The sequence below is a fragment of the Bubalus kerabau genome, chromosome 1, assembly GCF_029407905.1.
Source record: "Bubalus kerabau isolate K-KA32 ecotype Philippines breed swamp buffalo chromosome 1, PCC_UOA_SB_1v2, whole genome shotgun sequence".
Lineage (NCBI taxonomy): Eukaryota > Metazoa > Chordata > Mammalia > Artiodactyla > Bovidae > Bubalus > Bubalus kerabau.
This window is the reverse complement of record NC_073624.1, coordinates 26,150,481-26,659,105: the sequence shown is the minus strand read 5'-3', so window position 1 is coordinate 26,659,105 and position 508,625 is coordinate 26,150,481. Positions and strand designations below refer to the sequence as shown.

Sequence of the window (508,625 nt, the reverse complement as noted above, 5' to 3'; positions counted from 1 at the left end):
CTGGGCGCTGCAGACTGCTCAGGATGCTTTACAAAAAGACTGGCCTTCAAGACCAGGTAACTGTTTCACCTAATTGCATGGGGCAGAGGAAGTTAAATTGAGAAGACAGAGGAATTTGTTTAAAATGAAAGAACAAGAAAAAAAAAAAAAAAAAAGAAACCCAAATGAAGCAGAGATAAATAAGTACCAGATAAAGAGTTCAAAGCATCAGTAATAAGAATGCTAACTGAATCCTGGGGAAAGAATAGACGAATAGAGTGAAATTTTTGACAAGGAACTGGAAAATATAAAAAGGGACCAGTCATTGCTGAAGAATACAATAGCTAAAATGAAAAATACATGGGAAGGAATTAACAGCAGATTAGTTGATACAGAAGAACACATAAGTGACCTAGAAGATTGAATAATGGAAATCATCCACTCAGAATACAAAAAGAAAAACAAATTTAAAAAGAGGATAGATAAGAACAGCCTCAGTACTTCTAGGACAACATCAATCTTACCAACATTAGCAATATAGGGGCCCCAGAAGGAGAGACGAGTGAGCAAGAGATAGAAAGTGTACTTAATAAAATTGTGGCTGAAAACTCTCTCTCAACCTGAGGAAGGACATAGATTTCAGGTACTGGAAACACAGAGTCATCAAGCAAAATGAGCCCAAAGAGACCCATACATAGACATCTCTTAATTAAAATGACAAAGTTAAAGAGAACTTTAAAGGCAGCGAGAGAAAAACCAAGAGTCACGTGTAAGGTAGCCCATAAGGCTAACAACTGATTTTTCTGCAGAGACTTTGCAGGCCAGAAGGGAGTGGCATGACATATTTAAAGTTTTAAAAGAGAAAATGTACAACTTGAGGTTGTCATTCAGAATTGAAGGAGAGATAAGGAATTTCTCTGAAAAGCAAAAACTGAAAGAGTTCATTAGTACTAAATCAACCTGACAAGAAGCATTAAAGGGTCCTCTTTAAGTGAAAAAGGAAAAGGCTACAATAAGAAATAAGAAATTATGGGAAAGGAAAAATCCACTGGTAAAGGCAAGTATATAATAGAGTCTGTGGATCAACCACTTAAATAAGCAAGTATGAAGGTTAAAAATTTTTTTAATCAACTCTAACTACAAGAAATAAGGGATAAACATGAAAATGTAAAATCCTAGAGGAGGAAACGGCAACACACTCCAGTATTCTTGCCAGGAAAATCCCATGGACAGGGAAGCCTTGGAGCACTGCAGTCCATGGGGTCACGGAGTGGGACATGACTTAGCGACCAAGCACACAAGCATGAAAATGTGAAATATGATACCAAAAACACATAACATGGGGAGAGGGAGTTAAAAATGTATCTCTATTAAAATGTGTTTGAACTTAAATGCCTACCATTTTACAACTAGTAGATATAGTTCAATGTATATGAACACCGCAGGAACCACAAATTAAAAACCTGTCATAGACACATGAACACAAGCATAACACTGAAGAGAATCAACAAACCACAAAGGAAGAAACTAAAAGAAGAGGAAAACACAAAAGAACTACAAAAACAATGAGAAAACAAGTAGCAAAATGGCTATAAGTGCATTCCTATCAAAAATTATTTTAAATGTTAACAGAATATATGCTCTAATCAAAAGACATAAGGTGGTTAATTGGATTTTAAAAAATGGACCCATCTATATGCTGCCTACAAGAGACTAATTTCAGAGCTAAAGATACATACAGACTGAAATTGAAAGGATTAAAAAAATATATTCCATACAAATGGAAATTAAAAGAAAGTTGGGGACAGATACTCATATCAAAGTGGACTTTGAAACAGGATAGATAGAAAGACATAAATGTACATGTGTCTATATACTAACCCACTAGTAGTAATTAGAAGTCATGACAGCCAAATAGCTATGAACAGAACTAGTGTCCAGATCATGGCTTCTAAATACCATTGTCAAAAGGACTGAGGACTCTGCAGAAGTGATTGACTTTAAGACTAGGGAAGGGAAAATACAAAAGAAACCTGGAGCATCTTGTGTTCACAGAAAGTAATGAAGTAAGTACTCAAAACAAGCAAAAAAAAAAAAAATATGGGAACATATCAAAATGACACAGAAGCCAACTTGAAAGAACTCCCAATGGTTTCAGCTGGAAGGTAATTACCGATAAATAATAAAATTATCCATGATTCCATAAAAAGGAGGTGTAATTAAATATATGAATAAATATTGGAGGTGAGACAACACTTCCTTATAGAATAATCAGAGAAATATAGAAAAATGAAGGAAAAAGAAAATGGCTATGGGAACACCAGACTAATAATTTTTCAGGCAAGATCCATTCAGTTGAGTTCAGTTGCTCAGTCGTGTCCAGCTCTTTGCAACCCCAGCATGCCAGTCCTCCCTGTCCATCACCAACTCCTGGAGTTTAACCAAACTCGTGTCCATTGAGTTGGTGATGCCATCTAACAATCTCATCCTCTGTCGTCCCCTTTTCCTCCTGCCATCAATCTTTTCTAACATCAAGGTCTTTTCAAATGAGCAGCTCTTCGCATCAGGTGGCCAAAATATTGGAGCCTCAGCTTCAACATCAGTCCTTCCAATGAATACCCAGGACTGATCTCCTTTAGGATGGATTGATTCCATCTCCTTGCAGTCCAAGGGACTCTCAAGAGTCTTCTCCAATACCACAGTTCAAAAGCATCAGTTCTTCAGTGCTCAGCTTTCTTTATAGTCCAACTCTCACATCCATACATGACTACTGGAAAAACCATAGCCTTGACTAGGCAGAACTTTGTTGGCAAAGTAATGTCTCTGCTTTTTAATATGCTGTCTAGGTTGGTCATAACTTTTCTTCCAAGGAGTAAGCGTCTTTTAATTTCATGGCTGCCATCACCATCTGCAGTGATTTTGGAGCCCCCCAAAATAAAGTCAGCCACTGTTTCCACTGTTTCCCCATCTATTTCCCATGAAGTGATGGGACCGGATGCTATGATCTTTGTTTCCTGAATGTTGAGCTAAGCCAACATTTTTACTCTCCTCTTTGACTTTCATCAAGAGGCTCTTTAGTTCTTCTTCACTTTCTGCCATAAGGGTGGTGTCATCTGCATATCTGAGGTTATTGATATTTCTCCTGGAAATCTTGATTCCAGCTTGTGCTTCATTTCTCATGATGTACTCTGCATATAAATTAGATAAGCAGAGTGACAATATACAGCCTTGACGTACTCCTTTTCCTATTTGGAACCAGTCTGTTGTTTCATGTCCAGTTCTAACTGTTGCTTCCTGACCTTCATACAGGTTTCTCAAGAGGCAGGTCAGGTGGTCTGGTATTCCCATCTTTTGAAGAATTATCCACAGTTTATTGTGATCCACACAGTCAAAGGCTTTGGCATAGTCAATAGAGCAGAAATAGATGTTTTTTTCTGGAACTCTCTTGCTTTCCCGATGATCCAGAGGCTGTTGGCAATTTGATCTATGGTTCCTCTGCCTTTTCTAAAACCAGCTTAAATATCTGGAAGTTCATGATTCACGTATTGGTGAAGCCTGGCTTGGAGAATTTTGAGCATTACTTTTCTAGCGTGTGAGATGAGTGCAGTTGTGCTGTAGTTTGAGCATTCTTTAGCATTGGAATTGGAATGGAAACTGACCTTTTCCAGTCCTGTGGCCACTGCTGAGTTTTCCAAATTTGCTGACATATTAAGTGCAGCACTTTCACAGCATCTTCTTCCAGGATTTGAAATAGCTCAACTGGAATTCCATCACCTACACTAGGCTTTGTTCATAGTGATGGTTCCTAAGGCCTACTTGACTTCACATTCCAGGATGTCTGGCTCTAGGTGAATGATCACGCTGTCGTGATTTTCCGGGTCATGAAGATCTTTTTGTACAGTTCTTCTGTGTATTCTTGTCACCTCTTGTTAATCTCTTCTGCTTCTGTTAGGTCCATACCATTCTGTCCTTTATTGTGCCCATCTTTGCATGACATGTTCCCTTGGTATCTCTAATTTTCTTGAAGAGATCTCTAGTCTTTCCCATTCTACTGTTTTCCTGTATTTCTTTACATTGATCACTGAGGAAGGCTTTCTTATCTCTTCTTGCTATTCTTTGGAACTCTGCATTCAAATGGGTATATGTTTCCTTTTCTCCTTTGCTTTTCACTTCTCTTCTTTTCTTAGCTATTTGTAAGGCCTCCTCAGGCAGCCATTTTGCTTTTTGCATTTCTTTTTCTTGGGGATGGTCCTGCTCCCTGTCTCCTGTTCAGTGTCACAAACCTCTGTCCATATTTCATCAGGCACTTGTATATCAGATCTAGTCCCTTAAGTGTATTTCTCACTTCCACTGTGTAATCATAAGGGATTTGATTTAGGTCATACCTGAATGGTCTAGTGGTTTCTCCCACTTTCTTCAATTAGATTATTTAAAAAAATAAATAACAGTGTGGGGCAACATAGGGGCAAAGGATTGAGATGTGAACTATTAGGTATATATTTTGGGAATATAACTAATATTTTATAATAACTATAATTGGAGTATAACCTTTAAAAATGATAAATCCCTATATTATACACCTGTGACATATAATGTTATATACCAACTATTTCAACAAAGAATAAATTTAAAATAATGCAAAAATAACAGTACTCCATAAAAATTTGAACTCCTATGTTTTTAAAAGATTCAGAATAAAATTTATTTAAAATTTGGACATTTCCCATGCAAAGGAAATGAGGTTCAATAAAACAGGGAAAAAATAATTCATGCAATTCTTTTCAGGAACCTACCTTTTTCACAAAATGAAGTTCAAGTGTCTTTCCGAGAGCATCTTTTGAATGATCATATAGCCTTTGTTTTTGTAACTGAGAGAAGAATTAAAACTGAAATGATGTAGGAATTTGCTCCTTGTGTGCCTGAGTCGTGTGAATTTTTATTCAGCCAGCAGATGGTAGACCAGATGTTGGATGATATATTCTGAAAATGACCTTGTTCTATTAAGTGGTTATAAGTTAACCATTAGAGAAATAGAAGACTTTCCAGCCTAGAATTCTCATGGACACTCTGTATTTGCAGCAACAGCACACTGTTTTCATGTTTGCTAAAAATGCCATTATCTTTTTTCTGTATTTTTATAGAATGTAAAACTTTGTGCATATGTTTACACATATATTGCACAAGGCAACCCCAGTTCAAACACATCTTATCTAGCACCTTTAATTGCAATTTAACATCGTGTAGGTTATTCCACCAAATTGTTTAATCTGACCGCCAGGAAATAGAGCTCCCAGCAGAGAAACCAGTGCCACACTCTTGGTTTGTGTCCTAATATTTGGACAGATCATGACTCAGAGTTCACATTTGTTAGAAAAAACATGAGTTATCACTTTCAGTTCTGTATTTCTTTTGAAATAAATAATCAGATTTTGTGGTTTGTGATAAGATAGATGTTTTGTAAGAGTGGGAATTGCACCAGAACCTTCTGCAACTTCTAAGGAGATCCTAGATTACTTAGTCATCCTTTCTGCGGAGAAACAAAAATTACATAAAGCAGTATTTTTCACTCTGCGATTGAAGATTTTTTTCTTTCATTTTAATGTGATCTCAGAATGATACTTTTATAAAACACAGAAGCCTATGTTTAGATGTGGCAACAGTTCAGCTGCCATTGCAAGCCAGGACTGGCCTGCAGAGCCCCTGAAGTGCAGATTTCAGTCTCAGCTTTGCTACAGGCTAATCCAAGAGCCTCTGGACCAGTCACTTAACCTCACAGGGCTGCTGCAAGAACCAAAGTTTTTATAGACACAAAGCTTTGTAAAGAGCAGAGAACCATAATCATATTGAAGTGAAGTGAAGTGAATTCGCTCAGTCATGTTCGACTCCTTGCGACCCCGTGGACTGTAGCCTACCAGGTTCTTCTGTCCTCCTCTATCCATTTTCCAGGCAAGAGTACTGGAGTGGGTTGCCATTTCCTTCTCCAGGGGATCTTCCCAACCCAGGGATTGAACCCGGGCCTCCCATATTGCAGGCAGACTCTCTACCATCTGAACCACCAGGGAAGCCCCATAATCATATTAGTTATCTTCTTAACCTCACTCCAGTACTCTTGCCTGGAAAATTCCGTAGAGTCGGAGCCTGATAGGCTGCAGTCCATGGGGTCGCGAAGAGTCGGACACGACTAAGCGACTTCCCTTTCACTTTTCACTTTCACGCATTGGAGAAGGAAATGGCAACCCACTCCAGTACTCTTGCCTGGAGAATCCCAGGGACGGGGGAGCCTGGTGGGCTGCCGTCTATGGGTTCGCACAGAGTCAGACACGACTGAAGTGACTTAGCAGCAGCAGCAGCTAACCTCTTTGGACCTCAGTTTTAATGTGACTCAAAGAGAGTTGGAGATGATCTTTATAGTACTTTAAACTTTAACCATTCTGTGTACTGATGCATTTGTTTAAATAAAGCAAGAGGTGTGGACAGTCTGTTGATACAGTGTAGTATCTCACTGGGTAAAGAATCTGCTTGACAATGCAGGAGATGCAGGTTCATTCCCTGGGTCAAGAAGATCCCATGGAGAAGGGCATGGCAACCCACTTCAGTATTCTTGCCTGGAGAATCCCATGAATACAGTGGACTCACAAGCTACAGTCCATAGGTTTGCAAAGAGTTGGACACAACTGAAGCAACTGAGCACACACATAGAATAGATTGTACAGGACCAATCTTTTATCCTGACTCTTGGCTCCGCTCCCTGAGGTCTATGGTGACTGATAAAAACAAAGGCTGCTCTTGGAAACTTATAAGTTCCACTTGGAAGAGAACATGTATCCTGAGCAGCAAGTTGGGGACAGGACTCAGTGTTACCATGGGAACAAGAAGTCCCACATTCCACCACCTAGTCCTCTCTGTGAGGTCCTCCGTCTCCTCCAAAAGCACGATTTCCTGTCTTGATTCTGCCTTGTTGCTTGTACACTTCTTCCCCAGTTCAGTTCAGTTGCTCAGTCGTGTCTGACTCTTTGCAACCCCATGGACTGCAGTATGCCAGGCTTCCCTGTCCATCACCAACTCCCGGAGCTTGCTCAAATTCATGTCCATTGAATCAGTGATGCCATCCAACCATCTCATCTTCTGCTGTCCCCTTCTCCTCCTGCCTTCAATCTTTCCCAGCATCAGGGTCTTTTCCACTGAGTCAGTTCTTTGCATCAGGTGGCCAAAGTATTGGAGCTTCAACTTCAGCATCAGTCCTTCCAACGAATATTCAGAACTGATTTCCTTTACGATTGACTGGTTTGATCTCCTGGCAGTTCAAGGGACTCTCAAGAGTCTTCTCCACACCACAGTTCAAAAGCTCAGTTCTTCGGCGCTCAGCTTTCTTTATAGTCCAACTCTTACATCCATACATGACTACTGGAAACACCATAACTTTGACTAGATAGACCTTTGTCTTCCCCAGTAAGAAGGCCCTTTCCCAGCTACAGACAAGAAAGTTGGCTCCAGCTAGTTTAAAAGTAAGGAGTTTATCAGGAAATGGCAACCCACTCCAGTACTCTTGCCGGGAAAATTCCATGGATGGAGGAGCCTGATAGGGGTTGAAATGGGTTGAACATGACCGAGCAACTTCACTTTCACTTTCCACAGGTTAAGGGTTCACTCTCACAAGACTGCCTTCTCTACAGATGGAGTCTCAAGTCCCAGAGGGCCACCAGTACATCTGACCGAATGGCTACAATCCAGAGGTTCCCATGGCCCTCTCCTCAGGATCAATAATTTGCTAGGACAATTCACAGAACTTGAGAAAACACTTATGTTTTGTTCTTATTGTTGTGGTTCAGTCATGTCTGACTCTTTGTGACACCATTGACTGTAGCATGCCAGGCTTCCCTGTCCCTCACCAACTCCCGGAGTTTACCCAAACTCATGTCCATTGAGTCAGTGATGCCATCCAACCATCTCATCCTCTGTTGTCCCCTTCTCCTCCTGCCCTCAATCTTTCCCAGCATCAGGGTCTTTTCAAATGAGTCATATCTTTGCATCAGGTGGCCAAAGTATTGGAGCCTCAGCTTCAACATCAGTCCTTCCAATGAACACCCAGGACTGATCTCCTTTAGAATGGATTGATTCCATCTCCTTGCAGTCCAAGGGACTCTCAAGAGTCTTCTCCAACACCACAGTTCAAAAGCTCAATTCTTCAGTGCTCAGCTTTCTTTATAGTCCAACTCTCACATCCATACATGACCACTGGAAAAACCATAGCCTTGACTAGACAGACCTTTGTTGGCAAAGTAATGTCTCTGCTTTTAAATATGCTGTCTAGGTTGGTCATAACTTTCCTTCCAAGGAGTAAGCGTCTTTTAATTTCATGGCTTTAATCACCATCTGCAGTGGCTTTGGAGCCCAAAATAATAAAGTCAGCCACTGTTTCCACTGTTTCCCCATCTATTTCCCATGAAGTTATGGGACCAGATGCCATGATCTTACTTTTCTGAATGTTGAGCTTTAAGCCAACTTTCTCACTCTCCTCTTTGACTTTCATCAAGAGGCTCTTTAGTTCTTCTTCACTTTCTGCCATAAGGGTGGTGTCATCGGCATAACTGAGGTTATTGATATTTCTCCCGGCAATCTTGATTCCAGCTTGTGCTTCTTCCAGCCCAGTGTTTCTCATGATGTACTCTGCATATAAGTTAAATAAGCAGGGTGACAATATACAGGCTTGACATGCTCCTTTTCCTATTTGGAACCAGTCTGTTGTTCCATGTCCAGTTCTAACTATTGCTTCCTGACCTGCATACAGGTTTCTCAAAAGGTAGGTCAGGTGGTCTGGTATTCCATCTCTTTCAGAATTTTCCACAGTTTGTTGTGATCCACACAGTCAAAGGCTTTGGCATAGTCAATAAAGCAGAAATAGATGTTTTGTCTGGAACTCTCTTGCTTTCCTGATGATCCAGAGGCTGTTGGCAATTTGATCTCTGGTTCCTCTGCCTTCCCTAAAACCAGATTGAATATCTGGAAGTTCATGGTTCACGTATTGGTGAAGACTGGCTTGGAGAATTTTGAGCATTACTTTACTAGTGTGCGAGATTCGTGCAATTGTGTGGTAGTTTGAGCATTCTTTCTCATTGCCTTTCTTTGGGATTGGAATGACAAGTGACTTTTTCCAGTCCTGTGGCCACTGCTGGGTTTTCCAAATTTGCTGGCATATTGAGTGCAGCACTTTCACAGCATCATCTTTCAGGATTTGAAATAGCTCAACTGGAATTTCATCACCTCCACTAGCTTTGTTCGTAGTGATGCTTTCTAAGGCCCACTTGACTTCACATTCCAGGGTGTCTGGCCCTAGGTAAGTGATCACACCATTGTGATTATCTGGGTCTTTAAGATCTCTTTTGTACAGTTCTTCTGTGTATTCTTGCCACTTCTTCTTAATGTATTCTGCTTCTGTTAGGTTCATACAACTTCTGTCCTTTATTAAGCCCATCTTTGCATCAAATGTTCCCTTGGTATCTCTAAATTTCTTGAGGAGATCTCTAATCTTTCCCATTGTACTGCTTTCCTCTATTTCTTTGCGTTGATCACTGAGAAAGGCTTTCTTATCTCTCCTTCCTATTCAAAAATGACAAAATGATCTCTGTTCATTTCCAAGGCAAATCATTCAATATCACAGTAATCCAAGTCTATGCCCCAACCAGTAATGCTGAATAAGCTGAAGTTGAATGGTTCTATGAAGACTTACAAGACCTTCTAGAACTAACACCCAGAAAGGATGTCCTTTTCATTATAAGGGACTGGAATGCAAAAGTAGGAAGTCAAGAGATACCTGGATCAACAGGTAAATTTGGCCTTGGAGTACAGAATGAAGCAGGGCAAAGGCTAATAGAGTTTTGCCAAGAGAACACACTGGTCTTCTTAGCCAACACCCTCTTCCAACAACACAAGAGAAGACTCTACACATGGACATCACCAGATTGCTAACAGCGAAATCAGATTGATTATATTCTTTGCAGCCAAAGATGGAGAAACCGTATACAGTCAGCAAAAACAAGACCAGGAGCTGACTGTGGCTCAGATCATGAACTCCTTATTGCCAAATTCAGACTTAAATTGAAGAAAGTGGGGAAAACCACTAGACCATTCAGGTATGACCTAAGTCAAATCCCTTATGATTATACAGTGGAAGTGAGAAATAGATTTAAGGGATAGATCTGATAGACACAGTGCCTGATGAACTATGGATGGAGGTTCATGACATTGTACGGCAGACAGGGATCAATACCATCCCCAAGAAAAAGAAATGCAAAAAAGCAAATGGCTATCTGAGGAAGCCTTACAAATAGCTGTGAAAAAAAGAAATATGAAAAGCAGAGGAGAAAAGGAAAGATATACCCATTTGAATAAAATGGGAAAGACTAGAGATCTTTCCCAGTATCAAGGCCTTTTCCTATGAGTCAGCTCTTTGCATCAGGGGCCAAAGTGTTGGAGCTTCAGCATCAGTCCTTCCAATGAACACTCAGGGTTGATTTCCTTTAGGATTGACTGGTTTGCTCTCCTTGCTGTTCAAAGGGACTCTCAAGAGTCTTCTCCAGCACCACAATTCAAACGCATTAATTCTTCGGCTCTCAGCCTTCTTCATGATCCAGCTCTCACATCTGTACATGACTACTGGAAAAACCATAGTTTTGACTAAACTGACCTTTGTCATCATAGTGATGTCTCTGCTTTTTTAAAAGAAACAACAGACCCAAAGTGGAGTCACTTGTTCTAAGCCCATGTACACCAAAGTGAAACTAAATATATATCCTAATTATAGCCCCAACCCCTGAGGAATCTTCAAGCTGTCAACCCGGAATTACCTGGTCAGCACTGAGATAATCTGCCCTGTAGGCGCTTTCACTCCCTTTCGGAGGATAATCTTGCCTGAAATAATGCATTATTTGCTAATAATTTCCCTTTCCTGCCTTCTTTCTGCCTTTAATGGTCTTTTCTTTTTTATGCCTTAGAAGAGGTCCCTTCTATTTTCAAGGATGGATACTGTTCAATTCATTACTTGTTGAAGAAAGCCGATTTGATCCTTAAATTCACTCAGTTGAATTTTTGTTGTTTAACAGTGTGATGGCAGCATCAGGACTGAAGACTCTCGACAGCTCGGAAGACAGTCAGAGACACAGGTGGCGCCCTGTGAGCTGCCTCAGTTCAGTCTTTCTCACTATTTCGGAGGCCCATGGGTAAGTCCCTTCTTGGTTCTCAGCTCTGCCCTCTTTGCACTGAGCTGCTGATCTATTTAGATTTCCATAGTTACTTATTTGATTGGAAACCCCAGCCCTTGGTTTTGTCCCCAGATCCCCAGATTCCACATCAAACTATGGGTGGTTATTGACCAGAGTCGGACTGGGTCAGACTTTTAAAAACCAGACTTGGTCTGGATTCAGACTAGGTCTGATTTAAACTGGACTAGGTTCAAGTGTGAGGCCTTGAGTGGATAGATTTTATGTTAAGGCTATTGGTATTAGGAATCTCAGAAGAGAAAAGTCACAAAATTGGTGGGTGTGGGAAGCACATTTAAAAGCTGTTAAAATATTCACCACGTAACCCAAGAGTCTGGTGTTAGGACAGTTTGGTCATGAAAGGGGATAGATCAGCACTCGGTTACCTAACAACCTCAAGAAGACTTCTGTGCAGTGAAAGTCAAAGTTGCTCAGTCATGTACCCATGGACTATACAATCCATGGAATTCTCCAGGCCAGAATACTAGACTGTAGGCCTTTCCCTTTTCCAGGGCATCTTCCCAACCCAGGGATCGAACCTAGGTCTTCCACATTGCAGGCATATTCTTTACCAGCTGAGCCACAAGGGAAGCCCAAGAATACTGGAGACAGTAGCCTATCCCTTCTGCAGTGGATCTTCCCAACCCAGGAATTGAACCAGGGTTTCCTGCATTGCAGGCGGATTCTTTGCCAACTGAGCTATCAGTGCAGTGAGGTACCCTGCAAAACACCACACAGTTCCCAATCTAACAGTACATTCCTTTTAGGAATTATTTTGGCCCTGAGAAACCCAAAACCTTCTCTAAAATAATAACAACAACGGAATCCTTAAAAATTCAAAGAGTTAAGCATGCCACCTTCCAGCACACCTGCTTAAAAGCTATGGTCCTAGAAGCTGTAATTATCTACCAAATGTGGTCAAAATCTTACTAAAGGCAATCTAAATTTTGTGTCTTGAGAACTTGCCTTGGTAACCATCAGGTTCATTGTTATTCAGTCGCTCAGTTCAGTTCAGTCAGTTCGGTCGCTCAGTCATGTCCAACTCTTTGCGACCCCATGAATCGCAGCACGCCAGGCCTCCCTGTCCATCATCAACTCCCGGAGTTCACTCAGACTCACGTCCATCGAGTCAGTGATGTCATCCAGCCATCTCATCCTCTGTCGTCCCCTTCTCCTCCTCCCCCCAATCCCTCCCAGCATTAGAGTCTTTTCCAATGAGTCAACTCTTTGCATGAGGTGGCCAAAGTAGTGGAGTTTCAGCTTCAGCATTATTCCCTCCAAAGAAATCCCAGGGCTGATCTCCTTCAGAATGGACTGGTTGGATCTCCTTGCAGTCCAAGGGACTCTCAAGAGTCTTCTCCAACACACAGTTCAAAAGCATCAATTGTTTGGCGCTCAGCCTTCTTCACAGTCCAACTCTCACATCCATACATGACCACAGGAAAAACCATAGCCTGGACTAGACAGACCTTTGTTGGCAAAGTAATGTCTCTGCTTTTTAATATGCTATCTAGGTTGGTCATAATATTCCTTCCAAGGAGTAAGCCTCTTTTAATTTCATGGCTGCAGTCACCAACTGCAGTGATTTTGGAACCCCAAAAAATAAACTCTGACACTGTTTCCACTGATTCCCCATCTATTTCCCGTGAAGTGATGGGACTGGATGCCATGATCTTCGTTTTCTGAATATTGAGCTTTAAGGCAACTTTTTCACTCTCCACTTTCACTTTCATCAAGAGGCTTTTGAGTTCCTCTGCACTTTCTGCCATAAGAGTGGTGTCATCTGCATATCTGAGGTTATTGATATTTCTCCCGGCAATCTTGATTCCAGCTTGTGTTTCTTCCAGTCCAGCATTTCTCATGATGTAGTCTGCATATAAGTTAAATAAGCAGGGTGACAGTATACAGCCTTGATGTATTCCTTTTCCTATTTGGAACCAGTCTGTTGTTCCATGTCCAGTTCTAACTGTTGCTTCCTGACCTGCATACAGATTTCTCAAGAGGCAGGTCAGGTGGTCTGGTATTCCCATCTCTTTCAGAATTTCCCACAGTTTACTGTGATCCACACAGTCAAAGGCTTTGGCATAGTCAATAAAGCAGAAATAGATGTTTTTTTGGAACTCTCTTGCTTTTTCCATTATCCAGCGGATGTTGGCAATTTGATCTCTGGTTCCTCTGCCTTTTCTAAAACCAGCTTGAACATCTGGAAGTTCACGGTTCACGTATTGGTGAAGACTGGCTTGGAGATTTTTGAGCATTACTTTACTAGCGTGTGAGATGAGTGCAATTGTGCGATAGTTTGAGCATTCTTTGGCATTGCTTTCTTCGGGATTGGAATGAAAACTGACCTTTTCCAGTCCTGTAGCCACTGCTGGGTTTTCCAAATTTGCTGGCATATTGAGTGCAGCACTTTCACAGCATTATCTTTCAGGATTTGAAATAGCTCAACTGGAATTCCATCACCTCCACTAGCTTTGTTCATAGTGATGCTTTTTAAGGCCCATTTGACTTCACATTCCAGGATGTCTGGCTCTAGGTCAGTGATCACACCATCGTGATTATCTGGGTCATGAAGATCTCTTTTGTACAGTTCTTCTGTGTATTCTTGCCACCTCTTCTTGGTATCTTTTGCTTCTGTTAGGTCCGTACCATTTCTGTCCTTTATCGAGCCCATGTTTGCATGAAATGTTCCCTTGGTATCTCTAATTTTCTTGAAGAGATCTCCAGTCTTTCCCATTCTGTTGTTTTCCTCTATTTCTTTGCATTGATTGTTGAGGAAGGCTTTCTTATCTCTTCTTGCTATTCTTTGGAACTCTGCATTCAGATGCTTATATCTTTCCTTTTCTCCTTTGCTTTTTGCTTCTCTTCTTTTCGCAGCTATTTGTAAGGCCTTCCCCAACAGCCATTTTGCTTTTTTGCATTTCTTTTCCATGGGGATGGTCTTGATCCCTGTCTCCTGTACAATGTCACGAACCTCATTCCATAGTTCATCAGGCACTCTATCTATCAGATCTAGGCCCTTAAATATATTTCTCACTTCCACTGTATAATCATAGGGGATTTGATTTAGGTCATACCTGAATGGTCTAGTGGTTTTCCCTACTTTCTTCAATTTAAGTCTGAATTTGGTAATCAGGAGTTCATGATCTGAGCTACAGTCAGCTCCTGGTCTTGTTTTTGTTGACTGTATAGAGCTTCTCCATCTTTGGGTGCAAAGAATATAATCAATCTGATTTTGGTGTTGACCATCTGGTGATGTCCATGTGTAGAGTCTTCTCTTGTGTTGTTGGAAGAGGGTGTTTGCTATGACCAGTGCATTTTCTTGGCAAAACTCTATTAGTCTTTGCCCTGCTTCACTCTGTATTCCAAGGTCAAATTTGCCTGTTACTCCAGGTGTTTCTTGACTTCCTACTTTTGCATTCCAGTCCCCTATAATGAAAAGGACATCTTTTTTGGGTGTTAGTTCTAAAAGGTCTTGTAGGTCTTCATAGAACCATTCAACTTCAGCTTCTTCAGCGTTACTGGTTGGGGCATAGACTTGGATTACTGTGATACTGAATGGCTTGCCTTGGAAACGAACAGAGATCATTCTGTCATTTTTGAGACTGCGTCCAAGTACTGCATTTCTGACTCTTTTGTTGACCATGATGGCTACTCCATTTCTTCTGAGGAATTCCTGCCTGCACTAGTAGATTCAGTCACTAAGTGTGTCCAACTCTTTGGGACCCTGTGGGCTGCAGCACTCCAGGCTTCCCTGTCCTTCACTATCTCCTGGAGTTTGTTCAAACACATCTCCATTGAGTTGGTGATGCCATCCAACCATCTCATCGTCTGTCGCCCCCTTTTTGTCCTGTATTCAATCTTCCCCAGCATCAGGGTCTTTTCTAATGAGTCATCTCTACACATCAAGTGGCCAAAGTATTGGAGCTTCAGCATCAGTCCTTCCAATGAATATTCGGGGTTGATTTCCTTTAGGACTGATCAGGTTAGAGGGCCTCAAAATATTTCCAGAAAGAAGTCTGGGTTGCATGAATCTGTGGCCAGCTGTGGCTGGACAGAAATGTGGGTTGAACTTATTTGGTAAGTGTCCTGCCAAACTGCTACCAACAGTCAAGGAACTTAGTAGTGACCATTATGAGGAATGTTCCAGTTGGATAATATTATTTAAGAAGTGTATTAAAACACAAGGGGTACATATTTTAATTGGTAGGAAGAAGCCTCCAAAATGTTTCAAAATTCCAAAAAAGCTCATTAGAAGATTCATTGTAAAAGGCCAGAATGAAAACACTAAGGACATAAAAGGTACCTAAAACAAAAGATCTTAGGACTGATATAATTCCTGCTGCTCCCCTCTATGCTCCTTTGAGTACTTATTCTAACAATCCTCTGTCTGAATTGCCTTTCTACACTGAAAAGACTATTAAACAGTTACCTTTAAAGTAATAGCTTGGCTTGACTTTCTGCCTCCCTGGGACAGGCAGGCTATTGGTTCCTTCTTTTGGCTATCTTTGGGAATGACTCTGATCTTGAGAAGGTAGTAACTTTTTCACTCTCTTTGAAAATACCTCTAGGTCCATGAAGTTGTTTAATTCTGCTAGAAATATGTACTGTTTGTCCTGGCTGCAAACATAGAAAGACCCAAGTGAGAACATTTCAAAAGGTTAATTCTTTCTCTTTATAAAATGAGAGATGTTACACTAATTAGGCTTATTTGGCATATTAAATTATATGAGAGACATTGTTAAATAAGTGATGATCAACCTTAGGTTATATTATATATTATATATATAATATTATTATATGTTATTAATATAATTTCAATTTTATTGAATGTTATTAATATAATTTCAATTTTAGCAAATAATTTCTCCTGCAGAATTCAGGCTGGCGAAGAGAATCACAAATTCATGCTATGAGGTTGTGTCTTTGGGGTCATCTGCTGACCTCATTCCATTTGATCTAGGCTTTGTGCCTCATGGAAACTTCTAACGGCTACATGTGATGCATACTTAGGACCTCTCTTTGATCATTTAAACTGTGACTACAAAATCCACAAACAACAGAGGTCTTCTGTATATTAAAGGAAACCATTTTGGATCTTCCTAATTAAGATCTTACATGGAGTAAAAGTGAAAGTGTTAGTTGGTCAGTCGTGTCCCACTCTTTGCGACCCCATGGACTGTAGCCCGCCAGGCTCCTCTGTCCATGGAATTCTCCAGGTAAGAGTACTAGAGTGGGTAACCATTCCCTTCTCCAGGGGATCTTCCCAACCCAAAGGTCAAACCCTGGTCTCCCACATTGCGGGTAGATTCTTTGCCGTCTGAGCCACATTGAGTAAAGGCTATGTGCCCAACAAATCTTCTTAAGTTAGTGAGTCTTCATATTTAATCAGATTCCCAAGCCCTGCTGTAGAAATTCTGATGTCATAGAGACCAAGACTCTGTATTTTATAAAGTTTTTGAAATATATATATGTATTTTTAAACTTTTTATTTTGTACTGGGGTATAGACAATAAACAGTGCTGTGATAGTTTCCTGTGAACAGTGAAGGGATTCGTCATACATACACATGTATCCATTCTCCCTCAAACTCCCCTTCCATCCAGGCTGCCACATAACACTGAGCAGAGTTTCCTGTGCTATATATTAGGTCGTTCTTGATTATCCATTTTAAATATAGCAGTGTGTACACAGGACTCTGCGTTTTTTATAAGGATCTCAGGTGATAGTGATGCTGGTGGTTGTTAGAACTGATATTTTTTGACACAATCAGAAATTTCCTAATGATGCTTACTTTTAAAATGACACATACCCTGAGAGTTGTGTCTAATCTTCTATTTTCTTGCTACAGTTTCATCTTAGTTCAGTGATCATTCTTTCCTATGTCCTGTAGAGTCCTCTTTTTTTATCCAAGGCAACTGGATTATTTTCACTTGGCTCCAAAGCCAAGGAGAGGATTTTAAAGGAGAACACAGGATGGCTTTAAGGACAAGGGAAATATCTCAAGCATGAGCTCAAAGATACATCTGTCCAGCATGAGTTCCATCAGCCCAGGGTGTAGACGTTCCACCTAACTCCCCTTGACTACCTGGTCGCCTGCCTTTTCACCAGGATGAGGATCCCCTGGGCTCACCCCAGGTATGAGGGCCCAGAAGGTCCAGTGCAGGATGTATTCCACTGCCACACTGTCAGGGGACGTTCAACTTTAAGGGATCCAATACGTTCTTCTTTTGTGTGCTGTTTCTCAAGGACTCTCTATTCCTTATCAGTTCCTGGCAAACAGGAACGAGCAGAGCTGCACACAGCTGTCAGGACTGAGATCATGAGATCTCACCTGTTTGGATTCCTTTCAGTGACCCCCTTCAGTGACCTTTTCAGTTATGCCCTTCTTATGCAGGATATTGAATGCTTTCTGGCCCTTTGAAGATTGTTATTTGCTTGGCTTTGTTTTTGTTCAATTTTTTTACTGCCTAAAGCTGCCTTGTATGAAGATATATAAACATGTGTTTCTGCAAATAAAGTACCCTTGTTTCACTCGAGACTTGGGTCCCCTGCATCCCTCTTCTCTTCGACTCCAATCCCCAGGTCCCAATCTACAAAGACCGTGACACTGCACAGCCTTTTACAGCCTGGGTTCCTCATCCAAATCACAAGATGCAGAAAATTATTTGACTATTTTCTTAATTCCCCCAAAGATGTACATAACTAACTCTAGTCTACATGCATAAAAGAGATTAACTTGTTACATATAAAGGATGTCTTTGGCCATTTAGGGCTAGATTTTCTCAAGGAATCCTGTTGAAAAATTCTGAAAGATGTCTGAGATACAGTCATGCTCACTCACTCCAGCTAGGCTTCTATACTCCTTTAGAAATGAGTCCTAAGAGAATACTCACCCCCATCCTGACTCCTCATGAAAAACTTCAACAGTTAGCTAATTGTCATACAACTTCTAACTGAAATCAAACTAACATCTGTAAATTGGCCCTTAAATTAAAATTATTTTTGTTTTATGGCCATGTCACACAGCTTGTGGGATCTGAGTTTCCCCACCAGCAATGAAACCCATGCCCCTGCAGTGGAAGACAGGAATCTTAACCACTGGACCAGGGAAGTCTCTAAAATTCATTTTTTAACTTGGCAAAGCAGTAGATACTAGGTTCCACTTCATACTAAATGTAAATACTGTAGAAAATGAAATTGATGTGCCCTAATTTGAATGCTTGCCGAATTCAGACTTAAATTGAAGAAAGTAGGGAAAACCACCAGACCATTCAGGTATGACCTAAATCAAATACCTTACTATTATACAGTGAAAATGGCAAATAGATTCAAGGGATTAGATCTGATAGACAGAGTGCCTGAGGAACTATGGACAGAGGTTTGTGACTTGTACAGGAAACAGTGATCAAGACCATTCCCAAGAAAAAGAAAGGGAAAAAGGCAAAATGGTTGTCTGAGGAGGCCTTACAAATAGCTAAGAAAAGAAGAGACGCTAAAGGCAAAGGAGAAAAGGAAAGATATACCCATTTGAATGCAGAGTTCCAAAGAATAGCAAGAAGAAATAAGAAAGCCTTCCTCAGTGATCAGTGCAAAGAAATAGAGGAAAACAATAGAATGGGAAAGACTAGAGATCTCTTCAAGGAAATTAGAGATATGAAGGGAACATTTCATACAAAGATGGGCAAGCAGAAGATATTAAGAAGAGGTGGCAAGAATACACCGAAGAACTGTACAAAAAAGATCTTCATGATCCAGATAACCACAATGGTATGATCACTGACCTAGAGCCAGACATTCTGGAATGTGAAGTCAAGTGGGCCTTAGGAAGCATCACTATGAACAAAGCTAGTGGAGGTGATGGAATTCCAGTTGAGCTATTTCAAATCCTGAAAGATGATGCTGTGAAAGTGCTGCACTCAATATGCCAGCAAATTTGGAAAACCCAGCAGTGGCCACAGGACTGGAAAAGGTCAGTTTTCATTCCAATCCCAAAGAAAGTCAATGCCAAAGAATGTTCAAACTACCGCACAATTGCACTCATCTCACACGCTAGTAAAGTAATGCTCAAAATTCTCCAAGCCAGGTTTCAACAGTACATGAACCGTGAACTTCCAGATGTTCAAGCTGGTTTTAAAAAAGTCAGAGGAACCAGAGATCAAATTGCCAACATCCTCTGGATCATTGGGAAAGCAAGAGAATTCCAGAAAAAAACATCTATTTCTGCTTTATTGACTATGCCAAAGCCTTTGACTATGTGGATCACAACAAACTGTTGAAAATTCTTCAAGAGATGGGAATACCAGACCACCTGACCTACCTTTTGAGAAACCTGTATGCAGGTCAGGAAGCAACAGTTAGAACTGGACATGGAACAACAGACTGGTTCCAAATAGGAAAAGGAGTGCGTCAAGGCTGTATATTTTCACCCTGCTTATTTAACTTATATGCAGAGTACATCATGCAAAATGCTGGACTAGGTGAAGCACAAGCTGGAATCAAGATTGCTGGGAAAACATCAGTAACCTCAGATATGCAGATGACACCACCCTAATGGCAGAAAGTGAAGAAGAACTAAAGAGCCTCTTGATGAAAGTGAAAGTGGAGAGTGAAAAAGTTGGCTTAAAACTCAACATTCAGACAACTAAGATCATGGCATCTGGTCCCATCACTTCATGGCAAATAGATGGGTAAACAATAATAACAGTGACAGATTTTATTTTTCTGGGCTCCAAAATCACTGCAGATGGTGATTGCAGCCATGAAATTAAGACACTTGTTCCTTGGAAGAAAAGCTACGACCAACACAGACAGCATATTAAAAAGCAGAGACATTACTTTGCCCACAAAGGTCTGTCTAGTCAAAGCTATAATTTTCCCAGTAGTCATGTATGGATGTGAGAGTTGGACTATAAAGAAAGTGAAAGTGAAAGTCACTCAGTCGTGTCCGACCCTTTGTGACCCTATAGACTATACAGTCCATGGAATTCTCCAGGTCAGAATACTGGAGTGGGTAGCCTTTCCCTTCTCCAGGGGATCATCCTAACCCAGGGATCGAACCCAGGTCTCCTGCATTGCAGGCAGATTCTTTACCAGCTGTGTGACAAGAGAAGCCCAAGAATATTGGAGTGGGTAGCCTATCTCTTCTCCAGAGGGTCTTCCTGACCCAGGAATCGAACTGGGGTCTCCTGCATTGCAGGCGGATTCTTTACCAACTGAGCTGTTAGGGAAGCCCCATGAAGAAAGCTGGGTGCCAAAGAATTGATACTTTTGAACTGTGGTGTTGGAGAAGACTCTTGAGAGTCCCTTGGACTGCACGGAGATCCAACCAGTCAATGCTAAAGGACATCAGGCCTGGATATTCATTGGAAGGATTGATGCTGAAGCCCCAATACTTTGGCTATCTGATGCAAAGAACTGACTCATTAGAAAAGACCCTGATGCTGGGAAAGATTGAAGGCAGGAAGAGACAGGGATGACAGAGGATGAGATGGTTGGATGGCATCAGTGACTCGATGGACATGAGTTTGAGTAAACACCGGGAGTTGGTGATGGACAGGGAAGCCTGGAGTGCTGCAGTCCATGGAGTCACAAAAATAGGACATGACTGAGTGACTGAACTGAACTGGACTGAAAGGCACACTGGAAGCACCACCCCACAGCTTCCCTAAGGGAAGCACACATAATAAAAGGTCGTATCCCACAGGTGGTGAGAAGCAGCATTTTCAGTATTATGAGTTCTAAGTGTTGTCCGAGTTCCCTCACGATTTATTCTGTCATCCCTGAATTACTTAAATGTGTATTTTTAAAATTTTTAAATGTTTGGGGGAGTATTTCGTTACCTTTATCTAATTGATTCTGTTTTCATTTTATTGTGATGTATACACCGTTAACTTTTTTTAAGTTGTGGATACTTGCTTTATAGCCTAGAACATAAATGACATGAGTGTGCTCGAAAAATAATGTGTGCATTCTTTATGCAAGACAAATATTTTTGTGCCAGTTGTGCCAGTGGGAGGGGCATTAAAAACACTCCTACCAAAAATAGTCCTTCCCCGTTTTTTAGTCCAAACCAAAAAGAAATTCCTTTTTGTGCAGCACCACGGCCCTCGCTATGTGCCACTCTCCTCAGTGTTCCCTACGATCTTAACCTGTTCACATCTAACACCATCCCGGCTGCACCACTCTTAGTCGTTCCAGTGAGTGTAGAAGACGGTCTTTTTTTTCTGATGCTAATTTTTCAAGCTTTCTTATACAATATACTTATTGTATAAGTAGTGCATTTTTATTCTAAAAAAAATAGAAATCACAGATAAAGTGAAAAGAAAATAAAGAATACCCCATGCTTCCACCTAAGTTTCTTTATGTAGGAAAACCACTCATAATATTTTATATACACATCCATACTTATGCATCTATGCATGTATACACAATTATTTTATTTAAGTGGATGATATGCCTAATACATGCATGCATTAGTGCTCAGTTGTATCCAACTCTTTTTTATTCCATGGACTGTAGCCTGCCAGTCTCCTCTGTCCATGGAATTTTCCAGGCAAGAATAATGCAGAGGGTTGCCATTTCTTCCTCTAGGGGATCTTCTCAACCCAGCGATGGAACCCATGTCTCTTGTGTCTCCTGCATTGACAGGTGGATTCTTTACCAATGCGCCACCTGGGAAGCCCAATTTGCATAATACTCTGAGTTTATGTTAATATGGTTTATCTAACTCTCAAAGGTTCAGAGACACCCCAATTTCACAGCCAGTGCTGCACTAATAATTTGGCAGGTGTATGTTCCCATGATAATTTTTTTCCCCTGATGTCTTAACATGACCTCAGCTCATGATGCTTGCTCAGCAGGTACTGTTTGTACCAGTTCCAAAAGGCATTCTCATTTGATGCTTATCAGTCTGAGACCTGGCCCTGTTTCCCAAGCTCATCTTTCACATAACCATAGTCCTGAGGACTTTTAAATCCAGGGAATCATATAGATTAAGAACAGGAAATCAGGCCCACGTTCTCAACCAGGCAGCTGCCTGTTCTAGCTAATTCCTTTTGCTCTGACTTCAGGCTCTCAAGACAACTGTTCAGCCTGCCTATATGGAGCACATGTACCAGTCATGACAACACGAGTGTTTCAGTTTGCATGACTTTCCTATTTTTATTCTACATGAATGCATTGTCACTTTTATTGTCATCTCCTGTTTTTAAATTGAACCAGTCCATAAGAGATTGTTAGTCACTCAGTCATGTCCTACTCTTTGAGACCCCATGGGCTGTAGCTGACAGTCCATTTTAAATTAAAAAAAATTTTTAATTATTTCTTTATTTTTGGCTGCACTGGATATCGCTGCTGCTCAGGCTTTTCTCTAGTTGCAGAGAGTGGGGGCTACTCTAGTTGCCACGCAAGGGCTTCTCTTGTTGCAGAGCACAGGCTCTCAGGCACACAGGCTCAATAGTTGTGGTGCATAGACTTCATTCCTCCATGGCATGTGAGGTCTTCCCAAGCCAGGAATTGAACTTGTGTCTCCTGCATTGGCAGGTGCATTCTTTACCACTGAGCCACCAGGGAAGCCCTACATTTTTCTTTAAATTAATTAAAGCATGTAATTCTCTTGCTTTTGAGTTGAATTGTGTAGACAGAGGAGCTTCAAAACCTTTCCCCTGTCTGCCTCCTCTCTTTCTTCTGCTCCCAGCTATTCATTTTAAGAATTAGCTCAAGTTCACCTCAACTAGGAAGATTTCTTTGACTCACTTCATCCCAAGCTACATACTTCCTTCTTGGAACTTCCCAAAGTACCCTGTGTTTATCAGTCACTACACTTACCACAGTGTATTATAGTTACGTGGTTATCCCTTAACTTCCCTAAGACTGTGAGACCATTGAAAACAGAGATTTTGCCTTATTCTTCTTTGTAATCCCTAAGGTCGGAGAAGGCAATGGCACCCTACTCCAGTACTCTTGCCTGGAAAATCCCATGGATGGAGGAGCCTGGTAGGCTCCAGTCCATGGGGTCGCTAAGAGTCGGGCACGACTTAGGGACTTCACTTTCACTTTTCACTTTCATGCATTGGAGAAGGAAATGGCAACCCACTCCAGTGTTCTTGCCTGGAGAATCCCAGGGACAGAGGACCCTGGTGGGCTGCTGTCTATGGGGTTGCACAGAGTCAGACATGGCTGAAGCAACTTAGCAGCAGCAGCAGCAGCAAGGTCTAACAAAGTTCCTGATACATATGCTTCTTTATGAATGAGTAAGTGAATAACTGAAGCACTAGTCAAACTTGAAGGTCAAAGACAGCTGTATTACTTTATACTTATTTCCATATTGAATATATATACTTTGATATTTAGTTGTAAAACCTAGCCTTCTGACAACATAATTACAATAACAAAAATAATAATAGGTAACATTTACTGGGCAGGCAGCATGGTAAATAGCTTTATATGCATTTTGTTGTTACTGTTGTTGTTCATTTGCTCAGTGATATTCAGCTGTTTTTGACTCCACGGACAGCAGCATGCCAGGCTTCCCTGTCCTTCTCTACCTCCTGAAGTTTGCTCAAACTCATGTCTTTGAATCAATGAACCCATTAGCTCATTTAATTCTCAAGACAGTGCTTCAAGGAAACTGTTATTATTTTAAATTTTCAAATAAAGAAACTGATTCCAAATCCACATGTAGGTTGTACTGCTTATATTGCTAGTTGTTATTCCGGTTTTAGTCTGTCCTGCATCCCTAATCCTGGTTTGTAAATTATATATATTTTCTGAGTAGATGAAACCTTAATATGGTTCTAAAGTTCAGGGCTAGAATGTTATACCCAGAGAAATGTCACACCTAGCCTCCCTTCCCTTCTGGTGTGTGGGTTAGTCGCTCAGTCGTGTCCAACTCTTTGTGACCCCATGAACTGTAACCCACCAGCCTCTCTGTCCATGGGATTTTCCAGGCAAGAATCCTGGAGTGGGTTGCCGTTTCCTTTCCAGGGGATATTCCCTACCCAGGAATCAAACCCGGGTCTCCTGCATTGCAGGCAGATCCTTTACCTGTTGAACCACCAGGAAAGCCCTCCCTTCCCTTCTGCTGCTGCTGCTGCTAAGTCGCTTCAGTCGTGTCCGACTCTATGCGACCCCATAGACGGCAGCCCACCAGGCTCCTCCGTCCCTGGGATTCTCCAGGCAAGAACACTGGAGTGGGTTGCCATTTCCTTCTCCAATGCATGAAAGTGAAAGTGAAGTCGTTCAGTTGTGCCCGACTCTTAGCGACCCCATGGACTGCAGCCCTCCAGGCTCCTCCATCCATGGGATTTTCCAGGCAAGAGTACTGGAGTGGGGTGCCATCGCCTTCTCCACCCTTCCCTTCTACCTTGCTCCAATTCCCACATTTTTTACACTCCATCCCAGTCTATCCCCTGGGATAGACTATTACTAGGTTTTGGTTTATCCCTCCTATTTCTTTTTTATGAATTGGGAGGACACTCTCAGCTCCCAGCTTCTCCCTGGGGAGGGAAGGAAAGGAATGGATGTTACAGCCAACATGTTGGTTGTTCTGGAGACTGCCCAAGGCACTTTTTTTTTGGTCTTATCTGAATCTGAGCCTGGATAGCAGGGGATGCCAGATCTAGAGACACAGAGAACAAAGACAACAGCTTGTACAAGCTGGCAGGCATTTGGCATCAATCATCCTCCTGGCTTTGTGTAGGGTGAGCAAATGGAAATCCTCCTATCCTAGCTTCTCCCTGGGGAGGGGGAGAGAGAGAGAGAGAGAGAGAGAGAGAGAGAGAGATGGGGGCTTCCCAAGGGACAGCCTTCTATCTTGCTTGTCTCGGAGAGCTGATGAGAGCCAGTGTACTCTCAAAGCCTAGAGGCTGCTGAGAATAAGTCAGAAGTCTGAATCAGCATGTCCTCTGCCAACAGAGTCCCTAACCCTGACTCAGCCCAGCCCAGTCAGGAAGACTCAGCACCTGGCTTATCCCTGAGGAGAGAAAGAGAAGACCTAAACACACAGATGACACTCATACTTTTCAGGAGACTGCCTGAGGGCTGATTTCAGTCTCACCTGTCTCAGAGTGTGAGTGGAACTGACATAGGTCAAAACATGTTTACACTTTAAATTGTACGCTTTCGGTCTGTGCCGTTTATAGTGTATCAGTGATACCTCAGCAATGCCGTGTCTGTCTCTTATTACAGTCTTTGTTTAAGTTGTTTTTTGTTTGTTTGTTTGTTTTGGCTTCTCTGCATCTTCATTGCCGCACAGGTTTTTCTCTAGTTGTGGCTAGCAGGGCTACTCTCTAGTTGCAATGGATGGGCTTCTCGTTCCAGTGGCTTCTCTTGCTGCAGAGCACAAGCTCTAGGCACGTGACTCAGTAGTTGTGGGTCCTGGGATCTGAGCACAGGTTCAAGGGTTGTGGTGCACAGGCTTAGTTGTCCTGCATCCAAGGAGGGTCTTCTCAAACCACAGATTGAACCTGTGTCCCCTGCATTGGTTCAGTTCAGTTCAGTTCAGTCGCTCAGTCATGTCAGACTCTTTGCGACCCCATGAATCACAGCACGCCAGGCCTCCCTGTCCATCACCAACTCCCGGAGTTCACTCAAACATGTCCATCAAGTTGGTGATGCCATCCAGCCATCTCATCCTCTGTCATCCCCTTCTCCTCCTGCCCCCAGTCCCTCCCAGCATCAGGATCTTTTCCAATGAGTCAACTCTTCGCATGAGGTGGCCAAAGTATTGGAGTTTCAGCTTCAGCATCAGTCCTTCCAATGAACACCCAGGACTGATCTCCTTTAGGATGGACTGGTTGGATCTCCTTGCAGTCCAAGGGACTCTCAAGAGTCTTCTCCACCACCACAGTTCAAAAGCATCAATTTTCAGCGCTCAGCTTTCTTCACAGTTCAACTCTCACATCCAGACATGACCACTGGAAAAACCATAGCCTTGACTAGATGGACCTTTGTTGACAAAGTAATATCTCTGCTTTTTAATATGCTATCTAGGTTGGTCATAACTTTCCTTACAAGGAGTAAGTGTCTTTTAATTTCATGGCTGCAGTCACCATCTGCAGTGATTTTGGAGCCCAAAAAAATAAAGTCAGCCACTGTTTCCCCATCTATTTCCCATGAAGTGATGGGACCGGATGCCATGATCTTCGTTTTCTGAATGTTGAGCTTTAAGCCAACTTTTTCACTCTCCTCTTTGACTTTCATCAAGAGGCTCTTTAGTTCCTCTTCACTTCTGCCATAAGGGTGGTGTCATCTGCATATCTAAGGCTGTTGATATTTCTCCTGGTAATCTTGATTCCAGCTTGTGCTTCTTCCAAGCCCAGAGTTTCTCACGATGTACTTTGCATATAAGTTAAATAAGCAGGGTGACAATATACAGCCTTGATGTACTCCTTTTCCTATTTGGAACCAGTCTGTTGTTCCATGTCCAGTTCTAACTGTTGCTTCCTGACCTGCATACCAGTTTCTCAAGAGGCAGGTCAGGTGGTCTAGTATTCCCATCTCTTTCAGAATTTTCCAGTTTATTGTGATCCACACAGTCAAAGGCTTTGGCATAGTCAATAAAGCAGAAATAGATGTTTTTTTGGAACTCTCTTGCTTTTTCAATGATCCAGCGGATGTTGGCAATTTGATCTCTGGTTCCTCTGCCTTTTCTAAAACCAGCTTGAACATCTGAAAGTTCACGGTTCACGTATTGCTGAAGCCTGGCTTGGAGAAATTTGAGCATTACTTTACTAGCATGTGAGATGAGTGCAATTGTGTGGTAGCTTGAGCATTCTTTGTCATTGACTTTCTTTGGGATTGGAATGAAAACTAACCTTTTCCAGTCCTGTGGCCACTGCTGAGTTTTCCAAATTTGCTGGCATATTGAGTGCAGCACTTTCACAGCATTATCTTTCAGGATTTGAAATAGCTCCACTGGAATTCCATCACCTCCACTAGCTTTGTTTGTAGTGATGCTTCCTAAGGTCCACTTGGCTTCACATTTCAGGATGTCTGGCTCTGGGTGAGTGATCACACCATTGTGATTATCTGGGTCGTCAAGATCTTTTTTGTACAGTTCTTCTGTGTATTCTTGCCACCTCTTCTTAATATCTTCTGCTTCTGTTAGGTCCATACCATTTCTGTCCTTTACTGAGCCCATCTTTGCATGAATGTTCCCTTGGTATCTCTAATTTTCTTGAAGAGAAAAACCTTTCCCATTCTATTGTTTTCCTCTATTTCTTTGCATTGATCACTGAGGAAGGCTTTCTTATCTCTTCTTGCTATTCTTTGGAACTCTGCATTCAAATGGGTATATCTTTCCTTTTCTCCTTTGCTTTTCACTTCTCTTCTTTTCACAGCTATTTGTAAGACCTCCTCAGACAGCCATTTTGCTCTTTGGCATTTCTTTTTCTTGAGGATGGTCTTGATCCGTGTCTCCTGTACAATGTCATGAACCTCCATCCATAGTTCATCAGGCACTCTGTCTATCAGATCTAGTCCCTTAAATCTCTTTCTCACTTCCACCGTATAATCATAAGGGATTTGATTTAGGTCATACCTGAATGGTCTAGTGGTTTTCCCCACTTTCTTCAAATGTACTCATAATTTTGATGTGGGACAAGGTGAACCTAGCATCTCTCTACTCTGCTGTCTGTCTTCTATTGAGAAAGACTATCCCTAGTCTCTCAATACATCCATTTACTGCTTATTCTTTTTTTACCCTGGCCGTGCTGGGTCTTTGTCGCTGTGCATGGACTTTCTCTAGTTGTGGTGAGTGGGGGCTACTCTCTGGTTGTAGTGCATTAGCTTCTCATTGCAGTGGCTTCTCTTGTTGTGGATCCCAGGTTCTAGAGAGAAGGCTTCAGTCATTGTAGTGCATGGGCTCAGTAGTTGTGGTTGTGGTCTGCAGAACATGGGCTCGTTAGTTGTGGCCTACGGGCTCAGTGCCCCCACAGCATTTGGCCTCTTTCCAGGCTGGAGATTGAACCAGTGTCCCTTGCCTTCAGCTCAAAATAATTTTTATGTCAAAAAAAGGCATATTTTAGGGTGACATTTTGGTTTCTTCAGTATATTTTGGAATATAATATTAGAATACAATTAAGTCAAACTAAAACTGTAAAGATTTTTCTATCGAGATTAGCTCCAATCTAAAGGTTAAATAATTTTAACTCTTTTTTTTCTTTTCTTTTATAATTGTGCGTACTGTCCTAGTTGCAGCATTCGGAATCTTTAGCTGTGACATGGAAACTCTTATTTGGGGCATGTGGAATCTAGCTCCCCAACCAGGGACTGAACCCCAGCCCGTGTATTGTGAGCAGAGAGTCTTAGCCTCTGGACCACCACGGAAGCCCCCATGAATTCTCAAAAGGAATAGTCTTGCGATATTTTCATGCATAAAACTTTACATAAATTGGGAATAGAAAGCCCTTTTTTTTAAAGGTAAAAGTTACAGAGCTCTTAACATGAACCAGGTTATTTCATAATTACATGATATTAGACATGATTATAGGTTCTTTGGATAGCTGGACATAGCCAGTGACACTTGGATGAAAGGCTGATTTTTTTTTACAGCTCCAAACTAGGGAAGGATACCATGCAGGGCCACATAGTAGTTTTTGCCTGGAGGCATGGTCAGCAAGCTGGAGCTGTAATGGTAGTTTCATAGCAAACGGGGTGAGGTTAGCTAGGTTTTGTGGCTTCCCAGAGATTGGAAATTTGAATACTTCTGAGGGCTGAAAGAAGAAGAGGCCATTCCTGGGTGTTAAATATCTGAGGTTTCTGGCAGTTGGGTACTGAATACTGTAACCCAGAGGTGTCAGAACCTGATAAAGAAAGAAGTTGAAGTGTGGGTTTAGAAAACTGCCTCTAAAAGGTGTGAATGGGTTTTGTTTGTTTGTTTGTTTTTAATTTTAGAGACAGTTTTACTTTACTGAACATTAGGAGCATAAACAGAATCAAGCCTTAAGGATTTATCACTCAAATAATGTGCAGAATGATATAGTATCCGTTAGAAGGTTTCCAAACCTATGCTAATTGTGAACTTTTTTTTACCAGTGTGGACTTCAAGGAGATCCAGCCAGTCTATCCTAAAGGAGATCAGTCCTGGGTGTCCATTGGAAGGACTGATGTTGAAGCTGAAACTCTAGTACTTTGGCCACCTGATGTGAAGAGCTGACTCATTTGAAAAAACCCTGATGCTGGAAAAGATTGAGGGCAGGAGGAGAAGGGGATGACAGAGGATGAAATGATTGGATGGCATCACTGACTCAATGGACATGAGTTTGGGTAAAGTCTGGGAGCTGGTGATGGACAGGGAGGCCTGGCGTGCTGCAGTCCATGGGGTCGCAAAGAGTTGGACATGACTAAGCGACTGAACTGAACTGATAATAGTACAAGTCATGTTATAGTTTATAATAAAATACAGAAATGTTTCTTACGAATAAGTCAAAATTTTCATTAATTCAACTGAGTAGACTTCCAGTAAGTGCAAACTGATAGATATAATAAAGTTTTTAAAAATAAAATTATATTAGATATAATGAAAGAAAGTGAAGTCACTCAGTCGTGTCCAACTCTTTGTGACCCCGTGGACTGTAGCCTATAATGAAGACTGTTATATATAGAATCAGGTTGGTTTATTCAGGTAGACTAGAAACTTAACTCTGAAGACTTCTAATTCTTTCACACGAATGGAGAGTTTTTAGCCCTGACTTAGAAACTGGATCAAGAGAGCACTTGTGAAATCTTCTATCACCTGACCCAGGGATCGAACCTGAGTCTCCTGCATTGCAGGCAGATTCTTTACCATCTGAGACACCAGGGAAGCCCCTTCTATCACACGGGTATTGTTAAATCACCTTAAGTCTATTCACTCTGATACTTACGATACACATGTGAGGCAGGTACTAGCATTATTATTCCCACTATAAAGGTGAGAAAATAAAGATATGGAGCTATGAAGTTACTTGCCTAGTTAGTGGCAAAGTGAAGATTTAAAACCATCTGATTTGGTTCTAGAAACAACATACCCATATGGGTTACATTATGTGTCACTGACCAGAATAAGAGAGGTAAGAAGGAAAGTAAAAATAAGTCATTCCCTAGGCCTTCAGACCCTAGTGTCAACAAGAGTTGTTTGATAGAAAATATAATGTCTTTAAAAAAATAAGAAGAAAATATAATGTCTTAAAAGGGAGAGAATCATGCTCTTAAGAGCATCAGAATATATACATACGGAGCTAGTGCAGCAATGTGTCTGAGAGGAAGAGCCAGGGATCAGTCTTGGAGATCAAAAAGCAAGCTCATTGCTTTTACCAAGCTGATTGTTTATTTGGAGAGGCTTAGTAGAGTCTCTTCTTCAGAGCTTGGGGCATTTCAGTTCAGTTCAGTTCAGCTCAGTTGTGTCTGACTCTTTGTGACCCCATGGACTGCAGCACGCCAGGCCTCCCTGTGCATCAACTCCCAGAGTTCACCCAAATTCAGGTCCATTGACTCAGTGATGCCATCCAACCATCTCATCCTCTGTCATCCCCTTCTTCTCCTGCCTTCAATCTTTCCCAGCATCAGGGTCTTTTCAGATGAGTCAGTTTTTTGCATCAGGTGGCCAAAATATTGGAGTTTCAGCTTAAACATCAGTCCTTCCAATGAACACTCAGGACTGATCTCCTTTAGGATGAACTGGTTGGATCTCCTTGCAGTCCAAGGGACTCTCAAGAGTCTTCTCCAACACCACAGTTCAAAAGCATCAATTCTTCAGTGCTCAGCTTCCTTTATACTCCAACTCTCACATCCATACATGACTACTGGAAAAACCATAGCCTTGACCAGACAGGCCATTTAACCAGTTCTTAACCAGAACAGTAGGTACAAACTTTCTAATTGGAGCTCTTATAGCATCTAGCATAAACCTATTTTTTTACCAGGTGTTCCAAAATGCTTATTGAAAATATCTGATTTGGACCTAGAGTTGAACCTTACATGATAGATTGTTTTTGTTTTATTTATTTTGGGGGCTGCACTGAGTTCTCTAGTTGTGGCACATGGATTTAGTTGCCCCACTGCATATGGGATCTTAGTTCCCTGACCAGGGATTGAATCCATGACCCTTGAATTGGAAGGAGGATTCGTAACCACTGGACCAGCAGGGAAGTCCCAATAGATTGTTTTTTAAAGAAAGAGAGAACAAGAATAAGCCAGGAGAGCAATCACATCAAAAAGGGAAAGGAGAAGATATTTCAGACAAACAGGAGGGGATTCACCCAGGAGAGAGATAATGAGGTAGAAAGGCATACTGAGTCATATTTGTGAAGGCTAAGTTATGAAATTCCAACTTTCTCATGTCAGCTGGTGACTTTTAATAGTGCAGGCTAGGGGAAGTTCAAATCTTCTGAGGTGGTTTTTGAAATCCCAGCCCAGAGAAGATCAGGCTGATAGGGTAATAAGCAACCATGATGATTCTGAAAATGCTTCCTAGATGGTTCATACACACAACTATTGCTTCTGATAATGGAAAGGCTTTGGTGGAAAAAAAAAAAAAAAGAAAAACTATGGAAATGATATGAACAGAACTGTTAATTAAAGTGTTTGTTCAAAGTGAAAAGACTTGATGTGAAATATATGTTTCAAAGTGTATAATAGCCAATTTAAAACTTCTGATTCGATTTAGACGCAAGTAAGAGGATTTGTTGTCAAGACACCTTCAAATATTTTTTAAAATAAAATGATATTTCCTATGGATATTTCAAAATAAAAATTTTAGATGAGAAAACTACCATATTCTTGTCATTAAATTTTGGGAAAATACTGACAGGTGAGGGAAAAAAATCAACCCCAAGCCCACAACACAGAGACATTCACTATACTATGCTCATGTAATTCTTTCCTTTGCTTAGCCAGCTTTGTTTTCCCAACCCCACTTAAAAGTAATACCCATTTGAGTATAACATTACTTTGCCAACAAAGGTCCATCTAGTCAAGGCTATGGTTTTTACAGTGGTCATGTATGGATGTGAGAGTTGGACTGTGAAGAAAGCTGAGTGCCAGAGAATTGATGCTTTTGAACTGTGGTGTTGAAGAAGACTCTTGAGAGTCCCTTGGACTGCAAGGAGATCCAACCAGTCCATTCTAAAGGAGATCAGTCCTGGGTGTTCTTTGGAAGGACTGATGCTGAAGCTGAAACTCCAATACTTTGGCCACCTGATGCGAAGAGTTGACTCATTGGAAAAGACCCTGATGCTGGAAGGGATTGGGGACAGGAAGAGAAGGGGACAGCAGAGGATGAGATGGCTGGATGGCATCACTGACTCGATGGACATGAGTTTGAGTGAATTCCGGGAGTTGGTGATGGACAAGGAGGCCTGGCGCACTCCAGTTCATGGGGTCGCAAGGAGTAGGACACGACTGAGCGACTAAACTGAACTGAACTGAACTTCCATTACCTTCACTATAGTTTGGCCTCAGGTCAAACAACAGGGAGGGCACACAGCCCTGCATATCAACAGAAAATTGGATTAAAGATTTACTGAGCATGGCCCCACCCATCAGAATAAGACACAGTTTCCCCCTCATCAGTATCTCCCATCAGGAAGCTTCCATAAGCTTCTCATCCTTATGCATCAGAGGGCCAACAGAATGAAAACCACAGTCACAGAAAACTAATCAAACTAATCACATGGACCACAGCCTTGTCTAACTCAATGAAACTATGTGCCCTGTAGGGCCACCCAAGATAGACAGATCATGCTGGAGAGTTCTGACAGAATGTGGTCCACTGGAGAAGGGAATGGCAAACCACTTCAGTATTCTTGCCTTCAGAACCCCATGAACAGTATGAAAAGGCAAACAGATAGGGCACTGACAGATGAACTCCCCAGGTCAGTAGGTGCCCAATATACTACTGGAGATCAGTGGAGAAATAGCTCCAGAAAGAATGAAGAGACAGAGCCAAAGCAAAAACAACACCCAGTTGTGGATGTGATTGGTGGTGGAAGTAAAGTCTGATGCTGTAAAGAACAATATTGCATAGGAACCTGGAATGTTAGGTCCATGAATCAAGGCAAATTGGAAGTAGTCAGACAGGAGATGGCAAGAGTGAACATCAACATTTTAGGAATCAGTGAACTAAAATGGACTGGAATGGGTGCATTTAACCCATTATATCTGCTAGTGTGGATATGAAGAAGAATGGAAGAAATGGAAGTAACCTTAGAAGAAATGGAGTAACCATCATAGTCAACAAAAAATCTGAAATGCAGTACTTGGATACAATCTCAGAAACAACAGAATGATCTCTGTTCATTTCCAAGGCAAACCATTGAATATCATGGTAATCCAAGTCTATGTCCCAACCAGTAATGCTGAAGAAGCTGAAGTTGAACAGTTCTATGAGGACCTACAAGACCTTCTAGAACTAACACCCAAAAAAGATATATTTTTCATTATAGGGGACTGGAATGCAAAAGTAGGAAGTCAAGAGATACCTGGAGCAACAGGCAAATTTGGCCTTGGAGTACAAAACAAAGCAGGCTAATAGAGTTTTGCTAAGAGAACACACTGGTCATAGCAAACACCCTGTTTCAACAACACAAGAGAAGGCTCTACACATGGACATCACCAGATGGTCAATTCTGAAATCAGATTGATTATCCTCTTTGCAGCCAAAGATGGAGAAGCTCTATACAGTCAGGGAAAACAAGACCGGGAGCTGACTGTGGCTCAGATCATGAACTCCTTATTGCCAAATGCAGACTTAAATTGAAGAAAGTAGGGAAAACCACTAGACCATTCAGGTATGACCTAAATCAAATCCCTTATGATTATACAGTGGAAGTGACAAATAGATTCAAGGGATTAGATCTGACAGAGTGCCTGAAGAACTACGGATGGAGGTTTGTAACATTGTACAGGAGGCAGGGATCAAGACCATCCCCAAGAAAAAGAAATTCAAAAAGGCAAAATGGTTGTCTGAGGAAGCCTTACAAAACGCTGAGAAAAGATGAGAAGCTAAAGGCAAAAGAAAAAAGGAAAGATACACCCATTTGAATGCAAAGTTCCAAAGAAGAGCAAGGAGAGATAAGAAAGCCTTTCTCAGTGATCAATGCAAAGAAATACAGGAAAACAATAGAATGGGAAAGACTAGAGATCTCTTAAAAAAAAATTAGAGATACCAAAGGAACATTTCATGCAAAGATGGGCTTGATAAAGGACAGAAATGGTATGGACCTAACAGAAGCAGAAGATATTAAGAAGAGGTGGCAAGAATACACAGAAGAACTATACAAAAAAGATCTTCATGACCCAGATAACCACAATGGTGTGATCACTGACCTAGAGCCAGACATCCTGGAATGTGAAGTCAAGTGGGCCTTAGGAAGCATCACTACAAGCAAAGCTAGTGGAGGTGATGAAATTCCCGTTGAGCTATTTCAAATCCTAAAAGATGATGCTGTTAAAGTGCTGCACTCAATATGTCAGCAAATTTGGAAAACTCAGCAGTGGAAAACTCCAGCCACAGGACTGGAAAAGGTCAGTTTTCATTCCAATCCCAAAAAAAGCCAATGCCAAATAATGCTCAAACTACTGCAAAATTGCACTCATCTTACATGCTAGTAAAGTAATGCTCAAAATTCTCCAAGCCAGACTTCAACAGTATGTGAGTGGTGAACTTCCAGGTGTTCAAGCTGGATTTAGAAAAGGCAGAGGAATCAGCAATCAAATTGCCAACATCCACTGGATCTTCGAAAAAGCACAAGAGTTCCAGAAAAACTTCGGCTTTATTGACTACTCCAAAGCCTTTGACTGTGTGGATCGTAACAAACCATGGAAAATTCTTCAAGAGATGGGAATACAAGACCACCTGACCTGCCTCCTGAGAAATCTGTATGCAAGTCAAAAAGTAACAGTTAGAAGGGGACCTGGAAAAACAGACTGGCTCCTGATAGGAAAAGGAGTATGTCAAGACTGTATATTGTCACCCTGTTTGTTTAATTTATATGCAGAGTATATCATGCAAAATGCCAGGCTGGATGAAGCACAAGCTGGAATCAAGGTTGTGGGGAGAAATATCAATAATCTCAGATATGCAGATGACACAACCCTTATGGCAGAAAGCGAAGAAGAACTAAAGAAACTCGTGATGAAAGTGAAAGAGGAGAGTGAAAAATTTGGCTAAAACTCAACATTCAGAAAACTAAGATCATGGCATCTGGTCCCATCACTTCGTGGCAAATAGATGGGGAAATAATGGAAACAGTGAGAGACTTTATTTTGGGGGGCTCCAAAATCACTGGAGATGGTGAGTGCAGCCATGAAATTAAAAGACGCTTGCTCTTTCCAAGAAAAGCTATGACCAACCTAGATAGCATATTAAAAAGCAGAGACATTACTTTGCCAACAAAAGTCTGTCTAGTCAAACCTGTGTATTTTCCAGTAGTCATGTATGGGTGTGAGTTGGACTATAAAGAAAACTGAGCACCAAAGAATTGATGCTTTTGAACTGTGTGTTGGAGAAGACTCTTGAGAGTCCCTTGAACTGCAAGGAGATCAAACCAGTCAATCCTAAAGGAAATCAGTCCTAAATATTCATTGGAAGGACTGATGCTGCAGCTGAAACTCCAATACTTTGGCCACCTGATGTGAAGAACCGACTCATTGGAAAAGACCCTGGGATGATGCTGGGATACATTGAAGGCGGGAGAAGGGGATGACAGAGGATGAGATGGTTGGATGGCATCACATCACTGACTAATGGACATGAGTTTGAGTAAGCTCTGGGAGCTGGTGATGGACAGGGAAGCCTGGCATGCTGCAGTCCATGGGGTCAAGACAAGAACCGACAAGAGTCAGACAGAACCGATGATTGAACTGAATATAAGAATATGCATGCAGCAAAACAAATTTGGCTATAATACAATTGGTGATTGATTCCCTTCCTCCTCCCAGTCACCATTTTCATTTCAGTGGCTCAGACAGTAAAGAACTGGCCTGCCAATTCAGGAGACACGGGTTTGATCCCTGCATCGGGAAGATGCCCTGGAGCTGGGCATGGCAACCCACTCCAATATTCTTGCCTAGAGAATCCCCATGGGCAGAGGAACTTGGCAGGCTTTGGTCTGTAGGGTCACAAAAGAATTGGACATGACTTAGAGGCCAAACAATAGCAACAACCTTGCAAAAGGGTGTCCGTGATGTTAAACTAATTTGGGAGGGCTTCCCTGGTGGCTCAGATAGTAAAACATCTGCCTGCAATTCGGGAGATCCAGGTTTGATCCTTGGGTCAGGAAGACACCCCTCCTCCTCCCCTGGAGAAGGGAATGGCAACCCACTCCAGTATTCTTGCCTGGAGAATCCCATGGACAGAGGAGCCTGGCGGACTACAGTCCATAGGGTTACAAAGATCAGATGCGACTGAGTGACTAACACTTTCACTTTCACTCATAGCATTATCATAGGGTTTTTCCATATATATGCACTTTATCTTTACCAGTGTCAGTGCAGTTTGGCCCCCTTGCAGTTTTTACTTGTGGAAGCCATGTTTCTTCTCTCTACTCCATGGCCCATGTGTCACCTGGCATCAGAACAACGCTCTAATGGCTCCAAGTCTCACAAACGCCCTGAAATCTGTTCCTTCTGCATGAAGCCCCTTTCTCTTCAAGCTTGGAAACCAAGTTAACAAGGCAGGCAAATTATGAAAGAGGCACCATGCTTTTCTCTCCACCCACTCATCTTTCTCCCCACTTATTCTGCTTTCCCCCAGGTACTCAACACAAACCTACTTCTCCAGTTTCCTTCCTCAGTACAACTCAATTCAGGGAGATGGATACATGTGGACACATGCATTCATCAGACATGTTCAAACATGAATCCTAGTTTTGCTTAGCTAAGACCCCACACCACTAAGTGTAATGAATAAGATTGATCATTCCCTAGAAGAACAATAAGAGATTGGACTTCACAACTGCTAACCGATTGCCCCTGACTAATCCGTTTTTCATAGCCAGTTTAAAAAGAAAAAATAATAACACATTTTTGAAGAGGAGTTGCCAGGATGTAGAAAAATCATTGCTCAATTTATTTGGCAATGAAAAGAGCCATTATGGGTTTGTTTTTTTTTAAATGCAACTTGACTTCTGTTAGGTAATTCTTGTTGACACAGCGTTTCAATCAAATTGCATGGTAGGGAGAGATGAGCAGAAAAGCACTTACAAGCTATCAACCACAGCAGGGACTCAATCCACATTGCACTGTATAAAATGCAACCTGAGAAATCCACCTTGTGTCAGTGGGCAAGAAAGGGAAGAGGAAAAAAACACAGTCTTGCTAATGGAAGCACAGAAGGGCAAGCTGCCACCTTCCTAGCAGAATTCACTGGAGAATACAGAACCCCTTTGATTCCTGAATGTGGGGTCCTGAAGTTACTAAACCACGTAAAAGCTTCTCTAAATTTTTACATTATAACTTCCCTATTTTTCTTAATTTTGACTTGTCATCCAGTCTGTTGAACTGTATCAAAGTAATTCTTTCAAAAATGATTCATGCAAGTTCTATTTTCTGAGTCCTTGAACACTGGTTACCTTAACACATGAACTAAAATTAACTCAATATAAAATTTCATGGCCACAACCTTTTCTCTCAACAAAGGCTGTAGAAAATTCTTGAACGGCGAAGTTGATCTGCTTTTTTTTTTCTTTTCAGCTACATTGTAGGTAACAGTTTCCATTTTCCCTTCATTGGAACAATCACAGTTCTTGATTTTTTTTTTTTTTCCCCTCTTCTTATATACCATTCAGAACCTGTTTTCTTAATAGTTGATAGGCAGTTACCCCTAGGGAGAGACTTACCTTTTTTGAGTGAAGACTTTGATAAGTTTAAAAGGTAAAGTTTTAACCTCCAGGACCAGGGCCCGTAGGTTGATGAATTCAGGCTTGAGAGCATCTGTGTTTAAAAGAAGTCCTCTGCTGGTTGCTGAAAGGGCACAGGGAGGAGATGCCCGGACTTAGGTATTAGTGGCACCATGGAAAGGGAGACTCTGGAGATGTAAACCAATTAGAAAGTCAATGGACAAATACTCTTTAAAAACTCCCCCTTAGAAAAGAAGTTTGCTGAGAGGATTATTGTGGGAGTTCTTTGGTCATATTTATTTTATTGTGTCCATATATGCATTTGGGCTTCCCTGGTGCCTCAAAGAACCTCCTGCCAATGCAAGAGACGTGGGTTCGATCTCTGGGCTGGGAGGATCCCCTGGAGATGGAAATGGCAACCCACTCCAGTATTCTTGCCTGGAGAATCCCATTGACAGAGGAGCCTGGAGGGCTACAGTCCATTGGGTTCCAAAAAGAGTCAGACAAGACTTAGCGACCAAACTACATGCATTTATTTTTGCCAAACCATTTGAAAGTAAGTTGCAAACATCATGACACTTGACCATAACCTGTATTGGCTAAAAACTAGGACCTCCTTTTGCATACACAGAATGCACTTTTCATGCCCAATAAATGTTTAAATGTACAATGTCATTTAATATATAGTCCTTATTTATTTAAATTTTTCCAAATATTCTCCCCTAAAATGTCTTTTGTAGATATCCCCCCATCATACACATATACCCACTCAAGATCCAATTAAAGCTTACACATTATTAATATTAATATTTTGGGTCATCACATCGCCTTAACTGCCTTTAACCTGAAAGAGTACTTCTTCATGCTTTTTCTAGGGCAATGGGTTTTTGAGGGGTGGGGAAAGGGATATCTATTAAGTAACTGACATTTTAAAAAATAATATAGGCCAGTTGTCTTGCAGAATGTCCCACAATGTGGATTTGGCAGATTCAGGAATGGCTGTATGATTTGTGATGCCCCACATGATGAAAATGCAAGACTGTCTGTTCAGAAATTAGTAAGAATTTCAGGATAAGTGACAGCAGGGTGTTAAACCAAATGTGGGTCCCTTCTAAGGATGATGATGATGATGATGTGTGTGTATATATATTTTTTTTTGCGGGAAAATTGCTGAAACTTTTATTTTTTATTTTGCTTAGAACAAGTTAGAGATTGTAAGATTATAAACTGGTAACTTACTATAGTGTTCATTTATAATTTATATTTAGAACACATCTTGCTATTTTTAACAAAAAAATTTTTTTTACTGTTATAAACTGGTTAGATTTAAATTATTTTTCTATAACCTGAAAGAAGATCTGGGACATTTAATACAGAAATGTTTTGCATCTGTAGTCCAGATGCAATAAAAGTCACAAAATATAAAACCTACTATTGTAACCCTATTTAACTGTCCGGTTCAGTGGCACTAAGTACATCCACATTGCTGTGCATCTCTCACCATCGAGGATGGGGGATATTTCACCACACAGGTCATGTGCCCATGGAGCTGGCCCCAGCCAGATATGATCCCCATGATTTGATTTAGGCAAAAATGTAAGTGATGTTGTGCACCTCCCATCACATCATATCAGGAAAAGCACTCAGCTCAGGAAAGTTTTCCTGATAGTGTTTTGATCATTGCTTCTGTTTGATTTTATTTGATCTTAATTTTCAGTAAGAATATCATTCTTAGGTTGGACTGTAGACTCTTTTGTGTCTCTCACCTTTACCTTCCTATTCATTTCTATCTTTCCCCTGTATTTTTTGGAGGGCCTCATCAATTTTTCCATCAAATTCCTGACTCCATTTTCAATGGTGTCAGTTTCTGCTCTTCATTCATAGCTTCCGATGGAAAGTCAATCATACAATGAAATTTTTTGTTTTCTATCAACCCTCTCCTATTCTATCCATCTCCCATTTCACCTCATGCCTTTTCTTCTCAACCTGTTTTTCTTTATAAATTTTCTTCTCTTGATAGAGACAGCCTATCTTCTCATATCCTATAGAAGATGCTAATATTATTTTCCTAAAATTTCTTTGGGTTCCTAAAATTGATAGTTTTTAGAAATTTGAGCTTCCTGGATGATGTTCCTTTTCCCTCATATGGCAATATTTCTAAAAGACTCCATGTTGTACTGGTTCTTTTTTCTGATTACTCATCTTTACATTGAAAGTGCTAGCAGACAATGTGTTTCTCAACAGAGAGAGTATTCAAATTTCTCTTGGCAATGCTCCCTAGTATTCCTTTTTCAGACTGCAGTTTTCTGGAAGATTGATATGCACAGTTGAGAACACAGTTCTCTGTATCCAGGGGATGTTCATCTAGTTTACTCAGCTAGACTGAAATAGGATCTTTTCCTAGTAACATTTTCTTGGGTTTTGACCCTGGGTTTCATTTACATGTTAATTTCTATCCACTTTCCAAAAGTTCATTGCCTAAGACTTGTATTCTTGTTGTCTTCATTTAAAAATATCAATGGCAACTAGACCAACCAAATCTTGATCAAATACTTTTCATTTATTCACTGTTACACGTGGTTTAGGCTTAAATTCTTTTTTATAATCTGAAAGAAGATCTGGGACATTTAATACAGAAATATTTTGCATCTGTAGTCAAGATTAAACAGAACTAAAAAAGGGTTGCATTTTGTTAACTGTTTTTACTTGGCATTGGTATTTCTGTCTGTAGAAAGAAGAGAAAATACTAAGATAATTAAGAATGGGGGAAGGAAAGTAAATAGAGAAATTGGTGGCATCTACTCCAGTACGTCGGACACTTGATGTGAAGAACTGACTCACTAGAAAAGACCGTGATGCTGGGAAAGATTGCGGGCTGGAGGAGGGGGAGACAACAGAGGTGAGATGGTTGGATGGCATCACCAACTTGATGAAGATGAGTTTGAGCAAGCTTTGGGAGTTGGTGATGGACAGGGAAGCCTGGCATGCTGCAGTCCATGGGGTCGCAAAGAGTCAGACACGACTATGCGACTGAACTGAATCAAGGAGATAGCCACTGAATTTAGAAAAGAAATGGAAAAAGAAAAATTATGAAAAAAGAACCCCAGGCAAAAAAATTGCATCTCTTAAACAATGAAGAAAATGTGCTTGGCCTCAAGGGTGTTCAGCCTTTTTTTCAGCCTCTTTGGAATGTAAAGATGGGGACCAAGATGTCTATCAGCTGGCTAAAAAGTTTATAGTTATCTGTAGAGAAAGATAATGATACTAAATCATCTACTCTATCCCATCTACTCGACTCTACTAAGCATCTACTCTAATCAGTATTCAACTTGTATAGCAACTTCTCTTTTAAACTCTGCTTCATCTACTTCAGTCAACCCATGCCTGATTCACGTCTCATCATTATACTGTGGTCCCAAAGCTAAGATGTGCTAGTGGCCTTATAATCTCTGACCAATGGCAGCTTCTCTTTTATGTAACCAATTTACAAAACACCTGCAGTCTGGAAATTACAATGGATGGTAGCTTATATAAAGTCCGAGCAAGTGAGTAGAAGAGAGGATAGGGATATAGTACAGTTGTTCAGTTGCTATGTCATGGCTGACTGTTTGCAACCCCCATGGACTGCAGCACACTAGACTCCCCTGTCCTTAAGTATCTCCCAGAGTTTTCTCAAATTCATGTCCATTGAGTCGGTGATGCTCAGTACAGAACTGTGTTATAAGTGAGCAAAACAAGCTCCGCGGGCATCAAGCTTGAGCCCAGGAATGTCCATCTTTTCTTTGGTTCTGTAGCAGTCTGAACTCAATAATCTGATCTCAAAGTACCAAGTGGTAAGTTCAACTACCAAAACAATCTGCACAAAAATGAATGTAGGAAAATAATAAATAAATACAAGAAAAATTAACTACAGAAGTAAATATACAGAAGGAAGTTGAATATTACCCTACACATTTAGTAAAACTTAGTAAATTTTCCAGTAGTAGATTAAATCCAAAAAGCTAAGACTTGTTTCTCAAGGAAGGAGGAGACAAAAGTAATGAAAAAACCAAAGAGTAAAGCTTGTGACTTTTTGAGGTCTTGTGTAGACACAAACCATAATATTCAAAGTCATTCCAGTGTCAGATGTGTGCATTTGGGAGAGAAAAATATTTTGAAATATTCAACAGTTGATTAAAAGGCACAGATTGAAATAAAGTGGTGTGAAAAATATTCAAGAACAATAAATTGGAATAAGAAGAATACACAATAAGGTATATAGTAGATAATAAATGTTTAAAAGATAATAATGTATAAGAATGTATAATAACTCTTATACAAACATCTAAAAACTTTGAAGAGCTGATAAGAGAAAGACTCAGTGGGTTGATGCAAGGGCCAGCACCACCCTTCCTCTAGGAGATGAGTCGCCTATTTGATGGGTGGGGCGGGATGTGGGAGCTTGGTAATAGAAACTCCAAATAGGTCTAGAGTTACCAGAGCAGAGGAGGCTGTGTTTAAACTTCTCAGAATGTAGCTCATGAATTTGCAAGGAGTTATGTGCCCTACAATGACATGTGAATTGCAGATAAGCAGTGATAGAAGGCACTGTTTGGGGAGGCTGACTAACACACCCCAAGTCAGAGGATCTTTGTGTCCCTACTGCACACGCCCACCCCACCTTCCCACCCTCCACCCTGCCACATCCCCCACCCCCACCCCACCCCACACACATAGAGGTATCGGAGGGGTCTGAGAATGAGCCAGAGGATCCAGTAGAATCCAAGTCTGGATGGAGAGGTTGACGAGAGTGCCAGAGACAGCCAGCTTCCTTCCCCAAAAATGTATGTTTTCTTTCCATGCTGAGAGGTGACATCTGAGCCAGAGGCTGCATTTCCCAGTCTCCTTAGCATCCAGGTATGGCAATATGTCTAGTTACTGTTAATGGAATGTGAGTGGAAGTGAATAAGAAGTAAGAGAGCTGTCCCATATTCTTTCCTCTTCTTCTGGTTAGAAGAAAACATTCCAAGTCCCTTGGGTGATGGTTCCTGTATCCAGTTTGACAACCACAGTGAATTCACAAAGGCTACCTAGAATGTGGGCTTCCCTGGTGGCTCAGACAGTAAAGAACCCACCTGCAATATAGGAGACCTAGGATATGCTAAATATTCACAGTAAATAATAGTATCAGTGGAAGATACCACAATGAACTAAAGGGAACATTTGAGATATTATAAATCTTTGAGGAAAACATAGTACCATCTAGGACACTGAGGAAATTACTACTTATAAATTGTTTGATCCTAACTAATTAATAAAAGAAACTGTTAGATATTTCTTTTGCCCTGCAGTCCCAAGATTCTCAGGGCACTATGAACCAAGAAAGATGGGGACATCTGCCTTAGGGAATGGTGGAACCACAAAAGAAAGGATACCGGATTCTTAATTCCCACATGAAAGAAAGCCACCAACCAATAAAGAACTCCCACATTAGACTGGTATATGAGTCAGGAATACATTTCAGTTGCATTAACCATCGAACTTTGGGAGTTTGTCATTACCTAACTAATATGCAGAGCATGTAGGAATCCAGGTGTGAGGCCAAGAGCCTCAGATGTCAACATTGGATTCCTGCCACTGCTGTACCACAAGGAGGACCAGAAGAGATGAACTACATCTCACTGGAAGCCACCAAGCCCAAAAGATGACTCACAGAGTAGATGCCCTCTACCCAGTCAATGCATAAGCTCCCTGAAACAAAAATGAACCTTAAGTAAAGGGGCAAACAATATGGAGGAGGTGAAGAATGCTTAAAATTTAGCCCAAATGAGATTGAGTAACAAATTTGTCATGCTAAAATTTTTGCCATCGGTGCATAAGTGTTTAAATGCTGTTAATTACACCTTTTGGAAAGAAATAGGCTTACTTGATGTGTTTAACAATTTGCATAGAGATCTGATGTAATTGTTTTATATCTTTCCTAGCAAGACAATCGAGGGAAGGTGTCTCTTTCCCTACCTTCCCATCTCCCCTCAACAACTAGGGTAAGCTCAGAAGAAAGATGGAGAAGGCGGTGCCTTGGTCCCCAGGTGGATGCAATCATAGGTAATCAGGGCTCTGTTACACACTGATGGCAACTTCCGGTACCTGTTTATTTATAGGGCTTTGTCGCTCCTGGCCTGCTGTAGACCGTGGTCTTAATGGTCTTTATAACACCTGTACCGGACACACAAGGTGGGCTTAACAGAGGTCTTATTGGATGAATAAAATGCCTTTTGCCTACTTCACAATGTCACCTAGGGCACCTTCTGCCACCTTCACAATGTCCCCCAAGGCACGGTGTTGCCTACTTCACAATGTCACTTTCAACTGACCCCGCACAGAAATGGGGACTTCACAGGAGTTTTCTGGGATATTACTGGTTTCAGCCCCATCTAATCTGAATCACTCGCCAGTGGTGGTTCCAGCCAATGAAGTTTTGAAAAACAAACGATCCGAAGTCCTGAGCGGCAGCAAATGGATTTAGGTTCAACAGCGGGGATGGAGAGGGGCACTAAACCCTGAGTTGTAAGCACTTGGGAAGCCCTCTCCGAAAGGGCGAGGAATCGGAGCTGCGTGTAGGCAGGGGTATGCATTTCTACACCGCCCAGGACGCCCCCTCTCCGCTGCTGCAGACCAGTGGCCGGCCCTGGAGGCCAGCGGTATGGACATGAACTGATCTGTCCCAGCCCTGGGTCGCCAAACCGCTCGACGGAGTGCGGAGAAAGCAGCAAGTAGGTCCCAGGAGTGTAGGAAGGGAACCGGCCCGGCCCGGCTCACGGGGCGCTAGAGGGTCAGAAAGGACCCGCCCTTCCCAGACGGGCCCAGCAGGGAGAAGGTTGTCCTCAAGACCACGTGAGGTTTCCTCGCCCCTAAAAAGCCCGAAACACGCCGGGCTTATGAGAGAGGAAAGTTAAGAAGGACGCCCGAACCTCCGCGTCCGGGCGCCCCACTGCCGGCCCCAGAGCCTCTCTGCCAGCAGCTGCCTGGTCCTGCCGAGCGGAGCGGAGATCCCGGCCGCCGAGCAATGTCCCGCCACAGCCAGGATGAGCTCCTCGGGCTGCCCCAGCCACCGGCCCGGCTACCGCTGCTCCTGCTGCTTCTGGCCGCCGCGGTGCCTCTGAGCCAGGCAGGTGAGCCGCGCGCCCAGTGTGCCGTCCCGGCTGGGCGCGCAGGGAGGGACCCTTGGAAGCCTGCGCTCTACCCTCTGCGCGCGTGCCGCCCTGTGCGCTCGAGTCCACTCAAGTTGACTTCCCGCGGGTGTCCGTCTGTTTTCTGGGTGGAAGCCAGCTTCTGCCGGGGGGGACGGCCCGGGTTGTTCCAGCCCTGCTGGCGCTCGGGGATGGCCCCTGACGAGGACTTGGGGGTGTGTTTCTCCGAACTTAGAAAGTGCTGGCCGGAATTCTTGGCAGACAAACAGGTTCTCTCCGGCACGGCTCTTGGCTTTGCTGATTCTTGGCTGATCCTAAAAGCGTCAGCCAAAGGACATCTAAATATATTTATTCTCATCATAGAGTGTGATCCAGGTTGCCACTTTTTTTTTTTTTTTTTTCAAATTGACAATGGCTTTGGTTTAAAGTGTTGAGAAGAGCAACCTGGTATTGTTAGCTTGAAATGTGCTGGCAGTGTACCCAAGGATTTATGTTCTTTCATATACTGCTCACTGCAGTCCTAAATGGGCTTCCCAGGTGGCATAGTGGTAAAACAGAATCCGCCTGCCAATGCAGAAAACGCAGGAGGCCTGGATTTGATCCTTGGGTGAGGAAGATCCCCTGGAGAAAGAAACCCACTCCAGTTTTCTTGCCTGGGAAATCCCATGGAAAGAGGAGCCTGGCAGGCTACAGTCCATGGGGTGGCAAAGAGTTTGACACGACTTAGCCACTAAACAACAACAATAACACGATCCTAAATAGGTTTATTATCCCTATTCTACAGATGAGAAAGTTTGAGACTGAGCAAGTTCAATGATTTGCATAACGATACACAGCAAATGGAGGCAGAGCTGAAATGCAAAACGGCATGTACTTGGCTACTCCCCTCTTAATAAAACAGGTTTTAAACAAGGTTTTATCCCTACAGGTATTGACACTGAACAGTACCCTTTGCTTCAAAAGTAAAAGGAGTGGGTGTGTTTGTGTGTGTGTGTTGGGGTGGGGGTGGGGGGAGGTCTGGGTTTTGTCTGTTTCACTCCCAATGAGTAAAACTAAGATTAATTAAAAAAAAAACAAAACCTGAAAAACTTCAAAAGTAACGCGTAAGAAACAATTTATTTAAAACGAGAGAGGATTCATTTTATTTCCTAATCCCCTTTCTGTGCTGACCTTGCTCGAGACTAGGGTGGGGTTCAGCAGGGCTATCCCTTCCTAAAAGCGCCTTATGGGTTCTTGTTCTACTGTCTTCCATCAACCAGTATGTGCAGTTACCAGATTTCAAAGCCTTCGCTTTCGCAATGTGCCCACTTATCACTCTTAAATTTTTCCAGTCTCTGAAGCTGCCTCAGCTTCTGAGCTCAGAAGTGATCACTCCCCGGCTCCTGATCCGTGATTTGTTTGCACATTCTGGAGGCGGTGGTGTCGATGCCGCCTTGTGGTGGCGCGCTGAAACCGCTCATTTTTGAACACACCTGGGACAGGCTGGGGAGTGCCCCGGAAACGGAAATGGTGGTAGTGTCTGGAAGGATGGCAGAAACTTTTCTCCCTTTCCTGGTCTCCTTTTAGATTCTTGGGATTGTTTTAAATGTTCCGGTGGATGGAGTGGGCAGCCTAAAGAATGAGATGGAGACATTGTTTTTCTGAAGATGGGGCACTGTTTATTTAGGAAAATATCACCCTGCAAGAAATAGCTTCTTAAACTGAGTCCCCGATTCTGGCTCGGTCTATTATAGACTTCAAACATAATCACATTGCATTTATCTTTCCAGACCAAAACTCCCACGTGTGTTTTAGGATGCCTTGTAAATTTTTCTTTTCTTTTTTTTTTTTTTGCCCAGCAGCTTGTGGCCACAACCAGAGATTGAACCCAAGCCATAGACAATAAAAGCATGGAGTTCTAACCACTGGAAAACCAGGGAATTACCAGTTTTTCTAGTCATATGTATAGGGAAGTCAGGTTGTCACTAGGGAAAGAGATGGGTTGGTTGCCAAGACACTCATAAAGTGGCACGTGCCTTGGTAAAGTGAGTTTCAGATCTGGCCCTGGGTTTCTCAGGGATAGACTCTAGAAATTCATTCTTTGCAATTCTCCAGAGCTGATCAGATACAAGGAAACTGATTTTTAACAATCTGGTTATTTGTGTAGCCTGCTCTGGGAACATTCTCACTGTAATCAAACTACCTGGGATAAAAAATATACCAGAGATTCTCAGGCTGAGGACCTGATTCATCTACCTCTCACTAGGACTGGGCATTTCAGGCAGTACATAACTGCTCCTTACCGGTCACTGCTTGCTCAAAACAGCTGGTCACAGACTCCTTTTCCACTCTCCCATGGCTTACCAGTACCACTTGAGACTAACTGACTGCCTGTCTAGATTAGCTAATCCCTTTAAGTGGCTGTCAAGGAGTCTACAGTCCTGGGAGTTGTTCAGGCTCCTTAATTGACAGCAGACTTGTGGTTGAGGCCAATCTCAATTGATCCTTTATCTCTGAGGGCTTCCTTATTTCCAGATTCCCTGTGGAAGTTGCACCATATGTTCACTCTTTCCATGGCAGGTCTTCATTCTTGGAAGTCAAATATTAGAGAGATGGGTTGGAATTCCAAGCAGAAGCCATGGGGCCAGACTGCCTATGTTTGAAGCCTGGCTCCAATACTGACAAACTGCATGACTTTTAGCCAATTATCTAATCTCTCCATGCCTCAATTTCCTCATCTGTAAAATGGGTATTATAATAATACCTATATCGTAAGTTTGTTATGAGGAACAGTGCCTGGCACATAGTGTGAAAGTCCATCAGTCATTTCCGACTCTTTGAGACCTCATGGACTATACAGTCCATGGAATTCTCCAGGCCAGAATACTGGAATGGATAACCTTTCCCTTTTCCAGGAGATCTTCCCAACCCAGGGCTCAAACCCAGGTCTCCCACATTGCAGGCAGATTCTTTACCAACTGAGCTATCAGGAAAGCTTAACTAACTAGGGCACATAGTAGGGGCTATATAATTGAGTGTCTATTATGACCAGCCATGGGAGTTGCTTTTCTCTGAAAAGGCATCGTGGATCTCTTGATAAGAAAGTGAAAGTGAAGTCACTCAGTTGTGTCCGACTCTTTGCGATCCCATGGACTGTAGTCTACCAGGCTTCTCTGTCCATGGGATTTTCCAGGCAGGAGTACTGGAGTGGGTTGCCATTTCCTTCTCCAGGGGATCTTCCTAACCCAGGGATCGAACCCAGGTCTCCTGCATTGCAGGCAGACGCTTTATCCTCTGAGCCACTTGATAAGGCAACAGAACTGCTGATGATAATTCCTGTTCAGTGAAGTAATAACTTGTTATAAAGACAGATTTTCTTAATCATGGCCTAACATTTTAGGGAGTTGGGGTGCCTACCAGTACATTAAGCAGCTCTTTCAGAAAGCACTTTCCTGGGTTATAAGTGTCTGAAGTCATCATGATTATTTTTGCCAAAGTGCAATTTTATTATCCAAGGCTGCTTTAGAATTTCCCAATACTTTCCTGTTTTTCGGGGTTCCCTGGCGACTCAGCTAGTAAAGAATCCACCTGCAATGTGGGAGACCTGAATTTGATCCCTGAGTTGGGAAGACCCCCCTGGAGAAGGGAACAGCTACAGTATTCTGGCCTGGAGAATGCCATGGATTGTACAGTCCCTGGGATCACAAAGAGTCAGACAGGACTGAGTGACTTTAACTTCACTTCACCTCACTTCCTGTTTTTCTGTACCAGTTTTTTTTGGTTTTTTTTTAATGTGGTAATGTATTGTCTTTTTTAAAAACACACACACACTTTTTATTTTACATTGGAATATAGCCCATTAACAATGTAATAGTTTCAGGTGCACAGCAGAGCAACTCGGCCATACATACACATGTATCCATTCTCCCCCAAACTCCCTTCCCATTCAGGCTGCTACATAATATTGAACAGAGTTCCCTGTGTTATACAATAGATCCTTGTTAGTTATAAGCTTTAAATACAGCTGTGTATACATGTCAATCCCCAAACTCCCTCATTATCCCTTCCCTTCACTCTTTGCCCTGGTAACCATAAGTTTGTTCTCTAAGTCTGTGACTTTGTTTCTATTTTGTAAATAAGTTCATTTATATCATTTCCTTTTAGACTTCCCATATAAGCTATATTGTATGATATTTCTCTTTCTCCCTGTCTGACTTACTTCACTCAGTATGATAATCTCTAGATCCATCCATGTTGCTGCACGTGACATTACTTCATTCTTTTCAATGGCTGAGTAATATTACATTGTATATATGTACCACAATTTGTTTATCTGTTCCTCTGTCAATGAACATTTAGGTTGCTTCCATGTCTTGACTATTGTAAGCAGTGCTGTAATGAACATTGGGGTACATATATCCTTTCCGATCATGTTTTCCTCCAGATATATGCCCAGGAGTGGGATTGCAGGGTCATAGAGTAGCCCTACTTTTAGTTTTTAAAGAAACCTCCATACTGTTCTCCATAGTGGTTGTATGAATTTGCATTCCCACCAACAGTGCAGGAGGCTTCCCTTCTCTCCACACCTTCCCTAGCATTTATTGTTTGTGGATTTTTTGATGATAGCTATTTTGACTTGTGTGAGGTGATATCTCATTGTAGTTTTGATTTGCGTTCCTCTTATATGGCTGGATGGCATCACCGACTCGATGGACATGAGTTTGGGTGAACTCCGGGAGTTGGTGATGGACAGGGAGGCCTGGTGTGCTGCAATTCATGGGGTCACAAAGAGTCAGACACGACTGAGTGACTGAACTGAACTGAACTCTCTTAGTCCTATATTAATTCAATCACATCCCAGTTTTTGAACTGGATCAGGCAAAGGCTGAGAAGTCAGTCCTGTGCTAATTAGACCATCATGAGTGACAGCTGTGTGACCACAGAGGCCTCCACATCTGCCACGTTGACGAGGAAGGATGCAGGGTGCAAGCATAAAAGCATCTCATTTTTATCTCCCCCAGTCCCATCAAGCTTCTTCAGTGGAGCCAGAAACTTTCTTGTCTCTTGGAAGAAATCTAGATCAAGTTTTGACTTTTCTTGTCACTCTGTTCATAATAGCAATGCCCTACTCCCTGTAATGGTGAAAATCTCCAAACTCATGAAGAAAAAATCTCTTTCCTTAACTGCTCATTTTTGACTTAGCTGTTGGCATGGACAAGTGACACTGCCACCTACCTCTTAGTCTTCCTAATGCAGCTTCTCCTTCTCACTGGGCTGCACTGGCCCCTCCAAGCTGCAGGAGCTGAGGGGAGCACTGGAGGTGAGAGCAGCTGGCCCCACCCAGGCGGTCTGGATGCTCTCTGGGACTAAGAGCATCAGAAGGACTTTGCTGGCCCACAGTCACTGATTTTTAACTTCCACATGCTACCCCCATCATCACATGGGTAAGTGCAAGTCCTGGGATGTCATGTCGGACTCCTTTCACCCCTGGAATTTCAGGAGCCCACCTGCAATTCCTTTTGTCCATCTAAGCAGAAGTCAGGGAGAAGGATATGAAGCAATATTCTCTGATTTGTTTTTCTTTTTTAGAAATGACTGAAACTTTGTCCTAGTAGTTTGGTTACACTTGCTGACTCTTTTGGGGTGTAAAAACAGCAAGGTATCATTGCAAATACAGTAAGAAAGCAGTAATAAATTTGTGGGCATCTGAATATACCAGCTCCCCATCTAGTCAAGGCTATTTTTCCAGTGGTCATGTATGGATGTGAGAGTTGGACTGTGAAGAAAGCTGAGCGCCAAAGAATTGATGCTTTTGAACTGTGGTGTTGGGGAAGACTCTTGAGAGTCCCTTGGACTGCAAGGAGATCCAACCAGTCCATTCTAAAGATCAGTCCTGGGTGTTCTTTGGAAGGACTGATGCTAAAGCTGAAACTCCAATACTTTGGCCACCTCATGCAAAGAGTTGACTCATTGGAAAAGACTGATGCTGGGAGGGATTGGGGACAGGAGGAGAAGGGGACAGCAGAGGATGAGATGGCTGGATGGCATCACTGACTCGATGGACGTGAGTTTGAGTGAACTCCGGGAGTTGGTGATGCTCAGGGAGGCCTGGTGTGCAATTCATGGGGTCACAAAGAGTCGGACATGACTGAGCGACTGAACTGAACTGAATTCTTAGCAATGTTGAATGTCTTTTCATGTGCCTCTTGGCTATCTGTATGGACTGGAGAAATGTTTATTTAGGTCCTCTGCCCATTTTTTGATTGGATTGTTTGTTTTTGATGGTCAGATCAGATCAGATCAGATCAGTCGCTCAGTCGCGTCCGACTCTTTGCAACTCCATGAATCGCAGCACGCCAGGCCTCCCTGTCCCTCACCAACTCCCGGAGTTCACTGAGACTCACATCCATCGAGTCAGTGATGCCATCCAGCCATCTCATCCTCTGTCGTCCCCTTCTCCTCTTGCCCCCAATCCCTCCCAGCCTCAGAGTCTTTTCCAATGTGTCAACTCTTCGCATGAGGTGGCTTCGCATCATTCCTTCCAAAGAAATCCCAGGGCTGATCTCCTTCAGAATGGACTGGTTGGATCTCCTTGCAGTCCAAGGGACTCTCAAGAGTCTTCTCCAACACCACAGTTCAAAAGCATCAGTTCTTCAGTGCTCAGCCTTCTTCACAGTCCAACTCTCACATCCATACATGACCACAGGAAAAACCATAGCCTTGACTAGACGAACCTTTGTTGGCAAAGTATTAAGTCACATTAGCTGTTTATAACTTTGGAGACTAATCCCTTGTTGGTCACATAATTTGCAAATATTTTCCCCAATCTTTGGGCTGTTTTTGGTTTTGTTTATGGTTTCTTTTGCTATGCATAAGCTTCTGAGTTTAATTAGTTCCATTTGTTTTTGTTTTTATTTCCACTACTCTGGGAGGTGAATCAAAAAAGATATTGCTGCCATTTATGTCAGAGAGTGTTCTGCCTATGTTTTCTTCTAGGAGCTGTGTAGTGTCTTTAATCCATTTTGAGTTTATTTTTGTGTATGGTATTAAAGAATGATCTAATTTCTTTTTTTTTTTTTTTTTAACATGTAGCTCTCCAGTTTTCCCAGCATCATTTATTGAAGAGACTATCTTTTCACCATTGTATAGTCTGGCCTCCTTCGTCATAGATTAATTGAGCACAGGTGCATGGGTTTACTTCTGGGTGCTCTATCCTGTTCCATTGATCTATATATCTGTTTTTCTGCCAGTACCGTACTGTTTTGATGACTATAGTTTTCCAGTGTAATCTGGAGTCAGAGAGCCTGGTCCCTCCAGCTCTGTTTTTCTTTCTCAAGATTGTTTTGATGATTTGGGATCTTTTGTGTCTCCATACAAATTTTAAGATTTTTTGTTCTAGTTTTGTGGGAAATGTCATTAGTAGTTTGATAAGGATTGCATTTGATCTATAGATTGCCTTGGGTAATATAATTATTTGGACAATAGTTATTCTTCAATCCAAGAACATAATATATTTTTTCATCTGTGTCATCTTTGATTTCTTTCATCAGTGTCTTATAGTATTCCATGTGTAGGTCTTTTGAACCCTGGGTAGATTTATTCCTAGGTGTTTTATTTTGCTTTATTTTTTTAAAGTAATGATAATGGGATTATTTCCTTAATTTCTCTTTCTGATGTTTCACTTTTAGTGCAGAGAAATGCAAGAGATTTCTCTGTATTAATTTTGTATCCTGCAACTTTACTGAATTCATTGATGAGCTCTAGTAGTTTTCTGGTAGTATCTTTAGGGTTTATTTTTTTGTATAGTATCATGGCAGTTTCACTCCCCCCCCCCCCCAATTTGGATTCCTTTTATTTTCTTCTCTGATTGCTGTAGCTAGGACTTCCAAAGCTATGTTGAATGTAAGTGGCAAAAGTGGACATCCTTGCCTTGTTCCTGATCTTAGAGGAAATGCTTTTAGCTTTTCACCATTGACTATGATGTTATCTGTAGGGCTGTCCTCAGTTCAGTTCAGTTGCTCAGTCATGTCTGACTCTTTGTGACCCCATGAATTGCAGCACGCCAGGCCTCCCTGTCCATCACCAACTCCCGGAGTTCATTCAGACTCACGTCCATCGAGTCGGTGATGCCATCCAGCCATCTCATCTTCTGTCATCCCCTTCTCCTCCTGCCCCCAATCCCTCCCAGAATCAGAGTCTTTTCCAATGAGTTAACCCTTCATATGAGGTGGCCAAAGTACTGGAATTTCAGCTTTAGCATCATTCCTTCCAAAGAAATCCCAGGGCTGATCTCCTTCAGAATGGACTGGTTGGATCTCCTTGCAGTCCAAGGGACTCTCAAGAGTCTTCTCCAACACCACAGTTCAAAAGCATCAAATCTTCGGCGCTCAGCTTTCTTCACAGTCCAACTCTCACATCCATACATGACCACTGGAAAAACCATAGCCTTGACTAGACGGACCTTTGTTGGCAAAGTAATGTCTCTGCTTTTCAATATGCTATCTAGGTTGGTCATAACTTTTCTTCCAAGGAATAAGTATCTTTTAATTTCATGGCTGCACTCACCATCTGCAGTGATTTTGGAGCCAAAAAAAATAAAGTCTGACACTGTTTCCACCATTTCCCCAACTATTTGCCGTGAAGTGATGGGACCAGATGCCATGATCTTCGTTTTCTGAATGTTGAGCTTTAAGCCAACTTTTTCACTCTCCTCTTTCACTTTCATCAAGAGGCTTTTTAGTTCCTCTTCACTTTCTGCCATAAGGGTGGTGTCATCTGCATATCTGAGGTTATTGATATTTCTCCCGGCAATCTTGATTCCAGCTTGTGCTTCTTCCAGCCCAGTGTTTCTCATGATGTACTCTGCATATAGGTTAAATAAGCAGGGTGGCAATATACAGCCTTGTACTCCTTTTCCTATTTGGAACCAGTCTGTTGTTCCATGTCCAGTTCTAACTGTTGCTTCCTGACCTGCATACAAATTTCTCAAGAGGCAAGTCAGGTGGTCTAGTATTCCCATCTCTTTCAGAATTTTCCACAGTTTATTGTGATCCACACAGTCAAAGGCTTTGGCATAGTCAATAAAGCAGAAATAGATGTTTTTCTGGAACTCTCTCAATTTTTTGATGATCCAGCAGATGTTGGCAATTTGATCTCTGCCTTTTCTAAATCCAGCTTGAACATCTGGAAGTTCACGGTTCATGTATTGCTGAAGCCTGGCTTGGAGAATTTTGAGCATTAGTTTACTAGCATGTGAGATGAGTGCAATTGTGCGGTAGTTTGATCATTCTTTAGCATTGCTTTTCTTTGGGATTGGAATGAAAACTGATGTTTTCCAGTCCTGTGGCCACTGCTGAGTTTTCCAAATTTGCTGGCATATTGAATGCAGCACTTTCACAGCATCATCTTTCAGGATTTGAAATAGCTCAACTGGAATTTCATCACCTCCACTAGCTTTGTTCGTAGTGATGCGACTTTACATTCCAGGATGTCTGGCTCTAGGTGAGTGATCACACCATCGTGATTATCTGGGTCATGAAGATCTTTTTTGTACAGTTCTTCTGTGTATTCTTGCCACCTCTTCTTAATATCTTCTGCCTCTCTTAGGTCCATACCATTTCTGTCCTTTAACGAGCCCATCTTTGCATGTAATGTTCCCTTGGTATCTCTAATTTCCTTGAAGTGATCTCTTTTCTTGAAGAGCCCGTTCTGTTAGGGCTGTCTTATACAGCCTTTATTCTGTTGAGGTATGTTTTCTTTATGGAGAAGGAAATGGCAACCCACTCCAATATTCTTGCCCAGAAAATTCCATGAACAGAGGAGCCTGGAGGGCTACAGTCCATGGAGTTGCAAAGAGTCAGCCTTGACTGAGTGACTGAGCATGTGTTTCCTTTATGCTCACTTTCTGGAGAGGTTTTTTTCTTTTTTTTTTTAATAAACCGGTGCTGAATTTTATCAGGAGCTTTTTCTGCTTTTATTGAGATGATCATATGGTTTTTATTCTTTAGTTTGTTGATGTGGTTTATCACACTGCTTGATTTGTGAATATTGAAAAATCCTTGCATTCCTGGGATAAATCCCAGTTAATCATGGCATTTGAGCCATTTAATGTATTGTTGGATTAGAATTGATAGTATTTTGTTGAGGATTTCTGAGTCTGTGTTCATCAGTGGTATTGGCCTGTAATTTTCTTATCTGTGTGGTATCTTTGTCTGATTTTGGTATCAGAGTGATGGTGGCCTCATAGAATGATTTTGAGAGTTTTCCTTCCTCTGCCATTTTTTCAGAACAGTTTCAGAAGAATAGGTGTTAGCTTTTCTCTAAATGTTTGATAGAAGTCACCTGTGTCCCGGGCTTTTGTTTGTTGGGAGTTTTAAAATCACAGTTTCAGTTTCAGTGCTGTGATTGGGCTATTCATATCTTTTATTTCTTCCTGGTTCAGTCTGTGTCTTTTTAAGAATCTGTCCATTTCTTCCAGGTTGTCCATTTTATTGTCATACAGTTGCTTGTAGTAGTCTCTTATGATATTTTGTATTTCTGTGGTGTCAGTTGTAACATTTTTTGCATTTCTGATTTTACTGATTCGAGTCCTCTCTCAATCTGGCTAAGACTTTATCAGTTTTATCTTTTCAAAGAACCGGCTTTTAGTTTTGTTGATCTTTGCTATTGTCTTCTTTGTCTCTATTTCACTGATTTCTGCTCTGATCTTGTTTTCTTTTCTTCTACTAACTTTAGGTTTTGTTTGTTCTACTTTCTCTCATTGCTTTAAGTGTGAGGTTAGGTTGTTTATTTGAGATTATTCTTGTTTCCTGAGGTAAGACTGTATTGCTATAAATTTTCCTCTTAGAACTACTTTTGCTACATCCTATAGGTTTTGGATCATTGTGCTTCCATTTTCATTTGTCTCTAGGTATTTTTTGATTTCCCCTTTGATTTCTTCAGTGATCCATTGTTTGTTGAGTAACATATTGTTTAACTTCTATGTGTTTGTGTTTTATTGTTTTTTTTCTTGTACTTTATTTCTAATCTCAAAGTGTTGTAGTTGGAAAACATGCTTGATATGATTTCAGTTTTCTTAAATTTACACTCACTTTGTGGCCAGGCATGTGGTCAGTCCTGGAGAATATTGCATGTGTACTTGAGAAACATGTATTCATCTGCTTTTGGATGGAACGCTCTATAAATATAAATGAAGTCCATCTAGTCTAATGTGTTATTTAAGGCCTGTGTTTCCTTATTGATTTTCTGACTGGATGATTGATGAAAGTGGGATGTTATAGTCCCCCACTATTATCGTGTTACTGTCAGTTTTTCACTGTATGGCTGTTATGATTTGTCTTATGAATTGAGGTGCTTCTTTGTTGGGTACATATATATTTGCAATTGTTATATCTTCTTCTTGGATTGATCCCTTGATCATTATGTAGTGTCCTTCTTTGTCTCTTATAAGTCTTTAAAGTCTATTTTGTCTGATAGGAGTATGACTACTCCAACTTTCTTTTGATTTCCATTTGCATGGAATACCTTCTTCCATCCCCTCATTTTCAGTCTGTATGTGTCCCTAGGTCTGAGGTGGGTCTCTTATAGACAGCATATGTACAGGTCTTGTTTTTGAAGCCATTCAAACAGTCTCTGCCTTTCGGTTGGCACGTTTCATCCATTTGCATTTAAGGTAATTATCAGTATGTGTGTTCCTATTGCCATTTTCTTAATTATTTGGGGTTTGTTTTTGCAGGTATTTTTTCTTCCTTTCCTCTTTTATTTTCTTCTCTTGTGGTTTGATGGTCATCTTTAGTGTTATGTTGGGTTGCTTTTTCTTTTTTGTGTGTATATCTATTGTAGTTTTTAGGTTTGCTGCTTCTATGAGGTTTTGATATAGCAGTCTATAGTTGTACAGGTTGTTCTAAGTTGCTAGTCTCTTTCCTACCTAGAGGAGTTCCTGTTGTATTTGTTGTAAAGCGTTTCTGATGATGTTGAATTCTTGACTCTTGCTTGTTTGAAAAGCTTTTGGCTTCTCCCTCAAATCTGAATGATATACTTGCAGGGTAGAGTATTCTTGGTTGTAGGTTCTTCCCTTTCATCACTTTAAATACGCTGTGCCACTCCCTTCTGGCTTGCGGAGTTTCTGCCTGGAAGTCAGCTCATAACCTTATGGAAGTACCCATGTATTTTTTTTGTCATTTTCCCCTTGTTGATTTTCATATTTTTTCATTGTCTTTAATTTTTGTCAATTTGATTACCATGTGTCTTGCTGTGCTCTTCTTTGGGTTTATCCTGCCTGGGACACTCTGCACTTCCCAAACTTGGTTGAGGGGGTTTCCTTTCCCATGTTCGAGAAGTTTTCAGCTATCGTCTCCTCAAATATTTTATTAGATCCTTTCTCTATTTCTTATAATTTTTGAACCCTTATAATGCAAATGTTGGTGTGTTTAATATGTCCCAGAGGTCTCTTAGGTTGTCTTTATTTCATTCTTTATTTTGTTCAGTGGCAGTGATTCCCACCATTCTGCCTTTTAGGTCACTATTCCTTCTTCTGCCTCATTTATTCTGCTTGATTCCCTCTAGTATCTATTTAATTTCAGTTAGTGTACTTTTTGTCTCTGTTTGTTGTTCTTTAGTTCTTCCAGGTCTATATTAAACATTTCTTGCATCTTCTCAATCCTTGCCTAAATCATTTATCCAAGATCCTGGATCATCTTCACTATCATTATTCTAAATTCTTTTTCTGGAAGGTTGCCTATCTCTACTTCATTTAGTTGCTTTTCTGGGGTTTTATTTTGTTCCTTCATCTGAGACATAATCCTCCACATTTTCATTTTCTCTAACTTTCTGTGATAGTGGTTTTTATTCAACAGGTTGCAGGGTTGCAGTTCTTGCTTCTGCTGTCTACCTTCTAGTAGATGGAGTATCTAAGAGTTTTGTGCAAGTTTCCTGATGGGAGGGACTGGTGGTAAGTAGAGCTGGTTCTTGCTCTTGTGGACAAGTCTGTGCTCAGTTAAACTTTACCCCACTTGTCTGCTGATGGGTATGGCTGTGTTCCTTCCCTCTTGGTTGTTTGGTCTGAATCAGCCCAACACTGGAGCCTACAGGCTGGTGTGGATAATGGTGACCTCATGGAGGCCTCATGCCAATGAGTACTTCTGAGAACTGCTGCTACCAGTGTCCTTGTCTCCATGGTGAACCATAGCTGCCCCCCCATTCTGCAAAGACCCTCCAGCTCTAGCAGGTAAGGTCCAGTTCAGTGTCCTATGGGGTCACTGCTCCCTTCCCCTGGGTTCTAATGTGCACCAGATTTTGTGTGTGCCCTCCAAGAGTGGACTCTGTTTTCCCCAATCCTGTGGAAGTCCTGCAATCAAATCCCACTGGCCTTCAAAGTCAGGTTCTCTGGGGATTCCTTCTCCTGTTGCCAGACCCCCACATTGGGAAGCCTGACATGGGGCTCAGAACCTTCACTCCAGTGGGAGAAGTTCTGTGTTATAATTTATCTCCAGTTTATGAGTAGCCCACCTGGTGATTATGTGATTTTATTTTATCATGATTGCACCCCTCCTGCTATCTCATTGCAGCTTCTCCTTTGTCTCTGGATATGTGGGACAGCTTTTTTGGTTGGTTCTAGCATCTTCCTGTCAATGATGGTTCAGCAGTTTGTTGTGATTCCAGTGCTCTCTCAAGGAGTGAGTGCACATCCTTCTACTCTGCCATCTTGAAGCAATTCAAGGGCTATACCAGTTTATCAGAATATATACAAGATAATTCCCAGAAATGGGAAAAGCCTCAACTAAAGTGATACATAGGAAAGGAAAGGAAGTAGATAAAAGCGTGAGGACTTGGTAAATGGCCAGAAGGAACAACATCAATTTCCTTTTTAGGGTAAGAGCATTGGGGTGCATGTATCATTTCCAAGCATGTTTTCCTCCAGATATATGCCCACAAGTGGGATTGCAGGGTAGTATGGTAGACCTATTTTTAGTTTTTAAGAAACCTCCATACTGGTCTCCATAGTGGCTATATCAATTTACATTCCCACCAACAATGCAGGAGAGTTCCCTTCTCTCCACACCTTCCCTAGCATTTATTGTTTGTGGATTTTTTTTTGATGATAACCATTTTGACTGGTGTGAGGTGTTATCTCATTGTAGTTTTGATTTGCATTTCTCTAATACTTAGCAATGTTGAGTTGAGAATACCCAGATCAAAGCGGGTAGATGTTTCTTGCCTTCATCACGGTAAGAACTAAAGGAAAAGGTGTTTATTTGAGGGTTGGGAATAGGGTGACTTTAGTTTGGGATGTGTGGAGTTTGGGATATTTTGAGAAAATTTAGGGAGGTTCTCTCATAAAGACTAACATACAAATATTTTGACTGAACATTTATTATAGCCTCTGACAGGGCAAATACAAGCATGGCATCACATTTATTGATTAGACCTTAGCTAAAAACATTTTTTTAATAGATAAGTTCAGAAGAATTTCTGGGAGAAGTATTAATACTTATTAATCTTTATCATTAAATTTTGTTTCCTGGTCCTGAAACTTATAGAAAAGATCAAAACCTTTCTCCAGAAGAAAATTGAAAAGACCCTCCTCCTTCAGTCCTGAAATTGGGGTATGTGTGTGTTAGTTGCTCAGCTCTGTCTGATTCTTTGTGATCCCATAGACTAGCCTACCATGCTCCTCAGTCCATGAGATTCTCCAGGAAGAACACTGGAGTGGGTTACCAGTCCCTTATCCAGGGGATCTTCCCAACCCATGGATCAAACCCAAGTCTCCTGCATTTAGGCAGATTCTTTACCATCTGAGCCACCAAGGGAAGCCTCAAAATTGGGGTAGAAAATTTTAAATAACTATTTCTTGGTGATTTACTTTCCATAATATTTGAAGTTTTTATCCATGAACTTCATCTTGGGTCTTGGTTCTGACACACAAAATAGAAACTTTAGTTTTCACACTTATTTAGACATTATTTTCACTTGTGTCACCTGTTATGTTTTGTTGGATTCCAAATTACAATGCATTAACTATTGAAATAGCAGAAAAGGTAGTAGCAGCAATAATGTAGTGAATCTCAAGAAATTAATTTTGTTTAACATTTTAAGAATTGTTTAAGAATACATTTGTTTTACCTTTTTTAAAAAAAAAAACAAAAAACAGAGAAGGTTCCAGTTGCTTCTACAACTTAGGTCTCACAATTTTTTGATAACTTAGCTTTAAGATGTGACTAGAAAATGTATTAATAATGTTATTATGTAGGTTTCTTATACTACAATGAAACAGGAATTTACTTAATGTGGTTAAAAAAATGAAACTAAGAGGTAGTGAAATTATGAGGAAACTTGAGTCTAACACTTGCAACTCCATGTCTGTATAGACAGCAGATATGTTATAATCTTCTTGGGAAAAATTGTGAAAGTCTCTTGATTGAGAGAGACAGGCTTGCTCTGAAGTTTGTCCTGCAGCCTTGCAAACACAGCTACAGTTCTAATATAAAGTAGTGTCAAGTTACTCAAACCAGACCTAAGATATCAAAATTCTAATTTACAGTGAGAAATCAAGAATTAATATACTGCAGATGTGATGTGAATCTGTCTCCAATGGTAACCTTCCAGCCAGTGTAAAAGCTGAGGATTTGAGTGGCCATAGGATAAAACATTATATTAAGCCCAAGGGAGTCAATACAATGAGATACATGATGCCACCCCTCATTCTTAAGAAATTTATAGTCAAATTTACTGCAACAAATACACACAAATTCATATAACTAAAGAGAGATCTAGATGAGCAGTGAGCTTAGTGCTGAATCAGAATGGGGCAAAGTTGACTTTCTGTTGATAAGACTTTTGACAAGAACTCTGAGTTAAGCCAGCAGTGAAGAACCAGGTACACTTCTAGGAGGTGAAGGAAAGAGATCATTCCAGAGCCAAGCAAACCTGCAGCATTTTTATGTACTAGTATTTTGTTTCCTTGAAGCTATTTTTTTTTTAAGCTAATCCGTTTCAACCTGCTTTGTGTATTAGACACATTATTCAACGCACCTTTTATTCTAGCTTCACTCAGGTAAGCTGAGGCACCTCACCTCAGCCAAACTGCAAGAGCCCCCACTTTCTACCTCAGAGCTCCTCTGAAATCATAGCTGTTTAGCACTGGAGCATGTGCATAACTGGGAATGGTCAAAGGCCACCTTTGACCTATGCAGGATGTGAGTAAGTGGATAAATGCTTCCTCTTTCCATCCCTGGGGTGTGGTCTTCAGAGGCTTATTTTGCATACCTCTTTGGACCATCTTAAATGCACCCTGCTGCTTTCCCTCCCTCTGTGTTTCACTCTCCTAGCCCCCTACTCCTGTTCTCCGGAGCACTTTGCCAAATGATTCTCTTTTCATCCAGAATCCCAGGCTCTGATTTCTGGAGAGAGTGAGAGCTAAAATACCAACTTATGATTTTGTTGCCTGGAGATTGATTATTCATTAGTTAGTTATTTTCTTAGTGACTCTGATGAAGAGATAAAGCAAATCTAAAAACCAGGTATCCATTTATTTTAAGTTCTTTCAGAGAAGGAAAGGTGCAAAGCCAGGGTACAGAGAAGGAAGTTGAATGATTGTGCTCATTGAACATGAAAGAGAAAAGTAATTTGAGGATCATAGTAAACTATTAGCTAAAACTAATCTGAATAGATTAAGTTGAAATTTTGCTTTTATATTTTCTCTGACATATGCTCTGCTTTCTCATGTATCTTTTTTCCCTCTATCTGACTGACTATATAGGGGGAAATTGTATTGCTCAGGGTTGAAAACCACTTCCTCTTTCATAAATGAAGTGCTAGCAAACTTAGGTTCCAACTATGGGAAAAAGTGATTTCGGCCATGTATTACCGTTTTACGGATTCTAAGACAGTGTGACGAATTTTTTTTTTAACTGAAAACAATTAACTTATAGAAAATATTAGAATACATAAAGAAAAGAAATTCAATTTGGGTGTTTGGGTTTTTACTTAGAAATCAAAAATTGATGGGGCTCCTTTTCATCTTTATTTGTGGAAGAAAAAACTTTTTTAGAAAGTAATATTCTCAATCATTCAATAAATATTTATCAAGTGCATTGATTCTAAGGATGTTACTGTTATAAATGTTTAAATCTCATTTTCACGAAGATGGCATTTGCCCCTTGGACATCTGAATGTCCTCTAGGCTTCTTACCCGAGCTTGAGGACATAACGACTTGAGTTATTTTAGACTAACTTCTGTGAATGTTCAGATAAATTTCACTTTGGGGTCAGGAACACACACATGTAATCTAGATCCATCACAGAAACATTATTGTGCCAGCTCTAGCATTCCCAGGATATGGGGTCATAAGCAAAAGTGGCCCCTGCCTTCACAGAGCCTGCATAAAGCAAGGTTGAGATTAGAATTATGTGATATTTTTCTACCTTTTTGCTATTACAGTTTCCACACAAGTCACTTCACAACATGGGGATTTTTTTTTTTAATAGAAAAGCATAAGGCTTAAACTAATCAAGTATTTAACAAAAAAAAATTTTTTTTAAAGGCATGAGACTGGACAACCAGGAAGAGTTGATATATGGAGAAAACATTGAGGAACGGAGGACATCAATTAGGGGTAGCACAAGAAACTCAGATTTTGGCTTAATTCTCAAAGCACTTGCTAAATTGGTCAGTGTGTTAGCAGTAAATTTTTCTCACTGAATTCTCTTGAGGACTGGGTAAAAAAAAAAAAAATATCCCATATATGGGGGCACATGAATGTCAAAAAAGCACAGATTTGCAGAAGTTTATTATTTGTGGTAAGAAAAGGGGGTAGTACCAGTAACAGTGAAACAGCCATCCTTTCTCATTTCCCTCCAAGTTCACTGGTGGTAAGGGTGGATGAGAATGCAGGAGAAAAGCTGGGAAGGGGCTGAGGCTGTAGCATTCATGGTCCAAGATCACTTTGGAAAGCATATTTATTATATTTGGGAGGAGCAGAAAGGACGTTTCTGTAGATGTTGCCCACAATTATCCAACTGTGGTCAATTGACTCAGTAACAATTGGACTCTCTTTCATGACCAGAGCTTCCCTGGTGGCTCAGATGGTAAAGCGTCTGCCTGCAATGTGGGAGACCCGGGTTCAATCCCTGGGTTGGGAAGATCTCCTGGAGAAGGAAATGGCAACCCACTCCAGTATTCTTGCCTGGAGAATCCCAGGGACAGAGGAGCCTGGTGGGCTGCAGTCTATGGGGTCGCAAAGAGTCGGACACGACTGAGTGACTTCACTTCACTTCACTTCACTTCATGACCAGAAACCTGGTGAATAGGTATTCTGCACCTGCCTATGTTTATCACTGCCATTACTTCCACTTTACCATTTTCAAAGAAAGTCCACAATTATGGTCATGACTTGACTGAGAATAATTGACTTTCCTGCTCAAGATCTTTCTTTAACAGTTATAACACTGGCTGATTAGTGCAGCTTGACCAAGTCCCAGTCTATCACCTTGTTGGGCCAAGGTGCCATGATGCTCTAACATTAAGATTCTAATTTTAGTGCTTATTTCATAGACAGTTTTCCCTGGTGGTCCAGTGGTTAAAACACTGCACTCCCAATGCAGGGAGCCCGGGATTTGATCCCTGGTCAGGGAACTAAATCTTATGTGCTGCAACTAGGAGTTCAAATTCTGCAACCAAAGATTCCACATGCCTCAGCCAAATAAATAAAATACTGAGTCAGTTTTGAATGTTGAAAGCAGATAACTGTATTTAAATATTGTATCTGAGCTTTCTAGTATCTTAACCACTAAAAACTTAGTATGTCCAAAACTAAACATATGCTCCCTCCCAGACATGTTTCCCTTCTGCTCCCTCTCTCAAGTGATGATACAATACCCATCTGCTGAGTCCCAGCCCAGAATCTGAGTCATTCTGGCCTCCTCCCACCTCCCTGATGACCTGAATATAAAGTTTCTCTTTAACCTGAGCAGCTGTGCAATGGTTTCTTAGGCAGAGAAATGAATGCTGTGTATACCATTTCTTTTCTTCATTTTGCTCTCTTCCTATGTCCTCCTCCCTTTTATAGATATTTATTGAATACCTATGGCTTCCCAGGTGGCTCAGTGGTAAAGAATCCACTTACCAATACAAGAGACATGGGTTCATTCCCTGGATTGGAAGATCCCCTGGAGAAGGAAATGGCAACCCACTCCAGTATTCTTGCCTGGAAAATCCCATGGACAGAGAAGCCTGGCAGGCTACAATCCATAGGGTCGCAGAAGAGTCGGACATGACTTAGCGGCTAAACAGCAACAAAAATTGAGTACTTGTTGTGGGCCAGACACTGTATTAGGTACTGAGGAAACAAGTTCACAGACTGGGAGCAGGAGCAGATGTGTAAGTTACATTAGACCAGCAGACCTACATACAGACCAGCAGACCTACATACAAGGTACATAGAGCTTGTAGAGCGAGTCAGTCCCTATAAAGGGGGTGCTGCTTCCTGAGTCTTAAATAACAGTTTTGAGATTACTCGGTAGTCAACAAGGGGGCAAATCTCAGGCAGAGGAAACAGCATATGCAAAGTCAGAGGTGTTGTTGGACCAGCTCATGGTAGGCCGGAGAACTGTGTGTAATCGTTTCGAGATCACATGGAGTGCAAGAGGTGGTGGATGAAACTAGATAGGTAGGCAGAAACCAGGTCATGAAGGACCAAGAGGATAAGTCAAAGAATTTTAATTCTAGGAAGTAGAAGCTGTTGACAATTGAGGGTAATCAAGTAAACAAATTAGTTTTGCATTTTGGAAAGGTCACTCTGGCAAAGTATGAAAAATGGATTAAAGTCAGAGAGACCTGAGGGAAAAAAGCCTCTTCAAAGTTTAGGCTAGTTGTGATATCGAAACTAGCATAGAAATGGTCTTCCCTGTGTCTCAATAGTAGAGAATCTACCTGCCAATGCAGGAGACACAGGTTCGATCCCTGGTTCTGGAAGATCCTACGTGCTGTGGAACAACGAACCCTGTGCACTGCAACAATCGAGCCTGTGCTCTAGAACCCAGAAGCTACAACTACTGAACCTGTGTGTGGCAATTACTGAAACCCAAGCATCCTACATGCTGTTCTCTGCAAGAAGAGAAGCCACAATGAGAAACACACGCACCGCAACTAGAGAGTAGCCCCTGCCTGCCACAACTAGAGAAAAGCCAGTGTGCATCAACAAAGACGCAGCACAGCCAAAAACAAATAAATTTATTTTTTAGAAACTAGCATAGAAAGGTAGAGCTAAGGAGGCACTTACTAATGGGAGCACTATTCAGGAGGTTTTGATTAAATATAAGTTGTGGAGGAGAGAGGAGACCTGGATGGACTTGGGTTTTAGGCTGAAAGACACAGAGCTAGAAAGCAGATTGGAAGAGAATATGAGTTTTGCTTTGGATATTTTTAATTTCTAGTGCTAAAGGAATCATCCAGAAGGTATTAACCATTGTGCTGTTGGGGATAAAGTGGAACTCCTGGGAAAAGTAAGGAAAAGGCAAGTGGAGGAGGTGGTGATTCAGGAGTGATTGTTATTCCAGAGGCCATGGGAGGAAAGAGCTTTAAGAATAAGTAGTCACCAGGGACATGTGCTTTTGGAAGTTCATGTGACATTAGGATTCAAGAATTTCATTTGTGATCCAGAGAGGGCTGCTGTGGTTGGTTAGCTTTGAGCTGCAAGACAGTGGAGCACGTTAATATCCTGAATAGGGATGAACCACTGCAGAGAGGGAGCTTTAGGGTACATGAGCAAGAAGATATAGGGTGCAGTGAAGTTCCTAATGAAAGTGACAGATCCACTTAAGGAAAGTGGTGGGACTCAGAGCATGGGTGGAGGGATGGAGGAGACCAAGATTGGACACAGGAGCTGTGAGGATCAATTCACAAAATTATCAAGAACTTGAGGAATCCACAGGTGATAGCTTCTATCATTTCTACAAAGTCAGAATCTAATGTCATTTGTGAAGAATTAAGCAGGAGACCCCCTTCCATTGAAGGAGGCAGAAAGGCCACAGCCAGAAGGAAGAAATCAAGGCATCTGAAAAGAGTTAACCAGACCTGGCTTCCAGCAACCCACTGACTCAGGACTTGAACCAGGCCCTGTCAAAGACTTTCTCCCAATTCTACACTTCCTGGGTTCTGTTGAGTTTTCACCAGGCCTCTTTTTTTTTTTTTTTAATACAAAAGAGAGAAGAGACTTTCCAGTATTAAGGGAGGGGAACTAGAGAATAAAATAAAAAAACTCCTCAATCTTTTTTAAATGTTGTGTTTAAAAAAATTTTTTTTGGTCCATTGTCTCAAATTTATCTGATCTCCTATTAGCTCAGTTTTGGATACTGACTGCCGCCGACCCTCCAGGACAGACAGGCTGAGGACAACTTTATGACCCAGAGCCGAACAAGATGCACTGTGGGAGATTACTATGTATCCTGAGAATAATTGGAACCACACTTTTTGGAGTTTCTCTCCTCTTTGGAATCACAGCTGCTTATATTGTTGGCTACCAATTTTTCCAAACGGATAATTACTATTTCTCTTTTGGGCTATACGGTGCAGTTTTAGTATCACACCTCATCATCCAAAGCCTGTTTGCCTTTTTGGAGCACCAGAAAATGAAAAAATCTCTAGAAACCCCTGTTAAGTTGAACAAAACTGTTGCTCTTTGCATTGCCGCGTATCAAGAAGATCCAGGCTACTTACGGAAATGTTTGCAATCTGTGAAAAGGCTAACCTACCCCAGAATTAAAGTTGTCATGGTCATAGATGGAAACTCAGAAGATGACCTTTACATGATGGACATCTTCAGTGAAGTCATGGGCAGGGACATGTCAGCCACATATATCTGGAAGAACAACTTCCACATGAAGGGTCCTGGTGAGAGAAATGAGTCACATAAAGAGAGCTCACAACATGTCACCCAGTTGGTCTTGTCCAGCAAGAATATCTGCATCATGCAAAAATGGGGTGGTAAAAGAGAAGTCATGTACACGGCTTTCAGAGCACTGGGACGGAGTGTGGATTATGTACAGGTCTGTGATTCAGACACCATACTTGACCCTGCCTCATCGGTGGAGATGGTAAAGGTTTTAGAAGAAGATCCCATGGTTGGAGGTGTTGGAGGAGATGTCCAGATTTTAAACAAGTATGATTCCTGGATCTCTTTCCTCAGCAGTGTGAGATACTGGATGGCTTTTAACATAGAAAGAGCCTGTCAGTCTTATTTTGGGTGTGTCCAGTGCATTAGCGGACCCCTAGGAATGTACCGAAACTCCTTACTGCAGGAATTTGTGGAAGACTGGTACAATCAAGAATTTATGGGCAGTCATTGTAGTTTCGGAGATGACAGGCACCTAACAAACCGAGTGCTGAGTCTGGGCTATGCAACGAAATACACAGCTCGATCCAAGTGCCTTACTGAAACACCTAAGGAATATCTCAGATGGTTAAACCAGCAGACCCGTTGGAGCAAGTCCTACTTCCGAGAGTGGCTGTACAATGCGATGTGGTTCCACAAACATCACCTGTGGATGACCTATGAAGCCGTCATCACTGGGTTCTTCCCTTTCTTTCTCATTGCCACAGTAATCCAGCTCTTCTACAGGGGTAAAACTTGGAACATACTCCTCTTCTTGTTAACTGTCCAGTTAGTGGGTCTCATAAAATCATCTTTTGCCAGCTGCCTTAGAGGAAACACCATCATGGTCTTCATGTCCCTCTACTCCGTGTTATACATGTCAAGTTTACTTCCCGCCAAGATGTTTGCAATTGCAACGATTAACAAAGCTGGGTGGGGTACTTCTGGAAGGAAGACCATTGTTGTTAATTTCATAGGACTCATCCCTGTAACAGTTTGGTTCACAATCCTCCTGGGTGGTGTGGTTTTCACCATTTATATGGACTCTAAAAAGCCATTCTCAGAATCGAAACAGACAGTTGTAATTGTAGGAACATTGCTGTATGTATGCTATTGGGTCCTGTTTTTGACACTGTATGTGGTTGTCATCAAGAAGTGTGGCAGGTGGAGGAAGGGACCACAGTACAGCGTGGCGCTTGATGTATGATCTTACATTTGGTGTTTGCAGTTATAGATGCAGACACATGCACACAATCTTCATCCCTCCAGGGGACTGCACGGTATCTTGGCATCAAATATTGCCACCAAAGGAGACATATTGCTGCTGCTAGGACTTAAACAAAGACATTTGTATGGGTTTATTTTAATTCTGCCAAAGTAAAGTGACACGTCAAGAAGGATGAGTCAGATTTAACCTGATATTTCTATGAAAATGGGAAGAATTCTTTGTTCATGCACTCTTTCTTTACTTTACATTTGCCTAACAGTGTTCTGCCCTATAAGAGAAGGCAATGGCACCCGACTCCAGTTCTCTTGCCTGGAAAATTCCTTGGGCAGAGGAGCCTGGTGGGCTGCAGTCCATTGGGTCGCTAAGAGTCAGACACGACTGAGTGACTTCACTTTCACTTTTCACTTTCATGCACTGGAGAAGGAAATGGCAACCCACTCCAGGGTTCCTGCCTGGAGAATCCCAGGGACCGGGGAGCCTGGTGGGCTGCCGTCTATGGGGTCGCACAGAGTTGGACATGACTGAAGTGACTTAGCAGCAGCAGTAGCAGTTCTGCCCTATATACCTCACTAGTGATGACTTACTTGGGTTGTTGTTGTTCAGTAGCTAAGTTGTGCCCAACTCTTAGCGACCCCATTAATGGCAGCACACCAGGCTTTCCAGTCCTTCACTATCTCCTTGGATTTGCTCAAACTCATGTCCACTGAGTTATTATGGAAGAAAAGGATTTTGAAACTCAAGGGAAATTTCTTTCAGCATATACAACCCTAACTTATGGACTGTGTTGGTAGCTATTTTTTTTTTTTAGAAAAGTTTTCTGTTTAACTACCAAGTGAAATGCCAAAGGATATTTTACAGACTGTACTTTTATATAATTGTACTGTTTTAGAAGTTTGTATGCCAATCTTAAAACAAATTGTGCATATTTTTATATTTTACTCCTCTGCCAAAATTCACCTATTCTTCCTTTTTTAAAAATAAATAGATTCTGAAAAAATTCATACTTGAAAAATGTCTACCCAAAATGTGAAGCTTGGTTGACTGATATTATTCATGATAGAAAGAATAAAGTGTTTCTTTCTCTCTACTTTTAAAATTGAATAGTTAATTTCTGTGAAAAGGTGTTTAAATTTTCAATATTTTAATTTTTTTCATTTATTTTTAAATATTTATTTATTTGGGAGCTCTTGTAACTGTTTATTTAGTTGCAGCACATGGGATCTTCCAACTTCATTGCAGCACGTGTGATCTTTAGTTGAGGCATGTGGGATCTAGTTCCCTGAGCAAGGCCCCCTACATTGGGAACAAGGAGTCTTAACCACTCCCACTGAACCACCAGGAAAGTCCCTTTCTTCATTTGTCTTCAGTCAGTTCAGTTCAGTTCAGTCGCTCAGTCGTGTCCAACTCTTTGCAATCCCATGAATTGCAGCACACCAGGCCTCCCTGTCCATCACCAGCTCCAGGAGTTCACTCAGACTAATGTCCATCGAGTCAGTGATGCCATCCAGCCATCTCATCCTCTGTCATCCCCTTCTCCTCCTGCCTCCAATCCCTCCCAGCATCAGAGTCTTTTCCAATGAGTCAACTCTTCGCATGAGGTGGCCAAAGTATTGGAGTTTCAGCTTTAGCATCAGTCCTTCCAATGAACACCCAGGACTAATCTCCTTTAGAATGGACTGTTTGGATCTCCTTGCAGTCCAAGGGACTCTCAAGAGTCTTCTCCAACACCACAGTTCAAAAGCATCAATTCTTCGGTGCTCAGCCTTCTTCACAGTCCAACTCTCACATCCATACATGACCACTGGAAAAACCATAGCTTTGACTAGACGGACCTTTGTTGGCAAAGTAATGTCTCTGCTTTTGAATATGCTATCAAGGTTGGTCATAACTTTCCTTCCAAGGAGTAAGCGTCTCTTAATTCCATGGCTGCAATCACCATTTGCAGTAATTTTGGAGCCCCCCAAAATAAAGTCTGACACTGTTTCCACTGTTTCCCCATCTATTTGCCATGAAGTGATGGGACCAGATGCCATGATCTTAGTTTTCTGAATGTTGAACTTTAAGCCAACTTTTTCACTCTCATCTTTCACTTTCATCAAGAGGCTTTTTAGTTCCTCTTCACTTTCTGCCACAAGGGTGGTGTAATCTGCATATCTGAGGTTATTGATATTTCTCCCAGCAATCCTGATTCCAGTTTGTGCTTCTTCCAGCCCACCATTCTCATTTATCTTAGAAAAGGCCAATATATCTGTCACACTTTGGAAGTAGAAATTCATACTTACATGTACCAAAAAGAAGTCCTTGAAAAGCAAAGCCAAGTGGGTAGAAAAACACAATTTTTTCATAAGATTGAAAAAAAAAAAAGCGAGTGCTTGATCTCAAAAGAAAGCACTAGGTATCCAGCAATAGATGAAATTTATGTATCAAAGATAGTCTTTGGGGATTCTCATAGTGTTTTTCCAGGCCAAGAAGAAGGAAAGTGGGAAAAATTATCTGTGTAATTTGGACAAATACAGTACAGTTCATCATTTTGTTCTGTGACCTATATTCACTGGATCCTGTCCATATGTTGAACATACTTCACCTACCTTTTTTTTTCCCCAAAGTTTTTTTTTTCCCAAAGTTCACTTTGTTGTTGTTTAGTCACTAAGTTGTGTCCGACTCTTTGCGACCTCCTGGACTGCAGCATGCCAGGCTTCCCTGTCCCTCAACGTCTCCCGGAGTTTGCTCAAATTCATGTCCATGAGGTTTATATGGGTGAGTGGGATAAATTATAACCAGGATAAAGCATATAGTATGCATAAAGCACACTAGTAAAGTAATGCTCAAAATTCTCCAAGCCAGGCTTCAGCAATACGTGAACTGTGAACTTCCAGATGTTCAAGTTGGTTTTAGAAAAGGCAGGGGAACCAGATATCAAATTGCCAACATCTGCTGGATCATCAAAAAAGCAAGAGTTCCAGAAAAACATCTATTTCTGCTTTATTGACTATGCCAAAGCCTTTGACTGTGTGGATCACAGTAAACTGTGGAAAATTCTGAAAGAGATGGGAATACCAGACCACCTGACCTGCCTCTTGAGACACCTATATGCACGTCAGGAAGCAACAGTTAGAACTGGACATGGAACAACAGACTGGTTCCAAATAGGAAAAAGAGTATGTCAAGGCTGTATATTGTCACCCTGCTTATTTAACTTATATGCACAGTACACATCATGAGAAACACTGGGCTGGAAGAAGCACAAACTGGAATCAAGATTGCTGGGAGAAATCTCAATAACCTCAGATATGCAGATGATACCATCCATGGCAGAAAGTGAAGAGGAACTAAAAAGCCTCTTGATGAAAGTGAAAGAAGAGAATGAGAAAGTTGGCTTAAAGCTCAACATTCAGAAAATGAATATCATGGCATCTGGTCCCATCACTTCATGGCAAATAGATGGGGAAACAGTGGAAACAGTGTCAGATTTTATTTTTGGGGGCTCCAAAATTACTGCAAATGGTGATTGCAGCCATGGAATTAAAAGACGCTTACTCCTTGGAAGGAAAGTTATGACCAACCTTGATAGCATATTCAAAAGCAGAGACATTACTTTGCCAACAAAGGTCCGTCTAGTCAAGGCTATGGTTTTTCCAGTGGTCATGTATGGATGTGAGAGTTGGACTGTGAAGAAAGCTGAGCACCGAAGAATTGATGCTTTTGAACTGTGGTGTTGGAGAAGACTCTTGAGAGTCCCTTGGACTGCAAGGAGATCCAAACAGTCCATTCTAAAGGAGATCAGTCCTGGGTGTTCATTGGAAGGACTGATGCTAAAGCTGAAACTCCAATACTTTGGCCACCTCATGCGAAGAGTTGACTCATTGGAAAAGACTCTGATGCTGGGAGAGATTGAGGGCAGGAGGAGAAGGGGACGACAGAGGATGAGATGGCTGGATGGCATCACCAACTTGATGGACATGAGTTTCAGTGAACTCCTGGAGTTGGTGATGGACAGGGAGGCCTGGTGTGCTGCAATTCATGGGGTTGCAAAGAGTCGGACACAACTGAGCAACTGAACTGAACTGACAGCATATAAAGTCAAAACTGGCAGAATCAAGCTCCACCTATTGTTATTTAACTTTCTAGGAAAGATTTTTTTCTGAATTATACAGATAATTGCTTCATCTCTTCTGTTTGGCCTACATAAATATGTTCACATAGTAGACGTGGTATCAAGGTTTAATATTAATAGCTGTATCAAGAATTGGCACATAAAAAATTGATGGACCAGGTACCCCCAGCCCGGTTCATTTAGCTACTCTGGGATCTTATTTATCCATTTTGATTTTTGAGATGACCCATCTTGCCTTGTAGCTCTGTAGACCTGTGTTAAAAACACAACTGAACACATGAAGAGCTGAATAAAAAGTATTGTAATGAAGCAGAAATGTGGAGAAGTGTTCAACCATGAAGTTCCTGCCTTTCTACTTCCTTTTTATGCAGACACCTATATTCACCCATCTTGCCTAAGAATAAAACTGCACGGGCTACCTTCAGAGTACAAAAAGGATAAGGTTCTACAATGTATACTTGCACTGATTGGAGAGCTTGTGGGAAGCAAACAGACCATACCATTAAGTGAGACAAAACCTTGAGTTTGCCTTTCTATTTATGTTCCAAGTTAAACTTTCAGTTCAGTTTAGTTCAGTTCAGTCCCTCAGTCATGTCCGACTCTTTGCAACCTCATGAATTGCAGCACACCAGGCCTCCCTGTCCATCACCAACTCCCGGAGTTCACTCAAACACATGTCCATTGAGTCGGTGATGCCATCCAGCCATCTCATCCTCTGTCGTCCCCTTCTCCTCCTGCCCCCAATCCCTCCCAGCATCATAGTCTTTTCCAGTGAGTCAACTCTTTGCATGAGGTGGCCAAAGTACTGAACTCCTTATTGCCAAATTCAGACTTAAATTGAAAAAAGTAGAGAAAACCACTAGACCATTCAGGTATGATCTAAATCAAATCCCTTATGATTATACAGTGGAAGTGAGAAATAGATTTAAGGGACTAGATCTGATAGACAGAGTGCCTAATGAACTATGGACGGAGGTTCATGACATTGTACAGGAGACAGGGATCAAGACCATCCCCATGGAAAAGAAATGCAAAAAAGCAAAATGGCTGTCTGAGGAGGCCTTACAAATAGCTGTGAAAAGAAGAGAAGCAAAAAGCAAAGGAGAAAAGGAAAGATATAAGCATCTGAATGCAGAGTTCCAAAGAATAGCAAGGAGAGATAAGAAAGCCTTCCTCAATGATCAATGCAAAGAAATAGAGGAAAACAACAGAGTGGGAAAGTCTAGAGATCTCTTCAAGAAAATTCGAGATACCAAGGGAACATTTCATGCAAAGATGGACTCAGTAAAGGACAGAAATGCTATGGACCTAACAGAAGCAGAAGATATTAAGAAGGGGTGGCAAGAATACACAGAAAAAACTGTACAAAAAAGAGCTTCACAACCCAGATAATCACGATAGGGTGATCACTCACATAGAGCCAGACATCCTGGAATGTGAAATCAAGTGGGCCTTAGAAAGCATCACTGTGAACAAAGCTAGTGGAGGTGATGGAATTCCAGTTGAGCTATTTCAAATCCTGAAAGATGATGCTGTGAAAGTTAAGCTTAGTAACATTCAAATGTCAAATTCTCTGCTTCTTATAAAAGATGAATGAATTGCCTGAATTTATTTTAGCAATTATTCAGTGTATTTACATTGAATTTTTTGTAATATTTTTGATAAGAAAAAAAAAAAAGAATTAAGAAGGAGAGATAGGGTAGAAAGTGAGAGAATGTGGATGCTTTGGCCCAACTATTGAGGGGGATGAAAAGGGCTGCAGACCAGGGTTGAACCCTATTCTGTTTTGAAAAACTATTTATTTTATTATTTATTTGGCTGCATTGGGTCTTAGTTGTGGCATGCACGATTTTCAGTGTGTAATGTGGGATTTTTTTGTTGCAGCACTTGGGCTCAGTAGTTGCAAAGCACAGGCTTACCCGCTCCAAGGCCTGTGGGATCCTAGTTCCCTGACCAGGGATTGAATCCAAGTCCCGGGCATTGCAAGGCAGACTTTCAACCAGGGAAATCCCAGATCTTATTCTTGGTTGAATGGCAAGGAGGGTGAGAGGTCCAGCTCCTGCCTTGCCCAGAATTCCATCCCTAAGGTTGAAGCACTTAGACCTCCTTTCTGATGCTCCAACTACACCCCTTCCTTTGACCTAGTTCTTTGTGCTCTAGGCTAATTGCCTTTGATCAAGGCTCTAGTTTTCCCCCATTTGTAACAAGGACAAGGGCTTGCCAGGTGGCTCACTGGTAAAGAATCCACCTGCCAATGCAGGGTACATGGGTTTGATCACTGGGTCAGGAAGATCCAGTGAAGAAGATGACAACACACTCCACTGTTCTTGCCTGGGAAATCCCATGGACAGAGGAGCCTGGAGGGCTATAGTCCATGAGGTTGCAAAGAGTCATACACGACTTAAGAGATTAAACAACAACAATAACAAGGATAAACTACGGTGTGACAGATTTCCCAACTCTAATAGAATGAAACTCTTTAAAAGCAGATGTACTAGAATTGTTGGTTACACAGAAAAAGAAAGCCATCGGCCACTCAGTTCAATCGCATCCTAGCATTATTCCTTTTTCTTTTTTTCCAGGGGTCTACTATGCAACTGTGTACTGGATGCCTACCGAGAAGACAATACAAGTCAAAAATGTCCTAGACAGGAATGGGGATGCCTATGGCTTTTACAATAACTCTGTGAAAACCACAGGCTGGGGTATCCTGGAGATCAAAGCAGGGTACGGTTCTCAATCCCTGAGCAACGAGATCATCATGTTTGCCGCCGGCTTTTTGGAGGGCTACCTCACTGCTCCGTAAGTACCCCAGTCATGGTAGAGAACTGCAAGGCAACCTCTGTCCCTTTCTTTTTTCAGCAGTATCATTTTTCTTCCTAGCATTGTACACTAGAATTGAAAAGTCACCGTGGTCCTTCTCATATGATAGAAACATCAGAATTACATTTACAGGGACTTCCTTGGCAGTCCAGTTGTTAAGACTCCGAGCAGGGGGCCTGGGTTCAATCCCTGCTTGGGGATCTAAGATCCTAAGTTCTGTGCAGTATGGCCAAAAGTTAAAAAAAAAAAAAATCACAATTACATTTGTATCTATAATCATGCAGCCTAGAAGGAGCAAAGCCCCCAGTTGTGACATTTAAAACATTTCCCTCTCATGAAACTGTTGTAAAGACAGCTAAGTCATTTCATCTCACTAGTCATTTATTGTCAGGGAGAAAGCAAAAGGGAAGTGGAGTGGCTCTTTGAGAAGCACAAAACAGAGAGGATTAACTAAAATTTAATTAAAAATAAAATGTAAGAGCATTTATTTTTAACTGTTTCTTAGAATGATACTTTCAAGTGGGCAAATATTTTAAATTGAAATTTTGATGTCTTATCATGAATGTTCTATTGTTGTTTGATTCTTGAGTTCTTCCTTTGTCTAATGAAAATAACAAAAATGTAGTTATAATAATGCAATCATGATGCATCCTTTTTGGAGAATGCTTCCTTGAGGAAAGGAAAGTTGCAAATTATCAAACAAGCCTCATTCTTCCTTTGATATAAAATATCTTGAGGACTTGGCTTTCTTCTTTTTATGCTCTGTGACCTAGATCGCTGAGTGCAAGTTTAACCAAACCTCATTTTCCCCTGTTACAGCCTTAGCCATAGTAAACACAGTGCTGGTCTTAATCTGTTTCTAAGTGCTGGCAATTATATCAAATGTTGAATGGTTAATTACTGGGCTCTGGCTGCTGTGTGTTTTTTTTTTAATCTTAAACTAAAAATTCCTGTTTTTATCTTTCTACCAAATTTTTATTACCTTGCCATACAAATCCCCGTAGTAGGGAACTCTCTATTTGGAGATGTAGAAAACTATAAAGTGAATACGATGTTTAAAAACATGTTTAAAACTGTTATTCTGCATATAACAATCCAGACTTTTTTCTTTTTCCCTCCAAATCCTTATCTGTTTCTGGATCCACTGAATTCTCATTGCATTCTCTTTTTAAAAGTTTTTATCTATTTATTTATTTTTGGCTGTGCTGGGTCTCATTGCTGTGCAGGGTTTTCTCTAGTTGCGGAGAGCAGGGTCTCCTCTCTAGTTGTGGTGGGCAGGCTTCTCATTGTGGTGGCTTCTCTTGTTATAGAGCACAGGCTCTAGGGCCCTCAGGCTTCAGTAGTTGGGGCTCCCAGGCTTGAGAGCACAGGCTTAGTAGTTGAGGCACATGGGCTTAGTTGTCCCTCGGCTTGCGGAATCTTCCTGGATCAGGGATGGAGTACAGGTGGAATCTGTCTGCATTGGCAGATGGACTCTTTACCACTGAGCCACCAGAGAAGCTCCTGATTTCAGACTCTGAATCCGCCTTCCCTAGGATCCTGTAGCAGCAGCCTGGGGACCGGGGATCAGGAGTGAGGGAGGGGCCAGCCTAGGAAGCTCACTTATTACAGGATCCTTGAGGAAACGTTGGGAAATATTCTTGGCAGCATCTCTGCTGCAGAGAACACAGAAAAAGTGATTCAATCATTAATCCTATGGGAGTCTGAGAGGAAGGCACCCCTGTAGACCAGAGCAGCCAAGGGAGGCTTTGTGGAAGCAGTGAGTGATGAGAACCCTTAGGCTTTAGCCAAAATCATTCAAGGTGGAAGGTAACAGAAGGGAGCACTGAAGAAAGGCACTCAGTCTGAAGAAGTTGCATTTACAGTGACCAGGAGTGGAGGCTCCAAGTGAGGAAGCAGGGACATCTGGTTTGAAAAGGCAGATGGCAGCCATGTCATGGAAGCTCTGGGTAGAGGCCCATGTGACAGTGGTCATTCTCTACTTCAAGCAGAGTTTTCTTGAATTGGAAAGACAGCCTCTCTGTTCATCTCCATCTAGGATTTGTGAGTGTGGAAACTCTCCCCAGCTGCTCATGATGGGCTTCCCCTGTAGGTGGTACTAGGAGTCTGAGAGGAGCTCTGCTCTTCGCAGGACTTTGTTGTATCTCACGGAGCCCGAGAAGATGCTGGTGAGCAGGAAGTTGCCTGATAAAGGATAGAAGAGGGTGGAAGGAAGAGTGAGATTAATATTTGTACGTTTGAAGGAGAAGAAAAAGAAAGAGAGGAGGAGAGGACAAAAAGAAAAGAGGAAAGGAAGAAAGGAAGGATGGAACAGAACAGGAAAGAGGAGAAGGAGGAGGAGGAAGAATTACAACCAAGGGATATCCCTGGCTGTTCAGCGGTTAGGACTCTGTGCTCTCACTGCCGAGGGCCCAGGTTCAGTTGCTGGTTAGGGAACGAATTGCCCATGAGCTGCACAACCAAATAAATAAATATATGCTACTATTTTTTTTTTTTTATTATAACCAAAACCCTCTTTTTATTTATTTTTTTTCAATGTATGTTTTGGCTATGCTGGGTCTTCACTGTGGCACACCGGCTTAGTTCCCCAACCAAGGATCAAACACAGGTTCCCTTCATTGGAAGGCAGATTCTTAACCACTGGACCACCAGGGAAGTCCCCCAAACCTATCTTTAGAAGGGCATTTCCCATAAGCTCCTTTCAGAGGCTGTCATTCTGACTGCATTACTGAGAAGTTCAGTAAGTAAGGGAATTTCTGAATCAGCACACATTCCAAGGCTCTGCTCTGTTCCTTGCTCAAAGCTCGGAGCCACGGGATACGATGCAGCAAGTGTCAAACAGACCCCTGGCAATGGGTTGGGGAAGAGGGAGGAGAGGGAAGAGGTTACCAGTTTCCTGCTTCCTCTCTGATATGGTCTATGGGGTGAAGGCTTAGTACACATTCTGTGGTGCAAGAGTTTAATTTGAAGAAGTGCCAAATGGAGTAGAGAGCTGGGGCTCACAGAGACAAGAGCTTTTGCAGGGAGATAGGGTGGGAGAGGCGGGGCGGAGGGTGGTGGTGGTATGGTTGGTGAGTGGCAACTGGAAGGATTCCTGGAATCGAGACTCTTAGACTGAAGGCCCCATCAAAGAAGGACTGCAGCAATAAGAGCTCCATGCACTGTCTCAGCTGAGCAGGAAGGCAGTGGGGCTCCCTCTGGGCAAAAGTATCCAGCATTCTCTGAAGCAAAGCAGAAGTAGCTTAAAATATCAACCCTCTGGAAGGACTGTAGCCACAAACCAATGGTGGAGAAACAAGTCACAGGCTAGAGTCTTTTGTTTTCAGCTACACTGCTGCTAAGTCACTTCAGTCGTGTCCGACTCTGTGCGACCCCATAGGTGGCAGCCCACCAGGCTCCGCCATCCCTGGGATTCTCCAGGCAAGAACACTGGAGTGGGTTGCCATTTCCTTCTCCAATGCATGAAAGTGAAAAGTGAAAGTGAAGTCGCTCAGTCGTGTCTGACTCTTAGTGACCCCATGGACTGCAGCCTACCAGGCTCCTCCGCCCATGGGATTTTCCAGGCAAGAGTACTGGAGTGGAGTGCCATTGCCTTCTCTGTTCAGCTACACAAGGGAAGTTATATGAGAAGCAATAGCATCTTCATACCCAGGCATCATTTCATCCACTTAAAACATATACTGCTGGAGACTGTTTTGCAAAGTACAGTCCCACGTACCCAGACACAGCCTTGGTGCTAGGGCAGAGAAGGTGAGTTTGTGCCAGAGGCCAGAAGAAAGAGCTGCCTTGTTTCCCTCTCATTTTACAGAGTTTCTCAGGCAGCTACCAAGAGCAGTGGAAGGTATAGGCCTACCACTTTCTTCCACGTTTAAAATGGAGTGTTCCTTATAGTCTCCTGAACCTCCTAAGGGCAGAGGTGTGTGGAAGGTTGGAGATCGTGGAATGAATGACTTGAGATAGACAAGGATGTTGGTTTGACGACCTCGGAAAATATCATTTGAAATATGAAATATGCAAGAAACCAAATCAAAATGCAAAGACATATCCTCATATGCTCCATCATCGCCTTTGAAGCATTCTGCAATTTGCTGCTTCTCTGAACTTTTACAACATTCTCCTGGGTCCAGCCCTTTGTATCAATACTTTATCCTGAAGCTCACGGCCATCTACCTGCGCTGCTTCTGCAGGGTGATCTTGTGTGGAGCAGCGGCACATCAGCTTAGAGCAGGCACTCACTGTTTTCAGGGGTTTCTCTCACTGGTTTGCTCTTCTTCATGCTATACTCTTCCTCTTCTTTCCCTGCCCCACTCCCATCCCCCGAGGAACCCCCTCCCTGTGTGGTGCACCACGCATTTCACATGTGCCCATGAGCCGTGCCGTGATGCTCCTTCTGCCTCTTGCTCATCCCCTTCCTAGCAACTCTTCGAACTATGATTCCTAAGAGCCAGATGCTACTCTTCACATCTCTACCGATCAAAATACTGCTCAACCTCCAAGACCCATCTCAGATGCTGTCTCCTTGACGAAGCTCTTTCTGACTCCATTTCTACTGGGTCAAAGCCCCATCTTTCTCCTCCACCATCTGTTAGTGCTTTGAGGACAGGGTCCCCATCTTTCATCTGTGCATACCCAAGAAGCCCAGCACAGCACTTCTGCCACCAGCACTTACTTAACAGGCTTGTTAAGTTGAACTGAATCCTGTTGTTGTCCCAGTTTTATTAGAGATGAATCAGAAGTGTGAGCTACCTATTTCCATGTAATGCCCTGTCTAGCAGCCTTGGCCAGATGGAATTTTTTCCTCCTTTTTTCTTTTTTTTTAAACTCTACTGGGGTGGCTCCCTAAGAGTTGCAAATTAAGAGTCTCTGATGGCTCACTAATGAGGTAAAAGCTGATAAACAACCATAGATTGGTTTTTAATAAAATGAGTCATGAGATCTTTGTGGAAAGAATGGTGATGAGGGTGTGGGGACCTGGTCTGCTCTAGTTTTTAGCAAAGCAGCTGATCTCGTGCATTGCTGGAGCAGCTGCAGAAATGACTTCTTCAGGGTTTACGCAGCTTGGGTGCGTGAATTCCATGCAGCCAACAGTTGTGAATACTACCTTGTGCTGGGCTCTGGGAACAGAGAGACAGTGGGGAGTGAGTTCCTCAGTACTTTGCTCACTCTTTTTAAGTTAATGTGTTGACACAAGAGTTGCTGAAACTATGATGAAAAGATACTCTAGAAAGATTTTGACACAAGGAGAGAAAGTAGGGAAAGCAGTCAAAAGGTGGAACCTTTTCAATGTTTGTCTTACCATCAAGAGATACTTCAAGAATCTCCTCCATATCCCTAAACTTGCTCCTTCTGATATTAGAAACTGACTATGGCTTCTGGTCAAGGCTGTAGACACAGCAAAGATAAGTAAGACACAGTTCCACCCTCAAAATTATCAAATGACACATCAACCAGTAATTATTTGGAACTTAACATGAACCACAAAATGGTGATGATGATGATAACGACTGGCATATATATATAATTTAAAATATGTCAAGCATTGTTCAAAACATTTTATATATATTACTTGTATGAGGTGTGTGTATGCTCAGTTGTGTCCGACTCTTTGTGACCCCGTGGGCCGTAGCCCACCAGGCTCCTCTGTCCATGGGCTTCTCTAGGCAAGAATACTGGAAAGTGAACATGAAAGTGAAATCACTCAGTCGTGTCCGACTCTTAGCGACCCCATGGACTACAGCCCACCAGGCCCTCCGTCCATGGGATTTTCCAGGCAAGAGTACTGGAGTGGGGTGCCATTGCCTTCTCCGTTAACAGTGGCTAGGCATATTATATTTACTTGGAGCTGGTATACTTGGTGACAGCCTTAGTGCCCTCAGACACGGCGTGCTCGGCCAGCTTCCCAGGTAGCAGCAAGCTCACGGCGGTCTGGATCTCCCTGGAGTGGGTTGCTATTTCCTCCTCTAGGCGATCTTCCTGACCCAGGAATTGAACACACGACTCTTGTGTCTCCTGCATTGGCAAGTGGATTCTTTACCACTGAGCCATCTGGGAAGCCCATTAAATTATTTCATCCATAACAGTGCTATAAGATATATATTATTATTATCTCCCTGTCATTGATGAGAAAACTAGGGCACAGAGAAGTTCAGTCACAAAGCTAGTAAGCAGAAGCCAGGTTTGGAAACAAGCTATCTGGCTATGGAGTCCACGCACATGCACACAACACGTACAAACACAAATAGATTAATCACAATGGGAAATACTAAAGGAGCCCATTCCTGCTAAAGGAAGTAGGAAATCAAAACAGCTAGGAAAGAGTAGGAGAGAGCTCCTGACAAGCACTAAGTGAAACTCACTCAGTAGTGTCCAACTCTTTGCGACCCCATGGACTGTAGCCCACCAGGCTTTTCTGTCCATGGCATTTTCCAGGCAAGAATGCTGGAGTGGGCTATACCATATCAAGTGATATGGTATTAACATAATGCAGATAGATTCAAGGAAAAGTGGGCATACGAGTGTGTGAGAGATGGAAAGGTGGGTGAAGTCTCCGCCAGCTTAGGGGGAAACTTACTGACTTTACACACCATAGGAGCTGGAGCTAAATCTAACACATCCTTGACCTGGAGACTGGTGTGGGTTCTGTTTGATGAGAATTCAGAGACATGGAGAAGCTGGGAGTCTTTCATATGGCCGAAGAGCCCAGAAGGAGTGGGTCGAGCTTTGAGCTCAGAATTCAAAGCCTCTGCTCTTATCTGCTGTCCTGTGTTGCTATAACACACATGAAATATAGAGTCCTGGGGCCAAGGGTCAGAGAAGGGCCTCAGCCTTCTGAGGGGGCTGTGAGTGGACTATGTTCCTCAGGGCCCCTAGATGGGGCAGAATCAGGCGAAGCCTCCATTTCTGATCTCAAGGTACAGGTTTCTCTTCACCTGCTCTGAATGTCAGAATCAAAAAATTTAGCCCTCACCCAAAAAAGAAAGAAGCAATTTTAATAATTCTAGCCTAATTACCCTCCTCTATCTCCATCTGTCCTGTCTACTGTGATGTGGACCTCCTCAGCTCCACCCCCAAGTCAGGATGAATGTTCCTCTGTTTCAGGGTTTCTCAGCCTCAGCACTCTGACATCAGGGATTGAATTATCCTTTGTTGTGCATTGTAGGATGTTTAGCAACGTCCTTGCTATTTACCCACTAGATGCCAATTGCACCTTCCCTCCCCCTATTGTGACAATGAAATATGTCTCCAGACATTGCCAAATGGATGGAAAAATCACCCCAGTTGAGAAACATGGCCTGTATTGAAATAGACTGAAAAGTAGAGAGGATCTGGAACTCTGAATGGAACTGGGCAAGATGCAGTGGTGGAGACCTCAGCTAAAATGTATGACTTTTGTTTCTTTACCTGAGTGACCACTGTGGGTCAATAGCCCACAAATTATTTTTTTCCAAAAAAATAGAACTTCATTTTCACTTAAATCATTTTAATGTTAAGAGCCCATTCCTCCTCGTGGCAAGAAATGTGACCATAGTTATTTCAATAAGAACAAAATAATTTATCATTGAGACTAAGTCAGTTCAAAATAGGCTTCCCAGGTGGCCCTAGGGGAACGAACCTGCCTGCCAATACAGGAGACATAAGAGACATGAGTTTAATCCCTGGGTTGGAAAGATCCCCTAGAGGAGGGCATGGCCACACACTCCAGTATTCTTGCCTGGAGATTCCCATGGACAGAGGGTCACAAAGAATCAGACTTGACTGAGCACGCACCCACAAGCAGTTCAGAATATTACACTCCTGTCCCAAACACTTGTCTCCAGAATGGACTGGTTTTACTGAGGCATCATGGAGGGAGGGGAGATGTTTAAGTAGTGATTGTCTGTCTTGTGTCCTTCTCTGGAGCATCTACTGAAGTGGAAGGATCTCACTGAGTCTTTAGCTTTGGTGTTTCCCCACCTGACATCAGATGAGGCTTCCATGGTCTCCCTGGTCTCCAGTTGCACAATCAATGCCATTGACGCTGCGATAGTCACCCCAAGTGTTAGTCCTCTGCCCTGAGAAGGTTCATCAGCTCCCAATGTCCTCTCATTCCACCCTAGATCTGACAAGAGCAACTTTGGCTGCCCGCTAAAACTCAAGGTGGGTGCAGGGTTTGCTGCATTTAACTCATGAGCCCAGACAGTCCAGGAAGCCATCTCTGCTTCCCCAGGCAACCTTGGAGGGGAAACTTCAGGGCTCTTGCTTCTAAGCAACTAAATCAAGTCACCCAGCATACCTGTAGTTTCTGCATTCCATTCCCCTGAACTATGAGGCCAGGGCAGATGATCTCTTACCTGTCACCCACATACCTGTCTAGCTTTATTGCTGTTCTCTCCCTCCATTTTAGAGGTGATAGAAAAGGCATCAACTTGATAGAGGAATATGGCAGCATAAGAGATATATAAATAAAAGTTAAATGCAATTCCTCAATTAAAAACAAAATATTTACAAATAATTTGAAGGAAATGGCCTCATGAAGTTTGTTGAAGTCAAGGACCATAAGAGATTTCAAAGGATTTTAATGTTTATTGCCTGGATCTGCTGGGCCCTTGTCCTTGAAACAAACACTTTAAATATGCTTAAGGAAAACTTGAAGAATTGTTTTCTTTTGCTTTGTAATCAGTATATTAAAGAGACATTCATACATTTCAAGAATTGCTTAAATCCTGATACCCAGTTGCAGTGCTGGAAACTCTTAGATAAAGGATATCTAGATTTCCACTGTGCCGAGGGCCAAATTCCCATTTTTGAAAGCTGAGTCATGGCCTGCTTACAGTGCTGAACTCTAGGTCAACAAAAGCCTCAGGCTTCCCATGTGGCGCAAGTGGTAAAGAACCCACCAGATAATGCAGGAGACTCAAGAGATTTAGGTTCAATTCTTGGGTCAGGAAAATTACCTGGAGTAGGAAATGGCAACCCATTACAATATTCTTGCCTGGAAAATTCCATAGACAGAGAGGCCTGGTAGGCTACAGTCCATGGGGTCACAAAGAGTTGAACAAGACTGAGCACAGGACAGCACAGTAAAAAAGTATCAAATGAAAACCAGAACTCAGACTTTAGGTAAACTTCCAGTCCAGAGAGTGCAAGGGGCTCACAATTCGACCTACTCTGCTATAAATTTAGAGCAAATGGTAGACAAAATGTGCCACAAGAGAGCTTCGTGGTAATATAGCTGGTCCCCCAAACAGGGTTGAACAACTCTTGAACCAGAAATGGGGCAGAAAACAAAGAGAGGGAGTATGGATCTGCTGGGCCCTTGTCCTTGGAACAAACACTTTAAATATGCTTAAGGAAAACTTGAAGAATTGTTTTCTTTTGCTTTGTAATCAGTATATTAAAGAGACATTCATACATTTCAAGAATTGCTTAAATTCTGATACCCAGATTTAAGCTTGTGAACATATGATTTTAAAGATACAATTAAAGCTATTCATCATAATTTGCTATACTACCAACATTAAATTACAGTTACTCTGGAGCATAAGTTCAATGGTTTAAAGTAAGCCTATAACATACCTACAAAAACACCTTCCTATCTCATACATGCAAATTACTTCTCCATGTAAAGGTCTCATCACTCTAAGTTTCCCTGCTCCAGAAGTCACTACTCTAAGGCTTACTGTGGTCTGAAGAGAAGGGGGAGGAAAAAAAAGTAACAAGGACCAATAGCTATATATATTAATAAAAGACGACACAGCAGAAGAGAATGCAATTCTGCAAATGCAAGCCCTCAAGAAGCAGCATGTTATGATAAACCCCTTCTTTAGAAAGGTATCATTTCTATCACTGATAGCACAGGCTAAATTAAATTGTACAGCATGCCATTTTCAAATAACAGTTGAGGCAATAGAATAAATATAGAAGCATCACAATGAATCCCCCTTAATACAACTATACAGACCAACACTTCTCTACAAATTAAGTTCTTTGTCTGACTGCCAGTTAAATACAATTTTAATTTCATAGCTTAACAATTAAGGGTCATACCCTGAAGTCAATACATATACCTGGCATTTCAGTCTAAGCTGTTCCATGTACATAGCTGAAATCAATTACAAAGTATGGCCTAACAAATGCTATGCTAAGTCACTTCAGTCGTGTCCGACTCTGTGCGACCCCATAGACAGCAGCCCACCAGGCTCCTCTGTCCCTGGGATTCTCCAGGCAAGAACACTGGAGTGGGCTGCCATTTCCTTCTCCAATGCATGAAAGTGAAAAGTGAAAGTGAAGTCGCTCAGTCGTGTCCGACTCTTAGCGACCCCATGGATTGCAGCCTAACAGGCTCCTCCGTCCATGGGATTTTCCAAGCAAGAGTACTGGAGTGGGGTGCCATTGCCTTCTCCGAACAAATGCTAGGGGAAATTTTTAAAAGTAGTTTTTACAAGTATTAAACTTATCTTGCACACTGAAGTCATCATACATACAGGGCAAAGTCAGAGCTTTTATATTCAAGTTTATTCTTCATTTAACTTTTAAAACACTATTATAGTTGAATATTAAAACAAAGCAAGTAGTGAGCATATTATGATTATAGTCCTTCACTCAATCACTACTGCAAATAAAACACCCACAGTGAGTGTTATTCACGGGCCCTACTAAGAGGTCTGACACTGAACACCACCCCTAGGATGATGTTCATCATCCACATATGCTTCTCTGTTGTAATGGTGCCATTGTTCCTGATTTGGATCAAAGTCCACTAATTCTACCTGGTCCATTTCATCAGTCTCTTCTACCTCCTTCCTCTCAGGCAGAAATTTTTCCAGCAAAGAGAGTTTATCAGGAGAGAGAAAGCCATTCTCAGGAAAGTTTACCTTAAATTCAATGATTAGGCGACCCTTTTCATATGGCCTATGATAAATTGGCATGCCTTCATTTAGCACACACTTGAGATCTCCATGGGTAACAATCTGACCTGGATGAGAAGTGATGACTATGATTCGGTTGTCAAGAGTAGATATTGGCTTCTGGAAGCCACACAATGCCTCAGTCAACTGTATATCCATACACATGAAAAGGTCTTCTCCTCGTTGAGTAAAAACAGCATTGTCCTTCTGATCTAAAGCAAGGATAATATCTCCTGGCTCCAGTCCTGGTTCTTGGTCTCCTTCACCATGGAATGTTATCTTCTGGCCATCTTTCACGCCTTTGTCAATATGAACTTCTAGAATTTTCTTTTCTTAAACTATCTTCCTTCTGTTGCAGCTTTTACATCTATCTTTAGGACTGATCCACTCCCCATGGCCCTGGCACTCCATGCAGACAGACTGAATTTGCTGAACCATTCTAGGTCTTATTTGATGAATTCTTATTTGTATTCCAGTACTTTGGCAACTGGGACAGCATTCTGACACTCCTTTCTTGCCACTTCAGCCTTCACATTTGTCACAAATCACATTCTTTTGCAGAGCCACTTTCTTGTTGCACCATTATATAAATTCTCCTAAGGTTACTGTAAGTTGACGCACAACGTTTTTACCTCCCTCTCTCTCTCTGCATCCTGTCTCCTCCTCTGAAAAACATATCAAAGATGTCCGTGGGGGAGCCCAAACCACCACCTGCTCCACCTTCTTTAATTGCCTGTTCTCCTCCTTTGTCATATGATTCCCTTTTCTTTGCATCAGAGAGCACTTCATAAGCTTGAGAAATCCATTTAAACGTCTCACCTTCATTTGGATTCTTATCAGGGTGGTACTTCAAGGCCAGTTTCCTGTAAGCCTTTTTCAATTCTTCTTGGGTGGCATTGGGTTTGACCCCCAAGACATCATAGGAAGTGGGTTTTTTTCACCATTTTCACCTGCCAGTTGGCAGGCTGATGCCAGTGTCAGGGAGTGGGGAGGAGCGAGTCGCTGTGCACAGCTCAGGCAGCCACAGCTCCTCCGCCTCTCACTGGGCCCTTGTCTTTGGAATAAACACTTTAAATATGCTTAAGGTACTCTAAGTTATAAATGAAGGAAAACTTGAAGAATTAGTGGAACAAGAAGGAAGATAAGAAGACAGGTAGACATTTAATAAGAACTTGTTTGAAATATCATAAATGAAAATTAGGGAAATTAATTTTTTAAATATCAATAAGTGGGTAAACCTTGGCCAAGACAAAGTCAGAGAAATAATTTCTGAATCAAACACTGGTATTGAGGGATTTACATAGTACACTGCCCAGAGAGAGAAAGGGGTAAAAATAACGAGAGAGCTGTTGTTAAATACAGAGTTTTGATTAGGAAACTCCAACATATGTCTATCAGAAGCCCCAGGGGAAAAAAAAACAAAACTGGAGGGAATTTCAGATAAGGAGGAGTTAACAGGGTAGTAGTTGAGAATTGATCAAAATTGAAAAAGACGTGAAGGGAATTCCCTATGGCCTACTGGTTAGGATTCCAGGCTTTCACTGCCATGGCCCAAGTTCAGTTCCTGCTTGGTGAACTGAGAGCCTGCAAATCACCCAGTACAGCCAAAGCAAAGAAAGGAAAAAAAAAAAAAAAACAAAAAAACACTTTCAGTGTTCCCCAGCAATCCAGTGATTAGGATTGAACACTTTCACTGCCATGGGCCCAGGTTTGGTTCCCTGGTCAGGGACCTAAGATCCCACAAGGTACGTAGTGCAGCAAAAACACAACAAATAAACGAAAGAGTCCTTGGTTAGAAGACACAGCCTATTAAATTGCTACAGCCCAGAGGGTGAAACTACAGAGAACTGAGGATAAAGGGAATAATTTTATCTTTATCAGCTGAGGTATCAGGGAAGCCCAATATTTTAAAAGTACTAAGGAAAAATAACTAGAGTTTTAAAACCATTTAAATTATCCAAGACCAAAGGCAAAATAAGGATATTTTTAGATAAATAAAATATTTCACCATGCTCAGACTTCTATTAACCTATTGATATTATAGGACACACACTGACAAGAATAGCAGGAGGGAATATTTGGGATATAAGGAACAATCATTAACACAAGAAAGAAAGAAAATAAGATTTAATTGTAAAACTTTGAAAAATTTTAATTTTTTTAATTGAAAAGGTAAAACTAAATCTTCGAACAATAACATGATGGATGATGTCAATGGGTAGGTAAAGCTTGCTAAGATGTGTATGTTTGGAGGAGAGAAATATAAAATTCATTTAGATTTTATATGGGAATTCCCTGGTAGTCCAGTGGTTGACTCTGTGCTTCCACTGCAGGGGGCACCGGTTGCCCCCTGGTCAGGGAACTAAGATCTCATCTGCCACTTTGTGCAGCCAAAAACAAACAAAAATTCACTTAAATTTTATAATAAAATGCATAGTTATGAATGTTTTTGAAATTTTTAATGATGGTTGCCCTCAGGATTGGAGAAGGCAATGGCACCCCACTCCAGTACTCTTGCCTGGAAAATCCCATGGATGGAGGAGCCTGGTAGGCTGCAGTTCTTGGGGTCACGAAGAGTCAGATACTACTGAGCGACTTCACTTTCACTTTTCACTTTCCTGCATTGGAGAAGGAAATGGCAACCCACTCCAGTGTTCTTGCCTGGAGAATCCCAGGGACAGGGGAGCCTGGTGGGCTGCCGTCTATGGCGTCGCACAGAGTTGGACATGACTGAAGCGACTTAGCAGCAGCAGCAGCAGCCCTCAGGGTGGACATACAGCTGACCCTTGAACAATGCTGGGGTTAGAGGCATTGGTACACCCATCCCCAGCCCTACGCAATCAAAAACCCTCATGTAGACTTATAATTGGCCCTCCATATTTAAAGAGTATGTATTTTTTTTTAATCCACAGGTAAATGGACCCTTGTAATACAAACACATGTTGTTCAAAAGTCAATTGTACATTTTATGGCTTCTAAATTAGCAGAAACTAAAAGAAGGATAATAAAATGTTATCTAATAGGGAAAATATAAAAGAATGATGAAGAAAGGGATGGTAATTGGAAAACAGGACAGATTATAAAATGAATATTATAAAAATGAATCCAAGTATATTAAAATCACAATAGATGTAAAAGGATTATTTTCATTAATTAAAAATGTTCAATTGAGGAGATGTTGGTCAAGGACACTAACATGCCATCAGTAGGTAAATAAGTCCTAGAGATCCTGATTATAAACTTCAGAGCTGCTAAGAGATTAGATCTTAATTGTTCTCATCACAAAAAATGAAATTATAATTATATACCATGATAGACGGAGAAGGCAATGGCAACCCACTCCAGTACTCTTGCCTGGAAACTCCCATGGATGGAGGAGCCTGGTAGGCTGCAGTCCATGGGGTCGTGAAGAGTCAGACATGACTGAGCGACTTCACTTTCACTTTTCACTTCCATGCATTGGAGAAGGAAATGGCAACCCACTCCAGCGTTCTTGCCTGGAGAATCCCAGGGACGGAGGAGCCTGGTAGGCTGCCGTCTGTGGGGTCACACAGAGTCGGACACGACTGAAGTGACTTAGCAGTAGCAGCAGCAGCAACCATGATAGAGGTGTTAACTAATACTATGGTGGCAATCATATTGAAACAGATAAATGTATCAAATCATACACAATGTTATATGTCAAGTATGGCTCACCAAAAATGCTTACTGTGTATCATATGAGGGACATTTAATTTTTTAAATACGTTTTAAAGAAGCTCAAATAGCCAATAATCCTGAGGGGAATGGAAATTAAAACAACATATCATTTCAAATACATCAAATTGTTGAAAATTTGAAAGTCTGACTAGGCCAAGTGTTGGTGAGGCTATGGAGCAAAGAGAAATCTAACATGTAGTTCAGAAGAATGTAATTTGGTACAATCGCTATGGAGAACAATTTGGCAATATCTATAACTCTAGGTATATAGAATATTCACCCCAGCATTTTTATATGTGTGTGTGTGTATATATATATATCCATATATGTGTATATATATATATCCTAGAAAAACAAATGTATAAAAAAAGATATTTACAAGAATGTTTGAAGTTGTATTATAATAGTGAAAAATTAAAAACCAGTTAAATGTTTATCATAGGACTGCATAAATGAATTTTTACATAGTCATAGTATGGAATACCATCAGCACATGAAAATAATAAATTTAAGCTGATAATAACATAGATAATTCTTTTAAAATGTCATATGGAGGTGTGGGAGGTGTGAAGGAGGTTCAAGAGGGAGGGGATGTATGTATACCTATCACTGATTCATGCTGATATATGGCAGAAACAAACACAATATTGTAAACCAATTATCCTCCAACTAAAGCATTTAAAAAGAGAGTTGACCATGTCATTTGGACCACTTCCAGAATAAATTATATTAATGTAATTTAATACTATCAGATCAGATCAGATCAGTCACTCAGTCGTGTCCGACTCTTTGCGACCCCATGAATCGCAGCACGCCAGGCCTCCCTGTCCCTCACCAACTCCCGGAGTTCACTGAGACTCACGTCCATCGAGTCAGTGATGCCATCCAGCCATCTCATCCTCTGTCGTCCCCTTCTCCTTCTGCCCCCAATCCCTCCCAGCATCAGAGTCTTTTCAAATGAGTCAACTCTTCGCATGAGGTGGCCAAAGTACTGGAGTTTCAGCTTTAGTATCATTCCTTCCAAAGAAATCCCAGGGCTGATCTCCTTCAGAATGGACTGGTTGGATCTCCTTGCAGTCCAAGGGACTCTCAAGAGTCTTCTCCAACACCCTAGTTCAAAAGCATCAATTCTTCAGCACTCAGCCTTCTTCACAGTCCAACTCTCACATCCATACATGACCACAGGAAAAACCATAGCCTTGACTAGACGAAACTTTGTTGGCAAAGTAATGTCTCTGCTTTTGAATATGCTATCTAGGTTGGTCATAACTTTCCTTCCAAGGAGTAAGCCTCTTTTAATTTCATGGCTGCAGTCACCATCTGCAGTGATTTTGGAGCCCAGAAAAATAAAGTCTGACACTGTTTCCGCTGTTTCCCCATCTATTTGCCATGAAGTGATGGGTCCAGACGCCATGATCTTCGTTTTCTGAATGTTGAGCTTTAAGCCCACTTTTTCACTCTCCACTTTCACTTTCATCAAGAGGCTTTTGAGTTCCTCTTCACTTTCTGCCATAAGGGTGGTATCATCTGCATATCTGAGGTTATTGATATTTCTCCCAGCAATCTTGATTCCAGCTTGTGTTTCTTCCAGTCCAGCGTTTCTCATGATGTACTCTGCATATAAGTTAAATAAACAGGGTGACAATATACTATAGATTTGTATTAAATAAATATTATGACACTAAATGCAAAAAAATTTAAAAATGTCATGTGGAAACAAACAAGTTAGAGTGGTAAATAGTATGATATTATTTACTTGTTTATATATGTTCTGAAACATGATAAATAATGCTATACATTCAGTTTAATTCAACCCCTCAGTCATGTCCAACTCTTTGCAACCCCATGAATTGCAGCATACCAGGCTTCCCTGTCCATCACCAACTCCCAGAGTTGCTCAAACTCATATCCAGTAAGTTGGGGTGCCATCCAGCCATCTCATCCTCTGTTGTCCCCTTCTCCTCCTGCCTTCAATCTTTCCCAGCATCAGGGTCTTTTCCAGTGAGTCAGTTCTTCACATCAGGTGGCCAAAGTATTGGAGCTTCAGCTTCAGTATCAGTCCTTCCAATTCAGGACTGATTTCCATTACAATTGACTGGTTTGATCTTGCAGTGCAAGGGACTCTCAAGAGTCTTCTCCAACAACACAGTTCAAAAGCATCAATTCTTCAGCGCTCAGCTTTCTTTATGGTCCAACTCTCACATCCATACATGACTACTGGAAAAACCATAGCTTTGACTAGATGGACCTTTGTCGGCAAAGTAATCTCTCTGCTTTTTAATATAATGTCTAGGTTTGTCATAGCATTTCTTCCAAGGAGCAAGCATCTTTTAATTTCATGGCTGCAATCACCATCTGCAGTGATTTTGGAGCCCCAAAAAATAAAGTCCCTCACTGTTTCCATTGTTTCCCCATCTATTTGCCATGAAGTAATGGGACTGGATGCCATGATCTTAGTTTTCTGAATGTTGAGTTCTAAACCAGCTTTTTCACTCTCCTCTTTCACTTTCACCAAGAGGCTCTTTAGTTCCTCTTTGCTTTCTGCCATAAGGGTGGTGTCATCTGCATATCTGAGGTTATTGATATTTCTCCCTGAAATCTTGATTCCAGCTTGTGCTTCATGCAGCCCAGCATTTCACATGATGTACTCTGCATATAAGTTAAATAAGCAGGGTGACAATATACAGCCTTAATGTACTCCTTTCCCAATTTGGAACCAGACCATTGTTCCATGTCCAGTTCTAACTGTTTCTTCTTGACCTGCATACAGATTTCTCATGAGGAAGGTAAGGTGGTCTGGTATTCCCATCTCTAAGAATTTTCCAGTTTGTTGTGATCCACACAGTCAAAGGCTCTCATGTAGTCAATAAAGTAGAAGTAGATGTTTTTCTGGAACTCTCTTGCTTTTTCGATGATCCAACAGATCTTGTCAATTTGATCACTGGTTCCTCTGCCTTTTCTAAATCCAGCTTGAACATCTGGAAGTTCACGGTTCAGGTACTGTTGAAGTCTAGCTTGGAGAATTTTGAGCATGTGAGATGAGTGCAATTGTGCGGTAGTTTGAACATTCTTTGGCATTGCCTTTCTTTGGGTTTGGAATGAAAACTGACCTTTTTCAGTCCTGTGGCCACTGCTGAGTTTTCCAAATTTGCTGGCATATTGAATGAAGAACTTTCACAGCATCATCTTTTAGGATTTGAAATAGCTCAACTGGAATTCAATCACCTCCACTAACTTTGTTCATAATAATGCTTCCTAAGGCCTACTTGATTCGCATTCCAGGATGTATGGCTCTAGGTGAGTGATCACACCATTGTGGTTATCTGGGTCATGCAGATCTTTTTTGTATAGTTCTTCTGTGTATTCTTGCCACCTCTTCTTAATATCTTCTGCTTCTGTTAGGTCCATACCATTTCTGTCCTTTATTGAGCTCATCTTTGCATGAAATGTTCCCTTGGTATCTCTAATTTTCTTGAAGAGATCTCTAGTCTTTCCCATTCTATTGTTTTTCCTCTGTTTCTTTGCATTGATCAGTTAGGAAGGCTTTTTTATCTCCTTGCTATTCTTTGGAACCCCACAGTCAGTCTCTCCCATCAGGAAGCTTCCATAAGCCTCTTAACCTTATCTATCAGAGGCAGATAGAATGCAAACCACAGTCATAGAAAACTAACCAAACTGATCACATGGATCACCGCCTTGTCTAACTCAATGAAACTATGAGTCATGCCATTTAGGGCCACCCAAGATGGATGGGTCATGCTGGACAGTTCTGACAAAATGTGGTTCACTGGAGAAGGGAGAAGTGAATGGCAAACCACTCCAGTAGTCTTGCCTTGAGAACAAAAATATATGACACTGAAAGATGAACTCCCCAGGTTGGTAGGTGCCCAGTATGCTACTGGAGATAAGTGGACAAATAACTCCAGAAAGAATGAAAAGATGGAGCCAAGCAAAAACAACGCCCAGTTGTGGATGTGACTGGTGATGGAAGTAAAGTCCAATGCTGTAAAAAACAATATTGCATAGGAACCTGGAATGTTAGGTCCATGAATCAAGGCAAATTAGAAGTGGTCAAACAGGAGATGGCAAGAGTGAACATTGACATTTTAGGAATCAGTGAACTAAAATGGACTAGAATGGGTGAATTTAATTCAGGTGACCATTATATCTACTACTATGGGCAAGAATCCCTTAGAAGAAATGGAGTAGCCCTCATTGTCAACTAAAGACTCTGAAATGCAGTACTTGGGTGCATACATTATTTATGATTAAATATTTAAATACATATATGTATTAAAATGTGTATGAGAATAATAAATACTGATTCAAGATTGCAGTTGCCTCTATGGAGAGTGAGTGAGTGAAGTCGCTCAGTCGTGTCTGACCCTGTGCGACCCCATAGACAGCAGCCCACCAGGCTCCCCTGTCCCTGGGATTCTCCAGGCAAGAACACTGGAGTGGGTTGCCATTTCCTTCTCCAATGCATAAGAGTGAAAAATGAAAGTGAAGTCGCTCAGTCGTGTCCGACTCCTAGCGACCCCATGGACTGTAGCCCACCAGGCTCCTCCATCCATGGGAGTTTCCAGGCAAGAGTACTGGAGTGGGTTGCCATTTCCTTCTCCAGGGGATCTTTCTGACCCAGGGATAGAATCCAGGTCTCCTGCATTGCAGGCAGACGCTTTACCCTCTGAGCAACCAGGGAAAGGCCAGGAAGAAGGGAGAAGGGAGGACAATTAATGTCAGCACTTCAACTGTAGCTTATGTTTTATATCTTTTTTAAAAATATGAAACAAATATAGTAAAATATAATGAATGATTTAATATAGTTGACTAGTGGATCCTTGGGTGTTTGTTATAGTCTATGCTTTTCTATACATTGAAAATATTTCCAATTTTAAATTGTATGTTTGATTTATTAAAAAAGGTAGGGAAGGTTTGCAATAGGAAACTTCCCACTTAGCCAAAATATCAAGTAATTTACTGTGATGGGAAAATCCCAGAAGAAAAATGGAAATGTAACAATTTTCATCTGTCCTTTCAGACACATGGATGACCACTTCACAAACCTCTACCCACAGCTGATTAAGAAACGTTCCATGTTGACTAAAGTGCAGGACTTTTTAACGTACGTATGATTAGCATCCTCTTTTCATTGCTGCTGAGGCTTCAGGGATTGAGTCTGTCATTTCATACAGCCGTTTTCCCTTAACCAATTTCTTTTCCATTTCTAAGGCAGGACTCCGGAGTGGTTCTTATAGCTAAGTGTAGCACCTCTTGGTGATAGCGTAAAAACTGGTTGCAGACAAATGCCTTCTAATTTATGCCCTTTCAGAGGTCAGGTTAATATATCACATTGTCAGCTGTGACACAGCTAGAGGAAACCTCACAGTACAAGACAGGCAAAACCAAACCCCTGGATCCCTTCCACTTGGAGGCTCCTCTCCTTTATAAATCCCCCTCCTCCCTCTCTAAGGTGCTTCCTTTTTATGGACCTAGTGACTCATGCTAGCTGGGGAGTTAGTGCACATCTTAAGTTATAATTCCTCACATCCTTCGAGAATATTTTTATTTTAGTAAAGCTTTCTGGAGACTAATAATTCTCAATATTCAGAATTTGTTTTACATTTGTGGGAAGGACAGACTGAGACTAATTTGGGGATAGAAGAACTCTTGCTTTGGCCCTCTAAAATATATACCTAGCAACCTGTTTGCCAGATGTGAAGGTCCTTCAGGGCACCTAGGCTAGATCTCATGAAGCAGTGATACTGTGTTTTTAAATTGATCTGGAGATAGCCTGAACAAATCAGAAACTGCTTTTAGTATACAAAGTTATGTCAACTCATCTTGCATAAAGTGCAGACAACTAAAACATGAGATAATGAAAGGAGTATAAAACAACAACAAAAAGACTTTTTTGTAGGACAGTCACTGAGGCAGTTATTGGCAAAAACTGGAATACAACAAATCATAAACTATGAAAATGATCTGAGAGAAATATAAGCAAATACAAACAACTATGTCCTTATGGATTTAGTGAAAACATTATAATGTTATATGAGATGCATTTGAATAGTCTGTCCTCAGCTTTCTTAGGTCTCAATATCACAGATAAATAAATAAATAAATATCACATCTGTGTTTCTAGATAGTTCTAGGTAAAGCATGCGGAGTTATAAAGAAAGAGTCATAGTCCTTGGGGCTTCCCTGGTGGTTCAGATGGGAAAGAATCTGTCTTCAGTGCAGGAGACTTGGGTTCAATCCCTGGGTCAAGAAGATCCCCTGGAAAAGGGAATGGCTATCTACTTTAGTATTCTTGCCTGGAGAATTCCGTGGACAGAAAAGCCTGGCAGACTGCAGTCCACGGGGTCATAGAGACTTGGACATGACTGACTAACATGTTCACTTTCATAGTCCTTGGGAGAAGTCAAAAATCATTTAGAATTTGCTCTGATATCTTTTCAAAATGACTGGAATGTTACAAGAGCCAGAATTTAAATTATACTAGCCTTTGTGTGGGCTTAGTTGCTCAGTCATATCTGATTCTTTGGGACCGCATGGACTGTAGCCCACCAGCTCCTCCGTTCATGGGGATTCTCCAGGCAAGAATACTGGAGTGGGTTGCCATGCCCTCCTCCAGGGGATCTTCCCAACCCAGGCATCAAACCCAGGTCTCCCACATTGCAGGCAGATTCTTTATCATCTGAGACACCAGGGAAGCCCTATACTAGCATAGGAATCTGAATATATAATCTTTAAGTACTTGGTTTTAATTTGGCTTTGGATGAACAATCGTAGAGACCACTAGTACAAATCTAATTTGTCTTCCAGGAAGCAAGATCAGTGGACCCGGGAGAACATCAAATATTACAAGAATGACCCATTTTGGAGACACGCAGACTATGTTATGGCACAGATGGATGGGCTGTTTGCAGGGGCAACAAAGAGAGCTGTATTAGAAGGAAAAAAGGTAAGATTTCTAGAAAGCTACTCAGGATTTATATGGTATGGCAAGAATACTGAAAACGGTCTTTAAAATTACATTCCAGTTAAGGAGAAGATCAAATTAGGACTAAAGAATAAATTTCTTGCATAGAAGTACTGTCTTATCTATCTCATTACTAGAACCTGACTCAATGTCTTAACACAAAATCCAAGCCTAACACATAAATAAACCAGCTTGTTTCTGTATCCTCTCCGTCTCGTTCATGTGCCCTGGGTCAGGTTAAAGTCCGATATGAATGTACTGGCTATTTGATTAACCTACTAAAGCTAGAGTTTTAGACAATATGATAAAGAAAAATGTATAAGTTTTTAAAAGTGTACAAGTACTATGATTTCCATCCTCCACAGCACTTGGACACACATACACACACATAAACACACACACGTCATAATTTTTTCTGAAAAGTTTACTGAATCATTGAGGATAGAAAAGTACTGTTTAATATACTTCCAAAAATTAGGAGGATTTTATTTCATGGGGGTAATATATATACCACACACACACACACGCACGCACGCGCGCACGCACACTGGACAAAATATACAAAATGACAGTTTATAGAAAATAGGTGCAAAAAGTATTCTTTTTTTTTTTTTTGCAAAACAGATTTTATTTTATTTTATTTTTTTAAACTTTACATAACTGTATTAGTTTTGCCAAATATCAAAATGAATCCGCCACAGGTATACATGTGTTAAGTATTCTTAATCACATGAGCTCGGCCTTGGTAATAAAACTAGAAATACAAATTAAAACCATACTGAGAAATGCTTGTTGTTTAGTCACTAAGTTGTGTCCACTCCCTTTGTGAGCCCATGGACTGTAGTCTGCCAGACTCCTTTGTCCATGGGACTTCCCAGGCAAGAATATTGGAGTGCATTGCCATTTCCTTCTCCAGGGGATCTTCCCGACCCAGAGTTCAAACCCATGTCTCCTGCATTGGCAGGTGGATTCTTTACCACCAAGCCACCTGGAAAGCCATACTGAGAAATCTTTTTTTACTTATCAGTTCGGCAAACATTCCAAAGTGTGAGAGCATACTGTGTTAACAGGTAATGGCGGGGAAAAGACATTTTCCTAAAAGACTGGTGGGAATACAAAATGGCATATCTGCTATGGACAGTTTGGCACCCAGCACCAAAAACACATACTCATTTATCCTCTGACGCAAGATTTCCAGGATTATCGCAAAGGTTCACTGGCAGCAATATAAGCCTATTCATTGCAGATAATTTACAGTAGTGAAGAGACTGAAAACAGCCAAAGACATGAAGATTGGCTGTACGAATGATGTGGCTGAAAACAGGAATGAGGTGAATCTCCATATACTGCTATGGACTGACCTTCAGCATCTGTTATTAAGTGTAAAAAGTAAAGACCAGTGTATATCATGTGCTGCCTTCTGCATAAGAAATTGAGATAGATAGATAATAGATGATAGATAGATAGATGATAGATTTACTCATATTTTCAAGGAGAAACAGCAATGAAAGTGTAAACCAATAACTAAAAGATAAATGAAAGGAGAATGGAGGGAGCAGAAATGAAAGCTACATTCCTCTGGATGTAACTTGTTTTCTTACATTTGACTTGAAACCATGTAAATGCTATTCATACTTACACAAAATTTTTGAAAGCAAAGTGATTCCTAAGACCTGAAAATGAATGCACACAAATATACTTAATGGTACATCAAGTTCATGGTATAACCATATGAGCAACAGTCAGATGACGTCAAAACAGAGTTATTGAACTTCCCTGGTGGTCCAGTGGTTGGGACTCCACACTTTCAGTGCAGGGGGCATGAGTTCGATCCTCGGTCAGGAAACTAGGATCCCACATGCCACACAGCATGGCCAAAACAAACGAGCAAAAAACAATTATCCTCACAAAACAGTGCATCCTCAGTGGAACAGATGCTAAGGATAAGAAAATCACCAAAACAAAAATAGACAGCCTTGACTTGTAATCTTACTTTAGTAAAAATATTATATTGCTATTTTGAAGTCTGATAGATTTTGATAGATAAAGATAAAGCAAAGAAGTATATTAGATAACAAGATTTTCAGCACAAGAAAAGTTAATGAAGTAAACATACTGTGTATTTTTTAATTAACATATAGGTAGGAAATCATTACTTTTGGCTTCCTTAATTAAAAAAAAAAAAGTACATTTCCTTTCTTTGTCCCTTGAAAAAGCCTAGAAGTAATGACAATAGCCTTGACCCAGCAGCATTTAGTCTTCCCCAGGAGAATATGGTCTATCTTAAACAAGACATAGAAGCACTAGCCATGGAGAAAAAGATTGGGAAATTTAACTAATTAAAATAAGAATTTCTTTTTATCAAAAAACAATATAGAGAATGAAAAGATAAGCTGCAAACCAGGGGAAGATATTTGCAATGCATTTAACTAACAAAGGATTTGTATCTAAAATACATAAAGAATGTCAACAAATTTTTAAAAAGAACATACCCAGTAGAAAAATGGGAAAGGGGCACAAAACATCAACAGGAATTTCACAGCAGAGGAAGCACAAATGACCAATAAACGTGAAGAAATGCACGATTTCAAGGTAATGCATCATAAAGCCACAGTGAAATCCTATTACACACCAGAATTGGGAAATCCCAACCACTATTGGTGTAAGTAAACTCTTACAACCACTTTGGAAAAGGATGGGACATTACTTGAAACATTTGAGGTTAATACATATTCTACAACCTGGCAGATCCACTCAGAGATTAGATACAGTCTTGAACATGGGGTCCACATATGTAAAAGTTCACAGCATCATTGTTTACTGTGAACTGTAAACGTCTCAAATGTTTATCCTAAGCATATTGTGATACCATATGTTCATGTAATGTGATACCATATGGGAATGAACATGAATGAACCATTTCCACACTGTTGACATTGATCCATGTCAAAAAATAATTTTGAGCAAGGGAATGCACATGATATGATTCTATTTATCCATATTCTAAACCAGGCAAAGTTTTAAAAATATATTGCCTAGGGATTTATACATAGATGATAAAATGATAGGAAAGCAAGTAATGAACAACATGAAATTTAGCAGAGTGGTTACTGCTGGTGGGGAACAGAAATGAGATTGGTGACTTTCTAAGGCACAGCTGATAGTCTATTTAAAACAGTCTATTTTTTAACTGGGATGCAGGTACAGAGGAGTTTATTTTTATTATTTTTTCTTAAAATGTGCATTTACGTCTTCATTCTTTCATATGTATGATATCATTCTTGATTTTTAAAATAAATGCAAAAAATTTAAAGGCAAATTACAAACTGAAAAAATCTTGCAATTCATATCGACTTAAAGAGCTCTTAAAAGTAGATAAAAAAGAATAACCTAGTAGAAAAATAAAGCATGTTAACAGTTCACAAAAAGTAAATCCAAAGATTCTTAAATATATACTCAGCTGTATTCATAAATGCCAAGATAAACTACAGTGAGGGGACTTCCCTGGCAGTCTAGTGGCTAAGACTTCATCTTCCAGTGCAGGGGGTTCGATTCCTGGTTGGGGAACTAAGATCCTACATGCCTCATGGCCAAAAAAAACCCAACACATAAAACAGAAGCAATATTGTAACAAATTCAATAAAGACTTTAAAAATGGTCTACATTAAATGTAGCTACCAGATACTGTTTTTTCCTTATCAAATTGGAAATAAATGAATTGTTTAATTCATTGTTGAGGCTGTAATAGTATAATTGAAATAAGCCCTGTGAAGATAATATGAAAATATCTATTAAAATCAAAATCATCTCTAGAAATCTGTTCTACACAAAGTCACACACATAGGAAATAATGTGTCCAAGGCTGATTATTGGAAGATTGTCTTTAATAGTAAAAGACTAGAAACCACCTGACAGTCCATCAATAAAATACTGATTAAAAACATTACAATGCATCCATTCATTGACATACTGTTTAAAACAATGAGGAAGATTTTTACATCCAATATGGAATGGTCCCCAAGATACCAAAAGATACGAAGAGGAAAAAAAAAATCAAGGTGAAAAGAAACACATAAAATATATTATCATTTATGTTTTAAAAAATGTATTTGTAAGACATTTTAAAAAGCTCCCTTGGAGAGGGCATGGCAACCCATTCCAGTATTCTTGCCTGGAGAATCCCCATGAACAGAGGAGCCTGGTAGGCTACAGTCCATAGGGTTGCAGAGTTGTACACGACTGAAGCAACTTAGCACAGCACAAGGCATTTTTAAAAGTCTAGAGAGATACAGTAGAAACCAAGTGGTAAGCTGGAGATAGGATTGAGGTTTGAGCAAACAGAGAAGAGGAGTGAAAAGAATTTCCACTATAAATCTTATGGCAACCCATTCCAGTGTTCTTTCCCAGGAAGTCCTATGGACAGGGAAGCCTGGTAGGCTACAGTCCATGGGGTCACAGAGTCAGACATGACTGGCCATGCACACATGTACATATGTATCACTTGTGCCAAGACTGAAAAAATTTGCAGTAGAGAAATGCAAGCAGAGTGCTCTGTTTTCCTTTCCTAGGACCCACTCTTCGAATCTGTGGATAAAAGGCTAACACGTCTCGTAAACTATAAAGTAATAAAAATTATTTTATAAAGTATAAAAAAATCTTGGTATCTGTTACATGAGGGACTCTTCACAAAGAAATACCTAACAAGGGGAACCCTCCCAATAGAAAATGACATGTGATAGTAACAAATCAATGTTAAGTGCAGGCTTTGTCTTTTCCCAGCCCATAACCCGGTTCCAGATTCAGTTCCTGAATGCTATTGGAGACCTGCTGGATCTGATTCCTTCACTTTCTCCCACAAAAAACTCCAGCCTGAAGTTTTTTAAGAGATGGGACATGGGACATTGCTCTGCCCTTATTAAGGTGAGTCACTTGGTAGCCTTTCTCTTTGTCCTTCTTCTGGTCCGTGGAGATTCTTTCTATATGTCACCCAAACATGGCATCTCATCACCCCTGCTGTAGTTACCTATCACCTCATGGGTTCCTCTGTCATGGAAGTTAAGAACTGGAAGGAACTGATAGAGGGAATTGGATGTACATGATGTTACCTCTGTTTGGATGCTAGTGGTAAAGAACCCACCTGCCATTGCAGGTTCAATCCCTGAGTCAGCAAGATCCCCTGGAGGAGAGCATGGCAACCCACTTCAGCATTCTTGCCTGGAGAATCCCATGGACTGAGGACCCTGGCAGGCTACAGTCCATGAGGTCGCAAAAAGTCAGACACGACTGAAGCAACTTAGCATGCACACAGCACTTCTGTTTCTTCCATCATTTTTCTCATGCTGTATGTACCTGCCACTCCTACCTTCCAGAATTTTCCATTTTGGAAGCTAGGACATAATCTGTCTTGTGTACATTAAAGGTTAATTTTCCACTACCAAATATAGCAATAAACACCTCAGTAGATGTACATTTCCCACATTTGCAGTCAGCTATCTGTTTACTTCACTGTGATTCTGGCTACAGGTTCTCCCTGGATTTGAGAACATCTTTTTTGCTCACTCAAGCTGGTACACATATGCAGCCATGCTCAGGATATATAAACACTGGGACTTCAACATCGTTGATAAAGACACCAGCAGCAGTCGCCTTTCTTTCAGCAGTTACCCAGGTAACTAAATTTAGAGAGACATCTCAGTACTTTGAGTCCTATTTCCAGATGAAACCTTGGTGATTCAGAGTAACTGGAATGGATGAATAAATGTTTAGTGATTAGCATATATTAATGAAAATTGGTTTTTAGAGTGCTGTTTGAAGATATATAACTCTATTACTTTTACTTAAAGTACTATGTCATAAACTATGTTAAGAGGATTGCCAGAAATTCACTTCTACAAATGCCAACTGAGTATTAAGTACAAGTCACTTTCTGAGGCTCTGCAGTGGAAGCAAAGATGAGCAAGAAAGATCCTGATTGCAGTTTCTCCTTGAGAGCCTGTCTCCAGTTCTCTTTTTTATGATTTTTTTAGTCAAAGTATGGTTGATTTACCCATTTCTCTTATTCTTTGCAATATCCACAGGACTTTACCTAGCGTGTGGCAACATGTACTTAAATAAATTTTTGCTGAATGAATGAGTGAATGAATATACAAGCTTATAGGTATTATACTAACAAGATAAATAAAATACAGATAAGAATAATATTACTGCTGAATACTGTATAGGCTACAAAAGCAGTGTTAGAAATGTTGTGAGTATTCAAAATAGGGATAACTCACATCTGATTGTTGGGAAAAGGAAAAAAGTTGAGATTTGAGATGAACCATGAATGATGACTAGAATTTGAGCAAGTAGAGATGGATGAGAAGGGACAATCTTTGTAGAATAGGAGTTGCAAACTCCTGTGCCTAAAGCAGGGGGCTTCCCAGGGGGCTCATGCCTGCAATGGGCTTCCTAGGTGGTGCTAATGGTAAAGAACCACTTGCCAATGCAGGAGACATTAGAGGTGTGGGTTTGATCCCTGGGTTAAGAAGATCTCCTAAAGGAGGGCATGGCAACCCACTCCAGTATTCCTGCCTGGAGAATCCCATGGACAGAGGAGCCTGGTCGGCTACAGTCCATGGAGTCACAGAGTTGGACACAACTGAAGAGACTGAGCATGCACATATGCATGCCTAAGGGAGACAAGAAGATGATATAAGTGAATAAAAGGGATCAGTAAAAGTAAATAGAAGTGGAAACAATTGTAGCAAAGACAGGGTCCATTGAAAGGGAGTCAGCTGTTCAGCACCTACTAACCGTTGTCACCCGGACATGTCCTGGAGATCAGTATTTCCATATCCTCTAGCTTCTCAAGAGAGAAATATGGATTTAAAAAACAAAACCCACTGTGTAAACCCCTAAAATTGTATCTGATAGCTGGAATTGCCCCCAACAGCTGGTTTGCAACCTCTTCAGGAAACATCACCAGCAAAAAGACAAGGGGGAAGTTCTTACCAAACATCCAAGTGTCCTATAGGGATATGATGTGGATACTAACCTCTAATTACAAATATGCAACTTATAGGGTGGTTATACCAACCACCTGTCATATCTACCTTTGAAAGAGTATTTTTGTCTGAGTATTATTGCCTCTTCTGGTTTTGTTGTTCTTGATAATACTAGCTTTACCCTATCAGGAATTCTGACCAGGGGAATAGTGGTCTGTTTTACTGTCCTTGTGATCTGATCCTTCCTTTGAGATCACTTGGATTTCATCTTTGTTGTTGTTTGCTGAATTGTTTTAGTATTGAGGGGGACTGAGGACTCCTTTCTGCAAGTTAGACCATGATTTGATTCTTTGTTCCAAAATTTAAGGACAGCAAGATACTGAGACAATGAACCATTCCTACTCTTCCTCCTATTTTTGATAAAATGCAAAATTCAACAGCTACCTGAAATCTTTGCTTTCAAAACTCTCCAATCTTAACAGTCCTGGATCCCAAAAGTAGTGAGGGAGAAGGACATGGAGGAATTTCGTATGAAAATGTTTGGCTTGCTAATATTTGCATATATTATTGTTGTTTGATCGCTTACTTGTGTCTGACTCTTTGCGACCCATGGACTGCAGCACACCAGGCTTCCCTGTCCTTCCATCTCCTGGAGGTTGTTCAAACTCATGTCCATTGAATCGGTGATGCCATTCAACCATCTCATCCTCTGTTGTCCCCATTCTCCTCCTGCCTTCAGTCTTCCCCAGTATCAGGGTCTTTTCCAGTGAGTTGGCTCTTCGAGTCAGCCAAAGTATTGGAACTTCAGCTTCAGCATCAGTCCTTCCAATGAATATTCAGGGTTGATTTCCTTCCAGAATAGACAGATACAGAAGTATACATATAACTGAGAGAAAACAAAAGACATCTTTCTTACTCCAAGATGTTTTTATAGGAGCCAGTGGAGCAGTGTAATTCATAATTTCTCTAACTAAACTGCTTTGTTCTCAACAGCAAACATGAAAACCATGTAGAATTTTATTTATATTACAAAGAATTGTTTAATTAAGGGATCAGTCACATCGGATTCATTCAATAGGTGTGGAACTAAGCTTTGCCGTGAACTCTATGCTATGTGAAGGTGCTGTTGATCCCAGAAAAGAAGCTGGGTGACTAGTATATTTTTGGTGGAGGAATGCCATGGTAGATTGAGTGAATTAGGATCATGATGTTGGTTTTGTATTCAGAGTAGCAGGACCTGGAAGTTCTTCCTAATATGGATAAATATACTAAGAATTGTTGAGTCAGAACTGATAGATCAAGTCATGATATAATTTATTCATCTACAATTTTCCATTAAAATGTGCTAGACAGAGTGTTTGTGATGAAAAACAGGACAAATGGTCTCTATTCTAACAAAATTTTACCTTCTTGTAAAAAATAGAGACAAATAAAAGAAAGCAATGCTTAAAGTGTGATTTGTGTAATAATAGGGAAGAGTAGTTTGGGGATGATGAGAAAACTTTTAAGAGAAAGTAAAGTTTATGTTAAGACACAAAAGCAAGTATAAATTAGGCAGACCAATCGGGATATGTGATGGAATGTGATGGAATGTTCCACATGGAACATAGCACATGTAAAAGCCTGTAGGCAAGAAAAAGTTCAGAGAAGCCCAGAGGGAGGGAATGAAGGGCAATGCAAGACCATTAAAGTGACATTAATAGATTTGCATTTTAAAATTACAAAATGCCAAGCTCCTGAGCGCTGGACAAGAGAGGCTTCCAACAGAACGTGTAGAAGGGTGAGGCAATAATCCAGGCAACTCAAACCATGTAACGTGTTATAGCTCAATATATGGAGAGAAGATTGATATTCATCTTCAAGAAGAAAAAAAATATGACTGCTGAATTACTAGAGCAGATCTTGGCTTTCTGTATATTCCTGTTGTTCCTGCCAAAATCCTTGAGGGATAATTGCCTAGTAAGAATTATTACAAGGGCACTCTCAAAACTGTCCTCCAGCATAGGGGGATAGGAGGAGCATTAGTAATCCTTCACAGTGCCTTGGTCAATATTGCAAAAGGATTTGCTTACCCAAGCACACCCAGACTTATTCAAGCCAATCTCATGCTCTGGGTTCACCAAGAGTCCCAGCTGACTTCATAAAAATAGAGGAGGTTATTCAAGGAAACAAATTAATATAATATCCCCTATTTTAATCTAGAAAGGTTTTAAGGCAGTGTCCAGGGTGACAGAGTAGAAAAATCTGAACTCATGAGCTCTCATGGACACACTAAATCTATAGCTAAGTATGGAACATTTCCCTCTGAAAAAGATCAGAAAACTAGACAAAATGCTCCCCACAACACAAAATAAAAGAAACACACTGAGGCAGGTAGGAGAGGCAGAGACATGGTCTTGCAAAAGACCTCCCCTTATTGTATGCAGCAACACTGGACAAGGAGGACTCTCATGAACCTACCGCTTCTCCAGGAGGAGTAAGGGATTGGAGCTCCACCCCAGGCACCCCAACCCTTGGGGTCTGCCCCTGAAAGATGAGCCCCCAAAACTCCTGGCTTAGAGACCCAACAGGGCTGAGCTCCAAGGGTTCCAAAGTGCTATAGGAATGTGAAATTCTCCTATTAAAGGATTTTGCATGTGGTCTTACCCCCAGAGCGAGCAGAATAACAGTAGCTTGGAAAGGGCCATACGTGAAGGAGATTCATTGTCAATCTAAAGGCATCGGCTGGAGAGGCAGGGGACAATTGAAAAGCTCCTGGGCTCCCCTGGTAGCTCAGTGGTAAAGAATCTGCTTGCCAGTGCAGGGGATGCAGTTTCGATCCCTGGTCTGGGAAGATCCCACATGCCGCAGAGCAACTAAACCTGTATGCCAGAGCTACTGAGCCTGTGCTCTAGAGCCAGGGAGTCACAACTACCAAGCCTGTGTGCCCTAGAGCCCGTGCTCCACCAAGAGAGAAGCCACAGCAATGAGAAGCCTATGCACTGCAATTAGAGAGTAGCCCCCACTCGCCTCAATTAGAGAAAAGCTTGCACAGCAACCAAAATCCAGCACAGCCAAAAATAAATAAACAAGAGCAAAAAAAAACCCTCCCGAAGGCAGAGGCACTGATGGACCTGGTTGTTGCACTCTCCACCTAGCATGCTAGAACAGGTTGGTGAGCTTGGATACAACACCCTCCCAACTGCCTAACTAAGCAGGCAGGGCTGGATGGTGGTGACAGCGTCCCAGGTCCTTGCTGAAGTCTGCAGGTACAGTGGTTGCACCACTCCCCCACCTCCTGGCTGGGGCTGGAGAGCTGTCTTTCTGAAGCCAGTGAGAGTGCTCCAGCCACTACACTCCTCATCAGTCTTGCTAAAGCCGCTGAGCACGTGCAATCCACACAGGAGACACCCTTTGATCCCTCGGCCTTGCTGGCCAAGGACACTGGCATTCCTGAGCTCCACAGGGCTGTAACCATCAGAAAGATAATTCTCAGCAGGCAAACACCCCCAGGGCACTGCACAGACAGCAAGTGGAAATAAAACCCAAGTATTCCTGTGAAAAAGACCTATTTACTTAGCCTGGAGCTTCAGCTTCAGACAGGCTTCAGGTTTTCCACCCCTCTAGAGGCTCAGGAGACATAGCCAGGGAACATAAGCTGGGAGACATCATGCTGGCACACCCCCTTGGCCTCACTATAGCTCGGGAACACTTCCCAGATAAAAGGTTATACACTGGGACTTCCCGGGTGGTCCAGTGGATAAGAATCTGCTGTCCATGCAGGGGCAACAGGTTTGAGCCCTTGTCCAGGAAGATTCCACATGCCACAGGGCAGCTAAGCCTGTGTGCCACAACTGCTGAAGCCCATGTGCCTAGAGCCCATGCTTTGCAACAAGAGAAGCCACCATAATGAGAAGCCCAAGTACTGCAAATAGAGAAAGCCTGCTTGCAGCAACACAGACCCGGCACAGCCAAAAAATTAATTAATTAATTTGAAAAACAGTTAAAAAAAAAAGCTTATATACTTGTCTGGATCCTTAGTTTCTGCTACCATCACTAGGCACTCCTGGAGGAGGAAATGGCAACCCACTCCAGTATTCTTGCCTGGAAAATTCCATGGACAGAGGAGCCTGGCAGGCTACAGTCCATGGGGTCGCAAAAGAGTCAGACACGACTTAAACAGACAACACATATGTAAAATAGATGACTAATAAGGACCTTCCTGTATGACACAGGGAACTCTACTCAATATCTCTAATGAATGTGGGGAAAAGCGAACCCTTATACACTGGTTGGTGGAAATCTGTACTGGTGCAGCCACCATGGAAAACAGTATGGAAGTTCCTCTAAAACTACAGCTATCGTATGACCCAGCAATTCCACTCCTGGATACATATCCAAAAAAAAAAAAAGAAAGCCAGAAACACTACCTTGAAAAGATGTGTGCCCTCCAGTGCGCATAGCAGCATTATTTACAATTTCTAAGACATGGAAGCAACCTAAGTGTTCATCAACAGATGACTGATAGAGAAGATGTGGTATATATATTATACACACACACACACACACACACACACAATGGAATACCACTCAGCCGTAAAAAGAATGAAATTTTGCCATTTGGAACAACATGGATGGACTTGAAAGGCATTATGCTAAGTGAATTATTTCACTTATGTCAGACACAGAAAGACAAATACTATATGAAATCACTTATATGTGGAATCTAAAACAATATAAATTAGTGAATATAACAAGAAAAGAAGACTCATAGATGTAGAGAACAAACTAGTTGTTACTAGTGGGGAGGAGAGAGGGTTTACAGAGGGTAGGGGGACTGGGAGGTACAAGCTATAGGGTGTAAGATAGGTTACATTTTACAACTCAGGGAATACAGCAAAGTGTAACCTTTAGAAATTATATTAAAAATAAAATTTGTTCATGTCAAAAAAAAGATCTATTGATTTCTATTGCATTGAAGCTTTAAATCAATCAGAGAATCAACATGTCAGTAAACCTGAGTCTTCCCATCCACAAACATTGTTTCTCTATTTATTTAGGTCTTCTTCTTTAATTTGAGCAATTTTTTGTAGTTTTTAGTATATCGGTCTTACATACCTTAAACTAATTTGAATCCTAAGTGAATTTTGATGCTACTGTCATCAGAATCAGTTTTTTATTCCCTTTTCCAATTGTTCATTGCTTGTATGTATGCATTAGTTATCTATCACCATGTAACAAGTCAGCCCCAAACTTGTGACTTGAAGGCATGACAGTAATTGTTTAGCATTACATAGTCTCTATGGATAAGGAATTTAGATAGGGCCCAGTTAGGATGGCTTGTGTCTACGAAGACTCGGAGACTGAGGGGCTGAAATCTCTGATAACCTAACTGAAGCGAAAGGATGTACTTCCAAGGTGACTCAGCTCCATGGTCAACAAGATGCTGCTGACAAATCGATTCCCTTCCACGCGCGTCTCTGTAGAACGGCTCAAGTACTCCGGAAACAGGCTCCTGGTTCCCCCAAGCCAGTGATCCATAAGAAAAGGCAGAAACAGCAGTGACTATTACGACCTAGTCTCAGAAGTCACATGCTGTCACTTCCATCACATTCTATTTATTAGAAAGAGGTTGTTAATGATTAGTCCACACTCAAGATGAGGACGTTAGAATCTATCTGTTTAAGGGAAACTTGCCAAGGAATTGTGGAAATTTAAAAACCATCACAATATTGAAATACTATTTTTTGTATATTTACTTTTTATCTTGAGAACTTTCTAAGTTCATTTATCATTCTAATAGCTTTTTTTTTTTTTTTTTTTTTTTGGTAGATTTCTTGGGATTTTTCTAGATGCATCATCAGCCCATCTCTGCAGGAAGACACTTTTACTTCCCCCTTACCTTGTCTGTCTTTGTTTTCTTCCATGAGTGCACTGGATAAGACCTCCAGGACTGTAGACTATAGACTAGAAGTGGCATGGAAATCCTTGCCTAGTTCCTGATCTTAAGTGAAAAAGTATGCAGTCATTCACCATTAAGTATGATGTTAATTGTAGGCTTTTTGTAGATACCCTCTATAAGGTTAAAGAGGATTCTGTCTCTTACTACTTTTCTTTATGTTTCTATCAATGAATAAGTGCTGCACTTCATGCAATTCTTGTTTTCTATTAAAATGATCACCTGATTTTCATCTTGTATTCATATAGTGAGTTCCATTGATTAATTTTCAGATGTTAAATCAACTTGGCATTCTTTGGGTAAGCCCCAATTAATCATACTGTACCCTGGAGAAGGAAATGGCAGCCCACTGCAATATTCTTGCCTGAGAAATCCCATGGAGAGAGGAGCCTGGCGGGCTACAGTCCATGGGGTGACAAGAGTCAGATGTGACTGACTAAGCCACCACCACCATACAGTTTACCATTTTTACTTGTGGGAAGAATCATCCAATTTCTTTGTGTTACTATTGGAATGTTCACCCTATGAGCATTTTTATTGCCTTTTAATGCATCTTACCTAAATGTTTTCCATATTAACAAAAGTCTCACAAGCGCTCCTCTTCGAAGCCTTCCCTAACTTTCAGGCAGAGCCAGCTACCCCTCCTTTCAGTTTCCCTGGTGCCTGTGGGTAACTTCTTCAAGGCCCATGTTCCGTATTCATGTCTGCATCCCCAGGGCCAGTACAGAGGCTTGCATATGGTAATCATGGAATAAATATTTATGGAGGCAAGGAAGGAGGAAAAAGATAATGGAAAGAAAAAGGAAAGGAGACAGCAGACAGATTACAGGCAACCCATCCTGATGTGGACATGTGGAAACTGGAGAGAGAAAGATGGGAAATTCAGTGAGAGGTGGAGAAGGGCCTGCTGAAGTGAGCATCATCTCTATCACAATCTCATTGACTTCTCTTCATCCTACCCTCCCTTTTTTTTTTTAATAAACTGCATGTTTTAAAAACTAATTTATTTAGCACCCTCCCTTTATACTGTTGATTTGAAAACAAGAGTCTAAGATGTTCAGGAATTGTTATCAAGGCATCTCAGATGCACACCTGGACAGTGTAGGGATTGGACCTGTAAGTTGATCCTTTGTAGCCACCCAGGTGGCACTAGTAAAGAACCCGCCTACCAGTGCAGGAGACAGAGGAGATGTGGGTTCCATCCCTGGGTTGGGAAGAAATGGCAACCCACTCCAGTATTCTTGCATGGAAAATCCCGTGGACAGAGGTGCCTGGTGGGCTACAGTCCATGGAGTCTCAAAGAGTCAGACACGACTGAAGCAAGTTAGGACCTTAATAGGAATGACATGAATAGGACCCAACTAGTTGTATGGGAATTAGGCAGCACCCAAGTTTTAAGTAAGTTACTTTAAACTCATTTGTGCTTAACCTGTCTTTGAAATAAAAAGAAAAACAAAAAGCCCGCAAAACTAATGTTTGTTTAGTTCCTACTTATGTGTCCGGCATTATAACTGACACTCAGTGTATGCATAATTCACATTTGGTGTGTTTTATGTCACTTAATTTTCATAAAGACCTAACAAGGAGGGTATTGTATCAGTATTTTTCAAATAAACAGGTTCAGAGAAGTTAAATAGCCTTTTCAGAACCATACTGCTCAGAGGTTGGGAAGTGCGGTTCAAGCAAAACATATCTGACTACAAAATACCCATTTTTTGGTTTGTTTGTTTGTTTTCAGAAATGGTTCCATTTGTATCTAAGTTAAATGGTTAAAACTAAAAGAGACCGTGGACTCAAAGGGCCTCCTGGGATGCGGGTGGGTGGAACTTTTGCGTGGGAACCAAAGCTGGAACCTATTCAAAGTGTTCTAATTGAGGAGTACAGTAAATAATGATGATGCCTATGAGGCTGAGGCTTCCCGCTTAATTATCTGTAGGTGGAGCTCTCCAGAGCGCACTCAGTATGTTTCACCAAGCATGCATGTGTTCCTACTTTGCATTACATCTGGGCGTTCCATTACCTCCCACACACATGTTACATACCCCTTACAGTTTCCTCTGGAGCTTGTTAAAAATGCAGATTCTAAAGTGCCATCCATAGGAATTCTTAACCAGTTGATCTGGGTTGGTACATTTGAACAAGCACCCTAGGCGTTTCTAACTTACTGGGTTTCCACGTCTATCCTTTTAGACTCTGGCAGCCCTTCGGGTTTGGGTAGACATGATTTTGCTCAGCCTTCTTGTTTGAAGTTCCAATACTTGAAAGTAGGAAGATAAAAGAATACCCTCAATGCCTGGGGAAAATGTAGCCAAGTCTCCTTCATAATCCATAATATTACTACTTTCATTCATTATTAAATTGCCTTTATAGTTGTAAACATTTTTAATGAAGTACAATCACTTTTATTAATTTCATTTTACCTCTTTTATCTTAGATACTTTGATCATAAGGCTGAAACATATACAAACTATGATTTAACACATGCCAAGATCTATATCTTCTGCCTTTAAAAAGCAGAAGAACCAAAGGAGGAGAAGAAATAAAAGTAGAATTAAATAAAAGTAGAACTCGGTCACTTATTCCAAAGAGTGTAGGTAGATTTTGTAGCACTTCATTCCTGCTTTCCTATGTGCCTTTCTTTTGTTTTATGTTCCTCTTTGATACCATCCCAGGATACTGAGTGGCCACCCAGGTGGCGCTAGTGGTAAAGAACCTGCCTGCCAATGCAGGAGATGTAAGAGATGTGGGTTCAATCCCTGGGTTGGGAAGATCCCCTGGAGGAGGAAATGGCAACCCACTCCTGTATTCTTGCCTGGGAAATCCCATAGACAGAGGAGCCTGGAGGGCTACAGTCCAAAGAGTCGCAAAGAATCAGACAAGCTGAAACAACTTAGCACTGGGATGCTGATAACTTCTGCCAGGCCACCCCTGCCTTGAATCTTGCCCCACCTAGCCAAAGAAAGCTTCTTCCCTTCTATCTTTACAGAAATTCCACCTTATTCTCCACATTTTGCTTGATTGACTGGTCATAAGGTGATTTTCCCCACCTCCACCCTGTTTAAACATGCAGCTCCCCATGATTCACCCTCTCCTTAATTGCTTCTAATGTATTTGCTCCATTGTGCATATGTGTCGTTGCCCTTTGCATGACTATTCCCCTCAATTTTGTCAGATGTATGTTAGGGTGGAAAAGGCATGTGTTGAGATTCAGTTCTAGATTTATCCCTGACAATGCTGTTTATAAGCTTTAAAAAGCGAAATACTTAAAAAAAAAAAACAAAAAAAACAAACCTCATCTAAGTGCTCTTTTTGTGAAGATCAAATGAAAGTATCCATCCTTCTAAAGCAAAGTTTCTGATGTGTAGTAGGTACTCTATAAATGTTAGTCACCACCATCTTCTCCTTCTCTCTTGTACGTAACAGTTATTTACTGAGTACCTACTATGTGTCAAGGGGCTTCCCAAGTGGCACAGTGGTAAAGAATCAGCTTGCCAATGTGGGAGATGCAAGAAACACAGGTTCGATCCCTGGGTCTAGAAGATCCTTTAGAGAAGGAAATAGGCAACCCACTCCAGTGTTCTTGCCTGGAGAATTCCATTGACAATCCGTGGGGTCACAAAGAACTGGACACAACTGAGTGACTGAGCACAAAGATACTACATGTCAAATCCTTTTCTTGCCACTGGAGTGAATAAGACAGAACAAGTTCCTTACATGCTATGGGATAGATGGAAAAGGAAACAGTAAACAAGTAATATAACCTAAAGGAAATAACTTCTTATTGAAGAAAAGCAAACAATTTTGATTGTTTGAACACTGATTAAATGTACACCCACCTCTTCATATTTACTCTGTATAATCTTTGCTGTTGTTCAGTCACTAAGTCATGTCCAACTCTGCGATACCATGGACTGAAGCACGCCAGGCTTCCCTGTTGTTCACTATCTCCCCAAGTTTGCTCAAATTCATGTCCCTGAGTCAGCAACATGCTATCTAACCATCTCATCCTCTGTCATCCCCTTCACCTCCTGCCTTCAGTCTTTCCCAGCATCAGGGTCTTTTACAGTGAGGTGGCTCTTCACATCAGGTGGCCAAAGTTTTGGAGCTTCAGCTTCAGCATCATCCTTTCAATGAATATTCAGGGTTGGTTTCCTTTAAGATTGACTGGTTGGATCTCCTTGCAGTCCAAGGGACTCTCAAGAGTCTTCTCCAACACCACAGTTCAAAAGCATCAATTCTTCAGTGCTCAGCCATCTTTATGGCCCAAGAGATTATTATTATCTTAGAATAAGAATTATACTTATTGTTTTATTTGAGCTACTTCAGGATATTCAGACTCCAGAGTATGGTCTTCATGTGCCTGAATATCTAATAGTATGAATCTTTCATTGATCACATTCCTATTGCAGGATAAAGCAGAAATGTGCTGAAAAACAAAAACAAAAACCCAGCCATACTTGATTGAAGAATAATTACTGGAAAGTGAAGGGGGAAATTGGTTGGTACCAGTTAGGTTCTTAGCAGAAAGAGAAGTAAATGAATGCCATTCTGTAAGGAAGGAAGACTGAGTCCATTGTAGAGTAGACAGAACAAGTGACTGGAAGATTTCACGTTGTGGGATGACATGAGAGCATATTTTCTTAGGGAGGAAGCAGAGGTTTTTCCCGCTGCAGTCACCTTAGTGCAGGGCTCCTGGTGGAGACTCAGAGTGGAGCAGAGGTGGGCAGGGAGAGCAGTCTGGGCATGTGACTTTTGGAGAAGCTGAAGGAATTCTACTACAGGGGTAGTAGGCTGGGGTCATTGCACAGCTTGGAATCTGCTGCTGCTGCTAGGTCGCATCAGTTGTGTCCGACTCTGTGCGACCCCATAGATGGCAGCCCACCAGGCTCCCCCATCCCTGGGATTCTCCAGGCAAGAACACTGGAGTGGGTTTTCATTTCCTTCTCCAATGCATGAAAGTGAAAAGTGAAAGTGAATTTGCTCAGTTGTGTCTGACTCTTCACGACCCCATGCACTGCAGCTCACCAGGCTCCTCCATCCATGGGATTTTCCAGGCAAGAGTACTGGAGTGGGGTGCCATTGCCTTCTCCCACTTGGAATCTAGTAGGTGTTAAATAAAGTTTTAATGAGTATCAGATAGGCTTTGAGACATCAGACAGCCCAGCATAGGTGATTGCCTTCCCCAAGGTCTGAGAAGTGATATTGCTCCTCTTTAGCTGTGGGGAAAACCTGAGCAGAAAGGTGAGTATGGTGCTAAGATATTACTTTGTTTTTTTCCTTTTAAAAAAGGAAACTATTCCAGAAGTGTCACATCCATCTATGTTAAAATCAAATGGCAGTAAGACATTTGAAAACAAAATACGTTGTGTAACTGGGTTACTATTATTATACTAGCTACTGCTGAACCTCCAAAAGTTTGTGCTGTAAACACATATGTGATTAGTATTGCTTTTGAGTGTACAGGACAGTGTCTCAGCTGGGCACATCCATGCATCCATGGTTGGCTGGGGTTGGGTGGGCAGCTCTGTTGATCTTGGATGAACTCTGTCGCACTTTGGGGGCTGCCCAGCTAGAGGCTGGGCCTCCTGCACTTTGCTTCCCATCCCAGAGACTAGGCTAGGCTGCACTAATTTTCTCAGCTGTAACAGGGTTATAAGAGAGTGAGAAGAAGTGTGCAAGGTCTCTTGAGGCCTAGGCTAGAACTGGCACCTTTTGTTAAGCTAAAACAGTTCAGATTTAAGAGGTGGGGAAGCAGACAATGCCTCTTGCTGGGAGATGCTGCAATGTCCCATTGCTAAGTATGGATAAAGCAAGGGGTGAAGACATGCAGCACAGATATTTTTACAATCATGATCCTCATGCCTGACCCTGAGTTGTATGTCATTCATGTCCTTGGCCAACAATGAGTCTACTCTTTTGGAAGGAAGGAAGGTTTTTGGTCTTCAGAGTGTTGCTGAAATTCAGCCTCTGTTCACTGGTGCTGAATAGAAATGCAGAGACCGAGTTTGGGGTGAAGTAGAAAAGAGTAGCTTTTATTGCTTTGCCAGGAAAAGAGGGCCATAAAGGGCTAATGCCCTCAAAACTATATGACCCACCCTGAAGAGGGTAATGAGGAGTTTCAAAATGTGAGGAGCAGGGCATGATCAGCTAATCGACAGTTCTTGGATTGTGTGGCATCAAGGTGAAGCTTCAAGCGCCATCAGTCTTCTGATTTCAACCAGTCTAGGGTCTTTGTCCTTGTGGTCAGGAGTTTTCATCTCTCCAGATGAAAGGGGGAGGGGGTCTGCTTCTTGTAAAAACAACTTAGGAATGTGTGTCAGGCCTTTATCTGTGTCTTTCAGGGAACTGAGAGTTCAGTGATTCTTCTGTGTGGCAGAATTATAGCCTAAATTGTTACCAGTTCCCCAGCCCAACAGCTATTCTTTCTTCTACATCTTCACATTTTCCAGTGGTTAACTCTTGAGTCAATATTTTGCTTCAGAAGACAAGGACACAGGGGCTTATGGTTTCAAAAGCTTTGGAGCAGTTAATGCATGTGATGTGCAAATGAACGCATTTTAAATTTTTAATGGTTTATAACATTATCTAAGTGATAGAGAATTTGGATACCTGTGAAGATACCCAATGAGCTACAAGAAAACTTTGAAAGGCAATTCAGTGAGCTCAGAAATAAAATTAATGAACAGAAAGAATACTAAAGAGAAACTGGTATTTTCTGAATACCAACTGAAATTAAAAAATAGAACCAAATAAGAACTTAATAAATGAAGACTGAATTAGAAAGCACTGGAAATACTGGAGACCACATGGAAGAGAGAATTAGTGAGCTCAAAGACAAATCTAGAAATGATATAGATAGAAGAGAGGAAATTAAGGTCTACAAAGAATAAAATCCTATAGAACTATCTGACTCCATTAGGAAATGTATCATTAGGGTAATGGGTATCCCAGAAAGGATAAGGGAGAGTGTATTGAAAGAAATAACAGTTGTGGACTACCCAAACCTGGGGAAAAAAACTGGACATACAAGTCTATGAAGTTAAGCAACTGATGTGTCTTTTTTGTGCCAGTTCCATACTGTTTTATGACCGTAGCTTTGAAGTATAGTCTGAAGCCAGGGAGCATGATTCTTCTAGCTCTGTTCCTCTTTCTCAAGATTGTTTTGGCTATTTGGGAACCTTGCAAGTATTATGCTAAATGAAGTAAGTCAGATGGAAAAAGACCCATATCATATGATTTCATTCATATGTGGAATACAAAAATAAATTAAAAATAAATGAACAAACCAAACCAAACAAACACAGAGATACAGTGAACAGATTAGTGGTTACCAGAGAGGAAGGGTGGTAGGGGGAGGGCATTTTGGGAATGAGCACACTGGAGTGTATACAGGAGGAGAAATATAATATTTATATATACAAAAATTTATATAATGTTCAGTTCAGCTGCTCAGTCATGTCCAACTCTTTGAGACCCCATGGACTGTAGCACACCAGGCCTCCCTGTCCATCACCAACTCCCAGAGTCCACCCAAAACCATGTCCATCGAGTCGGTGATGCCATCCAATCATCTCATCCTCTGTTGTCCCCCTGTCCTCCCACCTTCAATCTTTCCCAGCATCAGGGTGTTTTCCAGTGAGTCAGTTCTTCACATCAGGTGGCCTAAGTATTGGAGTTTCAGCTTCAGCAGCATCATCCAATGAATATTCAGGAGTGATTTCCTTTAGGATTGACTGGTTGGATTTCATTGCAGTCCAGGGGACTCTCAAGAGTCTTCTCCAACACCACAGTTCAAAAGCATCAATTCTTCAGCACTCAGCTTTCTTTATAGTCCAACTCTCACATCCATACATGACTACTGGAAAAACCATAGCTCTGACTAGACAGACCTTTGCTGGCAAAGTAATGTCTCTGCTTTTGAATATGCTGTCTAGGTTGGTCATAGCATTTCTTCCAAAGAGCAAGTGTCTTTTAATTTCAAAGCTGCAGTCACCATCTGCAGTGATTTTGGAGGCCAAGAAAATAAAATCTCGCACTATTTCCATCGTTTCCCCATCTATTTGCCATGAAGTGATGGGACCGGATGCCATGATCTTAATTTTCTGAATGTTGAGCTTTAAGCCAACTTTTTCACTCTCCTCTTTCACTTTCATCAAGAGGCTCTTTAGTTCCTCTTCGCTTTTGGCCTTAAGGGTGTGTCATCTGCATATCTGAGGTTGTTGATAGTTCTCCCAGCAATCTTGATTCCAGCTTGTGCTTCATCCAGTGAATTTGAAGTGTCAAATATTTCTTCTTTAGGTAAAACTTTTTTTCCCCACCTCTTGAGTAACTCTGTTCAGTAGTTTAGTAATTGGGCCTTCCCTCATAGCTCAGTTGGTAAAGAATCCGCCTGCAATGTTTAGTAATTAGATGCCTTTCTTTTGCTTTCCAGTAGGTGGCGATATAGCGCAAGTTGGTTTTGTTTTGGTTTTTTTCCTTTTCTTTTTTATTTTTTGCGACGGGGAGCGGTCGGGGTTCTTTTCCCAGAGCTGCCTCTGGTTATTTTTGAGAGCTGTCACTTCCCACCCTCTACTGTCTCTGTCAGGGATGTTGCCCTGGACCCTTATTGTCACCGGTGCTGTTGGTGGGGCACCTCTGAGATAGCAGGTTCCTCGGCTGTGTGCAGTTCCCTGGGTATGGGAGGGAGAGAGTGAAACGGAACCGGGGTCGCAGGCGTCTCTGCCTTGACTGGGGTTGTAGGTGCTGCTGCTGGAGGCAGTGGGGGAGGGGAGGCTGAGTCGTGGTGCCCTGTAGCTTGAGGAACAGACTTGCAGGGCTTGCTGCCGCTGCCTTCCAGCTCCCTGTTGGCTGGGGGTGCTGTGACCAGGCCACCAGACTCGTGTGTGCCACCTACCCAGCTATTAAGGCTTCTCCGGGGCTCTGGGCCCAGCTATTGTGGCCAGGGATTCAGGACTACAGGTACTGCCTTCATTGTTCCTCTGGTTCTTCCTCCTCCATGTGGTCCAGTCCACCCACCTTTAGATAACAGATGTGTGGAATTCTCCAGCATCCTGCTGTGTGGGGCAGAGTCACCTTTGTTGAGTTACGGATGCTTTACTGGTTTTACTGGTTGTAGATTGAGGGGGAGAGATAAAGGGAGTGTCTCACACCCCTGTGATGTTGATGTCACTCTTCCAAACGGGGCACATTTTAAATACACTTGGTAGGATAATAAGGATAAACTCTTCTGGGTTGTACTAAGCAAGAGATCTAAATAGAATTAGAGGAGAGTGGTCATTGTTTATAATTCAAGTGGCTATTTTAAAAAAACCTTCTGAAAGTCCATTTTTAAAAAGATTTTATTTTTGTCTGCACTGGATCTTCGTTGCTTTGTGCAGGCTTTCTCTAGTTGCAGCAAGCTGGGACTACTTACTCTTTGTTGTGGTGTGAGGGCTTCTCATTGCAATAGCTTCTCTTGTTGCGGAGTATGGGCTTTAGGGTGCACAGGCTTAGTTGCTCCACGACATGTGGAATCTTGCTGGACCTGATCTGTGTTCCCTGCATTGGCAGGCGGATTCTTATCCACTCTGCCACCAGGGAAGACCTCAGGTGGTTATTTTCTAAGTCCTGGAAGTAACTGTAAGGGTTCTCTTTTGTCTCTTAATTAAATTTAGTAAGAAGCTTACTATGAAATGTAATTTGCCAGCTGGCTTTCATCCCAGATGTTTCACTCTATCCTTATCTAACACAGAGTGCCTTCTGAAGTTGCTAGTGAAAGATTAGAGCAAGAATATAATTTTACATATTCAAAGAACACTTGTTGCTCTTATAATGCTATATTTCAGGACTTTGTCCCTTCCCTGGGCCTTTTCTTTAACTTTAAACTCAAAATTATAAAATTAGACTCCTTGACTAAAGTTTTTTGTAAGACAGTTTATCTTCTTTGTTCTACAACTCTAGATGGCCTACTTTTTTTTTTTTTGGTCTTCTATAAACAGTCTTGCTCTTGAATGAAATACTGTTCCTTTCATGTTAGTATTAGTCACTTACCTATACATATTAAAGAACGCCTGCCCTCTTGTGTCCATCGAGGCTGCTACAATAAGGAGTGAATTAGCAAGAGTATCAGGCCAGAAATACAGCTTTCCATCCTGTGGAGATTTTCTATCAGAGAGCTTGCTCAAGGCTGCCAGTATGGTTGTTCAGATGAAATATTGCAAAATAACTCCAGCCCAAGTGGTGAATGAATAGTCATTAAAATTTGCTTGTATAGTGCTCGCTTCGGCAGCACATATACTAAAATTGGAACGATACAGAGAAGATTAGCATGGCCCCTGCGCAAGGATGACACGCAAATTCGTGAAGCGTTCCATATTAAAAAAAAAAAAAAATTTTGCTTGTATATAGTCATTAATATGACTATATAATCATATTATGACTATATAGTCATTAATACTTTGCTTGTCAATCATGCATCCTTAGGTCTGGTTCCTGATTTAATGTATTTTCATCAAATCATAAAATCAAAATTTTTCAATGGAGAGCCCAGGGATGGAGGTTCACCAGCATCTGCTGCCGAGGTGAACCAAAGCTGGAGGAGGGCAATGACAACTGACACCCTAGAGCTCGTTATAAACAGTGAAGCAAGCCAGAGAAACACAATTATTGCATATTAACACACACATATGGAATCAAGAAAAATGGTACTGATGAGCCTATTTGCAGGGCAGGAATAGAGTCGCAGACAGAGAACAGACTTGTGGACCCAGCGGGGGAAGGAGACAGTGGGATGAACTGAGAGAGTAGCTCTGAAATATATACGTATTATATGTAAAATAGATAGCCGGTGGGAATTTGCAGTGTGATGCAGGGAGCTCAGCCTGGTGCTTTGTAACAACCTAGAGGGGTGGGATGAGGTGGAAGGTAGGAGGGAAGTTCAATAAGGAGGGGATGTGTGTATACAGATGGCTTATTCATGCTGATGTATGGCAGAAACCAACAACACTGTAAAGCAATTATCCTCCACTTATAAATTTTTAAAAACCCCCCAAAGAAATAATAACTAATACTCTGCAAAATGCATTGTATATGTGAAGCTCTACATTAACAATGATGGTTTGATATTTTGCATATATGTATGCTGATTCATATATGCATGTTTCCTGTAGGGTTTTTGGAGTCTCTGGACGACTTTTACCTTCTTAGCAGTGGTTTGGTATTGCTGCAGACCACAAACAGCGTATATAATAAAACCCTACTGCAGCACGTGGTACCCCAGTCTCTCCTGGCCTGGCAAAGAGTCCGGGTGGCCAACATGATGGCTAATAATGGCAAGCAGTGGGCAGAGGTCTTTTCAAAATACAACTCTGGTAAGTGGCCCTGCAGAATAACGTTTACGCATGTATGATTTTTTTAGATTTTGAGTTAACCAGCCAAGCAATACCCATGCCCTGTCTTCATGTCTTCTCTGCTTCAGGCACATATAACAATCAGTACATGGTCCTAGACCTGAAGAAGGTAAATCTGAACCACAGCCTTGACGAAGGCACTCTGTACATTGTGGAGCAAATTCCTACATACGTAGAATATTCTGAACAAACTGCTGTTCTGCGGAGAGGTACTTTCTTCATGCTAGAAGTCTGATGAGCGTGTGTGTGTCTGTATATGATGGATAATGTGTGGTGTGTGAATGTACTATGGGGGGTGTGTATGATGGGGATGCAGGGGTGGGAATGCTGTTGCTTGTCACGCAGGGAAAGAATGACAAGGTTCAGCACATGTAAAACCTACACCTCAAACTCTTACATGACAATGTACTCTTTTTTGTACTATTTATTTAAAAAAAAAGTGTTTTGTACTCTTGATTTATGACCTGTGTTGCATGCACTGGTTAAGTCACAGTGATGATTTTTACTAGTACAGAGTAGCAGCTCAATTAATACTTATTTTGGCCGCACCATGCGGCATAAGTGATCTCAGTTCCCCGACCAGGGATGAATTGAACCTGCACCCCTCGGTGCGTGGAGTCTTAACCACTGAACCACCAGGAAAGTCCCATGACAGTGTACTCTTACATGTGTGTGCATGTGTGCAAAGCCACTTCACTTTAGTCATGTCCGGTTCTGTGTGACCCTAGGGGCTATAGCCTGCCAGGCTCCTCTGGCCATAGGATTCTCCAACTAAGTATACTGGAGTGTGTTGTCATGCCCTCTTCCAGGGGATCTTCCTGACCCAGGGGTTGAACCAGAGACTCTTAAGTCTCCTGCATTGGCAGGTGGGTGGGTTCTTTACCACTAGCGCCACCTGGGAAGCCCATCTTTGCAATTTCACCGGGTTTTATGAAAATGAATTGAGATAATTTCTATCGATTCTTAAGCATATTACCGGTCCATAGCAAGTCCTAGCATCTTGCATTGAACATACTGCTCAGCACACACAGGAAGTCCTCACTGGATATTTGTTGAATAAATGAAAGAGAAGATGATGTCTGGGTGGAAGTTTACAGGCTAGAAAGTTCAGTTCAGTCGCTCAGTCGTGTCCAACTTTTTGCAACCCAACTTTTTGGACTGCAGCACGCCAGGCTTCTCTGTCCATCATCAACTCTTGGAGCTTACCCAAACTCATGTCCATCGAGTTGGTGATGCCATCCAACCATCTCATCTCTGTCATCCCCTTCTCCTCCGGCCTTCAATCTTTCCCAGCATCAGGGTGTTTTCCAGTGAGTTATTTCTTCGCATCAGGTGACCAAAGTATTGGAGCTTCAGCATCAGTCCTTCCAATGAATATTTAGGACTGATTTCCTTTAGGATTGACTGATTTGATTTCCTTGCAGTCCAAAGGACTCTCAAGAGTCTTCTCCAACATCACGGTTCAAAAGCATTACTTCTTCAGTGCTCAGCTTTCTTATGGTCCAACTCTCACATCCATACATGACTACTGGAAAAACAATAGCTTTGACTAGATGGACCTTTGCTGCAAAGTAATGTCTCTGCTTTTTAATATGCTGTCTAGGTTGGTCATAGCATTTCTTCCAAGGAGCAAGCATCTTTTAATTTCAAAGCTGCAGTCACCATCTGCAGTGATTTTGGAGCCCCAAAATAAAGTCTCTCACTGTTTCCATTGTTTCCCCATCTATTTGCCATTGAAGTGATGGGACCAGATGCCATGATGTTAGTTTTCCGAATGTTGAGTTCTAAGCCAACTTTTTCACTCTCCTCTTACTTGCATCAAGAGGCTCTTTAGTTCTTCACTTTCTGCAATAAGGGTGGTATCATCTGCATATCTGAGGTCACTGATATTTCTCTCTGAAATCTTGATTCCAGTTTGTGCTTCATCCAGCCTGACATTTCACATGATGTACTCTGCACATAATTTAAATAAGCAGGGTGACATATACAGCCTTGACGTACTCCTTTCCTGATTTGGAACCAGTCTGTTGTTCCATGTCCAGTTCTAACTGTTGCTTCTTGACCTGCATACAGATTTCTCAGGAGGCAGGTAAGGAAGTCTGGTATTCCCATCTCTTCAAGAATTTTCCACAGTTTGTTGTGATCCACATAGTCAAAGGCTTTGTAGTAAATAAAGCTGAAGTAGATGTTTTTCTGGAATTCTCTTGCTTTTTTGATGATCCAACAAATGTTGGCAATTTGATCTCTGGTTCCTCTGCCTTTTCTAAAACCACCTTGAACATCTGGAAGTTCTGAGTTCACGTACTGTTGAAGCCTGGTTGGAGAATTTTGAGTATTACTTTTTAGTGTGTGAGATGAGTGCAATTATGCGTTAGTTTGAACATTCTTTGGCATTGCCCTTCTTTGGGACTGGAATGAAAACTGACCTTTTTCAGTCCTGTGGCCACTGCTGAGTTTTCCAAATTTGCTGACATATTGAGTGCAGCACTTTCACAGCATCATCTTTCAGGATTTGAAATAGCTCAACTGAAATTCCATCACCACCACTAGCTTTGTTCGTAGTGATGCTTCCTAAAGCCTACTTGACTTCGCATTCCAGGATGTCTGGCTCTAGGTAAGTGTGATCTGGGTCATGAAGATCTTTTTTGTATAGTTCTTCTGTGTATTCTTGCCACTTCTTCTTAATATCTTCTGCTTCTGGTAGGTCCATACCATTTTTGTCCTTTATTGAGCCCATCTTTGCATGAAATGTTCCCTTGATGTCTCTAATTTTCTTGAAGAGATCTCTAGTCTTTCCCATTCTATTGTTTTCCTCTATTTCTTTGCATTGATCGCTGAGGAAGGCTTTCTTATCTCTCCTTGCTATTCTTTGGAACTCTACATTCAAGTGGGTATATTTTTCTTTTCTCCTTTGTCTTTGGCTTCTCTTTTCACAGGTATTTGTAAGGCCTCCTCAGAGAACTATTTTGCCTTTTTCCATTTCTTTTTCTTGGGGATGGTCTTGATCACTGCCTCCTCTACAATGTCACAAACCTCTGACCATAGTTCTTCAGGCACTCTATTTATCAGATTTAATCCCCTGAATCTGTTTGTCACTTCCACTGTATAATCATAAGGGATTTGATTTAGGTCATACCCGAATGGTCTAGTGGTATTCCCTACTTTCTTCAATTTCAGTCTGAATTTGCAATAAGGAGTTCATGATCTGAGCCACACTCAGCTCCCAGTTTTGTTTTTGTTGACTGTATAGAGCTTTTCCATCTTTGGCTGCAAAGAAGATAATCAATCTGATTTCGGTATTGACCATCTCGTGATGTCCATGTGTAGAGTCTTCTCTTGTGTTGTTGGAAGAGGGTGTTTGCTATTAACAGTGCATTCTCTTGGCAAAACTCAGATAGCCTTTGTGCTGCTTCATTTTTACTCCAAGGCCAAATTTGCCTGTTACTCCAGGTATCTCTTGACTTCCTACTTTTGCATTCCAGTCCCCTATGATGAAAAGGACATCTTTTTTGTGTGTTAGTTCTAGAAGGTCTTGTAGGTCTTTGTAGAACCATTCAGCTTCAGCTTCTTCAGCATTACTGGTTGGGGCATAGACTTGGATTACTGTGATTTTGAATGGTTTGCCTTGGAAACGAAGAGAGACCATTCTGTCATTTTTGAGACTGCATTCAAGTACTGCATTTTGGACTTTTTTGTTGACTATGAGGGTCACTCCATTTCTTCTAAGGGATTCCTGCCCACAGTAGTAGATATAATGGTCATCTGATTAAATTCACCCATTCCAGTCCATTTTAGTTCACTGATTCCTAAGATGTCAGTGTTCACTCTTGCCATCTCCTGTTTGACCACTTCCAATTTACTTTGATTCATGGACCTAACATTCCAGGTTCCTATGCAATTTTGTTCTTTACAGCATCGGACTTTACTACCATCACCAGCCAGACCCACAACTGGGCGTTGCTTTTGCTTTGGCTCTGTCTCTTCATTCTTTCTGGAGTTACTTCTCCACTGATTGGAGGGTTTAAACAAAACATTGTGCACACCAGAGAACCCACAGAGACTGAGCTAGACCTGCCTTTGAGTGTTTTGTCTCCTGAGGAGGTATGGGTCAGCAGTGGCCTGCTGACCAGGGGCAGCAGGGGCTCTGGGTACAGCAGACCTGGGTATGGCATAAGCCCTCTTGGAGGAGGTCACCATTATCCTCACCACAGAGCCACCAGAACTTACACAGGACTGGGGAAACAGACTCTTGGAGGGCACAAACAAAACCTTGTGCACACCAGGACCTAGGAAAAAGAAGCAGGGACCCCACAGGAGACTGACCCAGACTTGCCCGTAGTGTCCAGGAGTCTCCAGCAGAGGCGTAGGTTGGTGGTAGCCTGCTGCAGGGTGGGGGGCACTGAGTGCAGCAGTGCATGCATGGGACCTTTTTAAGGAGGTCGCCATTATCTTCATTAACTCCACTATAGTTTGGCCTCAGGTCAAACAACAGGGAGGGAACACAGCCCTGCCCATCAACAGAAAATTGGATTAAAGATTTACTAAGCATGGCCCCACTTATCAGAAGAAGACCCAGTTTCCCCCTCAATCAGTCTCTCCCATCAGGAAGCTTCCATAAGCCTCTTATCCTTATCCATCAGAGGGCAGAGAGAATGAAAACCACAATCACAGAAAACTAATCAAAGTGATCACATGGACCACAGCCTTATCTAACTCAGTGAAACTATAAGCACGGGTCATGGTGGAGAGTTCTGACAAAATGTGGTCCACTGGAGAAGGGAAAGGGAATGGCAAAGCACTTCAGCATTCTTGCCTTGAGAACCCCATGAACAGTATGAAAAGGCAAAATGATAGGACACTGAAAGTTGAACTTCCCAGGTCAGTAGGTGCCCAATATGCTACTGGAGATCAGTGGACAAACAACTCCGGAAACAATGAAGAGACATGTGAGAAAGGAGCTCAGCAGTTTGACAAGGGGACAAATCAAACAGAGAGAGACACGAGACCATGGCATGAAGGAGAATGTATTGGCCCAGGATGGCTGGAGAGGAGGCTGTGATGTGGAAGATAAGGTAGTGATGGGAAAACTACAGCCCTTGGATCCTGCTGAGCAGTTTAGCCTTTATCCTTTAGATTATCAGTCCCCAGCCTTTTTGGCACCAGGGGCTGGTTTCGTGGAAGACAATTCTTCTACAGCCTGGGGTGGGGGTTGGGGATGATTTGGGTTTGGGGATGATTCAAATGCATTATATTCATTGTGCACTTTATTTCCGTTATTATTACATCAGCTGCACCTCAGATCATCAGGCATTAGATTCCGGAGGTTGGGGACCTTGCTTTAGAAAACCAGAGTCTTTGTAAAGGGAGAACACACTGAAGGACAGAGAGAAGACAGGAGGTGAATTAGGAAACTGTTGAAACAGGTCCACTGAGAGATGAGTAGGTACAGAACCAAGATAATGTGTGGATCCTGGGGATCAGGGCTGGTCCTTCATTTCCCAGGTCCTCACATTCATCTTGTAATGACACCCAGGGGGAGATGCCTCACTCCACGGTGGCTCCCGCCAGTGAAATGCACACCACGTGCGTAAAACAGAATTGACTAAGGTAGAAACTTCAGTTGCCAAGAAGATCAGGTGCTACCAAGCAGTGGAACTACCTCCACTTCTTCTTGGGAAATCTACCTGAGAAGTCAGATCACTAGGTGGTTACTTGGTTAGCACGACAGTTCAAAACTGAGGACCCAGCTATCTGACTCTGAAGACTGGTCCATCCAGCTCCTAAGAGCCTGATAGTAATAGCCAGCCTCAAGAGGGAGATGCTTGTTAAAGTGGACTAGTTACCCCAGGCCTTTTCTTCTTGGGACTGCTGCTGATATGATGGGATTTGGGCTCTTTGCAATCCCATTTTTAGATCCCATGAAGAAATCTACCCTGGTATTAAATAAATTGATGATGATGTCTGTAGTTTGGGGGGTTTTATGTTTTATTTTTCCCCCAGAGGCAGAAAATACAGAGTTAAATTCAGAGTGTCTACTGTATACTTGATGTATCTTTTATTTTCTTTTGTTTGACCTTCATAACGTGTTTCCAAGGGCTTCCCAGGTGGCACAGTGGTACAGGATCTGCCTGCCAATGCTGGAGCACAGGAGAGTTGGGTTCGATCCCTGGGTTGGGAAGATCCCCTGGAGAAGGGAATGGCAACCCACTCAGTATCCTTGCCTGGAGATCCCATGGAGAGAGGATCCTGGCAGGCTACAGCCCATGAGGTCACAAAGAGTTGGACATGACTGTGCAACTGAGCACACACACACAACATATTTCCAGATAAGTAGTATTGTTACTGGAGAAGGCAATAGCACCCCACTCCAGTACTCTTGCCTGGAAAATCCCATGGACCAAGGAGCCTGGTAGGCTGCAGTCCATGGGGTCGCTAAGAGTCAGACACGACTGAGCGACTTCACTTTCACTTTTCACTTTCATGCATTGGAGAAGGAAATGGCAACCCACTCCAGTGTTCTTGCCTGGAGAATCCCAGGGACGGGGGAGCCTGGTGGGCTGCCGTCTATGGGGTCGCACAGAGTCGGACACGACTGAAGCGACTTAGCAGCCCCAGCAGCAGTATTGTTACCATCTTACTGAAAGGGAAGAAAAGCTGAGGAAGAAACATATGATTTTCCCAAATAAGTGATATCATACAGCCATTTTTTTAAAAGCACCACAAACCTAGTATTTAGAAGCCACAGTGATGTATCGATAGAAGTCCTGGGTGCTTTTAGTCAGAAGGAAGGCATTCAACCTCTCTGAACCTCTGTTTCTTCCTTTAGAAGGAAGAATGGTAATATTTATACATCAGCAGGTGATTTTGATACTATATTGGGTTGGCCAAAAAGTTCGTTCAGGTTTTTCTATACATTGTGATGGGAAAACCTGAAGAAACTTTTTGGCCAACCCAATACAAGATACTTTTAAATGCTTTTTTAATCATAAAGCTTTATGAAAATGTAAACAGCAACCATTTTTATTATTCATTTGAGCTATTCACATAGAGAACTGTAATAGTTAATGTTCATCTAGTGCTTACAAAGTACCAGACCCTGTTGTAAGCTCTGCCATCCATTTGAACTCACTCAATGCTCACAGCCGTGATCCTTGTGAGGTAAGACATCATTGTTCACATTTTACAGATGAAGACGTGAGCCACAGAGAGGTTAAGTAACTTCTGTAAGGTCACATACCAGGCAGTCTAACTCCCCAGTCTCAATTACCTAGATATACTGCAATAGTAAATGTGATTTTTAGCCTGTACTTTCAATGTTCTTTGTCTGCCTTCACCCTGATGCTGGCTCCATGCCCCAGAATCAGTGAGGTTGAACGTTTTGTCATTTGTTTTGTCCTAATAACTTCACCCCGAGCAGCGGATCCTATAAAATAGTAAGGAGAAAGGAAGTAGACAAGGGCCAAGAGAAGATGCGAGTGGATTTTAAACCCTGAATGGTGAAGGTGGTCCTACATTGGCTGACAGTCCTGCAGCAATACCCGAGGCTACTGTAATCTGAGATGTTCCTGAAATGGTGATTTTATTAAAGTTGTGTCACGTTTGATGCCTAGTGATGAAGGGCTGGCACTGTGAAGCTTCGAATGAAGCTGAGCCTTATGAATGTTTAGGGTCAGAGAAGTTACAAGTCTACTGGAATCTAAAGATCATCTCCAATCCCTTCACAATATAACTTTTCTTTTCCCTCTTCCTACTAAAAAAAGAAAAAAGAGGGGGCAGAAATGAGGTTAACTGACAAAGGCCTAATTATTCAACTCTGAGCCTAGAAGTCAGGTTTTCTTCTGCTTAATAGATTGCCTTAAGACTCTGGGGTGAAAAACCAAAGAATTCTGATGCTCTTCTCCCCCTAATGGAATAATCTAGACTATACTGGTTCTGTAAATTTCTGAGGATCTGTGTGATTACCAGGGTTCACAGGCATTATTTTCTGTGTAATATTACTTTGTAATTACACAGGTGTGCTGATGTTCAAAAGAAAGTACCATTCATGACACTTCGTTTCCTCTCTCTTCTGTCTTCCTCTCAATCCCACCCTTCTCTCTCTTCGATTCCAAATCAGGATATTGGCCCTCCTACAACATTCCTTTCCATGAAAAAGTTTACAACTGGAGTGGCTATCCAATACTGGTCAAGAAGCTGGGTTTGGACTACTCTTATGATCTGGCTTCCCGAGCTAAAATCTTCCGGCGTGACCAAGGAAAAGTGACTGATATGGAATCCATGAAATATATCATGCGATACAACAGTACGTAGCACATTTCTCAGGAATCATTCTTCAAAACTCCTTTTCTTCCCCATGGATAAAGAATCCATGTAAGTTTATCACCTCTGTATAAGAAGGCAGTCTAAGAAGTTATTGAATTATTTAGTATTCAGTTGATACTATGCATATTATATGTTCAACAAACAGCATCTTGTCCTTCTTTATAAAAATGATATGGCAGAAGATTCTATGGATTTAATTGAAAAAAGTCTTATGTAAAACACAAAAGAAATAACCCATACTGGGTACCTTTTTTTTTTCTTTTCTTTTTTACCCTACCATCCCAAACACAGATTTCCTTCCAAGGACAAAAGCAGCTACTAAAACAAAAATTACCCATAAACACTTTGTTTTTGATGAACAATATCAAAGTCAGATTCATATTTGGTTAAAAAAACTGGACACACACTTGTGCTCTGTTATTTCTCTTCTGTCCAGTCATCACTGTGAAGGTTTGTGAGTGCAGGTTGAGCCTGGAGTGGGGGCTCGAGGTTGCCTCCCCCCTGTACAAGCCACAGGGGCCTTCCGTATGTGGGAGCAGGCTGAGCAGAGGAGGCCTCTGGGGTGTATGCTCTGGACACCTAGGCTTGAATAGGGCCACACGGCTTACTGTGAAAAAATGCATCTCAGAATGGCCAGCACTCACTCTGTCCCATCACTGTTCCCTAGATTACAAGCAGGACCCTTATAGCAAGGGTGATCCCTGTAATACCATCTGTTGCCGTGAGGACCTAAACTCACACAGTCCGAGTCCTGGAGGTTGCTATGACACCAAGGTAATGTGCTGTTGGGTTCTGTCTGCTTTATTTTGGCTGTGCTGGGTCTTTGCTATTTGGGGTTTTTTCTACTTATGGTGAGCAGAGGCTACTCTCCAGTTGCAGTGCCTGGGCTTCGCACTGCAGTGGCTTCACGGGCTTCAATAGTTGCAGTTCCCGGGCTCTAGAGCACAGGCTCTGTTGTGGCCCATGGGCTTAGGTGCTTGACAGCACGTGGGATCTTCCTGAACCAGGGATCGAACCTGTTCTCCCACATTGGCAGGCGGACTCCTTCCCACTGAGCCACCAGGGAAGCCCCACCCTATTGGTTTTCCAGTGCCTAGGCCTATTCGAAGGCAGAGCTGCAGAGATTTTTGTGGCATAAATCACAATAACGTCTCTTAACTTACTGTGCCTGTGCTCTGTTGCTAAGTTGTGTCTGACTCTGCAACCCCATGGACTGTAGCCTGCCAGGGTCCTCTGTCCATGGAATTTTCCAGACAATACCCGAATGGGTTGACATTTCCTTCTCAAGGGGATCTTCCTGACTCCGGGACTGACCAGTGTCTCCGGCATGGGCAGGAGGATTCTTTACTGCTGAGCCACGTGGGAAGCCCAATGTCTCTTAAACATGAACTCAATTACAGAATCAGCTTTTTCAGGTTATAGTGGTAGGTCCCTTGGACTAACTTCCAGTCCCTGCTCTGTCACTTCATCACATCATCTCACAGTGCTTCTGTTTCCTTATCTGAAAAATGGAAAGAAGAGTACTTGCTTCCTAGGGTTGTTGTGAAGAATGAACAATTTAATATCTATAAAATGTTTACAACAGTACTTAGCATGTTATTTGTAAATGTGCATAACCATGATGATGATGGTGATGATGGTGATAGTGTTGCTGTCTTAAGTTTTCCCAGACTGGCCCAAAGTCCAAAGAACATATTGAGAGCACAGTGATATCACTTTAAACAGAAATTGAACTGAGCTGAAGGAATAAGTATTGGGCCAGATGCTCAAGCACTAAAGGGTTTTCACTACACTACAATTGTTAAGCGCTGTAATGTGTCTCACAATATAGGTAATAAGAAAGTTTATAGTGGGGTTGAAGCCCACTCATATAGGCTTGTGAGAACCAGTTGTTTAAAATGTCAACACCAGTTTGATAGCCTGAAATGGTGGAATATTTACATCATGGAAATCAGCAAACACTACAAATTGGGGTCTTTTTTCCTGAGAGAGCTAATTGTTAACAACTTATTGGCACAGGACTGCATCTGGACTGTCCAAGATTATGTGTTAACTATCTAGTGGGTGGAAAAGAATCATTCTACCACATCTTTTTGTACTTTTGGGCTTGGGCATGTGTCTTTTCATTTGCATCTACGGTCCTAAATTCTGAAGAAATCTATTAGATTTAAGAGCTAACTGTTCTATCTGATGCTCTGAAAACTATTAAAAATGCCAACCCCCTGACACATTATTTTTTCTATCAGCCTAACAGCTAAACAGAAGATGGTTTAGAATGGTTTGAGCCAAGCTTTAGTCTTTAATGACCAAGGTTTTGTGTAATGTACAAAAAATTTAGTGGATGTAGTGAGCCTGGCACACATGAAGCCCCAGTGAATGCTTTTGTATTTATTTCTTTTTAATGGTATTTGCAAACATTCAGTAAAGTGTGTAAAAAGTGTTATATCCATTCCAGAGTACACAAAGAGAATTACTTGAACTGGGGAGAAACCAAGCCAAGCTTTCATCTGCCAAATTTTACCTTTTTCAGGAGACAAGAGCCTGCCAATTTTTCATCAAAAAAGGTTCTGTTGAAGCACATATTTTAAAAATATCACTTCTCTTGAGCCATTTTGAATGAGGAAAATCTGAAGTTATGAGACATTTTCTGCTTTCCTCTCTAAGCTTAAGTTCTGCTGCGATCCAATGTTCAAGTGTTTTTAAGAACCATGGACCTTATTTTTTGATATCAAGTTCCATCTACTTTAATACTCTTGTTACTGCCCTGATTAATAACAACTTTTACTGAGGAATTAATATATTCTAGGCACTGCTTCAAGTATTTGCTCTCATTAATCCTCATGACAACTCTTCTATGAAGTAGGGTTATTAGTCTAATTTTACAAATAAGAAAACTTGAGTCAAAATAAATTTTGGAGGTTGAATTTTAAATATGAGTAACCTGACTCCAGATCTCACACTTTGGGCTGTTAGTTTAATACTCTTCTACGAGTCAATGCAGGGCTTCCCAGGTGGCACAGTGGTAAAGAATCCACCTGCCAAGCAGGAGACATGGGTTCAATCCTTGGGTTGGGAAGACCCCCCCCCCCCCCCGAACAAGGAAATGGCAACTCACTCCAGTATTCTTGCCTGGGAAATGCTATGGACAGAGGAGCCTGGCAGGTCATGACTTAGTGACTGAACAACTAGTCAATTCACATTTGGATGCCAAATGGACACAGAAGAGCATATTGTGGAAGCTGCAGGATTTTAAGGGGAGCTAATATTGTGACTTTGGACAAAGAGCAGGGACCACATCCAAAGGGGCTTAGTCGTGTTTTTTTCCCCATGGTTTTCTAAAACATCCCCCTCCTCTCTCTCTGCAGGTGGCAGACATCTACCTGGCATCCAAGTACAAAGCCTATGCCATCAGTGGGCCCACTGTACAAGGTGGCCTCCCTGTTTTTCACTGGAGCCGTTTTAACAAAACTCTCCACGAGGGCATGCCAGAGGCCTACAACTTTGATTTTATTACCATGAAACCTGTTTTGTAACTTGACATAAAATGGAGGGAGATAAGGGAATAGAAGGCTGCAAGTAAGATACCAAAGGCACTATTTTAGCTGTTTTTCCATTCAGAATTAGTTTTAATGAAATATATTCAATTCAGTCTATCACTTTCATTTTCTGCTGCTGATTTTGTCATTTTTAAAACAAGCGCCTACAACTGGGTGGGGCACCATACAAGAAACATATGATAAATAAACAATACCATTTCAGCACACAAGCTTATACACTAGAAAGTATGTAGAAACTGCTCCCTCGCCCCGAGATCCACTGTCTCCATGTATGCCTGGCTGCACAGGCCGCACCTCCCAGCTTCCCTTGGGCAGCTATGCCATGTGACAGAGTCCTTGGGGGGGACACCGAGTTGAGTGCTGCTCCCAGGCCCCGCTCCTCAGACCCTGACTCCCTCATGCTCTTTCCCTTTCTCCTCACTGGATGGTTTTCATGACAAAGCCCTAGGGGATGGTGGAACCTCCAAGAGAAATGCAGTTAGTATGTTTTTGTTTTTTTCTGGTCATTAACAAGCAACAGTCAAAGTCCTTCTCTGGTGCACATACATAATACAGCAGACTTTAATGTTGTCACCTATTAGTTAAAAACAGCTTGTCTAACCTAGCAGCAGCTCTGCCTAACGACGTTTCTTTCAAAGCTGGAGGATTATATGTTGTTTGAGTGCCACGGTGTTGTCAAATTAAGTAAACCATACTGAACAGTCTAACAGTGACTCTTAACAAGGTGAGAGACTCACAAAAGAAAACAATACTCATAAGGTCTGAGGATAACAGAATGAATCAGAGTACTCAGAATGTTAAAAACCCAGTAGTTTATTTCAAAGTATAAATTTCAGGCTTGCTGGACAAAATCCCACTACAGTTAACACTTATACAGACACCACTCTACTGTACATTTAAAAAAGAAAAGAAAAAAAAAACCCACAAAAACCTTCAAAACCTAATAAAAATAGGGCAACTCGCTACAGCCCAGTTTCTATTAGACATCAGAAGGTCTTACATTGTCATTATTTACACTTTCAACTGTAATAAAGAAATATTAGGATGCAAGTTTCCTACAAAGGAATTATTTTTATACTTAATTTTGAAATGGCTGATAAAATTCTAAAGCCAGGATTCCCCAAATGATGTTTGATTGCCCAGTTACCTTATTTACAAAAAAAGAAAATTTTAAGGTAGCAATTAAATATAAAGGGTGGGTATTTGACTCTACAAGTAAAAAAAAAAAAGAATGACAAACTTAGCATGATGAAACTGAAGATGTGTTTGTATCGTTCTATTCCTCCCCACTTGGCTGGCTCAAGGGAAGTAAGTTTTTGGAATTGGATAAACCTGCCACACTAATGAAACACTTTACAGGAATTGTTCTAACCTTTTTTGTTTGTCCCAAAATTTTCAGAAAGGGGAGGGGCCATCATTTACCCAGTAGAGAATAAGGCAGGCACAATTATACATTGGTTTTAAATAGAGTTATTTGCAATAATCTAATACTGGGACATGGTCTTTCTGGAAATCAGAATAAAACAGGTCAATGACTGGTCAATGATTAAGTTAAAATAATGAATAAATCACAGGATATTGAAATAGCCCAACAAAGAAAGTCTAGGAGAACACTTGGAAGTCTTTGCGGTAATGTGCTGTGCCAACATTACAGTGTATATAAGTGAGAGAGGAGGATAACGCAGGTATTATTCTGTTAATCTAGTACAGTACTGGAAAATTTGTGGAACAAGATAAATGCATATCATGCAATATTAACACCTTGCTGCATGAACAATAATTTGGAAAATACAAGCAAAAGAGCAAACAAACAAAAAAACCACGTAAACACTTATTGGCTACAGGAAGAGAACTGTATGGTGCAGCCTGCCTAGGGAGTTCTGCTGACAGGTGGTCCTAAGCTCCTTGTTTGAGGTCATTTTATTCAATCAAACTTTTCATTTCTTATCTGGCAATGGGGGTTGGGACAGTGGGGAACACATGTCTGTGAGGCAAATGGCATCCCAACAAACATTCACTTTTCAAGGAAGCAAGCTCTGCTCTTCACTTCTCTCATCAACTTCCACTTTGTTAAATAGCACACAGTATTCTGCATGTTTTAAAAAGTGAGTCCAGAGAAATAGAGGGATATAGTTACCTCATAAAGTTACCTGTTACCAACAGATGTCTTTGTATGTACTTTATAAATGTACTGGCAAGAATATAATTTTAAAATGTGAGGCTTGCTCACACTTAAAATTGGGTGAAAATTACTCTGACAAAGTACAAAGTAGACAGTAACAAACATCACCATTACCTTTAAACGTCGTATAAACATCCTCTATTTCAGGTTGAAGTATCAGAAGTTTCCAGGATTTCCAATAAGGCAATACTTACACAAGTATTGTCAGACTAAAAAGGTAGCAAACTTGCATTCCCAAAATGGGATTATTAAGCTTATTTGTAATACTCTGTGAAAAGATACTGTGAAATTAAAAAAGGTACCATGAAGTGTGATTGCTATTAAAAAATATGTGACCAGTAGCTATTTCTAGTTGAGTCCTCCATTTTCTGTCTCTAAAGAAACAAACCAAACAGAAAGCTCTCTTCAACATTAAAAAACCTGCCTGAAATAAAAACCTAGAGTTCAAGTCTAGCACCCATTGGTAACTCCAATATAACTGTTGCCTATAAATTCTGTGGCAGGCTAATGGAAAGAAACCATCTTATAATATCTTTTCCCTCAAATAATTACAATCTCTCTTTGTACCTTCCCTCCACCACGTGGAATAAAAAGTTTTATTTTACTGTAGTAAATCTATTTTTTAGGGTTACTATTTATTTCTTTTTTCTCTGACAGAAATCACACAGTATAGGTCAAAATAATATTTTCATTCTACTGGGCTTTCTTCACCTGATTATATAATGCTATGAAAGCTTTTTCTTTAAAAAAAAAAAAAAAGGATTAGTAAACATAAAGTACTCACCAAGGGAAGCTTTCTAGGCTAGGTAAGCAAATTATCACATGACCATAAAACCGGTCAATAAAGAACAATTTTGAACATGGGCTTTCTATTCTGTCAACTGAAATGCTCTTCAACACATAATCGATACTGCAACCATTGCAGGTAAAAACATATGTACATGCAGATATAAGACAGGTGCTCACATACATCTAGAAGATCATCAATTTCTCCCTTTAAAATTTTTCATTGGCATGACATTGGCAATTTCTTTACCATCATCATTAGACCCACAATGAATAACGCCTACATAGTTGGTTGGCAAATATGACTCATGGAAATTTTAATTCTCATTGTGGCCTATTTTCTGAAAGCAAAAGGAAGATTTTGGAGCATTTACTTTTGGCAATCTGTAGGCTTTCTTCCACATCAATCAAACTTCACATCCAACCTGACAGTACAGTGACCAGTAAAAGTCTCTAAAGAGAGTTTCTTTACAAGTAGAGTGTTTCCTATTATAAGCCATTGAAGTTGCAAACAAAGCATTAATATGGAAATGACAGTTCCCTCTTATAAGTCCAGAATACATTAATGACTTAACTCATTTAAGAAGGCAGGACTATGATTTCAAATATGATATGGAAGATGGCTTGAAAATGTATTCCACAAACTCCACAAATTCCTTTCCAAGTATCGCCAACCCCACTCTCATCCCCCAAATTATGCCATCTCTCCTGTCTTGAGCTACCTACACTCCAACACATACCTGATACCAGTATAACTGGCACTCAAATAGAAAATCCATGATCAAAGTTTGATTAAAACTTTGAAGAGGAACAGAGATGCACAGAAGTTGTAAAGTCATTCTTACATAAATGACCCCAAAGGATATACTTTAAACCTTATCCAAAGCTGACATGTGGTGAATCAGATAAAATTTAGCACCATCAAAAGAAAGATTAATAATACAGGAAGAATGATATGAGGATAAAGAAGAAATGGAGCTTTCCCTTTGATAGTTTAGCTTACTGTATTTTGTGAATTTTACTATTTACTTTCTTTGAAAGAATACTATGGGTGATAAGGTATGCTTTGGGTGATAAGGTAAACCAGAATTGCTTTCATAATCTCTAAGACAGTGTGCAACATAGATATAAAATATATTTGAAGGGAAATTGGCTTATATAAATGTGGTCTTCTTTTGGTTCATTTTACAGAGTTAAATAGTGACCAGAAATAAAGAGCATTAATTTTCTTGGAAGAAAAGAGAAAGTTAAATGTAATGATGTCACTGATCAGACTACATATAAAAGCCTTGGTCTATAATTTACTTGAGGGAAATGTGCTACATTTGGTGGAGAAAAAGGAGAAATGAGGATGAAAGGTTGACAGAGAAGAGTAAACCACAATGGAAAAATGGCCCTGTTTACTTTTGCAGTTAATCTTTAAGGCACAAAAATAAATGGAAAAAATCTCAGATTAGAAAAGGGAGGGCCCACTGCAATTCTTTTTCATTGAATTTACAACCCAGAAAAGACAAAAGAAAACATGAAAAGATCTTTTCCTGTGTTCAAATTAACCTTTTTAAACTATTTGACCATTTTGCTTTTTATTTTTTCTTTGGGTTCCATTTAGAGTCAGTTTAAATCATCTATCTATAAACCTACAAATCACATAGAAGCAGAATCATGCCAGATACATACCTCAAATCCTTTGATCTACTTGCTTCACATTGGAAGAGAGGTAAATTTGAGAATGAAAATGGGAGATTCCACTGTAATAAACATATAAATACAGAAAAGCACACACCACACATATACTCCAGCCTCAAAACTAAAGCAAGGTGCACATTTACATTTCAAAACCTTGAAGCCTGAATTGTTCAGGAAAAGATTCTGCTTTATGGGCTGACTTTATTCTGATTATAAACAAATGTAGTGTATATACACATCGGTCCAAGAAATCTTGCACAATGTGCATTTTACAATGGGTATCATGCACAAGATTAAAACAAGACCAAAAAGTAGAACTTCTGAAAGAGGAAGAGGGAAAGGCTCCAAGGTTTAACTGCTCTGCGAAGAAGAGATCACATCTGTTGACTGAGGATCACAGAAAGGTCCAAAACGCCCATAAATATCCTTGGCTCGTACTGCAAAGTAGTATTTGCTGCCAGACACGAACTGGGTGAGAGTGCATGCCATGGGCAAGGGAAGTGCCTTGACTTCGCCAATCTTCTTCCACTGTGAGGGTACAGTGGCACTGGGTTCCTCGTGGTAAGCGTACAGGTGGTAGCTGTCAACGGTGGCGCAGCTTCTGTCCACCTCCAGAACACTCCAGGACAGTACAATGCCATTTTGACTCTGAACTCGTGCTAACTTCAAGTGAGGCTTCTGAGGCAGAGATGTGCTGGCAGCTTCAGGGGGCAGACGCTGTGGTTGTGGGGCTTCTGGTAAGGGTGCCGGGTGCACAGGGCGTGGGGGCTCCTAACAAAAAAAGAGTCATGTTGATGGATAATGATTGGAGAAAGGACTGTTTGTTAATGCGAGAACTGTAACATCCTAGAAATCACTTACTTTTAGAGAGTCTTCATTTTACATCAAGAATACTGGGAAATAGCAAATATCACACATCTGGCAAGTTCTCCCTGATGATTTGAAATCAGTTCATGACCCAGAAGATGAGTGTTGAGATTATTCCCTCTGTGCTTTTTGGGTCTGAGATACTGAGTTTCCCTTAGGAGACAAAAGCCCTGGCTGATGGAACATCATCTTGACAGACACTGAAATAATCGTCTACTTCTGATAAAATAATTAATGATTTAATGATCTATACCACAGACTCTTGTTTTAATATAACATTTTTTAATAACATATGTTGGCAGTCTATCAATCATCTAAAATTTGAGTATCAACTCTACTTTCATTTTCAGACTGTTTCTCCATAAAAAGACTAGCATATTCTTGTAAGTTAAGTACGTATAACACTGACTGTATATTATGTTCTTGGTCAGTCTGCATGAAAAAGGTGACATTTATACCAGACTGTGAGAGAGAGAATTTAGAAATGTAGAAATAGTTGTGAATCTTTCTGCTAATAGGTAAAAGCATGAACAAGAGCATGGGGATAGGCAAGTGAGGGGATTTATGGGCAAAAACACGGAGAACATGAAGAAGAACATGGAAGAAGAAATTTGGAAAGGTAAGTTAAGGCCAGATAATGAAAAAGCATGAATACTAAGCTTACAAACTGACTTAATGCTGGACATTATTATCATCTGGTTTTAAGATTACAATGATAACAGGTTTTTCAAAAAGATTTAAGTAAGAGCCAGGAAACAGAGATATAAGTGGTCTTTTTTTCCCCCCAAGTCAAACATTATTGCTCACTGACCTTAGTTTGGAAGTCATGAAAAAAATAAGATTTCCTTAACTGAAATTCATTTAACAAAATTATGTTTTAATATGTATTTCATTAAATGGATTATTTGCATATACTAAATAGTGAATTCTGTGAAGATCTGATATCTTCTAAATCTCCATGCCTTTTCAAAGTTCAGTGCTAGTAATGTGCACGTAGTAACAACTCAAAAAAGGATCTGCCAAATAATCTCAAGGAATGAAAATATGCTGAAATTCATGTGTGAAGTGGAAAAAAATTCATATACACATCTAGAGAAAAGCATAATCCACAGTTTAAAAGCTAAAATAGATACAAAGTTAGAGGGGGAAAAAAGGCAAATGCAAATACATGAAACATGGAAAGCTGAAGAAAAACAGATTTGAATACTGGCCATCTTACTGTATTACTTCTCTCAAATTAAGTAAATAACATTAAATAAACATACAACTAGTAAGATCTATGAGAAGGCTGAAGTCATGAACTTGACTGGAGAGAGTAGGAATTTAAGGAGTGTGATAACAGCTTACAGCCTATAACAGCCCTTTCTAATTCTTAAAATTCGAGGCTACCAAATCCTCTCATATCTTAAAACAGTTAAGTCAACTGAGTTACTGTTTTGTTTCTGCCACTGCAATGGAGGTTTCTATTGAAGTTTTAGAGATAATATATCAGGGATTTGCTTCAAAATATTCCAGTGCATACACAGGTTTTAGGAGTTTGTGGGTGGCAATACAGAAGAAAGAAGACTGGCTATGACTGCTGAAGACTGATGACTACTGAAGACAGGTGATGGGTATGTAGGGATTGCTACACTAGTCTTTCTACTTTTATATATATTTTTGAAAATTCCCAGTTAAAAATATTATTAAAATTAAATTAAAAGGATGTTTCTTCTATGAGATACTGCTGCTGCTGCTGCTAAGTCACTTCAGTTGTGTCCGGCAGCCCACCAGGCTCCACCATCCCTGGGATTCTCCAGGCAAGAACACTGGAGTGGGTAACCATTTCCTTCTCCAATGCATGAAAGTGAAAAGTGAAAGTGAAGTCGCTCAGTCGTGTCCGACTCTTTGCGACCGCATGGACTGCAGCCTACCAGGCTCCTCCGTCCATGGGATTTTCTAGGCAAGAGTACTGGAGTGGGTTGCCATTGCCTTCTCCGATGAGATAAGTGTATTTATTGTAAGACAATTCATATGGAATCATGTGTTAAAAAAAGCTCTGATGGATCATCACATTTGCAAAACTGTGGCATAAATAAGAGATTTTTACTATATATTTCTCAAAGGAATATGGGATGAAGTAAGTTATTTGTAGTTGCAAACAACAGTAATGAGATATTTGCCACAGATCCTATAAAGCTAGATCTGAAGCACTGTGACAACATGCTGGAGGTGGTGGGACCAGAAAAATTTGAGTTTTAAAATGGCTCTGCCTCTGACACTAGTTTGGTAATGACACTGAGTAATCACTTAATGATCTCTAAGACACAGTAGCCTCTTCTATCAAATGGACAATATTGATTCTCAAGGGCTTCCCTGGTGGCTCAGACGGGAAAGACTCCGCCTGCAATGCAGGAGACCTGGGTTTGATCCCTGGGTTGGGAAGATCCCCTGGAGGAGGACGTGGCAACCCACTCCAGTATTCTTGCCTGGAGAACCCCATGGATAGAGGAACCTGGTGGGCTACAGTTCCACTGTATGGGGTCACAAAGAGTTAGTCACAACTGAGCGACTAAGCACACAGCAGGGTTGGGAGGAGTAAATAAAATAATGCAAGTAAAATAGTAGACTGCCTGGTGTATGTGAAGTGCTCCATTAACGTGACTTTTTTTCACTGCAGTGGGACAGTAAAATAACAGCTGCTAAGAGCACAGGCTCTGGAACTGGAATGTAATGGGTTTTATGAGGTATGACCTGGGGCTGGTTATTCAACCACTCTGTACATTAGCTGCCATACCAATAATAAAGGATAAAAAAAGAAAGCTAGAGTTCTAAAGAATTTCTGTGTAAGGACCACATAAATTTACAGTGCCTTGTGCATAGAAAGCACTTCACAAACTTAGCCATTATGATGTATATTTTAAAAAGGATGCATTGCTTGGTAAAAAGTGGTATCAGCCTCAATCTCCTACCACCATTAGAGCCAGCATTTCCATTCACACACTCTATCATACCAAATACTATTACAGTCAGGTCACAGGATAATGTGACATTGATTTGGAGACTAAAACTAAGGAGAAATCTTTGGTTTTCTCTATTATTTCTTAACCAATGAGTTCCCAATACCACTGGATGATTAAAAGTAGTAACTGATAAGTCAGAAAAAGACAAATATTATATGATATCACTTATATGTGGAATCCAAAAAACACAAATGGACTTCTTTACAGAACAGAAACAGGCTCACAGACACAGAAAATAGTTATGGTTACCAAAGGAGAGGGGAAGGGATAAATTAGGAGTATGGGAGCACCAGATACACATCACTATGTATAAAATAGATAAACAACAAGGATTTACTCTATAGCACAGGCAACTCCATTCAGTATCTTATAATAAACTATAATGGAAAAGAATCTGAAGCTGTACACCTGAAACTACCACAATACTGTAAATCAACTACAGTTAAATTAAAAAAAATCTTTTAATTAAAAGTTTAAAATAAAACCAATAAAATGATAGCAATGTAACAGAACTAGTATAAAATTCTGAGGAAAAAAATAAAATTAAACATGCAATAATATTTCTTAAAATATTCAATACTTTAAAAAAATATTCACTACTCAAGAATGCTCTCTTTAACCTAACCATAAGTTTAACATGGTCTATTTCACTTCTCATGCCCCAGACGTGGACTCTTTTATATGCTGCACACCACCACAAGCAAACTCTATACTCCCCAACCATCATTACCCAGAAGTGGTTCTGGGTAATGGTGACAGTACCAACCGCAGTGGTATCTGACAGCATTATAGGTGAGAATTTTGTGAAGCCAAGGGTCCTCACTTACAGTATGCACTTGCGGTGGTCGGTGATGCACTGTGAGCTGAGGTCCCGTTGATCCCAGGGTTAATCCATTGTTTACAACATATGTAGTTGCTTGAGGCACTCGGACTGTAACACCTATAAAAGAAAATGAAGTGATAGAATTAGAGTTCTATTCTCAATTTGGTAGAACACTGAATTAAACATTTAAAAATCAGTAAAGTGATGTTTTTAAAATTCAAAAGAAAAAATATATCTAACCTAGAAGTCTATACTCAGCTAAAGTATCATTTGAGCATGAGGATAAAGAAATTCTCACATATGCAAGCTACCAAAATAAATAGTCTACCTCCATGAACTTTTCTTCAAGTAGCCACAGAGAGACAAGATCAATAAAGGACAACAGGAGACACAGTGAACAGGAGATCCAGCATAGGAAAGAAATCAATGCAATCCATACCCAAAATCCTAGCACACTGAAACATTGGAGGTATGCAGAACATAGAAGGCAGACAGGCCAGAACGGAGCACTGGGACTCTAAAGATAGAAAACATGAAGCTCTCTTCACAAAGATCTCTGCTGCCTCCAGAACAGGCAAGTTAATCTTGCCTCATTTTAACAATGTTCCTCTCTTCCTTTCCATGCTCTGCTGATCATCTGAGGATACTCATTTCATCCAACAGAAAACTTTATACAGACATTAGGGCAACAAATGCAGAAAATTTAGAAGCAGACTTCCTCAGTGGTACAGTACATAAGAATTCGCCTGACAATGCAGAGGACACAGCTTTGACCCCTGGTCTGGGAAGATCCCACATGCCACGGGGCAACTACTGAGACTGCTCTAGAGTCCAGTCTACTCTACAGCTGCAACTACTGAAGCCCGAGCCCCTAGAGCCTGCACTGCACAAGTCACCGCGATGCGAAAGCTGAACACCACAACTAGAGAGTAGCCCCTGTTCCCTGCAACTACAGAAAGCTCATGTGCAGCAATGAAGACCCAGTGTGACCAAAAATAAAATAATTTTTTAAATTAAAAAATGGAGAAAATTTAGAAGCCTCTCATCGCTCAACCATATTTCTGCAATATATCCAGTACTGTGGGTACCTTGCCTGGGGTGAGCCCTGTTTCCCAGAATTCATTTAAGACACTGCTGACGGATTTCCCCAGAGAAAGCTCTTGTAAACTTGAGAAAGCTAAAGCCAGAATGTGAACTAGAGACTCTGTTTAGTTTATTTTCTCCTATAGCCATCACCTAATAATGGCATGACTGAAGTTTCAGTAAACAGCTGGATTTGTCCCTGCTTGTTAAGTTTTGCAAAACTAAATATTTTTAGTGATACCTATAGAGATTGCAAAACCATATAGAAAAACAGAAAGTAAGGGTGATGGTTACCTCTGATGGAAAGGGAGAAGGATGCAATTAAGAGCAGGCATACACAGACTTATGGATTCTGATAAAGTTCTATTTCTTAGCCTAGTGGAGAGTTCATATGTGGTTCATTTTGCTATTTTTCTTTAAGCTTTAAATATATTCTTTATAGAAACTTGTTTGTATATTTTGCAACTGAAAACATATATATTTCATATATATATGTGTGTGTGTACACACACACACACACACACACACACACACACACAGAAATTACAAGTTACCTTAAACATTTTCCCATCTTTTATTTCTCAGCCACTTTCCATACCTTTAAGACTCTCATTGGAGGCTATCCTTTACCATTATCTCCATCTGGGCTAAGTCACAATTGATCATTCCCATTTTAATTAGGCAAGTTGTCTCTAAAGTATGGTACAGACCAACATCAAATCAAGTAGGCCATAAATAATTAAACTGAAGACAACACACAGAACACAAATTAGATACCAGTCCATTTTTTTCTGGTTAACTCTCCTAAGAAAAGAAAATGAATGAATAATAGTTTTAGTATGATATTGAACACTTTTTGTTGCATCTAACATCAATATAAGCCACTCCAACTACATGCAAAAGAACAACATAAACAGGAAAAAGGTCTCTTACTGTTTTGGGGATTGACCTGCCGAACAGCAGGAGCCTGCATAACAGTCCCTCGCAGGGGAGCCTGAGCTGGTGGTGCGGGCAGGGTTGTATAAACGACCTGGTGGTTTGCAGGAGCTCTCGGTACAGGGAGTCTTGTGGTCACCTGAGTCACTGGACGATGTGTTACATTCACGGTGGTTGGAGCTAATGAAAAGCAGAGAAATAGATTTAAGATGCAGTAAATTCTATGTTAAGTAAGCAATATTAAATAACAATTCACTTTATACAAAATCTAATTTACTATAATAGACAAGAGTCTCCTTTTGTAATCATGAAAAAGTTAAGAATGACAGGCTCAACCAAGGTTAATATTAGTACAATCCAAGTTTGAGAAGAAAAGAACACCTCAACCATGTCCAAGGCCCTTCCCACTCTAGTCTGTCTAGATAAATAAACATGTGAAGATGAAGAAAGGGTTTAGACTTTGGGGAGTATGATCCTATAGGAGTGACTTGGAAGGGTGAATTTTCCCTTCCTCAATGTTAAATTATTCTTAGCAGAGTGGAATTTTAGGCCCTCCAGGCTTTCTACTAATGGGTATAAATCCAAAAGAATAACTTGTGGTCCCATAGCTCAAAAAACTGACTGGCTATTATAACTGACAGGTTCTTCAGATAAGTCAAATCACCTCCTATTCCAAACAATAAAATACCTATTAAAATATAGGCTTCTTCGTTCTCTATCATGGCCTTGAGTGATATTAACATATATTTATCAATAATAAGTTTTAAAATGCTCACCGACAGCATGGAGTACAAATAGTGATTTTAAGGAGTTAACAATTTTTTGTTAAAACTTTCTGAATTAGAACTACATTTTACAAATGATGTGTTAGCTATATAATACAAATCAATAATCAATATACTTTCCTATGGAAAAATATGTTCTACAATAAAACAAATTTGGAGGTAAAAACTGTATACAATAAAGAGACTCCTTAGCCTTTATATATCCTAACTTTCAATGTGAGTCTTTACAAAGAAGAAGAAAGTATATAAGGAGAAATACTTAGCTCTTCATCTTTTTATTCCCCATTTTATTATCTATACTATTAACACTTCTTTCTAAATCATCTAAATTGACTGTCATTTTATTTCACTGGATAAAATTTGATGTAAGCTCAATGCTTTCCTTAATGAGAAAAGTGTTTATGTAAGCATTTCACAGATAAATTTCTTAAGCAATGGGCTATTTTGTGAAGAAGACGACCTGTCTTAATTGGCTTCCAAACAGATTAGGGGAGAAGGCAATGGCACCCCACTCCAGTACTCTTGCCTGGAAAATCCCATGGATGGAGGAGCCTGGTAGGCTGCAGTCCATGGGGTCTCTACGAGTCGGACACGACTGAGCGACTTCACTTTCACTTTTCACTTTCATGCATTGGAGAAGGAAATGGCAACCCACTTCAGTGTCCTTGCCTGGAGAATCCCAGGGACAGGGGAGCCTGGTGGGCTGCCGTCTATGGGGTCACACAGAGTCGGACACGACTGAAGTGACTTAGCAGCAAACAGATTAGGAGATACAAACTACATCTTGAAAATGTCTAATTAATAGCTTCTTGAGAGGTAGCAGGGAAAATATTAATGGTTATCTTCTGACAGTAGTGTTAGGCCAGTTAAAACAATTTCTAGTTAAGAATCACTGAAAAACTCTTATTTGATCAATTATAACATCTTGGTTATAATTAGAATGAATCATTATATTCATCCCTTCCAGAGAAACTGTATTCATTTCTGCTGTTTACACTGTCAGATGACAAAGACATATATAGTTTAACTCTTCTTTATAACCATTCTGTATCAGTGCTGCTAGTTAAAAGACTGTCTGCAAAATTAAGTTACACTGCATTCAAAAACACACTTTGTCTTCAAAATGACAATGAGGAATATGCCAATACAATTTTTTAAAAAATAAAAAATAACAATGATTATTCTTAATCTTCTAATCTTTTAAAAAAATAATTATAGCTTTTATAACTTATTACTAACATAATTAGGGTTAAAACAAGTTCATCTCAAGGGAATGTGAAGAAAAGGACAAAATATCTGCAAAAGACATTATTTGGTAAAGGACTCATCCAAAACATACAAAGAACTAGAACTCAACAGTAAGAAAATGTACAACCCAGTTAAAAAGTGGACAAAGGATCTGAACAGACACCTCACCAAAGAAGACGAACAGATGGCAAACAAGCACAGGAAAAGCTGCTCAACATAATATATCATCAGGGAGATGCAAATCAAATAACAGTGAAATTCTACTATCCCTATTAGAACGGTGAAAATCTAAAACACTAGCAATACCAAATGCTGGTGAGGATGTGGAGCAACAGTTCCTTCCTCACACTCACTGCTGGTAAAAATGCAAACTGGTACAGCCACTCTACTCTGGCAGTTTCTGCAAAACCATACTCTTCCTGTATGATCCAGTAATCATGTCCATTGGTACTTACCTAAATGACCTAATTTTCTGTCTAACCTTTCCACTCAGTTTCACAGTCATATTTCACAACAGGCAAAACTAAAGTTTTAGCTCAGTGATTCAGCAAGTTTACCTGTAGGTAGCAAGTGTATGGTTGTCTGAGATGGTCCACTTGTTGGCACTCCAGATGGTTGAAGAGGTGGTGCTGGCTGGATGGGTTGCAACGGTCGAGATAAAGCCTGAGAAGAACTCATGGTTGACACAGGGGTATGATTTACCTTTTTAGGGTCTGTTAATTAAAAGTGAAGCAATATGATTACTGATAGAAAAATATTAGATATACAAGTTTATCTTTGCCATTCAGTCACATTTTACCACTAAGAGAACAATTTCATTGTATTTTAATTAAGTGTACTTCTGCCAATGTGAAAACCAAGTCAGAACCTTAAATAATTCACTGTTGGTTCTACCATAGATTTTAAATCACGTTTAAAGAAAATATAGTTGTAATTTTTTTAAAAAAGTGAAAAGAATCCTACTTTTAACTTAATACAACAAGCTTACGGCTTTAGCAGCAGCTACTTTAATATTTGAGTGTTAATGAAGAAAATGCACATTAGATGGCAGAATTTAAGTAACACTCAATGGTGGGGCAATGGAGAGAGATTCTAAGAGGCAGGGATGCTACATAGGGAAAAGGCAAGAGTACAGATGACAAACTTTTATTTTACTTTTTAATCCAAAACCAGCCCTATCTGTGTCCTCTTACAAATAACCAGTATTTACTTTTGTGCTCTAGGAAATTTCTTTAGGATTTGTGTATTAAAAAAATAGTAAAAGCAATACAGAAAATTTGAAATGTTTAAACAGTAATCAGACAGGCATAAATTCAACCCTAACAAATGATGACATAAATCTTCCAATTTTATATCGGTTTTATACAAAAAACCTGACCTTACTGTCACATAATGAATTGTATAGCTACTTAATTTTGGTTTTCTTAAAACCAACTGAACTATCTTATTCCCTAAAACATAATTTCTTAAAATCTCTAGTATTTTTTTTAAAAATTAATGTCTTAAAGGTATAATAACATCTGATTCTACTAGATTTTTCACATGCATTATATAATTACCACCACAAAGTTTTACAGATATGTCTATGAATAAAGTCATTTTGTACAGTCAAATAAATTTGAGAAATACTCTATGAATCATTCTTGGAGATTTACATTGTAAATCAGCACAGTAAAGGTTCAGAGATATCTGTATTAAGGAAAAAAACCCATATAATTTTAACTCAGCATTTCCCAAGCATATTTAACCATGAAAGTTTTTATTTATAGAACACCTATTAACACTGTGGAAGAATAACTTGGAATATTGTTCAATGGCTAACCAATATAATTTCTAAATATTATAACTCAGAATAATACTGAGAATTCTGGGTATACATGCTTTTTAACAATATCTTGATTTAACACCTACATTAAAATATACATATACACATATGGAAAAAACGTTTAAAGTCTAAAGACCTAGATTTAATTCATACTCTAAATCTATCCTCAATTCTAAAATGGGCATTACAGGGTTATTGTAAGGATCAAGTGAAATAACAGATATAAAAAGAGAAGTATTCCATAAGTTAAATATTCTCCTAGTTGCTCTGTTTTCCTTTATGCTTTGTTAATATTCTCCCAAGATTTGATTTCTATTTTTTACTTCTAATCTTAAAAACTCTTTCTAAAAAGGACACAAACAATGCTGTCAAGATTTGTACTAAGTATAATGAGTTAAGAGAGAAAAATGGTACCAAAGCATTCCTTAATATGATTACTTATATTTAAGTACCTTGTAAAGCTCCACTCTCTTCATCATCCATTGTGAGATCAATGACACCACCTGAATCGTTGCTTGTGGCTTTTCCACTCTAAAAAACAAAATATTTGCATTTTGCTATGGGAACTCTGGTAGGCATAAGGAAAATAAAATTATACTGAGGGGAAGCAATGATAATGCACAGCCTGGTTCAATCCGGACCCCTAAATGACTTTACCTAAAGAGCATTTGTCAGATGAATGACCCAAGGATACTCAAGAGTCAAATATCTGCCACACACACACAAAAAATCTTCCACAATAAATTATTTTTTAAATTATATTGTCAATCGCATAGAGCTATGCTCTAAGTACTTTAAGTGATTAAATGTAAACATAATTCATTTCTAATATTTAAATGTTGACCAAACCTACACTAAATTATCAACATTAATTCACAAAAAGACCAAAGGCAACTTTAAAGTCAGAATTAGGTTACATAAAACAATCTATTTTTCTCCCTAAAGAATGGTATGGTATCATAGGATGTAATGTGCTATAATCAGATGACATCCAATTTGACCAAAGTCAACTCATTGTCCAAAATTATTAGAAATGTAGTTAAAAATTTTTTTAAAACTATATAATGGCAACAAAAAAAGGAAAGCAGTACAACATAGACCTAAAGAGCCAAGATCTTCAAGTCAAAAAGAATAACTGAATCTTTTAGTTCCAACACTTACGAGTTATATGAACTTATGTTAAAATGTCATTTTTTAAATTTCAAAAAATTGGATATGAAGTCTATTATAAGGATTAATACAAATATGCATTCATAAAGCTTAACACCAGGCATGACACACAGTAACCACTCAATAAATGCTAATCATAATTACTTTACGGTATATTTACAGTCATGTCAACTCCAAATGATTACGGTTTTCATCTATAATACTAAAGTTTTACAAAATTAAAGAAAAGGATATCTTGATGTTAGATATACAGGCCAAATTCAAAGACCATGATGTAACTCTAAATCTTACAATTATAAACCTTTTCTATGATAATGACTTCACAGAAAATGACTTGTTAATAAACATCACAAACCTGTAAATCCGAAACTGAAAAGTTCTTAACAAACCCTTGAAGAAAATAACAGAATCCACTTGCTACAACAGATCTATAAGATCTACTTGTCCAACTAAAGTCCACTTTTAGAATTAAATTTTAAATTCATCAAAAATTACTAGAACAACAGGCAAAGACTAGTAAAGTAGAACCCAACTAGAAATAAAAGATAGTCAATAAAAATAACTCCAAGTGGAGCCAGATGTTGAATTTAGCAGACTTCAAAGCAGCTGTTAAAAATATATTCCAAGAATTACTAGAACAAATAATCCCAAAACTTACGTAGGATCATAAAAGACCCAGAATTGCCAAAGCAATCCTGGGAGAATAGAACAAAACTGGAGGCCTAACACTCCCAACATGAACAATACAACAAAGCTATTGCAATCAAAACAACATGTGGTGTTGGCATAAAAACAGACATGGATCAGAACAGAGCACCCAGAAATAAACCCACACACCTATGGTCAACTAATCTTTGACAAAGGAGACAAGAATGATAACAATGGACAAAAGACAGTTTCTTCAGCAAGTGGTGCTGGGAAAGCTGGACAGCCACATGTCTATCAATGATGCTGAACATTCCCTCACACTATACACAAAAGTAAACTGAAAAATGGCTAAAGACTTAAATATGTAAGACATGACACCATAAAGCTCCCAGATGAGAATGTGGGCAAAACTTTCTCTGCCATAAATCACAGCAATGTTGTCTTAGGTCAGTCTTCTGAGGCAATAGAAATAAAAGCAAAAATAAACAAATGAGACCTAAAAAAACTCATAAGCTTTTGCACAGCAAAGGAAACCATAAACAAAAAGACAACCTACAGACTGGGAGGAAATACTTGCAAACAAAACAACTGACAAGGGCTTAATTTCCAAAATATATAAACAGGGTATACAAATCAATAACTAAAAAACAAATAGACCAATCAAAAAAATGGGCAGAAGGCTTAAATAGACATTTCTCCAAAGAAGATGGGCAACAGGCACATGAAATGATGCTAATACAGCTAATTACCAGAGAAATGCAAATCAAAACTACAAGGAAGTATCATCTCAAACTGGTCAGAAGGATCATCATTGAAAAGTCTACAAACAATAAGTGCTTGAGAGTATGTGGAGAAAAGGGTACCCTCCTACACTATGCAACCACTATGGAGGAAAATAAAGAGGTTCCTTAAAAAACTTAAACTAGAGTTACCACTTGATCCAAACATCTCATTGCTGGGCACAGATCCAGAGAAAACTCTTAATTCAAAAAGATACATGAACCTCAATGTTCACAGCAGCACTATTTACAATAGCCAAGACTCTTGAGAGTCCCTTGGACTGCAAGGAGATCCAATCAGTCCATTCTGAAGGAGATCAGCCCTGGGATTTCTTTGGAAGGAATGATGCTAAAGCTCAAACTCCAGTACTTTGGCCACCTCATGCGAAGAGTTGACTCACTGGAAAAGACCCTGATGCTGGGAGGGATTGGGGGCAGGAGGAGAAGGGGACGACAGAGGATGAGATGGCTGGATGGCATCACTGACTCGATGGATGTGAGTCTGAGTGAACTCTGGGAGTTGGTGATGGACAGGGAGGCCTGGCGTGCTGCGATTCATGGGGTCGCAACAAGTCGGACACGACTGAGCGACTGAACTGAACTGAAGATACGAAAGCAACCTAAATGTCTACTGACAGATAAATAGATAAAGATATCTCTCTTACACACACGGAATATTAATCAGCCATAAAAAAGAATGGACCTAAGGATTATCATGGAGAAGGCAATGGCACCCCACTCCAGTACTCTTGCCTGGAAAATCCCATGGACAGAGGAGCCTGGTGGGCTGCAGTCCATGGGGTCGCTAAGAGTCGGACAGGACTGAGCGACTTCACTTTCATGCATTGGAGAAGGAAATGGCAACCCACTCCAGTATTCTTGCCTGGAGAATCCCAGGGACAGGGAGCCTGGTGGGCTGCTGTCTATGGGGTCGCACAGTGTCGGACACGACTGAAGCGACTTAGCAGCAGCAGCAGCAAGGATTATCATACCAAGTGAAGTAAGTCAGAAAGATATATGATATCACTTATACATGGAATCTAAAATATACAAATGGATTCACTTATAAAACAGAAACAGACTCACAGACATAGAAAACAAACTAATGGTTACCAAAGGCCAAAGGCAGGGAGGGATAAATTAAGAGTCTGGGATTAGCAGATACAAACTACTATATATAAAATAGACAACAGTAAGATTCTACTATATATCTAAGGGAACTATATTCATTATCTTCTAATAACCTGTAATGAAAAAGAATATATACATATGTATAACTGAATCATTTTGCTGTACACCACAAATCTAACACAACATTGTAAATCAATTATACTTCAATTTTTTAAGAACAGACAACAGAAAAATTAAGAGCATTAAAAATCAACACAAAATTAAAGTAGGGGGAAAAGTACCCCAAAACAAAAAACAGATGATATATTTTTTAAATTATAAAACAGACCTAAATTCAACCATATCAATGACTAAACCAACTGAATGGAATGAAATTTCCTATCAATATTAGGGATTGTCAGATAAAATAAAACATCAAAAAATCAATAAATAAGTAGTTTTTTCCTCCTAGATACTCACTTTAAATACAAATACACAAACACACTGAAAAAAACTGCTGTAATTACATTAATGTTAGAGAAGATACAAAGAGTAAGTCTTATAAAGATAAAAGGGTCAATTTGTCTATTTCTTTTTATTGTTTTAATGCTCTATTATAAGGTGCCTATTTTTCAATAGTGTATAATCTATAATAGGAAGAGAAGGTCTATAATCAATGAGCTAATCTACTGAATTATGTTTTTATTTATCCTAACTTGACTGATAAAATTCATCTATTATCACATACTACAGTAGTCTCCTGTTTCTATTTTCTTAAGAAATAAAATCTGATTATTTCAATAATTATTAACAGCAAATAAAAGATAGTCATGATAGCTGGAACTATTTCTATCAGGCTCTTCAGTGTTCTACATTCATTAACAAATTTCATCTACAATAATCTGTGGCTGAGATCAGCATTAACCATATTTTATACGTAAGAAATCAAATCCAAGGTTTAGATAACTTACTCAAGCCTTACATATTAGGTAAGTTACAGCTGCCAGAGTGTCTGACTCAGCTGTTGCTGCTGCTGCTAAGTCACTTCAGTCGTGTCCAACTCTGTGTGACCCCTGAGATGGCAGCCCACCAGGCTCCCCCACCCCTGGGATTCTCCAAGAACACTGGAGTGGGTTGCCATTTCCTTCTCCAATGCATGAAAGTGAAAAGTGAAAGTGAAGTTGCTCAGTCGTGTCCGACTCTGAGCGACCCATGGACTGCAGCCTACCAGGCTCCTCTGTCCATGGGATTTTCCAGGCAAGAGTACTGGAGTGGGGTGCCACTGCCTTCTCCATGTCTGACTCTAGATCTAATTTCTATGTCACTAGGTTCATGTTTTTCTGCCATCAATTCTGAGAAAACTTATGTAATCAAGAAATATTACATGCATATATCTGCATTTATAATATTACCAAAGTTCTGAAACTGCTAAAAAACATCTTGTGTCAAATAGGTTTTAATACTAAGAATCTATTTTATTAAAAAGTTATTTAATCATGTGCCCTTCCCCCAAATGACCACTCTCATCACATGAACACTAAGAAAATTTCAAGAAAGCAAAGATATTGGCTTTGTAGGGTATTTTTTTTTTGTACTAAAACAAATAATAAGATCATATTTAAAAGGCAATAACAAAGAATATATTTGAAAAGCTAGAATAGGGTACTTCGACAACTGCAGAGAATGCCAGTACAGAAGACCTGGCTGTTCCCTCCACACACATCTCTCCAAAGGAACTTGGGAACTACCTTAAGGTTTGGTTGGCTACCAAAAATGTGGCCCTTAGAAAGCTTACATAAATTATTGATAATTTTCTTATGTCCCTTAAACATCTTAAACAATGAATTGTGTCATACTGGCTTATCAAGGTTGATCTGCACAAACACCAAGACTGATGATGCACATCTGGTTTCACTGTTAGGAGTCCTGCATTTTGACTGCCATAGCTGGTTACACAGAAAGAAGCAGCTGTCCAATCAGCTCAGGCCGTGATACTCAGTCAGGCTTACCTGGGCAGAGACTTTTGTCACTTGTTACTTAAGGTAGTAACCAGAGAGAAAGCCCCTCCTGTGCAGTGCTGGTTAGGGAAGAACATGGAAGCCTCAGCCTGACCGCACTTGATCCCACTTGATGCTTATTTTTTTTCCCTGCTGGTTTGGTTCTCTGTTTTTTGCTGTGATAAACCATAACCATGAGTATAACCAACCTATCACAGGTTTTATGAGTCCTTCTAGCAAATCAGCAAAATTGAGGTGGATCTCAAGTCCCTCCAAACAGTAATATAAAACTACAGATGCAGCACAAAATGATTTCTACACTGTCTTACAACATATGAAGGTAGTTTCAATAAATAATGTTTTACCACATAAAATATATTAGTAATGTACTACATGAAATGAGATCTATGAATAAAATATGTCATAACAATTATATGGAATATGCTAATAAATACTTATTTGGAAGACATTAGAGAAATCTTCATTCAAGGACTACAAAAAGAGAACATTTTATATCTTTAATTATTTTCTCATTAGGTATGAACAACAATCATTTCCATACATGCCATCTAGATTCCTTCTAAATTATGATAGTCTTAGAAGTGTTCAGAAGTACAACTAAGACAGACTTGGCATAGGAAAAAGAAGTTATCTGAGTGGTTAGAAAGCTAAGAGTGTAAAGAATCATAGGCTACCTATTTCACACCAGATTCTATTTGCTACCAAGTAACATACAGGGTCGGAGAAGGCAATGGCACCCCACTCCAGTACTCTTGCTTGGAAAATCCCATGGCCGGAGGAGCCTGGTGGGCTGCAGTCCATGGGGTCGCTAAGAGTCAGACACGACTGAGCGACTTCACTTTCACTTTTCACTTTCATGCATTGGAGAAGGAAATGGCAACCCACTCCAGTGTTCTTGCCTGGAGAATCCCAGGGACGGGGGAGCCTGGTGAGCTGCCGTCTATGGGGTCGCACAGAGTCGGACACGACTGAAGTGACTTAGCAGCAGCAGCAGCAGCAGCAACATACAGGGTAAAAAGCTAACAGCAATTTCTTAACATATGTTTTAAAACAACTGTAGTGTTACATTATCAAAGTATTTTTGCACAACAAAACTTTTATCTATAACCCAAAAAGCCAATAAAGCATCAATTTATAACTAGCAGCCCATATATATTTCCATAATAATTTCTTATTATATAATAAAACTTGCATATTACATTTACTATTTAAATCCATAACTGGAACTCATTCAAACCTTTGATCAGGTGTGACTTTAACAGATTAGCTGCCTAGTCATGCTTCTTGTGTTTTTTATACAACGGTAGTGAATTACTGTTCCTGTAAGCCAAATAAAATATTCATTGAGAGACTTTCCTGGTGGTCCAGTGGCTAAGACTCCACGCTCCTAGGCACCCAGGGGGCCTAGGTTTAATCCCTGGTTAGGGAAGTTAAAATCCCACATGCCACAACTAAGACCTGGTACAGCCAAATAAATTCATTAAATAAATAAGAAGAATTTTTTAAAAAATATTTTTTGAGAACTTAGAATTTGGTTGTATAGTCTCTTTGCTAATCTGATGCAGACACTTCAGGTGTCTTTTGGATCTACTAGAACAAGTTGCTTCATCAAAATAAAAGTTATAGAATACAATGTAAACTAAAATAGTTAGGATTCTAAAACTTGTGAAGTGGTAATACATGTCTTAGAATTTCTAGAACATAATAAGTAGCTGAGTGTGACTAAATTTTATATTATTTTGTTTTTTTTTTAATTTAAAAAGAATATTTTTAAGTAAAGAATTTTAAAAGTATGGGCAAACTTTTATATCAATTTTAATTTCACTGAAATGTTTACAATATTACATATACTTTATTTCAGCAATCTAATATAACTTTAAAAATTTTTTTATTTTATACTGGAGTATAGCCAATTAACAATGTGATGCCAGTTTCAGGTGGACAGCAAAGGGATTTAGCCATACATATACATGTACCATTCTCCCCCAATTCCTCTCCCATCCAGGCTGTCATATAACATTGGAGTATAACTTTTTGCAATGATGAAAATGTTCCATATCCTTGTTTTCCAATATGGTAGTTACTATCTATGTGTGGCTTTTGAGCCTTGAAATGGGCCTACTGTGATAGAGGAAGTAAATTTTTTATTTAAGGCTAAATTAAATCCATTTTCATTTAAATAGCCTACATGCGATTAGTGGCTACCACATTAGACAGCACAACTCTAGAAGAATCACCATTTATAACAAGATGAAAACACAGCCATTACAGTGTACATCTTCCTCTCCTAAAACATTACCTAGTATGTCCAAACAAACAAGAAAAAAATTACTGAGAGAAATGAGGATGTTTGTAATTTCTTTCTTTAGCTTTGGTTTTACTTTATAAAGTAAAGCTAGACTTCCTATGTTACATAAAAGTCACTGAATATATCGATGTTTCCTATACTACAATGCCTCCCAAAAAAGTACTCCATATACTTTTAATTAAAAACACAGCTACAAGACATCCTTAGAAACAATCAAAACTTTGACCTTTAATATCATATAAAAAGCCTGCTAAAATTTGTAAGAAATAAAATATTTCTAATAGCTTTAGTTTGAGCTATACAGCATGGGGCGTGCTGCGATTCATGGGGTCGCAAAGAGTGGGACACGACTGAGCGACTGATCTGATCTGATCTGATCTGATCTATCTATCTTTAGTCAAAAATCCATCATTTTAATAAAGATGAATAGTCAAAATTAAAGATCACTATGTTCTTGTTTTAAAATTCACATCATTTATTCATGCCTGACTTATTCAAGATTTTTTCTCTCACTAGGAAAATATATGAGTTTCCAGGTATGACTAAGAGGAAGGGAAGAAATTAGACCATCAAACATGCAATGACTTCCCTATGAATCTATTATACCTAAAGCAATGTAGAAGAAGAATCGTGATGAACTTTATTAATACAGGAAAAATGGAGTTACTCCACTCCTGGGTGACTTAAATTTAACATGAAAAAGTACCAAGACTGGCAAAATGCTAATAAGCCAGAAAAACCAAAATTTTCTTTCCATAAAACTATTTCTGATCAGCTCAGAACAACCTAAAATGGTGTCTCTGTGTGTGCTGGCTATGGCAGGACAGAGGATGGGGAGGCGTGGGGAGAGATAAACCAGGGAGACCTTCTTAAACAGATGGGCCAGGAAGCAATTACATGTGGAGACTAAAACTTCACACTGTATGAAAGAAAATAACCAGACTGTCCGTTATATACAATCCAATATCACTAAGAGAATTACTAATCAAAAAAATTCAATTCTTGTCAAACAACACAGAGAAGCTGTTTGAAAAATTTTGGACAGTTGTAAAAAACAAACTTGGAATAATTTTCATTTTATCAATGAATATCAACAGAAATCCATCTTTTCGTTTTCAAACAGTAGGAAACATCTTACCTGTGATGTGCTATCGGCTGCTTTCTTATTAACAGAAGCATCTACTGTTTTGTTTGTCTGGTTTTCTAAGGAGTCAAAAAACAAAACAAAACTCAGAGCTATTTTTAAAGGAACCTACAAAATGTGAAAGGATAGGCTTCTTTATGTACAACAATTCACGTTAATTTTCTCCAATAGTTTTTTGTCTGTCAACATGTTACATATGTAAATTACTCTCTCAGAGACCACTGCCACAAATCTTTCAGAAGGACAAATTGATACTAGAAATCCAAACATTTCATATACCCATTAAACAGAAATTTTAACTCTAACCAAAGGAATATTGCAGGGAAGCAATTTAAGATGTGTATAACCTAAATGCTATAACACAAAAAGTTAAATAAAATATAATCCTTCCCTACTACATACCTCTGGAGATAAAAACTTAGTAACATGCCAAAAATGTAATAAATTCACTAGAAAAATAAAGTGATCCTGATGAAACATACATGCATAATCTCAATAGCTCAATCACAGATGATTTTCCTTTATTCATTTTTCAATACACTTGTATTGAGTATGTACACACACACAAACATACATATGAATTTTGCATGTATAGAACTACAACTATATAGTTGTATAAAAGATAGCTGAATGAAAAAACAGCACAGAAAATAAAGTATGTTTTTCTGCCTCAATTTCTAAAAGGTATTAAGTTTTGTCAAATGTCTTGAGCATCTACTGAGGTGATTAATCAGTTTTTTCTCTTTGGTAATGTGGTCAATTACATTAATAGGAGTTTTCTAATGCTGAAACATCCTTATCCACACTTTCTGTCAAAAAGACTTTAGTCAAAATATGGCACTCCTTTCATTTGTAAATCTTCATAACATACATACAAAGTAAATCATTTATCAATACATTTAAAAAGAAAAAACCAGATATGATAGATACAATTATTTCTACCTATACATTAAAAAAAATGAGGATAAATATCTACCTGTTAAAAAGAGGGTTTTACAGGCTAGGTTAAGTAAAAGGGGCCCTTCCAATTTCTGCCTACCCTATCTGAATTATCTTAGTTCTTTGCATAGCAAGAAAATATACATATATACACATACATATATGTACATATTCCTGTGTGTGTATATATAACCTAAGGAATCTCCCAGGTATATTTAAGATGTATGTAACTTTAAAAAGACATATACATATCTTTAATATCTTAAAATTACTTCATTTATAATGAATCAGCTTCATTTCTGGACTGCAAAGTTCTTGAAATACTACTTAATAAAAAAATTTTTTTTAATTAGTACTTCTTAAAAATACTACTTAATAAAAAAAAAAATTAATTCCAGGTTACTGACATGCAGAGTATTAACACACACTCAAGACATTGCCAAAACATAAGTAATTTACTACCAGTTTTAAAAAATATATATACAGCGTTAGAATACATTCATTTTGATTTAAAACACATTTTTCAAGTGAAAATAAAAGGTACATCAAGAAGCAAAGCAGGTGAGGGAGTTTCACTTTTATTTTCTGTTGATTGGTTGGTTGGCTGGTTTAGTTCTAAGTCATGTCGGACTCTTGCAACCCAAGGGCTGTAGCCCGCCAGACTCCTCTGTACATGGAATTTTCTGTGGAATTATCCTCATACAATTATTCTCAAGATTCAGGAAAAATTTAAACTGATTAATGAAATGTTTTATTTCTACACACACACACAAATACTAATAAATATGAGAGTTTTCTTATCCAGCATGATTCTCTCTTTGACTTAATTGTCTCGGGACACAAAGGTAATTATTCATAAAGCTGTAATAATACTCTTTATCCTAGATTTTCCATTAACTTCTCCTACCCTTTTATTAGATTGTTGTCTTGATTCTCAATGTAACATTTTATAGTTTCAATGTATCTTTTGTTTTCTTTTACTACTTCAGATGAATTTTGAAAGTTAAAAGTTACGAATCAATCTATCAAGCAATAAAATTGGCAGGATATAAAGTCAAAAATTGTACAACAAACTCTTTCTATCATATAAGAAACATCTCTGTCTCTTTATTCTTAAAAGACACTGTCACTTTTAACCAACACTGAATTTTTACCAGCATCAAAAAACGGATGCACATATGTGCACAGGACATCATGAGCATCACAGAGCGGATGTGCATTACATGCATGTGATTTTTACAGGCGTGCGTTAGTGGTGTACCTTGGTAGGTGCTGGATAACTGAATGAAAATAAACGGAGTGCAAAAACTTTTAAGTCATTTTTACAACTCTCTCTCTCATCTAGAGCATTCCCAAGTGCCTGTAACTCCATTTTCGCCCCTCCTGTAGTCAGTGTTTGTGGATGTCACACTCCTTCCTCTCTGTAAAAATCCTTTAAAACTCTACTTCCCACCATCTTGCCATTCACTCCATTCTCGTACCTTCCCAGAGCTCCCATATTCTCTCACAGAAACCTGAATATATTTACACTCATCACATTTATAATTATTTAACATTAAGTTCCCTATTTGACTATGAGCTTAGTTAGAATAGGGACTATTTTGTACATTTCTGTGTGTCTGCATGATTTTAGAACAAAACAGGCATTCAATGTTTTATGAATGAATGCATGCATGCTAAGTCACTTCAGTCGTGTCTGACTCTGTGCGACTCTATGGACAGCAGCCCACCAGGCTCCACAGGACTCTCCAGGCAAGAATACTAGAGTGGGTAGCCATTTCCTTCTCCTATGAATGAATGAGATAAACTATAATTTGGTCTCTAAATTTCCAAGTAATCCTTAGGACAACTTTTATTTTACACTTTATAAAAAATATTGACTTACTCTATGAAGATATATGTATATAAATATATACAAATGCATGCTGTCTAGTTATACATTATGTAGACAACATATTAAAAAGCAGAGACATTACTCTGCCAACAAAGGTCCATCTAGTAAAGGCTATGGTTTTTCCAGTGGTCATGTATGGATGTAAGAGCTGGACTATAAAGAAAGCTGAGCACTGAAGAATTGATGCTTTTGAACTGTGGTGTTGGAGAAGACTCTGGAGAGTCCCTTGGACTGCAAGGAGATCCAACCAGTCCATCCTAAAGGAGATCAGTCCTGGGTGTTTGTTGGAAGGATTGATGTTGAAGCTGAAACTCCAATACTTTGGCCACCTGATGTGAAGAGCTCACTCACTGGAAAAGACCCTGATGCTGGGAAAGATTGAGAGCAGGAGGAGAAGGGGATGACAGAGGATAAGATGGTTGGATCGCATCATCGACTCGATGGACATGGGTTTGGGTGGACTCTGGGAGTTGGTGATGAACAGGGAGGCCTGGCATGCTGCAGTTCATGGGGTCGCAAAGAGTCGGACACAACTGAGTGACTGAACTGAACTGAACTGAAATAAAACTTACATAAGCATAGTTTCCAAAAAGTTTTAATTAAATAACTAATTAATTCATCACTTTATGGATGTATTAAAGTTTGGCTTCAACCTTCATATTCAGCCAAATTTTGCTATTTGACCTCAGCTTAGGTTTTTGCAAGCCTCAATAGCTAAATGCTTACTTTCATGCCACTTATGGCATCCTTAAAATTATGCATAATCAGAGAATATATCATCTCATAGGACCTCCTTCTAATTAACATGGTAAACAAAGCCAAGCTTATCATTAATATTTTTGGTTAATATCTAATAATTTATTTCAAATATATGTAAGCATTCCAAATAGAACTCAAAATGAAGATCTCCATAATATAATTTTTATATTAAAGTATATATGTTAAATATATATATGTTAAAATATAGTTTTAAGTATAAATATAAATGTATTATCACAAAAATAATAATTACTAAAATTATTAATTTTATATAAAAAAATTAAAGACAGTCAAGAAATTAAACAAAACAGACTGACATTACAACTAATAAAGTGTATTAAGCTAGATAATTTTGGGAAAAACACACCTTTTGGGTCAACAAATGTTCATACAATGTTAACAGGATAATGAAATTAAATTATAATTCTGATGTGTGTGTGTATGCTCAGTCAGGTCCAGTTGTTTGCAACCCTATGGACTGCAGCCCACCAGGCCTCTCTGTCCATGTGATTCTCCTAGCAAGAATACTGGAGTGGGTTGCCATTTCCTCCTCTAGGGGATTTTTCTGACCCTGGGATCAAACCTCCGTTTCCTGCGTTGCCTGCACTGACAGGTGGATACTTTACCAATGAGCCACCTGGGAAACTCATAATTCTGCTACTGTATAAGTATTTAGGGAACTTGCAATCATAACATTAGACAGAGTAATCTCTCAAGTTATTTACTTCTTTTCAGGCTATGGTCTTTCAGGGAAAGTTCTATATTTAAGAATTTACCTTATCTTGTAACCATGATTTAAAAACAATGTCAACTAAGCTCAAAATTTCAAAAGAAAAACTCCAAAATCACAGAAAAGAAGGTCCATGATAATCATCTTCCACCCAACATGGTAAAAAACAGTAATGACTGGAAGAAATGTAACCCACCCCCTCAAAAATCTTGCTCATTCACTGAACTCAATTAAAAAAAGGCATCTAAGGAATGTTGTGACAGCAGATACTGCTAATAAATATCATTACTGTACCATGCAAATATTTAATTTTAAATACTAATAATAACTGTATTTTAAATTTCAGATCCCAGATGTTAATTGTATGAGGGTGATATTCAACTTCATTCCAGTATGAATTTTTATCTACCATTCATTTACTCTTAGTAACTCTATGAAACTCTATTTTATGAGAATATATACTCAGAAGACAAGTACTCTACTGAAGATCACATAAGAAATTAGAAAAACAAGCCCTGTATATCTCACCTGTAAAAAGTAATTTTGTACTTTATAATTTTTTCTTATATTTCAAGTTCAACTATATCAAAAGGACAGCTACTACAACAATTTCACTATATACATGATGCCCAGGTACTCTTTCCTGTCTTTCCAAAAGTAGTGGGGATAAATATAAAATCAGAAATGAAGAATAAGCAAGTTCAAGAATGTATATATAATCTATGCTTTCTAAGAACAAGGAAGACAGAGTTCTACAGATTTTAAATTAGGAACAATCAAGTTCTCCTTCTTGTAATACTACAAAGTATATATAAATATATAAACATAATCATGTAAAATATGCCATATGGGAAAATATATAAGAGAAAACAAGAAGCAAGGAAACGTTCTGCAGTAAATTAAAGAGGGAAGACCTAGTATAAAACCATTCAAATTTGGAAGATAGGAGTGAAGAATGCACAAAGGATTTTCCCAAATGGGATAATGGGCAGGGGCTTCCCTAGTGTCTCAGATGGTAAAGAATCTGCCTTCAATGCAGGAGACTGAAGTTTAATCCCTGGGTTGGGAAGATCCCCTGGAGAAAGGAATGGCAACCCACTCCACTATTTTTTTTTAAATTCATTTATTTTTTAATTGAAGGATAATTGCTTTACAGAATTTTGTTGGTTTCTGCCAAACATGAACAAAAAATACGGAACACTTCACAAATTTGCGTGTCATCCTTGTGCAGGGTCATACTAATCTTCTCTGTATCATTCTAATTTTAGTATATGTGCTGCCCAAGTGAGTACCACTCCAGTATTCTTACCTGGAGAAGTCCATGGACAGAAGAACCTGGCAGGCTACAGTCCATGGGGTCACAAAGAGTTGGACATGACTGAGCGACTAACCCTTTCACTAGAGAAGATGTGTGGTTGTTATTTTCCTCTTATTAGCATATATTATGTCACTTAGATACTTTAAAACATACTGTTTTCTGTATATTCAGATATATCTGCAAAATGTATTATGAAAGTAATTCACAATGCTTGCTACAAAGCCAAAATTAAAAATTTGCCCAGGTTAGGAAAACTAGTAAAAGATGAATTACAAATGGTAACTTCTGTCAAAATAAACTCTCAGATCTCACTTTAACATCATTCCTCTTGGGTAACTAAAATAGACTCGGTGAAATTCTATTCACTCTGTCTTCTAATAATGTTTGTCAACTACATACACACACAAATTCAATTATCTACAGACTATTAACAAGCTTGCATTTCTATTATTAAATCTACTTGTTGACTTACCAATTCTTGTGGTGGTAGTGCTGCTCTGTTCTGCAGGAGATGAAGTACTAAAAGCAGAAATTGGAATTTTCATCTGTATAGGACCTCGATTATTTGACGGACTATAGAGTCCTGATGGGCCTACTGTAGGTAAAGAAGTCCTGGTGGCTTGTACAATAGAGTGTGCTGTTGGAACAGCCTGTACAGCAAGTGTTGTTCCTAACGGTGCAGCACTGGCAGGAGAATTCCTTTGAATACTAGGACTGGGCACAGAAGGAACATTGTTTGGTTTCGTGGGGTTTGGCAAAGATGGCAAAGACACTGGATTTTTGGTAAGACCACTCACTGTAGGTGGGCTTTGTACAGAAATGAATTCAACGTTGCCTGATGGTTGATTGGTCACTAAAGTCCCTGGATGGCTCTGGAGGAGCTGAGGCTGGGAGGATACAGCAACAGGTACATGTAAAATCACTGGTAAAGACTGTAAAGAGATTGTAGGTTGGGGATTTCCACTAGGCACCTGAGTAGAAGCAACTACTGTAGCTGTGTTAGGTGCAGGAAGAACTGACGTGGCTGTCAGAGAACCTGAAGTCACTGGAGGCTGCAATTTAGGTTGACTACTGACAACCGTTGGAGGAGTGACAAGATTGGTTGAAGATACTATAAAAAAAAAGAGAGAAGTTTCAGTTTAAATAGCTATCTTTATCAGCTAAAATAATATAATACAAAGTTGATGTACTGCAATATATAGTCTCTGATATCTTTTAATCTGATTTAAATTCTTGAATTCTTAGATTATTTGCAGAATCATTTCTGCATCTACATTTGGTACATGATGAAAATAGCACGTTTTATCATTAAGATGGAGGACTGCTATTTCTGTATCAAGAGTCTCTGAAAATTAGCATACTTACTTCAGAGTAACTAGCGGGAAATACAACTATAAAACAGTTGAAAACTAGGCAAAATTGTAAAGACAATTTTGAAAGTACATTAAGAATGCCTTAGAACACTGGCAATATATAAACTCAAACAGAATATCTAGAAAGAGTATCATAAATTCATAATAGGTGAACTTAGTGATGGTATTTTATGATATGGATAAAGTGAAACCTGTACCTGTGGATCCAATTTTACTGAACTCCCTGGGAGAAGAACTAGTGAGGAGAGGCTACTACCTCTATTAACATTCTACTAACATTATGTGATATGGAAAATAACATAGGGAAGATGGGAGAAGAATTAAGGAGCTGACAACAAAGAGCAGAGTAAATCAAAATGTTGGTTGCTGGAGTTTTATAGTCTTTTTAGTTCAGCCATTTGTGTATCTTCTCATTTGAGCAGGTTTAATAAAAATCAATGACTAAGTCTCCTTCTTACTGATTTGTAAAGTCTTTCCAAAATCACAGGCACACATAAAGCATTACTGCTGCATACCAAATAAGGCTGGCTGGCTCAAGGATGAGTGCTCGGACGACTGGCTGAGCTGTAAGCTGAGCTCACAGCCCATTTGATGGAATACCACTTTTACTTGAAAGACTGACTTATAAACATACTATGGTTATTCACACTTGGGTATCTGGCAAATTTTTTCTTGAAAATAAACCAAATAAGGTAGAGACTTCAAAGAAAACAACCAACAGTATCGACTGGCAATAGTAAAATCTGAGTTTTAAAAAAAAACTTAGAACTCGGGAAAATACATCTACCTGCCACCCTGAGAGCATGGTTAGCTTCCCAAATCTTTAAAGGCTCTTCTGAGAATAACGATAACAAAGTAAATAAATACAATTAAAAAAATTATTAATGAAATGTACCCGTGTTTGGAAGACTTAGAAAACTTGGCGAATATTTTCCAAGTGATCAATGAATGATATTAGTAAAAGACCCATCCAAGTACGAGAGAGAGAAACGAATTTAGTGAAAAATTTACAAACGTTTATTGGTGTGATTTCTGATTTCACTTTGCAACTAACCTTTAAGAAACCATTACTTGCTGTGTCAAAGAATAATACCCACATTCTCTCTAGGCCTTTTCCAACTACATATTTGTATGAGGCTGAATTTTCTTCACATAATTCAACTAAAACAACAAACTGCAACAGATTGAATACAGACACAGATATAAGAATCCAGGTGTGTTTGGCCATTTTAATGTTTTAAGTGAAGTATAAAAGAGACATAAAAATTTAATATAATAATACTCTTTTTGCTAATTTTTTAAATTTTGGTTAAGAGCTACTTTTCACTAAAACTTGCGACTTATGGTATGTAATTCTGTTGTTTAATTGCTAAATCATGCCCAACTCTTCTGTGACCAAATGGGCTGTAGCCCACCAGGCTCCTCTGTCCATGGGATTTCCCAGGCAAGAATACTGGACTGTATACTGATACAAAATATAGGTTTGCAATTATTTTTAAGTGAATTAATAAACATTAAAAGATTATATGTTTTAATTTCTACCATAGTAAATATCAATTATATACTCACATAAACAAAACTCTGTAGATTCTTAATAATTTTTAAGATTATACAGGGATGTCAACACCCAAAAATTTGAGAATCACTACAGCAGAAATCTGAATTTCTGTATTTTTATGCACATCCGTGATCCTACTTTTTAAACAAAATTTTGCTCTTAGCACTCAATTTTACATAACTGTGTTCAGTTTCTTAGTCCATTTCAAGCTCAAAAGTGTGTAAGAAAAGAGAAAAAAAGCCTTCAATTCCTAACAAAATGTATTTCAGTGTTAAGAATATTACCTGTATTCACAGGGGTTTGAAAAGATGGCGGTGCACTCTCACTTATATTTCTTTTGGACTCCAACATCTGTCTCACCGTGTTTGTATTTCTATGAAATAGATACACACACAATGGTCACTGGCCATGCCGTTCTAGGGGATATCTACTTATGCATACAGAAAGCAGTGGCTCATAGGAAGAAAGGGTAGCTAGACTTGGATATTAATTTAAAGCACTAAACTGGGAGTGAATGCAGTGAAGCAAAGCTGGTACGAAAACACTGGAATGTTGGGGTATAGGGCGTCAGGGGAAGAGTCTTCCTTTTATATTCTATGTTCTTAATACTTTAACCTGAAAACCAAATATGGGTCCGAATATCTGCAACACATTAGTTTTTATCAACTCTGACCAAAGAATTTCTCAAATACTTAAGGTAATACTATTTAGCACAAGTGGTTAAAGAAATCTGCAATGACAAAAGAAAGCCTTATAAAAAAACTAGCAAAATCAATATCCATAGGAGAACAATTAACAGCAAAGCAAAAAGAAGCAAATATACTTAATTCAGTATACCAAACACTTATCTCTACAAAAATATATAGCATCACATTCTAAGATCTTTCTGCACAATAAGGAAAATCAGAACCTTGTTCTCTTAATGAAAAACTCGATAAACAGCCTGTTTACAATTCTCACCTGTAGGGCACACTGTTATTGCTGATGACATCAACTACAGACTTTCCTGGTGATACAGGTGGGTTTGGTGGGTTCTGGGGAGAAAAATACCAAGGTAAAATAAAGCCCAATTCACAAGGAATCTTTCAGTCCTCTAAGTGCTTTGTTAATATGTTATCTGTTATTTCTATGCTGCTGCTAAGTCGCTTCAGTCGTGTCCGACTCTGTGCAACCCCAGAGATGGCAGCCCACCAGGCTCTCCCATCCCTGGGATTCTCCAGGCAAGAACACTGGAGTGGGTTGCCATTTCCTTCTCCAATGCATGAAAGTGGAAAGTGAAAGTGAAGTTGCTCAGTGGTGTCCGACTCTTAGCAACCCCATGGACTGCAGTCTACCAGGCCCCTCCATCCATGGGATTTTCCAGGTAAGAGTACTGGAGTTGGTTGCCAGTGCCTTCTCCCAGCTTATTATCTAAGAATGGTTATAAATACTGTTACCTCATAAGACCCCTTTAGAAATGGCAGAATTGACTGCTTTACTGTGGAAATAGGGCATTTGATGACCAAAACGTGTAAATTAATCATCACTATCCTACGAAACAAGACTTAGAAACTTATGTTTCTTGCCACTTACTTACAAATCTGTTGCAAATTTTAAGTCTTTTTGTAGGTGTAAAATAAAAGGATTAGGGAATTAATGGTATTAGATCGGGAGTCTGTGAACTTTATGAAGGGCCAGATTGTAAATATTTTAGGCTTTGCAGCTACTCAGCTCTGCCACTGTAGCACAGAAATTAGCCATAGATGATATGTAAGTGAATAATCATGGTTGTGTTTGAATAAAATTTTATGTATGGACACTGAAATATGAATTTCAAGTTATTTTTATAGTACAGGAGAAAATCTTTCTAAGAAAAAAAAAAACCTTGGCATTGGCACATATTAAAGTGCTGACACAAATTAGTCTATTGTCACAACTACTTATTGTATGAAAAGTGAATAATTCCTAGACCTCAGTTTTTTATGAGTAAATAAATAATGTAAAAATAGTTTATATGCTAAAAGTGTTCAGTAAGCATTAACAATATGAATCTAAAGAATAACTAGATACTCATTTAATAAACATCTAGTAAATGCCTACTAAATACCTAGCAGAGGAAGCACCAGATTACAAGCAGAAACTCAAGAAACAAGGAAAATATTTGTTTATCCTCAGAAGTAACTGATTACCAATTAAGTGGTATCCTAGGTCACAAAATTATTTTTATAATTTTTGTTTAAAAAAAACTACTTGTCACTATGTGACATAATTTCATAAAAAGATGCCCCAATTATAACTTCAGTACAAACTAAGCCTTTTTCCATCCTCCAAAACAGGGACTATAGAAATACAGTTGTAACATTTATATGCTAATTATCATTATTTGGGCCTCCATTATAATTCTTTCATCTATTTCTTAAACTGAGAAAAATAAGTCCACTCAAGTCTTAATTAAATATAATACATATTAAACAAAAGGTGATAAACAGAATTATATCAAGCAGATGCCACTAATCACTCTTCTCAACAACAAATATATTTTGCTACTTTTTATAGGATAAAAGAATGATTTTATCTGTGTAGAGGAGGAAAAAAAAATAAAGAATTAAGATAAACTGCTCTGACAGAAACATTTGAAATATCTAGAAAAGAAAATGAAAGTAACATTGTAGCCTCATTGGGAAAAGTTTTAAAAAATTTTTAGGGGAAAGAAGTGCATCTTCTAATAAGTCTTTGAGTAATCAATACACTCAAAACACTTAAAATGAAGGTAAACATTTCAGAGGGAAAAAATATAAAAGGAGGAGTATAAGCATAATAAATAGGTATAAATAAGTAAAGTATGGCTTAGTGTCACTGGATGGAGGACCTTAAACACTACAGTGTGGTGACATCAGCAAGATGGCAGAACTGAAAATCCTATAGAATCCTTCCCTTATGAAAACAATGACTTAACAACTTAAGGATCAAATTTCACTTGTAAGAAGTCAAGAAACCTGTTGAGAGATTAGAGCACCCTAAATGAGAGTAAGCCCCAAAGAGATAAATAGTACAAAGTCTGTTGCACTTAACCATCATATCCCACCTCCTTCCTTACACAGTGTGGTAAAATAGAAAAGAAAAAGGAAAAAAAAAAAATCCCCCAAAGTGTCCTCTTTTTCAGGAAAGAAACACTGGAATTTGCATGCAACACTGACTTTCGGGGGACACTGATCAAGGTACTGGCTTCAGTCTCACCCAACTTGGAAGCAGCAGCACACATTGGGTGTCTTGGGGGGTAGATGAGAAGAAAGGCAAACCCCTTGGCTTGGTACTAAACCAGAAAACTGGCAGTAATACAGAGAGACAGCAGGGGTAACTCCAGTATAACGGTTTGCTAAAGCAGCAGCAATTTGAAAGACAGATACCAGGTCGGGGATGGGACGTTCCCAAATAGAACCAGACAAAACTCTGCAGATTGGAGATACATGCACATACGCCAAGAAAATGCCATCTCTGAAAAAAGGTTTGAAAGGAGATCAGAGTTATCTAACTTGACCAACTAGTAAAGGTCTTCATCTGTACAAAGATATTCCAAAAAGATGGGAAGTGTACTTTTTCAAATGCCTAATTTCAGCAAAAGAGAAACATACCAAAAAAAAAAAAAAAAAAAAAACAGAGAAATATGGATCAATCTATGAAATTAATCTCTAGAAACTAACCTTAAAGAAACAGATCTAGGAACTACCCAACAAAGAATTCAAAATGACTATCATTAAGATGCTCAATGAGACAGAAAGAACACAGAAAGAAAACTAAATGAAATTAGGAAAACAAAGCAAGAAGAAAATGAAACTTCAGAATAGAACCAACAGAAATTCTGGAGCTGAAGCCTACAACAACTGAATTTAAACATTTACTAGAAGGGATAAAAACCAGACTGTATCAAGCAGAAGAAAGAATCAGCAAACCTGAAGATAAATCATTTGAAATTATTGAGTTAAGAGAATCAAACAGAAAAAGTGAATAAAAAAAGTAAAGACAGACTAAGAGATTTATTAGACACCATCAAGTGGGCCAATATACAAATATGGGAAAACAAGAATGGAAAGAAAGAAAGTAGGCAGAAAGCCTACTTAAGTAAAGGCCAAAATCTTCCCAAACTTAAGAAAGAAAACTGACAAATTCAAGAAGGTGAAAGACTTCCAACTCAAAGAGACCTACACTAAGAAACATTATAGTCAAGTTGTGAAAAGTCACAAAGAATGTAAAAGTGGCAAGAGAAAAGGGACCCATCACATGTAAGGCTGCTCCCTTAAGATTATCAGTGCTTTTATCTCAGAAGAAACCTAGCAGGCCACAAGGGAGTGGAATGATATATTCAAGTGCTAAAAGAAAAATACTGCCAAGCAAGAATATCATAACCAGCAACACTATCATTGCAAAAATGAAGGCAAAATTAAGATTTTCATAGTAAATACAAAGCTGAGTGCATTTCTCACCACTAAATCCACCATACAAATGTTAACCAGAGTCCTTCAAGTAGAAATGAAAGGACACTAGAGAGCAACCTGAAAGCAAAGAAAAATATAAAACTCTCTGGTAAAAGTAAATACAAAAATAAATACAGAATACTGCATTACTAGAAAGTGGAAACAGAAATCCCACCTAATTCTAGTACAGAATTTAAGTATAAAATATAATTGTAAATCTATGTTAACGTACACACAATACAAAAAGATATAATGTATGATATCAATGAAGTGGTGGGAGGGAAAAAGTGACCTGAATTTATTTCCAGTTTAAAACAGTTGTAAACTTAGAGACGTGCAAATCAAAACTACAATGAGGTATCATCTCACACCAGTTAGAATGGCCATCATGAAAACATGTATAGTATTATTAAAATGTCCATCCTACCCAAAGTGGTCAAAAGTTTCAATGCAATCTCAATCAAAATTCCTGTCATTTTTTGCAGAAATAGCAAAAGGCATCCTAAAATTCAAACAAAATCTCAAGAAATTCTGAATTACCAAAACAATCTTAGAAAAGAACAAAGTTGAAAGCTTATACTTCTAATTTTAAAACATGTTACAAAGCTACAGTAATCCAAACAGTATGGTGCTGGAATGCAGACAGACACATAGAAATGTCAAACAGAATACTGACCCCAGAAATAAACTCTTAATGTATACACTCAAATGATGTTCTACAAGGGTGTAAAGGCTACACAATGGGTAAAGAACACTCTTTTGACAAACTGTGTGAAACTGGATACACAAATGCAAAAGAATGAAGTCAGACCATTAAATCATATATAAGATTTAATCCAAATGGATTAAAGACAAAACCTAAAACTATGAAATTCTTAAGAGAAAACACAGAGGATTTGGCAATGATTTCTTGGATCAAAGCAAAGGTAACAAAAGCATTAACAAGACAAAGAAGATTACATCAAACTTAAAATCTTCTGCACATGAAAGGAAACAATCAACAGAGTGAAAAGGACACCTACATGATGGCAGAGAATAACTACAAATCATGTAACTGGTAAGGTGTTAATATCCAGAACATAAAAAGAACTCCTACATCTTAACAATTAAAAGATAAGTAACCAGATTTATGGATGGCCAAAGGACCTGAATAAACATTTCTCCAAATAAAATATGCAAAATGATCAATAAGCATGTGAAAAGATGCTCAACATCACTAAGCAGAGAAATGCAAATCAAAACCACAATGAGATAAGGCCTCACTTCCATTAGGGTGGACACTATCACAAAAGAGGAAAAAAAAAAATTGTTGCCAAAAATATACAGAAATTGGAACCCTTGTGCCATGCTGATGGGAATGTAAATGATGTGACTGTTCAGTTCCTCAGTGTTACTTGTTCAGTCGTGCCCAACTCTGCAAGCCATGGACTGCAGTCCACCAGGCTCCTCTGTCCATGGGATTTTCTGGCAAGAATACTGGAGTGGTTTGCTATTTCCTTCTCCAGGGGATCTTCCAGACCCAGGGATGGAAGTGGGGTTTCCAGCACTGAGGCAGATTCTTTACCGACTGAGCTACCTGGGAAGCCCTAAATGTGACTTTAGCAGTGATGTGACTGCAAAAGAAAACTATATGGAGGTTCCTCAAAAAATAACAGAATTACCAAATAACCCAGCAATTTCACTTCTGGGTAGAAATATCCAAAACTTTGACCTCAAAGAGGTATCTGCACACCAATGTCATTGCAGCATTATTCATAAGAGCCAGAAGTTGAAACCAGCCCAAATATCCATCAATAAATAAATGGATAAAGAAAATGTGGTATATACATACAATGCAGTATTAGCCTTAAAAAAGGAAATCCTGTCATATGCAACAACCCAGATGAACCTTGAGAACACAATGCTTTGTGAAATAAGATAAACAAAACAAATACTGTATGACTGCACTTATGAGATATCTAGAGAAGTCAAAACCATGGAAACAAAGTAGAATGATCATTTCCAGGGGCTAAAGGGGAGAGGAAATGGTAGTTGTTCTATGGAGGTCTTAGTTTTGCAAGATGAAAAATTCCTAGAGATATGTTACACAATAATGTGAATATAGTTAACACTACTGAATTGTAGAATTTAAAATGGTAAATTTTATGTTAAGTTTTTATCACAATTAAAATAAAAAGAATTATTTTTAATAAAAAATTGAAATGCAGGATTTAGATTAAATCTAAAATTTGAGAATCAACTATAAGTCACTGATTTCCATAAAGGAGAGAAATATCTTGATATTTCTTTTATAGTAAAAAAAAGATAGAAAGGATGAAAGTTAAAGATATCAGTCATAAAGCCCTAAAATAGATTAAACATGAATATGGTCTTAATAGCAAACTGCTTATGAGGATTTTCTTTTCTTTCAGAAATTAATAGAAAATGTTTTAAGCCAAATCTGAATAATGGGGTTTGTTATTAATTATGTTATTTGTTATTAATTATGTTATTAATATCAGAGGACCAAGGAGCAAATCTAAACAGAAGAAAAGAATCTGAAGTGGTATTGCTTGTTTAGTTATTTTGGTAAGGGGGATAATTCTCAATATTATTTTATGTGTCTTGTTTTTAAAGCCTAGAAAGACATATGTAAAATTATAGTGGAAATTAAAACATGGAAGAACAAAATCTTTTGACATTTCTCTAGAAATTTCTCTCATAAGAAGAAAACAATAACAAGAATGAGTTAGAAAGATGTCTAAGTTTTGAAATTTAAAACTGGCCTTACAAACTAAAAGAAGTAACACAATTTGAAAGACTGAACACTACCTTAACATTTTCTTCAAGTGCCACACACACTAATTGTTCAAATTAATCTTTTCTGATTTTTAGGAATTACACAGTATTTGTCCTTCTTTCCATACTTATTGTAGCTCTTCAAGACAAACTTTTCAGGGATCGTAATATTTTCATCTGTATATCTTAAGGTCTCTGCCTATCTCCTTTAACTAAACAAGTAAGACCTGGAAAACAGTTCTGATAACAAATGAGATATGCACAAACACTGGAAAAGTACAAGGTGGGCAGCACTACTTAGTTCAGACACAGGATGAAAAGAAAAAAATGGAAAATCATATTGTAAAAAACAATGGAAAAATTTCAAACCCCTATGTTTGGTTCAGGCATAGCAAATAAAGGTTTATACCAATTTTCTAATAGAAGAAATAGTTTTTATAGTGTGACCAAAAAAAAAGAAAAACTTTTTTTAAAAGCTGAGAAACTAGAATTTAAAATCAGAAATGTAATTACATCAGTGAAGAAGACCATAATAAAAAAATCTCTGGGTGTGGCCAAATGAGGATTTGATGATTAGCCTGTGTAAACAAACTGTCAGTTGCTCAAGAAAAGATAAATCAGAGCTTAAAAATTTAAGTTCAAAGAATATAAAGATGCAGAACAGATTTGTAGCTGCCAGAAAACAGGAGGTAAGGGTAGAGTAAAGGCAAGGTTGAAATTGTAAAAGAGAAGCAGGAGGGTATCCCTGTGTGGTGTGTATCTTGAACTGTGGTGGCAGGTTACATAAATCTATACATGAGATCAAATTGCAGACAAACACACAGATAAACATAATTAATTTATGTAAAACCTGAAGGAAACTGATAAAGTCTACAAAACTATCTGATAGAACTGTACTAATCTCTTGGTTTTGACAATGTACTACGGGTATAGGTTTCACCAATGAGCGAGGCTGAGTGAAGGGTTCATAGGAGCCTGTGTGTTATTGTTTCAATTTCTTGTGTATCTATCATTTCAAAATGAGTTGCTTTAAAAAGTCAAGTAAACAAGATATGAAAATGATTCAAGACAGAAATATCTATAGGAATAATGACTACTACTGAAAAAAACTACTATTGGAAATTACTATGTACTAGGCAATAAAGTACGATTCATGGGGTCTCAAAGAGTCGGACATGACTGAGCGACTGACTGAACTTAACTGAGGCAATAAAGTTATCAAGACTCAAAGAAATGTAACTTGCTCAAATGAAAAAAAGAGGAAAAGAAATTCAACTAAAAACAATACTGCAATGTACAATGCTATACTAAAAATCCGTATTACAGAATAACTAAGGAAACAACAGAAAGCAAAGCCTAACTGCAGACCACAGTTTGTGCTATGCTATGACACCTGTACTAAACTACATGGTTAGGAAGAGGAGAACTGGGCTACTTGAGGCCATGTAATACTGAACTGTTTTGCAGGACATAATAGACTAAACCACTACACTGGCAAATACAGGCATACCTTGCTTTAGGGCACCTCACAGACACTGCATTTTTAAAAAACTGAAGGTTTGTAGCAACATGCGTCAAGCTTGGTACAATTTTTCCAATAGCATTTCCTCACTTCTTGTCTCTGTGTTACATTTTGGTAATTCTTGTAATATTTCAAACTTCTTCATTATTATTATACTGCTATTTGTTGTTGTTTTAGTCACTAAGTTGTGTCTGACTATCTGTGATCCCATGGTCTGTAGCTTACCAGGCTCCTCTGTCTATGTGGTATCCCAGGCAAGAATACTGCAGTGGATTGCCATTTTCTTCTTGACCCAGGGCTCAAACCTGTTATCTTCTGCATTGGCAGGTAGATTCTTTACCATGTAGCCACTAGGGAGACCCTATTATAGTCTACAGTGATCTGTGACCAATGATCTCTGATGTTATTGCGATTATTTTATATTTTGCATTTTTTAATTAAGGTATGTACATTAAAACGTATCTAAACGATTTTTCAGACCACTGCTCACTTAATAAGACTACAGAATTAACGTAACATTTATGTATTTTTTTCTTTAATGAAAAAAACTTTTTTTTTTTTTTTTTACAAATTTGTGGCTTGCTTTATCACAATAATTGCTTTACTACAGTGGTCTGGAACTGAACCCACAGTATCTCCAAGGTATGCCTGAGAGAAACATGGTAAGGCAAATCTCCAAAGCTTAATTTTAAAGATGGATAGAAAATACAATTTCAAGAATGCCTTACATATACATATTACATGTACTGATGTTCATATGAAAACAATGAGGATTAGAAAGGGTTAATGACTAGTTCTAGAGCAGAAGTTCCAGAAACAACATGCAGGAAGTACATAGTATAAAAAAAAATTTCAGACTTCTTTCCTCCTAGGTCAGCACCTCCTAAGATTACCACTTAAAGCTAAATATCAACTATCCAAGAATAGAAATTCTTACTTCTTGTCTTTTCTTAAGATCTTCTTTGGCTGCTCCAAAGCGTTTGGTTAACCTGGCTATCTTGGCCTAAAAAAAGCAAAAATGAGACAGAAATCAAATGGCATTATAATATTAAAAAGGAACCTGTGCATACATAACAAGAAATCTATGGGTAATAGGATCCTCAGAAGACAGTCAACAGCTAAGGAAATAAGACAAGTTGTTATATAATTCTTGACTTCAAAACCCAAAGTAAACACTCTTAAGTTTTAGAAGACTGGCTTTTTTCCTCCTTGCTCACAAACCAGCGTATTTCTGAATATATGTGCTTGCATTTCTTATTATTTAACATAGTTGGAACCACACTTAATTTTCTCACTGAGAATTCTATATTAATAGTAAACATATCTATAAGTCACAGAAGATCCCTAACCAATAGTACATATGAGTCTGGAATTCTCTAGGCCAGAACACTGGAGTGGGTAGACTTTCCCTTCTCTAGGGGATCTTCCCAACCCAGAAATCAAACCCAGATCTCCTGCATTGCAGGTGGATTCTTGACCAGCTGAGCCACAAGGGAAGCTACATCTACAGTAATCAAATACTTCTTTTCAACAATTAACCTACTGGCAGATAAATAGCAGCAAGATCTTTTTTGACCCATCTCCTAGAGTAATGAAAAATAAGTAAATAAACAAATGGGACTAATTAAAAGATTTTGCACAGCAAAGGAAACCATAAATAAGATGAAAAGACAACCCTCAGAATGGGAAAAAATATTTGCAAACGAAGCAACTGACAAAGGATTAATCTCCAAAATATAAAAACAGCTTATCCAGCTCAATATCAAAACAAAAAAAAATACCAATCAAAAAATGGGTAGAAGACCTAAATAGACATTTCTCAAAAACGACATACAGATGGACAAAATACACATGAAAAGATGTTCAACATCACCAATTATTAGAGAAATACAAATCAAAACTACAATGAGATATCACCTCACATTGCTCAGAATGGTCATCAAAAAAAATCTACAGATAACAAATGCTGGAGAAGGTGTGGAGAAAAGGAAATCCCTTACACTCTTTGTGTGAATGTAAATTGATACAGCCACTGTGGAGAATGGTATGTATGTGTGTGTAAGTCGCTCAGTCGTGTCCAACTCTTTGTGACCACATGGACTGTATACAGTCCATGGAATTCTCCAGGCCAGAATACTGGAGTGTGTAGCTTTTCCCTCCTCCAGGGGATCTTCCTAAACTAACCCAGGGATGGAACCCAGGTCTCCCTCATTGCAGGCAGATTTCTTTACCACCAGAGCCCCAAGGGAAGCCTGGAGAACAGTATGGAAGCTCCTTAAAAATAAACTACCATATGACCCAGCAATCCCACTACTGGGCATATACTCAGAGAAAGCCATAATTCAAAAAGACACATTCACCCCAATGTTCAATGCAGCACTATTTACAATAGTCAGGACTTGGAAGCAACCTAAATGTCCATTGAGAGAGAAATGGATAAAGAAGATCTGGTACATATATACAACAGAGTATTACTCAGCCATAAAAATGAATGATATAATGCCATTTGAAGCAACATGGATGGACCTAGAGATTTTCATACTGAGTAAAGTCAGACGGAGGAGGAGAAATATTGTATGACATCTCTTACAAGCAGAGTCCAAAAAGAAATAATACAAATCAACATTTACAAAACAGAAACTGACTTACAGACTTAGAGAAAGAACTTATGATTGTCAGAGGGAAGGGATACAGGAAAGGCTTAGTCAGGGAGTTTGGGACAGACATGTACATACTGCTATTATTTAAAATGGATAACCAACAAGGTTCTACTGTATAGCACAAGGAACTCTGCTCAATGTTATGTGACATCCTGGATGCGAGAAGTGTTTGGGACAGAATGACAGATGTATATGTATACCTGAGTCCCTCAGCTGTCCATCTGAAACTATCACAACACTATTAATCAGTTATACTCTAACATAAATAAAAAGTATTAAAAAAAGAAAAGAAATGCCTGAGATGGAAAAGGTTGGGAAAAAAGACACATGGCAGAAGGGGGCTTTAAGAGCTCTCACCCATCTCAGGAAATTGAGAAGACTATCTGAATGTTTAGGACAGAATGCAAGCTCACAAGTGGCCTGAAAAGGCCCTAAGCTGCCACCTCAGACTAGCTTTCAGAATTTATGCAAGCAGGAAGAGAAGAATAAGGCAAGTGTGATAAAACAGGTTGTAAATGGTCTAGCCTAAGTGTTGAAAGAGTACCCCAATGCAGTTAATCTGCAAAGATTTGGGAGAGTAATCATTTTACTTTTTTAGGCTCCAGGCATTTAAATGAAAGTTGCTCAGTTATGTTTGACTCTGCTACCCCATGGACTGTAGCCTGCCAGGCTCCTCTGTCCATGGAATTCTCCAGGCCAGAATACTGGAGTGAGCTGTTCCCTTCTTCAGGGGATCTTCCCAATCCAGGGATTGAACCCAGGTCTCCTGCATTGCAAGTGGATTCCTTATTGTCTGAGCATTTACGTTAACTGTCAAAATATCAGCTGACCACTAAGCTAATAAAACATAGACTTCAGTGACCATACACAATAACGAATATATCACTTTCCAAAAATTGTTTAGAAAACCCACTAATCAAGCAAACAACAACAAGCAGCAATAGCAAATCCTGGATAGAAGGGGAAAATCTGATTTTCTGAATTGTCACATTGCAATATTCAAAATATCCATTTAAACAGTAACAATGAACAAATTAGGGCATATACAAAAAAGTAAGAAAGTATGGTTTATTCACAGAAAGAAAAAAAATTAACAGAAATATAGCTCAGGCATAAGACTTACTAGACAAAGACTTTAAATAAATGGTTTTAAATCTATTCAAAGAGCTAAAGGATACCATTGAGAAAAAACTTGAAAAAAAAAAAAGGAAAAAAATGTCTCACCAATAGAGAGAATATGAGTAAAGAGAGAGATATTATATATTTTTAAAAAAGTATAAATTCTGTAGCTAAAAGTACGATAACTGAAATTAAGAAATTCACCAGAGAGATGGGAAGACAAGACTGTGAAAGAAAAGTTCTGTATACTTTTTTGCACAATAGGTATTAATTCAAGAGGTTAAGTTTAATCCCCAGAGTGATCACTAAGGAAAAAGTAAAAACTTTATAGAAAGAGAAAAATAAAGAGAGTTTAAATGGTTCACTAGAAAAAAATCACAAAAGGCAATAATGTAGGAATTAAGCAACAAAAAAGGTGAAAGACAAGTAAAATGGTAGGACTAAGTCTTTCTTTATCAATAATTTAAATGTAAAGAGATGAAAAACTCTTCAGTTAAAAGGCAGAGACTGGCAAAGTGGATAATAAATCATGACCCAACTCTATGTTGCCTACAAGACTTCATCAAAATGTAAAATTTCTGTGCATTAAAAGACATTATCAAGAGAGGAAAGTGAAAAGAAAACTTACAGAGTGGGTGAAATAGTCATAAATCATGTATTTTAAAGTGTTCAATATCCAAAATATGTAAAGAACTCTTACAGCTCAACAATAAAAAGGCAAAAACAAAAAATCCAGGAATAAAAATAACTTAAATTTTCTCTAAAGTAGATACACAAATGTTTAAACAACACATGAAAAGATGCTGAACATAAGTAGCCACTAGGAAAACAAACCAAAATCACAATAAAATACCACTTCATATCCATTAGGATGTCATAATTATTTTTAAAAAACACAGACAGTAACAAGTGTTAACAAGGAAATGGGAGAAATGGAACCCTCAACATTGCTGGTGGGAATATAAAACAGGAAACAACTGACTGTTCTACAATCAATTAAAAGAATTACCATATGACCCACAATTCCATGCCCAAAAGATTTGAAAACAAGTATTCAAACAAATACTTGTATACAAATGTTCACAGCAGCATTATTTTCGATATTCAAAAGGTAGAAAAAACTCAAATGCTCATCAAATGTTCATCAACTGAAGAATACATAAATAAAATATGTATATGTGTGTGTATGTATACACAAGTTAACATCTTGAATTAATTCCTATTTATTTTCAACAGTATAGAAAGATAAATATTACTTAGCAATAAAAAGGAATATAGTAGTGATACATGCTACAACATGTATGAATCTTAAAAACATTATGCTGTGAAAAAACAGGCCAGACACAAAAAGTCACATATTGTATAACTCTGTTCATATGAAATATGCAGTATAGGTAACTCAGTAGAGACAGAGAGCAAATTAGTGGTTCCCAAGAGCTAGAGGGAGAAGGAAATGAGAAGGGACTATTTAATGGATACAAGGTTTTCTTCTGGATTGATAAAAATGTTCTGGAACTAGATAAAGATGATGATCATACAACAGTGTGAAGGTACCAAATGACACTGAACTGTAAACTTTGAAAGTAATTGCTATCCAAATTTTACTTCCATAAATATCTAAATATCAGAACAACAAAGAAAGAGATGGGAACTAAATTGGGCTGAGTAAAATGTAAATAAATGGCATGGTAAGGACAGATCATAAATGAATGGAAGCTACAATATGAAATCAAATGGCTGAAATAAAAATACTGTGAGCATTAACACTCTGCAGTGGGCTTTCCTGGTGGCTCAGTGGTAAAGAATCTGCCTGACAATACAAGAGGTACAGGTTTGATCCCTGGTCTGGAAAGATACCACATATCGTGGAACAGCTAAGCCCGTTCACAACAACTACTGAGCCTGTGCTTGAGAGCCTGGGAACCACAACTACTTAGTCCATGTGCTGAAATTACTAAAGCCCGCACACCCTGGAGTCCATGTGCAGTAACAAGAGAAGCCACCACAACTAGAGAGTAGCCTCCACTCGCCTCAACTAAAGAAAACTCCACACAGCAATGAAGACCCAACACAGCCAACAAATAAATAAAATTATTATTTTTTTAAATCTTAAAAAAAAAAGTACTCTGTAGGACAGTGAAGCAACTGGTGGGATTAGGAAAAGTGGATCAAAAACTAGGAGATCTAAATTACAAATCAGAAAATGAACACAGGTTTAAACTGGTACACAACTGAGGAAACTGAACTACATAGAAGAGAATTAACATGCAGCATTTTAGAAAGATGAATACAATGCTTGAGAAGGACCAGTAAAGATGTAAAAAGCAGTACCAAAGTGGTCGTGTAAAAGGCTGCTATTATAATCAAGGAACTGGGTAATGATGGCCTTGTAGAAAGTTAAAAGATGTAAAAGACAGACTTTTATATAAGAAATTTAAAAGTTTTAATCTGGCAACTCTCTGTGTATATGTGAAGTGATACAGAGGAATTAGTTTATAAGAACTAAAAAATTGTGAATAAAAGGAACAATGGGAAGACATTTCTTGCAGATTTTTCTGAGAATTTAAGAATTTTGAGTAAGGGGAACAATGTGCAACTCCGCAACATGACTTATTTGTGGAGAAGATGATTGATTTGATGTTGGAAAGATTAAGATTCTAAGGCTACAAAGAAATATCCAAGTGCAAAGGTTTATTAGAAGTTAGAGACAGACTTGTATCTTAAAAATATGAGTTAAAATCTCAGGTTCTAAAAGCACAAAATCATAGATGCAGCCATGGGACTGATAACAAACCATGAATGAAATTATTCTCTTAAATCTTCCAACCTTTTCAGTTCTAATTCAACATTCTAAATAGTACTAGTAAAATAAAATGTAATAATTAGACAACACTATCACTAACTATATAAGGACCCACTAAAGGTAAGAAACAGGAATACTGTTGTCCTAAATGATGCATTATAAAATAACTACAATGACCTTATTATTAATAAAGTCTCACTTTAAATAAAATTTTCAATATGAAATTAAAAAACTAAACTTGTTGGCTGAGATATATAATTCCTAAAATCTAGTCACAGTTGCTTGCAATTTGCTTTCAACTGCGCAACTTTATTTTCATGAACCACTTCTCCCTTATTTGTAAGTAAGGCTCTATAAGTGGTTTTCAAGTCAGCATCTGAGACAATGCTCATTTTTCAGACAACCTACCAAATAGAAACCACACATTCCCTTCTGACAGAAAGAATGCATTGATGAAATTCCCCAGTTTCTTAATCTCGGAATGAAATTATTTACTAACACATGCTACCATGTGCCCATTTCAACTAATCAGAAGCTCAAGTACTATGTGTTAATATACAGATATATTCAATAAAAAATTAAAAGTAGCAATTATTCATAAACACAGATCAACAAACTAATGTCTTTAAAAATACAATTCATTGGAGGAAATAGATTAATATAAAAAGAATCACAGCAAACATTATTTAGTACTTAACAGCATTTTAGATGATGCCAGCCTTTCTTCACTGACTGAAGAAATACTGAAGATGCACCACTAAGATTATTTCTGAGGCTTGGCATGGGTTGATACATATCTCAAAAGTATGTTGAAGTCTGAACCCCAAGTATTAGAACACAAACTTATCTGGAAATAGGTAATTGTAGAGGTAATTACAGTTGACCCTTGAACAACATGGAGTTGAACCGCATGGGTCCAATTATACATGGAAATTTTTTTTCAATAAATATACTATTCATATTTTCATTTTACAGATCTTTAAATTGAGTGAGAGTCTGTGTTCAATTAGAGATCACCATAACTGAAATCAAAGGAACTAGGGTTTGAGTTCTGATTCTATCCGAACTGTTCACTGCTGTGGGTGAGTCATTTATGAATTTCTTCTTTTTCTGAGGCAGGTACCAGTACACAGATTTTCAACTGCAGGCAGTGGGGACAGCACCTCTAACCCTTATACTGTCCAAAAGTCAACTATAGTTAAGATGAGGTCCTACTAGAATAGTGTGGGTCCTAATCCAGAGTGACTGTTATCCCTAGAAAAGGGGGGAATTTGGAAGCAGACACACATACAGACACAGCACTATGTGAAGATGGAGCCAGAAATCACAATGATACTTCCACAAGACAAGAAATGCCCAAGACTGTCAGTAAACCGTAGGAAGCTAGAGGAGACAAACGGAACAATTCTTTCTTACAGCCTGATGGCAGCTTGACCTTGGGCTTTTAGCCTCCAAAACTATGAGACACTACATTTCTGTTTTGGAAGTCACCCAGTTGATGGTATTTTTTTTAATGGCAGCCTGAGCAAACTAATAGCAATTCCTTTTATTCCTAATACTTAGAAGTTAAATATACTTTATTGTCAACTTGGAAAACATATACTAGAAAGTAAGTTATGAGAATGATGACACATGGGTATGCAATTTACTGTACAAACCTGTAGTTCAGCAAGAACTGTTTTATGTCTCTTGTTACACTCAATCTTTTCCACTCGTGTTTTCAATTCTGCCAATGTCTTATCAAATACAGCACACTGCAGTGCACACAATTTTTCTTCCAGTAACCACTGTACAACCTAAAAATATATATTTCTTTGTTACAAAAATGGAATTTCAAGCAAGCAGCAAACAGTAAATATTCTGAAGTACTCAGAAGACAGTACTAATACATTAGCTAGTTTGTTTAAAAAATACTGGCATCCATAACACAATGATATCTGTCGAAATCCTCTACTTCTGCCTACATATAATATCTACTGTAACAGAATAAAATGTACTAAAAATAGAAAATTTCAAGAGGGTGAAATTTTTAAAACATTTTGAAATTGAAGTTTTAATATTTTCCTCCCATACCCTCTATTGTGATTTGAGGAAACAAGGTGAAGGACCAGATTTTAATATTTTCTAATCTGTTACAGATGATATTTTTAGCAGACACTAAGAATCTCACTGCTCTATGAAATTTACTCAGTTTTTATATTTATCTCATTATGGACCCATAAAGAGGACACATGGTGCGTATCCATGGACCACACTTGAATAACACTTTCCTAGAGGAGTAAACCCTCAGTATACACAGATGTTTTCAAAATCCTTTCACATAGCTATCTTCATATTTCTAATAGCTCTAAAAGAAAGACTAAACTGGCATTATTATCACCATATGATAAAAAGATCCAAGAGAAAAAAAGCTACTTTTTTACTGTCTCTGTTCCTTTCTCTAATGGGGATATTTACACTTTGAGGCCTAGGTTATTTATAATTTCACCATTAAATCTGTAAGGCTTTGAAAAATTAATTTCACCCAAGTCTCCTATTCTTCTCTTAAAAAAAGATTTGTCGACATTTATGAACACATTTTGAAAACTATATTAAATACTTCATATTTTCATTATTTTTATCTCTAGTCTAATACATATAGTGAGAAGTTTCCAACGCCTGTACTTTAAATATTCCTTTTCCCTAGTCCTTCCAGAGCCTTGTTCATACCATTTTTAATACTAACCCTAAAACACATAACAAAGAGCTTAGAATGCAGGGACTTAGAGTCATGAAATCAGCTTATGAAAAAAATTATAAAAGCTAAAATGTTAACGTATGAGACTCTAATGTTCCTACTAGAATGAAGTTGAGTGTAGAAGGGAAAAAAAGCTGAAAACTGATACTCAGTTTTGTATAAAGCAAATAAGAAGTCATAATTTCTCTCCCATTTTGATGATTATTATCGTATCTTTAGAAAAACAAAAACAATTTAGCTTCAAAAGAGTCACAAGGAATTTTAGAATTAAATTAAGGGTAATAAGCCCAATCACTTTCTTCAAGTTCTTTGTTTCTAAGAGAAATCTGAATATGTCAATAAAATACAGAGTAAAGTCAAAAACCTAGAAGAATAAAGATGGTGGTGCCTTTTATTTAATATGGTTTTAACTTATAATCTCTAACACCTTTTGTAGCTTCTGGTTTATATCTCCTTTGGCTGTAATCTTTACTTGAAATTCTGCCTCATATTCCTCTTCCAAATATCGACGGCGTTTGGACTGTATATTGTCCATGTCCTCTGACTTAGAACGTTTTCTTCTAAAGAATTCACCTGAAAAGAAAAAGTAGGTGTTTTTATTAAACACCAATTAGATGCTTTTATTATAGACTTTAATGCTTATTTTCCATCCTCAGGAAAATATTATTTCTATCTACAAAACAGCATTCTCAATCATTTGCTTTTGTGATCAGAAAAGTTAGTAGATAGCTTTTAGCTTTAAACCTGAAATGATTTTCAATATGCTAAATAAGAACTTCCTAATGGCTAAATAAGCAAATGGACGAACAACATGAACAAAGAACATTCTTTCCTCAAAATCTTCCTATTAAGATGGAAGATGAACTAACAATATGAGATCATCTCAAACTCATTCCTTTTAATAAATTCTATATACAACATGAATTCTGACAAAATACAGCATTCATTCACAAGTCACAGATTTCTCAGCATGCATTCTCATATCACATACTTCTACAACTGTGCATAGCTTTAATTATTTAATTCTTTCCCCTCAGTAATATTTTTTCCTCACTAAATTTAGGAAAAATTCTTCCTTAATCATTAGCCTTAGGAAAATAACATATCAACAGTTACTCTTAACATATCTTAAGAAATTGCAAATACATATTGATAAAAATAATAAAATTAATGTTATTAGGAAAGCAATTTGGTAAATAATAAATATTCAAAGACCTTCACTTAGAAATTTGTTTTAAATACTGACAACACTCATGAGATCATAAGCAAGTTTTATCTGGTTTCTTTTTGAAAGAAAAAAAATATAAGAAAGAAAATATTAAAATCTCCACACTTATTAAAGAAAAATGGCTATATGTGACCATAAATTTTCCTCTCTACCTCACCCTATATCCATATCTATGTGCCTGATTTAAAATCCAATTCTATTCCACAACTTTTCTTGTATTATAACTTACACATGTACAGATGGAGAGCAGTAAGACAGAGAGTTACAGAATACCAATTTCTTGACTTCTGGTTCAGTGATCTTTCCGTAAACCTAATGACATTCAGTTACATTGTTTTCCCCTTCCCATAAAGCTTAAGAACTTTAAATAAACTGACATACATACTTTCATTAGCCATATAGGAATTGATCTAAAAGAAAATCTAAAACAACTTCTCTCAAGATATTCAGATAGTATCTTACTAAATAGTAAGCTTAAATCTTTCTTATGGAACAATGGAAAGAATAAACAAAACAATAAAGCACATGAAATAATTAACATTGAGTTAACCATCAACAAAATGATTTTACTGTGGCTTACTTAAACTGAAAAATTTTACAATCATTTCATGGACAGAAGAGTCTTTTCTACAGCCTTAAAAGCAGAAACAATTTTTAAAACAATTTCAGGTTTGCTTGTACATGCTTACTTTTCTCAGAAGGTCTTTCATCTTCACGTATTACTTGTTCTTCCTCCTCAGGTTTGCTGTCCTTTTCATTGCTTTCTACTTGTTCTGTAACAAAAATAGAAAAGGAAAATTTCTTCCAATATAATTTGTCAACAGTTCATAATAATTTATATTTTTGGTGTAATTATCCAGCTAATGATATTTTATGAAATCAGTCTCAAAATGTAAAATATTGGGAATTAAAAAAGGAGCATGAACTGGTGGAAATCAATGACCAAGTCTAGCTTTAAATGTTCTTGCAAGTACATAATAAACACTTAACATGGAAAAAAAATAATTTTGATTTTAAAACAAAATATCTTAATAATTTACTGTCATCAATAGATGTGAAAACAACTACTATAGTGCATTTAGACTCCTTTATATTCAGCTATTAAAACTAAAACATTAGTTGTGACTAATTACAAAAAAATACACAAAAAATTACAAATTACTGACAAACTCAAAACACCTAATATTTTTGACCACATAGGCTGAATCACTATTTTAATGGTTATGGATAGGTAAAGTCTATCCTAAAGATATCTTTTATCCTAAAGATAAAAAAAATGTTTTACTAAAAAGTATTAGCTACTTCAATACCAGTGCCAACAACTAAATTAGCTAGGTGCTTGACATACATTACTTCTTATCCTCCAAATAATCCTACATGATAAACAGTATTTTTGCCATCATGTAGATAAGGAAAGTAACATTCAGAAAGGTTAAGTAATTTTTGGGCTTCCCAGGTGGCACCAGTGGTAAAGAACTCGCTTGCCAATGCAGGACAGTAAGAGATGCAGGTTCAATCCCTGGGTCAGGAAGACCCCCTGGAGGAGAGCATGGCAGCCCACTCCAGTATTCTTGCCTGGAGAATCCCATGGACAGAAGAGCCTGGCTGGCTTCACAAAGAATAGAACATGACTGAAGCAATGTAGCACAGGTAATTTTCACAAGAGGCATATAAAAGCTAACAATTAAAGAACGCGACCAAAAAATATTTATAAAGATATCTATACAACTGCAATGTTATAACAAAGAAAATTCCACAGGCACCAGAAATGGCCTTTGGTCAACCAATTTATAGCTCCTCAACTAACTCAATCATTTAGGGGAGAAGAACGAATCACTAATATACTTGGGTTCTATTTTTCTCCCTTATATCCTTTAGCTTCAATAAAACATGCCATATTTCATCATATACTGCAACCAAAATTAAATAAGCAATGATGTGCATATAGCACTATATAAAGATTCCGATAAGGCATTTCTGCTTCAAACACCAGGATTTTAGTTTCAACAGCCCTGAGTAGTGTGTGTGTGTGTTAGTTGCTCAGTTGTGCCCAACTTGTGATCCCATGGACTGACTATAGCCCTCCAGGCTCCTTTGTCCATGGAATTCTCCAGGGAGTAGAAGCTGAGGTTAAAAAAAAAAAAAAAAGGAATTTTTAGGTGAAATTCAACAGGCAAACACGAGGATCACTGATGAACCTATTACAATATTTTTCACACTAAGATATTAAAACAATAAATCTGTAAAACATGACAGTAGTAAAAATAAGAATGTTAACACAGTACATATAAAGATTATTGAGACTATTTTTAAGCTTTAAAGTTTAAAGTATTAGAAAATTAACTTCCTATTTACCACCCTATGCTCATGAGAAATGTTTTTCAGATTTCATCCTTCAACCTCAGTTCCATGAAATCAAAGTTTGTTTTGCTCCCTTGTAGACTACACACTCATTACCAAGCATTTACTGTATTTACTTTTCCAAGTTTTCTTGTCTTTAATACTAAGGGTGGTGACTCCCATAGTTTCCTAGTTTCCAGAGTAACTGGGTTGCTTAAGATTAAGATTTACAGTCTTAATTCAGCAAACCATCATACCACCAAAGGACAAAATTAGCCTTGTAACTTCAATCGATCAGAAAACAGCAGAGCAAACTGGCCTGGTTTGGTCTGCCTGTCTTATGTGTATGTTACTCTCCCTCTTCTCCAAGAGAGATGTCAAGCTAAGCTTGCGGTTCCTTCATTTTATTCAAAAAACTCCTCTTATCATCCAATTCCCTTTTTCCAAATTTGTTTAGAAGATGAGACTATATTCTCAATACTTAAAACACTTATTAGGACTTAAAAATAGACAAAGAGAATTAAACTTTAGGCTCGAGTTTGACTTTATTAATAAAGAATCTGGGATTAAAAAAATGGTATTAACAGAATCTACAGAAAGGAATAAGGCCCTATCTTTCTTTAATTTTTGTTGTTGTTGTTGTTTACAACGCCTATACAGAATCTAAGTGAACTTGCATCAACTCAGAATAATAATCAAAAGCCTATGTACACAGGTTTATATATAACTTAGAGTAGTTTCTGGGATTCCTAAAACTTCTCCAAATACTTAGGTTAAGACTGTTTTTGTTTTTTAGAAGCTGTCCTCATCCACAATTTCTGCTGTAATCCCTCCCATCTTGAGTACAGCCTCATATATTGGCATGCTTTCATATGCATTTCTATCTGTGCTATTCTTTCCTTTCAACCAGATGAGACAGTAAATTCCCTAAGAGCAGGTACCAAACCTTGTAATTTTGGTAATCCTAAAAACCTTGGGAGAGAGCTGAGACAAATCTTTCTGATGACAGTTACCTTTAATATAATTCCATTAAATTACAGTAGAAAAACTGTGTTGTAGAGGATAAGAAGACAGAATTTATATCAGGGGTTACTTCCCCATTTTCAGAATTACATGGAATAGAACTCTATTCCAAAAAATATGGACAAAACCATTGCCCTGGGTCACAGTTGACAAACATTTTCTGTAAATGGTCAAAACATAAGTATTTTCAATCTTGTGGGCTCTATGGTCTCTGACACAACTGCTTGATTCTGTGCTTACGATGGGAACTACTGATAAAAAAAATATGTAGTACCTAAACAAATAGATGTGGCTATGTTCCAACAGAACTTTATTGGCCAAAACAGTTAGGGCTTATAAATCATAGTCTGCAATTCCCCGCCTTAGATTAATGTCTATGAGAAACACTTAAAACAAAAAGTTCCTACAGACTAACTAAAGACAATATAATCCACACACACACACACAAAATGGGCAAAGAAGATAAAACAAGCAATTTATAGATACTAGGAACATAAATTGGAGAAGGCAATGGCACCCCACTCCAGTACTCTTGCCTGGAAAATCCCATGGATGGAGGAGCCTGCATGGATGGAGGAGCATGGCTGCAGTCCATGGAGTCGCAGAGTGGGACATGACTGAGCGACTTCACTTTCACTTTTCACTTTCATGCATTGGAGAAGGAAATGGCAACCCACTCCAGTGTTCTTGCCTGGAGAATCCTAGGGACGGGGGAGCCTGGTGGACTGCCGTCTATGGGGTCGCACAGAGTCGGACACAACTGAAGAGACTTAGCAGCAGCAGCAGCAGCAGCAGCAGCAGGAACATAAATAGCCAATGTAAATGTCAACCTCACAAGACATATTAAATGTCAGAAAAATGTGGCATTACTGGTAAAATGTCTTTTTCAGAACATTTTTAAAGGCTTTGTTTAACTAATACAAATTTCCAAATAATGTATCTTCCACAGTAAGTTTTTCTGCTCCCTTTTAAAGCAAAATTGGGGGGCAAACTTACATTTTATTATCTTCAATTCTCCCATTCTCTCTGAAATTCAACTTCAAATAGGCTTTCAACTCCACTGCCCCTTGTCAAGGTGACAAATGACCTCCAGGTCATTAAATATTTCTCTTCCACCTTAACTGAACAGTTTGTTTGTTTGTTTATGTATCTATTTGATACATAAATAGAGCTAGTTCTTCCTTCCTTCTCAGAACATTCTTTACTTGACTTTCTAAGACAACAAAATCTCCTAATTTTCTTTCTAGCGGAAGCTCTTTCTTGGTACTCTTTGCTGGTTCTTCCTCATCTCCTCAATCTCTAATCACTTGGACCTCCTCTCACTCACTTATGTCTATATGGTCATATAGACATTATCTATGTGTGCATGCTTGGTCATGTCCAAATCTCTGAGAACTCAAGAAGTGTAATCTGCCATGCTCCTCTGTCCATGGAATTTTCCAATCAAGAATACTGGAGTGGGTTGCCATTTCCTACTCCAGGCATATAGTAATGTATCTACTCCTAAGTATTCCTAGACAGTCCAAGCTTCTGCCCTAAAATCCAGATATATATCTAACATGGGCAACAACAGCCATCTGAATCTGATCTTCCTCTCACATTTCCCTTTCCAAAACTGGTTTTATCTTTGATCTTCCTCAATGTCTTGATAAAAAAATCTGCAACTTCCACACCAATGTATAGGAATATGAGGTTCCATAAAGAAAATCCAAATAGGTTAAGACAGTTGAATATTAATGGGCTGAGATAATAAAGAATTTTAGCTGAACACAGTAAACAGTGAAAACAAATTATCAATAATTTTAATTGTCTAAACCATGGCAATTCTTTTACCTTCCCTAAAGCAAAATTAGACAGAAATCTTAAATTCTATTCCCATGCAATTATCCTGATTAGCATTTATGATCACTTAATTTATCTTATAAATAAATTAACTGAAGATGAGATGGTGGATGGCATCATTGACTCAATGGACATGAGTTTGAGTAAGCTCTGGGAGTTGGTGATGGACAGGGAAGCCTGGCGTGCTGCAGTCCATGGGGTTACAAAGAGTTGGACATGACTGAGTGACTGAACCAAACTGAATTTATCTTAAGGATTCAGTAAAAAGGGAAAAACAAATCAATCAGATATTTTTAAAATCTGAAATAATATCTGGAACGAAATTATGTCAGAACTTAGTATAAAATCTTATTTACTCTCAGATTATTCTCCTCAAAAATATTAAGAAATAACAATGTTTAAAGAATTTTAAAAAGCCAAGTAGTCAGAAGAGCTCTCCCTTTCATTTCTCCATAAGAAACAGAATGACAAAGGCAAAAATGGAGGGAAAATTTGAGAATACAGTAGCTTGAAAGCTAAGGAGAATTTCAAGAGAGAGGGACTGTTATTAAGAGATCATTTAAGTATGAGAATAAAATTAAAAAAAGGATGCCCCTGGATTTAACAACAGGACCATCAACATCAATCCTCTGAGAACAATTAAGTAGGAGGCTGCTGCTGCTAAGTCACTTCAGTCGTGTCCAACTCTGCAACGTGGAAATCACAATTCAACTAAGTTAGAGAGTAATAGGAAGAGATGAAACTGCTAGCTTTGTTAATGTAACTTGAAGAGTGCCAGTGAAGGACAGGAAAGATAGAACAGTAGCTAGAGGAGAGTATAGGAGGAAAATACATGAAAGGCGTAACTAATGTGTACACCTCCTCTAGTGTTGCTGCAATGTTCCCACAAAGAAACCTTTCTTTTCCTAGCCTTTTTACACAGACTATGATTTTAAACATTTAGTGAGTATCAGTTATTATACAGTAGGAATAGCTGCAATCGTTTTAGGTTTTTCTATCTTTGTAAATCTGAAATAGCTTTTCTATTTGCTTTCTGATATCATTCATTATTTTTTATTGATGCTAATATACATCATAACTGCTACATTTAAAACAAATTTGCTAAAGAAGTGTCTGAAATAATAAGAGTTTTATGTTTTCCTACTAGTACAGCCATAAGCATTAGTACTTAGAGGGAAAAGCCAGATTTACAATTCTGTGTTCTGAAAATACTAAAAATTAGTCAAGAATAAAGAACCTGAAGAAAGCAATACCTCGACAGATGAACAGCAACAAATATGACATGAAACAGATTCTACCACCACATAAAAAGAACAAAGAACAGATAAGAAACTATACTTTAATCTACAATAACAAAATTTCCTTTGGATTCGGGGACAGAAAATAAAAGTTCAGTTACCAGCTAAGAAATTAAATCTATTACTAAACTTACTCTGTTAACAGCATACAACCAAATAAAAGTCTAAAAGTAAGTAACCAAAAATAAACCCAACTCTGAATTTTCAAAGTATGCAATAGGGATAGCTGAATATTCATCTTGCTGCATTTAACAGCACTGTGTGGGAGGGATAGTCTCCAATAGCCTAGATTCTGGAATAAAGGTAAAACATATAAAACCATTAAAGCTTCAATTTGCTCTAACTTTCTTATATTCACTACCAAAAGATATTTTTAATACTACTCTCTCTATACTTACTGAGAAATGAGTGAAGTTCACCCTAAACACTGTTACTTATTATCTTTCCAAAACGTAAATTTGATCATGTTATTCTCCTCTCCTTGAACTCATTCAATGGTTCTCCAGTGCTAGTATGTTTTGGCATTATATGCAAGGTCCTCCATGATACACTTTTCTTTATATTATTTAAAATATTCTTATATTTCTTATATTACAAATTACTTACTTAATTCCACAAACATTTACTGAGCACTAACTGTGACCCAAGTATTATTTTGACCTGATTATGATGGCTCAGAGCAGAAGTGATAGCAGTGAAGATGACGAGAAGACACTCCATTCTAGATCTACTGTGCAGGCAGCAACAACAGGATTTCCTGACAGACTGGATATAGAACATGAGCCAAACAAAAAAAGAATCGTTCCAAGATCTTTGACCTGAGCAAGTAGGATGCAGTTGCCATTAAGAGGGATTATCTTCATTAAAACTCTACGATACACAGATAGTGAAAGGAAAGTGCTTCCCTGAATACATCTGTATCTCATAAAGTTACTCTCCTCTAAACTCCCAGCCTACCAATTTAACATTATTACTGTATTCACAACCTTGTATTTAATGGCCTGTGGTTTAATTCTTGTCAGAATCCTCAGGGCAAGTAATAAATTTTACCTTTAAATCCCCAAGCCAAGAAGAACCTGGCCTTTCTATATATACAGGTTTAATAAATGAATGAATGCTCTTTGGAAATGAAGTCATCTTTAATAAGGGGAAAGTTTCTACCTCCAAAAGAAATGTAGGTATGATATATTGGAGTGGGGTGGGGGAATCCTGTGTCTTGTCTTTTTTTTTTTTCTTCAAACAAACTAAAACCAAATGCTATGTTTCTTGTTACAAGGTCACTCCACTCACAGGGCTCTAAGGCTAAGAGAATGTGACACAATGGAAACATAGAAGTACTCATGCCAGTGTGAAAGTAACTGAGAAAGTTTCACATGGGAATGACGCTTGAGTTTGACCATGAAACCAAAGTAGGATTTTCTCATTCTCCCTTTTTCTCTAGCAATAACAAAAGAGATGGGAAAGACAAGCACTGACCAAATCATGAAGTTTATACAGTTTTTATATAAGGAGTCTGAAATAATCCTAAATGTAATAGGGATCTAACCAAAGAGAGGAACATAATCAAATAATAGAGATCTAAGTTATTAAGAGATCATTTAGAAAATGAATCAAACATTAGGTAGAATCTAGAATGCTTAGGAAGCAAATGGATAGTCTTTATCAAACATATAATTAGGCCTCCAGGTTTCTGAATTCCAGCAGTGATGGTATCATTCCCTGGACAAAGAATATTAAAAAAATCAGATTTCAATTGGAAAATTGTAAAATGGAATTTGTCACACTTGAAGAAAATAAATTAAATAGTAGGCCTTTATAATAGATTCAAAGTTATTCAGTTGGTAAATGATAGCAAGAACAACTTTTAGAATTTTGATTAATTATGTACTGGAAATTGTTATATTACAGTGTTATATTGGTCCATCTTATCTCTATTTCCAGTCTACAAGCTTCTTACGGGCAAGTGTAATATTTTCTACATTTTTTATCTCCCTTCTCAGCACTTTACATAATGCTGCTCTCAGAGTGCATCTTTGTTAATTCTGAATTCTGTGAAGTTAAGAACCTGTCAAGTTAGAGTATTCTGCTGCTGCTGCTGCTAAGTCGCTTCAGTCGTGTCCGACTCTGTGCGACCCCATAAACGACAGCAGCCCACCAGGCTCCCCCGTCCCTAGGATTCTCCAGGCAAGAACACTGGAGTGGGTTGCCATTTCCTTCTCCAATGCATGAAAGTGAAAAGTGAAAGTGAAGTCGCTCAGTGGTGTCTGACTCTTAGCGACCCCATGGACTGCAGCCTACCAGGCTCCTCTGTCCATGGGATTTTCCAGGCAAGAGTACTGGAGTGGGGTGCCATTGCCTTCTGCAAAGAGAGTATTCCAGTCACCATCATTCTCAACTTCCTCTGTAACTAAAAGAAACTTAAAACTTTATGAGAATGTTTAACTAAGCAGTTTATTAAAGCTAATCAAAATCTTTAAAATTTAAATAATATGCTAACCTGGAGAGCATGTCTCATTTTGTGATATAACTTCAGACTCATCCTTTTCACCCGAGATATCCTCTTCATCAGAGAGGACCAAGAAGGCTTCTTTTGGCAAGCTCTCACTACTTTCTTGTTTAGATGGTGAACCAAAAGAACCTTCCATCTTTTCTTCCAAATCTGGATTTGACTCATCAATTGGAAGGAGAGAAGCTTTAGAAAAGCAAGTGAGTTCATCTTCAGCAGGTGCAAGCTTTTCCAAAATAGGAATGATTTCATCTGTCTCCATAGAATCTGTATTTTCTAGGATATTCTCATTTTTGTCATCTTTTATAACATCTTCACTAATGGTTTCTATAAGGTCTGCAGAATTTTCTTCTTCATTCTTTTCACTGTGGTCAATCTCCACACTGCTAGATATAGCCTCCTCTCCAAGAGCAGATTCTGTGATTGCATCTTCTTCTAACTTCTTTTCAGGAGACAGATCTGAACAAATAATTGTATCATCTGTTTCGAGAGCTTCTGCATCAGCATCACTATTACTATCAGCTTTATTTTTCTCATCAAATGAGAAAATTTGATCTAACTTTTCATCGTCTCTATTTTGTTGAAGAAAATCATCACCTTTATTGCTACTGGGCTCTGTACTATCAGTTTCAGGAACTGCTTCACAGGCTGGTACCGAACTTGGGTCAAAGGTCGGGTCAAAGGCTGTCTCAGAAGTTGGTTCATCAGAGGCTGGATTACCAGAGGCTGAATCACCAAAAGCTGGATCACTAGAAGGCAGATCACCAGAGCCTGGATCATTAGAGGCCAGTGATTCAGAGGCAAGATCACCAGAGGCCGGATCATCACACGCTGAATCACTGGAGACTGGTTCAGTGGAGACTGACTCACCAGGGACTGGTTCACTGGTGACCTCTTTAGAAACTGGCTCACTGGAGACCAGTTCACTGGAGACTGTTTCACCAGAGGCAAGATCACCAGAGACAGGGTTATCAGAAGCAGGATCACCAGAGGTTAATGTTTCAGAGGCCAGGTCTCCAGAGACAGGATCTCCAGACCCCAGACCTCCAGTAGCCAGATCAGAAGCTGGATCACCAGAAGATGGTTCAGCAGTCAGTTTAGAGGCTAGATCTGGACTTATATTATTTGCAGACAAAGGTTCACATTTTAAGTCATCATCCTGCTTGCTTTTTACATGAACATTTAAGGTACAGGGTGTTTCTTTCCATTCTGCTTTACTTTTTTCAGGGTCAAAACAAAGATTCTCAATGCCATTCACCTCTTCCTTGTCATTAAGATAGTCCATATTTTCCAAAGGTGAGGTTGGGTCCAAATCTCCATTTTCATGGTTGCCATTTAACAGCTTGACATCAGTTTTCAATAGTTCTTCCTTGACCTTGTACACTGCTTCAAGTTGCTGACGATCACTCACTCTCATTGTTTTTCGAGCCTTAAAGACTTTTTTTTGAGGTTCTTCTATACTATCCATTTTGAATCTTTAAAAAAAGAAAGAAAAAGAAAGAGTTCAACAATTGAAACCAAAGCCACCTAATTATAGACTTATTGCAAATTGATCTTAGAAGCAAGCACCACTTTATGTAATTTTAAAGTAATTATAGAAAGCATAATTATTTATGCTAATTTATTTAAAGCATAACACATATAATGCTGTGTATTAATTTTTATATTTATTGAATTTATATAACATAAAATTGATAATAGGTACAGTTCATAAGAAATTAATTACTAGGCAATGTTAGGGGGAAAGTAGTTTTCATTCTCAGTAAGCTAATGGATTCAGAGTATGGAGGAGAGAGCGTTAAAAAAGTACATGAAGTAAAAAAGAAGTTGTCATAGGAATAATAAGAGAATGAAAGCAATAGAGGAATGGGGGAGAGGTATAGAGGTAGGGGAAAAAAGAAAGGAGAATTAAGGAACATAAAGAAATATTACATTTGCAACCAGAAATATCTAAATAACTGTTAACATAATGTAACAGATTATTACATAGAAAGTGAAAAGACAACTTACAATAGAAGAAAATACAGTTGACCCTTGAATAAATGTGGTTTGAACTTTAGGGGTCCTCTTAAAACTTGGAATTTTTTTTGATAAATACATACTATACGACTACCTGACCCACTGTTGGTTGAATCTGCAGGTACAAAGGGCTAACTATTAAGTTACATGAGGATCTTCAACTGTGCAGGGGTTCAGCACCCCAGTCCCTACATTTTTCAAGGGTCAACTGTATTTGCAAATCATATATTTGCAAATAATATATCTGATAAGAGATTTACATCTGGAAAATGTAAAATACTATTGCAATTGAAAAATAACAACAACAAAAAAAACAACTTAAAAATGGGCAACAAACTTGAACAGACATTTCTCTGAAAGATACAAAAAAAGACAATAAGCAATGAACATAAACAGATGCCTCACATCATTTAGTCATCAGAGAAATGCAAATCAAAACCAAAATGAGGTAACATCTCACACACACCAGGATGGCTATTATCAAAAGAAATAATGAGTGTTGGTAAGAATGTGAGCAAATTGAAACTCTCATACAATGGCAATGGGATTGTAAAATGGTACAGCTGCTTTGGAAAATAGTCTGGCAGTTCCACAACATGCTAAATATTACGCATTAAATTTAATCTTTCTTTTTTGTAATGTATTCATGTAAAGCTATAAATTTCCCTCTAAGCGCTGCTTTAGCTGCATCTCACATTTTAATGTGTCATATTTTTCACTGTTCTATTAAAATATTTTCTAATTTCCATTGTGATTTCTTCTTTCATTTGTGAGTTATTTAAAAGTATATTTCTTTAAAAGGTAGTAACACACAACTATGTGAGTAGGCTCTTTAAAATATATATACATAAAGTCAATTTCATTAATAAAAAAATGAGGCAGTGTAGATTTATAAGTCACTAAGCATTGCAGATTTTAGGCCTAATGAAGATGTCCACTTGAAAAAATAAATTAGCACCCTAAGACATAATTTCTCAAATTGTAACCTTATTTGAATAGGGGTCTTTGCAGAGATAATAAAGTTAAAATAAGGTCATTAGGGTGGGTCCTAATTCCATATGATGAGTGCACTTTTTAAAAGAGAAAAATCTGGACACAGACACATACATGTGAGAACACTGTGTGGTAACTGGAGTCAGTCACAAGCCATAGCTAGGAGAGAAATACGGAACAGATCCTTCCTTGGCGTCATCAGTGAGGGCATGGCCCCCTCAGCACCTTAATTTCAGACTTCTAACTGCCAGAAATGTAAGACAATACATTTCTGTTATTTAAGAAAAAAAATTTTTCTTTTTCAAGCAATGTGATTTATCATATAAACAGAAGGTAAAAATAAACAACAGATTATCTCAACACAGAATATTCATTCTACAAAATTCAAAACTGAGTCATAATTAAGCTCTCAGAAATCTAATAGAAGTAAACAACTAAAATCCAATACAGGTTATCTACAAAAGAAAATTGCAAATATCATACTAAATGGTAAAATAGATCAGAACTAAGATAAGGATGCTCTCTATCAATGTTTCTGTGTGTGTTAACATCTGGCCAGTTCACATTTGGTCCTAGAAAAAGACAATGTTGCCACTCTACAGTGGAATAAAACAAACATCCTTTTAAGGACTAAGATATACAGGAATCATGAATATTGCTTTTAAATGGATATTCACTTAATATCACCATTACCAGTATGAATGATGCTAGGATATACTTGCTTGGAGAAGGGAAAAAAGCAGCTCTGAAATCTAGGAATTTAAGGTTCAAAGCTCAGTGTTATTATAAATTGATCTGATGCTTATAGCTAAGCCATGTTGGACTTAACAACCTCAGCATTTAAATTAGACAAGGTCACTGTGCAACCCAGCAACACATAAATTACTAAATATCTTCCCCTTTGACTAAACAAGTGATGGTTACACTTTTTTTTTAATCACTTGTGGTTTTACCCTCACTGTAGTTTGTCTTCCTTATAGATAACAGTTACTGAGATAGTTACTGAGCACAGAATTGCTCCTCCCCTCCATCACTTTCTGACAGTACCTAATCCAGAGTAAGGCTCTCCTGCCTCAAACCCTTCCAGCAAAACCCAACCTATACTATAAATAAACCCTTTACCAGGTTTTTTTCTAATATCCTCCTACTGATACGCCTCAGTTTCCCCCGATGTGAGCATTCTCTCTCACTGCAACAAATAATAAACCCAACTTTTCAATTACAGGTATGTTCCTGATATTCCATCGTTCCTCTAGCTGAAAGGCACAAAACTATGGCCCAGCCTATTTGCTGGAGGCCCGTAAAGCTTGAGAATCAACCATTTTATCACAGCACTTCTAGACTGCAGTATAAAATCTGCATTCATACTATTACCGTAGGCCAACTACTTATATTTCTTAGTCTTCCTAGGTTTTTAAGTTATACAGCTGAGTAAAACTATTTATAAAAACTACCTTAAAATGAGAAGAAACATCAAAGCAAAATTATCATAGCACTATTTTTAAGGATTATTAAATGCAGCTACAATTTAAACTTCAAAATTTTCCCCACCTACAATCCATTTTAAACTCACTTACTGAAAAATGTTCTGCAAAGAAGATACAATGCAAGTTTTGTAGACATTTTCCTTGCTGACTCCAAACATAAAAATGATTAAATTTATAGTACTAGGAGTGTGGTTACCCTTTAAATATTTTCAAATACTGAACTGCAGTTCTTCTGGATTTTGACATTGTAACAGCCACATTTCTCAGCCGTTATATACATAACTGGTTGCTGTTGCCAGATGCATTAAAAACAAACATTCCTCTTTTTTAAAAAGCATATTTTCATAATTTTTAGTAATTCCAGTAAGAACATGAATTCTGCCAACAGAAACATGTGCTTTAGTTCTAACTCTATGTACTTACTGTGTGACACAGGGCAAGTTACCTAGCATTTCAATGTTTAATATCAGCCACCTTAAAAAGGGAATATCAGTACCTGACACAGAGGTTGCACTAATGATTATGAGATTCTACACATTAAGTGTTTGGAAGGCAGTTAGCACTCAACAAATGTTATTGTAATTGTCTATGTACATTCAGGATGTTTTTAGGCATACAGAATCTGAAACAAGTTTCTCTTAAATATTTTTGGTAGTTTGTATATGAATTAGAAAGTCTACCATGTACACATCATGTTCAATGTTAATTGCCACCAAGTAACATTTAATAAAAATAAATGTTATCAAAGCAAGCTGGTTTTATCAACAAAATTGCCATCAATACAGTAAAATAAAAGACTATACAAAGAATTACAGAATAACTACCATGTATACCCACAAGGGCGCACACTATAGCCATTTACAGGATCTTTTAAGGGTTCTAAGTAAATATAATAAATAACAAAGCAAGAAGGAAGTAGCATGAACAACCAGCTCAAACTAGTTCAGCCATATCTATCCAAACCAATCAGCAGTAAGTTTTTTTAAATCTATTTTGCATAAATAATGTATATTTAAGAAAGACACAGCAGAGAAGGGTGTGTTACCTGCAAACAAGTCTCCATTACTATATGACTGGAACAAAACATTTCTAAAGATCATTTTAAATATCGTCATCTGGAACTGACATATCATTCACAAAACTATACTACAAAAGAAATACTACTTTTTTAGGCGGCAACACTACAGTCATGAAACTCTCACAGGACTGCAATTTATTTTCATAGGAAAAGCACTTATATTTTACAGCAGAAAGTGTCTGCCATATCTAGAAGCAAATGTGTAAAATGTAATGAACTACTTCTCCTGAAAACATTTTTCATAAGGAATATAGTAAGAAAAAAATGTTTTAAGTCCTTACTTTAATGTTTAGATTCAAGAATTGTGGGGAAATATCACCACTTTAAAAAAAAAATCTTTTTCTACAGCATTAACAAGAATTTCACCTTTACTAAAGGAATTTATATTTAAATAACCAAGAAGGGTATGTTACCTGCGAATAAGTCTCTATGGCTTGGGATTTTTTTTTTTTTTTTTTTTCAAATTTTGGGTAAATTATTTTTAAGGAAAGCCCAATAAGCCTCTTCTTTAAGTGAAACCATTATTTTCTTCTCTGCTTCATCCCCCTCCACCCATTCCTTTCACACTCTTCTTTCTAGCAGAGATTATAGCTATGAAACAACAAAGAGAAGTATTACCAAAAGCTGTAATGTCTTAGCCTACAATCTGCCTGCTCAAAAAGCTCAAGAATTTAAGTGGCTGTTCAAGAGCTGCTCACAAACTCAGCCAATCAGCAGCCAGCATTCTGATTCCTGCCCAGCAACAGGAGTCAGACAATAAGGTCAGAAAAACATAGTTAAAACCTGGATTCACAACACTTCAGTGAGGTTCTTTGTCTGATAAAAGTAATCTAGAACATAATTGCATAAAATTCTAAACCTATAATGTGCACAAAATATACCACATAAATAAAACAGAATAAAAGGTGTAAATCTTATTTATCTTCATTTAAAGAATGTTTCCAGAAATATAAATCCATGCCCTACCTGGGGAATGAGTCAAATATGGACAATACATAACAAGAACATACATCTCTACACAATGGGTTAGAATCTGCAAGATTCAACTGTAAATTTCTTTTTAAAATTCCATAGTCTTTAACGTATATAAAACATTTATACTAAAAATCCAGCAAAATCTTAAATCCAAATAACTAACAAGATTATTTTCATATCCATCTATCCTTATCGTTATAGATTTCCAATTCCAAAAGTTAATTGTATTCTGGACCCAAAGGTTAACTATGGATAGCATTATAAAGTGTTTTGCTGTCTACTGCACTGAACTGACTTAGTTTGATTCATTTAATGAAATTAAAATGTGATTCTTAATAACCTGTATTAAGTGTTTTAAGTACAATTACTATATTCTTTTCACCTTAACTGCCTTTGGCAGCAGGTTACAAAAAGGTTATGAGCTCTCCCCTTTTAAAGAAATAAAGCAAATATATATACTACATAATAAATATTCATGTAAATTGAAGGGAAATTTTTTCTACATGGTATCATTCTAGTCCTTTAAATATAAAATTATAAAATAAAAATAGGAAATCTGTTATCAGAATATTTTTTCTCAAATTCACTACCTATGAGATTTTTAGTAGTAAATTTTTTAAATAAACTTCATTTTTTTCTCTTTCAATTACAGAGGAACCTTGTAATTTTTCAAACATACCCAAGAGGGAGCTTGCTGCAGCCATACTCTTAGTTTATATAATCTCACCATAGGAAAAATAAATCAGCAGCTGCTTGAATGCTTCAGTCTTGTGAGAGAACTGAAATTCACTGTTTGATTGGCTTAAAGCCATAGCTGCCTACACCAATCAGACATCAGCATCACAAACCTTGCCCGGCAACAAGGGAAGCAGATGAGGGCAAGTGCTCTACCAAGAATCCAAACGGGGTAAAATTAAAGGTGAACTATGAAATTGACACATATTTGTAACATACCCCCAGATTCTTATTTCAATAACAGGTCCATAGCAGGGTGTTCCTGATTAAATAAACAAGGATCTATACTACTGCTTTCCAAGAACTGCTTTAACTAACAAGACAACAGGAAGTACCAAAACTGTTGGGTCAAAGCGCACAGACACATACACAAACACTATATTAATTCAAAGTATGGATATGTGATGAAATATATTTAAAAATAAAATTTTAGCAAAAACTTGCAAAATGCTAAGCAAAGCCATTTAAGTGGACTTGACATTTCTATGACACAGGTACTCCAATTAAATTCATGCTTTTAACTGATAGTACTATAACATTATTCTGAATAATGGGATGCTGAAAATAATTTTTCAGATTTGAGTTTATGTTAAATGGATTAAACAAACATTAGTCAGTAGGCTTGACTAATGATGGCTTACTCTTAAATAATCACTTTATGCTGAGGATTCCTAGCCTCTGTAGAAATGCAACTCAGTTACTGTGCTAAGAATTCCATTGTCAATTGAGAACTGTGTGATTTTATTCTGCACTTCTAAATTTTACTTGAGAATTCTGCAATAGTCCTGGAAATAAAATCATAAAGAATAATCACTCTGCTAATCTGCATACTGTTTACTGTTCATTAGTGAAGACTGGTGAAACTGCGAGTGAAATGATTCATCCTCTTGATATTTATCTGCGCAGATTTAATATAGTTTCTAAATTTTTATCTTAAATACTAGATATCTTGTCAACTTTGTCAATAGCTATTTTTCTAAAACTGTAGTAAAACATAATCACTACTCCTATTAAAACTTACACAAGGATTTTCATCTTGTTTCCAAACTTCTCTTGAAGTCACTCACAAAGCATTGGCAATATTTACTTGAGAATCCAGAATCCCTTACAGTTCACAATTCTTCAATTCTACTATGCTATGGTTCTTCCCTCAATTGCAAAAAAACACTACTGCATTAAAAAAAAAAAAAAAAAAAAAGGAAACATTAACTGGTGGAAATCCATTCCTTATCTAATAATACTCATGAGTTTGGTATGGTTTCATGTGCTCATAATATTTGATGCAACAAATAACCCCTTCTGCCTCTCAGCAACCTCATGATATCAGCTGAGATATCAAAACATATAATAGGATATCCCTTAACTAAATGTTTAAAACTAATCAGCAACAAAGGAAACAGAAGTTTGCTTTACCAACAATCCCTTGGACAAAACAAGAGCAAGTCAATATTGATTAATAAGCACAGCAAACCAGAACAATCACTACAGTCTAATTTGTTGCATTCACTGATATATTTTGAAGAATACTAGAATATTCTACATGAAAAAATGCAAATGCAAGATACCTTAAAATAACTTCTTCCAGTGTATTTTGGCGATCATTCTGTTACATATGCAAAGTCAAATGAATTGACCTGATCCAACAAACTCAATTATAGAACACATTTATTAAATTACATCCCCTCAGAAAATTAGCCAGTTATCCATCAGGGCCCACTAGCTTATCCAACTCATCAAACTCCACCAGCACCTGGGCAGCAATGAGTAAAGTTACAGACGGCTATGTATTTTATTTCCTCAAGAATTTAAGAACCACTTGTCCAAAATTTTTCATACTTTACTTGGATGAATTAAAATACCCAGAATGATTTAGGAGCGAAACATGAAAGATGTGAATCCTTCAAATGATAGGAAATAGCACTTACTTTTCTTATCGACTCAATCTAAGGAGAAAGGACAGAGAGCTTACTTTCTGCGTCAGTCAGCTTTCACTAGGTAATAAAGCAGTAAGGAAAAAAAAATGTTTTTTTACTGGCTAATAACTAACAATCTTCTTCATTCTAGGTCATCAGCAGAAGAAGCAGCAAATGCTTCCCCAGCCCCCACAATTCCAGGTCTTGTGGCATACAGAAAAGCCCATAATGACCGAGAAAAAAAGGCCCACAATGACAAAACCATACAATATACAATGGATTTTAAAGCTTTTTCTTAGACACAGTATACACCACTTTCACTCACAGCCCATTGGCTAAACCCAAGTTAAGAGGGTAGAGAGAAAAAAGCTCTCATGGGGAAACATTTCACGTCACATGGCAAAACGCAGGGATAGGTAATCTTACCAAAACAAGAATAACAGTGAACTATATAATTTACCCACTGGAGTAGGAAATGGCAATCCACTCCAGTATTCTTTTTTTTTTTTTTTTTTTTAGTTTAAGAAAAAGCTTTATTTTACAAGTGAAAGTTTGGAAAAGTAACAAAAATAACATAGGTAACAAAATAGTAAAATGGGATATTTTCTGTGATTGAAAAATATGAAAATGTACAAACTGTATTTGTTGGGCAAATCAGTATTTAGTTCTTAATTCTTTAGAGCAACACTCCAGTATTCTTGCCTGGAAAATTCCATAGACAGAGGAGCCTGGGAGGCTACAGTACATGGGGTTGCAAAGAGTCAGACACAACTGAGCATGCATGCACATATAATCCACCACAACTCAAAAATACATTATTATAAAAGCTTGGCAAAACAAAGATTTCTGAACTAACAAAACCAAATCTACTCTGTGTTCCAACATTAGCATAATAGTTGTCACAGGATACATCACCCAAACTCTCCTGATTTCATGTCACTCAACAGTAAAACTGAGGAGGTTAGACTAGATGCTTGCTAAGTTTGATTCTAGCTTAAATTTTGAATTATTTTACTAAAGTCTAGCTATATGGATGTTCTTTTATAATTAATTTTTCATTATTAAATACAGAGAACATGCAGCAAGATGTAAACTCTAATATAATGAACACATGTGAACCCATCATCCAGATAAGAAATTAAAAACAAAGCCTCCTGTATAACACTATCAGATAGCATGCTACTCCTTCCCCATCCCAACTCCTTAACTCAAAGATAAACATAATCTTGAATCTGATGTTTATTATTCCCAGGTATCTCTTATACTTTTTTTCTATACTATAAAGTCCCCATTTTATTAATGAAACAACCCACCTTAAAGAGATAAAGAAACTGACACTTATCAAGGGGTAATTATATGTCAGACCCTATACCAAGGCATATTTTTTCCCATTTAAGTGACAAGTTATACAAGTTCAACTTTACATCTGAAATAATACATCAATAGCCATGCTACTATCATTCATTACATGGATAATAATTAACTTAGTAAAGTAAAAAGACACTTGATTCAGCATGAAATTGCTTTCTTTGCATATGTACACTTCTTATGCATTTTATCCTTTAAATTTTGCAACCATGGGGGTCTTCTAGAGTTCAAAACAATAAGCAATAAACTATACTGTATTTGCCACTATTTTCTTCTCTCTTTGAAAATGGAAAAGTCATTTAATATAATTGCTAAGGCCTATTCACACAGTGAATGAGTTCTGACTGTTACAGCCTCAATTTCATCGGCCTACAGACTGGTTCACATATTAGCTCCAACATTATTACAAAGAAGCTCTTAAACATCCAAGTATCTTTTTAAAAGTAACTTTTCATTAAGTCATCCAAGCAAGTAACAATAGAACTAGCTCAACAAACCACAGGGAACTTCCTCAATCTGATAAAGAGCATCTAGGAAAAACCCATAGCTAACATACTTAATTGTCCAAGACAGAAAGCTTTCACCCTAAGATCAGAAACAAGACAAAATGTCTGCTCTTACTACTGCTATTAGGCACTGACTAGAGGTTCTAGCCAGGACAATTAGGCAAGAAAATGAAATAAAGGTCATGTACCTTGAAAGGAAAAAACTGAAACTATCTCAATTTGCAGATGATAAAATCCTATGTACAGAAAATCCTAAGAAATCCATCAAAAATTTTATTAGAACCAGTAAATAAGTCTAGAAGGTTGCAAGATATAAAATCAATATATTGAAAAATATAATAAAAAATACTTGCAAAAACAATTTCAGAATGAAATTAAGAAAACAGTTCCATTTACAATAGCATAAAAAGTAAATTTAACAAAAAGTACAAAACCAATACTCTAAAAAATTACAAAGTGTTGAAGAAATTAAAGATCTAAATAAACAGAAGGATACCTTATACTCTTGAATCAGAAGTCTTAATATTAAGACGTCACTACTCTCAAAACTGATTGACTGATTCAAGGCAAAGCCCTATCAAAATCTCAACTATCTTCTTTGTAGAAACTGACAAGCTGATTCTAAAACTCATATGGAAATGCAAGAAATTCCAAATAGCCAATATGGGGGAGGGGGGGTGCAGCGGGGAGAGACAGTGAAAGACTTACACTTCACATTTTCAAAACTTATTATAAAGCTACAGTAATCTTTACAGTGTGGTACTACTAGGGCTTCCCAGGTGGCTCAGTGGTAAAGAATCCACCTGCCAATGCAGGAGATGCAGGTTTGATTCCTAGGTTGGGAAGGTCCCCTGGAGAAGGAGATGGCAACCTACTCCAGTATTCTTGCCTGGAAAATCCCATGGACAGAGGAACCTGGTGGGCTACAGTTCATGGGGTTGCAAAGAGTCGGACACAACTTATCAACTGAGCATGCACTACTAGCAGGACAGACATAGAGAGCAATGGAATCAGTTCAGTTCAGCTCAGTCGCTCAGTTGTGTCCAACTCTTTGCGACCCCACGAATGGCAGCATGCCAGGCCTCCCTGTCCATCACCAACTCCCAGAGTTCACTCAAACTCACGTCCATCAAGTCGGTGATGCCATCTAGCCATCTCATCCTCTGTCACCCTCTTCTCCTCCTGCCCCCAATCCCTCCCAGCATCAGTCTTTTCCAGTGAGTCAACTCTTCACATGAGGTGGCCAAAGTATTGGAGTTTCAGCTTCAGCATCAGTCCTTGCAAAGAACATCCAGGGCTGATCTTCAGAATGGACTGGTTGGATCTCCTTGCAGTCCAAGGGACTCTCAAGAGTCTTCTCCAACACCACAGTTCAAAAGCATCAATTCTTCGGCGCTCAGCCTTCTTCACAGTCCAACTCTCACATCCATACCTGACTACTGAAAAAACCATAGCCTTGACGAGACGGACCTTTGTTAGCAAAGGAATATCTCTGCTTTTGAATATGCTATCTAGGTTGGTCATAACTTTCCTTCCAAGGAGTAAGCATCTTTTAATTTCATGGCTGCAGTCACCATCTGCAGTGATTTTGGAGCCCCCCAAAATAAAGTCTGACACTGTTTCCACTGTTTACCCATCTATTTCCATGAAGTGATGGGACCAGATGCCATGATCTTAGTTTTCTGAATGTTGAGCTTTAAGCCAACTTTTTCACTTTTTCCCTTTCATCAAGAGGCTTTTTAGTTCCTCTTCACTTTCTGCCATAAAGGTGGTATCATCTGCATATCTGAGGTTATTGATATTTCTCCCAGAAATCTTGATTCCAGCTTGTACTTCTTCCAGCAATGGATTAGAACAGTCAAAAAATATACCCTCACATTAATGGTTAAATAATTTTTGACAGGAGTGCTAAGACCATTCAATGAGGAACAAACAGTGTTTTCAACAGATAGATAGTGCAGAAACAACTGAATAGCCACATGCAAAATAATGGCTTTGGACCCCTATCTCATACCATAAATAAAGACTAACTCCAAATGGGTCAAAGACCTAAATCTAATGGCTAAAATTTTTAATCTTAAAAGAAAACAGATATAAATCTACATGACCTTAGAATAGTCAATGATTTCTTACCTATAACCCAAGAGATTAACAAAAGAAAAAAAAAACTGGACCTCATAAAATTAAAAAATTTTTGTGCTGCAAAGGTAACCATCAAGATAGTGAAAAGATAACTCACACAATGGGAGGAAATATGTGTAAATAATATACCTGAAAAGAGACTTGTATCTATTAGAATATATAAAAACTGCTATGACTCAATAATAGTAAAACAATCAATTTAATAATGAGCAAAAGACTTGAATAGATATTTCTCCAAAGATAAGCCAATAAGCAACAAACATAAAAAGATGCTCAACATCATTAGTCATTAGAGAAATGAAGATCAAAACCATAATTAACACTTCACACACAACACAATGGTTATAACCAAAGCAGAAAATAACAAGTGTTAGCAAAAGATGGAGAGAAATTGGAATCCTCATACAGCTGATGGGGCTGTAAAGTGGAGCAGGTGCTTTGGAAAAGAGGCTGGCACCTCTTGAACAGTGCTGCTATAAAAATCTAGCAATTCTACTCCTAGGTATACATATCCACAAGAAATAAAATCACATCCATGCAAACACTTATACACAAATACTCATAGAAGCACTTCTCATAACCTCCTAAAAGTATCTATTCATAATAGCCATAGTCCAGCATAGTCCAGCAACTGATAAATAAAATGTGGTATATCCATTAAAATGAAATATTACCTGGCTATAAAAAGGAATGAAGTACTGATAAATGTAACTTCATGAATAAACCCTGAAAACATGCTGAGTGACAGAAGCCTATCACAAAAGGCCACACACTGAGTAACTTTATTTATATGAAATGTCCAGATAAAGACAGCAGATAAGTAGCTGGCTAGTACTGGGGGTTGGGGAAGAAATGAGGAATGGCTCCTGATGGATACAAGATTTCTTTATAATATAATAAAAAATGTTCTAAAATTAATTGTAGTGATGGTTACACACTGTGTGAATGTTTTAAAAATCAATGAGTTGTATACTTTAATCATGTGGATTATATGGCATGTGAATTACATTTCAATAAGCCTGTGATTTTTTTTTTTTAACAGCAAAACTAGAGTTGAATAATTTTTCATTTGTTTTCAACCTATGACTTTTACTGGGTCACACTTTCAACACAGACAAAGCAACAAAAACAAAAAGAACTGAGAATTGGTTCCCACTTAAGGGAATTAACACTTCTAGGTCAACAAGTATACCTGTAATTACATTAGTATACTTCTATAAAAGGCAATATGTAGAAAAAACAGCAACCTTGTTCTCCATGTGTTCCTCTCAGATAAGCCAGTTACTTTTTTCCCCCTGTCCTAAATGGGACATAATTCTGTAGTGTGTTTATCTCACAGGATGTAATAATGGACATGAGAAGATAAAAGAACAAAACAAATTTTACTAACAAGGAAACAGTACTGAGTATGGTGCAAATGAACACTCCAGGTACATATATGAATCAAGTATCTTATACATAGAAAATGCAATCAACTGCCTTTTCCAAAAGGACTAGGGCGTCCTAAGTGAAACAGGAGCATTCTCTTTTACTATAAACTGGTACTATAACCAAGAGGCCTTACATGTAATTAATGATAAACTTGCTTATAAACAAGGCTTATTTACTGAACTTTCTGGTGTTACATAATGCTTTGTCACAGGTTCTCAGTACTGTCTTTATTCAATATGAAGTGTCTTGCCACTGTATTTACCAGTACGTTACATGTATCTTTCTAGAAATAATTATTAGGGGAGGCAATGTGGGGAATGAGTGAAACAGGTGAAGGGGATCAGGAGGTAGAAACTACCAGTTATAATATAAATAAGTCACAGGGAAGGAATGTCATAGCACAGAGAATACAGTCAGTAAAATTGTAATAACTTTGTATGGTATATAACCATAATAACATTGAATCACATTTTACACCTGAAACTAATATAAAACTGTAAGTCAACTATACTTCAATTTTTAAAATAAATATTATAAATGGACTATAATACCTACATTTATGTCTATTTTATGAAATACTTTGGCACATCTCATCATGTATTTAGTATAAGATTAATACATTTTAAATGCCCAAGTTTTGCTGTCAGAAAACATCTTAAAAATATGCTGGTATCACTATGACGTACTTCACAGGTCATTTAACAAAAGAATAAAAAATAAAGTAAATATCTGGGAATAATATTAATAAGCTACACGGTGTCTGGAATATAATATACACTTAGTGAACACCGACTAAAAGAATGATGGGCTATATACATATAACTAAAATAAAAAATTATTCTTAAGCGAAACAATGAAATTATTTTATAAAGCAAAGGTAGTAATCTAGAATATCTCTGACAGAATTACACACTAACATGTTGACATGTTCACATACAGCAGGTTTACATAGAAGTCAACCTTCCTTTGTGAAGTCAGGATGTTTACTAACAAAAAGTAACATATACCCACTGACACAAAATGCTGCCTCTAACAAGGTTCAATACAGAACTCCATTAAAATTAACCTAATCTGACATAAGAGGCATTTTTCAAGGCTTATAAAACTTGTTTAATTAGTTGATTTCACATTTCAAAAAATAAAATACCATTTTGAAAAAAAATCTACTTTTGCTTATTACATAATGATGAAAATCCTCTTTAGAATAATAAACATACCCCAAAGGAAAACCCCTGCAGCCATCTTATCAGTTCTCTCACTGCAACAGAAACTGAAATACAATTTGCATAGTCACTATGGTTGGCTAAAGAAAGCAGGTTCATGTAACCAATCAGAAAACTAGAAAGTGGGCAATCCTAAGAGGAGAAATTTTTAATCTGCCTGGCAACAGCCTAAAAATAGAAACAATGTGCTAGTATGAATCCCAGAATAGACGTGAATATAAGAGGAAAACCACCAGCAAAAACACTTTATTTTCCTGGGGAAAATTATGTACCTTGCATTTCATCTAGAATATTAACTTGGAACTTTTTCTTACTAAGTGGCAATTAAAGAAAAATGAATTCTAAGCTAAATTAATTGACCAATTTCAAGTTACATGCCATTGTCCATACCATTTTACTTATATATGTACACATGTATACATGTACATAAATATTTAAGTGTTCTTTTTTCAGGAGAAAAAGTTAACACTTTAATCACAGTTCTTACATCTCTAAACTTCTAAAATCTGTCAAAATCTGAACAGTGCTGCATTTTTTTTCTAACACTTTTCCCCTGCAATCATTTGAGAATCTTACTTAAGAGTAAAAGATTTTACTGTGTATTAAAAATATAAAGATTAAATATTAATCAAAGCAGATCTCTAAACAGGTGGGGATTAGGCCTTATTTTTTGACACAAACTTGTTCCAACATATAGGGCTTTCCACACAGTCAACATTCAATAACTGTTTCTTCAATCAAACTACAACAATTCCTGAGGAAAACAATCTTGTTATTCATGTCAAGTAAAAGTTAAACATATAAATATTTAATCTTTACAATACCGCTATGTTTGGTTTTTCAGTTTTGTTTAATGTGGGATAATATTAAAGTTGACAACATGTTTCTGTCGCCCAAATAAAAGAATGTTGTCATCATTCTAACTTTCCAACCTAATTATGCTTCAGTCTCTCTCAGCATTAGTCGCTCAGTGGTGTCCAACTCTTTGCAACCCCATGGGCTGTAGCCCACCAGGTTCCTCTGTCCATGGAATTCTTCAGGCAAGAATACTGGAATGGGCTGCTGTTTCCTTCTCCAGGGGATCTTCCTGACTTAGGGATCAAACCTGGGTCTCCTACATTGCAGGCATATTCTTTACCATCTGAGCCACCAGGGAAGCCACATTTATGTTTAGTATGCATGCTTATATGTATATAACACATTTACTCTGGAGAATCATAAAGATGCCAAGCAATGTGAAGTCTAATGTAATTAACTATGAAGCTCATGAGCTTCTAAAGAATGACCAAAATTAAAAATAACTAAATAAAAGGAAAATAAAGAGAAAAGGTAAAAGGGGAAAAAATTTGTTTTTATTTTCAAGAATTTAAATTATAGCTGTTGAAATGAAAGGTTGGTTACAATCAAATCATATTAAAACAAATGTGGCCTATCAAAGTTCATGTTTTAAATATCTCAAACCCTCCATTATGTTTTAATAAAGTGGTAAATTAACTTTTAAAATGTTTTCTTTGGTCAAAAAAGGAATTCATGTATTTGATATGTGGAAAGTCTAAAAACTTCATTATGAAAATTACATGTAAAAGACTTGTTTTTAATAAAGCTTATAAACAATGTGTTTAAGACATAAAAATGCAGAACAGTTTTAAGTAACAAAAAGAGCTCCAGTGAAGGATGAAAATACATCAAAAAAGCAATCCATTGGTAGTATATCCTTTTAAGGATAGCTAGATTCTAAAATTAAGTTTAACCAAGCCTTTAAAAACATAAATATTATTATTTTAAGCAGTGTTCCGAATGAAAGGTAACTTAGCTTATTGTTTTACTTATTTTTCTTAATGTTGTATTCACATGTGACTTGGATATTCAGATCTAACTTAGAACTGTATCCACATCTTTAAGACAATTTAAAACTTAAATGTAAATTCATCTTGTTCACTTACCTGAACAAACTATGATCCTCATCAAAAAAAAAGATATGAATTAACCTATGAGTTATAATTAGAGAGGAAGAATGTAACAGATGGGTCGAAATTTGATAACAAGGCACAACAAGTGGGAAAAAGTATTTTACAATTCCAGATATGTAAGTCAAATTATCACTTTAAATATATATCTTAGCACCTCATATTTCCTTAAAATTATTTAAAGCAGTTATTATACATTTTAATTTTACTGACACCAGTTTTATATTTAAGGGAACAAAAAAAGCATGAAATTTTCAAAGTAAACATTTTATCACACACCAATTGGAATTTTGGGAGGACTGAACTATCAATGGCACCTTAGTGTTAAAAATTAGTACAGCAAGTAAATACTCTAGCGAAGTTTAGATACATGCCAGAAATGTCAGCCTCCTCCATATCTCTATACTCTTACCCATCTCTAGACCCTGACCTCCTACAACCCACAGGAATTCAAAATGTCATCTGAGAACCAGATATTCTGTGGCCATAGCCTATGTGTACAGAAGTTTAACTCTAACAACAAACATAACTAAATTTAAAAAAGAAGCCTAATCTTTCATTTCAAAGAGCAAACTCAAATTCTTTGTACCTATAATTTTTCTCTTTTGTAGCAAAGCAATATTTGCTAGTATATTATCATTGAATAGATTTAACTAAAATTATGTTTACTGCAACTTTCTGAATTGATCTTATTTGCAAATCTGTTTTTCTTCTGTTAGAATTTAAGAAAAAACTTATGCTTTTGATAACAAGATCTCTCTTGGGCATACAACTCAGAATGGACCAGCATTCTTCCAGGGAGCAAAAAAAGAAAAATTACATGCCCACTCTGAAATCTCCCTGGCAAACAATGCATATAAGAGAATATAATCTACTTGCGTTAGGCAAATGTTCTTAAAAAGCTTACTTTCACAAGTTGGGCTACCAGAAGCTACTACAAAAATCTTGTGATATATTTTAAGAAAACACAGTTCCTTTACCAAAAACTAAGGATTATCACTTTGTTTTCTTTCAGAACCTAAAAAAAATCTGCAAATCTCACCAAAATATTATACTTTGAAAACTCCCTTAATCTCTCTCCTACTAACCGTTAGACCAAGGAAGCCAATGTTTTCCACCCATTCTATAAACATATTGACTGATGACCAGAAGTATTACTGAGATCTCATGTTCTTCTGTTCTCATCTAAATCTGCTCATATTAGTTGTGCTTGCTTACTGAATTCAGTTTATGTTTTTATTTTAAATTACAGACTACAATTAAACTTTGTATAAACTGATGAAATATGAGTGCAAAAAAAAAAAAAGCTTTTAGATCTGCATCAGTAGAAGATAATAATGCAGGAAAAAAACACAGATTGGAGAGAGTTGGCTTGGGCAAATCATTCAAGACCTTTAGGTCTAAAGTTTTCCATCTGGAATAAATGGAAAACAAAGGACCAAGAGGATCCTTAAATTTTGACTCAAATAAAATTTTAATAAATTCCTCTTGAAAACCCATTGCTCTACTGAGAAATGGCAAAGATAGCTTGGAGTACTTGTGTATTTATCAAATGCCTACATGGTCACTATTAGGACAGTTTTTAAGACACTAAATAAACAATGTGATTAAAAAGTTTTATAGAATTATAACCAAAAATTTGTTACACATGTAAATTTTAACATAAATGTGGAAAAGAAATATAGGCAGTAATACCATCTGTAGAAACTTTTCTACATGAATAACCATGAAAATTAGGAGAAGTACTCTATTTTCCATTTACTGCTATCTCTCCAGTAGACTATTTAATCCTAATAATAAAAACAGGCTTTCAAATGTGTAATTACAAACAAGACCTCTACAGAGCCCTGTCTTCCTGATAGGGTTAGTACACCCAGTTTTTATAAGCCAGATTTCTGAAAACTAACTCTGCATAAAGAATAACTCAAATTCAAATGAGGGGTAGGGGGAAAGAGTACGCCTTTCTTACCAATCTCAATTCCACTTCTGCCCATAACCCTACTTATAATTCAGTTATATCCACAAGACTTCACAAGTAGTTGCTAAGCAACAGCAACATGCTGAGTTCAGGACTATTGGAAATCTGGCTGTCTGCCACATTAAAATATTTAACTGAGCCTAGAGCCTCCAGAATTAAAAAAAAAAAAAAAAAGGAAAGAAAAGGAAAAGGAAGGGTTTGGGGAGGGAAACCCAAAGAAATACAATCATAAATGCAATACACCACCAAGTTCTTTTCAAGGGTTCACAAATTCAGATCAAAGACCTTATTTTGGTATTTTCAAATATTTATCATAGTTCGCTACAAAATTTTTTTATCATCCTTTAAATATTGGAATATACATTCTAAAGTTATTCTACTGGAAAAGACGTGATTAGCCAGGTCACTGTTAATGGCAATAACAACTCTCTCAATAATATACTGTGCAGAGAACAGTCCTTGGAGAAACTAGAAGGGCAGTCTCTATGAAATGACTCAGACTTCCTATTAGATCTTTAAGGCTCAGAAACAAAAAATTATACATTCTCATTAGAAGCACTCTATCCCTATAGGCGTGGCTAACTACCAAATGAAAAGAATTTTCTATCCTAAATTGCACATTTTAAACACCTCTAATACCTTAAAAATTAAGCATATTCAGATATGTATTAACAACCATAAAACTAACTGTCATTTTTCAACAGAAACTGAAAAGGCATTGAGTATGTTCCCTGACTCATTCACTGGTAAAAATGAAAATTAAGAACATAAAGACTGCTTGTTTACCTGATAATGGCAACTTCAAACCAATAGGAAACTTCATATTTAGTAGTAAAACATCACAGATATTTCCATAAAAGGCAAAAACAAGAAGTGTGGTATTACTGTTCTAGAAATCTTGACAAAAAGAGTAAGACCTCAGAAAAGATATAAAGAAGAAAACATTTAATTCAGAATAGCAAGAAAAATGGTATCTATAAACATCAAAATATAAGAAAAAGACTGACAAAACAATGAAAGTATGTGAAACATTAGAACTATGCTGGGTATATGACTCAATGTAGAGATATATCAAAGGCACAGAAAAGTAATAAGTAACCACAAGTTTTGAGAAACACTTTAAACCTAAAAAGCATAGTGGGCTCGCACCCCAGCCCTTCTCAGGTGCTAGGCCTCCTTCCTCCACTCCTCCACCTGCCAGTCTTCTGTGGGAGCCAATCTCGGCTTATCTTCCGGGGAGGACAGTGCACTGAGTTGGGGTGCCTCGCACCAAGGGCATGCCAATCAGTGGGCAGCAGCCTGCCAGCCTAGTGGCTGCACCGCCAAATAGGCGGAGCTTGTCCCCTGGGTGGGAGGCGGGCCTAACACGCAGCTGTGGTAGCAGAGCAGCCCCCAGTTCAAAAAAAAAAAAAAAGCATAGTGCTAATAGGATTAGTACCAGAATAAAAGAGTATCTATTAGTGAATATAATAAAGACAAAAAACTCAAAAGGACAAAAAAAAAAAAAAAAAAATCAAATAAGCAATTCATAAAAGGAACATAAGAAAAAATATTCAACTTCGATAATAATCAAAAAAGACAAAACAAAGAGAAAATATTTTGTTTACATCAGATTGGCAACTACTTGGGATTCGTGGTGGCTCAGACGGTAAAGAATATTGTTAGCGATAATGTACAGCAATGAGTAGCATCATACACTGCTGATATAAGACTTCAGTGTCATAACTATTTTCAGGGGCAAATAAGCAGAACTGTGTATCACTTTGATACAACAAAGGGCTTCCCTGGTGGCTCAGATAGTAAAGAGTCTGCCTGCAAATCAAGAGACCCGGGTTAGATCCCTGGGTCGGGAAGATCCCCTGGCAAAGGGAACAGCAATGCACTCCAGTGTTCTTGCCTTGAGAATCTCATGGACAGAGGAGCCTGGTGGGCTACAGTCTATGGGGTCCCAAGGAGTCTGACAAGACTGAGCCACTTTCACTTTCACTTTGACACACCAAAGAATACATTGAGATATCCATCTTAAGTATTACTAATAATATATTTTTAAAAGGTAATGTATCAGGATATCTACTGTTGTACTATAATAGCAAACAACAAACAAACAAATTAATAATCAATCCCTAATAGTTAAAAAATACTGGAAGATCCACTAAAGAATAAAGAACAATAAGAGAAATCAAGAACACAGTAGATACTTTTTATTGGTGTGAATATTAAGTATACAAGTAGCTACAGAATTCAATATACTTAACAGTATAAACTTTGAAGTCAGACATACCTCTTTGAATACAGGTATGATCATTTCCTTCTTAAATAACCTGTCCAAGATATTTATCCTCTCCTTGACTCAGTATCTTCATCTATGAAACTGAGACTATTATAATGCCTGCCTTCATAAAAATGTTATGGAGATTAATGAGGACATAAATAGACAATTCTCAGACATATAAGTAGTCAATAAGTATTCAAATGCAAAATAATATATTTCTAAACATTTATATATGCATATAAGTGATATTTCAAAGTCTGGAAGGATAAATGCCAAACTAGTTACACCAGTTCCCTTGCGGAGAAAAGACAAAAGATAAAACTTATACTTAAACCTGATATTTCAGTTTCAATTTTCAAATGACAACGTATTTGTGTGATTTATCTTAACAGTTAAGCTCATTCCACTTTTCCCAACCTCTTTCATGCTAATGCTAAACCAAGGCAGCAGTGACGTGACGTTTATGAATGTAGACAGTGTAGTGACTCACATAGACACTAAGCTCCCGAAGAGACAGGGAAAGAAGGCCACCACTGAAAACACAAATTCCCAGCTTATGCCATGAGCAGCAAGCAACAGCTCCCTCGTAATCACCTGGGTCAGCATACACACAAAGTAAAACAGGAACTCTCAAGCACAAAGATGAGTACAATCAATTAAAAATTTCAGGGCAGGCGGAGGTAGGGATTATACAAAGGACAAACAGAAAGCTAAGAGATATGAGGGATATACCCAGAAGCAACTACATTCATCCAAGAGGAAGTATAGAAAAAAAGAACTGAGGGGAAAAAAAGGAGAAAAGTAAGAAAAAAACTTCACAGACCTAAAAAAAAAATTTTCCAAAGAAAAACTAATTACCAAAACAGACTAAATTAAATTTTTTAACACTTAGATAGACATGCTATGTTAAGATTTCAGAAAACCCGTATGAAGAAATACTAATAACTCAGAATTTTTTTAAACATCATTTTAATTACAAAGGAATAAAAATTACTGACATCAGACTTGTCATCAGCAATACTAAATGCTAAAATAAAACAATATCCCCAAAGTTCAGGGAAAAGTTATTTTTAGCCTAGAATCCTATTGCCAGAAAATCAACAAGGATAGAAAAAATAAAAGTATTACTTGTGAGCAAAGACTGAGTTAATAAATTATTGTAACATATATAAAGATATACTTACAGATAGAAGACAGCAAAAGACCCTAGAAAGAAACTCAGTTAAGGGAAATAGCAATGCTCCACAAAACAAGTAAAACTCATGAGCAGACTAAAATAATTGAGGACCGACCATCTTTAAAACAAATATTCTGGAACAAAATACAAGATAATTACAAAATGGGAATTAATGGACTTTAAGATTGTGGAATAAGGAACAAAGGAATAAAGAAAAAAATCTAAAAGTTACTAATAGTTACCTAAAAGTTGCTAATAGTTACTAAAAGTTGCTAATAGTTATCTATAAGTTACTAATAGTTACTAAAAGTTACTAATAGTTATCTAAAAGTTACTAAAGTCTAATCTAAAAGTTACTTAGGCTTCAAACTGGGTAAAATGACAAAAATATCATCAAATAAATATGTGCTATATATTACCTTATAATAAAATAGAGTAGAAAGGTTGAAAACAGGTTAAAATGATACATTAGGCAAATGCCAACCAAAAAAAAGTTAAGTATATGTATAAAACCTACATGTAACATATAAGAAAAAATTCAAATTTAAAATCCAGTAATGGAACAAAAAAGATATTTCTAATTAATAAAAGGTACAATCCACTAGAAACATTATGTCTGATATACCTAAATAATACCACTTCAGATCACATAAACCAAAAATATATTTTTAAAAATTCAAGGAAAAACTAATAAATTCAGAAAGATAGACACACCTCTTTCTAAACTCTACAGATGAAAAAAACAAATATTAAAAATGCATTTCTCAATTAACATGCTGAAGTGAAGAAGTGAAGTCGCTCAGTAGAAAAGTAATTAGAACTGTATATCCAAAAAACCCAGAATACAAATTTTTATGAACAAAAATCAACATACATTAATATTGACTGTGCATATGGTGATAAGGAAATAGTAATAAATTCAAAGACCAACCCCCCCCCCCCAACAAAATTCACACAAGGCCACATTTTCTAGCCATAACTTAATACAGTTAGATAAACAATAATGAAATGAGAGGCAAAGTTATCTCCTTATAAATTAAAAAAAAAACTTTAGATTAAGGAGCAGTCAGTGGCTAAATAATATAAACAACAAAGTATTAACAAAATACCACCCAGGGAATTCAACTAAAATGATACTCAGGAGAAAACCTAAATGCACATATTAATAAAGAAGCACAAACTCAAAAATGCAAGTAAAAGTTATAAACCCAAAGAAAGTAACTACAATAAAAATTGAAAATTATCATGGGAAACTCAATAAAACAGCAAGCAATCAATGAAATCTAAAACCAGCTCTTTGAGAGACTTCCTAAAGGGGGAAAACAAGCAAGGAAAATCAAAAGAAAGCATAATAAACCACATTAGAAATTAAGAAAATATAATTATAAGATAATACACTTGGTTCAAATATTTAAGTATATTACATGTTATCAATGGAATACATGAAAAAGACTAAGGGATTTTAACTTACTGCAAACTCAATAAAATTCAGCAGTGGAAAGTGGCTGCCAAAAATGTCAATGCAAACTTAAAACTGGAGAACAGAAGTACACTGTCAGAAAAAAGGAACATTCTTTTTAGTAATGTATTTACTTATGAGCATCACAGATAAAAAGAGACTTTTAAAAACAGTAGAATATTAGCGAGGGTGGGATGATTTGGGAGAATGTCATTAAAACATGTATAATATCATATATGAAACGAATCACCAGTCCAGGTTCTATGCGTGATACAGGATGCTTGAGGCTGGTGCACTGGGATGACCCAGAGGAATGGTATGGGGAGGGAGGAGGGAGGGGGGTTCAGGATGGGGAACACGTATACACCTGTGGCGGATTCATGCTGATGTATGGCAAAACCAATACAATATTGTAAAGTAATTAGCCTCCAATTAAAATAAATAAATTTATATTAAAAAAAAAATAAAAACAGTAGAATAAACAAGAGGATGACCAGGCTAAAGAATAACCTACAACAATGCAGTATATGAGCAAACGTCAGAAAAATGGTGGATATTTAGCCTATAAAACACAAGAGAATTTTAATGGCTTTCTTTAAATAGTGCAGATTTGTCATGTAAAAATTACAGAGAGATACACAGAGAAAGAGACAGACACAAGGTAGAGGGCAGGAACAAAACAATGAAAGGCCAATTTTGTTTCAAAATCTGCAAACGTTCATTGTTTTGGATGTCCAACAAAAGAAGGAACTGCCTTATAAAATTAGAGCCTTTCTTTTCTGTCACTAGAAACGTTGATGTAGAAGCCAGATAACTACCTGTCAGAAATAACAAACAGTAGACTCCAGTGCAAGGTGTGATGTTAGATCACTCACGTCCGTTTCACTTAGAAGATTTTCTAGGTCTACACTGCTTGCTAAACAAAAGTTGTTGCCTAAGAGAAGCACCAAAACTAAAACTTCAAATTTCATTCCCTAGATTTTTGGATCATGCACACTCAAGCTTAACAGTCTCGAAGACTGCACAACTTTATTATGCTCATGTCCTTTATTTTTGTCTTATATGCCTCTTTTTAGGTTTTTTTCTCTATAGATAGAACACTCTTTTTTTCCAACATCTTTCTTTGCCGTGACCCTGAACTCTAATAGTAATCAATAAATGTCTCTGTTTTGGTCTAACAACTCCTTGCCTCTTTATCTATATACATATATAAACCAGTCTATCTCCACTGTCTTCCTAGCCCAACATTCTCCCAAACATTGCCTCAAAGAGAAGTCTGAAAACATTTCCCAGCTGTGCTCTCTACACCAAGAGAACACATCCAGCCTCATTCTTCCACTGAACCTCAAGCACATTATTCAAAATTAATATATTTCTACTATCACCATTTCTCCAATTCTAATGAAATTCTTTACTTGGAGGAAATATATCCACAAATATACATTTCTATACTTCAACAGAACATATATTAAAACAATCATTTTTAAAATCCCAAGCAACACAGTCAAAGGGCAATGGGAAATAGTTTGGGCCCCTGAAACATGAGTGTGCCTTTTATCACAGTTGACCTCTAGAGTTCAAGTATTCAACTACACAGTAATAAAGGACCAACTACCCTTCATCTAAAGAACTGAAGTCCCAACTAAAACTAGCACTTTCAGGTTACAGAAAGAACCTGCTATTTAACTCCCAGAAAGAATGCAAAGGCAGAGAACTGCCTATTCTAATTCCTTCCCTCCATTTCTCTAAACTAGCCTCACTACCCCTTCTCAGCTTCATTCAACTTTACCTCCCCACTCTCATCCCTCTACAACTATTATATCAATCTGTAGTATATCTTATCATTGGCCATACTGATACAGTGTGAAAGAGTGAAGGACAGGAAACCTGGCATGCTGCAATCCATGGTGTCACAGAGTCTGACAAGACTTAGCAACTGAACAGCAATACTGATATATCAGTATGCATTTCTTTATAAACATAAATCTTCATATCTTTTCATGCGTGCTGAGTTGCCTTTGTTATGCCTGACTTACAATAATGGTTACCATATTCATTATTTTATATAGTTATTTTTATTTCAATGAGATTTTTTTGTATGCAATTTTTCAGACACACACACACAAAATAATAAATGCTCATGTACCTTTCAACAAGCTTAAGAAATAAAATTAGACTCAACAGAATTTCTAATTAATACATTCTTGTTAGTTTTAGATTCTTAAATTCACTTCATAAAATGGTCATGAATTTAAATATGTGGAAATGGAAATGATAAAGGTGGTAGGGAACACTTGACCATGTTATATGTATAAATATACATTATCTAATATATGTTAATGAGTCACTTGTGAAAACAAGCATTCTGATTTTGAAGCCAAAGGGGTACATTTAAACTAAAACTTCATGTTTTGTAAGGTTACAAAGTCATCGCTCTTTATGTACCAGTTGGTGTCACTACAACTGAGAACACAGTAACAGGACTATGAAGAGACCTAAAACTGATTTCTATGTAATAAGAACATATTGTATGCATGAATAATACTCATATATGAAGCCTATTGTTATTTTCAATTTAAACCTGAGATAAATTAGAGAAGATGAAAATATTTTTAAGAAATCAAATCCAAATATGACATTCAGTATCTCCTGAAAATTAACATTAAACAATCTAGTAATCTTGGTATTAATAAAACTAAAAACAAAAAAACTTCTCAAAGGTGAGAGACAGATATAAGGCCTGAGGAGGTAGGGGAGGGAGAAGAGTTATCATAGAAAACGGACCTGAATCTCTTACCTGTGGGCAGCTTGATACTGTGAAAAAGACTTCCTCTTCTGTTAACCACTGCTACTCAGTTCATTTGTGTAAGCATAAAAGCTAATGCAGATTTCTACATCAGCTTTTTTTGAGCCTAAATTCCTTGTTTGGTACATATTCATTTAAAAAAAAATAGGAATACAGTAGACTGGCTACATATTAAAACTCCTTTCAGTGGTTCACATCTGTTGTGTAGTTTGTGCAGCAAACATCCCATCAACCACAAAAGCCAGAAAACATCAGACAGCATGTCAGTGAAGCTCACAGAACACTCAACGTACATCTTCCAAAGGACTGTTGCAAGTGAAGATGCCTAGAATCAGAATTCTTTTGTATAGCTTTCTATGCTGCCAACTATTAGGTCTGCAGCAACTGTGTGCAGTTAAGTACCTCCCACATATTACCCAATAGTATCAATAGGTACAAATCTACAAAAGCAGAACAAAAACTTAAAAGGCTTATAGCTTCTCACTATTTCACTTATTCACTGGCAATTGTGGAGGTCTCAGTACTCCTATTCTAATGCATCAACTCTGTTCTTTCAGTCCAAAAGGCTGCATTCTTATACATTCCAAACAGAAAATCCATGACACATATTATTTGCTACCCTAGCACAGCCAGACTGCAGTTACAGCTAGCTGGCGCCAGTAAGAACAATTTACATAAAGCAGTCCTCATTTCATGACCAAACTGAAGAATACTGCTGAGTAAACCCTCCCCTATTTGTTCCCCAACAGGCACTGACTGGTTCTAGAATATATCTAGTTATCTATTTACTAACATGATTTAAATCCAGGTAATAAGAAAAAACCAACTTAGAGTTCTTATATAACTGAAATTCTAACCCCACTACATCAAGAATATTTTTAACCCCCAGAGATATTCAAAAGCCTTAATTTGTGGCATAAATCAACATGATTACATAAATCCAATGATTGCAACTTTAACAATCATTAAAAATATAAGCTATAAGTCATATTAGCTAAAAGCTGCCCTTATTCTACTCTACAGCTGCCTTTCAAATTTTAATTAATCACTTAAATAGTAAATGATCATTAAATAGACGTGTTCTTAGAATGATATTGCTTTATGTTTTACCAGATAATAAGATAATACATCTTCAAGTGTCACTATTATGATGTTTAAATTATTCGACATATTTACCACTGGTGAATATTACAAAAGTATGCACTCAATATCAACACTCAGGTATGTTACATTACAAGTATCTACATATTTTGTGTGACATATTCTTTTTGAACCTAAATCACTTATGTATTGTTTTATTGGATCAGATCTGACTGGGTAAAAATTGAGTCATTATCTATGAAGGTGTTAGTTGCTCAAGTCATGTCTGACTCTGTGACACGATGGATTATATAGCCTCTGTCCCTGTAATTCTCTAGGCAAGAATACAGGAAAGGGTTGCCATTCCCTTCTCCAAAGGATCTTCCTGACCCAGGGATTGAACCCAGGTCTCCTGCACTGCAGGTAGATTCTTTACCATCTGAGCCACCAGGGGAATCCATTTAATATGCTAACTAAGGGTTATCCAAAATATGTTCCTTATTTTTTAATCTTATGTTCAGTTGTCTTAAAACACAGGTCTTAAATTATCCCTACGTGCAATAAATAAGGCTCTAAATAAGGAAATGATAAAGCTATATAAAAACAGGAATTGGTAGACTTCTAATATGTGGATAATCCTAAATGCTACCCACATTATCTCTGATAAGAAGCAGTAGATTTCCTCAACTATATTCTCTTCTTAGGATCTGTGCTCCACCAGCATCATATGAAGGAACAGGGACAAGTATATAAGATTGTGTGACTTCATATAGTAGACATTGTGCAAATTAACACTTGGTGGGAGGAAAGATTTTATACCAAAAGAACAATTGATCATAAAATCTCAGAGTCGGAAATCATCTAAGTATTGTATTCATTCCAGTTTTAATTTTGGTTCCTCCCTCTCTCTTTCTACTTTATACACCCAACTCTTTGAATAAATGTACTTTAAAATCAAAGGAATTAAAGTCCTTTAATCCAGCATAAAATATAATGTTAATAACAAGTAGGGACTGTTTTTTAAAGCAAAATAAATTAATCCCAACAATGAATTAATTAACTGTAAGAAGCTCAAATTTATCTAAGTGCCAAGAATGGAAGTTACCACACTAAAATTAAAGTTGAGAAACATTGAGAAACAATGTTTCTCAAACTAACAGTGGTAAAGAATCAAGGTTTTATTTCCAATCCATTACAGATTAGTATTCTTGTAAAACACAATGAAGATGAGTTATCTGGGGGTGAGGGAAGCATATAAAATATGTGATTTTTATTCTTTGATCTAATATAAAATTATTTTCTTAGATTGATGTAAAATTTTCTAGACATTCTTAATTTTAGTTATCTAATGGAGGACCAGGAACAGATAAACTGATAACTGACCCTGAACTGACCCACAGAACACATTTTGAGTAGGGTTCACCTAGCTAGTCACTACCCCATCCCACCTCCAGCATTTTCAGTTGAGCATCTCTTATTTACTTCTATGCTCCTTTTTTCCCTGCCCCAGTGTAAACTCCTTGAGAGCAAAGGATCTTGTATTCCAGCCATCAAAACAGTACCTGGCAAATTAAGAGGGGCATAATAAATATTTATTAAATTTGTTGATTCAACTGATCAATTCACAGTACATTGTTGTTTCACTGTATCATGCTGCCCTAGCACAAATAAAAACTCTTTGTTTTGTCCCCTTCGGGCTCTTGAAGGTCTTCAATTTGAGATTTAAACACCTTGCTCTTGGGCATTGTTACTGTGTATCAGCCAGGGCCCTAACAATCCTCTCTCCCTAAACTCTTTTCTAGAGTACCTAGTACCCCAGACCTCTCAATTTCATAATGATTAAAAAAAGAAACACAGAGCAAAACAATTCATGCTGGAGGGAACCTTGTGAGGAACAAGCAACCAATCTTGCTCATACTTTATTTGTATCATACACTACACTAGGTACTTTGTTTTGCCCATTTAAATCCCAGTATCAACTCTATATGGTACTTTATCCCCATTTTAAAGAAAACTGAAATTCTGAAAATAAGCAAATAGCCAGGACCAATTGAGCACTTACTATATATAGGCATTATATTGATACTCTGAGCACTATTCTAACAAATGAGTGGAAGAACATGAATTTACCTTGACCCTGTTTGATTCTAAAGTTTGTATTCTTACCTGTGGTCCAACCACCTTCCTCATTTAATGATCACAAAATGGCATCTAGAGCTTAAATAATTTATTCAAACTATGCAACTACTCACTAGCAGCACCAAAACAATCACTTCCTGACTTCTACATTAATACTTTCCGCTCTGCATGACATGATGCTTGTATGTCAGAAAAAAAAATCAGTCAGATGACTCCACTGGGCAGTACTGTCTGGTTTACTTCAGCAGAGAAGGCAGACATCCTCAAGAAGATACAGAAGCAACTCTCAGTTTTTTTTCTTGTGTTAAACTCCCCCTTCTCATTAAACTCAAAGATTTATTAAGTAAGCATTATTTTCATCATTTCCATACTTAAACATTGATGTCCAATAACAGACTTACAAATTACTAATAGAGAACACTCAGTTAAAGTTCTAACCTGAGCAATTTATTAAAAATCCCTTATGTGAATAAACTTTATGCTTTCTTCCAAATGACTTTCTCTTTCAGGAGTGTAAGAAGTGGGAAAAAAGGGAGTCAATCAATGTTTCCTGCGCAAGTTAACTGGATTTTCAATTTTCCCTAAAGCTTTCTCTCTAATTTGAAACTCACTTTCTAAAAATGAGTAACATTCTTCTAGTACATCACTGGAGTTACCAATGCCATGGCATTACATGAACACTAAGAAGTTGGCTTACTCTGGAAAATGTGGAATTCAAATTCACATCAGATCACAATTACACACTACCATATTTCATGGATCATCAAGGAAGTCTTCACATAGCTGAGATGGTAAATCTTTTATACATGGAAGTGAAATATTAACAAAAACAAGTATATATAATGGCCTATGAAATTATGTAGTCTAGTACAGTGAAGAGAACTTTCTATTAGGAACTTACTTATTTTAAGTGCTAATATTGCTTAATCAATTTAAGCAAAACTCTTTTATAAAATTCATTCCATTTACCTGTTCAGTAAATTGCACATCGTGAATGTAATTTAACATTTTTTATTCAATATCATCATTAAAAACATCAATAATGATATAACAAATAAATATAGTGATAGATTTAATACAGTGATAACATGTAAAGAGAATTTATTATCACATTAAAAGACTTTGAGGAACTTAAATGTTCCTAGTTTGTATTTTTTTAACCACTTTACTTTCAAATGAATGTCACTTTTTGCTGATGTCAGTGGATCTCCTTCAATCAGTAACCATGGTACTCTACCATAAAATCCAGGACAAGACAAATGTGCCGTATCTTCTAAAGAGTAAGCTGATTTTACATATGCTATCTCTCCTACCACATGAAGTAGGTTAGATTTTACTTATGTTTACTTTCTTCTGGATGAGAAGCTGTATTTTAGATATTAATGGCCGCCAACAATCTGTGAAGTAAGCAGGATAGGGATTTGAAAGGAACAGCTCACAGGAGCCCAGAAGGTAATGTGAATCAATGAAGAGGACCAGCTGTGAGGAGGAGGCCCTATAGGAAGGAGACTATGTACTAAACTGTAGATTATTTTTCTCCAGCAAAATACATTTCTAGCACTACCTAATATTCTATTTTCTAAAAGATGAGACATGCAGATTTTTGTTTAAAATCTGGCAACTTTAAGTATTAGAGAAATAGAGCAGTGGTTAAAACATTAAAGAAGTCTGCTCGCTGCCAGTTTGTGGCCACTGAAAGAGAACTATACTGTAAGGACTCTCATCTGTACTGAAACATATAAAACTCTTAGTTCCTGAATTCAAGTTATCTCTTTAGAAAAAGTTATTTTCTCACTGCATGTGTGGACTACTCAGCCAGACTGGAACCGAAACATTTCTCCTACTCTAATTCTGCAATGACAATATTCTATATTGGCTTGACTTAATAAATACATCTGCCACTACCCACATACAGCAAAGGAAGGCTAATTTATTCAACAGAGAGGACCCAGGAGTACAAATATGAATATATCAATTACCAGGTGGATATAATGGTGTTAGTTACCACTTCTGAGCATGAGTTCTATGAGAAATTTCCCCTTCTTTCTAAACATAACACATTCCCTGATCCAATCCTATTTGATATAGTATGACATCTGAGAAAAGAAACTGAAGAGCATTCAAGTACTACAGGAAAATTAGTATGCTAGGTATTTGTGGAGTATTTTCTGGTATTATTCAAAAACATGTAAATCGCCAACATATCCTTGCCAAATAGATAGGATTTTTTCCTCCATTTTATAGATAAGGAAATGAGAATCAGAAAATGTAAGTTAGGCAATATAAGAAAAAGGTAGCAAAAGTATAATTCAAATATAGGTTTGAACTCTTGGTCAATGTTCTTTCTGCTACCTCAACATTTCTCTTGAAGATTTATGCTAGCAAAATGGCTTGTGAAAAGGGATAAACAAATGAGGAGGGCAAAAAGTGACAAAATAATAATGTAACATGCTAATTAACCAGCACCCAGATTTATTATGCCCTCAATTATTGGGCATAATAGCTAACATTCAGCATAGAAAATTTAAAAACTGTGACTAATCCTAAAAGTAATAATCCCAGTGAGGTCAACTTTATGTTTATAGTTGCTTATGTTCAGAGCTGCAAAAGTGCAACATGGCACTGAAAGAATCAGAAATGAGTAACCACAGTGCATTGGTGTTTCCTCTTGTCTAAGTAATAATCAGTGGATTCATCTTGTGGAGGGTAAGGTGGATGTAAATTTTATAGTCCACAATAGAAGGCAAGAAGAATGGATCATTAAAATTTCCCTGAGGCCCTACTCTGAAGGTTAACAGAAATTAATCAATAATTTCAACCTAGTTAGTTTCTCTCCAGCAATAAAGAATATAAAACCAAGTAGCTGGTTTACATCATATGCAATTTTTGAAATACACTGAGCTGTTTGTACTATAAGAAGCCAAAAAAATAAGAATGATTAGAGTCACAGCACATTCACTCTCCTATTTCATACTCTGGGGCAAAACCTTACTGAAACGAAATGCACAATGGATAGGATCGCTCACATATATTGGATTTGTCACACATACTGGATTCGTAGTTCTTTTACTTTTTCACAGGCAAGCTCATATGTACATTTACATAAAGAAATGTTCAGAGTATGAGAATTCATTACGGCACACAAAAAAGTCCTAATAACTTTACAAAGTAATAAATTAATACATAAAACGAACATGCTGCAGCTGTTGATAAAACTGAGCTAATGATCCCAAATACATTTTAGGCCACTGAATAAATAAACACTGATTAAGTTAGGAAAAACAATAATGTTGCTTAAAAAGTTTAAAAATAAGAACAAGTAAAAACAATTTGAGGGCAAGGCAGCAATTTTAAACTGTTAAATCATGCAAATATAGGTCTTATACACTACTTTCATGAAAATTTGTATATCAGAAAAGAAATGAAGGATATATGTTCTAGAGTATTTTTCAAGCTGAATTCCACAGTCCCTTAGCACCTAGACGTCTACAAATAGGTGACCTAGATCCTAAAGACCATAATTGTCATACATGATCTGGTTTCAAACTTTCATTTTTATCATAACAGCCTAATTGTTCTCATTTTATTAAGTAAGTTTATAATAAGTAAATGTCATAAGTTCACATTATAAAATACTTACACAATAAATACACCATTCATATATCCTTTTTATATGCTAGGATTCTTCATAACAACTTAAGGTGCAAAAAGTTGCTATTTTTTAGAAGCTGCTGTATTTAGAAAGTTCAAAACTTACTGTTTTATGTCATATTAGTCTGGGATATATTCATAATACTCTATTGATAAAGATAGAGGGATGCACTATATCATTTAGAAAAAAAATTTTACGTACTGCGATTTAAGTATCAGCGCTTTAATTATAAATAACTGTTCTGCTATCTGAAATAATACAGTAACAAAAATTTAATTCTCCTACTTTCTGGGTCACTACCGACTTACAATATCTCAATAAAGTTTTCTACTTCAGAACAACGTTAAGAAAGCTTTTTGAAAATTTTGAAACTAAATTAACAAAGTTACTGAGTCATTAATTTAAGTATACTACAGATTTTAACTAAGGTAAACTGGGCACACATCACTTAATTAACTAAAAAACTGAGATTTATTTCAGTCCTGTTGCATAAGAATATACTAGATACAAAGAAAAAGGTATTCAGACCTAGAAAATGTGAGCTATTTCTAAATTCAAAATCTGAATCTCAATGTCAATTTAAGCAAAAAATATAATGATAAAAAGTTAGCTCCATCAAAACTGAAAGAACTGGGTGGCCAGGAAGAGGCAGCATAATAATAAAGAACTGGAACGCACAGTACAAAAAAAGTAACAGTGCTAAAAATTTTTTTAAATTTTTGTAACTGTGATTTATATCCAGAAAATTAACCTTCTTCCCAGAAAGCAAACAATACCTCCAAAACATAAGATACACACATACAAACTTAGAAAAATCACAATTTTTGTGCAAAACAAGACTTATTTATGGCTTCTTTAAAAAAAAAAAATCTGAGATAATATACTGTTCTTTGTTTCTACAAATAAATAACAAGCACACTGAATTTTCCAACATAAAAGGAACATGAAGTTAATCAGGGCCAGAAAAGCACTACTGTGGTGATCAAATGTTCTGGTAATGACAGAGCATAAGATGGTGAGAAATTACAGGAATTTAACCTTTGACCTCAGCATGCTATGTACTATTTCCATAAAAGAGGCTTATAGGTTCTATTAGCAAACATTTCAACTTCTTAGCCAGCAAGCTCTAAGTTCACCTTTCTATATAAACTTAGTAAAATGCAAATATTTTTTAATTAAAATGTTCAGAGATAAAGAGTAATTGGTTCTTACCTCTGGTCCTGATGCAAGTGACAGGTCTCCTTAGTGGCATAGTGGCTGCCTAAGCAGTTACAAAGACTAGGTTAGCAGCCATTTTGAGACAGCTGCACTGTCTCAGTTGCACTAAAGTGTAATTAAGATGGCTGCAGTGTGCACTCAAGAACTCACACAGTGGAAACTCAGCTATGTATCAAACAAAGCCCCTCCCACTATGTCAGCCTGCAGGAAACTGAACACTGACAACAGCTAATGCATATACTGCAACAAACAATGCAGCTACTCAGAACACAGAAAACAGAAGGCAGCAAGCCAGTTGTGTAACATAATGCCTGCGGATCCCGACTTGCAATAGAGTTTGGGTACATCCTGATCCCAAACAGCTTAAAGTCCATGCCACATATTAGCAGTTACAGAGATAGAGCCAAATCACACACAGCAAACATCAGGGAATTCGCTTGAAAGAAAGCCTCCATTTCAGTCCAGAAAAAAAAAAAAAAAAAAAAAAAGTCAAACTCTGCTCAAGGTCTTTTTTTTTTTTAACTCTTTTATAGTACTTTTTACATGAAAAGAGTGCCAATTTTTATAATTTCTAGAAAATTAAGTTTTTTAAATCCTGATAATCAATTTCAATTTATAGAAGGCTAGTTAAAGATTTTCCCACAGAATCTAACTTCCAAAGTGCTCAAACCTAGCCAATGGTTAAACCTTCCAATCAGATTTTTCACTCTTGACAATAATTTTAAATAAGTACTGGGGAGGACTAGAGACTTTACAGCTGAAATGGCAACAAAGCTTATTTTAAGTAACCTGCAATAAAGGTAAAAAAAATTTCTTCTAGTCTGTAGTCCAGATGGTCACAAAGACATCTCCAGGTGAGTGGTTGGTCCCAGGGCAAATTTAATTTCATGCCCTGGCACAGACCTCTCAACATTTTAACATGGGTGAAAAGCAAATAAAAATAAAGAATGTAGACACCCTCAGGGGAAAAAACAAATAGGAAGAACAAAAGGGTGAAATTCAGTCTGAAAGTGGGTGTATTAACAACAAGAATTAGTTTTTAGCATTAACCAACCATTAAAAGAAAAAGGACAAAAGCACAGAAAGAACCTGTTTGCTTGATAACTCACATCAGCTAGGAAATCCATCTTTTCCTTTTCTCTTACTTGGTTTACCTTCCTAAATTTAGCTGCCTTGTGCTCTCTTGTCTCTATCAACCACTAAAGGTAAGTATTTATGAAAACTTGCTAAGGGTGTGGTAGGGATTAGCCAAAAGAAGATTGGCCCCCAAAACTAATGATTGCTTAAGCTGAGTGATGGGCACATGGAGCTCATTATTTCATTCTATTTCTCTATACATTTGAAATTGTCCATAATAAAGGTTAAAAAAAAATTCTGCTTTTTAAAAGTCCTTATTTATCCTTCATGAGATTAGTCAGACAATGTAAACTGCTTTAAGTCCTGCATTAGGGGAAGAAAAGTTGATATTAATACTTGATCCAAGCCACATTAGTTCTTCAAAAATATAATGGATTCTCTAAGGGTAGCTCAGATCTATTTGTTAAAAGCAAGAAATTGGTAAACTGGGAAAGATTCTAACAGGACAGACATTACTGTAGCACCAGAATGTGGCTAAAGTTAATGGCGAAACAAACAACCCAAACATTTTGAGCTGCCTGATGAACAGCAGTTGATATTCAAGCAGCATTCTTTTGGAAGCTTGTTCTACAAAGATTTACATTGTGTAACATACCTTCAAGGGTAGGGTGCTGCCCCGCACTCCTTAAACCTCCTATGTCTTGCCAAATACCTTTCCAATGTAAATACTAAATACTTTTTTCTCAATCTAAGCTTTCCAGGGCAAGCTAAGCTGCTGGCTATTGGCTATTTGTGCTTAGTCGCTTCCTTGTGTCCCACTCTTTGCGACCTCAGGGACTGTATGCAGCCCGCCAGACTCCTCTGTCCATGGGGATTCTCCAGGTAAGAACACTGGAGCAGGTTGCCATGCCCTCCTGTAGGGGATCTTCCCAATAGCTCTTATTGGCTATAAGAGCCACCTTTTCACCCAATTTAGATTTCAAAATAAGAAACATAATCTAAGTTCCCTCCTTATACCAATCCTCCTCCAGCCACTACAACCAATTTACTACCGATGGCAACCCACTCCAGTATTCTTGCCTGGAGAATCCCATGGACAGAGGAGCTTGGTGGGCTACAGTCCATGGGTCGCAAAGAGTCGGACACAACTGAGCAACTTCACTTTCACTTATTTGTATTCTATTATCCCAAGACACTTTGAGTCAAATGAATAAATATATCAATTGTCTACATGCAAGGGGCTTTAGAAGACAAAGGAGTAGAAAAGTATATTAACATAAATCAAGATTTCATGTAAGTTTTATATACATTGTTTAAAGTAATTCTCACACTAACACTACAAAGTAGCTTTTTCTCCAATTCGTGATTGAGGAAACAGGCTCAGAGATTAAATAACTTCATGAAAGTGCTAATAGCTAAAATATTGTCTAGGCTACACTCAGCCTAAGCCTACTTGAGCTTTGTCCATCCCTTCCCACATTGGTTCTGTTTCTGTGCAACACATAAACAACTTAGAATAATGGTTAGGTTGCTACTCAGAGAACTGGTGTCATTGCCAGTTTCACTCCTTATCCCAAAGAAACTATGCTGGTTTACTCAATAAATCCTATTCGTAATTCAACCTAAATTATCTTATCACTGACAATCCTTTTTTTGCTCTCCTTTCCCCTTATTGTGGCACAAACCCCAAACCAGGTATACTTGCTCTCTCAAGATCTTTTATACATACCACCAACATACTCAGCATCTTTTGTCATTGACATCTTTACATATGAGTCCTTATAGGACAGAAATCACAACCTAATTCATTTTCCACTCACTTCCATAGTGTGAAACACAGTATTTATTTGCTCAATATTTGGTGAGCTGGAATTAATTCCTTGTGGTTTTTAATTTTTTAAAAATGCATTTTATTGAAGTATAGTTAATTGACAGCATTGTGTTAATTTCTACTGTACAGCAAAGTGACTGTCATACACATATATAACTTCTCATATTCTCTTCCATTATGGTTTATCACAGGATACTGAATACAGTTTCCTGTGCTACACAGTAGGACCTTGTTGTTTATCCATTCCCCTACTAACCCCAAACTCCCAATCCCTCCCCCACCCCATTCTACTCCTTTGGCAACCACAAGTCTGTTCTCAATGTCTATGAGTCTGCTTCTGTTTTGTAGATATGTTCATCTGTGTCAAAATTCAAAGCCCATATATAAGTGCTATCTTACGGTACCTGTCTTTCTCTTTTCTTGTCTTTTAAATTATGAAAGTACTATAAAACATTTACAAGAGACTTGGAACATACAGAACATAAGTTATATATAGTTCCACTATATATTACAATTATTTTAAGTAAATGAAGATTTTTAGCTGGAGTTTCAATATCAAACTCTCAAAAATTAATAGAACAGACAGAGAAGTAGGATATAGTAGACCTGACAAGCACTATGAACCAATTCAACATAATTAAAAGACTTACACAACTTTACACACAACAGCAGGATACAAATTCTACTCAAGTTCCCATAGGCTATAAACCAGGAGGCACTTGGTAATTCCCTGTGTTTTCATTTCTTCCACAAAAATCTCTGAAAATTCTACATCTTTAAGAACCTTCATTTTTAGGATCTCAACTCTTACTCTCTAGGAAGAATATGTCAGTTAAGTTTTTAACTGTCAACTTAAAAAACTCCACTTCAAAACCCAAGGTGGAAAAAATATCTTTTGTAGAGCATTTTTCAGTTTTTAAAGTGTTTTTTTAATAGGCACTATACAGGAGAGAGATAACACATGCTTAGAATAGCTGAATTCTGAAAAAAAAATCTATAGAAAATTACAAATATAATCATATTATCTACTTTAAAAATTTTCAATACTACTAAGAAAGAGTACAGCTTGATTATATAATGTCAGAGATTATAATCAACTTGTTTTAGGTAGAGTGAGTCTTAATAAACCCAATTAATGTTAATTTGTAAAAGCAAACACATCTGGAAGGCATTTCTAATATAAGGTAAACATCTCCATGACTACTCAATGTTTTACCCTTTTCCTAAGTAAAACTAGCACTCTCATTTCCCTCTTACTATGACCATGTAAAATAATGGTACTATAATCTCAAACATTTCATGACTAGAGAATATAATCATTTGCCAGGGGTCACACAAGTAGTAATGAAAAAGAACTATAAGAGAATTAACTTTAGTCAACTACTATAGTTTTAATATATCACATATCACACTATTAGAAAACTTTGCATATGTAGAATGTTGAAACTTCCATGGAACCTAAACAAATGGCTTCACTGTATTAAGTATAAAATACATTTTTATTAATTTTGTTAATACACTTTAATTACACAGGTTACTATCAACATTAAAAGTAACATTAGAAGGTTATTAAGATGGTAAACTGAAAACACCTAACTTCACTCCCTCAAATCCCACTAACCTACACTGGAGGTATTTTTTGAAGGCATGAATCCTCAAGAACAAAGAGAAAAGTAAGAGGGACAATAGCTACAAAGATTTCTGGGAACTGGAAAATAAGCAGAATCACTGGTAACTAACTAAGCCATTCCCAAAACACTACATTCTAAGTTGCATAGGGGATAAGTTAGGAACCAATTTGATTTACATGGCAGAAACTTCAAAAGACATAGAAACCAGAAGAACTAAGCACTTTGGAAATTGAGGTGAAGGGAGCAAATAGTAGGATGGCATGACTAAAAAAGAGAATATTAGTGAAAGCTGTTTGTGAAACAGTGAAATCTCTAGATGTCCTTACCACATTCTACTGAATGCCTGCTCTCCCCAATCCTAGCAAAGATCTGAAAACAACATCCACAGTTTAAAAGGAGAGTAGTAACTCAACTAGTAAAGAATCTGCCTGCAAAGCAGGAGACCCCAGTTCGATTCCCGGGTCAGGAAGATTCTCTGGAGAAGAGACAGGCTACCCACTCTGGTATTCTTGGGCTTCTCTGGTGGCTCCCATGGTAAAGAATCTGTCTGCAATGCAGGAGACCTAGGCTCAATCCTTGGGTTGGGAAAATCCCCTGGAGGAGGGCATGGCAATCCACTCTAGTATTCTTACCTAGAGAATCCCCATGGACAGAGGAGCCTGGCAGGTGACAGTACACAGGGTCACAAAGAGTCAGGCATGACTGAGCTTAAGCACAGCACAGCACAGCCAATGTTATGTGGCAGCCGGGATGGGAGTGGAATTTGGGGGAGAATGAATACATGTATATATATATATGGTTGAGTCCCTTTGCTGTCAACCTGAAACTATCATACCATTGTTAATCAGCTATACTCCAACATAAAATAAAAACTTTTTTTAAAAACTGAGAGTAGCATACGAAAAAGAGAGGGATTGAGTGCTCACTGAAGACAATCCAATCCTCTTCCTCCCATTTATCTTTCAGAATGCTGGCAATATCCTTACTCTCCATGTATGAAAATGAAAGACTACTTTCTAAGGGTATTTAACAAGCACAGGACACAAGACCTTAGGTCTTGAGAACTCCCCAAAAACAGCCCACCCAGACCAGCCCATAATGAAGTCTAAAACTGACAAATTTAGATATTCTAATCAACTTTTTACTCTGCCACAATATATTATACAGTCAGACAAGAAAGAGAAAGACAACTAAGAAAAGTCTAATATGGAAGACAAACAAAAAATAAAACACATAGCAACAGACTACACAGGGAGAACACTTCAAAAATAAATTAATATCCACATATATTAAAAGATGCTGCATTCATGTGTCAAGAATAGAATACTACAGGCAAAGAATAAACAAGAGAAATTAAGAACATGACAAAAAGAAAAAAGAAAAAGAAGGTCCTTCAACAGAAGGACTTCATGATAAAAAATCTACCTGAGCAAAAAGACAAAGTTGTAAACAGAAGAGAAAAAAAATTTGAGTATCTACCCGAAAATTCACCTTGGAATGATAGAATAGCAGAAGATATCACCAGTAAAATCATTTAAGAAAAATTCCAGGGTTGAAAGACAACAGCTGCTAAACTGAAAGGGACTGATGAATTCCAGGAAACAATAATAAATAGATCAATATCAAGGAATTAAAGTGAAATTTCAGAAAACCTGGAAAGTAATAACAGATTCTACATGCTTCCATTGAGAGAAAAAAATCAAAAATAAGAATGGCCTCAAATTTCTCAGTGGTAACAGAAGCAAGAAGAGAATGGAGTGCCTTTAGAATTCTAAAGTAAAATGATTTCCAACCTAGCCTTGTATACCTAGCCAAACTATCAATCAAGCATAAAAATATAAAACAACAATTTTCAGACACACATGATCTCAAAAAACATATTTCCCATATACGCTTTCTCAAAAAGCTACTAGAGAATGTGGTCCACTCCTCCTAATGACAGAGTAATTCAATAAAAAGATATAACACACAGAAAACAAAAGACCTACACAAAAGAGGGGTGAGAGAAATCCCCACAACAGTGAATAAAATTTTAAGGATGAAAGTAGTGTACCAGATGTAGAAAGTGAGTAGGCAACCCAGAGCAACGAGAATTAAGAAACAAAAATGAATCATGATCCTTCCTGCCACTGAAGCTGGATGGGTAGGGGAAGGCGGGTGTCTTCTTAGCAAACATAAAAAAGTCCTTAGTAAAGAACTGTACCAATTGTACTATCAGGCTTCCCAGGTGACGCTAGTGGTAAAGAACCCACCTGCCAATGCAGGAGACACAAGAGAAGTGGCTTTGGTCCCTGGATGGGGAAGATCCCCTGGAAAAGGGAATGGCGATACACTTCAGTATTCTTGCCTGGAGAATCCCATGGACAGAGGAGCCTAGCAGGCTACAGTCTGTAGGGTTGCCCAGAGTCAGACTGGACTACATCTCAACTATTATACAGATGAGATTCATGGATACACACATCCTAGTATAAAGTTACCTTCATGATCAACTTCTGTCATAACTATATCAAGAAAATGAGTCAGGATTTCCACAATTCTATTAGTTCAATGTAGAAAACTTTAAGTAAGTAAATTACTTAACCCTAGAACAGAGAGTAAGAATTACCTAGGACTAAAGTTTAATTTAATTTACATTGTAGTTAACTAATTGCAGTTAACATTTTATTTTTAATGGTCATATAAGAAAAGCACTATCTTCTTAATCTACCTTTAACTCTTAATTTAAGATATATTTTGTACAAATGATTATTTAAATAGTCTCTTGATCCAATACCCTCAGAATTCAGGAGAAAAAAATATTCTATGAAAGATCTTAATATAGGTTGTAAGTTAATAAACCATCAGGTTATTTTAAGCACAATTCTATAGAAAAATACTAAATATACTGATTGGCCTTGTTTAAAAACTACTTAGAAGAATGATTAAATCTTGTATAAAGTAGCATAACTGAGTCTCTCTACTTTTTATGAACTCATATACATAGTCTCAATAAGAATTTGTTTTCCTTCCTTCCAGGATAAAACTGGATAAATCAAATTTGTAACCATGACCACAGAGACAGGTGATATTTAAAAACAAATCTCTTTTAATTAGCTATGACAGGGAACAAGGACTGCACCTCAAGCATAGAAATGATGCCTTGTAAGTCTTCACAGGAAATCAGTATAGTATCTCTTTCATAACTTAACAGATTCCCAGCTCAGAGGAATAAAGAATATCACTTGTTGACAGACAAGGAAAAATGTGGGAATCTTAAAGAACCATGACACAGTACAGCTTTAAGTACTCCAGGTGAAAACTCACTGAAATAAATTAGATGGCTCTTAGCTCCTAATCTTGTAATCAAGCAGATAAATAAGTAAATTATTATACTTTATAAAACAACTAGACAAGTTAATTCATATCAAACATATATAGTTTTGTTAAGCAGATAAAAGGAAGCCCTTCTATACTTAACAGTACTGTGTTAGATCAATAAAGTAGTCAAATAAAGTATCAAAATAAAATAATCAGAAAAGCATTAAACAAACTTATATGGTCAAGTCTATGCCTTATGGGGTAGAAACCTGGTCACAGGAAGGGTTATGGAAGAAAACTGACACTTGGTTTTGCCTCAATTTTAAGTTAGCATGTCCAGCAAGGTAAATAAGCAGTGAGGGATCACACTCCACCCTAAAATTACAAAAAGAAAACAGGATAATTTTGTATGGACCTAGCCCCCCAATTAAATGACTTCATTTCTAACTTTGACAATGACGACAGTCTGAAGAATTATGATAAACCTTGAAGATAAATAACTAATGTGAGAAAATGGCTGCTTTTTCATCATGAGGCTGGTGAATTCAATATCCCTGAAAGATTTTTATTCTTTAAATATTCTAGTGGTGTTTTCTGTTTTTTTGTTTTTTAATTTAATGAATAAATCCTAAATCTGGACTCTCTTACAAACCTTTGCAAATAAACTACTTTTCTGAATGCATATTTTTCCTACTAGGGAGTGGTATTATCAAACTTACTCTTTTAAGTTGTTTCTTAAACACATTTAAAGTTCTAACTCCAGTAATCAAGAATACTGTCATTTTCTATATACCTCCTTGTACTTCAGTTCAGTTCAGTCGCTCAGTTGTGTCCAACTTTTTGCGGCCCCATGAACTGCAGCACGCCAGGCCTCCCTGTCCATTGCCAACTCCTGGAGTTCACTCAAACTCATGTCCATTGAGTCGGTGGATGCCATCTAGCCATCTCATCCTCTGTCATCCCCTTTTCCTCCTGCCCCCAATCTTTCCCAGCATCAGAGTTTTTTCCAATGAGTCAACTGTTCGCATGAGGTGGCCAAAGTATTGGAGTTTCAGCTTTAGCATCAGTCCTTCCAAAGAACACCCAGGACTGATCTCCTTGCAGTCCAAGGGACTCTCAAGAGTCTTCTCCAACACCACAGTTCAAAAGCATCAATTCTTCCACGCTCAGCTTTCTTCATAGTCCAACTCTCACATCCATACATGACCACTGGAAAAACCATAGCCTTGACTAGACGGACCTTTGTTGGCAAAGTAATGTCTTGCTTTTGAATATGCTATCTAGGTTGGTCATAACTTTCCTTCCAAGGAGTAAGAGTCTTTTAATTTCATGGCTGCAATCACCATCTGCAGTGATTTTGGAGCCCCAAAAAATAAAGTCTGACACTGTTTCCATGGGCTCTCTACAGCTGCTCATGGTTGCCTCTTAGTAAATATTCATGTCTTACTAAAAGATTCATCAACTGATTGAAGTCAAATCTGAAAAGTATGTCAGGAACAAGTGCTAAGCATTTTATATAACTAATCTCATTTAATCCTCAAAATAAGCCTACCAGGTAGGTGGTATCACCATTTTGTGTAAGAAATACTGCTCCGAGACACTAGTTGGCCAGGCTCCAAGACAAAATTACTATATGTTCCATTTCACTGTGTTACTAAATGGCTTTAGGAAAATTCTTTGCCTTTTCTTCTTTTTCTTCTTCTTAATTTGCTTGCATATTTTTAATCTTCCCACTATCACTTAAGTTTTACAGGGAAGAAAACAATCACACAAACAACACAAAATTAAGTCATTCCACCTTTTCATCAAACCCTTATTAATTTGCATACATCTGTCCTTCAGATTTATATTTTAAAAACTTACTAATAGGTAAGCAGAAGTGTTTTCTTAATTTTTTTTCTATTTCTTAATGAATGAAACTCAAGATTTTTTTTCCAAAAGTTATTTCACTATTTATAATTTTGCAGATGCAAAGTGTCTGTCAAATCTTTTGACAATTTATCCAGTGGGTTTGAAACTTCATGGTTAATTATTCTCTGAAAAGTTCTGACATCTGTGGATTATCATGAGTTAAATGAAAGGAGTTAAAACACCTTCTTCGCCACCACCCCCCTCCTTTTTATTTGGCACCTAAAACAAAGGGGTTCTGTTCTTTCAATAAGCAAATATTTACTGAATAATAAGGTAGGTATTGTGGAAAGCAACTTTATAATTTTAATAGCAGTCTTATACCTAATTAAAAGGGCTTGTCTTTAAAATGTGATACTTGTCAAATACATCAATAAGATAAAATTCCTCACTGCAGGATGCTTATAAAGTTCTACACAAGTAATTATAAACATAAAAGTTGAAAGGAATAAAAGCCTTTAAAAGAGATACAAAGTAGAGCAAAGTAAAAAGAGAAATTAGAGACTCCTAGCTCAGGATAACAATATCCTTTATTAGGCACATTATGAGTATATTCTCCTAAACATACTACTTTCCCACCTCTGGGATTTTGAATACCCTTTACTAAGAATATCCTTCTAATTCTTCCTTTAAAATACAAATTTTCTAAAGTTTTCTTGACCTCCATCTAACAGAGTCCCACTTTTTGTGCCTCACACAAATATCTATTGTGTTATATTTATCATCTGTAGACAACTACTTTTACTTACTTATTACTTACCAGTTAAGTTTTACCTGAAAGCAAAGAATTTATGGCCACATTTTTTTTCACCTGTGTATATTACAAAGCCCTCAAAAATGACATTTTCTATCTTGAAAAAAGAACTATAGTTCACTTATATAGTTATAAAGGAAGAAAAATAGTATCTGGATAATTCAAACATAAACTCAACTTTGAAACTACAAGAAGCAGTTCAAACAGTCAGAGTTTACCTACAGTCTTTCATCCTTTTAAAGTAAGTTAACTGGCAAGATTCAAAGATATTACATTGAGTTCTTGCAAAACTCATCATGATTTAATGTTTTTAGAGGCAAGTAGAAAGAGAAAGAATTCTACCTAATAAGATATTCATAGTAACTAGAATCTCAGTCAGGAATCATGACTGTAAAGCTCTCAAAATTTCATTTCAAAGGAAGATGTGTATGTGTATGCATGTGTGTTTACTCAGTCAGGCACATCTGACTCTCTGCGAAGCTTTGGACTGCAGTCCACCAGCCTCCTCAGTCCATGGGATTCTCTTGGCAAGAATACTGGAGTGGGTTACCAGGCCCTCCTCCAGGGGATCTTCCCAACCCATGGATCAAACCCATGTCTCTTGTGTCTCCTGCATTACAGGTAGATTCTTTACCCACTGAACAATCAGGGAAGCCCATCAAAGGAAGCTATAGAGAGTTATAATTGGATTTAAGTCTTAAAACAGAGAGTCAGTTTTCAGTATCAAATTATGAATTAGAGGCCACTTCTCCAGCTTCCTTTAGTAGAAAATGCTACCTTCTCTAATATCCATTTCTTTCCTTCTTTTATAAAATTTTCTAACTTTAGCTAAATGAATGGTTGTCCAGCCAGATACTACATTTCCCAGCCTTCCTCTCCCAGCTATGTATGTTCCAATGATTACATACAGATCCATAAAACATGCATCAAACCAATATATGCCACATCCATATGAGGCTTTCAAAAGAATGATTGTGCACTCCCATTATTCTTTCTCCCTTGTCCCTGGCTGGTGAAATCATCTATGTTCAACCTAGAAACCATGTTCGACATACGAAAACGACAAATATTAAGCCAAAGCCACTTACACACCTGAAGAGTTTTCCTCTGTATTACTTTATAAGAAAAATAAACATTCATTATCCTTAATACTAACAGTTTCTCAAAAAGTTTAGCCTTTACTGTACTCCAACAGTTCCTGACATTTACTACCTAAAAGAAAACAAAAGTGAAAGTGAAAGTAAAGTCGCTCAGTCGTGTCTGACTCTTTTCGACCCTGTGGACTGTAGCCCTCCAGGCTCCTCCGTCCATGGGATTCTCCAGCCAAGAATACTGGAGTGGGTTGCCATTTCCTTCTCCAGGGGATCTTCCCGACCCAGGGATAGAACCCAGGTCTCCTGCATTGCAGGCAGACACTTTAACCTGTGAGCCACCAGGGAAGCCCCAAAAGAAAACAAAGGAAGTCAAAAAACAGCCTCTTTTCCATTCGTTTCCCCATTTATTCCTTTTCTTGAGACATTTAATATAATACAGGTAACAGGGCAGGTACACACCTAAGCTGAAAAGTCTTAACTGAGAAAGAGCTGACACAGTAAAGTCATTCATTATTGTTTCACCAATATCTTTTTCTTTTGTCCCTGGTCCTCAAAAGAGCAGAATCTTTTCCTAACATCTAAGTTTACCCTTCTACAAAATGGAAGACATCATCTTTGACAATTACTGACTCAAGGAGAGATTCTTTCACAGCTCTTTTAGTTCCAAGAATCTCCATTTTTACATCCAATTCAAGCTCTCTATGCTATGCTAAGTCACTTCAGTCATGTCCGACTCTGTGCGACCCCATAGACTGCAGCCCACCAGGCTCCCCCGTCCCTGGGATTCTCCAGGCAAGAACACTGGAGTGGGTTGCCATTTCCTTCTCCAATGCATGAAAGTGAAAAGTGAAAGTGAAGTTGCTCACCGGGCTCCTCCGTCCATGGGATTTTCCAAGCAAGAGTACTGGAGTGGGGTGCCATTGCCTTCTCCAAGCTCTCTATTAGAATGTAAAAGTGCCATACACATAATTCCTGGGTACCTACCAAAACAATGTTTCACAAAGTAGCATAGGGTTACACAAACAACAAAGAGAGGGAGAAAGGATTATATAGTTCAACGTAATGACACAACTACCTCACATCATCATCACAGAAAGGGGCTCTCCCTCCCTCTCAAACTAAAAGGGATAAAGCCAGTTATTCATAGTTATCTGATACAAAATAACACAAAACTTTTTAATAATATTCTGAACAATGAAAAATTGCAGATGCGAATAAAGTATTTCTGACAGTAAAGTGAATAGATCATCTTCATTTCCCAGACATTTGTGTTTATATAAGTCCAATTATTATATAAAGACTGTCAAGCAGACACAATCAACTCTACCCTTAGGCCAGCCACATTTTTTAGGAGGGGGACCAACGAGATGTCCTAGTCATTCTCTTAAAGATTAAAAAACCCAAAGATCAGAATTCAAACCTGGAAACATTCTATTATAAATCAATACTAATACCCTGGTTTTCTCATTTTGCAGCACTTAAAAACACTGAAAATGCTGCCCAGCACTCATACTGTCTCCAATACAAAATGGATTTCAGCATACAACTTGAAGCATATATAAACATAGTTTAACTTTGGAATTCACTTTTCTGTTTTGAAAAAAACTATAACGACAGAAAAGACCATTGAGTTATTCCCTAGACTGCATGACAGTCTGAGAAAGACTACTGAGAAGTAATTTCTAGTCTTGCAATCTCCAAAGAACATAACAAGATCAAATGGGCAAGAATTTGAAAAGAGAAGCTCCGCTAATGGATAGGCAATTTCTGTGTACTATAAGAAACTAAGAAGGACAATACTCCCCAGAATTACTCAATGATACTTATAATTTACTGTTAAAACATCACCCAATTTTTCCCTATAATGCCTCACAGCTGTTAGGAACTCGAAAGTAAGATCTTTACTCTCAAACTTCTTTCTGCATGTGACTCCTTTGAACAACTAGGTATGATAATATATGAATTTCCCTATATCTCAAAACTTAAAAACAAAGTAATAGAAGTTTTTTTAAGCCAAATCACATCTAAACCTCTTTGCCTTCTTGAAAAAATTTAAAATCATTAGATATCCTCTATAATTCAGAATTGTTAATAAGGTCTTCAGTTACCATAATGAACATTCTATAAATACTGATTTGTCTCTAGGAGTAACAATTCCCAAGCGAAATAACCTCAAAACTAACTTTGCAAATTTTTGTTCTCACACTTGATACCTAACCCCAATTCACAATCAAGATGCCAGCCATCACTTCCTGACTCTATCCATATGCATTTTTCTAGTAGCATTTCTCTCCTCTCCCTAATTTACTACTGTGCTGTGTGCTTAGTTGCTCAGTTGCACCCAACTCTTTGTGACCTCTTGGCCTGTAGCCCATCAGGCTGCTCTGTCCATGAGATTTTTCAGGCAAGAATACTGGCATGGGTTGCCAGTGCCTTCTCCAGGGGATCTTCTTGACCCAGGGATCAAATTCATGTCTCCTGCGTCTCCTGCATTGTAGGCAGACTCTTTAATTTACTGCAACTTATATATTATAGTCTGGAAACATAAGAATCACAATATTGAGAACTAGGAAAAATTCTCAAGGGCAAAGGTCATACACAAAAAAGTAAAAATATGCAAACTTCTATAAGTGGATTTGCTTGAAAAATACCCAAAGACAAAATTTCCCATTAAAAAGAAAATACTGAAGAAAAGTAATTTAGTATCTTAACACAATTTCTAACTTGTCCTAGATTCACTTTTATAAAGCTGATATTTTACCATTTGATTTTTATCTTTATTTACTTGATTTCTCCTTTACACACATGCCACGAATTTTTGAGTTTCACTATATTCAACATAACTATTTTGGCAATTATTTTATATTCTTTCCTGTACTTATTATAAAAATATTTTTAAAAGTAGAATTACAACTGAAATACACTATTAATCAAGATTATATTTTTCACTGCAATCAGCAGAAAGAATAGATTTAATAGAGAATTAATTTATGCTAATAATTAGGGAAACATCCTTATGAGAGAAATAGTCAATGTTACCAAAGAGATTAAAAAGAAAAATTTTAATCTTTATTACATATTATTTACTAGGCTCCATACTGACCAAAAAACGAATCAGATAACGTTTCAAAATTTTCCCTTTTAAAAAAAAAGGTCTATGTTAAACAAAGAAGAAAAATTGTTTTTAAATATTGTAGAACACTTTACCTCAGCAAGCTATTTCTCTTACTTCTAACTTTATACTTACACTATTAACATGATGTTATATCCTAAAGCAGATTAAAAATGAAAATGAAATCCTACATTCTCTACCTTATCATCCCTATTAACATTATACCATTAGAGGAAACCAGTAAAGTATAACACCTTAATAAAAAGTAACAAGTACCATAATTTTTCCTAGAGTTCCTAAAAACAGTACATTTTTGTGGGATCCACAGGAAATGCATCATATTCCTGAATTAAAAACAAAACTGTATAAAGATGTAAATTATCCTAACTTAGGTTTCATGCAACTCTAAACAAAACTTCAAATATTTGTGTTTTAAAACTTTGCCAAATTTATTACAAAGGCAGGGAAAACTCACTTAGAAAATTATGAAAAGGAATGCTATGTATTTTCCCTTCATATATTTATATAGTCTATAGCACTACAGCAGATAAAGTATACTGCTACATAAACAAGGCCCAGTTACAGTGTTGTTAACCTGCTTTTCAATTTTACATAAAATATTCCTGTGAGAAGCTGATAAAACTGTAACTCTTTCCCCAGAAAAACTTGCAAATTATGTTCACTCACATAAAACTGTGTATATCATGGAACCCATGCAAGTTTTCAAACCTATCTATAGATCCCCCAAAGGTCAATGGGCCTAATTAAATAGCCCTAGTAAATGAAGCAGAACTGACAGCTCAAACCTAGTAATTTATGGTCAAAGAAGCATCTTAAAGCAATAAGAAATGAATCACCAACACAAAATTCAAAGAAAATTAGGTATTTGGAAAAGATTGAAACTAGCAACCCATCTTTACCCAATGTCAAAATAAACTCTATGTAGATGCAAACGTATTTTTTTAAGATAATTAAAACACCTGGAAAAAATAAACAGAACAATCATTTAGTTCATCTTGTAACAGGTAATATTTTTTATGCAGAGAAGTCCTGGAAAAATAATAAATGAAAAAGCAGTGCACATCACTACATTAAAATATAACAATTCTAAGTGGGTAAAACCACGTCCAAATCTGCAAACCAATAGATTGTAGACAGCCAGGTTCTTCCACCCATGTAATGTTCTAGGCAAGAAATACTGGAGTGGGTTGCCACTGCTACTCCAAGGGATCTTCCCAACCCAGGAATCGAACCCATATCCCTTGTGTCTCCTGCATTGGCAAGTGGATTCTTTACCACTGTTCCACCTGGAAGCCCATAGCAATTGTTTTTAAAAATTTAACTGAAAAAAAAAAAACCTGCAAAAAATATGAAAAGCAGTTTTCATACTCACAAACAACTGTTGCAAACAAATAAGAAAAATATTAACATTTACCACAAAAAAAGATACACAAAATATCCTCAAACAGCAAAGACAAGAAAAATGAGAAAGTTGCATATATATTAAACATTTAAAAGTTCAATTTCACTAGTTACCAGGAAAAAAAGTTAATAAGCTACTATTTCTCAACCACCAAAATCATGGTGGCATGGGAAATGCTTTTCAAAAAAACTAAGTGTTTATCTATTTTGTAAATTACTTTAAAAGCCCTTTGAAACAGTAATTTCAAAGAAATAAGATATAGATTGTGATTCACATACAAGATGTTCACTGTAGCTTTATTTATAATACAGAAATGCAAAATGAACAAAATGTTCAATAAGGAAAATCACAGTACATTCTTATTAAAAACACTGATTATGTGGCTGTTCAAAAACATATTTCAAGAACATTTGATAATTTAGGATATTTTCACAAAATGAATATTATGCAATCATTTTTGAAAAACATACTTCTAAAGAACAATGAAATGGATAAATATCCACAATATAACACTAGGTTGTGTGTGTGTGCATGCTCAGTTGTGTCCAACTCTTTGCAATCCCATGGACTGTAGCCTGCCAGGCTTCTCTGTCCATGGAATTTCCCTGGCAAGAATACTGGAATGTGTTGCCGTTTCCTCCTCCATGGGATCTTCCCGACTCAGGGATCAAACCCATGTCTCCTATACATCTCCTGCATTGCAGGTGGATTCTTTTCCGCTGAGCCACCAGGGAAGTAAATAGCCACAATACGACATTGTGTGTGTATGTATATGCTCAGGTTAAGAGGCAGAAATGAAATTATGATCCAAAACATAACTAATTGATCAATCAATAAATAATAATCAAAAAACATTTAGTGTGTTTATTTCTAATTAATTTTCGACACCTTCTAAACATGCTAAAACAAGTAAAAAGTTTTAAATATCAATATTCAAATCACAATTTAAAGAAAACACAAACTTTAATGGCTTTGGCTTAAGTATTCCGATCTTTTTTTCCTGAATTTTTTGTTTAAAATGTACAAATCTAAAAGGATTTTTTTTCACTCTCAGTAACAGAATTCATTCAGTATTCATTCAATCTTAATAGTAACTTAAATTCTAAATCATGCCTGTTATTCACAGAGTACTAATGAACAAAAAATACTAGATGTTCAGACAGTACAGTATTCTTAGTTTTAAGTTTATAGAACTATACTTGCCTTTCTAACAAACGTTTAACAGCAAAACTGTCCTACCAATACATATTTACATAGTTCGTTATGTTCTTCAGTGTTGTCAAGTGCCTCTTATAAGCTTCAACATTAACCTGAGGCAATCATTTGTATATGCAAATGAAAACATAAACTTAAATATATAAAACAAAATATTTCACTTTTCTGGAAGTGCAGAATGAAACATGCCCTATGACAGAAGTTCTTTTCTTAACCTAACTATGTACGCATACACAGACACAGAAAAAAACATGTTTCAACTCTTTAAATATTTGAAATTATACCTGGAGATGGAAGGGGTGTGCTGGGTAATCAACCTGGAAGCATAAAAGGGGAAAAAAATCACACAACTGCCCTCTAAATATATTTCTGTGTAAAAGACTTAGGAGGTTCAAAAATTATATCACAACAACAAATACTCTGTTCAGAAAAAAAGAATTATTCCTATCATTGCATTTTATCTCCTGTGTGATGTCATTTTTTAAAAACCCATCAACCAAAAGTACTCCTTTCAACTACATCTATTTAATTCTTATTAACAGTACCTGTAGGCAACAAAGTCCCTAAACCAACCAAGATTATAAAGCGACAGCCACTTCTTCATTTGACAGGTGACTAATTTCGGAGTTACATAACCAACCAAGAAAACAGTTGTTGTATATACAAGCCAAAGATGACATTTATGACAACCATTTACAAGTCTTCAGGCCAGTAAGAAATAATTTGCACAATGGTAGAATTATATTAAATCGTATAAAACTTCTCCCAGAGGCTTACCTAAGATTTAAATATAGTGACACTACCATTTTAAACTAAAATAATCAGGATACTTGTAAGTACTTTAAGAAACTAAAACCTGGAACAGACAACTTAGAAAACCAAACACAAACTATCTTACACACATTTATATATAGCAGGCTGTTTTTTTAATCAACTGATTTATTGATGATTCACAATCTCCTCAGGCCTCAGGGTAGTTGGGAGTTTTTGTAGAATTCTTTATCAGGAACATTTATCGAGTTTAAGAGTTATATTTTACATATCATTACAATTTTAAAAGTCAAAGTAACAAATATAATCTAACTGAAGCAGTAATAGACATGCAATCAGAAATAGAAAAAATGTAAAACTCAAATGCAAGCAAGGTTAGAGGCACACCACTGATTAAAACTCCACCGACTGAAGATCAAATTATTTTAAAAAATATAAATACTTAAGGAGATTGAGATTTCTTTTAAAACAACATTATATAGATTCTTCCAATGTCCCCTCCCTCTCATATTTCTAAACCTCAAACTGTTTCTATTTTGAAAACATTCCATAATGGAACTGGTAAGGATAGGGTTAAAAATGTATTTGCAAATATGCAGTTCAAATAATTGCACTTCCCGTGAGAACACCACTAGGTGCTGATCTTTAGCTCCCTAAATATAAACTTGAATCCAGAAATACACTTAAAGTGAAATTAAAATCGAGAACCACAAATGGACAATTATTTTTACACAAAATTAAGTCCACAGCTTCTCAGAGAATAGGAGAAACACACACACACACACAAAACTCTTAAGTCGCTACAGGAATACAGCATAAAAAAAACGTTTTCCTTGAAAAATACAGGAATTCCAGCGTAACAAAACGAAACCCCTCAAGAATGAAAAAAATTAAATCTAGAACCCGAATGGCGTCCAAGAACATTAGATCTTGAAAATGAATATTGCGCTTGCGCAGCCACCGCCCCGCCAGCTGCACAACTGCAGCTAGAGCCCGACCCCGCAAGATCACGTGCTCCCATGCAGCGCCCGCCCGCAGCTCCGCAACCGCGCAAGCGCAAACACAACTCCCGCAGCCGCCATAATGCGGTCTTGACTCTTAAGAAATACAATAGTAATTTAACAAAATGTGGTTATAACAGCCCCTGGGACTCACATATACCTTTCGGGGCGGGAGATGAGGCTGGAGGAACCAAGTTCCGTCCTAAAGAGTCGTCCCGCGCAGCCGTCCCCACCGCTGCCGCCTCAGTCTCGCGCTCCCCACTCGCCGCGCCGCCGCTGCCTCCGCCGCCGCCTCCGCAGATTCAAAAACAAACCCGCTTCTCCCCTGCACGCGCCGGGGCCGTTATGCAAATTATTGTAGGCGGGGCTTGGTGGTCGTAATATTGGCCACGCCCGCCGTGCTTTCAGCCAATAGGCTCCCGGATTGGCTGTTCCCCATGCAAATCTCCAGGGTTTTAATTTGAATGAGAAATATTGGCCCCGCCTCCTGCCGTGGAAAAGAGAAGCTAGTCTGAGGTGGTGGCGCTGCGCCCTTTAGTTGCAGTGAGGTGTGTTTTTTGAGTGGCGCATCGCTCAACCGGTGAGTAGCACTTTGTGAGCGCCCTCTATGAGCCTCAGGAAAGAAGGAAGGAAATAGGTGGGTGAAAGTTAAAAAAGCTAGGGCAAGGTTTTCGAAAAAGACTGTAGCATGTTACTTTATCGTTTATATGAAAAACTCGGAAAATATACTTTAAACTGTGTAAGTCACGAGAGAATGGCGCAAACACATCTTTTCTTTCAGTTGTTCTCTGCCAGAACAAGCGCTTCTAGTTATACCTTTCCACCTGTTGTATCCCTGTTATTCAGTTTTTTATTGCGAGCCAAACCCTCATGAAGGCCACGGAGTGCAATTAAAAAAAAAAAAATGCTCCTCGTGTTTTTTGAAGAATCTGGGCTTACGTCCAGTTACTCCTGCTTACTTGCTTGTTACTTGGAATAAGTGTGTTAGTCAGTTTTCTCATCTCCAAAATGATGATAATAACTGTAATTCAAATCAGTTGAGGAGGCTAAATGATTGGATAAATGTAAATGTGTTCTGCAAAGCAAAGGCAGACTGATAAATTGATAGTGAGGTTTGGTTGTTTTTTTTTTTTTTAATATCATTAGTAAACCCTAACGCTTAATCTATTCATTCAGTATTTATTTAGCAATGAGTGTGTTCCAGACCTATATTAATTTGCCCATCTTTAAGAAATCTCTGCTACAGTGGAGGAGACAAAAAAGTTAACAGGGAGTTTTTATAAATAATTAGAAATTAATGTGGGGTGGTTAATATTTATTTCTATAACTTGATTCTGTCCTTAGCACAGAATATAGTACATTGGTGCTCAGTAAATTACAAATAGAGTCTCAATTATAACAAATTATGTATTATAATTTACTTAACACATAGTGCTCAGTTATAAAATAGATGCTCTGCAAATTACAAATCTATCAATATTTAAAATTCTATAATAAGAAATGAGGTTGGTATAGTAGAGTTCATTAGCTTTCTCTTTGTCTTCTATAAGCAAATAAAAAGGAATCATTTTCATAATAGTTAATTCTTAATTGTCTTGGCTAATGACAAATAATTGAACATGAACTCACCAATTGGTCAATTTTCTTTCTTGCTCATACTCTAGACTTGCCTCTCTAAAACTCCAATTAGACAGTTTTATTGTATTTGAATCTTCTCCCGTATATCCTCAACCACATGTTTATAAGCGCTTTAGCCATTCTACCTGCTGGTTAATCTAACCAATCATTCATTGTTTCAATCAACAAGTACATCGTTTTTTATTTTTTCACACACTTTCCTAAGCACTAGAGATGCCCAGAGGAAATGACACTGCCTCTAATCAGGAAGGAGTCATATATACAGATTCCCATTATGAGATCATTACAATCATGAGATTATATACTAAAAATAAAAGAAATATAAAACAAGAGAACATAAATCTTCCTTGTGGAATGTAGGAAAATTTCACAGAATAGGTGATGCTTGATCTGACTCATAATGTAGAACTTAAAGTGGCTGTCAGAATAGGTACAAAAGAAAGAAGATTCAAGTTAGGTAAAACAGAAACGCAAAGGCATTGTAAAGGGGAAAAGGTGTGGCTTAAATTTATAGTAGGATGATACTTAGAATATTTATCAATCCTTGTGGTACCAGGCACTGACCAATTAGAATAGAGAAGTTTGAAGATCCCTAATTTACCAGATGTTAATCTTCTAGTTATAGGTTTGTGGAGAGGTCCAATGATTCTTCAGCTGAGCATTGAGACAGACTGGATGGTAGGAGGGATATTTGGTGTAGGGCAGCTACTTACCAGTAAGTACTGAAGGATTTATATATTTTACCCTCCGTGATGGGCTTATTTATATATACAGACTGAATAGTCTTCTAGAAAAAAAGTGGAGGAAAGCTATATCACAGAAAAAATTCCAAAAAACAAAAAGGAAAAAAACCTAAAATAGTCAACATTTTAAAATGAAGCAATTGAGCAACAATTGAACAAGGAAAATAAAACTTTTGAAAAACAATATAAACTTGAGAAAGGAACAGTTAAAGAGGAAAGCTGGAGTTTCTAAGTACTGTTAGAAACAGTCTAATTTAGTGCTTATAAAAATGGGCTCTGAAGATACACTACCTGAATTAAAATCTTGTGTCTGCCTGCAATGGAGGAGACCCTGATTTGATCTCTGGGTTGAGTAGATCCCCTGGAGAAGGATATGGCAGCCCAGTCCACTTTTCTTGCCTGGATAATCCCCATGGACAGAAGAGCCAGGCATGCAGCAGCCCATGGGTTCGCAAAGAGTTGGACACAACTAAGCATCATCTACTCAATGGACGTGAGTTTGAGCAAGCTCTGGGAGTTGGTGATGAACAGGGAAGCCTGTCCATGCTGCAGTCCATGGGGTCACAAAGAGTCTGACACGACTGAGTGACTGAACTGAACTGAACGTGTGAAGCACACATGCATGTTCAGCTTCTTACTACATGTTCTAAACTTCTCTATCCAAATGGTTTCAGAAACAGGAAATGTGCTTGGTAAAAATTGCCCTTATCTGGTAATGTTTTTACAAAGATTAAATTATGATAAAACACTTTGAGGAATGCTGACTATATACTAGCATTAATAGCTTGATGAGTGTTAGCTAATAGTAATCATAGTATCAATAGTAGTATTAGTAGTATTTGTCTGAGTAGTAATAGCACAAACGTAGATCACTTTGAGCAGTTTCTATCTATATATCTTATACTACCATTAAGATAGAATATGAATGAACCATAACCTGATAGTTCTTGTTGTCCTCCAATTTTCAGAGTAGTTTACTGAGGTGTTAAATAGGAAAATCTGGAAAAACTTAAGAAATAACTTCTTGGAATAGGTGTATAATAAAAAAGAATCTAAGATGATCTTTGGAAAATTCTGAAAGAGATGGAAATACCAGACCACCTGACCCACCTCTTGAGAAATTTGTATGCAGGTCAGGAATCAACAGTTAGAACTGAACATGGAACAACAGACTGGTTCCAAATAGGAAAAGGAGTACGTCAAGGCTGTATATTGTCACCCTGCTTATTTAACTTCTATGCAGAGTACATCATGAGAAATGCTGGGCTGGAAGAAGCACAAGTTGGAATCAAGATTGCCAGGAGAAATATCAATAACCTCAGTTATGCAGATGACACCACCCTTATGGCAGAAAGTGAAGAGGAACTAAAAAGCCTCTTGATGAAAGTGAAAGTGGAGAGTGAAAAAGTTGGCTTAAAGCTCAACATTCAGAAAACAAAGATCATGGCATCTGGTCCCATCACTTCATGGGAAATAGATGGGGAAACAGTGTAAACAGTGTCAGACTTTATTTTTGGGGGCTCCAAAATCACTGCAGATGGTGACTGCAGCCATGAAATCAAAAGATGCTTACTCCTTGGAAGGAAAATTATGACCAACCTAGATAGCATATTGAAAAGCAGAGACATTACTTTGCCAACATAGGTCCGTCTAGTCAAGGCTATGGCTTTTCCAGTGCTCATGTATGGATGTGAGAGTTGGACTATGAAGAAAGCTGAGCGCCGAAGAATTGATGCTTTTGAACAGTGGTGTTGGAGAAGACTCTTGAGAGTCCCTTGGACTGCAAGGAGATCCAACCAGTCCATTCTGAAGGAGATCAGCCCTGGGATTTCTTTGGAAGGAACGATGCTAAAGCTGAAACCTCAGTACTTTGGCCACCTCATGTGAAGAGTTGACTCATTGGAAAAGACTCTGATGCTGGGAGGGATTGGGGGCAGGAGGAGAAGGGGATGACAGAGGATGAGATGGCTGGATGGCATCACTGACTCGATGGACGTGAATCTGAGTGAACTCCGGGATTTGGTGATGGACAGGGAGGCCTTTGTGCTGCAATTCATGGGGTCGCAAAGAGTTGGACACGACTGAGCGACTGAACTGAACTGAACTGAAGATCTCTATACCTTTGCATTCACACCCTGTGTAATCATTTCCTCTTGAGTGTGGACAAAACTCATGACTTCCTTCCAGCCAATGTTGTTATTGTTCAGTCACTATGTCATGTCCAACTTTTTGTGAACCCATGGACTGCAGCATGCCAGGCAACTCTGTCCTCCACTATATCCCAGAGTTAACCAATAGAATATTGCAAAGGTGTATAAATTTTTCAGATGTAACCAAGGTCTCATAAAAATTGATTTTGAATAACCAAAAGAGATATTATCTTGGATGGGCCTGACTTCATCTGGAAAAAGCCCTTTAAAAAGGAACTGAGCCTTCCGTGAGGAGAGAGATTCTCCTTGCTTGTTTGCTGAAGTAATCAGAAACGAAAGAGAATAAATTATAACTGTACTCCATAAATACAAAGGCTCATAAGACACTACTATGAACAATTATACATTAACAAATTGGACAGCCTAGGAGAAATGGATAAATTCCTAGAAATGTATAACCTACCAAGACTGAAGCATAAAAAAATAGAAAATCTGAATGCACCAATTAACCAGTAAGGAGACTGAATTGGTAATCAAAAATTTCCGAGCAACAAAAGGCTAGGACCAGATGGTTTCACTGGTGAATTCTACCAGACATTTAAAAGCAAGCTAATACCAAATTCTCTTCAAAATCTTCCAAAAAAAATGGAAGAGGAAGAAACAAACTCATTTTAGGAGGACAGCATTATCTTGATACCAAACCCAGGAAAGGATGCCACCAGAAAAGAAAATAACAGACCAGTATTCCTAATGAACATAGATGAAAAATCCTCAACAAAATATTAACAAACAGAATTCAATTAGCAAACAATACATCAAAAGAATGGTACACCAAGATAAAGTGGGACTTATTTCATGGATGTAAGGATAGTTCAAGATCCAACCAGTCCATCCTAAAGGAGATCAGTCCTGGGTGTTCATTTGAAGGACTGATGTTGAAGCTGAAACTCCAATACTTTGGCCACCTGATGTGAAGAGCTGACTCATTTAAAAAGACCCTGATGCTGGAAAAGATTGAACGTGGGAGGAAAAGGGAAAGACAGAGAATGAGATGGTTGGATGGCATCACTGACTCAATGGACATGGGTTTGGGTGGGCTCCGGGAGTTGGTGATGGACAGGGAGGCCTGGCCTGCTACGGTTCATTGGGTTTCAAGGAGTTGAACACGACTGAGCGACTGAACTGAACTGAACTGAAGGATAGTTTAATACCTGTAAATCAATCAGTATGATATACCACATTAATAAAATGAAGGATAAAAATTATGATCAGCTCAATAGATGCAGAAAAATGTTTGACAAAATTCAACCTTATTTATGATCAAAAACTCCCAACAAAGTGGTATAGAGAGAATATACCTCAACATAATAAAGGCCAAATATGACAAGCCCAGAGTTAATATCATTCTCAAGGGTAAAAACCTAAGAGCTTTTCCTCTAAGACCAAGAACAATACAAAAATGCCTACTCTTGCCACTTTTATTCAACAGCATATTGAATGTCCTAGCCAGGACAATTAGATGAGAAAAAGAAATCAGTTATCCAAATCAGAAAGAAAGCAGCAGAACTGTCATTATGACAGTTTTATTATGCAGATTACATGATATGATATGCAGAAATCCCTAAAGACACAAAGAATCACACACACACACATACACACACACACACCCCTGATCAAAGCAATCTTGAGAAAGCAAATCTGGAAACATAATGGTCTCTAGTATCAAACTATATTACAAAGTCATAGTAACCAAAACAGTATGGCACAGGCATAAAAACAGATATATAGATCAGTGAAACAGAATAGAGATCCCAGAAGTAAATCCACAAATATGTAAAATCAACCAATATGTTAAATATAGTAAGTTAATTTACAACAAAGGAGCCAGAAATATACTATGGGGAAATGACAGTCACTTCAATAAAAGGTGTTGGAAAATCAGAACAGCCACATGCAAAGAAATGAAGCTGGACAATTGTCTTATACCATATACAAAAATGAATACAAAATGAATTAAAATCTTAAATGTAAGACCTGAAGCTTTAAAACTCCTAGAAGAAAAAGATGTTATACTCACTGACATTAGTCTTAGTGAGTTTTTACACTTGACACAAAAAGCAAAGGCAACAAAAGCAAAAAGAAACAAGTGTGACTACATTAAACTAAAAAGCTTCAGCATAGCAGAGGACACTATCAACAAAATGATGAGGAAACCTACAGAATGGGAGAAAATGATTCATAAATTGTGTATCTGATAATGGATTAATATTCAAAATATATAAAGAACTCATACACTCAACAGCAAAAAAATATTGAAAAATAAGCACAATATCTGAATATACATTTTTCTAAGACATACAAATGACAAGCAGATACATGAAAAAGTGATCAAATCAGTAATAATTAGGAAAATGTAAATCAAAACCACAATGAGATATTACTTCACTCTTATCATAATGACTATTATTGAAAGGACAAGAGATAACAAGTGTTGATGAGGATGTAGAGGAAAAAGGAACTTTTGTGCACTGTTGCTGGGGATGTAAATTGGTGCAGCCACCATGAAAAACAATTAGAGGTTTCTCAGAAAACTTAAAAATAGAACAACTATCAGATCAGATCAGATCAGTTGCTCAGTCGTGTCCGACTCTTTGTGACCCCATGAATCGCAGCACGCCAGGCCTCCCAGTCCCTCACCAAATCCCAGAGTTCACTCAAACTCACGTCCATCGAGTCAGTGATGCCATCCAGCCATCTCATCCTCTGTCGTCCCCTTCTCCTCCTGCCCCCAATCCCTCCCAGCATCAGAGTCTTTTCCAATGAGTCAACTCTTCACATGAGGTGGCCAAAGTACTGGAGTTTCAGCTTTAGCATCGTTCCTTCCAAAGAAATCCCAGGGCTGATCTCCTTCAGAATGGACTGGTTGGATCTCCTTGCAGTCCAAGGGACTCTCAAGAGTCTTCTCCACAGATCAAAAGCATCAATTCTTCGGTGCTCAGCCTTCTTCACACATCTTCTCACATCCATACATGACCACAGGAAAAACCATAGCCTTGACTAGACGAACCTTTGTTGGCAAAGTGATGTCTCTGCTTTTGAATATGCTATCTAGGTTGGTCATAACTTTCCTTCCAAGGAGTAAGTGCCTTTTAATTTCATGACTGCAGTCACCATCTGTAGTGATTTTGGAGCCCAGAAAAATAAAGTCTGACACTGTTTCCACTGTTTCCCCATCTATTTCCCATGAAGTGGTGGGACTGGATGCCATGATCTTTGTTTTCTGAATGTTGAGCTTTAAGCCAACTTTTTCACTCTCCACTTTCACTTTCATCAAGAGGCTTTTTAGTTCCTCTTCACTTTCTGCCATAAGGGTGGTGTCATCTGCATAACTGAGGTTATTGATATTTCTCCCGGCAATCTTGATTCCAACTTGTGTTTCTTCCAGTCCAGCATTTCTCATGATGTACTCTGCATATAAGGTAAACAAACAGGGTGACAATATACAGCCTTGACGAACTCCTTTTCCTATTTGGAACCAGTCTGTTGTTCCATGTTTAGTTCTAACTGTTGCTTCCTGACCTGCATACAAATTTCTCAAGAGGCAGGTCAGGTGGTCTGGTATTCCCATCTCTTTCAGAGTTTTCCACAGTTGATTGTGATCCACACAGTCAAAGGCTTTGGCATAGTCAATAAAGCAGAAATAGATGTTTTTCTGGAACTCTCTTGCTTTTTCCATGATCCAGCGGATGTTGGCAGTTTGATCTCTGGTTCCTCTGCCTTTTCTAAAACCAGCTTGAACATCTGGAAGTTCACAGTTCACATATTGCTGAAGCCTGGCTTGGAGAATTTTGAGCATTACTTTACTAGCATGTGAGATGAGTGCAATTGTGTGGTAGTTTGAGCATTCTTTGGCACTGCCTTTCTTTGGGATTGGAGTGAAAACTGACCTTTTCCAGTCCTGTGGCCACTGCTGAGTTTTCCAAATTATGGTCCAGCAATTACATGTTTAGGTATTTATTGAAAGGAAATTCGAACACTAACTCAAGAAGATACATGCACTTCCATGTTCCTTACAACATTGTTTACAATAGACATGGAAGCAACTTAAGTGATCATTTAATGGTTAAAAAAATAAATAAGATGTGAGATATATATATATATAATGAAATATTATTCAGTCATAAAAAGAATGAAATCCTGCCATTTGCAACACCGTGGATGGATCTTGAAAGCATTTGGCTCAGTGAAATAAGTCAGAGAATGTCAAATACCATATAATCCCACTTAGACGTGGAATTTTTTAAAAAATCAACAAAGTAGAAGCTAAACTCATAGATCCAGAAAACTGGCAGACACTTGCAAGAGATGTGGGATAAGGAGGTAAGTGAAATGGGTGAAAGGAGTCAAAAAGAACAAATTTTCAGTTATAAATAAGTCATGGGGATGTAATGTATAGCTTTGTTTCTAGTTTAAAATAATGTATTATATATTTGAAAATTGATAATAGAGTAAATCTTAAAAGTTCTCATAAAAAAAATTGTAACTATGTGTGGTGATGGATGTTAACAAGACTTATTGTGGTAATCATTTTGCAAGGTATACAGATATTGAATTATGTTGTATATCTGAAACTAATAAAATATCATGTTAATTATTTCTCTATTTTTTAAATTAAAACTTTTATATCTCAAAGGACAAGATCAAGGAAATAAGAAGACAACCCACCTAATGGGACAGAATCATTGAAAATCTGATAAAAGTCCAGAATTTATAAAGAATTCTTATAACTCACAAGAATAACCACAACAAAACCCAGTTCAAAAATGGGTGAAGTACTTAAACAGACTTATCTACAAGAAGATATACAAGTAGCCAATAAGAATACAAAAAGGTGCTCCACAGCATTAGTCATTCAGTTCAGTTCAGTTCAGTTCAGTTTAGTCGCTCAGTCGTGTCCGACTCTTTGAGACCCCATGAATTGCAGCACACCAGGCCTCCCTGCCCATCACCAACTCCTGGAGTTCACTCAAACTCACGTCCATCGAGTCATTGATTCCATCCAGCCATCTCATCCTCTGTCATCCCCTTCTCCTCCTGCCCCCATCCCTCCCAGCATCAGAGTCTTTTCCAATGAGTCAACTCTTCGCATGAGGTGGCCAAAGTACTGGACTTTCAGCTTTAGCATCATTCCTTCCAAAGAAATCCCAGGGCTGATCTCCTTCAGAATGGACTGATGGATCTCCTTGCAGTCCAAGGGACTCTCAAGAGTCTTCTCCAACACCACAGTTCAAAAGCATCAATTCTTCGGCACTCAGCTTTCTTTATAGTCCAACTCTCACATCCATACATGACCACTGGAAAAACCATAGCCTTGACTAGACAGACCTTTGTTGGCAAAGTAATGTCTCTGCTTTTCAATATGCTATCTAGGTTGGTCATAACTTTCCTTCCAAGGAGTAAGCGTCTTTTAATTTCATGGCTGCAGTCACCATCTGCAGTGATTTTGGAGCGCAAAAAAATAAAGTCTGACACTGTTTCCCCATCTATTTCCCATGAAATGATGGGACCAGATACCATGATCTTCATTTTCTGAATGTAGAGCTTTAAGCCAACTTTTTTACTCTCCTCTTTCACTTTCATCAAGAGCCTTTTTAGTTCCTCTTCACTCTCTGTCATAAGGGTGGTATCATCTGCATATCTGAGCTTATTGATATTTCTCCTGGCAATCTTGATTCCAGCTTGTGCTTCCTCCAGCCCAGTGTTTCTCATGATGTACTCTGCATAGAAGTTAAATAAGCAGGGTGACAATATACAGCCTTGATGTACTCCTTTTCCTATTTGGAACCAGTCTGTTGTTCCATGTCAAGTTCTAATTGTTCCTTCCTGACCTGCATACAGGAAAATGCAAATTAAAAATCACAATGACACACCACATTATAGCAATTAGGACTATCACCAAAAACAAGCAAACAATAATAACAAATGTTGATAAGAATGTGAAGAAATTAGAATTCCTATGCATTACTGGTGGGAATGTAAAATGGTATACCTCTGTAGAAAACAACAGACATTTCTCCAAAGAAATGTCTTTGTTCAGTTCAGTTCAGTCACTCAGTCATGTCTGACTCTTTGTGACCCCATGGACTGCAGAACACCAGGCTTCCCTGTCCATCGCCAACTCCCAGAGCTTGCTCAAACTCATGTCCATTGAGTTGGTGTTGCCATCTTATCTTCTGTCAGATGGCTAATAAACACATGAAGAGATGCTCAACATCATTCATTATTAGAGGAATGCAAATCAAAAACTACAATGAGATATCATCTCACACTGGACAGAATGACCATAATAAAATTTAAAAAAAAAAAATTCACAAATGACAAGTGCTGGAGAGGGTGTGGAGAAAAGGGAACTTTACTGCACTGCTGGTGGGGATGTAAATTGATACAGCCACTATGGAAGACAGTATGGTGATCCTTAAAAAACCAGGAATAAAACCACCATATGACCCAACAATTCCACTTCTAGGCATATACCCTGAAGAAACCAAAACTGAAAAAGACACATGATGTACCCCAATGTTCATTGCAGCATGATTGACAATAGCTAAGACATGGAAGCAACCTAGATGTCCATCAACAGATGAATGGATAAAGAAGCTGTGGTACATATATATAATGGAATACTACTAAAACATAAAAAGGAACACATTTGAGTCATTTCTAATGAGGTGGATGAACCTAGAGCCTATTATGCAAAATGAAGTTAGAAAGATAAAAACAGTGTATATTAAAACATAATATGGAATCTAGAAGGATGATACTGATAAACCTGTTCACAGAGCAGCAATGGAGACCCAGATATAGAGAACAGACATAAGGACAAAGGTGGGAGAGAAGAAGGAGAAGGTGAGATGAATGGAGAGAGTAGCATGGAAGCATATACACTAACTTATGTAAATATATAGCCAATGGGAATATGCTGTACAACTCAGGGAACTCAAATTGGAGCTCTGTAATAACTTAAAGGGGTGGGAATGGGTGGGAGGGAAGGGACATATGTACACCTATGGTTAATTCATGTTGATGTGTGACAGAAATCAAACCAATATTGTAAAGCAATCATCAATCAGTTAAAAATAAAATATTTTAAAAAATCACAATGACATGCCACATTATAGCAATTAGGAGGGCTATCACCTAAAACAAACAAATAATAATAACAAATGTCACCAAGAATGTAAAAGAATTAGAACTCTCATGCATTACTGGAAAGAAAAAGGGAAGTTGCTCAGACGTGTCAGACTCTTTGTGACTCCATGGACTGTAGCCTACCAGGGTCCTCTGTACATGGGATTTTCCAGGCAAGAATACTGGAGTGGGTTGCTATGTCCTTCTCCAGGAGATCTTCCTGACCCAGGGACTGAACCAGGGTATGCCGCATTGCAGGCAGATGCTTTACCCTCTGAGCCACTGGTGGGAATGTAAAATGGTATAGCCTCTGTGGAAAAGAGGTTGACATTTCTTCAAAAAGTTAAACAGAATTACCATAGGATTCAGCAATTCCATTCCTGGAATATAAACCCGAAAGAAATGATAGAGGGAATCTGAGATAGGCTTGTACCCTCAAGCAAGACAGACAGAACACTTAAGAAATCCATACCCCAAGACCCATATTTACAAGCCTGCTTAAAGCTGTGGCTTAATCTCAACATTATATCCCTGTCCTCCTTCCCCACCACCTCATGCTAAAATGATTAGATTTTTAAAATAACATTACAGTACAGCTGGGAGAGCTAAAAATCACAGTGATAGAGATGATGAATGCCTTAAATGAGCTCATCAGTAAATTCAACATAGGTAAGCAAAGAACCAATAAACTTGAAGGTAGGTCAATAGAAATTACCCAAACTAAAATCCAAAAAGAAAAGCAAGAATCAACAAAAAAATAGAACAGAATATTCAAGAGATGTGGAATAATATCAAATGGTCTGATATTGTACCTAATTAGAATCCCAGAAGGAAAAGAAAGAACAAAGTAGAATATTTGAATAACAATAGCCAAAAATTTTCCAAAATTAATTAGAGAGTAAATCTCATATCCAAAAAGTTCAGAGAACCAAGTAGGATAAATACAAAAGCCCCACAATTTAGGCATATCATATTTAAATAGCTGCAAATCAAAGACAAGCAAAAATCTTGAAGTCACCCAGAGAAAAAGATATATTACTCATAGAGGGACAAGGCTTAGAATTATAACATATATGTCTCATCAAAAACAATGCAAGTCAAGAGACAATAAAGTGACACTTTTCAAGTGCTGAAAGAAAAAAAAACAATTCTATACCTGGCAAAAGTATCCTTTAAAATGAAGAAGACATAAAAATACTTTTAAACAAATCAGAACTGAGGAAATTCATTGTCAGCAGAAATACTCTAAAAGAAATGTTAAAGAAGTTCTCAGGGATAAAGAATATTAGATAGGTCAGAAACATGCATCAACATAAAGGACTAAAGAGTATCAAAAATGAAATAAATGAAGGTAAAAGAAAATATTTTCAATTACTCTAAAAGATAACTTGTCTTTAAAGCAAAAGGCCATTCTACCATTCTATTAGGACAGTTGTCTTAGATAATGAGAACAGGTAAGACTAGTGAATTCTATGAAATAAGCATATCAACATACTTTGCCATAAAATGAGTTAGTTCCTTGGTTGAAAATTATATTCTTTGGAATATTGTGCTTAAGGCATTCTGTAAATCCACAGGTTGTGGTGGGTTTAGAAGAAGTATTGTAGATAGGAAAGGTAAATCTTCTTCCAAATTATATTAGTCTGAAATAGTCTATATCAGTGAGAACAAAGTATACCCTTTGAATGATGGAATTAATCTAATGTAATCAGCCTGCTGCCAAGATAGACTTATCTCCAGGAATGGTCTCAAAGCAGGAGGGTCATTGTTGGTCTGTACTGTTGTAGCTTGGGCTCATTGCAATGGTTTTGGTTCATGGAAAGCCATGTTGTTAAGTCCATGCATAATCTCCGTCCCTGACCACATGACCACTTTGTGCAAAACCCCATTTGTCAAGGAGAGGGATATCTGAGGAAAAATGATGCCTAATATCTATAGAATGGGTCATCTTTTCTGCCTTATTTTAAATGTACTCTTTTGCTGAGGTTGTTCTTAGGTGATATTCACAAGGAATACAAATATCTCCATACTCTGTGCTCATTTGGAGGGGTCCATTCACATACCTCTACCCCAAACTGCTGTGTCATCAGTCTTCAAATTCTGTTTTGTCCCTGACCATCCAGCCAGATACCAGCAAATGCCCATTAATAAATATAGATCCATACTTCTAACCAACTCTTTGGTCCTGATACAGTAGACAACTGAATGTACCAGTTGAAATCCCACCAAATGAGGTTTTTCCTTCACCCATATTCTTCAAGTCTACTCCAGAGTGTGACTGTGGTACTGTAGCCATCCAGTTTCAAATGATGCCAGTATATAATTCAGAACCATCTTTAATCCAGGCCCACCCGAATTTTTCTTAGTTATAGGAAGTCCCCATGTATTCACAGGTGCAAAAGAGAGAAGAAGTGTAGCAGAAAACAGAAGCAGACTCATACAACTTACTACTTCCAGTACGAATTTCTCAAGACCGATCTATACTGATGATAGAATGCTGCTATGCATACTTAATTTTATGCTTCTATGTATCGTACAATACTCAGTTCATGACAGGCAACTGAGGTTACATGGTAACTTAGTGGCTTGTGGTCAAGCTGTCAGTCTGTATTAGGACCTATAGTGGGACAGAAGCTATTTCTCAAAGGACAGTAGTCATCCACAGAAGATAGTGTACTTCTGCCTCAAAATCCTATAGGAGTCAGCCAGAGGCTCCATATAGTAGCCCTATCTACCAAAGAAAGCACAAGCATAATCATATCTGCTGAGTTATATGGCCCAAATGACAGAACAGATTGTGCAGAAGACTAGATCTGATGCTGAGGTTCTTCCAGGATCCATATCAAACCAGCAGGCTTTGGGTTATCCAGTAAGTGCATCATCAGTTCAGTTCAGTTCACTCAGTCGTGTCAGACTCTTTGTGACCCCATGAATCACAGCACGCCAGGCCTCCCTGTCCATCACCAACTCCCAGAGTTCACTCAAACTCACGTCCATCAAGTCAGTGATGCCCTCCAGCCATCTCATCCTCTGTCATTCCCTTCTCCCCCTGCCCCCAATCCCTCCCAGCATCAGAGTCTTTTCCAATAAGTCAACTCTTCGCATGAGGTGGCCAAAGTACTGGACTTTCAGCTTTAGCATCATTCCTTCCAAAGAAATCCCAGGGCTCATCTCCTTTAGAATGGACTGGTTGGATCTCCTTGCAGTCCAAGGGACTCTCAAGAGTCTTCTCCAACACCATAGTTCAAAAGCATCAATTCTTCAGCGCTCAGCTTTCTTCACAGTCCAACTCTCACATCCATACATGACCACTGAAAAAACCATAGCCTTGACTAGACAGACCTTTGTTGGCAAAGTAATGTCTCTCTTTTTCAATATGCTATCTAGGTTGGTCATAACTTTCCTTCCAAGGAATAAGCATCTTTTAGTAGTAGCTTAACTTGTCTCTAAAATCCAAAGCGACACAAAAGGCATCCTGTCCCTTTCTTACTAGTAGAAGGGATCAAATGAAACAACTTGCACTTTATTTTGGAAGGGACACCTTCCAAGCCCATTCCGTGGATCATTGGACCCTATTAAGCAAACAATTCAGGAAAGGTCGTTACTGGTCCTTCAGACAAAAGAAAAGTAACTAACAAAGACAATACAAAAGGCTGTTTCTGATGCAAAAGATGCTTCATAAAATGTGGGTTCTTAGCCTAATTGGAGTCTTCTCTATGTTCCAGCCCCAATTCTCTCACTCCTCCTAATCAAAGTGCTAACATTAATAAAGAGACCATTTGATGTTATAATTTTAATCTGCATTGTAACTTAGCCACTCACACATCTAGACTTTGGACTTGGTCAGAAACCTTGACACTTTGCAGATAAAAGAGATAGAGGTTTATTTTAGGGCAGTCATAGAAGCCATCTTGTTCCTTATCTGGATATAAAGCTGGAAATTTAAGGTTCTGAATTGATAATTTTTGTTCTTCAAGTTCTACAGTGCCTCTGGAAGCAATCAGCCAACACTATTGTTTTTCCCATGAGATAATCTATGGTAACAGCTATTTCTATAGGCCATTGATTGCTCATGACAATGTGTTATAATTTAAGTATCTTGCCCACTTCATGCAATAGGCTACCATTTTATTACTGGCAACAGGGTCCTTAATCCCAAATTTAGGCAGATCAGAGAATCAGTTCAAAAGTCCCATCATTTTGTTTCTGTTCCCTGGAACCAATTGTTAGTACCAATAGAAATATCAGTTAGTATTAAATAAGAGAAGTTAAGATCTAAATGAGTCTTGTGAAGTAAGAGATTCTATATGATTTAAACCTTCTACACGTGTAGTAGAAGCTAGCAAAATAACAGCTAGAGAAGGCTAGTTGAAGGAACAGAGAAGGAGTCACTAACTAACTTCTCTGAAAAGTAAGGGTTGTATAGCTGCCTAAGTGGGACTGCAAAGGGAAAGCTATTGCCTCTGTGTAGTTAGCTATGGCTTCTGTGTCCTAACCAAGTGTCTGTTGCTCATCAACAGGTTTCACAGATAGGAAGACAAGGTGAAGTGAAGGAGAGTGAGGACCATCTGGAAGTTGACAAGGTCAATATTTGACCTCTTTGTTCACCAATTTTGACTAAGATGACCTTTAGAGAGCAATGGCCAGTGCTTCACTTCAGGCTTCTGAAGTACATTTCAAATGGTATTAATAAAAAAGAAACCTGTATTTTAAAACATTTTATCAGCATATTTGACTAATAGGCAAGATAAAAATCCTATAACCTTTAGCTTGAGAGGAGCTTAAGAAGGTATATATGCCATGGGTGAGTCTTTGGTGGGTGGATAAAGAATAGAGATAAAAAACGTTATATTTCAAGGAGCAAAAATCAAATTGACATCAGATTTCTCCTCTGTTGTATTAATACCAAATACTTAATTGAGCAATATCATAATAGTTTTGAGAGGGGAAAGGATGGGACATTAGAATTTGTTTAAATTGTCTTTAATGTAAAAAAGTAAATAACAAATTTATTCTTAGATACTCAAAAGTTCAGAAAATATATGACCTATGTGTCCTTTTAGAAAAGCTACTGACAGTTATAGGCCTATTTACCTAAGAGATTAACCAAAATTAATACCTCCAAAATTAGAAGGTTTGGGTATTAGTTAAGCAGATTTGTTTAAAGGAACTATAGGCACAGCACACAACTCCCAACAAAAATTCTGAGAATAATAATTTAAGAAGCCACTCTGAATTGACTTTACCACACTAATGATCTTGCAAGAATGCAAAAGTGTGGATGTCTCCTTCTCAGAGAAAATTGGACAAAATGTAAAAGCAAGCAGTCTCATTATAAATATTATTTTCCTTTAGGTTTTGACCAAAAAAAAATATTTCTTAGGTAGTCTCACCCTCAATCAAAGTACACATTTATTTTTAGTATTTCAATTAAATAAGGAGACAATTATAAGCTATTAAACCCCAGTATAATTTCTGTAAGAAAATACATCAAAATAATGATGAAATTTAATTGAAGTGATGGTACTTTGATTGAGTTTTGTCTTTTTATTTGGAATTATTTTCCAAATTGTCTTCAAAAGCAAGTATAAATTTGTTAATTGTAGGAGTTTGCTTCCCAGTAAGATGTAGCCAGTCTCGCAATGCCTAATCTCAAAGTCCTACTAGAGGAATGGATATGCTATACACACAGGAGACAACTCCAAGTTTCACGCTCAAGATACTTGAAAACTGAGGCGAACTCAAACAAAATAAATTTGTAATAATCCGAACCCAACAGTGGGCTTCCCTGGTGGCTCAGAGGTTAAAGCATCTACCTGCGTCTGCCCACAATGCAGGAGACCTGGGTTCAATCCCTGGGTAGGGAAGATCCCCTGGAGAAGGAAATGGCAACCCACTCCAGTATTCTTGCCTGGAGAATCCTATGGAAGGAGGAGCCTGGTGGGCTACAGTCCACGGGGTAGTAAAGAGTCAGACACAACTGAGCGACTTCACTTTCACTTTAAACCCAACTGAGCATAATCCCAATTGGATCAAACCAATGCCTCTCAATCTAACTTCCTGACAGTGGAAAAGATACGAACTCTCTGGGATAAAAACAATATTTCAGTTCCCATAAGTTTTTGGATATACAATATTCAACATACAATTTTTTAAAAATGAGACTTGCAAATATGAAGGAAAGATATAGCCTTTAAAAACAGACCTCTAGATTACCCAGATAATGCATATATCCAAAGAAAAACATGATCTGAAAGGATACATGCACCTCAATGTTCATTGCAGCACTGTTTACAACAGCCAAGACATGATAGCAACTGAAATGTCCATCAATGAGGAATGGATAAAGAAGATGTGGTACATCTATATGATGGGATATTACTCAGCCAGTAAAAAGAATGAAGTAATGCCATTTGCAGCAACATGAATGGACTTAGAAATTGTCATGCTGAGTGAAGTAAGTCAGACAGAGAAAGACAAATATTGTATGATATCAGTAAAGTACCTACTACATTCCATTTATTGAAGGTTTCCAGTGTGCCTAGTATGTGCCAGGTATTTTAAATATTTTTTGTCATGTAATCTTTACAACCCTGGTAGGCAGACATACTCTTCATAGTGGAGGATATTACAGATCAGAGACATTACCTGAAAAAGTTAGTAAGTAGTAGGAATGAGATTTAAATACTTGACTCAGTATACCATAATCTTTTCAATACAACTGAGATCTCCAATTAGGAAACAAATAGGGACTAGTATAAAGCTAATATTAAAAAAAAAAAAAAAAGCCTCAGGCCCCACCCTAGAATGTTAAACCCAAAACTCTCTGCTAACTGGTAACCTCCACATTTCAAACTCCATAGTCCAAATTACAGAGGAAGCTAGGGTGTTTGTCTTAGATGTTTACAATCACATTTTTAACTGGTCATCTCATAGGATGTAAACTAGCTTCCCTCCAATCACATACCTACCCTCATCTAATCACTGATCTGGAATGCAATTCAAGGTAGCTTCCCTGAGCAGGGCTTGAGTTAAAAGATGACAGTGGGGTGGGTAGGGGGAACTTCTCTGGTGGTCCAGTGGCCAAGATCCTGCACTCCCAATCCAGAGAGCCCAGGTTCAATCCCTGGTCATGGAACTAGAGCCCACATGCCACAACTAAGCGTTTGAGTGTCATCACTAAAGATCCTGCATGCCACAACTAAAGATTGGTTTAAAAACCAATTATTAGACATAGTGGAGGAAACATGAAATGTTACTGCATAAATTAAAGTTAGGCTCAGCTAGTTTTGTTAGTGATGAAAAATCAATAATACTGACACTTTTTAAAGATACAAGTTTATTTCTCTCATACATAAAACATAGGCAATTCAGGGCTGTCACACCCCATCATTATGTAAGGAATGCAGGCTCCTTTTAAATTGTTTCTCCTTCTATCTGAGAGCAACACCATCCTGAGCATGGACCTTGTGCCTCATGCGACCAAAATGGCTGCTTGCATGCTGGACATTATGCCCACATTTATCTTGTGAGAAATTTCCTTGATGCAACAGTAAACTCTAAGTACACTAACATGCAAGCTATCATAGAGGTTTTGGGACAAAAAGGTCTGCAGATGAAATGAAGATGCTCAAATTATGTGGCTTATTAAATCAATTTATAACACAGAATGAGAAAACAAGGAAAAAGAAACAAGGATAATAGTTTCATACACTTAGGATGCAAGTAGATGGAATCACCACATTAACTGAATCCTTGATTACATAATGTTTATATATTCTCTTTTTCTCTCTACTACATCACTCTTCCCCTTTGATGGTATGATTTTGATAAGCAGAACTAGGATTTGAGCAAGGGAGTTTGGCAGACAGGTTTCTGGAACCAACAAACTTATATGTTCTATCAACAAGAGGCAGGGATGAGTATGCCTGGCTGCAAGTGTAGCTCCCTAATTAGCTTACTGGACAATTATGAGTGTTATCTATGCTTGTAGGGTAGAACGTGTGTGAGGCCAAAATGGTACTGTGATAAATATCACTAATGAGTAGCTGTATTCCTTTTCTAATGCTGTGTCACAAATTATCACCAATTTGGCAGCTTAAAACAACACCCATTTAGTAGTCACAGCTCTGGATACTAGAGGTTCTGCATGACTAGTTTCTCTGCTCAAGGCATTGCAAGGCAGAAACCAAGATTCATCTGGGCTGAGTTCTTATCTGAGGTTCTGTGGATGAATCCACTTCCAAGCTCATTCCTCCTGTTGACTGAATTCAGTTGCTGAAGTTGCAGGACTGGGGTTCCCTTTCCTCACTGGCTGTGAACTAGGGGCTGCTCTTAATTCCATGAGGCTGCTGATCTTCCCTGCCCTGTGGCCCCCTCCGTCTTCAAGGCAAGAACAGTGCATCAGCTCCTCATGTTTTGAATCTCTAGCTCTCTGTCTCTGATCTTTATGCCTATATTTACAGCCTTCTTAAACTTAGGTCAGGCCCACCTGGATAATCCCCCTATAATAAGATAAACGGATTTAGGATCTCAAATACATCTGCAAAATCCCTTCACAATAACACCTAAATTAATGTTTGATGAATAACTAAGTGAAGGAGCAGCAGCAGCAGCACAGGAGAAGGCAATGGCAACCCACTCCAGTACTCTTGTCTGGAGGATCCCATGGGTGGAGGAGCCTGGTAGGTTGCAGTCCATGGGGTCGATAAGAGTCAGACACGACTGAGCGACTTCACTTTCACTTTTCACTTTCATGCATTGGAGAAGGAAATGGCAACCCACTCCAATATTCTTGCCTTGAGAATCCCAGGGAAGAGGGAGCCTGGTGGGCTGCCGCCTATGAGGTCGCACAGAGTCAGACACGACTGAAGCGACTTAGCAGCAGCAGCAGCAGAAGTAAAGGTGTATATACACTGGGGGCCAGAAATTTAGAGGACCATTTTACAGTTCTTCCTACCACAGCAGCTGCTGTTAGCCCAAAGATATACCTGTACCTTGTGATTCAACTTTTACCCCTTTCTACCTATGAAAATTCTTGTTTGTCCTGTCATATACTTCATTTATTATATGTAACTTAAACATGTTTTACAGATTACTTACTTAAAATATGTATTTAACACATTTTATGAAATTTGCCTACATCTCATAAGCTATCTGCCTACACATATCTATAGCTAACACCCTCCATGAGTTTCACCTTTATTTTATAGCTTACCCAGTATCTAGACTTAGTACTTCTTATGAGTTTCAAATATCTCATTTATTTGCTTTATCCTGAATGGAAGAATTGAATATTCTCAAATAAGACAGCACACATACATTCTTTCAGTCAGCAAGTAAAGAAAGAAGTGAAAAGGGTATGTCCCAACCACCCCCACTTAAGGAATTTCACAAACATTTCTGCTTACGTTTCGCAGGTCAGAACTGAGTCATGTGAACATACAATCAGGTAGATGGCTTCCCCTACCCCTCTCTCTAATTTCCTCTTAATTGTTCATGGATCATTATGCCTTGCCAATTAAACCCTTAGCAATACTGGTGGTTTAGCCACTATGATGTCCAACTCTTGCAGCCCCATGGACAGTAGTCTGCCAGGCTCCTTTGTCCATGGGATTTCCTAGGCAAGAATACTGGAGTGGGTTTGCCATTTTCTTCCCAACCCAGGGATCAAACCCAGGTCTCCTGCATTACAGGCACTCTCCTGTATTGCAGGCAGGTTCCTTATCAACTGAGCCACCAGGGAAGCCCTAGCTGATGAGTTAGCGATGGTGAAGTCAAGTCCAGGTGATAAATGGAAATGATGGTCTTCTTCACTGCCACCATTGTTACTTTGCTTATGGATGCATTGAGCAAGAACAAGGTCGAGGGTGATTGACAACCATAATGTGGGTCATATCATCCAACTAATAACTAGCCATCATATTTTAAGCAAGGGCTATCAGAATGAACTCAGAATTTGACTGAAGCCATTGGGCAACAAATTCATATATCTTATTATGAATATATAATATATCTTATCATTTTCCTATTTTTAGGAGATCCAACCAGTCCATCCTAAAGGAGATCAGTCCTGGGTTTTCAGTGGAAGGACTGATGTTGAAGCTGAAACTCCAATACTTTGGCTGCCTCATGCGAAGAGTTGACTCATTGGAAAAGACCCTGATGCTGGGAAGGATTGGGGGCAGGAGGAGAAGGGGACAACAGAGGATGAGATGGCTGGACGGCATCACCGACTCAATGGACATGAATTTGAATGAACTCCGGGAGTTGGTGATGGACAGGAAGGCCTGGCGTGCTGCGGTTCATGGGGTTGCAAAGAGTCAGACACGACTGAGCGACTGAACTGAACTGAAAGCCCATATTCTGATAAGTGAAATTAGTGATGTCCTGGGTCCTAAGAACTTGATATATTAGGTCAGGCCAATATCCAAAAGTTTGCCATTTGCCCTCTCCCAGTGTGTGATGTTATATCATTCTTTCTGTGGGATTTCTCATCTCCCATTATTCAGATATTTTACTTTTATAAACTTTTTTAAGCCCGAGAACTGCCTTAGTGCCTATAATTCTATTGTCATGGCTTAAATCAGTTTTTGTTACATCCAGTGTCTTTTTGAAATATACATTTAGCAACATCTTAGTAAGCTGGTTGTCAAATTTTCTTGCAAATTCCACTGCTGCTGCTGCTGCTAAGTCACTTCAGTCGTGTCGGACTCTGATTGACCCCATAGATGGCAGCCCACCAGGCTCCTCCGTCCATGGGATTTTCCAGGCAAGAGTACTAGAGTGGGGTGCCATTGCCTTCTCCAAAATTCCACTGCAGTGAAGCTAAAACCATTGACTTCTGAAGTGAAGCATCTTTTGGCAGAATTCATAGTACACTGTCTAAATAGCTACTGCCTTTCTTTTAACCTCTGCAATTGCTATGCCTAGATCACTTGGTTGTTGTTCAGTCACTACATCATATGTGATTCTTTGGAACCCCATAGACTGCAGCACACCAGGCCCCTCTATCCTTCACTGTCTCCTGGAGTTTGCTTAAATTCATGTCCATTGAGTCGGTGATGCTATCTAACCATCTCATCCTCTGCTGCCCCCATCTCCTTTTGTCTTCAATCTTTCCCAGCATCAGGGTCTTTTGCAATGAGTAAGCTCTTCTATACCTGTTTTATTTCCTTAAATAGTTGCCACTTGGGCCTGGCTAACCCCAATTTCTTCCAACACTATAGTTACCCAAAATTGTATTTTGTTTTCTGCCTCTATATCAGTTGGTATGGAAAATTAGCTTTCAAAGCCTATTTTCAGCTTTTTCAGTTTATCATTTCAACAATGTGTTCAGGACCTTGTGCTTAAGAATTCCCTGGGAGATCTGAGTGAAAATTCAGACTCTTCAGCTGATCTCAGTCCTACAGAATCAGAGTATCTGAGTACAAGGCCAGGAATCTTCATTTTAACAAGCTTCTTAGCTAAGTCTTGTGTAAAATAAGAATCGCTGCCTGGTTGGCCTTCTCTTATCAATTGAATCCTAATGGCTACAGAGATGGGTGAATAATCAAACCTTGATGGATAAATTTGATGGGGCAGTGAAGAACTAGTATAATATTCCTTCTTGGGGAAGAATTTATTTTGCCTCTCAACATAAAACCAGATAAATAAAGTGGGGCAAAAGAGTTAATGTATTTATCCAAGATCACAAAGATAGAAGGAGTTAAGCTGCTTCTTATGCTCCTGTTCTATGCTGAAAGGCATAAGATCTTGGAGTAGACCATAGAATAAATAACCTGAAAACATACAACTAAACTATAATTGAGTGAAACAGGCAAAAGTAGATTTTGTATATTACACACACACTGTTGTTTTAAAGTCGCTCAGTCGTGTCAGAGTCTTTGCAATCCCATGGACTGTAGCCTGCCAGGCTCCTCTGTCCATGGAATTCTCCAGGCAAGAATACCGGAGTGGGTTGCCATTTCCTTCTCCATTATACAGGCATAAATAAACGTTTAAAATTATTCATAATTATTTTTGGGGAGACCTGGAATGTGGAAGTTATGTTAGAACTTGATCCACTTCAAACTCCATTTCTCCATTTTTAGAAGCTCAGCTACAAGTGTTCCTATTGAAGAAATATTACCATTTATTTGCTTAGAAAGAAATTAAAGGTGATAGAATTCTTGCTTTTGCTAATAAATTAAGGAAAAATTCTCAGTGAAGATAGAACATGTGGCTGTTGCTCTAGGCCATTACCCACACCCACTCTGTTACCAAACAACAGTTACCATGGGACTGTTAGTGGTCCTGCTAGCCATTGGTCAGCACAGCAGTGGGCCCCTCCCACAAGCAACCAACTGTCAAGGAGTGACCGTTAGTCATCCTGCTCAGCCATTGGTCAGCACAGCAGTGGGCCCCTCCCACAAGCAACCAACTGTCAAGGAGTGACCATTAGTCAGGTGCCCAGGCAACCATCTGTCACAGAGCCAACCCATTAGTGGTCCTGCTCAGCTATGGGGGGCCCCAGGCCCCACCCACCCCACCCACAAACAACCAACTGTCAAGGAGTGACTGTTAGTGGTCCTGCTCGGCTATTGGTCAGTGCTGCAGTGGGCCTGCCCACAAGCAACCAACTGTCAAGGAGCAATAGGTGGTGAGGGGATTCGGACAAGAATCTGTGGAGTGGTGGTTGGCAGGTGGAGAGTGAGATAAAAGGCAGAGCCCTGTCTTCTCCCCAGGGGCTCTCCAGCTCACCTGGCCTTGAGTGAGTGGTGAGCTGAGGGCCCAGGGAGCAGGCTGGGGACTATGTCCTGAAAGTCTTCAGAGCCCCTGCCAAGGCCGCCTACTGGCCAGCCCAAGGCCTTGAGGTGGCAGTGAACCTCTTCCCCATCCCCACCTCTGTGACCTCACAGCTACCTCTGTGACCTCACAGCTATCTTTCTGGGACACAGTCTATGGGACCTGCCCTTGCCATATGAGGGCCTGAAAAGTCTAAGGGTCAGCTGGGTCCTGGGTGCCTGGCTCCCTCAACAATGATGATGATGGCTGGGCAGGGTCTGGGGACCTGGCCCTGAGGGAGCCTCCAGCTGAGGTCTGCCTCCTCTTAGCCAGGACCGGGACTTGGAGGGTGGAAGTCATGCCTGGGGACCTGGCCCTTTCTTGTCAGAACAGAGAATAATTGTTTGGTAGAGATTTATAGGAACATCCTTATCTGACCATGACCTGACCTCCAGAACAAAGGCTTTCACCACGCACCTCCCTCAACTTTCCTAGAAGAGGGCTTTGCTGAAAGCTTTTGGGGAATCTGGGTTTTTAAGACATGAGCCACTCATCTCCTTGCATGGCCCTCAATAAACTTTTCTCTGTTTTGAACTCCAGTGTTTAGGTGTTATTTGGCCTCACTGTGCACTTGTTACAAGGCCTTGTGTTTTGGTAACAAAAGCAATTTTAGGTCACCTACAGAATCCCCTGACTTGGGATCCCAGCAATATACAAAAATGTGGCAGAAGTAACTAAGAAATAAATGAAAGTCTAGAGAGGAAGTAAATTTGAACTAATTTTTTTTCATACTTTACTTACATTCTCCTTGTTAAAAAATGTATCTAAAAATTGGAGCTAAAGAAAAAGGATGATTGAATGTTCTTTCAGTGTTATATTTCATCCTGTAAACAGGTTCTCCCTAGTTCTAGGATTAAGTACTATGGTTTAAGACTGTAAAGGTACATATCACCTTGTAGATTTTTTTCCTCGCAGATATATGAGTAATAAATGGGAAGAGATATCATCATAGGTTATATTAGTCTTATTGGATTTTGATCACTTTTGTCCAAATTTATTTTTGTATGTCTTTCTTGAGGGCTTATTTTATAGTCCTTAGTTTCTCTAATTCTCCTTTAAATCAGCTTTACAATCCTGCTAGTTCCCTCAGAATGAAATAAATTGTTGAGGGTGTCATTATATATGTGTTTCAGTCATTTTAAACTTTATAGAAATAAAATTTAACTTTCACAGTTATGGAAGTTGTTCCACCTAGATGCCAACCTGTACTCACCCAGCTAGAGCCAGTGAAACTGCCTTGTTCAGGAAGTACATCTCATGGAATACTTAAGGCATTACTCTTTTTGGTCTTTGGAGTGAATTCCAGGCAGCAATATAATTTTACTTAAGCTGACCTCTTCTGTATCTCCTTTTTTGTTTCTAGTTCTTGGTCAGGTTTGGTCCCAGTTCTGATGTGCACATAACTGTTCCCATTGGTAGCAGCAAGGACTGGAAATCTGGTTTTATGATCTGAATCATTGGTGATTTCTGTTGATCTGGTGGGATTCTACTCTCTGTTTAATGAGATGTGGCAGAGTATTTTGGCTTTTTTGTCATTTTTCTTGCTTATTTGACAATTTATGAATCGAAATGAATTAAGCAAATGTTTTGTGCCCACTGGAGAGAATAAAAGAATCTTTGGATGTCTAGACAGGTGAGTTTTGTGTTCTGGGTTTACTTTTTACCCATGGATAAGGTTGTACAACAGAATCTTTGAACTCTCAGTGTGTCTTTGTGTCTGTTATTTAAAATAGCAAATGCATTGTACTTCCCTGATGGTCTAGTGGTTAAGATTCCGAGCTTGCACTGCAGGGGAACCTGGATTCAATCCCTGGTCAGGAACTAAGATCCTGCATGCTGCACTGTGGGGCCAAAAAAAAAGCAAAACAAAACATAGCATATCCATCCCATTGCATTAGAAAGAGGTAGTGCATTACTTTTGGAGTATGTTCACAAAAACAAATTAAATAGCCTTTACATTAAAGGAGCTCCAGTTTTGTTGGTTTATACACACTAAAAAAAAAAAATCTTACAATCTATAAAGAAGATAAGAATTCCAGGGGAAAACCCCTGAATTTCTAAGGTTCTCAATGTGCTGGCCTTTTCAGAAGAAACAAATCTTCTCATTAAAAACTTCTAACTCAGATGAATTTAGATATAAAAATCAAGTTCACAGGACTATGGTGAATCCTTGGACAAATAGGACTAGTCTGATAGATAAGGTTCAAAAAAATAAATAAAAACTGTATCTTCCTGATTTAATTAGTGAAGAATAAGCTATAAAAATTTAATATCATGAAATATATATTCAATTAAATTGAATTATAATTCTAATAAACTTTCTCATATCAATAGTAATTATGTTCCATTAACACATCAACTTAAAATCCTTAATTTCAAGATGCTAATATTGGCTAAAGTTTCATTTCTGATTACCTGAAAAATTTCTAAATATGATAGAATACTGAAAATTGGTCATTATATATTAAGTATGTTATATATATAAAATATACATTTATTTTTATATATACTATACTTTTTTATAATAAGACTCTTTAAAATTATTTATTTTAAATGTATGTATTTATTTTTTATTTGGAGGCTAATTACTTCACAATATTCTATTGGTTTTGCCATACATTGACATGAATCCATCACAGGTGTACATATGTTCCCCATCCTGAACCCCCTCTCACCTCCCTCCCCATCTCATCCCTCTGGGTCATCCCAGTGCACCAGCCCTGAGCACCCTGTATCATGCATCGAACCTGGACTGGCGATCCATTTCACATACGATAATATACATGTTTCAATGTACAAGGGTTATCATTACCATCATTCTAAATTCCATATATATGCATTTAGTATACTAGTATACTGTATTGGTGTTTTTCTTTCTGGCTTACTTCACTCTGTATAATAGGTTCCAGTTTCATCCACCTCATTAGAACTGATTCAAATGTATTCTTTTTAATGGCTGAGTAATACTCCATTGTGTACATGTACCACAGCTTTCTTATCCATTCGTCTGCTGATGGACACCTATGTTGCTTCCATGTCCTGGCTATTATAAACAGTGCTGTTATGAACATTGGGGTACACACATCTCTCTCAATTCTGGTTTCCTTGGTGTGTACGCCCAGCAGAGGGATTGCTGGGTCATATGGTGGTTCTATTTCCAGTTTTTTAAGGAATCTCCACACAGTTCTCCATAGTGGCTGTACTGGTTTGCATTCCCACCAACAGTGTAAGAGGGTTCCCTTTTCTCCACACCCTCGCCAGCATTTATTGCTTGTAGACTTTTGGATAGCAGCCATTCTGACTGGTGTGAAATGATACCTCATTGTGGTTTTGATTTGCATTTCTCTGATAATAAGTGATGTTGACCATCCTTTCATGTGTTTGTTAGCCATCTGTATGTCTTCTTTGGAGAAATGTCTGTTTAGTTCTTTGGCTCATTTTTTGATTGGGTCATTTATTTTTCTGGAATTGAGCTACAGGAGTTGCTTGTATATTTTTGCGATTAATTCTTTGTCAGTTGCTTCATTTGCTATTATTTTCTCCCATTCTGAGCACTGTCTTTTCACCTTGCTTACAGTTTTCCTGGGGTTTCTTTGGAAGGAATGATGCTGAGGCTGAAACTCCAGTACTTTGGCCACCTCATGCAAAGAGTTGACTCATTGGAAAAGACTCTGATGCTGGGAGGGATTGGGGGCAAGAGAAGGGGACGACAGGATGAGATGGCTAGATGGCATCACTGACTCGATGGACGTGAGTCTGAGTGAATTCCGGAAGTTGGTGATGGACAGGGAGGCCTGGCGTGCTGCGATTCATGGGGTCGCAAAGAGTCGGACATGACTGAGCGACTGATCTGATCTGATCTGAGAGTTTCCTTTGTTGTGCAAAAGCTTTTAATTTTAATAAAGTCCCATTTGTTTATTTTTGCTTTTATTTCCAATATTCTAGGAGGTGGGTATAGAGGATCCTGCTGTGATTTATGTCAGAAAGTGTTTTGCCTATGTTCTCCTCTAGGAGTTTTATAGTTTCTGGCCTTACGTTTAGATCTTTAATCCATTTTGAGTTTATTTTTGTGTATGGTGTTAGAAAGTGTTCCAGTTTCATTTTTTTACAAGTCATTGACCAGTTTTCCCAGCACCGCTTGTTAAAGAGATTACCTTTTCTCCATTGTATATTCTTGCCTCCTTCATCAAAGATAAGGTGTCCATAGGTGCGTGGATTTATCTCTGGGCTTTCTATTTTGTTCCATTAATCTATATTTCTGTTTTTGTGCCAGTACCATACTGTTTTGATGACTGTGGCTTTGCAGTAGAGCCTGAAGTCAGGCAGGTTGATTCCTCCAGTTCCATTCTTCTTTCTCAAGATTGCTTTGGCTATTCAAGTTTTTTTGTATTTCCATACAAATTGTGAAATTATTTGTTCTAGTTCTGAGAAAAATACCATTGGTAGCTTGATAGGGATTGCATTGAATCTATAGATTGCTTTGGGTAGTATACTCATTTTCACTATATTGATTCTTCATTTCATGAACACAGTGTATTTCTCCATCTATTTGCATCCTCTTTGATTTCTTTCACCAGTGTTTTATAGTTTTCTATATATAGGTCTTTTGTTTCTTTAAGTTCAGTTCAGTTGCTGAGTCGTGTCCAACTCTTTGCAACCCCATGAATTGCAGCACCGCCCGGCCTCCCTGTCCATCACCATCTCCTGGAGTTCACTCAAACTCACATCCATTGAGTCGGTGATGCCATCCAGCCATCTCATTCTCTGTCATCCCCTTTTCCTCCTGTCCCCAATCCCTCCCAGCATCAGAGTCTTTTCCAATGAGTCAACTCTTCGCATGAGGTGGCCAAAGTACTGGACTTTCAGCTTTAGCATCATTCCTTCCAAAGAAATCCCAGGGCCGATCTCCTTTACAATGGACTGGTTGGATCTCCTTGCAGTCCAAGGGACTCTCAGGGGTCTTCTCCAACACCACAGTTCAAAGGCATCAATTCTTCAGTGCTCAGTCTTCTTCACAGTCCAACTCTCACATCCGTACATGACCACTGGAAAAACCATAGCCTTGACTAGGTGGACCTTTGCAGGCAATGTAACGTCTCTGTTTTCAATATGCTATCTAGGTTGGTCATAACTTTTCTTCCAAGGAATAAACGTCTTTTAATTTCATGGCTGCAGTCACCATCTTCAGTGATTTTGGAGCCCCCCAAAATAAAGTCTGACACTGTTTCCAGTATTTCCCCATCTATTTCCCATAAAGTGATGAGACCAGATGCCATGATCTTAGTTTTCTGAATGTTGAGCTTTAAGCCAACTTTTTCACTCTCCTCTTTCACTTTCATCAAGAGGCTTTTTAGTTCCTCTTCACTTTCTGCCATAAGGGTGGTGTCATCTGCATATCTGAGCTTATTGATATTTCTCCCAGCAATCTTGATTCCAGCTTGTGCTTCTTCCAGCCCAGCGTTTCTTATGATGTACTCTGCATAGAAGTCAAATAAGCAGGGTAACAATATACAGCCCTGATGTACTCCTTTTCCTATTTGGAACCAGTCTGTTGTTCCATGTCCATGAACTGCAGCACACCAGGCCTCCCTAACCATCACCAACTGCCGGAATCTACCCAAACCCATGTCCATTGAGTTGGTGATGCCATCCAACCATCTCATGTCCAGTTCTAACTGTTGCTTCCTGACCTGCACACAGGTTTCTCAAGAGGCAGTTCAGGTGGTCTGGTATTCCCATCTCTTTCAGAATTTTCCACAGTTTATTGTGATCCACACAGTCAAAGGCTTTGGCATAGTCAATAAAGCAGAAATAGATGTTTTTCTGGAACTCTTGCTTTTTCCATGATCCAGCGGGTGTTGGCATTTTGATCTCTGGTTCCTCTGCCTTTTCTAAAACCAGCTTGAACATCAGGAAGTTCACGGTTCATGTACTGCTGAAGCCTGGCTTGGAGAATTTTGAGCATTACTTTACTAGCGTGTGAGATGAGTGCAATTGTGCAGTAGTTTGAGCTTTCTTTGGCATTGCCTTTCTTTGGGATTGGAATGAATACTGACCTTTTCCAGTCCTGTGGCCACTGCTGAGTTTTCCAAATTTGCTGGCATATTGAGTGCAGCACTTTCAAAGATCATCTTTCAGGATTTGGAATAGCTCAACTGGAATTCCATCACCTCCACTAGCTTTGTTCGTAGTGATGCTTTCTAAGGCCCACTTGACTTCACATTCCAGGATGTCTGGCTCTAGGTCAGTGATCATAACATCATGATTATCTTGGTCATAAAGATCTTTTTGTACAGTTCTTCTGTGTATCCTTGCCACCTCTTCTTAATATCTTCTGCTTCTGTTAGGTCCATACCATTTCTGTCCTTTATTGAGTCCATCTTTGCATGAAATATTCCCTTGGTATCTCTAATTTTCTTGAAGAGATCTCTAAGTCTTTCCCTTTGTTTCTTTAGGTAGATATATTCATAATTTCAGGATGCTAATATTGGCTAGCTAAAGGTTCATCTGATTACCTGAAAAATTTATAAATATGATAGAACACTGAAAATTGGTCATTATATATTAATAGATATATTAAGTATGTTATATATATAAGGTATACATTTATTTTTATATATACTTTTCTTATGTTTATATGTTATTAAACAGCTGTCTGTAAGTGTTCATTTTTGCCACCTTAAGAAGGTTTAAAAATGATGTATGTATGTGGTTATGAGGGTCATCATAGATTTCAGTAAAGTGCTAAAATGCTTACATATGACAAGTATCAAATCTTCATGTTCTGTCTCTGAAATAGCAGTTAGTTAATTTTTTAATATGTATGTAATATGAATGTTTAAGACTACAAGTAGTCTTCACTTTGCACAATTCTGACATGTATGAATTTTAGTTACCACATTTTGTTTTAGCATGTGTCAGTTCAGTTCAGTTCAGTCACTGAGTTGTGTCCAACTCTTTGTGACCCCATGAACTGCAGCACACCAGGCCTCCCTAACCATCACCAACTGCCGGAATCTACCCAAACCCATGTCCATTGAGTTGGTGATGCCATCCAACCATCTCATGTGTATCATTTTGTAATTCTAGTTACTATGAGATAATAGAAAATATTTATTGGTCTCTTCCCCCCAATTCCTGGCACATGGTTCCTGAAATCTTTATAATTCTTGGGTGCTGAGTGTCTTTTGTTCTAATGAGTTGACTTGGGTTGGGCTTCTGGATGGCTCCTGAGTAAGGGCTGGTCACTGGAAATGCCAGACCATGATTAGAAGCTTGGAATTGTAATCTTCCCCCACCCTACCTCATTCTCTTGAGAATAGAGAAGGGTTGAAAATGAAATCAATGATGGATCATGCCTATGTGATGAACCTGTGGGATGTAATACTATCTCCAGGGAGAAAGTGTCAGAATTAAGCTAAAAATGCAGAACAACACCCAGTTAGTGTTGCAAATTGCTTAGTGTGGGGGAAAAAACCCAAACATTTGGTGATTAGAAGTGTCAGAAGTGAAGTGTTCTGTGTGAAAGTAAAGGAGAAAAGCACAGGAAGAGAAATGTAGGTTCTCGAATGTAGTTACAATGCGTGTTAGTTTCCTAGGGCTGCTGTAGCAAATTTCTATAAATTGGGTGGCTTAAGACAACAGGAATTTATTCTGGAAGCTACAAGTCTGGAGTTAGGGTCCTCATTCCTTGCCTTTTCCAGCCTCTGTCAGCCTCAGATGTTCCTTGGTTTACAGCTGCATAGCTCCAACCTCTGCCTGCACCTTCACATGATGTTCTTCCTACTATCTTCACATTGCCTTTTCATAAGGACACCAGTCATACTGGATTAACTTCAGTATGACCTCATCTCTTTTTAAAAAATGTATTTATTTTTAATGAAGGATAATTGCTTCATAATATTGTGAGTATGACCACATCTTAATCAATTACATCTTTTGTAATTACAAAAATTTTGTGTCCAAATAAGGTCACATTTTAAAATAGAAGGGGTTATGATAACTTCCAATTATCTTTTAGGATCATCATTCAACTTATAACATCATCTTTAGTTAAATAACACCCATTCGCCCAAAATGTTTCCAATTTAATTATCATGTTATATTAATGTTAGTAATTGCACAAAGTAAAAACTTTGCTATAGGTCTTATTAAAAAGCAAGACAATAGACCCCAAATGCAGTTGCTTATGCTAATAATCCCCAGATCACCGAACTGAAACTTAATTACAGTTTTGGCTCTCCCAGAAATGAAATCTTAAAATTAGTCAATTAGGAATTACCTCCTCAGCACTAGTTAAGTAATCTGCCTGATAGACTCCTGTGATCCCCCAAAGGAAAGCAACCTTGCTATAAACAATTTGCTTTTTTGCCAAGTACAACTTCCTTGTGTCTGCTCCCTTCTGCTATGAAAATCTTTTATTAAATACTGGTCCTCAGAGCTCCTTTTTATCTGCTAAATTGGATGTTACTCAATTCAAATCAATTTTTGCTCAAAAAACTCTTAAACTTTTTAATATGATTCAGTTTATCTTTTAACACAAAAATCACTATGTTAATAACAGATGCACACCATGACCAATGATCAATCATGTTGCTTCTTTCAAGGTCTGTTCACATCCTTGCTAAGCCTGGTTATTTTCTGGTTTGTGTTTGTTTTTGATAACCATACTAATGAGTGTAAGGTGATGTCTCAGTGGCTTTTATTTTTTCATTTGCATTTCTCTAAATAGATAGCATGTTGAAAAGCAGAGACATTACTTTGCCAACAAAGGTCCGTCTAGTCAAGGCTATGGTTTTTCCAGTGGTCAGGTATGGATGTGAGAGTAGGACTGTGAAGAAAGCTGAGTGCCAAAGAATTGATGCTTTTGAACTGTGGTGTTGGAGAAGACTCTGGAGAGTCCCTTGGACTGCAAGGAGATCCAGCCAGTCCATTCTAAAGGAGATTGGCCCTGGGTGTTCTTTGGAAGGAAAGATGCTAAAGCTGAAACTCCAGTACTTTGGCCATCTCATGCAAAGAGTTGACTCATTGGAAAAGACTCTGATGCTGGGAGGGATTGGGGACAGGAGGAAAAGGGGACAACAGAGGATGAGATGGCTGGATGGCATCACCGACTCAATGGACATGAGTTTGAGTGAACTCCAGGAGATGGTGATGGACAGAGAGGCCTAGCGTGCTGCAATTCACGGGATCACAAAGAGTCGGACACGACTGAGCAACTGAACTGAACTGAACTGAACTGAATGGTTAGTGATGTTGAGTGTCTTTTCATATTTGGCCATTTACATATCTTATTTGGAGAAATGTTTATTCAAGTCTTTTGCCTATTTTTTAATTTGGTCATTTGCTTTGTTGTTACTATTTTCGTGTTGTAGGAATTCTTTATGTATTCAAAGTTATTTCCTCATCACATGTATGATTTGCATATATTTTCTCTTATTCCATTGGTTGCTGTTTCATTCTGTTGTTTCCTTTGGGGTACAAATATTTAAAATTCTGATGTAGTCCAATTTATTTTTTCTTTTGTTATCTATGTTTTGGTATATATACATAAACTTATCACCAAATCCAATGTCTTAGCTTTTCTCCCGTGTTTTCTTCTAAGAGTTTTACAGTTTTAGCTCTCAGATCTTTGATTACTCTTTTTGAGTTAGTTTTTGTATATGGTGTTAGGTAAGGGTTCAACTTCATTCTTTTGCATGTGGATATCCAGTTTCCCCTACATTATTTGATGAAAATAAATATGTTGAAATATGTTTCATTATACGATGAAAAAATAAAATAATGTCCTTTCTCTATTGAATGATTTATCATTTGAGCAAATATGTGAGGGTTTATTTCTGGACTATTTTATTCTATTGGTCTGTCTGTCTTTATGCCAAGACCATAGTGTTTTGATTTCTATAGTTTCATAATAAGTTTTAAATCAGAAAGTGTGTGAGACCTCCAACTTTCCTCTTCTTTTTCAAGATTATTTTGACTACCTGAAGTCCATTGACAGTCCATGTGAATTTTAGGATGGATGGATTTTTTTTTTCTATTTCTGCAAGAATAAAGTGTTGTTTTTTACCTTCTTCCCATATAGAAGAGATTTGTTATGTCATTAAAATAATGTTCTGTGCTTTGTGCTGTACTTAATTTTTAGTGTTCACTTCTGAAAAAGCTAAGTTTCCTTGCAATTGTGTTACTTTCTGCTATGTTTTATTTTTTTGGCCCACACCATGTGGCTTGCAGTATCTTAGTTCTCCAACCAGGATGGAACACAGGCCCTTGGCAATGAAAGCATGGAGTTCAAACCACGGGGTGGCTGACCACAGAATTCATGTTATGTTTATTTAAAATTACTGTTTTGACATTTTGATTAATAGACAGCAAAGCTACAACCATTTATTGTTCTAAGGCATATATGATTCTATGTTAATCATGACCACATCTCTTTTTATAGCTTAAAAAATTTTTTTCCTGCCAAAACTAGAACCTAAGTTCAAGGAAAAAACATAAGACATCTTTTGTTATTCAGGGATCCCCTGGAAATCACAAATATTATTGTTACCTTATTAAAAAAGAAAGTTAAAAATGAAGCTTGTTTGATATGCTCTACTTTTTAAAATTATTTCCACACTGTTTTAAGACATGTATAGAAAGAACTTCCCAATAAATACAGTAGCATAACTTTCCTTGGTTAATTGTATTTGATATTCTTTTAAGAATAAAATGTATGTATATTTAAGGTGTACAACATGCTTTGATATATAGTACATAATAAAATTATTACAATAGCAAGCTAACTAAAATATCCATCTCCTCCCATAGTTACATTTGTGTATATATTAAAAATACCTGATATCGGAATTCCCTGGTGGTCTAGTGGTTAGGCCTTTATGCTTCCACTGCAGAGGACATTGGTTTGATCCTTAGTTGGGTAACAAAGTGTTAGGTAACTATGTGTTAGTTGGGTAACACATGCCACATTGGGTAGCAGAAAAACAAAACAAAAAACCTGATACTTACTTTCTTAGCAAATTTCAAGTATGCAATACAGTATTATTAGCTGTAATCACAATCTAGTACATTTTATCTCTAGAACTAATTCATCCTGTATAACTAAAACTTAATACCTGTTGACAACATCTCCCAGCTTCCCTCACCTCCCTGCACCTGGTAACCGTCATTCTACTCTATGCTTTTGAAAATTTGACTATTTTAGATTCCACACATCAGCACAATCATCCAGTATTTTTCTTTCTGTGTCTAGCTTCTTTCCTTGTCTTAGCATAATGTCCGCCAAGTTCATCTATATTATATAATATTGTTAAAATGGCAAGATTTCTTTCTTTTTAAAGGCTGAATAGTAGTCCAGTGTGTGTATGTGTATATGACAGTTTCTTTATCCATTCATTTGTTCATGGATACAAATTGTTAACATATCTTGCTTATTGTGACTAATGCTGCAATGAACATGAGAATATAGATATCTCTTTGAAATACTGATTATATATGTATGTGTGTGTGTATATATATATATATATATATATATATATATATATATATCTCATATACACATATGTCGTCTGCTTCTCCTCCTGCCTTAAATTTTGCCCAGCATCAGAGTCTTTTCTAATGAGTTGGCTCTTTGACCCAGGTGGCCAAAATATTGGAGCTTTGGCTTTAGCATCAGTCCTTCCAATGAATATTCTGGATTGATTTCCTTTAGGATTGATTGGTTTGATCTCCTTGCAGTCCAAGGGACTCTCCAGAGTCTTCTCCAACGCCATAGTTCAAAAGCATCAATTCTTCTACATTCAGCCTTTTTTATGGTCCAACATCCATCATGACTACCAGAAAAACCATAACTTTGACTATATGGAATTCTAATACACTGTCTAGGTTTGTCACAGCTTTTCTTTCAAGAAGCAAGCGTCTTTTAATTTCATGGCTGCAGTTACCATCCAGAATGATTTTGGAGCACAAGAAAATAAAGTGAATCACTGTTTCCATTGTTTCCCTATCTATTTGCCATGAAGTGATAGGACCAGATGCCATGATCTTCGTTTTCAAATGTTGAGTTTTAAGCCAGTGTTTTCACTCTCCTCTTTCACCTTAATCAAGAGGCTCTTTAGTTCTTCTTCACTTTCTGCCATAAGGATGCTGTCATCTGCATATCTGAAGTTGATATTTCTCCTGGCAACCTTGATTCCAGCTTGTGCTTCATCCAGCCTGGCATTTTGCATGATGTACTCTGCATAGAAGTTAAATAAGCAGAGTGGCAATATACAGCCTTGTCATACTCCTTTCCCAATTTGGAAAAGTGAAAAGTGAAAGTGAAAGTTGCTCAGTCGTGTCCGGCTCTTTGCAACCCCATGGACCATACAGTCCATGGAATTCCCCAGGCCAGAATACTGGAGTAGGTAGCTGTTTCCTTCACCAGGGTATCTTCCCAACCCAGGGATCGGACCTGGGTCTCCTGCATTGCAGGCAGATTCTTTACCAGCTGAGCCACAAGGGAAAGAACCATCCATTGTTCCATGTCCAGTTCTAACTGTTACTTCTTGATCTGCATACAGGTTTCTCAGGAGTCAGGTAAGCTGGTCTGGTATTCCCATCTCTTTACGAACTTTCCAGTTTGTTATGATCCACACAGTTAAGGCTTTAGCATAGTCAGTGAAGCAGAAGTAAATGTTTTTCTGGAATTCTCTTGCTTTTTCTGTGATCCAACGAATGTGGGCAATTTGATCTCTGGTTCCTCTGCGTTTTCTAGATCCAGCTTGAACATCTGAAAGTTTTCAGTTTATATACTATTGAAGACTTGCTTGGAGAATTTTCAGCATTACTTTGCTAGCGTGTGAGATGAGTGCAATTGTGTGGTAGTTTGAACATTCTTTGGCATTGCATTTCTTTGGGATTGGAATGAAAACTGACCTTTTCCAGTCCTGTGGCCACTGCTGAGTTTTCCAAATTTGCTGGCATATTGAGTGCAACACTTTAATAGCATCATCTTTTAGGATTTGAAATAGCTTGGCTGGAATTCCATCATTTCCACTAGCTTTGTTCATAGTGTTGCTTCCTAAGGCCCACTTGACTTCATACTCAAGATGTCTGGTAGGTGAGTGATCCCACCATCACAATTATCTGGGTCATTATGATCTTTTCATATAGTTCTTCTGTGTATTCTTGCCACCATTTAATATCTTCTAGTGTTCTATTTTCTGATAGGTATATCAGTAAGCCCCCCCTTTTTTTTATTCAAATTCTACCTCCAACCTTAAATATAGAAGACTATGCCTTTGCAAACTGAAATTAAACATTCTTTAAATTGTATTTCATTCTCCCTGACCCCTTGGCATTTAAGAACAAATACTTCAGCTGAGTCTCTTTATTTTTCTTATGTTCCTTATTTTTATGTTAACCATAAAAATTTGTATGCATTCAATAAGAATCTGTCCTACTTTCTATGAAGATACAATTAAACAAGTCAATTGCCCTATGAGGGCTGTACTGGAGTATATTTTACAGAAAGAATCTCATTTCATTGGATATGAAAAGCCTACCATGAAGGAACTGGCATGGTTCTTAATATGTGGAAATCAAACACATACATTAGTCAGGTTGAAACACAATGAGTCCAGCTTTTAAAAATAAATGTTTTCAAGACTAATTTTCAAAAAATGTTTATGATTGTAAGGGAGAGTATTAAGAAAAATTATCCAAAACTCAGAAACAAGACCAAAAGATGACTCAGTTCAGTTCAGTTGAGTTCAGTTGCTCAGTTGTGTCCAACTCTTTGCGACCCCATGAACCGCAGCACACCAGGCCTCCCTGTCCATCACCAACTGCTGGAGTCTACACAAACCCATGTCCATTGAGTCAGTGATGCCATCCAACCATCTCATCCTCTGCTGTCCCCTTCTCCTCCTGCCCCCAATCTTTCTCAGCATCAGGGTCTTTTCAAATGAGTCAGCTCTTCACATGAGGTGGCCAAAGTATTGGAGTTTCAGCTTCAACATCAGTCCTTCCAATGAACACCCAGGACTGCTCTCCTTTAGGATGGACTGGTTAGATCTCCTTGGAGTCCAAAAGACTCTCAAGACTCTTTTCCAACACCACAGTTCAAAAGCATCAATTCTTTGGTGCTCAGCTTTCCTCATAGTCCGACTCTTACATCCATACATGACTACTGGAAAAACCATAGCCTTGACTAGATGGACCTTTGTTGACAAAGTAATGTCTCTGCTTTTGAATATGCTATCTAGGTTGGTCATAACTTTCCTTCCAAGGAGTAAGCGTCTTTTAATTTCATGGCAATCACCATCTGCAGTGATTTTGGAGCCCAGAAAAATAAAGTCTGACACTGTTTCCCCATCTATTTGCCATGAAGTGATGGGACTGGATGCCATGGTCTTAGTTTTCTGAATGTTGAGCTTTAAGCCAACTTTTTCACTCTCCTCTTTCACTTTCATCAAGAGGCTCTTTAGTTCTTCTTCACTTTCTGCCATAAGGGTGGTGTCATCTGCATTTCTGAGGTTATTGATATTTCTCCTGGCAATCTTGATTCCAGCTTGTGCTTCCTCCAGCCCAGCATTTCTCATGACTACATGTCCTTTTAATGTCTAACTTTGCTAACCCTAACCACCCAGGATTATTTAATTTTCTTGGGAATATAGTTTTGTGTGACTTAATATTTAATATTGATTAGACCCCCAGACTTTGTTATCAGTTTTTTGAAATTATAATTTTATTTTTCAGGGAAAGATGCAAATCATTTCTTTCCCACAGAGGAAAAACAAAAAACTTTTTTTTCCCCCCCAAATCTAGCATATGCATTTCTATATTATTTTTCAGATGGACATTTATATATCCTCCATTCTTCTAATTCTTCTTTGAACTAACTTACCGTCTAACTCATTAATGAGATAAATAGTAATCACTGACATATTCATTCTATATTTGTATAAAAGTCATGTTTTAAAAAATTATGCCCTTTCAAAATCACACTTTGGCACTTCCTAATTAAAATCACACTTTGGCACTAGCTTCTCTGATTTCTCTTTTCTAATTCAAACTACACAGTGCTGTCAGTCTGATCTTCCTAAAATACCACTTATGACACTCCTCTCGGTACGATGAAATATCCTACAAACAGGATACATTTCCAAAAGTTATTAGCCTGGCATTCACAATCCCTCATTGTTGCGGCCCAGTTGCTTTTAGAACTTTATCTTCCACACAAACTCTCATTTCAGTCAAATGAAAATATAGTAATTTTAAAAAACCAAAATGTCATATTAAAACAGTGAGATTTAAAGATCTCATCTGACTTGTTTTACTGTCCTCTTCCCTTCCTGAAATTTCTATTTCAGCAAACCAACTCATTTTATCTCAGCCGTTAACCCACCATGGGAAGTGAATGCCTGAATTCTTACAGTGTTTTAATACAACATAAGTAAAGATATATTGTGATGTAATAAAGATATATTTTATCTTTTTTCCTGGTTCCTGGTACAGAGGATCAAAAACTCTTGGAGAAGAGTATCTTTTTTATTACCAATAGGTGACTTATGACAGACCCCTAGATAAGCTCAAAGTGGGGACTGGTCACGAAGAAGACCAACCATGTGATGAAAGGATTAGATGCTTAAGTCTTTGAGCCAGACTGACCTCCAGGGTGGCAGAGGGAGCTAGAGATTGAGTTTAATCATGTAGCCAATGATGCATCCCTTGGACTGCAAGGAGACCCAACCAGTCAATCCTAAAGAAAATCAGTGCTGAATATTCACTGGAAGGACTGATGCTGAAGCTGAAACTCCAATACTTTGGCCACCTGATTCAAAGAACTGACTCATTGGAAAAGACCCTGATCCTGGGAAAGATTGAAGGCGGGAGGAGAAGGGGACGACAGAGGATGAAATAGATGGCATCACCAATTTGATGGACTTGAGTTTGAGTAGGCTCCGGTAGTTGGTGATGGACAGGGAAGCCTGGTGTGCTGCAGTCCACAGGGTCACAAAGAGTCAGACACAACTGAGCAACTGGACTGAACTGAACTGAGGAAGCTATGGAAACCCCTAACGTTACAGCCAAGGCAGTCAGGAGTGCAGGTGGACTTATAGTTAGCGACTCTAGTAAGGGCAGTCACTGGAGAACCGAGCTCTTAACCTTTGGAGTCTTCTAACATGGGGTGTTAGTGTCAGAATATATTGCAGTACACCCCACTTGGGGCTGCAGTGGAGTGTATATCTAACACTATATGTTAATAGTTTATATTCCATGTGTGGAAAAAGCTTATTAATCCATTTGTCTGCCTTATCCAGCCATCTTCTTAGGAATTCTCTCCCATGGCAGTGAACTATGTGATTTTTTGCCTTTTGGGTACTGCTGATCTGATCAGAGTAGATGCATGAGCTAAATAAACCAATAAGAGTCTGTCTTATTGACCTGTGTGTGGAATGTGTATGCTACTGCTAAGTCACTTCAGTCGTGTCCGACTCTGTGTGATGCCACAGACGGCAGCCACCAGGCTCCCCCGTCCCTGGGATTCTCCAGGCAAGAACACTGGAGTGGATTTCCATTTCCTTCTCCAATGCGTGAAAGTGAAAAGTGAAAGGGAAGTCGCTCAGTCGTGTCCGACTCTTAGCGATCCCATGGACTGCAGCCTACCAGGCTCCTCTGCCCATGGGATTTTCCAGGCAAAAGTACTGGAGTGGGGTGCCATTGCCTTCTCCGGTGGAATGTGTATAGAAACACTGAAATGTTAATTTGTTGGCAGGTGTGCTGGAGCAGGAAGTATCTGGCATAGTAAGCCTCTGACAGATTTTTGTTGAATGACTGCATAAAAGAAATTTCTGTAACTTTAGGGCTCGAGAGGGCCATTTCCCCTTATACACGGAAAACTGAGAAAAAGTGAGAAGCAGAGACAAAAAGATCACGTAGATTGGGAAAGATGGTGAGATAAACACTTTGGACTCCTAAAGATTCTCCTATTCCAGACCTAAAGGCCCTTATACATCCTGCTTTGGTTTTCCTTGAAATGGACCTGCAGTTTCCCATTTGCCCAAATTAATTTGAGTAGGTTTTTGTGTCTAATGTTTAAGGGTAATTTTTTAGTGATAAAATCATGATTCTCAGACAAATATAAAAATACTATGTATTAAAGATTTTACTAGCTCTGAAGTAGTTAAGGGCTTCCCAGGTGGCTCAGTGGTAAAAAAATCTCCTTGTCAGTACAGGAGATGCAAGAGACACAGGTTCAATCCCTGGTTCAGGAAGAACCCCTGAAGTAGGAAATGGCAACTCACTCCAGTATTCTTGTGTAGAAAATTCCATGGACAGAGGAGCCTGGTGGGCTAGAGTCTGTAGGGTCGCAGAGAGTCAGACATGGTGAGCATTCACACAGGCAGTCAGAGTAGTTAAATGAGGAAACCAGTAAGATGTTACAACAGATTCAAAGAAGAATCCAAACAAGAGACACATCTATTGATCAAGAATATTGAAACGAATTTGCATACAACTGACTTTGGAGAGAGAGTGAGAGTTGTCACACCTCTGGACAGAATGTATATGTTTGGCTCTGGACAAGAATTATCTGCACTGTTACTTGTTTTCTACAAGTTAATTTTCATCTCTAAAGAGTTATAAAATAGCCTAGTCAAAGACAAAAGTGATTCTCTCTCTATGATCAGATCATTCCAGCAATACAGCTGGAATACAGTTTTATTGAAGGTACATCCAGTCATCTTGTTTGTGTATTCTGCTGTCCTGTTTCCTCATGCTATTGAAAGTGTGAACAATTTGTCATTCAGTTGTGTCTGACTCTTTGCGACCCCATGGACTATAGCCCGCCAGGCTCCTCAGTCCATGGAATTTTCTATGCAAGAATACTGGAGTAAGTTGCCATTTCCTACTGCAGGGGATCTTCCCAACCCAGGGCTCAAACCCAGGACTTCCACATTACAGGTAGATTCTTTACCATCTGAGTCATCACACTATTAATACTAAACAAATGATTCCTGCATTAAAAGGAGTGTTTTTCATATCTCTGTGTGAGAAAGTTATCCATCTTGTGGAAGATTTGTACCTACAAGACAAGAAGGAAATCCCTGCTGTCACAGAGGTTGAATCAACCCAGTGACCAAAAGATATTAAAACCCCTTGTATCCATTCCCCCGGGCTTTCCTGATAGCTCAGTTGGTAAGGAATCCAATCCCCCAAGCTGACTTTAAGCCACTCAAGCACAGGAAACTTGCCTTATGCCAACCTGACCTTTACAAAGTATGTTGTAAGAAGCAGGTTAGGGCAAATCAATATTTGCTAACTGATTGTTTTAAGCTAGCAAACTGAAATAAGAAATTTGAGATTCTGAAGATTTAAAACAACCAAAACAATGCAACAACAGAAACTAAAAACAGACACTTTTCCTAGCCTGCTGTCAGGAAAACTCAGAAAAGGAAGATTCTTGTGATCTACTGAAGAAGTCCAGTGAACTCACTGTCAAACCTTCAAGCCTTTACTGGTCTCATAATATAGAAACATTTAAAGTCTCTATAAAATTTATGAACAACTGAAACTCAGTGGGGCCCTGTGAAGCTCCCAGGCACAGAAGCCTTTTTTCCCCTAGTTTCCTGTAGGTAAGCCTCCATGACCTTCCCAGAGTTCCAGTGGGCTAATCAAGGGAGGAGCAGCCAAGAAAGCACCTGAGACAGGATTAGAGGGAGCAGATAAGCTCATCATAGTTAGGAGACAGACCACCTGGACACACCCTAACCTTGTCAGCAACCCCAACCTTAGGGAAGTATTGTTAGAAAACTCTTTACCAAGTCCTCCCAGATGGGGACATGCAGCTTTTCCAAGTAGGAGCCCACTGTGTCCTCCTTTGCCTGGCAAAATGATAAAGCTATCCTTTTCTACTTCATCTAGAACTCTGTCGCTGAGATTCAACTCAGCACCAGTGCACAGAGGCCAAGCTCTCAGCATCACGGTTAGTTTAGTTGCTCTGTTGTGTCCGACTCTTTGCAACCCCATGAATCGCAGCACGCCAGGCCTCCCTGTCCATCACCAACTCCTGGAGTTCACTCAGACTCATGTCCATCAAGTCAGTGATGCCATCCAGCCATCTCATCCTCTGTTGTCCCCTTCTCCTCCTGCCCCCAATCCCTCCCAGCATCAGAGTCTTTTCCGATGAGTCAACTCTTCGCATGAGGTGGCCAAAGTACTGGACTTTCAGCTTTAGCATCATTCCTTCCAAAGAAATCCCAGGGCTCATCTCCTTCAGAATGGACTGGTTGGATCTCCTTGCAGTCCAAGGGACTCTCAAGAGTCTTCTCCAACACCACAGTTCAAAAGCATCAATTCTTCAGTGCTCAGCCTTCTTCACAGTCCAACACTCACATCCATACATGACCACTGGAAAAACCATAGCCTTGACGAGACGGACCTTTGTTGGCAAAGTAAATGTCTCTGCTTTTTCAATATGCTATCTAGGTTGGTCATAACTTTTCTTCCAAGGAGTAAGCATCTTTTAATTTCATGGCTGCACTCGCCATCTGCAGTGATTTTGGAGCCCCCAAAAATAAAGTCTGCCACTGTTTCCACTGTTTCCCCATCTATTTGCCATGAAGTGATGGGACCAGATGCCATGATCTTCATTTTCTGAATGTTGAGCTTTAGGCCAATTTTTTCACTTTCCACTTTCACTTTCACCAAGAGGCTTTTAGTTCCTCTTCACTTTCTGCCATAAGGGTGGTGTCATCTGCATATCTGAGGTTATTGATATTCTCCTGGCAATCTTGATTCCAGCTTGTGTTTCTTCCAGTCCAGCGTTTCTCAGCATCACAGCTATACAATAAACATTACTTATGCTTCTGGGCTTCCCTGGTGGCTCATCGCTAAAAGAATCCGCCTGCAATGCAGGAAATCCAAGAGAGGTACATTCAATCCCTGGATAGGGAAGATCCCCTGGAGAAGGAAATGGCAACCCACTCCAGTATTATTGCCTGGGAAATCCTATGGTAGAGGATCCTGGTGGGCTATAGTCCATGGGGTTGAAAACAGACACGACTTAGCGACTAAACCACCACCACCATCATCATGCTGCTGGGACTTTCCTGAAAGTCCAGTGGTTAATATACTACACTTTCAATGCAGGGCATGAAGTTTCAGTCCTTGGTTGTGGAACCAAGATCCCACATGCCATTCTGTGCGGGCCAAAACAAAACAAAAAATCACTTAGGCTGTATTTTATATATGGAAAAGAAAGAAGCCTGTAAAAAAAAATTGGGAGGGGGGATTTATTGTACAAGGTACTAGGGGGAATGGGCTGATTCTATCTTTTCTTCTCCCACCCCTCATCTCTCCCCCAAGTCTCAGGAAGCTACTGTTAACTTGAAATAATTAAGGATAAAGATAGTGAAGGCTGCCAAGCGCTCACTGAAATACAGCTAATAAAGAGACCTTAAAAAAAAGAATTCTTCCCAGGAGCTGACTGTTGGGGCTGGAAAGGCATGTCCTCCATAGAGATAAGTTGGTCCAGCGTGAGTGAGGAGACTGGTCCCTGATCACGGATCTCCCATCCCCAGCAGCTGCTTCTCTGGGAGATCAGTGTAAGACTAACATGCTTAGATAATGAATTCAAAATATTACACCTAGCTGTGAACCCACACAGGGACCTGAGCACTGCTCAGACACAGGGTCCATATCTCCCTACCCGGTGCTCTTCTTGCTGTAGCCTTCTTTCTTCTGCCTTCACATGCTGTCATCTTCCACTTTTCTGTTAAGCTGTAAAGACAAACCTACCCTGGTGATTTGCCTTTTTGGGAGTTTTGTTGTTAATCACTACCAGGAACTAAACCTGAAAAACCGTGACAGAAAAAAAGGAAGCTACAGTGTTATTACAGTAGACTAGTTTCTAACTTAGTAAATGACAAGTGGAAACCAATTTTAGGACTTCTGTTTTCCCCTCTACTTTTATTTCTCCAGTGAGGGGAAAGGCGGAGCTTTCCTCTAGTCCCACCCTCATATTCCACATTAAGATGTAAATGAGACATGAAGATAAAATCATGGCACTACATTAGGTATCTCTTTGATACAAATGAAAATTTACATATTTAAAGCCCCTAAAGCTTTTCTTGCCTGGAGAAGGCAATGGCAACCCACTCCAGTACTCTTGCTTGGAAAATCCCATGGACGGAGGAGCCTGGTAGGCTGCAGTCCATGGGGACGAGAAGAGTCAGACACGACAGAGCGACTTCACTTTCACTTTTCACTTCCATGCATTGGCGAAGGAAACGGCAACCCACTCCAGTGTTCTTGCCTGAAGAATCCCAGGGACGGGGGCGCCTGGTGGGCTGCTGTCGTCTATGGGGTCACACAGAGTCAGACACGACTGAAGCAACACAGCAGCAGCAAAGCTTTTCTTGCCCAGGTAGAATCCTTTTGCAAAACAAAGACCAAAGTGAGTTAGTTACCTACTTTTGGAAAGACTGGAAGAAAAGAAGTCTCGGTCGCAGTAGAAATTTGGAGTAACAAATTTTCAAAGAATAAACCAAAAATTAAGAGATGCTAAAGAATGCTAATTTTGGAAGAGTTTGCCCAGTAATATGAAAATTTCGTTTAAGTTATATGAGAAATTCCTTACAAACTGAGGTGAAATTGGGCTCTGAGTATATAATTAGAAGAGAAGTTTCCTTTGGGACAAAGGGGACTCAGTTTGTAGTCCAGAAAAGACTTTATTTTTTTGTGACTAAAGAAATTACTCTGGTACTGCCTGATACTTGAGTAACAGGAAAACAGTGTTTTGTGTGATTCTTCAGAGAAGTAAAACTTAGTAACTCAAGATTGTAGCTTAACTACCAGGAAAGCTGTGGATTGGGTCGGGAGATGGGTGAAGCTTATGTCTGACATCTTTCCCTTTTTAACGCTTTCATCACTTTCAAGATTCTTAACTATTCAACATCTTTTACTTTCCCTGTCCTCCTTAGTGAGCTAATTTCTAGTAATGTTATTCCTTTCAGTAATTTGAAAGTGGATTTTTTTCACTTTAATGTTTTATTTGATCGATTATATCCAAAATACTATTTCTTTCAGTAAATATTTTTCACAATAAGATATCTTACTTTTTTTTTTTCTGGTGTTGTCTTCAAAGCCTAGTTATTACAGCTTCAATGTGAACCTTAACCTTTCCTGAGAAAGACTTTATTTATCTGTATTTAGATTTCATGAAATTTATTGTTGAAAAAATAGATTCACATACTCAAGTTCCTAACATACCTAAAATTGTTTTTTAATAACTGGATCAAGCTAATAGTTCTGCAATGATGCTGGCTAGGAATTTAGAGAGGTGACGGAAAGATGGAATTCAGGCAACATGGCAGCCTGCAAGAGAGATATCTGTATCTGAATACCTCACATGCTAATTCAAGAGTGATCTTCCTTTGTGCTCATTGTTTCTACAGAGGAGGTTGCCTTACTTACTACCACACATCAACAATTGCTGAAGTACTGAAATTTTGTTGTGTTTTGATTTTCCTTTCTTCTCTTTGAAACAAAATATGTCAGGATCTATTATTAGTTACTTATACCTTAACGGAAGATTATTTACATTGATTGTTCCACCATTCCCAGATTTAATTGCATTTATCTTTTACTTTTGATAAACCTTCATCTAAGGCAATGGCACCCCACTCCACCCTCTTGCTTGGAAAATCCCATGAACAGAGGAGCCTGGTAGGCTGCAGTCCATGGGGTCGCGAAGAGTCGGACAGTACTGAGCGACTTCACTTTCACTTTTCACTTTTGTGCATTGGAGAAGGAAATGGCAACCCACTCCAGTGTTCTTGCCTGGAGAATCCCAGGGACGGTGGAGCCTGGTGGGCTTCCCTCTGTGGGGTCGCACAGAGTCGGACACGACTGAAGCGACTTAGCAGCAGCAGCAGCAGCAGCAAGAGACATGAACACCTAGTCCATGACCCTGATGCATGCTTGACTGAGTGAAATAATCCTGATTCATGCCAAGTGAAAACAGCATACTCTAATCCCAAAGCAGGGCTTCAGATACTCAACAGAGGCAGTTACAAGGCATAATCTTGAGATGGGTACCAAAGACACAGTGGATAATTTCCAACCAACTCAGTGCTTACCCAGCTGGTAGCACAGGGCATCAGTAGCCAATGATCTCAGAGTATTTGCTTTCTTCATGTGGGCAGATATGGTTTATGATATTTTGACTTCAAAGACTCTCCCATTCAGTAACACTTTTTCATTGTGCTCTCAACCTTTAGTTTCTAATAATATTTATTTTTTCTTTTATCTCTTTAAAAGGAATTTCAGGTATCAAGAGAGAGGGAGAAGAGTTTTTGAGGAGTAGAGTAGTGAGTAGGGTAACCCTCCCACACCCCTGAAATGTTATTGTCTCAACCTAATCAATAATCGGAGAAGGCAATGGCACCCCACTCCAGTACTCTTGCCTAGAAAATCCCATGGACAGAGGAGCCTGGTAGGCTGCAGTCCATGGGGTCGCGAAGAGTCAGACACGACTGAGCGACTTCACTTTCACTTTTCACTTTCATGCATTGGAGAAGGAAATGGCAACCCACTCCAGTGTTCTTGCCTGGAGAATCCCAGGGACGGGGGAGCCTGGTGGGCTGCCGTCTATGGGGTCGCACAGAGTCGGATGCGACTGAAGCGACTTAGCAGCAGCAATCAATAATCACTAAATCTTCTATTTTAACATTAGCAATGATTTGGTCAAGTTTAACGAGTCATTCTTTGTGTTATTAAAGCAATATTAATTTTTACTTGCTCTCCAAATAGAAAGTTATAATATGGAATATATTTATTCACACTGCACATATTTTCAGAGGTACAATAAATAAACTATTGATCAGTGCTTTGCTTTCATTCTTTAACATTCATGAAATATTCTAATAATATAAACTTAAAATATAGAGTCAGTCAGTTCAGTCAGTTCAGTCACTCGGTCATGTCTGACTATTTGTGACCCCATGAACTGCAGCACACCAGGCCTCCCTGTCCATCACCAACTCCTGGAGTTCACTCAGACTCATGTCCATCAAGTCAGTGATGCCATCCAGCCATCTCATCCTCTGTTGTCCCCTTCTCCTCCTGCCCCCAATCCCTCCCAGCATCAGAGTCTTTTCCAATGAGTCAACTCTTCGCATGAGGTGGCCAAAGTACTGGACTTTCAGCTTTAGCATCATTCCTTCCAAAGAAATCCCAGGGCTCATCTCCTTCAGAATGGACTGGTTGGATCTCCTTGCAGTCCAAAGGACTCTCAAGAGTCTTCTCCAACACCACAGTTCAAAAGCATCATTTCTTCAGTGCTCAGCCTTCTTCACAGTCCAACACTCACATCCATACATGACCACTGGAAAAACCATAGCCTTGACTAGACGAACCTTTGTTGGCAAAGTAATGTCTCTGCTTTTCAATATGCTATCTAGGTTGGTCATAACTTTCCTTCCAAGGAGTAAGCGTCTTTTAATTTCATGGCTGCAGTCACCATCTGCAGTGATTTTGGAGCCCTGAAAAATAAAGTCTGACACTGTTTCCACTGTTTCCCCATCTATTTCCCATGAAGTGATGGGACCAGATGCCATGATCTTAGTTTTCTGAATGTTGAGCTTTAAGCCAAATTTTTCACTCTCCTCTTTCACCTTCATTAAGAGGCTTTTTAGTTCCTCTTCACTTTCTGCCATAAGGGTGTTGTCATCTGCATATCTGAGGTTATTGATATTTCTCCCGGCAATCTTGATTCCAGCTTGTGCTTCTTCCAGTCCAGCGTTTCTCATGATGTACTCTGCATAGAAGTTAAATAAGCAGGGTGACAATATACAGCCTTGACATACTCCTTTTCCTATTTGGAACCAGTCTGTTGTTCCATGTCCAGTTCTAACAGTTGCTTCCTGACCTGCATACAGGTTTCTCAAGAGGCAGATCAGGTGGTCTGGTATTCCCATCTCTTTCAGAATTTTCCACAGTTTATTGTGATCCACACAGTCAAAGGCTTTGGCATAGTCAATAAAGCATAGTCAAAAACAACAGAATGATCTCTGTTTGTTTCCAAGGCAAACCATTCAATATCACAGTAATCCAAGTCTATGCCCCAACCAGTAACGCTGAAGAAGCTGAACGGTTCTATGAAGACCTACAAGACCTTTTAAAACTAACACCCCCAAAAGACATCCTTTTCATTATAGGGGACTGGAATGCAAAAGTAGGAAGTCAAGAAACACCAGGAGTAACAAGCAAATTTGGCTTTGAAGTACAGAATGAAGCAGGGCAAAGACTCATAGTTTTTCCAAGAAAATGCACTGGTCATAGCAAAAACCCTCTTCCAACAACACAAGAGAAACTATAGAGTAGATTGATTTTATTCATTAAACTGTGTATATTGTTTGTAATCTAAAATTTTTTCAAGTTGTAGTAAAGTCACTTCATACTCAGGAAATCATCTGAGTCTTTTGTACTGGTGATTTCAATAGAAGCATATTAAGAAGTGGAAGGTTGGGTTTCACTTCTATATAGTGAACATTAAAGGTTATTCATGGAAGGCAGAGGAGACTACGCATCTGTGGGAGCAGGGGATACATGGGCATTCTCTGTACTTTCCGTTCAATGTTTCTGTTAAATTAAAACTTCTCTTTAAAAAAAAGTCTGTTTAAAAAAGTTACCTGAGGAGGAATAAAACAAGGTAACTTAGACACAAATAATAAACATTTAAACCCCATTTTGATACAAATAATAGTTAACATTTACTGAGTTTTTAACTATATGATTGAGGCTGTGCTGTGTGTTTCACATCCCATAGCCAAGCCTGCAATTGGTCACCTCATATGTTCTCTCCTTATCTTCCCCTTAGTAACAAAACTTTCCATTTTTAGCTAGGTATTTGACTCCCTAGAATACTTTGTTTTCTAGCTTCCCTTGTAGGTAGAAATGCCTACCCATAGATCACAACTAGAATTGGTGAGTACTTTGTTTCCAGGCAGCGTACCCAAAGGGAGAGAGCATACCTTTTTTTGCCTCTTCCTCTTTACAACTTTTCACACCTAGCTGAAAGGAATGTTTTCAGTGTTGCATAGAACTAAGTTTTATCCAATAGGTAATATTCAATAAGCAAAAGTGAAACTGAGCAGGACTCTGTGGGGTTCCTGGACACAGAAGCTTTCTTGTGTCCCTCGGTTCTTGTTTGCAGGAAGTAGGCTTCAGCCTCCATGACCTTCCCTGTGTACTAAAGTGTAGGTTCAAGCAGTTGCTTATCAGGGAAGGGAGGGGATGCAGAGACAAGGGAGGAGCAGTCAAGAAAGAATAGAGCAGTCTTGGGACAGTGTCCTGGTTCCACCTCAAAGGATATACACAACAGTATCTTTGAAGTCTTTTGCAGGACTAAAACCCCCCAAAATGGAAAATGTTAACTACTTGATGAACCATTCCTCATTACAGAGAGAAGGTCACAGTTTAATAATCTTGAGAACCACAGAATCTCATCAGGACGATCAGTTCAATTCAGTCGCTCATTCGTGTCCGATTCTTTGAGACCCCATGGACTGCAGCATGTCAGGCCTCCTTGTCCATCACCAACTCCCAGAGCTCGCTCAAACTCATGTCCATTGAGTCAGTGATGCCATCCAACCATTTCATCTTCTGTCGTCCCCTTCTCCCGTCTTCAACCTTTCCCAGCATCAGGGTCTTTTCCAATGAGTCAGTTCTTTGAATCAGGTGGCCAAGGTATTGGAGTTTCAGCTTCAGCATCAGTCCTTCCAATGAATATTCAGGACTGATTTCCTTTAGGATGGACTGGTTGGATGAGGATACCTGAGGGCCAGTTAAAGGAATGCAAGCCCTGCACATCCCTTGATCCTCATCAGCAACCCTGCCCTTGAACCATTATAAAACTCTTCACCAGATCTCCCCTGGATGGGGACACACAGTTTTTAAGGGCGTGAGTCCACTGTGTCCCCCTTTGCCTGGCAAAGCAACAACACGATTCTTTTCAACATCATACAAAATTCTTTTCTCTGAGATTTGATTCAGCACAGAGGCCAAGTTTTTAGCATCAAAAGTAGTTTCAAGTAAGTTTCTGAAAAATCTACTTTAAAAAGAGGAGGCATGATTTTCTTAACACCTTTCTTCTTTTCACTAGCTGCTGCTGCTGCGTCACTTCAGTCATGTCCGACTCTACGTGATCCCATAGACAGCAACCCACCAGGCTCCCCCGTCCCTGGGATTCTCCAGGCAAAAACACTGGAGTGGGTTGCCATTTCCTTTTCCAACACATGAAAGTGAAAGTGAAAGTGAAGTCGCTCAGTCGTGTCCGACCCTCAGCGACCCCTTGGACTGCAGCCTACCAGGCTCCTCTGTCCATGAGATTTTCCAGGCAAGAGTACTGGAGTGGGGTGCCATTGCCTAGGAGATACAGATTTTGAGACAGTTTTGAGGATGGAAGAGCAACAAGATAGAAGGATAGGTCTTTGAGAGCTAGCACTGCTTTCAAACCCTGCCTCCTTTACTTCCAACAAAGTATACATGAAAGAGAAAAAACTACCAACTACCATTTGACTGAACTATCTATTCTTTTTAGTTTTCTGTGTTTCATGCTAAATGGATTCACAGTAAACACAGGATTAAGTATGAGAAAATTGGGTAGTGCACCGAACAACAACAACAGAAATATTATACATGGTACTGGTTTAGATGAGGAGCAGCATGTGGTATAGATTCAATATTGCACGCTGACCTTTTCATGACAAACATTCCCCTACTTTAGCTTGGAAAGGAAACCATGTACTGACTGGGGCTGTAGCTTTAGGGGAAATGATAAGAAAGATTAATACTTTTGTGTGTCTTGTCTGCTTCCTGACACTTTCAGTAAAGCCTTACAGGCTAGAGACAGACAGTATAGAAACAGAGATTGACGACACTACAACTTTGCTAAAAGAGTTACTATCTGTCTGAGGCCTGTATTCTAAATTGAGGTCTCTGCAGGGATAAAACTTTCTGCACCCCCAAACCAAACCAATTATAAACAGTGGCTCAAATCCCTCAGCTTTAGCAGGAGATCAATTGCTAACAAACAGTAGATTAGGGTTTCTTTCTTCTCACTCAGCTGTTTTAAATGACTACAAAGTAACTCCATTAAATTTAGGGAGACATAGTTGGGCAGAATAATACAACCAATAAGTAAAAGACCAGCATTCAGGCTTAAAAAAAAAACAAAAACGATGTCTATACAAGGTCTTGGCTATGATTATAAGAACTGAAAGTAAATAAAAAGGAAATCCTATTTGAAAGAATTATATTGCCTGCAAGAAGGAACTTGTGAGGGAGCAAAGCTAAGGGCCATGAAGATTGTGTTATTCTTCCAGGACTGCATAACAAAATACCACTGACTGGGAGCTTAAACAGCAGAGATGTATTTTCTCACAGTTCTGGAGGCTAGAAGCCTAAGATCAAGATGTTAATGGCTTTGGCTTCTTCTGAGGCAGGTCTCTGTAGTGTGTAGACAGCTAACTAACTGCATGGCCTTGTTTCTGGGATCTCTCTCTTTTTTGAAGGACACCAGTCATATCAGATTAAGGCATCACCCTTTTGACCTCATTCAACCTTCAGTTCAGTTCAGTTTAGTCACTCAGTTGTGCCCGACTCTTTGCAACCCCATGAATCATAGCACACCAGGCCTCCATGTCCATCACCAACTCCCGGACCTCACTCAGACTCACGTCCATCAAGTCAGTGATGCCATCCAGCCATCTCATCCTCTGTCGTCCCCTTCTCCTCCTGCCCCCAATCCCTCCCAGCATCAGAGTCTTTTCCAATGAGTCAACTCTTTGCATGAGGTGGCCAAAGTACTGGAGTTTCAGCTTTAGCATCATTCCTTCCAAAGAAATCCCAGGGCTCATCTCCTTCAGAATGGACTGGTGGATCTCCTTGCAGTCCAAGGGACTCTCAAGAGTCTTCTCCAACACCACAGTTCAAAAGCATCAGTTCTTTGGTGCTCAGCCTTCTTCACAGTCCAACTCTCACATCCATACCTGACCACAGGAAAAACCATAGCCTTGACTAGATGGACCTTTGTTGGCAAAGTAATGTCTCTGCTTTTGAATATGCTATCTAGGTTGGTCATAACTTACCTTCCAAGGAGTAAGCGTCTTTTAATTTCATGGCTGCACTCACCATCTGCAGTGATTTTGGAGTCCAAAAATATAAAGTCTGACACTGTTTCCACTGTTTCCCCATCTATTTCCCATGAAGTGATGGGACCAGGTGCTATGATCTTTGTTTTCTGAATGTTGAGCTTTAAGCCAACTTTTTTACTCTCCTCTTGCACTTTCATCAAGAGGCTTTTTAGTTCCTCTTCACTTTCTGCCATAAGAGTGGTGTCATCTGCATATCTGAGATTATTGATATTTCTCCTGGCAATCTTGATTCCAGCTTGTGCTCCTTCCAGTCCAGCGTTTCTCATGATGTACTCTGCATATAAGGTAAATAAGCAGGGTGACAATATACAGCCTTGATGTACTCCTTTTCCTATTTGGAACCGGTCTGTTGTTCCATGTCCAGTTCTAACTGTTGCTTCCTGACCTGCATACAGATTTCTCAAGAGGCAGATCAGGTGGTCTAGTATTCCCATCTCTTTCAGAACTTTCCACAGTTTATTGTGATCCACACAGTCAAAGGCTTTGGCATAGTCAGTAAAGCAGAAATAGATGTTTTTCTGGAACTCTCTTGCTTTTTCCATGATCCAGCGGGTGTTGGCATTTTGATCTCTGGTTCTTCTGCCTTTTCTAAAACCAGCTTGAACATCAGGAAGTTCACGGTTCACGTATTGCTGAAGCCTGGCTTGGAGAATTTTGAGCATTACTTTACTAGCGTGTGAGATGAATGCAATTGTGCAGTAGTTTGAGCATTCTTTGGCATTGCCTTTCTTTGGGATTGGAATGAAAACAGACCTTTTCCAGTCCTGTGGCCACTGCTGAGTTTTCCAAATTTGCTGGCATATTGAGTGCAGCACTTTCACAGCATCATCTTTCAGGATTTGGAATAGCTCAACTGGAATTCCATCACCTCCACTTGCTTTGTTCGTCGTGATGCTTTCTAAGGCCCACTTGACTTCACAGTCCAGGATGTCTGGCTCTATATCAGTGATCACACCATCTTGATTATCTGGGTCATGAAGATCTTTTTTGTACAGTTCTTCTGTGCATTCTTGCCACCTCTTCTTAATATCTTCTGCTTCTGTTAGGTCCATACCATTTCTGTCCTTTATTGAGCCCATCTTTGCATGAAATGTTCCCTTGGTATCTCTAATTTTCTTGAAGAGATCTCTAGTCTTTCCCATTCTGTTGTTTTCCTCTATTTCTTTGCATTGATCGCTGAGGAAGGCTTTCTTATCTCTTCTTGCTATTCTTTGGAACTCTGCATTCAGATGCTTTTATCTTTCCTTTTCTCCTTTGCTTTTCGCTTCTCTTCTTTTCATAGCTATTTGTAAGGCCTCCCTGCTCAGTAAACCCTTAATCCAATTTTCTGTTGATGGATGGGACTGTGTTCCCTCCCTGTATTTTGGCCTGAGGCCAAACTATGGTATGGGTAATAGTGAACTCCTCCAAAAAGACTTCTGCCAGCACACCCCAAGGCTCCTACGACTGTTATATTCAGTGCTCCTGACTCCACAACAGGCCACCATCAACCCATGCCTCTGCTGGACACTCCTGGACACTCACAGACAAGTCCAGCTTAGTCTCTTACGTGGTCATGCCTCCTTTCTCCTGGGTCCTGGTGCACACAGGGTTTTGTTTGTGCCCTCCAAGAGTGTTTCTCCAGTCCTGTGGAAATTCTGTATCAAATCCCACTGGCCTTTAAAGTCAAATCCCTTGGGGGTTTTCAGTCCCTTTGTCAAATCCCCAGGTTGGGGAATCTGTTGTGGGCCCTAGAACTTTTGCAACAGTGGGAGAACTTCTTTGATATCATTGCTCCCAGTTTATGGATCATCTACTCCATGGCTCTATAATGGGGCTAATGGCAACCTCATCAAAGAGGATTTATGCCACATGGTGGGGCCCCCAGGTCTGCTGCGGCCAGAGCCTGTGTCCTGCAGCAGGCTACTGCTGACTTGTGCCTCTGCAGAAGACACTCAAACACTCAAAGGCCCATAAGTAAATAAAAAAGAAATAAGTAAACCTATAAGTAGATTAAAAATAATTATAATATTGAATCAATTTTTGGATGGAATATTTCTCATTTTATCTGATGGTTTTTATTAGATTATTATTATTAATTTATTTTTAGTAAATATTTTGCCCTGGGAAGGTTTCTTTAAGTATGGCATTTTCCTGATGCATTTAGAGTATGATTGACCTGGTCAATATTCTTAAAGAATATTTGTTACAGAAATTAATGTACTCTCTAATCAACCAATTCTGGTTGTTTTTTTTAATTCTTTAAAATTTATTTTTAATTGGTGGATAATTGCTTTACAATGTTGTTCTGGTTTCTACTGTACAACAATGTGAACCAGCCATAAATATACATACATATCCTCTCTCTTGAACCTCCCTCCCACCCCTATTCTTTCTTAAGACTGAGTAATATATCATATCTTCTTTATTCACTTATCTATTGATAGGCACTTCAATTGCTTCCAAATGCTTTGAATATAAGGCAGGTATATATCTTTCTAATTAGTCTTTCCATTTTTTTTGGATAAACACCCAGAAGTAGAATTACTGGATCCTGTGGTAGCTCTATTCTTAATTTTTTGAGGAACCTCCATACTATTTACCATAATGGCTGCACCAATTTATATTTCCACTGACACTGTACAAGGCTTTCCTTTTCTCCACATCCTTACCAACCCATGTTATTTGTTCTCTTTTTGATAATAGCCATTCTGACAGGTGTGAGATGATATTTCATTGTGGTTTTGATTTGCAAGAAATAAACTATACATTTAAAGCCAGTATTATTTGAGGCATGTTGGATTGTTCTGTCGTCAATTTGGCTAATATGGGAGTGCATTTCCCAGAATCCTTTTCCTTATATAGTTCCAGGTTAGAGTTGACCACAAGAAGAATTTGTTCACAATTTGAGAAGCAGAAGTGAAACAGTAGCCATGTCTGTCTTAAGGTCTCCATGGTGATGACCAAATGTCACGGTGCTCAGTGCCTTCAGTTTGTCCACTCCACTCTGTTCTACACTAGTCTTTTCTTCCCAGCTGCTTGCCCTTCTGATCAATAGCAGTTGTAAGCCCACCACCAGACATGTAGCAGTGGACACACAGAGGTTATAGTTATGGAGAGACATAGCTTCCCATAGAGTGCTCAGCCAGCTCTCCAATCACAGTCCTACATTGGCTGCTGGGCTTCTCAGATTTCCTTGCAAGCTTCCACTTGTACCCCTACCCCAGGACTTCAGGAGGATTGCTTATAACAACTATTCTTCCAACTTCCTCTTCCAGATCTTTACTTCCTCAGCTCCTCCCACAGTTGTGCAATCTCTAGTTCTGGTAATAAGTTCCTTGTCTAAAAACACACATAGTTGCTCTGTTCCTTCCCTGAACCCTTATGATACATTAAAATGTGTATGTCTTAAAACATATGTAGACCACGTTTATCCCAACTGTCACATACATTGCCACATTAAATCTTCCTAAGAACTACAGAAAGGTAGCACTGCTATTATGTCCATTTTACAAATGTGGAAATGGATTTAAAGAAGTTAAGTAAGGACTTTCTGATGGTCCAGTAGCTAAGACTCTGAGCTTCCATTGCAGAGGGCCTAGGTTCGATCTCTGGTCAGATACCACATGCTGCAACTAAGATTTCATATTCCACAAATAAGACCTGGTGCAGCCAAAAAAAAAAAAAAAAAAAGTTAAGTAATATGTTCACATTGTCATGCAGCAAGCAAGTGATGAAGTCAAGTTTATAACCCAGGTTACCTGCTAGAGCCCAAGAGCTTAACCATCAGATGTTAATACCTATCCACCTTCTGTACAGGAATTCTACTCTAATTCTTATCCTTTCTTACTTTAGTGACTTTATGTTAATTATGCTACTTGTTCCAACAGCCATATTATACAGCAATTAATAAAGATTACAAATATGTCATCAGGATTTAGTTAATAGCTTAGGAAAGAATCAGTTTTATTGAAAGTCTGTTCATCCATTTCTACATCAGTTCCCAAAAAGCAAAACCCCTGGTTAGGTAGAACTCCATTCCAGGCAAGTTCTAGGGTTTTTCTCATTTTGTTTAATATTTTAAAATTGAGGAATGATTAATGACACATCCTTGGCATATTGCCTATGAAAACAGAGACTTTAAGTTAAGTTGCCACACTCAGTTCTTGTGTGTGTGTACCAAAAAAAGCATTCTCATAAATTTTATTACATCATCCTAAAGACTTTACAAAAAACCTATTTTTTCAATATTTTTGCTGAGTATATTCCATCGTAGGTTAGTGCAACACAGTAGGTATAATTACCTGTGCTATATAGTAAATCCTTGTTGCTTATCTATTCAATAGTAGTTTGTAAGTGTTAATCTCATACCTTTAATTTGTCCCTCTCCCCTTCTCTCTCTCCTTTGGGAACCACAAGTTTGTTTTCTATGTCTTGTGAGACTGTTTCAGTTTTGTATATACATTCATTTGTGTTGTTATTTGTCATTGTTGTTCAGTTGTGAAGTCGTGTCTGACACTGTGTGACTCCATGGACTGCAGCATGCCAGGGTTCCCTGTCCATCACCAACTCCCGGATCTTTCTCAGACACATGTCCATCAAGTTGGTGATGCCATCCAACCATCTCATCATCTGTCATCCACTTCTTCTGCCTTCAATCTTTCCCAGAATCAGGGTCTTTTACAATGAGTCAGTTCTTTACATCAGGTGGCCAAAGTATGGAGTTCCAGTTTTGGCATCAGTCCTTCCAGTGAATATTCAGGAGTGATTTCCTTTAGGATTGACTGGTTGGATCTCCTTGTAGTCCAGGGGACTCTCAAGAATCTTCTCCAACATCACAGTTCAAAAGCATCAGTTCTTCAGTGCTCAGCTTTATTTATGGTCCAACTCTCACATCTGTACATGACTACTGGAAAAAATCATAGCTTTGAATATACAGACCTCTGTTGGCAAAGTGATATCTCTGTTTTTTAATATACTATCCAGGTTGGTCATAGCTTTTCTTCCAAGGAGCAAGCGTCTTTTAATTTTGTGACTTCAGTCACTGTCCACAGTGATTTTGGAGCCCTAAAAAACAAAATCTGTCACTGTTTCCATTGTTTCCCATCTATTTGCCATGAAGTGTGGGGACCAGATGCCATGATCTTTGTTTTTTTAATGTTGAGTTTTAAGCCACCTTTTTCATTCTCCTCTTTCACCTTCATCAAGAAGCTCTTTATTTCCTCTTCACTTTCTGCCATTAAAGCGGTGTCATCTGCATATCTAAGGTTGCTGATTATTTAGATTCCACATATAGGTTATATCATATAGTGTTTGTCTTTCTCTGTTTGAGATATTTCAGTAAGCATGATATCCTCTAGGCATATCCACATTGCTGCAAATGGCATTATTTCATTCTTTTTTATGACCAAGTAATATTCTGTTTCATATATATACACCACATATTCTTAATCCAGTTGCTTATTGATGGGCCATTTGTTTACTCCATGTTTTGGCTATTATAAATAGTGCTGGTGTGAACATTAGAGTGCATGTATGCTTTAAAATTACTGTTCTCATGTTTTCCAGATATATACCCAGGAGTGGAATTGATGGATCATATGGCAGTTCTGTTTTTAACATTTTAAAGGAATCTCCATATTGTTTTCAATAATGGCTGCACCAGTGTATATCCCCGCCAACAGTACATGAGGGTTCTCTTTTCTCCATATTCTCTCCAACATTGTTTGTTTATAGACTTTTTGGTGATAGAAATTCTACCTCATTGTGATTTTAATTTCTATTTCTGTAATAATTAGTGGTGGGCAGCAAACAGCGGCTGCATGATGCTGTACTCCAAGGCCAAACTTGCTTTTTACCCCAGCTGTTTCTTGACTTCCTACTTTTGCATTCCAGTCCCTTATAATGAAAAGGACATCTATTTTAGGTGTTAGTTCTAGAAGGTCTTGTAGGTCTTCATAGACCCGTTCAACTTCAGCTTCTTCAGCATTACTGGTCGGGGCATAGACTTGGATTACAGTGATACTGAGTGGTTTGCCTTGGAAACGAACAGAGATCATTCTGTCGTTTTGGAGATTGCATTCCAGTACTGCATTTCAGAATCTTTTTTTGACTACGATGGCTACTCCATTTCTTCTAAAGGATTCTTGCCCACAGTAGTAGATATAATAGTCAACTGAGTTAAATCCACTCATTCCAGTCCATTTTAGTTCACTGATTCCTAAAATGTTGATGTTCACTCTTGCCATCTCCTGTTTGACCACTTTCAATTTGTCTTGATTCATGTCTTGATTCACCTAACATTCCAGGCTCCTATGCAATTTTGTTCTTTACAGCATCAGACTTTACTTCCATCACCAGTCACATCCACAGCTGGGCATTGTTTTGTCTTTGGCTCGGCCTCTTCATTCTTTCTGGAGCTACATCTCCACTCTTCTCCAGTAGCATATTGGGCACCTACCGACCTGGGGAGTTCATCTTTCAGTGTCCTATCTTTTTGCCTTTTCATATTGTTCATGGGGTTCTCAAGACAAGAATACTGAAGTGGTTTGCCATTCCCTTGTCCAGCGGGCCACATTTTATCAGAACTCTCAACCATGACCCATCCATCTTGGGTGGCCGTACATGGCATGGCTCATAGTTTCATTGAGTTAGACAAGGCTGTGGTCCATGTGATTAGATTTGTTAGTTTTCTGTGATTGTGGTTTTCATTCTATCTGCCCTCTGATGGAGAAGGGTAAGAGGCTTATGGAAGCTTCCTGATGGGAAAGACTGACTGAGGGGAAAACTGAGTCTTGTTCTGATGGGCCATGCTCAGTAAATCTTTAATCCAATTTTTTGTTGATGGGTGGAACTGTGTTCCCTCCCTGCTATTTACCTGGGGCCAAACTACGGTGGAGGTAATGAAGATAATGGTGACCTCCTTCAGAAGGTCCCATGCATGTACTGTCACACTTAGTGCCCCTGACCCTGTAGCAGGCCACCACCCACCCATGCCTCTGCTGGAGACTCCTGGACACTCACAGGGAAGTCTGAGTCAGTCTCTTGTGGTGTCACTGCTCCTTTCTCCTAGGTTGTTGTGCACAAGGTTCTGTTCGTGCCCTCCAAGAGACTATTTCCCAGTCCTGTGTAATTTCTGGCAGCTCTATGGTGGGGTTAATGGCGACCTCCTCCAAGAGGGCTTATGTCATACCCAAGTCTGCTGCACCCAAAGCCCGTGTCACTGTGCCAGGGGCCAGATAATCACGATGATGTGATCACTCACCTAGAGTCAGACATCCTGGAATGTGAAGTCAAGTGGGCCTTAGGAAGCATCACTATGAACAAAGCTAGTGGAGGTGATGGAATTCCAGTTGAGCTATTCCAAATCCTGAAAGATGATGCTGAGAAAGTACTGCACTCAATATGCCAGCAAATTTGGAAAACTCAGCAGTGGCTACAGGACTGGAAAATATCAGTTTTCATTCCAATCCCAAAGAAAGACAATGCCAAAGAATGCTCATAAACTACCGCACAATTGCACTCATCTCACACGCTAATAAAATGATGCTCAAAATTCTGCAAGCCAGGCTTCAACAATATGTGAACCATGAACTTCCAGATGTTCAAACTGGTTTCATAAAAGGCAGAGGAACCAGAAATTAAATTGACAACATCCACTGGATCATCAAAAAAGCAAGAGAGTTTCAGAGAAACATCTATTTCTGCTTTATTGACTATGCCAAAGCCTTTGACTGTGTGGATCACAATAAACTGTGGAAAATTCTGAAAGAGATGGGAATACCCGACCCCCTGACCTGCCTCTTGAGAAACCTATACGCAGGTCAGGAAGCAGCAATTAGAACTGGATGTGGAACAACAGACTGGTTCCAAATAGGACAAGGACTATGTCAAGGCTGTATATTGTCACCCTGCTTATTTAACTTATATGCAGAGAACATGACAAGGAATGCTGGGCTGGAAGAAGCACAAGCTGGAATCAAGATTGCTGGGAGAAATATCAACAACCCCAGATATGCAGATGACACCACCCTTACAGCAGAAAGAGAGAACTAAAGAGCCCTTTGATGAAAGTGAAAGAGGAGAGTGAAAAAGTTGGCTTAAAAGTCAACATTCAGAAAACTAAGATCATGGCATCTGGTCTCATCACTTCATGGCAAATAGATGGGAACAGTGGAAACAGTGGCTGACCTAATTTTTTTGGGCTGCAAAATCACTGCAGATGGTGACTGCAGCCAAGAAGTTAAAAGATGATTACCCCTTGGAAGAAAAGTTATGACCAACTTAGCATAGTAAAATGCAGAGACATTACTTTGCCAACAAAGGTCTGTTTAGTCAAGGCTATGGTTTTTCCAGCAGTCATGTATGGATGTGAGAGTTGGACTATAAATAAAGCTGAGTGCCGAAGAGTTGATGCTTTTGAACTGTGGTGTTGGAGAAGGCTCTTGAGAGTCCCTTGGACTGCAAGGAAATTCAACCAGTCCATCCTAAAGGAAATCAGTCCTGAATGTTATTTGGAAGGACTGATGTTGAAGCTGAAACTCCAATACTTTGGCCACCTGTTGCAAAGAGCTGACTCATTTGAATAGTCCCTGATTCTGGGAAAGATTGAAAGCGCGACGAGAAGGGGATGACAGAGGATGAGATGGTTGGATGGCATCACTGACTCAATGGACAGGAGTTTGAGTAAACTCCAGGAGTTGGTGATGGACAGGGAGGCCTGACATGCTGCAGTCCACAGGGTCGCAAAGAGTCGGACACGACTGAGCGACTGAACTGAACTGAATAATTAGTGATAGTAAACATTTTTAAAATGTGCCTTTTAACCATTTGCATGTCTTCTTTGTAAAGATGTTTATTCAGGTCGTCTGCCCATTTTTTGACTGTATTGTTTGTGGCGGGGGGTATTGTTGTTTTGTTTGATTTTATTTATATTTAGTTGTATGAGTGACTTGTATATTTTGTATTAACCACTTGTCAGTCACATAATTTGCAAATATTTTCTACCATTCAGTAGGTTGTCTTTTTGTTTTGTTGATCGTTTCCTTTGCTGTGCAAAAAGGTCTTAAGCTTTTGTCAAATGTTTTTTCTGCATCAATTGGATGATCATGTGGATTTTGTCTTTTGTTAATGTGATGTATCACATGGTTTGATTTGTATAGGTTGAACCATCCTTCTGACTGGAATAATTTCCACTTGATCATGGTGTATGACCCTTTCTGTATATTGTTAGATTTGGTTTGCTAATATTTTGTTGAGGTTTTTTTGCATCTATATTCATCAAAGTTATTAGCCTGTAGTTTTCTTTTTTGGTAGTGTCTTTATCTGGTTTTGATATCAAGGTAATGGTGATCTTACAGAATGAATTTGGGAATGTTCCCTCCTCTTGAATTTTTAATAATTCAAGGAGGATTGGTGTAAGTTCTTCACTATATAAAGCAACCTAAGTTTTTAAAGAAGACATGTTTGGGAATAGATATGTTATTGCCCTTTGTCTCAACAATTTAGAGTATATTTCCTAGGAACAAAAATGTGAGAAGTGAAGGTGTTAGTCACTATGTTGAGTCTGACTCTCTGTGACCTTGGGAATTGTAACTTACCAGGCTCCTCTGTCCATGGAATTCTCCAGGCAAGAATACTGGATTGGATAGCCATTCCTTTCTCCAGAGGATCTTCTTGACCCAGGGATCAAACCTGGGTCTTCTGCATTGCAGGTGGATTCTTTATCATCTGAGTCATCAGGGATACACTCCTAGGGACAAGTATATTCTTTATGAAAGCTCTATACAGTTGTCCAATTCAAAATGTTGACATTGATACTTCATTCTAGGAAACATATTCTAATTTTGTCGCAGTAATGCCCTTTATGTTACTATTTTTTTCTTCAAGCATGGGATCCAAGATCACATATTACATTTAGCTGTCATGTTTCTTTGGTCTCCTTCAATATGGAAAAATTCCTCAGTCTTTGTTTGCTATTCATAACATTGACATTTTTAAAGACTCTATTCTATTTTATAGAATGTTTCTCAGTTTGGATTTGTCTGATGTTTCCTCATTGATCTGATTCAGGTTACAAATTCCTGATTGACAAATAATAAAAGTGATGATTCTTTCTCAGGATATCAGATCTGGTGGGAACACTGTATAATACTTCATATTATTTTCATTGTTTTCTACTGTGGTGCATATAATTTCCTCTCCCCAAATCCAGCCCCAATATATTCTGAAAGAACAGGTCAGAGCCTGACTTTGGGCTGTAAATGAAACTAAAGTCAGAAGTATGGTACATCTTGGGAATTTACTATACACATACAGGGAAGGGAGAAAGAAGACAGGCAACAAGAGTTGCTACAAAGTTCTTCTGATTTCTCTTAGATCCCAGTACTCTCTAGGGAATCTGAGGCCTTCTTTTGTTGGCCAGCATGGAAGATACCATCAACACCAGGCTCCCTTCCCACAACTTACTGTTTCTGTATATGCAGTGTCCTACTGCTGCCTCATGACTGCCTGAGGGCTTTCTCTCAGCCTAGGGGTAGAGCAGGTTCTAAGTGCTGGGAAGTTAATACCCATGGGAACAGCTCTCAGCAAGTGACTGAGAAGAATAAGACAATAAGCGCCCCAGCTTCCTCTTCCCCTAGTGGGATACTGCTCAGAGGTTCCACTCATGATTCATAAGCGTTGGGGTGCATGTATCTTTTCAAATTAGTGACTTTTGTTTTTTCCAGATATATACCCAGGTATGGAATTGCTGGATTCCACACCTGGAATTGCTCCTTTCTACACTAGACTCTTCTTCCCAGCTGCTAGCCCTGCTGATCAACAGTAGTTGTAGGCCCACCACCAGACACATAGCAGTGGACACACACAGAAGTTATAGTTACAGAGAGGCATAGCTTCCAGTAGAGTGCTCAGCGAGCTCCCCATTCACAGCCCTATATCCACTGATGGATGTGCTTGGCTTCTCAGATTTCCTTGCAAGCTTCCTTTGTCCACCCACCCCAGGGCTTCACGAGGATTGCTTATAACAACTATTCCTCCAACTTCCCCTTCCAGATCTTAACTTCCTCAGCTCCTCCCACAGTTGTGTAATTCTTGTCTAATAACATGCAGAGTGGCTGTGTTGTCCCAGTGGTAATTTGCCAATTACTGTAACTGCTCCTCCCCTTCCCTAATTTACCTCTTCTTTCCCTATCAAGGCTTCCTAAGATCACCTCTCAAACTACTTGCACTGAAATCTTTTGTGTAGGATCTGCTTCCAAAAACTATACCCCAAGATAGCTGTCTTGTGGGGCTGTCCCAAAATAACTGGCTAAAATTCTCCATTTTATCAAACTTGAAATTTTACCCATTAGAGATGCATAGGGAGTGTCGGGTATGAAGTTGAGAAATTCAAATTCCCCTTTCAGGATTAAAAATTGGTTATGTTTTTTCCATATCTTAGGGGAAATATTTGGTTACATTGTTTTCCTCTTGTTAATTTTCAACCTGGCCTCAATATTGCTTAGAAAAATCATTAACCATCATGAAGTAAGTTAAACTCCTAATACCTCATATTGGAGACAGCCTAATAGAGTTGTCAGTGTCAGAAGAAGAATGATCTCAACCCTACCTCTGCCATTGGAGTTGAGAGACTGAATACACAAGCGGACAATGGCCAAACTAGATATAAAAGTAGAACTCTGACCCATAAGAGGGAATCAGAACATGTTACCCAGCACATGCTGTTGAGGAATATTGATAATTTTGGCATATTGATAATACTGATAATTTTGAGGAGAAGGTAATAGAGAAACAGCAGATCTAGGAAGAGTTTCCCACCCTCCCCCTTTCTGCCTTAAAACAAGTCACAAATTTCCCATGAAAAAGGTGGCCTCCTGGTGCCAGGAAGAAGAGAACATTCTTATCACCAGAGACAGAGAGTTGATACCAAGATGAGACTGCACTACCAAATCTTAGCAGAATAACCTTTCTTCCATTAGTTTCCCCCATATTTGTAGTCACTTTCGCACAACTTACTGACCACAGAATCCCAAACTCCTTTCCTTTGTCTAGTCATTTTACCCCAATTTATAGCCCTTGATAAAAATGATATGTCAACCTGTGAGTCGAATCACTTCTTTGGGGTTTCCAGTTCTTTTTTATGAAGCCCTCATACCATGTAAAGATATTAACATCAAATAAAGCTTGTGTACTTTTCTCCTCTTAATCAGTCTTCTGTCAGCTTAATTATCAGAGTGTATCTACTAAACCTAAGAGGATAGGAAAAAAGTGTTTTCTCCCCTATACCCATAACCTGAAGCAACTTGTCCCAGAATCCAATGTATTATTTTCAATAGCAAGCTCAGAAAGCCAGCATGAAAGTCAGGTTTGTGGAAGACAAATTGCCATCTTTAGAGATAGTCCAGGAAACCAAACAATAACGCCTATGACAACTAGAACTGTATGGTCAAGACTTGATTAATAATTGACATGTGCTCAGTCACTCAGTCATGGCCAACTCTTTACTACTCCATGGGCTGCAGCCTGCCAGACTTCTCTGTCCATGGAATTTTCCAGGCAAGAATACTGGAGTGGGTTGCCATTTCCTACTCCTGGGGATCTTCCCGACTCAGGAATCAAATCTGTGTCTCCTGTGTCTCCTTCATTGGCAGGCGGATTCTTTACCACTGAGTCACACAGAAACCCCTAATAATTGACAGCTTACCTAATTTTTGTTCCTACTTCCAACTTAGAACCAATCAGAGAAAGCCATACATACACCCTAACCAATCATGTAGGACAACTCACTTCTAGTTAGCTTACCTGGCAGTTTCCCCATGCCAATAGCCTTTATTTCAGGCATATTTGAAGGCTTCCCTTTTTATTTCACTATGAAGCTTTCCCACTCCTCTGCCTGCCTTTGAGTCTATGCCAAAACACAAGTGATAGTGTCTGACTCCCTTGCTATATAGGTCTTTACTTTTATTTCTACATAATGCCTACCCTTGTAACTTTTTACATGGGGCTAGTATTTGAAGTTATACCTTATCTTCTCCATCTGCATTGTCCTAATATGAATGGCATGCAGTTTTAGACTTCCAAATATAATGGTGCTTTTTCATCTCTGGATAAGCTTGCACTTTAATTTTAGTGAAACAAAATTTTAGGACACCAAGAGGAAAATGCCATAGGATTTCACATGTCCTTTTCCCACCATCAAATTCACTCACAAAAACAATATTTAGATTTTACCAACACTGCTTTTGTCCCATATCCTTTGCTTTAAAATGGGAATCTACAATTGTGTGAAGTTTCCTAATCTCTGTGTCTGAAGGCTGAAGACTATTGAGTAGCTACCCGGAGCTTTACTGTTGTCTTCAGAAAACCTTCCAAGGGATGTGAAGGAGTGTCTCGGCCACGTTAAGTCCACGTGGTGTAACTGTCTTACAGCCTCTCAGGCTGGTTATTTACATATTTGTTCTCAGCCCTCATTCTCACACTTGTGTGCTCTGCTGAACGTTGTAAGGTGCTTAAATTCTGTAACCTACATATATCTGATGATTTGGGGTCAGATCCTGCTGATGGAGGGAGATTTAAAAGCAAGAGGAGGGGAGATGTGACTCTCCAGTTTTTTCCAGGTTCAAACAGTAGTTGAAACAGCAAAGACTGCCTCAGTGATCAAAGAAAGAAGGTGACAATAGTACTGGTGTCAGAGGCAACAGTAGCAGTGATGTCTGGGTCAGGGGAAGCTGCAGTGGCTTTGTCAGACCAGGGTTGCAGGCTCCTGGTCTGTGGCTCAGGCAGCTGGGCTCCAGTAACAGAAACCTTAGCTGCAAACATCCTTGATCTCTGCTTAATGGTTTTGCTCTCCTAACCCAGAAACGGAAGTCTTGATTACAAACAATAACCTTCCTCTCTTTAGATTTCCCAATAAGGTTAACCAATTCCTTTATTTTGGGGGGCTCCAAAATCACTGCAGATGGTGATAGCAGCCATGAAATCAAAAGATGCTTACTCTTTGGCAGGAAAGTTATGACCAACCTAGACAGCATATTAAATAGCAGAGACATTACTTTGCCAACAAAGGTCCGTCTAGTCAAGGCTATGGTTTTTCCAGTAGTCATGTATGGATGTGAGAGACGGACTATAGAGAAAGCTGAGCACCAAAGAATTGATGCTTTTGAACTGTGGTGTTGGAGAAGACTCCTGAGAGAAACTTGGATTGCACGGAGATCCAAACAGTCCATTCTAAAGGAGTTCAGTCCTGAATGTTCATTGGAAGGACTGATGTTGAAGCTGAAACTCTAATACTTGCCACCTGATGCAAAGAGCTGACTCATTTGAAAAGAACCTGATTCTGGGAAAGACTGAAGGTGGTATGAGAGGGGATGACAGAGGATGAGATGGTTGGATGGCATCACCAACTGAATGGACATGAGTTTGGTAAACTCTGGGAGTTGGTGATGGACAGGGAGGCCTGGCCTGCTATAGTCCATGGGGTTGCAAAGAGTCAGGCACAACTGAGCGACTGAACTGAACTGAACTGAACCTGGAAATGGTAGTCTTGATTACTCGAAGACTAACCTTCCCCTCTCCAGATTTCCTAATAAGGTTAACCAATTCCTTTATTTAAATATCTTCTGGTTGAAAGAACTAGGTTGCTTCTTGTTTGCCTAATTGCGTAATGAATGTTGAAGATCCTCAGTAGAGACTTTGAATTAGAATTCTACCCAAAGTGAAATCTCAATGCATCTTTCTATTCTTTTCTTTAGGATATAAAGGGACAAACTTCTTTCTTATCTCTTTGGGAAGATATTTGTCTTAAAGAGCCTCAGTGGATTTGCATAGATTATTCATTCTGGCTTAGTATAGTTCAGTTCAGTCACTCAGTTCAGTTCAGTCCCTCAGTCGTGTCCGACTCTTTGAGACCACATGAATCACAGACGCCAGGCCTCCCTGCCCATCATCAAATCCCGGATTTAGTCAGACTCACATGCATCGAGTCAGTGATGCCATCCAGACACCTCATCCTCTGTCATCCCCTTCTCCTCCTGCCCCCAATCCCTCCCAGCATCAGAGTCTTTTCCAATGAGTCAACTCTTCGCATGAGGTGGCCAAAGTACTGGACTTTCAGCTTTAGCACCATTCCTTCCAAAGAAATCCCAGGGCTGATCTCCTTCAGAATGGACTGGTTGGATCTCCTTGCAGAAGCGAAGACTCTCAAGAGTCTTCTCCAACACCACAGTTCAACAGCATCAATTCTTTGGTGCTCAGCCTTTTTCACAGTCCAACTCTCACAACCATATATGACCACAGGAAAAACCATAGCCTTGACTAGACGGACCTTTGTTGGCAAAGTAATGTCTCTGCTTTTCAATATGCTATCTAGGTTGGTCATAACTTTCCTTCCAAGGAGTAAGCGTCTTTTAATTTCATGGCTGCAGTCACCATCTGCAGTGATTTTGGAGCCCTGAAAAATAAAGTCTGACACTGTTTCCACTGTTTCCCCATCTATTTCCCATGAAGTGATGGGACCAGATGCCATGATCTTCGTTTTCTGAATGTTGAGCTTTACGCCAACTTTTTCACTCTTCACTTTCACTTTCATCAAGAGGCTTTTTAGTTCCTTTTCACTTTCTGCCATAAGGGTGGTGCCATCTACATATCTGAGCTTATTGATATTTCTCCTGGCAATCTTGATTCCGGCTTGTGCTGCTTCCAGTCCAGGGTTTCTCATGATGTACTCTGCATAGAAGTTAAATAAGCAGGGTGACAATACACAGCCTTGACGTACTCCTTTTCCTATTTGGAACCAGTCTGTTGTTCCATGTCCAGTTCTAACTGTTGCTTCCTGACCTGCATACAGATTTCTCAAGAGGCAGGTCAGGTGGTCTGGTATTCCCATCTCTTTCAGAATTTTCCACAGTTTATTGTGATCCACACAAAGTCTTTGGCATAGTCAATAAAGCAGAAATAGATGTTTTTCTGGAACTCTCTTGCTTTTTCCATGATCCAGCAGATGTTGGCAGTTTGATCTCTGGTTCCTCTGCCTTTTCTAAAACCAGCTTGAACATCAGGAAGTTGACGGTTCACGTATTGCTGAAGCCTGGCTTGGAGAATTTTGAGCTTTACTTTACTAGCGTGTGAGATGAGTGCAATTGTGCGGTAGTTTGAGCATTCTTTGGCATTGCCTTTCTTTGGGATTGGAATGAAAACTGAGTTTTCCAATCCTGTGGCCACTACTGAGTTTTCCAAATTTGCTGGCATATTGAGTGCAGCACTTTCACAGCATCATCTTTCAGGATTTGAAATAGCTCCACTGGAACTCCATCACCTCCACTAGCTTTGTTCGTAGTGATGCTTTCTAAGGCCCACTTTACTTCACATTCCAGGATGTCTGGCTCTAGGTCAGTGATCACACCATCGTGATTATCTGGCTCATGAAGATCTTTTTTGTACAGTTCTTCTGTATATTCTTGCCATCTCTTCTTAATATCTTCTGCTTCTGTTAGGTCCATACCATTTCTGTCCTTTATTGAGACCATCTTTGCATGAAATGTTCCCTTGGTATCTCTAATTTTCTTGACGAGATCTCTAGTCTTTCCCATTCTGTTGTTTTCCTCTATTTCTTTGCATTGATTGCTGAAGAAGGCTTTCTTATCTCTTCTTGCTATTCTTTGGAACTCTGCATTCAGATGCTTATATCTTTCCTTTTCTCCTTTGCTTTTTGCTTCTCTTCTTTTCACAGCTATTTGTAAGGCCTCCCCAGACAGCCATTTTGCTTTTTTGCATTTCTTTTCCATGGGGATAGTCTTGATCCCTGTCTCCTGTACAATGTCACGAACCTTCGTGCATAGTTCATCAGGCACTCTATCTATCAGATCTAGTCCCTTAAATCTATTTCTCACTTCCTCTGTATAATCATAAGGGATTTGATTTAGGTCATACCTGAATGGTCTAGTGGTTTTCCCTACTTTCTTCAATTTCAGTCTGAATTTGGCAATAAGGAGTTCATGGTCTGAGCCACAGTCAGCTCCTGGTCTTGTTTTTGCTGACTGTATAGAGCTTCTCCATTTTTGGCTGCAAAGAATATAATCAATCTGACTTTGGTGTTGACCATCTGGTGATGTCCATGTGTAGAGTCTTCTCTTGTGTTGTTGGAAGAGGGTGTTTGCTATGACCAGTGCATTTTCTTGGCAAAACTCTATGAGTCTTTGCCCTGCTTCAATCCATATTCCAAGGCCAAATTTGCCTGCTACTCCAGGTGTTTCTTGACTTCCTACTTTTACATTCCAGTCCCCTATAATGAAACAGACATCTTTTTTGGGTGTTAGTTCTAAAAGGTCTTGTAGGTCTTCATAGAACCGTTCAGCTTCAGCTTCTTCAGCGTTACTGGTTGGAGCATAGACTTGGATTACTGTGATATTGAATGGGTTGCCTTGGAAATGAACAGAAATCATTCTGTTGTTTTTGAGATTGCATCCAAGTACTGCATTTCGGACTCTTTGGTTGACCATGATGGCTACTCCATTTCTTCTGAGAGATTCCTGCCTGCAGTAGTAGATATAACAGTCTTCTGAGTTACATTCACCCATTCCAGTCCATTTGAGTTCGCTGATTCCTAGAATGTCAACGTTCACTCTCGCCATCTCTTGTTTGACCACTTCCAATTCATGCCTTGATTCATGGACCTAACATTCCAGGTTCCTATGCAATATTGCTCTTTACAGCATCGGACCTTGCTTCTATCACCAGTCACATCCACAGCTGGGTATTCTTTTTGCTTTGGCTCCATCCCTTCATTCTTTCTGGAGTTATTTCTCCACTGATCTCCAGTAGCATATTGGGCACCTACTGACCTGGGGAGTTCCTCTTTCAGTATCCTATCATTTTGCCTTTTCATACTGTTCATGGGGTTCTCAAGGCAAGAATACTGAAGTGGTTTGCCATTCCCTTCTCCAGTGGACCACATTCTGTCAGAACTCTCCACCATGACCCGCCCATCTTGGGTTGCCCCATTGACATGGCTTAGTTTCATTGAATTAGACAAGGCTGTGGTCCTAGTGTGATTAGATTGACTAGTTTTCTGTGAATATGGTTTCAGTGTGTCTGCCCTCTGATGCCCTCTTGCAAACCCTACTGCCTTACTTTGGTTTCTCTTACCTTGGACGTGGGGTATCTCTTCACGGCTGCTCCAGAAAAGCGCAGCCGTCCTAGAGGAGCTCCACGTTCAAGGTCAGTCACTCAGTCATGTCCAACTATTTGCAACCCCATGGATTGCAGCACGCTGGGCCTCCCTGTCCATCACCAACTCCTGGAGCTTCCTCAAACTCAAGTCCATCAAGTCAATGATGCCATCCAATCATCCTATCCTCTGTCATCCCCTTATTCTCCCACCTCCAATCTTTCCCAACATCAGGGTCTTTTACAATGAGTCAGTTCTTCACAGCAGGTAGCCAAAGTATTGGAGTTTCAGCTTCAGCATTAGTCCTTCCAATGAATATTCAGGAGTGATTTCCTGTAGGATTGACTGGTTGAATCTCCTTGCAGTCCAAGGGACTCTCAAGAGTCTTCTTCAACACCACTGTTCAAAAGTATCAATTCTTCTGCTCAGCTTTCTTTCTAGTCCAACTCTCACATCCATACATGACTACTGGAAAAACCATAGCTTTGACTAGATGGTCCTTTGTTGGTAAAGTAATGTCTCTGCTTTTGAATATTCTGTCTAGGTTGGTCATAGCTTTTATTCTTAGTATAGATATGTAAATATATTTCATGAAAAGACTCTAGTGACCTTGATCTACTTTGCTTAAGAATAAGTAATGATATTTTAATACTCTTTTTTGATAAATTTGAAAAGTATAAGCAACAAAACAATATTTAAAAAAAATCATTACCAAGGCTGAGCCCCATATGGAGATCTTTCAGAACATCTTCCATAACATAGGTTTTTCCCAATCAGTAGTCTGAGTTACAGTGAAGGCTTGTGAAGGTAATTAACATCTGTCATTCTCAAGCATGAATTTCCCTCTTTATGAAGTCCAGTTATATACTAGACTATTTTCTTTTTGCTTTAAACACTTCTTTGGCAATAAGAATAATACCTTATCATGGGCCCTCCCTTGGAACCTCCCATACTTTCCTGAATTCAAACAACTGAAAGGTTAATGACCTTGCCTCAGGGCTGGGCTCTGGGACTCATTGTCTAGCCCACATCCAGGAGGCACCTGCCTTGGTGAGAGTTGAATCCTAAGCCCAGTGGGGAAGACAGGGCCTCTAATATGGTGCTGGCACTTTGGCATTGAAGACCCAGGATACACCTAAGGGACCTATTGATGGTCCCCTATGACCCTCATACAACTGCTTATGGGAGATGTAGTTTCTGTAGTGTTTTGGCTGTGAGCAAAAAAAAAAGGAATGAAAATGCAGATGGGCAGGTCAAACAGGGGCAAATGCAGCCATGGATAGACAGAGGTCTGTACTTCTTGCTATCATTACAGGCACTCTCAAAACAGAAAGGAAAACGGAAAAAAAGACAAGGCTCTTTGGGTCAGTTTGGAGCCAAGAGTGATCTGAGGTGTAAGAACCAGTTTTTAATATTCTCTTTGAATTTCACATCCATTTAATGGTGATTAATTCATTAAAACTCATGGAATGCCCATTGATCAAGGACATTAACATTACTTTTATTAATAAAAATGTTAACGATTACTTATATTAGCATTTTCCCTGTATCAGGTCTAATCTAAAAGTCTATTAACTGATTAAAGAAATCATCATCAATCCTATTTTAAAGTGAGAAAATTAGTTAAGATTTACTTGACCAACCAGTATTTGAATCCAGGCAACTCAGCCTGGCACATGAGCTCACATTAATTGCCACCTTTCATTTGGCCTGAAGAATTTTTTTTTATCTTATTTTTAAATAATATTTCCTATTTGATTGTTGATATATGTATGCTGATTATATAAAATTAGTTATTGTTAAAACTGTTCTAGAAAAATTTTGAATGGAATGGTTCAGCAGCAACTGAAAAATCAGCGCTATGAAAATCATTGCTGGTGTTAAGACAAACTGAAAACTTACTCATAATACAAGCCACATGATGACTATCAATTCAGTTAAAATGTTATTGGAAAAATTTTATGGCAGATCTTTCCATGGAATCATGACTCATACTGGGGCATCTTTTAGCTAGTGAACACTGTATCAAAACATATTTCCAACTATTTCTAAAAATCAACAAATTACTTGGAAATTAGAATAATTTGAAGAACAATTTGTATCAAGCATTTATCCTATGGTACATAGTTCTACACAGATACATACCTTACATATGTAACAGAATAAAAAATTTTATATAGACAAACCCACATATATATATCTTTTATAATTTAGAAATCGAAAATGTATCCTTTATATTCACTGATATATAGGTTAATTTATAATACATATTGATAATCAAATATGCTGAATATCCATTCAGTTCAGTTCAGTCGCTCAGTTGTGTCCGACTCTTTGTGACCCCATGAATCATAGCACGCCAGGCCTCCCTGTTCATCACCAACTCCCAGAGTTCACTCAAACTCATGTCCATTGAGTCGGTGATGCCATCCAGCCATTTCATCCTCTGTCGTCCCCTTCTCCTCCTGCCCCCAAATCCCTCCCAGCATCAGAGTCTTTTCCAATGAGTCAACTCTTCGCATGAGGTGGCCAAAGTACTGGACTTTCAGCTTTACCATCACTCCTTCCAAAGAAATCCCGGGGCTGATCTCCTTCAGAATGGACTGGTTGGATCTCCTTGCAGTCCAAGGGACTCTCAAGAGTCTTCTCCAACACCACAGTTCAAAAGCATCAATTCTTTGGCACTCAGCTTTCTTCACAGTCCAACTCTCATATCCATACATGACCACTGGAAAAACCATAGACGGACCTTTGTTGGCAAACTATTGACTAGATGGACCTTTGTTGGCAAAGTAATGTCTCTGCTTTTCAATATGCTATCTAGGTTGGTCATAACTTTCCTTCCAAGGAGTAAGCATCTTTTAATTTCATGGCTGCAATCACCATCTGCAGTGATTTTGGAGCCCCCAAAAATAAAGTCTGACACTGTTTCCACTGTTTCCCCATCTATTTCCCATGGAGTGATGGAACCAGATGCCATGATCTTCGTTTTCTGAATGTTGAGCTTTAAGCCAACTTTTTCACTCTCCACTTTCACTTTCATCAAGAGGCTTTTGAGTTCCTCTTCACTTTCTGCCATAAGGGTGGTGTCATCTGCGTATCTGTAGTTATTGATATTTCTCCTGGCAATCTTGATTCCAGCTTGTGCTTCTTCCAGTCCAGTGCTTCTCATGATGTACTTTGCATAGAAGTTAAATAAGCAGAGTGACAATATACAGCCTTGATGTACTCCTTTCCTATTTGGAACCAGTCTGTTATTTCATGTCCAGTTATAACTGTTGCTTCCTGACCTGCATACAGGTTTCTCAAGAGGCAGGTCAGGTGATCTGGTATTCCCATCTATTGAAGAATTTTCCACAGTTTATTGTGATCCACACAGTCAAAGGCTTTGACATAGTCAATAAAGAAGAAATAGATGTTTCTATTTATCAGTCAGCCTCATCTTAAACATGCTGAAATTGTAAGAACTTTATTTTTTCTCACATAATTAGTAGTCCAGAATAGATTGTACCTCAGCAATGTCATCAAGGGCCTTTCTATATCTGCTCTGCCTTCTTCAGTGTGAGGGGACCTTTAGGCTTGAGCCCCTCATAATTTCTACACAGCCACAGTACTTTCTGCTGTTACATCTGTGTTGGTTTAAACACAAAATTTTTTAGTAGTCTTCTCTGAAAAGGTGAAGCATAATTCTCTTAAAGTTGGGCGGCATTTAGTGATTCACATTTAAGGAATAGAATGTCATGGAAATGACAATGTGTTGCTCCTGAAATTAGGATATAAAGGCATTTGGGTTTCCTCCTTACACTTTCTCTTGGGTCACTCCCTCCAGGGAAAGCCAGTAACCATGTCATGAGAATGCTCAGTTAACCCTATGGAGAGGTCCACATGACAAGTAATAAGCCTCCTGCCAAGAACTAGCAATGAACTGAGACCTTCTGCTAACAGCCACGTGATGGCATGATCTAGGAAGTAAAGTTCCTAGCCCAGTCAAGCCTTTAGATGACTGCAGCCCTAGCAGGTGTCTCAACCACAACTTCTTGAGAGACTCTGAGTCAGAGCCACCCAACTAAGCTGCTCCTGAATTCCTGACTCACAGGAACTGTGGAATAATAAATATTTGAGATAATATGTAAATAAACATGTAAATTGTAGCATAGTACTGGATAACTAGTGCCTTATCTATAGATGACAACAGCTGGAGAAAGAAAGGAGCAGCTTTTTCTGTCTGTCTGTCTGTCTCTCTGTCTTAACTCTTTTTAGAAACTTTTCTGAGGCTTCCCAGTAGATTTCTTTTGACATGGCCAAACTTGGTTGGTCACCTCCCAATTTCTCAGTCACTGACTGGTAAGGGACTATCATCACGATTGACTTATGCTGAAGATCCACCCCCTCAAGCTGGAGCTAGTCAGTCTCTCTGAAACAGAAGACTTTGTAGAGTTTTGACTTCTGACAGGAAGGAAGTAGATTAGATAAATGGATATTGAGGTGTGTCAACCAGGGTAGTCTAGATCATGCTGTGTAACAAATAGCCACCAATTCTTAATGGTGCAATGCACCAAAAGTTCATTTCTCTCTCATACTACCTACTAATGTGGTTTTGCTAGAAGACCCCAGCTGAAAGAGGTTCATCTCAACATTGCTTCTGTGATCTTCCCAGAAGTGGGATGGAAAGGCTCCTAATGGTTGACTAGGTCTTAAAGCTTTTTCCAGGAAGTGACATGTATCACTTCCTCTATCTTATTGACCAAAGTAAATATACCACTAATTTCAAAGTGGTCAGATCATGCAATCTTATGTTGTGATCAGAAACTGGAAATGTAGAAATATTCGGTGAACATTACTAATGAATTACCAGAAGAAGAAAAACAGTGTCTGAAAAACCTGCTTGCTGGAGGGACCAGAAATTGGAGTTGCAGTTTGAAAACAGACTTCCTACACTCTACCCTCTAACATTTGCAAACTTCTTAAGGAATCTCTCTTTTGTTGTTATTGTCTTTAAGAGCAGAAGTGGTTGAATAGATCAAGTGTTAATTGCTGGTGCTACATCTTAGTGTAACATATGTGAACAGATCTTGGCAGATTAACTGAAAATTTCAGTGAAAACAGTATTGACCCAGCATCAGGTATTTAATCGCACTCTGATTTCAGGTCTTGCATGCATGTGAAGTCACTTCAGTCACATCCAACTCTGCAACCCTATGGGCCATAGTCCACAGGCTCCTCTGTCCAGAGGATTTCCCAGGCAAACATACTGGATATCAGGTCTAATAATGTGTAATTTTGCTAATAATCATCAAGTTATAAATAACATATTGAAATGTTAAAAGTGTCGCAGTGTTGAAACCTGCTGCTCAATAGCTAAATTTGCAGGATTCTTCATACTTATGACGTGGCTTTTCTTCTTACAAGATGCATGGAACCCTCCTGGGTGAGGGAATAGATCAATTCTGCTATGTCAGTCCTCTAGTTCCAGTCCTGCAAAGCTCCTGACCTACTGGACTTCAGGTTCCCTGCTTTGCCTTTGTTCTAAAAGTGAAAGTGAAAGTCGAGTCCGACTCTTTGAGACCCCATGGACTAGTCCATAGAATTCTCTAGGCCAGAATACTGGAGTGGGTAGCCTTTCCCTTCTCCAGGGTATCTTCCCAATCCAGGGATCAAACCCTGGTCTCCCGAATTGCAGGTGGATTCTTTACCAGCTGTGCCACAAGGGAAGCCCAAGAATACTCTAGTGGGTAGCCTATCCCTTCTCCAAAGAATCTTCAGGCCCAGGAATTGAACTGGGATCTCCTGCATTGTAGGCAGATTCTTTACCAACTGAGCTATCAGGGAAGCCCTTTATTACCCCTTTTTTAAAAATGTCTTCCTGATAACTGACAGACTGATAAATCTGGAACTAAAACTCAGTTCTGACTCTGAGCTCTGGTTATCACTTTAGCTAACTCCATCTTATTTTCCAGTTCCTGACAGGAAGCCCTCTAGTTATCTGATTGCTCCACCTACCCTTACTCTGTTTTTCATGTCCCTTTCTTCTCCCACATATATCTTCTTATTCCTATTTTTACAAAGCATGTATCATACCACTCTGCAATAGCTGACTTCCTGGGTATCGGCCTTCCCAGCCTGTAAGCTCTCTGAAAGTAAGTTTCATGTTTTATGTGATTTTTAAAATCCACAGTTCTAATGCAGTGAAAAATAACATAGTGCTTGATTCTTAAGAAGTGTTCAAGGAATGTTGAATGGATATTTAATACTACAAGGATCAATCTTGGGGAGAGGGATTTTACGTCCCTGTGTTCTAGGAAATACTCTTGAGTTTAAAAAAATTCACTGTAAAGATCCATTGTTTACACTCCTAAAGCGGGGTAAGTTAGCAGTATCTACTGAAATACATTACCAGGAGAAAGGTCAATAAATTTAGGCCTTAATTTAGAATCAAAGGTCACTCAAATAACTCCTTACAAGCGTGACACTGGCAGGAGTTCTCAGCTTTGTTCCATATTGGGGGATGACATCTACCTTTAGGTCATCCTCTGGCAACAAAAAATCAGGGGATGCAGTGGAGAAGTGTAGTTTAAGGAAATCGCTCAGGCAATTCCTGTAAAGTCACCCAGAGAAGGTGACCTGTTTTCCTTCCTCCCCAGTGGGGAGACATAGAGGCAGGCCAATCTGATTTTGGTCTTAGAGACTTTACAAGGGATTGGGCTCCTGGGGGGCACCCAGAATCAGGTAGCCAGGCTTTTACTGCCACGAAGTAGCTATGCTCTTACTCTTTCTGGCTCACATTGTCGGAAATTTACATTTAAAAATTACATTCTTTATAAGTTTGGGCTTTTATGGTAGATCGTTTGTTATTGAGCTTGTATTAAGTTTTGTTCTCGGTCTTGCGGGTGGGGACTGACTTCGTGGCCTGATGTCATCTTTAGCGAGGTCACGCCCTGGCTCAGCAAAGCTACAGTCTTCAAGGCTCAGGGTGTAGTCCGGCTGTAGATCATTTGAAAGCCTGAAGTAATCGTCACCGGTCGACACACTGTCTTCTTTCAGTTCTCTGAGCAGGAGTTTCCCAACCGGCTGGAGTTGGAGGCTTGCAGGGGTGGGGCTGGAATGTCTTCCTCATTCCTTCTTCCCTTCCCCTCCACTCCCTTCCCCTCCCCTGCCCTCCCCTCCCTTCTCTCTCCCACTCACTTACCCCTCTTCCCCCTCCCCCACTCCTCCTCTTCTCTTCTCCTCCTCCTCCTCCCCCTTCACCGCCTCCTCCAGCGGTTGCTGGTGCGGGTGAGAAGGAGGGGAAGGGGGAGGGGGAGGGGGAAGGGGACGGGGAGGGGGAGGGCCGAGTGGCAGGAAGTAGAGAGTGGGAAGGACCGGAGTCCTAGGAGGCCCGGTAGCTCCCGGGCCCCTGAGCACGTGGACAGGAACTCTGTTCACATTATCTGTAGAATGATCATAAATTATGCAAAAAGGTAGGGTCCCCTTCACGAGGTCGTCTGAAAGGACGCACCAGTGTTTTAATGATAGTTTTACAGAGAGCCAGTTCATTCATGATTACTACTCTCCCATCTGTAAAATGGGGATGAAACAAAAGTTAAACAAATATTATCCCCAAATAGGAAGCTTGTGTAACAAAGCTGTGTTCGTTTCCTCTGAACAGTGAAGAGGAACCAAGCAACTGCGCGTTGTTGATTTTATTCCAAACAAATACAGACCCTATACAACAAATGTCTTCCTTTGTTCTGGGTCTTGTAAAGAGTCGTTTCTCTACAAAGAAAGCATCCCCTTGGTGCATTCCTTGGCCCAACGGGCCGCGGGATTTATGAAGAGAAAGCTCTCTGGAGCCGTTTTCCTGGTTGGAGACATTGTTCTGGAAAGCAGGCTGGGTTGCCATGGCTACGGCTCCCCAGCGGCCTCGCCCTGCCCCTTTGCACCCGGCCTGCCCGTGCTGCCTGCTTGTACCAGGGTTGTCCTGACTTCAAACGTTCCTCCCACACAGCACGGAAATGGCAGGGAAATTCCAAACTATAATTCCCAGATGGCCTCTGAGACCCAGAGGCAGAAAAAAAATAATTCCTTGTACGGTAGTCCTGAATTGTCTTAGAAAAAAACAGCCGTTAGATTGAAAGCTTGTTGAAGGCAGGAACCACGTCCTCATCGCTGAAGCAATGCTCCCCTCTCACCTAACCATGTTACCTCCCAGCCCAAAGTAGGCAGACACACAATGGGATCTGAAAAAAAGTTTGACTATTTGCCAGCGAGGTGGCAGTTTAACAGGGGGTTAAAAACAAGGACTCGACCAGAATCTTGGTCTGTCACTTAATTTGATGAATTTGATGAAATACTTAATCTTTCCAAGCTCCATTTTCCTCATCTCTAGAATGGGAACAATAATGTCTAACTCAGAGGTATATATGAATACTGAATAACATACTTTAATATATGAAGTACTTGGTATTGTGTCTAGCTTATAGCAAGCTCTCGGTGTTACGATTCTGTTTACTTCTAGATTACCTTCAGCTCCTCTGTAGCCTTCTGCTTGTTCCTGTGGGGAGAAACACTGCCCCTACTAAAAAACAAATCGAAAAAACCCAAACAACCAAAACCTTCTGGCAGAATCTATATCGGCCCCAATCTAACAGTTAATGAAATGAATATAGAAGGGCTGCGTAAGTTATCTATTTGTGTAACAGCGTCAACTAGGGCATGCTAGTAACAAGCTTCATTTATGGAAGACTGTCGAACATAAATAATGCAAAGTGAATGTGTTTCAATGGTCCACCCATGCATGCATTTATGGTATAAAGATAAAAATAGCACGGTGACGTCTTTTAGTTTGACCTCCCTCTTCCCTCCCCCAATCTCTCAGGATATTTGGAAACTCTACAGACCCGGTTTTCATTGAATGTCTTTGAGTGTGTGTGTGTGTGTGTGTGTGTGTGTGTGTGTGTGAGAGAGAGAGAGAGAGAGAGAGAGAGAGAGAGAGAGAGATCTGTACACTCAGAGGGGTCCCCACAGTCCTCCCCACACCAGGGCTGCCTTCCAACTCAAACAAGCCTTGGGGTCTGGAGGCATTTACCTAGTGCCTCTGGAAGAGTCTAAACATCTTTGGGATACTCAGGAGAAAGGGAATTTAGCACCCCACGCCCAAGTTTGCTCTTCTCCTCCCCCATACCTCACACCTCGCTAAGTCCGGACTTTGGCTAGAATTCCTAGGTAGCCTTTGGAGTTTAGGGGTGATCAAGAGATGTAAGTGGTCCAGGAAGGCTCTGAGCCCAACCTGGCCGCAGGATGTGCACACCCTGGACAGCTATGGACCACAGCTCAGACTGTTGGACTCTGAGAGGAGCCACTTCAGGGTGGGACTGATCAGATGTCAGAGGTCCTGGCACCTGGGGGAGGGGAAGCGAGGATAGGATTATCATTCCACCGTTACCTAATACTGCTGTGTCCCTTGGTTGAGAGCCTATGTACGGCTTGTTATGTATTTTAGGGCACGAATTGAGAAGAGCATGTGGACAGTCCTGATTCGTGTATTGTCATTAATGCATAGAGCCGAAGGAGCCTGGTAATTACATGTGCAAGTATCCAGAGTGTAGCGCGCTCCCAAGACACCTTTGTGCGGTGTATGTTGAGGTTGTGCAATAATGCAGCAGAGGTGCAGAGAGGCGGTGTGAACTGCAGGGTGTGAAGTGTTATTCCCTCTCCTTCAGACTCTTAAACATTCTACACCCCCAACCCCCAGGGATACACATTAAACCACCCTAGACACACAATCCTCCCCTCCCCCCACACCGCAGCTAGCCTTCTCTGAAAACTGATACCCTGAGGCCCTTTTCCCTCACCAGCCACAATTAGGGGAAGTATGAGGGAAAATGCGGACTGGATCCAGGCACAGAGGCAGTGCTCTGTCGTTTTTCCTTACTTAGTAGGCCGCTGTTCCAGCTCCAGGCCTTATATTTTATCTGACTTTGCTACTCCAGGAAACAGCTTTAGGCTCCTGCGAGTCCAGGCCAATTCCACTTCTCACTGCGAAGTCCATTTTGTATTTTCTGTTTCACCCTCGTCAAGTCTCAGCCGTGGCTGTTGTTCTCAATCCAGCTCAGAAACTGGCTCAAACCGCCCTGAACTGGATTTGGTGGCTGTTGAGACACAGTTTCTGCCTCTTTGTTAGGGCGGATCCGGCCTCATTTGCTCGTCAGTTTCCCTCCCTCCTGTTTTCCCAGAGTCACCACCAGCAATTCCCCTCCCCCTGCCTCTCCAGTTTGGCATTTTTTTACCCTTCCCTGGGCCAAGGCCCCATGAAGTAGATTAAATTCTTTAATAAAATAGTGGATTTAGGTTGTAAACCTTCAGCTTTTGCGACATTAACTGTTTTCTTTTTATTTTTTTCAAATTTGTTATCTAACCAATTGACATGGTGCCCTTAAAATCTTGGCTCTCGTTCTAACCTAGAAATATCTTAAAATTTCACTCTAGATGGAAAGAACTTTAAATTTCACATCAAAGACTGAAAGGTGTTGGTGTATTACATTGTTAATTTGTTTTGTAACTATGTAAATAAAAATAATTTATTCATTTCTTTGTTGAGAAAGGACAAAACATAATATATATAGAATTTTTTAACAGTTACTTGTACTGGCTGTTGCAACCTCACGATTCCCAGAGAAAAAACTGAAGACTTGAGATTGTTTTGGTTTTTGAACATGTAATTTTAACCCTGGATCAGATTCTGTGAATTGTTTAGTGGGGAAGGCTGTTCGGAGAATGCGCGGGAACCATTTCTAACGTAATGCAGGTGGAGGCAAAACTCAGAATGTGACGGAAGGAGGAGAGGACAGGGCTGGGCTTTTGTAAGTTTTCTTTGTATGAAATGTAAGCATTTCTTATGTTTTGGAATGAGAGAAGGGGCTGATTATGCAATACTGTGGAGGTAATAGATGTACACTCTAAAATGGCTAATTTTCTGTTATTGTGGATTTTACCTCAGTCTTAAAATTTAAGCGTTTTCTGGACAATAATTTTTCTTTTTCTTCTTGTGGTTTTAAAATATCAGAAGAGAGATAATAAGCAACCATATTCGGGGTGTGGCTGTATTAGGTGCTTGACGACTCTCTGGTCTCCCTCTGGTGGCCAAAGTGAGCAGTGTGTCACGATGTCGCAAGGCCTTTTGAGCCTGTCTCAATTATATGTCGAAGCACAAACTCTGGGCTGCTTTACTCAGAATCGTCCTCAATGCCTTGTTTCGTGTTCATTTTGTCTTACTTACGTGGTTGGTACAGGGCTCTTTTACTGAACAAGGATCACAGATGTTTTGCTTCTGCAGTGTTACAAAGGATTAATTATAACTGAGCAACTTAAAATTCAGCCCTACATCTCAAAACAGAATCAAAACGTCATTTTTCCTAGGCTAAAAACCCGAGTTAAATTGCTCATTTAAGTGTTTAGTTTCAGTAGATCATAAAGCCCTGGAAAAAAGCCAATGATAACAGTAGATCTGGAAAAGCTATTTTTAATATGCACTAGAAGACGGCTGGCTTTGTCTAGTGATTCACTACCCCGAGAAAGAAAAAAATGTACATAAAAAAGGTGAGTTGATTAATTGAACTTAAGAGATTTACAAATCTTAGGTGGTTGTTGTGGAAAGAAAAACAGTATATTGCTGTATCGGAGATCAGGTAATTCAGATCAACCTTCTTCTTGGTAGATATCTCTTACTTTAGGATCTTCACACCTTCTGTTTCACATGCTTAAAATGCTTCTCCCTCCTCCAGTTCCTCCTATTCATGGTTAAGCCTCACCTATCAAGCCTTTTCTTATATGCCACCTCTTCAGAGAAGCCTTCCTGCCTGGTTAAAACTAGATTTCTTATACTTGGTTAAAAGTAGATTCCTTATATAAAAGTATATTTCTTGTTATCTTCTTATATGACATCCTCTCTTTTTTTGTTATAGGATCACTCTAACTTACAATTGTGTATATTTGTTTTCTTGAATATTCTTTTTCTCCTTCATTAGCTTTCTAAATCCCCTAAGGGCCATGCCTATCTGATCAGAACTGTATAATCAGCTTTTGAAAGAGTACCTGGCCAAAAATAAATAAATAAATAAAATAACAAGGAATAAATATTTGTTCAACAGATAAGTTAATTTCAAATACCCTGTTTCTAGCTCCAGTCCAGTACTTTCTGGACTACTTTTCTTCTTTTATACCTTGTAGGTTTTTCAAGAGTTAGCTTGTGTTTTTTCCTCTCTTGGAAACTCTCAGAAACTACTGATTTGTTTTAGAGCTCCTTTTCTCAGTGTGAGAGCTACTGAGTGGAATGGAATTGTTACAGTTCCTCGAATTTTAAGCCACCTAAAAAAGAAACAGATTAATCATCAGTTTCATACAGTCTGTGTTTTCTCTTCTGTGGTATCTGATTTTATTCTGAAACATCTCTCCCCACCATGTTCGCCTTCCCCCTTTTGATTTCTGAACCTGGAGTTCTCTACTTGGTGCTACTTGGTGCTCCCTTCCCTGCACCCCCTACCCCCATCAAAACCTTCCCTGTGATGGGGAAAGGGTCTACCAATTCTTTAAAAAAGTCTCTTCCTCCAGTCCAGAGAAAGACTCCTCCATGCAGAGATTTAAATTCCCTGGAATTTTGAAGTAGGCAATTTGCATTTCTGAGAACCTTTAGATTAGATGTCAGTCTTGTCTTTGGACTTCAGCCCAAAACAAGAGTAATCCCTTAGGGGCATTTCTTTACCTAGGCAAATTAACTATTATTACACTCTTCCAAAAGCTGTGCTAGGGATTGGAGGACTTCTGTGACCTGTGGTTTATTCTGTATTCATTGAATGGTTTTGATTGACTGATGGTTGTGTAACTGGTAGAATTTCCCTAGCTGCCTACAAAATGCTGTGACTTTCACCCTTTTTAAACTGGTATAAGGTAGTGGTTAAGAGACTAAAACTACTGGAAGTCAGAAAAGCTCAAAGCTCTGAAGTTTTGGTTTTCTTATCCATTTTCTTTTGCATCTGCATGGAGTGAATGTCCACTTTTTAGTGTTGTAATAATCATTTTAATAGCATTTGTAGAGCAATTACTTTATGCCAGTTACTATTCTATATACATAAACTACATCTGTGTAGTATTCTACATCAATATATGACTAGATAGATAGAGTCATTTAATCCCAGTGACACTTTGGGCGTAGATATCATTGTGTCTGTTTTACTGCTGAGGACATTGACAGCACAGAGAGGTTAGGTAACTCCCCCAAGGTAACACAGTTAGTTAGGTGGCAGAACACATAAACAAACCTGGGCTGTTTGGTTTCTGAGTCTATGTATATAAAACCCAAGTCTCATTTACCTGGCACAAGGTGACTATTGCTAAATGTTCGTTTCTTATCTCCTCCCTTATTTCCATGAAAACACGAAGTCATGACTTCCTTAATATAAAACCCTAGTAATTTGGAACCAGCACAATCCCTTACTTTTTCGTTGAGGAAATGGAAGGCCAAAGAGCTTGACCCATTTGTACTGTGAGGCTGGATGGAAGTAGAACTGGATGGAATTGGCTCTCCTAACTAATCCATGAAGGAATAATGGTTTTCTGTATTGTGTTCTATTTCCTTCCTCTTAACATTTTTGAAAAGAAAGGAAAAATGATCCCTCTTATTAATTTCACTCCTACCCCCACCTCATTTTTCCGCAATTCAGTAACACAAGCTCCACTTGCAGAGACTTAACTAAATGGAATGTGCTGCTTTTCTGCCAGAGCACACAAGGGAGCAAGCTCCTGTTCGCCCCTGGCAAAGCCAGTAGGGAGGAAACTTAGTCAGCACTCACTCCTTTAATTATTCTTCCTCACTGTTTTCCCTTTTGATCCCCTCCCTACTTGTTTCTGGCTCCACCTCTCTGTTCCCCTCTCTGGATTATGAGTAGTGAGCTATTGCTTGTGTCCATCCTCATAAAAATCCCACCCTGAACCAAGATGGGAGAAGTAACCTAGGTTGTCATTAGCTGTCTAATCTCCCCCACAACCCTCCTTGAGTACAGTAGAGACAGCCCTGATTTCCTGTCTTCAATGTGCTATTATCTCTCTCTCTATATATATGCATTTGCATGATTTAGTTAACCTGTGCTAGCCATCATTTTCTCATCTTTGAATGAAATATTATGTTTCCTATTGTTTTCTCACAGGGAATTTTGGCTTCTCCGTGAAGAAGTACCGTGACAAAGCTCAAGAGAACACAATCTTTGCTTTATTTTGTTTGGCTTAAAATAAAAATTTTAAGAAGTATCACTTAAATGTCTGTAGTTGCAAAAGTGCAACATGCCATTATGGTCTTTGAACAGCACTATTCTAAAAGGTCACAATATGTAGTAGTGTGTTGTAAACACAGAGAATATAATTTCAAAGGAAACTTATGCTTTTACTATCAAGGAAGAGGAAATTGAGGTTTTTATTTTCTTCTTCTTCCCCTTAGCAGTTTTCTTTGAACTGGACCTTGGAGAAGTAGAGTACAATAAAAGGAGCTTCTGGCTAGAGTGTTTGATGCCTGATGAGTCACAGTGTGAAGTTTGAAAATCTGGATTAGGTTCAGATAGTGGAAGTTCTTGATTTTAACAATACTTAAAAAAATTTATTGAGTTTCTACCATCTGCCAGGTTTTTGTTTTCTGCATGCTGTAATCATCATACATAACTTGAAACTGAGACTTAACAACTTGCCTGAGCTCACAGAGAAGGCACAATTCCATTCTAGGAATTTCTAGTTTTGGAGGGCAGAAGGAGATTGAGGGCATCAGAGGATGAGATGCCTGGATGGCATCACCAAAGCAAGAGACATGAACTTGGACAAATTTCTGGAGATGGTGGGAGACGGGGAGGCCTGGCATGCTGCAGTCCATGTTGCAAAGAGTCGGACACAACTGGGCGACTGAACAATAAAAAGCGCTGTAATAGAAATACATTCATACTTCAGTGTGTCACAGTGCAAGGAAGGATCATCTCAGAAAAGAAGGCAAAAGGGGAAAAGCGATTGTTACTCAGCTCAAAGTTCATGATATCTAGATGTCACAGATTCCTCTTGTTTGCACTTAGAGTTATCTCCTACGATTTTAGAATCTATAGCTTAATAATATATTTAACTATCCTGGCCTATCGCACATTTATGAAAGGAAAAGAGGATTACCATAATTTAAAAGTAACATTTAACATAATTTTCAGGAATTCCCTGGTGGTCTAGTGGTTAAGTTTAATTCCTGGTTGTGGAACTAAGATCCCACATGCCACGTGGCTGGGCCAAAAAAAAAGGGAAAAAGAAAGGAAGATGATATATAATGGCTGCTGTTCTGTGGCATACGTAATGTCATGCAGAACAGGAATATCACAGACCCCTGACCTAACAGTGGCATAAATTCCTTCGTCCCCAGTCTCTCCTGGGCTCTGGTCTCTATCGCCTCTTGTGGCCACAGCTGAAATAGTCATTAAAGAAGATTCCTTTTTTCTTCCAGCATATTCCTTTAGGGAAGGTTTGGGACGACTTGAGTATTAATTGCCTTAGAGGTTGAGTAATTATAGAGCTTTGTTTCCCAGGCCTGGGGTTTCTAAGGCAATCCAACTCCCTTATAATATTGGTACATTTGTTTTTATCCACATTCCTTGAGATTGTCACCAAAACCAGAATTCTTTTTAAAATAGCTTATCTTCAAATACAGTCACATCAGGGGTAAGGCTTCAACATATGAATTTCTGTCATACACAGTTTTGTCTGTAGCAGTACTATTTTCATGTATAACAGTTCACATATTTGGATTGAGGACTAAAATGAGGTCTTCAGGATTCTCTGTCTAATGTTTATCTTTACTTTCTTCTTTGCTGATTTTATGTTCAAGTAGACCTTCATGTACTGGCCCTTTGACAACTCTAAGTATACTTTTAATGATTTAATAACTGCAGTGGAAAAATAATATCTTTTTCTGGGTAATTCTAGTAAAAATTTTTGTGGTTGCCGATCAGATCAGATCAGATCAGTCGCTCAGTCATGTCCGACTCTTTGCGACCCCATGAATCGCAGCACGCCAGGCCTCCCTGTCCATCACCAACTCCCGGAGTTCACCCAGACTCACGTCCATCGAGTCAGTGATGCCATCCAGCATCTCATCCTCTGTCCTCCCCTTCTCCTCCAGCCATCTCATCCTCTGTTGTCCCCTTATCCTCTTGCCCCCAATCCCTCCCAGCATCAGAGTCCTTTCCAATGAGTCAACTCTTCCCATGAGGTGGCCAAAGTACTGGACTTTCAGCTTTAGCATCATTCCTTCCAAAGAAATCCCAGGGCTGATCTCCTTCAGAATGGATCTCCTTGCAGTCCAAGGGACTCTCAAGAGTCTTCTCCAACACCACAGTTCAAAAGCATCAATTCTTCCACGCTCAGTCTTCTTCACAGTCCAACTCTCACATCCATACATGACCACTGGAAAAACCATAGCCTTGACTAGACGGATCTTTGTTGGCAAAGTAATGTCTCTGCTTTTGAATATGCTATCTAGGTTGGTCATAACTTTCCTTCCAAGGAGTAAGCGTCTTTTAATTTCATGGCTGCAGTCACCATCTGCAGTGATTTTGGAGCCCTGAAAAATACAGTCTGCCACTGTTTCCACTGTTTCCCCATCTATTTCCCATGAAGTGATGGGACCGGATGCCATGATCTTCGTTTTCTGAATGTTGAGCTTTACGCCAACTTTTTCACTCTCCACTTTCACTTTCATCAAGAGGCTTTTTAGTTCCTCTTCACTTTCTGCCATAAGGGTGGTGTCATCTGCATATCTGAGGTTATCGATATTTCTCCCAGCAATCTTGATTCCAGCTTGTGTTTCTTCCAGTCCAGTGTTTCTGATGATGTACTCTGCATATAAGTTAAATAAACAGGGTGACAATATACAGCCTTGACGTACTCCTTTTCCTATTTGGAACCAGTCTGTTGTTCCATGTCCAGTTCTAACTGTTGCTTCCTGACCTGCATACAGATTTCTTAAGAGGCAGGTCAGGTGGTCTGGTATTGCCATCTGTTTCAGAATTTTCCACAGTTTCTTGTGATCCACACAGTCAAAGGCTTTGGCATAGTCAATAAAGCAGAAATAGATGTTTTTCTGGAACTCTCTTTCTTTTTCCATGATCCAGCAGATGTTGGCAGTTTGATCTTTGGTTCCTTTGCCTTTTCTAAAACCAGCTTGAACATCAGGAAGTTCACGGTTCATATATTGCTGAAGCCTGGCTTGGAGAATTTTGAGCATTACTTTACTAGCGTGTGAGATGAGTGCAATTGTGTGGTAGTTTAAGCATTCTTTGCAATTGCCTTTCTTTGGGATCGGAATGAAAATGGGCCTTTTCAAGTCCTGTGGCCACTGCTCAGTTTTCCAAATTTGCTGGCATATTGAGTGCAGCACTTTCACAGCATCATCTTTCAGGATTTGGAATAGCTCAACTGGAATTATATCACCTCCACTAGTGTTTGCTGAAGAACTGTACAAAAAAGATCTTCATGACCCAGATAATCACGATGATGTGATCACTGACCTAGAGCCAGACATCCTGGAATGTGAAGTCAAGTGGGCCTTAGAAAGCATCACGACGAACAAAGCTAGTGGAGGTGATGGAATTCCAGTTGAGCTATTTCAAATCCTGAAAGATGATGCTGTGAAAGTGCTGCACTCAATATGCCAGCAAATTTGGAAAACTCAGCAGGGGCCACAGAACTGAAAAATATCTGTTTTCATTCCAATCCCAAAGAAAGACAATGCCAAAGAATGCTCAAACTACCGCACAATTGCACTCATCTCACATGCTAGTAAAGTAATGCTCAAAATTCTCCAAGCCAGGCTTCAGCAATATGTGAACTGTGAACTTCCTGATGTTCAAGCTGGTTTTAGAAAAGGCAGAGGAACCAGAGATCAAATTGCCAACATCTGCTGGATCATGGAAAAAGCAAGAGAGTTCCAGAAAAACATCTATTTCTGCTTTATTGACTATGCCAAAGCCTTTGACTGTGTGGATCACAATAAACTGTGGAAAATTCTGAAACAGATGGGAATACCAGACCACCTGAACTGACTCTTGAGAAATCTGTATGCAGGTGAGGAAGCAACAGTTAGAACTGGACATGGAACAACAGACTGCTTCCAAATAGAAAATGGAGTACATCAAGGCTGTATATTGTCACCCTGTTTATTTAACTTATATGCAGAGTACATCATGAGAAATGCTGGACTGGAAGAAACACAAGCTGGAATCAAGATTGCCAGGAGAAATATCAATAAGCTCAGATATGCAGATGACACCACCCTTATGGCAGAAAGTGAAGAGGAACTAAAAAGCCTCTTGATGAAAGTGAAAGTGGAGAGTGAAAAAGTTGGCTTAAAGCTCAACATTCAGAAAACAAAGATCATGGCATCTGTTCCCATCACTTCATGGGGAAATAGATGGGGAAACAGTGGAAACAGTGTCAGACTTTATTTTGGGAGGCTCCAAAATCACTGCAGATGGTGACTGCAGCCATGAAATTAAAAGACGCTTACTCCTTGGAAGGAGAGTTATGATCAACTTAGATAGCATATTCAAAAGCAGAGACATTACTTTGCCAGCAAAGGTCCATCTAATCAAGGCTATGGTTTTTCCAGTGGTCATGTATGGATGTGAGAGTTGGACTGTGAAGAAGGCTGAGCACCGAAGAGTTGATGCTTTTGAACTGTGGTGTTGGAGAAGACTCTTGAGAGTCCCTTGGACTACAAGGAGATCCAACTAGTCCATTCTGAAGGAGATCAGCCCTGGGATTTCTTTGGAAGGAATGATGCTAAAGCTGAAAGTCCAGTACTTTGGCCACTTCATGTGAAGAGTTGACTCATTGGAAAAGACTCTGATGCTGGGAGGGATTGGGGGCAAGAGGAGAAGGGGACAGCAGAGGATGAGATGGCTGGATGGCATCACTGACTCGATGGACGTGAGTCTGGATGAACTCCGGTAGTTGGTGATGGACAGAGAGGCCTGGCGTGCTGCAATACATGGGGTCCCAAAGAGTCGGACACGACTGAGCGAATGAACTGAACTGGCCTGGAATGGGAAATGTGCAAATCCTTGGTATAGTCACTAGAGCCAGGGCAAAAGGCTGTGTTGATTGTCAAGTCCTGGGTCACATGCCCATCCCTGGACCCAGCATGAGGATAAAGTGCCCCAACTTGAACTACAGGGACTCAGAGTAGGGAAGAAGGTGTTTCTCCAAAGGAAATTAAAATGCTGCTGTCGAGAGACTGGGGAACAGATAATGGTAGGTAGAATCCAGCAAATATTCCATGACATCTAAGTTTTCTTATAATGCCAGTATGTTATGATTTAATTTTGAATCATTGAGTATTTTGAATCAAACAAACCCGTTGTTTTATAGGAAAATACTGGCACTGTTTAAAAAATTCAGAGTTCTTTTCATAATCCTTGAAAGATAAAGGAAACATGTAACTAATTTTGAAGTACAGAAGTGTACAGAGACACCTCACTCAACTGAAAATGCTAAATTGGATTCTTAGAGGAACCATGCACTGACTGTCTTCAAAAAATACAACATTGAACTTCACTGTGAAGGATCCTTATTCTGAGCGGATCATTTTTTACGATGATCCTCTGTTGGTAGCTATGTGCTGTGAGACCTAATGTCGCTTCACAGATCAGATCAGATCAGATCAGATCAGTCGATCAGTCATGTCCGACTCTTTGCGACCCCATGTATTGCAGCACACCAGGCCTCCCTGTCCATCACCAACTCCCGGAGTTCACTCAGACTCATGTCCATCGAGTCAGTGATGCCATCCAGCCATCTCATCCTCTGTCGTCCCCTTCTCCTCTTGCCCCCAATCCCTCCCAGCATCAGAGTCTTTTCCAATGAGTCAAATCTTCACATGAGGTGGCCAAAGTACTGGACTTTCAGCTTTAGCATCATTCCTTCCAAAGAAATCCCAGGGCTGATCTCCTTCAGAATGGACTGGTTGGATCACCTTGCAGTCCAAGGGACTCTCAAGAGTCTTCTCCAACACCCTAGTTCAAAAGCATCAATTCTTCGGTGCTCAGCCTTCTTCACAGTCCAACTCTCATATCCATACATGACCACTGGAAAAACCATAGCCTTGACCATACGGACCTTTGTTGGCAAAGTAATGTCTCTGCTTTTGAATAACTTCATGCTATCTAGGTTGGTCATAACTTTCCTTCCAAGGAGTAAGCGTCTTTTAATTTCATGGCTGCAGTCACCATCTGCAGTGATTTTGGAGCCCTGAAAAATACAGTCTGCCACTGTTTCCACTGTTTCTCCATCTATTTCCCATGAAGTGATGGGACCAGATGCCATGATCTTCGTTTTCTGAATGTTGAGCTTAAGCCAACTTTTTCACTCTCCACTTTCATTTTCATCAAGAGGCTTTTTAGTTCCTCTTCACTTTCTGCCATAAGAGTGGAGTCATCTGCATATCTGAGCTTATTGATATTTCTCCCAGCAATCTTGATTCCAGCTTGTGTTTCTTCCAGTCCAGTGTTTCTGATGATGTACTCTGCATATAAGTTAAATAAACAGGGTGACAATATACAGCCTTGATGTACTCCTTTTCCTATTTGGAACCGGTCTGTTGTTCCATGTCCAGTTCTAACTGTTGCTTCCTCACCTGCATACAAATTTCTCAAGAGGCAGATCAGGTGGTCTGGTATTCCCATCTGTTTCAGAATTTCCCAAGTTTATTGTGATCCACACAGTCAAAGGCTTTGGCATAGTCAATAAAGCAGAAACAGATGCTTTTCTGGAACTCTCTTGCTTTTTCCATGATCCAGCAGATGTTGGCAATTTGATCTCTGGTTCCTCTGCCTTTTCTAAAACTAGCTTGAACATCAGGAAGTTCACAGTTCACGTATTGCTGAAGCCTGGCTTGGAGAATTTTGAGCATTACTTTACTAGCATGTGAGATGAGTGCAATTGTGCAGTAGTTTGAGCATTCTTTGGCACTGCCTTTCTTTGCGATTGGAATGAAAACTGACCTTTTCCAGTCCTGTGGCCCCTGCTGAGTTTTCCAAATTTGCTGGCATATTGAGTGCAGCACTTTCACAGCATCATCTTTCAGGATCTGAAATAGCTCAACTGGAATTCCATCACCTCCACTAGCTTTGTTCGTCGTGATGCTTTCTAAGGCCCACTTGACTTCACGTTCCAGGATGTCTGGCTCTAGGTCAGTGATCACAGCATCGTGATCATGTGGGTCCTGAAGATCTTTTTTGTACACTTCTGTGTTTTCTTGCCATCTCTTCTTAATATTTTATGCTTCTGTTAGGTCCATACCATTTCTGTCCTTTATTGAGCCTATCTTTGCATGAAATGTTCCTTTGGTATCTCTGATTTTCTTGAACAGATCTCTAGTCTTTCCCATTCTGTTGTTTTCCTCTATTTATTTGCACTGATCACTGAGGAAGGCTTTCTTATCTTTTCTTGGTATTCTTTGGAACGCTGCATTCAGATGTTTATTTCTTTCCTTTTCTCCTTTGCTTTTTGCTTCTCTTCTTTTCACAGCTATTTGTAAGGCCTCCTCAGACAGCCATTTTGCTTTTTTGCATTTCTTTTCCATGGGGATGGTCTTGATCACTGTCTCCTGTACAATGTCATGAACCTCATTCTGTAGCTCATCAGGCACTCTACCTATCAGATCTAGGCCCTTAAATCTATTTCTCACTTCCACTGTATAATCATAAGGGATTTGATTTAGGTCATACCTGAATGATCTAGTGGTTTTCCCTACTTTCTTCAATTCAAGTCTGAGTTTGGCAGTAATGAGTTCATGATCTGAGCCACAGTCAGCTCCTGGTCTTGTTTTTGCTGACTGTATAGAGCTTCTCCAACTTTGGCTGTAAAGAATATAATCAATCTGGTTTCGGTGTTGACCATCTGGTAATGTCCATGTATAGAGTCTTCTCTTGTGTTATTGGAAGTGGGTGTTTGTTATGACCAGTGTATTTTCTTGGCAAAACTCTATGAGTCTTTGCCCTGCTTCATTCCATATTCCAAGGCCAAATTTGCCTGTTACTCCAGGTGTTTCTTGACTTCCTACTTTTGCATTCCAGTCCCCTATAATGAAAAGCACATCTTTTTTGGGTGTTAGTTCTATAAGGTCTTGGAGGTCTTCATAGAACCGTTCAACTTCAGCTTCTTCAGCATTACTGGTTGGAGCATAGACTTGGATTACTGTGATATTGAATGGGTTGCCTTGGAAACGAGCAGAGATCTTTCTGTCATTTTTGAGATTGCATCCAAGTACTGCATTTTGGACTCTTTTGTTGACTATGATGGCTACTCCATTTCTTCTGAGGGATTCCTGCCCTCGGTAGTGGATATAATGGTCATCTGAGTTAAATTCACCTATTCCAGGTCATTTGAGTTCACGGATTCCTAGAATGTCAACTTTCACTCTTGCCATCTCTTGTTTGACCACTTCCAATTTACCTTGATTCATGGACCTGACATTCCAGGTTCCTATGCAATATTGCTCTTTACAGCATTGGACCTTGCTTCTATCACCAGTCACATCCACAGCTGGGTATTCTTTTTGCTTTGGTTCCATCCCTTCATTCTTTCTGGAGTTATTTCTCCACTGATCTCCAGTAGCATATTGGGCACCTACTGACTGGGGAATTTTCTCTTTCAGTATCCTATCATTTTGCCTTTTCATACTGTTCATGGGGTTCTCAAGGCAAGAATACTGAAGTGGTTTGCCATTCCCTTCTCCAGTGGACCACATTCTGTCAGAACTCTCCACCATGACCCGCCTATCTTGGGTTGCCCCACGGGCATGTTGCTTCTAGATAGATGATTTAAATCAGTGTCTCTCCTCCCATCCCACTCTAACACTCGTTTACAATGTTAGTCCTTAAGAGCTATATTTCATTTCAGCCATCTTTCCTTTCTTTCGCACTATTCTAGCAATAACTTTATGGCTTTAGACCTAGCTTAATTGGGAAAACTGTGAAAGGCAAAAATTTTTTTATGCAAGAGTTTTTGTCCATATAAACAATTTCAATTCAGTTCGATTCAATTGCTCAGTTGTATCTGACTCTTTGCCACCCCATGAATCACAGTACGCCAGGCCTCCCTGTCCATCACCAACTCCCAGAGTTCACTCAAACTCATGTGCATTGAGTCGGTGATGCCATCCAGCCATCTCATCCTCTGTCATCCCCTTCTCCTCCTGCCCCCAATCCCTCCTAGCATCAGAGTCTTTTCCAATGAGTCAACTCTTCACATAAAGTGGCCAAAGTACTGGAGTTCAGCTTCAGCATCAGTTCTTCCAATGAACACCCAGGACTCATCTCCTTTAGAATGGACTGGTTGGATCTCCTTGCAGTCCAAGGGACTCTCAAGAGTCTTCTCCAACACCACAGTTCAAAAGCATCAATTCTTTGGAGCTCAGCTTTCTTCACTGTCCAACTCTCACATCCATACATGACCACTGGAAAAACCATAGCCTCGACTAGATGGACCTTTGTTGGCAAAGTAATATCTCTGCTTTTCAATATGCTATCTAGGTTGGTCATAACTTTCCTTCCAAGGAGTAAGCGTCTTTTAATTTCATGGCTGCAGTCACCATCTGCAGTGATTTTGGAGCCCCCCAAAATAAAGTCTGACACTGTCTCCACTGTTTCCCCATCTATTTCCCACGGAGTGATGGGGCCGGATGCCATGATCTTCGTTTTCTGAATGTTGAGCTTTAAGCCAACTTTTTCACTCTCCTCTTTGACTTTCATCAAGAGGCTTTTGAGTTCCTCTTCACTTTCTGCCATAAGGGTGGTGTCATCTGCATATCTGAGGTTATTGACCTTTCTCCCGGCAATCTTGATTCCAGCTTCTGCTTCTTCCAGCCCAGCGTTTCTCATGATGTACTCTGCATAGAAGTTAAATAAGCAGGGTGACAATATACAGCCTTGACGAACTCCTTTTCCTATTTGGAACCAGTCTGTTATTCCATGTCCAATTATAACTGTTGCTTCCTGCCTGCATATAGGTTTCTCAAGAGGCAGTTCAGGTGGTCTGGTATTCCCATCTCTTTCAGAATTTTCCACAGTTTGTTGTGATCCATGCAGTCAAAGTCTTTGGCATAGACAATTAAACAGAAATACCCCCAAATCAGCATGTCTTCCTTCTTCTGGCAGCTCAGTCTTGTAGTATCCCACAAAATAATACTTTTATTACCAGGTACCTTTATGGAACTGCACTAACTGTGGACACCCATAGGTATGAGTTTGGAACTCCCTTGGATATCTGGTCAACCCATCTTAGGGGAGGAGGAGAGAGGGAGAGCACAGAAGTTAGGTTTTGGAGATTGTTGTGAAGGGAAGAAATGGGTATGGGGACACTGTAAACTTTACTGGTCCCAGGGACTGGACAGGGACTTGCAAAATCTTGAGAAGATCCTTCCAAAGTGTGAAAGGTGGGGAAAGGAGGCCCTGAGACTGAGGACTGAGGAAAGGAGCTTTATTTCCCCAGGTAAAAGGACAGTACTGTTCTTTCTATTATCTACAGGGAAAGTCCAGTCTTCTTTGTTGAACATTTTAATCTTCCACAATCTGGCATAGTTCTCTAACAGGTAAGGAGGTAGGATCTTGATTCAGTGGTATTCTGAAACTAGTTCCCACTGACTCCCAAGAGCCAATTGTGGGCATTTCTTTCTTATTTCACATTGTGTGATATCACATTGGTAACTTGAAATTTGCCATCATGGCTTTTTGGAAAATGCTACAAATTATGTTCTTTTATTTTTGTTTTTAAAAGGCAGTTAAACATATAACCACACACCACTGATTAGCTTATTATCAAAAGGACGTCTTACTAGAGTGAAAGATAGGTTTACTGGGGCCCCCAAGAAGGGATGTTTTCAATGTGTGCCCTGGACAGAGTTTTCAATGTGTGTTTTTTTGGAACTGAGGAATTTGAAGGAAGAAGAAGGAAATTTAAATGAAAGGGACAAAACTCCAGAAAGGTTTATACAGTTGCTTTTAATTTAACTAAGGTATTTAGCATCAGAGAGATATGGGAAAGTTGAAAATCTCTTGAATTATTTGTATGAGTCCATCTGATTTTAATACCAATACCTGATACAAATAATACAGAAAACAGAATTGAAGAATATAGATGAATATAGAATATATTCTATGAATGCAATATTCTATGAATATATTCTAGAATGCAAAATGAATTTGAGGTGTGTGTGCATGCTATTGTGTGCAACTCTTTGCTACCCTGTGGACTGTAGCCTACCAGGTTCCTCTGTCCATGGAAAATCTCCAGGAGAGAATACTGGAGTGGGTTGCTGTTACCTTACTCCAGGGATCTTCCCAACCCAGGGATCGAACCTGTGTCATTTGGATCTTCTGCATTGACAGGAAGATTTTTTTTACCACTGTGCCACCTGAAATTCTATACAATATTAATAAATGTAATTCAGAAATTTATCCTATTAATAATAAAGAATGTATAATTAAGATTTATAGGAATGCAAGGATAGTTCAATAGCAGGAAAACTATCAATATAATTGTATTAATAAGTTTTAAGAAATCATACCATATCAATAGATTCTAAAGTGATAACTGATAAATTTTAGTAGCCATTCCTGATAAAACTCTGCAATAAAGGATATAATTAATGAATTTGACTATATTAAAGTGAAATTTTCTCTTCATCAAAAGGTATCTTACAGAAAGTGAAAATATCATCTACAGACTGGGAGAAAGTTTGAAATATTAAAACAAATTCTTACTCAGAAGATTTAAAGAGCTACAAATCAACATTTAAAAAAAAAAAAAAAAAAACCTGAAAGAAAAATTGGGGAAAGAGTCAAACAGAGAATTTACTGAATGAAAAGATAGTTAATCTCACTGTTATAAATGCAAATTAAAACAATATGAAGTGCCAATCTATCCATCAGATTAGCTAAATTTAATGATGGAAGTGGAACAACTGGAATTCTTACAGACTGCTGATGAAAGTATAAATTGGTGCAATCACTTTGGAGAGCAATTTTGCAATATCAGATAAGGCTGAAAAGACCCTCACTTTACTGCACTTCACAATAAACTGTGGAAAATTCTTCAAGAGATGGGAATACCAGACCACCTGACCTGCCTCTTAAGAAATCTGTATGCAGGTCAGGAAGCAACAGTTAGAACTGGACATGGAACAACAGACTGGTTCCAAATAGGAAAAGGAGTACGTCAAGGCTGTATATTGTCACCCTGTTTATTTAACTTATATGCAGAGTACATCATGAGAAACACTGGACTGGAAGAAACACAAGCTGGAATCAAGATTGCCAGGAGAAATATCAATAACCTCAGATATGCAGATGACACCACCCTATGGCAGAAAGTGAAGAGGAACTAAAAAGCCTCTTGATGAAAGTGAAAGTGGAGAGTGAAAAAGTTGGCTTAAAGCTCAACATTCAGAAAACGAAGATCATGGTATCCAGTCCCATGACTTCATGGCAAATAGATGGGGAAACAGTGGAAACAGTGTCAGACTTTATTTTGGGGGGCTCCAAAATCACTGCAGATGGTGACTGCAGCCATGAAATTAAAAGACGCTTACTCCTTGGAAGGAGAGTTATGACCAACTTAGATAGCATATTCAAAAGCAGAGACATTACTTTGCCAGCAAAGCTCCGTCTAGTCAAGGCTATGGTTTTTCCATGTATGGATGTGAGAGTTGGACTGTGAAGAAGACTGAGCGTGGAAGAATTGATGCTTTTGAACTGTGGTGTTGGAGAAGACTCTTGAGAGTCCCTTGGACTGCAAGGAGATCCAACCAGTCCATTCTGAAGGAGATCAGCCCTGGGATTTCTTTGGAGGGAATAATGCTAAAGCTGAAACTCCAGTACTTTGGCCACCTCATGTGAAGAGTTGACTCATTGGAAAAGACTCTGATACCAGGAGGGATTGGGGGCAGGAGGAGAAGGGGACAACAGAGGATGAGGTGGCTGGATGGCATCACTAACTCGATGGATGTGAGTCTGAGTGAACTCTGGGAGTTGGTGATGAACAAGGAGGCCTGGCATGCTGCGATTCATGGGGTCACAAAGAGTTGGACACGACTGAGCAACTGAACTGAACTGAACTGAACTTATTGTACTTCAGAGATATTACTTTTTCTGCAAGTTGAAGCAAGTCTATTGGCACCATCTTTCCAGCAGCATTAACTCACTTCATGTCTCTAGGCCCGATTTTAAAATTCCTGAAGTGCTACTGTAATTGTTTTGGCATTATTTTTTAGCAATAAAGTATTTTAAATTAAATTATGTACATTGTTTTCCTAGACATAATGTTACTGCACACAATAGACTACAATATAACATGAACATGACTTCTATATGCACTGAGAAAGAAAAAAATTCTGAGACTGCTTTATTGTGGTGGTCTAGAACTGAACCTGAACACCTCTGAGGTATGCCTATACTTTATTGGACACAAACCCTGTACATTTCCTCAGGTTCCTTCTTTCTGAAGGCACTGTCCATCTTCTAGTTTTCACTAATATTGCTGCCTCTTCTTGTGACTTTGCCACGCTCCCTAAATTGCTTGGAGTCTGAGTTGAAAACCCAGACTTTCATAGCGTTCATACTGCTTATGCCAAGTCCTATTCACAATAAATGGTCTCTAGGCTTCCAGACTTGGATATAAACCTACCCATAGGTTATCGGATTATAGGATTTGGATTATAGGATTTGTCAGTTATAGGACTTGGCTTTCGGAGAAACTGCCAAGAAGCCAGATGACGCAACCTTAAATGCAGGGGTAGAGAAGTAGTCAGCTCTTTGTGGGTTGAGCCTTGACCTATAGGAAGAGGGTGAGGGGAAGACAGCTGGGCAGAGAAACCCCCATCTCCCTTTTTTGTGCTATGGATTTTGCTCTAAAAGTGTTTTCGTTCTGGGGCAAGACTCACACGCTGTGTAAGCACATCTGCCAAGTGATTCTGGCACTATCCGGGCTTCCGTGATACAGGGTAATGAACTGCATTGTATGGTTTTGTATCTTTTCTTGCTTCACTTCCTTTTATCCTCTTCTCACTGCCCTGGGCTTGTACTTTCTCAATAAAGTGACAGTACCTTAATTTTTGCCTCAGGCTCTGCTTTCTTGAGTTCTTAGGCTTACACTTCTACTCCTAGCTCCATAGAGAGAGTCTTTACACATGTGCCTAAGGAGATATCTATGAGACTACTAATTACAAACTTGTTGATAACAATAAAAAATTGTGAGCAATTAGCTGTTACTGTGGTGATATGTACAAAGAGATAAAATACCCCACTGAAAATAAAGGAACTGGAGCGGCATGTACAACATGACTAGTTATCAAAGTAATACACAGTGGGGCAAAAAAAGTGGTAACAAAGAAATTCATACTGTACCCAACCATTTATATAAAGTTTAGAAACATAAACACAGTATCCTAGAAATGTTTAGATATGTGTTTGTAGTAGAAATATAAAATTATCTTGGGGAATGAGAAACACATACTTCAAGATAGCTGTTACCTTTGGAGAAGGAGAAAGGGAACAGAGATCAAGTGAGTCTGTTGGGAGCGTCAGTGACATCTGTAATGCTTTAATGCATTAATGTAGTGCTTTAATGCTTTAATGTAATGCTCAGTTCTTAAACTGAGCAGTGGAGCACAGGTATAATGGTCTGAACAAAAATTGTGCTGAACATCTTTATTTTTCCTCTCTAGATCCAAGGTCCCTTTCTCTAGTCTGCTGTGTGCCTGAAACAGGCATAAACTGACCCGCATGGAATACATCAATGACCTTTCCTGCTCTGTAGCTTCCAACTGGATCCATCTAATGAGCATCCAAAAGGAGATGAGAGGGTGGGAGGAGACTGAAGCTCAGGTGTCCTCCTTATATCACTATTTTGCTTAGTGTTTTGTTATTTACTTAAGTATTCTACAAAGCATGGGTTATAGTGAATGTGGGGTGGGTGGAGGTGCTGATACAGGTGGAAGTGAAGGAAAGAGGGGTGAGGAGCCTCACTCAGAAGGAAAAATGTATCTACCCTTTAAAAAGAGATATAAAGGTTGGATATGGGCATTTAGTTTATAGCTCCATAGGGAATTGGCCACCTGATGCGAAGAGCAGATTCATTGGAGATGATCCTGATGCTGGGAAAGATTGAAGGCAGGAGGAGAAGGGGATAACAGAGGACGAGATAGTTGGATGGCATCACTGACTCAATGGACATGAGTTTGAGCAAGCTCCAGGAGATGGTGAAGGACAGGGAAGCCTGGCATGTTCAGTCCATGGGGTTGCAACTGAACAATAACAAAGGGAATTGTTTTTCATCTGATGGAACAGCCGGTGCAAACTTTTTGAGGCTGAAAGAGGCCGTTGTGGCTGGAGCTGAGTAACCGAGGAACAGGATTGTAGGAACAGAGTTGGAGATGGGGTGGGTAGGGGAAGTGGAACACTATAGGAAATTAGTTCTATAGGAAACTATAGAACACTATTGGAACACTATAGGAAATTGGTTGGGTACAGTATGAGTTTCTTTGTCACCACTTTTCTTTTTTTTCACCACTGTGTATTACTTTGATAACAAGTCATGTTGTACATGCAGCTCTGGTTCCTTTATTTTCAATGGGGTATTTTCTCTCTTTGTACGGATCACCAGAGTAACAGCAGGATTTTGGTTCTCACCTTGCTTTCTGAATTCACAAAATCATTTTGCTAATCTCATCTGCAAATTTGCTTATCATTTAGGAGTTTTTGTTTACTTGCTAAGTAGTGTCTGTTCTTTGTGATCCTATGGTCTGTGGTTCACCAGGCTCCTCTGTCTGTGGGATTTTCCAGGCAAAAATACTGGAGTAGGTTGCCATTTCCTTCTCCAGGGAACCTTCTTGACCCAGGGATCAAACCCCTGTCTCCTTCATTAGCAGGTGGATTCTATACCACTGAGCCACCAGGGAAGCCCTGATACTTTGGCAAATCCTCTTTCTTTTCCCCAACCTTCTGAGTCAGTCTTCAGTATGCTTGAGAGTAAAGGGTGGAGTATCTCTAATCTTCATTAGTGGCACAAAGGACTAAACTCATAGTTTCCATGTCAACGCTGGAAGAGCACTCTTCCCAGGTGGCACTAGTGGTAAAGAACCCACCTGCCAACGCAGGAGACACTGGGTCAGGAAGATCCCCTGGCAGAGGGTATGGCAACCCACTCCAGTCATTCTTGCCCAAAGAATCCTGTGGACAGTGGAACTTGGCAGGCTGCAGTCCATAGGGTCGCACAGAGTCGGGCACAACTGAAGCGACTTGGCACAGACACACTGGAAGAGCAAGTCAGATCTGGTTTGCCAGCCTAGTAGGATAAATAAGAGGGAGCCAAGATAATGGAGCCAAGGGAAGGGTCTTGAGACACCAGGCCTGGCAGGAAGGAGGAAGGGGCAGCAGTGCTGGCCAGTGAGAGAGAGGGATTCAGGAAATGAGATGCAGATGTGTGAGTTTAATTTATCTGAGTTAGAAATCTCGATATCATTTAGAACAACTACTCAACGTCTTACGATTTTTGTCATCCATCTTGGGTTTTAATTTACTTTTGCCAGTCTTAATTCTAATTTTTTTTATTCTGAAAATATTTCTATTGATAAAAAACAAGTGAAATTGTTAAAATTTCTTTCTTTTTTTTTTTTTTTGTCATTTCCCAACCCAACCATCTCTAATTTGCAGCCACAGCAATTTTTCTACTATGCAAATCTGATCATGTTTGGCTTTCTCACACATTTAGGACAAAATCTAAACTTTTTTTTTTGGCCAATGAGATTTTTTAAAATTTTGTGCCCTATCATTTTGGCTTTATCTCTTGCCTCCTTCCTATCCCTCCCTGCAAGCGAGCCATTCCACCAGATGCAGGTTGTGGTTAGAGCACAGTTTCTCAGTAGCAGCACTATAGGGGGTAGTCAGAGAACTTGTTTGTTGTGGGAAGTTCTCCTGAGTGTGGTAAGATATTTAGCTGTGTAACTGACCTCCACCCACTAGACACCAGTAGCATATACTCAGTTGTAACAAATAAAACACGTCCAGACATTGCCAATTATCTTCTAGGGGCCCAAATTGCCTTTGGTTAAACACTGCCATGTCTGCATTCCCTTTCTACTTATTTCTTCTACATGGGGTGACCTCCCTGTGATCATCATGGCAAACACCTGCTTACCTTCCAGTGTCTCAATCCTCTTTCCAGTGAAGTCTTATATGACCCCCAAGACAGAGTTAGGTGAGCTGGCCCTCCCAGTTACAGATTGTATTCCAATTTGTTGGATTTGCCTTCCTCCATATCAGACACAGGGTTTAGAGGGCCAGACTGTTTCTAAAATTCTTGTCCTCTATATCTAGCTAAGGGCTTCAGAAGTGGTGCTAGTGATAAAGAACTCACCTGCCAGTGCAGGAGACACAAGAGATGTGGGTTCCATCCCTGGGTTGGGAAGATCCTCTGGAGGAGGAAAAGGCAACCCACTCTAGTATTCTTGCCTGGGAAATCTCATGTACAGAGGAGCCTGGTGGGCTGCAGTCCACAGGGTTGCAAAGAGTTCACACAACTGAGCACATACACACATACCTAGCTAAGTACCTAGCAGCCTACAATATTGACAATATTTATTTGAATCTTTAAAACATTATAAGTTTAAATGTTGGGTGTGATTAAAGCAGTTTAGAAATGAAATATAAAAGCAAATTAATTTTTTCCTCATAGCTGATGTGATATCTCTGGTATCCAGGTTGCAACTTGTCCCTGCATCTGAAATATGATACTTTGTATATTTTTATGAGTAATTGCCTGTAGCTATTACATTTGCTTTGGAGCACAATTTGTTGATTATGGCTTACAACCCAAGCTTTAAAATTATAACAATTTATGCAAATATTATAAAGTCATTATAGTACTGTCTATAGATATGTGTCTGCCAGATTTGAGTATTTTATCAGGTAAGTACAGGGATATAAGTACTCTTGGACTTCCCCAGTGGCTCAGTCATTGAAGAATCTACCTGCAATGCAGGAGACAACCTGCAATGCAGGAGACCCAGCCTTGATTCCTGGATTGGGAAGATCCCCTGGAGAAGGAAATGGCAACCCACTCCAGTATTCCTGCCAGGAAAGTCCCATGGACAGGGAAGCCTGGCGGGCTACAGTCCATGGGGTCCCAAGAGTCAGTCATGACTTAGGGGCTAAACCATATCTGTACTCTTGAGGATCCACCTTTCTAGAGCCAAACTATTAATTGACAATAATTTAGTATTCCTGCATCTTGTTACTTAGGACAAATCACTGCTTTTAAAAGGTTATTTCCCTTTAGGAAGTCTATTATCAGTGACAATTGTAAAAAACATTTTAAACAGGTCTAACTAGTGCTATAGTTTACCAATGCTGCCATCTTCTGGATGCTATTAAGGACTGTAACAATCAAAGAGCTTTCTTTTATATATTTCATATACAGTGATTTCCAAAAGTAAAGTGATACGTGGCTCTAAAAAAGTTTCCATTTTCTTTTTTGTATCTTCAAGGGGGTGTGTGTGTGCATATATATGTGTGTGTGTGCATATATATGTATGTGTGTGTGTGTATATATATATGTATATATATATATATATATATATCTCCTTCTTAACCAGCTACTGCTGGAGTCTGAATGGTACAGTACTTGGTTATAAAATCAATATGCTAAGTATCTTAATTTCTTAATTTTGCCCCTTGAGATCTATTAACCATGTTTCTGTATTCTTCTTTGAGTCCTGGGAAGTAGAGACTCACCTATATGGGCTATATCAATAAACTTCCTGGGCAATAGGAAGCATTCAAAGAAAATAAAGGGAGAGAAGAGAGTAAAGTTGGGGTGTCCATTCCCTTCATCCCCTTCTATGAGGCCACAGGGCTCTCCTACCTACTACTTAACTGAAGGCCATGTTTACTGGAAATGGCCCTTACCGAAACAGCTCACTCTATCTTAGAGAAGTAGTGATCACTGTCCCTATATCCTTGGAGGCCAAGGAGAATAACAGTACCTAAGTGTCCCCTGTGGTCACCCAACTGTCTGTCCATACCTTTGTGTAAAAGATCTTTTAAGTATTCATTAAATCATTTGGCTTGCATACATCACTTGCTGGGCCCCTGACCAAAACAGGACTAATGATAGCAGTTATCCATAAATGCATTATAAGAGTTAAATAAATTAAGACCTGACTAGTGCTTAAACAGAGAAGGCAATGGCAACCCACTCCAGCACTCTTGCCTGGAAAATCCCATGGACGGAGGAGCCTGGTAGGCTGCAGTCCATGGGGTTGCTGAGAGTCGGGCACGACTGAGCGACTTCACTTTCACTTTTCACTTTCATGCATTGGAGAAGGAAATGGCAACCCACTCCAGTGTTCTTGCCTGGAGAATCCCAGGGAAGGGGGAGCCTGGTGGGCTGCCGTCTATGAGGTCGCACAGAGTCGGACACCACTGAAGCGACTTAGCAGCAGTAGCAGCAGCAGTGCTTAAACAGTGTCTGAGAAAAGAGATGAAGATGAAAGCAATTCAAAAGAAAACCACAGTGATGGAGGTCAAAGATAATCTGATAGTAGAATAATTTCTACTTTTTAGTGGTTAGAGTCTCCCCTTCCCCAAATGGAATATTTCTATTAAAATATCTTTATAGGAAAGATTCAGAGATATAAAAGAAGAAACTTCCTGGTATAAAGGAATAGCTGAATCAGTAGATCAAAACTTTACACAAAGAGGAAAACTGATATAAAATGAGCGGCACCAAGACGTGAGTAAAATAAATAATTTTTAAGCAACCACTTCCTCCCTCAAGTTCCCTAAAAGACGAGAAAGAAGGATTTATACTCATTTTTAATGCCAGAAGACATCAAGGTCTACAAAGCTCTAAGGGAAGAAATATGACACAAGATTATAACCACATACAGCAGTTTTCCTTAATGTCAGGGTATTTCTTGGTTAAAAAATGCCCAGAGTATTGTATTTCACAATAGGTATTCCCAAAGGAGTCAAGAAGTCTTACTTTTGTTCATGATCACAATGAATATTGGTAAAAGTTTATCTATTAAACAAATTATAAAATAGATTTTAGAAAATACCTGGTAAAATGACAAAGTGGTTGCAATTTGTTGACTAAACCATGTATTTGAAGGATGCACCCACTTTCTTCAACGTTCAGAGACTTGTACTATTTGTTAGGGATACTATCCATGGTTGTGATAAAAAGATCATAAAGTTTACATGGTATATTTTTATTCCTATCTGTTTATCCCCATACCTGTCCATTATATAGTATGTTAGTATAGATCCAAGGAAATAATCCACATACAAAATTATAGCCAAGAGTCATGAGCTAAATTTTGTCCCCCTCAATTCATATGTTAAAGTCCTATGACTATTTGGAGATAAGATCTTTAAAAGGGTAATTAAGTTAAAATGAACATATTGAGGTCCTGGTGCTGCTGCTGCTGCTAAGTCGCTTCAGTCGTGTCCGACTCTGTGCGACCCCAGAGATGGCAGCCCACGAGGCTCCCCCGTCCCTGGGATTCTCCAGGCAAGAACACTGGAGTGGGTTGCCATTTCCTTCTCCAATGCATGAAAGTGAAAAGTGAAAGTGAAGTCACTTAGTCATGTCCGGCTCCTAGCACCCCCATGGACTATGGCCTACCAGGCTCCTCCGTCCATGGGATTTTCCAGGCAAGAGTACTGGAGTGGGGTGCCATTGCCTTCTCCATATTAAGGTGCACCCTAATCCAATATGATGTGTGTTTTTACAAGAAGAGGAAATTTGGACACAGATCTGTACAGGGGGAAGATGATATGAAGGTAGAGGTAATGAAGCAGGAGTAGATGCTCTGGAAATCTGCCACCACCTGTTCAAGCAACTATCTATTCCTTCAGTACATTTTGGAGACTAATATTATATACTTTAAATTTTTAGTTATAGCTGTGCTGGGTCTTTGTTGCTGCCTGGGCATTTTTCTAGTTACGACAAGTGGAGGCTACTCTCTAGCTGTGGTGCACGGGCTACTCATTGTGGTGGCTTCTCTTGTTGCGGAGCTTGGGCTCTAGGGCACATGGGCTCAGTAGTTGCAGCAGTTGTGATGCATGGGCTTTGTTGCTCTGTGGCATGTGGGATCTTACCAGATCAAGGATTGAACCTGTGTCTCCTGCATTGTCAGGCAGTTTCTTTACCACTGAGCCACCAGGAAAGCCCTGGAGACTAATATTATAAACACTACAAGGACCATTGTGTTTGCTCAACACAGTATTTGTGATAAGCAGTTCAGTTCTGTCGGTCATTTTAGGGCTGATGATCAGGCATTTAACCTTTACCAAGGCTCAGTGGAATTCCAGGACACATTTTTCCAAAGAGATGTTATCTACAGAAGGAAAGGTGGTTATACTCCAACATTTTAGATGGCTATCCAGTGGTTCTCCTATTGCACTTTCTAGTGTTATTCATTCTGCTGCAAACCTGAATATGGGCCTGCAAGGTCATAAGGTCTAAGTGACAGGATTTAGGCTTCTTCATTGCATCCAGGACCTGTTGCAGAAATTTTTGCTGCTTATGGGCCCATTCAAACTGGCAGCACACTCAAATATTTATTGCCCTCCAAATCAAGAGAGACGTTCAAAGTGTCTCATTTTTCTTAGTGGGAAGTGCAATGTTCAGGAACTTGTCCTTTATTTTGACCCAGACCACACAGTCCCTAGAAACTCACTAAAGTGACAGGGCCCATAATCTAATGGGGCTTATCTCCCATCCCATGCCATACATGTGTATCACTGTAGCAAATAGGATACTTACTATTCCTCACTCATCAGTTCAACTTAGCATGATGTCATTCATGTCGTAGGCTGGCATGGCCTTCTGTGGTATTTCCATATAGTCAAGGTCTCTGTGAACTAGATCAGAGGTTGAAATTTTTTGTAAATGATCAGATAGTGGGTATTTTCGGCTTTGTGAACCATATGATCTCTGTTTCTACTGTTCAGCTCTGGGTGTCATGTGAAAACAGCCATCAATAACACATAGATAGCACATGACTCTGGCTATGTCTCAATAACACTTATTATAACACCAAGACTTGAATTTCATGATTTTAATGTATCATGAAATATTCATCTTTGAATCTTTCTCAACTATTAAAGAACATAAAGACCATTCTTGTCTTGTGAGCCATACATGGCAGGCCTGTGGATTGTAATTTGCCAATGGCTGGATTATGTGTGTGTGAGTTTAGTCACTAAGTCATGTCCAACTCTTTGCAACCCCTCAACTGTAGCCTGTCAGGCTCCTCTGTCTGTGGGGTTTCCCAGGCAAGAATACTGGAGTGAGTTGCCATCTCCTCCTCCAAGGAATCTTCTTGGACAAGAATTGAACCCTTGTCTCTTGCATTTGCACGCAGATTCTTTACTCTTGAGCCACCAGGGAAGCCCAGTGGCTAGATTAGATTATGGCCAAGAGCAAGAAACTTAGCATAGACAACTGTGACACAATCTTGAGAGTATATTGCTGGCCCTATCAGGTGAAAGCAAACTGCTCCAGTTTTTATACCTTGTTATACAAAATAAGCACATGACATGTCAATACCAGCTGTATCAATTCACTCCAGCAAAGAAGTCAGATCTAAAATAGTAGCTTCAATTGAAGACACCACCTAATTAATTTTATGATAATCCATAGTCATTATTCTAGATATTTATATCCTCTGAACATGTGTGTGTGTGCATGCTCAGTGATGTCCAACTCTTTGCAATACCATGCACTGCAGGCTCTTCTGTCCATGGAATTTTCCAAGCAGGCAAGAACACTGGAGTAGGTTGTCATTTCCTACTCCAATCCTCTGAACATAGGCAAGTTAAATAATAATATAATAAGATTCATAACTTTAGAAACTTTAAAGTTTTTTTAATTGAAGTATATAGTTAATTTACAATGTTGTGCTGGTTTCAGATATATAGCAGAGTGATTCATGTATGTATATATACATATTTATAATATATATACACATATATATGCATATTCTTTTTCATATTATTTTCTATTATAGATTATTACAAGTTATTTAGTATAGTTCCCTGCATTGCACTGAAGGTCCTTGTTGTTTTTGTATTGTTCAGTTGCTAAGTCATGTCTGACTCATTGCAACCCCATGGACTTCAGCACACCAGGCTTCCCTGTCCTTCACAATCTCCCAGAGTTTGCTCAAACTCATGTCCATTGAGTCAGTGATGCTATCTAACCATCTCAACATCTGCTGCCCACTTCTCCTTTTGCCTTCAATCTTCCCCAACATCAGGGTCTTTTCCAATGAGCCGGCTGTTTGCATCAGGTTGCCAAAATATTGAAGCTTCAGCTTCAGCATCACTCCTTCCAAAGAATATTCAGGGTTGATTTCCTTTAGAATTGACTGTTTTGATCTCCTGGTCCTTCTTGGTTATCTATTAATATTTTGTATATAGTATGTATGTTAGTATGTATATAGTATGTATAGTGTGTATGTTAGTCCCAAATTCCTAATTTATCCTTCCCCACACCTCTCCTTTGGTAGCCAAAAGTTTGTTTTCTATGTCTGTGGATCTATTTGCTTTGTAAATAAGTTCATTTGTATCTTTTTTTGGGATTCCATATATAAGTGATATTATATATTTGTCTTTGTCCCCCTTACTTCACTTAGTATGATATTCTCTAGATCCATCCATGTTGGTGCAAATGGCATTATTTAATTCTTTTTTTTTTTTTTTTTGGCTGAGTGATATTCCATTATATATATGAGGCACTTCTTTTTTATCCATTTATTTGTCATTGAACATTTAGGCTGCTTCTATGCCTTGGCTATTTTAAATAGTACTGCTATGAACACTGGGGTGCATGTATCTTTTCAAATTATAGTTTTATCCAGATATATTTGAGTTCCCTAGTGGCTCAGTAGTAAAGAATCCGTCTGCAATATGGGAGATGCAGGTTCAATGCCTGGGTCAGGGAGATCCCTGGGGGCAAGGAAATAGCAACCCTCTCCAGTATTATTGTCTGGAAAATTCCATGGACAGAGGAACCTGGTAGGCTGCAGTCCATGGAGTCAGACGTGACTGAGTGTTTGAGCACACACACCTAGATATATGCCCAGACGTGGGATTGCAGGGTCGTATGGTAACTCTGTTTTCAGTTTTTAAGGAACTTCCATACCATTCTCCAAAGTCACAGTGCAAATGCACATTCCCACCAATGGTGTAGGAGGGTTCCTTTTTCTCCACACCCTCTCCAGCTTTTATTACTTGTAGGCTTTTTATTTTTGGCCATGTTGCATAGCTTTTCAAGTACCTATTGTCCATCTGTATGTCTTCTTTGGAGGAATGTCTATTTAAATGTTGTGCCCTTTTGGTGGGGGGAAGGGTGTTTTTTTGCTTGTTGATATCAAGAGGTACGAGCTGTTTGTGTATTTTGGAAATTAATTCCTTGTTAGTAGCATCATTTGCAAATATTTTCTTCCATTCTGTAGGTTGTCTTTTTGTTTTATGATTTCCTTTGCTGTATAAAAGTTTGAGTTTAATTAGGTCATGTTTGTTTATTTTGTTTTTGTTTCTATTATTCTAGGAGATGGATCCAAAAATATATTGTTGTGATTTATGTCAGGATGTCCTTCTGCCTATGTTTCCTCCAGGAGTTTTCTAGTATCCAGTCTTACGTTTACATCTTTAATCCATTTTGAGCTTATTTTTTTGTATGGTTTTAAAGAATGTCCTATTTTCATGTTTTTACATGTAGCTGTCCAGTTTTCCCAGCACCATTTATTGAAGAGACTGTCTTTTCCCCATTGTATAGTCTTGCCTCCTGTGTTGTAGATTAATTGACTACAGGTGCATCTATCCTGTCCCATTGATCTATATTTCTATTTTGGTGCCAGCACCATACTATTTTGATGACTGTAGCTTTGTAGCATAGTTTGAAGTCAGGGAGCCTGATTTCCTCCAGATCCATTTTTCTTTCTCAAGATTGCTTTGGCTAATTCAGGGTGGTGAAGATTCTTTATAAAGTCCAGGCTCCACGTAGGAAAAAAAAAAAAAAAAGATTGCTTTGGCTATTTGGGATCTTTCATGTTTCCATATAAATTTTAAAAATGTTTGTTCTAGTTCTTTGAAAATCGCCATTGGTCATTTGATAAGGATTCTGTTGAGTCTGTAGATGGTCTGGGTAGTACAGTCATTTTGACAATATTGATTCCTCCAATCCAAGAAATGGTATATCTTTCCATCTGTTTAATTGTCTTTAATTTCTTTCATCAGTGTCTTATTGTTTTCAGGGTACCTTTCTTTTGCGGGCAGCTGCGACGGCGCACAGAGCACGGCTGAGAGGAGCTACCCCACGTCCAAGGTCAGGGGCAGAAGCTGGGAGAACCCCATGCCCGAGGGTCAGCAGCCAAGAGGAGTTACCCTACGTCTGAGGTCAGGTGCAGTGGCCAAGAGTGCCAGGCTGCGATGGCGCAGGAACGGCCAAGAGGAGCTACTCACCGCCCGAGGCCAGGGGGCGGTGGCCGAGACGAGCAACCCCACATCCAAGGAGCGGTGGCTGCACGGGCGCAGGAGGACCTAGAGGAGCTATTCCACGTACAAGGTCAGGAGGGGCAGCGGTGAGGAGATATCCCTTGTCCAAGGTAAGGAGCAGCAGCTGCGCTTTGCTGAAGCAGCCGTGAAGAGATACCACACGTCCAAGGTAGGAGAAACCCAAGTAAGACGGCAGTTGTTGCAAGTGGGCATCAGAGGGCAGACACACTGAAACCATAATCACAGAAAACTTGTCAATCTAATCACACTAGGACCACAGCCTTGTCTAACTCAAGGAAACTAAGCCATGCCCCTGGGGCCACCCAAGACGGGCGGGTCATGGTGGAGAGGTCTGACAGAATGTGGTCCACTGGAGAAGGGAATGGCAAGCCACTTCAGTATTCTTGCCTTGAGAACCCCATTAACAGTATGAAAAGGCAAAATGATAGGATACTGAAAGAGGTCAGTAGGTGCCCAATATGCTACTGGAGATCAGTGGAGAAATAACTCCAGAAAGAATGAAGGGATGGAACCAAAGCAAAAACAATACCCAGTTGTGGATGTGACTGGTGATAGAAGCAAGGTCTGATGCTGTAAAGAGCAATATTGCATAGGAACCTGGAATGTCAGGTCCATGAATCAAGGCAAATTGGAAGTGGTCAAACAGGAGGCAAGAGTGAACGTTGACATTCTAGGAATCAGCGAACTCAAATGGACTGGAATTGGTGAATTTAACTCAGATGACTGTTATATCTACTACTGCGGGCCGGAATCCCTTAGAAGAAATGGAGTAGCCATCATGGTCAACCAAAGAGTCCGAAATGCAGTACTTGGATGCAATCTCAAAAAACGACAGAATGATCTCTGTTCATTTCCAAGGCAAACCATTCAATATCACAGTAATCCAAGTCTATGCCCCAACCAGTAATGCTGAAGAAGCTGAAGTTGAATGGTTCTATGAAGACCTACAAGACCTCCTAGATAGGTTTATTCCTAGGTATTTTGTTCTTTTTGATGTGATGGTAAATGGGATTGTTTCCTTAATTTCTCTTTCTGATCATTCATTATTAATGTATAAAAATGCAAGAGATTTCTCTCTATTATTTTGTATCCCACAACTTTACCAAATTCACTGATGAACTTTAGTAGTTTTCTGGTAGCCTCTTTAGGATTTTTTATGCATAGACCTGTGGTTTCAGACTCAGTTCTGTAGACTTTGGGATAGTCATTTTCTTGCTTCTGATGTCTGCTTTCTGGTAGGTGAGGTTGGTCTAAAGGCTGGTGCAAGCTTCCTGGTGAGTGGAGGAGACAGTGCTGTGTCAAGGGGTGTCTGTGGGCTCAGGAAGATTTTAGGCAGCCTGTCTGCTGACAGGTGGAGCTGTGTTCCAGCCTTGTTGGTTGTTTGACCTGAGGCATCCCAGCACTGAAGCCTACAGGCTGTTGGGTGGGGCCAGGTCTTGTGCTAACGACCCAGCTAGATGTCTGCTTCAGCAAGTATTCACATAGATGAACACTCCCTGATATCCCTGCCACCAGTGATCACATCCCCTCAGGTGAGTCATAGTCGTCCCTCACCTCTCCAGGAGACTCTCAAAGACCAGCAAGAAGGTCTGGCCCAGGCTTCTATGAAGTCACTGCTTTTGCCCTGGGTCCCAGTGCACAAAAGAAGTGGAGTCTCTGTTTCCCCCAGTCCTGCATAGCTCCTGCATTCAAGCCCCACTGGCTTTTAAAACCAAATGCTCTGGCGACTCCTTCTCCTGATGCCGGACCTGTAGCCTGGGGAGCCTGACATGGAGCACAGAGCTTTCATTCCTGTGGGAGAAATTCTGCAATGTATTTATTCTCCAATTTGTGGGTCATCCACTCAATTGCCTGGTGCCTCATACGGTAAAGCGTCTGCCTGCAATGCGGGAGACCCAGGTTCTATCCCTGGTTTGGGAAGATCCTCTGGAGAAGGAAATGGCAACCCACTCCAGTATTCTTGCCTGGAAAATCTCAGAGATGGAGCCTGGTAGGCTACAGTCCATGGGGTTGCAAAGAGTCGGACATGACTGAGCGACTTAACTTCACTTTCACTCATATGGGATGGGATTTGATTACATTGCTTGTGTGCCCCTCCTACCATCTTGCAGTTTTTTCTTTGTCTTTGGATGTAGAATATCTTCCAGTCTTTTTTTTTTTATCAATGCTTCTTTAATTGTTATGATTTTGGTATGCTCGTGAAAGGAGGTGAGTCCAAGGTCCTTCTCCTCTGTCATCTTGTCTCCTTGTCCTCAAGTTTTTCATGGTAGCAATAATCTCTAATATTTCCTGAAGGCAAGTTCAAAATATAATAAGAAAAGCAATTAGTTGGAAATGATTATGTATAGTATAATAATAATTTATTTTTTAAAATAACTTCCTGATGTTATTTCTTCCGTGAACTTCCTGATGTTCAACCTGGTTTTAGAAAAGGCAGAGGAGCCAGAGATCAAATTGCCAACATCTGTTGGATCATGGAAAAAACAAGAGAGTTCCAGAAAAACATCTATTTCTGCTTTATTGACTATGCCAAAGCCTTTGACTGTGTGGATCACAATAAACTGTGGGAAATTCTGAAAGAGATGGGAATACCAGACCACCTGACCTGCCTCTTGAGAAATCTGTATGCAGGTGAGGAAGCAACAGTTAGAACTGGACATGGAACAACAGACTGGTTCCAAATCGGAAAAGGAGTACATCAAGGCTGTATATTGTCACCCTGTTTATTTAACTTCTATGCAGAGTACAGCATGAGAAACACTGGACTGGAAGAAACACAAGCTGGAATCAAGATTGCCGGGAGAAATATCAATAAGCTCAGATATGCAGATGACACCACCCTAATGGCAGAAAGTGAAGAGGAACTCAAAAGCCTCTTGATGAAAGTGAAAGTGGAGAGTGAAAAAGTTGGCTTAAAGCTCAACATTCAGAAAACGAAGATCATGGCATCCGGTCCCATCACTTCATGGGAAATAGATGGGGAAACAGTGGAAACAGTGTCAGACTTTATTTTGGGAGGCTCCAAAATCACTGCAGATGGTGACTGCAGCCATGAAATTAAAAGACGCTTACTCCTTGTAAGGAAAGTTATGACCGACTTAGATAGCATATTCAAAAGCAGAGACATTACTTTGCCAACAAAGGTTCGTCTAGTCAAGGCTATGGTTTTTCCAGTGGTCATGTATGGATGTGAGAGTTGAACTAAAGAAGGCTGAGCATCGAAGAATTGATGCTTTTGAACTGTGGTGTTGGAGAAGACTCTGTTTCCCCATCTATTTCCCATGAAGTGATAGGACCGGATGCCATGATCTTTGTTTTCTGAATGTTGAGCTTTCAGACAACTTTTTCACTCTCCACTTTCACTTTCATCAAGAGGCTTTTTAGTTCCTCTTCACTTTCTGCCATAAGGGTGGTGTCATCTGCATATCTGAGCTTATTGATATTTCTCCCAGCAATCTTGATTCCAGCTTGTGTTTCTTCCAGTCCAGCATTTCTCATGATGTACTCTGCATAGAAGTTAAATAAACAGGGTGACAATATACAGCCTTGATGTACTCCTTTTCCGATTTGGAACCAATCTGTTGTTCCATGTCCAGTTCTAACTATTGCTTCCTGACCTGCATACAGATTTCTCAAGAGGCAGGTCAGGTGGTCTGGTATTCCCATCTCTTTCAGAATTTCCCACAGTTTATTGTGATCCACACAGTCAAAGGCTTTGGCATAGTCAATAAAGCAGAAATAGATGTTTTTCTGAAACTCTCTTGCTTTTTCCATGATCCAGTGGATGTTGGCAATTTGATCTCTGGTTCCTCTGCCTTTTCTAAAACCAGCTTGAACATCTGGAAGTTCATGGTTCACGTATTGCTGAAGCCTGGCTTGGAGGATTTTGAGCATTACTTTACTAGCATGTGAGATGAGTGCAGTTGTGCGGTAGTTTGAGCATTCTTTGGCATTGCCTTTCTTTGGAATTGGAATGAAAACTGACCTTTTCCAGTCCTGTGGCCACTGCTGAGTTTTCCAGATTTGCTGGCATATTAGAGTGCAGCACTTTTACAGCATCATCTTTCAGGATTTGGAATAGCTCAACTGGAATTCCATCACCTCCACTAGCTTTGTTCGTAGTGATGCTTTCTAAGGCCCACTTGACTTCACAGTCCAGGATGTCTGGCTCCAGGTCAGTGATCACACCATCTTGATTATCTGGGTCGTGAAGATCTTTTTTGTACAGTTCGGCATATAATAACATACATATATATATTACACTATCGAATTGCTTATTACTTGGTTGTGTAATTGTGGGTAATTATTTTTTAATTCTTCATTTTTTAATATTTTGTATTACTCACAGTGAAAATATATTCCCTTGTGGTCAGAAAAAAAAATTGAATTTGTTTTTGTGTGGATTGTAAAATTGTTAAAGTCAGAATACTAAATTTATCTAGATGAGATATATGATCCTAATCCTGAGAATAGCTGGTATCAGAGCTAACCGCAGCAGATGAAAATATTTGAGTCATGAATCACTGTACCAATTTTACAACAATTTCAATTAGCTCATTATTCTTACTTTATTATTTAATTAAATATTTCAATTAACATACATTCAGTCTTTATGATTATACATATTTGTACAAGGAGAATTTTTAAAGCTCTAACTTCCAAATAAAAGAAAATTAATTAGTGGAATCTATTTGTAAATGCTTTCCAAGCTAGTTTTGTGATATATGAACTATGTAATGCTAAACTAACTGGATTCAGTAATGCTGTGTTCAACCACTGTGCTGTAAGTGAGGATGGTTTGTCACTGTCTTCCTGTGGTGAGGCAGAGTGTGTGTGACTACTCAGTCACTACTGTATACCTAGACACTCCTCTTAGCACATCCACTAAATGTTTAGAGTTAATTGGAGAAAAAGGAAAAAAAGATAATGAATGTTTGTTTTTCTCCTTTAAAGTTTCCTAAAGTTTTCTTCTATCTTCTGAGCCTTTAAAATTCCAGACTTGGGACTTCCCTGGTAGTCCAGTGGTTAAGAATCCGCCTAGCAGTGTAGGGAACATGGGTTTGATCCATGGTCTGGGAAGATCCCACATGCTGCAGAGAAACTAAGCCCATGAGCCACAACTACTGAGCCCACATGCTGTAACTACTGAGCTCACGTGCCTAGAGCCCATGCTTCACAACAAGTGAAGCCACTGCAGTGAGAACCCTGGGTACTGCAACTACAGTAGCCTCTGCGCAGCAATAAAGACCCAGAGCAGCCAAAAAAAAAAAAAAAAAAGCAAAAAATATTCCAGGCTTATAAATCATAGCTTATTCCTGGAGTCCCAGTGATTTTATTACTGGTCAGCATAATGAATATAAAAGTCAAGAGTATAAAGACTTCCAACATGGGCTTTCTCTCTAGCAAAAGTGCCTTTCTAGTCTCTTCTCATTTGGGTATATTGACTGGTGCTCATAGTGAGAATGAAGGCAAGGTATTGTCAGAGAGGATAAGTTCAGGGAATTATTTTGGCCACTTGCAGATGACAAAGCCTTAGATCCTTAGGTGAGTTATCTGAAATGGGAAAACCCTTCCATGACACCTTAAGTTTAGGGGAGAAAGTGTGTCAAAGCAGGAAGGGAGCCCCAGGCTGGGCTTAGTAGTTCTTAGTTTTAGTCAGACTTTACTAATGAGTAGATGTGTGACCTTGAGTTATCACTTAACTTCTTTTTCCACCAGCTTCTCTAAGTTCAAAAAATATGATGTAATACATCATATACAAGAGTAGATGATGTATACTCTTGAGCTCTTCTACTCTCAGGCACTCCTCTTCTGAACTCCTACCTGGGCTCACCTCTAACACTCACCTTGCTGTGTTCTCATTACTGATACACTGGTTGGTACTCACCTCACCCTCCCTGCCTATTCACCAACCTGAGAGCTGCTTGAGATCAAGACCATGTTTTATTCAACTTTGTACTCTCAACAGCCAGTAATTGGCCTGAGCAGGGCATGTGAAAACACAGCTCATATAAATGATCAGTTTGTGAAGACTCTGGTCTGTGGAGACTCTAGTCATAGGCTCCATCTGCCTGAGTAGTGGGTATAATTGGGATAAGAAGAAGAAAGAGAGCAGGTATCTATTGAGTGTGTACATTTAGCCACTAAATGTTTTTATTTAGTATATTTATGATGTGGTATAGGTATAATTATAGCAATTTTATGGCACAAAGAGTGTGTAATTTGCCCAAGGAAGTAGCCAACTCTGAATGTGAATCCCAGGTTTCTCTTTGCTTCATAACCCAGGCTCCTTTCACTCTAATATGCCTTTAGTGGCAATAATTGATTTCATGACCTCTATAGAATAAGATTATTGCTACAGATTTAGGAAAACACACCACAGGAATGTATGGACTGGAAAGATCTTTTATGAGATCCTATCTATGTAAAACTCACCTCAGCAGCATCCATATTTCTAGTATATATGCAAACAGCTTCAGAAAGAGGATTGGTACAGGGCAAAGAGAGGTGGCAGGATACATTTAGTGTACTTTATCATAAAGACCTTTTTTCCTTTGTTCCTTGCATCTTTCCCTAGAATACCTCCTCCTCCATAATTCTTCCCTGATACTGTTTTTGCATTCTTGTGGTACTCAGTGTATACCATTCACTGCTCAGTGTATAGAGAGCCGTGCCATCCTGCCCTCTATTGTAAATGTTTGTGTACCTGGTTCCACTCTAGCTCTGTACCTTCTACACCCTTGTATCTGGTTATGACACTGCATACCAAGTAGATGTTCAAAACATAAATCTAACATCTTTCTCTTTTGAATTTATCTTGAAATTTTCTTTAAAATATCTGTGGGATTTCCCTCTTCTCCAAGTAGAGAGGGATAATATGAAGAGGACCTAAAAAGGTACGATGATATTTTGTGGGAACCTGTATATTATCACCCTGTTTATTTCACTTATATGCAGAGCACAGCACGCAAAATGCCAGGCTGAGTGAGTTACAAGCTGGAATCAAAGTTGCAGGGGGTAATATCAACAACCTCAGATATGCAGATGATACTACTCTAATGGTAGAAAGCAAAGAAGAACTAAAGAGACTCTTGATGGAGGTGAAAGAGGGGAGTGGAAAAGCTGGCTTAAAATTCAACATTCAAAAAACTAAGATCATGGCATCTGGTCCCATCACTTCATGGAAAATAGAACGGGAAAATGTAGAAGCAGTGACAGATTTTCTTTTCTTGGGCTCTAAAATCACTGCAGATAGTGACTGCAGTCTTGAAATTAGAAGACACTTGCTTCTTGGAAGGAAAGCTATGACAAACCCAGACAGCATACTAAAAAGCAGAGACATCACTTTGCCGAAAAAAAATCTATATAGTCAAAGCTATGGTTTTTCCAGTAGTCATGTACAGATATGAGAGTTGGATAAAAAAAAAAGGCTGAGTGCTGAAGAATTTATGCTTTCAAATTGTGGTGCTGGAGAAGACTCCTGAGAGTCCCTTGCACAGCAAGGAGATCAAACCAGTCAATCCTAAAGGAAATCAACCCTCAATAAAGCATAAGTTTCAATACTTTGGCTACCAGTGTGAAGAGCTGACTCATTGGAATGATGCTGGGAAAGTCAAAAGGTGAAGAGGGTGGCAGAGGATGAGATGACTAGATAGTATCACAGACCCAATGTACTTGAGCAAACTCCGGGAGGTAGAGGAAGACAGGGAAGCCTGGCTTGCTGCAGTCCATGGGATCACGAAGAGTTGGACACAACTTAGCAACTGAACAATGACAACAACAAAACAAGCATGGTAACATCTATGTTACTGTGTTGATGTGAGGACTAAATGAGATAATATAAGAAATGTGCCTAGCAAGTGTTTAGATAAAGGCAGCTGTTACTATTATTACACATGGGTGTGAATACAAAGATGATTAAGACATTTTCCACTGGCTAGAAATTTAGTAAGGGGAAAATCCTAGTCATGAGGACTGTGGGAAAACTAGGTTATTTCCCACTTGGTCCACTCTTTGTAGATTAGTAACTAGTTGAGTCAACCACACAAACTCCCTCCTATTCACAGGCTCTGCTGTCCTGGGGTAGGGGCAGGGCAGGCAAAGAAGAAAGGGTTTTCTATCTGATTCTAAAGGTATGTCTAAGATTCATACACATGCTGCTGCTGCTGCATTGCTTCAGTCGTGTATGACTCTGTGCGACCCCATAACAGCAGCCCACCAGGCTCCGCCATCCCTGGGATTCTCCAGGCAAGAACACTGGAGTGGGTTGCCATTTCCTTCTCCAATGCATGAAAATGAAAAGTGAAAGTGAAGTCGCTCAGTCGTGTCCGACTCTTCGCAACCCCATGGACTGCAGCCTACCAGGCTCCTCCGTCCATGGGATTTTCCAGGCATGAGTACTGGAGTGGGTTGCCATTGCCTTCTCCACATACACATGCAGTTGGCCTATATACATCTCTTTTATCATACCAGCATTAAAAGATGAAACCTCACAGGGTACAATTGCTCTTTGTGACTCTTTGATTTTCAAGACAGCTCTTAATGTTTGTTTTAACCTTGCTTTGCCAGATAACAACACTGGAGGGTGGGGGCGGGGGGGGGGGGGAAGCTACGAGTGTGTAGGGGAAAACCATGAGATTGGCCTCTGGAAAAGGAAATGGCAACCCACTCCAGTATTCTTGCCTGGGAAATCCCACAGACAGAGGAGCCTGGCGGGCGACAGTCCAATTACTTAGTGACTGAATAACATTTTCCTCTCCTTTCCAGCCCCTCCCCTCACATGCACACATGTGAGCACACTGGACCAGGTGAAGCCCTGACTAGTAGCATGGAGTCAAGTCTGTGTTTCCTCTCCCTCCTGATATTAGGATTTGTCAGGAGCTGCATTAGGCATTACTGACAAAATGGAGGCATGGCCCCAACCCCCCCTCCTCATCTCACAGGCATGGTCCCAGGATGAAGGAGTTAGGTCTTGTGATTCTGACTTGTTATTTCCTTTCTTCGGTTGAGTTGGCTGGAAAGAATGTTAAGGTGCTTATTGTTCTTGAGAGAAGCATGAGAAAGCACAAAGCCTTCTGCAGTTGTGCCCAGAAAATAATCTATAAAGTAAACATTGACATTTGTTCAAGGATCTTTACAAAGAATGTTCCAGGATGAGCATGTGGGCCACAGCTTGAGGCCATGGGAAGGATTGTTATCTGAGACCTGTTTGTGAGGGAAATGCTTATGGCAAAAGAAGTTTGCTGAATTTAGGGTTTAGGAATAATTAAGAATAGTTAGATTTGCTGAATTTAGGGTTTAGGAATAATTAAGAATAGTTAGATTTGCTGAATTTAGGGTTTAGGAATAATTAAGAATAGTTAGATTATCTGGGTCGTGAAGATCTTTTTTGTTCAGCTCTTCTGTGTATTCTTGCCACCTCTTCTTAATATCTTCTGCTTCTGTTAGGTCCATACCATTTCTGTCCTTTATCGAGCCCATCTTTGCATGAAATGTTCCCTTGGTATCTCTAATTTTCTTGAAGAGATCTCTAGTCTTTCCTATTCTGTTGTTTTCCTCTACTTCTTTGCATTGATCGCTGAGGAAGGCTTTCTTATCTCTTCTTGCTATTCTTTGGAACTCTGCATTCAGATGCTTATATCTTTCCTTTTCTCCTTTGCTTTTTGCTTCTCTTCTTTTCACAGCTATTTGTAAGGCCTTCCCAGACAGCCATTTTGCTTTTTTGCATTTCTTTTCCATGGGGATGGTCTTGATCCCTGTCTCCTGTCCAATGTCACGAACCTTCATGCACAGTTCATCAGGCACTCTATCTATCAGATCTAGTCCCTTAAATCTATTTCTCACTTCCACTGTATAATCATAAGGGATATGATTTAGGTCATACCTGAATGGTCTAGTGGTTTTCCCTACTTTCTTCAATTTCAGTCTGAATTTGGCAATAAGGAGTTCATGATCTGAGCCACAGTCAGCTCCTGGTCTTGTTTTTGCTGACTGTATAGAGCTTCTCCATTTTTGGCTGCAAAGAATATAATCAATCTGATTTCGGTGTTGACCATCTGGTGATGTCCATGTGTAGAGTCTTCTTTTGTGTTGTTGGAAGAGGGTGTTTGCTATGACCAGTGAATTTTCTTGGCAAAACTCTATTAGCCTTTGCCCTGCTTCATTCTGTATTCCAAGGCCAAATTTGCCTGTTATTCCAGGTGTTTCTTGACTTCCTACTTTTGCATTCCAGTCCCCTATAATGAAAAGGACATCTTTTTTTGGGTGTTAGTTCTAAAAGGTCTTGTAGGTCTTCATAGAACCATTCAACTTCAGCTTCTTCAGCATTATTGGTTGGGGCATAGACTTGGATTACTGTGATATTGAATGGTTTGCCTTGGAAACGAACAGAGATCATTCTGTCATTTTTGAGATTGCATCCAAGTACTGCATTTCAGACTCTTTTGTTGACCATGATGGCTACTCCATTTCTTCTGAGGGATTCCGGCCCGCAGTAGTAGATATAACAGTCATCTGAGTTAAATTCACCCATTCCAGTCCATTTTAGTTCACTGATTCCTAGAATGTCAACGTTCACTTTTGCCATCTCCTGTTTGACCACTTCCAATTCATGCCTTGATTCATGGACCTGACATTCCAGGTTCCTATGCAATATTGCTCTTTACAGCATCGGACCTTGCTTCTATCACCAGTCACATCCACAACTGGGTATTCTTTTTGCTTTGGCTCCATCCCTTCATTCTTCTGGAGTTATTTCTCCACTGATCTCCAGTAGCATATTGGGCACCTACTGACCTGGGGAGTTCCTCTTTCATTATCCTATCATTTTGCCTTTTCATACTGTTCATGGGGTTCTCAAGGCAAGAATACTGAAGTGGTTTGCCATTCCCTTCTCCAGTGGACCACATTCTGTCAGACCTCTCCACCATGACCCGCCCGTCCCCAGGGGCATGGCTTAGTTTCGTTGAGTTAGACAAGGCTGTGGTCCTAGTGTGATTAGATTGACTAGTTTTCTGTGATTATGGTTTCAGTGTGTCTGCCCTCTGATGCCCTCTTGCAACACCTACTGTCTTACTTGGGTTTCTCTTACCTAGGACGTGTGGTATCTCTTCACGGCTGCTTCAGCAAAGCGCAGCCAGTGCTCCTTACCTTGGATGAGGGGTATCTCCTCACTGCTACCCCTTCTGACCTTGAACGTGGAATAACTCCTCTAGGCCCTCCTGCACCCGCGCAGCCACCGCTGCTTGGAGAGGGGGTTGCTCCTCCCGGCTGCAGCCTCTGGCCTCAGGCGTGGGATAGGTCCTCTGGGCCACCGCCCCTGGCCTAGAGCCAGATATCCTGGAATGTGAAATTAAGTGGGCCTTAGAAAGCATCACTACGAACAAAGCTAGTGGAGGTGATGGAATTCCAGTTGAGCTATTTCAAATCCTGAAAGATGATGCTGTGAAAGTGCTGCACTCAATATGCCAGCAAATTTGGAAGACTCAGCAGTGGCCACAGGACTGGAAAAGGTCCGTTTTCATTCCAATCCCAAAGAAAGGCAATGCCAAAGAATGCTCAAACTACCACCCAATGACACTCATCTCATACACTAGTAAAGTAATGCTCAAAATTCTCCAAGCCAGGCTTCAGCAATACGTGAACCATGAACTTCCTGATGTTCAAGCTGGTTTTTGAAAAGGCGGAGGAACCAGAAACCAAATTGCCAACGTCTGCTGGATCACCGAAAAAGCAAGAGAGTTCCAGAAAAACATCTATTTCTGCTTTATTGACTATGCCAAAGCCTTTGACTGTGTGGATCACAATAAACTGGAAAATTCTGAAAGAGATGGGAATACCAGACCACCTGATCTGCCTCTTGAGAAATCTGTATGCAGGTGAGGAAGCAACAGTTAGAACTGGACATGGAACAACAGACTGGTTCCAAATAGCAAAAGGAGTACGTTAAGGCTGTATATTGTCACCCTGTTTATTTAACTTCTATGTGGAGTACATCATGAGAAACACTGGGCTGGAAGAAGCACAAGCTGGAATCAAGATTGCCGGGAGAAATATCAATAACCTCAGATATGCAGATGACACCACCCTAATGGCAGAAAGTGAAGAGGAACTCAAAAGCCTTTTGATGAAGGTAAACAAGGAGAGTGAAAAAGTTGGCTTAAAGCTCAACATTCAGAAAACTAAGATCATGGCATCTGGTCCCATCACTTCATAGGAAATAGATGGGGAAACAGTGGAAACAGTGTCAGACTTTATTTGGGGGGGCTCCAAAATCACTGCAGATGGTGACTGCAGCCATGAAATTAAAAGACGCTTACTCCTTGGAAGGAAAGTTATGACCAACCTAGATAGCATATTGAAAAGCAGAGATATTACTTTGCCAACAAAGGTCCGTCTAGTCAAGGCTATGATTTTTCCAGTGGTCATGTATGGATGTGAGAGTTGGACTGTGAAGAAGACTGAGCATCGAAGAATTGATGCTTTTGAACTGTGGTATTGGAGAAGACTCTTGAGAGCCCCTTGGACTGCAAGGAGATCCAACCAGTCCATTCTGAAGGAGATCAGCCCTGGGATTTCTTTGGAAGGAATGATGCTAAAGCTGAAACTCCAGTCCTTCGGCCACCTCATGCGAAAAGTTGACTCATTGGAAAAGACTCTGATGCTGGGAAGGATTGGGGGCAGGAGGAGAAGGGGACGACAGAGGATGAGATGGCTGGATGGCAACACTGACTCGATGAACATGAGTCTGAGTGAACTCCGGGAGTTGGTGATGGACAGGGAGGCCTGGCGTGCTGTGATTCATGGGGTTGCAAAGAGTGGGACACAACTGAGCGACTGAATTGAACTGAACTGAAGAATAGTTAGAAGGTAAAAATTTAAGGAATGTTGTAGTGTTAGCATATTTTACTATAGCTTATAGAGATTAGGAATTTTAGAGATATTAATAGCTAGAAGCCCTTTTAGGAGATAGTGATCTAAGATACTAGGGGCAAATAGGATTTAGAAAGATAAGAAATAAACAGGAATATGGCATGAGTTACAATGTAATCACAAGTTAAGTATAGGACACATAAAAGGAAGTAGATAAAAGATAGTAAAGCCGATTCTGAGAGAATCGCTGAAGCAGGAACTCAGTTTGCAGGGCAACAGTGATTTCTGGAGACAATAAATCTGGGTGGGGGGGGGGGGGACTGAAAATGTTAAGGCTCTAACCTAATGCTTTTTTCAAAGTATAAAAAAAAACCTGAAGCTTGAAATAAACATGTAGGCTATATCATTGTCTGCCGACACCGCTCATCCCTTCAGGCTGATTCCCTGGCTGCTGGAGCTGGACTCCGGCAAGGATTGGAGAAGGAAATGGCAACCCAGATAAAAAATCTCCAAACATCTAGGTCAGGCCAGGTTATTCTTCATTTAAGGGTTTCAGTGAAAACTAAAATACATATATGTTCTCAAATTTACCATAGTTTGTATTCTGTAAATCAGTTGTCTCAAATTGAAAATCCATCTTCCATGGAAACCATGTAATACAATAATTTTTAACAGTTTGTTTTATTAATACTGTACTTGACATATAATCTTGCACTCTATTTACTAAAGGTGAACTTGGCTTTTATGCACAGCACTCTGTCCCCTGAGGTAGTCATAAGACCCCCCTTTATACCCAGTTTTATCTTTGGGGACACAGTAAGAGATACTCTCCAATTCTAACTCTCTGAGGGTAGCTCTTGGGTGTCGTAAGAGTTCCAGGGGATTATGAGCAAGGAGCACGTATCTAGTAGGATGTTTTCAAAGGTCTTAAATAATGAAAAAATTTTATCTCACCTAAGAGTGGGTCCAGGGCAAGGCTATCCCAGTGGTTTAATTATGTTAACAGAGACATAGACTTTCAATTTTTACACTCTACTATTCCAAGTATTGACTTCGTTTCCTAGCTGGTAGCAAGACAAAGGAAAATTTCCCAGAATTTCCACGGCAAACTTCCCTTCATGTCTCATTGGCCAGACGTTGGTCATTAGTTCATTTTCAAACCAAGCTGTAGCAAAGAGGATGGGCTTGCCATGATTTATAATATTGTAAACAATAGACAATGGCTGCTGGGCAGTCAGTCCCAGTGCCTGTTTTGGGCCAGTTGCTGGTGTAGCTGGTGATAACTTTCAATCTGTAGCTTTCTTCTGAGGCCTCAGGACTGGCCTACCTGCTTTCCTTTTTAACTAGTATGGCTTCTTTCACTAGCTCACGACTCTGCAGAAAGGGATGGAATCAAAACCAAACATCTAAAAACTCCCCCACTCACCTGGTCCTGAAGTACTTTGAGGGTTTTTATTTTAATTTTATATTATTTTTATCTTATTTTAAGCTACTAATGATGAAAATCTGTGGTAAGTTAAAACAGCTCCCTTCTGCAAAAACAAACACACACAGACCTCCCACACATTTTCTTCTGTGTTCTCACTTCCTTCTTTTTTTACTTAGATTGAGTATGGGAATTTTAAGAGTGAATTTTGGGGTAAAGAAAGGACTTCAATAGCATTCATTTGCATTTAGAGAAGAGCCAGACCTAGTGATTCCCCTGGGTATTTCAGAGCCAGGCCTGCAGAGACAGAAAAGGTAGCAGGGTGACTAGAAAAGGTAGCAGGGACTTCAATGTTGATGAGGGTCTGGAGTCGGGAGGAAGGTCTTGATCACACCCCCGCCCCCCTCTGCTTTCCTATGGTGTCCATTAGTTGGCTAAGTAGCAAAGCCTATTCCTGTGCCATATAAGAAGCAGGGCAGGGTTTTGACCTCACTGACAAGGAAGTAAAAGAAATAAGCAGGAAATTCTCCAGCAATAGAAGCTGAAAGTTCCTGGGATAGAAATCAGAGGCTGCTGTATGAAGAACCAAATAGCTTTCCGATAGGCTGGATTGAAGTCACTGGGAGACTGAAAAGCAACTCGTCTTCTTGAGAATGAAGACTTGTACTGATTTCGATGTAACACTACTAACCTTGACTTTCCCATTCATATCCTTGTTAGGTCCCCCGCAAACCCACATTCATGCTTCTAGCACAAAGCAATGTGATCCCAGGTATTTGCAAATTCACACCTGCAGTCTGAGCTTCTCTTTCATTCACACCCAATTAAACACACAAAGTATATGTTTTATTTCCACAAATGCCCAGAGAAAACAAAGCCTTTTAGTTGGCCTTGATTCAAAAGTAAACTGAAAAATTAATCTTTAGCCAATACCTAGAAACAATGTGGAAAAGAACACATGTGTATACAAATTCAGAGATTATTAAACTTTTCACTTGGAAAGAAAAAGTCTAAATCTAATGATACGTGATCTCAGATGGGAACTGAATTTTATATGTTAATATTTTCAGTGTATACATACTGCTAATTGTTGAACAACTGCCTCTTCAAGAAAGAAAAAAAGATGGTCTTATGCTCTCTATTACCTAAAATCAGGAGTCTAGTGTGCATACAACCAATGATGAGAAAGATATGGTTAAGAGAAAAGAGAACTGAACCAACAAGAAATGAGGGTCAGTGATCCAAAACCTGGCTTCCCCAGTTATTTAGTCTGAGTTTGGGCAAGAGTTTTGAAAAGCCCTGAATAGCAAATGTTCTGAAGCATCAAGTTTGCTTTCTTATATTTTCAACACTGCAAGCTGAAACGGAATTCTACTAAGTCCAAGGAGAAAAAGTTATGCTGTATTTCCTTGGTGGTGCACCAAGGACCATTGGTAAGTTAGTGGGGAGAGGAGCATGGGAGGAGAGGGAAAAGGAACAGGTATGGAAAGTGTGATCTGATGTTTTTTTCCCCTCCATGCTGATTTCTTCTGAAATACGTAACTGGAGAGAAATGAAGAGAAGAAAAATACGGTTGGCAGATTGAGGTTGTAACACAGGATTCTCCCTGCCTTCCCTTCCCCACTGGGGACTCTTTCTCATGGCTACAACTTTGACAGCAAAAGTATCCAACATCTATTCTCCACTCTTCCTCCCCAACAGATCTTGACTATGTCCAGATAATCACTCTTTCCCCTTCTAATTCCAGGAGAAGACAACCATATCTTCATTTTTGAGTGTGGATCTTCATTGTTGTTGTTCAGTCACTAAGTTGTGCCCTTTTTGTGACCCCATGGACTGTAGCACACAAGGCTTCCCTGTCCTTCATTATCTCCAGGAGTTCGATTAAACTCATGTCCATTGAGTTGATCATGCCATCCAACCATCTCATCCTTTGTCACCTCCTTCTCCTCCTGCCCTCGATGTGTCCCAGCATCAGGGTCTTTTCCAGTGAGTCAGCTCTTTACATCAGGTGGCCAAAGTATTAGAGCTTCAAGTTCAGCATTGGTTCTTCCAATGAATATTCGGGGTTGATTTCTTTTAGGATTCACTGATTTGGTCTCCTTGCTGTCCAAGGGACTCTCAAGAGTCTTCTCCAGCACCACAATTTGAAAGCATCAATTCTTTGGTGCTCATACATGAATGCTAAGTTGCTCCAGTCATCTCTGACTCTTTGCGACCCTATGGACTATAGCTGGCCAGGCTCCTCTGTCCATGGGATTCTCCAGGCAAGAATACTGGAATGGGTTGCCCTTTCCTTCTCCAAGGGATCATCCCAACCCAGGGATAAAACCTGTGGTTCTTACATCTCCTGCATTGGCAGGCAGGTTCTTTACCACTAGTGCTACCTGGGAAGCCAGAGCAGGGGTATAAAGTCCTAACCTCGTTGCTTCAATATGGGCAATTCTGGAGGACCACCCCAATTCCAGAACTTTGTTGGATAAACTAAAGTCTTTGTCTGGACTGACTCGCAGCTCAGCTTTTCTCTCTACACAATTTTGTTTCTTTTTTTTCTCCACAGGAGTTGATTCTAAGAGCAACTCCCAATGAAGCCCCTGTATGCAAATCTCTGTCTCAGAATTTGATTCATGGTGAATCCAGTCTATAACAAATGGGACCAGAAGTGTCTCAGAAAGCAGACTCTAAGAAAGGACTTTGGACATGGGTCACTCAATGGGCCAAATATCAACGAGAGCCCCATCAATGCTGGTGGAAATACTGCATAGTCCAGGGCATGTAGTAGCAGTGCAATTTTAAAAACTTTCGCCAGTGGTGAACTTGGTATAGGAGTGGACAGAAGGTACTGTTGAGTGCAGTGTATCACTCTTTTGAGAACAAAAAAGAAAATAGTAAATATAAAGACTATGCAATTGGATGGCTATTGCTGAGTAACATGGAAGCTCTATAGAAAGACAAAGGAAGGGTGATTAAATTATTAATTAAAAGATGGGTATGAAAGCCAGAGGCCTTCTTTATAGTATAAAAGAAACTCTCATCTCCTGGAGGCCCCCAGGAGCTGAGGGCAATAAGAGTAACAAAGCTCCAGAGAAAGTTATATTCTCAACCACAGCAAGGCAGGATTGGTTCCATTAATCATCACTCCCCAGTGACTCACTGGGGAACTTGTGTTCTCTGTTTCCAAAACACTGCAGGTTTAGAGATCCTGGTTCTTAAGAGAGAGCACTTCTACTAGGGGATATAGTGAATATTTTATTAAACCTCAGGCTGTGGCTGTCGCTCAGTGATTCATTCTCCCCAAAGACTAGCAGCCAAGGAAAGTATTTACTATCCTGGGAGAGGTAATCAACTCTGAACTCTGAACATTAGAAAGAATATGTTTGTCACCCACATGATCCACTTGTCTTCTTAACACACCTTTGCCCAATTTTGACTGTAAATGACAAGTAAAATAGGCACATGGTGGGAAGGGGATACTGACCAGGGTCTGAGACTACTCAAGGATGGGGTTCTGGGTCACCCACCTAGGTAAGTCATCTGAGGCCAGAAGAATAAAGGGCATCAATACGTGGTGACAGAGGAGAATGATGGTGAGTACCAGTTATGGTCTTGAGACAAGTTGCACAGTGGGTAGTGGAGTTCATTTCACTAATTTTTCTCTTACAAGTCTCTTCCCAACCCCTTGCCAGCTGAAAGTGAAAGTCGCTCAGTCGTGTCCAGTTCTTTGCGACCCCATGGACTATACAGTCCATGGAATTCTCCAGGCCACAGTACTGGAGTGGGTAACCTTTCCCTTCTCCAGGGGATCTTCCTCACCTAGGGATCAAACTCAGGTCTCCTACATTGCAGGCGGATTCTTTACCAGCTGAGCCACAAAGTCCTTTAAAATACTAGAGGAGATGCTCTTAAAATTTATATAAAGCAAGTGCATTCAAGAGGCTCAGGGATGGACTCTGAATGCTGTACTGCACCCCTCAGGTTTCCACCACCTCATTCCTCCTGACTGGAAGTGTTGTCAGCCAACCGTTCTTGGCTGAGTCCTCCTCTGGGACTTGGACTTGGTTGAAGAGAGCCACCTTGTCCAAGGTCTTGACCCCTTCCTAGGAGCAGCTTATATCCACTTTCTGGTTGTTATGAGAGTGTAAAGGCCTGGTTCTCTCGCCCTAATCTGGGGTAAAACTGGAGTGTTACTCTGTCCCTGGAGTTCCCTGTAGGATTAGCTGAGAGCTTTGCTGGGACTGCCTGAATTTACAGCCCAATGCATAGAATCTATGACATTTGACTGGAAACTTTGCAGTAAAGTTGAGTATGTGTGTTGGTATGATGTGCTGTTTACAAGTCCTATCAGTTCAGTTCAGTTCAATTCAGTCGCTCAGTCATGTCTGACTCTTTGCAACTGCATGAATCGCAGCACACCAGGCCTCCCTGTCCATCACCAACTCCCAGAGTTTACCCAAACTCATGTCCATTGAGTCGGTGATGCCATCCAGCCACCTCATTCTCTTGTTGTCCCCTTCTCTTCCTGCCCCCAATCCCTCCCAGCCTCGGGGTCTTTTCCAATGAGTCAACCCTTCACATGAGGTGGCCAAAGTATTGGAGTTTCAGCTTTAGCATCAGTCCTTCCAATGAACACCCAGGACTGATCTCCTTTAGGATGGACAGATTGGATCTCCTTGCAGTCTAAGGGACTCTCAAGAGTCTTCTCCAAACCACGGTTCAAAGGCATCAATTCTTTGGTGCTCAGCTTTCCTCATAGTCCAACTCTCCCATCCATACATGACCACTGGAAAAACCCCACGTCCAAGCTAAGAGAAACCCAAGTAAGAAGGTAGGTGTTGTGAGAGGGCATCAGAGGGCACACACACTGAAACCATAATCACAGAAAACTAGTCAATCTGATCACATGGACCACAGCCTTGTCTAACTCAATGAAACTAAGCCATGCCATGTGGGGCCACCCAAGACGGGCGGGTCATGGTGGAGAGGTCTGACAGAATGTGGTCCACTGGAGAAGGGAATGGCAAACCACTTCAGTATTCTTGCCTTGAGAACCCCATTAACAGTATGAAAAGGCAAAATGATAGGACACTGAAAGAGGAACTCCCCAGGTCGGTAAGTGCCCAATATGCTACTGGAGATCAGTGGAGAAATAACTCCAGAAAGAATGAAGGGATGGAGCCAAAGCAAAAACAATACCCAGCTGTGGATGTGGCTGGTGATAGAAGCAAGGTCCGATGCTGTAAAAAGCAATATTGCATAGGAACCTGGAATGTTAGGTCCATGAATCACAGCAAATTGGAAGTGGTCAAGTGGCAAGAGTGAACATCGACATTCTAGGGATCAGTGAACTAAGATGGACTGGAATGAGTGAATTTAACTCAGATGACCACTATATCTACTACTGTGGGCAGGAATCCCTTAGAAGAAATGGAGTGGCCATCATGATCAACAAAAGAGTCCAAAATACAGTACTTGGATGCAATCTCCAAAATGACAGAATGATCTCTGTTCATTTCCAAGGCAAACCATTCAATATCACAGTAATCCAAGTCTATGCCCCAACCACTAATGCTGAAGAAGCTGAAGTTGAACGGTTCTATGAAGACCTACAAGACCTTCTAGAACTAACACCCAAAAAAGATGTGCTTATCATTATAGGGGACTGGAATGCAAAAGTAGGAAGTCAAGAAACACCTGGAGTAACAGACAAATTTGGCCTTGGAGTATGGAATGAAGCAGGGCAAAAGCTAATAGAGTTTTGCCAAGAGAACGCACTGGTCATAGCAAACACCCTCTTCCAACAACACAAGAGAAGACTCTACACATGGACATCAACAGATGGTCAACACTGAAATCAGAATGATTATATTCTTTGCAGCCATAGATAGAGAAGCTCTATACAGTCAGCAAAAACAAGACTGGGAGCTGACTGTAGCTCAGATCATGAACTCCTTATTGCCAAATTCAGACTTAAATTGAAGAAAGTAGGGAAAACCACTAAACCATTCAGGTATGACCTAAATCAAATCCCTTATGATTATACAGTGGAAGTGAGGAATAGGTTTAAGGGACTAGATCTGATCAACAGAGTGCCTGATGAACTATGGACGGAGGTTCGTGACATTGTACAGGAGACAGGGATCAAGACCATCCCCATGAAAAAGAAATGCAAAAAACAAGTCCCATACCCTTATTCAAATAATTTACTAATAAGGAAATACACATTATGTTCCTAGAACATTGTTCCTGGAACTAGGTACAAGTAACACTGGTACAATATTTTCTCTAAGGCAGACTGGCTCCCCAACTATCAACACGGGCAATCTTTAGCTAATCAAGAATTCAAAGGGAACATAAACATTTAAATGTAATGTAATTATACCTGGGTGTAGGCATAAAGATATTTATCTCCCCCAGTAGCTCTCAGGTTAATTTACAGAGAGCTGAGTTGATTAAGCGGAGAAGGCAATGGCACCCCACTCCAGTACTCTTGCCTGGAAAATCCCATGGATGGAGGAGCCTGGTAGGCTGCAGTCCATGGGGTCTTTAAGAGTTGGACATGACTCAGCGACTTCACTTTCACTTTTCACTTTCATGCATTGGAGAAGGAAATGGCAACCCACTCCAGTATTCTTGCCTGGAGAATCCCAGGGACGGGGGAGCCTGGTGGGCTACCGTCTATGGGGTCGCACAGAGTCAGACACGACTGAAGGGACTTAGCAGCAGCAGCAGCCGCAAGTTGATTAAGATTCAATTTTCATTTCTTCAGGAAAGAGATCATATAGATTTCTTCAAAGTAGGAGCCAAAAGAGATTGTTTGTGTTAATCTAGACTTCTCTACTGCCTCACTCAACCCAGACATGACACAGAAAATATCCTTCTGTCTTAAAATTAAATTGTGTTGGAAACACTAGCAGAATTTTTGCTATATGCTATCTCTTAAAAAGGGGACAAACATTATTAATGTGACACATATATTGTCAGCTGCATAACTGATTTTTTTCTCTCCAAACAAAAACAGGAAGTACCTAAATAAAACAAATAACATAGTTAATTATACAAAGTATAATGTGGTAATAATTCCACATTTAGGTTGCAATTATGATTCTTCTTTTTTCCAAGCCTCAACACCACTACAATTCATTAGAGGAAAATAAGGCAGAAACAAACAAACAAACAAACAAACTCTTTTGTTTCCCTCAGAGGATTAAGGGAAAAGATAAAGAGAGAGGAAAATATTTGAGTAAATTAGAGTTAATATGTCTCCCAATCTAGAATTACTTATCCAGACTGCTATTTTTCTTTCTTTCTTTCTTTCTTTTTTTTTTTTAACCTTTTCTGGCCTCACACCATGTGGCATATGGGATCTTAGTTCCCCCACCAGGGATGGAACCTGTGCCCCTGCATTGGGAGTGCAGTCTTAATCACTGGACTTCCAGGGAAGTCCTACCCAGACTGCTTTTTTGACAAAGAACTCCAGTAATTATCAGTATTTGGCAACAGGGATTGCAGATTGTTTGTGTGAGGTTAATATTTAATTTTAATTTTCCTTACATATATTTTCCAAACAGAATGTCAACTTATGTGTTCTTAAGAGTATTGTATCGTTCATTTCTTTTTTATGACTTTTTGTGTGTTGAGAGGTCTATAGTGGGGAGATCTGGAATTTCTCTTATTTGTTTTATTTTCATTTCTTTGGTGAATCTGTGCTACATTTGGTAATTCCATTGTTTTGTTAAAATAATAATAATAAGCAGATTTTTCACAATGGAAATTCTTTGAGTTCAGTGGAAGGTATTCTTTGGGTTATTTTTTATTTAGTGGGATATTCTGAGAGCCAGCTATGATGAATACATAAATAAGAGGGCTACAGGTCATGGAAATGTATCAAAATCCAGTGGCTTGAGGACAACAAAATTTAATTGGTTTAAAAATCTTTATAATCAAGTTCCAGTGGCTGATTTCATCTGTCAATATAAGTTGGTCAATGAAATAATTCCATGGTTTTTAATAGTGAAATTGATTTGCATTTTGAAGAGTCAACTAAATTGGCTGCTTAATACCAAAATTTTCGGCTTACAAAACAATAAGGTTTTCTTAACTTCTACTTTGTTGTTGTTCAGTCTCCCAGTTTTGTCCGACTCTTTACCACCCCATGGACTGCATAACACCAGGCCTCCCTGTCCCTCACCATCTCCCGAAGTTTGCCCAAGTTCATGTAGATTGCACCAGTGATGCCATCCAGCCATCTCACCCTCTGACACGCTCTTCTCTTTCTGCCCTCAATCTTTTCCAGCATCAGGGACTTTCCCAATGAGCAGGCTGTTCACATTAGCTACTTTGTTAGCTAAGCTTTAACTAATAGACTGTTTATGAGCCCTGTTTTTTCTTCTTCCTCATTCATTCTATTCCAGCTCCCTGGGATCCCAGGAATTATGATATTTCTCTTTTCTGTCATTTTTCCCCCACAAGACCTTTGGTATTTATGAGGCTAGTCTCATCAGCTCTCAGAGCTATTGATTGGAATTTTAAGGTCATAATCTCAGATCCTACAAGGCTCTCTGTCTTGGCTCCTTAGGAGGTTGCCAGTCTCCAAGACATGAAGAAATTCATCTGGCACATAGTAGATGCTACATTTAGTTTTTTGCAGAATTAATAATTCACATGTTTTAGAAACAAAAAGGTATAAAAAGATTTAGAGAAAAGTCCCCTTCTGGTACCCCCTCCACAAGTATCCTCATCTACCTCTCCACGATCTCCCACAAATAATTCCTATTATTAGTTTTTGTTCCTTCCAAAGTTTCTTTATGTATTCCAGTGCCACTGAGATCAGTTGAGTGATTTCCAACTTTGAACACACAAATTTCTTACATTCTAAATGTGTTCACCATCTCCATCTTATTATCTATTTACTCTTTTTTTTTTTTTTTCAAACAGACTTTATTTTATAGAGTATTTTAGGTTCACAGTAAAACTGGGGAGAAGGTACAGAGGTTTCCCATATACCCACACTGCTCAGCTGCCCACAGCATGCCCTTTCCCACTATTAATATCTCACACAAGAATGGCTCATTTGTTAAAATTGATGAACCACGTTGACATATTATCACCCAAAGTTCACAGTTTATATTATAGTGCATTCCTGCTGCACATTGTGTGGGTTTTGAAAAATGTATAATAACACATATCCACCATTATAGTATGGCTTTCCTGGTGGCTCAGTGGTAAAGAATCTGCTTGTGATGAAGGAGTTCAGTCCTTGGGTCGAGAAAATCCCTTGGAGAAGGAAATGGCAACCCACTCCAGTGTTCATGCCTGGGAAATCCCATAGGCAGAGGAGACTGGAAGACTACAGTCCATGGGATTGCAAGAGTCAGACACTACTTAGCGACTAAACCACCACCACCACTGTTATACTGTCATACAGAATAGTGTCAAGCAGTAAAAATCCTCTGTATACTGCCAATTCATCATCTCTGCCTTCCTAACCCCCCAAAATTACTGATCTTTTCACTGTCTCCATGGTTTTGCTTTTTCCAGAATTTCATATAGTTGGAATCATACAGTATGTAGACTTTTCAGATCAGCTTCTTTCACTTAGTAATATACATCTAAGTTTTTGCCATGTCTTTTCATAATTTGAATGCTCATTTCGTTTAAACACTGAATAGTATTTCATTTTCTGGCTGTACCAGTTTATCCATTCACTTACTGAGGGACATTTTAGTTGCTTTCAAGTTTTGGCAGTTACAAATAAAGTTGGTTTAATATCCATGTGTATGCTTATGTGTGGACATCAGTTTCCAGCTCCTTTGGGTAAATACCAAGGAGCATGATTGCTGCACTCAGTATGCCAGCAAATTTGGAAGACTCAGCAGTGGCCACAGGACTGGAAAAGGTAGTTTTCATTCCAATCCCTAAGAAAGTCAGTGCCTAAGAATGCTCAAACTACCGTTCTGTTGGAACTCATCTCACACACTAGTAAAGTAAAGCTCAAAATTCTCCAAGCCAGGTTTCAACAGTACGTGAACCGTGAACTTCCAGATGTTCAAGCTGGATTTATAAAAAACAGAGGAACCAGAGATAAAACTGCCAACATCTGCTGGATCATTGAAAAAGCAAGAGAGTTCCAGAAAAACATCTATTTCTGCTTTACTGACTATGCCAAAGCCTTTGACTGTGTGGATCACAACAAACTGTGGAAAATTCTTAAAGAGATGGGAATATCAGACCACCTGACCTGCCTCCTGAGAAATCTGTATGCAGGTCAGGAAGCAACAGTTAGGACTGGACATGGAGCAACAAACAGACTTATACCAGATCAGGAAAGGAGTACGTCAAGTCTGTATATTGTTACCCTGCTTATTTAACTTATATGCAGAGTACATCATGAGAAATGCCAGACTGGATGAAGCACAAACTGGAATCAAGATTGCTGGGAGAAATCTCAATAACCTCAGATATGCAGATGACACCACCCTTATGGCAGAAAGTGAAGAAGAACTAAAAAGCCTGTTGATGAAAGTGAAAGAGGAGAGTGAAAAAGTTGGCTTAAAACTCAACATTCAGAAAACTAAGATCATGGCATCTGGTCCCATCACTTCCTGGCAAATAGATGGGGAAACAGTGGCAACTGTGAGAGACTTTATTTTCTTGGGCTCCAAAATCACTGCAGATGGTGACTGCAGCCATGAAATTAAAAGATGCTTACTCCTTGGAAGGAAAGTTATGACCATCCTCGACAGCATATTAAAAAGCAGAGACATTACTTTGCCAACAAAAGACTGTCTAGTCAAAGCTATGGCTTTACCAGTAGTCATGTATGGATGTGAGAGTTGGATTATAAAGAAAGCTGAGCACCAAAGAATTGATGCTTTTGAACTGTGGTGTTGGAGAAGACTCTTGAGATTCCTTTGGATAGCAAGGAGATCCAACAAGTCCATCCTAAAGGAAATCACTCCTGAATATTCATTGGAAGGACTGATGTTGAAGCTGAAACTCCAATACTTTGGCCACCTGATGTGAAGAACTAACTCATTTGAAAAGACCCTGATGCTGGGAAAGATTGAAGGCAGGAAAAGGGGACAACAGAGGATGAGATGTCTGGATGGCATCACCGACTCGATGGAAGTGAGTTTGAGTGAACTCTGGGGGTTGGTGACGGACAGGGAGGCCTGGCACGCTGTAGTCCGTGGGGTCGCAAAGAGTCGGACATGACTGACCGACTGAACTGAACTGAACTGATGCTTACTGGATCTGTGATAAGGGTATGTTTAGTTTTGTCAGAAATCACTACACTGTCTTCCTTTCTGCATTCCCACAAATGAACACTTTTCATTAACTTTTGAATAAACTGCAGCCATTTTTCCACTTTCACTGCCTTATCCAGTTTCTTTTGTTAGGATTTCCTAGTTGCTATCAACAAGCATTTTTTAGGCCTTATTTTACTTGGACTGTCTGGTGATCACTCACATCCACTTACCGCTCCCACGCCTTGATCTCTGATGCTAGTCATTTCTGGTTTCCTTTTTACTTTTTAGATAGCTCCCCTTCTCTGTCTCTTTTGTGGGTCTCCTTTATCTCCATTTATTCCTCAGTCATTGGTATTTTAGAATTTCCTCCTTTACTCTCTTTTCCGACTCAGCATTCTTCAAAATTTCTAACATTGATTCAGAGATTCTTTTTTTTTTTTATTTTTTTTTATTTTTAAACTTTACATAACTGTATTAGTTTTGCCAAATATCAAAATGAATCTGCCACAGGTATACATGTGTTCCCCATCCTGAACCCTCCTCCCTCCTCCCTCCCCATTCCATCCCTCTGGGTCGTCCCAGTGCACCAGCCCCAAGCATCCAGTATTGTGCATCGAACCTGGCCTGGCAACTCGTTTCATACATGATATTTTACATGTTTCAATGCCATTCTCCCAAATCTTCCCACCCTCTCCCTCTCTCACAGAGTCCATAAGACTGTTCTATACATCAGTGTCTCTTTTGCTGTCTCGTATACAGGGTTATTGTTACCATCTTTCTAAATTCCATATATATGCGTTAGTATACTGTATTGGTGTTTTTCTTTCTGGCTTACTTCACTCTGTATAATAGGCTCCAGTTTCATCCACCTCATTAGAACTGATTCAAATGTATTCTTTTTAATGGCTGAATAATACTCCATTGTGTATATGTACCACAGCTTTCTTATCCATTCATCTGCTGATGGACATCTAGGTTGCTTCCATGTCCTGGCTATTATAAACAGTGCTGCAATGAACATTGGGGTACACGTGTCTCTTTCCCTTCTGGTTTCCTCAGTGTGTATGCCCAGCAGTGGGATCGCTGGATCATAAGGCAGGTCTATTTCCAGTTTTTTAAGGAATCTCCACACTGTTCTCCATAGTGGCTGTACTAGTTTGCATTCCCACCAAAAGTGTAAGAGGGTTCCCTTTTCTCCACACCCTCTCCAGCATTTATTACTTGCAGACTTTTGGATCGCAGCCATTCTGACTGGTGTGAAATGATACCTCATAGTGCTTTTGATTTGCATTTCTCTGATAATGAGTGATGTTGAGCATCTTTTCATGTGTTTGTTAGCCATCTGTATGTCTTCTTTGGAGAAATGTCTACTTAGTTCTTTGGCCCATTTTTGGATTGGGTCATTTATTTTTCTGCAGTTGAGCTGTAGGAGTTGCTTGTATATTCTCGAGATTAGTTGTTTGTCAGTTGCTTCATTTGCTATTATTTTCTCCCATTCTGAAGGCTGTCTTTTCACCTTGCTAATAGTTTCCTTTGATGTGCAGAAGCTTTTAAGGTTAATTAGGTCCCATTTGTTTATTTTTGCTTTTATTTCCAATATTCTGGGAGGTGGGTCATAGAGGATCCTGCTGTGATGTATGTCAGAGAGTGTTTTGCCTATGTTCTCCTCTAGGAGTTTTATAGTTTCTGGTCTTACATTGAGATCTTTAATCCATTTTGAGTTTATTTTTGTGTATGGTGTTAGAAAGTGTTCTAGTTTCATTCTTTTACAAGTGGTTGACCAGATTTCCCAGCACCACTTGTTAAAGAGATTGTCTTTAATCCATTGTATATTCTTGCCTCCTTTGTCAAAGATAAGGTGTCCATATGTGCGTGGATTTATCTCTGGGCTTTCTATTTTGTTCCATTGATCTATATTTCTGTCTTTGTGCCAGTACCATACTGTCTTGATAACTGTGGCTTTGTAGTAGAGCCTGAAGTCAGGTAGGTTGATTCCTCCAGTTCCATTCTTCTTTCTCAAGATCGCTTTGGCTATTCGAGGTTTTTGTATTTCCATACAAATTGTGAAATTATTTGTTCTAGCTCTGTGAAGAATGCTGTTGGTAGCTTGATAGGGATTGCATTGAATCTATAGATTGCTTTGGGTAGTATACTCATTTTCACTATATTGATTCTTCCAATCCATGAACATGGTATATTTCTCCATCTGTTAGTGTCCTCTTTGATTTCTTTCGCCAGTGTTTTATAGTTTTCTATATATAGGTCTTTAGTTTCTTTAGGTAGATATATTCCTAAGTATTTTATTCTTTCCGTTGCAATGGTGAATGGAATTGTTTCCTTAATTTCTCTTTCTGTTTTCTCATTATTAGTGTATAGGAATGCAAGGGATTTCTGTGTGTTGATTTTATATCCTGCAACTTTACTATAGTCATTGATTAGTTCTAGTAATTTTCTGGTGGAGTCTTTAGGGTTTTCTATGCAGAGGATCATGTCATCTGCAAACAGTGAGAGCTTTACTTCTTCTTTTCCAATTTGGATTCCTTTTATTTCTTTTTCTGTTCTGATTGCTGTGGCCAAAACTTCCAAAACTATGTTGAATAGTAATGGTGAAAGTGGGCACCCTTGTCTTGTTCCTGACTTTAGAGGAAATGCTTTCAATTTTTCACCATTGAGGATAATGTTTGCTGTGGGTTTGTCATATATAGCTTTTATTATGTTGAGGTATGCTCCTTCTATTCCTGCTTTCTGGAGAGTTTTTTTCATAAATGGATGTTGAATTTTGTCAAAGGCTTTCTCTGCATCTATTGAGATAATCATATGGTTTTTATTTTTAAATTTGTTAATGTGGTGTATTATATTGATTTGCGGATATTGAAGAATCCTTGCATCCCTGGGATAAAGCCCACTTGGTCATGGTGTATGATCTTTTTAATGTGTTTTTGGATTCTGATTATTGAATTTTGTTAAGGATTTTTGCGTCTATGTTCATCAGTGATATTGGCCTGTAGTTTTCTTTTTTTGTGGGATCTTTGTCAGGTTTTGGTATTAGGGTGATGGTGGCCTCATAGAATGAATTTGCAAGTTTACCTTCCTCTGCAATTTTCTGGAAGAGTTTGAGCAGGATAGGTGTTAGCTCTTCTCTAAATTTTTGGTAGAATTCAGCTGTGAAGCCATCTGGACCTGGGCTTTTGTTTGCTGGAAGATTTTTGATTACAGTTTCAATTTCCGTGCTTGTGATGGGTCTGTTAAGATTTTCTATTTCTTCCTGGTCGAGTTTTGGAAAGTTGTACTTTTCTAAGAATTTGTCCATTTCTTCCTCGTTGTCCATTTTATTGGCATATAATTGTTGATAGTAGTCTCTTATGATCCTTTGTATTTCTGTGTTGTTTGTTGTGATCTCTCCATTTTCATTTCTAATTTTATTGATTTGATTTTTCTCCCTTTGTTTCTTGATGAGTCTGGCTAATGGTTTGTCAATTTATCCTTTCAAAGAACCAGCTTTTGGTTTTGTTGACTTTTGCTATGGTCTCTTTTGTTTCTTTTGCATTTATTTCTGCTTTAATGTTTAAGATTTCTTTCCTTCTACTAACCCTGGGGTTCTTCATTTCTTCCTTTTCTAGTTGCTTTAGGTGTAGAGTTAGATTATTTATTTGACTTTTTTCTTGTTTCTTGAGGTGTGCCTGTATTGCTATGAACTTTCCCCTTAGGACTGCTTTTACCGTGTCCCACAGGTTTTGGGTTGTTGTGTTTTCATTTTCATTCGTTTCTATGCAAATTTTGATTTCTTTTTTGATTTCTTCTGTGATTTGTTGGTTATTCAGCAGCGTGTTGTTCAGCCTCCATATGTTGGATTTTTTAAATAGTTTTTCTCCTGTAATTGAGATCTAATCTTACTGCATTGTGGTCAGAAAAGATGCTTGGAATGATTTCTATTTTTTTGAATTTACCAAGGCTAGCTTAATGGCCCAGGATGTGATCTATCCTGGAGAAGGTTCCATGTGCGCTTGAGAAGAAGGTGAAATTCATTGTTTTGGGATGAAATGTCCTATAGATATCAATTAGGTCTAACTGGTCTATTGTATCGTTTAAAGTTTGTGTTTCCTTGTTAATTTTCTGTTTAGTTGATCTATCCATAGGTGTGAGTGGGGTATTAAAGTCTCCCAGTATTATTGTGTTATTGTTAATTTCTTCTTTCATACTTGTTAGCATTTGTCTTACATACTGCGGTGCTCCCGTGTTGGGTGCATATATATTTATAATTGTTATATCTTCTTCTTGGATTGATCCTTTGATCATTATGTAGTGATCATCTTTGTCTCTTTTCACAGTCTTTGTTTTAAAATCTATTTTATCTGATATGAGTATTGCTACTCCTGCTTTCTTTTGGTCCCTATTTGCATGGAAAATCTTTTTCCAGCCCTTCACTTTCAGTCTGTATGTGTCCCCTGTTTTGAGGTGGGTCTCTTGTAGACAACATAGGTAGGGGTCTTGTTTTTGTATCCATTCAGCCAGTCTTTGTCTTTTGGTTGGGGCATTCAACCCATTTACGTTTAAGGTAATTACTGATAAGTATGACCCCGTTGCCATTTACTTTATTGTTTTGGGTTCGAATTTATACACCATTTTTGTGTTTCCTGTCTAGAGAATATCCTTTAGTATTTGTTGGAGAGCTGGTTTGGTGGTGCAGAATTCTCTCAGCTTTTGCTTGTCTGAAAAGCTTTTGATTTCTCCTTCATACTTGAATGAGATCCTTGCTGGGTACAATAGTCTGGGCTGTAGGTTATTTTCTTTCATCATTTTAAGTATGTCTTGCCATTCCCTCCTGGCTTGAAGAGTTTCTATGGAAAGATCAGCTGTTATCCTTATGGGTATTCCCTTGTGTGTTATTTGTTGTTTTTTTCCTTGCTGCTTTTAATATTTGTTCTTTGTGTTTGATCTTTGTTAATTTGATTAATATGTGTCTTGGGGTGTTTCACCTTGGGTTTATCCTGTTTGGGACTCTCTGGGTTTCTTGGACTTGGGTGATTATTTCCTTCCCCATTTTAGGGAAGTTTTCAACTATTATCTCCTCAAGTATTTTCTCATGGTCTTTCTTTTTGTCTTCTTCTTCTGGGACCCCTATGATTCGAATGTTGTAGCGTTTAATATTGTCCTGGAGGTCTCTGAGATTGTCCTCATTTCTTTTAATTCGTTTTTCTTTTTTCCTCTCTGATTCATTTATTTCTACCATTCTATCTTCTAATTCACTAATCCTATCTTCTGCCTCTGTTATTCTACTATTTGTTGCCTCCAGAGTGTTTTTAATTTCACTTATTGCATTATTCATTATATATTGACTCTTTTTTATTTCTTCTAAGTCCTTGTTAAACCTTTCTTGCATCTTCTCAATCCTTGCCTCCAGGCTATTTATCTGTGATTCCATTTTGCTTTCAAGATTTTGGATCAATTTCACTATCATTATTCGGAATTCTTTATCAGGTAGATTCCCTATCTCTTCCTCTTTTGTTTGGTTTGGTGGGCATTTATCCTGTTCCTTTATCTGCTGGCTATTCCTCTGTCTCTTCATCTTGTTTAAATTGCTGAGTTTGGGGTGTCCTTTCTGTATTCTGGCAGTTTGTGGAATTCTCTTTATTGTGGCATTTCCTCGCTGTGTGTGGGTTTGTACAGGTGGCTTGTCAAGGTTTCCTGGTTAGGGAAGCTTGTGTCGATGTTCTAGTGGATGGAGCTGTATTTCTTCTCTCTGGAGTGTAATGAAATGTCCAGTAATGAGTTATGAGATGTCTATGGTTTTGGGGTGACTTTGGGCAGCCTGTATCTTGAAGCTCAGGGCTGTGTTCCTTTGTTGCTGGAGAATTTGCTTGGTATGTCTTGCCCTGGAACTTGTTGGCCCTTGTGTGGTGCTTGGTTTCAGTGTCAGTATGGAGGCGTTTGATGAGCTCCTGTCAATTAATGTTCCTTGGAGTCAGGAGTTCCCTGGAGTCAGGGTTTGGACTTAAGCCTCCTACTTCCAGTTATCGGTCTTATTTTTACAGTAGTTTCAAAACTTCTCCTTCTATACAGCACCATTGATAAAACATCTACGTTAAAGATGAAAAGTTTCTCTACTGTGAGGGTCACTCAGAGAGGTTCACAGCGTTACATGGAGAAGAGAAGAGGGAGGAGGGAGTTAGAGGTGACCCAAATGAGATGAGGTGGAATCAATAGTGGAGAGAGTGGGCTAGCCAGTAGTCACTTCCTTATGTGCACTCCACAACTGGACCGCTCAGAGATGTTCACGGAGTTATACAGAGAAGAGAAGAAGGAGGCAGGAGACAGAGATGGCCAGAAGGATAAAAGGGGGAAATGAAAAGGAGGGAGACAGATCCAGCCAGTAATCAGTTCCCTAAGTGTTCTCCACCGTCTGGAACACACAGAAATTCACAGAGTTGGGTAGAGTAGAGAGGGGTTAGGGAGGAGATACAGGTGACCTGGTGGAGAAAATGGAGAGTCCAAAGGGAGAGAGAGCAGTCAAGCCAGTAATCTCGTACCCTAGTGAAAAATGGGTCCTGAAGATTGGGTTCTTAAAGGTACAAAATTGGTAACAAATACATAAAAGCAAAAATTAAAAACCTAGAGTAGAGTTTGGAATTTCAAAAATGCGATGTTAATGAAAAGAAGAAGGAAAAGAAAGAGAGAAAAAACAAACAAAGAAAAACAAACAAGGTCGCGAAAATTATAAAGAAACTACAGGTACAAAATTGATAACTAATACCAAAAAGCAAAAATTAAAAATCTAGAGTAGAGTTTGGAATTTCAAAAATACAACGTTAAAAAAAAAGAAGAAGAAAAATAAAGAGAGAAAACAAACAAACCAACAGAAACAATGTCGCAAAAATTATAAAGAAAATACAGGTACAAAATTGATATCAAATACCAAAAAGCATAAATTAAAAATCTTGAGTAGAGTTTGGAATTGCAGATATACGATGTTATATAAAAGAAGAAGAGAAAGAAACAGAGGGGAAAAAAAAGAAAAAAAAGTCACAGAAATTATAAAAAAAAACTATAGGTACAAAATTGATAACATATACCCAAAGGCTAAAATTAAAAATCTAGAGTAGAGTTTGGAATTTCAAAAATACAATGTTAAAAAAAAGAAGAAGAAGAAAAATAAAGAGAGAAAACAAACAAACCAACAAAAAAAATGTCACAAAAATTATAAAGAAAATACAGGTACAAAATTGATATCAAATACCAAAAAGCATAAATTAAAAATCTTGAGTAGAGTTTGGAATTGCAGATATATGATGTTATATAAAAGAAGAGAAAGAAACAGAGGGAAAAAAAAGTCACAGAAATTATGAAAAAAACTATAGGTACAAAATTGATAACATATACCAAAAGGCTAAAATTAAAAATCTAGAGTAGAGTTTGGAATTTCAAAAATACAATGTTAAAGAAAAGAAGAAAAAGAAATAAAAAAACAAAACAAAAACAAAACATGGTCAAAAAATTATAAAATATATATATGAAGTTTGCTGAAGAAGAAAAAAAAATAGGGTCTTTTTTTTTTTTTTGCAAAGTAATAGTTATAAAAGTGAAAATTAAAGGACAATAGAGGACTTAAAATTTTTTTAAAAAAATTAAAAAAAAGGAAAGAAAGATTGATCGTAAAAATATATCTAGGTCTTTCTCTGGTTTTGTTGTGAGTATTGTGGGTTCAGTTCATTTTTGGCTAGTTCCTTAGTCCGACTTATATTTCTTAAGATCTATAGGCCCCTTCCTATGTAATCCGTAGTAACCATAGGGTTTTAATCTATGGCCTGTAGCTTCCAAGGCGTTTCCCTCTGTTATAGCTTCTTCTGTTTGCTGGTCTCTTCAGTGTCTGGTTCCCGCCTTGACACAAAGGGGACGGTGGAGGACACTATTTTTTTTTTTTTTTTAAATTTAGGCTCACTTGTTCAGCCGTGCTGTGGGGAGGGAGGGAGGGAGGGATGCTGCAAACAGATAACACTGGCGTGCGCTCGCAGCGCCTCAGCCACACTGGGTCTGCCCCCGCTCACGGCTCGTGTAGCCTCCCTGCCCACACTGCTCGGGCTCTAGGTTGTTCCGCCGGGAACAATCAGAGGCCGGCCCTGGGCTGAGCTCCCAGGTCCAAGCCGCTCAGGTTCAGGCACTCGGGTAGTCCTCAGAGGCGCAGACTCGGTTGGGCCTGCGTTTTGTGTTCTTCCCAGATCCGAGCAGCTCAGGTGATGAGGTGTTTGGCGGGCGCCAATGCTGCGACTTATCGCCTCCCCGCCACTCGGTTATCTGGGTGTAAAACCGGCGCACCTTCTCAGGCAGATGTTGACCGTCCAGACCCCCAAGAAGTTTTAGTTAGCAAAGAAGCCTGCTTACAGTTTTATAGATAGTGTCTCTCTGGGGCTGCGATTGCCCCCTTCCGGCTCTGGCTGCCTGTCACCGGAGGGGGAAGGTCTGCAGCCGGCTATCTCTGTTCAGTCCTTTGTTCTGTGCGCGGGCCTGGCGGTGTCTTAGGCTAGGGCTGGCTTATCACGTGGTAGATATCCCACAGTCTGGTTTGCTAGCCCAAATTATTTCACTCAGATAGCGCTCAGGACATTCGGCCCGATTCTTACTCTAAGGGACACAGCCCGCGCCGCACTTCCCTGTCCAGCCCCTGCTTGCTAATGCCGTGTGCAGGCGTCTGTGCTGCTTCTCCGCTGGGGGAGTTACCGTAGGGCTCACAATCTGCGATTTTTAATTGTTTATTTTTTTTTTCCTCCCTTTTATGTTGCCCTCTGTGCTTCCAAAGCTCGGCACAGATTCGGCAGTGAGAAGGTTTCCTGGTGTTTGGAAACTTCTCTCTTTTTAAGACTCCCTTCCCGGGATGGAACTCCGTCCCTCCCTCTTTTGTCTCTTTTTTTGTCTTTTATATTTTTTCCTACCTCCTTTCGAAGAGTTGGGCTGCTTTTCTGGGTGCCTGATGTCCTCTGCCGGCATTCAGAAGTTGTTTTGTGGAATTTACTCGACGTTTAAATGCTCTTTTGATGAATTTGTGGGGGAGAAAGTGTTCTCCCCGTCCTACTCCTCCACCATCTTGGCTCCTCCCCTGATTCAGAGATTCTTGACTGGATTTCAGATATACATTTTCAACTGCTTATTAAGATATCTCTTAGACTGCAGACATTCAGCATGCACTCTATCTATGGCCACCAAAAGTAAGCAAACCTCTGTTCTTCATTTCTAGTTTTGGTTAAGTCTGTCTGCTCACATCTGAAACCTGAGACCCTCTTAAATGCCTCCTTCTTGTTTAGACTTCCACATTCAAAGAAACCGACTTTACTTCCTCTGATCATTCTAATCCTACAGTCTTTACATTGCCCCATCATTCTTTTCTTGTCCTTATACAATAGACTCCTAATTGCTCTCCTTACTTCCTGCCTCATTGTCTTCCTGTCTTTCCTCCACACCAGTGTCTGGCTGATCTTTTTACAATGTAATCCTTGATTACATTGTTCCTCTTCAATTCTCAGTGGCCTTGAGAAAAAAGTGAGTTCTGGAGTGTGACGTTCAAGGTCTTTCATGAGCTGACCCTGCCCATTCTGTGACCTCATTCTCAGCTAAGTTCCCAAGACTTCACATGCTTTCTCAGGCCTTCATGAAATGCCTGTCTCTTGTCTCTTTAGGCGTTATCTCTGGTCCCTCTTTTATTTGGGGCTTTTCTGTCTTCTACTCCAAGCCCCTACTCCAGCCTAGTTAGGTGCTCCTTTCTTTCTATTCCATGTGAAGTGAAGTGAAGTGAAGTGGAGTGAATGTCTCTCAGTCGTGTCTGACTCTTTGCAACCCCATGGACTGTAGCTCACCAGGCTCCTCTGTCCATGGGATTCTCCAGGCAAGAATACTAGAGTGGGTTGCCATTTCATTTTCCAGGGGATCTTTCCAACCCAGGGATTGAACCCAGGTCTCCCACATTCCAGGCAGGTTCTTTACCATGTGAACCACCAAGGAAGCCCCTAACTCTTTATAAATGTCTCAGCAACAAGCTATGGGCATGACATTTTGTACTGCTTTTTTATTTGTCCAAGATCTTATGGGCTTTTTATGAGCATAATGATTACTTGAATTTAGGAATGGCTTTTCCATATTCCATTTAATTTAATATAATTTAATTGCACGTCACTTTTTTTTTTTAACCACACCATGCAGCTTGTGGGATCCTAGTTCCCCAACCAGGGATTGAACCTGGGCCCATAGCAGTGAAAGCATGGAGTCCTAACCACTGGACCACCAGGGAATTCTCCATAGAATTCTTTTTGTCTTTAAAAAAGAACTTGAGACAAGGTTGATAGGTTAGTGCTTTATTTGGTGTGGAATCCCAGGATAGCAACAGTGAGAGAAAAAGGAAAGTAAAGCAGGGAAGGAGGATAAGAAAACATAAGTTGGCATATTACCAAGCAGGCCTCTGCTTCACTAAATGCTGTGGCCAGTGCTCTTCACATGGAGCATCTCCTGAAAGGTAGTGAAGATCCACTGTGCCCTAGGACAGTTGGGGAAGGAGGTGAATCAGGGGTGCGTTGGTCAGCAACTTCTTACTTCCTGCTTCTCATTGGCCCACAATCACCCAATTACTTTAAAATTTCCCTGACTTCTAGATGGTGTTATCTGGCTCCTCTGAGCATCTGTTGGGGATGCCAGAGGCACGGCGTGTCTCAGGGAGGCTGAGACAGTGGGTGGTGTGAAGAGAGGAAGCAGAGGCAGAAGCTGGCCGGCAGCTCTCATTTAGCAAGCAACTCAGGAGGTGGGGCAGATTCGGTCAAGCTGTTTGATACAGCACATGAGCTGGATCGAGTTCATCATGATGTTAGCAAAACCCTACTCTCTTCATATTATCATTGAGGATATTGGGAGATTAGAGAAACCAAGTGAATTGTCAAAAGTCGCATAGCTGTTATGGTTGAGTTAGAAGGTATTTCAAAGTGTTTCCTTGTACATTTTATGCTGCTTTGCAATGAACAAATGTACTTCTTAAGTTTTTATCTTTTCCTTTCTTAGTTTTCTTTTTTCCTTCCTCTTATTTCAATCCCTGGGCTTCCCTCATGGCTCAGTGGTGACAAATCCGCCTGCCAGTGTAGGAGATGTGGGTTCAATCTCTGGATCAGGAAGATCCCCTGAAGAAGGAGATAGCAACCCACTCTGGTATTATTGCCAGAAGTATCTCACAGACAGAGGAGCCTGGTGGGCTACAGTCCATGCCATGGGGTCACAAAAGAGTTGGATACAACTTAGCAACTAAACAACAACAACAACATTTCAATCCTTAGTTTGCAGGAAGAAGAAGCAAAGTGGTTTACCCATGTCTCATATTTGGGTGACAGAAATTGTTGTTAAAGTATTCAAATAAACACCCAATATTATTATTTTTAAAAAAATTTTGGCCATACTCTATGGCATGTGAGATCTTAGTTCCTTGACCAGGGGTCGAACCCATGCCATTTGTATTAGGAGAGCAGAGTCTTAGCCACTGGACCACTGGGGATGCCCCCCACCCCCGCCCCTACACCCAACATTATTTTTTGACATGACGGTTTAACTGCCTAGGCTTGAAAAGTTGGGCATAAACTTTAGGATAGGGCTTTTCAGAAGTGGAAGCACCAATTCTTTTTATTTATATATCCCAGCAAAATCTTTTTTGATCTTCTCAGATGAAACAATTCTACCAAGCAAAGCAGATAGTACTACTTAATTCAGAATGTGTTTCAAGAGGAATAAGTTTATGATGCTGAGAGCAAAGTTTTCACTCCTTTTCCAGCTAACACCGTTTTTTATACAAATATATTATTTTAAAATGAGTATTTCAGCTTGCCAGGTTTAAATATCCTTAGTCTTAAATTTATTTGGTAATATGAAAAAGGGATATATTCTTAATTTTAACTTTCTCTTGTATTTATTGCATTGGTACCAAGAATGAAAAGCCATAGATTAGGGCTTTGAATAAATAAGTCCACCTTCACTGACAAATATTTTCCAGCTTGGAAGAAGGCATATCTTTTTTCCTGAGATCAAACAATATTTACCTTTTGTTTCCACATGTAATCTCCCTGGCCTTCCAATTTAATAATGGGAAGGTTGATAATTTATTCTCTACTACATAGACAGTGTGAAAAATAATAGGAATGGTTCTAGTGTTCACCACCCAATCTGAATTTATTTTCCTTGTGCTATCTTTTCTTTTCTTTCTTTCCTTTTGAAAACACTCATGACTTTTGATTCAGTCAGTAATTACTAGTCCAGCATGGTCTGTCCAAATCAACTGAGCAGAATGGTTCAATAGTAGGAATCACAAAAGGCAGAATTTTTAGAATGAACTACTTACTTGGTGTGCTTATTCAATGTGATGTCCCTTTCCAAAACACTTGTCTGCAGCCCAAGTTCTAAAGCCCAGTTGATTTCTGTGAAAGCCTTTGGAGGACAGTTTAAAGTAAACTTCAGACCTCTGTTGCTCAGAACTCCTGGGAAACAGATAGGGATTGAGGTGGTGATAGTAAGGACAGAAGCACTAAATCCTGGACTTGTAGTGGCCTATTTGGTTCTTAATTACCTAGTCTGAAAGTCCTCAGGTATGTAAGTAATCCATTTAGGACCAAGAGGGCCCTATTGCTTTTATCTTCATTAGCTGCTGGTTAGTTCATGATTGACAAAAAGGCAGAAGAAGCACGGATTATCTCTTGCTTGAGCTGGGACATCCCTCTTCTCCTGCCCTTGGACATCAGCACTCTTGGTTCTTGGGTCTTTGTACATGCATTGTCTCCCCCTGTTTTCAGGCATTGGGGTCTGAACTGGAACTACATCAGTGGCTTTCCAGGGTGTTTAGTTACAGACAGCAGATTGTGGGACTTCTCAGCCTCTATATGAGTCAGTCCCTCATTATAAACCTCTTTCTGTTTATCTATCTATCTATATATCTTATTGGTTTTATTTGTCTGGAGAACTCTAATACAATATGGAAGGGAGGCTCTATTAGAAGAAAGTTTGTGGTGGTACAAATCTCCCGGTGAACCCTATTCTAACAGGGCAAGAACCCGTTAACCATCAACAATAGCAGAACAAGACCACAGTCCATGGAACCTGTTGTCTTCCTGCTGCCTTGTCTTGGTGAATATGGAAATTTCAATTGCTGGCATTTGTGAGGTGGAGAAAGAACCCAGAACCCCAGTGTCTACGGCAAAGAAAGGAAAACAGTGGAATGAGCCAGCCTCAAAGGGGTAAGCCATGGTTATCTTTAGGCAGGGTTTGCTGATGCCAGTTACCCTCTTCATTTCTCTTTCTCTTCTTTTCCCCATCATAACAGTGTTAAATATAAAATTCTCTTGTGTTTTGAGCCAGGCCTAGACTCAGGTATGCTCACCAGAGTTGGAACTGTCCCTCATTCTATTATAAATATTTTTCTTACTTAGCCCCTCTTACCTCAAGCCAGAAAGCCTGTATATTACCTGGAAAAAAAATAATAAAAGCCAGTCTCTGCTGCTGGCTCTGTGCATGTGGCCAAGTGATTATTTGCAAGACTACTGTTAGGGTTTCAGTAGGGGATCCCTCAAGGTGTCTGCTAATAACATAATCACACAGGGTGGTTTTAGTGAGGCTGCAGGGGTACAAGGCTCTTCCTGATGTCAAAAGCAATTCCATTCTCCTTCAGGGCAATTTTCTGCCTCTCTTGGTCTGTCTTTCTCTCACCCTCGTCTGTCCTAGGTTCCACCCAGTGTTTTCATAAAGAAACAACTTTTAGATAATGACTCATGGCAATCACCTGCCCAGCCAAGGATATATCTGGGTGCCAGACAGCAACTATTCAAGGGGCAGGCAAGCTGTGAGGCCCCCATGTCCTTTGAAAGCTGAGCTTAAAGTCTCTGCTCCATCTTCCAAGAGAATCTGGTTAAAGTGCGTATAGAAACTTATAAAGCAATTTGATAGTCTATGTCTGTTTGAATCTAATAAAAAAAAAAACTTGGGCTTGTATTTCCTATGTCTTAACTTGCTTTATTTTTCATTTCCTTTTCCTATTGATTTATCCTTAGTTTATTTTGTAAATGTACCAGTGCTGAATGGAAAAAAACAAACAATAAAAATCAGCCGGTACACAGGCATTTGGAGGAACAGCGCCCTAAGTCATGCTGGTTCCTACTTCTTCCCTGTGTTGATGCAGCCTGCTCCTCCCAGGGTGTCCAATAAGGAGTGGAGCAGAGACCCTGCAGTCCCCAGTGTTCCTCCTCAGCCTGTCCGTCCCACTTTTGGGGACCTGGAAACCCAGCAAGGCAGGTCGCCTGAGCTGTCATTCACCTCCTCCAGCCCTCCCCACTTCCAGTCCCACAGTCCCTTGGGTCAGGAAAAAATGTATCATTAACCTCTACTCTACTTAAATGTGATATAGTCTATCAGATCTAGCCCTTGATATATGTAGTGCCAGTTAAACATTTTGAGAATCCTTTCTTTCTCAACTGTGTATTTTCTAGTCTATTGCTATGCTGCAAAACTCTCTGTTACAAGTTGAATAATAACTTCTGTTCTTTTCCTTCCTTCTTTGACAATCTTGATCCAGTCTGCACCTCCTTCTCTCCCAGGATGCTTTGGGTTTACTAGGAAGACATTCATGTTTTCAAAGAGCTGAAAGAGAAAATCACATTTGTCTGTTTAAAAAAATACTGTTTGCTCTTGCACAGTGTTATGAATCAAGTAATTTCAACAGTATCCCTTCTGCCATCACATAACCACCACTGAGCCCAAACAGCACCTTAATAACCTGAAGAACTCTCAATATATAGTATGATTATTTTTACTGCATCACTTGTGGTAAACACAGGCAGCCTCATGCTCACCTTTCAAGTTTCAGCTTAAGTGCCACCACCTCGGAAACAGCTTTCTTGATGAGTGCCTTTCCTTAGTTTCTATCTTGTCATTCTGCTTATTTTATTCATAGCTTTTTATCATAATGTATTATGTTGCTTTTCTTTTTTAAAAATAAACTGCAGTTTATTTTATTTTTATCTTAAGCATTTTGGCCAGCTTTATTGAGATATAAGTGACATACAATATTGCATAAATTTAAGGTGTACACCATGTTGGTTTAATATATGTGTATGTTGCAAAATGATATAGTAGCATCAGCTAACACCTCCATCACATCACATAATTACTATTTCTTTTTTGTGGTAAAAACATTGATGGTCTATTCTGTTAGCAGCTTTCAGGCATGTATTACAGTATTATCAACTATAATCTCCAGTTGTACTTCATTTCCTCAGAGCTTATTCATCTTATAACTGGAGGTTTGCCCTGTTGGGCCAGTGTCTCCTTATTTTCCCGTACCCCCCAGCCTCTGGTAACCACTACTCTACTCTCTGTTTCTATGAGTTTGGTTTTTTTTTTTTTTTTTTTTTCAGATTCTGCATATAAATGATATCACACAATATTTGTCTTTCCCTGTCACTTAGCATAATGTCTTCAAGTTTCATCCATGTTGTCTCAAATGGCAGGATCTCCTCCTTTCTCATGACTGAATAATCTTCTTTATCCATGCATCTGTAGATGACCACTTGGGTGGTTTCAATATCTTGCCTATTATGAATAATGTTGTAATAAACATGGGAGTGCAAATATCAGTTTGAGATCCTGTTTTTATTTGCTTTGCATATATATATGCAAATATATATTTTTTCTTTGCATATATATATGTACACACACACATAAGTGGGATTGTTGGATCATAGGGTAATTCTATTTTTATATTATGTTGCTTATTTATGTGTTTACTTACTAATTGTCTTCCTTATAAAAATGTAAGATCTAAAAGACCAGGAAATTTCTATTTTTATTCAATATTGTGTCCCCATTGCCTAACATAGAGAATGGCACTTAGCAATATTTTTTAAATCTTTGTTGAATAGGTGACAAGGCAGTAGAGAGCCCCTTGTGGGCTAAGATAGTGAGCCCTACTGAGGCAGGGATGGCATCGCAATATCCCTCCCACTCAGCTTTCTGTGCTTGGAGAATTCAAAGTCCTGTAGGTGTAATTGCATCTTGCTGTTCAGGAAGCATTGCTGGTTTCAGCCTGAAGCATTCAAGTTTCATAAAAGGAGAAGCTACTAGGTGGTGGGGCTTCACCAGGAGAATTCAGGTAGCTAAGGGTTGGGAGGTAGGATTGTTATAGCCAATAGTTCCTTCTCCCAAGAAGGGGATGAGTCACCCTCTGTGCATAAAAACACAGAAGAGAATTAATGGGATCCCAAGAGATGCTAGGGAAAGGGAAGACGGTTATATTCCAGAAGTCCTCACTTTCTCTATCAAGTCTGTTGCCAATTTTGAGGATTATTTTTGTGGCCCAGGAGATGTCCAGGCAGGTGATCAAGGGAGATGGTTGTTGCAAATGAGCATCATGGTGGTGCCCCAGGCAGGGGCTGGAGTAGAGGACCCGGTAAGTATCATATTCCTAGGTGAAGTGGCCCAGACAGGCTGGCATGCTCCTAACAGCATGCCACTTTATGGTCACAGCTAAAGATGACACCTGCTCTTTCCCTGGAGTAATTTGTGACTCAGAGACTCAAGCCAACACAGCTGGTACTCTGCAGGGCCTTACCATTCACTGCTGTGGCCAGAACCTGGGAGCAACCCTGGTCACTGCCCTTTCTGTTATCTTCCCCATTTGTCAATAGCCAATTATGTTGATTTCATCTCCAAATTATCTCTTGACTGTTTTTGCTTTTCTTCTTCTCCTTAGTGTGTTAGTCACTCAGGTCATGTCCAACTCTTAGCAGCCCTATGGGCTGTAGCCTGCCAGGCTCCTCTGTCCATGGGATTTTCCAGATAACAATACTAGAGTGGGTTGTCATTTCCTTCTCTAGACCCAGGGATTGAACCCTGGTCTCCCGCATCCCAGACTCTTTACTGTCTGAGCCACTCTTGCCTGACACTGAACTATCATCTTTTTCACCTAAATGATTGCAAGGGCCTCCTGAGAGTTTATCCAAATCAAATTTGCTTTCTTCTATTTCACTTTTCATATTTCAGTCAACAGAATCTCAGTCAAGTCTCTGCCCAGATTAAATTCCCATGGATCCTTCCATTGCTCTGTTGTTCAGTGATCCTCACCTTGCTCTTTGGCCTCATCTTATTATACTTTCTCTTCTGTCCTACTTAAGGTTTTCCCCTGTTTTTTCCAGTTTCTAGAACTTATCCTGCATTTTGTTTTTTAAACTTTAGTGCTTTTGCACTGCAGTTTCACTTTGTCTAGAATATGTGTTCCCTTCTGCCCAGCACACCCAACTGGCAGTATCCAGCCAGCTCCTCTCCACCCTTTTGATTTTAGCTTAATTTTTTTTTTTTCCCTATCTCACTTCTCAAAGAGTTATACGTAAGCAAGAGCTTAAGTTACATGTAACTCACTGATGAGGGAATCAGTAGGAAAAATACTGGCTCCAAGATGTATTGAAGAACGGGGGTTTATACATTCTGGTAAGAAAAAGTGTCTTGGGACTGGCATACACACACTGCTATATACAATATAGATCATTAATAAGAACCTACTGTATAGCACAGGGAACTCTAGTCAACACTCTGTAGTGACCTATATGGGTCACTTTTAATACCATGATTTAAAAGAATTTAAAAAAAGAGTGGATGTATATGTATGCATATGATTCATTTCACAGTATGGCCTTCCCTAGTAGCTCAGATGGTAAAGCCTCCACCTGCAATGCAGGAGACCTGGGTTCAATCCCTGGGTGGGGAAGATCCCCTGGAGAAGGAAGTGGCAATCCACTCCAGTATTGTCTGGAAAAACTAATACAACATTGTAAATCAACTATACTCCAATAAAAATAATTTTTAAAAAAGAGTATAGGGTTATACCTGGTACATGTAGGTCCATTTATAAATAAAAGTTTCTCAATATCTTAAAAAAATAGAAATGTCAAAATAACAATGTTAATTTATATGCAAAACTAGTTAATGTCCTATAGGGTAACAATAATATAACTGTTCCTTCTTATTTACTACAAAACCATGACACCTTACCAGGTTAGTCTGTATTCTTTGAGGTCCATAAAATGTCCCTTGTCAGTGGTGAGTTACTTTTTAATGTAACATTTTCTGAGAGAGTCACATGAAAATCAAATAAGCTTATTGAAAATATTCTCTGGTATGATATAAAAGTCTCAAGTAATTATCATTTTTCCTTATTTCCAAGTTTGCAATTACTAAATTCAAAATATTATAAATTATATAATATTTATAAAGAATACAAATTTTTCTTTTCTTTCTATTTTTTAAAAATTTGTGGTATAGTTGTTTTACAATGTTGTGTTAGTTTTTGCTGTACAACAAAATGAATTAGCTCCAAGTGTGTGTGTGTATATATATATATATATAAAAATATCCCCTCCCTCTTGGACCTCCCCCCGCACCCAACCTACCCTTCTAGGTCGTCACAGAGCTCCCTGCGCTATACAGCATGTTCCCACTAGCTATCTATTTTACGCATGGCAGTGTATTGGGAGAGCAGAGTGTTAGCCACTGGACCACCAGGGAAGTCCTGGTTTCATTGGTTTTCTGTATCATTTTTCTATTTTCTAATTCATTAGTTTCTATATTTTAATTTATTATTTACTTTCTTCTGCTTGCTTTGAGTTTAGCTCTTCTCTTTCTAGTTTCTTAGAGTAGAATTTCTAATTCTACTGTAATTGATAATTAGATAATTGATTTAGTAGATAATTGATTTAGACCCTTTTCCTTTCCTGGGCTTCCCTGGTGGCTTAGCTGGTAAGGAATCTGCCCGCAATGCAGGAGACCTGGGTTCAATCTCTGGGTTGGGAAGATCCTCTGGAGAAGGGAACGGCTACCCATTCCAGTATTCTGGCCTGGAGAATTCCATGGACTATATAGTCCATGGGGTCACAAACAGTCTCAAAGAGTCACGTGACTGAGTGACTTTCACTTCTTTCCTAATATAAGGAATCATTAATACTGTCTACATTTCTCTCTAAGAACTGTTTTAGCTGCATCCCACAATTCTGATATCATATATTATCATTTTTATTTATTTCAAATATTTTCTAATTTCCCTTGGGTTTTATTCTTTGACTCTTGGATTATTTATAATTATGTTGTTTAACTTCCAACTTGAAGATTTTCCAGACATCATTCTGTTACTGATTTCCAGTTTTATTTAGTTGTAGTTAGAGAACATATTGCATATGATTTAAATATGTCTAGATTTATTAAAATGTGCTTTATAGCCAAAAGGATAGTCCAGCTTGGTCAATGTTCCATGTGAACTCAGAAGGAGTGTATATTCTGCTGTTGTTGGGTATAATGATCTATAAATGTCGATTAGGTCAAAGTGGTTGATAGTATGAAGTCTTTGAGGTTTCCCTGGTGGCTTAGATGGTAAAGAATCTGCTTGCAATGTGGGAGAGCTGGGTTCGATCCTTGTCTTGGGAAGATCCCCTTGAGAAGGGAGTGGTAACCCACTCCAGTATTCTTGCCTGGGCAATTCCATGGACAGAGAAGCCTGGTGGGCTCAGTCCATGGTGTCGCGAAAAGTTGGACACAACTGAGCGATTAACAACACATTGTCTTCTACAGCTATTTCTGTCTATTTGTGCTGCTGCTGCTGCTGCTAAGTCGCTTCAGTCATGTCCGACTCTGTGCGACCCCATAGACGGCAGCCCACCAGGCTCCTCCGTCCCTGGGATTCTCCAGGCAAGAACACTGGAGTGGGTTGCCATTTCCTTCTCCAATGCATGAAAGTGAAAAGTGAAAGTGAAGGCGCTCAGTCATGTCTGACTCTTAGCGACCCCATGGACTGCAGCCTACCAGGCTCCTCCGTCCATGGGATTTTCCAGGCAAGAGTACTGGAGTGGGGTGCCATTGCCTTCTATTTACTAAAAGAGGGATATGTAAGTTTCTAACATATTTGTAGGTATTTCTATTTCTCCTATCAGTTCTTGATTTATATTCTTTCAGACTCTGTAATTACATAAATATGCATTTATAATGATTATATATATATTTTTTCATGAATTGGCCTCTATCTTAAACTTGGTAAAATTTCTTGATCTAAAATCTACTTAATCTTATATTAATATAGACACTTCAGCTTTCTTTTTTTGATTAGCATTTGCATATCTTTTTTTTTTCTCCTTTCTGTTTTAACCATCTGTGTCTTTATGTTTAAAGTGGGTTTCTTTTTGCATTTAGTATATAGTTAAGCCTTTAAAGGGCTTCCCTGGTGGCTCAGAGGGTAAAGCGTCTGCCTGCAATGCGGGACACCTGCGTTTGATCCCTGGGTCGGGAAGATCCTCTGGAGAAGAACATGGCAACCCACTCTGGTACTCTTGCCTGGAAAATGCCATGGATGGAGAAGCCTGGTAGGCTATAGTCCGTGGGGTCGAAAAGAGTCGGACATGACCGAGCAACCTCACTTTCACTTTTCTTTCACGTTAAGCCTTTAAAAAAAATTCAACCTGACAATCTCCACTTTTTAATACTTTAAACCATTTATATGTAATGTAAATATGTGTATGGTTAGGTTTAAATATACTATCTTGTTAATTGTTTTCTATTTGTCTCAATTGCTTTTTTCCTTTTTTATTTTCTTTTCCTGACTTCTTTTGGATTAAAATTTTTTTCTCATTTCATCTTAACTCCACTAGGCTTTTAACACTTTAAAAAATGTTAATGACTGCTCTATAAAATATAATATATTTTTTAAACTTTTTGGAGTCTACTTACAAATAATGTACTACTATTTCACATACAGTATAAAAATAATACAAAAGTATTATATGTACATTTATCCCTTCCTTTCCTTTGTGTTTCTATTACAGTTTACTTCTACATTTATTATATATCCACAATAATTGTTATTTTTTTCTATATAAAATATATTTAATATTTAGTATATTTATATTCTTGGGCTTCCCTGGTGGCTCAGTGGTAAAGAATCTGCCTGCAATGCAGGAGACGTGGGTTTGATCCCTGGGTCAGGAAGTTTCCCTGGAAAAGGAAATGAAAACTCTCTCCAGTACTCTTACCTGGGAAATACTAAGGACAGAGGAGCTTGGTGGGCTACAGTCCAGCGGGCTGCAATAGAGTCAGATACAACTTACTGATTATACTGCATATAAATATGCAATAACAGCATATTTATATTCTTACTGTATAAACATATATGTATATAGTTATTCTACTATAATTAGTTACCTTTTGTAACAACTTTACAAGAATATAATTGATATAACATACCCATATTTAAAGTATACAATTTACTAAGCATATATCTATGAAATTAACACCACAATCAAATAATGAACATATTTATCACCTCCACAAGTTTCTTTATGACCCTTTGTAATCTCTCCTTCTTGCCTGTCCATTCCTGTTGAGATGATCATGTAGTTTTTTTCTTATATCACTTATTAATATACTGAATTACAGCTTCAGTCCTCTAGTCCTTTCTTGTGGTTCTTTGCCTGGTCTTTTCAAAACTCAGCTGGATGCTTGATGAAAACTTTAAAGATCTCTGGAGTTCTCTTGGGTCTTAGCTGGCTCCTCCCCAGGACTCTGACCTGAAGACTCTAGCTACTTTGCCTTTTTGGATACCCAGCATCATCTCCCCTAATCACAGAGACCAGCAGGCTCTGCTTGGGTTTCCCCTTCTTCCACAGCAGCCTGGAAGCTGAAGGTTCTAGGTGTAGAGAGAGCAACGTTCACACTCACAGTTGGGAGAGTTGTCTGGTTGAGGCTATGAAGATGGGTGAGACAGGTAGGCATCAGAGATAGGACAGTGGACTGAGAGTTGCAGAGTTGAGGAACAGTTATTTGGGGGATAGAACTTGGGTCATGAGTAAAAACCCTAGAGAAGAAGACCAATGATGAGAAGCTGAGTAAAGGAAGGGAAATGAACTTGTATTGAGCATAATTCTGGCTGCACATGCTGACATAAACTAGTCCTTCAGTCAGCCCAATGATGATTTTTATCCCCAAATTCACTCTAAGCCATTTGTGAACTAGGTGTCTATCTTTAATCACTCTCTTCATGAAACTTAGTGCAACTCTTACAGGTCCATTAAATATCACTATGCTATTGATTAGAAGGAAGCAAGTGTTAAGTCTTCAGTAGGTCCTGATCCACTTAGGATCAAAGCTCCTTGAAAAACTCCAGGACCTCCTGGAACTGATTTGGATGCTCCCTGTCCTTGGCCACTGTATGTGGTAAGCCTGTTTATTCTTGCTTTGCTCTATATCCTCCTGGTAAGAGCAGGCATTTGAGGGCAGACTCTACTGCAGGAGTAGAAAAAAGCCTGATCGAAAAGCGTCATCTATGGTGGATGGTGCAGATAGGTGTAGAAGATTCGGCAGTTGGCCAAGCCATGAAGTCCAACAAGAAGTAACAAGTGGAACACTGGGAACAAGTGGGGCCCCAGAGGGCAATCCAAGAGTCCTGCAGATCCAGACAGACCGTCAACAGCCTGCATCAGGGTTTTCTCATGCAAACACAGAGGAAACGAAGATGAATCACTCTCCTGGGGCCCAGATTATCCATCCCAAGTGCCCTACCTATCATTCAGTCCTTGGATCCGAGAGTTTTGGAACACAGGATTACTGGCAGTTGGTGGAGTCTAAATTATTCATGCGTTCCTTAACTTAACAGCTTGTAGAAACCACGATTCCACTCTTTACAGCCGTTTTAGGAGCTCTGCATTTGAATGGGGGAATCTCACCGATTAAGGTTAAAATTAGGAATGGTGAGAAGTATTTAGGGAGAGGACAAAGGGAGTCTTCTCTGTGCATTATAAAACTTAAAACATTATGTTCAGGGGTAAATAATGAGACAAGAAATAGATATAGAAACAGATTTTTTTTTTTTATTGAGTAAGCATGGGCTTCTTATGGTGTCAGTGTTTCATGGCTTAGGGGTTATGCATAATACCCCATGTATATCACTACTACTGCATTTCCATGTTGTCTAATAATCATTTACGCATCAGCATCCCATACCAGACTGAACTCTTTGTGGATAGAAACTGAGTCTTATTAATCTCTGTATCTCTAGCACCAGGCAGTGATGAATGATAAAAGGTTGATCCCTTTCTTACCAAGCATGTGTTATTCCAGAAGTGCTTTGTATTAGAAATTCCTTCACAGTGAACATCAGATCTTTCTTTTCCAGTGTAAGTAGGAAATAACTCAGAACAATACCTAACAGGCATTTAGCAAATGTTGATGATGCTAATGATGACATCTAGTTTCCATGGCAACATGCACTTATCCTTACAGTGTTTCTTGGACTATGTGAAATTTGGAATAAAAAAATACATACTTCTTCCCACATTGTGAGAAAATCTTTTGTATTGCAGTATTTCTATCTACCTTATCTTCTTTCTAAATGTGTTTATTCCAAGTAGTTGAGTCAATGATGTACATTCTGTGGACTATAATGAGGTCAAACCCAGAAATGGTATTGAGGGTGGCGAGGGAGAAAAACAGAGAATAAAGGATGTAGATTGTTAAAAATATATAGGTGGCAAACTCATCTCACCACACATTTCCTTCCTGTTTTTTTCTTTTCCTGTACTTTCCCTCTCTGATCCATATAACTCAACTAAATCCAGCTCTCCTTAAACCTTGAAATCACTTCACTTTCTGCATAGACCATACTGAAAACTGTGAAAGGGGGATCCAAGCTGCTCTCCCACTCAGGATCCTTTAGTAGCTCTCATTGTCTCAGCCACAGTATAAATTCATCCTCTGGGTATAGAAAGCTCCCTCCCCCTATCTCCCACTTAGTTCCCTGACCAGGAATCAAATCAGGCCCTCGGCAGTGAGAGCGCAAAGGCCTAACCACTGGACCACTAGGAAATTCCCAAGCTCTTCCTTAAAGAGCCTTCAGCTATCTTTCTCCTATCTCCCAACTCCTCTAATTGGCATCTTAAGTACAAGCTCTCTCTGAGTCTCCGAACCCTGTTAGTTAACATGGAGTAGGTTTCCACTTTCTCACCTGATGAGCTTATGTTTATATTTCAAACCTTACTTTAGGTCTCACTTTCCCCAGGAAGTCACTTTGGCTCCCCTTTCATTCCTGGTTTTCTGCTTTCCCATATGTGGTTAAGGAACAGCCTGCCTGAAATGCATTCAGTGTAAATCAGTCTGTAAACATCAACCTGTAATGAAATTGTAATAAAAGTATATTGAGATGAAAAAGAAAAAAAAAAAACAAAAAAACAAAAAAACAAAAAAACCAGCACCTGGTTTAGGTGCTGATCCAGGTGCCCTAGAACTTTGGGTTCCTTGTACCATTGGGTTGAAGCCACCATATCATAAACGAGTCCCTCAGTAGATAGTGGAGAAGGCAATGGCACCCCACTCTAGTACTCTTGCCTGGAAAATCCCATGGATGGAGGAGCCTGGTAGGCTGCAGTCCATGGGGTCACTAAGAGTCAGACACGACTGAGCGACTTCACTTTCACTTTTCACTTTCATGCATTGGAGAAGGAAATGGCAACCCACTCCAGTGTTCTTGCCTGGAGAATCCCAGGGACAGAGGAGCCTGGTGGGCTGCCGTCAATGGGGTCGCACAGAGTCAGACACGACTGAAGTGACTTAGCAGCAGCAGCAGCAGTAGATAGCAAACACTTGTGGAGAGCAAGATTTGTGTCTTTTATCTCTGAGTCTCAAGCCTCAAGGATAACTGAGGGCTAACTGGGTAGGTTCTCAGCTGATGCTTTTGAATGAATGACTGAATGCTGTGGTCCAATAATGCCTGGGACCCCTTATACTCAAAGTCTACCTCCACTGAAGTTGTTTTTTTCAATTTACTTATTTATTTTTATTCATTTATTTTGGCTGCTCTGGGTCTTTGTTGCTGTGGGCAGGGTTTCTCTAGTTGCAGCAAATGGCATGTGGAATCTTCCCAGACCAGGGCCCGAACCCATGTCCCATGCATTAGCAGGTGGATTCTTAGCCATTGGACCACCAGGGAAGTCCGAAGTTGTTTTAATACATTAGAGAAATGTGATGTTGAAACTAAAATCTGTGGGAGAGTCAGAACATGAAGCATTGATAATGGATCCAAATCTAAGAGGAAGCATCCGCCTCAGGTCTGGGCAGATTTCCTTGCCTCCTTCTAGTCTGTTCTTTTATCCGACAGATGCCTGAGCGCTGTAACCTCATGATGATTAATCACTCAAGGGCTGCGGGAGGGGACTAACTTTGTACTTCTTATCAGCACTTTGGACTCATATCTTTCCTATGTGTAGCAATTTTATTTTCCTCTGTTGAGGTATGTAGGTAGATACACTTATCTAGGAGTAACTGTTAAGGATTTATAAAGATTTGTTATAGGAGAAATGGCCCTTGAGAAGCAGCAGAGAACAGGGGCCAGTGGTAGAGCCAGTGGTAGAAGACATCTAGGAAAGGAAAGTAGTTGGTTTAGAGGAACTGAGAAACAAGACGAAAGCAACCCAGTGTATCCTTGATCGATGTCCTTATTGATTTAAGCATCTGAACATATGACCATGGCCCTCTGGGAGGCCTTGAAGTTATTGTAAGGGGTTTGACAACCAAATGAAAACTTGTATATTCTCAGTCAATACATAGGAAAAAATACAGTTACTGGTGTCTCAGGGTTTCCACATTTAAAAGGTTGGGAATGGATCTTGATAAACCAGTAGTTCTCATCCTGGGCAATAATTACACAGTCATTTTGTATTTGTAGAGCACCTTATAATGTACAAAGATCTTTTATTTACACTCATTTATTATATTCACCACAATTCTGTAGGATAAAGTAAGTAGATATCCTGATTTTTCAGATGTGGAAACAGAGACTTAAACTGTAGCCTGTATGTGGGGTCTCATGAGTTTGACTCAGTTGCGATGAGCTTGCAAGTTCCACGGCTCTTAGTCCAGTGCTTTCTTCTCTCCATCACAAAGAGCTCTCTGTGGAGGAAAAAAAAAACATATCCAGAACTAAAGACAGAGAAAGTTGCAACTGGATATAAAATACCCACTTCCAAAGAACCAAAGAAAAGAAAGAACAGGGTTAGGAGCAAGGCTGGGTTCTTCTGCCTAATGGTGATATTGTAAACTAAGTGATTCTAGAAGTAAGACTTGGTTATGAAATTGAACAAAGGTACATTATGACCAACTAATCATAAATACTTGTGCTTTAAAAAATATTGCCCATTCATTAGGAAGTATCTTTTTGTTTTGTCTTTGCATTCAAGACAGACTCAAAGTTATGCTGTTGAATATTTGTTTTGGGAATAGATATTAGAGATAATTGAAATGGTTACATTCCCAAGGTCATAGATCAAAGAATGAACTTCAAATTTTTATCCTAATAACAAAGAAAGGAACAGATGTGAACACATTCAATAAAAAAATTCAGTGTTTTTATTGAGTCATTAGAATATTTATTTTAGGCAGCAGGATAACAAAGAATGTATAATTCCTGCAGGGAAATCAGACCTAAACTGTGCTAATGTAAGTACTCTAAAATTGATCATCATCTCCTGTTTAATTTAGTTAGAAGAGTAAGGAGTAGCAACCCATATAGAAATGGATGTTCTATGTAACTCCTCCAAGTGGCTGATAATAGAAATAATCATGATTTATTATTTATTAAAGGCTAATTAGTCTACTAGATATTCTTCTATATATTTACATTAATTATTAAGAAATTCCTCCTACGTAGCTAAATTAACCTAATTTTAAAAATTATATAAGAATTTCTCCAATTATTACCAAAAAAAAAAAAAATCCTTGGAAGGAAAGTTATGACCAACCTAGATAGCATATTCAAAAGCAGAGACATTACTTTGCCAACAAAGGTCCATCTAGTCAAGGCTATGGTTTTTCCAGTGGTCATGTATGGATGTGCGAGTTGGACTGTGAAGAAGGCTGAGCGCCGAAGAATTGATGCTTTTGAACTGTGGTGTTGGAGAAGACTCTTGAGAGTCCTTTGGACTGCAAGGAGATCCAACCAGTCCATTGTAAAGGAGATCAGTCCTGAGTGTTCTTTGGAAGGAGTGATGCTGAAGCTGAAACTCCAGTACTTTGGCCACCTCATGCGAAGAGTTGACTCATTGGAAAAGACTCTGATGCTGGGAGGGATTGGGGGCAGGAGGAGAAGGGGACGACAGAGGATGAGATGGCTGGATGGCATCACCGACTCGATGGACATGAGTTTGGGTGAACTCCGGGAGTTGGTGATGGACAGGGAGGCCTGGCGTGCTGAGATTCATGGGGTCGCGAAGACTCGGACACGACTGAGCGACTGAACTGAACTGAACTGAAATAAGGTGAATGACTTGTCCAAAGTCACAGAGACAAAACTCAGAGATCTGAATCCAGTGTCCATACTATTAACCTTATGCTAGGCATTCCTAAAATAAGCATGTATAGTGTTCCCTGGAAATCTCTGGAACTGAAATCTAGGTTTGACTGCTCTTGTAAATACATAGACTGATTTTTAGCTGCCAACTTTATCTACAATCCAAACTGAGAAGATTTGGGTGCATTCTTGATAGCAGCCCCTAGGTGGCGCCAGTGCACTGAAAAGCTATCATAGGCTTATTGGCGAGCAGAGCAGAATTTATTCTAGGAAGTCAGCAAAGGCTGGTTTTGATTGGAAAAGTGCTAAAAGGATCACTCCCTCTGACAGCTGGCTTTTTTTCTTTTCTGGATAATGTAGATGAAGAGTAAGATGAGAGGTCTCTGGAGGTGTAGAGAATTGCTGGAGCCAAGAGCTATGTGGGATGAATGCATAATCAACGAATTCTGTTCTTTCCCAGAAGTGGTTTTAATAATCTGATGTGTGGCTGGGCTGGTGGGCTGTGGAAGCAGAGCACAGTATCACTCTGCCCTGTGTGCTCTTCCTTCTCTCAGATTCCAGCCTTTCACATTATGTAATACTGAGCAGACCTTGTATCTAGTGTTTCAAATGGAATGTCTAAAATGATAATAATGATGTTAATAGTGATGTTAGCATACATGTGCACAAGATTTTATAGTTTGTAGATCCCTTTCACCTGCATTCATTATTGAGTGATGGACCCACTGACTGGGACTAGTCCTTTCTCAATCAGAAGATGTGGGATAAGGGCAGGATTGGGTAGAAAAGTCTAGGAAGATGTTATAGTGTTTTCCAGAGAAACAGAACCATAAGGGATACATAAAATACATATATACAATGTGTACACAAAATATGTACATATATGGGACATATATATAAATTTTATTGAGAATTCACTGAGGGTCAAATTGTTCCTTCTCTTCCTTTCTCTTCCAGTTCTTTTTGCAACAAGATTGAGGAAAACAATTAACCACCTATAGAGTCATAAACAAAAATAACTCAGGGAACAATATATTAAATTTCATTTAGGGTTCTTCCCCAAGTTCCCTTGGAATCATGAATTGTCTTAACCCAGATCCTGTGGTTGGTTGCAAGTGTGTTTCAGATTTCACTGGTTCGTGTCCTTTCCACTTCCTGGAACAACCCTTGTTTATGTCTACAATGTGTTCCTGAAAACCATGCCATATAGGGATCTGTGGTAACACAGATCACTCTCCTGTGCAAGACCAGTGTTATAACTCAGGGTCCTGGTCCTTTTTCAGTTTCTCAAGGTGCCCACATTCATTGGTTCATTGCCCACTTTTGTCTTTAAAATCAGCGATGGCGGGTTTGACAGTGACAGAGGCAGATTAAGAAATTAGCTGCCATGACTGTGGAGCTGGGAAGAATACTTGCTGATGTTGCAGTTCAGGTCCAAAGGCAGTTTGCTGGCAGAATGTCCTCTTCCCCAGGGACCCTGGTGTTCTTATAGCCTTCAACTGATTTGATGAGGCCCATTCTCATTTGAGAGAATAATCTACTTTACTCAAAGTTTAAATGTTAACAAATGTTGTTACCTTTGTAAAAGGTAACAAAATTACCTTTAACATCTTAATATGTTTGACCAAATATCTAAGTATGGTAATCTAGCTAAACTGGCATATAAAATTAACCATCACAAGAATGCCTCTGATTCCCTGGTGGACTTGAAGGGAAAATGGTTTTTGCTAGGGTTCAGAGCTGTTCATGTCAAGTTCAGCAAAAGCACTATACTCCCCTTCTCTTCTGTCCCTGAAATCTTGATGGGCTGTCAGTGCTATTCTGAATAATTATACAAAACCTTTTAATATAAATATATAAGAAATCAAGAATTCTGTAAAGCATGGCTTCCAATCTTATCATTTCATGTTATGATTATCAGGTAGTTTTGAGATTTCTTTTTTGTAGAAGTACAGAGGAAGTGCAAGTAATGAATAAAGTACTTTTCAAGTAGAGTGTAGAAGCATCAACTATTATTTCTGAGTGGGTCCCTAGAGAAAATGTGTTTAGATTCCCTCATTTTGCAGATAAATGGAGACATTAAAAGAATGAAATGATTTGCCAAGGTCATACACAGATACTTCCTGAGCGAACCCAAGTCTTTTGCCAGCAGTTCTCTTGTTCTTTCTGTTGCACCTGGGCTGCTACATAAACATGCAATAATATGCACTTGGACTGCAAATGCCCAACCAGTTGTGCTATGCAACGTGTCTAAATAGGACTAACAAAAGGTAAGAAATGTCCGTGTTGAAAGGGGCAATGGTGAATAAAGGAAAAATATAAAAATGTTGAATCCCAGTCCTTTCCAATGAAATAGAGATGCTAACTGGAATAAACATGACAAAGAGTGAGAGGAAAATGACAGAGCCTTCAGGTCCTATGAGCACCAGGCTTAGCAATCAGATCAGTTCAGTTGCTCAGTCATGTCCAACTCTTTTCGACCCCGTGGACTGCAGCACACCAGACCTCCCTGTTCATCACCAACTCCCAGAGCTTACTCAAATTCATGTGCATTGAGTCGGTGATGCCATCCAACCATCTCATCTTCTGTCATCCCCTTCTCCTCCTGCCTTCAATCTTTCCCAGCATCAGGGTCTTTTCAAATGAGTCAGCCCTTTGCATCAGGTGGCCAAAGTATTGGAGTTTCAGCTTCAACACCAGTGCTTCCAATGAATATTCAGGAGTGATTTCCTTTAGGATGGACTGGTTGGATCTCCTTGCAGTCCAAGGGACTCTCAAGAGTCTTCTCCAACACCACAGTTCAAAAGCATCAATTCTTCGGCGCTCAGCTTTCTTTATAGTCCAACTTTCACATCCATACATGACTACTGGAAAAACCATAGCCTTGACTAGACGGACCTTTGTTGTCAAAGTAATGTCTCTGCTTTTGAATATGCTATCTAGGTTGGTCATAACTTTCCTTCCAAGGAGCAAGTGTCTTTTAATTTCATGGCTGCAATCACCATCTGCAGTGATTTTGGAGCCCCCCAAAATAAAGTCAGCCCCTGTTTCCACTGTTTCCCCATCTATTTGCCATGAAGTGATGGGACCGGATGCCATGATCTTCGTTTTCTGAATGTTGAGCTTTAAGTCAACTTTTTTACTCTCCTCTTTCACTTTCATCAAGAAGCTCTTTAGTTCTTCACTTTCTGCCATAAGGGTGGTGTCATCTACATATCTGAAGTTATTGATATTTCTCCCAGCAATCTTGATTCCAGCTTGTGCTTCATCCAGCCCAGTGTTTCTCATGATGTACTCTGCATATAAGTTAAATAAGCAGGGTGACAATATACAGCCTTGACGTACTCCTTTTCCTATTTTGAACCAGTCTGTTGTTCTAAGTCCAGTTCTAACTGTTGCTTCCTGACCTGCATACAGGTTTCTCAAGAGGCAGGTCAGGTGGTCTGGTATGCCCATCTCTTTCAGAATTTTCCACAGTTTATTGTGATCCATACAGTCAAAGGCTTTGGCATAGTCAATAAATCAGAAATAGATGTTTTTCTGGAACTCTCTTGCTTTTTTGATGATCCAGTGGATGTTGGCAATTATCTCTGGTTCCTCTGCCTTTTCTAAAACCAGCTTGAACATCTGGAAGTTCACGGTTCACGTATTGTTGAAGCCTAGCTTGGAGAATTTTGAGCATTACTTTGTTAGTGTGTGAGATGAGTGCAGTTGTGCAGTAGTTTGGGCATTCTTAAGCATTGACTTTCTTAGGGATTGGAATGAAAACTGACCTTTTCCAGCCCTGTAGCCACTGCTGAGTTTTCCAAATTTGCTTGCATATTGAGTGCAGCACTTTCACAGCATCAGCTTTTAGGATTTGAAATAGCTCAACTGGAATTCCATCACCTCCACTATTTTGTTTGTAGTGATGCTTTCTAAAGCCCACTTGACTTCATATTCCAGGATGTCTGGCTCTAGGTGAGTGATCACACCATCGTGATTGTCTGGGCTGTGAAGATCCTTTTTTTTTTTACAGTTCTTCTGTGTATTCTTGCCACCTCTTCTTAACATCTTCTGCTTCTGTTAGGTCCATACCATTTCGGTCATTTATCGAGCCCATCTTTGCATGGAATGTTCCCTTGGTATCTCTAATTTCCTTGAAGAGATCTCTAGTCTTTCCCATTCTATTGTTTTCCTCTGTTTCTTTGCACAGATCACTGAGGAAGGCTTTCTTATCTCTCTTTGCTATTCTTTGGAACTCTGCATTCAGATGCTTATATCTTTCCTTTTCTCCTTTGCTTTTCACTTCTCTTCTTTTCATAGCTATTTGTAAGGGCTCCTCAGACAGCCATTTTGCTTTTTTGCATTTCTTTTTCTTAAGGATGGTCTTTCTCCCTGCCTCCTATACAATGTCACGAACCCCAGTCCATAGTTCATCAGGCACTCTGTCTATCAGATTTAGTCCCTTAAATATATTTCTCACTTCCACTTTATTATCGCTAGGGATTTGATTTAGGTCACACCTGAATGGTCTAGTGGTTTTTCCCACTTTCTTCAATTTAAGTCTAAATTTAGCAATAAGGAGTTCATGATCTGAGCCATAGTCAGCTCCCAGTCTTGTTTTTGCTGACTGTATAGAGCTTCTCCATCCTCAGCTGCAAAGAATATAATCAATCTGATTTTGGTATTGACCATCTGGTGATGTCCATGTGTAGAGTCTTCTCTTGTGTTGTTGCGAAGAGGGCGTTTGCTATGACCAGTGTATTCTCTTGGCAGAACTCTATTAGCCTTTGCCGTGCTTCATTCCGTACTCCAAGGCCAAATTTGCCTGTTATTCCAGGTGTTTCCTGACTTCCTACTTTTGCATTCCAGTCCCCTATAATAAAAGGACATCTTTTTTGGGTGTTAGTTCTAAAAGGTCTTGTAGGTCTTCATAGGACCATTCAACTTTAGCTTCCTCAGCGTTACTGGTCGGGGCATAGACTTGGATTACTCTGATACTGAATGGTTTGCCTTGGAAATGAACAGAGATCACTCTATCATGTTTGAGATTGCACCCAAGTATTGCATTTTGGACTCTTTTGTTGACCATGATGCCTACTCCATTTCTTCTATGGGATTCTTGCCGACAATAGTAGATATGATGTTTATCTGAGTTAAATTCACCCATTCCAGTCCATTTTAGTTCACTGATTCCTAAAATGTTGACATTCACTCTTGCCATCTCCTGTTTGATCACTTCCAATTTGCCTTGATTCATGGACCTAACATTCCAGGATCCTATCCAATATTGCTCTTTACAACATTGGAGTTTGCTTCCATGACCAGTCACATCCACAACTGGGTGTTGTTTTTGCTTTGGCTCCATCCCTTCATTTTTTCTGGAGTTATTTTTCCACTGATCTCCAGTAACATATTGGGCACCTACCGACCTGGGGAGTTCATCTTTCAGTGTCCCATCTTTTTGCCTTTTCATACTGTTCATGGGATTCTCAAGGCAAGAATACTGAAGTGGTTTGCCATTCCCTTCTCCAGTGGACCACAGTTTCTCAGAACTCTCCACCATGACCCGTCCGTCTTGGGTGGCCTCACATGGCATGGCTCATAGTTTCATAGATTTAGACAAGGCTGTGATCCATGTGATTAGATTGGTTAGTTTTTTGTGATGGTGGTTTTCAGTCTGTGCCCTCTGATGGTGAAGGATAAGAGGTTTATGATAGCTTCCTGATGGGATAGACTGACTGAGGGGGATACTGGTTCTTGTTCTGATGAGCTGGGCCATGTTCAGTATATCTTTAACCCAATTTTCTGTTGATGGGTGGAGCTGTGTTCCTTCCCTGCTATTTACCTGGGGCCAAACTATGGTGGAGGTAACGAAGATAATGGTGACTTCCCTCAAAAGATCCCAGGCATGTACCTCTACAGTCCTGCAGCAGGCCACCACCGACCCACGCCTTCGCCGGAGACTCCCGGACACCCACAGGCAAGTCTCTATAAAACTATCTCTTAAAACTGCTCTTGCTGCATTCTGTAAGCTTTAATATACTATATTTCCTTGTTCATCTTTTCAAGATATTGTTTTTATTTCCCTTTAATTTCTTCTTGACTCATTGGTTGTTCAAGAAATGTGTTGTTTAGTTTTCACACCCTTGTGAATTTTCTAGCTTTCCTCCTATAATGATTTCTAGTTTCATATCATTGTTGTTGGAAAACATGTTTGATATGATTTTAATCTTAAATTTGCCAGGACTTGTTTTGTGATCTGTCAGTGAGGTTCCCTAGAGAATGCTCAGTGTGCAATATGTTGTTCTGCTGCTGTTGGGTGGGATGTTCTGTATATATCTCTGGTTTATTTGGCCTAAAGTATTGCTTAACGCCAACATTTCCTTATTGATTTTATGTCTGGATGATATATACGTTGTTGAAAGAGTTATTGATGTCTCATGCAATTATTGTATGGTTGTCTATTTCTTCCTTCAGATTTGTTAGTACTTGCCTAATATATTTAGGTGATCTGATGTTGGGTTCAAATATATTTACAATTATTATATCCTCTTGATGAGTTTACCCCTTTATTATTATTTTCATTATATAATGACCTTCCTTGTCTCTTATTACAGCTTGTGAGTTAAAGTTTATTTTGTCTGATGTAAGTGTAGCTATCTCTTCTCTCTTGCTTTCCATTTGCATAGAATATCTTTCGGAGAAGGCAATGGCACCCCACTCCAATACTCTTGCCTGGAAAATCCCATGGATGGAGGAGCCTGGTAGGCTGCAGTCCATGGGGTCGCGAAGAGTCAGACATGACTAAGCGACTTCACTTTGATGTTTCACTTTCATGCGTTGAAGAAGGAAATGGCAACCCACTCCAGTATTCTTGCCTGGAGAATCCCAGGGATGGGGGAGCCTGGTGGGCTGCTGTCTATGGGGTTGCACAGAGTTGGACACGACTGAAGCGACTTAGCAGCAGCAGCAGCAGCAGCAGAGTATCTTTCTCCACCCCTTCACTTGCTCCCTCTTGTGGCAGAATTCTTAAGTTTTATACCTTCGCTTGACCCAGCAATGCATCAGGCAAGGTACTCAAAGTGTTCTTTTGGTTTCCCGAGGGCAGTGCTAAAGTTTAAGTTTGTAGTCTTTTCCTGGTCTGCAGATTTAGATCAGTTTTGTGTTGTGCTCACTAGCTATTTGCCAAAGCAAGCTCTTGATGCCACCAGGAGTACACACAGAGCTGACTGCAGGGTAGCAGTGTGTTACGGGGACATATGGAGCTTTGTGGGTACCATGGATCAGTTGTAGGGGATCCATGGGAAAGGAGTGCCAATGGCTCATGGGAAGGCCTCTTGATGGAGTCCATGATGCCTTTAGTATGATCCTCATCCCTTTAGTGCCCTCCCAGCATCCCATCTGCCACTCTTTCAGTCCCTTCATACCTCCTAGTCATAGAAATCATGACTCAGAACTCTGGATGGGTTGAGAGAGAAATAGACCTCTTTGGCAGAGCCTGCACTTATGTGGAAGCCAGGTTCTCACTCAGACGCACTCTCTCTTCCCTGTCAGTGAATGCTACTTGCAAGGATGGGTGGTACTTCTCCCAAGTCCCTTGGCATATGGTGCTGGATCCCACAGCTCGCACAAAGGCATTTTTGTTCATGGGTTTATGCCAAATTGTTGTCGTTGAAGGGGGAATACAAGTGAGGGACATTTCAGGTATATTTCTCAGAGGATGCTTTTGAAGATCAAATGAGAGAATACCTATAAAAATTGTTTGAAACTGGTAAAGTAGCATTCACTTTCTCCTATTCAATCATCCATCCATTCATCCACCCAATCACCATCAATTCACCTTGATCAACCTATCCTTTCCTTTGTCAAATACTTATTAAATATCTACAATATGACAATCTCTGTACTATGGCATGGACTCAATGTAAGGAATTCTTGGTTCTCTGATGAATATTCCTAAAAACCATTTTCTGAATCAGTGGCAGTAAATTAGAATCAGCACTCTCTCAGAAAGATTTAACCAGTATATATAGACTAATTGGTCACTTAAAGTAAATGTTTTATTTTAATGTTCCAATTTAATGTTTGTTTCAGCTTCTTTATCAATGGTAGTGAAATGAAATTTTAAAATCTTTTCAGAGGAATTTTTCTTTTCACATAGCAATACAAATAAGCTCAAATAATCTGCTTTATGAGATTTATCACAAGTAGCAACTTATGTGCTCTATTTGGCCAGAATTGTAGGTTTGTTATCACAGCATTTTCTCAATGTTATATATCTTTTAGTGGCTATCTTCCAACATATCCTTGGGTTCACATTATAGTACAGCATTTCTTAATTTATAAGCAGACTGAGAATTAATTATTTACAGTTGTTTAAACAACTGCATTGTAGACCTATAATATGAGATATAGTAGCCAAGAGATAAAATCCCACAACAACTTTTGTTGTTTTATTAATTACAAAATATCATTACCACCCAACACCAACAAATCCCTTCTGAATATATCATAAAAATCCTGTGAAATTTTACTGCAGTTCAGTTTATCCCAGATCTCCGCACAAGTAGATCTTTGCAAGAACTTTTAAGCCAGCATGGTGGGTAGTGGTTAAGAGCATGGCTCTGGAGGAAGATAGATTGGGTTTTTAATCACGGCTCTACAGATGCTCGATCCCTGAGTCGGGATGATCCCCTGAAGGAAGGCATGGCAACCCACTCCAGTATTCTTGCCTAGAGAATCCCATGGACAGAGGAGCCTGGTGGACTACAGTCTGTGGGGTCACAAAGAGTCGAATACAACTGAGCAACTAACACATTCACTATAGATACTAACTGTGTGACCTTAGACAAGTTACTCAATTTCTTTAAGTGTCAGCATCTCCATCTCTAGGATGTGAATAATAATTCCTATTTATGTGGCAGCAAATGAAGAAACTTAGTCACTTTGGGCTATTCAGAACACTCTCATTTCAATTCTTTTCATTTAAAAACATCTATGTAGGACTTCCCTGGTGGTCCCGTGGTTAAGAATCCACCTGCCAATGCAGGGGACACAGGTTTGATCCTTAGTGTGGGAAGATTAACATGCTGTGGAGCAGCTAAGGCCATGCACCACAGCTACTAAAGCCCATGAGCTCCAGAGCCCATGTGCCTCAACAAGAGAGGCCCGCGCACGGCGCCTAGAAAGTAGCCCTGCCTGCCACAACTAGAGAAAGCCTGCAGGCAGCAGTGAAGACATAGTGCAGTTGAAAAAACAAAACAAAATATTTAAATTACAACTCTCCTCCTCCTCTTCCCAATTCAGGTTGGATTGGTAGTTCTATGGGTCTAGAAGGTACCTGGCGTTACCTGCTCCCTTTCATCTTCCTCTTTCCTCCTCCTATTTACCTCTATAAGACTGAGTCAGGGACACGCATGAGGGACACAGATGTGACGTCTTCCTTTCTTCTGATCATTCTCACTGCTCTGGCTCATTGCTTGAAGGTCCAGTGGAAGCTGTAGAGATTCCTCTAAGCCTTGCTGATGAGGCTCCACCCTGCAGGTTCCATTGGCATTGGTAGTCCTTTGTAAGTTTCAGGGCTATCTGCCAGTCACGTCCCCCTACTCAGGGTCTATATCCACTTGTGGAATCTATCTTCTATGTGCCTCAGGAAACAGGAACCCAAGGAGACTGTATGCCCCTCTCAATCTGGTTATGCACCTGTGCCCTGCTCTGTGATGTTCTTTCTCTTGCACTGGAGGCAGGTCAACAAGCCTGGTGGCCTTAGACTGCTTAGACATCTGTTGACTGGAAGAAAAATGTACAGTTTAAGAGTTGTGAGTTTTAGTTTTACTCAGGGACCTTACTGAGGATTATTGCCTGAGAAACAGTCTCTCAGTAGCTCTGAGGGTATTGCTCCAAAGAGGGAGAAGAAACCACTATATACGTATCAGTTCAGTTCAGTTCAGTCGCTCAGTCATGTCCGACTCTTTGCGACCCCATGAATCGCAGCACACCAGGCCTCCCTGTCCATCACCAACTCCCGGAGTTCACTCAAACTCATGTCCATCGAGTCGGTGATGCCATCCAGCCATCTCATCCTCTGTCTCCCCTTTCTCCTCCTGCCCCCAATCCCTCCCAGCATACACATATACATATATATATATATATATATATATATATATATAAACTTTTGGCTAGGGAATGCATGCAGTCATGTATACATCATTAGGAGCAGATTTCTCAGTTAATAGTTTTAGTGCGTTTATGTTATGGGAAGATGCAGGAATCTGGGTTCATTGAAATTTTTCCCCCAAGGGAATTCCCTGGTGGTCCAGTGGTTAAGACTTCACTCTCCAATGTAGCAGGTGAGGGTTTGATGCCTGGGTGGGGAGTTAAGGTCCTGCATGCCTCCTGGCCAAAAAACTAAAACATAAAATAGAAGTAATATTGTAACAAATTCAATAAAGACTTTAAAATGGTCCCCATTAAAAAAACACACACACACAAAACCTTTCACAAAAAAATTTTTTTTTCCAAAGTATCTTTAGCTATCTAAGGGACTGTTTTTCCAGAGCACAGAGTGCCTTATTTTGTTTTTTGTTTTGAATTCCTTTCAGGGCATACTGGAGGTCAGCATCTACAGTCCCTAATGAATTGATCCTTGGAGAACAGGATGGTGAGCAACATTCTTTGTTTTATACCCTCAAAGAGAACAATTCCTGGCTCCTCTTTCTTCTTCCTATTGTGGTAAAATATATAAATTAAAAAATTGCTGTTTTAATCTTTTCTGAGTGTTTAATTCAGTGACCTTAATTATAATATATTTACAGTGTTGTGCTGTTTCATCACCCAGATTGAAACTCTGTACCCATTAAACCAAAAACTCCCTGTTTTTCTCCCCTGAATCCCTGACAACCTTGAATCTATTCATTGTGTCTCTTTGAATTTTCCTAGTCTAGGTATTTCATATAAGGGAAATCATATCATATTTGTTCTTCTTGTTTGGATTATTTTACTTAGCATAATGTTTTCTTGGCTTATCCATATTGTAGCATATATCAGAAGTTCATTCTTTATTATGGTTGATTAACATTCCAAATTCAGACTTAAATTGAAGAAAGTAGGGAAAACCACTAGACCATTCAGGTATGACCTAAATCAAATCCCTTATGATTATACAGTGGAAGTGAGAAATAGATTTAAGGGACTAGTGCCGGGGACCAGCCCCGGCTGATCCAGGGTATTCGAAGGAGAGACGGCATAGGCGAGGGTCAGGGAACAACTGCTTAATTACACTTTAATTAAGGATACAAAGAGTAATAGAATAAGGATAGCTCAGTGAGGAAATTCAGTGGAGAAAAGCGGCTGAAATAAGGATAGCTCAGTAGGAAAATTCAGTGGAGAAAAGAAGCTGAGTGGCTTGGTTTACGCGGAAAATCAATATAACCCATGACACCAGGTTAGCTCTGACCACGGAGGCCGCAGGCGCCCTCTCGAATAGCAGAAGGTGCCCCACCTTAGACACCTTCTCAAGTGGGTCTTAGAAGCCCAGGCAAATAAATGGTCGCAGAGGACATCCGCGCTCCAGATGGACACTCAGCTGGAAGTTAAAGGGAAGAATGACATGGGGAGACCAAATTTCAGTGAACAAGGCCCACACTTTATTTTCCAAAGTAGTTTTTATACCTTAAGTTATGCATAGAGGATAATGGGGGAAGGGGTAGAGTCATGCAGCAAGCCAGGCTTTTTTCCTGTAAACTTATCATATGCAAAAGTTCAGGTGATAGACATCATCTTCTGGCCAGGAGGCCTGTTAACATTTTAAGAAACTTATCTTTCTCTAAAGGTGATTATTCCAAAGTCAGGCGCCAGCCTTCCAAAAAGCATTGGACAAAGCTGCATTTTACATTTCTATACACCCATTATATCAATCAATACACTGCCAAGGACACAGTAGGTAAGGAGTATGGAGACTTAGCAGCAAACATTGGCCCAACAAGTGAAAAACCCTTCACCAATACAATTTCTAATCAATCTTTTAACTACTCAAAGGAATCTGTGTTTAGGCAGTTTAGAACATCTCCTGCCTCTCACAGTTGGGAGGCTCTGAACAATCACATGTGGCCGGAAAAACCTATTCAGGCAGGCTAGAGGATTTCCAAAGGAGTTTGTAGGTTAAACACTGTCACACCCAAGAATTATTAACTGGAGCTGTAAGCTAACTCTTTTTTAAGAGAGAGGTAGTAGGAGACAGTCCCCCGTAAAGTCAGAGGTGTAGGTGAAAGCACAAAGCAGAAAGTAGGCAGACTCTGGTTTTGGGGGTAGATGCTCGAGAATTTCCAGGGGGACTCCTGAGGCTCGATCCCGCCTTTGCGTATGCCGAGCCTCCTTCCTCATGACCTTTGTCATGGGCGGAGTTCCTCACGCTGGCTCCCGGCAGTGATAGAATTCCAGTTGAGCTATTCCAGATCCTGAAAGATGATGCTGTGGAAAGTGCTGCATTCAATATGCAATATGCACTCAATATGTAATATGCCGGCTCCCGGCAGACTAGATCTGATAGACAGAGTGCCTGATGAACTATGGACAGAGGTTCGTGACATTGTACAGGAAGCAGGGAGAAAGACCATCCCCAAGAAAAAGAAATGCAAAAAAGCAAAATGGCTGTCTGAGGAGGCCTTAGAAATACCTGTGAAAAGAAGAGAAGTGAAAAGCAAAGGAGAAAAGGAAAGATATACCTATTTGAATGCAGAGTTCCAAAGACTAGCAAAGAGAGATAAGAAAGCCTTCCTCAGTGATCCATGCAAAGAAATAGAAGAAAACAATAGAATGGGAAAGACTAGAGATCTCTTCAAGGAAATTAGAGATACCAAGGGAACATTTCATGCAAAGATGGGTTCAATAAAGGACAGAAATGGTATGGACCTAACAGAAGCAGAAGATATTAAGAAGAGGCAGCAAGAATACACTGAAGAACTGTACAAAAAAGATCTTCATGACCCAGATAATCATGATGGTGTGGTCACTCACCTAGAGCCAGACATCCTAGAATGTGAAGTCAAGTGGGCCTTAGGAAGCATCACTATGAACAAAGCTAATGGAGGTGATGGAATTCCAGTTGAGCTATTTCAAATCCTAAAAGATGATGTTGTGAAAGTGCTGCACTCAATATGCCAGCAAATTTGGAAAACTCAGCAGTGGCCACAGGACTGGACAAGGTCAGTTTTCATTCCAATCCCAAAGAAAGGCAATGCCAAAGAATGCTCAAACTACTGCACAATTGCACTCATCTCACATGCTAGCAAAGTAATGCAAAAAATTCTCCAATCCAGGCTTCAGCAATATGTGAACCGTGAAATTCCACATGTTCCAGATGATTTTAGAAAAGGCAGAGGAACCAGAGATCAAATTGCCAACATCCACTGAATCATCAAAAAAGCAAGAGAGTTCCAGAAAAACATCTATTTCTGCTTTGTGTGTGTGTGTGTGTGTGTATATATATGAGATGATTGGATGGCTTGAGTCATCTCACATGCTAGCAAAGTAATGCTCCAAGCCAGGCTTCAGTTCAGTTCAGTCGCTCAGTCATGTCTGACTCTTTGCAACCCCATGGACTGCAGCATACCAGGCTTCCTGGTCCATCACCAAATCCCAGAACTTGCTCAAACTCATGTCCATTGAGTCCGTGATGCCATCCAACCATCTCATCTTCTGTCATCCCTTCTCCTCCTGCCTTCAATCTTTCCCAGCATCGAGATCTTTTCCAATGAGTCAGTGTTTTTTGCATCAGGTGGCCAAAATATTGGAGCTTTGGCTTTAGCATCAGCCCTTCCAATGAATATTCAGGACTGATTTCCTTTAGGATGGACTGGTTGGATCTCCTTGCAGTCCAAGGGACTCTCAAGAGTCTTCTCCAACACCACAGTTCAATAGCATCAATTCTTCAGCACTCAGCTTTCTTTACAGTACAACTCTCACATCCATACATGACCACTGGAAAAACCATAGCTTTCACTAGACGGACCTTTGTTGACAAAGTAATGTCTCTGCTTTTTAATATACTGTCTAGGTTGGTCATAACTTTTCTTCCAAGGAGTAAGCGTCTTTTAATTTCATGGCTGCAATCACCATCTGCAGTGGTTTTGGAGCCCAGAAAAATAAAGTCAGCTACTGTTTCCACTGTTTCCCCATCTATTTGCCATGAAGTGATAGGACTGGCTGCCATGATCTTAGTTTTCTGAATGTTGAGCGTTAAGCTAATTTTTTCACTCTCTTCTTTCACTTTCATCAAGAGGCTCTTTGGACATGAGTTCGAGCAAACTCAGGCAGATAGTGAGAGGCTGAGAAACCTGGCACACTGCAGTTCATGGAACCGCAAAGAGTCGGACATGACTGAGTGACCGAACAACAGCAATATACATATATCCCCTCTTTTTTGGATTTCTTTCCCATTTAGGCCACCACAGAGCACTGAGCTATACAGCAGGTTCTCATTTGTTATATATATTGTACATAGTAGTGTATATATGTCAGTCTCCCAATTCATCCCTCCCTCCCCCAAGAAGCAGGCTTTCAAAACTGCTTTCTCAGTGTTCATCTCTGGACGTTCAAAATGATCTTAACCAGATTTTATATGAGCCTCCTTCACTTACACATAGAATAATTTAGTCTTAGGACAGGAAGAGACCTTAGAGTTCATCAGGTCCAACCTCAACATTTCACAGATATGGCTTCACAGGTCCTGAAAAGTGAAGTAACTTTGCCCAATATAAATTGCTAGTTTAAAAATTGATTTTTGTGTGTGTGAAATTTGAACAAAATCTATATAAAACTTATTTTTTCAAGGCCTGGTTTATGTGTAACTATGAGTGGTTGTAAAAGTGTGCCTTCCTTTTTGTAATCTGGAAGATTACGGATATACGACTATTTCTGTTTTCCCTTCCCCGTGTCACAGAGGAAGATTTGAGGGGAAACTATTGCTATCAATTCTAACATATGGATGGCTTCTCGACTTTGGGGGATCAGGCTATGATACTGAGTGAATGCAGAGGACCATTTTGCTTATCTAGTACTCTACTCTGTGAAGTGGTATCGTATTCTTACAACATCCTTACAGTCAGTGAGGGATGAGTATTCCTACTGGATGGGTGAAGGCATGACCAAGATCATCAGTCAGCTGGGGGCAGTTTGGTGCAGATCACAGTCCCTGTGAAGGTGATCTGGCTCTCACCCCACTGATGGCCGGCAAGCTGCAGTGGAAAGAACATCACCCTATTCCCCCATCTGCCCTTGCTACCTCAGGTGAGTTGCTCTGTCTTTATGATTCACAGTCTCCTCATCTGTTAAGTAGAGACAAAAATAACACCAGTCTCTCCAACTGTTGTGAGAATCAAGATAGAAAGTGGAATTAAAGTCTTTAATGAATATAGAGAGTTATCCAAATATTAGTGATTGCTATTATCTGGCTGTCTAAGTGGGTGGTCACTTTGTACATTGTAAATAAGCCTTTGTAAGGTTTAATGAAGTTAGAAGCTTAGGAGAGATTCAAAGGACCCCTGCAGAGTAAACAATGATGTGCTGTTCATCCTCAGGTCTTATCCTAACCCATAACCATTGTTACTTAGAATTCAACAGACATAAAAGCTAAGTCTTCTTGAGATATTCCTTGCTCTGTAAATATAGCTTAGCTTTTACAGTTCTTTCAGCCTCAGAAAGATGCAGCGTTTACTCATTTCACCTAACATTTGAAAGGTCAGTCATGAAAATCTGAAAATCTTTCTAACATACAAATCCAGTAACAATGCTCTTATTATTAAAAACCTTTTTACTCCCCATGGCTCACAGGATAAAGTCCAAATGCCACAGCTGCAAATCTTTTTCCTGGCCAAGTAGACTATAAATATGTAAATAAGATTGATAATCAAGCCCTTACCATGAATGTACAAGGCCCACTATGGTCCAGCCCTGGTCTGTGCGTTCTATCTGACCTCCTGCCTCCAGTTCCCACACACCCACAGGCACAGCCCCTCTCTCCTGGAACCACAGGCGCCCTACCAGGCCCGGCCTCTCTCTGTTTGCTGGTCCTGCCTCAGCTGTGTGGATGCCCTGCTCCCTCCTCTCTGCCTGCTTGCTGCGTTCATAGTTATCCTTGAAGACCCAAACATCACCATCTCTGACCTCTTCTTCCACACAGAGGATTAATCACTCTGTGTCTCTGCGAAAATAAGCATTTCTCACATGATTCTGTCATTTGTTTTGTTCTGTTTTGTTTGAACATTTAGTCTTCAAGGGTTCTGAGGGCTGAGTAAGAATCATACTCTTCTTTGTCTCTCTGCACCCTAATGCCCAGTGGCATGGGTGGAAATGGCAGGTGCTCAATATGTTTGCCACATGAATGCTTGTGGAAGACCACAGGGCAAGATATACTGATAAGAGAAGCAGGAACTTGTTCATACTGTCATTTAAAATGCACCAACAATCCCTGTAGCCTAGAACTATACCCATTATTGCTTCGGGTCTTCATCTCCTCCATCCACGACTAAAACGATTCTCTGTTCTCTAGCCATTATTTAGACATGAATGAGACAATAAAACAAACCACACTTCTGACCTCTGGTTTAGCCAATCAGTCCACTAATTGGAGATCCAGGGCCTGAGACACCAGGTTTCTCTCTCCTTAGAACTCCAACAAGCTGTGTGACTTGAGTGGATCTCTCTTGGTCTCTGGGCTTCAGGTTTTGGAATCAGGGAGGTAGACGTCATATTCTGAGGTTCCTCATGGTCTTGACTGCTTAGCTTCTACACAGTTGATCCTGGGAAAGCCGGATGAAGCAAAGGACAGGCAAGTATATTTCAGGGTGGCAGCAGAGGGGGCAGAAGTAAGGTGAGACAGGGATCAGCATGAAAGCCCTAGCATTCCTTCAAAACTAGAGTGTCCCAGGACTTCCCTGGCAGTCCAGTGGGTAGGACTCTGTGCTCCCACTACAGAGGGCCTGTGTTCCATTCCTGGATCAGGACTCAAAAGGGACACGGCCTGGTCAAAAAACCCCAAGAAAATCCTAGAGTGTCCTGTTGTTGTTGTTTAACACTTCTCTCAGCACAGAGTAGCTGCTTCTAGCTCAAAACCCCTTCCCCAAGATGCTCCCTAAGCCTAGAAGTTTTTCCTCACACTTAGTCACGTGGTCCTTCAGAGGTCTTGTGGTCTCTGTGTCTGCCCCTTTCCAGAATCTCAACACGTTAGCTCCAGTGAGATCAGAATGGGAGACAGCGGAAGGGTCAGATGAAGCCTAGCATATGCTTGGATGAGAGCAGACAAGTCAGCCAAGAGGAATAAAAATGGCAGGTCAGTGAGCACTCTGTATGGAAAAGAGGAGTGGAGAAATCGAAGAGCCAGTGTTGGGAGGGAGGGCTGGGGAACAAGACAAGCTTAGGCATTTTACTGCAGGTCTGTTGTACTGCAGATTTTTTTTTTTTTTTTAAGAGGGAGCTTTCTGAAAGAAAATACGAGGCATAAGGATTACACACCAGCATACAGGGTAAGGCTAATAATTCAAGAGCATAAAGTGAAATATTTAACAAAAGTCCTTGTATTAATTTTGATATGCCTTTTATTAAGTGAAAAGTAGAGACATTTATTGGGTGGATTGGCTATAAATAAATTTTTAGATAGCTTCTAATCTTTATTGCTCCAAGAGGGACAAATACAATCCCCGACCAACACTGATCCAGCTACTATCCAAAATGGGCTAAAAGAAACATTTTATCTTCTTTTATTATGGTGAAGAAAATAGGAGGCAAAACAGATTAAGGGAAAAGAACAAAAAATGAAAAGAGGACACAGAGTGCCCGGTATCGAGAAGGCCATTATCCAGTGACCCTCAGCCCAGCATTGCCTCCCTGACTTCCCATCGCAACAGCTTCCCCTTACGTAATAAGAACAGGGTAACGCTGGGTAGTCAGAAAAATGTTGCTCAAAATTCAACTAAAGATAAGTAACAGCAGAGATATATCCAGTCCTTCGGCAAACTACTTGATGTCGCATAGCAACAACTGCCTAGTTTTATTTCTGTCACAGTATTGCCATAAGGAAGCTTTGAAATTAAGTATTTTTTAAAAATTTAAACAAACAAGGTAGCATACCTCACCACACCTCACCTGCCTCCCTCTAAAATTAGAAAGGCAGCCTCTCAAAGGAGGAGATCATTAAGATGGTAAAAGGGGAAAGAAAAATTTCCTGGGTCCTTCCTAATTATCTCCTTCTGATTTATCTCAGTCCTGACAAGAACCTGCTGAGGAAGGTCTTGATCCCATTTCACAGATAGGGAAACATACCTAGGAGTGTGGAGTAACTTGGCCAAGTTACCCAGCCAAGAAGGGGCAGAGTTAGGTTTTAAACATTCCTGCACCCTTTTTCTGTCTGATCAGCAACCCAGTGCTTTCCCATCACTGCCCTGCAGTGAGGCCAGCAGTCAATTGTGGCAACAACTCTCCACCTTTCTGAGCTGTCTGCAGCAGGGTAGTCATGCCTCCAGGGCATCTGGAGATGTGGGGATCCACATATGACCCTACAGGCCAGCTGTTTCATGGTACAGATGAACCTGAGAAAATCGGCGTTTGCAATCAGTCTTGTGCAAGAAGTGCAGAGAAAGGCAGAGACTGTGGAAACACTATCTTTCCTCAGGACATTTGTGTTCTGATCTATTTGAGGGGAGTCACAATTCCTGGTGTTGGCATCTACAGACAGATATTTAGGAGTTAGTCAAGAAATAAATTATCTATGATTCAAGATACTGACTTTGATCCCTTGTCTTTTCTAAGCAGGAATGATAGACCAAATGCAAGGAACCCACACTGTAGATGTTTTTGAAATCTCCTCTGCTTACGACTAGGGTGTGTGTCATGAAAAGATATCATTTCTGATTACCAACCACCCATGTGGTCCTTACATAGAGGAGGAACTTAATTCAACAAATATTCACTGAGTACCTATTGTGCCAAGATATATTATCATGACCCCTAACCTCAAGAAATTCTTCAGCCTCAAAGAGGAGACAAATATAAAAACAGTTAATACTGTGTGATGGAGGAATGTTCTAACAGATGTAGGCTTCAAGTACAGCAGGGGCACAAAAATAGGTCTCTCCAGTCTGGTGCATCAGAAAGTGTTTCTAGAGAAGGAGCCACATGATCATGTTAATGCAGGTCTCAGGAACACTGAGGCATTCCACGTAGAAGGATAGCATGGAGTCATGAATCCACAGCAGCTCAGGAAGCCCAGAGTATAGACTGTTGGGAGGGAGATGACATTAGAATGGTGAGTAGGAGTCAGTGATACTGTGGTATCTGTGTGCACTGGGGGTGGGGTTATGGTGTAAAATTAGGGAGGTGTGTTCATTCAAAGAATGATGCCAACCATTGACAGATTTAGAAGCATGGGGGTAACCTGCTAAGATCTGTGCTTTAAGAAGGCACATCTAGTGGCAGTTAGGAGGAAGTAGAAACAGCTGGGCAAGATCAGATGGCGAAAGACCAGGAAAACAGTGAAACAAATTTGAAGAGATTTCTTTGCCAGATTTCTCTTAAAAATGTCTAATGTGTGAATGGGGTTTTGCAGGTGGCACAGTGATAAAGAATCTGCCCACCAAAGCAGGAGACACAAGAGATGTTGGGTTCGATCCCTGGGTGGGGAAGATCCCCTGAAGGAGGAAATGGCAACCTACTCTAATATTCTTGCCTGGAGAATCCCATAGACAGAGGAGCCTAGTGGGCTGCAGTCCATGGGTTACAAAGAGTCAGACATGACTGAGCATGCACATATGCATTGCCAATGTGTGAATGAATGCTGTGAAATGGCTTTGTTGCTTCCCTGGTGGCTCAGACAGTAAAGAACCCACCGACAATGCAGGGGACCTGGGTTCGATCCCTGGGTTGCGAAGATCCCCTGGAGGAGACCATGGCAACCTACTTAAGTATTCTTGCCTGGAGAACCCCCATGGACAGAGGAGCCTGGACGGCTACGGTCCATAGGGTCACAAAGAGTCGGACACGACTGAGTGACTAAACACACACACACATGCTCTCTTTGCCCCTCCAGACCCACACACCACCCTCTCTACCCTTATCCTAGGAAGCTGATGGTCTGAAAAAGTCCCCTGCCTTTTGGTATCTCATTGGGTTCAGTCAGTGGGAGGCACTCACAGGAGATTTGACAGTAGGTTGGGAGACTGGATGGGATTCCCTGGTGGCTCAGGCGGTAAAGCGTCTGCCTGCAATGAGGGAGACCCAGGTTCGATCCCCGGGTCGGGAAGATCCCCTGGAGAAGGAAATGGCACCCACTCCAGTACTCTTGCCTAAAAAATTCCATGGATGGAGGAGACTGGTGGGCTACAGTCCATGGGGTCGCAAAGAGTCGGACACGACTGAGCGACTTTGCTTTTTTTGGGAGACAGGACAGGAAATTAATCCCCGCCATGGGGTCTTGATTTGTCAGTATTCTCCCTGTGGTCCCCGATGGCTCAGTGGGTAAAGAATCCATCTGCCAATGCAGGAGACACAGGAGACAAAGCTTTGATCCCTGGGTTGGGACAATTCCCTGGAGGAGGAAATGGCAACCCACTCCAATATTCTTGCTGGAAAAATCCCATGGACAGAGGAGCCTCTCGGGCTATACTCCAAAGGGTTGCAAAGAGTCTGACGTGAATGAGCGACTGCGCGTACTACCTGAGGTCACAGTTCTAGCTGGGTGGTTCCTATCTATAGCCACAGCTTGCTCTGGGTTCTAGAGCTACAGTTCTCTCCTTCAGACTCAGCAGTGGCAACGCCTTCCTGCTATCACTAATATAGGACAGGATCACCATATCTTACTAGTTTCCTTAGCCTGCTGGTAAGCAGATAGGGTAGAGGGTCCCCAGAGAAAGAGAACCAGGCATGGCTTTCTTGACATAAGAAAAGTCATTTTTGGCCTAAGCCATTTGTGATCTAAGCCCGGCTATAGTGCTTGCTCTTGAACAAGTCTCAGTAATAAGGATTTTAAGGGAACAAAAGAACAAACTGTTATCAAGCAAGAGAAGTAAAAATTTGTTGTTCAGTCACTAACAGTAGCAAAGGTAACAAATTAGTTGCAAAGACTCAGGTTTTGTTTCAGTGGTAAAGACAAACTTGAAGCATTTTCTGGAGCTGTTTCATAGAATTTAAGTCCCCTAGGCACTCAACTCCTAGAACAATTGGAGCCTAAGGGATGTTGACCTTTTCTGACCCTCAGTGACTTCAATTAACCAAAGCTGGAACTCTGTTAGCCAGACTGCCCAAGCCCCTTCATAAATATGCATGTACTCTTAGCATAAAACTTCCCCATTTTGTTGTTCAAGGAGGCGCTGCTTTGGGAAAGATCCCTAGTGGTCTTCTTACTTGCTACAAGTAATAATAAATCCTTCTTTCTCCCTCTCTTTGGCTTGGTTGGGTTTTTTTGGCTTGACACCCACCAAGAGGAGAACCCAGTTTTCAGGTAACATCCTTACACCTTTGTGAAAAGTCCCTTCATTCAAGTATCTTACATTACCATGTTGGAAAGTGATCCAGCTTCTTGCTGGGCCCCTGATTCATGCAATTATGGAAACTTCTTGAGAAACATCTGTAGGTTTCAAGGAGCATGCTCAATCTGGGCAGAGAGAATGAGAGTTTGAATGAAGACTGGCAGCAAATATGAAGAAGAGGACACAGGCTACAGAGATACTCAGGAAGCAGAACTGACAGTGCAGCTGGGAGGTGAAGAGGAGCTAAGAAGGGAAGAGAGTGTTTGGGTGGCTCCCCGCCTTTAGAGTGATATCATTCACCAAATTATAGAACACAGAAGGAAGGACAGGTACTAAGGAGAATATAAATAATATTTTGAGGGGGGATGTGTTAAATTTGGGGCTTCCCAGGTGCACTAGTGATAAAGAACCTGCATGTCAATGCAGGAGACATAAGAGACGTGGGTTCGATCCCTGGGTTGGGAAGATCCCCTGGAAGAGGGCATGACAACCCACTCCAGTATTCTTGCCTGGAGAATCCCATGGACAGAGGAAGTGGGACAGCTACAGCCCATAGGGTCACACAGAGTCGAACACAACTGAAGTGACTTAGCACGCAGGCATGTGTATTAAATTCAAACTCCTTGTGGGGCCTTTAGGGGTAGAGAGACTCTTGCTTATCTACTGACTTGAAGAACACACAGAGCTCAAATATGTTTCTCACTGCTGCTCGGAATTTGTCCTATTTACTTTTGCAAATCTTTTCTTCATGATTTTGAACACATGCAGATCCTTGGATGTATATAGTTTCTGGTATCTTTTTTTAAAAAAAAGAATAAAGAGGAAAATTAAAAGAAATTTAATTTTAATTTTAGGAAATGTTTCGCCTTTAATTAAAGGAAATGTAATTTAATAAGAGAAAATTAAAGAAAAAAAAATTTTTTTTCCTGCCTTCTTTTTTTTTTTTCTTTTGGCCACGCTATGTGGCTTGCAGGATCTTAGTTCCCCAACCAGAGATTGAATCTCTGCCCTTGGCAGTGAAATCTCGGCGCCTTAGCCACTAGACCACCAGGGAATTCCCTCTGGTATCTTTATTGTGACAAGAGAACCAAATAGCTAAATGTATTGATAACTAGGGTCATATTGATCTTCTTAAAAGGCCCATACTTGTCTCTGTTTTCTCTTTATCAAGCTAGAACAAGGTCTCTTCAAGACAGACATGAAAAAGCCTTCAGCTGCCAGCCAGTCAAGCACGGCTAAGCTCCCACACTCACCTCTAGTTTCCAGGCTCTCACTTCAGAGGGCATGCTGCCCATGCCTATCACCAGGTGGCAGCCCTGCCCAACTGACCTGTGTGAGCCTGTGCTTGTTGACATGACTCCCTCTGCCTCTGACACCAATCAGCTCTCATCCCTGATGCAACCTTAGCTCAAAAAATCTTGAGCAATTATATAAAAGGAGCTTAAATTCCATAGCTTGACAACCAGCAAAAGTGTTAGTTGCTCAGTTGTGTCTGACTCTTTGCGACCTCATGGATTGTAGTCCACCAGGCTCCTCTGTCCATGGAATATTCCAGGCAAGAATACTGGAGTGGGTTGCCATTCCCTTCTCCAGGGGATCTTCCCAACTTCTCAATCTTCCCAATGAGATTGAACCTCAGTCTCCCTCATTGCAGGCAGATTCTTTACCATCTGAGCCACCAGGGAAGCCCATCCTGACAACCAAGTCTCACCCACAGCAGTGAAGAAAGAAGCAGAGGCCCCTGATATTTTGAATTATCCTTGGGGAGAAAAGAGCTTTTAGGGAATGATTATGGGGATTTCTGGAGAAGGCAATGGTAACCCACTCCAGTACTCTTGCCTGGAAAATCCCATGGACGGAGGAGCCTGGTGGGCTGCAGTCCGTGGGGTCGCTAAGAGTCGGACACAACTGAGCGAGTTCACTCTCACTTTTCACTTTCCTGCATTGGAGAAGGAAATGGCAACCCACTCCAGTGCTCTTGCCTGGAGAATCCCAGAGACGAGGGAGCGTGGTGGGCTGCCATCTATGGGGTCACACAGAGTCGGACATGACTGAAGTGACTTAGCAGCAGCAGCAGCAATGGGGATTTCTAAGTCTAGATTCCTAAGTCTAGATTACCTGAGGGTGGGGTATGACTTTAACTGGGGAATCAGTGGATTTCCTTTATTCTTTCATTTTTTTGGTCTATGATTTTTTTAAAATGCTTACTGCATGTATTGTTCCTACTGTTCATTCAGCAGGCAGACATATACTGACTTTATTGTAATTTTTCATCACATTTGTGTTTTATCCCTAATTAGATTTTTAAGTCCTAGCATCTAATATATATTTTTTTATAACCCATAGATTTTTCTAGGTTTAAAGCAGGTGTCAAAAAAAATACTTGCTGAATAAACAGAAGACCATATTGCCAAGCATAAATCACCAACATGGAGCTCACTTTGAATGTAAAGGCCCAAGGTAAGAGCCCAGTTTACCCTTTTAGGACAGCTCTTGTTTCTTTTAATCTTCAATTATCTCAAGGTCAGTGAGGCTTGAGAGCAGGAAAAAGATTATTATAAAGAATGGAATCGTGTTCAATAGGTTAGTGCAGAGGCTCAGCTACTTGCTTGCTGTAAAATCTTGAGCAAATTACTTAATCCACTTGGACTTTATTTCTTTATCCATGAGATTAACCCATTATGGAGAGTCAGCACACTTTAGCGAAAGGAGTGTTGAACATCAGTCAAAAGACATTGGTCCTGGTCCCTGCTCTATTGTCGGTCAGTGGTATTAACCTCCTTAAGCCTCAGTTCTAAAATTCTGTGTATATAAACTTTTGAATAGCTAAAACTGTGCATGTATATATGTGTACATGTGTGGATTAGTATCTATTGCTGTATAATAAGTCGTCCCCAAATTTAGCAGCTTTAAAGAACAAATGTTTATGATCCCATGCAGTTTCTGACTCAGTCTCTCAGTGGGTTGCAGTCACACTGTAGATCCAGGGCTACAGTCATCTTGAGGTGACTTTGGGGCTAGAAAACCTTGAGCTCCCAAGTTCCTTCAAGTGATTATCCCAGGCCTCAGTTCCTCAGTGGCTAAGGACTGGAAGCCTCAGTTCTTTACCATAGAGAGGCTCACAGCATAGCAGCTGGCTTCCCCAGAGCAAGAGAGCTAAGAAAGGTAGAGCTGGAGACACACTTACAGACAGATGAGGGGGAAGAGGAAGCCCAAGACTGGGCTCAAATATTTTATTATCTAGCAAACTTGAAAGTGTGTGTGGTGCTAAGTCACTTCAGTCAGGTCCTACTTTGCAACCCCATGGACTGTAGCCCACTAGGCTCCTCTGTCCATGGAATCCTCCAGGCAAGAATACTGGAGTGGGCTGCCATGCCCTCTTCCAGGGGATCTTTCCCACCCAGGATCAAACCTGCATCTCTGCTGTCTCCTGTATTGGCAGGCGGGTTCTTTAGCACTATCGCCACTTGGGAGGTCGGCCATCATTTCTGTTGTGGACTGTTGGTCATGAAACAGGAAGGAAGGGGGCAGGGAATAACTTTTAAAGGAATGACACAGCCATAGGACACAACACAAGCTGGTTAGAACCAACTAGGTCCAAGGGTGGAAGACTCAAATTCCAGTGGACCTTGAGCCTCATCATATGCTATTTGTAATACATTAGCATCTTAATGATATGCCCTTAATCAGTGCCATGACAGTTCTGAGGCTAACTATAAAAGGCCAGAGAGTGTGCAGTGGCTTAATTCCTGGAAATCCCCTTCCCTTCCCTGAAATAGTTGGAATAATCCTTCCACTCATTAGCCTATGAAATTACCCAGCCCATAAAAACTAACCACACCATATTTCAGGGCCTTTTGCCTTCTGAGATCACCTGCAATCTGTAAGGCGTGTGTTTCTCTCTAAATAAATCTACTTCTTACCCCTTAGTTTGTCTCTCACTGAATTCTTTCTGTGATGAGACATCAAGAACCTGAGCTCCATTAAGTCCTGAGATCAGGTGTGATCTCCATGAAAAGACCTTGGGTTCGAGTCCCAATCTAAGTTGCATGGTTTCAGTCAAGGAAACCAGACCCAGTACAACACGGGAACAAATTCCGCAGAAATGCAAATACTCAAAACAGGGATTATTTGGGCCATTTCGAGGTTGGTTACCACAGTGCTCAACAGCAGAATTCAGTTTCGTCAAGTACTGCTCCTTCCCTTTCACATCTCAGCTGATGTCTTCCCAACCACAGTGTAATTCTCTTGTTCTCTACTCTGTCCCTCTGTGCATGGCATGTGCCACATGCTCACTTTGTTGAAATGAATGAATGAGTATTACACTCAATCCATGCCTTTTTTTCCCCCCAATGAGATGAGAGCCTTTTACTGTACTTTATTTCTTTAAAGATAGGGAAGCCAAGGTCTAGAAAAGGCTCCTTATTTGCTAGCAGTAGAGTTAAGGCTAGACCTTGGTCTCTAAACTTTCCATTCTCTGTACTTTCCACTTCAGTCTCTCTTAACTTCAGTCTTTGTAACTTGGAATTATCCCTGACACAGAATTTAGTAGCTCTGTTAATAAATCATCTACCTCTGCAGCTTTGCCTTTTTGTGCCATTGCCTTAGTTCCACTTCTATTGAAATATTCAGCAATGCTTTCGTCTGATTTTCCTTCTATGTTATAATTTTCTCTTTCTGTTCACTTTCCGGTTCCCTTGCCCTAACCCTAAATGTACTTGAATGGCCACGGTTTCATGGATATTAAGTTCTAATATTAACTTGCAGTATCATCTTCCATGCTCTGTTTATTTTTTATTCTTGTAATACAGTTCATAATTATGTGTCTGAAATAGTTTCTAGTTTAAAAGGCAAAAGCAAAAATCCTTTTGCAATAGGTCCTATTTAAATCACAGACCTCATTTTTGCTTCATTTCTCCATTTCTTCCCCTTATCTATTACTAGCCTTATTGAAAAAAAAATTATTTGAGATCTCAGCATTTCTAGAGTGAAGACATCTCTTTCACACTTACTGAGATTTGAAGCAGGCTGCTTCTCTCTCCTCTCTCTCCGGATGGCACTTTTCATGTAAAGCTATTTAGCAGGTACCAACCACACTGCATTATTTACACGTCTTCCCTCTTGGACTGGGCACCTTGAGGGTAAGCATCATGTCTTATCATTGTTTGCATACTCCAGTATCTCACGATATAGTTCCCAAGAGGGTCTTCATACATATTTGTCAAGTTGAATCAACCAACTCTTTATGTCATTTCCAAAATTAGATAAAGCATCCTTTTCCCAATACTGATCATTCTTCCTTAAGATCTTGTACTTCTCTGAGTTAGAGACAGGGATTATTATTTCTTCAGGCTATTGTTTGCTGACTCTGGAGTGTTATGTAGTCCTAAGTATGACCTGAACAAAGTCATTTGAAAGTGACTCAGATGGTAAAGAATCAATTTGATCCCTGGTTTGGGAAGATCCCCTGGAGAAGGGAATGGCAACCCACTCCAGTATTCTTGCCTGGAGAATTCCATGGACAGAGGAGCCTGGCAGGCTACATACAATGGGGTCCTAAAGAATTGGACACGACTGAGCAACTAACTTTCACTTTTTTTTCACTTTCACCCAAGGCAATCTACAGTTGTTGCTTGGTGTCCATGGTTGGGGATTGATTCCAGGACCCACCAGTGGATGCCAAAATCCGAGGATGCTCAAGTCTCATGGTGGGCTCTCCATATAAGCAGTTGCACATTAATGGATTCAACCAACTTCAGTTCTATGGCAGTCCACTCCAGTGTTCTTGCCTGGAGAATCCCAGGGAGAGTGGAGCCTGGTGGGCTGCCATCTATGGGGTCACACAGAGTTGAACACAACTGAAGTGACTTAGCAGCAGCAGCAGCACTTCTATAGTGCTGTATATGTATATATATATATATATATATATTTTTTTTTTTTTTTAATGTGTGTATAAGTGGATCAACATGATTCAAATCTGCATTGTTGAAGGGTCAACCTTCATTTGAGGTGTGTGTGGAAAACCTCTCCCCAAGAAGTGTGGTCCTTTTTCAGATAAATCCAAACCCCTTCTCACTGGAGACTGAAGATGTATCTTACAAGATGCTCCTTTTGAAATCCAGATGTTTCAGGGAGAAGCTGTAGCTTATCTCTCATCTGCTGGCCCCTTAGCAGGATGAATATTTCAGTGGAAAGAGCTACAAAAGCAGGCAGATTCCTGTTAGAATGAGGTCCTCTGTCTGGAGTGGAGGTGGGGAGGGAGGTGGTGACAGGGGAGGAGGGAAGAGCCAGTGCAAACTGTGGCCTGCCCTCCTCAGTGATCCCGCACTGTGAGCAGCCACCAACAGGAGAGAGAAGCAGAAAAATGCCCTTTGTTTGCTCTGGCTTCCTGGTCTTTTTCTCTTTTCCACCTGTGTATTTCTTGAGTTCACGCCCAAAGCTGAAGAACTAGCCATGAGGCTGCCACAGTTACTCTACTCTGGGGACTACTGCAGCCCAGAGGGCCACTCACCTGCCTTCAGCTCCAGCCCCACTAGGCAGGTTGTAGGGACACCTTTGCCCAGCAAAGGATGCTCTTTTCTCAACCACTCCAAAGTCACTACTCTGAAGTTAACCACAAAGTTAGTTGTTTTTTAGTCCATGGGGTCACAAAGAGTCGGACACGACTGAGCCACTAAGCACACAAGCAGTGTAACCCATATGAAAAGAAAAAAGAAAAAGTGCAAGTCTTAGTCACTCAGTCAACGACCAATTCTTTGCGATCCCACTGACTATAGCCCGCCAGGTTTCTCTGTCCATGGAATTCTTTCCAGGGGAATCTTCCCAACCCAGGGATCAAACCTGGGTCTTCTGCATTGCAGGCAGATTGCCATCTGAGCCAACAGATTACTGGATGACAAATGTTTATTTTTAAAATTAAAAGGTAAAATTATTAAAGTTAATTAAAGATTACTTTTGGGAAGCTAACTCCCTCCCCCTCTAAATTCTCAGATGGTGTGAAGGAGTCAGGCGATGCTGGGAAACAGGATGGGATGTCGACTGACCTCCTTTGGTAACGAGAAGGTACATTTGCTGCCCTTGACTATGGCTCTGTCTTCACTCTCATTCAGGTTGCCCACAGAGCAGGGGCTGATCTAGGGCCCCAGGAAGAGGTTGTATGCCTTTGAGGATTTGTGTGTTCTCTGGCTGAGCACAGTGTTAAGTGTTCGTTCCTCTGGTCTTCAGGAAGAGCTTAGCTCAAAGCAGAGCCTAGGTGAAAGGTGCTGGCCTGGATGGGTTGCCCAAGGAAAGGGGTCTTCCTGGCCCATCTTAGTAGTTCCAGGCACCTTTTAGGCCTTGCCATGGTGATGAGAGTGTCTGTGTATGACTGGCCCATGGCCATCCTGTTATCACTGATGTGTTTTGGGCAAACCCAACAGCCAGCAGCATAGTCCTCAGAGAGTCTTTCAACTGTACATGGAACTTCTGCCCTTATTCCAGGGAATTGCCCTGGGACGGACACCAGATCCTTAGCCTCTGGCTCCTCAGACACTGCTCTCCAGTTGCATTAAGGCCTGTGAAACAGGAACTGATGGAGCTGCCTAATGCTTCTTAGCATTTCAATGTTGTTACATTTATAATGTTACTCAATTTAAAAATAAATGTATTTTCTACTTTGCAATTCTTATGTTCTCTTTCATTCAGCTGTTTAATAATGTCAAATGCTTAGAACCCAGATTAGAATTTCTTACAATGGTCTCTGATTAAACCCCAATAAAAGCACAGTCAGGAAAATTCATAATATAAGGCATGCTAACTAACTCTTGGAAGCTCAATTTACATTTTATAAATCTTAAACTAATTTGAGGATTATGCCTTAAACTAAAAAGGTCTGTGGGTATCTTGGCAAAATACTAACAATAACAAATTAACCCCCCTCCAAAAACCTGGGTAGTTTTGTTCATTCATTCATTACTTTGCCTACTTTCAAAAAATGATTTGAGACAATGTACCATAATTCTTTAAAACCACTGAAATAAAATTATAAGGATGAAGACAAAGCAATGAAAGTCATTGAATAATTATTCTAGAAAACCTGGACCGAGGGAAATGTCTACTTTTAAGTTCAAGACATAGTCTCAGGTTTTCCCATAGCCAAGGTTACAATTACATCTCTCTTACATCTATTATGAAAAAGCATATTGGACAAATATCTTCCTGGAGCTAAATTGTAAATAAAAAATTATATTGTGAATCTTTGGGAATGTTGATCAAGACAGTAGGCATATCTTCAACTAAATAAGATGCTCTTTATTTAATTCTGTCTATACAAAGTTTTGATTTATAAAAAGAGGGCATGATATTAAATTTTAGTTTGTAAAACCATTTCTATAAAGAGCTAGAGCAGTATTCAGATATATAAGTTTCTGTTGAGATGACATGATATAGCCTAGAAATTCTAAAAGAAATACAAGGACAATAAAAAGTTAAAGTTACCACAGTCTATCTTTCTTGAGCATCAGCAGTCTTCACTGGGTTTTTATTAGGAACTTCTAAAAGACACTTCAGAATTGAGGTTACTGGTAGGAATCTGAACCCCATATATCCTGTGTTATTTGAAATAATATTCATATACATTGGAGATGTGGCAAGTCAATATTTTATTATACTTTCTAAAAACTGACTTATCTTCCTATCTTGATGATAGACCACTCCAACTCTAAATAAATAAAAAATACCTATAAAAATATGAATAGAGCATCAGCAGACTTATTGGGACTTAGAAGACCCTCAGGAGGTGTGAGTGCTCCATTGGTAGAGGCAATCTTCCCAGGCTTTGAATTTTCAAACATTCTTGCCAAGCATACTAGCCTGCGAGGCTTATCTATCTTCTGAGGTTGAACAGTTTTTGGAGTTAGCTACGCAGGCAACTTAGTAAGTCTAAGTGACCACTATGTGACTACCTTGCTCTCTAGAGGAAAGGGGACTAACTAACTTCAAAATACCCATTAGTGCTTCTTTTATTTAAAAGTCATTTTACATATCTTTGTTTTCTGCTTGCTGTATCATTTGCTCCTTGATAAAACAGTTCTGGACTTGAGACTTCCCTGTTGGTCCAGTGGTTAGGATTTTGCCTTCCAGCACAGGGGGTGCAGATTCCATCCCTGGTTTGGGAGCTAAGACCGTAATGCCTGGTGGCCCCAAAACCAAAACATAAAATAGGAGCAATACTGTGACAAATTCAATAAAGACTTCTTAAAAATAGTCCACATTAAAAAAAAAAAAAGTGCTTGGCTGTAGGCCATGGATTTTTCTCCTGTAAAGCAACCCACTGTGTGTGCATGTGTCTTTGGTTCCATCATGGCACCCCTGTTGGACTTGACAGCAAGGATAACCGAGGCAAATCTGCTGATGTTCACATCACTCACTGTGCTGTGAGTAAAAAGCCCTTTGTTTCTGACCCCGAAATCTGTTGTCTTCTGTCCATTAAACTGTGGTGGACCACATGGTTAGCTGGAAGGTAGGGGAAAATCTCAGACTCTTTACTGCTTTTGACAGTCTTCCTAAAAGTCATCAGTGCCTTAATCTTCCTTCTTTAGCTGCCTCTTTAAGGCAGATTCCTTATGTTCATTACCTCTAAGAGTGTTTGCTGCAACTGGCAAGTTTATTTTTCCTTTACTTTATTTACAACCACCATGATTGGGAGTTATATTCTTCAGCTTGAATGAGGATCGTGAAAGTAGAAGAGACCATGGATGGGATATACTGTCCTTAAACATACCTGTCAAAATGATAACAGTAATAACAATTAATAATTGTCATTATTATATATGAAAAATTGAGATTCAGAGATTGTAGAGCTTCTTCATGGCCACACAGCCTACGAATAGCAGAAACACAATTGAAACCTAGACCTGCTTACCCTTACCCATTATTCTGTACTACTTCCCCAACTGAAGTTTCTTGAATTTCCATATTTAACATATATAAATATATACATGCATATATAAATATATATTTCATTAACCTCCTACCCCACCTTGCTAGGCATTAGTAAACTCTTTTTAATCTTAGCTCAAGTCTTATGACTCTTCCTGTGTCATCTCCTCCTTTCTTCAGTCTTCAGTTCAGTTCAGTCGCTCAGTCATGTCCAACTCTTTGTGACCCCATGAACTGCAGCATGCCAGGCCTCCCTGTCTATCACCAACTCCCAGAGCCTACCCAAACTCATGTCCATTGAGGCAGTGATGCCATCCAACCACCTCATCCTCTGTCGTCCCCTTCTTCTCCTGCCTTCAATCTTTCCCAGCATCAGGGTCTTTTCAAATGAGTCAGCCCTTCCCATCAGGTGGTCAAAGTATTGGAGGCTCAGCTTCAACATCAGTCCTTCCAATGAACACCCAGGACTGATCTCCTTTAGGATGGACTTGTTGGATCTCCTTGCAGTTCAAGGGACTCTCAAGAGTCTTCTCCAACACCACAGTTCAAAAGCATCAATTCTTTGGCATTCAGCTTTCTTTATAGTCCAACTCTCACACCCGTACATGACTACTGGAAAAAGCATAGCCTTGACTAGTTGGACCTTTGTTGGCAAAGTAATGTCTCTGCTTTTTAATATGCTGTCTAGGTTGGTCATAACTTTTCTTCCAAGGAGTAAATGTCTTTTAATTTCATGGTTGCAATCACCATCTGCAGTGATTTTGGAGCCCCCCCAAAATAAAGTCAGCCACTGTTTCCACTGTTTCCCCATCTATTTGCCATGAAGTGATGGGACTGGATGCCATGATCTTAGTTTTTCTGAATGTTGAGCTTTAAGCCAACGTTTTCACTCTCTTTTTTCACTTTCATCAAGAAAGTGATTTATTCTTTATTTCTTCTTCACTTTCTGCCCTAAGTGTGGTGTCATCTGCATATCTGAGGTTATTGATATTTCTCCCAGCAATCTTGATTCCAGCTTGTGCTTCCTCCAGCCCAGCATTTCTCATGATGTACTCTGCATATAAGTTAAATAAGCAGGGTGACAATATACAGCCTTGATGTACTCCTTTTCCTGTTTGGAACCAGTCTGTTGTTCCATGTCCAGTTCTAACTGTTGCTTCCTGACCTGCATATAGGTTTCTCAAGAGGCAGGTCAGGTGGTCTGGTATTCCCATCTCGTCAGTCTTATCTTCCCCCAATTGACCCAAGTCCCCTTCAGTTTGCTTTGGGCTGGCAGTTAAATCAAGTAATGGTAGCAACAGGGAAGTTACAGTGACCCAGGGAATCCTCAGCATTTGTTCATAATTACTGGTAAAGTTAAAAAAATACTCTTAATTCTATTTCCAAACCACTCATTGCCACGATTTTTATTTTTTCTTGAATGTCTTTGATTTTTTTGGTCCACTTGTCTTTGTGTCTGCACTGCCTGTGCAGTGCTAAAACTGTTCTTCTGATGGATGAAAGATGAGTCCTTTCATCTGTAGTACTGGGAAAAGTTACTGAGCATCTCTGAGGCAGGTGTGGTGTTTGTGGTAGGAAGGGTGAGTTTCTCACTGCTCTGTTTAGAAGAAAACCATCAACTCTGAATAGGAACAGAACTTTCCTCCATTTTCTTTCCTATTTTCCATTTTGAAATAGTTAACAGACACAACTTGACCAAAGACTCATATCTCTGGGGTTGTAGATCTCTCAGGCAGAGTCCTCCCTACTGTTATGTTACAATAACTTATGGCCTGATTGCAAGTTATAAAACCTGAGAAGAAATAATAATGTTGATAATTATAGTTATTATACTAACACCACTACCTTTTATCAAATATTGACAATTCACAAGGCTCAATACTAAAGTGCACATGCATTATATCATTTAATCCTTTTACCTCTGTATCTACAGTGAGCATTATTATCACCCATTTTACAGATGAAGAAATTGAGGCTTAGAGAAGTCAAGTAGTTTCCCAAGACTGTTCAGCTGGCATATGGCAGAATTCCATCTTAGGTTTTCAGATGTCAAAGCCTCTCTTTAAACTACCGTGTTCTAAAGCAGAGGTTCACAAAGTATGGGTCTGAGAACAACAGCATCAGCATCACTCAGTGTCTCGCATTGACATGTGGATTCTTTACCACTGTACCACCTGGGAAACCCAGTTATCTTTTTAAATAAGTCCTTATATTTTCAGACATAGATTGTTGTTGTTAGTTACTAAGTTATGTCTGACTCTTTTACGACCCTATGGAATGTAGCCTGCCAGACTCCTCTGTTCATGGGATTTTCCAGCTAAGAATACTGCAGTGGGTTGACCAACCAGGGAAGCCCCCAGACATACATACTAGAGCATTTATTGAAGTAGAAGTTCCTGGGGTCAAGCCATGGGATTTGACAAAGATTATGGTGTCTCCCCAGATTTTCCTGGTACCAACCCAGATTTTTGTGTGTCCAAACCCCTCTGCTCTGTGTAGCCCCAGTAATGGGGTATGTAGTGTGTGGCAGTCTTCAGGGTCACAAAGAATCGGACATGACTGAGTGACTCAACTAAACTGAGCACAGGCTTATATTAGCTCAATCCCAAATCTTAGCTGCACTTTCTAGTTTGAGGATGGACCAGTTAGGGAGAAAGAAAGTTTTCTGGAGATCTCTGGGAAAGAAATTCCTTATCCTTCTGAGCAAACTCTAGGATGTGACTCAGACTTGCTTCTCTAGGACAGAGATGTGGTAGCCAGTTCCTCAAATGGCCTCCTGAGATCCAGGCCTTACATAGTCTCCTACCATATTGAATCATGGCTGAACTGTGTGAACAAAAGAATAATAGAATATCATGCAAGAAATGGTTTATGGGTTTGGAGGCTAAAACCATTGCAGCTTCCTTTCTGCTCTCTTTGACATCTTGCTTCTAGGGAAAGCTAGCCACCATGTCATGAAGATGCTTGTAGTTCTGCATACAAGTCCACATGGAGAGGAACTAATTCGCCAGCATCAGTCTATCAGCCATATGAACAGACCACTTTGGAAGTGGGTCCTTTGGCTGTAGGCTGACCTTTGTGTCTGCAACTTCAGCTCACATCTGACTATAGCTTCAGGAGAAATGCCTAACCAGAACCCAATAACTAAACCACTTCAGAATTCCACAGTGACTTTGGGAGATAATAAATAATTATCATTGGTTTAATGTAACTTGTTGCACAGATATAAATAATATATAAGAGAAAAAAATTGTAGCCCAGAGAGTTGTAAGTAGGCATCTTGTGACCACAGGAAGGATCCAATTTGAGATGAAATTACAGTTTGGAAGGCAAAGCAGGAGAGGCTGGAAAGAAAGTGATTACTCATTATCATCACTGAAGCTCATCTCCGTATTTTGCAGATCGCGAGCAATAAATATTTTATTGTTAAAACCAATTTGGGTTTCTGTTACTTCTAACTGCTTAATTAGAGTAGAAAATTTGAGAATTTTGGTGATATGAATGGAATGTAGGAGAATCTGAGACTAAACAAAAGGAGTAATAAGTGAGTGGAAATGTGGCCAGAACAGACAGGCTATTGTGTTAGTTTCCTAGTGTGGCCATGACAGATGACCACAATCTGGGTGACTTACAACAACAAAAATTTACACTTTCTCAGTTCTGGAGGCCCAAAATCCAAAATCAAGCCGTCAGCAGGGTTGGTTCCTTCTGGAGATCTGGGGAGAGAGTCAGTTCCATGTCCTTCTCCCAGCTGTTGCTGGCTGCTGGCAATCCTCAAGCCTCCTTAGTGTAGAGACAGCACTCCAATATCTGCCTCTGCATTCATATGACCCTCTTTTCTTTTTTCAATTAATTAATTAATTTTTGGCAGTGCTGTGTCTTCATTGCAGTGCACAGGCTCTTGGTTGCTGTGTGTGGGCAAGTTGGGGCAAGTTGGGGCAATTGGGGGCTACTCTGTAGTTGTGGTGCATAGACTTCTCATTGTGATGGCTTCTGTTGTTGCAGAGCGCAAGTTTCAGGGTGGAGCATGGACTCTAGGGCATGCAGGCTTTAGCAGTTGTGGCCCACAGGCTTGGCTGCCCCTCAGTATGTGAGATCTTCCTTCCCAGAGGAGGGATTGAACCTGTGTCCCCTGCATTGGTAGGCAGATTCTTAACCACTGGGCCACTAAGGAAGCCCCCCACGTGACCTTTTTGTATGGACACCAATCATTGAATTGAGAACCTGTAAGGTCACCTTCTGAGGTTCCAAAGCAGTCATGAATTTGGGGGTGCTTAGTCGCTAAGTAGTTTCCAATTCTTTGTGATCCCATGGACTGTAGCCCACCAGACTCCTCTGTCCATGGGGATTACAGGCATGGTTAGCCATGCTCTCCTCCAGGGGATCTTCCCAACCCAAGGATTGAACCCAGGTCTCCTGAATTTCAGGCAAATCTTTACCATCTGAGCCACCAGTGAAGCTCAAGATTTGATGCTTTTGAATTGATGAATTTGGTGGGGGGGAACTTTATTCAACACGGCATGGACATGCTTTATAATGTTTATTCATTCAACAAATTCTTACTGTTCCTAGGCCTGATACTGTGTGCTAGGCCTGGCATTGGCTCCTCGGGATAGATGGATGAATAAGACAGATGTGGTGCGAGTCCTATATGAAGGTCACAGTCCTTACAGTCCAGTGTAGGAGACAGATGTTAAGCCAACGAGCATGTGCACTTTTAACAAGCACTACAGTAATGCTCATGCATAATGGACTGTACCTCGGTCTCCCCATCGACCACTTGTGGGGAAAACTCTCCTTCTGTTTTCTCCACTCAGCCCTGAACTGGGATGGGGTGGGAGGTGGGGAAGGGAGGCTCTTATTACTGAGCCTTCCCACCCTGTGGACACGTGGGCCCCTTTCTACCACTGTGAGGAATCAACTAAACCAAGCATTTTGCTTATATCTAGGCTAGATTTTCTCCTCCTTCAGTTAGCTTTCTCCACTTTTTCCCTCCTCTCACCCTGCTCTATCTTTTGCCACAGACCATGTCTATTGCTTTGCATTTTAGTTGATAAATTAGTGGCCATTGAATTGTAGGAGGCCACTTTTCTTTTGAAAACATGTTTAAGTGTATGTTGCACTAATTCATGTTTTTTAGGAGGAAAAGATATATATTTTTTTCATTTTTCATCTTCCTCAGTGCAAAAAGGTTGTTTGTTTTAAAGTTTCTTTCCAGCAGAATAAAAGACAGAGATAGTCCACAATGACATTCCTCAAATATCACAATTGGAATAAAACCAAATATAGTAACAAGATTCGGGACTGTTTCTCAGGGAAAATCTAGTGGATTCTTACAATTTGGCTCTTTTGCAAGGTTAAGCGCCTTTGCAGCTAATTTAAAAATGATACGATCGTATATGTTAGAGCTTTACAGACTCTTGGAGGTTATTAAGATTCAGAAAGACCACCATTCCCTTTATTTTACGTATGGGCTTCCCAGGTGGCGCTAGTGATAAAGAATCCACTTGCCAATGCAGGAGACACAGGAGATGTGGGTTCGATCCCTGGGTTGGGAAGATCCCCTGGAGTAGCAGATGACAACCCACTCCAGTATTTTCCATATGAGGACAGGTAAATCTGGAGGTGAAGTGAGTTACATAGTCACTCTTAGCCAGATGGTTCAAAACTCCTCTCATTCCTCAAAAACTGTTATTCTATATATTTTTAATGACTTCATTTCTCCACCTTGCTTTGCATGTGTGGCTATACTCTTAATACTCCTTACACACTCTTCAGGCTTCTCTTCCTTATTTACTGCCCCTTAACTCCTAGGAAACCCAGCACCCTCCTTCCTCCACGGAGGTGCTCCAGTCTCAGAGAAATGAGGGTCACTTTATATCAGGACTGGGGGACTTGCCCCTACCTTGGAGCTCAGCTTTCTGAATCTTTTTTTTTTTTAAGGTTATGCATGTCTTCAACATACAGAAAAGAAAAAAAATATTTTAAAGCCATTTTCATTCGTTGTCTTCAGTCTAAAAATAGGGTGACAGAGGGATCGTGGGATAAGCAGCAGGAGCAGGGAAGAGTCGGTTGCCACAGTAACCAATGAGCCATTTCGCTGCATTTGCCTTGACTGTGTGATTTCTGGGAGTTTTTTCCCCCTTTCCTTCTCCTGTGCGTGGGGGTGGGGGTGGGTGGTGGGGGCATTTTTAGATTATGTAATATGGAACCCGATTCCTCACTTCCGGACTCTTCGTGAAAATGCTGTTCCTTTTCACTTCCCCACCCCCTTGCCAACAGCCTTGGGTCATTGGCTTTGCTGGGGACTAAGAAACAAGATTATGATCACACCCATCCCCATCTCTGTGTACAGTAGTGCCTTTCTTGAACACTTCTCCAGTTTCTGACAACCTAGTTCCATAGAAATATCTGCCTCCACCCCCTCCATCCCAATTCCAATCAGGTCCTCAAATGCCCTAGGCTCCAACAACCCACCAGGAGACTACCGCCGGGAGCTTTCTTCTGTTCCAGAGAGGAGAGAGGCAGCCTTGTGTGCAGGTCAGTCAGGGAAGTGGCTCTGAAGCTGACCTCGTTTTGCTGTCATCTCAGCCAGCTTCACTCTCACCCCATCAGCAGATGCTGGGATCCAGGAACCCCTTCCCCTCTTCCCTCCACATCAGAGTGTAAAGAGCACTGGCTCTGAAGGCAAACAGACCTGTGTTTGAATCCTGAACCCACCTTGGGCTAATCATCATTTGACAATTTTTGAGCCTGTGTCTGGCACATATTAGGCACTGGCTAAATGTTAATCTCTTCTACTTCTTCCCTGGTTTTCCTGTCCATTCGTACCTGCTTCTCCCCTTCCCTGCTGTTGGGCTCTGGTTGACTGTAACCAGCTCAATCCTGTATAGTGTTTTGGAAGAACTGATGTATGCAATTGGGTTTTCTTCATGGCTCAGTGGTAAAGAATCTGCCTGCCAATGCAGGAGACGTAGGTTTGATCCCTGGGGTCTGGAAGATCCCCCAGAGTCAGAAATGGCAGCCACTCCAGTATTCTTGCCTGGGAAATCCCATGGGCAGAGGAGCCTGGCAGGCTACAGTCCATGGGGTTGAAAAAGAGCTGGACACAGTTTAGCAACTAAACAATAACAATTACGTATGCATTTGAGGGGTCACACTCTCTGTTAAGAGACCTTTTCTACCTGACTTTCCACAGTCACTCAGTCTCCTCATCGGCTGCCTCATGTCCTCACATGACATCCCTCCAGGCTTCAGTCCTTTCCTGACTTCTTTTCATCAGAACACATCTGTTCTCAATCCCATTCATGAAGAAAGAACACAGGAGGTATCCGGATAGCTCATCAGGTTTAAATCAAAATGTAAAAGTGTATTCATTGTATCCAAATAGAGTAAAATGGTGCATGAAAAACTCCAATCCTTGCTATTTATTAGGGTGATCAGGAATGAATGAGAAGCTTAATAAGAGGTATTAGTTAGAAATCATTTTTTGTTGCAGTGTTGGAAATCCAACCTGAGCTCACCTAAGAAAAAAGAATATATTAGCTAAAGTCATTGGGAAGTCCAGGAGTGGAGCTGTCCACAGGATCCCAGAGATCCAAATGACTGGCATCAGAACCTGTTATGTTCATTAACTCTGATTGTATCTGAGTGGCTTTATTCTCTGCTTACCACAGACAGACTTTCTCAAAATTGATAACATGGCTCAGATTGACATCTTTCCAGCTTCTATGACCTAAGAGGCAAGACTCCTTCTATTCCAATTCCAAATTGGATAATCCCAGGGACAAACTTTTGTTAGCTTGGTTTGGGTGTTATACTCACTTTGGCTAGGAGAATGGGGCCCTCTCTGACCATGTTGTGCGTCCCATTGTCGAGCAGGTGACAGTCACCAGAATGACATGATTTGTATCACCAAAGGAGAGTGGAATGGTCGTGGAAGGCTGGAGCAACAGTGGTTTACCTCAGAAGAGTGACTGAGATGAGTAATGCTGGCCCAGTCAGAAGAGTGGCTGGAGAAAGGGGAGGCGGGTAGAAGCAAGTGCTTGCTTAACTCTGAGGAAGAGGACAAAGCTCTTGTCCTCAGGGAGCTCTGAATGTAGAAGGGAGGATTGAGAACCAAAGAGGAAAAGGTGGAATGGAAGGCACCAATCAGAACTTATATCCACAGTCAGAGAGGGTCAGAGAGAGGGCTGAAGGTGAAAATGGAAAGTTGCATCCTGTGCCAAAGGAACTGACTGTTTATAATAGCAGCATGTTTCAAATTGGGTTTTGTGGACCCCCAGGTGATGGCACCCCACTCCAGTACTCTTGCCTGGAAAATCCCATGGAAGGAGGAGCCTGGTAGGCTGCAGTCCATGGGGTCGCAAAGAGTTGGACACTACTGAGCGACTTCACTTTCACTTTCCACTTTCATGCATTGGAGAAGGAAATGGCAACCCACTCCAGTGTTCTTGCCTGGAGAATTCCAGAGACAGGGGAGCCTGATGGGCTGCTGTCTATGGGGTCGCACAGAGTTGGACACAACTGAAGCGACTTAGCAGCAGTTGATGCTACTAGGTCCTCCTAAGGAAAAATGAAAAGAATGGAGGGACTACCCTGATGGACCAGTGGCTAAAACCCTGCTGTCCAAGTGCAGGGGGCCAGGGTTCAATCCCTGGTCAGGGAACTAGATCCCACATGCCTCAATTAAGAGTTTGCATGCTGCAATGAAGATCAAAGATCCTGAGTGCTGCAACTAAGACCCAGAATAGTCAACTAAATACAAATAAATATTAACAAAGAAAAGTAAAGTAAAGAAAGGGAAAACAAAAGGAAGGGAAAGGACTCTGGCCATGTTTTGGGTTGGAAATTATGACTTAAAGTTATTAAAATGTTTTTATTCTCATTATTACATTAATGCTCATTCTACACATATTTGACAGTAGAAACAACCCTCTTAACCACTCACTATTTACTAGCATCTTGAAGTGGACCCCTGTTCCATAGATTATATTTTGAAAAGTACTGCCAGAGAGGTATCTACACAACTCATGGTGACAGTTAGAATGTCAGATTCATAAGGACCTTTAGAAATGTCTGAGCTTTCATTTTTTAATTAAAATTTTAATTTTAAGAGAATTTTAGACTTACATGAGTTGTAAGAAATAATACAGAGAAATTACGTGTACTCTTTACCTAGTTTAATGGTAACTTCTTAGGAAACAATACTCTACTGTGCCTATCAGGTTATTGACATTGATATAGTCAAGATACTGAAGGTATTCATCACCACAAGGTCCTTCATGTCACCCTTTTACAGTCATGCTCACTTGCCTTCTGCTCCACTCCCTCCTTAATCCCTGAAAACTGTTCCAGGAATCTGGTATTTGCCATTTCAAGAATATTATGTAGTTAGAATTATACAGTATGTAACCTTTTTGGATTGGCTTTTTTTTTTTTTTCACTTAGCATAATTATCTGGAGACTATATGTACTAATAGTTTGTTCTTTTTCAGTGCTGAATTGTATTCTATGGTATGATCATATGACCGTTTGTTTAACCTTTTATCCATTGAAAGACATCTGGGTTGTTTCCAATTTGGGGCCATTATGAATAAAGCTGCAGGAAACATTCATGTCCAGAGCTTTTGTGTGAACATGTGTTATTTCTCTGCTGTAAATACCCAGATCACAATTGACTGGGTCAAAGGATACTTGCATGTTGAAGATTTGAGTCATTCTAGATACTGGTCCTCTGTTGGATGTGCAGTTTGCAAATATATTCTTCCAGCTTATAACTTGATTTTTCATCTTAACAAGGTCTTTAACAGAGCAAAATTTTTAATTCTGATAAAGCCAAATTTATCCATTTTCCTCATGGATTATGCTTTTGGTTTTAAGTATAAGCACTCTTTGCCTAGCCCTAGATCCTAAAGATTTTCTCCTCTAAAAGTTTTATAGTTTTGTTTTACATTTATTTGTGCGATCCATTCTGAATTACTTTTGTATAAGAAGTGAGACTTAGATCATATTTGTACTTTTCCCCTGTGCTATAAAAGAGATCAGCCCTGGGTGTTCTTTGGAAGGAATGATGCTAAAGCTCAAACTCCAGTACTTTGGCCACCTCATGCAAAGAGTTGACTCATTGGAAAAGACTCTGATGCTGGGTGGGATTGGGGGCAGGAGGAAAAGGGGACGACAGAGGATGAGATGGCTGGATGGCATCACCGACTCGATGGACGTGAGTTTGAGTGAACTCCGGGAGATGGTGATAGACAGGGAGGCCTGGTGTGCTGCGATTCATGGGATAGCAAAGAGTCAGACACGACTGAGTGACTGATCTGAACTGAACAGATGCTGTACTTAGTTGCTCAGTCGTGTCCAACTCTTTATGACCCCATGGACTGTAGCCCACCAGGATCTCTGTCCATGGGAATTTTCCAGGTAAGAATACTGGAATGGGTTGCCATACCCACTTCCTGACCCAGGGATTGAACCCAGGTCTCCCGCATTGCTAGTGAATTCTTTATCATCTGAGCCACCAGGGAAGCCCAAGAATACTGAAGTGGGTAGCCTATCGCTTTTCCAGGGGATCTTCCTGACCCAGGAATCAAACCGGGATCTCCTGCATTGCAGGCAAATTCTTAACCAGCTACCAGGAAAATTTTTCTTCCATGGATATCTAATTGCTCCTGCACCATTTGTTGAAAAAGGTAACTTTCCTCTACTGCATTGCTTTTGTACCTTTGTCAAAAATCTTTTGTGCATTTTCATGTGGGTCTGTTTCTGCATTCTCTGTTCTGTTCCATTGATCTGTGTGTCTATCTCTCTGCCAATACTACACAGTCTTGATTACTGTTGCTACATAATAAATGAAATAATAAATAATGAAATCATATAAACTGATTTCTCGTGATGATTTGGGCTGAATGGTTTCGTCCCCACTACTGCCCAAATGTATATGTTGATTACCTCTCTTTAAGGAGGTAATCAAGGTTGAGTGAGATCTTTGCATAGGGCTTTGATGCAATAGAATTAGTGTTCTTTTAAGAAGAGACATCAGAGAGCTCTCTCTCTCTACCCTGACACCATGCCATGAGAGGGCCATGAGAGATGAAGACATAGCAATCCATATACAAGCCAGAAAGAGACCTTTCATCAGAAACTGAACCCTGCAGGAATCTTTATCTTGAACTTTTTAGCCTCTAGAATTGTGAGAATATGAATTTCTGTTAAGTTACCCAGTTTGTGCTCTTTTGTTATGGGAGCACTGCCTGCCTGTATGTGTGCTCAGTCGTGTCCAGCTCTTTGCGACTCCATGGACTGTAGTCTGCCAGATTCCTCTGTCTGTGGAATTCTCCAGGCAAGAATACTGGTGTGGGTTGCCATTTCCTTCTCCAGGGGATCTTCCCGACCCAGGGATCGAACCTGCGTCTCCTACATCTCCTGCACTGGCAGGAGGATTTTTTTTTTTTTTTTTTACCACTGCACCACCTCAGAAGACCTATTGACTAATATACTGACTTTAATCTTTTTTTTTCAAACAATTTTTAACTTATCCCAGTTCCTTTGTCTTTTCATATACATTTTAGAATAATCTTGTCTATATATAAAAAAAATATTGCTGAGATTTTGATAGGAATTACATTAATTTGGGAGAAAATTAACATCCTTACCATGCTTAGTCTTTCCATTCAGGAACAAAATACATCTCTTCATTTATTTAGGTCATGTTTGATTTTTTTCATAAGTGTTTTTTAGTTTTGGCATACAAGCTCTGTACATATAAGATCTACACGTAAATATTGTTTTTTTGAAAATAATTTTTTTAGGTCATTACCATAAGCTTATAGTTATTTTAAAAAAATTTTTATTGAAGTATAGTTGATTAGGGCTTCCCCATTGATTCAGGGGTAAAGAATCTGCCTGCCAGTGCAAGAGACTTGGGTTCATTCCCTGGGTCATGAAGATCCCCTGGAGAAGGAAGTGACAACCCACTCCAGTATTCTTGCCTGGAAAATCCCATGGACAGAGGAGCCTGGAGGGCTATAGTCTGTGGGGTCACAAAAGAGTAGGACATGACTTAGCAACTAAACAACAAAAAAAAATTGTGTTAGTTTCAGGTGTACAGCAAAGTGACTCTGTTATTATACATATACATATGTCTACTCTTTTTAAGATTCTTTTCCCATATAGGTCATTACAGAGTATTGAATAGAGCTCTGTGCTATACAGTAGGTCTTAGTTAATATATATGTATTTATTAGTTATATGTCTATCCCAATCTTCCAGTTTATCCTTACCCCCTTATCCCCGGTAACCATTAAGTTTGTTTTCTGCATCTGTAACTCTATTTCTATTAAAGCAATTTTAAATAATACTGTGCTTTTAATTTTAAAACATTTTGGTCACATTGCATGGCATGTAGGATCTTCGTTCCCCCACCTAGGGATTGAAGCTGTGCCTCCTGCAGTAGAAGTATGGAGTCTTTACTGGACCACCAAGGAAGTCCCTGTATTTTTAATTTTGGTATCTATTTGTTCATTACTGGTATACATACATACAATTGAATTTCGTATGTTTATCTTGTGTCTTGTGACCTTACTGGAATCACTTATTAGTTATAGGTGAAGTTTTTGTAGATTCCCTGGGGTTGTCTATGTCCACAATCATGTTATCTGATTATAGGACAGCTTTATTTCTTTCTAATCTGCATGCCTTTTATTTCTTTTTCTTGCCTTATTACACTAGCCAGAACTTAAAATACTACATTGAATAAGAGCAGTGAGAGTGAGCATTCTTGCCTTGTTCTTGATCTTAGGGGTAAAACATTCAGTCTTTCACCATGAATTTTTTTTTTTTTTGTAGATGTTCTCTATTGAATTGAGGGAGATCCCTTCCATTCCATATTTCTGAGAGGTTTTTTTGTTTGTTTTGTTGTTGTTTTCATAAATGGTGTTGAACTCTGTCAAACACTTTTTCTGCATTGATTATGTCATGTGAGATTTTTTGTGTGTAGCATAATTTGATGAATTACCATTATTGATTTTCAAATATTGAACCAGTCTTGCATCCCTGAAATAAACCCTGCTTGGTCATGGTGTGTAATTGTTTTTAAATATTTCTGGTAGTGAAGCTGAATCTAGCCTCTGTACCCTGACATTGAAATAAATCTCAGAGACAGAGTTTAGGAGAAGTAGAGAGGAATAGCTTTGTTCCTTTGCCAGGCAAAAGAAGCCACAATGGGCTAATGCCCTCAAAACTGTGTTTTGACACAGAGCAGGTAGTGAAGTTCAAAGACAGCAGCATCAGCTGGGGACATTCTTCTGATTGGTTAATGGTAAGATAAGTGGGAGTTAGCATCATCATCTTCTGGTTCCAACCAATCTGGGGTCTACAAAGCTTGTGGGCAGCATACAATTAACTTCTCCCATGTAGTAGGGGTTTCAATATCTGCAAATCAGCCCAAAGATATTATTATGAGTATCTCTTGAGGTGGAACCTTGACCCTGCTCCAACACTGCACCATTGTCTCTTGTCTGTTCCTTCTTTGTTTCTGCATCCCCTTGCTTCCCAAATGTTTCTGCTTGCTGGAACTCGGGGAAGGTCAAGGAGGCTGAATGAAGCCTATTTCCTCTAACGAAGAAATGGTAGGTGGGTGAACTTCCCTGGTTGTCCAATGGTTAAGATTCTGCACTTCCACTGCAAGAGGCATGGGTTTGATCCCTGGTCCATGAACTAAGATCCTGCATGCCTTGTGGCATGTCCAAAAGGAAAATAGGAGACACAGAAAAGGTTTTGGTGCCCAGAAGTCCCCCAAGGTCCTGTTTAGTTTCAGTTCTGTTTGGTAATAAGGATTTTTGTGTCTGCATTCATGACAAACATTGGATTTTAGGGTTTTTTTCCTATTGTTTATTTTTCTAGTTTTAGTAATACTAAAAACTAGCCTCATAAAATGAATTGAGAACTGTTTCCTTCTTTTGCATTATCTGGAAGAAATTGTGTGGAATTGGTGTTGTTTCTCTTTTAAATATTTGGTATAATTCTCAAATGGAGCCGTCTGGGCCTAGAGATTCATTTCTTGGAAATTTTTCAAAATGTGAACTCTAATTTCTTAATAACTCTAGGACTATTCACACATTTAATTTTTTATAAGCTATGATAGTTTGTGCATTTTTTTAAAGGATTTGGTTCATTTCACCTAAGTTGTCAAATGCATGAATAGAGTTGTTTGTAGTATTGCTTTATTATTCTTTTGAAATCTTCTGAATCTGTAGTAGTATAGCCAGTTTCATTCCTGTTCCTGATAATTCAGTCTTCTCTTTTTTCTTTGTAAGTCTTACTAAGGTTTGTCAATATTATTGACTTTTGAGAAAAAAAAAAGTCTTTTATAATTGATTTTCTCTATTGTCTTAGTTATCAATTTTATTGATTTCTGCATTTATCTTTATTATCTCCTTTCTTCTACTTGCTTTGAGTTTATTTTGCTCTTCATCTTCTAAGTTCTTCAGGTGAAAGCTAAAATTATTGATGTGATGCTTTCCTCTGTTCTAATATATGCATTTAATGCTATAAATCTCTCTCTCAGCACTACTTTAGCTGTGTCCCAAAAATTTTGGTATGTTTTATTTTCATTTTGCTTCAGTTCAATGTATTTTTAAAATTGTTCCTTGAGATTTCTTTTTTGACCCACATATTACCTAAAAGTGTCTTGTTCTGGTTATAAGTATTTGGAAATTTTCTTTTTCTCTGTTATTGATTTCTAGTTTGATTCCCTTGTGGTCAGAGAATACACTCTGATATAGATTCTTTCAAATTTTTTGAGGTTTGTGATATGGCCCAGGATTTGTTCTATCTTAATATATGTTCCATGAACACTTGAAAAGAATGTATTTTGTGTCATTGTTGAATGGAGTGTTCTATAGATGCTTACTGATCCTGTTAGTCAGTGGTATTATTGAGTTCTTCCATATCCTGCTGATTTTGTATTTAATTGCTCTATTAATTATTGAGAGAGGGGTGTTGAAGTCTCCAACTATAATTTGGATTTATCTATCTTTTCAGTTCTGTTAGTTTTTGCTTCACACATTTTCCTGTTCTTTTATTTTGTGCATAAAGACGCTTACTCCTTGGAAGGAAAGTTATGTCCAACCTAGATAGCATATTGAAAAGCAGAGACATTACTTTGCCAACAAAGGTCTATCTAGTCAAGGCTATGGTTTTTCCAGTGGTCATGTATGGATGTGAGAGTTGGACTGTGAAGAAGGCTGAGTGCCGAAGAATTGATGCTTTTGAACTGTGGTGTTGGAGAAGACTCTTGAGAGTCCTTTGGACTGCAAGGAGATCCAACCAGTCCATTCTGAAGGAGATCAGCCCTGGGATTTCTTTGGAAGGAACGATGCTAAAGCTGAAACTCCAGTACTTTGGCCACCTCATGCGAAGAGTTGACTCAATGGAAAAGACTCTGATGCTGGGAGGGATTGGGGGCAGGAAGAGAAGGGGACGACAGAGGATGAGATGGCTGGATGGCATCACCGACTTGATGGACGTGAGTCTGAGTGAACTCCGGGAGTTGGTGATTGACAGGGAGGCCTGGCGTGCTGCGATTCATGGGGTCTCAAAGAGTCGGACACGACTGAGTGACTGAACTGAACTGAACTGATGCCTTCTTAGTCAATTGACCCTTTTATCATTATATAATATCCCTCTTTATCTTTTTAAATTGTCTTTGCTTTAACATCTACTTTACCTGATATTCATAGAGGCTTTCCTTTGATTAATGTTGGCATGATACATTTTTATCCATTTTTTTTTTTGTACTTAGTGCCCATACCATTTTACTTTTTGCCTATACCATTTCATTTGAAGTTTCTTTAAGACAGTATAGAAATATTTAGGTCATATTTTAACAGACTTTGGTAATCTCTATCTTTTAATTGGTGTATTTAGACCACTTAAATTTAAAATAATTATTGATGAATTGGGGAATAAATCTGTCATTTGGTGTTTTTTGTTTCTGTTGGTTCTCTCCCTTGTTTTTTGTTTTCCTGCTTTCTTTTTTCTACCTTTCCATGGTTTACTTGAACATTTTTGGAATTTCAGTTTGATTTACTTATAATGTTTTTAATCTCCTTGCATAGTTTTTTAAAAGTGGTTTCTTTAAGTATTACTACATTGCATATCCATACCTTATTGCAGTGTACGTCTATCATCATATTATCAGCTAAAGTGAAGTGTAGAAACCTTATTTCCCTTTTGTTTTTTTTTAACCCCTTCTCATTTATAACATAATTTCTTAAATATTTCTTCTATATATATTCAGAACCAAATCAGGCCATGTTATATTTTTTTGTTTTGATCATCAGAAATAATTTATGAAATTCAAAAGGAGAAAGTCTACTATATTATTTTTTCTTACTGTGTTCTTTCTTCCATCTATTATTTTTATTTTTGTTTTTTTAATATAAATTTATTTATTTTAATTGGAGGTTAATAACTTTACATAATTGTATTGGTTTTGCCATACATCAACATAAATCCATCACAGGTATACACGTGTTCCCCATCCTGCGCCCCCCTCCCTCCTCCCTCCCCGTACTGTCCCTCTGGGTTGTCCCAGTGCACCAGCACCAAGCATCCAGTATTGTGCATCGAACCTGGACTGGCAATTCATTTCATATATAATATTATACATGTTTCAATGACATTCTCCCAAATCATCCCACCCTCTCCCTCTCCCAGAGTCCAGAAGACTGTTCTATACATCTGTGTCTCTGTTGCTGTCTCACTTACAGGGTTATTGTTACCATCTTTCTAAATTCCATATATATGCATTAGTATACTGTATTGGTGTTTTTCTTTCTGGCTTACTTCACTCTGTATAACAGGCTCCAGTTTCATCCACCTCATTAGAACGGATTCAAATGTATTCTTTTTAATGGCTGTGTAATACTCCATTGTGTATATGTACCACAGCTTTCTTATCCATTCATCTGCTGATGGACATCTAGGTTGCTTCCGTGTCCTGCCTATTATAAACAGTGCTGCTATGAACATTGAGGTACACGTGTCTCTTTCCCTTCTGGTTTCCTCAGTGTGTATGCCCAGCAGTGGGATTGCTGGGTCGTACGGCAGTTCTATTTCCAGTTTTTTAAGGAATCTCCACACTGTTCTCCATAGTGGCTGTACTAGTTTGCATTCCCACCAACAGTGTAAGAAGGTTCCCTTTTCTCCACACCCTCTCCAGCATTTATTGCTTGTAGACTTTTGGATCACAGCCATTCTGACTGGCGTGAAATGGTACCTCATTGTGGTTTTGATTTGCATTTCTCTGATAATGAGTGATGTTGAGCATCTTTTCATGTGTTTGTGCCATCTGTATGTCTTCTTTGGAGAAATGTCTATTTAGTTCTTTGGCCCATTTTTTGATTGGGTTGTTTATTTTTCTGGAATTGAGCTGCAGGAGTTGCTTGTATATTTTTGAGATTAGTTGTTTGTCAGTTGCTTCATTTGCTATTATTTTCTCCCATTCTGAAGGCTGTCTTTTCACCTTGCTTATAGTTTCCTTTGTTGTGCAGAAGCTTTTAAGTTTACTTAGGTCCCATTTATTTATTTTTGCTTTTATTTCCAATATTCTGGGAGGTGGGTCATAGAGGATCCTGCTGTGATTTATGTCAGAGAGTGTTTTGCCTATGTTCTCCTCTAGGAATTTTATAGTTTCTGGTCTTACATTTAGATCTTTAATCCATTTTGAGTTTATTGTTGTGTATGGTGTTAGAAAGTGTTCTAGTTTCATTCTTTTACAGGTGGTTGACCAGTTTTCCCAGCACCACTTGTTAAAGAGATCGTCTTTAATCCATTGTATATTATTGCCTCCTTTGTCAAAAATAAGGTGTCCATAGGTGCGTGGATTTATCTCTGGGCTTTCTACTTTGTTCCATTGATCTATATTTCTGTCTTTGTGCCAGTACCATACTGTCTTGATGACTGTGGCTTTGTAGTAGAGCCTGAAGTCAGGCAGGTTGATTCCTCCAGGTCCATTCTTCTTTCTCAAGATTGCTTTGGCTCTTCGAGGTTTTTTGTATTTCCGTACAAATTGTGAAATCATTTGTTCTAGCTCTGTGAAAAATATTGTTGGTAGCTTTATAGGGATTGCATTGAATCTATAGATTGCTTTGGGTAGTATACTCATTTTCACTATATTGATTCTTCCGATCCATGAACATGGTATATTTCTCCATCTATTAGTGTCCTCTTTGATTTCTTTCACCAGTGTTTTATAGTTTTCTATATATAGGTCTTTAGTTTCTTTAGGTAGATATATTCCTAAGTATTTTATTATTTTCATTGCAATGGTGAATGGAATTGTTTCCTTAATTTCTCTTTCTATTTTCTCATTATTAATATATAGGAATGCAAGGGATTTCTGTGTGTTGATTTTATATCCTGAAACTTTACTATATTCATTGATTAGCTCTAGTAATTTTCTGGTGGAGTCTTTAGGGTTTTCTATGTAGAGGATCATGTCATCTGCAAACAGTGAGAGTTTTACTTCTTGTTTTCCAATTTGGATTCCTTTTATTTCTTTTTCTGCTCTGATTGCTGTGGCCAAAACTCCAAAAAACTATGTTGAATAGTAGTGGTGAGAGTGGGCACCCTTGTCTTGTTCCTGACTTTAGGGGAAATGCTTTCAATTTTTCACCATTGAGGATAATGTTTGCTGTGGGTTTGTCATATATAGCTTTTATTATGTTGAGGTATGTTCCTTCTATTCCTGCTTTCTGGAGAGTTTTTATCATAAATGGATGTTGAATTTTGTCAAAGGCTTTCTCTGCATCTATTGAGATAATCATATGGCTTTTGTTTATCAATTTGTTAATGTGGTGTATTACATTGATTTGCAGATATTGAAGAATCCTTGCATACCTGGGATAAAACCCACTTGGTCATGGTGTATGATCTTTTTAATGTGTTGTTGGATTCTGATTGCTAGAATTTTGTTAAGGATTTTTGCATCTATGTTCATCAGTGATATTGGCCTGTAGTTTTCTTTTTTTGTGTGGCATCTTTGTCCGGTTTTGGTATTAAGGTGATGGTGGCCTCAAAGAATGAGTTTGGAAGTTTACCTTCCTCTGCAATTTTATGAAAGAGTTTTAGTAGGATAGGTGTTAGCTCTTCTCTAAATTTTTGGTAGAATTCAGCTGTGAAGCCATCTGGGCCTGGGCTTTTGTTTGCTGGAAGATTTCTGATTACAGTTTCAATTTCTGTGCTTGTTATGGGTCTGTTAAGATTTTCTATTTCTTCCTGGTTCAGTTTTGGAAAGTTGCACTTTTCTAAGAATTTGTCCATTTCTTCCATGTTGTCCATTTTATTGGCATATGATTGCTGATAGTAGTCTCTTATGATCCTTTGTATTTGTGTGTTGTCTGTTGTGATGTCTCCATTTTCATTTCTAATTTTATTGATTTGATTTTTCTCCCTTTGTTTCTTGATGAGTCTGGCTAATGGTTTGTCAATTTTATTTATCCTTTCAAAGAACCAGCTTTTGGCTTTGTTGATTTTTGCTATGGTCTCTTTTGTTTCTTTTGCATTTATTTATGCCCTAATTTTTAAGATTTCTTTCCTTCTACTAACCCTGGGGTTCTTCATTTCTTCCTTTTCTAGTTGCTTTAGGTGTAGAGTTAGGTTATTTATTTGACTTTTTTCTTTGAGGTATGCCTGTATTGCTATGAACTTTCCCTTAGCAATGCTTTTACAGTGTCCCACAGGTTTTGGGTTGTTGTGTTTTCATTTTCATTTGTTTCTATGCAAATTTTGATTTCTTTTTTGATTTCTTCTGTGATTTGTTGGTTATTCAGCAGCGTGTTGTTCAGCCTCCCTATGTTGGAATTTTTAATAGTTTTTCTCCTGTAATTGAAATCTAATCTTACTGCATTGTGGTCAGATCTTCCATCTATTTTTATATTTTTAATAATTTTATTCTGTTTAAATAACTTATTTTAGAATAAATCTGCTGAAAAAAAGAATAGATCTGCTGGAAACAAGATTTCTTAGTTTCTCTTCATCTGAGAATGTCTTGATTTTCTCTTATTATTAAAAGATATTTTTGCTAGATATAGAATTCTAGATTTACAAATTTATCTTTTAGTACATGAGAAATGCTGTGCCATTGTATTCTAACCTCTATGGTTTTGATGAGGAATCCAGTGTATTTTGAATGCTTTTCCCTTATTGACATTGTGCTACTTTCAAGATTTTTCTTTGGCTTTAGTTTTCACAAGTTTGACCATGATTTATCTTGGTATAGAATTCTATGGGAATAATAAAGCCTTTTAAGATTTGGGCACTTCAAAGTCAGGTTATTCAGGGAGGAAGCAGTATTTTCACTCTTTTTAAGTCAGAGAGAACCCTGATCTATAAGATTGTCTATCACGTAACTGTAAATGCTGGTGAAAATTTTTTGATACTTGTATTTAGAAGAAAATTTATTTGTTCCTTAAGAGCAGGGCCCAGAGTTTCCTGGTGGTCCAGTGGTTTAAAAAAAAGAGCAAGGCCCATATTGACTTAAAAAAATATATACATTTAAAAATTTTTATTGGTATATAGTTGATTTACAATATTTTGTTAGTTTAGGTGTACAGCAAAGTGAATCAGTTATACATACATATATATCTACTCTTTTTTTTTTCCTTTTTAGATATCTTTCTCATATAGATCATTACAGAGTATTGAGTAGAGTTCCCTGTACTATACAGCAGATTCTTATTAGTTATGCATTTTGGGTAAAAAATCTGCCTCCAATGCAGGAGACACAGGAGATGTGGATTTGATCCCTGGATCAGGAAGATCTCTTGGATGAAGAAATGGAAACCCACTCCAGTATCCTTGCCTGAAAAATCCCATGGATGGAGAAGCCTCATGGGCAGAGGGGCCTAGCAGGCTACAGTCCAAGGTGTTGCAAAGAATTAGACATGACTGAGTGACTAATTAGACATGACTGAGAGACTAGGAACCTGGAATGTTAAGTCCGTGAAACAAGGCAAATTGGAAGTGGTCAAACAGGAGATGGCAAGAGTGAATGTCGACATTCTAGGAATCAGTGAACTAAAATGGACTGGAATGGGTGAATTTAACTCAGATGACCTTTATATCTACTACTGCGGGCAGGAATCCCTTAGAAGAAATGGAGTAGCCATCATGGTCAACAAAAGAGTCCAAAATGCAGTACTTGGTTGCAATCTCAAAAACGACAGAATGATCTCTGTTCGTTTCCAAGGCAAACCATTCAATATCACAGTAATCCAAGTCTATGCCCCAACCAGTAACGCTGAAGAAGCTGAAGTTGAACGGTTGTATGAAGACCTACAAGACCTTTTAGAACTAACATGCAAAAAAGATGTCCTTTTCATTATAGGGGACTGGAATGCAAAAGTAGGAAGTCAAGAAACACCTGGAGTAACAGGCAAATTTGACCTTGGAATACGGAATGAAGCAGAGCAAAGACTAATAGAGTTTTGCAAAGAGAATGCACTGGTCATAGCAAACACCCTCTTTCAACAACACAAGAGAAGACTCTACACATGACATCACCAGATGGTCAACACCGAAATCAGATTGATTATATTCTTTGCAGCCAAAGATGGAGAACCTCTATACAGGCAGCAAAAACAAGACCAGGAGCTGACTGTGGCTCAGACCATGAACTCCTTATTGCCAAATACAGACTCAAGTTGAAGAAAGTAGGGAAAACCACCAGACCATTCAGGTATGACCTAAATAAAATCCCTTATGATTATACAGTGGAAGTGAGAAATAGATTTAAGGGACTAGATCTGATAGATAGAGTGCCTGATGAACTATGGACTGAGGTTCATGACATTGTACAGGAGACAGGGATCAAGACCATCCCCATGGAAAAGAAATGCAAAAAAGCAAAATGGCTGTTGGGGAAGGCCTTACAAATAGCTGCAAAAAGAACAGAAATGAAATGCAAAGGAGAAAAGGAAAGATATAAGCATCTGAATGCAGAGTTCCAAAGAATAGCAAGAAGAGATAAGAAAGCCTTCCTCAGCGATCAATGCAAAGAAATAGAGGAAACAACAGAATGGGAAAGACTAGAGATCTCTTCAAGAAAATTAGAGATACCAAGGGAATATTTCATGCAAAGATGGCCTCGATAAAAGACAGAAATGGTATGGACCTAACAGAAGCAGAAGATATTAAGAAGAGGTGGCAAGAATACACAGAAGAACTGAACAAAAAAGATATTCACGACCCAGATAATCATGATGGTGTGATCACTGACCTAGAGCCAGACATCCTGGAATGTGAAGTCAAGTGGGCCTTAGAAAGCATCACTAAGAACAAAGCTAGTGGAGGTGATGGAATTCCAGTTGAGCTATTTCAAAACCTGAAAGATGATGCTGTGAAAGTGATGCACTCGATATGCCAAAAATTTGGAAAACTCAGCAGTGGCTACAGGACTGGAAAAGGTCAGTTTTCATTCCAATCCCAAAGAAAGGCAATGCCAAAGAATGCTCAAACTACTGCACAATTGCACTCATCTCACTCACTAGTAAAGTTATGCTCAAAATTGTCCAAGCTAGGCTTCAGAAATACATGAACCATGAACTTCCAGATGTTCAAGCTGGTTTTAGAAAAGGCAGAGGAACCAGAGATCATATTGCCAACATCGGCTGGATCATGGAAAAAGCAAGAGAGTTCCAGAAAAACATATATTTCTGCTTTTTTTGTGTGTGTGTGTAATAAAGTTTTATTAAAGTATAAAGGAGATAGAGAAAGCTTCTGACATAGGCATCAGAAGGGGGCAGAAAGAATACCCACTTGCTAGTGTTAGCAATGAAGTTATATACTCTCCAATGAATCCAAAGAATGTCTGGAGGTTGTAAAGACCTCACCAGACCTACTCCCATAATTTACATTTTAAGATAACAGGATTAGCCAGAAGGTTTAATCCAAAGACTGTCCTCAGGCAGGATACATTATTGTTATATAATCCTAAGGAATGTAGAGAAAGAAAAAAAAAAGGTTGTCCTTTCTTCCTCCTTGAGAATTCCAGACCCCTCTCTCCTTGGGGACCCCTAGACTCCTTATCAACCTGCCTAGGAAATGACTCTCTCATCCCCTCCCCCCTTTTCTTTTAGGAGAATTATGTTGCCTAGGGAAAAGGGGCGTCGTTCTCATTCCATAACTGCTTCCGAGCTGACAAGGGGCGTTGTCCCTAAATTGGTGAGGCAACATATTCTCCTAATCCTCATATTGAGGATATCTGATCCAGAGGCCCCAAATAGTAGCTGGAGGAAGTTGCAACAGTAGCAGGAGTTTGAGCAACCATTTGTAACTTAAAAGCTTTCATGTGGCTAGAAACAAATTCAGTTATACAGTTACAGATACAGGGAGCAAACAGCAAAAACACAACATTCAGAATCAAAATTAAAAGTCACATTATGTCCATAGTTAAAGTGCAAAGTGTTGCACCAGTCCATTTTAGGGTTGGTAGATGTCATCAGATGAATAAGAGGCATCGCATGTAATTGTTGTCGAAGGTATTCACAGACTTGGAGAAAGTCTTTTCCTTGAAGTGGAGATGCTTTATTGACTATGCCAAAGCCTTTGACTGTGTGGATCACAATAAACTGTGGAAAATTCTGAAAGAGATGGAAACTGTGGAAAATACTGAAATACCAGACCACCTGACCTGCCTCTTGAGAAACCTATATGCAGCTCAGGAAGCAACAGTTAGAACTGGACATGGAACAACAGACTGGTTCCAAACAGGAAAAGGAGTACATCAAGGCTGTATATTGTCACCCTGCTTATTTAACTTATATGCAGAGTACATCATGAGAAATGCTAGGCTGGAAGAAACACAAGCTGGAATCAAGATTGCTGGGAGAAATATCAATAAGCTCAGATATGGGGATGACACCACCCTTATGGCAGAAAGTGAAGAGGATCTAAAGAGTCTTTTGATGGAAGTGAAAGAGGAGAGTGAAAAAGCTGGCTTAAAACTCAACATTCAAAAAACTAAGATCATATCATCCAGTCCCATCACTTCATGGCAAATAGATGGGGAAACAATGGAAACAGTGACAGACTTTCCTTTTTTGGGACTCCAAAATCACTGCAGATGGTGATTGCAGCCATGAAATTAAAAGATGCTTACTCCTTGGAAGAAAAGTTATGACCAACTAGACAGCATATGTTTGGCAAAACTAATACAGTGTTTGAGGTTTAAAAATAAAATTAAATTAAAAATTCAAAAAACAAAAAACAGAGACATTACTTTTCTGACAAAGGTCCATCTAGTCAAAGCTATGGTTTTTCCAATAGTCATGTATGGATTTGAGAGTTGGATCATAAAGAAAGCTGAGCACCAAAGAATTGATGCTTTTGAGCTGTGGTGTTGGAGAAGACTCTTGAGAGTCCCTTAGACTGCAAGGAGATCCACCCAGTCAATCCTAAAGGAAATCAGTCCTGAATATTCATTGAAAGGGTTGATGCTTAAGCTGAAGTTCCAATACTTTGGCCACCTGATGTGAAGAACTGACTCATTTGAAAAGACCCTGATGCTGGGAAAGATTGAAGGCAGGAGGAGATGGGGACAATAGAGGATGAGATGGTTGGATGGCATAATTTACTCAATGGACATGAGTTTGAGCAAGCTCTGTGAGTTGGTGATGGACAGGGAAGCCTGGTGTGCTGCAGTCCATGGGGTCACAAAGAGTTGGACATGAATGAGTGACTAAACTGAACTGACTTAGCCCTCTTTAAAAAATTATTTACAATAACATTTAACAGTGGCCATCACCAACTTGATTTGTAAGTGAACAAATATCCCCCTGATGAAGACTGGCCTAGATGGGTGACCTGGTCAAACTTGTTTTCCTCCTTCAACTTGGATTTCCTTACCTTGATTATTTGCTTCCCTCTTTCCACAGCAATTCCTTGTTTTTCAACTCTATCTGGAGTAAAAGCTGGAATGATCTCAGGCTTGATTCCAGGCTGTTGGCTATCCTTTACCTACCCCCTCTTTCTGTGTAATCATATCTAATTTAATTGCTTTAAAAAACATCTACGTGCTGATGGCTCCCTTATTTATATCTCTGTCCCTGATATCTTCCTGAACTCCAAATATAGTTGGATTAATCTCTACTGTAACTGTAACTTTTTTATTTGTTGCTCTTTTTGTTTTGTTTGTTTTTATTTTTGTCTTCCACTCTTTCCAACTCTTTTGGTTTTAACTGCTTCCTAGGTGGCACAGAGGTAAAAGAATCCACCTGCCAGTGCAGGAAACATAGAGATGAAAGTTTGATCCCTGGGTTGGGAAAACATCCTGGAGTAGAAAATGGCAACCCACTCCATATTCTTGCCTGGAAAATTCCATAGACAGAGGAAACTGGAGGGCTACAGTCCATAGGGTCATAAAGAGTTGGCAAGATTGAACACGCATGAGTATTTTATATGAATGCTTTTTTCCATTCTGTGCATTTCAGCTGCATTTCTTTTTATTCTTATTCTTTTTAAGATTATATATATATTTTAAAATTTTTAATTGAAGGATAATTGCTTTACAGAATTTTGTGGTTTCCTGTCATACATCAACAAGAATCAGCCATAGGTACACCCATTTTCCCTCCCTTCCGGACCTCCCTCCCATTTCCCTCCCCACCCCACCCTTCAGCCTGTCACAGAGGCCCTGTTTGAATTCCCTGAATCATACAGCAAATTCCCACTGGCTATCTGTTTTACACATGGTACTGTAAATTTCTATGTTACTCTCTCCATACATCTCCCCTTCTCCCTCTTCTCCTCCCACCTTGTCCATAGGTCTGTTCTCTATGTCCGTTTCTCCACTGCTGCCCTGAAAATAAATTCATCAGTGCCATCTCTTCAGATTCCATATATATGTGTCAGTATATGATATTTACATTTCTCTTTCTGACTTACTTCACTCTGTATAATGGGTTCTAGTTTTGTCCACCTCATTAGAACTGATTCAAATGCATTCCTTTTTATGGCTGAGTAGTATTCCAATTGGAGAAGGCAATGGCACCCCACTCCAGTACTCTTGCCTGGAAAATCCCATGGACGGAGGAGCCTGGTAGGCTGCAGTCCATGGGGTCGCTAAGAGTCAGACACGACTGAGCGACTTCACTTTCACTTTCCACTTTCATGCACTGGAGGAGGAAATGGCAACCCACTCCAGTATTCTTGCCTGGAGAATCCCAGGGATGGGGGAGCCTGGTGGGCTGCCGTCTATGGGGTCGCACAGAGTCAGACACGACTGAAGCGACTTAGCAGCAGTAGCAGCAGTATTCCAATGTACATATATATCACAGCTTATTTATCCATTCATCTGTCAATGGACATCTAGGTTGCTTTCATGTTCTAGCTATTGTAAATAGTGCTGCAATAAATATTGGGATACATGTGTATTTTTCAGTTTTTATTTCCTCAGGGTATATGCCTAGGAGTGGGATTGCTGGGTCATATGGTGGTTTTATTCCTAGGTTTTTAAGGAGTCTTCATACCATCTTCCACAGTGGCTGTATCAGTTTACATTCCCACGAGCAATGCAAGAGTGTTCCCTTTTCTCCATATCCTCTCCAGCATTTATTGGTTGCCCTAGAGTTTATAATACACATTTATGATGAGTCCAAGTCCACTTTCAAATAACACTATACCTCTTCATGGGCAGTGCAAGTACCTTCCGATAACTGAATAATGCTATTTTTTCTTCCCAAACTTTGTGTCATTGCTGCCATTCATTGTGCTTATGCATAAGTGGAGGCACACACATACCACACACACATGCTCAATATTGGATGCATTATTGCTATTATTTTAAACAAGCTGTTATCTGTTTAGTTAAGAATAAGAAAAAGAATAGGTTTTTTTCCACCTTCATTTATTCCTTCTATGGTAATCTTCCTTTATGTAGATAGAGTTTCTGATGTGTATCATTTTTCTCTTGGAGGAACTTCTTTTAACATATAAGGCAGTTCTACTGGCAAAAAATTCTCTCAATTGTTGCTAGTCTGAGAAAGTATCTTTTTCCCTTCACTTTTGAAGGATAATTTTACAGAGTACAGAATGCTAAATTGGTGGTTTTTTCTTTCAACACTCTAAATATTTCACTCCACTGTCTTCTTGTTTGCCTGGTTTCTGAGGTGACATCATATGTAATTCTTTATTATTTTGGAGGAGTTTATCTCATTTGGTGTTCTGTGAGCTTCCTGGATCTGTGTTTGATGTCTGACATTAATTTGGAGGAATTTCAGTCATTATTACTGCAAATGTTCCTTCTATTCCTGTCTGTCTTTCTTTGGTATTCCCATTAAAAGTACGTTACAGCTTTTGTAGTTGTCCTGCAGCTCTTGGATATACCATCCTATTCTGAATTTTTCAGTTTTTTTTTTTCCTCTATACTTATCCATCTTATGAGTCTGTATTGACATATCCACAAGCTCAGAGCTTTTCTCAGCCATGCCTAGTCTACTAATGAGCCCATCAAAGGCTTGCTTCATTTTTGGTATGGTGTTTTTGATATCTAACATTTCTTTTTTATTCTTTCTTAGAATTTCCCTCTCTGATTACATTGCCAATCAGTTCTTGTATGTTGTCTGGTTTACCTATTTCAGCTCCTTACTATATTAGTCATAGATGTTTTAAAATCCCTGTCTGATAATTCCAACATCACTGCCATATCAGTCTGGGTCTAATGCTTGCTCTGTTTCTTTGAACTATATTTTTGAATTTTAGTATGCTTTGTAGTTTTTCTTGATAGCTGGACAAGATGTACCGAGCAAAAGAAACTTCAGGTAAACAGATCTAAGCTGTTATGGACAGAGAAGCATTCTCTAGTCCTATGATTAGGTATCAGTACCCTGGACTGGGAACTTCCCCAGCCCTCCCTCTTCCCCCACAATGGGACAGGATGATAGAGTGGGCTGGAGTTGGGTATTTCCCTTCTCCCAGGTTACCTAGGCTCTGATAAAGCCCCAGCAGATTAGGCTCTGATTAAATAGTTTCTCTTGGAGGCAGGCCCTGTTAAGACAGAATCTTCTTGAGTATTTCAAAATGGTTATTTTCTCATTGCATTTCCAGAAGCACAAGGAAAAATTCCCGCCCAGTATTCACCCTGGAAGAACTCCTAGCAGTAAAACTCACAAAAGTGTAGGGGCCCCTCATGACTGCTTCCCTTGGTGTTTTTAAACTGAGTCTCCTCAATTGATCAATGATGAATAAGATTTTGTACCCCAGTATTGGTGACCTAGAGCCAGACATCCTGGAATGTGAAGTCAAGTGGGCCTTAGAAAGCATCAGTATGAACCAAGCTAGTGGAGGTGATGGAATTCCAGTTGAGCTATTTCAAATCCTAAAAGATGATGCTGTGAAAGTGCTGCACTCAATATAGCAGCAAATTTGGAAAACTCAGCAGTGGCCACAGGACTGGAAAAGTTCAGTTTTCATTCTGATCCCAAAGAAAGGCAATGCCAAAGAATGCTCAAACTACTGCACAATTGCACTCATCTCACATGCTAGTAAAGTAATGCTCAAAATTCTCCAAGCCAGGCTTCAGCAATACATGAACCGTGTACTTCCTGATGTTCAAGCTGGTTTTAGAAAAGGCAGAGGAACCAGAGATCAAAATGCCAACATCCGCTGGATCATGGAAAAAGCAAGAGAGTTCCAGAAAAACATCTATTTCTGCTTCACTGACTATGCCAAAGCCCTTGACTGTGTGGATCACACAGTCTGTGTGGAAAGTTCTGAAAGAGATGGGAATACCAGACCACCTGACCTGCCTCTTGAGAAATCTGTATGCAGGTCAAGAAGCAACAGTTAGAACTGGACATGGAACAACAGACTAGTTCCAAATAGGAAAAGGAGTACATCAAGGCTGTATATTGTCACCCTGCTTATTTAACTTATATGTGGAGTACATCATGAGAAACACTGGGCTGGAAGAAGCACAAGCTGGAATCAAGATTGCTGGGAGAAATATCAATAAGCTCAGATATGCAGATGACACCACCCTTATGGCAGAAAGTGAAGAAAGAGCCCTTTGATGAAAGTGAAGGAGGAGAGTGAAAAAGTTGGCTTAAAGCTCAACATTTAGAAAACTAAGATCATGGCATTTGGTCCCATCACTTCATGGGAAATAGATGGGGAAACAGTGTCAGACTTTATTTTTTTGGGCTCCAAAATCACTGCAGATGGTGATAGCAGCAATGAAATTAAAAGACGCTTACTCCTTGGAAGGAAAGTTATGACCAACCTAGATATCATATTGAAAAGCAGAGACATTACTTTGCCAACAAAGGTTCGTCTAGTCAAGGCTATGGTTTTTCCAGTGGTCATGTATGGATGTGAGAGCTGGACTGTGAAGAAAGCTGAGCACCGAAGAATTGATGCTTTTGAACTGTGGTGTTGGAGAAGACTCTTGAGAGTCCCTTGGACTTCAAGGAGAGCCAACCAGTCCATCATAAAGGAGATCAGTCCTGTGTGTTCATTGGAAGGACTGATGTTGAAGTTGAAACGCCAATATTTTGGCCACCTGATGTGAAGAGCTGACTCATTTGAAAAGATCCTGATGCTGGAAAAGATTGAGGGCAGGGAGAGAATAGGACGACAGAGGATGAGATGGTTGGATGGCATCACCCACTCAATGGACATGAGTTTGGGTAGGCTCTGGGAGTTGGTGATGGACAGGTAGGGCTGGCGTGCTGTGGTTCACAGGGTCTCAAAGAGTCATACACAACTGAGAGACTGAACTGAACTGAATTGAACTGATATAGGTCATTATAGAGTTTCCTGTGCTATACAATAGGTTCTTATTAGTTATCTGTTTTACATGTAGTAGTGTGTATATGTCAATCCCAGTCTCCCAATTTATCCTTCTTCCCAACATTTTCCCCCTTGGAAACCATAAGTTTGGTTTCTACATCTGTAACTCTATTTCTGTTTTGTAAATAGTTTCATTCGTATAATTTTTTAGATGCCATTTGCAGTGACATGGATGGGCCTAGAGATTGTCATCCTGAGTGAAATAAGTCAGACATAGAAAGACAAGTATCTTATGATATCCTTTATATGTGAAATCTATTTGCCTCTTGATGTGTATCTTATTAGCTTGGGCTGCTGTAACAAGGGCCATGGACTGGGTTACTTAACCAACACATATTTATTCCTCACAGTTATAGTGGGGCTTCCTAGGTAGCACAGTAGTAAAGAACCCGCCTGCCAATGTAGAAGACTTAAGAGATGAAGGGTCAATCCCTAGGTCAGGAAGATCCCCTGGAGGAGGGTAAGGCAACCCACTCCAGTATTCTTGCCTGGAGAATCCCATGGATAGAGCAGCCTACAGTAAATAGTCAGACACGACTGAAGTGACTTAGCATGCAAGCACACACATGAGGCTGAAAGTCTTAGATCAGGTTGCTGGTATGTTCAGGTTTTGGTGAAGGCCCTCTTTTTGGCTCACAAATGACTGTCTTGTCATTTTATCCTCACATGGCAGAGAGAGGGAGAGAGCTAACTGGCCTCTTACAAGGGAACTAATTCCATTCATTATCTCCACCCACATGATCTAATCACCCATAAAAGCCCCACACTCCCATCTCTAAATATCATTAGCTTGTGGGTTAAATTTCAATATATGAATTTGGGGAGACAAAAAATTTCAGTCCACAAAAACGTGTTCAGGTCATATCAGCCTTGGGATCTTCATACTAGTTCTTCCTCCTGCCAAAAATGCCCCATCCCCAGGTCTTCTTATGATTGACTCTGCTTTTTCATCCGGATCTCAGTGTGCTGGTTAGTTTATACATCAGCCTGGTTAGGCTAGAGTTCCCAGTTAATCAAGCAAGCAGTAATAAACGTGTTTCTGTGAAGGTCTTTTGTAGCTGAAGTTAATATTGACAATCAGTTCAGTCGCTCAGTCATGTCCGACTCTTTGCAACCCCATGGACTGCAGCACACCAGGCTTCCCTGTCCATCACCAATTCCTGGAGCTTGCTCAAACTCATGTCCATCGAGTTGCCATCCAACCATCTCATCCTCTGTTGTTCTCCTCTCCTCCTGCCTTCAGTCTTTCCCTGCATCAGGGTCTTTTCAAATGAGTCAGTTCTTCGCACCAGGTGGCCTAAGTATAGGAACTTCAGCTTCAGCATCAGCCCTTTCAATGAATATTCAGGACTGATTTCCTTTAGAATGGACTGGTTGGATCTCCTTGCAGTCCAAGGGACTCTTAAGAGTCTTTTCCAACACCACAGTTTGAAGGCATCAATTCTTTGGCACTCAGCTTTCTTTATAGTCCAACTCTCACATCCAAACTATTGACAATAGTTGACTTGAATTAAAGGATTTTCCTCAATAATATGGTTGGGCCTCATCGAAACAGTTCAAAAGACTTGGGAACAAAATTGAGGTTTCCGTTTGGGAGAAGAGCTTCTGCCTCAAGACTACAGCATTCGCCTCTGACTGGTTGATCCAGCATCCTGGTCTGCCCCACAGATTTTGGCCTCACCAGTCCCCACAACCACATAAGCTAATTCCTTAAAATAAGAATGTGTGTGTGTGTCTACTTGGTCTGTTTCTTGGCTGTTTCCTTGATGACAGTGCATCCGACCTGCCACTCTCTAGTTGTCCTTCCCCATGTCATTCTTTAGTGTGTAACCCTATCTTTGTTTTCCTTGTATCACTCATCTCTCTGCAAATCTGTCTTGTTGATTTGCTTATTGTTTGTCTCTCACATTTCTTTATAAGCAACAGGAAAGTTGTGGTCCCTTGTCTGCTTTATTCACCCTTCTGTACCCAGCATCTAGAAACATGCCCAGCACCCCTCTCAATGATACATATCACTGAATGAATGGATGATGCTGCCTGGCTTTTCTTGCCTACCTTGACCAAGAACCAACCCAGGGAAGTGCATTCTTGAGCATTCTAATTTAACAGAATAGAAAAATGGGACGCATTTAATGTCTATTTTACCTGGCGCTTTATTTTTGGGGGAAGCTCCAAAATCACTGCAGGTGTTGACTGTAGCCATGAAATTAAAAGACGCTTGGTCCTTGGAAGAAAAGTTATGATCAACCTAGACAGCGTATTAAAAAGCAGAGACATTACTTTGCCAACAAAGGTCTGTCCAGTTAAAGCTGTGGTTTCTCCAGTAGTCATGTATGGATGTGAGAGTTGGACTATAAAGAAAGCTGAGCACCGAAGAACTGTGGTGTGGGAGAAGACTCTGGAGAGTCCCTTGGACTGCAAGGAGATCCAATCAGTCAACCCTAAAGGAAATCAGTCCTGAATGTTCATTGGAAGGACTGATGTTGAAGCTGAAACTCCAATACTTTGGCCACCTGATGCAAAGAACTGACGCATTTGAAAAGACCTTGATGCTGGGAAAGATTGAAGACAGGAAGAGAAGGGGATGACAAAGGATGAGATGGTTGGATGGCATCACCAACTTGTTGGACATGAGTTTGAGTAAACTCTGGGAGCTGGTGATGGAGAGGGAGGCCTGATGTGCTGCAGTCCATGGGGTTGCCAAGAGTCAGACACAACTGAGCAACCGAACTAAACTGAATTGAAAAAATAGGTTGATAATAGGCCTGAAAATAATAGGCCAAAAGTATCTCCACATTCTAACATGAGAACGAGAGCTCAGCCCCCTAAGTGGGAGTATAAGAACCAGCATTTTACACCTGAACAGCCACCCATTCACTCACCTGCGAGGGGGAAGGAGCAAGGGTGTTTCCCCTTTACTCAGGCTTAGTTACGGGGCTTCAGCAGAAATGCTATGGACTGTGTGTGCTCCCGGCTTTGTGACACATGAAGACAAGTGATGAGGCTGGAGATGCTCTCTGGGTCAGTAGAGCAACAAGAGGTGGCTCATGAGAGGCTGGAGGGAGAAGGAAACAAAGTTGGTCAGAATAAAAGGATGAGAGAGGGCTTTCTATGAATCATATGCATACTAGATAGGCGCTTTGCTTAGAGAGAAAACTGGCTGGGTTTTTCTTTTACACCACACAGAGGGTAACTTGCAAGGGGCAGGAAATCACAGCAGAAAGTATAACATCAGGTGTGCAAACCCTGAAGGAGGAAATGTGAATGACCATTTGAGGATGTGCATTTGTTACTTTAAGGGAATGAAAGGTAAGCCATTTCCGATGGTGTGTGGGAGCCTTTCTGAAGAGCTCATGAAAATGCCATGAGAGGAAGTGTGTTCAACACCTGCCAGTCCCAGGGAGCAGGGACACTAACTCATAGCACTGCCAGCCATGAAGGCCTTCCCTGTTGTCTGAGGGCAGCTATATGAGATAACCCTGGGTACAGACCCACTTCTGAATCCCAGAGGCTTAATACAGCTTAACACAGCTTTGATTCTGTTTACATGCAGCCTATGCAGGAGAGGTGACCTTCCTTCATCCAATGGCAGGGGAACCCAGGGATGGAAGAGGTGTAATGTCTCTTATTTGCTTTGACCCATAAATGACACATCACTTTCACTGGCTAAGAGAAGACATATACAAGGGAGGATGGGAATGAAGGGAGGTGTACATGGAATGTTTGATGAGCACAAATTATACCTCACTGTCCTCCTCCCTATTTCTTCCCATTCCCCATTCTTCAACCTGGCTTGAGGACCAGTTATCTGCCTGAATGCACCAGTATAGCCGTATAGTTGTAATTTTGTTTTAAATAGAGGTGATGGATAGAAAGTGGTCATTGTACTCTTCTACTTTTAATATAAGCTTGAAATATAGAATTTTGACAATGACACAGGACTAGTTTTTTGCTTTATTGTTTATTGAGCACTTATTATGTTCTAGGGCCTTTACAAATATGTATTTTTCTATTTCACCAGCCTGCTCAGTAGGCATTATTAGTATCCCCATTTTATAGATGAGGACAGTAAAGCACAGAAAGATGAAGTACACGGCCAAAACATGGATATGGTGAATGATTTCCTAATTGCATTGCCTATTAGTTGTTAGTTGGTGAGAATAGGAGTTTTTGAGTGAAGGGATCTTTTCTTATTTAGTTTAGTACCTCTAGCATCCTACCTAGGGCTTAGCACAAAAATAAATATTCAATAATATAGGAATAGTCATTTTAATGACTGAAATGGGAGTACAGTGTGACTTGAAGTGACTTAAGAGACTGAAGAAATCCAGTTACTTGGGTGAGACTGGAGAAGTCATGGGTGTATCCTATGGGCAGGCCATGGGTATATCCCAAGGGGCAGGGAGAACCAAGCCCCACTAGTCTGAGCAGTGCAGTGGCTTATTTTAAATTGCATCCATCAGGTCCCACCTGTCACCCATCAGGTGACACTCTGGGAGATAATTTTGTGGGACTCACCTTAAATGCCACTTCCTCACAGGGGCCTCCCCGGAACACTGGAGCTCAAACAAACACCCACTTTTAGCCTCAGGCCCAGCCCTTGACTCATCTCTTTTGTAGCTCTTATGCAATTTTTTGTTTACTTAAAACTTCTCCATTAGAATGTAAGCTCCATGAGGCAGGCATCGTGTCCGTTTTGTTTACTCTATTTTCAAACATAAAAGTGAATCACACGTATTACATGCTCAAGAATGAGTAAATGAGCAAGTGAATGAAACAATGACCTCATATCACCTTCCTATCCTATACCCCAAGGCCTGTTAAGAGTGGCTTGGATTTAGCAGAGTCCTGCACTTGGACTGCTTAGTAGGTGGAACTGGGGAGAGAACGGGGCAGGGAGGTGTCAGATCCAAATGCTGGCAGAGGGAGACGTCAGTAGTCTACCGAAGAGTTTTCATAGAGCTGTTTGTCTAATTCAAGGATATGCTGCTGCTACATTGACGATTTTTTTTGTTTGTATAATGGGGAGGAGGGAGGAAGTCTAACCTAGGAAGCTTGTTATCACTAATAGCTGTGTTTCTGTGGGAAAACGCATTCTGAGATTAAACCACAGACTTTAAACAGGACCTTTAAAACATCTAATTTATAAATCAAGGCCTGTTTCTATATAATATTAATCTCTCACTAGAAACTCAAAAATTGCTCACGTGCTAGACATTGTTGACACCTGGGAAATACAGAGACTATAAGGCACATTTTCTTCCCTGGAGGAGGACACAGTCTAGATAAGAGACAGGCTTCGAGCATCAACTCTCCTGAAAAGCTGTAAAGAAATGACTCTTCACCCACAATTTTGTGTAACTTCATTGTAGGGACACCCAGACATGAAAATCATAATAATTTAGAGTTATTCCTCATGCTTTATATTTAGAGAAAGCAAAATATACACAATGCGATGAAGAATCAGTGTGTCATTTAAACAAAGTTTGACTTTCTTCTTTAAAAAATTAAAAAAAAATTCTTTCTTCCCCCTTGTAATATCTGTTTAAATTTGCTTAGGTATCCTGTCTCTTCCACAGCGTGTAACTTGACAGAATTCTTGCTGCATTTGACCTTGAATTACAGTTGGCAGCTTACACATCTGTCTTCCCCCACAGACTGTACATCCCTGTACTCCAGAATAATAGCTCTCTGATCTCCATGGCCCTCCATCCCACATGCTGTCTTTCCTATGCTTGACTCATGGCAGACTTTCACTCATCCTTCATTAAAACATGTGGATTATGTTTTCTTTTCCCCAGGACACCTTTGGAACCCTTTGTGATTCTTGTCATTATTATTGTGAAGGAGGAAAAGTATGTCCTACGTACACTCTGGTCATTATTAAAGGTAGCAATTGTCACCCAAAGAGATGATGCTCCCACCTCTTTTATTCAAGAAGCTACTGATAATTCTGTATATAATTATGGTTAAAAATGATATAAAAATTTGTGCAAGGGATGATTTCAGGCTCTCAGGATGGAGTGGGAATCTCATCCAAGGGGGCTCATTTTTAGTGACAAGTGGGGACTGGTCCTTACACCCTCCTTGTTACTTGAAGCATTAGAGAGTGGGGAAATGGTATAGTTTGTAGATATTTCTCATGAACTTTCATTGTTTCAACTGGCTTTCAGTTTAGGGGTTGACATTTTCTGATTTGTTGCAGTTGTCGTTAGGGATTCATTTTGTGTTCTGAAGGCCTCTGTATACTCACCAACCATATATTTCCCCCAGAATTAGTGTTCCTTTCCCCTCATTGTCAGAAGGTGTCTGTGTCAGTTAACTACTGCTGGGAAAACAAGCCGCCCCAAAACTCACAGATGCTGAAAGCAACGGTCATTTACCTCACTCACGAGTCTACAGGTCAGAGGCTGCACGTCTGGACAATTCTGCAGTTTCAGCTGGTTTCTCTGAGCGGTCAGGTGATCAGCTGACTGTTAGCTGAGGCAATGAGACCCTAGGTTCTCATGCTTCTGCAGGTGAGCCTGCGAAATGGGAATCATTCTTCTTGGTCCTCTAGGAAGATCACAGGACTGACACCACAGGACTGGAGTGGAATCCAGACTCTTCCATATCTTGTGACCTTGGTCAACTCACTTCAGCTCCATCAGTTCAGTTCAGTGGGTTAATATTATCTCTTGGGTAGAGTTGTGAAAATCAAATTTAATGATTAGAACATGTATAGTGCTTGATGTGGTATTAGCTTAATACATGTTTTCCTTATGCCAAAGACTGGCTCTTCTCTTATGTATTCAAGTGGTAGAACTTCTCTTTTGCTTTTTACTAGTATGAGGAAGATATTTCTCATTTTAATCAAATGTGTGGCATAATCATCTCTAATATTGAAACATACATATATTTGCACTTGAGTAAAGGATGTCTCAGGAGCAGTTGTAAGTTTGTATCCTAAATGAAGTGAAATTTTCTCAGTTGTGTCCAACTCTTTGCAACCCCATGGACTGTACAGTTCATGGAATTCTCCAGGCCAGAATACTGGAGTGGGTAGCCTTTCCCTTCTCCAGGGGATCTTCCCAATTCAGGGATCAAACCCAGGTCTCCTGCATTGCAGGCGGATTCTTTACCAGCTGAGCCACAAGGGAAGCCCACGTTCATATCCTAGAGCATCCAATATTATCATAGTTATTTCAACTTCCAAAGAAACACAGTATTTATGAGTTAGAGTTTTCCTAATTAAACATATTTAAATTTCTTTCTTTCTTTGTAGTATCTCAATATAGTTTACTCCAGCTGAATTGATGTGTAGAGATTCCTATTCATTATTTAAGGTCCCTCTTGAGAACACAGATGTCAGTGTCTTTCTACTTCAAGGGATAGGCAGGGCCCCAGACTAATCATGAGGGAAATTTAAACTGCATTAAATTGCCTAAATATGTAACAGGCTGCATTAAACACAAACGTGTTGCGTAATAAGTAAATACATTTTCCCCATTCATTTTCTTCAAATCCATTTAGGAAAAATAACCAGGGATGGTTTTTGAGTTTTTATTTTAATGTTAGTAAAAGTGTAGCGGGACCATTAAAAACATTTGGTTATAAAGCTTAAAGATGAACATATTTTATCAGCCTCTTTTAAAGGTTCTTTAATGTATTCTTGTCTGTGTAATTTTTGAGTTAAAAGCACTGTCTAAATTTAAGTTGGTTTTCACTCGCATTGCAAGCTCCATCTGTGACGAGTCTCAACAGCTGTCCTTTCATCCCTCAAATGACGTGCGGTCCATCAATCAGACGGTGGAGGAACAAAAGGAGGGCTGTGTGTTACTAGTGTCAATCACATTTTTCAGTGAAGCATGTTCAGTATTACAGAGAAAGTTTATAACCAAGTGTTTCATGTTAACTAGTCTGAGAAATAATCAATCCTTTCCATTTTCCCTTTAATTCCATTCAAAAATTACTCCAGTATATAGTACCTCCTTAAGTCTCTCTACCTGTCTTTTTATTGTTGTTGAATTTGTAGAAGGTCCTTATAAATTCAGGATACAAGTCCTTTGTCACTTATATATGATATAATACTTTCTTCCACTCTGTACCTGTCTTTTCCAGTTTCTTAATATTTATTTGATGAATATAAGTCCTTAATGTTAATGTAATTCAATCTAATGAATTTCTTCTTTAGTAATAATATTATATGTGAAAACATATTATACTATCTGTGCCTGCTGAAGACATCTTTTCTACTCCACAGACACTAAGTGTTCTTGTATTATCTTCTAGAAGTTCCATTGTTTTGCCTTCACATTAGGTCTGCAATTAACGTATAATTAATTTTTATGTGGCATCAGGTAGAGGTCAGAATTAATTATTTTTCACATAGACATTACAGTTAGTGAAGTGCAGTTTTTGAAAGCTGTCAAGTCCTCATTGTTATGCAGTACTACTTTTGTCATAAAAAAAGTACCCATATATATATATTCATATATATGTAAAATGTATATATGTGTGTGTCTATATATATGGGTCCATTTCTTGCTCCTTTGGTCTAATTTTCTATCCCTGCCCTAGTATCTATACTATCCTAATTATAGTAGATTTATAAAGTCATTATATCTAGCAGAGCAAGTCCTACAACCTGATTCTTTTTCAGTGCATCTGGACTTTGCATTTTCGTGTAAGTTGTAGAGTTGACTTATTTATTTGCCAACAACTATTGGTTAGGGTTTTTACTGATATTTCTTTGAATCTGTAAATCAGTTTTGGGACAGTTAATATCTTTAGTTTTGTGTCTTCAAGTCTATAAACAGGGACTATCTTTCCATTGATTTAGATCTCATTTAATATCTTTTAGAAATGTTTTAGAATTATTTTATTTTCCAGTTTTATTGATCTATAGTTGGCATAAAATATTGTGTAAAGTGTATAACATGCTGATTTGATATTTGAACATTGCAAAATGATTATCACTATTGCATTAGCTCGCACATCCATCATATCACATAATTACCATTTCTTTTTTCGTGTGTGGTAAGAACATATAAAATCTACTCTCAGCAAATTTCAAGTATGCAATACAGTATTACTGACTATAATCACCATATTGTACATGAAATTCTCAGAATTTATTCTTATTATCACTGGAGTCTTGTACTCCTTTTTTAAAATTTATTTATTTTAATTGGAGGCTAATTACTTTACAATATTGTAGTGGTTTTTGCCGTGTATTGACAGGAATCAGCCATGGGTATACATGTGTTCCCCATCCTGGAACCCCCCTCCCACCTCCCTCCACATCCCATCCCTCAGGGTCATCCCAGTGCACCAGCCCTGAGCACCCTGTCTCATGCATCAAACCTGGACTGACAATCTGTTTCGTATATGATAATATACATGTTTCAATGCCATTCTCTCAAATCATCCCACCCTTGCCTTCTCCCACAGAGTCCAAAAGTCTGTTCTTTACATCTGTGTATCTCTTGCTGTCTCGTATATAGGGTCATCATTACCATCTTTCTAAATTCCATGTATATGCATTAATATACTGTATTGGTACTTTTCTTTCTGACTTACTTCACTCTGTATAATGGGCTCCAGTTTCATCCACCTCATTAGAACTTATTCAAATGCATTCTTTTTAATGGCGAAATAATATTCCATTGTGTATATGAACCACAGATATCTTATCCATTCATCTGCCAGTGGACATCTAGGTTGCTTCCATGTCCTGGCTATCGTAAACAGTGCTGTGGTGAACTTTGGGGTACACATGTCTCTTTCAATTCTGGTTTCCTCGGTGTGTATGCCCAGCAGTGGGATTACTGGGTTGTATGGCAGTTCTATTTCCAGTTTTTTTGAGTCTTGTACCCTTTGACCAACATTTTGCCATTGCCCTCATCTCCTACCCCTGGTAACCATCACTCTACTGCCTGTTTCTGTGATTTTAGTTGTTTAGATTTTACATATAAACATGCAACATACAGTATTTGTCTTTCTCAGCTTGACTTATTTCACTTAGTATAATACCCTCAAGCTCAATCCATGTTGTTGAAAGTTAGAATTTCCTTCTTTCTGATGGCTGACTAATATTTATTGTATATGTATATACCACATCTTCTTTATCTGTTCATCCATTGATGGATACTTAGGTTGTGTCCATATCTTGGTAATTGTGAGTAATGCTGCAATGAACATGAGAGTGCAGATCTCTTTGAGATTCTGTTTTCATTTCATGTGGATATATATCCAGAAATGGGATTGCTGGACATATGGTAGTGCTATTATTAATTTCTTGAGGAAACTTCATACTGCTTTGCACAGTGGCTCTACCAGTTTACATTATCATTAACAGTGTACAAATGGTTCTTTTTTTTTCACATCCTCACCAGCATTTCTCTCTCTCTCTCTCTCTCTTTTTGATGTTAGTCATTCCATAGGTTTGAGGTGGTATAGCTCACTATTACTTTGATTTTCATTTCCGTGATGACCAGTGATGGCAAGCATTTTTTCATGTACCTATTGGTCATTTGATGTTTTTTTTGGAAAAATGTCCCAATGCCCATGTTTTAATTGAATTTTGTATAATATTGATTTGTATAAGTTCTTTATATATTTTGGATTTGTGCATGCATGCTCAGTTGCTCAGCTATATCTGACTCTTTGTGATCCCATGGACTGCAGCTCACCAGGTTCCTCTGTCCAGGGGATTTTCCAGGCAAAAATACTAGAGGGGTTGCCACTTCCTCCTCCAGGGGATCTTCCTGACTCAGGGATCGAATCCAGGTCTCCTGCATCTCCTGCATTGGCAGTCAGATTCTTTACCACTGAACCACCTGGAAAACCCTATATGTTTTGGATAGTAACTGCTTATTATATAGATATCTATTAAATATGTATTTTTATATTTTCTCCCATTCTGCAGGTTGCCTTTTCATTTTGCTCATCTTTTCTTTTGCTTTGAAGAAGACTTTAGTTTGATGGAGTCCCACTAGTTCATTTTTGCTTTTGTTGCTTTTTTTTAAATGTTATCATATCCAAAAAAATTGTTGCCAACACCAACATGAAGTTTTCCCCCATGATTCATTCTAAGAATTTTATGGTTCAGTTTTTATGTTTAAGTCTTTAATCCTTTTCAAGTTAATTTTTTCAAGTGGCATAATATAAGGGTCCGGTTTTATTTTTCTGCAAGTGGTTATCCAGTTGGCTGACACCGTTCATGGAAGAGACTGTCCTTTCCCCATTTGAATGTTCATGGCTCCCTTGTCAAATTGTAGTTGACTTTGTATGCTTGGGTTTGTTTCGGGGCTCTCAATTCTATTCCATCTGCCTATGTGTCTACTTTTGTAAATGTACTATTCTTTTTTGATTACAACAGTTTTGTAATACAGTGGTAAATCAGGTGTGATGCCTCCAGCTTTGTTATTCTTTCTAGAATTACTTTGACTGTTTAGGGTCTTTTTTGATTCCATATAAACTTTAGGATTTTTTTTTTTAATCTCTGTAAAAAATACCTTTGAAATTTTGATAAGACTGTACTGACTCTTGGCTGGCTTTGGATAGTATAGACATTTAACAATATTAATTTTTATGATCCATGAACATGAGATATCTGTTCACACGTTTGTATTTTCTTCAATTTTTTTTGTCAAGATCTTATAGTTTTCATTGCACCAATCTTTCATCTCTCTGGGTAAATTTATTCCTAATTTGTGTGTGTGAATGGGAGAGTTTTCTTTATTTTTCAAATATTTTATTACTTTTATGTAGAAATGCAAATGATTTCTATATGTTGATTTTATATCCTGCAGCTTTACTGAATTCATTGATTAGTTCCAATAATTTTTTGGTGGCATCTTCAGGATTTTCTACATATAAAATCATATCATCCACAAATAATAACAATTTTATATCTTCTTTTCTGATGTCTTCTATTTCTTTGTCTTGCTTAATTGCACTAGCTAGAACTTCCATTACTATGTTGAGTAAAAGTAGCAAGTGTGGGCACCCTCATCTTATTCTTGATTTTAGAAGAAAAACTTTCAACATTTCACTGTTGAGGATGATGTTGACTCTAGATTTGTTGTATACGGCCTTTATTAAGCTGAAGTTTGTTTCAATTTATTGAGTGTTTTTTTTTTTTATGAAAGGATGTTACTTTTTTGTCAAATGCTTTTTCTTCATCTATTGAGGTGATCAGATGATTTTTATTTTTCATTCTATTTAATGTGATGTACCACATCAACTGACTTACATACATGGAGACATCCTTGCATTGCAAGATGTTTATTCTCATCATGGTGTGTGACCCTTTTAATGTGCTACAGATTTCAGTTTTCTAATATTTTGTTGAGAATTTTATCTGTGTGCTCTTGTAGCTCTCTGAGAATGTTTAGAACAACTACTTTGAATTCTTTGTTGGGAAGTTCCCAAATCTCCATTTATTTAGAACAACTGGAGGTTTACTGTATCTCTTAAATGGAAATATGTTTCTCGATTCTTTGTGATTCCCTATAACCTCACACAGGTGTCTACACATTTGAAGCAACAGTCACCTCCTCTAGGTTTTACAGAGTAGTTTTGGTAATGGAAGACTTTTATCTGTGGATTGGGGCACCCAGGAGTGTTCTGTGACTCAGGATCTAGAGGTGCAGGGTGCCAAGTGCAGGGGTATGTGGTGGTATTGCACCCAGGTCAGGTCTCCCAGCTCAGGCCACTGAGTTCCATAGCACTGATGACTGTGTGGCCTTTGACAGACATTGTGGCTATAAGGGCTGGTTAAGTCCTCAGTGGCACATCCAGGTGCAGCACTAGGGACCATAGCAGGCAGTGGTAGTGGCCAAAGATGGTGGCATCCACACACTTGGCTGTTGGGACCAGTTATAGGTATCTATGCAGTGGTGGGGGCCAATTGCAGACACACACATAGTGTGTCTGTCAGTGTGCTCTTCCAAGGCTGTGCAAATTCCACCCTCTACCCCCTGCCCCAAGCCTGTGCACTGCAGTGGAGGCTAGTGACAGGTGTTGGGTCAGTGATGTGCAAGTGCAAATCTGCACTATGACAGTGAGAGTCACTCATGTCCAGGCTATGGTCTTGCACTGATGCAGTTGCAGAGGTCTGAGATGGCTACCGGTGGTTCCCAGGAGTCAGTGGGTACTAGGGTTAGAGAGTGGGCTGAGAGTTAGGCAGCTGATTTATCAAGCATAAATACTTTGGAGGCCAAAGCTGGTATATCTGCAGGGAGTCTGCAGCAGTTCTGCTGACCATTAGTTACTTCTTCAGTGGCTAAGGCTGTCGAGTTTGTACAGCAAACCACTGTGTAATAGCTCCTGCTGCATGACTGCTATTGGTAGCCCCTGCTTTTTACCCCTGTTCCTAGCAGTCTAGAGACTGCTGAGGTTTGCTGGTTTGGGTGGGGGTAAAACTAAGCTGGGAAATTCATTTGCTGCTGTCTAAGGCTGGAGAAGCTGGTCACTCATGTTGCCCTTCTTTCTTGGTGAGAAAGAAAAATTGGGAAAGTTATCTCTTAGCACTACACCATGCTTTCTCTGAGCGCTGAAGAATTGATGCTTTTCAACTGTGGTGTTGGAGAAGACTCTTGAGAGTCCCTTGGACTACAAGGAGATCCAACCAGTCCATTCTGAAGGAGATCAGCCCTGGGATTTCTGTGGAAGGAATGATGCTACAGCTGAAACTCCAGTACTTTGGCCACCTCATGAGAAGACTTGACTCATTGGAAAAGACTCTGATGCTGGGAGGGATTGAGGGCAGGAGGAGAAGGGGACAACGGAGGATGAGATGGCTGGATGGCATCACTGAGTCGATGGACGTGAGTCTGAGTGAACTCCGGGATTTGGTGATGGACAGGGAGGCCTGGCGTGCTGCGATTCATGGGGTCGCAAAGAGTCGGACACGACTGAGCAACTGATCTGATCTGATCTGATGTTTTCTAGGGGGACAGGATGATGTAGGCAAAATGAAACTGTTTTTGTTCTCTTCTTGAACTGTTATTCTCAGGTTTCTCTGTTCTACTGTGTTGCTAAAATTTCTCTAGTGGACTCTAGAGCTCTCCCAGATGTGTTTTTTTGTTGTTGTTTGTTTGTTTGTTTGTGGATAACTAATTGCTGATCAAAGATGGGAAACAGAGGCTGGGGTCTCCTATTTTCCATTTTGGTGTCTTCACTTCAGAAATGCTTTAGTTTTATGGATTATGTTCTTTCACATGCTTTTATAAATTTGTTCCTAGTTTAAATTTTTTTGATCATTTTATAAATTTAAGTTATTAAAATTCATTTTTCTTAGTGTTTATTATTGGTGTATATAAATATAATTATGTTTTCTATATTGGTCATGTCTTTAGGGCTTGCCTGGTGGCTCACTGGTAAAGAATCTACCTGCAATGCAGGGGAAGTGGGTCAATCCCTGGGTCTGGAAGATCCCCTGGAGTAGGAAATGTCAACCCACTCTAGTATTCTTGCCTGGGAAATCCCATGGACAGAGGAGCCTGGAGGGCTACAGTCCATGGGTTGCAAGAGTCGGACACGACTCAGTGACTAACCCACCATCACCACCATGTATTTAGTAACTTTGCTACACTCACAATTCAATAATTTATCTGTAGCTTATTTGAGTGTTCTAAATACACATCATATTATCTGCAAATAATAAATAATAAATTTCCTTTATTTATTTTTGCCTTGCTGCATTGTCTAAGACCTAAGCAGAATGTTCATTAGAAGTGATGAGAATAGGATTTATTGTCTTGTTACTAATCTCAGAGGGAAAGCATTTGGGATTTCATCATTAAATAAGATATCTGCTATAACCTGCTGCTACTGCTAAGTCACTTCAGTCGTGTCTGACTCTGTGCGACCCCATAGACAGCAGCGCACCAGGCTCCCCCGTCCCTCGGATTCTCCAGGCAAGAACACTGGAGTGGGTTGCCATTTCCTTCTCCAATGCATGAAAGTGAAAAGTGAAAGTGAAGTCGCTCAGTCGTGTCTGACTCTTAGCGACCCCATGGACTGCAGCCTACCAGGCTCCTCCGTCCATGGGATTTTCCAGGCAAGAGTACTATTATTGCTTGGAGAATTTCAAGGATGGAGGAGCCTAGTGGGCTACAGTTGATGGGGTTGCAAAGAGTCAGACATGACTGAGCAACTAACATTAGATCCTGGCTAGATGACACTAGATAACTTTTTTGGGTACACTTTATTACATTAAGAAAACTCCCTTCTATTCTCCATTTACTGGGGCTTCCCTCATAGCTCAGTTGGTAAAGAATTGGCCTGCAATTCAGGAGACCCAGGTTTGATTCCTGGGTCAGGAAAATCCCCTGCAGAAGGGATAGGCTACCCACTCCAATATTCTTCCGTTTCTTTTGTGGCTTAGCTGGTAAAGAATCCACCTGCAATGTGGGAGACGTGGGTTCGATCCCTGGATTGGGAAGATCCCCTGGAGAAGGGAAAGGCTACCCACTCCAGTATTCTGGCCTGGAGAATTCCATGGATCCATGGGGTCTCAGAGAGTCAGACAGGACTGAGCCACTTTCACTTTCATTTTCCATTTACTAAGAGCATATTTCTTAGAAATGTTGAAGTAAATACATTACTTTCTTTGTATCTATTGTAATTATTATATAATATTATTTTCCTTATTAATGATAGTTGGTTTATTTAAAGAATTTTGCTTTAGCAACATTAGCCATTAAATTTTGGTGTTAATCAATATTCTATATTGCTTGATTTCTTCTTTTCAGGTTTATGTGTGTACATTTACGATTTCTCTTTCTTACAATGTCTTTTTTTAGTTTTGATATCAAGAACTTATGGGCCCCAAATATGTTGAAAAGTATTTTCTGGAAAAAGTATGTGTAAATATGGCAACAGTTTTCTTATATAGTAATTTAACTTTACCTGCAAAATATCTGTTTCTAGGAAGAATTTAAGTTATAGACTAAAATTTTTAAAGAGCTATAGGATTTTCTCATATCATTCTGGGTAAGATATTTTTCCCCCTAGGAGTTGATTCATTTCATCAAAAATTTCAAATATTAGTATAAAGTTTTTCATGTCATCCTATTTTATTGTTTTTTTTTTTTTAATATTTGGGGATATAGTACAGTGCTCCTATTTTTATTATTAGTATTGGTTATATATGACTTCTAACCATATATATGGTAATATATGACTTCTTCTTTTAGACTTTTAGTCTTTAAGCATTTCATTTTTGATAACAGCTTTACTGAGACAGAATTCAGATACTGTAAAATTCACATACCACAAAATTGAAAAATGTACAATTCAGTGGGTTTTAGTATATTCACAGAGTTGTGCAACCATCACTGATACCTAATTCAGAATATTTTCATTACTCCAAATTAGTCCTGCTAATGCACCCATTAACAGAGACTCCATTTCTTCCTACCTAAGCCCTAAGCAATCACTAATCTACTTTGCATCCTTATGAATATGCTTATTCTAGACATTTCATTTAAATGGAATCATGCTGGGTTCTCTCACTTAGCATACCATTTTCAAGATTTTTTCATGTTGTGGCATGTATCAGTACTTCATTGATTTTTTTACTGCCGAATAATACAGATGGTCCTCAATTTATACTGGTTTGACAACGATTTTTCAACTTTATAAGGGTGCAAAATGATATGTATTCAGTAGGAGCCATACTTCATATTTTGAATTTTAATCTTTTCTCCATGCTAGTGATACACAGTAAGTTAAGATATTCCTTCACGCTGCTGGGCAGTGGCAGCAAGCTATAGCCACACAATCACCAGGGTAAACAACTAATATACTTACAATCATTCTGTACCCATGCAACCATTCTGGTTTTGACTTTCAGTATGGGGTCAAATAAATCACATGCGATGTTTAGTGCTTTATTATAAAATAGGCTTGTGTTAGATGATTTTACCCAACTTTAGGGTAATGTGTTTTGAGCACATGTAATGTAGGCCAGGCTACGCTAGTTGCCCTAAATGCATTTTTAACTTACAATGGGTTTATCGGGATGTAACCCCATTTTTAAGTGGAGGAAGATCTGTACTCCATTGTATAGATACTTCACATTTTGTTTTTTCATTCACCAGTTGACAGATATTTGGGTTTGTTTTCTACTTTTTGTCTATTATGCTACTATGAACATTTGTATACAAGATTTGCCTATACATTTGTTTTCAATTCATTGTGTACATATCTAGGAGTGGAATACCTGGGTCATATGGTAACTCTAGGTTTAATATTCTGAAGCACTGTCAAATAGTTTTCCAAAGTGAATGCATAATTTGATAATTTCACCAGCATACTTAACAGTCCCAGTTTCTCCACATCCTCACCAAACGGGTTATTGTCTATCTTTTTTGCTTTTGTCATCCTAGTGAGTAGGAATGAAGTAGTATCTCATTGTGGTTTTGCTTTACATTTCTCAAATAACTGGTGATGTTAAGCATCTTTTCATATAGTTATTGACTATTTTTATATCTTCTTGGGAGAAATGTTTATTCAGACCATTTTTCATTTTTTAATTTTTTTTTATTATGGAGTTGTAAGAGTTTGTTAAATACTCTAGGTAGAAAGCTCTTATCAGATATATGATTTGTAAATATTCTCTCCTCATATGTTAATTGTTTTTCCACTTTCTTGATGGTGTACTTTGAAACATAAACCTTTTTAATTATGCAGTTTCATTTGTTTATATTTTCTTTAACACTTGGGTTTTTGGTATTATGTATAAGAAACCATTATATCATCCAAAGTTACAAAGATTTACTCCTATTTTTTTCTAACAGTTTTACAGTTTTAACTGTTACATTTAGATCTATGATTCATTTTAATGTTTTTGTACATAGTGTGAAGAAGGGTTCCAACTTTATTCTTTTACATGTCAATATCCAGTTGTTCCAATATCATTCACTGAAACGATTATTCCACAAGCTCCATTGAATTCTTAAAAATCAATGACCACAATGTATGGGATTATTTCTGTACTCTCAATTCTATTCCATTGATATCTTATTCTACTACTGCATTGTCTTTGTTACTGTAGCTTTGTAATAAGTTTGAAATGAGACGTACGTGTTCTCCAACTTTGTCCTTTTTTTAAGATTGTCTTCTCTGGGTTCCTTGCCTGTGACTGGAACCTTGCATATGCATGGAATAGATAAACGTTACAATCAGTTTTTTGATTTCTGTGAAAAGCCAGCTGGGATTGTGATAGAAACTGCATTGAATCTGTACGTCAGTTTGGGTAGTATCAGTATCTTAGTAATAATGTTTTCCAGTCTGTGATTATGAATATCTTTCTATTTAATTAAAGCTTTCTTAGCTTTTTTTCAACAATGTTTTATAGTTTTCAGTGTACACATTATGTAATTTTTTGGTTAAGTTTACTCTAAATTAGTTTACTGTTTTTGATGATATTGTAAGTGGATTTTTTCTTTTTTTTGGATTTTTTCTTAATTAAATTTCAGAGTGTTCACAGCTCAGTTCCTTGTGTTTGTTTGTTTTTAGCTTTTTTTCCAAACACAAACTTTTGGCCTTGATTCATTATTGTACATTTTAAATTTATTTCATTAATTTTTTCTTCTCTCCTAACTGTTTCCCCTATTCTACTTTCTTTTAAGATTTAAATTTCAGCTGTATTTCTAATTCTTGAAATGGATTCTCAGATCACTGATTTTCAGCATTTTTTCTTTCTTATATGCATTTAAAGATATAAATATCCCTTAAAGCATGGCTTAATTGCATCTTACAAATTTCAAAGTGTAATATCTTAATGATTAGTAAGTTCAGATATTTTCTATTATGATTTTATTTACATACATTCTTAATTTATAAAGATATGATGATCTTTAGATATCTTTCTCTTGTCAGTTCATTGCTTAATTGCACTGTGGTATTAGATGTATTCTATGTCAATCTTTTGAAATTTTTTGATATTTATTTTATGGCCCAGCTTACAATCAATTTTTTGAAAATGTTTTATGCACAGTAGAAAGTAATATATATTCTATAGTTGTTGAATGCAGAGTTTTATATATGTCTAGTATGTCAAATTGGAGAAGGCAATGGCATCCCACTCCAGTACTCTTGCCTGGAAAATCCCATGGACAGAGGAGCCTGGTGGGCTGCAATCTATGGGGTCACTAAAAGTCGGGCATGACTGAGCGACTTCACTTTCACTTTTCACTTTCATGCATTGGAGAAGGTAGTGGCAACCCACTCCAGTGTTCTTGCTTGGAGAATCCCAGGGACAGGGGGGCCTGGTGGGCTGCCATCTATGGGGTTGCACAGAGTCGGACACCACTGAAGCAACTTAGCAGTATGTCAAATTAATATTGTATGTCAAGTTAATGTTATTGTTCAAGTCTTCTTTTATTCAGTTATTTTATTTTTGCCTGTGCTGGATCTTCAGTGCTTTTTGGGTGGGCTTTCTCAGGTTCTGGTGAGTGGGAGCCACTCTCTAGTTGTGGTGCATGGGCTTCCCATTGTGGCGGCTTCTCTTGTTGCTGAGCACAGGCTCTAGGCGTGTGAGCTTAGTAATTGTGGCTCACAGGTTTAGTTGCTCCACAGCATGTGGAATCTTCCTAGACTAGAAATAGAACCCCTGTCCCTTTCATTGGTAGGCAGATTCTTCTTCTCTGCGCCACCAGGGAACTCCCAAATCGTCTATCCTTTGTGATAGTTTTCCTCTGCCTAATCTATGTGTTAATGAGAGAGGTAGTTAAAATTGCCCAGAATAGTTGTGGATTTATCTATTTCTCCTTAGAGTTCTATTTTAACTTTATGTACTTCGAGGATGTGTTATCAGGTGTTCACATTTTTAAAATTTTCATCTTCCTAGTGGATTAAATCTTTTATCATTGTGAAAGTTTCCTGTTAATCTATAGTAAAGGTTTTCACATTTTATCTACTTTGGTGTTAATATAGTTATTGCTCTTTTTTTTGTGTTTGTGTAGTATATTTATGTTACTTCCCTTTATTTTGATCTCTTTAGGAGAAGGCAATGGCACCCCACTCCAGTACTCTTGCCTGGAAAATCCCATGGATGGAGGAGCCTGGTGGGCTGCAGTCCATGGGGTCGCTAAGAGTCGGACACGACTGAGCAACTTCACTTTCACTTTTCACTTTCATGCCTTGGAGAAGGAAATGGCAACCCACTCCAGTGTTCTTGCCTGGAGAATCCTAGGGACGGGGGAGCCTGGTGGGCTGCCGTCTATGGGGTCGCACAGAGTTGAACACAACTGAAGAGACTTAGCAGCAGCAGCAGCAGCGCCACCTGGGAAGCCCACTCAGGAGGATAATCCTTCTGGTTTCTACTCTCTTCCTCCCATTTAAATACTCCCATTCTCCAGGCTACTGTATGGTACAGAGAGTTTCACTGATTACTCTGTGATGACCTAAATGGAAGGAAATCCCAAAAAGAGGAGATATATGTACAGGTATGGGCTTCCCAGGTGGCCTTAGTGAAAAAGGCCTGCAAATGCAGGAGACATAAGAGAGGTGGATTGGATCCCTGGATGAGGATGGTCCCCTAGAGGAGGGTATGGCTACCCACTCCAGTATTCTTGCCTGGAGAATTCCATGGACAGAGGACCCTCGCGGGCTATTGTCCATAGGGTCACAAAGAGTCGGACATGACTGAAGCTATTTAGCATGAGCTCACGTATAATGGAACCCCACTCCAGTACTCTTGCCTGTAAAATCCCATGAATGGAGGAGCCTGGTAGGCTGCAGTCCATGGGGTCGCCAAGAGTCGGACACAACTGAGCGACTTCACTTTCACTTTTCACTTTCATGCATTGGAGAAGGAAATGGCAACTCACTCCAGTTCTTGCCTGGAGAATCCCAGGGACGGGGGAGCCTGGTCGGCTGCCCTCTATGGGATCGCACAGAGTCGGACATGACTGAAGTGACTTAGCAGCAGTCCTGTTTCAGTTATCTGTTGAAGACACCCAAACCTTAGTGGCTTAAAACAACAATGTATTATTATCTTTCATGGTTCTGTGGGTTCATACGCCTCAGCTCAGTAGTTCTCATCTGGAAGGGGGTCCCTTATGTAGTTTCAGTCTTATGGCAGCTGATGCTGGAATCATGTATGGACTTGATTTGACTGGATGGCCAAAATATGTTCTTTTCTCACTTATTTGGCATCTCAGTTGGAATGGTTGAAGTAGCTGAGGGATGATCAGTCATCACCCTTTCTTCGCAGGACCTCTGTATATGGCTAGCTCAGGTTTTCTCACAGCACGTCAAGCTCAGAGTAGTTGGATTTCTTTTATGGTGACTGGCTTCCCCTAGGGGGCATGATCCAAGAGACTAAGGAAGAAGCTACAGATGTTTTGTGTCTTAGCTATGGAAGTCAGAGGCATTCAATTACTGACAAAGATCTGGCTAGTCAAAGCTATGGTTTTTCCAGTAGTTGTGTATGAATGTGAGAGTTGGACTATAAAGAAAGCTGAGTGCTGAAGAATTGATGCTTTTGAACTGTGGTGTTGGAGAAGACTCTTGAGAGTCCCTTGGACTGCAAGGAGATCAAACCAGTCAATCCTAAAGGAAATCAACCCTGAAGATTTATTAGAAGGGCTGATGCTGAAGCTGAAGCTCCAATACTTTGGCCACCTGATGCAAAGTACTGACTCATTGGAAAAGACCCTGATTCTGGGAAAGACTGAAGGCAGGAGGAGAAGGGGACAACGGAGGATGAGTTGGTTGGATGGCATCACCGACTCAATGGACATGAGTTTGAGCAAGCTCTGTGAGTTGATGATGGACAAGGAGGCCTGGAGTGCTACAGTCCGTGGGGTCGCAAAGAGTCAGACACAACTGAGTGACTAAACTGAACTGAACTGAACTAATGGAAGTCATGTAGCACCACTCTACTGTATTCTGTTTGTTCAGAGTTAGAGGGTTGACTCAGATTCAAGGAGGATGAGACTATACAAGAGTGTAAATACTGGGGAGTATGATTCACTAAAGGCTATTTTTGAAAACTTAGTTACCACAATTTGCTCTCTGGCCTGGAATGGTTTCTATCTCTTCCACATGAATCTATCCATCAAGGTCCCTGAAGTCTCATTCTACTATGGCATTAAGCTCCTTCCTGAAGTCAAGGATCTCATTATATGAATTATGTCCAGGTACAGATGAGGCTTTTTGGCTGTATCACTTGGGCACAGTTCCTTTCAATCTATATTTCTCAAAGCATGGTAATTTTAGAATATTTGTACTTCTTGCATGGTGACTATCTTTCCCCAAGGCATATTTTCTAAGAAATTAAGTACATGATACAAGGCTTATTTTGACTTAGACTTGGAAGTCACAAAGCAGCACTTATATTTTATTAGTGCAAAGCAAGCCACAAATTCATCCCAGATTCAAGGGGAGGAGAGTACAAAAGGGTATGAATATTGGAAGGTGGGCTCACTGGGGAGAGGACACATGTAACCTTATATTTTCCATGTGTTAGTTGTAAGTAGTGTATAGTTTCTATCTTTAAATCTATCCTAAAACTATATTTTTGAAAAAATTAAAACATTTCAATCATTTACATTAAATCTAAGTGTGGGTATGCATTGAGTTTTATTATTCTATCTCACTACTTTTTTCTATTTATTTCATTTATCCTATATTCTCTTTTCTTTCCTTTCTTGACTCCTTATGTATTGAATAACTTTTCTTATTTTGCCTCCCCTCTCCCTATTAGCTTGGTTACTTTTTTACTATTTCTGAGTAGTTATTAATGGGTTATTAATGAGCATCTGAATTCTTGAAGGGTGTTTTCTGGCTATAAATCTTTGGTTACTATTTATTTCTTTCAGCACTTTGAAAATGTAACTCCCTCATCTTTTACTTTCTATTATCTCTGTTGGGAAGTCATATACCAAATTGTTACTCCTTTGAAGATAGTCTTATTTCTTCGGCTGCTTTTAAGACTTTATGTTTTCAACAATTTTCTGTTTTTAATCTGTTTTTTTTAAAATTTCTACCAATATTATTCAAATCCAGTTTCTGCTTCATTGTCTTGATCATAAAGACACATGTCTTGAACACAGACATATGTTTTCTTCTAGGACTAACAGTATAGAGATGTGTACTGTGGTAGACATCTTTCTTTATTAGTATCTAGAGAGGAAACCAGCACAATATTGTCAAGCAATTATCCTTCAATTAAAAATAAATAAACTTTTTAAAAAACTAAAAAAAGTTATTCTTATTTTTAAAGACTATGTAGTAGTTTAGTTGCATGAGTTATTGTAATTTATTTAAATAGCTCTCTATGACTAAAATTTATGATCAATATCATATCTCTATTTCTTTGGATTTATTCTTCCTTTGCCTTTCTTTCTTTGCTTCTCCCTGATAGTTCATGCCCATTCTTCTTTTTTTTTTTTTTTAGGCTGTGCTGGGCCTTCATTGCTGTAAGAGCTTTCCTCTAGCTGTGACTAGCAGGGGCTACTCTTCCTTGCACTACATGGGCTACTTGTGGCTTCTCTTATCATGGAGAACTGGCTTTAGGTGCAAGACTTCAGTAGTTGAGGCCCCCAGGCTCTAGAGGGCAGGCTCAATAGTTGTTGTGCTGGGATTACTTGCCCTGTGGCATGTGGGATCTTCCCAGAACAAATAAAACCCCTGTCTGTTGCATCAGCAGGCAGATTCTTTACCACTGAGCCACCAGAGACGCCCTCATGCCTGTTTTTTTTTTTTTTTTTTTTTTTTATGAGTAAACTTAAATGTAAGTTCTTCACTTCAGTTCAGTTCAGTCGCTCAATTGTGTCCAAATCTTTGCGACCCCATGAATTGCAGCACGCCAGGACTCCCTGTCCATCACCAGCTCCCAGAGTTCACTCAGACTCACGTCCATCAAGTCGGTGATGCCATCCAGTCATCTCATCCTCTGTCTTCCCCTTCTCCAGCCCTCAATCACACCCAGTATCATAGTCTTTTCCAATGAGTCACCTCTTCCCATGAGGTGGTCAAAGGACTGGAGTTTCAGCTTTAGCATCATTCCTTCCAAAGAACAGCCAGGACTGATCTCCTTTAGAATGGACTGGTTGGATCTCCTTGCAGTCCAAGGGACTCTCAAGAGTCTTCTCCAACACCACAGTTGAAAAGCAACAATTCTTCAGGTTTCTTCACAGTCCAACTCTCACATGCATACATGACCACTGGAAAAACCATGGCCTTGACTAGATGGACCTTTGTTGGCAAAGTAATGTCTTTGCTTTTGAATATGCTATCTAGGTTGGTCATAACTTTCCTTCCAAGGAGTAAGCGTCTTTTAATTTCATGGCTGCGGCCACCATCTGCAGTGATTTTGCAGCCCCCAAAAATAAGGTCTGACACTGTTTCCACTGTTTCCCCATCTATTTCCCATGAAGTGATGGGACCGGATGCCATGATCTTGGTTTTCTGAATGTTGAGCTTTAAGCCAACTTTTTCACTCTCCACTTTCACTTTCATCAAGAGGCTTTTTAGTTCCTCTTCACTTTTTGCCATAAGGTTGGTGTCATCTGCATATCTGAGGTTATTGATATTTCTCCCAGCAATCTTGATTCCAGCTTGTGCTCCTTCCAGGCCAGCGTTTCTCATGATGTACTCTGCATATAAGTTAAATAAGCAGGGTGACAATATACAGCCTTGACATACTCCTTTTCCTATTTGGAACCAGTCTGTTGTTCCATGTCCAGTTCTAACTGTTGCTTCCTGACCTGCATATAGGTTTCTCAAGAGGCAGGTCAGGTGGTCTGGTATTCCCATCTCTTTCAGAATTTTCCACAGTTTTTGTGATCCACACAGTCAAAGGCTTTGGCATAGTCAATAAAGCAGAAACAGATGTTTTTCTGGAACTCTCTTGCTTTTTCGGTGATCTAGCAGATGTTGGCAATTTGATCTCTGGTTCCTCTGCCTTTTCTAAAACCAGCTTAAACATCTGGAAGTTCATGGTGCATGTATTGCTGAAGCCTGGCTTGGAGAATTTTCAGCATTACTTTACTAGTGTGTGAGATGAGTGCAATTGTGCAGTAGTTTGAGCATTCTTTGGCACTGCCTTTCTTTGCGATTGGAATGAAAACTAACCTTTTCCAGTCCTGTGGCCACTGCTGAGTTTTCCAAATTTGCTGGCATATTGAGTGCAGCACTTTCACAGCATCATCTTTCAGGATTTGAAATAGCTCAACTGGAATTTCATCACCTCCACTAGCTTTGTTCGTAGTGATGGTTTCTAAGGCCCACTTGACTTCACATTCCAGGATGTCTGGCTCTAGGTCAGTGATCACACCATCGTGATTATCTGGGTCATGAATATCTTTTTTGTTCAGTTCTTCTGTGTATTCTTGCCACCTCTTCTTAATATCTTCTGCTTCTGTTAGGTCTATACCATTTCTGTCCTTTATCGAGCCCATCTTTGCATGAAATGTTCCCTTGGTATCTCTGATTTTCTTGAAGAGATCTCTAGTCTTTCCCATTCTGTTGTTTTCCTCTATTTCTTTGCACTGATCAGTGAGGAAGGCTTTCTTACCTCTTCTTGCTATTCTTTGGAACTCTGCATTCAGATGCTTATTTCTTTCCTTTTCTCCTTTGCTTTTCACTTCTCTTCTTTTCACAGCTATTTGTAAGGCCTCCCCAGACAGCCATTTTGCTTTTTTGCATTGCTTTTCCATGGGGATGGTCTTGATCCCTGTCTCCTGTACAATGTCATGAACCTCCGTCCATAGTTCATCAGGCACTCTATCTATCAGATCTAGTCCCTTAAATCTATTTCTCACTTCCACTGTATAATCATAAGGGATTTGATTTAGGTCATACCTGAATGGTCTAGTGGTTTTCCCTACTTTATTCAATTTCAGTCTGAATTTGGCAATAAGAAGTTCATGATCCGAGCTACAGTCAGCTCCAGGTCTTGTTTTTGCTATATATAGAGCTTCTCCATCTTTGGCTGCAAAGAATATAATGAATCTGATTTCGGTGTTGACCATCTGGTGATGTCCATGTGTAGAGTCTTCTCTTGTGTTGTTTGTTGGAAGAGGGTGTTTGCTATGACCAGTGCGTTCTCTTGGCAAAACTCTATTAGCCTTTGCCCTGCTTCATTCTGTACTCCAAGGCCAAATTTGCCTGTTACTCCAGGTGTTTCTTGACTTTCTACTTTTGCCTTCCAGTCCTCTATAATGAAAAGGACATCTTTTTTGAGTATTAGTTCTAAAAGGTCTTGTAGGTCTTCATAGAACCGTTCAACTTCAGCTTCTTCAGCATTAGTGGTTGGGGCATAGACTTGGATTACTGTGATATTGAATGGTTTGCCTTGGAAATGAACAGAGATCATTCTGTTGTTTTTGAGATTGCATCCAAGTACTGCATTTCGGACTCTTTTGTTGACCATGATGGCTACTCCATTTCTTCTGAGGGATTCCTGCCCAGAGTAGTAGATATAATGGTCATCTCAGTTAAATTCACCCATTCCAGTCCATTGGAGTTCACTGATTGCTAGAATGTCAACGTTCCCTCTTGCCATCTCTTGTTTGACCACATCCAATTTGCCTTGATTCATGGACCTGACATTCCAGGTTCCTATGCAATATTGCTCTTTACAGCATTGGACCTTGCTTCTATCACCAGTCACATCCACAACTGAGTATTGTTTTTGCTTTGGCTCCATCCCTTCATTCTTTCTGGAGTTATTTCTCCACTCATCTCCAGTAGCATATTGGGCACCTACTGACCTGGGGAGTTCCTCTTTCAGTATCCTATCATTTTGCATTTTCATACTGTTCATGGTGTTCTCAAGGCAAGCATACTGAGGTGGTTTGCCATTCCCTTCTCCAGTGGGCCACATTCTGTCAGACCTCTCCACCATGACCCGTCAAATATGTTGACTCATTGGAAAAGACTCTCAGGCTGGGAGGGATTGGGGGCAGGACGAGAAGGGGATAACAGAGGATGAGATGGCTGTATGGCATCACCGACTCAATGGACGTGAGTTTGAGTGAACTCCGGGTGTTGGTGATGGACAGGAAGGCCTGGCATGCTGCAATTCATGGGGTCGCAAAGAGTTGGACAGGACTGAACGACTGAACTGAACTGAACTGAAACTTAAATATAAAGCCCTAACAAACTCTCTCAGAAAGGAGAGGAAGATCATGGTGTAAGAATGGCACCTACAAGAAATATGGTAGGAACTGAAGACCATTGTAACTAAAAGGAAGCCCAAGATTGACCACGTATAAGTATGAAATGCCTCCAGGGAGGACTAAGAATGCCTTCCCAAGAATCCAATAGATTGTACTGGGGTATGAAGGGAACTGCTGAGGACTGTCATCTTTAATACTCATATGAGTCATCCCTTTCCCCTCATGCTTCCCAATTCCTATAATAGGACAACTCTACAATCTGAGCAGGCATGGTAAAAATAATGGGCTTCCTAGGTGGTGCTAGTGGTAAAGAACCTGCTTGCCAATGCAGGAGACATAAGAGACATGGGTTCAGTTCCTGGGTCTGGAAGATCCCCTGGAGAATGGCATGGCAATCCACTCCAGTATTCTTGCCTGAAGAATCCCATGGACAGAAGAGCCTGGAGGGCTACAGTCTATAGGGTTGCAAAGAGTTGAACACAACTGAAGTGACTTAGCATGCATGCTTGGTAAAATAATAGTTAAAACATTATGGTTTAATATAATAAAATAATAATAATAAATAAATAGAATAATAAATAATAAAATAATGGTTAAAACATTACTCCTTTGTGGGCACTGTTCACCCTAATGCTCAGATGACTAAAAACATGTACCTAGAAATATATCAAAACAAAACAGATTTCTTCTTGTAGATGAAATAGCTAAAATTTTGGCCTCTTTACTGATTGCAGGTCATATATTTGGCTTGGAAAAAAACCACAATAAACAGTTCCAATTAAAAGTTACAGAAGCTACGGTTTTCTTCTAGATTTCTAAATGCTCATGGAGAGTCAACTTCCATGATGCATAGCAGACAGCACATACTCGAGAGTCATTCTTACAGGAATTATTTATATGAGCAAAACAAGATTTTGTTTCTCATTACACAAACATTACCTGAATTTATCTAATCAACACACTAGTTTTAAAAAAATAATCTGTAACTAAAAGCATCATCTTGTTTGTTGGATGCCATTCTCATTGGAATCATATCCAAAGCATCTAGAAATAACTCAAAACTAGAAAGTGGCTATTTGCTAAGGCTGCCTATGATTCTTGCTATAAAATAGTTGCCAGTCTGATTTGAATGTCTAAAAAGAATGGGAATTATAGGGTTCTTCTAGATTTCTAAAGAACTTGCCAGAAGGAGGCAGAGGGCCAAGAAATCCACCTGCCTGCTTGGTGACAGCTTGTGAAAGGGCAAGGCTGAGATTTTCTGGATGTTCTGTCCAATGACAGGGTGCAGGGAATACACAGGAAGATGGCAGAACAGTCTATGGCGTCAGCCTCCAACAGACTCCCTTGAGGTAGTCCTCAGATGAAGGAAAGCAGAGTCGGAGGAGACCCTTGTCACCATTCTACCATCAAATATGGAGTTGAAGATTCCCACTTGAGCAGTAAAACAAACGCCAATTGCAAACAAGGATTTCATTCAAGCCATCTTTGCGGGAGACCTGGGTTCAATCCCTGGGTTGGGAAGATCCCCTGGTGGAGGGCATGGCAACCCACTCCAGTATTCTTGCTTGGAGAATCCCCATGGACAGAGGAGCCCAGCAGGCTGCAGTACATGGGCTCGCAAAGAGTCGGACACGACTGAGGACCTAAGCACAGCACAGCACATCTGTTGTTATTCTTCAATTTCTCTTCTTGCCTATTTTCTAGTTTTTTGGTGGTCGACCAGCTGATTTTTAATGTTTCCTTCTTCTTTTTAATGTTTTACCCTGTTTTTCCATTTCTGCCTTCAATCTCTTATCCTTGTCTATCCTGTAGACCAGAACCCAGGTTACTCTGGCATGTGTGTGGGTGCTAAGTCACTTCAGTCATGTCCAGTTCTTCATGACCTTATAGACTGTAGCCAGCCAGGCTCCTCTGTCTATAGGATTCTCCAGGCAAGAATACTGGAGTGGCTTGCCAAGGCCTCCTCCAAGGGATCTTCCTGACCCAGGGATAGAACCCACGTCTCCTGCGGCTCCCGCATTGCAGGTGGATTCTTTACTGCTGAGCCACCAGGGAAACCTGAGAATAAGAGGCACAAGAAGACAAAGATGATGAGCAGTGTGTCCATGAGCTGAGTGCTCATCTGAGACTTCTGTCTGTACACTCCCACCCAACCTGGGGAGGGGAGGAAGCTCTTGAGAGCCAGGAAAAGAGAAGCAAAGCCGACTTCCAGATTTCAGGACCACTTAAATGTCAAACTTTCCTGGCTGCACCAAAACCAAGTACAAATCTTAAATCCAATTAGTAAACAGTGCTGGTAGACTGTGACATCCTGCTCCCAAACAACCCTTAGACCTACGATTTATCTTTCCTTAATATATTACATAGTGTAGGTGAAAGGTTACTATTATGGGCCAGAATGCTCTGGAAATAAGCATCCCAGAACAGCTAAGATTGTTGCTAAATAACTGATGAGAAGGATAATGTCAGGATGCTTCTCAGTTTTCAGAGCACCAAAGATTCTTTTAAACCCTATACAGGTGAAACATCATTTTTTAACTGGGCTGAACATAAGTTTCCCTGCAAATAAACCCAGATAAATTTTGAATCATATTTTTGGGAAGTAACTACTTATTCTGGAAATCACAGCTAGTCATTGTCCATCCTCAGACTAAGATGGCTTAATCTCATCTGGCTTCTCTGAAGGCTATTAATGTATTATTAATTATTTCCAATTCCCAAACCCCATACAGTGTTTATAAAGCTCTCAGGCCCTGTAACATCTCTGAATCACCTTATACTCATGCTATATGCATACTTAAATAGTTGATCTAAATAACCTGGAACCTGCCCCTGCACTTATACTTAAGAGTCTCTTTGCAAAAAATGTTTTCTCGTTATCTCTGCCTTTTAAATTTTTTCTGTCCTTTGAGGTATGACACCAAATACCTCTTCCTTAACACAGTCTTTCCCAAACCCCAGTCTTCCCTTTCTAACTTTTTTTTTTTTTTTTGACCATACTGTGTGGCATGTGAGATCTTAGTTACCTGACCATGGATCAAACTCAAGCCTCCTGCATTGGAAGGCGAAGTCTTAACCACTGGACTACCAGGAAAGTTCACTTTCCTAACTTTCTTTTGAATTCATTGTCATTTATTGAAAAGAACATTAGGGATGTGTAAGAATCCTTTTGATTCTGTCACCATATGACTTTCAACAAGTTACTCAACTTACCTGAGCCTCAGTTTCTCTCATCGTACGAGTCTTAAACAATATTACAAATTGTAACAAATATTTAAAAATCCACTCTATATAAGTAAGATTTTCCACTCCTCATTTCTACTTCTGTTAAGAATTTTCTTCAAACATAGGAAATCTGTGTTTCGGTGGTAGGATTATGAGCGTTTGCAGTTAGATCCAGTTCTGTGTTATTAATAAAGCTCATCAGTAAGCCTGCATCTTACAATTTGCCCTTTCTCCATCCTCCCACCACTTGATTTTAGCCATGCAAATTTTGTTTTGTCTTTGTGTGTGCGTGTGTGGGGGTGGTGGTGTGTTGTTGTTTGTTTTTTAGTTTCTCTGCATCTTGCCCCCACTTTTCCTCTACTTCTCTGCACAATCTCCTCAATTACTCCAGCTTTCCTTAGCTAACTCTTATTCAGCTAAAATGTCGTGGCCATGATGGTCTCCTCTGACCACCTGCAAGTTTGGGTGCCTTAGATTTACTATTTCATTTGTCACACTTGTAATTTAACACACATTATCTGCCAGAAGAGCCCGATAGCTCTGTGGTTAAGAACTCGGGCTCTAGAGACAACCAAACCAGGTTTGAATGTTGCCTATTACAGCTAGTACGTGAGTCGTTCTGTTGTGCATGACACTTTGTGGCCCCATGGACTGGGGCCCCCCAGGCTCCTCTGTCCATGGAATTCTCCAGGCAAGAATTACAACTAAGAAGTCCACTATTTCACTTCTCAGCTGGAATAGCCCAGGCAGCTCTCATCACCTCTGTAAGCAAAAAACTGTTGTAACTCACTTGGCATGTACACTGGACACATGTCATATATTTTTAATATTATTAGTCAGCAGTGGTTCTATCACTGACTGTTATGTCCTTGGTTCCTTCCAGAATACTTGCCAAGTTATAAATAGTTATTGAATAAGTGAACAGGGTATATGAGAAGATTAAAACATTTTTTTGCAATAAAAAAGTTTGCTTCAGATCCTTAATGATAATTCATTTTTATTAACATTTTTAAAAGATATTTCTTCTTTAAAAAATAATTTTAATTGTTTTCTGAATTTATTTATTAGCTGTGCTAGGTCTTCACTACTTTGAGGGCTTTTCTCTAGTTGCAGTGAGTAGGGCTTACTCTTTAGTTGTGATGCGAGGGCTTCTCTTGCTGCTGGCACTCAGGCTTCAGTAGTTGCAGCTCATTGCCTCAGGAGTTGTGGTTTCTGGGCTCTAGAACACAGGCTCAATAGTGTGACACACAGGCTTAGTTGCTCCACAGCATGTGGGATCTTACCAGATCAGGAATCAAACCCATGTCTTATGCATTGGCAGGCACATTCTTTATAACTGAGCCACCAAGGAAGCCCTGTCTTATTATCTTTACCAGCTGCCTACCAGTCCCTTGTACGGAGAGACATAATGTATTTAGCCTCTCCGCTATTCCTGGCTATGCAGTTTCTAGTTTTCTTCTCTTTCAAATAATGCCACTGCGACACTCATTTATATTTATCTTTGTGTGCTCTGAGTCTCAGTTTCTTTATGCCAGATACGGAAGTGCCACTGCCTATCTCAAAGAGCTGTTGTGAGAATCAAATGATATAATGAGTGTGAATATGCTTGGTAAGCTGCTAAAGACTATAGAAATAACTTCTCAGCACTTGCCTTGTACTGAATTGCAGTGGACTTTTGAGCATACATGTTTAGCTTTCCTATTACGTTAAAAAAAATTCTTTGTGCAGACGTATTTTTCTTACACAGCTTTGTAATCATCTCTATCAAGTTCTACCACCGTACTTTGCCATTAAATGACTTTAAATAGATATTAGTTGAATAAGAGAATGAAAATTTGTCCATATCTTCCATCGTTCTCTCCTTCCTCTTTTAGACACAGTTCATTAATTATGTTTATCTTAGTTCTCTTTATCAATTCACTTATTTTAAAAAACTAATCTCCTAAAATCATTGATCTTCAAGTTTTCATGCATATTTAAAAAAAAGATTTATTTATTTATTTAGTTTTTGGCTGCACTGAGTGTTCATTGCTGTGCAATGAAGCTGTGGCAAGTGGGGGCTACTATAATTTCAATGCATGGGCTTCTTATTGCAGTAGCTTCTCTTGGTGCAGAGTAAGGGCTCTAGGGCATGGGGGCTCCAGCAGTTCTGTGAGTGGCTCAGTAGCTGTGGCACATGGGCTTTGTTGCTCCACAGCATTTGAAATCTTCCAGGACCAGGGACCAAACTTGTGTCCCCTGCATTGGCAGGCAGATTCTTAACCACCAGACCCCCAGGGAAGCCCATCACATGTATTTTTGCTAAGTTTCCTGGTGATTCAGATGATCATCCAGACCCAGGAATTCCTGCTCTAATGCACTGTCCCAGGCACTGGCACTGGCATTTTTTTTACCCTATCACAGATTGGAGGTCGTCTGACTTTTGCCTCACTCCTCCAGGATTCTCATGGCTGCAAATGACAGAAAAGTCAACCTAAATTAGCTGAAGCATAAAGGTGGGTTCACATGGCTGAGAAATCAGAGGTAGCACAAGCTTGGTCTAATGGCTTCAATGATGTCACCAAGGCAATCACATTGCTCTGCCTTCCTAGGTAAAAGCTTCATGTCTAGAGGGCCCTAACCACTCCGGGTTTTCCTTCAAGCTTGCAAAATGGCATCACAGTTCTAAATCTTGCATCTTTAAACTATACATTCTAGAGAAAAACATCTCTTTAAGTAACTCTTGAAGAAGAGAGAGGAATTTTTTTCTTCCCATAAGTTCCAACATAGCATCTTACTGACTCTGATTCCTAGTCGGGTTACAATGGCCAGAGGAATGGGTTAGGCTGATTGGTTTAATCTGACTGGCTTAAGTAACACCAGCTCTTGGTTTAAGTTAAGTTAAGTTAAGTCGTTCGCTCAGTCGTGTCCAACTCTTTGTGACCCCGTGGACTGTAGCCCACCAGACTCCTCCATCCATGGGATTCTCCAGGCAAGAATACTGGAGTGGGTTGCCATTTCCTTCTCCAGGGGATCTTCCTTACCAGGGATTGAACCCAGGTCTCCCGCATTGCAGGCAGACACTTTAACCTCTGAGCCACCAGGGAAGCCTAGCTCTTAGTTTGGGAGGATCTAATTCTTCCAAACTCTGGATAAGAATGAGAAATTTTTTTTTTTTTTTCAGAAGAATTTCGGAACACTCTTAGGAAATGGAAAGGACACTGGGCAGCCAAACGATACCACATGTTTTATATACGAGCCTCCTATGTTTCAGTTTCATTTCACATATCTAATGAAAGCATCTTATTTCAATTTATTTTTCTGCATCAATACCAAATCCACTTGACAGAAGCCTGCTCAATGGTAGTTCTGTTTAATGAAAATGTTTTCCTAAGACTCAAGTAATATCCTTTCAGATACAGGTGAATTGCAATTAATCATTTAAAAAAGAAGCAAATCTCTTTAACCATCACCACTGAGAATCTTACCATTACCCAACTTTACTTTAAATACAAAGTGAAAATACCAACTTCCTTACCCAAAGGCAGATTTAACATATGGTTGCAGGTGGGTTCTCACTTTT

At 39.4% G+C, this 508,625-nt stretch overlaps 3 protein-coding genes, 1 long non-coding RNA gene, 2 other non-coding genes and 2 pseudogenes across 15 annotated transcripts; 4 read left to right on the top strand and 4 right to left on the bottom strand.

Moving 5' to 3' along the window:
- The first annotated feature begins 44,867 nt into the window (after nucleotides 1–44,867).
- On the top strand, nucleotides 44,868–133,094 carry PLBD1 (phospholipase B domain containing 1). The gene is made up of 11 exons (XM_055570824.1): nucleotides 44,868–45,207; nucleotides 74,995–75,214; nucleotides 94,862–94,945; nucleotides 96,649–96,787; nucleotides 101,585–101,725; nucleotides 102,329–102,473; nucleotides 120,877–121,077; nucleotides 121,185–121,325; nucleotides 129,233–129,418; nucleotides 130,106–130,212; nucleotides 132,804–133,094. The coding sequence occupies exons 1-11, from the start codon at nucleotides 45,102–45,104 to the stop codon at nucleotides 132,969–132,971; spliced, it is 1,638 nt and encodes a 545-aa protein (XP_055426799.1). The 5' UTR covers nucleotides 44,868–45,101; the 3' UTR covers nucleotides 132,972–133,094.
- On the top strand, nucleotides 66,453–69,184 carry LOC129645532 (hyaluronan synthase 2-like). Its single transcript, XM_055570813.1, has one exon. The coding sequence runs from the start codon at nucleotides 66,619–66,621 to the stop codon at nucleotides 68,275–68,277; it is 1,659 nt and encodes a 552-aa protein (XP_055426788.1). The 5' UTR covers nucleotides 66,453–66,618; the 3' UTR covers nucleotides 68,278–69,184.
- LOC129645543 (dnaJ homolog subfamily A member 1-like) lies at nucleotides 85,870–87,929 on the bottom strand (annotated as a pseudogene).
- On the top strand, nucleotides 119,981–120,087 carry LOC129642463 (U6 spliceosomal RNA). The gene has a single exon (XR_008709733.1). It is a non-coding gene; the product is annotated as a U6 spliceosomal RNA (small nuclear RNA).
- A 695-nt stretch (nucleotides 133,095–133,789) lies between the features above and the next one.
- On the bottom strand, nucleotides 133,790–249,353 carry ATF7IP (activating transcription factor 7 interacting protein). 10 transcript variants are annotated; one of them, XM_055570752.1, is made up of 18 exons: nucleotides 249,166–249,353; nucleotides 247,518–247,550; nucleotides 202,582–202,730; nucleotides 194,265–195,748; nucleotides 185,954–186,037; nucleotides 184,464–184,609; nucleotides 182,958–183,095; nucleotides 175,655–175,720; nucleotides 166,927–167,000; nucleotides 166,251–166,339; nucleotides 163,508–164,146; nucleotides 157,390–157,454; nucleotides 148,671–148,749; nucleotides 146,951–147,106; nucleotides 144,358–144,540; nucleotides 144,202–144,228; nucleotides 142,346–142,458; nucleotides 133,790–138,420 (listed from the first exon to the last, which is right to left on the bottom strand). In XM_055570752.1, exons 3-18 carry the CDS (start codon nucleotides 202,593–202,595, stop codon nucleotides 138,001–138,003), a joined length of 3,777 nt encoding a protein of 1,258 aa, XP_055426727.1. In that variant the 5' UTR covers nucleotides 202,596–202,730; nucleotides 247,518–247,550; nucleotides 249,166–249,353; the 3' UTR covers nucleotides 133,790–138,000. The 10 variants fall into 10 exon arrangements, 8 of the variants coding, with proteins under 8 accessions (XP_055426727.1, XP_055426748.1, XP_055426737.1 ...); XM_055570773.1 differs by lacking the exon at nucleotides 202,582–202,730; XM_055570762.1 differs by lacking the exon at nucleotides 247,518–247,550.
- Nucleotides 162,904–163,009, bottom strand: LOC129642502 (U6 spliceosomal RNA). Its single transcript, XR_008709771.1, has one exon. It is a non-coding gene; the product is annotated as a U6 spliceosomal RNA (small nuclear RNA).
- A 19,957-nt stretch (nucleotides 249,354–269,310) lies between the features above and the next one.
- On the top strand, nucleotides 269,311–271,271 carry LOC129641422 (uncharacterized). The gene is made up of 2 exons (XR_008709322.1): nucleotides 269,311–270,175; nucleotides 270,762–271,271. It is a non-coding gene; the product is annotated as an uncharacterized LOC129641422 (long non-coding RNA).
- Nucleotides 271,272–502,971: 231,700 nt separating this feature from the next.
- On the bottom strand, nucleotides 502,972–503,960 carry LOC129637592 (calcium load-activated calcium channel-like; annotated as a pseudogene).
- Between the last annotated feature and the right edge of the window lie 4,665 nt (nucleotides 503,961–508,625).

What these genes read in the sequence shown, in the direction of transcription:
- PLBD1 (XM_055570824.1), top strand. Translation starts at nt 45,102, where the DNA reads ATGTCCCGCCACAGCCAGGATGAGCTCCTCGGGCTGCCCCAGCCACCG. An exon ending in ATTGCTCTGCCCTTATTAAG is followed by an intron (nt 101,726 to 102,328) that starts GTGAGTCACTTG and finishes TTCTGGCTACAG; the next exon opens with GTTCTCCCTGGATTTGAGAA. An exon ending in AACTGCTGTTCTGCGGAGAG is followed by an intron (nt 121,326 to 129,232) that starts GTACTTTCTTCA and finishes ATTCCAAATCAG; the next exon opens with GATATTGGCCCTCCTACAAC.
- ATF7IP (XM_055570752.1), bottom strand. An exon ending in ATCTTAAGAAAAGACAAGAA is followed by an intron (nt 167,001 to 175,654) that starts GTAAGAATTTCT and finishes TTTTCTCCCCAG; the next exon opens with AACCCACCAAACCCACCTGT. An exon ending in CAGCCGATAGCACATCACAG is followed by an intron (nt 148,750 to 157,389) that starts GTAAGATGTTTC and finishes TTTGTTTTTTAG; the next exon opens with AGTGGAAAAGCCACAAGCAA.
- LOC129645532 (XM_055570813.1), top strand. Translation starts at nt 66,619, where the DNA reads ATGCACTGTGGGAGATTACTATGTATCCTGAGAATAATTGGAACCACA.